The 565,417-nt window shown below is 43.7% G+C and overlaps 16 protein-coding genes, 1 long non-coding RNA gene and 52 other non-coding genes across 110 annotated transcripts in view; 15 read left to right on the forward strand and 54 right to left on the reverse strand.

Moving 5' to 3' along the window:
* Positions 1 to 11,300: 11,300 nt before the first annotated feature.
* PCCB (propionyl-CoA carboxylase subunit beta) lies at positions 11,301 to 36,071 on the forward strand. The gene is made up of 15 exons (XM_065639968.1): positions 11,301 to 11,464; positions 13,169 to 13,288; positions 15,559 to 15,627; positions 17,121 to 17,177; positions 20,521 to 20,634; positions 22,245 to 22,355; positions 22,694 to 22,802; positions 23,728 to 23,848; positions 27,506 to 27,587; positions 29,687 to 29,810; positions 30,902 to 31,009; positions 33,158 to 33,258; positions 34,377 to 34,475; positions 34,691 to 34,784; positions 35,832 to 36,071. Exons 1-15 carry the CDS (start codon positions 11,303 to 11,305, stop codon positions 35,951 to 35,953), a joined length of 1,593 nt encoding a protein of 530 aa, XP_065496040.1. The 5' UTR covers positions 11,301 to 11,302; the 3' UTR covers positions 35,954 to 36,071.
* Positions 36,072 to 36,645: 574 nt separating this feature from the next.
* On the forward strand, positions 36,646 to 44,127 carry LOC135991254 (uncharacterized). The gene is made up of 3 exons (XR_010606503.1): positions 36,646 to 36,734; positions 41,873 to 41,974; positions 43,656 to 44,127. It is a non-coding gene; the product is annotated as an uncharacterized LOC135991254 (long non-coding RNA).
* On the reverse strand, positions 38,432 to 223,970 carry STAG1 (STAG1 cohesin complex component). 2 transcript variants are annotated; one of them, XM_065639667.1, is made up of 34 exons: positions 223,895 to 223,970; positions 182,943 to 183,077; positions 173,407 to 173,509; positions 164,105 to 164,269; positions 150,378 to 150,474; positions 123,660 to 123,736; positions 119,261 to 119,465; positions 116,313 to 116,464; positions 111,904 to 111,977; positions 104,039 to 104,162; positions 96,789 to 96,887; positions 91,698 to 91,777; positions 89,449 to 89,556; positions 87,627 to 87,741; positions 85,520 to 85,637; positions 84,288 to 84,391; positions 81,396 to 81,488; positions 81,181 to 81,270; positions 80,798 to 81,001; positions 78,590 to 78,660; positions 73,447 to 73,534; positions 71,785 to 71,865; positions 63,276 to 63,368; positions 59,540 to 59,714; positions 57,470 to 57,609; positions 55,883 to 55,984; positions 54,198 to 54,346; positions 52,999 to 53,127; positions 48,590 to 48,795; positions 45,458 to 45,629; positions 42,799 to 42,909; positions 41,825 to 41,939; positions 40,793 to 40,873; positions 38,432 to 40,701 (listed from the first exon to the last, which is right to left on the reverse strand). In XM_065639667.1, the coding sequence occupies exons 2-34, from the start codon at positions 182,969 to 182,971 to the stop codon at positions 40,678 to 40,680; spliced, it is 3,774 nt and encodes a 1,257-aa protein (XP_065495739.1). In that variant the 5' UTR covers positions 182,972 to 183,077; positions 223,895 to 223,970; the 3' UTR covers positions 38,432 to 40,677. The 2 variants fall into 2 exon arrangements, with proteins under 2 accessions (XP_065495739.1, XP_065495740.1); XM_065639668.1 differs by lacking the exon at positions 223,895 to 223,970 and adding an exon at positions 205,879 to 205,963.
* Positions 223,971 to 224,397: 427 nt separating this feature from the next.
* SLC35G2 (solute carrier family 35 member G2) lies at positions 224,398 to 231,409 on the forward strand. Its single transcript, XM_065640185.1, has 2 exons — positions 224,398 to 224,636; positions 229,616 to 231,409. Exon 2 carries the CDS (start codon positions 229,638 to 229,640, stop codon positions 230,871 to 230,873), a length of 1,236 nt encoding a protein of 411 aa, XP_065496257.1. The 5' UTR covers positions 224,398 to 224,636; positions 229,616 to 229,637; the 3' UTR covers positions 230,874 to 231,409.
* Positions 231,410 to 232,032: 623 nt separating this feature from the next.
* Positions 232,033 to 237,366, reverse strand: SCLY (selenocysteine lyase). 5 transcript variants are annotated; one of them, XM_065639937.1, is made up of 14 exons: positions 237,277 to 237,366; positions 236,745 to 236,823; positions 236,563 to 236,675; positions 236,370 to 236,470; positions 236,067 to 236,223; positions 235,583 to 235,710; positions 235,308 to 235,472; positions 234,844 to 234,950; positions 234,492 to 234,528; positions 234,147 to 234,230; positions 233,882 to 233,984; positions 233,643 to 233,718; positions 232,788 to 232,979; positions 232,033 to 232,280 (listed from the first exon to the last, which is right to left on the reverse strand). In XM_065639937.1, the coding sequence occupies exons 2-13, from the start codon at positions 236,792 to 236,794 to the stop codon at positions 232,820 to 232,822; spliced, it is 1,281 nt and encodes a 426-aa protein (XP_065496009.1). In that variant the 5' UTR covers positions 236,795 to 236,823; positions 237,277 to 237,366; the 3' UTR covers positions 232,033 to 232,280; positions 232,788 to 232,819. The 5 variants fall into 5 exon arrangements, with proteins under 5 accessions (XP_065496009.1, XP_065496012.1, XP_065496008.1 ...); XM_065639940.1 differs by having other exon boundaries at positions 236,745 to 236,853; positions 237,277 to 237,327; XM_065639936.1 differs by lacking the exon at positions 237,277 to 237,366 and adding an exon at positions 237,170 to 237,253.
* LOC135991359 (uncharacterized) lies at positions 237,339 to 242,009 on the forward strand. Its single transcript, XM_065639942.1, has 2 exons — positions 237,339 to 237,429; positions 238,441 to 242,009. Exon 2 carries the CDS (start codon positions 238,474 to 238,476, stop codon positions 239,320 to 239,322), a length of 849 nt encoding a protein of 282 aa, XP_065496014.1. The 5' UTR covers positions 237,339 to 237,429; positions 238,441 to 238,473; the 3' UTR covers positions 239,323 to 242,009.
* Positions 242,010 to 243,371: 1,362 nt separating this feature from the next.
* On the forward strand, positions 243,372 to 248,012 carry AIRE (autoimmune regulator). The gene is made up of 12 exons (XM_065640198.1): positions 243,372 to 243,387; positions 244,968 to 245,109; positions 245,208 to 245,382; positions 245,484 to 245,636; positions 245,744 to 245,815; positions 246,143 to 246,267; positions 246,432 to 246,509; positions 246,794 to 246,909; positions 246,980 to 247,189; positions 247,279 to 247,436; positions 247,535 to 247,710; positions 247,906 to 248,012. The coding sequence occupies exons 2-12, from the start codon at positions 244,969 to 244,971 to the stop codon at positions 247,984 to 247,986; spliced, it is 1,485 nt and encodes a 494-aa protein (XP_065496270.1). The 5' UTR covers positions 243,372 to 243,387; position 244,968; the 3' UTR covers positions 247,987 to 248,012.
* A 385-nt stretch (positions 248,013 to 248,397) lies between these two features.
* On the reverse strand, positions 248,398 to 248,516 carry LOC135991819 (5S ribosomal RNA). The gene has a single exon (XR_010606604.1). It is a non-coding gene; the product is annotated as a 5S ribosomal RNA (ribosomal RNA).
* Positions 248,517 to 248,741: 225 nt separating this feature from the next.
* LOC135991760 (5S ribosomal RNA) lies at positions 248,742 to 248,860 on the reverse strand. The gene has a single exon (XR_010606547.1). It is a non-coding gene; the product is annotated as a 5S ribosomal RNA (ribosomal RNA).
* A 225-nt stretch (positions 248,861 to 249,085) lies between these two features.
* LOC135991783 (5S ribosomal RNA) lies at positions 249,086 to 249,204 on the reverse strand. The gene has a single exon (XR_010606569.1). It is a non-coding gene; the product is annotated as a 5S ribosomal RNA (ribosomal RNA).
* Positions 249,205 to 249,429: 225 nt separating this feature from the next.
* LOC135991794 (5S ribosomal RNA) lies at positions 249,430 to 249,548 on the reverse strand. The gene has a single exon (XR_010606580.1). It is a non-coding gene; the product is annotated as a 5S ribosomal RNA (ribosomal RNA).
* A 225-nt stretch (positions 249,549 to 249,773) lies between these two features.
* On the reverse strand, positions 249,774 to 249,892 carry LOC135991805 (5S ribosomal RNA). The gene has a single exon (XR_010606591.1). It is a non-coding gene; the product is annotated as a 5S ribosomal RNA (ribosomal RNA).
* A 225-nt stretch (positions 249,893 to 250,117) lies between these two features.
* On the reverse strand, positions 250,118 to 250,236 carry LOC135991817 (5S ribosomal RNA). Its single transcript, XR_010606602.1, has one exon. It is a non-coding gene; the product is annotated as a 5S ribosomal RNA (ribosomal RNA).
* Positions 250,237 to 250,461: 225 nt separating this feature from the next.
* On the reverse strand, positions 250,462 to 250,580 carry LOC135991766 (5S ribosomal RNA). Its single transcript, XR_010606553.1, has one exon. It is a non-coding gene; the product is annotated as a 5S ribosomal RNA (ribosomal RNA).
* A 225-nt stretch (positions 250,581 to 250,805) lies between these two features.
* Positions 250,806 to 250,924, reverse strand: LOC135991820 (5S ribosomal RNA). Its single transcript, XR_010606605.1, has one exon. It is a non-coding gene; the product is annotated as a 5S ribosomal RNA (ribosomal RNA).
* Positions 250,925 to 251,149: 225 nt separating this feature from the next.
* On the reverse strand, positions 251,150 to 251,268 carry LOC135991773 (5S ribosomal RNA). The gene has a single exon (XR_010606560.1). It is a non-coding gene; the product is annotated as a 5S ribosomal RNA (ribosomal RNA).
* Positions 251,269 to 251,493: 225 nt separating this feature from the next.
* Positions 251,494 to 251,612, reverse strand: LOC135991774 (5S ribosomal RNA). Its single transcript, XR_010606561.1, has one exon. It is a non-coding gene; the product is annotated as a 5S ribosomal RNA (ribosomal RNA).
* Positions 251,613 to 251,837: 225 nt separating this feature from the next.
* LOC135991776 (5S ribosomal RNA) lies at positions 251,838 to 251,956 on the reverse strand. The gene has a single exon (XR_010606562.1). It is a non-coding gene; the product is annotated as a 5S ribosomal RNA (ribosomal RNA).
* A 225-nt stretch (positions 251,957 to 252,181) lies between these two features.
* LOC135991777 (5S ribosomal RNA) lies at positions 252,182 to 252,300 on the reverse strand. The gene has a single exon (XR_010606563.1). It is a non-coding gene; the product is annotated as a 5S ribosomal RNA (ribosomal RNA).
* A 225-nt stretch (positions 252,301 to 252,525) lies between these two features.
* LOC135991778 (5S ribosomal RNA) lies at positions 252,526 to 252,644 on the reverse strand. The gene has a single exon (XR_010606564.1). It is a non-coding gene; the product is annotated as a 5S ribosomal RNA (ribosomal RNA).
* Positions 252,645 to 252,869: 225 nt separating this feature from the next.
* On the reverse strand, positions 252,870 to 252,988 carry LOC135991779 (5S ribosomal RNA). The gene has a single exon (XR_010606565.1). It is a non-coding gene; the product is annotated as a 5S ribosomal RNA (ribosomal RNA).
* A 225-nt stretch (positions 252,989 to 253,213) lies between these two features.
* LOC135991780 (5S ribosomal RNA) lies at positions 253,214 to 253,332 on the reverse strand. Its single transcript, XR_010606566.1, has one exon. It is a non-coding gene; the product is annotated as a 5S ribosomal RNA (ribosomal RNA).
* Positions 253,333 to 253,557: 225 nt separating this feature from the next.
* On the reverse strand, positions 253,558 to 253,676 carry LOC135991781 (5S ribosomal RNA). Its single transcript, XR_010606567.1, has one exon. It is a non-coding gene; the product is annotated as a 5S ribosomal RNA (ribosomal RNA).
* A 225-nt stretch (positions 253,677 to 253,901) lies between these two features.
* On the reverse strand, positions 253,902 to 254,020 carry LOC135991782 (5S ribosomal RNA). Its single transcript, XR_010606568.1, has one exon. It is a non-coding gene; the product is annotated as a 5S ribosomal RNA (ribosomal RNA).
* Positions 254,021 to 254,245: 225 nt separating this feature from the next.
* On the reverse strand, positions 254,246 to 254,364 carry LOC135991784 (5S ribosomal RNA). Its single transcript, XR_010606570.1, has one exon. It is a non-coding gene; the product is annotated as a 5S ribosomal RNA (ribosomal RNA).
* A 225-nt stretch (positions 254,365 to 254,589) lies between these two features.
* Positions 254,590 to 254,708, reverse strand: LOC135991785 (5S ribosomal RNA). The gene has a single exon (XR_010606571.1). It is a non-coding gene; the product is annotated as a 5S ribosomal RNA (ribosomal RNA).
* Positions 254,709 to 254,933: 225 nt separating this feature from the next.
* Positions 254,934 to 255,052, reverse strand: LOC135991786 (5S ribosomal RNA). Its single transcript, XR_010606572.1, has one exon. It is a non-coding gene; the product is annotated as a 5S ribosomal RNA (ribosomal RNA).
* A 225-nt stretch (positions 255,053 to 255,277) lies between these two features.
* Positions 255,278 to 255,396, reverse strand: LOC135991787 (5S ribosomal RNA). The gene has a single exon (XR_010606573.1). It is a non-coding gene; the product is annotated as a 5S ribosomal RNA (ribosomal RNA).
* Positions 255,397 to 255,621: 225 nt separating this feature from the next.
* Positions 255,622 to 255,740, reverse strand: LOC135991788 (5S ribosomal RNA). The gene has a single exon (XR_010606574.1). It is a non-coding gene; the product is annotated as a 5S ribosomal RNA (ribosomal RNA).
* Positions 255,741 to 255,965: 225 nt separating this feature from the next.
* On the reverse strand, positions 255,966 to 256,084 carry LOC135991818 (5S ribosomal RNA). The gene has a single exon (XR_010606603.1). It is a non-coding gene; the product is annotated as a 5S ribosomal RNA (ribosomal RNA).
* Positions 256,085 to 256,309: 225 nt separating this feature from the next.
* On the reverse strand, positions 256,310 to 256,428 carry LOC135991789 (5S ribosomal RNA). The gene has a single exon (XR_010606575.1). It is a non-coding gene; the product is annotated as a 5S ribosomal RNA (ribosomal RNA).
* A 225-nt stretch (positions 256,429 to 256,653) lies between these two features.
* On the reverse strand, positions 256,654 to 256,772 carry LOC135991821 (5S ribosomal RNA). Its single transcript, XR_010606606.1, has one exon. It is a non-coding gene; the product is annotated as a 5S ribosomal RNA (ribosomal RNA).
* A 225-nt stretch (positions 256,773 to 256,997) lies between these two features.
* On the reverse strand, positions 256,998 to 257,116 carry LOC135991790 (5S ribosomal RNA). Its single transcript, XR_010606576.1, has one exon. It is a non-coding gene; the product is annotated as a 5S ribosomal RNA (ribosomal RNA).
* A 225-nt stretch (positions 257,117 to 257,341) lies between these two features.
* Positions 257,342 to 257,460, reverse strand: LOC135991791 (5S ribosomal RNA). Its single transcript, XR_010606577.1, has one exon. It is a non-coding gene; the product is annotated as a 5S ribosomal RNA (ribosomal RNA).
* A 225-nt stretch (positions 257,461 to 257,685) lies between these two features.
* Positions 257,686 to 257,804, reverse strand: LOC135991792 (5S ribosomal RNA). The gene has a single exon (XR_010606578.1). It is a non-coding gene; the product is annotated as a 5S ribosomal RNA (ribosomal RNA).
* Positions 257,805 to 258,029: 225 nt separating this feature from the next.
* Positions 258,030 to 258,148, reverse strand: LOC135991793 (5S ribosomal RNA). Its single transcript, XR_010606579.1, has one exon. It is a non-coding gene; the product is annotated as a 5S ribosomal RNA (ribosomal RNA).
* Positions 258,149 to 258,373: 225 nt separating this feature from the next.
* Positions 258,374 to 258,492, reverse strand: LOC135991795 (5S ribosomal RNA). The gene has a single exon (XR_010606581.1). It is a non-coding gene; the product is annotated as a 5S ribosomal RNA (ribosomal RNA).
* A 225-nt stretch (positions 258,493 to 258,717) lies between these two features.
* Positions 258,718 to 258,836, reverse strand: LOC135991796 (5S ribosomal RNA). The gene has a single exon (XR_010606582.1). It is a non-coding gene; the product is annotated as a 5S ribosomal RNA (ribosomal RNA).
* Positions 258,837 to 259,061: 225 nt separating this feature from the next.
* LOC135991797 (5S ribosomal RNA) lies at positions 259,062 to 259,180 on the reverse strand. The gene has a single exon (XR_010606583.1). It is a non-coding gene; the product is annotated as a 5S ribosomal RNA (ribosomal RNA).
* A 225-nt stretch (positions 259,181 to 259,405) lies between these two features.
* Positions 259,406 to 259,524, reverse strand: LOC135991798 (5S ribosomal RNA). Its single transcript, XR_010606584.1, has one exon. It is a non-coding gene; the product is annotated as a 5S ribosomal RNA (ribosomal RNA).
* Positions 259,525 to 259,749: 225 nt separating this feature from the next.
* On the reverse strand, positions 259,750 to 259,868 carry LOC135991799 (5S ribosomal RNA). The gene has a single exon (XR_010606585.1). It is a non-coding gene; the product is annotated as a 5S ribosomal RNA (ribosomal RNA).
* Positions 259,869 to 260,093: 225 nt separating this feature from the next.
* Positions 260,094 to 260,212, reverse strand: LOC135991800 (5S ribosomal RNA). Its single transcript, XR_010606586.1, has one exon. It is a non-coding gene; the product is annotated as a 5S ribosomal RNA (ribosomal RNA).
* Positions 260,213 to 260,437: 225 nt separating this feature from the next.
* LOC135991801 (5S ribosomal RNA) lies at positions 260,438 to 260,556 on the reverse strand. The gene has a single exon (XR_010606587.1). It is a non-coding gene; the product is annotated as a 5S ribosomal RNA (ribosomal RNA).
* Positions 260,557 to 260,781: 225 nt separating this feature from the next.
* On the reverse strand, positions 260,782 to 260,900 carry LOC135991802 (5S ribosomal RNA). The gene has a single exon (XR_010606588.1). It is a non-coding gene; the product is annotated as a 5S ribosomal RNA (ribosomal RNA).
* A 225-nt stretch (positions 260,901 to 261,125) lies between these two features.
* Positions 261,126 to 261,244, reverse strand: LOC135991816 (5S ribosomal RNA). The gene has a single exon (XR_010606601.1). It is a non-coding gene; the product is annotated as a 5S ribosomal RNA (ribosomal RNA).
* A 225-nt stretch (positions 261,245 to 261,469) lies between these two features.
* On the reverse strand, positions 261,470 to 261,588 carry LOC135991803 (5S ribosomal RNA). Its single transcript, XR_010606589.1, has one exon. It is a non-coding gene; the product is annotated as a 5S ribosomal RNA (ribosomal RNA).
* Positions 261,589 to 261,813: 225 nt separating this feature from the next.
* Positions 261,814 to 261,932, reverse strand: LOC135991804 (5S ribosomal RNA). The gene has a single exon (XR_010606590.1). It is a non-coding gene; the product is annotated as a 5S ribosomal RNA (ribosomal RNA).
* A 225-nt stretch (positions 261,933 to 262,157) lies between these two features.
* Positions 262,158 to 262,276, reverse strand: LOC135991806 (5S ribosomal RNA). The gene has a single exon (XR_010606592.1). It is a non-coding gene; the product is annotated as a 5S ribosomal RNA (ribosomal RNA).
* Positions 262,277 to 262,501: 225 nt separating this feature from the next.
* Positions 262,502 to 262,620, reverse strand: LOC135991822 (5S ribosomal RNA). The gene has a single exon (XR_010606607.1). It is a non-coding gene; the product is annotated as a 5S ribosomal RNA (ribosomal RNA).
* Positions 262,621 to 262,845: 225 nt separating this feature from the next.
* LOC135991807 (5S ribosomal RNA) lies at positions 262,846 to 262,964 on the reverse strand. Its single transcript, XR_010606593.1, has one exon. It is a non-coding gene; the product is annotated as a 5S ribosomal RNA (ribosomal RNA).
* A 225-nt stretch (positions 262,965 to 263,189) lies between these two features.
* LOC135991808 (5S ribosomal RNA) lies at positions 263,190 to 263,308 on the reverse strand. Its single transcript, XR_010606594.1, has one exon. It is a non-coding gene; the product is annotated as a 5S ribosomal RNA (ribosomal RNA).
* A 225-nt stretch (positions 263,309 to 263,533) lies between these two features.
* Positions 263,534 to 263,652, reverse strand: LOC135991809 (5S ribosomal RNA). Its single transcript, XR_010606595.1, has one exon. It is a non-coding gene; the product is annotated as a 5S ribosomal RNA (ribosomal RNA).
* Positions 263,653 to 263,877: 225 nt separating this feature from the next.
* LOC135991810 (5S ribosomal RNA) lies at positions 263,878 to 263,996 on the reverse strand. The gene has a single exon (XR_010606596.1). It is a non-coding gene; the product is annotated as a 5S ribosomal RNA (ribosomal RNA).
* A 224-nt stretch (positions 263,997 to 264,220) lies between these two features.
* On the reverse strand, positions 264,221 to 264,339 carry LOC135991812 (5S ribosomal RNA). Its single transcript, XR_010606597.1, has one exon. It is a non-coding gene; the product is annotated as a 5S ribosomal RNA (ribosomal RNA).
* Positions 264,340 to 264,564: 225 nt separating this feature from the next.
* LOC135991813 (5S ribosomal RNA) lies at positions 264,565 to 264,683 on the reverse strand. The gene has a single exon (XR_010606598.1). It is a non-coding gene; the product is annotated as a 5S ribosomal RNA (ribosomal RNA).
* A 225-nt stretch (positions 264,684 to 264,908) lies between these two features.
* On the reverse strand, positions 264,909 to 265,027 carry LOC135991814 (5S ribosomal RNA). Its single transcript, XR_010606599.1, has one exon. It is a non-coding gene; the product is annotated as a 5S ribosomal RNA (ribosomal RNA).
* A 225-nt stretch (positions 265,028 to 265,252) lies between these two features.
* Positions 265,253 to 265,371, reverse strand: LOC135991815 (5S ribosomal RNA). Its single transcript, XR_010606600.1, has one exon. It is a non-coding gene; the product is annotated as a 5S ribosomal RNA (ribosomal RNA).
* A 2,037-nt stretch (positions 265,372 to 267,408) lies between these two features.
* On the forward strand, positions 267,409 to 285,949 carry EFHD1 (EF-hand domain family member D1). Of its 2 annotated transcripts, XM_065640081.1 has the most exons (5): positions 267,409 to 267,743; positions 275,732 to 275,879; positions 281,348 to 281,482; positions 282,590 to 282,764; positions 285,402 to 285,949. In XM_065640081.1, the coding sequence occupies exons 1-4, from the start codon at positions 267,445 to 267,447 to the stop codon at positions 282,722 to 282,724; spliced, it is 717 nt and encodes a 238-aa protein (XP_065496153.1). In that variant the 5' UTR covers positions 267,409 to 267,444; the 3' UTR covers positions 282,725 to 282,764; positions 285,402 to 285,949. The 2 variants fall into 2 exon arrangements, with proteins under 2 accessions (XP_065496153.1, XP_065496152.1); XM_065640080.1 differs by lacking the exon at positions 285,402 to 285,949 and having other exon boundaries at positions 282,590 to 284,188.
* A 2,120-nt stretch (positions 285,950 to 288,069) lies between these two features.
* On the forward strand, positions 288,070 to 364,964 carry GIGYF2 (GRB10 interacting GYF protein 2). 9 transcript variants are annotated; one of them, XM_065639733.1, is made up of 30 exons: positions 288,095 to 288,159; positions 289,208 to 289,234; positions 300,231 to 300,310; positions 302,870 to 302,999; positions 305,254 to 305,349; positions 309,995 to 310,103; positions 317,201 to 317,312; positions 317,845 to 317,885; positions 336,774 to 336,953; positions 342,980 to 343,179; positions 343,268 to 343,430; positions 343,499 to 343,714; positions 344,220 to 344,410; positions 345,111 to 345,270; positions 347,317 to 347,483; positions 347,888 to 347,976; positions 349,005 to 349,112; positions 349,663 to 349,760; positions 350,266 to 350,366; positions 351,152 to 351,313; positions 353,081 to 353,182; positions 356,055 to 356,213; positions 357,439 to 357,675; positions 358,194 to 358,316; positions 358,913 to 359,116; positions 359,231 to 359,436; positions 359,740 to 359,894; positions 360,746 to 360,918; positions 361,303 to 361,450; positions 363,201 to 364,964. In XM_065639733.1, exons 3-30 carry the CDS (start codon positions 300,270 to 300,272, stop codon positions 363,266 to 363,268), a joined length of 3,939 nt encoding a protein of 1,312 aa, XP_065495805.1. In that variant the 5' UTR covers positions 288,095 to 288,159; positions 289,208 to 289,234; positions 300,231 to 300,269; the 3' UTR covers positions 363,269 to 364,964. The 9 variants fall into 9 exon arrangements, with proteins under 9 accessions (XP_065495804.1, XP_065495806.1, XP_065495807.1 ...); XM_065639732.1 differs by lacking the exon at positions 289,208 to 289,234 and having other exon boundaries at positions 288,070 to 288,159; XM_065639734.1 differs by lacking the exon at positions 289,208 to 289,234 and having other exon boundaries at positions 288,070 to 288,159; positions 353,084 to 353,182.
* Positions 323,903 to 331,207, reverse strand: KCNJ13 (potassium inwardly rectifying channel subfamily J member 13). Its single transcript, XM_065639742.1, is given in 4 exon segments — positions 323,903 to 324,525; positions 325,411 to 325,891; positions 331,038 to 331,171; positions 331,174 to 331,207. Coding segments are annotated over 4 exon segments (1,272 nt in total).
* A 2,487-nt stretch (positions 364,965 to 367,451) lies between the features above and the next one.
* SNORC (secondary ossification center associated regulator of chondrocyte maturation) lies at positions 367,452 to 376,016 on the forward strand. The gene is made up of 3 exons (XM_065640512.1): positions 367,452 to 367,527; positions 375,023 to 375,208; positions 375,907 to 376,016. The coding sequence occupies exons 1-3, from the start codon at positions 367,455 to 367,457 to the stop codon at positions 376,014 to 376,016; spliced, it is 369 nt and encodes a 122-aa protein (XP_065496584.1). The 5' UTR covers positions 367,452 to 367,454.
* Positions 376,017 to 378,918: 2,902 nt separating this feature from the next.
* Positions 378,919 to 416,038, reverse strand: NGEF (neuronal guanine nucleotide exchange factor). Its single transcript, XM_065640334.1, has 15 exons — positions 415,771 to 416,038; positions 412,292 to 412,409; positions 402,365 to 402,541; positions 402,143 to 402,255; positions 397,484 to 397,758; positions 391,357 to 391,517; positions 390,982 to 391,134; positions 388,856 to 388,985; positions 388,100 to 388,174; positions 386,209 to 386,298; positions 384,397 to 384,560; positions 383,235 to 383,390; positions 380,196 to 380,275; positions 379,698 to 379,802; positions 378,919 to 379,091 (listed from the first exon to the last, which is right to left on the reverse strand). The coding sequence occupies exons 1-15, from the start codon at positions 416,036 to 416,038 to the stop codon at positions 378,919 to 378,921; spliced, it is 2,238 nt and encodes a 745-aa protein (XP_065496406.1).
* Positions 416,039 to 431,966: 15,928 nt separating this feature from the next.
* On the forward strand, positions 431,967 to 440,179 carry NEU2 (neuraminidase 2). 11 transcript variants are annotated; one of them, XM_065639594.1, is made up of 4 exons: positions 431,967 to 432,032; positions 432,133 to 432,151; positions 437,148 to 437,352; positions 439,067 to 440,179. In XM_065639594.1, exons 3-4 carry the CDS (start codon positions 437,152 to 437,154, stop codon positions 440,003 to 440,005), a joined length of 1,140 nt encoding a protein of 379 aa, XP_065495666.1. In that variant the 5' UTR covers positions 431,967 to 432,032; positions 432,133 to 432,151; positions 437,148 to 437,151; the 3' UTR covers positions 440,006 to 440,179. The 11 variants fall into 11 exon arrangements, with proteins under 11 accessions (XP_065495666.1, XP_065495670.1, XP_065495665.1 ...); XM_065639592.1 differs by lacking the exons at positions 431,967 to 432,032; positions 432,133 to 432,151 and adding exons at positions 435,264 to 435,307; positions 435,843 to 436,053; XM_065639589.1 differs by lacking the exons at positions 431,967 to 432,032; positions 432,133 to 432,151 and adding exons at positions 435,317 to 435,547; positions 435,843 to 436,053.
* On the forward strand, positions 437,267 to 497,707 carry INPP5D (inositol polyphosphate-5-phosphatase D). Of its 6 annotated transcripts, none has more exons than XM_065639580.1 (30): positions 437,267 to 437,352; positions 442,646 to 442,699; positions 445,052 to 445,283; positions 450,073 to 450,136; positions 470,204 to 470,354; positions 472,442 to 472,613; positions 473,646 to 473,786; positions 478,370 to 478,457; positions 479,222 to 479,302; positions 479,471 to 479,542; positions 479,818 to 479,941; positions 481,053 to 481,159; positions 481,673 to 481,775; positions 482,282 to 482,478; positions 483,263 to 483,380; positions 483,881 to 483,977; positions 485,347 to 485,485; positions 486,156 to 486,264; positions 486,421 to 486,509; positions 486,730 to 486,811; positions 487,989 to 488,078; positions 488,242 to 488,355; positions 489,471 to 489,553; positions 490,604 to 490,691; positions 491,447 to 491,596; positions 492,366 to 492,459; positions 492,694 to 492,801; positions 493,438 to 493,710; positions 495,286 to 495,862; positions 496,660 to 497,707. In XM_065639580.1, the coding sequence occupies exons 3-30, from the start codon at positions 445,150 to 445,152 to the stop codon at positions 496,660 to 496,662; spliced, it is 3,648 nt and encodes a 1,215-aa protein (XP_065495652.1). In that variant the 5' UTR covers positions 437,267 to 437,352; positions 442,646 to 442,699; positions 445,052 to 445,149; the 3' UTR covers positions 496,663 to 497,707. The 6 variants fall into 6 exon arrangements, with proteins under 6 accessions (XP_065495652.1, XP_065495655.1, XP_065495653.1 ...); XM_065639583.1 differs by having other exon boundaries at positions 493,441 to 493,710; XM_065639581.1 differs by lacking the exon at positions 437,267 to 437,352 and adding an exon at positions 442,224 to 442,344.
* Positions 497,708 to 505,884: 8,177 nt separating this feature from the next.
* On the forward strand, positions 505,885 to 527,739 carry ATG16L1 (autophagy related 16 like 1). 6 transcript variants are annotated; one of them, XM_065639861.1, is made up of 19 exons: positions 505,885 to 506,173; positions 507,025 to 507,118; positions 509,353 to 509,458; positions 510,908 to 510,981; positions 511,186 to 511,437; positions 512,264 to 512,329; positions 514,862 to 514,951; positions 515,705 to 515,761; positions 515,962 to 516,009; positions 516,727 to 516,829; positions 519,284 to 519,389; positions 519,508 to 519,578; positions 521,085 to 521,156; positions 523,196 to 523,316; positions 524,151 to 524,256; positions 524,769 to 524,918; positions 525,326 to 525,373; positions 525,744 to 525,845; positions 526,246 to 527,739. In XM_065639861.1, the coding sequence occupies exons 1-19, from the start codon at positions 506,059 to 506,061 to the stop codon at positions 526,337 to 526,339; spliced, it is 1,875 nt and encodes a 624-aa protein (XP_065495933.1). In that variant the 5' UTR covers positions 505,885 to 506,058; the 3' UTR covers positions 526,340 to 527,739. The 6 variants fall into 6 exon arrangements, with proteins under 6 accessions (XP_065495933.1, XP_065495934.1, XP_065495935.1 ...); XM_065639862.1 differs by having other exon boundaries at positions 514,865 to 514,951; XM_065639863.1 differs by lacking the exon at positions 515,962 to 516,009.
* Positions 517,034 to 517,304, forward strand: LOC135991765 (small Cajal body-specific RNA 6). The gene has a single exon (XR_010606552.1). It is a non-coding gene; the product is annotated as a small Cajal body-specific RNA 6 (non-coding RNA).
* LOC135991767 (small Cajal body-specific RNA 6) lies at positions 519,980 to 520,242 on the forward strand. The gene has a single exon (XR_010606554.1). It is a non-coding gene; the product is annotated as a small Cajal body-specific RNA 6 (non-coding RNA).
* A 4,745-nt stretch (positions 527,740 to 532,484) lies between the features above and the next one.
* Positions 532,485 to 547,132, forward strand: SAG (S-antigen visual arrestin). Of its 2 annotated transcripts, XM_065639987.1 has the most exons (15): positions 532,485 to 532,583; positions 533,135 to 533,195; positions 533,280 to 533,324; positions 533,596 to 533,789; positions 535,009 to 535,068; positions 536,216 to 536,283; positions 536,477 to 536,612; positions 536,959 to 537,043; positions 538,275 to 538,347; positions 539,274 to 539,411; positions 539,624 to 539,701; positions 540,595 to 540,618; positions 541,044 to 541,108; positions 546,363 to 546,372; positions 547,035 to 547,128. In XM_065639987.1, the coding sequence occupies exons 1-15, from the start codon at positions 532,485 to 532,487 to the stop codon at positions 547,126 to 547,128; spliced, it is 1,230 nt and encodes a 409-aa protein (XP_065496059.1). The 2 variants fall into 2 exon arrangements, with proteins under 2 accessions (XP_065496059.1, XP_065496058.1); XM_065639986.1 differs by lacking the exon at positions 546,363 to 546,372 and having other exon boundaries at positions 547,035 to 547,132.
* Positions 547,133 to 550,605: 3,473 nt separating this feature from the next.
* The window catches only part of DGKD (diacylglycerol kinase delta), a 60,227-nt gene continuing 45,415 nt past the window's right edge, over positions 550,606 to 565,417 (forward strand). Inside the window, exon 1 of one of the 7 annotated variants that reach the window (XM_065639619.1) lies at positions 550,606 to 550,749. Coding sequence is in view for 3 of the 7 variants with exons in the window: in XM_065639620.1 (XP_065495692.1) it covers positions 563,266 to 563,292 (27 nt within the window). In the remaining 4 variants the exon portion in view is untranslated. The other 6 variants (XM_065639622.1, XM_065639623.1, XM_065639621.1 and 3 more) reach the window with 6 other exon arrangements.

The raw sequence follows: 565,417 nt of genomic DNA on the forward strand, positions 1-565,417 counted from the left end.
GGGGCCCGTCCCGCCGGGCGCGGGGGGGCTGGGGGAGCGCAGCGCCCTCTAGCGGGGGCTCGGGCGCGCCGCCGCGGGGCGCGAGGCTGCCCTGCCGCCCTGGGCGCGGCGCCGGCTGAGGGCGGGGGCGAGCGCGCGCCGCAACGGTCCCCCCAGCGGCCCCCTCAGCGGCCCCCTCAGCGGTCGCGTCGCCCCAGCGCGGCCGCCACGCCGGCAGCACCGCGCCTGCCCCGCGGAGGGCGGGACGCCGCCGCTCCCTCGGCCGGCGGGCGGAGCCGGTTGGCGGCAGGGACCCTCCAGAGGGTTGGCCGCCCTGTGCCCCGGGCGCTGAGGCGGTTCCCGCGCTCGGGGCCGCCGCGCCTCCGGAGCGGCTGCGCACGGGAGCTGCTTGGCCTTCCTGTCATGGCGAGCGCCCCCGCTCACCTCTCAGGCAGAAGCTGTCCTGGAACCTGCCGCCAGGCCTGTCCAAAGACTCCAGGGTGCCAACTGGCCCGTCTTCCAGCATGGAGCAAGCCTGATGTGTTTGTCCTCAAAGAGAGAGAGCTGCAGGGCTTTGGAGGTTCTTAGAAGATCGGGCAGGGGAGCAGACGCGGTTTGGATGCCTCAGTGGACGCCAGCTGCCCACACGGCACTGTGTAGATGGGAGCTTCTCACAAGCGTTCTTGCTGCCCATACCAGCGCTTTGGAGACCACAAGGCATAACACAGCAGCGGATTCACAGGCTTGGGGCAGGTATGACCAAGACATAGGCACAAGAGGGATTTTTTACCCTCTTCAGGTTTTAGGTCACTGGGGACATATGGTGGGAACTTCAGGTATTTCCACTGTTAGCCCCACTGAGGGAAATTGCCATTCCACACACCTCCAGATCCTGTGTTGTGACGCTGCCAGAGCCATCAAGGCAGCCCTTGCCCCGTTTCTCTGGCCTTTTGGGGAACTGTCTGATAGAACCTGTCTGTCTTCCCACTTGTCCCACTCTGTGTTCACCTAGAGTTGCCCATGTTAAACTAATTAAGGAGTTTTACCTTGTTCTTCTCATAAACCCCCCCAGCTCTCCAGCCCAACTTGAGATGAGTGTGCTTACAAAATAGAGGAATTTGGGTCTTGATTCCAAATACACATTTAGCGCTTTTGGTCACCATCGAGCTGTACAGCTCATTCCCCACCTGGCACTGTTTTCTCACACTCCACGTCCAGCCCCTGTGTGCTTGCTCAGTACATCTCCCATATGAAGCTGCATACCTACAACACCCCTGTCTCCCTTTTGGCCTCACAGCAGACACTCAGAGTGCCATCTCTGGACCATAATTCCTTGCACATGTTCAGTCCCTAACCTGACTTCATTTCATGGCACAGCATCTTCATTCTTACACTCAGTGTACACGTATATTGCCTGTAAAATGCCCAATTCCTTCTTCAGCTTACCACCAGAAACACCTTATGTGCTGAACCAAGCCAGCAAACTGAAAAAACATTCCAGCAATTTCTCACCAAGTACACATTCTCACATACACCTCCCTGTATCCCACCCTCTGCCAGACTCCACACACAGTGTCCTGAACACTAAGCCCGCCCAACTATATCTCACACTGCTCTGGCTGTTCAGGCAAGGAACTAACATGACACCTGACATCTTTTACCAGCTTTGTCTAATTTCTGGGATATACTCCTTTGGGGTATCACGCATGAGCTGGGTTCAGCAGTTGCGATCCATGGTGTTCCAGGACCAAACCTTAGTCCGCAGCATCAACATGCACTATTACATTCCCTGATGGAGGTAAATAAGTAAGTTTGGGTTCCATCTAAGAACAACAGCAATCTTAGTAGGGCAGATAATATAAACTCTCTAGAACTGCAAATAAATCTTACTTTTGAAAATTATGGTGTTAATTAAGTAATCAAATATGAAATAGCAAGAGTAGCAAGACTGACTAGGTCATACTCTTTTGACCAGAGGAAGCCCATAGTGCTTTTTTTTTTTCACTATTGCTGGCTGACTGAGTTTGACTTTTCTTCTAGTCAGACCCTCGAGTTGAGGGTCCATGTTTCTAATAGTGAAGTCCAAGAAGCAGATACAATTCTTCCTGCTTCTGTTGATGGTTTCTTCTCATCTATCAGCAGCACAAGTCTGGAATGTGAGTCCCCACTTATCGAAACAGATTTTGTTAGGTCCTAAGCACGGACAAATAGATTGGTGAGACTAAATATTAGGGGCTTGAGTGCACCAATAGGCTCTGCAGTCTCCTCCCCTCACCCTCGGGGGTCTGTGTACCAGGCCGGCTCTGATGTGGTGCAGCTGTGTGACCTTGCATCAGGCTGCTGGGAAACAGCCAAGCTGGGAGAAGTTTCACCTACACCTTCTCTCCTTTGCCTTAGGAGCTGCCTTTTTTGAACTATGCTGTGTCTGGCCTGTTGGTTTCCTGCTTCAACCCTGGACCTGCCTTATTGCTGTGGACATCTGGCCATCACTGGGCTCACCCTGGCTACTGCTGCCGGACCTGCTCTGCTCTTCTTGTTCAGGTACTTGTGGGGCTGTGTTTCTCATCAGTGATAAATGCTGTTCCTGACTCACCTTCCCCTGTGCAGTAGCTGCTTTTCTGCCCCCAATACTAAAAGCCTCGTGGCATAAGTGTTCTTATTGCTCATCTACCTCTCCAGCCTGTGGCGTGTTTTTAATATTGAACAAGCCCTGAAGCACTCAATGAACTATTAATGTTTCATATGCTAGTGGAAGTACCTTCAGTAGCCATCCCCTCTCCTCTGTTGGCAAAGTGGCAGAAAGAAGGGCTTAATTTCACATTGCCACTGCTGTGGATTTATTTCTGCTTCCGTGCTGTGTCTTTCACCTCCCTGAACCCATGTGCCTTGGGAGACCATTTTAAGAGACCTGGCTAGGAAGCAAAGACTCTACTTCAAATTGGTGAAGAAGAGCTGGTATTTCTAGAGATCTAGAAGGAGGAGGGGAGAGTACGAAAAAGGACAGATGGGACATTTATTTAGAAAACTTACTGTGAATAGTACTTTTCTTTTTTAAAAAAAAGGCAAAAAGTTTTTCATGTGTTTTCCTTGCACCTGAAAATTAGTTCAACGCTTCAAACCTGGTGCCGTTTCAACATACCAAATTCCTTGGTGTTAGACAGCAAAGAAGTGTCTTCTTCTCACTCTGGAGGTTACAGGCTACTTGTAAATTAACTCTGCAATTGTAGACCTATTCCTGCCCTTCGGTAGAGTTGTTTGTCTGACCAACCCTTGTGATTGTGGTCATGGATCAATTCAGCCACTTACAGTCTGAGCTCATGCGCTAATCTTTTGATTTACATCCCTTTATCTTTTCAGTGGAAAATGGATCTGAATAAGGATAGAATTGGGTTCTTGTTTCATTTTCCAGTTCCTATCAATGTTCTGCCTGTGGCTGCATTTGTGAAGAACTAGACATTTAATTTAGATTAGATTAGAACACAGCCTATGAAATCTGCTAGACACAAATATGTGCACTAACATCCTAAGTCCTTGGGTGATATAATAGTTTTAAGTTTTTGATTCTTTGCTACAGTAAAGTAACAATTTAGATCTCATCTTTAGATCAATGGATGGTTCTTTGTAAATGTATTATATAGAACATGAGGTAATGAAGGAGCTCCCTGTGTCAAGGGATCCTTCTGGTGTGGAACTGGCGCTTTCTAAATTGTGTAATTCCTACAGTGCTGCATCTTTAAGGGAAAGTTAGCAACTGAGAAGAAAAAAATACTGGTCACCATGTATACTGCTTCTGAAAGCTTGGACATGAAAAAAACTGGGGTTTTTTAACTGTTTTGTTATGGAGTTGGTTTAGTGTGTGGTTTTTTGTTTGCTTTGGGTATTTTTCTTTTTTTTTCCTCAGACAAATAGAAGACAAATGCTAATGGCAAACTTGCTTCTAATTACTTGCTTGTTTGACTTGATGTATGTTCCCTTCAAAGTCATTGCGTTTTAAATACCTTGAAAAAAAGAGGCAGGATATGACTGGAGTGATTGTAACAGTTCTAGTGTAGTCGGGGTGCTTGTGTTTTCTGGGCTGATGTTATTAATGAATGAACAAAACAAATCAAACACTAATAGATACGAAATCACAGTGACTACAGAAGAAAGGAACAACAACAAACCTCCCTGCAGCTTCTAAGAGAGACAAAGACTGAATTTTGTCAATAAGCAATCAGAAGGAACTGAAGATCGTTAGCACTATTCTGCAAAGCCTGTGGGCCTTTCTGTTAAGTGATCCATGGCTACCTGCTCAGCCTTGTTACCATCCCAACGAGACACAGCTGCAGGGACCTCGCCTGCAATACAGGCAGCACCAATTAACTTGTCTGTGCCTTTTTTATTTTTAATTCTCCCTGCATTTTGTCTCATAGGATTGTCCTTTTAGCTTTGTAACCTCCAAATGTTTGGGGCAGGGAGGTCCAACCGTGACATGGCTTCACAAAACTGGTAAAATAGAGCATACTGGCACCCCCCAGTCCATTGGTTTTGCTTCATTTTATAGTAATGAATGAACTGTAGACTTTCCCATTAGAACATTTTTTCCCCACCTCTGTGTTCAAAAGTATTTTCATATGTTATTACAAAGTGGACACGTTTTCTAAATGCCATGTCTAGGGACATCCTGTTTTTACAATTTATAGGAGTGGCTGCAATGGCCCTTTCATTCAAGTACACATTCACATATGAAGAAGCCAATTACTGCTTTTTTATTTGGGTCTAATTTTGCAAGTAGCATTTTTTGGGGGGTAAAAAGGCATCTACATTATCAACCTTGTGACCTGGAGTAGTGTAGTACAATATGTATCTTTACTGGTGCAGAAGAATTCCCAGTTCTAAGCCAGAAAGTTTCTGATCCTGTTGTTGAAGGTTGAAATACACAATGCTGTGAAAACAGTTTTATAACAATGTTTGTTAGGCCCACCAGTTCTTTGTGACTATGTGGGGTGGGCTGGTTGTTGGTTGGTTGTGGTTTTGTTTGTTTTAACTATCTGCTGCTTGTCAGAAACACCCAGCAAATAAACAAGCTGTTTCTAGTTTGGATTCACAAGAACTTGAGAATGAATATTCCACAACAATTTTAAGGTCCCTGGGATCTCAATATAAAAAACTTCCACTAAGTCATTATTGTTATAGGTTTTGCTTATTGTTCTCTACAAGCCAGTCGCCCACAATTCACTTACTTTGTTTGGGTGATATGTTTAAAGGGAATTTTCATAGGCTGAATTTGTAGGATGTGTTCCCCAGCACTTATTATTCAGCACAGCTTTAGTTCTCTCAACACTTAACCAATTTGAAACAGACTAGGGGGTGTAGCTGCAAGAGCTTTTCTCCAGCTGTGCAAGCATGCCTGGCCTAACAATTGTTCTATTTGAATCAGCATCAAGTGTGGTCATGCATTTTGCATATCATATTAGATCTTTGGTAATCATGTTCCTCCTGTTGTTATTCAATTGTGCAGGTATAAGCAGAAGCCATGGGGTTGATTCGTGCAGCTCTTCTGTCAGATGAGATTGATTCCTCCTTTTTTTTTTTCCTAGAACTGGACCTGACAGCTTTTACCAGATGCTAGATATGTTCTATGTTGATCTACTTTATATTTACACAAGTACCCTTTTCAGGTTTTTTTTCTTTGTAGTGGTATTTACATGAACTATGTGAGTAGACTTTATATTGTGGCTAATGTAAAAAAAAAAAAAAAGCTGTTTACCTTTTCAAAAGTGTCACAAAACAGATTTCCAGCATGCAAGTTAGAAGCAGAAGGGTATTGATAGAGCTCACAGTAGTCTATCTCCTCACTGAAGCTTTTTTTTTGTGGTGTTGCCAAACAAAGAAATTAAAGCTCTTCCAGCCTTGCATGCCCCCCCTCCCAGCTCACTGCACCCAGATATAGTACTGTAAGTCCAAAATCAACTGTTGCTTGTTTAGACTGGGGGTTCTTGTTGTTTTCTGTGCATGCCAGGAAAATCTCAGCTCCTCTGTCAATTCAGATGTAATACTGCTTTGCTCTTGTTCTAGCTCTCACATGAGCTAGCCAGCTCAGGCTGATGACTCTTCACAAATCACATAGCAAGAGCTCAAAATTAATTTGGACTGCTTATTAAATTGTAATGTTGGGGGTTGTGTATGTGAACAAATTCTGCATTTTCGTATGAGCTGGCCATTGAATTTTGCTTCCAGGAGCATCATTCCATTCCTATTTGGTCATCTTCCCAACTGCCCACTGAGCTGTGAGGTTGGGAAGTACTACAGAAACTACTCTTCCAAAAAATAGATTGCTTTTAGCTTGGTAGTTTGTATTATTATTATTTAAGCAGGGATATTTTGATCTTTCTCCTTTGGGTCTTAGTTGTAAGTGGGATAGAAAAACTGCTGGAAAACACTGGAACTGCTTCATTCCCCATCCAGGCAAATAAGCGTGATCGTGACTTCCTAAAGGTGACTTCTTAGATCCATATGTCCTCTGTGCAGCTTTTCTTTGACCAAAGCATTTCCAGCGTTTTGTAATGAAAAAATCTTCTGCCTGATGAGAGAAATTGTTAATCCCCTTGCGGCTTTTTTCTTGTTTGAAGCCGAAAGACTACAACTGCCTTCTTCAAGAGATACTTTGTAGTTACTCCCCTGACAAATACTTTATTTTCACTCAGAGGTCTTCTGACAGGCTTTTTTGAGAAACCAGTACAGACTGGTTATTTCACTATATTGGACAGAATATGAAGTGTTGTTTTGTTTATGTTTGTTTTTTTTTAAAAAAAAAGTAAGCCAGTATTTGACAGTTGGTAAAAAATGTGCAATTTGGAGAATATCTTACACTGTACAACATGAGATTGTCTCAGTATCTGACATGATCACAGCAGTCACTTCTGGCTTTAGTATCTACAAATCCAGTTTTGGCTTTGTATCTTGTCTGAGGTCTGTCTGTTTTTGTGAGTCCTCAGCTCACCTCTGGTGCGAGTTGTGAGTTGGTTCAGCACCTGGGCCTCCAGGAGTGCATGAGTTTTGTCAGAACAGGACTTTCACTTCAGTTTGGTTTGGAACAGCACAAAGCAAGTGGAGATGATCTGGGACTAGCACTTTGTAGTGCTAGTTGATTCTGAGCCAAACTGCTAATGTGGAAATACTGGTTCAGTTCTGCATGTATTCTAGTTTAATTTGGGTTTAGCGAGAATGCTGCTGTACCTATTTTTCTGGGAACAAGAACCTACCTCTTATAACCCTGAGTTATCCCTCTGATTTAACAAATCTACCAACATTGATGACCTGGGGCTTTTTCTTATAGGGACACAAACTGATGATGGAACTGGTTTTTATTGACTATTTCTGTTTACTAAAACATACACAAATTACTATTTGACTGAACATGGAAAAACTGAATAGCAGGAGACTTGCTTGTGGTTTAAAGTCCTCTTGTAGCTGGATTTGGCATCAAAGTCCTTTCTCCTCTTTCACTGATGTGCATTTCTGGGGCTTCTTGAGCAACTGCCTGGAGAATTTTTGCCTTCCGTTGCATCTCTGAGACAATATCTAACTTAACAATATCTAACAATATAGCATGGTAAGAGCAGGCAATGACAATTATGTAGGGAACACTAATAACATTGTAAGCATGTAGTGTTATTTTTCCTAGCATAGACTTCCAGCAATTTGCATCTGGGGGACCTCCAAAGATGGCAGTGACACTTTTGAATTTTATAGTCTTAGATAGATTTCTCCTCCACTGATTTATGCAGGTGCTTTCTAAACCTTTTTGGCACACAGGGAACCCAAACCATTCTTTGATTCTATATATGTGTATCTCATTTTTTAGAGTGTGGCACAAAGTGTGATGGAAGAGACTAGAACTGCAGGCAGTTATTAGAGATGTAGACTTACCATAGAGGTATTTTGTGACATGATGTGTTTCCTGGTTTGTTTTTTGTAATTGTTACTAATATTCAGTTTGCTTTTTGACTGCTGCTGTAAATTGAGCTGATGTGTTTGCAGAGATATTGTGAACTTGTTCCTTTTGGTAACAGACAGTCCAAGGGTCCAACATAATGTATTCTTGGGATTGTTTTTACTAGGTCCCTCTTCCAGATTTTTCACAGTTGTGCTGGTAAAATTGTTTCACTGTGAAAATTAATTTATTTCCTAAAAACTGTTCATTCATGACTGGACCTTCCTTTTCATCCACGGGTAGCTTAGTTTCAAGACCTTCTAAAAAGTGACATTCTCAGAGGCCTCTGGAAATCCTAGTAATTATGTGAACTGAATCTCGTTTGTGTGTGTTTGAATTCATTAAATAATGCCATTAGATGGGCATGGCATGAATTTCTGCACAAAACCTGTGTCAGCTCCTCCCTAGTATGTCCCCTTTATCCACATGTTCGCTAATACTGGTTTTTGGTTGGGTCTGGGTTTTTGGTGTGGTGTGGTGTGTTGTGTGTGTGGTGTTTTTGTGGTGGTTTGTGTTTCTATTTTGCTCCCTAGTTTATATTGGATATACAAGTTTATAGTTTTATTAAATCCCTTAATGCCTGCCTTTAAAAATTGATTGGCACTGCCAAGAACCACCTGCCATATGAGTTTTTAGCAAGAGAATTGATATTTAAGCTAGTTCATCTCTGAATTATAACACTGAAGTGAAAAGTCCTGGTGACCTGTTAGTGTTAATTATTTGCTCTGTAACTTAATCTCCTACTCTTCAGGGTGAAACAAAACCTCCAATGTGTCCTTTCATCAAATAACAATTTTTTGGGCACAGAAATCTTCTCAAGTTCCTTTGCACTGAATTCAGATGTAAAACAAAACTTTTTTTTTCTGCGATGGTTGTATAGACTCTGAGTAATTCCTTAAATCTGATTTGTCTCATTTCCAGGTTTTCTGGCATGCTTCCATTTCCTCCTGTATTTGAAAAATAATTTACTAGTTTTCATACCTCTAACAAGTTGTTCCTAAAAGTATTTTTTGGCATCTTCACTTTGTTTTTTACACGTAACCTGCAACAGTTTACAATTTGGTTTTCCCATACACTCCTCTATTGGGCAGAACTTCAACTATTTGAAGAATGCCTTTTGGCTCTCAGTAAGCCTCATTGCCATGCTGTTGAGGTATGCCCACTTTCTCTTCCAGGATGCAGTCTTTTTGAAACCTCTCTGTTCCCCAAATGCAGGTATCTAACCTTTTTGCATGTGACCCATGTTCTGAATAACGGTCACTTTAATTTCTAAAGCTGCAGAATTGCTCTTTACATTTATTTTTAATGGAGAAGTTATTGTGGCCAGCCCGAATAATACTTAACCAACCTGCAGCATGCAAGTGTTTCCCACTGAGGGACAGTGGAGGCTTTTGCTTCAAGCATCCCCTGCTGTCTGTCTCCTGCATGGGCTATTTTGTGATCAGGGAGAACCGATGATTCCTGGGGTTTGAGCCCAACTGGGGAGTGTCAAGTGCCTGTTTAGCTGCTGCAGAGGAGCAGGAAACGTTACAGGCTGAAACAGTCTCAGTGCCTTCTTCATCTTGGTCTTCATTGACAAGATCTCCCCTGGCCTTTGTGCTGGGTTCAAGGAGAGAGGCTACCACTAGTGGGGGATGGTTGAGTCAGAAGTTACTGAGAAAATTGAACACATACGGTCTGGAGGATCGGATGGGATGACCCAAGTGTGCTGAAGGAGCTGGCAGGTGTCCTAGTGAGGCCACTATCATCTTTGAGAGGTCATGGAGATCAGGAGAGATCCCTGATGACTGGGAAAATGCTGGTACTCTACAAAAACAGCAGGGAGGATGATTCGGGAGGCTGTAAGGCAGTCAGCTGCAATTTGGTCTCTGAGGAAAACCATGGAGCAAGTCATCTTGGATGCCTGTTTTGAACACATGAAGGAGAAGGCGATTGGGAATAGCCAGCACAGACTAACCAAGGGTAAATAATGTATGACCAACCTCAGTGCTTTCTAATGATGAGATGACTGGTTCCGTGGATGAGGGACGAGCAGTGGATGTCATCTACCTCGACTTGGGCAAGGTTGTGTCCAGGTTGGGACATCATGGTGAGGAGGGACATGAAGGTGAGGGGCTGGAGCACTTGCCCCAGGAGGAGAGGCTGAGGCATTGGCCTCTGTTACCCTGGAGAAGAGAAGACTTTGGGGACACCCCTCATAGCTGCTTTCTGGTACTGAAGAGCCTCTTTGCCTCCTCACTAACCTCTCTTGGTTGAAGTGCACAATCGGAGGACAAGAGACGGTTGTCCTAAACTGAAACTGGGCAGATTACTACCTAATAAAAGGGGTGGGAGGGGAATTAGTTTCCCCAAGAGGCCAGTCAAGCACTGCCACAGGGACCAGGAAAGGTGTGCTGGTCTCTGTCCTCGCAGATCTTCCATGATCCAACCGACAAAGCCCTGAAAAAACCGGTATGAATTCAGCGTTGACTCTGTTTGGAGTAGGAGGCTGGACTGGAGCCTGAGTGCCCTTCCAAAATGAATTATTATATGACAGCTTGTATATGCTATGTAATCCAAGAATTTCCATTCTTGGAGATTCTTCTTCAGACTTACCCTTGTGATATCTGCAGGGTCACGCTTGTGTACTTCTTTGTGCTTAGAATACGCACACGTAAGGCAATATTCACCTAACGCGACTTCATTTTTTCCAACTGCCCAGTTATTTCTTGGTGGTCAGCATCTGAGGTGGGCTACAGGGGTAGTAATTGGTACACAGATGGCTGCATTTGCAAACCAGACAACCGCCTGGGAACTGATGACATCAAATCTCTGGATTATGGATATGCTACAGCTCGGTCGCTTGGTCTGTGCTGTGTGTATTACCCAAAGACCCTAATTCCCCCCCTTTTTGTGGAGTCTTTATTTTTGCCGTCCTTATGAAAGTGTGCTGACAAAAGCCAGCTTGCCTGTTAATGTGAAGAGGCAGAGAGTATATCACACGGACAGTGTTTTCATAACAAATCGTGTATAGCACTTGCACAGGGCTGCTCATCTCGAGAGCTGAACGCTTTTGCTTGCCGCCCCCGCTTCTGCAACGCGAGTTTTGCGAAGCCCAAGCGATATCGCAACACAGCAGGAAATGGAGACGAGGCAGCGTCTTCGCGCCGGTTTCTCAGGGAATGGTTCACCCTTGGGCCGGGGGAACCTGGGGCTGTGGGGCGGGAGGCAGCCCGCGCACGGCAGCGCCCGGGCCGCCGCGGCCCCTCCTCCGTGCGAGCCGCGCCCGCGCTCCCACCGCGACCCGCCGGCGGCAGCCGGGCCCGAGCGCCGCCTCGCGCAGGCGCCGTTCACCCAGCGGCTCGCGAGATGGCGGCGCTGCGCGTGCTGCGGCGGGCGGCGGGGGGCGCGCGGCTGTGCCGAGCCGCCTCGGGCGCCCGCCCGCCCCCGGTGCCCCAGCGCATCGAGGAGAAGCGCCGCGCCGCGCTGCTGGGCGGCGGGCAGGCCCGCATCGACGCGCAGCACAAGCGGGTGAGCCGCGGGGACGAGAGCCCCTTCCCCGCTGGCCCCGCGGCGGGGGCCCGGCCAACCCGCCGCCGGGCTGGGAACGGCGCGTTTCCGCTTCGCGACTGCCCGGCGGGGAGGGGTGGTCCCAGGGCCCCCGGAGACGCACTGTCTGTGCGGGAGGCAGGGAGCGGTCAGAGGTGAAAAGCGCCCGAAACCCGGGGCGGCTTTGCGATTCAGTTGCACAAGCCGCTTTGCGGGGGAGGTTTAGTGAAGCGGCGTTAAAGTCTGTATTGCCTGTTACTGCAGGCGAAAAAAAAAATCTTCCTTTGCATCAGCTTTGTCACCAAGACTGGCTGTGATGCATATTTGTGCGGGGTAGCATAGGCAAAAGGTGTAATTTCTATCATGTGATGATAAGTTCTAGGTTGCTGGCCAGCACAGCTTCATTTTTTAGGCTGCTCTTGCAAATCTAAGCTGATCTTGAGCTGAGCTCAAAGAGTGGAAATAAGGCAGAGGAAAAGACAGATGGGAAGGATGACAACTGCTGGATTTTTAGACTCTTGCCTCTGTTCTTCAGAATTTAGGCAATGCTGAGGGTAATGGCAACAGTCTTCCTATTTCTGTTTGTTGTTTCTTGCTGAGATGTCTTTTCTGTTTAGAGCAAGGCCCTAGTGGTACCAGGATGGCTGTAGGCATCAAGGAGATAGCAATAGCAATACACGTGAAGGCTACATGAATGATCAGTTTGCCCATCAGCACTTTCCCTTCCGCAGTTACGCAACATCTGGAAAGAGTTACAGGCTTACTGAGTTACATTTGGGACACTGACATACCAATCCGCGAGCATTTCTGCATGCCTAGGGGCCTCATATGTCCTATGTCGTGTTTTATATAAAGTAAATCTATAGCGTACATTAGTCTTTCCTGCTTTTGTTGATTTTAATGAACTTTTGGACCCGCTGCTCAGAAGTTTTGCAGAGAAGCAGAGCTATGTTTTAACATTATGTGGAGTTGTGGTCACACTATCCCCTAAAGAAGACAGCCCAGGTGCCCTGACCTTCATGGACAGATACTTAGATATCTGAGTTGGAAATGACAAATTTTACTGAAAAGTTAAGATAAATTGAACTTTGCAGCCATTGATTACTGCATGGCATCAGTACTGAGCAAAGGACATGCATATCTGGTCAATTGATTATGTTCTTGGCCCTTACTCTACTTTTGCCTATACCAGTGGCTGACAGAAAAAAAGAACAAAGGGATTTTGTCAGAAAATCCCTGCAGGTGGTCTTATTTCCTTTTTCTTCTCATTTGCTTCAGTCAAACATCGAACGTGGTGAATTGAGCCTTGAACTGTTGGTAAGGACTGGTTTGGCTGTGGAAGAGTGCCATGCCTAAAAATAGAACAAAGGCCTTAATAGCAGCATTTAAATGTGTTGGTAAAAATAGCTGTGATGCTATTATATCTTGTTGAAAAGACTCTGAGATTGTTTCCTTTGTCTTGCAGTAGTGCTGCTCCAATAGTCAGCCTTCTCAAAGTCTGGCTTGCATTATGCTTGTTTTTAAGGAGGATAATCACTATGTAGACTATTTCCAGCTTTGAGGACACGCAGTTGCTTAATGTGCCCCATATAGCAGATCAAGTGAGGCTGTGTTTGATTAAACTATGTCCAGTGTAGAGCCAGAACCACTTGACGGCTGTATTAATTGTTGCTTGCTCCCTTTCAGGGAAAGCTAACAGCAAGAGAACGAATTCTTCTGCTGTTGGACCCCGACAGTTTTGATGAATATGACATGTTTGTGGAACACAGATGTTCCGACTTTGGGATGGACTCTAATAAGAATAAGGTATTTTTATATCATATAACTCTTCTTTCTTTGTTCTCTGCTGTTTAGCCAGCCAGCTGATTGAAAATAGGCTCTTCTGTTCACATGTAATTTCTTCTATTTGTTTTCTGTTTTGTTTTGCAAATTTCCTTTTATTACTTTCGATTTCCATTTAACAGCTTACATGGTTTACTCTTCCATTATCCAGACTTGATACCTTTTTAATAAGGTCACCTGTTTAGTTCAAATACCTCCCTAGATATTGTCTTAGATTTGTATTTTAAATAATAGAGGAGGCTGCAGAGCTTTGTTGTTATAACTTTGTCAATCAAGTCAGATATGAAGAACAAATACAGGTTGATACTTCTGCCTCCCTACAGGTAACAATAGAGTTACAGGATGAAATAACTTAAATCCCTATTTATGCCTGCCAAACTACAGAGTCCAAAAAACCCTTAGGGCCTTAAAATCTGTTATGTTTGGAAATTCAAGCATTGCAATGTGCTAACAGACCAGTATTAATCTGCTTGCTTATGTAGTTTTCAGATACATGGCCTTGTATCCTAAACTAACATGGCACATGAGGTTCATCACGTGGAGGGAAAATCTATGGCTCCCCAGAGTGTCTTGCTATAACACTGATGCCTGATAAATCACTACATGGGAAAAGTATTTTGTTGTGATTTGATGCAGAAAGGAGCAAGGAACCTACTGGCATGTGTAGGTGGCTGGTGCAGATGTGCCTGTTCAGTGTGAATCTTCCTGTAGCTGAAGGCCCTGTTTGGTGTGCGGTGAGAAGCTGCTCACTATGTGCAACTGTACAATGACTACAACTTCTGTTTATGTGGTAATCAAACCAGTCCATCAGTTTTCAGTCCTTCAAGTCCCAGGACTGCATCCTCTGGATGAGGGAGGGATCTGCATGCTTCCACTATGGGCTGTTGGGAACCGGCAAAGGTGGAGAATTTGTTTTCATTTTAGTAGCCAGGAGACTGATGTGACCTGATTGTGGGAAGGATGTTGTGCTAGACCTTCTCTACTCTCTGAGTGTAGGAGCAAACATCTTTTCTTTAAGTAATTTTTCACTCTGTTCCCCAGCAAACTGAAGTACATGCTGTGTTGCCTCTCATCGTACTACTTAATGCTGCATCCCACAGTGCTGATAACAAATGGCTGGTTCTGAAGACAGGAGGAGCAGCAAAGTTCTGAGAGTGACAAGAGGGTTAATTTTTTCCTTGTCCTTCAGAATTCACCTTTGAGTGAGCTGCAGATTGTGTTTACAGAGCTCAGTTTCACAACAGATGACCTAACTGTGGCCAGTGAGCTGGAATATTAGTTTAGCATTGAATTTCTCTGAGTTCCTGGAACTTTCTGGAGGTAGGGTGAGACTCGTACCTTGCATCCAGGCCATTCTACGGGCTGCTTGAGCTTTTAGGAGTTGTATGTGTGAGGCAGTGGCTGCAGCTACAGGTGTGTTTCCTGTTCTGTGTGCCAAGAACCAAGAGTTGGTAGCAGTGCTGCCTGTGCAGCCTGAGAAGAGTCCCCAGACTGGTATGACCTTCCTCAGAGCAGATCACTTTGAGCATAAATGGCCTTTAGAGTGCACAATATACTTTTTTTTTTCTTTTCCTGTACCAAACAGCAAAAAGCACTTAAATGCTTGGAATTCCTTTATGACAGCTCAGTGAAGTTCCTTTCCTACTGTTATCTTGAAAGACTTCTGTGTATTTCCTTTACTAAAAAGTGAGACAACATAGATAAGCAGGTTTTAAGATTCACAGCCTCTATTTCCTCTTCCAGCTCTTTCTTCTTCCCTTATTTACAGGGCAAAAAATGGGACAGGTCAAGTTGAAGTATTTGTGGTGACTGTAATTATGTTTTTTGATCTTTCTAGGGCTGTTTTTCCCCTGTACCTCAAGAAAGTTTTCTGTGTTCTGTCCATTCTTTCAAAAACATCAGTCCTGGTCCTGATAAAAAGTACATCCTGTCTCTAAGGACATTGTTTGCCTTAACTCTAGATGTGCTGAAACTTGAGGGGAAACTGGAGAAATCACTAATCTTTACATCAATGCACAACTAATATATGATATTACGTCTGGTTTTCCTTTCCGTGGCTGGGGGAAATCTTTGTGGAGCCCTTGTTGCGAACATGAAAGACCAATCCTCGTGGAGAGTCAGCCTTTGCTTTGACTTAGTACTCAATAGAAGTCTGTGGGATTTTTAGTGCATGTCATTGCTACTTTGACTTTTTTAGTTATTATTTTTAATTAGTCTCTTTGTTTTTAATGCAGTATCCTGGAGACAGTGTGGTGACTGGCCGTGGACGGATTAATGGGAGATTGGCTTATGTTTTCAGTCAGGTATGGTTTTCCCTGTTGTTTTTTAAAGAGCATAAATTTATCCTTTGAAATAAATTCACCATGATTCAGTGTGGCTGTGTAGTAATGTACCAGTTTACCTTTTATCTATGAGCATAAGGTAGACATAACATCCCATGGGAGGAAGCAGAGCACCTTCAGACAAGAAAAAGCAGAAAAGCATTTCTTGAAACTTTGTTGGGTTAGAGATGCAATTGTAGACAAGAGTGAGGTTTAACAAGTGATGAATATAGAGCCAGTGCGAATGTTGAAGGGCTTGTGATAGCATATAAATACATAAAATATAATTTTTATGTTGAAATATACTTTTATATTAAAATATTTTAGAGGAAACAGCATAGGTAGAGATTTATCTTGGTTAGTCTTAACGCGGTGAAAGAAAGGCTTTCTTTCAGATCATTGGTAACTGCTTCTCTGTTCTGGGCCACAAAGTAGCCTTTGTTCCATTTGCTATCATGGCCAAAATGATTGCTGTGTGACCTTGGAGCAAGTCGCACACCCGGCCTTTTTTCTTGGATATGTAGTTCTTCCAAGGAAGGGAACTGTTATGTGGGCCCTGAACATAAGAGAGGATTTGAATACAGACCTTAATTTTAGAAGAACACAAGTAGAGGGCAGTTTTTATACTAAAATAATTTAAATGTGCCCCTTTGTGATACACTTTTTTTAATATATATTTGTATATAAAGACCTTTTTCTGCTCCAAATTGAGCGACCACCTGAGATGTTCTTTCCTTTTTGGTTCAACTGCTAGTGATAGTCCCACTGTTCTCTGTCCACACAGTTTTTAGGGCTTTTTTGAGAGTGAGGCTTGGTGGGGATGCGTCAGAGCAGCTCACCAGAAGTTGGCTCTGGGCTCTGTTAGTGCCTGTAGGTGTCAATATCCCCTTGCTCTTCTGGATCAGTCCCAGGGCCTCGTGTTGCTTGTTCAAGATGTTACTGCTCAGACCCAGGGGTAGCACCAGCAGTCAGGTTTAGCTGAAACAGTCCCTGCAGCACCCATACAAGAATAATTCGACTCTTGAAGCATAACTCATGAATACATCGTGATGGCATATCTTCAGGTTTTGATTTCCTGCCTGTTTGCAGGCGTATCTTACTGCTGCCCCTTGCAGTGAGACTTTGCTCACAGCTGAAATTTTTCCAGACTGTTCCAGTATTGGTAATGTCCATGAAAGAAGAGCATCTCATTGTTGAAAGAGATAATGTTTCTGTGAAGAAAAACAAAAAAGGCAAATGAGGTGCAGTATGTTTGTGATTTTAACATATACACACTTGCCAGTGGATTCTAAAAGATCATTTTGCTTGTAAAGAAGGCTTGAATTGAAAAGGATTGATCTGCAGGCTGCAGTAAGGGAGTCAGGCTGTTTTGGAGCAGCATACCAAATATAGAGCATTGTAGGATTATACTCTTTACTGGCAACATTTTACTGAAATGATTCTTTCCCTAATCTGAAAATTTGTTTTCCCTCCAGGATTTCACTGTATTTGGAGGCAGTTTATCCGGAGCTCATGCCCAAAAGATCTGCAAGGTAATACTTCATAGGAGAAAATAAAACAAAAAATTATCAGTATCCTTTTCTTTCAATGTGTTGTATTAATGAATTTGGAGAAAATTATTTGTGACTGACTTCAGTGGACACTGGCCTATGTCATGGCAACCTGAAAATGTCTGTCTCCTCCTGTCAGCTAAGATCTGAAGGCAGAGGGGAACCCTTTGGACACTTTTCAAGTATAAGAGAGCTTTTCCAAGTAATACTCACTTTGTTTAAATTAACTTGCTTTTTCTGCTGTGCTACAAAACACAAGAGAGACTTGCAAAGTGCAAAGAGAAATTAACTAGCTATTGTCTAGTGGAGAAATGTGAAATGACTTGGTTGAAACTTTTTCCTATTAACAGTGCTATTGAAATGTGTAATGTTTATAAAAAAGCAAATGTAACACTAAACAATCTGAAGATAAACAGTTTTACAACTTGGAGGTCACCCTGATGCTCGGAGCTTGTGTTATCAGGCACTTGTGGCTATTTATTGTCATTTGTCTGCTTGTCTCACTGGAAAAGCTGGTGTTTGAATCCCAAGGAGGGAAGACAGCTTTTCCATGCATGAGTGTTCAGAGGTGTGTGCTGATGAAAACTTCCTGAATTTTCATACTAGGGAATCAGAGACAAGGTTTCTGGTGCACATGGCCTTTTCTCCTGATGGAAATAACTACTTTTTGGCATAGATTCCTCAGCAGCAAGGAGGTATAAAACTTGAAATCGCAAAGACTTTGGGCTGGATAATAACCACTTGGCTTTACGAAGTCTTGGTATTGGGAGGTACTTGATATTACCCTTTCACATTGGAGCTTTGCAGTGTTTGTATTAGGGATGGAGGTAATGGTACTGGAATGATGGGATGCTTTCTGCTGTTTTTTTGATCTCTTATTTCTAAAGAAGCAGCAACAGTGCTGGTAGCAGAACTAGAAAACAGTGTGAGCACTTCCTGGTTTGTCCAGTTTTTGATTGGTGTCGGTGGCAGTGGCATGCATCCAGAGGTCGAAGGCTCTGGATGCATCAATTCCTTTGTGGCTCAGAGTCTTTGAAGCTGTAACCTGGGCAGTGGAGAGCTCAAAAAGCACTGGCTGGGTGGTGTGGTGCCTGTTTTGTTTCTCTTAGTTTTTCTCATTGAGCCGAATTCTGGGAAGCAGAAATCTGTTCTAAGAGAGACAATTGTGGCTCCTGCGAACTGTATCCGTGGCTTAAGGGATGTAAAGTACCATGGAACATGGAAGTGAAGTTGCTCTCCCTTAGTTGGACATCCCTGGAGATCCACCCCTTTAGTGGTAATAGTTTCACGTTTGGGATTTTTTCCTGGAGTTGCAGAGAGGTAGCAATATTTGGCATCATGCAGCAAAGCTCCAAGGTAAGTAGGTCTGGGCTACAGATTGCCTATTACTGCTGCAGAAGAGCCTTGTGGTCTTTTAGACCACAGTAAGTGCTTGTAATGGTTTCCATGAAGCAGCAGAGATTTAGTGTGGCTCTTTTGAGAAATAGGTGCCCACTTGTGGTGGGGAACACTTTATAGGCTAGGTACCTATGTATGTCTGTGATGTCGTGTTTCCAGACAATTTTTGATTCCATAAGATGAAAAAAAGCGTTTTTGAGAATGCATCCTGAAATGTTCCCTATAAATACTGGTATGGCAAAGAAAAGTCTCAAATATCTGAATAAATTTTCAGTAGTCTGAATGTGCATATTGATGTGCGTTTTAGAAGAACTTCAGTGTCTGGCAAAGCCTTGAAATAAATAATCCGTGTATAAGTCCCCGGAAAACAGCAAAATGTGTCAGTGAACTTGCTTCATTAATCTATCCTGATAGAGAACAGACCTTCTAGGAAGAAGCAATAAATGTCAACTCAACTGATTTTTAATAAGGCATTTGATAATGCCTTGTGTAATGTTCACATAAGCAAATGAGGCCACTTGTGGTTCACAGAGCCTGTTTGCAATCCACACTGGTGCTTTTTAAATGTGGGATTGTATTTAAATTGCAAAGTCATTCCGTGTGGCTGCCACAGCAATATTTCAACTTTTAAATGGACATCCAGGCACAAAGCATGAAGAACCTCTGTTTTACATCGAATGACTGCAAGTGGGAACAAAGCACTTTAGAACTATACAGAGATAGCTGTAATAGCACTGGTTCATGTTCTGCTTGGGATTTTGTACTGCTATGATAATGTTGATTTGAATGGGACAGAGTATGGTTACTGTGTTTCTAGGCAATCTAAAATTCATGGTTGATGCTGCAAGCACTCTGAAAGACAGGACTGAAGTTTTAAAAATCTTTAAAAGTTAAAGGTTCAAAATTAAGGCATTTTTTGGTAACAATGATTGAAAGGGCGAATGCCAGGCAGGGAAAGCAACCTTGAAATTCAAAATAGGGATTGACTGACAGTGTATAGTTTTACAGAAAATTATTTAAGAGTGAAAACAAATCTTGATGTTAAAGCAGATCTTAACATGATACGCGTGTGCTGTAGTGTTACGAAAATGGCAAACATTTCACAGGGATCTAATAAGCAGGAATATTTTATGTAAGGAATGTAAGGAATTCCATCTTCCCACTTTAGCCTCTGTTGGAGTATGATTTATGACCTTGAGGCAAGTAACCAAAATGATCAGGAGGCTAGAAAACAGGATGTACAAAGAACAGTGTGAATTGAGGGTGCTTAGTGTCGAACATGAAGAGAAAGAAGACTGAAGGGAGAATTGAAGTACTTGAATGTTTATGATGCTGGAAGCAAAGAAGTAGTTAATTGCTCTCTCTGTCTACTATATATCAAGAGAGAAGTAATGTTTCTAAATTTCTGGAGGAAAGACTTAGTCTTCTCAAAGAACTTCTACGAAGGGTAATCAAGCATTAGAATATACTGCTTAGGGAGATTACACAATCACCACTGCAATAAGCTTTTACGATCTTATTAGACATAGGGGAGTGTTAAAGGTGCATTTGAGACTTCTTGTGAAGAGAGATGGATCGGACCTTTCTGGTCTGAACTCCTGTGATTGTGTCACTTAGCACAGGGTTTGGATAATGCAGTGTGAGTTTGGAGATGCACAGCTAGTAAGGCAGATGAATATTTAAGGTCATGAGAGGGATTAAATGTGTATCTTTTAGCCTCCAGTCTGAAGAGTCAAAACATTATACCCTATAAGCAGTTAGTGACTATAACAGTTAATATAAATAAAGGAGAAGCTGAGCGCTTTGTAGGCGTTTCACAGTCTGACATGTATGGGTATTTTGCTAGGGGATGTACTTTTTGGGGGTTGATTGCTTTGGGGTTTCAGCTTAGCTAGATCAGTAATTAAGAGTTTGTATTCATCACTAGATCATGGATCAGGCTGCCATGGTTGGAGCACCAGTGATTGGGCTGAATGACTCTGGAGGAGCCCGTATCCAGGAGGGAGTGGAGTCCTTGGCGGGGTATGCAGATATATTTTTGGTAAGTGGGCTGCTGGATGACCAGGGAGCTTGTCACCCACAAAGATGGATGAAGTCTTTCTTTACTGAAGTCTATGTTTGTAAATAAACTTGTAGGTTGTCATCATCCTGTTTCAGCCAGTGTTACATGGTGGATAAGGAAGCATATATGATGGCTTGTGAGACCTGGATGTCCTCTTGGTTCTCTTATTGGCTTTGGGCAAATTACTGTACCTCTTAGTTCTATTTACCTTGTAAAACACTGTGATTCAATAAAAACCTCTGTAGGAATTGCACTGTATACTGAGCTTTGTCATAAAAATGAAAGAATAGGCAATTTACTTAATTGGAAAAAAAAAAACCCTCAAACAGTTATATAACTTTCTGATACACACTAAAGTATAGCTTGCCTGTGTTGGGATGTAATTTCTCTCGAGTATTCACCCATTTGTCTGAGGCAGGTAGGCATGCTGTAGTTCAGAGGGTGTTTTGTTAGGTGACTGATGGTTGTGATCCACCACCAGCTGTTTCTGTGTCTCCTCTGAAATGCAGACGTGTTAAGAATTTCACACACCAGATTTGTTTTCAATAGGGCTGATAAAAGGTGAAATATTTCCACTGCAGAAAGAGGAACTTAAAAGTAAATCATACACTAGGAACTTGAAGAAAACTTGAGAAACTTGGATCAGAAGCACCAAGTGCCTGTTCTGTGGAGTAAAAAAGAAAAAAAAAAAGTTGGTGTGTGGTGTGTTTGTTTTTTTTTTTTTAAGATACAAGTCAGAGGTTTCTCTTCAAAGAACAGTATGCAGTACAATGTTAACCTTACCATTTGGCAACATCCAGTACTGATTGGACTCGTGAAAGATTTATATTTCTACAGTATTTCTGTAGCTAATGTAAGAATTTTTCCTGTAGACATGCTACTGTTCGTTTTTTCACTGAAATTACATTGGTTTATATGCTACCAAACCACACAGTTTTAAGGTGCACAAAACATAAATGCGATTGTGCTTTCGGGAGGATGACAAATTAGTCAGCTGCTAACAGTCTTTTGGATTAGTGCAATCTGAGATGATGCTGGCGAACAGTTACAGAAGTCAATTCTAATCCTGTTGAGCAACGAGCAAGGTAAACATTTTTTTGGACAACTTGCTGCCTGTGTTGGTAGACAGCAGTAATTCACCGTTGTGTAAAACTCCAGCTCACGCAGGAATCTGATTTTAAAAAAATCTCTGCCACGGTTAGTAACGCTTACTTCTACCTCCGAGCGATAGTGTACGTGTAGTTCAAATTTCAGGTGCGTACACTTTTCACCGCTCCAGGCTCAGTGAATTTTTTGCCCCTGCAGCATCTATTGAGGTCTAACATTCCATCTTCCTTTGCAGTCATTGCATGGTATATAAAACCAAGTGTATGGGAACAGAAGGAAGCAAAACAGTAGCAACAGAATTATTTTGGTTCTATTTGCATCAAGACATTCTCTCCAGATACTTGTCTACTGGGAAATAAAGCCAGCTGTCCTCTCTTGTTTGTGGTTGTGAATTCTTGCAGAATCTGTGCACAGACTTAAAGATGCACTTTTTTGATGAAACTAGATGTCTTTTTAATTTTTTTTCTTTTTTCTTATTGCAGAGAAATGTTCTGTGTTCTGGGGTAGTTCCTCAGATCTCCCTCGTTATGGGTCCTTGTGCTGGCGGAGCTGTGTATTCACCTGCTTTAACTGATTTCACGTTCATGGTGAAGGTAAGGGTGGAATATCTCCTGGCCTGCTGCTGGTCACATTGATCAGACACAAACTGACCCCACATGAAGGTTCTTTTTTGAGATGGTCCCTTGCTTTGGATTAAGTTATTTTTTTTAAATGAAAAGTCAAGAATAACTTTCCCAGATAACCTGTGGATAGCTGCATTTTCTGTGGATTTTTAATATAATGCATTAAGGTTTTTTAAGAAATTCGTCCCTATGTTCTACTGTTTCCTTATTTTGGGGAAAGTCTTTAGAGACTGCAGCTTTTCCTGAGGTGCTTTTGCAGCTTGGGTCTAGCATTTACTGTGTATTTTTGCTTTTTTTCCCTCCCCCAGGATACATCCTATCTATTCATCACTGGCCCAGATGTAGTGAAGTCTGTTACCAATGAAGATGTCACCCAGGAGCAGCTTGGGGGTGCGAAGACGCACACTGCTGTATCTGGTGAGAGCTGGGTACTTTACTTAACATACTAAGTGCTCGTTAAAGGAAATGTTGAAGCTAAACAGCTGATTGTCTAACGCAGATTTTTGTACTTGTGCGTGTCACTTGAGTCTAAGTAATAAAACTCTACTTCAGCACAGGATCTTAACTCTGTATAGGGTGCCCTTGCCAGTACTTTTTAGTAATGGAAAACAAAACAGGAAAAGTGGGAGTGTGGGCGAGTTCTGGGATTTGGAAGAGAAAGTGGCAAATCCACAAAAGATTCTGGAAGTGGGAAGGTTGTCAGAGGGCAGGGCTTAGCAAACAGGCTTAGGGTGCTGTGGATTTTTCTGTTCCTTGTCCAAATTTGCATGGGTTGAAAGATTCTTAACAATCCCTTGTTTGCTTACTAACATGATTGATTGAACTTCTTCATTATAAACTGAGTGGCAGTGGGAGATGAAACACTTCTTTTTCTTTTCCCCTCTGGGAAAACTTTGTGATTCATGAATCTTCTTGAGGCTCAAAATGACTATGGGATCTCAAATTCTATCTGAACTGGTGATGAACCAAACCACACACATAGACACTGCTCAGATCCAGCATTTATAAAAGAACTTGTAGTCCAAAGCTTGACTCCAGCACAGTAACCTGGATTGAATTCCAGAAGGCTGGGATCCAACTAGGTCTGTGACAGCTGATAAACCAGCTTACGTTATTTTAAATATGAGGTCAACAATCCAGACCCGTTAAGGAGGAAGTCTGATACAGCCACACATTTTCTAGATATTTTTAGCTGGTTAGATTTGGTGGTTTAAAACTCCCAATTGTTAATAGCTTGAGTTTAAAATTTTTTGCTGTTACTTCTTTGTATCTTTATTGATACGTGCTTGAAAATGAAACCTTGCAAAATAATTTCAATAACCGCTTAACTGTTTTTTTCCAGGAGTGGCTCACAGAGCCTTCGAGAATGATATAGATGCTTTACTTAACCTCCGAGAGTTCTTTAATTATTTACCTCTCAGCAACCGTGATCCAGCTCCAGTCTGTGAATGCCATGATCCCAGGTAAGAGGAGACTGGCTGAGATGTGTGGTCTGTCCACTGAATTTCATGGTTTCTCTGGCTAAATGTGTGTTTTGTGTCTGGGATCTTGGCTGATAGTTCTGCATTGTGGTGTGTGTACATCAGAATTGTTTCAGTATGCATGTGTACATACATATGTGCTCACTGATTGCTTTCAGAAAATAAAATATTAAATCAATGTTGTGCGGGCTGTGTACAGAATATGGGGAAAAGTAGTGTGTACAGATGGGCTGTGACAGTCCTTGGAACAAGCAAGCGATGCAGGAGATAACGTAGTGAACAGAAGTGGGGAGAACTTGCCCTGCTTTGTCAGTTTGTTGGGTAAGTTCTGCTCAGTGAGGTTAGAGGTGGGGAAGCAACAGGGAGTCAGAGGAGGCAGAAAGTTTTCTGTGTTAGATACTTGTCTGTCAGGCTCCTTGAGTAGTTGGCAACGTAACAAAGGACGGACTTGAGTCTCTTCAAGAGGGGAAAAACAGTGACCGTCTGGATTTTAATCAGAGAATTTTTCCAAGAGATAAAGCCAGAGAGCCAGCCCGGCGTTGTTTGAGGAACCAGTGGTGTTAAAGACGAAATGTCAGTGCACTTGAAAGCCTTTTTACCCGAGATCCAATTGCACCCCCAGTTCAGCCCTCTCTGTAGGGAACCTATAAGAGGTTGTTGCCCTCTCCGGTATGGGAGCTGTTCCTGATCTTGTTCCTTTCAATTCTATGTATGTGCGTGATCTTTGTCTTGTCTTACATGCATGAAGATGTTCACATATGAGTTGGGAAGGTTTTCTCTTCCTGCTTCACTGTTCTTTGCAATGTCTTTGAAACGACTTGTTTGGGGAGGGGTTTTTTTTTTTTTGATCCGTTTAAGAAATCAGTGCTCTGGTACCTGAAATACGTTGTTCACTAATAGAGAAATAAATTTGCCAGTTGCTTTAAGAGAATGGTCAGAGTGGTCCTAATTTTTGCTAAGATGTTGGTCTCTAGGAGTTTTTTAAGCTGGAAGACTGTTCTGGTTTGATAGTGACAAACCAAAGCAAATCCCTTATATTATTTGGTAAATTTGAAGGATTATGTCTGAGGTTACAATATTCTTTCCAAGCATTCAACAAGTTGTACTGGGGATAATTACCCTCTATAGACTCGAATGTGATATTTTAAGTTCTGTTTGTTTGTTTGGTTTTTTTTAATCAATGTATTTCGTAATAGGTAGTTTATTTTCTTGTAAGAAGCTGTCAATTGCACTGTAGCTACTAATGTATACGAGATTAGTTCTTTATTTTCTTAAGGGAGACAATCTTTTACGTGGCACCAGCTACAATATTAGAGGATCACAGTATAATAAATGCTCAGTAAGTTGTATTAAGAACTTCAATTTAGTAGTCTTTGTACATGTGAAGACAGATCTATTTGTTTAATTTGCCTGGTTTTATAGCAGCATCTCCAATATTTCTCCCATTTGTGGTCTTAATGCTTACATTGGTAGTATTTCATCTGGGCACACTGACATCTTAATAGACTCCTTTTGCTTTGAATTGATGTGTTTGATCCTTACCACTGCTCCAGTCAAAGCCTGTCCCTCTAGAGTAATTTTTTTCTTATTGCATCATTTTCATACCACAAAAAATTGCCAGGAATAATGCAAATTAACTGTAACATACTTTTGTCTTCATCCTTAAGTCCAAAGCTGGTGGGTTGTGGTTAGTATGTGGGGTTTTTTGTTTGTTTGTTTGTTTGTTTTTCCTCTAGGTGGGTAAGTTCGTTGTGGTGTTGAAAAATGTCAGCCTTGGTTGCTGAAGCTGCTGTCAATTGGAGTTTGACATCAGTGGCCTGGGTTCTAAAGGGTTAGAAGGTTCCTTCTAGTACCAAGTTGCCTAATGGTGAATATGTCCCCTGCCTTTGAAGGGTGTCTAGTTCATTGCATTTGGTATATTATGTGGTGTGATTTTACCTTTATGTGTCTCTGACTATAAAAAAAATTAATTTCCTCTGAAGCCTGAAGTATGCATACAAATTTCTGGAGGAGGTTATTATAAATTCTTGGTAACTGAGTACAGTTTCCCTTTTCTGTTGAAGGAAACCCAATATTGATCTGGGTGAGAGTGTCTCAAGCTGTTGCAGGCTCATTACTCTGCAGCACTGTGAATTCATGGGAGAAATAATTTAATTTTTCCATTTTTCCTTACCTGCTGGGGTACCACAGATAATGGACAGAACTTAGAGCACAGTCATATCTACTCTATGGACAAGAAAAAGTTTTGGGATGTTTTGTAGCTTGTGGTTTAGTATGTTAAAATCAGTTGCTTTCATCAGATTAAGGTTTAATTATTTTAAGGAAATATTTGCATACAGTACTCCTAATCATGTGAAAAAAATACTTGAAGTGTTGATATAGGTTTTTTTTCTATTAATAGATGCATCTCTTGCTCTCTTGGCAAGGAGACGTGTCTCTCTAGCCCTGTGTGTGTGAGGGAACACAGAGACAGCCCTGCGCCTTGCATTATTAGTTTTTGCCTGATTTTGACAAACTGCAGATCACTTCCTTCAGTTTTAAATTGGGTGTCTAGAGCCTTGTGTTGTCTTGCTTTAAATGTACGAAATCACAGCAGTGTTAAAATAGTGATTCAATAAGGACTCCACAGAAACGCCATTTATAACCAGTATAGATCAGTATTTTTATGGAATAGCATAAATATAATAGTCCCTGAAGTCTTCTCAGTGATGACCCATAAAAACGGACACCCCTCCTTGGGACTGTGAGTGAATCCAAAGACACAGTGAATGCAAACACTCATAGGGCCTTAAGGAAGCTGATATGATCAAAGGTGGAGGTAACTGATAGTGTCAGCTGCTGACAGGAGGCAGCATTTGTGTTAAATGTGAAACTCCACATGAAGTGCATCATAGTTGAGTTAAGCAGAGTTACCAGCAAAGATGCTTTAAACATCTTAGACTGCAGAAGCTGAGAGCCGATGTGTTTTCCCCACCCAAGAATTTCTGCTTTTTTTGTGGCAGGGGAAATAAGTGGAGAAGTTCCCTATGGTTAAGCGTATTCGAAAATCACAAGTGCACAATGTGGGCAGGGAAAGGATCAGAGTTGTAAATGTTTAGTTCCTAAACCGTGTGTGCTCAATAGATGCAGGTGCATAACAGGGACCTTGCTCTGCCTTGGGAGAAACCATTTCGTCCGCTCAGCTCTAAGGACTGGAGCCGCTGGATAGTTGGGCTCTTCTGCGGCTTGACCCTTGGTTCACCAAATCCTTTTCCCCAGGGCTGACTTGTGCCCCAGCACAGCGTCCCACATGCCTCCAGTGCCCTCTGCAGACTGCCATTTGTAGCACCGGAGTTCCTTGCTGATATTCCGCATGTGTAATATTAGGCTCTTCTAATCAAAGAGGAGAAATATTATTTCTAGGAGGTGGTTTCTTAAGCAGAGGTGCCTGTGGAAGAGCTGTCTCCTTCGGGAAGAGATCCATCGGGCTTTTGTCCTCCTGGTGCACAACTGGCTGAGCCTCTGCCTGCTTTTTTTCCCGGTATTCGAGAAGCAGCTTCCATGAAGTCTCTGAGAGGTGGAATTGTTTGCCTGAGTTTTTGGTCTTGGTGTTCAACTGATCTGTAAATATTGTTGCTTATGTTTGTTTATTTTCTGCAGTGACCGTTTGGTTCCTGAGCTGGACACGATCGTACCAACTGAGTCTACTAAAGCCTACGATATGCTGGATATCATACACTCCGTAAGTCTGCTAGTGTGAGCATTGTTGAAATTAATATGGATATATTTATATTCTGTGTCTAATTTAAAGAAACCAATAGAATGGCACTGAAGATAAACTGTTTAGTCTTCACAAGTTACTGTTTTTACCTGTGTAGTAGCCATGAATGAAGGGACAACAAAAACTACAGAAAAAAAAGATTGTATAATAGCAGATCAAAGGAATCCTAAGATTTTTCAGGATACATCTTCTTATGCTGCATGCGTAACTGTACAGACGAAAGGTGCTGTAATTCAGTTTTCTGTCTGGGCTCAGAACAACCCCCTGCTTTGGAAACTTGCTTCCCTCCCTGCACCTTGTTAAAAGTGTCTTGAATTCTATAACTTTTTTTATAAAAGGTGATAAGCTACATAGAGTACATTCAAAGATTTACCATTCTCTGTTTATTCTAAGAGACCATTATGTACACGGACAGTACAAGAATATACTTACTTTAATTACAAGTCAAGCACTCAGAAGCTTGGAAACTCCAATATTGAAGTTTCATTAAGTGAGGCAAATACTCTGGGAGGTTGGCAGGGAAGGAAACATCGTACTATTTAAAAAAAAAAAACCTGAAAGCTAGTATTGCAGTGTATAAATAATGGAGGTTTTATTAAAGCAGCAGTGGCAATGCTGGTAATTCTCTTGCCTGACTTCGAGTACTTTACTTCTCCAGTATTAACAACTTAATACATGATAAACGCTTGGGCAGAGACCATGGTTGTAAAAGAAGTTTAATCACATGAAACAGTTACAGCCCCCTGTAGAGCACCCTGAGAGGCCACATTTTGAATATTAAAATTTCCAGCTGCTGCTTCTACCACTCAGGTGTGGAGTGGCAGAGGCCCCAGGGCTCTGAGGCGGATGGTGAAGCTCTATTTCTACCAATGAGGGCGGAGTTCAGCTGTGTCTGTAGGACCTTTACCAATGTCTCCCTTTTGCTATTTTATTTGACTCTTTCTCTCCACATGCGCATTCAGCTAACAGGTTTCAGTTTGGAACTGGCTGCATTTAGACTCGTTTTAGTGGAGAAAGCAAGCTCAGGATGTTTTTCATCTCTGGATTCTTCCATTTTGAATTTCAGTACTACCTATTCCAAGTTAAAAGGTGGCCTTTAAAAAAAATTCCTAGGTGAATTAGGAAAAACAAACCCAAACCCTCCCACAGACTTTGAGAAGTATTAAGGAAATAAATAAAACTACTTGAATAATATTTAACTTTTTTGCAACTTTTCATTTGCCTCAGCCTCAGAAATGACTGGCAACTGCAGCCTGTGTAGGCAAAGTTGTGATAAGCAGTTGAAAACAAGGAATTCTAGTTGGAAACACGAGGCAGCTGTGTATAGGTGTCGCTACTGCTCCACATATAATTATGATCTGTTTTGAACAAATGAATTTTGATGCTGCGTTCTACACCGGTGGGTGTCATCTGGCCGAGCACATGCTGGAACTTGAGTCCTGAAGTGCAGTTCCCAGGGGGTGAGGGCCCAGCCAGATGTGGGACGTGGCGCCTGTGCTCCTCTGGCGTGGATAAACGCGTTTCTCCTTTCACTCTCAGTGACTTTGGGGCAGATGTACCCAGCGGTGCAGCTGTATTGCCCTCTGCTAATGGAGGGAGCTTGTAAAGAGAGAGAGTCTATATTACATGTGTTGTGGAGAGTTTCGGAGCTCCATAAAGCACTGTTTGTTTTTTATCACTGGGAATTGTTCCTTAAAAGTGTAGTCTGCCAATAATTGAGAAAGAAGTTCTTAACATCTGATTTGAAATTTTGATTTGTTATAAGCTAGGAAAGAAGGCTTACTGCAGAGGAAATGTCAAAGATTTTCTCTGATGGAATGCAAAAGTGGCAGTTCTGATAATAAGTGCAGCACTAGTTACTTCCAGGAATGAAGGCTGCAAAGACAACTGAAAGGTTTCTTTCTTACTTTTTTTTTTTTAAATTCTGCAAATTCTAAAATGTTGTAGAAGTTCTGATAGTAACACAACTGATTTGTGTTTGCCTGTTTTTATATATATATATATATATATACACATGTATATATGTCCGTCCTCATGAGGGCTGCCTCTCCCCCTTGCAGATTGCTGATGAAAGGGAATTCTTCGAGATCATGCCTTCCTATGCCAGGAACATTGTTGTCGGATTTGCCAGGATGAATGGCCGAACTGTTGGGATAGTGGGCAACCAACCCAAGGTGGCATCAGGTTAGAGTTGGCTGTACGAGTTCAGTGTGAAAGGTTTTAACAGTGTTTTTGCATCCTGTTTTGTCTGTCTTTTTTTTGGTGCACTTTGTATGGCTGGCTGTGAGAATAACTTTGTTTTGTATGGTCCTCCACTCATTCTGTGTTTTTTCTACCACTTTCTTGGTGTTGAATCTCATTGAAATACAGCTGTGATGTGTTTAACTGAAAAGCAGTTGATTTCTTTAGTGGATCACCAAGGTGATGTTGCAGTGTCCAGCACCAGAGGTGTGGTAGGAGCACACAAGCAGGGTGGGTACAAGACCTGTTTGGCAGCAGCCTGCAATTAACTGGCTTAAGCATAACATGGAAACTACATACTTCCTGCCACAGCATCAAAATGCCTAAAGCTCTTCTTTCGCTTATCAGGACTTCACGTTTCACTCCTTGTTTTTAAGGGTTTTGCTTCACTCCTTGTTTTTAAGGGTTTTGCCTTTTTGTTTGGGAAAATTGGATGACACTGATGTTTTATTGTTTTGCTAATCTGAACATGATATGATACTAGACAGCAGGTTTTAGTGTTACTTTAGTCTTCATTTGATATTGTCAATTTTAAGAAAGTTTTGCAATGTTTTAGATAGATGTTCATATACAAAATGGGTTTACATTTAATGTAATAGCACATAATGTAATTTGAAATGACACTGAAACAAAACACAAATACTTTGCAGCATGTTTACCAATAATGCTGATCTCAAAATATTAGTGGACTTTTTTTTTTTTTAATTGACAACACTTTAGCCTTTCAGTATGACTGATCTGAAAAAAAAATCAGTAAAGGGAAAATGACAGAAGAATACTTTAAATTACAAGAATATAATTGAAACTGCTACTTTTTGGGATAGAAAACTATGTACAGTGGTCAGAAAATCAAAATGAGTGACTGTTGAATGTAGCTTGGACTCTTAGTTCTAAACCAGCAAACCTTCGTGGTAGATTATCTACGGATAAGCTTTTGTTTTGTTTTAAGATGACAATACAGCTAAAATAATGTGATTTTTGATGCTGCAGATAATTGGAATGGTTAACACCTTACTCTGTTTTCTTAACTTCAGGGTGCTTAGACATAAATTCCTCTGTGAAAGGAGCCCGCTTTGTTCGTTTCTGTGATGCCTTCAACATACCTCTGATCACTTTTGTGGATGTTCCTGGATTTTTGCCAGGTATGCCTTGCCATTATATTTCAGCTAGTTGTGAGGTAGTGAGGATGTTAAAAACCCATTTAAAAAACTCTGTAAGACCTTTACTGTAGTAGACATAATAAGTGCTTTCATGCTCCAAGGTATTTTTCAGATCAAAATGCCTGTGATTCAGAAGCTTTGGGTGAATCAGTAAGGAAAGGTTTGAGATTAGACTTTTTTTCAGCATAGGCTATAGGAGCTGTTAATGTTAAAATGACCTATTAGAAAACAGATTGTGTGAAGAATATAAATGTTATACTGACAGACATGCTAAGTCTTTCATAGAATGGACTATAAGGTTAAAACTATTGTATAAAACCAAAGTTTACCTCAAGGCATCGAAATGTCACTAGTCAACATTCCAGTTCTTATTTTAATACAATGTATTTTGCATGTTTTAACAATGAGGCAATACAGAAGGCATTAACACACCCTCCTCCTCTGGCGTGGAACAAGCAGCAGCTTAATTCTCTTTAGCACTTCAGGGGCCACTACAGGACTCCAGATTTGGAGAGTTGCTCAGAATCCAAGAGCAAAGCTATTTCCATATAGCAAAAAAAAAAGTAATAATATTGCATAATATTGGTTTGAAAGTAGATTAGTGGAAGATAAATAGAGGTAAAAGTAAAGAGAAATGAAGCTTAATAGTGATCCTAAATTGTTGTATTTTAAGGAGGTAGGCAAGATTAGTAAATTAGCATTAGACATTTCAGTTTAAGTAATAAATGCTGAGGGTGGTGATCACCTCATCTCCCTGTTCAGTAGAAAGAATCCATCACAGTGGGTCACAGAGGTGTACAAAACATCTCACAGTTAGTGAGCAAACACTTTAAATAGCCCCCAATTTAACAGGTATGCACAGAGATGACATTTCAGGCATTCATATGCTGTAGCTGGATAAAAGCACAGACTTAGAACAAGTTTGGGACTCAATTATGGCCAGAAAAGAGTTTTTGTTAATTGGCCATGGATGACAGTGTTAATAGCTCCAATAACAGTTGAACTGAGTTTACACTTGAGGCATTTTAAGGGGCTGGTTACTCTGTGCTAAGTGTGAAGCAGAAACGAAGGCTGTGACTAGATGACAAGGGCTGTGAGTGCTCCCCAGCTTCCAGGTCTAGGTCGAGCATCCCAGCTGTGTTCAGGCTCTTTCTTGGGATCAGGAGACGTGGCTGTTCCGATTTCTGCTGCTGGGAAGGTGCTGCAGGCTTGGCAGGCCCAACTGGCTGGAGGGAAATACAAAAGAACCAAAAGCGACATTGCAGTTGAGAACAGACATTTGAAAGTGTAGGCATAAATTATTAGACACTCCAATTATACTTGAAGGGAAGCATTAAAGTCAAGTCACCAAATAAATAGGCTACCAAAAAAGTTATTAAAAATCTCACAAAATAATTTTTACTTAAAATCTTACATTAAAAAAAAATCATCCATTAAAAAGCTCCCGAAGTACTCCTAGGGGTTCTCTCAGGTGCTGAAAGCAGAAGTCAGTAGGTGGATAAACTACTATTATAGAAAATGATTGTAGAGTTATATCCAGTTGTCTGAAATTCAGAAATCCTAGAAATAAACATAGGATTCCTGTTTCTGAGTTAAGGCAGCTGGGCCTGTGCTTGGGACAGAACTGGGTTGAACGTCCTGTAACATGGATGACGTGCTTTCCTGTCCGCTCCATAGGACCATTCTCCAGAAGCACCTCCTGTACGAATCCTTACAGAGGAACTCAGGCTCTGTCTTTGAAAGTCCAGCATCCTGGGCCTGCTTGAAGCATGGTCTAGAAAAAAAGAGGGTTTAGAAGAGTATGTTTCTAGGGAGGTGAATCTAGGTTGTGTTTTTTACCACTAGTCACATTTGGAGTTTTGAAAATGAGGTAATTGTATTTTATTCCTAGGAAGAGACCATCTGGTGAGTGTTCTGGCTCTGTGACCTTACATACAAATACATGCTGCTTTTGGCTAGAGAGTTTTTGTAATGATGCTCAAAATCTTATGGAGAACATTGATTGGATATTTACCCTCTCCTGGATGTTGATGTGGCTCTGGTTGTTTTTAGGTTTGCTGCTGGTAACGGATAACAACAACTGCCAAACCGCATACAGGGTTTTTGTGAATTCCCTTTTGTCGTTTGTAGGTACAGCTCAGGAGTACGGTGGAATCATACGTCATGGTGCAAAACTACTGTTTGCCTTTGCAGAAGCAACTGTGCCTAAAATTACCATCATCACCAGAAAGGTGAGTCGGCACAACTGCACAGTGTTCTTTCAGAGTTCCTGTTTTCACTAGTAGCAACTTTAGTTATTGCGAAGCTTCTTCCATCTGTGCCACTTCTGCTTTCTGTCCTTGTCACTTCTCCGTTTATCCAATCTGGTAACACATCTTTACGTCAGGTTACAAGTGGCCATTTCTTCTATTCTCAGAGTATGACTTCAGTGCCTTCATTCCTTTTATCTCTGCACTCCTCTGAAATGGCATTTCTGCTCTTTGCTTTCTCCCTGGAATGCTTTCAGTCAAGTGTTTGTCCTCCATCACGCAGTGTGGACATGCCATCTGTTTGCACACACAATTCCTTCTCTGTTCTTGCCACTTCAGCCTCCTTTTCCAAAGGTTTAATGCTCACATGGTTTCTCATCTTCCATGTACTTCTGCTACAATCTACTATTATTTTCTTCTTTCTCTTTTTCTATAAGGTACCTGACACCATGGTGCTGTGAGCTCCGAGGACCTTCGGGGGCCTGAAGGGCTTAGCTTTTTCCTTGCTGGTCTGCCACTCCTGCTTGTTTTTTTTTTTTTTTTTTTTTTCTTTCTGAGAGGCTTTTGAGTTATCATGGAGAAAAAAAAAAGAACTAACTTTCCTTCTTTCTCTCTATTTCTCTTTCTTCTCTGATTCTCCTTTTACCATCTTTCACTTCCCACACTTGTAGCCCCGCTGTAGTTTTCAGAAATACCTTGAAACAGACTGCTGCAGTTTGCTCTGCACTACCTGTTCGTCACTGCTGCCTGGACCACGTCCAGAGCGAGCACTGCAGAGTCCCAGCGCTGCCGTCTCTGCCGGGACACACCAGCGGGTTGGTTTGTGTGCAGGGTGCAGGTTGATGCCTGGTGTTCCAGATGTATGCTGGTTCCTCCTTATCTGCCATCAAGAATGGTCGCAGGTACCAGCAGCTCCTTCCTGGCTCTTTTGTGGTTCTAGTTGAAGAGATTGTTGTAGCAAAATAGAGACAGTCATGCTGACAGGTAAAATTTAGCGCCACTTGCTTGTCTTTGGAAGAGTAAAAGCTGCAAGAACAATGTAGGCCATTGCTGCTGTGAGGTCCCTCCACACTAATTAATCCCTTGGTTTTTTGTTGCAGGCCTATGGGGGTGCCTATGATGTGATGAGTTCAAAGCATTTAAGAGGAGACGCAAATTACGCCTGGCCCACGGCAGAGGTGGCAGTGATGGGCGCCAAGGTAAAGCCAGGCTGTCCTTCCCCCGGGTGCTGCAGCCAGCAGCACCTTCACAGGGTTCAGAGGTGGCCTAGCAAGATGATGACAACTGGTATTTCCCCTACAATGGCTTACTGGAATGCACATTTCTATACTGGGTGGGGACAGGGGCTGGTAAAGCTGCTTTCCTCTGTATGGGCTGAATTACTGCCACTGACCTGCAGACTTTGTCTTTCTAGGGTGCTGTCCAGATCATTTTCAGAGGAAAAGAGGCAGATGCGGAGGCTGAATATGTGGATAAGTTTGCAAACCCCTTTCCTGCAGCCATGAGAGGTAAAGTCATCTCACTCATCATGTCCCCTGTTTGAATTTGCTATTGCACATAGATAAATTTGTAGCTATTCAGCTTTTTCCTAATAAATAAGTTATTTAGGCAAGACATTTTTATCTGAGAAAGGTGATGTTTAACCGTAACTTGTGCATGTGAAGGAAAAACGCATCTAGACACAAAACACATCCTCAGTTGGAAAGAGACTGGTGAGATGTGGGGACTGCACTGAAAAGCGTATTTTCAATTTTGTAAATATTAGAAAGCACCTCACAAGTCTTGACTTTTCCTAAGAAGTACCTGTGCTTTGACAATCCATTTGACAGTTCTAGATGCAGACCAGTGCCCTTAAGAAAGGGTCAGAGTCTAGTTCAGTTCAGTGATGCTCCCCAGCACTTTGGGAGTAAATTTTTCTGCTATTTTTACTTCTGAATTTCACTTCTAGCATTGAAGCATTACCTGTGCTCCAGAAGGCAGCTCTGGAGTCAGCTCTGTTTCCAGTTATGCTGGCTTACTGCCTTGCTTGGTTTTGTACTTAATTTCAATCCCATTAACAGTGCCACAGGGCTGGGAAGACTCAGCCATAACCACTCCGTAGTGTTGCTCCCTCTGGTTTTGCACTAGACTGTCTATTACAGCTGTTAGAGCCAGACAACAACAGACTTCTGCAGTGCAAACTCAAGGGATGTCTCTTCTGATCAACACTTCTGAACCTTTAAATCAGACTAATTAGTAGTAGATGGAAGGAGATGGTAAGTCAAAAACTTTGCAGTAACAGGTGCAGTACTCAGTGAGCAAAGCCCCCTCCTTAACATTTTTGGCTTGCTAACTTTTACAAAAGTTAAACAAGCAAATGTTTCTAATTTAAAAACTGTTGACACTGGAATATTTCTTTTTCAGGCTACTTTAAATTATTGTCTTAATTTGTAACTTGTGAACTGCTTAGTTCAAATACTGTTTTGGTTTTGCTAATATGTATTACATCCTCGATACAGAAAGCTGAGAGGCAAACTCTTCATGGTTGGTCAGGGTTTGTTTTCTTTTTTTTCCAGGGTTTGTTGATGATATCATCCAACCTTCAAGCACCCGCATGCGCATCTGCCACGATCTAGATGTGCTGGCTAGTAAAACCCAGTCCAACCCCTGGAAGAAACACGCTAATATCCCACTGTGAGTGTGAGGAGGGGCTTGGAAGCCATGGCAGTGTTCTGAAAACAAATACTCTGTCTACTTTGCAATGGAAATATTTGTTTTCATTTTGCTTTTTGCTAATGACTACCAATAAATCGTAGTACATATCTCATTTAATTTGGGGTCTTACCAGTTATCTCTATAAAGGCTCTTTGGTGGGTTAATAACCAAGATGACTTGCAGTGCCTGCCGCAGGGGAGCTGTCGCTGACTGCTCGAGGTCAAATGCTGCCTGGGCTCCTTCATTCCGCCAGGCGTTGCCGCAGCCTCGTGCTGCTGAGAAGTCACCTCTGTGGAGCTGAGCTCTGGCCCTGGGTCCCCCTTTGGAGTCTGACTCCAGACTCACAGTGAGAAAAATCCAAGGCTTGCATTTCAGTGCACCGCAATCCAGGCTTTGCTGATCTTGGCCCAACCTGTTCTGTTCCTCTGCTGGACTGTCCTGAGTTGCAACTTTTACCTGCTGGCTGCACCAACAGCGGGTCTCAGGTTGGTATCGGTGACCTGGAGGGACACGAGAATGCACCCACATTGGGAAAGGGGCATTCCTGATGGGACAGAAATTCTTCTCCCTGAGCATGGAGGGCTTTTGTCCCTCAGCAGAGGGGGGAAAGAGAGACCTGCAGAGGCCTCTTCCAGCCTAATTTTTTCTATGATTATTTGCCAGACTTGCAAGGAACCAGTGCAGTAGATGTTACCGATCAGCCCTGGGCCCTGTGCTCTCTCTGCTTGTTAGAAGCTGCATTGTAACTACAGCCGCAGGAGTTAGTGAGTAACAACCACTGTCATGTTTAGCACTACTGCAAACAGCTGCATGGAGCCCTCTAACAACCCATCTGTTGTGAGTAACCTCAGTAATTAATGGCATTATATTATAAGATAGAGAACTACCTTACCTGCTCTCCCCAGCTGCTTCTGCTCACTCCCCAAGCATCTGCCTGAAGTGGAAGGTAAGATGGTGACTTCCCAGGTAGCATCTCTTCCCAGGGAGGTGCAGCCGGTGCCCGAGGTAGTACAGCTTGGAGCCTGTACCTGGGGGAAAAAATAATTTTTAAGAAAATAATCTGAAAACACAGTACAGAAGGAGCGTTTCAAGTACGAGTTCCAGCTCCGCAGGTTTTTGCAGTAGCTAGAGGCAATGCATTCAGGTTATAGATCTGCTCTCTGTCCTGGCTGCATGAACATAACTGGTTGTAGCTCAGCAGAAACACTCTCTGAGCAGGTGCCTGTGCCTGCTGCTCCAGGGAACACAGCTGCCTGCAACAACAAGGGAAGGTAAACTGAAATGTTACTGTGTTGGGGTCATTGCCATGAAGTGAGTTCTTAGTTAATTGTGAGAAGAGATATGGTCAGAGTTTGTCAAGGACCAAGAGGATTTTTCAAGGTAATCAGCAGCTGAGGGTTGTTGGCTTCCCAAGTTTAGAGGCAAAAGCTGTGTATCACACGAAATGATATGCACACAGTTTCTTCAGCCTGTCTGGAGTCAGGAGGAGACACTAACCGAGAAACCCAGTTGTCATTGTCACAAATTAAAACATACAACCTTTCTTAATTGTTTCCTAACCTCATTAGTTCTGTAGACTTCATCCTCTCCTGTCCCTTGCCAGCGCAGGAACTTGGCTTTGATATCTTCTTGATTTCCAAGCGGTTGCTCTACCAGGACAACTCTTTGGAAATGCTGTGGCCACACCACTCAAGGTTCTCTTGAATTCCAGTCACCTGCAGAAAAAACAGATTTTAAATAAAATCCTTTTAACAGAGAGCAGCCCTTAGAAGCAGGACGAGTTACTTACTGTGTTCCACAGGGCATCAGGAGTTGAGCGTAACTTCCACGCAGTTGGAGATTCAGCGTTGGGGCTGTGTCTCAGGAGTATCCTAGTGTGCAGTTCAGGCCTTGAGTCCTGTCCCTGTTTCTCACCTGCTGCATCATGTTACTTTTTCTGACTTAGTTGATTTTTCTTTAGGAAGTGGGCCAGATGATAAGTAAGTCAATTTTCTTTAGTGCTACAGAGATGGAATCATTCTTAGGTTGGACAAAAATAGCACCTTTTTCTCCAAGACATAAGAATAATAAGGTGTTTAGTTTCAGGAATCTGTAAAACTTCATTTAGCACGGCTGACCATTAGACCTTCCAAACCTTCACCACTTCCATTTCCTCCCACGTGGTCCAGATCACTTGAGACATACAGGGCAGGAGAGTGAAATTTTTCTAAGAATTTGTGACAGTCAAACAATTTTAACAATGCAACTCTCCCAACCTGTGTAATGACTTATTGGATTTACAGTAATCTTGCAATAAACCCCCCTAGGATCAACCAAAAACCAAAATATACCACAGTGGAGGAAAAAAAAACCCCACCTTATAGTACTTCCTTTGGCTCCTAATAAATGAGATGACAATATGTGATGGCCCAAACGAGCATTTAAAAGAACGTTATAGTGAAGAGGGTGCTCATCATACTCATGATTTTGAATAGTTTATTAAATGAAAGGTGAAGCATCAGTTTTAAATTGTACAAAAGGAAAAAAAAAAAAAAACCTCATATTGTAAATGTACAATTTACAGAATTACTAGCAAAACCAATCAAGGAGACACTCATAATACAAAAACCTATTGACTGCAAACTGAACTGGAAACCCATTGCAGGTACCGTGATAATAAATGTTTGTTATACAGTATTCTACAATGTTAAATTAGGAATCAGTTTTCCACACAGAGGACTGTGAAGCACAAGGTTCGTCTGAGACTCTGACTCAAACCAGGCAGCATTTATTATGCTACTATGCTCACAGAATTCTCGTGATGACCATTTAATGCAGCCATTCCTGCCCACCCCTGTTACTTTTGGGGTAGGGAGGTAATGTTATTTTACAAAGTTCCAGCTGCTTCTCAGGTTTTACACATTCCCCAGCCGACATCAGAGGAATGGCTGAATTACCTGGTCAAACATTTTTGGCAACCGTGTCTGAGAACTGCAAATGCAGTAAGAAACAAACCTCAGCAGAGTGAAATGCTGGTTTGTTTTTAAAGTTAGATTACTTTCCCTCCCAGCAAGTAAGCGCTGGGCATTAATGTAGTTTTGTTTTTCAATACACTCGTAACAGAAAAAAACTCCATGATTATTTTGCAGTTGCTAAAAAAAAGCACCTCTGAACTGCTGTGCTCCAAGTGGGTCAATCTGCTTTGTATCTCAAATGCTAATATTTGAATGCAGATAGGAAGATTAACATTTTGGGGCTGATTCTTCGAGATATGAGAGTCAGTGCAAGTTGTGGATGGCCAGCACCTCTGAGATCAGGCCACTTTTAACTAAGTAGCAGCTACTAGGCAGAGTCATAAAATCGAAGCATAATGAAATGCCAAATTATTGAAGACATTGAAAAATCTCTTATTACAATGAATTAGCTGAGAATGTTTTGGGGTTTGGGGATTTTTTTTTTTTGATGTTTTTAACTTTTTTGAAAAATCATATTTTTTTTTCCAAAGAATTACTCTTAATATGCACAGTTAACACTGAAAATGTAGCTGTAGTCCATTGTAAGCTTAAGAACTTCACCATCTAAGCACAAATTTCTATGCAGCACATACAGTACTTCTAACTGGCAAAATTAATTTACAAAAATAGCGCAAAAGGGTATTTATGGCATGGAAAGTAGACTTTTTTTTATAGTACAGTTAAAATTGCTTTTAGTATGCTAAAGTGATTCCTTTCCCCTACCCTTGAATTATTTTTTTTAATAGGAAGGTTGCTGTTTATGTACCTTGGGTTGGCAGGGCTTGAAGTAGGTAGTAAAAACAGCAAAGTGATTACTTGAGAACCATTTGTGTGTTTTACTGAGAATACTTTATTTGCTGGTATAAGTTGCTAAAAATGCACAGAGCAAGTACCAATAGAAAATTTACTGTTTTTGTGTCCCCATGTGCTATATAAAATGAATGTTACACAGCATCTGTTGGAAAAGTGGCTTCATGGACATCTCTTACTTATGTCCCATTATAAATAAAAATAAATCTTCTCAAGAGTATAAAATCTGGGTTTATCATATCAGAATCTGAAATTTTTTGGCAGAGATGCACGTCATTAGAATTCTAACCTCTTTTATAAGAGTGTTCTTCTCAATGCCTATGAGAGGATATAAGCGTACCATAATGTTAATCAAATCCAGTGTGTTCAAAAACACTTTTCTGTAGCCAGAATGACCTGCTTATAGCATCATTGCTAGTCAATGGCTGATAGGCATAGGTTTAATAAAAATGGCTAGCTTTTAAAACATAAAAAGGCAAATGTTAAAACTGTTTTAAATTGTACAGCAGAAAAATAAAGTTAAAAAGTTCTGTTTTCACTCAATGTTGTTTTCAGAAAACATATGTAGAACAGTGTTTATTTTGACAGCTGTCTTAACAATTTAAAACTTCCTCCTCATCCAGAAAAAAAAAAAACCCAAACAACTGTATTAGGACAGTCAAGAACATACAAATGATTTTTTAGGTCAGCCCTTCTGAGGTGACTGGATTGGCCAACATTCCTTTGTGTCATTAAGAAGTCCCTCTTCTTTCTGTCACTACAAAAAGGGATTGACCTCAATCATTTGGTTAAAAATCAAACCGTATCACATCAAAAATGTGGTTTTCATACAAGCTATCACAGTATATAGGCCTCTAGCTCTAAACAATAGAGTTCCAAATTTGTAAAATGTCTTCACCAGACTTCAGAACATAGGCATTCCAAATCCCTAGAAAAATGATTTAAAAGACATTAATTAGGTGCAACGCTAACCAAAAAGCAGCTCAGATAAACAGCAAACAATAGTAGGAAAGCCTTACTGAATCGTCCTCAATGATAGCTGCAGAGTCAAAGAAGTCTGGCCTCAGCTCAGCCCGTTCTCGCCGGTTTCGCGACGGTGGCTAAAAAGAGGAGTTGGTTAGTTGAGAACATCCCACCAGTTCCCGGGTACAAAGGCTTCGTGCGACTCTACAGAGCAGCTCTGCACGGATTGTCATAAAAACTCCGATACAAATGTAGCCCCCGATAGCGGAGAGCACTCTTAAATTCACATTTCATTTAAGGTACTTATTTAAACTGATGGATTCTAAAGTAATTTTAAGTCTGTGCTCGTAGCTAAGGACTTGCTTAAGGCTCTTGTTAACTTAACAATGCTCTTGTATTAGGACTGTAGGCCAGATTGCATAAAACCTGTCTTTTAACTGTCTTTACACTTTTAAGTTTATGGTGAAACTTCAGCTCTGGATTTAGGAAAAAAGGTACTTAAGATTTCATACTGTTTCTGAGGATTAAACCCTTTTCCTTCCTTTCCTTGCCTTGGATTACCAGTAAAAGAGAGATGTTAGTTACTTGATAATTTCAATGCTAGTAATAACCTGAGTATTCAGCAGCAGCAACTGCATTGTTGCCTAAATTTTCCTTCCAAGAGATTATAGCCCACTCCTAAAGTAACCTACGCCTTATTGTTTGGATATGAAAGGAGAAATAGGAAAGCACAAAAACGGTCAAGTGTGTAATGCAAACTGATCCTTTTTCCCATTTTACGAGGCAAGTATTCACTGTGAACAGAGAGGCTGGTAATGTTACGACCTCGATAAAGGAAATCCTGCCTCAGTCAGGTTGCCATCTGCTGATTGGACCTGTTTGGGAACAATTCCAGTGCAAGGTGTCACCTCACACCCACCCGCTCCTGCCTGCGCTCCCCTTGCTGCGCCAGCACAACTCTTGCTCTTGCATGTTCAGACAACAGGAAATCAGGCTCAACGTTTTGGAAATTTTTGTTTGCACTTCTAAAATTCCTTTTAAATTATTTCTCATCCATTTTAAACTTGCTATTTGTAAGATTTACTGACCAGATCAATGACCATTGTGTCCTCAAATTCTTCATTCATGTCCTCTAGCTGACCTCGTGAAGACATCATTACATCTTCGAAGATGGGCTCAGCGTCATCTTCCATTAGACCTCGTCTGATTAATAAGGAGAAAGAAAAAGTCATTTCCAGGTATTTACATTTCCCAACCGTGATCTTTGTCATTACAAAGAATGTAGAAATTCTTACCCCTTAATGCTTTCACACAAAACCTTATGCTGAGAATAAAGCCAGCAAGCTTCTCTTAGTATTGACTAGAAGAAAATCTTATGTAAAAAGAAGTCTAGCCCTTGCAGCGGCCCAAGCAGGAAGTCCCATGTAATATCATTATAAACAGTAATTAAATTTGTCCCTAACAAGAAAAGGGCAAAAACCTCACTGTATTTGCTTGCTCTTTTACAAAAAGGAACGGCACTGTTTGCCAGGATCACTGGTAAATCCTGGGGAATCCAGCAGCAAATCCAAGACCAGTTTCTAACACTGTAAGGACTTGAATTTGCTTGGGACTCTGGCCGCATCCTGAGAAGTGCTTATGTGCAGAAAGATGGGGTTGGATCGGGACCAGAGCACGTGGTGCCTCGTACAACAGAGCTCTCCATAAGCTGCCCAGCAGGACACCCTGGCAGCAGGGGATGGGTGGAAGACACTTACACAGGTTCACCGGGAATTGCTTAACAGCCAAATCATGGAAACTCCCTGCAATGAACACAGTTGAAGGCTGGGAGAGAACAACGGGGAATTGTGCCGCATCTGTCTGCCCTGTTCAGAGGCACAACAGTGGGCTAGCGGGACACAGGGCACGGCATTCATTCCAGAGCTGCTACTCTGCCTTCATTAACAAGGGTTAAAATATCACTGAGATTACTGCCAATAATCCAGAAAAGGTAACATTTAAAATGCAGCACTGTCATCTAAAATGGTTTGGCTCTGGAGGTGAGGATGCTCTGAACACTTACACTGCGTGCCTTACACCAGTTCTCCCTTTCATGTAGTTCATTCCTGTCCTGTCCTTTCGATTTAGATCTTCTAACTTCTGTTGGCCCAACCACGATATCTGCATTTGGGGACTAACAAACAAAAAGCAGTGTTATGACTGAGAACACTAACAATTTTGAGTTGTACATGTCTTCTGGGTGTCACACAATCATAGAATCATTTTGGTTCAAGCAGACCCTCATGATGATTGAGTCCAACCATTAACCTAACTCTGGCACTAAACCACATCTTGTCTCCTCTCCCTGTACGTGCACAAGAAAAAAAAGAAATACATTAATTGTTGTAATAACACCAGTTACACACAACGCTAACATTACTCGTTCATTAGTGTGGCATGCACCTGAAGTGGGAGCGCTTCTAAAATTCCTTTTATTATATCCTACTTCACTGTCTCAGATCAGGCAAAATATGAGCAAGAACAGATCCAAATGAATAACTGACACACATTTTAAAACAAAAATGTCACACAAAATGAAAACCAAATTGCATTTAAATATATACCCCAATCAACTTAAGCATCCAGAAACTTATCCACATGTAAACCCTTGAATGGCTGCACTTTTAATACCTTCTAAATCCAGTAGTAGACGACAATGCATTTGATATGATTTGTGTATTGCAGGACAAGGAAACTAAGTGCAGCTCTTCAAGAGCAACGCCGGTTTTTGTTTTACTATGCAGTCTCGTATCCTAATAAGATTAACACAATAAACTGGGATGACCCATGTGAAAACCACTTAGAACAAAATATTCTTCTGGACATGATTAACCCCATTTGTTCAGTAACTGACTCCTCTGTATTTATTTTATTTTTCAGCTCTCCTAAGCTGACCTGTAGGAAATGCACGTGGCAGCTAACTCCAGGCTGAAAGGATACATGTGGAATCCAGCTCTTTGAAAGCAACAGAGGGGAGCGATGGCTCTGCTCAGCAGCCCTCTGCACACAGCATTCCTGAGACAGGAGAAACTGAGGCTGAAGCCCAAGGAGAAGAGCCCGGCTCAACTTCACCCCCTGAGAACAGAAGGTTCTCCACAGCGTAAGGCAGTGCCTGCTCCTCAGGCTCAGGAGTAACTGTCCCACCTTCCAGAACTAATTAAATGTTCAGAGGGATTTAGCCTAGGGACAGGTGAGGTCAGAGAGCGTGAGGAAGAAAGTTCTGCTTCAGCCATTTTCTTTGATTTGTTTTTACTGCAGAGTAGAAAAAATTTTAGGAGAAGCTGAGAGCCACAACATCTTCCTTATAATCTAGAAGTTACGGCAACACCTGGGGAAGCAGATCCTTGACCTCAGAAAGGCAAGTATGAGACATCAGCCCAGAACTCACGTAGCGTGGGGTTAAGGTGAAAAGATAGTCTGGGGCTAACGTGAACAGGGGTCTTACTCGGGGAAAGCAAGTTGGCTGAACTCATTTATGGAAATGCCAAATACTCTGTGCTCCAAAAATAGGTATTTATAGCCAGTTGAGCTGCAACCATCTCTTGTGGTGGGCACTGATTAATGGATCGTATCAAGGTTTAATGTGTTGTGCTGCTGATGCCTGGGCATGGCACACACACAAGGGAGAAGAACAGGTTGTGCTTTCAAAAGAGATCATTTCTTTGGAAGTTGCTCAGATTTTATGAGAACCTGTGGTCACAAATTGGCAAACTTTAATAGCTTATATGTACAACATGGTGGTAACCACATACCCTTGTCATTTGAGACTGGAGAACATTTTACCTTCCCAGGCAAAATGGCCATTATTAATTATTTCTATTTAGAAAATACTGTCATTAAACAATGCAGGATGAAGCAGTAAAGTTCAGGATCAAACAGGGTGAGTGCACATTCAGGAAGACTTGGGAAGCTGGAAAAAAACCAAGAGGCGAAATCTGGCTATTTTACACTATACTACATAGGTAGAAACCTGATTCATGTAGCCAGCACAGTACAACTTTCAAATACAGATAAATCAGTTCAGTGCATTTGGCTATAAAAGTTATAAAAATAGTCTCTGAAACAAATACTGTTATTCTGTATCTTCAAATTAATAGAAATAGCACATAACAGCATTCTCTGAAGACTGCTCTAAATTAAACTATTGACAGATAATAACCAACATTTTTCCCCTTTAAATTGAGGTGATAAAATGGGAGTTGAGTGACAAAAAGTATATAGAATTTAAGGCAAAATAAAATTGCCTGCAGGCAGTTATCCCAGAAACAGGAATTACTAGCTCAGCAGCTAGAATTGAAGAGTTAATTTACAATAAGTCAGTTAGGATGTCTGGAGAACCTTAACTGTACTACGACATAGAGCAGAAGGAAAGACGAGAGAACATCTGACAGGCCTTTTAGACAACCAGTTCAATCCCACCTGGGGCCACAAACATGAGGAAGATTTAACCATAATCGCCTATGAGATAATTTTAACACAAGGAGTTTCTACCATGATTTCATTACGATGTATTTTTCCTGGGAGCTGAAAATAATTGGAATATTGCTGAGCTATAGCCAAGACGCTTCCAGTTGTTTTTGCACATAAACACTGCATATATGGAGCCACAGACTATCTGTATAAATAATATGCAACTCCTTTGCCTGGCTTGCTGAATTTGCTACTGCAATTCCAACACTTACTTGTGTAAAAAATCCTGTTCAGATCCCTGCTCCGACTCGTGCTCCTGGATCTGCTCTCCCATTTGTCTAGTGTTCTCTCTCAGGACCGTTGAGGTGAGCTGTGGTGCTTGCAGTGTCCCTGGAGTATGGATGGTTTCGTTCCTGTTCAGCCATGAGCCTTCTAGGCTCTCATCTAGAAAAAGAACATTTCAAGTCACTGCCAGGGCTGGTAACGCGCAGGGCAGCGTGGCTGCCGTCGGGATTCCTTCAGCCAGCTCACTGAACGAACCCCTCGCGCCAGTGATGAGAGCTGTCTGTCTACTGACACACTGCGATACACTTCATTTGACTTGCAGAACCTTCTCCAAATTTGAGTTTCGACAGTTTAGTGTCCTTTAAAACAAGTGTGCCTTTAAGAGATCAACTGGATAAATACTCAAAACGATAACATTTTCAGTTCTAGTTTTATATTGTGTTCTTTTAAGGAAGGATAACTACCAGCTATTCCTAGCAATAACAACAATTTAAAGTAGAAATATTTAACAAATAAACAAAGAAAACCCATTGTAAACAAATACTGTACTACAGCACTATCTAAATTGTTGTGTCTTGCACACATATAACAAAGATAATTCCCAATTACCGAGTTTACAATCTAAATATAAGACTGTTAATCTCATATGCATACAGAAACCAATATGCACTTAAACACTAAGATGAGGGTGGAGGATAAAACCCCAAATCTGGTCAGTCTAGATCTTTAGAAACCCCAGTAAGAACCGTTTCAGTGGAGTATGGAGTGGGCATTTGAAGTCAGAGAAGTGGTCTGGCTGGTGCGAACTCTGAATAGTGATTCCAGACGGTGTGTTCAAGGTTCAGAGCAGGCGGGAGGAACAGGGATGGGAGGTGAGGGAAGGTCTAAGCGGGTGCGGTGCTCTGATCGTTGAGGGAGCAAACCAGAGAGGAGGAAGAGAGGGGACTGGAAGAGAATGGGACAGAGCAGACAAGTGTGTGGGTGAGAGACAGAGAAAAAAAATGATAGTTGCTGGAGTGAGTGAAAGATGAGAAGATCACAGATTTACTTACGTGAAGAAACGTGTGGTGAGAAAGTACGTAGGGATCTCAATGGATCTTTTCATTTTTCCTATGCTTTTTATTACCTTTTGGGCATAAATGTGTAAAAAGTTGCCTATTTAATTTTGAATTTATGTTTGAATCTTTTTTATCTTAGGGATTTTTTTTTTCAATCCTCTTTATGTTTGATTTCTTTAAGGCATTGTGAAGAAATGTCACAGAGCAGATTTGCTTTCAGCTGCAACAGAGAATGTTCTCCAACCTGGACAGCCTGCCGAACCCTGTATACGCTGGATTTAGGTGAGAAAGGAACCACAGGGGACTAGTTATGGTTCCTTGATGCAAGGATAGTTTATGTAGCCTTGTAACCCTTGTTTTAGTTCCTTTAGAGCGGAATTTAAAGAAAAAAATCTTAGCAGGATTTAAAGAGAAGTCCACATTTGTAACTGTATTGCCAGATAAAGATTAAAGTTAGGACTTTTGGAAGAGTTATAAAAATATGTAAAAATAAAAAACCAACAAAGACCTGTGTACACACTCCACACAGACCATCAGTGAATTTGTTCATAACACTGGTTCTTCATAGCTCAAGTTATACACATGCCAGTAAGTACTTCTTTCTGAGGAATAAATCTGATTATTTCATGGACTCATTATTGGCACACACAAAATAAGACCTTGTTGTACAGAAATCTAAGTCTTTCCATGAGAAATACAGGCAACCTGGCTTTGAGTTTTCTTGGCTTTCCTTTTTCCAGGATTCAAAAGGAAGTGTTCTCAGGGCATAACGCAATCAGTAATGCCTGCCGCACATGAAGCATCCAAAAATTAAGTACATGGTGTCCTTTGAACTGCTTATATTATTGTGGGTTTTTTTAACATATGATATCAAATGTCATTTGTTAATAGAGATCTAAACAAAGAATTTTGGTGCTTGCATTGCATATCATTCAACCTAAGGACAGGCCATAGAGCTTGTATTGCTGCTGTCATTACACAGCGCTTGCTGGTAACTTTTCAGTTATGCTGTGAAGGGCTAAACAAAACAATGATGAGCTATACATCATTCCTGGACCTATAGACTGAGGCTGTAGAGCAAAGCTTTCATAAGTCATGAAAGTCTGTGCAGCAGCCTAGGGATTTAAGGTCTGTTGAATTCTGTAAAAAACATGGCATCCTGAAGGAAGCAAAACAGTGTCGGAAGCAATATTTTATCTACCTAAACTCTAGGCTGGCTGTAAGGAAGTGAAGGACTGAGTGTACGTACTGCTCAGCATAAGGCGTAGTAGAAAATGGACCTGACTGTAGAAGTGCATATGGACAAACTTTTGAAGAATATTTTGGGAAATTGTTGTATATCCAGGCAAACTGGCATTAGAGTCTTCACTGAGGAGTTACTGTGGTAAATACTGACCGTGGAGAAATCCCCCAAGCTTAAAGATCCCACTTACAGCTACTCTGTAGTGAAACAGTAAATTTATATTCACAAAAGTACACACTACCTCACACAAGTTAACCAGGAACAGATGCAATTCTGTAAGAAATTGGCTGTCATCACTGAATTCCTGATAAACATGCCAGAAATCACAGAAAAAGTAAATACGGGCACTGGCTGTAAATACAATTTTAAATAAAAAAGGTGTCTTTTTAGTGTTCTCCAGTGATCCTGCAAAAATACAGATCTCTGTCAGAATTTCTGCCCGGGTTTGCTCTAACACCATTTAACTAACAATGATTCCAGACTGAAGCACGGGCAGAAATCCAGACATCCGTGACTGGGAAAGGGGTAGAGCAGATAACTCCACAGACACCTCCTGCTCCCACCTTCAATAACAGCTTTCTGGCGTTCTGAATCTGCACACCTCAGTGAAGACAACAACAGGGACTCACCTTGGTATTTCTCATAAAGAAGTGTTCGAGCTTGGTAGGAAATTGCAGAACAGGTATCTTGTTTTTACTACATACAGAATATATATTTCAGCATTACTTGATAAACAATAAAGGCTCCTAAGCAGGAAGGCTGCGATATACGTACAAGATGAGAAATGCCTTTGCCAGGCAACCTAAAGCCATACCAACCTTCCACTCTTTTTTTGTGGAGCGGTGGCCGTCCTTTCTTATTCCTCACCGAAGAGGCTTTGCTGCTGCTGCTTCCACTGTTAACAGACATTCTGTCGTCTTCACCACCCGTAACTAGTGAGTTTCTGTAGGAGATGAGCGGGAGCCACACATCTTCTCTTCTTTCCATCATCTGTTCTGTCAGAAACTTCTCCAAGTAGGAGTGACTGAAAATAAAAAGACAATGAGTACAGAGGTGCAGCACATCGTTTCCTCTTTATTCTGCAAGGCATCTTCACATTGTTGAGAGCTTAACACAAATCCCGCATGGTGTTTCCTTAGTTTAATTTAATAATGTCTGCTGCTAGGGCACTGTATCTCTGACTGAGCAAGCACACGTCATTCCCTCAAAACAAAGGGACATAGTTAATCATGCACAGGTTACTCACAAATAAACAATACAAAACGTTCTCTCCCCAGCATCTTCCTCCCACATTTGTCTGCGATCATTCACAGCACATGCTACTTTAATTCCTTTTCTGTTTTGCACAGCGAGGAAGCCACCTCTGTATATTGCTACTGTGTCAGCAGACAGACTGAATTAGAACCACTGCTGGGAGACTGGCTGATATCCTTATGTATCTTGGAACGAGAAAAATGCCTTCTTCAAATGCAAGCAGTTATTTTCCAATAAAAAATGGAAGATCTGTTTGAATGTCATGGAGAAGCCCAGTGCACACTTGTTAACTTACAGGAGGAACCAAACAATCTTCCTCCTCTACATGGTCTGGAGGGCATTCGAGTTATTTTCTTTTAATTATGGAATTAGAAGTAGTCCTTAAAATGAATATACAAACCCTCATAAAAGTGATTCTAATGAATTTCAAGCTGCAGAACCAAGGATTCAGAATTTAGGCAAGTGACCTCAGGATTCTTCAACATTACCTCCACCCTTCCTGCAAATACATTAGGGTGCACCCTTCACTCATGATTCCATTTAATACCACATTGTGAGCTTGTCATCAGTGGGAGTCAAACCCACAAATTCTGCACAGAAACAAACTCTCAGTCTCCCTTTCCCTCTCTTAGAGCACAACAGGCTCAGACTTCTTATGCAAGGTAACCCAACAGGACAAGGAACTACCCTGTACGTGCCTGGGTAACAATCACATCGAGTTTTTACTGGGATTTTGGGTTTTTGATTCAGTGAATAGGATAACTTTGCTCCAGAAACACCAATAGTTCTGTCTACTGTTTTATTCAATATTCTGACTGCTTTTTCTTTCCCATTTTCATGTGTATACTGAGTAACATCCAAACCTTGCACTCAATGGGAAATTCTTGGTTTGATCTCTCTCCTTTACAGTACCAAACACTACAACACTTGAGTGACTTAGAGAATTTATTTGCAGAATAGTCTTGGAAACTAAGAACTTTTCCTGCATCCAATTTATATTTATAAAAGTAGAGTGCATAGGCTATGCCCAAATTGTGAAGAAGGAAAAACTACACCACTTGGGGTTCTTTACTGATTTAGGCGCCAACGTCTGACAATTTTTGCTCAGCATTTTAGAGGAGTTTCATACTGGTAGGCCCTGCCCAGCTTCAAATGAGGCTAGAAACTGAATTTTTAGAAGTAAAACCACCACCCTGAGGCTCCGTCTCATCTGCCTTCAGGCACCCAATAGTCAGTTGTCTAGTCTAAGCTAAGTCTCTGTTTGAGAGGAATAAATGGAAAGAAATGCCTCGACAGGGCAATTCAGATCTGTACTGTGTTAGATGAGTTCCTCGGGATTTTCCTGCCTATATCTGCCTTCTGTGTTTGAAACTGCGTTAGTATAAATATTTTTTTGTAAGTGTGAGAGCCTGGCACCTTAAATCTATAGTTTTTTATTAAATCCATGTATTTGAATAAATCCATAAATGGCTGTCAGTAATTCTGGAGATTACTCATAAAACGAGAAGCTGAATAAACAAACAGGGCAGGAATACTAAATTAAACCAGTGTTGCTGCTCCATTCCCAAACCAGAAACATCTCCCTTTTCTCCCTGCAAATAAAAAAGCAGCAGTAAAGCAGAAGAGAAGTAGGAGCCCTGCAAGAGAGCAGTGTTTTCTGAACCGTGACAGGAACGGGATTCTGCACCAAGGGCAGATGACATACGCAGACATCTTGGGTAGAGAATTCATTTTTTGGGGGTTGGGAAGCCAAGCTGGAGGCCTTCTGGACAGCTACGCGCTCATGAGATGCGTTCAGTGTTATTCTAGAGCGCTTGTGCCCCCAGCCCAACAGCGGAGCGTGGGGCCAGGCACCTGGCAGGAGGAGCAGTCCTGTCCTGTCCACAGGACTTCTCCACCAGATGGTGGTCACGTACCTCCTGGGGACAGGCAGCCCTGCTGAGGGAGGGGACAGGTCCCTTGGGAAACTCGGCTCTCCAGGGTGCGCCTGGGTGTCTGTCACTGCCCGAGGGGTGCGAAGGCAGAGCTCTCAAGGGAAGGAATGCAGGTATCGCCGAAAGAAATCTTTACTTTTAAGCAAGTTATCTTGACTCTTTTCACAGTCAATGGCATCCAAGGCATGTCTGAACTCATCTTAAAGCAGTAACTTAGCACAGATCAGATAAATCGTCCTAAAGGGCCTATTTATTTTCACTGATCTTCAAAAGCAACTCAATTAAATAGCTCAGGTGGCTACAATAAGGACAGCTAAACCCGGGAGAAATAGATTCCGTCACAGCAATCTCCACAGTCCTGCGAAGGAAGGCGGAGGTTGGTGTAGGCACCAGTGAGTACGGAAAGGAACCTTTGAGAAAAAAATTTAAATGGCAACATAGAAGGTGAAGGAACAAGATCTCATGAAGTACTGAATTTCATGTAAAGGATTAGGTCAAATTAAGCTGTCAAATCAACTGTACAGAATGATGTAACTTTAGATTTTAGACACTGGAGAAACTTGTGGAAGGGATGATTACGGTACAGGAAAGATAAGCTTCACTAAATTAAACAGGAATCAGGCTAATGACACTCAAACTAACAGATGCAGGAGAACCTATGGTTCAGCTAGGAAGATAGTAATAAAATCCTATTATCCTTAAGTCCTGTCTTGAAGAACAGGACAGAGGTTGACAAGATTGAAGGATATGACAATGAAAAGCATTTTCAAAAATTATGTGCCAAGCTCTCCCAGATGGATCATCCACTTCTCAAGCTCATTTAACTTTCTTCTGCTGTGTTTGCTGAATTGACAAATTATTGATATAATTAAAAAGTTAATTTGGCTCAAGTGTGTTGTACATTAAAAATTATACAAAGTTAACCAGGATGCATTTTTTATAACACAGATAAAGCTATGATATTCATAATTGTTAACTGCAGTGCAAAAGTCCTTTAAAACAAATGTGTTTACAGAGAAGCTTAAAGGTTTGACAGAGTCAGTTGAGGTATTCATAGTAGATACATGAGACTTACACTCATTGTGGTCAGAAAATCAACTGGAAAGATATCTATAGCCATAAATCAGAAGATGTGGCAACTGCATCTTTTAAATGGTCAGACAGTTATTCAAAGTTCAGTTCTACACTGGGTAGGACTGAGTCCTCTTCCTTTTTCCCTTTCTACTTTTATGCTGTGACCCAATCTTGCATGTTTGCTACGTAACTTACTAGCAATGTTGAGTGTTACATTGATGCTGACGTCTTTACTACTAACTTGCCCTTACTGAAGCAGTTTTCTCTGCCAATTCTGTTGATGTCTGCAGCCCCTCTTGAGAGTCTGTTCAAATGTTTCCCATAAAACAGTATTTCTTGCTCTTTATTCAGATCTTATCAAAAATACCTCTGATTCATTTCATGTCCAGTATTTAATCTGCAGTAGTTACCCACTGTAACAAACTCAAGCCACTTGTTTCAACCCCTCAGGTCCCTACCACGCTGCCCTGTCCCAGCCAGCAACAGCGTCCTCTCCCAGCCTCTTTCTCTGCCCTGTTGTGCCAGTAACAGAAGCCTTGACAAACTTTTATTTCCCAGTTTAGCTCAATATATTAAAATAAACACCAATATACGTTTACATTTTATGAAAGTATCTAACAGAAACAGATGTTGCTGCAGTGTTTACAGGCCTGTAGATTTCCTGCACTGCTAACATTTTTTTTTCTTTTTTCTTCTAGCCTAAAAAAAAAGATTGTTTTTCATTTCCAGTGCCCCATGAGAAATTTTAATGAACACAGTTTTGTGAGGTCTCAAGCTCACCTCATCAGTGGATCTGATTCTCTGTTTCTCATTTATTTTTATTACTTTAAAATATAAAATGATGAATAACTACTGTATGTGAAATGTCTCCCTGGGATTTCCTATAGTCCCCCACTGGATTGTGAAAACCTCAAAGCAGGAGCTTAAACACACACTAGAGCGATTAATGGAGCATTATTACTTACACAGTCTTTTTGTCCTGTCGCAGGAGTTTAGAAGAAAATTCACAAAGCACTTCGAGGAAGGCCAGGTTAGGAGGCGGGTAGTCTTGTCCTTTTTGATTCTGATATTTGAAGGCAAACTCTATGCCATCTCTATGGTAAAGAAATATGAAAATTTTCAGACAATTGTAACAACATTTTAAAAAGTGTCATCTGTCACTTCTAAATGATGCCCAAAATCTGAACTGTGATGAAAATCTTTACATCCCATCATAATGGGGGAAAAAAAACCCAAAAACCACTTTACCAGCAAACAGCTGCTTTTGGACAACGGGGAATCAAGTGTTCCCTCTTGATTTGTGAGGATTCAATCTCAAACACAACGTATTGGTAAGAAGGAATTTACCACAATCTAAGGGGCCGGGCAGGTGCTGAAAGCCGCTGCCTGAGCAGGAATAGCTCGTTTCTGTGTGAAGCAGAAGTTTGCAGTAAGAATAATATGTAAGAAATAACATAATCTAACTTCTTCATCAAGAGTCAGAGAATTTACTTACCAGTACATCAATACCTGCATCTCTGCCTTATCTTTGCTTTATCATTTGAGACTAAAGAACACAATTTACTTCCACATTATCCAATAATGAGGGCATATGCATATCTTGACTCCTGTTTTGTTTGGCACAGGAAAGTGTCTGGTAGTATTTTGATCATGCTTTGCTAATCTTGAGCTTAATGACTTAGTCTCTGAGATGGCAAACTTCAATATTTTAACCTTTCATCGCAGGGGAAAGTCACAATTTAAGTTTAGCAGCACCTGTCTACACTTTCCTACACAGCGGTTACATAAAAAGCTTCAAGCCACTCAAAAAAAGATTTCCAAAGTATTTTTGGAATATCTTTTTATAAAAGCCCTTGGTGCTTTTATACCCAGAAAATCCACAGTGGTGTGGTACAGAGAACTATCTACAGTTGTTAGATACAGTCCACACAAATATGTACAACACCAGTGGCTTTACCTAAGATAAACATGGACATTCCAATAAATTCAGCTTTTCTTCCTTTCTTACATAAATGTACACCCCTCATCATTTTTCTACGTAAACTAGAAAAACACCATCATTATTCCAGGACCTGTTAAGATTAGGTACCTTTAGAAAAGGCATGCTGAGCAAAACTTTTCATCTGAAGTAATATAAAAATCTAGTTTATTTACCACCACTCACTTGTGTAGTGTGGCCACAGCCTCTCTTGTCTTGATCTGATCCAAGCCAAAAGTGAGGGCAAACCGACGGGCCAGTTCCTTAATGCCGCTCACGTGGGCAGACGTCCTGTCCAAATTGGGACCTTGCTCCTGAACAAGCTCATTAAACAGCTAGAGAAGAATTCAGTTATTAAAACTCATGAGCTAGAAAACACTTTTCTCGAGATAGACTTTTGTTCCTCAGCAGTTATGTGAAGAGCAGACATTAAAATGATGTTTTTCACAGAGACGTAACAGAGTTCTCTCACATTCAACTTCTAATCCACTTCAGTTCCCAGACTTTTTTCTGTGTAACTCCTGTTTGCTGATAATCCCCCATCTTGTACTTGTGCAGCCAATAACTCTTAAACAGAATTTTGCACTTACCTTCATTGAATTGCACCTATTATTCTCGCAGCTCATCAAGATGATTCTGTATTCGTATGTTGTTTTCTAAAATACCTATACCAGCCATCAGATCAGCATCTTCTGTGAATTTAGGCAGCAAAATTGCTATTCCCTCATTCAAGACTTAATGAATATCTGCACAGCATTACTGGGTAAAAGCCTTCAAAGCCCACTTGATAACGCCCTTGCAGTGCAATCACAAACTGCTCAGCAGTTTTCCAATCAGTTCTATATCTTCTTCTGCTATTGCCATTTAAACCACATTTTCCTAACTTGCTAATAAGAACATCAAGGGAGACAGCGTCAGTGACAATATTAAAGCAAGTTGCATTAAATCTGCTGTTTCTCTGATATCCACAAGCTCTGTTACCATATAATAAATGAAAGCAGCTTAATTTGACATGATTTCTCCTTGACAAATTCATACTGGCTGTTACCTATCACTTAGGCACTTGCGAATAGCTTTTCTAATTTTTTTTTTTCATGAAATGATATCAGGCTGGCTGATCTATGGTGCCTGGCTTCTTCCTCTCTCCAGGTTTTAAGGAGAGCAGCTACTTCGACATTCAGCAATTCTAGTTTTCTCAAGGTTTCACAGGTATCTCTCAGCTTCCAGACTGCCACAGGAAATCTCTTAGCACTCTGGACTGAATTTTGGGAGGCCCAGCTGATTTGAAAACATCTAATTTACAGAAGTAATTTCTCTGTGTAATGGATTTAGCTGGTACTTGAATGGCCTAAATGGTACTGAGTGAAGCACACACTCGGTGGTGTCGGCAGAACGAGGATGGATTTCATCATCAGTTTATGGTTGACGTAAAGAAAATTCTTCAGGGAAAAAACATGGTTAGCAATATTGGAAGACTTAAAACTAATTAGCCTGAAGTTTGAAAAATCAAGCGGTATTTAGACAAAATGTAAAGAAGATGTATTACTTCCAGCTGATTATAAGATGAAAAAGTCATCTGAATTCTTGTTTACTAGGTACCAGTAAACAAATGCTATGAATCAGCTTGGACTAAATGGCCTTCAAGGCTCTTCTCTCCATTTCTTCCATTTTAGTCTGACCAAAACCTTGTTAGTGTGGGCTTAAGGAGAGAGGTTACAGAGACAAATGAACAGTGACAGCCTGAACTGAAGAACAAGATAATATCTTAACAGAAGTGTAGCATTTTCGCTTCATTGTAAAGGGCACCAGAGAAAAACCTGCCCAGTATTTTTTGCAGCGAGGCATGTCTACCAAAAAATCAATATTCTTACCTGTTGCAAACTGAGAATGAGTGTCTTTGCACACTGGATTTTATCAATTTGCCTTGTTTTGCTCAGCGTTTCCTTAATGATATCTCCATAGTCATTGTAGTACTAGGAAAAAATGTGGAAAAAACCCTCTTTAAGTCTTTAGTTTGAACCGCTTATACAATTTCTTACAGTTCTCCTGATAGAAAGATTACTTGTAATTCTTGTTGTGAAAAGGCAGCAGTCACAAAAAAACAGTCTCAAATTCAGACTTTCTATGTGAGTGAGAGACAATGCTTCAATATTAAAATTTAAACTGATAGGTAGCCTGCATCCAGTGATGAGAAAAGGATTTGTCACTTGTATTTGTTATTATCTGTTGTATTTGTTAGCTTTTGTAACAAATATGTAGAAAAACAAACCAAAAAGTATTTCCTACCCCAAACTAAACATTTGATGAAAGTGACCTAAGGCTGTAAATTCTAAGAGACCACATTACATTGAACCAACACACCCTGCAACAAGGAGTGACAATGCAAGGGGAGTTCGATGGCCAAGAAAGGAATTCACTGAAGCCAGAAAGCTGAGTAAGGAATTAGTCAGTATGAAATCCTGATTTTCTTTATGTTACAAGAACGGTTGCTGAAAATCGCAACCTATGGTACTGACCATTTGGTGGGAAAATAACCTGGATTGGGACAGCTTCAGTTTGAAACTCCTGCTCTGGAAAAAAATCCCTCAGCAAGACTAACCCTGAGCCGCGAGCTGGCTGACGGCTGGAACATGCACTGCAGATTTTATTGTACTGCATGCTCCTCATGAACAGCAGCACGAGGATTTAAAGTTAAATCCTTCATATTGCACATCAACATCTCAGACACCGTAGTAAAGGACCCCCTCCCCACTCTATCTTCCAGTTTTTCCTCCTCGGTTGTCATCTTTGTGATGACTAATCCAGCAACTGGACATCATCTGTGGGGCTTTGTGTTGCTTGGCGTGTCAGGGCTGCTGATGGGCTTGTTTTCTGGCAGGTAAACTCACAACGGGAGCTGTGCAGCAAGTCTTTCTGAATTTCATTGGGACTAAATACTGTACAGAAGCAGTACAAGTTGGTATTCAGTTAATGCGTACCCACTTACAGCAGTACTATATAGAGCTTTTTTTTTGTTTTTTATTTTTTTAACTGTTTTCCTATTTAAAACCATCTTTTCTCACCAAAAAAAAACCCAAACCCCAAACACCTGCTTCTTTCTGGCAAGCACCAAGACTGGGAGACTCCCAGTGAAATACAACATTGTATGGACAACTGTTATTGTGGATTCTAGGAATGAATTTGAGGAGCAGGACAAGGAACCCTGTAGAGAGGGCCCTCTCTGGAAATACTCAGCACCCTGCAGGACCAGCCTTTCGTGCTGCCTTCCCTCCAGCACTCCTGCCACAGGATGGGGAGCTCAGAGCCTACTGCTGCTCAGTAGCACGTGCCATTTAGAAAGGAAAAACTATTGCAAGAAATCAAATAAAGCTGAAAAAGCTTTCAAAAGTGTTCAACTTTTAAGGGAGAGAAAGAGGGTCTGTGCTCAGCTAGGAAGAGGAGAATACACAGAGCTGTACCTTCATGTAGTGTTTGAAGATATCTGCTGCTGCATGCATGTCCACGATGTCATAGATTATCAGCTTGCTAAAGGCAGCCAAAAGGTTTCTTCTCTTATGTAAAGCTTCTATTTTGTTAGCTTCATCTTCTTCATCTCCCTCTGAAAGTATCAAGAATGATAAAATTAGACGTTTATAAGTGACTGCTATGTTCTAAAGCAACATTACCAGAGAGCAGCTGTTAGAAAAAAATCAATTCTTTAAAATGAAGCAAGGATTGTGGCAGGAGAAACTAAAATGGAAGGTGATAATTCTTGAGTCCTGTCTGTGTTAAGACCTTCACGAAGGTTCAGGAACATGGCACATCATTGTCCAAGGATGCTGAATAGGTGCTAAACATAATCCACATGGAACTGAACCACTGATTTTCTTTCCCCTGGGGAAGGCCACAGTGAAGACTGGTTGAATGCCTTTTGCCCAACTTCTGAAACACAGGACATGTGGAGGTGCTTCTTCAGCATAAGTAAGCTATAAATATTTCACATAAGGAAAATGAGAAGCAGCAGTACTAGTACTGCATGCCTTGGATTTGCAGATATGAAATCAATGGCTCTAAAGCATCGATAACAGCAGGAAGTAACAGTTGCGAGAAACATCAACATTGAATGGCAGTGCCGTAAGTTAAGTCCCCATGTAAGACTCCACTCTGTGAATGACAATGAAATTATACACATAAAATGTTAAATATCATATAATAAAAACATATTCCATAACTTATATAAGAAAATGCGATCAGCTGTCACAATTGTGATAAAAGCATATATTCTGTGGTATTTAGAGGAGCTTATTCTTGAAGGGAATCAGTTTGAAGTACAGAGCTGTGGCAGGAGGGAGAAGGGACACGGTGTCACTGAGAATCTCGCTGCACTCTTACTAGAACCACAGTACTGAAGTCACGTATTTGATCACAGGAGATCTTTGAGGAGCAGGGGAGTTGACTGTGGATATGTACCCATGTTTTAATCCTGAGATGCTTTCACCCACAGAACTGAAGCCCATCACCACAGTCCGTCCCTGCCCCCCCCGCCTTTTCTTAATTCCTTTTTGTTATTACTGATGCGTTCTGAATACCAACGTTATAAATGGCCAGACTGACTTCACAGAGTCGGAGCAGCATTAGGGAACGGAGACTCCACACAAAGGTCTTCATCCCTCTTTTTGCTGCCTTCCCAGTCCAATTGCAGGATGTTACAGAACAGAAATTTTGCTCAAAAGCAAATGAAGTCAGACACTGTCCTCCTAAAATCTACCCTTGATGTAATTCTGAACGCTGATCTCACAAGGTATGATTAACCGCACACAGATTTCTGGTGAAGGTGTGTTTCAAAATGTTTCCTTCCCAGGAATCCTTAAAGAGCTGCTCAACAAAGGTGTCAGCTACTGACGAGCTGGAAGACTGACAGCACCTTTAGAGCAAGAATACATTTTCTGAGACCTTAGTTCTAGATATTGCTGTCTTAAAAGACCTAAAATAGCACCTATGTGTCATGCTAATATACAAGTAACCGAGTTCAGCTGAAATTCAGAGAATGTGCCAAAAAGAGGTATGTGCTCAGCAACTCTTCCATACAGTTTGTGTATCTGGGAATCCACCACTTCTCCAGAGCTATTTAAGATTCAGAAATTGGGTGCGTCTGTACTTGCATTTAGGCATTTATAACATACACCAGCAACAGCAAGTGGAAGCCATATTAAATGAAGTCTGCTGCTGAACTAAGACTGTACTGGTTTGGAAATAAATCTTGATAAAAATATAGGTCAGTTGAGAAAGAATAATTTTGTCCAGACTTATAACCTGTAGTTACAGGCCACTGTCATATTTTCTGAAAACATCTTTTTATGATGCGAACTTTATAAGTACTTGTACTTCTTTAACACAAGTAGTACCAAATATTGAATATTTCTTATTCATACCTCCCAAAAACAAGTAATTCTGAAAACCTTTGAGCAAACTGGTCTGAAAATGCTATTCTTTCTTCTGTGTCTGTTATGAAAAAAAAGCTAAGTAGAAAACATGAAAGCTCAACATACCCATGCTCTGGTTTTCATCATCTTGGTCAATAAAGACGTGGTCCATGACGAAACTGAGGAGTTCTGACTGCAGGCCTGAATCTGGATTAAACACCAAAGGCTGAAGACCTTCTCGACCTCCGGTCATCAGCTGATGACTGAAAATCATCAAGAGATCACAGAGCAGCATGAAAGCCTGAAAGGTAAAAGAGAATCAATGCAGTAAGAAGCACAAATAAGTAAAAAATAAACTAGCATTTATCTAATTTCCAGCTATCCCCTGCTATTACTAGATGTCCTCCTTTAACTGTACTCAGCTGTAGTTGTTTGTGTGCTGTGAAAAGTGTTCCTGAGGGTTTCCTCTAACTTTAAAATGTTACGCTTTTGATTCCTGTGTAAAGATCTGTGTTTAATACCTCTCCCTTGGCCAGGATGATCTGTATTAAAGTTCCATTTCTTCTCTATGAAAAGAACTCTAAATCTACGTCTGATCCATGGACTGTAGCCAAATTTGTAGTAAAGAATAAACACCTCTTTTGATAAAGTTAGAAAATCTGAAAAAGCAAAAAAATGAATAGCATTAAGAGGGAAAATCCAAGCTGAGTCACTGTCAGATCCCAAAAATACGGAGAAGCAGCTGTAAGCAAATAAATCCTTGCAGAATTTCATCAACAATTCTCTGCAAAAAATAATCAAGTAACTCCCCGCAGCTTTCAAGCCTAGAGAAAAGGCAACCAGGGCAGAATTTTCAATGATTTATGCTCATCACTATTATATCCTCGTTACCTGAGAAAAGAGAAAGGCAGCAGCTATTAATATCTTTATTTCTTTCGAAGGCTTTTCTGTACACCCTCCTGCAGGAGAATAACACTATTTCCCCAATGACTCATGTCAGAGCGTCACAGCCAGCTGGATTCTGCTGCCTGACATTCAACACCTGAGCACCTCTCAAAATGTACTTTTAAAATCATCTTAGTTTCTCTGTCTTTAAGCTCAGGTTCTGAAAAGTGAGCCAGAGAGGAAGGTTCAAAGTACGGATATGTAAAAAGACCCCTAAAGATCTAGGCTGGATGTGCCGACATGTCTGCAGGAGTCTCGCTCAGGGCAGCGTCAATCACCATTCCCAGGCAGGGGGAAGGCCGGGGGTGTTTTCAACCAAGATGCAGAATATAATGGCTCTGACAGTCAGGAAATCCAGTGTGGGGTTTAATTCAGTCCTATGTTCCCCCCTCTACAAACAGCTGAACAGAAGGATTGTTAAATGTGTTTAAACATATTTTTGAACTGAGCCTAAGGACAAGGAGTGAGTGAGAGCAATCTGCTTTACAAACCTCCCAAATGAAATCTCTGTGAATGCCGAACGTCACAGCGGCCCACTTATTTCTGGAGTATGTTATGAAATCTGAATGAGCTACACTTAGGCAAGAACAAAATGCAAATCTTTGTAGACTATGTTCTACTTAGACTTTGGAGACAGATGTCAGTATTTGGGGATTTTTCTCCACTGGATCCAAAAAGTTGTGATTCATTTCAGTGATGATCTCAGCTGCTCTAAACTTCTTTGATACTCACTAGAATTGAAGCTCATCCTTACACAGGCCTCTTAAAAAGAACATATGAATAATGCATCGAAAGTGCTTATTTCTGTACAATATAAAGACAGCAGTGGACTCAGATACAGATGTCCATATATTGTAGATATGTCTAGTCACAGGAGATTTATTTCACTCAGTCTAGAAAAATTTGAAATGTTTGAGTCCTGTTTCTATAAATACTTAGTATGTTTTTCCTTCCTTTGATACGTGCATTGATCTGGAAATAATGTATAGATTAAGAATCAAATATGGTAGGGAGGCAATATAATCTACACAGAATTCTCAAAAAGATCCAACAAAACAAGAGGATTGAGAAGCAGTCCTGCACTTGTAGAAATTTACATTTTAAGGAAAAAAGCTAAAAATATCATAGCAGTGTTAGTTGGATGGGACCTCTGAGACTATGGTCCAACCTGCTCTGAGTGGGACATTGCCCATCTCTGGGTCTGGTTGGTCGTGGCTACGTCAGGCTGAGCTTTGAGAACTTCCACAGAACTGTGACCTGCAAAGGATCTCCTATGCGAAGCTTAAATTACCAAGGAAAAAAAATGAGGCCACTAATAAAAAGAGAATAAAAACATGCTAATATGTATCAAGAACAAAAGCACTGAAGTAATGGGAAGGATAATTTACCATTTGTTGATGCACAAAAGACGATACTGCTAGCTTAAGCTAGAATTGTTGGTGTTTTCATAAAGCTAGATGATATTTTCACATTATATAATATTAATAAAATATGCCAAGAGTAACTACTCAGAATATTAAAAAACAATTACTAAAGTTAAACCTGACAATGACATGTCAGAGTCTTTTAAAAATGCATAAACCAGCAACATCTCCGAGCCTTTAATATTTATCAACTTGCAGAGCACAGTGTAAATGCCAAGCAGAGCTATCTTTCAAAAAAAAAAATTCTGTCTTTTAAGAAGTATAATCTTTTAAAAACCACAGGCAAAAACCACAGGCCAGTTAGTCATAGTCTTTGCCAAATCTTGGGAGGTCTGATAGAAATGCGATTTGTAGACAACTAGGAGATGGCAACAGACTTGATATAAATCAGCATATATTCATAGAATCTCAGCAAACAAACCAGCTTTTTTCTTTTTTCCCCAGAGGCTGTGTATTATTTCAATAAGCTCTTGGATTTTATTTCTTTTATTTCAATTTCCAAATACATAGAGCAGAAACTTCTCACTCCATGCATGTGTGGCTTTCCAAAAATCTAAACCGGAGAACTGGACAACTACACTGAGCCATAAAAAAATCTGATATCTTGGCATATGTGCGCGCACACATACATTTGCAGAGGGATGCACAGACAGACGTTTTCAGTCAGCCTACCAGACAGGGAAGCAGAGCAACCTCAGCTGTAGTGGTTACATTGAGGAGAATCTAAAAAACCCTCCAATCTAAGAAACCCTCTGAAAAACCCTTTCTACAATGAAGACACTGTTTAAATAGATATTTTACTCTGATTTCTCAAGGAGACATAATTAGTTGTGATGTGACGATTTTTGCATAGTGTGAGAGGACGCTGCATTCTTAGTGTTACTCAGAGTATTTTTGTTAAATTAATTAACTTTTTTTTTTTCTGTCAGAAAATACGCAGTGGTATGATCTGTACTGCGAGAAGCCTCAATTTTCATTAGCCACAACAGCTAAGAGATACAGTAATTAGTATTCACCACTACATTTAACTGGATTATTAGGATAACAAAATACCATCGAGGCTTCAGGCATTTGCCTTTGGCAGAAAGCAGTCGCTCTGGACTCCCTGTTAGTCAGTAACAGGGGGAAAAATCCAGACAAATAGAGACAGATTCAGCCCATTTGGGGTCTCAATCACCCTCTAAAAGTGCCGATTTCCATCCGTTAATACTGGAGGTGTTTCTTTCAGGTGACTGAGTTAGGTGCCTGAAGTTGTAACAGCGGAATAGGAGCCTAAGCACCCAGGTACAACTTATTGTTGTATCAAAAATGAATGTGGCAATTGCTGTGCTTTGCAGGTGCTTTTAATACGGCTCTTCTTATGTAGCATTTGTTCACTTTTATTTAGACAGAATGCTCAGATTATTTTACTTTAAGTTTCATACAGTATTGAGTTTTACTACAGTTTTCATATTCACGCCTCGCTCAAAGCATGTGACAGACGTCTCCTTTACCTGCTCTTTGACTGGAGTGTTGACATTTGACAGACACTGCTGGCAGACAGCCAGAAAGGATTTCACAGTTTTCCTCAATACCAGCAAGTCCTCCTAGAATAAGCATCAAAAAGGAATAATATATAAATATTAATAAAAGGTACGAAAAAGCAAAATAAAAAGATGGTGATCATTTCATAAATTCAGGCCTATAAACTAGCCAAACAAAAAAGGCTGTGAAAAACCATGATATTCATAGAGCACTGAGTAAAACAAGTCATTAATTTTCAGAGAAATGACCCCAAGTTTCCTTGTAAGAAACAATAACAGTAAAACAATATATTCCCCAGTTAAACTGTCTGTATTTTATATTTGATGTAAGTTATGTTTCAGAACAAGAAGTTTAATACATCAAGGTGGTTTATAAAGAATTCTGTACTCAGATAAATCAAGATGAACAAAAAAGTAAAATACTAATGAATGTCTCAAGTTCAACAAAAACATTATCCTAAATGCCCGCAGACATGGGGAATGTGAAAGCAAATCACCGAAATCTGATGAGTTATGGAAGAAGGAGGGAGATTTGTTCATCTGGAGAAAGAAAGATTTGTGGGTGGAAAAGAGAAATGAATGGCTGTAGTTGATCGCCTTGCCCTAGAGACAACTGGTGTGTATTTTACAGGTGGGAACCAGAAGCGGCAGGTTCCATAGGAAAGCTGGGTACTTTGACCTGCGGGAATTAATGCTCTACCCTGATGAATACTTATTTTTTACGGATAACAAAATAAATAAATAAGATACTGGAGCCTAATCATAAGAATAAATCAAGTAGCCCCATGGAAACAGCAATCAATTACAGAAGAAAAAGTACCCTCCTGCGTGAAAAGCCAGAACTGCCTCTGTTGTAACCAAGAGACATCCTGAGGATGCAAATAGTTACTCTGTTGTACAGCAGTGACAAAGCGAACACCAAGGAGAACACTAGGAATCACTAGGACTTTGTGCTGCCTTCCAGTTTTGTGAGGACTTGCTGTGGCCACACAGTTTGTAGATTCTGCTGCTCTGCACCGCGCAGGGGATGCAAACTTCCCAGTTTTCACTGTCACTGGTTTCACCTAAAGAAGGGATCGTTAACGGCCACTAACTCACTGCTGGTGACTTTCCCCATGACGCCTCTTATCAGCTGTCAGATGATGTGCCCCACACAACACTCAACCTCAACCTAAAGAATCTACATAGCGTACATGCAACATTTTCCTTGCCAAAGATTCCACTTTTTAATTATGCTGGCTGTTCAGTCCATGTGTCTCATTTCTAGTTTTAGCTTTTCTTATTGCTTCCTAGCATAAGATCTTGTTATTCTTTGTTTACTGAAAAGCCTTTTTGTGGTCCATATGTTCTTCCCATACTGGCTCACATCAGAAGGCAGGTCTGCGAGCGTGCCGAAGCACCCCAAGTGTTCCCAAATCTCTGAACCGCTTATAATTTTTAACAGAGTGTGATTTTCTGATATGGACACTGAAGGTCTATGAGCCTTACCTTCCTAATCCAAGTAGAATTTTCTTCGATAATACAGCCAAGGATCCCTTTGTGCCACCGCATTACACTGTCATTACATGATCTGTAAGACAGTTCTGCTCTATTCTAAATCACAACTTTTCCCTCATCGGCCTTCTTGTTCCCAGATAAGCGCCTTCAATTTGGCAGCATTAAAGCGCCTCCTTCTTTTTTTTAATTGTATTTTGTTTAGCAGTTCATCTATGTCATCCACATTTTAAATATCTTCACTTAACCTTCCCTGAATGATTGGTAAAAATTATCAGTCTTTAGCAGAGAACAGATCTGTCTGGAACGCCTCAGAAACTAATCCCCTTGTGTGATGATTTCCAGCTTACAATTTTTTTTCCAATATATTAATCAGCTTTGAGCCATTGAATACGAATTACATCAAATTCACATATTCACCTGAAAAGCAGTGTTATACTGAAGTCTTACAGAAATTGGTATTTCAACCAGTTTCATTATCAGTCAAAAATGCGATTTTCTCAAGAACAAATTTATAATATTTATTCCTTCCTGTGTTTTCTATCAGCCAGTCCAAGATTTTACCTAGAACTTGTGCCAGGCTTCTCAGTTCACTGTTACATAATAATCTGATTTACACCTTTAAACATTGCGATTACAATCACTTTAATAACTTACTTTCTATCACACTTATCTTCCATTTATATATTAATGAATTCAACAGAGAAAATAAAACCTATGAAAAATCCTATATAAAGGTTAAAAAGTGAATGAGCAGGTGTCCCATTTTTCTTTCTGTCAAAGAATGAGTAACACATAGGTACACATTATTTATCATCGTCTCTCTTGATAGCATGACAAAGATTCATTTTGAAAAGTTATAGACAGCAAAAGAACACCTGACTGAACTGTGCAACAGAGCCATCTGGAACTTTTCTAAATTTGGAGAAATCCCCAGACTACTAGAGAGTGGTAGATTTTTTTAAAAAGAGAATGGGAAAAAATAAGATGAATTAGATTTTCAAGCCTTTTCCCCTTCTCAGGCACACAGCCAAGGCTCCTGAGGTGTGATTACCTGGAATGCTGGCTTCAGCAGAAAAACTGGTAGAAAAAATGTTAACATCTTCTTGGTGTCTAGGGTAAAACTAGGGGATTACACTGTGAACTGGATCACTAAAGCCACTCAGTACAGAAATAACCCTTTCTTGAACTGTACAGCATAGTATCTTCAAATTTAACTAGTCCATGGCAGGAACAAGAATAAGCTGCTAAGAGCAGGGACATGTATTGGCTTTGCCACCACCCGTAACCACGAGACTTCCATCTAAAATTCTTCAGTTACTTTCCAGCTTTAAATTGAAGCTTTTTCCCCCCCTCCCGTTGAAGCCATGTAGAAATGCTGTGCTTTTGCTAGGTTAATCTAACAAACTCAGTGTTTTTCTTCCTATTTCCCCATTGCCTTTCCTCTAAATTCCTTATTTGCAGTATTAATTTCCTTCTTGCAACTCCAAGTCTTCAATAAACTTTACGATGTTCAAGAGCCATTGGCTTTCAACTTGACTGTGGAACACAATCCAGCCTTTTGTACTCTTCTTCCCTTCAGTATTTTGTGCTTTCTCTCATTGAACCCATATGAATATGAAAAGTCACCATGTCACTATGTTGCTCTTTAAATCCCCTCTCCTAATTCCTCTGCCTGCTAATCACTCTGTAACACCACGCATTAGGCTAGTCTGGCTGCTGCTCACTCAGAACTGTTTCGCTTTTGTCTTGCCTCTGAATGGTTGCTCTATTCATGCTTTTTTTACTGTTCTAAGATTTTGGACTCTATTCTTCTGCTAATATTTCCTTTTTATTACATACATGTACAGTGCATAGTATAATGGTCCCAGGCATGTGGTTTGTTGAATACACAAAGAAATCTAGCTGGAAACAACAACTGTATCATCTAATCCCCAAGTCTCCTACCTCAAGACTGTACCTGTTCCCCAAGATCTACAGACAAGAGAAGTTTTGCTGAGAAATTACTAGCTTCCTTTGCAACCATCCCCAAGCCCCTTTTCACATGAAGAACAGTTTTTCTCTAGGCTACAACAGATTGTTCCCACAAGCTACACCATATAAACCACTTCCCCCAATACTGTGCTGCTTCCCAACAGCCCACACAGTCATGGCCTCAACCTCCTCTGAACATGGACAAGATGACAACCGAAGATCAGAGCACTTGACTCTGGATATTTCAAGGCTTACACATTTCATCCTTACCTGCTGCAACCTTCCTTTTAGCAATCATTTATTTCTTTCAGATCTTACATACTGACTCCACTGTATGCCCTTATTTTTCCACTGGCCACCTTGGAAAAGAGTTTTAAAATAATTCTGCCCCAACTCCATGCAGTATTTAACTGGTGGAATTTTTATTATTGGGCAGATAATTTGGACTTCCTTAGTAATTCAAATAATGACTAAGTATCATCCTTATATTCAAATGTCTTCGAAACATTTTTATGCTGATGTCACGTCCTTAAGCTCTAGGATTAAAATTGTAATCTGCAAGCGATACCACATAGTGTGGGGGAATCTGCAGAGCACCCTGGATAAACAGCAGCTGATACAACGAGAACATGAGTGCAGCAGTGCCTGTGAGCGGAACACCCAAACTACCCATTCTGAGGAGGTGTTTGCCTAAAAACTGATAACGCTAAGAGGAAAGTTAACAATAAATTTGCTTAAAATGACCAGATTAAACAGTAACCAGAAGATTACCAAGAAACTTTTGAGAAAAGGATCAGTCACTTTGAAAAGAAGTACAAAAGCAGCAAGAAAAGGTGCAATCATGGGGAGGGATCTGGAGGTGGAACAGAGCAGCAGTCAAACCAAGTCAGACACCCCAACATTGCAACTTGTGGCCCACTCTCTCTGCTGGGAGCCATAGAAGCCTGCACCCATCCAAAGGACTGTCAACGTGGGTTGCAACGTGGGAACCCCCACCTCAAGCACAGGTATGTGACTGTGGGTGCTCTGTGGGTGTGGGTACGCACGAAGCTGGAGCACCCATGTGTCCAGGAGCACCCACATATCAGCAGGGAGTCTCATGGTCCCCAAAGAAGTGCAACACGTAACTCAAAATGGTGTGTGTGTCTTGGGGAGGGGATGAGAGTAATTTGTGAACAGTTACAGAAAGGTAGTTCAAAATTTGTAGGTGTTCCTAAGTGCTGAGTATTCTGGTTTACCTGCTGAAAAGCTGATGCTCATCCTGGAGATGTGTTGCAGTGACTGCAGGTTAATCATGTGTTGGTAATAAATCAATGAGCTGACTTAATTCTAATTTGATTTAAACCACAAAAGTCAAACAGTTTCCCCCTGCCACACATCTAAAGCCTGTAGACCAGCACACCCAGCCTCATGTGGTCAGCCATAATCCAAAACATTACAGCTGTAATATAAAGTGTCCCTCAGAAAGCAATAAATATGCCCTGGGCTTGGGTGTAATGCCAGGACAGTTTCCAAACAAGGACAATCCTCTTGGGAAAGAGGCTGTATATTTGGAAGAGCCATCAGGACACCAGATAAAGAATAATTCCATTCCAAAAAGATTCTGTTCCCAGTTGTATAGCTCTGGTTGTCATGTATGACTCTACACTAGAATCAATGCACAAAATTATGAAGCGATTTTGAGCTCTACTCAAGAACTCACTTCGAAAGAAACCTTACCTGAACTACCCATCCTGCCTGCAAACTCCTTGCAATAAAACGTACATCTAATGGAGTCAGAGAATACCCGATAAAGAAATGTAAAATTTGCCAATATATGCCCACTACTACCAAACTAAATACTGCCTCCCACAAAACACTAACATACTCAAATCCTGTACTCAATTCCAAAACGTTAATTACTTTATCTTGTTCATTGAAAGCCTCCATGTAACTAAGCAGGTGAAACAGAGCAGCTACTATTTGCCAGCCTGAATTCAGACAAATCATCCAGCTGGCAGCAGATGAACATTTCTTACAAATCAATCCTTCCACCTCTGATCTCTCAGCCTAGATGCTCAAGGGAAATCTAAAAAATCACCTTCTAAACACGAACCTGGGAACAAAAACTGATAAATGTACTGGATACAGGTGAACAAGGACTCAGGATTAGTTTTATGACATATTATAAATTCCCTTCTCCCCATTAGCCTTTTCATCGTTCATCTTCCTTCTCTTCCCCACTATCCAGTTCCTACTTCCCTCGCAGTAACTGTCCTACCACCTTGCCCTCCCCCCCTGCTCCCACTCCCCATTGGTACCAACGACCTTTTCTTTCAGAGGCAGTTTACCTGATCTGTATGTAAACAGAAACTAAGCTGTTGTTCTCAGCTTGTATTTTGCTTTGCAATCTTCTGCTTTTATTTCAAACCTGAAAGGCTTGTGTGTCTAAAAGCCTCTCTAATTTTTGCAGCTATATCCATTGGTCTACTAAAGATATGACTTCAGCCTACAAAGCATCGCCTCCTTGTCCTTAGATCACTACAGCTCCAGCACAGGAACACTAGGGAAAGCTGGATGGACCTACACATTAAAACTCTTTGTCAGAAATCTTCCTGTAAAAGTCTGAATACTTAAAAAGTGCTCGCAAAACACACTGGTTTTCATTTTGAGATGCTCACGTTAATGCCTTTTCTAAAGTATGATGTATGGGAAGACAGTCATCCCCCTTAATGTCTGCTAATTTATAAACCTAAATCATGGCTTATAAAACAAGCATGGGCAAAATTATCTCCTAATGGACTAAACGACAGATATGGTGCAGATCAGATTTATTTTCACAGTAAACAAACTCCAATGGGAAATGTGATAGAAAAAAACCCCATCCCATTTCTGTTGTGGGCACAGCTAACGCTGCTGGGCAGGTAGGAGCTGAAGGGCATTAATGCAGCGCTCCTCTGGAACCAAGCACGCACAACACTCATTATTTTTGTAGAGGGGTGGTGTAAAACCCCAAACAGTAAGTTAACACCAGCTCTCTAGATCAGAGTAATTATGATTTTCACTGGGAATCCCAGAAGCAGAATTGACTTGTACTTCAAATGGCCATTCTCAATGGGCTTTCACAGTTCATTCCTATGAACTACATTATGACTAATGTGAATCAGAATAGTATTAGAAATACATGGGAGATCAAGGCTATTCTGCATTCATCTCATAAAACAATGTCTCATATAAATGTAGCCTATTTTGAAAAAGTAGGCAAAGCCATATAATTGCACTAAGCTTGTCCGCAAGAAAAACCCTGTCACTGAAATAAATAAAGGTCTTTTTCAGTTTAACTGGACCATCATGGCAATATTGCAAACAGTCCACATGGACACTTTGACACCAAAATGCAAAGCTTCTCACCACGTCCTATGCAGATATGTTAGTCACTAGTTCTAGTTTATGGTAAGTTCCTTTTGCTATAATTTAGACACAAGAAAACATGAAACTTTCTTCCAGTAATGCTGACAACTATTGCCCTGCACCATCTACGTTACACTGCAGTGATTTACTGTATTGAGTTCAGGAAAATGGAGAAATGCAGTGAAGGGAGATGAGAATCCTACCGACTGCTCTGTGCCTCAGTATTTGCACCCAGAGCAAGGCCAGAGTGGGCACTGCTGCTCAAGGGGCCCAGCAAAGAGGATGACAAAGTAACTGGGCATCTTCGGGAGCAGGTAAGACACCTGGCAAGACCCAAAGGTCAAGAGCACATGTGGCAAAATTTAATAAAAGATGTTGAAGACCGTGTCCAGGCTTGGAGAGTCCACCAGGTTCCTCATACCCAAGTGCCTCGCTACACAGTAACCAGCTTACTGGTTACCAGTTTCCTTACTGGGGAAGCTTTAGGATGAGATTCAGTGTGTGGGTTTTATGGACTTGAGGGCTGAAGCAGCGTAGGGCTCCTGGATTTACTCTGAGTTACTGAGCTCCCCCTGTCAAAGTGAAGTTCCTCCCTAAGGATAACAATGCTGCCAGCTGGGGTGGCTGGGGATGCTTTCCTGGGATGAGATTCTGAGTTCATTTAAAACAAATGGGATGTATTCAGTTTTCTCAGTTATAAGGTTATAGAAGTTACAATATTATATACTACCAGCATGCTAAAGAGAAAGAAGGTGAAGAAGCTGAGAGGGGGAAAATGGGAATGAAAGCCGGAATAAAGAATACCAATTATTATTTTTCTCTAGTAGCTATTTTTAAATGTCAATATTTGTCAGTATTTGAAACAACTCAAAAAATTTACAACGTATTTTTATCATTTTTATGTGCATAAAATGCTTATTTTAGTAATACTTTAGTACAGCATCTTTTTGATGCTGATGGGGAAGTACACTTACTGCCCCAGTTTTCATACCATTTTAATTTGATGTATGACTTTTGAAAAAGCCCTAACAAGACAGGATGTTTGCCTCTGATTGAGAAAAGAGCTAAGGAAAGGTCCTGGAAAAGCTAAGTATAACAAACAAGTTATGTGTGACACTGTCCTTACTGCATTACACCTATGTGCACTTTTTATTAGTAATGGTCACTGCTAGGAACCTTACGTTTGTATTTAGCAGCGTAAAAGATGTAAGTAAAAGGCAAACCTGGGAAATACACATAAATATTAAGCTGTGGTGTACAGATCAATAATACTGCCAACAACTATTAGATAAGAATAGTCAACATTACTTATCTGTTCACGCAAACTGCTGTACTCTCAATAGAGTGCATTTAGTGTCTTCAGCAATGAAAATATAAAATCAGCTAGTATTAATATCAAATCCTGACAAAGACAAGCTTCTGCTTTTTGTATAGCTTATTTAGATACATGCATGATGTTAAACAGATCCTGAAATCAAACAAATCAAAACACCGACATTTATATCTGTTTCACGACAACATAAAATGTACAGCGGGTGGAGTTAGAGAGAATCAGGTCTAACGCCCCTTTAGACAAGTTGTGTTTCTGTAGTAAAATCTGTATGACCAAACGCCTACTCACTTTGGATGGGGAGCCTTCGGTGATCTTCACCAGCTGCCAGAGAATGGAGTAATGGGAACACTGCAGCGCCTGAACAACGATCTGTAACAGAGGGAACACACAGAATCCCAGCACGTTGGAAATATCAAGTGTATCAGTGAAGTGTATGTAAAATTCATAATGCATTTTGGGGAGAAGAAACAGGAGCAGCTCTTAGGGAGTATGTCTTGTTTTCGAGGACATTATGTTTTTCCTTAGTCAGTTTGGTGCAGTAAGAAACCAGCCTACCACACGTGAAAAAAATACTGTGTAAATGCTGGGAAATAGAACAGAAACCAGTGCGTTAGAGTATAGCAAGAGGTGATGTCACAGCATGACAGAAGTACAGCCCCACACCTACATATCTCTGTTCCAAAGCATCTGTTTAAATACCTCTAAATGTGACTTCACTACTAAAACAGTCTGAAAATTTGTTCCGTTGTCAAATGACCATGTAGCCCACTTTCTAAAAAAAGGAAGAAAATACACATTTTCTCATGGAGAAGACTAGGCTCATATATACGGTGCCCATAAAATCATCCATTGTGTCTTTTTAAAATTTCAAATCTATTTTACTTGTGAAAAATATAAAAAACAGGTTTTGGTTCTGTGTAGAATAAATCAAGTTGTAACAGCTCTAATCACTTCACAAAATACTATTAAAAGATACCATTAAAGACCAAAGCATTCCTTTTCAGCAAACTCCTTCTAGTGGACTGGGGAAAGAAACAGTGAGGAGAGTTCACATTTCAGAACTTTTTTCCTAAAATCTTACAGAAGTGTTTAGGGAGCCATACCACAGTCAAATCCAGAAACTGAAGCTGGCTGGTGGCTGCAGGGACAGTTTTTATCTGCTGGCCCCTTCCCTCCAGGCAGCACAATTCCAACACAAGTAACAACCGCAGACAGAGCAGAAAGTCCCACAGCTTAAAGCCGCGGCTTTCACACCGTGCGGCAACGCGCCCTCCATACGGTCCTTGTGAGAAAATACTTGTACAGAATTTAATGAGATTTATTTTTTTTCTAAATTAAGTTGGGTTAGAATTAACAACTGACTTCTAATTGAAGTAAAATTATAACTTAAAATGTGCTGTAATACTGGAGTAGGCAGTCCGCAGTTTAAACTGGAATCCTGGGAGAATCTGAAATGGTCTGTGTGCTCATCCATGAGAAGACTAAAACCAAACTAGGAGGAAACAAACTCCAAGATGTGTCCACTAAAGAACTCCACTGGGAAGGCTGGCCAGCATGCCTGCTAAATTGCTCTCCTTGCTTCTTGGTTTTCATAAGCTTCCATCTTATCTTCAATGTACAATAATCGTTTGTGATAATTCTAATTGCAGCCAAGATTTTCAGATGTTTGGTTTCAGTGCAAACATCATGATTCATGCGTTCCTTTTCACAGCCAGCAACATTACTTATTCCTTATTTTACAGATGAGAAAGGTGAAGCAAGTAGCTCAAAAACCACAGAATCCAAAATTTTCACCTGGACAACCTCTCAACTACAATATAAATTTAATTCAAACCTCCATGTTTTTCCTAAATAACTGCAGTCTAGTGCATTGATCTTTTGAACTTCTCTATGACCAGACTCTTAACTTTGAATCCCCAAACGATGCAGTGCAGGTGTTGCTCACTGTACCTGTTCTGGCATAGCTCCATGTTCAATTCCAGTTCTTAGTAATCTGTAGCAGTTACTGAACAGATCCCATTTGGTGAGATCATGAGCACTAGAACGAGAGGTAATAAAGACAGATTAGTTATGCTCCTCAAAACTCCCATCACAGTGAGAGCATAGTCTGACCTGGCAGCTCAGCAAGAAGTTTGGTGTTTTTGCAAAGCCGAGACAATACGACCTGCTGACAAAGCAGCTACACGATTAGTTCACATCATGCTAAAAGCAGAAGTTTGGCTTCCTGCTAACTGAGGAAAAACGTTTTACTACATGGGATTTTTGTAGGGAGGAGACAAAACCCTCTGCGTATCATACATCTTTAAACATTACTTAAGTGTAGTCACAAGCTCCTTCTCAGTGTTGCCTCTAAATCATCTTTCCTCCTTGGTTCTCAACACTGACAGAACTCCAGAAGGTACTTGTCTGGCTTTGCAGCAGAAACTGCACCCAAACTCTAGCAATATATACTGAATGAAAAATGGCTTAGAGCAAAATAAAGTTACATATTTTTCTGCCATATCATTTTGAGAAATATCCATTATCACTAGGTATTAAATATCCTGAAATATGCAAATGAAGACAGCATGAAATACATGTATATGAGACAGTGATGGTAGCTGCCACTCCCTGTTCATTGTTTGACATTTCGGTTGTACCAACTTGATTCGTCAGCAAGAGGAATACAAGTGAGATTAGCAACATATATCCTACAGTCTTACAGACTTCAACTGCTTATGATGTAGCTTTTTAAATACACAATTGAGAAATACAGAATAAATTACAAAACATTAGGTTACCTGAAAGACAAAAATTCTCTCTCACAAAAAAAAAAAAATAGGTTTAACATGTTTTTCTGCAGTGGAATTAAACAGAGATAATTTGAAACTATAATATGTTTATAAAAGAGCAAGCCACCTCAGAATAATCAGAAACTTGGTGATGGAAATACTCACCTGGAAGCAGGGATACTCCGACTGAACTGGCAAGTCTACATTAGATAAAGCACTTGCATCAGGTTCCCTTTTCATCCCAGCACCTTCATCAGCAAGATATGCTCCCTTTTCCCACCCCTTTGTGTCTGCCCTGCTTTGGAGCTGCCTGACTTTGTTTAAATAACTAACTACTCTGTTCAGCCAGAAAGAATAATTCTGTGGTTCTGTAACGGACAGAGGTTGAACTGAAGACTGGGAATGCCCAGATCCTGTTAAAACCCCTAGCACGAAATGCTTCCCAGTCTGGAGTGTGTTAGCCCTGGAAAACCCCGCTGATAAAAGTTTCACAGAAAAGGTAACAATTAATGCCTTTCTGCCAAGAGTACATATGTACTCGAGGGTTGCATCATTAAGGTGCATCTTGACTTCTAATTCAAATCCATGAATAGAAAAATAGGAAAACTTAAAAAAAAAAAAAAAAGGCAGAAAAACCCGAACAACAAACTCCCCCCGCCTTAGATCCTAGATGGTCTTTAGATAGTCTTTGAAGTATGGCAATATGATGTTTCATATCTAAATTACAGGCTGTCAGAGAACTGCCTCTGACTAGTGATGTTAAGCACATAGATGCTGCTGCAGCAAATCACAGGGTTACTTGCAAGGCCGAGTTGTACCTCCTTAATTACAGTGCTGTAATTAAAGCAGTAAAATCTCCTCGGTGTGCAGAGGCAGATATCAAGCATAGGTTATCCTACAGAGAATACGAAAGGAAAAACTCTCATTTCTGTGTTTGCACTGTAGATCCCTGTGTGTCAGGCAGCGATCACAGGGCTGTGCCCCATGGCTGGACAGCTGGCAGCAGCTCAGCTCTTTGCGCTGAGCCTGGCCTAGCAGCTCAGCTCTTTGCGCTGAGCCTGGCCTAGCAGCTCATCCCAGGAAGAGCTTTGCAGCTGAAAAATACTAACTATGTACAAGTTGCATAGGGCTTTTCAGTATAAGCTTCCGTAAAGAAAAGCCTCCATGTTAAATTTAGGTATGTTCTGGTTCACCTTCATCTCTTTTGAAGTACTTGGCAATCCAAACAATGATTATAAAAGTACTTTGGACACAATACAATTCTCCACAGAGGTTCAGATTGACATAGAGGCTCTACGAATGAAAATTCACACAAGACAGCATTTTCTCTTAGTCTCTCCTATGTCAGAAAGTCTTCATGGATTACAATAAACAAGGCCCAACATTTCATCAAGGGTTTGTTTTTATCCCTACAGACAGCACTGTCTGCTGGGGCACCATTCTGTCAGAAAGTAGTCAGATAAAGGCACCAGTTCCGCAGTGTTTCTGGAAGTGTGGAAAGCAGCAGCTTAGAAAACTTCCTTTTAGAAGAGGTGATCTCTCCACCCTCAAAACTGCTGCTCTTTTTAACGGAGCACAAAGTGAGAGAAGCTGTACCTTGGGCTTTGAACTATGTAGATACAGTCCAATTTCTATACTGAGGGTTCATTTATCATCATTTCTTCTTCTTCTAGATATAACAAACCTCTGAGTAACTTAGTCTGAAGGATGTACTTGGTCAGCTACTGGAAAAAAGGGTTAAGCAAAGGGTTTCTATAACCAGAAGAAAAGATCTGCTGGCCTGACCGTGAGTTTACTTATCTTGGAAGTGTCCTGACTGATCAAAACATGACTGATATCTGGAGAGTTAACTACAGCCACTGTCGGCTTACGAAGTCAGCGTGGAGGCAGGAAGGAATCAAATTCCACATCATATTTGAGGACTACTGGACAGTGATACCAACAATTTTGATTTCTAAATGTGAAACCGTTATATATACCAGACAGCATCAAAAGGGCACATGCAGAGTAATGGAGATGATGCTTGAGATTCATGTGTATTGCATTGAATTAACTGCAGTAATTAAATAAGAAATGACAATATGTTGCAGCATACAAACTGCAACAGCACTGATGTGTTATGTGTGAAAGTTCAGCTGAATTGGGCTGGAGTCAGTATAGAAAAATTGCCTCCATGTACTTCAGGACAGAAATAAATGCTGAGAATATCAGTGAGACCTTGCAAAAAAGAGAAACCCAAGTATATACCCCAGGTCTTCTATTCAGAAGACCTGAAGAAAATTTATTATTATTATTTTCTGAAAGCTTGGAAAGAAGCATCATAATGATGAATTTCATTCATAGTGCAATACTGATATCTGTGTTTGATGAAAAAGCATGAATTTAAAAGTGCTGTGAGCCCTTTGTTGCCATGACACTCTCAGAAAGAGGATTAGCTCAGGCTCGGGAAATATAGAAGCTTCAGTATAGAAGCTTTTTGGTCTGGAAGGATTTTCTGATAATCCCCCGCCATGTTTTTTTTCAACTCGCTGGGCTTCTTTTACCTAGAATATGAAGCAGCAGCAACTACCAAGGAAACACAAGCGCAGATAAGGGAGAGTGGAATTTCTCTCACTGGAAGGAAAGAGGAACTTGTTCCTTTTTGAAGCCTCAGCAACTACTTTATCAATGCACTTCTAGAAGATCTGAAAGGTATCGGTTATTAGCCTGCAATTTTAACATCTATTGATTTAATTTCTTTTGGCTCCCAGCTGATGACAGACAATGACAGCATCAGACAACAGCCGTTGTTCTCTGGGATGAGAATGCTGTTGTGAGTTTTGAATTGAGGATCCTAATCTCATAGCTAAAGGTTCAGCAAAAGACCTGGCTTGGATGGTACGATTGTTTCCTTTCACAAAGAAATCACATCAGACGTAACATTCAGTAGAGTAATGAAAAGATTTCATTACTTCTTTATATGCAAGCAGATATTAATTAGAAATTCCCATTGAACTTTAATCATAAATAAGAAATCAGCTGAGAAATTATAAACAGCCGCTCTTCAGCTTTTTAGATTTGATTATTTTCTCTTTCCTGTGTTTGAAGGTGAAGGTGAAGGCAGATGTCCCCGACCCTGATTTACGTGTCTTTTTACAAAGCTTTCTTTAGAGTCTGAATTAACTCTCTTGAGTTTTGGAACCCTAAAAGAAGAAATACATATGGGAGACTCTCAGAAAGCCCTTAAGATGTGTGTTTCCTTCTTGGACGTGAACTACAACTTTCACCGGTCCGCTCAGGAAAGACAGAAGTGGTTCCAGCGTGTTACCAGGGAGACCGAAAACCTAATTTGCACGTGTCAGCCTGCTGAACTACGGAAATTAGTAACGATTTAATGATCTCTGTGAGACTCTTGTTGAATGGAAACAAAGAGTAGATATTGCAGAACCATTTCATACAATGATCCAATGCCAAATTCAGGATAAGTGAAGACTAAGCACAGAAAACAAAGAATTAAATCACTAAAAATAATTGGTGTAACAGAGGTGGCAAAAGCAAGGTCCTCACACATCTTGTGATAAGGAAGAAATGCTTTGTGGCTCCCAGCCACCTGCAGATGAAGCTTTCTTACCTGCTGACCAGGAGCAATTGCTTCCTACAGCTGATAGGAGGGGAAGATTAGGACTTTGTGTTGTGCTCCAAAATTCACTGTTCGAGTGAAATTTTCCAGGTTGATCTGCAAGTTATGAGGGTGCCCGTAGGTCCCACTGAGAGCAGCAGGACCCTGAAAAGCTGCTACCTGGTTCCTCGGGGCTGGTTCACCCCAGGCTTAGTGACGGAGTTTCTGTGCAATCCACCCAGTGAGACTTGGCCAACAATTCAACTAGAAACTATTTCTGGCGTTTCTGCAGGAAAAGCATGCCAGGCTCTCATAATAAACTATTAGTTATTATTGTTACTACTACTTATTTCTGTAATTTGGATGAGAAAGACCTCAAAGGCATGAGAAATTAAGAGAAACAACTCTACTAAGCTGAGGCTCAAAGCAAAGATTTGGCCTGCATCCACTGGTGCTGGAGGTAAGAAGTGTTCCTTGTGCACTGGCTGTCTGTCATGCAGCAGAGCATGACTTTTAGTAAAACACAAGTGTAAAAAGCATTTAGCGCAAGGGATGGTACACCACTTGCAAATCAAAGCTGTAAAAGTAATGGCATTAACTAAGCAAGGACCCAGATTAATCCAAAGTTATACCGACTAATGCCACTAATAATTCATCAACGCTGATACTCACTGAAATGAGAAAATTAACTTAGTAAATTTTTGAGGGAAAAAAAATCACCTACTTGTGAAAAGAGGTTAACCTCTTTAATGTGGAGAGCACATTGTATATGTCATCGTCATCAGCTTCTTCTCCCTGAAAACAAAAGAAAATCCATTAAGAGAGTTCAGCCACCCAGCATAGAACGTTACTGCACGGGGAGGAGCAGATTTCTTTGAGGGTTTAGGTTCACACCAAAACTGACTCCAATTTTTCCAGTGACTTTTACTAGATTCCACAATAATATTCAGCAGTATCACAGTGTTAATACTCAAACCAGGATCCTCCAGCAGGAGAAATCATTCCCAATAATAAAATCTGAGTTCTACTTTATCTTACAAAAAGGCCTGAACTGCAGTTTAACCATCAGCCACTGAATGTGCTACAAGAATAAAGCCAAATGTTTGCCTTGCTCCACACCAGAAACTTGCAGATGTCAACAGCAAGTTTTTTAAAGTGATCAGTGGGAAAATTCCTTTCTTTTCCTGCCCTTCGTTGCTGTTCACTGTGTTACGCACCTCAATGTGTGACAATCACACTATGAGCACAGACTGACATACATTCGTAACTGGATGCAAGGTGTTTGGTGGTTTGTGTTGGGTTTTTTTTTGTTTGTTTGTTTGTTTGTTTGTTTTGTTTCGTTTTTTGTTTTGTTTGGGGGTTTTGTTGTTGTTGTTGTTGTTTTTTAATTTAGATTTTATAAATCTAGAGAAACAACAGTCCAACAATAAATATTGCACAACTCAACCAAAATTTTTCATTTAAATTTAATTTTTTCTTTTTGGCATTTAAAAGTATCATTATCCTAAAATATTATGCAAACTGAACTGCAAATTCTCTTAGTGAAACAAGTGGAAATAAGGTACTTCCAAAACTTCATTTTTCCAGCAACTTTCTGAAATAAGAAACCCACTTACAATATTTCTTCTCCATTTCATTTTGATCATTTTTCTCTATCTAAAAGCCTAACAATTAAGACATCTTCCTGCCTTCAGATGCAATTGTCAATCAATGTTTCTCTCATTATCAAGCTAGTAGGAAGCCATCAAGCAGTGGGATACTTGCTGTGGTACAAGTATGCACATTTTTGAATTTAAAATATCTTCAAAATGATGAAATAAACTTATTAAAATTAATTATTCTGCAAAGTATCACCCAGCAAAGAATATCACAAAGGTCAACATTTTAAATCTTTGCTACAGCTGTTTTCTTTCTTGCTTTCTCCTACTTTTCTCTGGTTTTTCTCCGCATCTTCCTCTACGTCACATGTCTGACCTCCTCACCCCCTTTTCCTTAGTGATCTAAAATTCTTAATTCTTCATTTCTCACAGGACTTTCAGACACAGCTTTTCTCTAAAATCCTCGGTCCTCATCCCTCTCTCATACAGGTGAATATGCAATATGCCTGTATGTGGCATGTTACTTAAAGAGAGGAAAAAGCTTATTTTAATTGAAATGCAATTCTAAAACAGAGACTGTAGCTTAACTTTCTATAAATGTGCATCAAAAATTAAATGTATCTGCCACCGTGCAGAGCATGACTAGAAGAAGCGAAGAAAAAGATCTATGCAGCCCTTAAGTTATGTTTAAAAAGCATGAGAATTACAACAAATTAAGTAGTGCTACACAACATTACACTGATGTAAAGTAAGAAAAAATGAGTAACGTTTTTATTCTAATTTAATGCATTCTGTCTTATGCATTTTGAAGGATGAATTCTTACGAGCAAATCCCACGTAGCTCCAGGTTTCAGACCTGTATCTTTATTTCTTTATTTCCAGAGCTCTTTCAATGTGTCATTATACATATTTTACTAAATCCTCTCTTCCATTCAAGACATAATCCAATCTTGATTCTGCATATCTGCATATCCATTTGGGACTACTGGAATCACCACAAGCATTAATGTAAATGCACCTTTCTCTGCATTTTTCATCAGCTTTCACCCATTCTTCCATTTAATTTCTTATGTGCACTGTTTAAATACTAGACTAAATTTTCAAAAGCAGAATTGTCCTGTGGTCTTTGTTTTTACAGCATCAATGCTTTGCAGGCTGAATGGCTAGTTCAAGGGATTTTCTACATGGAGAAATAGCTCAAGAAAATTATGAAATAGTTGCTGCTGCACTACATCTTCAGATGGATAATTTCATGACTTGGTAAGAATGTTTTTATGCAGTTTATCATAGCATATTTTAGACAGCCTAACTAAATTCATTTTAAGAAAACAAACCTCCTGCAGCAGATCCTCTACCGAATGGTTGAATCGATCCACAAATTCATCAATGAGCTGGCTGTGGGCTATGTCAACTCTGTTCTGGATTGTGTATTCTTCACTACAGAGAATGCTGTAGGTTTTGCTGCAGGCTTCGAGAACATCTGATTCCACGTGCTTTTCCACAACAAACTTAATCTGTTTCAGTAAGGCATCCAGATGCTGTAGATCAGAAAAGAAGTTCAGCTTTCACCTTACACCAACAATGAATCTCAAAGAATCATTCAAAGAATTCAAAATCAAAGTCAGATTAGTAAAATGCCAAATGAAGGCATGGGCTGGTGTGACAGGAATAGTAATCAGATACCTGAGAGCACCCAGACTTGCCCCATGTACTGTACCTTTTCCATCCTGCCTGTGCTATAGATTTCCAGATCAAAATACTGAGGAATTTGCAGGAGATTTGCAACCTTCTCGGCATCAGCGGAATACTAGAACATCATTGAAACATGAGAAAAAAATAGTGAAGTAAAAATAAACATCTACACTACATAACTAAAAAGTTTAAAGACAGTTGTAAATGACAGTGAGAGACTTTTTTTGTTGAAAAATGTACCTTTGATAGCAACATGGGAAGTGCAATAATGAAATGCTCAGTCAATTTATTTCTGTCATCCATCTGAGTTTTTCTTTCTTTTGCTGTCAAGACCTGCAAGTGATCAAAAACACCTAAAGTAAATACAATTTCTGCATATAGCATGCATTAATTTTTTTATAGTTTGTATTACAAACACAAACCCATGCAAGTGTATTTTTAATAAATCAAAAGAGGAGGGAATAAAAAACTCAAACACATTTGGACTTGAAGAGTGATTAAATGGGAGGACCACGTGTCCTAAGAAGCCGTGATTGAAAAGGAAAATATTATATCATCCAGAATGATATTGTCTCAACACATCAACATTTTTTCAGGATTGAAATTCAAATATCACCCAAGTTAGTGGAAGTTTTGCTATTGCTTCCAAGCAAATTGAGCTCTGGCTTTCACACATTAAACAAAGTATTAACATAAGACCTCAGGGCAAACTGAAGTATAATTAAGAAAACCAAAACCAAACTACACTAACAGTGATTTTCATTAGCAGATTCATGGCCTCATCTCTAAACTGGAATGTAATTCTCAGTGAGAACATACATCCAAGTTCACAGAACTCATTTACAAATTTCAGTGACAGATATACTGAAGCTACTAATGCTGTCATAGCAAAACCACCTTGAAACAGGGAATAGAGACAATAATCAAAACAGCATGCTTCATGAAAGCTTAGATCTGGCTTCTTGGCTTCAGAGAAGGAAAGAATACTTTTGAAAACAAATGATGATAATAAAATACTCAAATTAGCTAATGATTTATGTGTAGCAAAGCTGCCAGACTGCACAACAAGGGTTACAAGCTAAAGTCAGAGAAGAAACTATTTCACAAGACGGTGAGTGCATCATTAGAAACCTGCTCCCATTTCAACTCCGAGAATACGCCAGCGAGATCACGAGAACACGACAAACCTCTCCTGACAAGTCAGAGATCCCTGCAGTTACCATCCCACAACTCATGATCTAACTGAAAAGAAGCAAAAGCTACATGTCATACCTACGTCTCTGTGAGGGAGGAGGAACAGCGGGAAACAAAACATGTGCCTGAATAAGCGGTAGCCTATTCTGTCAGCAGGGAACCAAACTCACCATGGAAGTGAAGGGGAATGGGTTGTCACCCCGACTCCTGTCCCCAGCGCTGGTGCCGCACCAGCCATGCCAGCAAAAGCCAACACAAATGCAGCAAGTCAGGCTCCCACCCCCAAACAACCCAGACAGGTTCTGCTGACCAAATACTGCTAATTCAGTGGTGCTATTAATTAATCTGGGTCCCTGGGATGATCTTGAGGCTCTTTTGATCATCCTTCAGAAGGTGAAATTTATTTTATTGAAGTGTTTTCTTCAGCTTTGAAGAAATACAGACATTGAAAATCTAAGACTAAGCAATTTGCTGAAGTGAACTGTAGATCCCTTGAGATAGAAAAAATACCCAGAAAGCTAGTGGTGACATTATTTGGTGCTCCAAACAGAAAATACGACCATGAAATTTTTGTTAAATTTAAAGGTTGCTTTGTCTGCTAGAATAGTGTGCAGCTAGACACAGAACACAGTTAAGTTGTGCTGACAATACAGTCTTGGTAACACAGAGTAATACATGATTGTGTGAATTCGAGTAAGTGCTTTCATAGATTCCCCCCTCACTTCTGAAATGTAACAAATTAGGATTTCTTAGAATATGCTTTATAAATTAAGGTACATAAAGTATGTTTAAATCGATTGTTTCTTGGAGATTTTGCCTGGGATGCTGTTTCTGGACATGAGGCTAACCTGCTTTTGACACATTAAAGTTAAGAAGCTAAGTAACTGCATTTAGATTAGCAATAAAGAATGCTAATTCTGTCTTCAGAGTGCACCTTCATTAAGCCTGTGGCTTTCTTTAATGAACTAGTTAGGATTATTCAGAAGAGAACCTACCAGAAGTATCAAATGTTCACATGGGTTTATTTCATTTTGGTCTAACCCAAATATTCTTATTGGGGACAAGCAAAAATCAGGAAAATACGTTTGGGAAGCTGAGATTCCTTTGGAATGTGGATGTGGAATTTATGGAGAATACAGTGGAAAGCCTGTTGATCACCCTGACCTTGTGATTTATACTGAAATGCTTAGAAGTGCATGCCCAACCTTAGGAATGGAATTTCACTGATCCCCAGTCACTATAACATAAATGAAAGAGGCAGCTAGATTGCAATATAGTCAGAATGTTAAATTCTCAAGTTTTTAGGGCTCTCAGTGGAAGAGGCCAAAGAGGATGGATACGTAAAACCACAGACGCATTCAGGTTGGTCCCAGTCCCACCTCCAGCTAAGGGCTCAGACCAGGGTGCTCAGGGCTTTGTCCAGCCAGGACAAGGACAGAAACTGCACAAATTCTCAGCTGTTCTAGTGCTCAACTACTCTCATGATGAAGATACTGTTGCTTTTTTCTGCAAATTTTATGTCTATCTTAGCAGCGCGTTCCTTTTTATGGAAGACAGTCAGAGGTAATCTTGTTCTGATCCTGAGCTCTACACTTTCAGTTCTAATCTAGACTTAACATTAAGGGCTACAGATGTGGGTACATTATAGGTGTAAGCCAGGGGTATGATAAAAAGAACACCTATAAAACCTTCAAAAAATATTTTCATGCTGTAAATTTATATTACTTGGCAATGCGAAACTCAAAATGAAAAAAAAACCAAAAACCAAACCTGTCCAGAAATCTCTACTCTTTTTCTTCAAAAATGTTCACATGAAACAGGAAATACCAATTAGAAAAACTGAATTCTAAAGTGTTAAAATGTGGAATTGTAGGTAAACATTTTCTGTTACTACGGCAACACAGAGAGGTCTGAGCTACCTATTGCAGCACCACTTACTCTCTTGCCAGTGCCTCTTCCTACGGGAGGATGCGCCTCAGCAGCTTGCCTGATGGTACACACCATCAGCTCGATCAGAGCACTCTCCTGCCGGTCAGACATTGCTGCAGAGGGAAAAGAACAAGTAACATCAGTTCTGATGTGTGTGCAAGACATTTTAAAGATGACAGATCGGTGAATGCAGTTGTAAATCATGGGGAATAGTGAACAACACAGACGACGTCATTTTGTCCCATTTATAAAACCAAGGCTTTCTTGCTTGCTCTATGAATTACCATTTGTATCATCTCAAATTGATATGACAGAACTGAAAGAAGTCCAGAGTCTGGAAAAAGGATGAATGAAGGGGAATGTAACAAAGGTCTACAAAATAAAGAGCATCATGGAAGACAGGGATCGACTGACTGTTCACTGTCACTTCCTTATAAAATATTCTCCCTGTCAAGGAAGTATTATTTCTGGTTTTCAGATAGTACTTCTGGTCACATCTAGAGGATCAAACCCCACTAGACTATGCAGAAACAAAGAACTAAAGTGCCTGATTTCCTAAGGAAATTACCATATAAATACCACAATTGTAGCAAGTGGATACCAAAAGGTCAGATTTTGAAACACTGAGATGATGAAGCAGTAAGAGTACATTGATTTTTCAACCACTTAACCCCTGCAAAGGTCCCTGAAGCAGGAGAATCCTAAAGGATTATAAAGGATCTTGGATGACACACATTACCATTAGGGACTCTTTGCCACTAGCCTCCCTGGCTACCCTGTGCACGCAGATCTATTATTAGCCAAAAGAGATTTGAAACTAACGGCGAAAGAATCCTCTTCTTTTTTTTTTACCTCTTGAGAATTCATTAGGTTTTAACACTGTCTGGAAAAGCTCCATATTTAATTAACACCATCTGCAGTACTTGTTTATTCAAAATTGTATTAGCTATTTAATTTATTGAAATGTTCATGTATGCACTTATTTAAACATTCAGACAAGAAGCCCTAGCCTTTAATATTAGGGAAGCGCAGTACAGCCGACTTCCCCAGATGAAAAATAGAGTGCGGAAATGCTGCTTTTGAAGCAAAGTGCATTAAAAATGGATTAAACTAAAATCTTCTTCAAATTTGCTTTCTAAACAAACCACAACATAAATACCTCTATCATCCCCAGTGAAAACACCTTTTTAAGGAATAATCAACAATATTCTGTGATATCAATATAGAGGTTAAACAAATACCTTCTTCTCCTTGGACTGGTTCCTCCAACAGCAATTCTGTCATACATTCCCAGTCCTTCAGCAGTTCTTGAGAGCTCTCCCACAAACTGTCCACCAAATAGGCTGCATGTTCGTGCAACTAGAAAATCCAAAGCAACCATGAGTACAGTGTTCTGGTACGAACACCAGTTCTTCAGTTTTCACAATCATTTGGCCATGGAGAGTGTCCTGGACACGTACTCTTACATCAGTTGGAAAGAAAATTCCGTTTGCAACTAACTCTGGAAGGTCTTCTTCCAACTGAATGAGACAACTGCACAACAGTGGGGATGCATTTTAATGGAAAATGGAATAAAGACAAATTGAGCTTCTTTTCCATAAAGCAGCTTGTTTGTGAAACAAAAAAAACCACCAAACCACAAACTTTCTCAGTTTTGACCTAGAAGCCGTAAACTTACCTTTCCTCTCTTTCTTACTGCATTATAAAAAGGAGAGATCATGAGACATGAGACTAAGAGCTGTGATGTATTCATTTTGAACAGGCATTTATTTTTCATACACGCTGCTATGTGCCCAGAAAGCAGTAGCAGAAATCCTACTGATTTCAGAGGGTACAGGATTAACGCTAACTTGAACTGCAAAAAAAGTTCTCACGTGAATGAACACAGCTATTGTAAAGTGAGAAAAATAATCCATAGGCTTCTATTGTTTTGTAAGCTGTTCTTCAATCATTACCAAAAAGTAACAAGCACAATATGCAGATCTGATTTGCTTGCCTGATATGAGACTGAATCCTTAACCGGAAAACATTAAGAGTATAGGGAAGGAGGTGTCAGTACATTTACCCCCTGTTCTGATCCTGACAGCTTTGGGCAAAACGTCACGTGTCACAGACCTTACTGAAGTTTGTCACAGCTTTACGTATTTCCTCTTCTGAATGCACCCTGTCAGATGCAGGGCTTACATCTAGTCCTACACAGACGGAAACTCCCAGTTCTCTAACTCTTTATTAAAACTGGAGCCACAATATTCTACTTCGTTTCTAAAAACTCTCGCAAAAACAGCAATAGCAAAAACCAGCCCTGAGAGAGAAGTGATCTTGGGGAGCAGCATCTGCCTTGCATGGGGAGGCCCTTTGCTGATCATGGCTTTGGGAGCAAAGCTGAGTCATTTCTCCTCAGAAGGACAGACAAGCTTAACGCCAGGTGACCCCCAATCACACACACTCACATTTAAGGTATTTTCACCAGAAAGTACAATGATCTATTACAATCTAAGCTTTTTAGAACCTGGAACTAAAAACGTATTCAGATAGGAGAGTGAACGTTCACACAGCTAGTGACATTTCAGCCAGACCTAATTTGGAGGTTTAGAGAGTGTTTCTAAAAAATGTTAACATTAACATTGCACCTAAATGTTTTCCTTCCTTCTCAGCATCTCCGATTGCATTTCTCTTCATTTTCACAGTGAAGTCTCTTGTACAAGGCTTTATAATAATTAAAATACCCAATTGCAACACCTTTCCTTTTACTTTTTACACCAAAATATATTACCCTCTCTTCTGCAGAGAAACATTTCTGTCATTCCTTTCTTTCAGCCTTCCTTTGTCACCTTTTTATTACCAAATCAAATGTATAATTTTTAAACCTTTCCCACTCTATCTTTAGAGCATTCTGTACCTGATAGTTAATCTTCTCAAGTTTTCCTCCACTACCATTCCTCATCTGAATTACTATTAGTATGCGTAGCATAAAACTTCCCATTTTTGCTACCTCTGTAGACATAAACTATGGGCACAATCCCATCCAAAACGTGTTCATCAAACACTTAATGCAGTACTGAGTGCAGTGGGGACATGCAAGAGCAAAATAAACCATGAAGAGGATTTTTAGTTGAATTTGCCTGATGGACAAGGAAATGGGGGGCGGGGCAAAGGGCACAGAGTATTTCTGAAATTATGAAAAAAATAAAACAACAACAAACCAAACCAAACAAAAAAACCCCCACAACAAAACAAAGCAAACAAAAAAAAGCCAGGAGAAAGATAACTTGTTACTGCATGTTCATAAATCACTACTTAAATGCCAGGTTTTATTAAACACGTAAAGGTTAAAAATGAATTTTTTACCTCGCTTTCAAGAAAGAAAAGAACCAACATTCTAATAAGGTTTCCATTTGGACTGTTTCGCCCCCTTCTCTTCGCTAGAGCCTCTTCAGCTTGGGGATCGTGTCTGCTGAACAGTCTGAAAATAAACAAAAGGAGTTGTCATGTTTATCAAAACAAATCTTATTTCTGCAATAATATGATGAGCATTCATTCCTGATACAGTATATTTGTTCATAAAATAAGGTGAAAGTATCTCAGTCTAGTTCTTTCAAGGGAAAGGGGGCATAACCTCTGCCTGTCTGAAGAGATGAATTTATCTTCAGAGTCTTCACGTTTACAAGGCTTGAAGAATTTCGCACAGCAAAAAACTCTACAAAACATATTTATATTGAAAGGCTTTGCACAGTATTATATATTTGCATAATTTGTACAGTTTTGCATTTTTAACTTATCAAGTCTTAAAGTGGTGGTAGCACTTACTCCACTAGTGCCGTAAGAACTAAGGTTGTATCTTCACTGTGGTCACGCTGACCGGGGTATGGTACAAACTTACTTGACATCCCAGCAGCATATAGAATAAAGCAAGCTACGATAACAATCAATTTTTTTTTTCAGGTAAATCATGCATTCTGCATCAAGTTCCCTGATGCATGGCTAGTTCTAAACTACTCTCAAATTTGCTCACTTAAAGAGATCTCAGCTGTGTCTGCATTACAGTCACAGCATTGTTTTACTTTGAGAAGTTTGAAAACTGTTCCTTGCTTTTGCAGTGAACCCGCACTCACAAAGCCCATTAGAAATACAAAACACAGTATTCTGATTTGCTACTGTAATTCACTGAAATGAGAAGGATGAGTTACACACAAACATATTTTAAAGACGTCATCTCTTCCCCCCTGCTTATCTTACCAGATAAGAAATGAGCACATCTGCAGGTGCTAAAATATCTTAGAACATGCACCTCAGCGATCCTCTGTATTATTCGCTTTTCTTTGCTAACTACACAGAGAAAGTCTAATGACTAGATTACAGGTAGAAACTCATACTTAAATGTAAAAAATGAGGTGAGATAAACCCCATCTCGAATGCCTCAAGTAGATTCTAACTTACTGAAGTGGAGCACCAGCTCCTATGCGTTAGCAGAAACCAGGAGAAAATGCGTGTTAGGAATGGGACAATCTCCTCTCAATGCCGTTTACCTTGAGAGACCTTTACAGAACACTGCATCCTATCTCGTTGTAAAGAAAAGTTAAGATAAAGTTTTGTCTTTACGCTAAGTGCACTGAGGTGAAGATATGTCTTCATTTACCTTCGAGGCATTTTTCAGAATTATTTTGTCACGTGCTGATTAACAAAGGAATTTCAGTACATATTTTTAAAAAGAACCTAACCCTTTCCTGTGACTTGTAAAATGTTTTGTAGGAAACTAAATGTAACTGAATTCACAATTTTAAATAAATTTGTTTCAAACTTTGTAAAAATGATGCCTGCCTATCAGGTAGTCCATCAGGGAGGTATAGGCCCTGTATATATTAACACAACAGTAATTCAGCAAGAGCTTCAGGACTTAAATCAACTTTAGAGGTTTATGCAGCCTTTGTATATTTAGTCCTTGAGGAGTTAGGAGAAGTTATCTGAATTATAGAAATAGAAAAATAAAACCTCAGTTTCTTCAAGTCTTTAGGTCTTGAATTTAAACAACACAATAAGTCTGTGCTTTAAATTCAATACCTGATTTGTTAAATTGGGATATTTCACTCTATTGCTGCTTTGATTTTTGATCTCACCTCTCCTAGGAAGCAATCACGAATCTGGTCTGATTCCAGGCCAACTGAAAACTTACTTTTTGTGAAGGAATTCTCCAGCTGCTACTGCAACAGGCCGGTGCGCTGAATACACCAAGTGATAAACATTCTCACAGTCTTCATTTGACAGAGCTTCTTCACTTCCACTGAAAGAGTCAGAAAGTAACACCCGAACTAAAAAAATTGTTTAATTTCAATCTCCTCACCTCCCATAACTTACTTTTGACAGCTGCAAGTTTGATTTCCTTCATACAAAATCCTAAATGGCTGAACAGTGACTTCAAGGATCTTTCGTTCAATTTCCAAATACAGAGATATTTAAGGGGCCTGTAAGTTTGTCTGATTTCCTTATCCCAGTTGTATCAATATAGACATAAAAGAACATTATGAAAAAAATGCCATCACTACTTACAAATCTTGCCCTGCTTAATTATTTAGAGCATCACACTAACTACAATGCACGTATTGCAAGATGCCAATCACTCATTATCAAACATTATTAATCTAAACCCATAGAATGTTACATAAGGAAAATATAATTGCTTGCTTAAACTTATCTACTTCTATAGCAATGTCTGTTTGTAAAGTATTCAAATCTGGGGCTGGGAAAACCTGCTTCAGCCTCCTGGCTTACTCCATTCTCAAGCATTAGGTGTTTTCACACAACAGCCCACGTGCTCTTGTATGCTGCAGGGCAGCAGGTGCCCCGGCTGGCCTGTAAGTAGGAAGGAATATTCCCAGTTCCAGCAGCTAAAAGGACCAGGCCAGGTGGATAAACCTGCCTCAGGAATGGGAGAAGGCACAGAAATGCTCTGCATACGGGCAGTAGAAAACTCAAGCAAATCGCGGCACAAAGCGGGGCCACAGAATTAGCACTGTGCATCCACCGATCACGTCAACACGTAATCACGTTCAGACTGAATCATGGTGTGCATTTAGAATTACAACAACACTGATACAATAAATTGTCCAACACTTTTACCATTGTTATTGTACTGACTAGATTCAGACTTGATTTGCAACATCGAGGAACTGAATGTGATCATACCCTACTGTGCTGAATAAAAGATGATTAAAAGACTGGGTTTTGTAATTATTTATTGAAAAGAACAAGCCACATTTTACCCTTTTCTTGGGTAAATGACATAGCTGGGGCTTCTGCAGTTTCTGAGCTCAAGGTAGATTTTTCTTTGAGTTTTCTGAAACTCAAAAAAACTTCCATTTTTGAGCAGTATTCCTGAAAAATGCTGTGACCATGGAACAATTATATTCCATCAATGCTATCAAAATATCACCACTGTTGCACACAGGAATATTACTTCCCTCCTTGTTTAGTCAGCATACATCGGAAACATTTATGTATCAGGACTCTACATGTAATAATTTGCCTTCGTACTACAAATAATTTTTAATTGTCCATTTCCCATCACGATTGCTCATGACACATTTTTGGAGTTCCTACCTGCCAGAATATTGCCCTGTGCTGTTCAACATGACCCATATTCTTCTAGGGCTAAATGTATCTAGCTACGTTTTCATCATGCAAGCAAGGAGAAAACAGGGAAAAAAAGGTGCACTAGATAATTTTGGACCTAAAATCTTACTGTGTTCCCAAATGTCACTAATAATGTAGGGAATAGATGTGTTCTACATCTCATTTGTGATCATGTTTGTTACATTTGCTTTAAAAATATAACAGTAGAAACAAGATTTCCTTTCTTCCTAATATTACAAGTCTAATATCTGTAAAGCAGAGTGACACATAAAGATGAAGTCCGGACTTTTTTACTAAGAGGAAAAGCTAGTCTAATCCTTCACCCAAAGCCTGCATGTCCAAAAATGTTCTTTCAAGTAGAGCCACTGGGTATAAAGCATGATGCAGAAATTCTATGCATCTGTTCGTGAAACAGATTTTCTTTAAGACAGGTTTTAATGAATGTATAATAAAAGCTTAGCAGCACTCCTCCAGCAGGACACTCGTGAGGCTGCTGTGGACAGGCTGGGGGCCTGGAAGATAAAAGGTATAAATGCCCTTTCACATTTCTCCACAACAACAGAGGCACTAATAGTCTCAATACATGACACATTTTTATACTTTACCTACTGTATTTCCATGAGATGGAATAACTTACTTTAGCTTCATGACCATATTATTACATATTCAGTTCAACTTCATACTAAATGTAACTAACAGATTCACTTCATTACACAAGCAAAGAAATCAAGTCAAATATTACTGGCTTAGGTAACTTTCAAAGGGAATACATTGGTTTTGAAAAGTACTCACTGAAGTATTAGCGTGACTAATCGAATGGCTTCCACAGCGACATCATATTCCTTATCAAGTGTCATTGATACAATGCGATCCTGAAAAGGAGTTTTATTACAATGACAAAACAGAAACACACAAACAGCTATCAGATGAAGAATCCTATAACTACAAAATAAATACTCTCGGGGAGAAAGATCTTCCAGCTAAACACTTGAAAGCTGTTTAATATTCAACCATTTAATGTACATCTGAGGAAGCTGTGTGCTATACACACAATGGAACAATAGGCAAGCATGTAGAAATGGCAAGGGCTTAACAAACAGTCCTTATCCTCGTGAGTTTTTCAGGAAAAAAAGCAAGCAGACTTTGGGGTCGAAGTAGTATTCTGGACTGGTCTTATTTAACAGTTCTTTCCTGAAAAGGAATGTACTTGGGTTGGATGACAGCTGAAAAATTGCCCCCCTTCATTCCCCTGAAAACAAATCATCTGAGAGCAATGAATGCTGCATACATGCATGCTTGGAAATACTGTGAAAAAACCCAAATACACACCAACACCTGAATATATGCATCCGTGTATTGCCTATAAAGTTGTGGCCTTTACACTTGGCTACATCTTAAGGTGTGAAGCTGATCTCAAGAATTACACTACAGAACTTCTGCAGGCAAGTGGGAAATTCTGTGGCTTTGCTTTGTATTTTCCTAAACTCTTTCTCGTGGAGACAAGCACAGCAATTTCCAATCTAATGCAATGATTTTATAACTTCTAAGTACCCTGTAGTTATGAGAAGCCTCCTAAGGGTTTCTTCCTCCTTAGTTTCAGTTTGCTTACTGGCAACTAAAAATAGATGTGATTAGTGTATGTTGTCCTCCCCGATCTGGGAGGAATTGCTATCCATCCATAAAAATGCAATATGTCTTGATGTTCTTTGCTTGACTGATCAAGTTAATGAAAAGAAATTGGGCCATCTGAAAATAAAACTTGATTTCTCTGGCTTGACCTGCTTCAGGAAGGACTAGGAACTATATGACATTTTGGGATGTGAAAAAATAGAAGTCAGGGGATGGAAAAGAAACAAGGGAAGTGTTAGGAAACAACAGTGAAAGTCACCAAGAACAGATTAGAACAAAATAAAGGTGTTCACCTCTTTTCTCTACTATTCCAGGCATTAAAAGGTTGAAGGTGAATATCAAGCAACTGATGTTATTTCAACATTGAAATTTAGGGCCAGTATGTAAAGAATGCATTGTGGCTGTCCCAAGTGCTACCTCTCAACAAAACCAGGTCTGTAGAGACACTTCGTGTCACTATGGCTGAATGCACCTCTATCCATCACCTGGGATGTTCCTGGGAAATTGCGTGCATTTAACTTTTACATCTGGGCAGTTTTGGAGACTGTTGAGAAGTCCATGAAGAGACTCAAACAGTGAGATAAGTTTCCAAACAAGAAATTCCGTGTATGGACATGACAAAAAAATTTGTTGTCAATTTTTCCTAAGGTCCTGGACAAGGAACAACAACTAACGTTAAAACAACAACATCAAGAGAAAGAACAGCCAGAGATACTGACCTGAAAAGTATCAGTGGAATTTCATATATTCCCTCAAAGTGTATCTTAAACTCCAAGAAGCCACAGGGAGGGAACTGCACACAAAGGAGTAAGCACACAACTATAAAACTCCTTCTGCATCTCTGAAAAAAGCCTGGGAGGGATCTTCTCTCTTGCCTACAGAGCAAGAGCTGCTCTCTGAATTTGGAGTCCTTTTTGACTTTGAAACCGACGGATGCAATAAGGTTTTCTTATCCAAAAAGACTGTTCTCTCAATTTTTTCCAGAAACATCAGGCTTAAAATAAAATGTGGATGCACTATTTCTTATTTTCTACCAGCAGGTCTGTGTGAGGGCCCTGCCAGGCAGGCACCAAGACCCTTGAAAATGAGACCTGAACACCTAATGTCTCTGGAAGGTGGAACTTCTGTGGTTACAAACCGCAGCTGCTCCATCTGCTTCGACAGAAATTTCCTGTACCACTGTAGAGCAGCAGAACAGGACACGTGTCTGTCGTTAAAACTTTAAGTATTAATTTTCACTCTCTGTGAAGATCAGTTTGCAGTGCTGTATTAGGCTGTGAACAAGGCTGCCTGCAGAGCACATCTACCTCTCGGGCTGTGGAGACAGCACTGGCCTGCCAGGGGTCAGGGACGAGGGACAGGAACGAAACGGCTGCATCTAAACCTGCTGGTGTCTTGACTTGGGCACTGACTGCAAAAGAGCTAATTCACATCTTTTCCATATGGCTTCAGTTAATGTTTGTGTCAGGACTTCTTCACGGAAAACAAAAGCCTCCTCTTTGATGGACAATTTTTTTCTGATGGGCAAAGCTTATTTTCTAGCATAGCTACTCCTAGAAACACAGATAAATGCTGAAAAGAACACACGTCTTTCCTTTGGAGAAGTGACATTATCAGATCCTTGTCACGGCTATCTGGGAGGTAGTGAAACATTAACACTCCAGTAAAAGTCCTTCTGGATCAAATTAATTTATAATTTAAACAGCCAGAAGATCTCTAGAGAGATTTCCCTTGACAGTCTGAATGGATTGAGCTGAACCAGACCAGCTGAACTGTGCAGGTCGATTACAGTCTGATGAGGAAATACAAATAAGCAGCCATGGAACTGAGAACGGCATCTAGGTCAATTATTTTTCAGAGGGTGGTGGTAGAGTTTGTGGTGGATACATTTAAGTAATGTATCACACATTCAAAAGGCATTAATCTGAAACTCTGCTCCATCCTGGTGCCAAAGGCCACATCCCTGTCAGCACAGCTGTAAATCCCAGCGCAGGCACTTGGGCAATGCTAGTTTTTTGTTCTCTTGATGCGGTTTGAAACTGGTAAATTGCCCTGTTAAATGTATCTGCTCTCTAGACTCACAGAGACTTGGAACTCACCTTTTTACTTCATAATGATACAGATGTCTGTAGTGAAAACAGCTTTAATGGAACAGAAGAAAAGATGAGGATTCCTAACAGGGTTCCCTTTCCTCTGAACCTTTTTGACTGGAATTAAAATTTCTTGTGCCATTCTAAGACAAGAAGCGATGCGGGCTAACCTGAATCCTTCTAACAAAGAAAACTGTCTATACTGTTAAAAAAGCCAAGAGGAAGAATTTGGAAGTTTCACGCTACTGTAGTTTTTTGAAGAGGAACTATTTCTCCAAGTGCCTCCAATTGTCCTGAGTTTTGTAGGTAGATGGGACAGGTTCAGACTCAAAGCAGCATCTTCTCTTACACACTGAAGGAGGCTAAGAGAGAAGCATCCAGCACACTCGATGACCTAAAAGGTCTTTTCCAACCAAAATGATTCTATGATTCTACATCTTCTAGTAAAGAGAAACAGATAGAGAGACCATGAGAGTTTTAGTGGCCTATCTCAAAATAAATTGAATCACAGAAGGAGCAAATATAAACAAATCTGTACGTCTGCACAGATGGAACAAGAAAAGCAGCAGATTTGGAGGGTTTATTTTTCCGGAACGTGAAGTGGTATTTCTGGTTGCCCTGAGATGATAAGCAAACCAGACCTATGGAGGCATTACAGAAGTAGTCTGAGGTCTGAACCTGTTTGCCAGGAACTCTTCTATCAGAGGAAAGTTTGTCTTTAGTGCAATAGTCCCAGAAACTGACCTTATAAAATTAGAAGAAAATAGACTCTAAAGTGATTTCACAAAACGATCTAGTTTCATCTCCTACTTTACAGTCAACTTTACTTAGTTCATTCCTGACAGATATTTATTTAATCTGCCCTTAAAAATGTCGAATGAAAGAGATTAATAAAGAGCCTGTTCTATTATATAATTTTGGACAAAAAGCCCTAATATCTAGACTTCATTGCAGTTTAAGCATCTTTTTTCTCCATCTCAAGTGAATGTGGTAAAAGGCTGATAACCATTATGTTTTGATTAATTCTTTACCTACAGGGAAGATATGACGAGTTTTCTATATTTCGTGCTTTCCTAGACCAAACTGGAGTAGTCAATAGTAACTGCAATGACAGACAAAATCAGTGAAGCAGTATAAAATCTACTGTGAGAAGTTAAGTCTCATTACAGTAGTTATTTATGAGTATTTAAATCTCCACTTCTTTTCTAAACAGAATTTTTCATCAGCATTATAATAATGATTTAAACAAAAATGAATCAGCCACCTCCACTTCTTTTTAAATTAATTTTTTATCAGTATTACAATAATGATTTAAATGAAAATAAGTTAAAATAGTTTTTCCTTGGGGTTAGCCTTTACCACAGTTCTGTGTTCTCCAGAACAGAAAAGCGATGGTACAAGGTGCCACCAGACGTGGTGACAGTGCCCAAAAGCTTTCCTCGCAGAGCATCCAAGCAGGCGCAATGACAGTATTGCTACACTCGTCTCTCCAGATACTCCACTTGTAAAATAAAGCAGCCACACTACAAAGTGAATTAGCAGCCACATTCTCATCAAGATATTAAGCAAAAAGTCGATTTGTTTGTGCTAGTAAAAAACCCCATGAAATATTCCTCCAGTAGTTATCTCCGAAACAGGACAATCATGCTCAGGGGTCTGTCCAAAAGCACAATGTAAGCTCCTGTTCTGCAGGAAGGTATTTCATTGTGTATGTTATAGTGGTACAGATCCAAGTACCTCTTCCTCAAGTACATATTCAGATAAAACACTCTCTTACAAACAATCTTTTGTTACAGGCTATTACTTTCAGTTGTATTTTGGATTGTGTGAAAAACCCAGTGCACGTATTTAAAATTCGATAAATCTAAAATTAAATAAGTACAAGCAGATTGAATAATGACAATATATAAACTATCAATAACACAAACAGAGAAATAATCATATTGGCCAAGCCTGACGAATCTTTCAAGATAAACACTGTAAAATGATTTTGGCTTAATCTCAGCATTTAGTAACACAGTTTTACTACGACAGTTACAAGCCTTGTTGCAAACAAATGAGTTTATCTTTGCATTTAATATACATGACTCAAAGACCGCAACAGGATGAGACAGATGATACTTTTATTTTCTTTACTCCTTCCAAAAACTGTATTTCCTCTTACCTTGAATCTATTAGTGAACAGCTCCAGTTTTGGAAATAACTCTCTGTTGGTATACAGACTCTGAAGAGCTTTCAAACACTTCAACCTCACTTCACCTTGCTAAATAAAACACACTAAGATTAGCTGATAGAACACCCTAATCAAATGCACATGAATATTAAATAATATCACATTGTAATTTGTTTAATGTACAGTTTAAAATTTTATGCAAATGAGTTACCAAAGGCAATTTGCAATTCAGCTAAAACCCAAAAACCACATGCAGCTGCCTACAAACAATGTTACATTTTCTCCCTATTTGCATATATACATAATTCAATGTACCATCAGCTAAATGTCTGTTAGCGTTTCCCACAAAAAGACAGTGCCTATGGATCAAGGTTTGTCGCCTATAGGATGGTGGATGATGAAGAGAAGGGCTGGATCGCTGGGCACAGGCATAGTGTCAGCAAACCATGGATTCTTGTTGAAAAATACTTGTAGACAGCAAAAAGGTTATAAGCACAAATCTGCTCGGACATAAACTGTAGAGTTCACTGCACTGTAAACTTACTTCTATAAAAGCGAGTATACTGCCAAGTCTAAGGCCTTAAGCAGCTCAAGAACTAATGCACATAATTTAACTTTATAAATAAAAGTCCATATCCAAAGGGCTTCATTTCAGAGCCTGTCTATTCTGTAATCAAATCTGTATTAAAGAAACTGCTGAAGCTACAAACTGAAAGAACATTGAGAGACTGACATAAAAACAGAAGCTAAAAATCCTTAATTTTTAGTTTCTTCCTTCCTTCCCACCTATTTCAAAAATTTAAATAGAAAATATAAGAAGGGGAGGACAGAACCTGCAAGGAGGATTTTCAGGAGAACTTTGAGTTGAAGAATGATTGTTCCTGAGAAATCGTCTCTTTATATCTGAGGAGTCTCTGAGCACTCATGCTCTCTTCTAGGGACCTTCTTGATTCCCATTGCAGAGAAAGTCAATAAGAAAGAAGTTATGTTTAAAGGATCTATCATAAGATCTTCCAAGGTACAGAGAAGAACTTTCTTGAACAAAAATTTCATATAGATGTGATCAACTGCTAAGAAAGCACAGAGAAATGCTGCTTGTTGTTCTTTTAACGGTACATGTGTTGCAGTACCAGACATGGTGTTTCCTCTGCTGAGTGGCATTCGGAAAGGCCAGAATCCCTGGAGCCATCTCTAATCATTAGAAGAGGATTGAAGCCTCTCATGGCCTTGGCTTGTTGAGCCACAGAGGACTAGTATCAGTTTGGGCACATGATGAACACTCCAGAGCAACAGTGAGGCAGCAAGTTTAGTTACAACTCTGCTGAAGACTGTCCCACTTGTGAGCAGATGGGTTGTTATTCAGCCAGTGCCGTAGTCCCAAAATGCAAAACTCCTGAATTGGCTAGGTACAAAAAAACCCCATCAGTGCCAACAGCAACGACACTTGAGACCTGTGCAGATAAGGTTTGGAGTCCCTGTGAACCAGGCTGCTGTCCTCCTGCCACTCACCAGATCTGAGGCAGAAGACAAGCGACTGCAGGAGCGGGAGAGGAAGGTTGTGTCACCCTGGTCCCTCTAGCTGAGAGCAGAGGTCCAGCAGTCCCTGGAAACAGCTGCCTTTCTTAGCAGATAAATGACAGGAGGAAGACTTTCTCTGACAGCAAAAAGATCTGGTTTTTACACTGTTGGTCAAGGATGCAATTCATCTCTTTGGAGACAGAGGAGCCCCTGCACATCAGCCTGCTAATCCTGTTAAGGTTTTAAAATAGAGTCAGGGGAGATTAGTGACAGGAACCCCCAGGGAAGCATAAACAGCCACGACCTGGAGAAGAACCTAAGCAAGGCAGAAGCAAAGGTGTACATGGATACACTGCTCTCAAGTCCAGAACGGAGGAATAGAGATGTCCCACAGACCATCAACATGCCAGACATGAGATGTTACTGGAGTAAATATGAGAATCATGGAAGTAACATGAGGTTTTAACACCCCAAACACTTTTGGGGGAAAGAAACACAGCACACATCTCCTGTCTAGCAAGGAAGTAAGTGGGTGTGAATGCTAAAATTAGGGTCATTCCTAAGAACTTAGGCCAGGGTCAAAGCTGCAAACACAGTGATGCAAAGCTACAACAGGAAGAGACTTACTTAGCTAAGAGATTAGCTTATTTCACAAATGAATTAACCAGGAGGTCAAGTACAAGAGGAATACAAAATCCAGAAGGAAGATAAAATAAGAGGCCTGGGCACAGTATGGAATGGACACAAGAGCTAAAGAAGAAAATTTCCTGTAAATAGCTGTGTAGCACAACAAAGAAAAGTTGCTTTGAAGGGAGAGGAAAAAAGTAATTGTCACTTTTTCTGTACACAGTGGGTAGGAAAGGAAATAATAAATTAAAATTACAACACCGACTATTCAGCTTAAGTGAGGAAGAATTTTTCAGTGCCAAACGTAGTTAAGCACTCAAACTGCTACAAAAAGCTGTGAAAAACCCAATACCAGAGGGTTTTCGTAGAAAAAACGATCATCTGTGAGAAACACTGCAGATATACAGTGAACTCTGCCTTAAGCAGGAAAGGAATAAGCAAAAATATTTCCCAGACTAGATTTTAGCCAATTTTTCTGCAATTCTGAGCTGAAGCTCATGGTGAGTATGAGTCAACCTAAGGCAGCACAGATTTGTGACCTTTAATTCTGTTAAAGAAAATGAGCATCACTTTCCAGCCATTTTCGCGTAGTCACATCTATGCTTTATAGACAGAACATATCTGAAAGGAAAACCTTGCTGTTTTCTAAGTAAATAATGGACCAAATGTTTGCATTATCTGCACCCTAACAACTAAGACCTTCCATTCTCTGGAGTTTCATCTTCCAGAAAAATATATTTACTTGGGAGTTTTGTCCAAATTTTAATTGTGAAACTTAATTATTGCAGAAACCTGAATTCACCCACACTGTCATCAGTTCTAAGGGTGCCTCTTTCTCCAGTTTAATGATTCCTGTAATTCCCCTTTTTCTCAAAGCATTTTTAGATAATTAGTTATATATTTTTATTATTTTTGTTATATAAAATTCTTTTTCATTAATATGAGAAATGCTTCACACTAATACTTGATTGTTAATTACCATTTGAAATCAGAACCTAAAACAAAAATATCAAATGTTTATCAACACTGTTAAATGACAAACATTTCAAATATTTTTCCCTATTTTTGTTGAGACAATCCTTCAGACACTTCTGAGTTTTCAGGAAAAATTGTTACTGCTGATAACAAAGCAAAAAACAATAGATACACCTTTCATGGCAGTGGTGTGGGGAGTCTATGTTTGTCTGGGACACTTATGCCCTACGCAGAATTCTCTTTAATATGGCAGAGCTGTGAAGATGAATCCATCTTCATGGAAGCACAACTTTTTCTTGTTTTTTACATGCTAATCAACAATCTGTAACTCTTGGGGGAAACTCACAGTGATCTATAGCCTGGCATTGAGCCAGCTTACATTCTTATTAATGTTCCACACAGCTGATACTTTTGACTATTAGTTCATCATTCCCTAATGAGAACCAGACTTCTCTTAACATTCAGGGATACCACAGGTCCAGAAATGGCAGTTAAAGGTGCGCTGCTATGTCAGCTCACATGCCAGATGAAGGTTTAGATCACACAGAAACGATGACTTTTTGAGTCCCCGGAAATGCATTTTTAAGTATTTAAGTAGGTAGGTAATCAAGAGAGCCAGCAAAGCCATTTCTCTCTTTTCAAACTTCATGTTTCTTCTTCTGGATTTTTCCAATTCATCTTTGGTGGCTAAGGGTATTCTGCTTTTTTTTTTTTTTGCTCAGCTCTTTGCCCTACCATATTTCTGCAGAGTGCGCTATTGTGGTTTGCTCTCTCTGCATGGGCTCACTCAATACCATTTGTGATGACGCTGTGTATCATCTGATGCATTCTTCTCACTTTATCAAGCTTTCCCAAAACCAAGGAAATTAGGTACCAAGGAGATTATATAAAGTTAAACATCCAGAAGTTTAGTAAAACTACAATTTCAGTTTCTGTATAATCTTAATAAAAACAAGCTTTATTTTTTCATCCTTTTAAGTCAGGATGCCATCAAAATGAAGTATTCAAATCCCATCTATTCCAGAGGACCTTGGGTTCATTCCTCTCACAGAAACAGCCCGTAAGTAAAGTAGAGGCATGCGAAGGAGAAAAAGGCCTTTTCTTATGTGTTAGGAACTGCTTTAAGAACCATGACTATCTTGGTATCTAGAGACACAGTTATGGTTTCAAATCAGTTCCATGCATCAATTTGGCAGGAAAATTGACTGGACAGTCTGATTTAACACTTTTTTTTTTTTAAAGGAGGTTTTTTAAATGCAACTATATTATAGTTTTAGATATTTTTAATTTATGCTCCTAGATCCACAGGAATGAAAAAGATGCTTAAAAGGAGAGACAGGCAGAACTAGAAACCCACATTCAAATAAGAAAGTAATCTATGTCAATAACAAAAACCCCTATAGACATTCACGTGAAATCTGGGACAGAGGTAGGATAAACATACAAAATATACAGATTGCCCAAACTAGAGAACTAAACTTCTCTATCCTACCGCTCAAAGACTACACTGGAGCTACTACAAAGAAGTCTAAGAACTGTGTCTTCCCTGTGATTTAATTTGTGTGTCATCTGAAGCAGAATATGAAACTGCTCATGAATCTCTTGCACTGCTGCCTCCTCTCCTTTTTGTAGTAGCAAGCTTCCAGAGAAGTTAATCATTTTGGGGTGACCTCCGTTCACATGAAATGGAAATACCCTGTGACTGTTGCCTCAGCCTTCATGCTATTAAGAGATCTTATACTTTTGGAGGGTTTGTGTATATAATAGTCTCTTTTTTTCAATATATTCTTCCAATTACACTTCCTTCCTCCTTTCTGTGCCTCCCCAAATGTCTCTTTCGGTCCATTCTCTCCTTTTTCAGCCTTTGAACACAGTTCACCTGCCTCTGATTCTTCCTCTACTCTACTTACAATCTGTCTCACTCTATACATTAAACATACACTGCATCAATACAAAAATATCACGTATTATGTATATCAGGATAGTAAACAGATTAGCTAGTGATTTAAAGACTGAGAACCCCAAGGCACTTCTGAAACCTGCAATGATAAATATTGCAAAGCAAGCAGAGGCAGAAAAGTAGCCTGCTAGAATTCTTCTGTGTCTGGTCCAGATGGAAAACCCCCTTTTTTTTTTTTACCATAGCACTGTAATTTTTTTTTTTTTCCTAATATGAAAGAACATATTTATTTTAAAAAACTGAAGTTAAATCAGATGTTAAGGCTGCAGGCAGATGACTAGACCCTGGCCTGAGGCCAAACTAACTGAAGAGAATGTGAGAAGCTATTGGACATGACATGAGAAATAGCTGGAAGTGACAGATACCAATGTGAGAAGCTGACACCAGTCACAGGCAGCGCCCTGAGGAATGGCTGCATTTCACAGGTGGTTCCAGGGAGTTATGTGACAAATGGCGGGACTTCACAGCTACTACAAGGGGACTGAGACCTGCTAAGTGTAACACTACTATTAATACAAGATTCTGCTCTCCCATTGGAAGCGCTGCTTTGTGATGTTCTGCTAGGACAGAAGGTGCTCCAAAAAATCCACTGCAATCACTCAAGGGACAATTTAATTTTAATTAAAAGCCCTCCATCACACCTAAAATCCTAATCCTCCGACCTGAGTTGATGTCCCCAGTGATCTGGTAACTTGAAGCAATGATCTCCACCTCCTGAAGTCACCTCCTAGTGAGGCACACCAATGCTAAAAATGAGGTACACAGATGGAGTAGCAGCTCTGCACCTCAAAGCCCTGTGATGATCATGCTTCCGTGTCCAAGCTTTAATGAATGCAAGTGTAGTATCTCTAGAGTGAGCAGTGGTCATGACTGGCTGTAGCAGTAAGCAGGATCTTCCTCCTAATCAAGTTTTGTAACAATGAGATGTAATGTAAAAGTTTGGGGAAACTTTATAAAAAGAAAAGTTTGAGAGCTACAGGTTTAGAGGGGAAAGACATCACACATCGAGTCTCTAAAGCACACAGAATACTCCTAACAAGTAAATTGCTGGTCCAGATTCAAGGTAAGATGCAGATCCTTGTTAGCTATAGATAAAGCAAAACAACCAGCGGCAGCTTCTTTCCTTAGCGAAAGCTAACATCTTTCTAACTGACTCCAGCAAGAGTGATCGAGTCACATCCTGAATGTTAACATGCTGTCTGAAGTAATTGAAGAAATCACCTTTTTAAAGAATCAGCTGTTAACTACCAGTTATGCAAGTCATCAGAATGAATTTGCAAACTTCTACTTTTTTCCTAGAAAAAATGAATAGCCTGAATCAGGATGCTGGAATTTAACGAGCATTTCAACAGTACAGATAGGTCTTATCTGTTTTCCTTGGATAATGTTAGAAGAGTTTGGAGTAAAACAAGTGTTTCTAGTGGTTTTGATGAGAGTGGGAGGATGGCTAGTCCCAGTTGCTGCCTGATGTACAAAAACCCCACCCAGTCAGAAGTGCAAAGTCCTGCTCTATTAGCGTTAGAAATGGGCTGCAGGAACTGAAAGCTACTTAGGCCTGTTGCCACCCAGCAGAGGAACGTTATGGACATCAACTGTGGTGAGATAGGAAAGAACCTCTGGATATACATTTTGTGCCTCCACCTGGTGTTTCAACAATTTTTTGAAGTAAAAGCTACAGAGAACCTTGAAGAGATCCTTCAAGAGAAAATGAATTGAGAATTCCACAGGCTGCGGTGCCAGTGATGTCTGTTGGGGACCCAGAGATGTTCTCCTTCCTCTAACATTGGGCAATGTAAATGGAAGACACATCTGGAAATCTCTTTTCCATTCTGCTTCGGACACAAAAGTTCTCAGGGGTTATCCAAGGAGACCTCTCTTACTCTTGTCATCAGAAGAGAAGCACCATGGAAACATTTCTATTAAGACATTCTAATGGAGACTGAAAACACAAAAAGTGCATGAACCAAGCACACAGTTTAGGACTACTGTATCCTAATTTAATTGCATTCCTTGAAATAAGCTGGTCAAAAGACAAATAACAGGCAAGAAAAAAGAACAATCTCTTTACAAATCAAAGATGATATAATAAACATGTCTTGGGCAGTATAACAGCAGCTACCTACAGCACACTCCACTACGTACAATAATACACAATACTTACCCTGTCATGTAGTGTCCAACCGACATATTTTAAATAACTATCATTCAGGAAGGCATCACTGTACATTTTCATCCAGACACCAATTTCTTCAATACAAACAGCTCGAATCTCAGCAATAGCATCACTAATTTGGAAAAAAAGAAAAAAGCATTAACCAGATAACAGACACATACCATTTACTTCTCATTCCCATTGCCCTTAGCTATAGTATTTTGCTTTTACTTTTGATGAACTTCACTTCGTAGGGCCTGTCACTGTTCTCACTGCTGTCTCACTGATTTTCTGTTCCTTTATGTCCTTGAACTCACCGATCTACATAATAATTTGAGTATTTCTACATTCAGATATGGTATTTCCATTATCTCAAGAAATTCTCAACATAGTTTGCTTCTTAGTCTATTACTCCATCTTTTACCTCCCTCTTTTCAAACAGAATTATGAATCCAAGCTGCAAACCTACTCTAGACAATCATTTCTGAAACATTGTCACTAACATTCGCTTTGCAGGCTTCACTGTCTCCAGCTAAAGGTGTAGAACAATTGCAAGGTGGAAAATGTTACTTGGTTTAACCAAAGGAGCCTGCCAGAGGGACAGAAGGGAATTGATATGGAAACAGATCTTGTTTCATGTGCCGCATGAAAGCCCCTAAAACAAAATCCACGAGAATGGTTATGTTTCAACGGGTTTCTTCCAGTTTCCTTGCTTTTTTTCTACATTCTGACTGTGGCGAGTGATGGAAGAGGCAAAGACATATCTCGGGCAGACTTATCAGCTGCTTATTGAAGAGGGGCAGCAGGAAACTGCCTGGAGAGATCACCTAAAGAGATCAGGGATGGAAATGATCTCAATCTGATTGGCATTTTCCTGCCTGCCTGACACAGAGCATGGCATATTTACTAATAATGAACGACGGTTAAACAACGAGAAAAGGGATTGGGGCCATCTGGCCCTTTGGTAATTTCATCTCTGAGACATCTGTTACTATGAGAAATTGCTTGTGCCACTCCAGCTGGCACTGCTTCACAGTTCAAAACTCAGTTGTAATGAAAGAGGAACATAAGAGCCGCTGTACAGAAGAAGGGAATGTCTGGTGCTTTGCAAACACTGGTCTGGCTTATAATTGAGACTCTTGTTCTTTATTTTTATTTTAAAAAATCTTTTTGGAAAAGCAATAAGCATCCATTTAATTCTAAAACAGCACCAGAGTCCCCAAATGAAATCTAATTTATGAAAAAAATTAAAAATTCCAAGCTTCGATCAAGAGAATAATTCCAAAAGAAGAGAAACTGTATTTTTCCTAAAGTCTTCAATTTTACAAAATATAAATAAAATGCCCTCAATCTTATGTTTAAGATACTTATTGCCTAAGTGCATACCCGCAAAATAGTAAAACAAAACCGTGATTACTCCATGTCGTAACTTCTGATGTACTTCCAATCTTCAAACTGGTTCACCTCCACAGGTGCTGTTCTACTGCACCTGATCTTCCAGACACTAAGGCAAAAAACCACTGTTCCTACACGAAGACAGCAATCAACTGCAGTATCATACATGACTAGATGTGACACGTCTACAGTCAAGCCTCTGCTTTTCCCATTAAATTTCAAATTCTAGGGAGGAAACCGCACTGATAGAACAGCGTAAAACATACATTTAAAGCTAATGAATGAACGTGAGGAGGAAATGGGTAGAAATGCCATCAAACCACTATTGTTTTCTCTCTTTACCTGCGTGAAACACACCGATTCTATCAACTTCCAAACAGAATCACTTAAAGTGGTCTGTCAGACTCCCTGAAGACTCTATAACCTCAAAACCACGATAATTGTCAATCCACAATGTACACAAGCCACATTACAAGCAGAGTAGGGCCTTAAATAAGTTGTTTCCTACCAGGTGTCTCTCAAGCAAGTTTTAGATACTGTAAAGTTGAATGCACTAAAATATTAACATTCAAGGATTTGCACCATAAAAACTGCACTCATTATAGGGAGTGCAGTGACAACAAAGACAAGTTTTAATTAAAACTATGAATATATTCTCATATATATGTCTAATTGTATATGACTTCACACTGAACTAGATTAATTCCATAGAAGAGAATTGGTATTTTTAAACTATTTTCAAAACAAAATACAGGTGGATGGAATAAGAATGCAAGACTTAAAGAACCATCTAAAAGACTGGTAAGTACAAATGAAGAAGAAAAAGAGGAACCACATCGGCAGCAACACAAAGTAGCCATGAAGACACTTCCACTAGGGGATGACAGCCTGAGCCCTCACTTCCGAGGAGGTTATTTCACCACCTTATAAATTCACTAACTGCAAAGCATTTTGGAAGGATTTAATGGCAATCCTCAAAAGAACCCAAGTGTCAACAGCTATTTAATCACACAGCACAGCCAGCCAAAAATCAGAAGAAACTATCTTTTCTGTAAGAATGCATTCCAGCTTCCATAGGAAGACAGGGGAAAACTGATCCTTGATTCAAAAGCTTCTGAGGGATCCCCAGGCACTACGGACAAACACTCACTCCAAGTTGCTAATAAAACAAAAAAAGAATAAACCTATTTAACTAATTACAAGATGTAGTACAATAAAAATTTAACATCTTCAGTATAATTGCAAATGGGAAAGAATAATGCATAAGGCATGTGAGACTAGCAAACAGACTCAAGTTGCTAAAGAGGCAGAAGAATTTGTGAGACACCAATTTCCCACGCCACCATCTTCCAGGTAACTGTATTATTACCAATAAGAATAATTAGTCTTCTTGCAGGAATCACTAACACAGATTCCATGCCCATACGATGCTGTATCAAACATGATACAGCCAAAAAGCCTTTATATCTTTTCTATGCATGTGATCAATTGTTTGTTATTAAATCATAATTCTTTTAATTTTTACACACTTTTAGCTTCTTGTCATAGTCACTATGAATTGCTTAATTTTTTTACAACATACACTACCTGTGGATGACACAATAACATACAAATACTAATCATGCCAGCATTATAATAATTATAAATTACTGACCTAAGTTTGTATTACATGCCAAATGCTCCTAGAAAGGAAAAGAATCTTGTCCAGCACAGAAACCAAAACTAATGCTGGATGTAGAAATATTAGACATACAGTATATTTAACCTTCTTTTCAGCACAAACTGCAAAGTAATGTCCATGAGGTGAAAGGGAAACACTTAGCAAACGATTCACTGCAAAACTCACAACCTATTTTTCTACTCTTAGTAAAGAGTCGCCGCATACTGCAACTTCAAGGGCATCGGGTAAGAAAGTCACTGGTTGACTTTGGGTTAACTAGGCAGGCCCATAAAACTTAAAATAAACCATAGCAAACATGTAAGGCAAAAGGTGGAGATGCCTAGCAGAGCAGTGACTGCTTCCAGACCTCTTGGAAGCTCCAAAAGGACGCCTGACTACACTTCGTGCATCCTTCCTTGCCTAACGTGACCAGTGGAGTCGTTGGAGCTGAATTAGCACACCATGAGGGAAAAAAGTTAAGAGGCCACTTCCAAAAATTCTGGTGAATGTTCATGGCATATCCTGCTCCTGGGAGGGGTTGGTGAGCAGCACTCCCATTTCTAAGTAATTCTACACAGGGTGCTACTTAAATAGCTATTTCAATAATGTGATACTAAGCTGATTATCCAACGTTGTCAGACCAAGGAATTCTGTTGTTTGAAAGTATGACTTGAGTTTCAAGTCTACATATGACTACATATGCTCTACATATGACTAAAACCGGTGTTTCTCAAAGACTTACCATACTAACACCTTTGTTATGTGAAGTATGATACACGGCTTTGTAAGAAAGGGAGAAGTGTGAGCTTTTAAACTTAATATTAAGTTCAAACTCACTCAAGGACAAAGATGTAACTTTTTGCCTTTCTCTTTTTTTACGCCTGTAAGCGACAAATGGTCTTGTAACTTCTATCTGTTTTTTCAACATACGTAAAAACGTAATGCATTTTCCTGTCACTAGGATAAATGTTTCACCTCCTTAGGGTAACACATTTATGGGGAGGGAAAAGGATTTTTCTACGGTTTTGTTTGGATTTTCATTTCCCTGCGCTGACTGGTTCTTGATCCTCTCAATCTCATACCTGCTTTCTCACCAGACTTCCATCTGGCATTTCCTCTCCCTTTTTTCATGCAACACTTGTTTCTTAGAGTGGAACTCACATGCAGTTTGCCACCATCACCCTGTTTACTCAGTAGGAGGGAAAGGAGCACCTTGGAAGGAGATGGAAGCATCTTCTCTGTAAAGACGGCATCTACATTTGGCAAGTTTTACCTTAATTATCAGTACTGCCAAAGTAATACCTCAGCACAGGCTCACTACATTCCATAAATTCACAAAACCATCGTGTCCATCCCTCTGAGGGTCACCATTGAGGTCTGTCAGAGGTTTAAACTGTAATAGTTCTGTTTTGCTGGACATTCACATCTGGAGGAAAAGCTCTCTCAGCATTCAAAACAAAAAGATATTACGAAGTAGGACTCAAATAAGCATTTTCTGAATCTGACCCTCTGAAACGGAAACATGTCCACACACTCACTGCTAAGTCTGAGAACATCTGAGAAGCTATGTGGCAATAATCTTGAAGTAATCGCTGATATGCAGATACAACTGAAATGAAGAAACAGGCCTCACCTTCTTTTTTTTATTTATTTTTTTAAAATATACATGTATCCTGTAAGCAATTTTCAGCCTAACTTCAGACAAAAAAAAAGGTTACTTTTAAGATCCCTGACCTATCAGTATATAGTATCTCACTACTACATAACCAAAGCTAATTAGACTCACAAAGGCAAAAAACTGGTTGAGATCAGGACCTCTGAGCATCACTATATCCAGGCCCCTACACATGCCTTGTACAATCAATTTTTTAGTATTTCCAAGGATATATATTCTACAGCCTCTCTGTACAACCTGTTTCAGAGCTTGATTACCCTCATGGCCCTGAAGTTCTACCACGGTCACCATTGCCATCTGTTTTATACTCACCAACATGAGCTCAGCAACTCGACTCTACCTAAATTTGTTCTTACATCTCCCCCCTTTGATGCTAACTCTGAGTTTCAGAGATGATACATAAATAGTCAGAAAAAGTGATTCAGGAAAGAGATAAAGAAATACGCAATGAGGTAGGTACATCTCCTGCATGTTTATTAAGAATATCTAAATCTTTGACCAGATCTGCTGTTAACAATACACCAGCATTACACCTAGAAATTTCTTTAGCTATTTCTGCAATTCTTTTTTAATGTGAGAAGTGGGCATTACAATTTTCCAATAAATTGTAAGCCAGTCTACAGAAAGAACATGTAACTTCACTGCAACCCTAGCTTACTAGTAGGAAGACAGCTCCATTCCGAATGAAACAGTTTGGGGGAGCTTTTTGTTTAGATCAAGGACTTGCTATTTCAGTTACAAAGGTCACTAAGCATGAATCACTGTGGCAGAGTCTGAATCATATTATGCAAAGGGATTTCTTCTCTGGGAATAATTAAAATAACATTATTTGGAAATCATTACCACTTGTGCATGGGCTAAAGACTGTAAAATGATGTCAAGTTTATAAATCATTTGAACTGTTTGAGAGAAGGGATGCTTAAGAAACATTATGGAAGCAGATAATAGTTTGAAATACTTTCCTTTTTTCTCTCCCATGCCCAGCCCTGGTTTTCTCTTCAATTAGCAGTTTTTAATACAGTTATTTTTGCCCCTCTATTTTCTTTCACAGATGTGACAGCAGAATTTTAACCTTCTGCCCATTTCTAGACAGTGGCAGAAGTGGTGTCACCCGCCCTGCTCAGAGCACACCATGACTTGGCTGCTTTCAGTAAATTCTCCAGTGGTCTAACAGTGGAGCATCTGGGCATCTTTTTTCAGGGCACAGACAAACAGAGCTTATTTATCCTTTGTTACATCAGTATCAGCAAAACCAGGCCTTTACTAATGGTAGCAGAAGGCATGAAAAGAAACCAGAGTTAAAAAGGAGGATTTAAAAAAAAATAAAAGGCAACAGCACACAGACCATTAAAAGGTAGAGTATTTTTTCCAATCCCACACAAGAGCATGAGATACTAGGAAAATGTTTTAAAGCACCTTCTTGTTTGATACAATACACTAAATTCTGAAGGGGGGGAAACAGAAAAAAGCTCTGCATTTGATTTTTTAAACTTTATTATCTATACACCACAAAAGCTGCTTTCATAACAAAGTAGTGTCAGTGCTATACTGAGCTAATACCCAAATTTCCCTGTTGACCGTGTGTACCCATCCTTCTGCTGCCATGTAGCCCAAAGCTACTAACCAATTCCATTGCCTCTTGGACCTTTCCGACCTTCTCAGTTCACCATCCCTCCTTCACAACTTCCTCGTACAGGAAGGAACAACTGGATAGCAAATGAAATTGTCTCACAGATGTGTGGGACAGAATAAGGCTGTAAGGTCTGAAGAAAACTAGAAGTGTGACATATGCATGCAGGAGAAGATGTTATTTTGTGAGCAATCACTACACTTAAGTCTCTTGTCTTCTTTAAGAGACCTCTTTTTGCTGCTACCTCTGATCTCCTTGGATGGATGTTCCCAGAACTGCTGTAATATAAACTTTCTTTCAAGCATCAGGCCTGGGTACTGAAGAGACACGCTCCAACTCTGCTGTGTTGGTCACATTCACGTATTTTTCGTAGCGCAGGCCCCTCCCAGGTTTCCTGCACACTTTTCTCCATAACTACAGTAATCCCTCTGCCCACCTGAACTATGGGTTCTTCTTCACCTTCTCACCCTCTTCTCATACACCCTTTCTTGTTTTCTGCTTTTTGTCTAAGAGATTTCATAAACGGTAAATTTTTAAACCAGAACTGAAATCCGAAAGGTTAACTGCACAGTTTAATATCTTTGAATTTTATCTCTTGACTTGGCTAAGTCAATTAACATTTAAAGAGCTGGTTTCACCAAGATGCAGCAGATGCTCTGAGGTACCTTGAGACGCAAAACAACCCTAAATCTATTTAGAAAGACTGTTGCTCTCTGATAAACCATACTCCAAAATAGCATGCACCAGTCCAAATTTACTGGTTTGTGCAATTTCAAAGTAAATAGAAGTGCATACGTAAATACATTCACACACACACATGAATATATATATATATATATATATATATAAAAAACCTGGTGTGGGTTTGTATTCACAACACATAGCATATCGACTATTAAAAAACCCCCTTTTTCATGCGCTAACACCACAAAAAATGTCTTAAATGTTCTTGCTACAAACATCCAAAACAATTAACAAACAAAAAAATACATGTTAACTGGAATTAAGGCTTTTGATTGCCTTTATGTAATTTAAGGAGGAAAAAGCCTAAAATACAGTTGAAGCTGTGGGCAAAGCATATGTAGTGGAAACATCAGAATTTTCCTATTTGCACTTGAGACAGATAAAAGGAAATGAAGAGTAGAGGAACCCAAGAACCAAAACTGCCCTCTTAGGATATACACTGATCATTTGACTATTCTTAAAATATGTCATGTTTGTGCTACCACCTTGGACAACTTTTCTTTTTAAAAGACAAAGATTTAAACTGTATTGTCTCCCACAACTCCTTAAAACCATTTTACTGGATTAAAATAAATTTGTGTGAACTGCTCTACTGTGTAGTTAATAGGGGTTACACTTAGATTTTTTTTCCACAATTTCGGTGTTTTTGACACGGTTTTTATGGCATCTAGAATATTACATCAGAAGAAAAATCAACACAGAATCTGCCCTTGACATTATTTGTGATTATACTTTGTTAGCAGAGCCTACTGTAGCATGCATTTTCTTACCGGTATCTGTGAACAAATATACCCTTAAAAATAGAGTTCATCATATTTTCGATTTCATCTTGGTTTTCTTGTAGCTGCAAAAAAACGCAAAACAAAAATAAACAAAAGATCACAGTGTATTATCATTTTGTATCCTACAATTCTTTATTGGGAAACATTAGAAGACCATGGAAGAACACTTAATTAAAGGTATTAGTAGAGTCACCATTTTCTACTTTGCCAGCACATGCCTATATTGCGTGCATATATATACATACATACATATATATATATATGCAATGCCTTAATGGAAGAAACTTAACATTCGCTACAAATATTAACTAATTTAGTTTCAAATTAGTCCTTTGAAGTGGTCATCACCATTTTTTCCTACTGACATTTAGACAAGTAGAGATTATGTGTTCAGTAATGTCAGCAGTCCTGTACTCACAGATAGAACAGGGAGTGAATGACAGCTCAGAAATTAAGCTGATAACAGATCAGGAATCCCTTCAAAAAATTCGATATCCTCTTTAAGGAAAATACTTAAAGATGTTGTCAATCTTAAATATATGAGTGTAAACTGCTTTAACTTCAGCATCCATGATAACTGAGGTTCTGACCCAGGAAGCTTTCCAGAATCAGAGCATGGGTTCTTAACACTGGAGCATACCTGACATCCAGTCGCAGGCCTGAGACTGCAGAAAACCAAACCAAATCCCCAAAAAACGAAGCCCAAATGAAAAAGGTGTTACAAGCATGTTTTTATAAATAAGAGTGGGGTTTTTTAAATACTTAATATTTCCTGTGTAATATGAGCACATTTCGCAAGTCCTATGGAAAGCTCACAATGTGTCAATGAATGTGTTAATACATACTAAAGAAACATTTTGGAATCAAAATATTCTCATAGTGTCAGCTTTTGTACTAAACTAAACAAGTATGACTCAATTACACCAAAACACAGCTTTGTTAAATAAGATCACATCAATTTTATACCATCAGCTTCTGGAGCAGAACTGCTACTACCCTCACAGCCATCATTCTTCCATCAAGGTGTTTCTTAATGTCAAAGTGTCAAAGCAGAACACCACAGCGTGTGTGAACGTAAACTTTTCCACATTTTCAGTATGAAAACCACAACAGAGCCTTGCTAGTACAGAGTGAATATATGCATAAAACATTAACACCTGTATAATTATGGACATATATATTTAACAGATAAAACATCTTAAAGCCAGAGGCAGAATTATGATCAGCTGTTTTGACTGCCTGCGTAGCAGGAGCTCATAAACACTTTCACCTAGGGGATATATTTTTCAAGTCGTGTTTATAAATATTTCTACAGTATCTTCCAGATAAGATCTAAAGTAGCTTGCAAAATTCCGTAAATGAAGTATCCTTGGTTCTGAAAATGTAAAGAGGTGCTGTCTCCATTTTGCATATGAGGAAACAGAGGCACTGAGAGTTCTTGACTAATTTCTCATACACCTGCCAAAGAAATTAATTTCATAGTAAAAGGGATTATGTACAAAGGGAAAAGTTGGGTGCACACCAGCTCTGTGCATACCAAAGGGCTGGTACACAAACCAAGCATATTTAGACGTGGTTTCTGGGAGAAGCAGTACTTTCAGCATCAGCTCAACCCAAATACACACAGATTAAACGCTTGTTCAAGAATACATAACCCAAAAGGAGCGTGAATTTCTCAGCACTCCTCAGCTGGTTGACTTCACAGGCTACAGACAGGAAAATATTTAAAGAAACACGGGGCTAGAGACAACCTGGCACAGACTGTGGAGTAAAATAAGGATGGGAATTAAGCAAGAAGCCTCAGGAGACCTTCTGAAAAACTACTGAGGCCTTAAAATAGGAAACAGGAACTTCCCAGAGAACTTTGGGTATGAACTGTTAATATAAGAACACACCACAGAAGAGAGGTAGGAGAGACTGATCTTTACGAGCCATGAGAAGTTTAAGATACTGAAGAAAATGTATGTTGACATTTTTTTGAATGACAAGTTGGGCAGCATCATGCAAGACTAAGTGGTGTAGAAGAGGGGACAGTGTGGATGGCTTCCTCCCTCTTTTCTGCTTGTTCTACAGGGAATTCACAGCTTGTTATAAACTTGGTAAGTTATCGGCTGTGTAACTGATACAGGGATCCAGGGGGATCCAGGTGCTGGGGCAGATTGGTGTAGAAAGAGAACCAGAGATTCACTAGGTCCAAGTGAAATCCCTTTTACTTTTGTGTGCTAACATCTAAAAGATACAATTCTCAAATGTGTCTTAGTTTCAGTAATGAATTAACAAGAATTTAAAAAATATTACTTTTCTCCAAAACTGTAATTGCTTTTGTGCTTTCAGCTTTTTAAGACCACATTCTTGAATTTCAGGCTTAATTTCAAGCATCTTGAGAGAGCATTTGTGTCTTGAGATTCCTGCTCTTACCAATGCAAAAGTGATTTAACACTCTGTCCCCCCTGAAACCTAAGTAAAATAAGGGAAACATTATCTTCTTGATTCTGTGAGCATTTTGAGAAGCTCAAAAAGCCATGTATGACAAGCACAAGATTTGAATGACTAGTGGCAGTGACTAAAACACATCTCCCTCTACTTTGTGGCAGACTGTTACATAAATCACCCAGTTTAGTTGAAAAATCTCCTTGACAAGAACAGACCTTCACACACTGCTCTCACACGAGGCATGTAGATGACATGAAACACTTCAGAGTGTTCTGCCTCTTCTACTCCAGATTAATTTGCCACACTTAGCTTGCGAACTGTACCTATATAACTTTCACGAAGACAAACACATGCCCATGTACGTGCCTGTGAGGATTTATGGTGATGGCATTACATCAAGTGCCAGCACTAAATACTGTTGTAAATTCAGCATATTTAAACATGGGGAATATACAGCATTAGGTTAGGAATTCTTACACAGAGCCATTATGCCATCTAAACCTAATAAATCTCTTCGATATAGGGCCCTCTACTATGTTAACTCCGTGTATCTGAGGACACACTCAATCACCACCACTCCTCTCTGCCTTAGTTGTAGTGAGTAGTGATATCAGAGAGACTGCACACGTATCAAAAGTTAAGGTTTGCCAAATGCTCATTCTTCTTTCAGGGTTTCCCTGCCCCCTGCTCGCCTGGGCACTGCTGCTTCCGAGCCTCTCCTGTGCAATTATATACGGCATCTCCAAAAGACACTGAAAAGTACAGGTGAAAGATGGAGTACAGAGGATGTCCAGGGACACAGAGATGCTAATCCAAGTTAATCAGTGTAATTAGTGATTATGTCCGTCTCTGAAAACGTGGAATAGAAACTGCTCCAGCTATTTTAACAAAGCAATTCTATTTTTTAAAATACTTTAATGCTGACATGGAATATAATATTTCATTTAAAATGTTTCTCCCACAGTTTGGGCAACAGAGATTGCTCTTGCTTTGTACCTTAATGCATGATTTTTAATAATTATGGAAGCCAAATAAAATTGTGTTGTGCATCACAGGGGTTAAATAAAAATAAAAAGACATGAATGTAATTATCCCCAGACAACGACTATGAAGTCAAGCAATTTTGAGACCAAGTTATACCTAAAAGAATCCAAGGTATGCACCCAGACATCCTTAATTTGCCATGGAGTAAAACAGTGGTGGAGGAAATATATGCAAAACTAATATATTTAAATAAATGAATTTAAATCTAAGTCATATATACTTCAATTTTTCAGTCAATCTTATGAGTTTTCCATGGCACCTATACAGGTTATGGCTGTTAGGGTGTATATTTAATCATTTTCTACTTGTCATCTTTAAATTTCTTTTAAGTACAACTCTAAAACTGAATTTCCTGGGATATAATACTTTATTTAGGGATGATTACAGCAACCTTCTAATGGTTTTGCTCACCTAATGCCAGACTGGTACTTACTAAAAGCAACTTTAACGTCTCCCTAGCTTCTTCTCCCTGAGACCAGGTGCTATAGCCCCCACTCCAGTGTTTCTTGAAAGTAGCTACAAAAAGAAGTACTAATGAGACACTATGTAATAACTGCAGTGATCAAAGGGAGAAATGGGCAGAGCAGGGAGGGACTACATGTGATCCTCTTTTCAAAATCTTTCTGCATAATCAAAACCGTTACTACTTACAGCTTGAGACTGATTTTCTTCCTTCCTGGTTATACAGACAACCCTGAGAATCAAATTTAGCCTGTGTGTGCAGAACAGCACACAAACTCAACTGAAGGTGTTAACACAAGATTTTAAAATACAGTCCAAGTAATAAGTTTGAGATCACACAAACAGAACTGCAGAACTAATCTCTTGTTTCTCACTTTGGTACTGAAGTCACAAACCACCCTGAACTTTCTGCTGGAGGGAAGGAACCAGGAAAAAAAAAAAATCATCTTTTCACTTGCCTCTTTTCTTTTCTGAAGCAGCAGCTCCAGTCTTTCATTAGCTCTTTTGCCAATCATTTTGTTTCTCTCAGCTTCGTACTGCCTCTGTGTATTATCCTGATGAATGCTCAGGTTTAAGGCAACATTCACAAGAGCAGTCATAAGCTTCATAGCTGCAAAGGCAGAGAAGACAAAACATGACTCTTTACCTGTAGTCAGAGTTAAAAAATATTGCCTCAGCAGATCCATACTCGCAGAAAATAACCAATTCGACCCTGACACAAAGCCATATGGAAAGGTACATCCCACCCAAGCAATATCCAGGTCACTTGGCTCACCTAAAAATCAGAAAAGAGCGTATATATACCGTATGGAGCTCCAGGCAACATTCTTTGCCATCTTCTCCAGAAAATTATGCAAATTCTGGGAACATAAGGTCAGTGAGCAAGCACGTGAATCTGCAGGATCAGTGTACACCACGGACCCAGTTACTGTGGAGTTACATGCATTTCTCTGCTAAGAGTCGTATCATTATAGATGCCTCCATACTAAGGGTAACTCTTCACCAATAGCTATTGAGGATTCCTCAGTTTACAGTGGACCACAGCACTGTTTCTCTTAAAGTAAGACTGACATTGCTCTAAAGTCAAGCGTATAGTTGTATAAAAATACAATTACAACTTTATGTACCCCTTTATATGCATTTTCACACATGGTGGACCTAATATTGTTCACGTATATTTTTCTGTCTTAATTTACATTTACAAGAACAGTAATAAAGGTCTTTCCCGTGTTCTGTGTGGTTACATGGCACATCACAAACTATCACCTCCTCTCTGGCATTGTCTTCAAGGTAGAAAAGCAACAACGGAAATGAAGAAGTGAAGCTGCTCTTACGGTAACTCTGTCTCATCTTGCTATTGCTCAAAGCTCATAACTCTAGAAGCACCCATGTGTACTTCTTGCCTTAGCTTCTTGCTACAGTGAATCATTTCTCATTCAAATTGACTAGCACAGAGGAAAACTGAAAACAAAAGACCACAAAAAACACTCCTTCATGAATAAATGAAATTCTACAAGTAGATTTTCATGATCTTGATCAAGTCTGAGATCCACGGCATCATGCTGACCTCTGCTCTGCATAATAGCAACATCATTAAATGTGCAAAAACTAGCTTGAAGGAAATGTGCAGAATCAACACTGAGCTCTCCTGTGTTAAAATAAATAAGTAAATGGCATGTATCCTCACTGGAAAATCTTCTTCAGCAGCTCCTACTCCCAATGTAAGCACTACACACATGTACATCTAATGTAAAAATCCAGCAGCACCTTAAATAACTGCAACTATTTGTGATGAACTTTGGCCTTCACATTTGCTTATCCTTGGTTGAAGTTTCTAGCAAGATAATCCATTCCAAATGACGGCAACTATTTCTTCGAGATAGCACAGGTCTCCGGTAATGCCTCTAATGTATGGTGCTGCTTCTTGTCTTTTCAATCAAGCCTCTCAAACATTTGTCCCACACAAAGATGAATCAATCAAAATAAGAGACCAGAATGCGTATGTGATTATCCTCACTCCACCATCTATCTCCTAGAAAACAACAACAATCTAAGCAAAAAGCAAATAAAAATCACCTGGAATTGAAGATAAGTCAGCATCAGCTGGAAAGGAAGACAGTTTCCATCTCAGTTTAAATAATAGGCATAGATTTCCACCAGGTTATGTGTACCTCAAATAGTCTTCACCTTTGAATACTGAATTTGTAAAGGCAAACTCTAAACCTGGAACCTTACACCTGCATAATTCATGTTTTTACCTACTCATTACTGAGTAAGGCGAAGAACGCAAGAGGATAGGTTTTCAAAAGAGTTCAGTCACTGTGAGTTAAAGGTTAGAGTTTTCAATTTTAAAATAAAACACCAATCAAATCTGGAGTAGATTTCTCAATATCATTGGAAATTTGCCTCTCACTTAGATGCACAGCAAGAGATGAAATTTGAAACAAATCCTGAATTTGCTGGACACTGGGTATTACCCTTGGAAACCTGAACAAAACTGTAAGAGTCTGATTGTGGAAAGACTAACTTAATTAGGAATAAATACTGGCAGTAAAAATATTCGGATTATGACAAATGTCTCCTTACAAAGGCTACAAATATTTGGCATGATCTATGAACATCTAGGGAGAAGAATCTTCCAAGAAGATATATTTCAGTACATGAGATGAGCAGAAAGATACCACCTGATATAACAAGCTTTAGAGACCTCCATTCAAGCTGGCCAATCCAGTATTGCTTTGTAATTGGAGAAAAATAGTCACTTCTAGACAGCAATTCATCTGTCTTACTGGAGATATCTTACATACATCTGATAAAATACACTCTAGAAAAGTCTAGCTCTATCTAATGACATACCCGATGCTTTCCTTAGACGTAGGCAGCTGTGCTGAAAGGTGCAGTGTGGCTGGAGGTAGAAGACAGTGAGACCTACAGCTATGGCCCAGTGCGCCCAAACCTAATGCTTCTCAAGAGAGGAGGCACAGATTTTCTTTGGTGGACTGAAATTCTTTGATAATATCATTTTCTCGACACTTATTTAGATTCAATTTGTACTCTAAACCACAAAATTACAAAGACATTCTATACAACAAATGAGCAACAAATAACAAAATACAAGACATAAGCATGTCACTTCTGATTCACAGGATTCACTGGAGGCCTCTGGGTATGACAAATCTCTAAGATTAAGTGCCTCAGCAGACTCCTTTCCAAACAAAAAAGTGTATTTTAAGTATAGTTAAACCATACATTATACCTGGATTTGATCGAGCTTTCCAGAGTTCTCAGTGCTGGTCAACTTCCACTTCAATCAAAATTCGGAGTAATTCTCAAAGTGGCTAAATAGTAGCAATTTCCTTGAAAAAAAAAAAAAACCCACAACTCTTCTCTGCACTAGCTTACTTACCAGCTAATGTACTGGTGTGCCTGAAAGCCCGGACCTGGGAATCTGACAAACCAGTCAGAAGAGAGATCACTGTGTCCATCATGTATTCATCATAGATGATGCTATACTGACACTGTCGAATGAGCACTCCAATGAACTCACAGAAATTGGATCGAAACTTCTTCCACTGTGGCCCAGGCATGGTAAGTGGATAATCGCCACTGTCCTGAAGAACAAGAAAATGAAAATATGAAGTATTAAAAGCTCCCCATTTAACTTCTTTTAATGTTGTAGCAATCATGGTCTAAGTTTGTAAGCTAAAACACTGTCTTTGTTATTCTCCGTTGGCTTGAAGGAAAAATACAAACAACATGTTATTCTTCAATAAATAAAGAAGCTTGTTGGCATGAAACCACTTTTACAAAGACTTAATTGTAACTGTTCTAGACTTGCAATATTAGCTTGGTATAGTCCAAAACATGCATCAAGACTCAATTCTTTTCCTTGCGTCCTGGGTTAGGAAGTGGAGAGAAAGAATGAGAAATGAATATTTCAAAGTATTTAAGGTCAAGACCTAAAGAAAGGCTTGTGCAATTGAAGGTTTGTGTCATTCTCCATCCTCACTTCAACTCCATGTTAATATTCTAATCAACTGGCTGCCCATCCCCACAAACTTTGCTTTACTCAAGTTCACAATAGAGAACTTATCAGAAAGTAAACACTGCCCTTTTTTGATCTTATAAAAACTTACCCTTTTTCTAGTGGTGAAACCTGTCTTCTGATAGAAGTAATGGAAATTTTACTGCAGATTCACATAGCCCAGGCAGTTTCATATACCCCATCTTCCAAAGATACTAATAGTTGCAAGACTGGAGTAAGCACGTGAACGCTCAGTTAAGTTCAAATCTTCTTGAAATCTGCTCTTGCTATTCTCACTTCAAGCAATACTGCATTTCAGTGATACTGGCCCCCCTAATTAGAAAATGCTTTTTTCCCCTTTTAGTGAAAAAGACTAAATACAGATCTTCCTGGTCACCTGATCTGTAAATCAATTCTAGATTATCCAAAACATCAAGGCAATAATGGTCCATCCTGAATCTTTCCCCAAAGAACTCAGTAGTACCAAAGTTAAATCCAGTTGTACATATTTATTCTGTGTTTTTGTGAAGAACAAGCACTTTTAATCTCTCAGGACTTGTTTTATCACCCAGACTGAACCATGAAAGCCAGTAACATAAGTGTAGAGGAGCTGTAATCAAACAACCATTTACCTAAACTTCATAAAAAATACTCCCCTGCAGCAAAACCCCCATCTATCAAATGTAACCAAATCACACACATTTCAATCATACTAAAATAACGATTAAAATTGCAAAGACAAGCACTCGCACGTTAGAAAAAAACAAAATTATAAGGCACTCTTAATGACCTTACTGTCTCATTCATCACAATGCTGAATAACATTATCTTAATGAGCAATAGTTTTTATCTTAACAAGCAATATTGTTGCTGTGAGTTCTCAGAACTTCTGTGAATCGGACCAAAGCGTTATGGAGTAGGAACCAAGACAAACACAGTCTAAAGTAGGTATCAGTATCACCACCTGTGCCATGCACTTCCAAGTGTTCCTTGGCTGTTTATGTCTAATGCCCTTGGCAGTGAATTTCAGCAATGTACAGTGTCTTGTCACGTAAATACAAGCCCTGCGTTCGTCTCAAATTTATTTAAATTTAGGACTGAAATAAAAATGTTAAAGCTTTCTCCTCAATGTTTTCCTGACAGCAACTCCATATGAAGACCCCAGACACTTTCTAGAGACACGTAAATATTTTTTGAACAGGTCCTCAGAATCTCTAGTGCTGTTTGTAACTACTCACACAGAGTGATAGGTTAGTGACACTGACATGTGACCCTTAACAGCCCAATGCTTAGAAAACTCAAACCAAAACCAGTTTTTGTTCACCTGCTAACTCTAGCACAAGAATTGAGGAAATTCATCTACAAAATGCCTGTACGCATAAGCCAAGCACCCAGACAGTGCAGCAGGTGGATGCCCATGGAATTCTCTGTCTCAAACTGAACCTGTAGCAGCACTAAACAAAGTTATTTCCATCATTTAAGTCCTGCACAAACGTTCCCCCACTGACACGATGAGGAAAATCGATGCTTCAGTCCCTGCTATAAATGCAGAAATTAGGACCGGCAGCCAGCTGATTAATGCAGCACTGATGAAACAATGTGATGATCTTGAAAAAGTAAAGCAAGCAGCAAACGCGAACATCTTCAATGGCAATTAAAATATCTTCTGGGCAGCATACTGTGTGACTGAATTGCTAATGCAAGATTTTCCCCTAGTTAATACCACACTTGTACTTTTTTTTCCTATTAGCTCTAGATTTGTAGAAATGATTTATCATGTCACAAATATGACAGCAGGTACTTTGTACCACTTACACACATGTACCACTGTGCGCTAGCTCCTTTCAACCCTAGTCTGATACAACAGACCCGGCGTTTTAAGTACATTTTGACACAAGGAGGAAAACATGCTAACAAGGGGATGGTCTCCATCTGAGAAAGCCAATCTAAAGATTACAACAAAGGCTGATAGACTGTCCTAATTATTTTGACAAGAGCATCACCAACTTCCTCCTTCTCCTTCACTCACACCACAGTGACCATTCTACCATGACCTTCTCACAGACTGACATGGGATTCAGGGGCACAAGAAGACAGCAGGGCAAAGGAAATGTTCTGGTGGCAACAGCCCCAGGCAGTTTCTTTGTCTCAGGATGACACCAGGGATGGATATTGGGAGGCCTGGGGTACTGAAGAGGTATTACAGGTGGTATTGAGAATGAAGAATTGAGGGCTGTACAGAAAATGGTGGTGCTTTATTGAGAAAATTATTCCAGATTTCAAAATATTCCCTGGGTTGTGGTCTAAGACTAACAATTCAATGCTTTTATACTAAAACCCAGAAATTCTTTCACAAATCCAAATGTTAAGGCAGAAGCTAGAACAGAATCTTTCTGTGTCACAGATAAGTGATTGGGAGTTCTGCTGGTCACAGAACAAGCTTATGTACAAGTAACTAATTATTTGAGATATGTTGCCGATATGTACATTCATACTGTGCATAAGGGAGGTTTTTTCTCAGAAAAACAAACCAAAACAAAATCTGACAGTTTTTCAGAAGGGTTTTTTTAGAAACGCTTCCTTCTATCAGCTGTGGGACAATCCTCTCTCGGGCAAAATTAACGTTCTTTGGCTTTTGGACAGTGCCTTGGCCATTCTGTTTTGTACAATGGGGCTAGACTAAAGACAACATCCAGTTCTGCTTTCAAATTAGTAAAAACCCACTGTATTTTTTTAACGGGTTGGGTGATGGTTTAAAAAGCAAAACTAATTCAGGCAGAATGTAGCATGAATTGATACAATCCTCTGTTCGTCATTGTACACCTGAATTTTATTTACTGCACCCTATCCTGCCTGTAGACAAAGGCCCTGACTGAATATCTGAGTACAGCAAAAGCAGCCTCCACATGGTAAGTGCATAGTTAAAACATTTTGTTGTTCAAGGCCATCAACAAGGTGGAAATCTTGCAGAAGTAAATCCCGAAAAAGAGCAGCACTCCCATTCATAGTTTTCCTGCTTAATTTTTTGAATCACAGCCTTGGTATTTCATTTAAAAAGACACTGTTATCCTACAGAAAATTCATGTTTCAGTATTTGTTTCCTCCACTAAATAAAATGAACACTCAGAATGTTGAAGTTTTTTATACATGAAAAATCAAAGAAAATACAGTTCAAAAATCTGAAAGCTAAAAAGCATCCACCATTAGGAACATTTTTATTTTGACAGAAGATACCAAATCTGAATTGTAATACACTTGTTTCAAACAAAATGGTAATTTTCACGTCAAGTTACTGTTTAAATTGCTGTTTCAAATGAACAAAACATCAATTTGCACACAGAAAACAGAGCAGAACGCTGCAAAAACCTGTGGTCCTGTCTCAGGAATATGGAGTTCTCTGTTATATGATGGCAGTTCCAAGAGGTGAACTTCAGAATCCAGAATACCACCACCAATTTCAGTGGGATGAGAAAACTTCCGACAGTTCCTACTGCCGCCTCTGATTAACCTGATACCTTGGATGTGAACAGAGAAGGATATCCCTGAAGCCACACAAAGGCATATGAGAGCCTACACGGATCCAGCCCAGGACTAACATGGACCAAGCTGGTTCTTGCAGAGTCAGGCTTGGCTGGGCTTTCTGACACCACCACATGTGAGCCTACTCCATGCTTTTGTGCGATAGTACATCTTACGCTCTTAAACTGGTTTCATCATCTTTATTTTAAAAGTATATCGCAATATATTTCATAATGTTTAAAGAACTATTTGTATACTATACCTCATCAAATTCTTCTGTCATTTTTCTTATGATTTCTGCATTTTGCATGTTCCTGAACATTTCAATTCTTACAGTACCTGTAACGTAATGAAGGAACAAAAGAAATTAACACAGCCCATTTTTTGTTACGTCAGAATAACAATATTTTTCTGCTGCTAAACTTACAGCTCAATAATACATATGAAAGAGTACATCATGCAAGAACAACAAGAACGCATTGAACAAGACTGCCTCTTGAAGAAATGGGTTAAAAAAAAAAAATCATCTGCCCTGTAAAGTGCCATCAGACCAGGAGTTTGTAAAAGTTTTCATCTTTTTACAACTGAGCAAGTGTGATAAAGATGTAGGACTCATGCCATGTCTGCAGTTGCCAAGCATTTTTAATTTTGTGTGCAAAACAAGACGAAGACCATCCTTCAGTTCCACAGCCGCTGCTGGTAATTCTCCACTTTTGTTGTCGGGTCGCCTGGGTTACAGATACACCATGATCTCTCTGCAGCGACACAGGAGGGGTTTCCAAACCGCACAGCTCAGGGCCAGCACAGCTTTCCTGCCTGGGGCACCTGCCGATCAGAGACAGCACAACTGCCTCATGTGCTGCCACTCTCAGCAAGTCCTTCCAGAACCAAAGGCTCCAAAGGGATTCTGCCAACTCCTCCCATTACCTGAACAGCAAAGCTGACAGGATTAACTTTTCATTGTAAACCATCATTGTAAAACCATAATCCTAAATTCAAACAGCATAAACACAAAATATTTTTACACATTGTTTTTGCAACTAGATATTGTCTAAATATCCAACTATACAACACAAGTCTCAGAGAATTTTTTTTTTGCCACTTCACAATCTTCTTTTAGTAATGAAGGAAACAGAAAATTTAAGCCAACTGCAGAGCTATAAAATCCATCCCAGTATCATTTACATTACAAAGAGTAAGTCTCTCTGCTTTTGCAAAAAGTTCAAATGGATTTATGATCCACTGCATGGCTTCAAAAATTCAAACCATAATAGAAGTGTGACAGCTAATAGCATTAGTCCCTGTACAAAGGATAAATAATGATAATTTTAATACACTAAATGAGAATGTTTTGATCCAGACATTTTATTCCTTGAAAAACAAGTATTAGAAACATACCCATTTCAAACTATGCAAACACAGTTACAGCACACCAATCCTCTATAACTTAGTAGAGAGTCTGTTTTACAATGCAACTTAAATATTCATTTATTGAATTGTTTTCCTTCTTCATGAAATATTTCCTTATTATCTGTTTCATACGTAACATCATCCAGCTCAGTTCCAATGATGGTGATTTAAGCTTCTGCATGGTGATTTCCATACTATTAATAAACAATTAGTAGAGAAATTTATTAATACAAAACAAGAAATCCAAGAGAATACTACCATATGACAGCTGAAGACCTGTTTTACTGACTTTGAAATAATTTGTAAATGCAATAGCTATATTTTAACGTTTCCCCCGTATTGAAAGTTTTGTTTTGAGTAAGTGAAACAGTTTCACGGTATATCTCAGAGTATTGAATAGAGGAAAGCTATTCTTAGAAATCCACCTCAACTGCATTAATGCCTCTCTCTCTCCCTCCCTGCATGCTGTCAGCTGTTGCTCTTCTCGTTAGTAATGTAACCTTCATTGAACAAGTAACCTATCTACCTTTCTCATTCTATTCTTTATAGCCCTGATTCTAATTTTATTCTTATCTATTTATGACTTCTGTTAATAACCTTAAATAGCTTCCATATAATACATAGCCATGTTACTTTGTCAGAAAAAGTCAAAATACCATAGTTAAAATACCTTGTTAATGCACTTCACTCAGTTCAAGTCTCCCTACAACTTTATATAGTTCTGGTGCAGTTCCCTACATCTTTCCTCCCTGAAGAAACAGAACGCAGTTATACTGTGGTCACTATTACTTAGTGGCTCAGATATTGCTACTTCTTAAATTATCTGCATGTCCCTTCACAGTGAAGCAAAGGATAATTTTTCCTTGAACAATCTCTCTCAGGAACTGTTTTCAGGAGGTGAAAAGCACTGCTGCTTTAATCCAGTGACTCTGTACGTGCAGTACAGCAAGCTGATGGCTGGTGCTGGATGCACACACCCCTCCATGCTGCTATCAGCCAACAAATTGTACACACTGTGCCACAGACACATGGAACCCGCGCTCTGAGATGGCCGGAGAGAGGCTGCAAATGTGAGGCTACAGAGCACAGGCACTTGCCCTTGAACCATGGAAAGGCTTTTTATGGAGACAGCATCACCCACTTCCCCCTGGACACATCAGGATTTCTACTGATCACTGTACAGAGGTGTCAGAGATAAGGCCAGTGTAGATTCTACACACATCTTCCCAACAAGCAACAATCCAGCTCTTTGGGAGCATTAGGCAGGGGCATGCACAGGATGAAACGAACTCCTGACATCTCCTCGGGATGCCAGGGTGGAGAAGAGCTCAACATTGCCAAGGAGCTGTCAGCAGAAGCGAGGATGAACAGCACTTACTAACTCACTGTCGTGTCTCATTCTTCCCTCCGCTTTTTATGACAAAGTTCACTGGAAGTCACGTCAAGCAAAATGAGCATTTCTACTTATCTGGCAGTTGGTAACAGCTTTGGCCTGACAGCTTTTCCTACCACCACCTTTTCCCCACCTGACCAAAACACAGTCCTGTCTGTTTTTCTGGGAAACTGATTTAACACACTGTAAATATGCTATGAAGACTCTGCTCACAACACATTTCACAGTGTCATCGCAACATTTCAATACTACAATGGTCAACGCTGTTCAAATTTGTAGTTTTTATGATTCGTGAAAAGCTGAACTCTCCCATTTTAAAGTGAATCCTTAAAATACAACAAGTGTGACATGCATTCCTACAGTCTCTGCCTTACTCATGTTACTACTAGTCTTTTCTGAACTGAATTTTACTTCTGTCATTAAGCTCTCACTCTGTGCTTAGTGAAGAGAATTTTAATTGTCTTAGCCTATTAACAAATTAAGAAGCCTATTCCACTTCAGTACTAAGTTCTCAATTCAAACTTATTTATAACCATTGTGTTTTAAAAAGTCTTCTTGCTGACATGTATTTCCTTAATGACAAATTTCCTTAACTTTCAGCTACAGACAGATATCAATTTAATTTGTCAATAATTAATCATGTCACCCAACCTGGCTTTCAAAAGTGAAAAGAAAAAAGGTTGTCCCATGACTACCTTTCCTCCTCTGAAACAGAGGGTACTAACCACTGCTGGAAATGAGGGAACACCATCATACCAAATCCTCCACTCCAACAGCCTCTTGCATATGGCAGTTCTGGTATTTCTCTAGGAAAGGGAAGCTTACACGACAGAAATAAGGCCCCTGCATAAGTGATACTCCAGCTGTAACAGTCCACTGTGGTTTAAACACTACTAATGAAAACAAATTACTCACTAGTAAATGGACTCTTGAAATTGAAACTACTGACAGTTGGTAATAAATTATATGCTATGTAGTATATTAATTATACTATATCGTCAGTTTTAATCTCCGGCACCTTTAATCACAGAAGCTACACCGCCAATTTTATTCCTTCTCTTTTGGACCACCTGCCCAACCTGAGTAAGCTGCAAGAAAAGTGGTGGGAAAACTGCTGCTCAAGACTAAAGTCAATGAGTATAAAGTAAGTCTCCTGCCGAAGAAAGATTAACCGTGGGACCTTGAATTCATGGCGACTGATTAGTATCTCTCAACCACAGAAACTGGAAAAACAGTAGCCAGAAGAAAGATTTATAAAGGCACCAGATGAAGACACTAGAAGATTTGCACTGGACAGTGTCATATGAAAAAGGCAACATCATGGTTTGCATTAACCACAAGTCAATAGTTGGGATCAGAGCACTGGGAAGTAATCCTGACTGTTCAGACTGTCAAGAGGGCAAGTTTAACAAAGATCTTGCAGAAATGAATGATGATTACAGAACAGCTGGATGGACATTTCTTTCCCTTGATATCATTTTATGTGCATTTCCTGTGCTTTTCTCTCCACTTACCATTTAGATCATAAGAACATTGTAGAAGTGGAATATTTCTTAAGTGCAATTTTCAATTGTCTCAAAAGTTAGAGACACATCTGTGTAGGAAAGATGATAAACAAAGACTGAAGTCAAACCATAAAGAGCACATTATTCCTCACTGCTCAGCTTGGGTCATGGTACACTGCTGTAACACTTCATTTACTGCTCCCAGAAGAGAGCTGCCTGAAACTAAGCACAAGTTACTCATGCCAATCAAAAAGTTGATGTTCTGTGGCTTGCTCATAATCACATGGGAACACCAAAGTAGACCTTACCTCACTGGAATCAATAGGCGTTAATGATTTATTTAAATGGAAGCGGTATTGGGACAGCTGAAGCACATCCAAATAGACGTTGAGAATCCTAAATCCCATCAGGGCTCCTAACTTTCTATTGATTTCTGTGCTTGAAAACTGAAACACTTTACCGAAACCAGAAGTCAGGATTCTAGAAAGAAGTGAGCCTAAACACTTAGCTGAATTTTAGCTTTCATGGCACATGCAGGAATAGAAGACCCTTTTATTTTCTTATTCCACAATTCTTCACGTTGTATGGACTCTATGTTGCCCTACTTCTGCGACCGATGAAGCAGTACTCAAAAGCCAGTATCTTCCTAAAAAACAAAGCCCTAATTCACCCTTAGAACAGCTTTAGATGGTGAACTCTTACTGAATGGATCAGCAAGAATTTCAATGGTAAAAAAAAAAAAAACCCAGGTACAGAGTCATGCAATTAAAACCTTATCAGAGAATCACAGGCCACTGTTAACAAGAATTCTACTGGTTCATCTAAGTCTATCCTCCTACAACAAAGCCAAACACCTGTCAAGTCCCAAAAGAGGTTTGAATGGGTTCTGTGATACCTCCCTGCAATGCTAATGTCCAACCGTTCACCTGACACAGTGTACGCTGGCAAAGTGTATTCTCTTGCTGCAGTCCAATTCTTTAATTGACCTTCTGCTTATCAATTTACATACCAGAATATAATTTTGTTACCCTCAGGTTTGTTTTACTTATTTTATGCATTGCTCTGATTTTGTCCAACATGTTTCTGCAATTCTTGAATATTTCCCTTTAATTCTTTCATTTTTCACATTCCGTTTTGATTTTTGGATCATTGCATAGCACATAATTCAAACAAATTGTTCTCTTGCTATAATTTTTATTCCTCCTTTGCTTTGGGTTATTTTACACTTGAGTCTTGAATATAATTTTTTGGAACAGGAAGTTCTTCATTTTTTTTCCTGTGTTCATGTTTCCCACACAGACTTGTGTATCTATTTATTCAGTACAGTCTCTTCCTCTTTTGAATGCCATTATTGCTGTGCCCTTCACTTTGCTCTCATAAAACTATGAATATTATTATTCTAATGACTGAGCTCATTTAAGTTGCCATCCCAAAAATGAGAATTACTTCTAGAGGAGAGTGTTTTCCATTTATGTTCTCAATCCTCTGCATCAAAAATTGTCACCACCACACTAAGAATTCACTGCACAATCCTTAACTTGCTATACACGACTCCTTGATGACACCTTGCTAGCTAAAGTCCCTTCATCTCAACTCTAAATCTAAGTGTTACAAAGAACAAGGATTTTGCAGCGATCTCCTTTTCCTGAATTTTCAGGAAAAATTGCAGTCCCTCCTCTCTGCTCATTCCTGTCCAGCACTGGGACGCACATACAACACACACGGGATTAACTCATACAGAGTGGCACAGCCACAGAGACCACCACCAAAGCATTTTGGATTTTACCTCCTCCACAATACAAAGCCCAGAGATCTGTTATTGTTCTAGTCTACAATAACTTATATATAAACAATAAAACAGTTTCTTTCTTATTGTCATTTGAAAAGTTAGCTGAACTGTTTCTGCCAGCCTTTCACAACCAAATCAGATCTAAAGGAATATGTCTTGCCCAGTTTGGAAATCTCAATATAATCTCTTAAAGTTTACTAAAATGGAAACTGACTTAAAACCATCAGTAATGGTCATAGTGCCAATAGCTATATGGAGTATCAATAAAGGTTGTCAAAAACGTTGGTAAAGCTGGGAGGACTTATTGTTTTAACTATCACAGGGCTCACTGCACAAAATTGTGGAAGTTTAGTATCAAATTCTTGCTTTTTCCAATACCTGAAATCAAGGATAATTGTTCCATTTTTAGTGAGCAATTCTATATTACACAGTTTGAAGTTCTGGATGACATCAAGAAGTTGATAACTTTATGTATGTAACTAGTGTTTCATATGATGGGAACTGTTTATCTCTCTTAAAAACCAAAATATTATTTGATCCAGAAGATGACAGTGAAGGTAATGATTCCCTCATTACAGATATGAGGAGAAATACACTGAAAATTGTCAGAAGTTTTTACACATAAGACAATGATTTGTGTCAATGACAATCCAGTTATTTCTCCTTGTTGGGGGAAGAAAAAAACCAAAACAATACACATTCTTATAGTTAAAAGTGACAGAAACTTAATGTCTACTATAAAGAAACCAAATCCTATGAAATTCCTCAGCTCCAGTTACATGTAAAAATTTGCTACTTGATTAAGCTAATCTGAGTGTCAGAAGAATTTTAAAAGGGAAAAATAAAGAATCCAGGAGTGACACAAAAACTACATACGATTAAATCTGATTGCTGTGCCAGACTGGAAGGTGATACACTACAGAACTGGTGGGCCCATTCAAGGGCTGATGTTATTTTTTTGAAGTAATGCCTCACAAACTCCTTGGAGCATCATAACGCATCAATACACAGCTAGAAGTCATACATTTATGCAACACACATACGTTTTCAAAATCCTATAATGATGTCCCTCATCTTAGTTCTTAAAAAACTTGATATGCAATAATAAAGGAAGTTTTCAGATTAAAAGATAGGAAAGCAAAGATGGCAAAAATAGCCACTTTACAGAACCTATCAACAGATCTTTCTAAGCATCAGTGTTGACAAAAATATGCTAAATAGCAGATATAAATGCTTTGAAAGAATGATAATGGAGCAGCCAAAGTTTGCTTGTGACAGAATTATTCAGAATAGCTAGAATTAAAGCTGACAGCCAACACTGCCAAAGGATTTCACAGGAATGAAACTGATAAAATGGCAAGTAATACTCTGCAGGAAAAAAGCATGCTAATTCTACAAACTACTAGTAGAAAAAGAAGTTCGCCTACATAACTTCACGCACCAAAAAATGGTACACTTCAGGTGTTCAAGTCTTAACATTTTGATAAACTCAGAGTAAGGAAGTTTCCTTTAAAGCAGATAATGCTGTTTTGACACAGCTCTACAGTATTTGCATTTGTAAACTATAAACCACTTTTCATCTTGACGTTAATGCCACTGACTTTGAATAACAGAAGCCAAATAATAACTAAAGCCTCTAAACTTGCAATCTAGTGTTTGCACTGTGTGGTTTCACAAAACAGATCTTTTCATGCTTTCATGGCTTGAAGTAGGAACTCTCACAAGGCACCCACCTTCTTGTCAGATAACTTCAGACCTGAACAACAGTAGATGACGTGAACATGAGCAAAAAGCTCAGGAGCCTTTGCTACCCCAAAGGCTTCTCAACACTTTGTTCCTGGTCATGTCTTAATGCTTTTGCAGATCCACAGCTGCAACCACCCTGTGCTGCCTCAGTTCACTCTGTCTGAAGGACAGTCTGTGACTGAGGAGGACACTTATGCTTGAGGAGAGAGGGAAAGCACCAACTCCAACAGATTCTATGGTTCATGCTCCTCTGAAATGTCGCACCTGTTTACTTAGTCCTGGTTCCAAGATTCAGTGCTGTAAGCACCACTCATTGCTGCAGCTTCCTGCACATGTGCTGTGAGGAAACATTTTGTTAAGATAAATATTCCTGTGGATCTGATGAAACAAAAACTAACACAGTGATTTTTGTACTCAGTAATCAGCACTGGGTGTTACAAAGAGCATGAGTATAAGTCGTCATTAGATTAATCTTGCATTTGGCAGTAATTTAGGGTTTACCAGGTTATTAATCCTCACTGTGACTATCGGATTAAATAGCTGCTAGTGGATCTCTTATTTCATTTGTACTTTCCATCTCCACAGAACTGTGCATCAACGAAATCTGCGGTTTAGCTCTATATTCCTTAAGAACGTCTCTCATTCTATTTTTAGAGCTGCTACCTAATCATTTGATTAGCCTTTTTTTTTTTTGCAAAGAGTGAATAATTGTTCCTCTATTTACTATTCTTTTCCCTATGGCTTGGGTTTTTCTCTCTAATTTTGTATATCCTTTTGGAAGTGGGATGGTCAGAACTACATCCAATGCTCAAGACGCAGGTGCAATTAAAGTTTCAGAGAGATTCTTTTTTGTTTCTAATATACACACACATAAATTTGTCCTTTATTTCTAATGCTTATCTTCACCTCTCAGAGCACTGCCAAGCAAAGAGGTTGTATTTTCAAATTATTCACCATGACAGGAGGTTCCAGGAGCAACACATTAGTAACTACAACTTATCACTGCATATGTGGAACCAGACTTTTGCTGCATGCTGCCAGAAGTTACCCAAGTCCAGCAATATAAACATGGATGGTTTGGAGGTAGGGTTGAAAGTTAAGTGTAAAATACAACAAAGCAAATATTTGCAATAAGTCCTTTTAGGTCTATCTACCCTTTCATAGTGCTTTTATCAAAGACATTTTTCACATCTAGACTCACCCGTCACCTGCCCTGTTAACAAGCAACTACACAAGCTTCCCTCTGTAAGGTGAGAGGCACAGGGAAGACAAAGCTCTTCCCCTCACTAGGTTGGGAATCTCATCCATGTGTATAAATACCTGATGGGAGGCTACAAAGCCAGTGGAGCCAGACGCTTCTCAGCAGTGCCCAGTGGCAGCTGAAGAACCAGACAATCCAAACATATGCTCACCAACACAGGATAACTGTGGACGTACTTTTGTAGCCAAGGGCAGGGTGAAAATATCGTGGCCATCGCTAACAACAACAGCCCAGGTATGGTAACTGTGTCTGCGTCCTGGGCTGTTAGGTAGTTATCAAGGCCTTATGAGTACTTGCTGTGTCAACTGAAGCTTGGGACCAGGTGTCTCTTGTTATAACGCACAGTTCAAGTGGGGATAATAGCAAAGGCCTTGAAAACATGCAGTCTGTCTGATAAACTGATTTCAGCTGAGACCAATTGCTTTGTACTGGGGTGCTTTGTACTTGCAATGTACCAATATACTCTCTGCTTTCTGCAATATTTCACAGCAATTACAAGACAAGCCAGAGCAGTTCAAAAAATACTGACTACTCCTCAAAGGAAAATAAGGGATCTCTGTTCCACCACACTGGAAGAGGCTTTATATACTACAGATTATTTATTACACATTCTTCTGGATAGCTAAAGGGTTTAATCAACCAAGTTTGAAAGTAATAAATAGATCATTACTATTTTAAACCAGATTATTTATTCCTGTTCTGTTTCCTATGATTTTTATCAAATGTTTGTCCACACAAGGACAAACTCACAGCTACTTTTTTTCCTTAGAAGTCTAGAATTGTAGAATAATTTCAGTTGGCAGGATTCCTGCCTGTCAGTTAGACCAAACCCTTCCCAAAGCAGGGCCAACTAGATCAAACTGCCCAGGTGAGTTGAGAGCATGTCCCAGGACAGCGATCCCACAGCCCCCCTGAGTCCTTCTGCCTCCAACACCTGACCACCTCCTGCTTTCCCTTACATCAAACTGGAATTTCCTATGTTTCAACTTGCATCTGTAAACCATCAACCTATTACTATGGATTTGCATGAAGGGTCTGGCTTCACCTTCTCTCTAGTCTCCCACTATTTTAAGAAAGCAGTAAGATCTCCCGTTGGCCTTCTCTTCTTGAGACTGAGTGACTCTGTTCTCTGGGCTTCTCTCCACTCAGGAAAGCCAGGACTCCATTGGAAGCCTTCTGGAAATCCAGACAGACTCTTTTAACCACATCACACTTATCCACATTTCCTGCTTCAAAGAACTTAAGGCTCTCTTAAACAGAAGCAATCCAGCAAGGACATTCACTTCAGAAGTCCCTCCTTCCTTCTGCTTTCTGTGAATGTGCTTGTCCCACCTCCGGGTTCACCCACAGACACACTGTCAACCTTCAACAGCCCTTCATACACGTTTTTCCCAAAGGATATTTTCTTCATCAGACAAGCAAATTTATTGTTAGTCAAGGCGTACACTTCTCCCAATAAATAAAACGTAAAACATGGTACCTCCACCTACCATGAAGCCAGGAGGCAAAAGACAATCACGGGAGGATTATATAGCCACAGTCCACTCTCTTTCCCTCAGTCTTTCTGCTTCCCCTGATGGAGTACTGATTCTTTCCTCAGTCCTCTGTTACTCTGATTTCTAGCCCTATTTCTCAGCGTGTCTCAGAAGTAGTAAAGAAGGGAAGATGAAAGAGAAGTCCCTAAAAAAATTACAGAAAGTAATTATGTAGAGATCTTCAACTGATATGACAGGCCCCAGACTCCACAAAAAAAACCCCAGTATCTCATAAAAAAGAAAACAAACCAATGATAAAAGAAAAAAAGAAAAAAAAAAAAGGAGAGAGAAGGAGAATCATTTACAGCACCTTTCTTCCCTCAAAGCAATAGGCCAGGGCTTTCTGCGGGCTGTGCCACATCTGGGTATTGCCAAAAATCTGGTGCTTGAGACAACTGATATTGCTTTATTTGTCTCAAGGAAGCCACTGTTCACTGCATGAGATCTTTTCACATATGGCTCTGAGGAAATACACTTGGTACAGATCCTCTATAATTTTACTTAAGCTGTCTGCCGCTCCAATATGTGGAAGGAAAGGATAAGGCATAAAAGGAGCGTCTGCATTTGTAGCATTTATACAGTGCCAAATCTTATGAGCAATAGCACCACGAGACACAGCAAAATAGCTCCAGGTTTCCCAGAGCCAATTCTTACTTTTCAGAATTCCCTGGTCATCACTCAGGGAGCCACCAAGTGAATGCTGACTGGTATCTTCCCATATCATTTATTTGATGGGAAAAAAACCCAGACATGTTAAACAACAACAGTAAAGCAGACACTTTGTAAGCACTGCAGACAGAGCTGCAGCAAAAAGCTGGAGAACTTTAACAGCCAATTTGATGAAAGCTGGTGTGCTTCATAAAATGAGACTGGAGATACAGGAACATCTTTGAAATGACTTATTTAAAACATTTTATTTCCCTCATTAAACAAAAGCCACCACCTACCTGAAAAACTTTTGGGTTTTTTTATTAATCTCAAAGAAGGAAACGAAACGTTCATGCATTTCTGTCTGTAACTATGCTTCTTAATAAATTCTGAACTGTTTGTTTAAAGCAAATATGACCAATCTTGGATAGAAAGTATTCCAATAAATTTTACAAAGGCAGGTAGTTGAGCAGAAGCCAAAGAGCAAAGAGGTCGTTCAGACACAGTATGAACCGTGACCTCAATCTTTGTTAATCTCTCTCAGCCTCTGACTGAGACTGGAGAAAGATGGGGACACTCACGTTGTCAGTGCTGCTGCTGCTTCCAGAAAAGCTTCAACTGGAGCACACCAATCTCTTCCCCAGCACTGTCTGTCTATAGAGCTTATTTAATTTCCAAAAGGTTACAAGCTGCTTCTAAATCTTTTTTAGAGTTAGATGGCATTCAGAACATCATGTCTCATAAAGAGTATCTGACACTTCACAAAAACATTCAACAGCTTTTGTTTAATTCAGTACAGTTGATCACCACAGATACACTAGAGATCACTCTTCATTAGTTCTGCTTCTCATGAAATCAAGACTAAAGCATTTACCGACCATGATCTGTGAAAATACAATGCAGAAATTAGCTGTGCTGGCCCAAAGCAATGCCTTTCTCTTTCTCTCTCCTCATTTAAAAGTATGCAAGATGAAAACAGTTCTCCTTTCTCACAATTATTTTTCCTGGCTTGCTAGTTAAAAAAAAAAAAAAAAAAAAAAATATATATATATATATATCTATATATATATTCTCTCTTATTTGTTAGCTCACTCCAATACGCCTTTTTACTTTTTGACTATTTGAACACACACATGGAGGTTTTTCCTTGTCTAAGGAAAGAAAAGAGTTTGAGAAATCACATGCAAACAATACATAATCTTTGTGCTTTGAATCCAAAACTGAAATTAAGAAGTGCCAAATTTAGATGCTCTGTGCCACCTTGATTTAGTCTCTTTGTGTGCAAACTTTGATGAGTCACCAGCTTCCAAGGCTGTCTACTATTCTGCCCAGCTTCATCAGCCACAGAAAACTGAACTGTGTTGGAAGTGAACAGGAGTTGTGTAGGTGAAAATATTGTATCTCAGATGCGTGCAGCTCTCGCTACAGCCAAGGAACTAGGGAGGGAAGTGCAGTAAGAAAGAGGGGAGGGTGTACAAGAGGAACTGATAGAGTGCTGGAGATTCTTACTGTCTTTCACTTTTGAGTTCCTGTAAGTCCGGACAATTTAAACTATTTTAAAGGTGGTCCATAATGGGACATCTTCCACTTCCCAGGCACCTACCTTGCAGTCTCAAGGAAGAATTTACAGCATACAAGCAATTTTAACTGCATGTATGCTAACTGTAACATCTTCCTTAAGGTATGTAAAAAACCCTAAAATTAAGAAAAAGGGGGAAAGTTCAAATTAGCCCTCTGGAGAGGGTAAGGAAGAGCGCTTAGGCTACAGTTCTGCTTTTCCCTTATTGCATATATACATATCTATTATACAAAATTAAGAACTTCAAGTTTTCATTCCATGAACTTTAAGAAATCTTCTAGGTGCTCCAAGGCTAGTCATTAAGCAATCTGAAGAGGAGCAGGAAATCAATAAGAGCTATGGATTAAACATTTAATATGTTACGTGAATAAAAACTCGCCACAGGGAGTGGCACAGATACTGTATATCCTGTCTCAAAAGTCTTTTATATCAATGACTCTGTGCCTGCATTAGCCAATTGCAGAGCAGAGACAGGATAGACTGGATCTTTATTTACAAGGGATTTACAAAGAAAAAGTAGTTGAAACCCTTTGGAAAAAAGTGCTCAAGGAAAACTTTTTTTTTTAAAATAGGAACTTGGCTACTATGGAAAATAAGAGGAAACATCATATTAAAAATGAAGTTAAAACAACACAACGAATAGTTGCTCAACATGTTTTGGCATGGGAGAGCACACACTAGAGCCAAAATCAGTAAAAGTCTGGGTGTGCTTGTAAAAAACATAATACAAGAGGGAACTGTCACCTCAGAGTTGAGAAAAGATAAACTGCTGGTAGGTCCCATGAGAAGGCTGGAGAAAAAGCAATTCTATGGCAGCTCCAACTGAGAGCAGCTTAAGCTGCGTGCAACGGGGCTTGGAGATGCAAAATGAAGCAACAGAATATCCACAGATCACAACAAGTGTTGACAAGAGAAATAGAAGTGAGAAAGTGGAAAAAAAAAAAAGGCAGAAAATTGAGAAAGCTCAACATATAACTTGTTTCTCTACAGTGGATGTCTGGGATTTACTGAGGAGTATTTGAGAAGAAAATGTTGAAAAAATATATACCTATGAAAACTCAATAATACCAGAAAAACAAAACTTGACATAAGTGATAAAGCAGCAAGTACTGAAACGGGTGCTGAAAGAGAGACAGTAATAAATAGAAGATGAAATACAAGAGAGAAGAGTTAGGGTACATTAATTAACACAAAGATAGTAGACTCAAGGGGAAAAATTAATCGAGTACCACTAAGGAAAAAGGAAAGAAGAAAACACAGAGGAACACTGCAAGTAAGGCAAGTTTAACCTGGAAAATGGCTTAAATCCTTACTTACAATCTCCTCTCAGATTGTTTCAGATTCTCTACCTTACAAATTTTAAAATCAGAATTAGCTGAAATGGTGTGCTTTGCTCAAATTAACAATGGTCCTGTAAATACATCAGGTATTACCACGTCACTAATACTGTTCTTTGTAGATATCCAAATGCGAAACGCCACTTATGCAGCCACAGAATCTTTGAAGTTGGAAAATACAAAGCAATACTTTGGTAAAATAAAATATTTTAACATAATTGACAGCTAATGTTGTGTTTTGTAAAGAACATTTAGTTTTCTCAATATTTTGTAACAAACCACTCAATTATTCCCCTGAAGCACTTTAGGCAATCTTTCCTTTTAAAGTTTCTCACTGCTCCTTCTCCCTCACTATCAGCTTAAGATGTCTGGAGGTCTTAATATCAGGAGGTCTTTACTATCACATGCTCACACTTTAAAGTTTAATCATAATGCTGAATTTTCTGTGTAGCACCCACTTTTTTGGCATAACTACATTCTCAGCTGTAACTCCATGTCAACATAGGCTCTGTCTAGTCATTGCTTTGTTGTCCTTCCCACATGAAACTTTTCTTCAAGTCCACAATAAAAACACCAAAGAGTGTTATACTATGGATCAACTGCTTGATGGAAATATTCAAAAATTGAGTGATTACTTTAATTAATGGCCCTGTTCAGCAGTGTATTCTGGCTTTATCATTCTGCAGCAGCTTAAAGCAGCCGCACAACATACTCATCAGGTGAAATGAGTATACTGCTTTTTTGGCTGTTGAAGCAAAGCTAAACCACTGAGATGTACGCCTGTCTGCCTCTCTCATCTCCTGCTTCCTAAGCTCAGCTGTGCAGATGTGCCTCCACAGAACATACTCCATTCATGTAATTTTTGGAATCCATAATTTCTTCCTTTTGCATTATACTTTCCTGCATTTGAAAGCACAAGTTTAACTCTTCATCTTTCATACCATTGCTACAGATGTTTCAGTTTCTCCTTCTTAAATTTTCCCTATTAATGAGATCTCATGCATGTAATCATTTTTTTCTAGGATACTTATTACTTTTTTGCTGTATTACTAAAAAGAAACACATAGAGGATTGCCCATTTTCAAACTGCCGGCCACGTTACGTTGTTTCTATGAGATCAAAGGCTCAAAATACCTAAGGGTTAAATGTGTTTTTCAGAACAGTGCAATATCTCTCTGTGTTTCTAATCGGAATGAAGTGCAAGCTCTGCTCAACACAACCAGGCAGAGAGGAACAGTTACCAGGGGATGCATAGTGCAGATGTTCGCGGTTCCCAACAGCAGCCTGTTGCCTGATCTTCCTTCAGAGCCCAAGGAAACATTAGCCACTTAGTAACATCAATTCTGTGTGTATTTCCCTGAAAGAAAGCTAGGGGATATCCACTTGTGCATGTTAAAGCTACATCTAAGCCCTGCAGTTAATCTCTAACTTGTCCCACATTTTCACAGCTCAGTATTAAACCTGGCCCATGGTACTGCTCTTGATTTTATAACCTACCACAACCAGAGCAAAAAAAAAAAAAAAAAAAAAAAAATCAATGCTAGTAAGGTCAACTATTAATAATGTAAGCTACAATAAATACACTTCGCAATTAAAACAGTGTACCATACTATTATGCATCACATTATACTGTACCATACTATTATGCATTACATTATACTGTACCATACTATCACTCTAGTACACAATCAACATCAATTAACTTATTTGCTTTGAATATGTTAAAATTCTTCCTCCTTCCCCAACCTCTGATTATTTTTTCTCCCTAAAATATATTAAACACTTCTGTAATCACTGAATTAAGTTTACTAAACTAAAAATCACTGTCAAAACTAAATTCAACTTTAATTTTATATCCCAATTAAGGAGGTAAAAGAAACAATTATGGCATTATATACATAATGTGCAAAGTAGCACTACAAAGTAATCACTGACCAAAGTATCAGACAACCAGAGCAATAAAGTAATACACCACGCTAAGCCAACTGACAATTTTTATAGGCCACCCTGCCTTTCTCAAGACCAAACAGCTTCTACCCAGCAGTTATGACCATCCACTGATAACACAAACTGCTGAACCCAGCCACTGCCCCTTATCAGCAAACTGTTCACAGTGAAGCCTATTTGAATGCAGAGATCTCAGAAATTTAGGATAGAAGTTGGCTGTCACAGCTGAGTTAGCAGGTAAGAACCATGGGACCCAAGATTAGGTCATAAATGTCACATGCATGGAAAAAAGAGGGTTTGAGAAGTGTCTACAAAATTCTACGTGGAACAGAGAAGACGTACACGTAATGATTCCTGAAGTCTCAACAAAAATCCCAAGGAAGTAGCCAGTGAACTATCAGAGCTAAATAAAGTGATTTTTCCACACAGCACATAACTAAAGTATAATCCTACTGTTAAAAGCTACCACGTAAACCAGTAAAAAAAGTAGGCTGAAAATTAGATATCAAACAAATCTGAGGGTGAAAACATCCTTCACTGCTATTAGACAAAATGCTTTGCAAGTGCTTATAATGGGCCTGGGCTGGCGTCTTCCTTGTTTGCAACGTTCTTTTGTAAGCAGCCACAAGTGGAGCAGACAGACAGGACAAAGAGAGCATTTAAAAACCTTAAGAGCTCAAGGGTACTCTCCCCACCATTTAAAAAAAAAAAAAAAAAAGGTATCTGTTTGACAGGCGTATAAGTAATGCCAAATGTACACAAATTAAACTCTAAGCCATGGATTTAGTTATAAATTGTCAAAAACATATCCAATAGTGAAACATGATATGAGGGAGAATAAGCTGTATTCTGTATACAACACCAGTAAGTCAAATTTCTGCATCAACTACAAACCTTTGCTACCCCAGATGACTAGAGTTTCCAGGAAAAAAAAAAAAAAAAAAATTACATTCATAACAAAACTTGAGAACAAGAAGCAGACTAACACATCCGGGTTTTCTGCATCATTAAGATTAAACCCTTTGAAACTCAGATAAAGAATTCAAGACAGTTTGAATCTCTTACTTTGTTAATCAAGACTTAAAATTCCAGCCTGTTCTGAAATACCCACAAGTGGCGCCAGGAATTGACTGGTACGTATTTTCTCCTGTACATTAATAGAAAGGATTACACCTTCTGGAAGCAAATAGAGTGGTGATTGGTTGAAAAAGATGTATGGTTTAACAGCTGCTTGCAAAAGTAGAAATCGAAGTGCTGCTGATCCATAAATTTGATCTTCTCATAATTCAGAGCAAAAATCTACTCTATCACTGGTCACTTACCCAACTCGCCAAATAATAAAGCAAGATATAAAAACAAACCAACCTTTCCTCTGAACCTGATAAGAATATGGTTTGCTGACACTCTACCAATGCTGCCATACCAGGATGAAATTGTGATTTCTAGTCAGGCATAACAGTTCAATTTATTTTCTTCTCTCTTCAAAAGCAAATGCATGTGATTCTCTACTGTGAACTGCCAAAAATCAGTTAAGATTTTTGTTTTGTTAGGCCATATTTTCAGAATAGCCACATCACTGTAGATCAGAAGTAACTTGTCTTCAAAGGCTCAACAAAAGAAAGTTAATTATTTTCACTATGTTACCCACTGACGCTTACTTCATGAGAACTGGGAATATTCAACTGGCTCTAAACTATAAGTAAAACCTTAAGACAGGAAATTCTTGCTACAAGACTTGGTATTACAAGTAGAAAAAGGTCACTTAGCAACTTGACTGTCCTAGTAAGCGTTGTCATTTTTATTCACATATAGTTCCAGGATCCAAAACTGACACAGGTCAGAGGGGCTGATTTACAGCTGCAGAGAGGATGACATGGGATTCAGTGCCTTGTTTGGTTATTGAAAAAGCCTGAAGAGAATACTTGAGGACTGGTTGAGAGCTTCAGACAAAAGTCCTGTGAGCAATACCCTTGGAACCAAAGGAGCTTCCTACAAATACAGTGTTGTATACACAGCCAGTTAGTACAGTATGAATTGAATGGGAAACACATGCACTAGTTGTCAAGATTCACTGTTTCTTTCAGTTCATAACTTCGGAAAGAAAAAGGGAACTCTTGATAAATCCGGCTCTAACTGGAAGATACTCGTGTCATGGCGATCCACGGAAATACACTTGACCTCACCTATTTTGTGGTTTTTAGTCTTTTCCACTACAAGGGAAAGACCCGCTGTCTAAAAGGCAGCCAGTGAGAACACGGGATTAACAGCAATCTTTTGTTAACCTTAATAGATGCTCTTTGCTTGAAATGAATCTGCCTCCTCTTCATCAACGAAAAAAAAAGTCACTTTAAATGGTTAATTAATTAAATTGACTTGAAGAATATAAGATGAAAACCAAAACAGGGGCAAAACCAGTTTGAATCAACAGAACAGAAAATTGCCATGCATTTATGTCACCATAAACTGAAATTCCACGACAGCCACCAAATCCACAAAACTATTCTCAGTTAAATTATTCGAAAAAAAGGTATTTCTTTCCATCAAATACATGTATAATCTCCTGTTATAGTTCTCAATTTAATAAATATGCTACTTAGCAGCACCGCTAGGTCTCTCTGAAATGTCCTTATATTATACAATCACATTATTTAAGTCACTTGCATGATATTCCATTTCCCCATATAAACCATGCAATGTACTTATTAACCACCCCGGTCTCCCAAAATAAGAATTTAGTCTCTTATTTTAATAGTTGTCCACTTAACAATTTTGTCAACAGTTGTTCAGCTTTGCTGGGGGTTATCAGTCCCTCACTGAACAAGTGTGCAGAGACAAGGGAGCTCCTCACTGTTCCTGCAACATTTGATAATGGCTTTGTACAACTCCCTTTTCCAGCCTTCCACGTACCCCAAAACATTGTCGTGATTCTGTATCTGCTTAAGAGCTCACTTTTTCTTTTTCCAAATGTAGATGTGTCTTCTTTGAAACCCTGGTTGCTCTTTTTCTTCTATATCCAGCTACTGTTAGAAGGCTTGCAGATTAAGAGAAAATTGGATTTGTTTTAATCATTTTGTGCCAGAGAATAAGGCTTTTTATTAGGATGTGGACCTTTTTAAATCATCCCTGTCTTTCTGTCTTCAAAAGTAATTGCTGAAGTGTGTACTAGCATTGCACTTAATAAAATAAATCTATGGTTTCCTTAATGCAAAAGAGAGAATTGTGATTACAGTCTTCGCTAAGAGAAATGTCATTTTTGGAATTTAATTTCTGCCCTTAGTCTGGAAAAAGTCTGACTCAACCTTCAGCAGAATTTGCATCTTTGGAAAGACTAGAGACATGAGGAACCTTTGTATTTGCAATCCAGTAAGAAAGTACTAAGAGCTAGTGATGTCTGACTGCTTTTCGTAATTAGTTCCTGTCTTCACAGAAAGTACTATCTATGTCACCTAAAAAAACCCACAGCAATGCACCTAACACATAAGTAGAGACACTCACATACAGGAATAATTTGCTCACAAGTCTTAGAACAATACTGTCAAAAAATTCAAACTAATACTTCTTCTCATCTGCTTAGTACAGAGGTGTCCCTCCTGTAACACATTTGTATTATACAGAAAAGAAACTAAGCCTAAATAAAGAGGAAAGAAGTTGTAGCATTAAAGCATCAGAGAGAGACTTCTCAAACAGGAACTTTGTAGTCACATAAGTAGCAGCATTTTCCAGATCAGTATGCATGTAATTAAATGAATACAGTGGAAAACAAGCAGTAATATTCAAAAGCCAATCTCTGATGAGCAGCGCCAAAAATAATATTAGAAGCTACGATTTTACTAAGTAGTACACAGAAGACAGACTTTGCTCCTGGCTTACAAGGAGTGCTTTCATTTTCAGCAGAGATTTGAACATATTACAAAGAACTGGCAGTGCAGAACATACTGTTAGACTATCATTTCAAAGGTAATTTGTCTTTTCTTACATTTTACATTTGCTCTAAAATATTCTAGTATCACAAGTTCTGTCAATTGATTCAATACATTTATTTTCAATTATTTAAAAGATTATATTAATTCATGTTAATAAATTAGTTAATAGCTGATTTTAAGACATTTTAATTTTGGCCTGCTGTCACACTTGAAACATGAATAGTTCAATATAGTCAGGTAGAGAGTGATTAAAAAATAAGTATGTTTGTTTAAATTACTATTGCTCCCATTACCAATTCCTAGGGTGAAATCCTACACTGAATTCAGACCTCAACACAGCAGGTATTTCATTCAGATTTTGAAAGCATAGACCAGTGCATCTCTCATTCATGCCTCCTGTACTGAAAGGTCAGGAAATTCCTGCCTTTCCCCCCCGCCACCCCTCCAAGTTTCTGAAAGTAGTAGGACACATCTTGTGGGAAAAATATGCCATTAATTCACAAGTGGCTAGCAAATGTGATCTACCATTTAATATCTTTTTTACACGTTCAGGTTTTAATATTTTTAAGGCTTCCCATCCCCAGAAGAGTCGGGGAGAAGCAAAGCTTAGAAGAATAAAAAAATAATTTTGTAGCTATTTTTCCCATAGCCAAATAAACTTTGAAGACCTAAGGCTAGAAAAAAAAATAGTAAGGAAGAAAGAGTACATGAGATGAAAAGTACAGATACCATTCAGCAGCAAACAGGAAGAAATACTGAAAACCTTCTTGGTTTAAAAACCAAATACACTATGAAACGAAAGGTTTAATTTCAAGAATGTCAACAAATAACAACCATTTGTACTTTTTCACAAAAATCTGGTTTTGATGTAACCACATTCATTTTCGAGTGTTTGATAAGAACTTTTTAACCTTATCTATCTTCTTTCAAATAACTGAACTGATGAAACACTTAATGCATGTCTAGTAATCTATCTTCCACACAAGCAGTTAATCATTTGCATCTTATTTTCAGTTTGGATTTTATAAGCTTTCACTTGAAGACAAACACACTGTAAAATTTACCTCAAGGCTCAGAAACAACAGGTACAAAGTTCAGATCTGGTTTATCTACACCACCCATGAAATTAAAACTAAAATTAAGTCATTTCCATCTTTCAGTCTTACCATTTTTGAATGTGGTTAACAGCCTCATATAGTTATTGAGGTGTATTTATCTCTGGTTACTATGCATACAAAATATTTTAGAAATCTTTGACATTACTATGACTTAAATCATGTCTAAGCAAGCATCGACTTTTAAAATATGTATTAATCCTTTACTTTGTAACTTCTCCCCATATTTACACACTAAGAACAGATTCTGTTGAAGAAACTGTGAGAAAGCATATTTTCTAGCCTTAATAAAAATACAAACTCCAATGTAATGAATAGCATTATTTTCTAATTTGTTCAAACTACCAAATGTTTATGACATCAACTGCTTAATAATACAGGAATAACTGAAGAGATAAAGCTTTTTAGCACATGCCAAAGACATCAGCATTTCTGGCTAACGGTTTGCAGTTCCTTAGGAAAGGACCATTTGCAGAAAATGCTATTTATCAAGCAGCTTTCTTTCCATGCTCAGTAACATCCATCTTTATGAAGCAATATTATTCCAGTGATCACAACACAAAACTGTCTACCAATAAATTACAACAGACCAATTTTTTTTAAACCATTACTCTATTTACAATGCTATACCCTCTATTAAAGTATTATTAATCAGAGTAAATAACACTATTTCCTGGCTAATCTACTTTCTGAAATCCTGTCCAACAAAGGACTTGTTGCAAAGCAAGAAGTTGCTTGTTTGTTTCTTCTGCCAGACCCTACAATGGCCACTTTATGGTGCTTTTTCCTGTTTTTAGCCTTCAATTTCCTTTGGCAAAACAGATATCTATTAGCTTGCCCTTAAATAAGAGCACAGATCATTAATAAAAATCAAAAAGAGCATGCATCCTGCATTCAAGCAAGCTAACTCCCAGATCCTCCACCTGTTGACTCAGTTTGCACCATTCAATCACAGAATTTTTCAGAGGATCTTACTAGAATCGGTGAAGAACAACTAGAGATTCCAGGCTCAAGCTGGGAGTGTGGATCCCAAGTGTCTGATCACCAAGGAAAAAAAATCCATAAAGATGTCCCACTTCAAGCACCGGGCAAAAACTTCATACACAGATTTCCTGATTTCTTGCAACTGAAGAAAATCCAACCCTAAACACCACCAGCAATCAAGGTTGACAGGTTTGAACATTTGTTTATTAACATTTAATCCCACACAAGCACCCAAAAAGAAGATTTTTGGGGAAAAATAATATGCGAGAAACATTATATAAAGGAAATTCACCTGCCTCCTTCACCTAAAAACAACTTCAGTGTGTCAAATCACAAAACTACTTAAATGAAGAGCCCCTTATGACCCAGAGGAGTTTCACCAGTTTTGTTCCGTCAGCAACTGGTGTCTCAGAGCTGTCTGACAGAGGTATGGTAGAAGTGGAAGCTCAAACCACTTCTGACAATCTGCTTAAGAATTTACACGTTTCTGCCTTACCTATCAGAAAATAAATGAGAGGGGAAGGACAGAAAGAATGGGAATAATTTCACTGTATACTTGAAAGCAGTCAAGTGGTTCTCCTCTTCAGCTACATGAGAGATTTTTTTCCCTGCAAAAGAAAGCTTCTTTTCTTACATGGACTCAATGGGCTGGTCTGTCCTTCACAACTTAAGAGGCTGTTTGAACCACTAATTGCTTGTAGTTAGGAAAAAAAAATATATTTATTCCACAAGCGTGGCTCTCTGCCTGTAAAATGCAGAAAGGTCAGAGTGCTTGTGGGGTTTTCTGTTTGTTTTACATCAATAACAGAAGGCAAACGCAGACAGCAATGCAGATACCCAAGTCAGCTTGAAATCCACGGAGCTACAGAAATGGAAACAGCCCGGTTGTCATAGCAGCGGAGCATGATACCTGAGCTAATTATTCAGTCTGAGAGGAAGAGCTAATTAGCCCAGATGCACCATCATACTGACACAGTTATAATCCTTCTGGGACCTGGGCAGGCACATTGCTGATTAGACATTTCAGCCTGCAACGAGCTCAGAGATCTCAGCAATACTGCGCTGTGCTTTAAGTGTTCAAAAAAATAAATTAAAAAAAGAGGGAAAAATAATGTTCCTACAAAGAAGAAAGCGATGGAAAAGAGCTCTCAAAAAACCCAGAGAACTCTGAACATTGATCTGCAACACTTCTGCAAGAGAGAAGGATGCCTGTATCCACAATGCTACAGACCAAACTACAAGACTGGAAATGGAAATCCCAGTAGTACAGATACACTTCCACTCCCAGCCAAGTGAAAGTTACTTGAAAAATTGGTTTATCATTGACAATCTGAATTCAAAAAGCTCCCTGTTATCTAAAAATGCAAAACCCTAAATTAAGTTCCTGACAGAGAAGTACGAAGGTAAATACAACATCATCGGCATTACAGATTGTGAATACCATGGAAAATAAATACCTACTACCAACAAACCAACCTCTTTTTTTCAAGGACTGGCAACAGCATTTATTTGCTGTTTTTTCCAGGAAGCAATAGTATTTTAAAACCAACTTTTTCATCTTTCTACTGTACTATCTGCTACAAGGTCATCCCTGTAGAAGAAGCAATGCATTTTAAAAGAGTAGGAAACAAAAAGTGAACAGGTGAACTCATCAGTCCTTGTTAACCATTTTTCTAGCACAGAAATACAATGTAACATCATATAGAAGACAAACTGTGAAAGGCAGGGATTTTTGTTGGTATTCTGAAAGAAAAAAAAAGATAAAGGAAAAATTCTTTAAGAAACTATTTTCACTTCTTTGTAATCAAAATCAGCAAAGGCAACAAACATACACACTGAGCAAGCAAACTAGTGGATAGATGGCACGAACAGTGTTTTTAACTTGCATGCAAATCTAATTATTGAACCAAGATGCTTTTGGTAGATCAACAGGACAAACTTCTAATTCATACCAAATGATCCTTTAAACACCCAGAAAGATTACTGAAACTAAATCTCTCATGTTTTAATGAACATCATTGTATGAACAAGAACACATAATGTAGAAAGTAATTGATTAAATAGATACTCAGAAGAACTGACAAAGAACATACGTGTTTGAATATTTGGCTTATATTTATTCAGTTTTAAGTTGCACAGATCTCTAAAGTTTGCCTGCAGAACTAATTAATTTTACAATTTTTTAGTATTATTAATTTACAAACCATGCCAGGTTATTCATATTTACAAGAGATCACTTCTCATTTCAGGAACCTCTCTAAGCAGATCTGGAGGATACTAAGAGGTTCGTTCAAGTGTATGCACTGCCCAAGAGAATGGGATAAATATATTAAAAAAAAAAAATCAATGTTTCTCTAAACAGAAAGCTATTTTTGTCACAGTCAATACTGTTGCTAAATAAAAAAGTTTGGTGACTAAACGATTTCTAATTAAAGACAAAAAATAGGCACACACTCTTCACCTGCTTAAAACTTCAGAAAGAGATGTCAAGCTAAGTGTCTTTTACATATATTTAGATATCAAATAATTCCAAGCACTGTTAAAATGGCAGATATATTAGCCTAGCATCACTTTCAAAGTTTTCTGAGGAACCTCCTCCCAGGCTAGTGGTCTTCCTCCCGTCAAGTTAACGATCCCAAAGTTAGATATATTATTGATAACCATTTAGATCCAATGTTGGGAAAGAAAGCTGGAGAATCCAAGACAGTGTTAGTGGAGCAAACTGAAAAGAAGAAAATTAAGCAATATTAAGGAAGATAATGCAGCCATTGAGATTCACAAGGAGTTGTTATTTATCAGAAATGGAAACAAGCAAGAATGTCAACAAAATCTTTAAAGGAAAATGAAAAATGTCATAATAGAGTATATTATCTTGCCATGAAAAAGAAACTTGGGCTTCCTCACGAAATACAGAACATCCCCTGATTTCCATACCTAACTTCCACCAAGGACAGCTTGGTATGCATTTCACCCTAAATGGACTAGCAATAAAATCCACTCTCTTCTGATAAAGTTTTTACTTATTCTAGAAAACAGGCATGTTACTGGAAATTGGGAAGAACAGAACTGTTTGCCAGGATTTTAACCCTGTTTACAGCTGTTACTGTACCCACTACAAAAATTCCAACACAGAAATAAATCCTCCAAACACAGTATAAACTCGGAAGATAAGTAACTTTTGCTTCCTTCCTCCTATCTTTGCTGTTCGGGACCAGAAGGCCACTCAGGCAAGCTCAGCAGAGAGATATCCCTGAGGGTACAAAGCAAAGTACTGAAAATGGATAGAAAGTCATCATTTAAAAAAAAGTGAATGACATCAGCCACTTGAAACGCTGCTGCTTCACAGCCAATAACAGAAAGCTTTTCTGGGAAGCAATTGTTTCAGCAGCATATGGCTGACAGTGGGCATGCAGCCTGCATCAGTTGCTAACAAGAGGTTTAAAAAATAGGAATCTTCTGAGATTGTCAGTGTACTGCTTTCTCTAATAAGGAGAAAGAAAGGAAGCGGAAACTAGAAACCAACAGGGGAATGAGTATCTTTATGACATGCCTCCACGTAAAGCTTGCATCAACAAGAATAATAACATATGGCCAGGGATCCCTTTGGTTTAATGCTGCCCAAATTCTCAGAAAGAAGCTTGTGGTGTTTTTTGGTTGGTTGGTTGGTTTTGTCTTTTTCAGAATACAGCTGCTTTCACATGAGCTGCCAAACAAGTCTCAAAACACATTTTAGGGAATCTGTGTGAAGAGTACAAACATTGGCACAGGCTGGTAATCTAAACCCTAAGCTTCAGCCCTTTCACAGAATGCCTCCAGAGTTTCAGTCTTTCCTATCACCCACAAAATAAGTTTACTTCCTTAAGCTAAGAAAAAGGGTTGCTGAAGCTGTCAACAGCTCATGTTTCCTTTCTTCGATGCTTTTAACTGTACTTGGGACTTCACCTTTTACTTAAAAAGGATGAAAAGGGACTTATACCCTGATCATTTGATGTCTAAAGGTATATTCCAACATTAGTTACAAAATGAAGAAAAACAATTTCTGAACTGTGAGTTATTTTCTACTGAAAGCAAATTAGACGAAGCATCACGAAAGAATAAATCATTTGATTCTGGGCACTACAGAGAGTACAGCTCTGTCTTTCTTTTCAAGGCTGAGTTAAGTGAAAAAAGACAGCACATGAAAAATTCATTAGAAGGTACAGTGTGGCAACAGAATGCTAGAAAGACTGACTGCCGCATGCCTGGCAATGGAGGCTGCTTAAATAAGGCATGAAAGGCAGGCCACTTGCTGCCGACTTGATAAAGTATTACAGAGGAAGAAACAAGGTGGGTGCTTCATTCAGAAGAAATCTTTCTTGCTAATCGAAGCCAACGGGAGCCCAACTCCTTCCTCTTCAGTTTAAAAAAACCCATCATTTTCCTAGAAAGAAAGAAAAACCAGCAAAGTTAAGGCATAGCTACACCTACTAATTCTTGTTATAAAAAAATGGGGAAGAAACAGAAAGGGGAAGATACGCCTACCTTGATTAACAGTTCTTTTGTCTCCTTTTGCTGACGAGCAGAATGTCTTTGTGAGGGTTTGTACACTTTAGGACGATGACAGGAAAGTAAGAAATAGAAAGGGTAGGCCCTTGACAAACAAGCTTTAAATAAAATCATTCTCGAATGTAGACAATATTTCTATATAAACCATGCATACGAGGAATACCAATCCACGTGTCTCCCACATCTTTACCAGCATTGGCACTAATACACGTTTGTATGACTGTCAGATTTATTCTATACAACTTGTTTCCAACATTCTGTACCTCGACATCCTGAACACTGGATAAAGAAGTTGATTAAATCCAGAAGTGCTATGTCCCTGTCTTGTTTATATGATTCAATCCAGTCGTCCACCACAGACTGTCAAGAAAAAAAGAATACTTATCAGAGACTCTTAAAAAGTATTTTATTAAAGGCAAATGACTTATTCTTTTCAGAATATAATTTTATAACTGAGCATTTATTTTGCATAATTATACATGCGTACAAATTCAGAAATCTATACACCTTCTCTCAGGGTGGAGACAGAACAAATATTGTTAGAGAACAGAACTACAGGCATTGTTTTCTGGTAGGATAATTGTAAAAACACAGGTTCAAATTGAAATTACTGTAATTCCTTAAAACTCTGCTTGCAGTATTTATCCAGTTTGAAAATTGTGTTGAAAAAACAAACACTGTGATTCCGTTTGGAAAGATCAACATACATGCCCAGAAAACTGATGACTAGAAACACTTTGGGATAAAAAAAATGAATTTATACTGCATAGTGAACAACTCTGTATTTATAAAGGCCTAAGCAGTGTATCAGTCATTCAGAAACACTGTACATAGTTCAGGAAGACAGAATGCAATGAGAAATACTTTGTAAATTAAAATAATACATGCAAGTTGGTGTTTGGGAGTCACTAGGCCACCTGAATCACAATATATGAAGCTGAGTCACAGCTGCAAACTGCTCTCAGAACTATAAGTAGCCAGGAGATATTTTTATAATCACTGATACGCAGGCATAGCACACAGCCATTACTATGAATAATAGCAGAGAGGAGGACAGAAAGCACACAGGTGTCAAAAACGTTTGTCATTTGTCATGTATTAATCTCTGGGGACAGAAAATGTGCCTCTAGCTTGATGAGAAAGGGGACTAAATCAATTTTGCCAGTCAACATAAAAGTGTAATCACAGCATCAGAAGAGTTAATGGCAGATATACATCAGCTGAAAGGAATGCAGTGACAAAGCCTATAGCTGCTTCCCATAGATACTTCAACCTACAGTTCTGACTACGGAACCCCAGAGCTGCGCATATCCACAAGTTTTAAAACTCCAGATGTAGGTAAATGAAGCAATGAGGAGAAAGCAACAGAATAACTATGGGAACGCTTATAAACTGTTCTAGAAAAGCAAGAGGGTTGTGTGAGGTCGTCTTCAGCATTCTTCATGGTTAAGGAATACAAGTATGGCTTCCTGTCAGGTCACTGAAATACAGTATTCCGAGTTCCTCAGTTACATCAACATTGAAGGTAAGGAACTGTGTATATTTAATGTAAACAAATGCTATGTTTTGCTTATTTTATAAAATAAGATCTTTGCTGTTCCATACATGTGGCAGCATTCATTAAGAGAAGCTTGATTATGCTATCAGAACACAACTTGCAAAGGGATTTTTTAAATTTGGAGAGTCCAGGTTTACAATGAATGTCTACAAAATTAATTTTGAAATCCTAAAAACACATACCACCACCATCCCCATGCAATCAGCTTCCAACCTTGCTGAAAAATAATTAATAGGAAAGACAAAATCCAATCAATTCGACCTCTTAGAAAAATTTTGCCTCTTTCTAAATTGGTAGATATAAGGATAGGATCTTGAAATATCCCTCTGCCATTTCTAGTTTATCGAAGTACAAACTGCCCTGACTGCCAGTGGGACCTGAGCAAAAGTATGAGAAGAGGGAGGCAGCAAGAACACAGTTGTGTATGTACTAGAGACATACACAACTCTGTGAACTGAGCCCAAACTCTCCACATTTAAAAGAGATCACCATACTCATTCTTAACCCAAGACAGGATGAGACTAGCAGTATTATCATGCTACTCAACAACGAACATGAATCTCTAAACATTAAATCTGCCAAGAAACTAAGTTCTTTCAGGTTTTGCTCATCACTAGAAACACACAAATGCACAGTAGGAGCAGTGATCTTACAAAGAGGAACATGTGCTACTTAGAAGAAATTTAAAAGGAACTCTTAGCCTCAAATTAATCTTCACAGTAGTTGAGGAAACATGAGGCAGCAGCACAGAACCAGTAATCCAGAATGCTTCACTGTTATTTCAGCACGAATTTAGATCTGTTCCTATAAGTATCAATCATTTCAAATCAACTGGCACACAAAACCAAATGTAAAAATTATTTACTAAACCAAATATTGACAAAGCTTAATGACCAGACTGCTGGTGTACTACCAACTTAAAACATTTGTTTGAACAGCTATATTAGCACAGATATCAGAACAACATGTAATTACCAGCAGCTGTTACTTTCACTGAAGAAAACAGCATCTGTGCTGGGTCAGAGCAGAGGTTCACCTGCCCAACAGGGCTTATACATGTAGGGAAAAGCATAAGAATAGGGCAAGAATACACTGATACCTTCGAGTTACTCTCACAGATCCTTAAGACCCTACCGTACTTCTTTTCTCATGAATGTGTCTGTCTGAACTACGAAGTTTTATACCTACATCATCTTGCAGCAATGAGTCTCAAGTGTTAATTATGCACTGCAAAAAAAGAATAATCGTTTTGTTTTAAACTTGCCAGTTGCTAGATCTATTTGATGCCACCTAGTTCTTATGGAAGAAGAGAAAAGAACCCTCAAGCCCATGTTTCCATCTGGTCACCTCTTTTCAGGCAGAATAATCTTACTCTGTGCTGTGGGGCTTACACAGAAATACTTCCATATCTTTATCTTTGCTCACTCTTGTCACACATCTCCAAACAGTTTCTGAAGTTTACTATATTCCTCTATGAGCCTGGGAAATCTCATATGTTTTATGAACACTCAGATGTTTCCTGAGTGCTAATAACTAGCTCGTCAGCATCTGTGCACTGTCCGCAGCCTCGTTTCACATAAAACATCCCCTGTAGAAGCAAGGCTGGCCTGAGAAATTCCTTCTCATTTTCAGTCTTAGTCCTGTTTCTTCCTACACATACTGCCCCTTCAGCTATACCACTGCAACTGTTTCTGGACTGTGCTACATATGTTGCCAATGGACCCATCTGGACTAAAAAAAAAAAACAGGAGCAGAGTGGAGAGATCTGGAGGAATATCTTTCAATTTCGTTTCTGCATCTCCCTTCTGGTAATTTTTGTCTCTTCATACAATTAAAATTGTGAGGGACATGCTATGTCCTTGGATGCTAAGGGCCTACTTTGTCCTATCTAGTATAGTGCCTTTTTTTTTTTTGAGACCCAGAACCATAATGCGATTCACAGAAAAATAAAGATGAGCAGCTGATCTCAAGACTCACGGACCAGACTTGAGGCAATGCAGAGTCTTTAGTGGCAGCAGGAGGTAAAGAAAGCAACAAAATCAGAGTGAAGGTTCTGAGCAGGGACAGCAAGCAAAGACTACCTCCTGCGTCAGCCGGACGTAGCAGAGGACTGACAAAGCTTTAACTAAAATCTTGAATGTTTGGGTTGGATTCCTTTTACCTAACTTTACATGCACACTCATGTGGTCACACAAGCTGGTCACTCTATACTCAAATAGTGTATATATATGTGCACGTATGCATACACATATAGAGTCAATATTCAGCAGAGCTGTCTGCATAATTCATCCATTAGAGCAGGTACACATAGTGGGAATGAGATGGCTCCTGCCTAAAAATGCTGCTTATTACACTACGTACATCTCCACTGTCTGAGGAGCTCAGGGTGACAAGTCATGTACAGACACCTGACCTGTCAGCATCAGTACAATCACACATATTACATTCGCTAATCCCTAAAAAAGAGAGGGGTATTTTCAGTGTATCAGAACCAAAATAACACCCACAGATCTAAATCATTCAACCCCTCATGCACACTTGGCATGCTTGTTGGTAAATTTTTTGAGAGATTACAGTTTAAGGCAACAGGAGATAATGAAGCCAGACTACATATGCTACAACAGTTGGAACTTAATCAAACTGTTCACTTTTGATGTAACAAAAAAGAGCTATAAAAACTGAAAACACTAGGATGAAAAAACAAAAACTATACACATCAGACCTAAAATAGAGACAAGTATCAACTGAACCAAGAAAAAACAGCAGTAATCAAAATACCAAGAAAAAGATAGAATATGAGAGAAAAAGAAATCAAACAACAGGTAATAGTGTAGTAACTGGTATAACAAGCAATCATTGCCAGAAAAGGAATTATTTTGCATAAATATGCATAGAGAGAAACTACTCCTATTAAAACCAAGGTTTTCTAACCAACAGTCCACAGGTTACAGCAAACCCTCCCAGCTGCTTTTATCTTGTTAAGATGCCTCTAACCAGTCACCCTGTTTTCAAGAACTGCTCAGACATAAGCAAAGAGCAAACAACATGAACAGCTCTCACAGCAACAACCCACATTTGGTCACCAACTTGCCCACAGATATCCTGCCCTGGCCCTTCCCTGCCATCTGTCCCAAATACAGAACTGACCCTGAAGTGAAGGTGGTAACCAGCCGAGGGAAGGACCAGACAGCTCTTTGGAAAGGAGGTAGCTGGAACTGGGCTCCGTCCACTGGCAGAATTAATCTCCACAAGAGTCTTGTTGCCTACTTCCGCAAAGCACTTAGAAAAGATGGTAGGAATAGATTGCATGGGTTGTTCTGGTGGTGCCCATCTGCTTCCAGATGTTTTCTCCATTCAGATGCAGGACAGAGCATGGATTTACCACACAGACACGTGCACTTGCATGCTGCACATGAAATACATGCTAAATTCAGCATTCCCGGGAAGCACAAGATCTACAGCACATGTGCTGCAGCACTCTGCCCAGGTGCAGGAAATCCGTGCTTTTAGGATCCACCAAATTCAATGCACGTGCACAAGGAAAAGGCTCCCCTGGCAACAAGCTTCTGAAGCACAACAAATGAGAACTTGCACAAAAATCTTTAGCTTCTCCAATTCATTACCAGACTGGAGGGAGGCAAGGAGTACTAGAACTAAATTCTAAGCAAAGTAAAAAAGCATTTAGTTCAGTTAAATAGATCAAAGCTCAAGACTGCTCCAGTAACACCCACATGATCCCCTTTCACTCCCTGATGCCAGAAAACAGCTATACATGTATATATACACATATACATATATATGTACATATATAGATACACATAGATGCACCACATCTCTGGGTCAGTGGGCATAACAAGTCCATACAAGTACATATTGCAAAAATGAGATTTTTAGGCATGTATTTTTTAAAACTGAAAATACTTGTATTCTTATGAGAACTGAGTGAAAAATCAAGGCCTTCTGCAAATAGCAGATGATATATAGTACAAATATAGAGCCAGTATGGAGGTTTTCAAAAGTTGGTAACAGCTTTCAAGAGAAACTCACAGAAATGAACTCTCTGGTGACTCTGTTTTAAGAACTACCATGCAGCATAATTTGAAGAATATGCCAAAAAGGCAACCTTACAGAAATAAGAAGCTTAAACTAAGTCAAGCAAGTAGCAGAATAGATCCATAGTCTGAATAAACAACTTTAAATCAATCAGGGAGACTTGCAGATATATTGACCTTCACATCTCAAAGTCTGCTAAAAGATAAATTGGACCATTTTATGGTACTGAAGAGAAACAGCAGCTTGGATTGCCAGTAAAAGCAAAAGTCTGATGCAATGAACGAAATAATGAAGCTAGTTATCTTATTACCTCCTGGAGGCTTTACAGCTATGAATCCATTTCATATTCCTTCTGTGCAAAAACATTACTACATGTAAGAGCATTAAGTGCTAGAGGAACCAGAGGGACTAACTGCAAATGATACCTTGCCAGCTCGTGCAAATTAGCGCAGACTCACCAAATATTAATGAAAGTTGATTTCAAAAACAAGCTATTTCACAATTTAAATTAAGTAACAATTTGGCAGCAGTGCTACTAACGCAAAGTGAAAACAAATGACACTATATACAAAGCACATGTTCAAGTGTAAGATCTGAGTCAACTGTAAACCGAGGCAAATCAAGTATGATTAAATAATTTGCCATTTCATAGAACTTGTTGTGGACACGCTTCATTTACAGTGAATATGACAGAACAAAAAATGGCTCCAGAATGGGTGCACAGCATGTTTACATTAAAGGAAGGAAAAAAAACCCCAAAAGCAAGGCAGTATGCCTTACACTAACATCTTCTGCCAAAAATAAAAAGTTACTGAAATGAAATTCCAAGCTTATTAAAACAAAAAAGGAAAGCCCATTGAAATTGAAGATTTCAATTATCTGTGTAAAGAGCAGCCTGAAGAGAAGATAAAAGCTAGAAAACATGCTTTAACAGACAGTGTGAAGAACTTAGAGAGTATACTGAAAATAAAAACACAAGGAAAGAAAGGGAAGAAGTGAAAGACTTCGAATGCTCTGCGTACAAGTTTTTTATAGTAAATCTGTGCAGGCTTTTTAAAAAAGAATAAAAGTCTTTTAAGGTCAAATTTTGTGAAGACTGAAGTAATTAATTGCTGCAGAGAAGGTGGTTCCTAACATGTGAAAGTATGTGCAGTTTAAGTTTGTGCATTAGACTTCAAGATAACTGGTTGCATTCCAAATTGTAGCCAGTAAGTCTAAAATACACCCACTGAAAAACCTAACATAAGGTTAATAAAAAGAACCATAGATTGAGGTTTTTTCTTATTTTCTCTCTAAAGGTGGCAATTCTAAATTATGAAAGAGTTCACACTTTATTAACACCTAGCAAGCACTTTCTGAAACGTCAAAATGATTCTTTTTTTTAAAAAAAAAAACAAAAAAAAAAACCAACACAACAAACACTTACTTTAATGCTACAGTACCTGTTTCTTGTTTCTTCATCACAGGAGAAGATGGGAAAATCTGCTCTATGTAGTGTCTACCTATATGACTTTTTTTTTTTTTTTCCCCCTTGAAGCACAGGAAGGGAAGGAATAAAATCTTATAAGTATTTATTCCAAATGAAACTCTCCATACAGAGATGTGTGTGTTTGGCATTTCATATAAATACATATTTCTCTGCAGTAGAATGGACACTAAGTATCATTATGTGGGGAAATCAGTGTAATACATTATATGGAACCCTTTGAGAGAAAAAAGCACTACTGAAAGAAAAAAATATTCAGTTCTCTTATGAGAGTATTAGAATGGCACAATTTAGCTGGCATTAAACTTGCGTGTATAAAAAGGGAAAAATTCTTCTTTCAAATGGATTAGAGTCACAGAAACTACTGAGGATGAGCACAGTGGTCGCAGCAGATCCACAATGCTCAGAGCTGCGTTTCCTTACCCGAGTCCTTAAAAATGATGAGTGGACCACTCAACGGATTTTCTACTACGGTACAGAATTTTTGCGGGCGCTAATCTCTCTCAATTGGCTTGTTACACATTTTCCAACGGGCTACAAAGAGATGCTACAAAGCATCAGAACTGCTCAATACATTGAACACAAGAATAAAAATATCCTTAGAGGAGTGCAGAAACAAATCGGCTATTCCAACAGGAGAGATTCATCAATTCATTAAAAAACACCATTCAAGTTCCTTTGCTAGCGCAACTTTTAAAGTGCTCACGGATCACCGCAGATACTTCAAAAATTATGACATTCTAGAGAGCAAGAGACTCTCTGGCTTTAAGTATAATGGTATTTTTGAGTATAAATGCCTTCACACACTGCACTACTAGTAAGTGCGTTCACATTAACAGCAAAATCATCCTACATCTTATTACACCGCAAGGGGAAAGAAGTCTCATGTGATGACTGCAGAAAAATTCATTTGGTAATAAGGGATACCCTTCTAATTAATTAATGCTTCAACTGGTTGCTAATTTGTTCCTAGTATAAGCACGGAAACATGTACCTAGTTCTGATTTTGGTTCTCTTTTAATTCAGTAGCATACAACCACAAGCAAAGCAAGATTAGACTGCAGAAGAAATCCATCTAGCAATATGGAAACTAAATATTAGTTTAAGTAGCAATAATAGTTGCAGTTATTTTATGCTGTAAACTTTAGAGAATGCATACTTCAACTTTTAAGGAGTTTGAGACAGTTTGAGGAAACCCAGAGTTATCATCCATCCTTCAAGTTGGACAATGCAGCATTGTTAAAATACAACAAAGGACAATTAAACTAACACATGCCTTTGACACAGAAAACACAGATAATGTCATATGTCTGGATATTGTCAATCTTCACTGACCTACTCTCCCAGAAACAACTGAGGCAGATGCAGAGACACTATCCAGGAAAGGGGAGCTCTAGTAGGGAGAAGAGACAAACTCAGGGAAGAGAAAGCCATTAACGCTACTGAAAACACAAATGCCACATTCACCCTGAGCTGCAAACAGAGGTAGGGAGAATTTCCAAAATACTTTTTTTGCCCTCCAATTCTCTTTCTTAACTGCCATTGTCAGATGTAAGATATTTGAATCTTGGTACAATGCAGTTACAGCTGCTCTGATGTTTTAAGCTCAAGTATATGTGTAAAAGCATATAAGTAAAATACAATTCCTCCTGAATAAGGTAGATACAGTGATGGTAATGCAGTCATTCTAACCAAGAATAAGTCCGAGTTGCTGTGAGAGATGAGCTGAATCAGGGAACTGATCCGGCTGAAGAAATCTACCAAAGTGCCAGGTTCTAACTAAATCTATTTCTTGGTGTGACTACACAACACACAGGAAAGGTGTAAAAACCATCAGCTGTAGACATGGGAGAAGGTGAGATCAATCTGTTCAACAACCGCCTCAGTTTGTACAAGATTACAGCAGGCAAATAACAATTCTTCTTAACCAGAAACACTGGAAGGACTAAGGAGCATTGGGATTATCTATATTGCATAGCAATTATGTGAGTTAAATAACTGTAAGACACAGTTCCAGGCAGTTGAGAGAAGGAAGCAAAGCAAAGCTTAACCCATGCAGAATATGTTAGGAACCAGCTGATAAAGCTGTGCAGTCACTGGGACTTCAGCATTGGAGAGCAGTTAGACCTTAGGGAGAACAATGATGTTCCAAGCTTTGACTCTGCCTCTACACTCGCTAAGGTGGGCCCACCCCAACATCTAATTAACAGAAACTAATATTACTATTACTATAGAAAAATGAGGGTTGTAAAAGAAGCTGTTGGCTTAATACAGGAATGGGTGTAATTTCATGGTCTGAGTCATGCAGGGGGGTAGTAATGGTCTATTTTGGCCCCAAATGCTATGAAAATACAAAAAATGCTGAAATTATATAGGATATGCCATATTAACAAGATGCATAATGACATATCAGCTCTTTGGAAGAACTGACTATCTTGCATTTGTTATACAGATCATCACATTTCAAAGTGATAGAAAAAGATACTCGAGGTAGTAGGAATTTCAATCTGAAAATAATTTCAGATACAGATGTTCATGACTAAAAGTCATCCAAACCTGAAACATTATGACAAAAGAACCGGCAACCAGGCCAGTAAGATGCTAATGCATAAAGAACAAATAAAGAGCACTGCTGAAAATGGTCAGACTGTTTTCTTTTACCTCTTTCATATTATTTGCAACAGATCAAATGCATAATTACAGGGGATGCATACCCTTTATTATTGCATGTACTAATTTTGAACCTCAGTCTACGACAGGTGAAAAAACACTGAAAATCAGTATAACACTGAAAATATTGTTAGTATTTCAGAAATGTTTTAAATTAATATTAATGAAAGATTTTTAATCAATTCAAATAGGCAACTGAAGGGCAAAAGAGATCTCACGATGTTCCTGTTCTGATACTCAAACTTTCTAGCCAGCGTAATACTGTGAACAAGAGTCACAGCTTGCCAACAAGAGCCCAATAGGTGCAAAGACAACAAAAAATCTGAGGAGCTAAGACTTAAGAAACAAAGAAAACTTCTCATGACAGGGTAAGCAGTGCTACAAATACAGCTTCACTCGAACAGGGAGGGAACCTCAAAGGACTCAAATCCACGTGTGCCAAGCTGTGCAGACAAGAACAGTAAAGAACCACATACGTTCTTGACTTCTGCAGAGACAAAGAACTGGTGGCACAATGAAAAATTCAATTTCAACATATATCTTTAGATACATACCCTGCAATGTTTGTTGGCATATAATGGAGCCATATGTACTCTGAATCACGTCTAACTGACACCAAAATTACTTTTATTAGCTAAGCATAAGCATTGGGGTTAAATATTTTTTGTCCAAAATCAGGCTCTAACCTGTTGTGAACTGCTAACATCAATTAAGGGTAACTAGTAACACCCATAATATTACGGAACAATCAAAACATAGATCTGTTCATCTTTTGGTATTGAACACCTCTCAAAATTACTGATGATTCCCTCTGATGTTCTGGGGAGGCACAAATCCTCTCTGCACACAAGAAAAAAGCTTGGTTTGCCCAACACAGAAATACAACCTTCATTACAGCTAATTGGTCATAATCTACTTATGAGAAATTTTCAAACTGAGGCTTAAACAACCTTTGAGATCATCACACGCTCTTTACTTCACTGCCAACTTAATGCCAGGGTCAGAGGCCAATGCAGAAGCGCCTATGAAGATTGAGGCTGAAAGTCTGGCTCTGTCCTGGGGGCTCAGCTGGAGGAGGGGGGTTCACCCACACCCTTCTCTACTCTCAGCGTAAACTCAGGCAGTTTAGCAGAAGAGAAATGGTGATAGAGTCTGTTCTGCATACGGAGGTTTAGAGTGCGGAAATATAAAAATATTTAAGAAAATAAATACATAAGGGGCAAATGACCAAAAAACCAGAAGAGTATCATGTTTGCCTAAGAAAAAAAAGCAGAGCGCCTAAAAAAGCTCTATGAACAATCTTAACTGACTAAGAAAACATACCCACAGAAAACATGACCAGCAGGTCATATCACACTTCATACACCGAGAGTTGCCAACAGAAAAACTTCTGAAACAACTAACTGTACAAGAGGTTACAGAGCAAATTAAAAACCACTGACAACAATCCAATACCAAGTTAATGTGGGTATCAAATTGATTTACAGAGTTCAAATGAGACTTAACACCGACACAACTAGCACTTCAAAAGAGGCAAAGATGTATATGCAAAGAACAGCTCTGAAGCTATGTATCCTTGAAATAACAAAACATTAACCTAACCTTGTTTCCCTGTAAGAACCAAACAGCAATAAGCCTGAAGAGAAGAAGTAAATGCATCCTGCTATGAGAACCAAAATAAAGGACAAACTTAAAAGAAGCGAGAATTCAATTCTGCTACAGACTTCCATAAGTTGGCAACACAAAGCCAGAAAAAAAAAAAAAGTCTAACAACTAAAATAAATCCTGAGAGCAAACAGCAGGAGCAGATAGATCAGAAATGAAACCACAAAAAGTAAAATTCCCATGGACACTCAGAATATATTAATTGAATTTTTCTGTGTTTTCATTGCTGGAAGCAAACTTAGGGGCACTATAGAAAAATGTAGGTTTGTACAACAGGAAAAAGACTAAATATTGAGAAATAGTAGGTTCTGACAAATACAAATATATGACACTTCTCTGAAAATTGGCAACACTGACAAAATTTCTAAAATGAACCACAAAAAAAAAATCTGCATTGAATCTACAAAAAAAAAAAAAAAGAAAAGGCATTCCTAATTAAAGGCATTCCTAATTGTTACATCAAAATCCCCAAGCTATTAAGGAAAAAGAAAAGTATAACGATGCTAGTAAGTTTGGTTTATAGAACCTTGGCTTCACATTGGATTATCATCCAGAAGTGCAAGTTAAACAAAAATACTAAATCACATTTTAATTGCATCCTCTTTCCCATTACAGGGTTTCTTTCTTACTTTTTTGGGGAATATTTTTTACCAATAGTAAAATTTTCAAGGATGTACAAAGTGACACATACTCTTGAAATTAGGACTGGTACTCCTAAATATGGCTCAAGTCACTTATGCCTGTTTACATGCCAGGCCTTCAAATAAACTTGCCTATTCCTTTACTATTTGCTTATCATCTCTCCACTGCTTAAAATGTGCTGTCTACTTGTCTACTTCTTTCTCATATTCGTAGGCCAGGCACATTTTAAACATGTGCGTGCACAGGTAGATATACACATGAACAGATACACAAATATATGGACACATGCCCATCTATACATGCATATACAAACATGAAATTTCTCTAAACAATTCCTTTGTATTTGAATTCCAAAGGTTCCTTAACACAAACATGTAGACAATTTATTTTTAGCATTTCATTTGCAGGAGACTTCTGATGACATCTCTTTTGAAATAGATTAAATGTATCAAAGTTAATTCCACACAGAGTCATCAAATATCAAAGCAACCAACCATTCCTCTTCATTTGGCTCCTGCAAATATCAATAACTCTAAGACAAACATACTACATAACACACATTGTATGTTTTGTACCACAGTAAAAGCAGAAAACAGACTCCAGATGTTTCCTCAAATCCTGCCAAAAATTCAATTTGAGAAAGTGTTGAAAACCAAGCAAAGTTGGAAGCCCTGACTTTAAATGTGTAGGAAGAAGAGGCACAAACAATCTGTAGCTTTGTTAGTAGTAAATTTGTTCTGTCTTCACCTACTAGATAAGAAGGGTCAATCCTGAATAACTGTAAATACAGTAACTATGAAGAATAAAAATTCTCATTTTCTTCCTGTATATTACTACTTAGAAATTACAGCTCAGACCTTCCACAAATTTGAGACTGAGAAAAAAAATTTTCAACAGCTTTCACTCATTTGGAAGACTAGATTCCTTTGAGAGTTAAGTAAATTTAGCTTTTAGCTACACTAAAAGTAATATTGCAAATGGGACTTGGCCCCTAATTTTCCCAATTTATAATGTTCTCAGGTTAGTTAGCACCACAAATTCAAAACAAACTAACAGATATTGCATGAGCCCTGTTCTGTTGAAATGCAAAGTAAAGGAGGTTTGCTTAAACAATCCTTCAGTAGGAACAACTGTTGGCTTTGCACTGCACCGGATTAAGAGTGTTTTGAGCCCATTGTTTCTCCTTTGAGTGCCAAAAAAACAATAGCTGACACAGAGCAGCTTAGTAAAGGCATACAAGTACTGGTAACAACAATAATCTATAGAGGTTCTTGAGGCACGGACTCATCTGGCCCAATAAATGCTATGAGACCTCTGAAATTAATAAAGGAGCAGGAAACACTTCCAGAAGGAATTCAATACAACTATCTTATATATATTTATTTTACAGTGAAAAATTTGCCTTCAGGATGTGTCCATCTTTGGCCCTCAGAGACTAAGGAAGTCCAGGCAACTAGTCTAGCTTTCATCTGCTGCTCTGGTGGGGATGGCAAGAAGAATGCAACCTGTAGCGCAAAGTTCTCAAAAGTGCTTGTGTCAGCAGGTATTTTTGAAAAAACAAGCAAACCAAAAAAGCCTTGGATCTATCACTAATATCATATACTTTTTCCTCATATAAAACATATTAAAGGATATTCTTTAATAGACTGCTTAATACCAACACATATTTCCAATTTGGAAGTAATGAAAAAAATAAAGGAGAATTTGAAATACAAGACTTTCTGATCTGTCTTTTGTCAGAAGTACATATGACAGTCATTAACTCAAAGCACATTCTGTCCCTTTACCATATGCAGTCTATTGGACCTATACAGGTTATGAAAAAATACAATAGTTTACAAAAGCATAGATTAGACTGAACTTCTACAGTCAGGATATCCTGAATTGTGAAGGTGTAACACAATTAGTTATTTTACCTGCATAGCACTCTTCCCCAGCTTAACCACCTCAAACAAAGTGACAGGGTCCCCTTCTCCATTCTGCTGAGGGTGGCCATTAGCTCTTCCACGACTTGCTGCTCTAGCTCCAGATTCAGGACGACCCTTGTCTGCTGGAGACTTCCGAGGTTTCTTAGTGGCAGACTGGGCAAAGAAAACCAGCAGAATGAAAACTTATTATAGCCATATCTGAAATCACTCAACTGATCCTTATACATACATACTACACCCACATTTATACACTCACATATGTATATACGCACAAGTGTCACAGAATAAGCCAGGCTGGAAGGGATCTCAGGTCTCCAGCCTGACCTCCTGCTCCAACCAGGGTCAACTATGAAATTCAACCAGGCTGCTTAGGGCTTTATCCAGTCAGATAAATGTATTTTTATTTATCAGTAGTTTTTAAGGCATGACTTAAAAGCCGCAAAGTATGTAGCAGTGAATTCCCAATGTTGGAGTACCAGTTCACATCAATACCTGTAGTAGTCTTATTCAACACAAAGAGATAGTCAACAACATGACTAAAACTGAATAAATGGCAGTAAATTACAGACAGGACAGAAAAAGTGTTTTATGTTAGCACACTTCTAGAATAACTAATGACCTCTGGAAGACAATAAGTTACTAAAAATACACTTGCCTTATTAACATTCACTTCCTGTGTTCTCATTTTTATACAACATTTATAAGAAAATATGTACATAGTCAGCACTTCAACTTGACTTGAATCACTAAGTTATAGTCAGATTTCGTAATCATCATAATAGCCCCTTCCTTCAAATTTTTATGAGTTAAAACATTTTCCCTGTGAATCTAAACTATTTAATGTCAATTTTCTCCAGATTCTTCAAGCTTATAATCAGGTGGTATAGAACCCACTTCTAAGAAGTCATCTAGTGAACAGTTTGCTCTGAATTTAAGTCACTTTATGCAAAAATAACATTAGATTCCTGCTATGGTCTTACTTCCATATTCTGTTCTTTCTCCCTATTGTGAGGAAGACAAAAGCAAAAGTTGTTGTTTTCCACAGAACAATGAAGCTATTTTGAAGAACTATGATAAAGAAAAGAACACACTAGCACTTGAAGATTACATTTAGGACAATAGCCTCATGGTACCTTTTACATGAGTATACTGTCAGCCAGTTTCTATTAAATCTTTTAGTAAAGAACATAAAGTCAACATTTTTGGTTGTGTCTTCCCATTACAGACCCATTAGGAATTTTCCTGCAAAGAAAAGGGATCTCATGTCTGGAAGAGAGCTGGTAGAGGCAGACCAGCAGTCTAGCTTTCCCCTTACTTTAACAGGGATTACTGCTGGTGGGGGCAGAGAACTAAAGAAAAGGGCAAGGTAGAGTGTAACTGCATCTGCCTCTTGCAAATATTCAGTTAAGGACTTGCATACAAATGCAAACTCGGAAGCTTAAAATAACCGTACAGTCTCTGTGAAAAGTTTTTTGGATAACAACTGCACTTATGATCAAGAAGAATATGTGTTCTCCCTCAATGAATTTTTAAACATGTGCAAAGCTGCTTTTATCAGCAAGAAAGCTATCAATACATGAAATGTTTAAGCATTTTTGAGCTCCAAAGAGACATATGATCACTATTTAATAAAATGGTAAGGAATTAGAAGTAAATTGAGTCTTTTGAGATATATAATCCATGTGCTTATTCAATCTGGGTGACAGTAAACCATAAACACTTCCACTAGCTTTAAGTACTGTTAAATGAAAGCAGGAGGGCAAGTTGACACCCTCCACAGAAGCTCATGCAAGCCTCCTCTATACAGTTTTTCGCAATGTGTAATTCAAAGGGAGACGTTAAACACTGCAAGGATGAAGGGAAAGCAAGTAGGAGATGGATGTGAAATGCACACATCCAAAGGTAACTTGTTACTGGAAATGCCACCTACACTGGTGTGAATACTATGGACCAGCGTGCACATTCTCAAAATGAGTAATGACAAAACACAAATGCTCGGTTTAAATTCCACTTTTGTCAGGTATCCTGAGGAAAGGTGGTGCTTTGACCAAGACTCAGTTTGAATTAGAAGGCTGAGAACACCAGTGAGCTCTCAAAGAGCTACAGAAATAAGCGACAGATGTACTTTTCACAGAATTACTGGACAGAGCCAGATTCTTCGAGCCCAAGTAATTATCTCAATATCCTGGACCTGAATTAACACCAGATCTAGTACTGAGTCTACTTGAATGAAGTTTCTCTCTGGTACAGATTTTCTTTTGACAACAAGAAAATCTCTCACAGTGGAGAAACCAAGTCTTTCACTTAACAAAAACCATTCTGCATCCAAGCTCGGCTAGCTAAATCCAGATGCAGGATCTGTATTGAATCCTGCCTCAAGAGACAAAATAACCAGACAAAGGATTCTGCACTGAGAAACTGAAGAAAATCCCAAACTAGAACTTTCTGAGTTAGGCAGGAATTAACATAATCTTCAGGTGGAGAGATACTAGAGAAGGGTGGTCAGACTGGTGGTAGTGTCAAAAAAGTACTGAGTTGCCAAATGAAAACAGAAGTTACCAATTCTTTTTTCAGATCTGTGCAGTAAATTCAACTGAGAACAACTAAAGCTGAGGATTTATACACACCTGCATTGGGAAATTCAGAAGTTTCAAAAGTAACTCTAAAATGGCCATATTGATGACCAATCACATGGTTTACCTGTCGCATTATAGCTTAAATTAAAGCAAACAGGAAACACAATACTTAACACTGACTGTAATTAAACTAAAATGATGACAATTCAGAATTTTGTAATAAATTAGCTAGATAATACTTTTCATGTCTTTAAAATTATTGTGGAAAAAAAAGTGACCCACATATGTAAAATCAAGTAATAACGAGAAAGTTAATTCATACACTAAAAAAAAAAAAAGTGTAAGCAGCTTGACATTTTCCATTAACATTCCCCAAGTTGATTTGATGCATTTCACAAAGAAAAAGTGTTACAGGTCAGTAACTCCACCTAACCCACCACCTTAAATGATGGCCTCTATGTGCATTCATACAGTAAGTAATTTAAAGCAATACCCCATTTCTCAAGATAGCTGGAAGAAGCTTTTTAACCTTCCACTTGAGTAAGACTGAAGAACTTTTCTTTCAAAGGCATATCACCTGGAGAGGCCCCTGCATCATAACCTTGTGTTAAGTGGAAAACTGATAATGTCTGAGCTATTCCAGAATTAATCCCCATTTAAAAAAGAAGGCTACTGCACACTTCATAACATCATTGTGATTATCTAGGGAGAAGTTCTTGGATGCAGAGAGTCAGTCCTGTGGTACCTTTTTCATCACAGAAACAAATAAGGTGCTCCCCGTGAAAAGCTTCATCCTGCAAATAAAGACAGATGCAGGCCCCCTCACATCCAGTGTGTACAGAGCTGCTTCAGCTGTAGTACATGCAGCTTAGAACATGAAAAAAAGAAAACAGAGACGCAGTGTTGAGGAGGCAGTGTTGCTTTTTTCATCTTTATTTAAAAGCCTTTTAAGAGTTCTAAAAGTAATCTTAAAGAATCAAGAGAGTCTGCAATAAATGCTTGAAACACTTCTTTTAGCTGAGGCAACTGCTACCAAAAAAAAAAAAAAAAAAGAAGAGACAATTTCCACTGGAAAAATGAAGAATAGATTAGATTGCCAAAAATACAAGCACCATCCCATCAAAAGCTTAAAAGGAAAACTTCTAATGCCATTAAGATTCCTCCACCAGGAAGCTACAAGTGGCAGGATAAGGAAGTCTTCACATGCTGGCTGTATGTGCACTGCATTTTCACAGAACTACATGAAGTCTTATTCACATCCATTTTAATAGATAGACCTAAAATACCAAGCCGAAACAGGACACTGATGTAACTCACACCAAACCAAGCTTGACTATCACGAAAAAAAATTCTTCCCAGAGGATTCCTTCCTACTGTTAATCAGCACATGTATGGTTTGGAACTAGAAGGAAAACTCAACCCCCTGCAGTATCTAACATCCATGCTATGAGACTAAAAAAAGGCCAAGAGTTAAAATTTCACACATGAATGCAAAGATAAGGTATTGTTGTCTATCTCTTCCACACAAAAGGACCTGAAAACAAAACTGTACAGTCAGCGCTGGGGACAAAAGGATCAGAAATGCCTTGCTCCTCCATCTTGCCTTAAAAAAAGAATCTGAGGAGAGGAGCTGGAGAAAGGCATGCTGCAGACCCGAGTATGGGGTGAGAGACGCACCAGCAGAGATCTCAGAATTGCCACTTCTGGAACAGGCAGACTGAAGTTTCTTGTCCTCTGAGTCAGAGGCTAATCTGCCTACTCCTACTTCAACGTTGAAATATAGCCAGGGATCTCTCTCAATCTCTGACAGCTGAGGTTTAAGTCAAACTGTTCTGAGCTCACGTAGGTTAAAATAAAACATACTGACAACATTAAACAAGGAGCATTGATCCAGGAGAGAAGACAAAAAAGGATAGATATATAAATAATCTGAGCCCGAGCCCACTAATGTGAAAGCTGCATCACATCATAAGCCCTTGGGCTTTCAAATCCCCTGCCTACAACAGAAGAGCGCATCCATACACACGTATTTCAATAATGCAGCAGACCAAAAAAAGGGCATTTTTGGCCAGTGTTACTCAGCAGCTTCAACCAGAGAACTATCATAGGTCACTTCTTAAATACACTCTATACAATTCACTAAATCTATATCCAGATGGCATGCTCACATACAGTATGGCATGAATACATGCAGCAAATACAATACATGAATACATTGGCCAGTCATTCCATACATATCTGGTCTACAAGACTGTGTTTAGAAATGGACATGGGCAAGGGGGAGACCAGGTTCAGCCGCTGTCAGTGCTAGAACAGGACATGGTGCAACTCCTGCTACATTCACAGCAAGGGTCAGTGAATTAAGGACCACCAGGTTAGATTCTGAGAATTATTTTGAAAGACCAATGCACTTAATCTCTTTGCAAATTGACTATCTAATCTACTCAGTCAAGTACTCACTAGAACAGTCTCTTGCAGAAGTGGAAGGGCAACTTGGAAGGCAGCATTTTGAGGAAGGGAAGGTTCTCCAAAATATTAAGGTTCTCTATGAACTGAAGAGTTATTTGCTACAAATGGCAAATTTTCAAATGAGGACCATCTCCTTACAAAAGTCTCAAATCTGCAAAGAGAACTGTCTGCCTTTGGAAAAAAGTCTGGAAAATCCTCCAGTAGTAGTCCATCTTCCTGGTTATAGCTCAAGTCCATTCTATAATAGCACAGCAAAAACCTATTTAAAATAAATACATACATATATTTGATGAAGTACATTGTGTCCAGCTCCATAATAGAGGCACGCAGCTAGACAAAACAGCACAGAAGAGTAAACTCTCTTTCCAAAAGAGGTCAATATGTTTATCGTAGATGTGTCACGGTAGCTGTGACAGCCTGAGGACATCAGCAAATAAGCATTTGTGAGGAGAGATAAAATCTTACTAGACCATAATATTTTAGTTAGGGGGGAGAAGAAAAAAACAACAAATGAATAAAACCCACAAAAAAAATGTAGAGCCTTTGGGCAGAAAAGCCTTTCTTTAGGTTTATAACAGAAATTAAAAACATCAAAGCTAAGTATCAGCTGAGAAAAACAGCTCTGAATTTAACTAAGTATTTTAACCTGTTTCACATCTGAGAGTAAAGGTAGGTGGTACCTGTGGAGAAAATAAAAATCACATTAGCAGATGGAAGAGTAGGGGAAAAACAACAGGGCTGCACCTCCTGTAAGAAACAGATAATTCACCTGAAGAAAGTGGATGGGTTAGCAACATGGATAGGTGAGAAACGTGGAAGAGGAGGGAAAGTGAAATACAATGTTGGCGAAACCAATACCTCAGCTATGAAGTCCCTGACTTTTAACATCAAATGATGTTATAAATCTAAATTTAACTGCTTAGATTAGACTTTCCAAGGTGTTTGCATTTCTCCTCAAGGATACTAGACATTGCATTGAGTGGCTTTTTCCTTTTTGGTCCTTTTTTTTTTTTTCTGAAGAACCTTATTTATTCCTTTCTGTTGCTGCAGTATCAATTATGAAGGCAGGATTTGATTGTGTATTCAAACATATACATTTTGTCAAGACACCCAAAAAACTGTAGGAAAATGACCAAATTTCTGGATGAGGGAGAACAACAGATGCCATTTTTCTTGACTTTAGCAAGGTTTTCAACAGTCTCTCACAATATTCTTATATGCAAATTGGGAAGTTGTGATCTGGATGGGCAGACAACTAGATGGGTGGACGAGTGGTTGAACTGTTGGGCTCAGAGTATCATGGTTAACAAATCATCCTCTACCTGAGTGCTGGCAATGAGGGAGCACAACAAAAGTCTAACTGGAACATGTCCGGTTTCCCATCTTTATCAGAGGTGAGAGAGGGGGTGAGGGAGCATGCTCCTGTCAAGTGTGCAGATGACACCAAATTGGCAGGGAGACGGCTTAATGACATCAAGGGCGAGACTTTTATTGGCAGTCTGGAGGACTGGGCTAACAGTACACAAAAAGTTCAACATGGGCAAATGCAAGAAGAGAGGAATAAATCCCTGCATCAACACTTGGGGTCTTGGCAGACAGCAAAGTGGACCTGAGACAGCCATGTGCCTGAGCAGCAAAGGCATCAGCACCCTGAGCTATACACACAGGACTATAGCAGTGTAGCACAGAAAGTGATTATATCCTTTTCCTCAGCACTTCTTAGCCCATATCCACAATACCATGCCCAGCTTTGGTCCTCTCAGTGTGAGGGAGGTATTGATAAACTAGAACGAGTTCAGCAGAGGGCTACCAACATAGCTGGGAGCCGGGAACACTCCCCTGTAAGGCTTTTTGCAGATGGTGGGAGGACAAATGACAGCAGTCATGAACTGGAGCAAGAATGGTTCCGATTGCCTAAAAGTGAGAAATTTTTCATGAAATAAAATGAAACAGGTTGCCAAGAGAGGTTGTGCAGTCTCCAGTCTTGGTGGTTTTCAAGACTAGACTGGAAAAGCCCTGAGCAACATGGTCTGATCCCAAAGCTGACTCTGCTCTGAGAATGAGGTTGCAATGAGATACCCTGAGGTCCCTCCCAGTCTGATTCCATGATCAGCCATCATTGTTTCTCTTCTCTGAACCTCTTTCAGTCCTAATATAACCTTCTTGAGATTTTTGAAGTGGAAGTCAAGAGGGAAAGAGAAACCAGAATTGTGCAAAGTATTCAAAATTTTGGCAAGCCAAGTTTTATAAAGGACACAGTATTTGTATATGTTTTATTCTCTCAGAGTTTTAAGACTGGATTTGTTTTTTTTTTTTTTTACCCCATCAAGTATTAAGATGATGCTTTCATGGAGTCATCTCTGATAACCCTAAGGTCTTGCTCCTTAGCAGCAGTCAGCTCACAGACCATCACTTTATATATGAAATAATGGCCGCTTCCTCTGTATGTTCATCACTTTACAATCACATATACTTAATGAGTCTGGAGTTCTTCAAAGCATATTGTGCAATTGCTCCTGTAGAAACTTGATAGCAGGACCAGTAGAGTGCTTCAGCCGGTATTCCCATAGATGTACTAATAAACTCAGAGGGATGAGAAATGCCTTTGCAACATTCACCTTTCCAGTGAATGTGTGGTAGATACAAAACACCACTAGTGTTGCTTTAACTTAAATTCCTACAGTATGACAGCCTTCTGGGTTAGCAATCAGGTTGCACCATCTTTTTTTTTAATTTGATCTGCAAAAACTCATAGATGTACTAATAAGATATTCTTAAGATAATTTCTGATTTTGCCCTTTGCTTACAAGCTATATAAACAGATGACCCATTCTCTGCATGCTTCTCTAAACTTCCTGTAAAATAACTCATGTTTGCAAGCAAATCTGTCCATCTGATGAAGAATAAGTACCATCGTAGGAAACACTGTTAAAAAGCTTTCAAAAACGAACACAACATGCCCAGAAAAGCCCAGGATTTAAAACGTTGGCTCCCAAAGTAAGTCCAGAAACTGTTCTAAGGCAGAGTTTGCTCCAGCTTGGCCAGCACGCTTGAGAGGAACACATGGTTCTGTCCATTCTCACAGCCTCACTAGCCCTGCTTAAGGAGTCAGCCTCAGGGCGGAAGGTTTTAGAATAAAAAAAAAAAAAAATAAAAAAAAAAAAACAAAACACACACACAACACACACCACACACACACACAAACCCCCCCTCCCCCCCCAAAAAACCCCCAAAACAACAACGACAAAAAAAAAAAAACAACCACCACCAACCACACAAAAACAACTATAAAAAATCTACTAGTGAGATAGATATATATAGATATATAGATATAGATATATAGCACATTCATACTGGGTGTGTACTCATAGACAAACACTAAGAGGAGAATCAAAACCATTAATAACAAACACACGTAAGTTCCCACCAAAAAAAATCTTATTCCACACTGTGTACTTCAAGTGATATAATCAAGATAATTACATCTGATGACCTAGAAGAACTAAAATGAAGGACAACATGACACACAGAACATTTTCTGTATTTTCCAATAAATTAGTTATTTTATAAAGTAAAACAGAAAGCCTCCTTAAATACTATGTGTAATAGAGTATTGTTTCTGTATGATCCCATTCATGGGCCAGCAATGGGCAAAGACTAGTGAAGAACAGCAAATCTTACAGAGCAGACAGCAATATCGACTGCTGCACTATGCTAGAGAAGAGGTTGAAGCTCCCAATCTATACATCAGACACAGCGTATGTCAATTACATGAATTTTTAAGATGTCTTAATAGATCTTCCAAGGCATTTAGTTAATACTATGTTGCAACTCCTCCGTTCACATTAAGAGATCATCAGTTACTAAAAGCATGGCTCGGATGTCATTTGTCACTTAAAATCCATTACAACTTTCAAAACAGAAAGTGGTCATGCTTACTGAGATTATTTTCATGTCTGGAAGAATGTTGTAATATGACAATAATAATAAAATTGTAATGTTCACATCAGTAGCTAACGAAAGAAAAAAATAGCTATTATGAGCTCATTTTTATGTCCCTTTTTAAAGACTCCAAACATTGTTTGTATATCAATCTGATAAATATTTCATACTACAAGTCTTCATAAAGTTTGACATAGGGCTCATTAAAAGCCTATTTACGTGACCACAAGATAATTAGATAAAAAACAGTTTGCAGTCAATTTTAAATAGATGCATAACAAAACAAAACTAAATTACACATACTGGAGGCCTGCCAGGACGGCCCCTTTTTCTTTTTCCTTTGACTTCTGCTTCTTCAAGCTCACTGCCAGCATCTGAATGTGCAGTAGTTTCATTTGTAGAATCCCTAGGGGGGGAAAAACACTAGATAAATTAAAATGATTTGAAATCAACAAGTAATCTATAACTGACTGATTAAGTATTTAGTCCAAAGTCAGAGAAAAAAAAAAAGTCAGCGTTAAAAGGCTTGCCACATTTATTCTGCAAATGAAGGAACTAAGCATTATTAGCCCTGGCAAAAAGCCTTACCTTTTTATGGGCTGGAATGTCATTTTATAGACTGGAAGTTATTTAAATTAACAGCTTCTTTTGAAACGACATTACACTTTAAAAACTGGATATATTAAAACAGCACATTCTCAACATACCCATCCCACAATGTATTCACTCGTATCAACTTTCTTCTAGTAACTACTTCCGAGCTGCTTTCAAGGCCATGAGAAAGCAAACTGGAGTCCAGTCCAGCTATCACGCCACCAGAACAGTTACACAAGTTCCCACTCGGGTTACACCACGTTTTTAGTCACACTCGAAGACAATGGTATCGTGCAGCTGTTAATAAAGGGAGGATTAACACTGACCTTGAGGCACTAACCAGAAAACTTACTTTGATCTGAAGACATTTATGATTCTTGCAGTTAGAAAAACATTTTTACTTATACAATGAAAAAACCTTGACATTGCTCAACAACTATTAGGACAGAAGCCCGCAGTATAATTTTTGAGTCATTCCTGTTTTAGACTTAAGACCATACTAAGCAGGGAAAAAACATTACCCGCATTTGTCCGCCACTCACATAAGTCACATGCAGAGTTACTTCTCTGCCTTCAAAACTGACCTGGCTGTTTGAAGAAACTCTGCTTGTAATTGATCTTCTGAGGCATTAGATTTTTGCCCAGGAAGAGCCCACAAGCAAAGCCATACCTGTTACTGATGTGCTTTTATTTTCAGTTTGCAAGACCACCAGTTCATGACATCTCTGTAAATGAAGGAGTAACTGTAATAACGTCCTGTATTACTCAAAGATGGGTCAAATCTAGCTCTAATCAGAGATTTCCTGTAAAAAAATCAAATCTATTCCATTATTTTATACAGCCTCAAACATAAAAGGCAGCATTAGTGATCTGGTTTACAGAAACTGAGAAGCTTCAGCAGGCCAAGTTCTACACAGACCTTCCACATTGTCTGGGGCTTTACTTTTGTACTTTGTTTTATAAATCAGGAATACATCACAAATTTGTGGTAACACCAAGAAAGCTATGTAGTAATGCAGAAAGATACAAACAATTGCATCAGAATCAAGAACATCCTGATGTTTCTCTTTACCAAAATTACTGCATTGTTTCTAGATCTACTCTAACCCAAATAATTCTGCAAAACTACTATTAATTTTTAATATTAAAACATTATTTTCCAATTTGGAAGCACAGAAACACCCAGGGGTGCACAGAATCCTTTACAAAAGCTAGAATGCAGTAGAACATATCTGAATCACCTTTTCTGAAAGTAACTTAAATGGATTCTCTCTAAATACTCTACACGCCTGAAAAAACAGAGCATCCTAGATTAAAAAACAGCATTTGAGTGCTTTTGAGTTCCCAAATTATACACTTGTAAAACAGTATCTCTACAAAATACTGAAAATTCAGGTTTGCTGTGATAAAATTAAAGCAAAGTAGCTTTTCTGCTTCATAAAACATGAAATTTGAGAAACTCAATATTGAGCTATGAATTTGGAAAAAAAAAAAAAAGTTGTAAAAGGCCTAAAACCAAACAAAAGAAACCCCACACATAGCTCAAAATGATTTGGTAAAATAGGGCCACACTGGTAAAAAGCAATATAGTGAATACAGCTGAAAACAATGCGGATGCATCTATTCAGCCTTTACTCAAAGACTGGCCTCACAATGACAATTTTTTAAAATTTTTTTAAAATAACTTTTGAATACAGAAGTGAGGAACCACAAAAATATCTGCTGTTTTCTGTTGCTGTTGAGAAACTAAAGCCATTCTCTCTTGCTCTCTGCAGAAAAACCGAGCTTCTCCCTGGTCTACACAGAACTATACTGAAAAAAATTTTAGGTATGGTGTGGTCTAAGCAATACCCCTGTTCCTGGGGAAATGCAATAAGCTTTGCTAGCTTACAAAACCACACCCCTAATATCATCAGGATAAAGATTTTTCTCTATTAAAACCAGATTCAGCAGTCCTCCTAGGCAAATGGCTCAAACACTAGAGCTATATAAATAAATTAAACTGTACTGTCCTGCATGCACCTAATCCACAGACAACTTGACTTTGCTACACTGTCTGTATGGGTCTAGCAAAACCTACTGAGATTTGTGTATTTAGTTCTGGGAATTTCAGTTGTTTCCGAACACTGCAATGGAAGGAACATTTTAATTATTAACCACCTCTTCTTTGTCTTAAATCGACTGTTGTCTTAAACCTGATAACCATGCTTCTCTAATATTTTTCTGGTAAAACTTCTCTGGTTTGCTGGAAGCCTTATAGAAAAGGCTCAATAAATCAGTACTAAGGGCAAGATTTGTCTAATCTAAATTTAAGACCTATATAATGCAGAAAACAAAATCTTAATATGCAACATATCTCATGCTGAGGTGAATGTCTAAAATTTGTCAGACAGTTCATGTTTAGGAAGTTTTCTTTTATCTTCATTGATGGTAAGGTGATCTAGACAAGCAGCTCAAATATAAATGTTTAAAACGAAATAAGATTAATCTCGCCTTAACAATATGTGAGGGAGAGAGGAGATTTATCTCCAGCAAAGAATATAAGTATGCAAGGAGTAAGGAGAAAACATTAGAAAGTAAACTCCCTTCAATCCTCACATTATTTGTAGTAAAGAGACAGGATCAAGGACACCCTACAGTCCTTGGTTGATTTAACTTTAAAATAAACATTTCAAGCAGCAGGGAATTCTGTCTGAATTGTGCAACTCCTGCACAAAAGGGCTCTTCCACTGCGGCCTTGAGACCCTTCAGTTTGGGAGGTAACACTTTTGTTTCTGTCAAAGGCCTACAGCAGCTCCAGCTACACACACACGGCCTTCTTATTATTATTCCTGAACTCAGAGGAGGAATAAACCATGTCTTAACTGCCTGCAGTTCTGTCAGGTTTTTAACACTCATTGAGAAGAGCATCTGGCCAGCATCCATCTCCCTCATTCCCTACACATCTTGCAGAACTGCTAAAAAGGAATTTATCTGGTGGCAGTCATCCACATCTTAATAGATCAGAATTATCCTCTCCCTATTTCATGTGTGTACGATTAGTCACCTGAGGGGAAAACTTTGGCTTAGTCACAATTTATCTTTTCCGAAGCTGTTGGGAGGGAAAGTTATCAAGCTAAGGAGACTTGCCTTATCTAAGAGGAGGAGAGGCTGTGGTGCCTTAGACCAAACCTTTCCTCTCTAAGACACCTTTGACATGATAGAGACATTAGATAAGAGAATTAGGCAGAGTGTTGGAGACCTACAAGACTGGGGTGAGCAGAGTAAAGCAGACAAGTGATACCCCCTTGTAGGGGAAAAAAATTACTCTGCTTTTCTTTCTGGTTTCTGCAGTGGCTAAAACTTCCTAGAAAACCAGTGGTAACTCCAGAATCCCTCCTGAAAACTCTGGATATTATTCTGAAGTTGCAATAATAAGCATTGAAAGTAACCACATGTTAAGGAAGAATTAACAGATTACTGGGCAGCCCTTTACCACATCATGCTTCTGAAGAACATATTTCTAGAACACAATAAATTTCACATCTCTGCAAAATAAATCAAAACAAATTCACCTTGCTTACACTATTACATAAAGCCCTAGCTATAGATCTTATATCGTCCCCCTTAAAAACACACCAAAAACCTATGTTCATGTATCAGTTTTTACAAACAAAACCACTTCTATAACCTTTTATGATGTTGCTGAGGTAGCTCAAGGTTCTCGCAGAGATAAATTCAGTAATTGCTACCACCAGGCTCAGCCTTGTGAAAAAAAGCATTCATGAAGAAAAATGGCTAAATGCACAGGCTCATGAATCATGGATGAATCAGCTCTCATGGTGGATCTTCAAAATCTAAAGAGGAACATGCCTCATAGCAAATGTGAGTCATCCCATTGAGAGAAGACTCATAACAGTCACCCAGGTCAAATCCAGAGGTTTTTTTCCCTATATCTGAAATATCAATAAGTGAAATCCTGTCTTCACTGCATTCTGAAGACACCTCTATGAATCCAGAAAGATTAGAGATTTCTCCTTTCATGTTCCCTCAACAGAGAAGAATTTGGGAGGGAGTATCTGAGATCACAGAATCACAGAACGTTAGGAATTGGAAGGGACCTCAAAAGATCATCTAGTCCAATCCCCCTCCCAGAGCAGGAACACCTAGGTGAGGTTACACAGGAAGGCGTCCAGGCGGGTTTTGAATGTCTCCAGAGAAGACGACTCCACAACCTCCCTAGGCAGCCTGTTCCAGTGTTCCGTCACCCTCACTGAGAAGAAGTTTCTTCTCAAATTTAAGTGGAACCTCTTGTGTTCCAGCTTGAACCCATTACCCCTTGTCCTATCATTGGTTGTCACCGAGAAGAGCCTGGCTCCATCCTCCTGACACCCACCCTTTATATATTTATAAACATTAATGAGGTCTCCCCTCAGTCTCCTCTTCTCCAAGCTAAAGAGACCCAGCTCCCTCAGCCTTTCCTCATAAGGGAGATGCTCCACTCCTTCAGCATCTTTGTTGCCCTGCGCTGGGCTCTCTCCAGCAGTTCCCTATCCTTCTTGAACTGAGGGGCCCAGAACTGGACACAATATTCCAGATGAGGTCTCACCAGGGCAGAATAGAGGGGAAGCAGAACCTCTCTCGACCTACTAACCACCCCCCTTCTTATACACCCCAGGATGCCATTGGCCTTCTTGGCCACAAGGGCACAGTGCTGGCTCATGGTCATCCTGCTGTCCCCCAGGACCCCCAGGTCCCTTTCCCCTACACTGCTCTCTAATAGGTCACTCCCCAACCTATACCAGAACCTGGGGTTGTTCCTGCCCAGATGCAAGACTCTACATTTTCCCTTGTTATATTTCATTAAATTTTTCCCCGCCCAACTCTCTAGCCTGTCCAGATCTCGCTGGATGGCAGCACAGCCCTCTGGCGTGTCAGCCACTCCTCCCAGCTGGGTGTCATCAGCAAACTTGCTGATAGTACACTCAATTCCCTCATCCAAGTCATTGATGAATATATTGAATAATACTGGTCCCAGTACCGACCCTTGAGGGACTCCACTAGATACAGGCCTCCAACCAGACTCCACCCCATTGACCACGACTCTCTGGCTTCTTTCCTTCAGCCAGTTTGCAGTCCACCTCACTACCCAATCGTCCAGTCCACACTTCTTCAGTTTAGCCGTGAGGATGCTGTGGGAGACGGTGTCAAATGCTTTGCTGAAGTCAAGGTAGACCACATCCACCGCTCTGCCTTCATCAATCCACCTTGTTACGTCTTCATAAAAGGCTATGAGGTTGGTCAAGCACGACTTCCCCTTGGTGAAGCCATGCTGACTGCCCCGATGACCCTCTTATCCTTGATATGTCTTAAGATGGCACCAAGGATAAGGTGTTCCATCACTTTCCCAGGGATGGAGGTGAGGCTGACCGGTCTATAGTTGCCCAGGTCCTCCTTCTTGCCCTTTTTGAAGACCGGAGTGACATTTGCTTTCCTCCAGTCCTCAGGCACCTCTCCCGTTTCCCAAGACTTGGCAAAGATGATGGAGAGTGGTCCAGCAATGACTTCAGCCAGCTCCCTCAGCACCCGCGGGTGCATCCCATCTGGACCCATGGATTTATGGATGTCCAGATTGCTTAACTGGTCCCTAACCCAGTCCTCATCAACTAAGGCAAACTCCTCCATTGTCCTGCCTTCTTCTGGGGCCTCAGGGGTACGGGGCTCCTCAGGACAGCCTCCGGCAGAGTAGACAGAGACAAAGAAGGCATTCAGTAATTCTGCCTTCTCTGTATCTTCTGTCACCAGGGTACCCACCCCATTCATCAGTGGGCCTACACTGCCTCTGGTGTTAGTTTTATCTGCCATGTATTTGAAGAAGCTCTTTCTGTTGTCCTTGACCCCTCTTGCCAGGTTTAACTCTAAGGAGGCCTTAGCTTTCCTAGTTGCCTCCCTACATCCTTTAACAACAGCCTTATATTCTTCCCAAGTGGCCAGCCCCTCCTTCCATGATTTGTAAACTCTCCTCTTCCACTTGAGTTTGCCCAGCAGTTCCCTGTTTAACCACGCAGGTCTCCTGGCTCCCTTCCTTGACTTCCTGCATGTCGGGATGCACTGATCTTGAGCTTGGTGGAAGCAGTCCCTGAATGCTGACCAACTATCTTGGGCCCCTTTACCTTCAAGCAGCCTTGCCCACGGGATTTCCCTCAGCAATTGTTTGAAAAGGCCAAAGTTGGCCCTGCTGAAGTCCAGGGTTGCAATTCTGCTCGGTATTCTGCTCCCGCCACATGAGATTCTGAACTCCACCATCTCATGGTCGCTGCAAACAAGGCAGCCCTCAACCTTTACTGCTTCAACCAGACCCTCCTTGCTAGTGAGGACGAGATCCAGCAGCGCACCTCTCCTAGTCGGCTCTTCCACCATTTGCATCAGAAAGTTATCATCAATGCACTGGAGGAACCTCCTAGACTGCGGCCGGCTGGCTGAGTAGTCCTTCCAGCAAACATCAGGGTAGTTAAAATCCCCCATAACAACCAGAGCCTGTGACTGTGAGGCTGCGCTCAGCTGCCTGTAGAAGGCCTCTTCAACTTCCTCACCCTGATCTGGTGGCCTGTAACAGACTCCCACGACAGTATCAGCCCTGCCACCCTGCCCCTTAATTCTCCCCCACAGACTCTCAACTCGCTCCTCAACCGCACCTGGACAGTACTCTATACATTGTAGTTGCTCTCTCTCACATAAAGAGCAACTCCACCACCACGCTTCACTGGCCTGTCTTTCCTGAAAAGGGCATAGCCATCCATGACCACATTCCAGTCATGTGAGCTGTCCCACCATGTCTCTGTTAATGCCACCAGATCATAATCTCCTGACCGAACGCAGGTTTCTAACTCCTCCTGCTTATTCCCCATGCTGCGCGCATTGGTGTACAGGCACTTCAGGGAGCGAGCCGAATACACCGATTTCATCCTAGGGGTATTGGGAAGCCTCCCGGTCTTTATTGATTCCAGCATGTTGCCCCACTGATGCAAGCCCAGCTACAACCCCATCCCCCTTCAAATCTAGTTTAAAGCCATGCAAATGAGCCCTGCTAATTCCTGTCCCAGCATCCTTTTACCGCTGTGGGATAAACCTTTCCCACGTATCACTGACCGGACTGGTGTCTTATAAAACCAGCCGTTATCAAAGAACCCAAAGCCCTGCCTGTAGCACCACTCCCGAAGCCAATCATTTACGGACCTAATTTTTCTATTCCATCCCACATCATCACCCAAAAATGGAAAGAGGGAAGAAAAGATGGTCCTAAGCAAAGTACATTAATATTTCAAGTTGACTTTAGGACCCTTTGTTTAAAGCGGATAGCCAAAAAGATTAGAAAACCTTATGAAAAAGTAGAAATAAGGCATAGGAGTGGTAGATTATAATAATCTCTCAAAGCTGCTTATGTAAGAGCTAGAAAGAAAAACCTTGGCTTTTTCTCTGTGTGCACCAGGGTTGTGGCTTCTCAAATCTAAATGTGTGAAGCTAATACCCCTAAAACCAAATATTGCTTAAGGTTTTCTCACCCTTAGCCAGACTTCTTTCTGACCGAAGTCTGGTTGAGACCTATTGAACTAGTGGTCATCGCTTTATTTGATACCTTGTCTACACTCCAATGTTCTGAGGCTCAGGAGAGTCTCAAAACCTTTACATGCAAATCCTGATGATTTTTTTTGTAAAAAGAAAGATCTCACCTTGTTTACAAGCAACCAAAACTCTAAGTACTACTGATGATAACTCATCAACACTTCATACAGTGGCATTAAATGATTCCCAGCTCTACTAGAAAAAACAACATACCTGGTTCTCTTCATTTTTTAACATTGCGTAATATTGGTGACTCACAATTATCTTCTGAATAAAGAATATGCCAACATCTTTAATGTCTCTCAGTTTTTTCACCTGGTGTGCAGAGTTAACCAATCTATTAATATGTACTTTTTAATCTTAAACTCTGCAATATTTCATTCACTTCTTAAGGCCACTTAGCTGTTTGCACTGGGAAGGGGAATATCCCTTTCCTACCATTGCAGTGACAAAAATATCTCAGTTTTTTGTCCTTGGCACATTTCACAAACACACTCTCACTGCTGGAATGTGGCACCATCCAGGAAAACATTAACTCAGAAAAATTTTTTCTACAAAAACCCACCAAGGTAACCAGACCCCCCAGGGCTGACGCTCTTCCCTCAGTGTTCCCATCGGGGCCATCCTGGTCTTCAGCCATCTCCTCACTCACAGCAGAAATTCACCTTTTTTGACAGAATTTTTTAAAATATAAGAAAAAACTGCAATGTGGAGCATGTTATTAAGGTCAGACAAACACCTTTACAAGCTTCATGCGTTTGCTCCAAGCAAAAAACATTGCATAATTACTGCGTGCATTTGGTGCAGGCGGTGGCTCTGTGAGGAGCTGCCAGGGCTGCCCAGTGCCAGACCCAGCCAGTTCCAGCCGGTTCCAGCCAGTGCCCCTGTGAGAAGGGCTGAGGGCCAAGGGGACAGCAAACACACTTTAGTTTTTGCATCTCGCCATCATCCAAATCTTTTTTAATTGGCAATAAATCAATTTTTCCCAAGTCTGTTTTGCGTGTGAGGGCAATTAGTAGGTGATCTCCCTGTCTTTATCTCACCCCACAAGCTCTTCTATCTTGTTTTCTGAACTCCATTTTGTTCTCATTTCTAAAATTCCTTTCTTTACCCAGTTTACTCTCTAGCTCCTCTCAGTATAGACTTCAATCTATTCTTTCCAATAGTTCGCTTCATCCAGGCACAGTAGTGTTCCCATTTGTATAAGCCACTATTTCCCCACAAGATCAAAACATGCGAATGCCACTTGCTCTCTGCAACTGTGGAAGCCAAAGGCTTCTTGCACAATAAATATAGCTCATTGTAAGAAAAAGTACAGAACTGGAATATACAAATATAGAAAATTATGACTAAAATCCATACACATTTCTGAAATCTCACAACATTCAGAAGCATAAAAGTAGCAAAGATCTTGTTTTGCTTTTCACAGCAAAGTTAAATCTCCAAACATATAAAGAAAAATATATTTTAGATTGTTTTATTTTTTACACAGTCTACAACATATGACAACACAGGAGGCCTGGAACAGTCACGCTAATCTGCAATTCTCTCAAACTTGTGTCTTATCCTCACAATCACCTCTCTGTTTACTTCAACCTTTTTAAAACCTGAGATTTCAAATACATAGAGAAATGTATACTCACTGTAGTACTGGCAAATCTGAAGTAATCATTTTTGCAGCACTCTTGAAAGTAAGACCTACATAGAACTTCTTCTCAAAGTTATTACAAGACAACTACTTGGAAACCTCTTTCATGAAAAGAATGTCAAAGTCCAGTCTGTAAAAGAGAGGAAAAAAATTGTTAGATGTGATTCCAAAATAGTAATACATTGAATAAAAAGCAAAATGGTCAATTTTGAAGTTGCATCACTATTAAGCCATGTGAAATTTAGAATGGATGTCCCCAGGACAGCTTAATCATCATCTTGCAGCCAGTTTTTACAATTCTGTTTAGGCAACTTTAGTTTATTATTATTTCAAATACACAAAGTATTTTTGCATTAGCTCCTTATTTGTTTATGGTAACTCTAATGTAAAAACATATGCAGAACTCTGAAAATTTAAATAAACAAGATAAGTATATAAATATAAGCAATCAGAGGTGATGATCTAGTTTTCTAGTCACACGATAGACTAAATGTCCAAGACAAAACTTTGGTTTCATGATAAACAGTCCTTCCTAGTTCTGAATCAAGACAAAAGATCTGCACCTAAAATCATGCGGGGTTTTATTTAGGCACAACAAAACTCGTCAGAGATAATATTCCTGAGAACATTTCCTTTAATGGAACTACATCTATTCAGTCAGACCCACTGTCTCACAGTTTTATGTGACTGAATTTCGCAGAATAGTCAAAATCTATGCAAGTGTCTAACTGCAACAGAAAGTATTTTAACCTGACAAAACCAAAGCTGTAAGTTTAAACAACAAACTAGACTGCATCTGTGGTACCACTACACCCACTAGTAACATCTCTCTATCCAGAAGACTAATCAAGGACTTGACTAATGACAGCAGATGCAACTTTGCCACTAAATAACAGCACAATGTGACAGATGCACTGATCTTTGATGTAATAAAACACAGAGCTGCCATCCCATTCTTCCAGAAAACCGAAGTTTTGGAGAAACTGAAATGATTTGTTTCATTCTCCTCTTTCACAGATGCTGGAGTCACAGCAACAGCTGCACGGAGCACTGCAGTTGAGCAATGGCAACGAATATGAAGGAGATAACTGCACATTTTTAAAACATGGGATATTTTACATCTCTTTCATTGAAATACTTGATTTCTTTTCAATGGGCAGTTTTTGTGTGTTCTAGTAGCTTTGCACAAGATAGTAGGAAAATCAAGCCAGAAAAGAGCTAACATCACCAAACACAGTATCTAAACAAAACAGCACCAGTGTGAGCAAAACACTACAACATGTGAGGTATTATTTTCCATCCTACTATATGCACATCAGTATTTATTTACCAAAAACATAACTGCACAGCATGAACAGACTTTTTGCCTCCGGTTATTACAGTTCAAATTAGACTCACAGATGCACACAACTAGTTCTTCCAGTACTTACTACTCTGTGCTACCAACAGTTTTACTTACAGCATCTCATTAACAAATCTACATTTTTCACTATATACTGCCATCTCACTGGCCATTTTTTCTACTGTATCATTAGCAAGCCACTTTGTTCTGAAACAAATGTTAACAGAAGTTTGTTTGGAATTAAAGTTGCCACTCCAGCGTTAGTGGTTTAAATGGAGACATTTTCCACACCAATACACCAGGTTGGTGTAAAAGCTCTCCAGTTTCACCATAAGACACAAGCAATCTGAGTTCTTCATGAACAAAAACGTTAGATGATATGCTATTTGTGCTATTTCCATAACGGGATTTCTCCATTAGAGACACTGGTCACTACTATGTTTTTTAAGGATGTGATTACTCTTAACAGGGGAATGGCGTGCCCACTCAACATAAAGCAACCATTTCAGACATCTGCAAGAATTTGTTATAAACAAACATAGCATCAGACTGGATTCAGTTTTGAGTTGATTTCCTACATGAAATAAAAAAGGGAATGTTCAGATCTCTGAAATGGAGAGGTTCGTTACAATCAGCACAACATGAATTCTGGTGGCCACAAAATACTAATATTTAGGTATAACTTAAGAAGAGTATTTAATGAAATCCTGAACAAGAAAGTTTTTGATTATGGCACCAAGCCTGTCGGAATTGGAGGAGAGTCTGGATGATGCTCTTGGTTGTATGATTTACTTTTACGTAGTCCTGGGAGGAACAAGTACTTGGACTCGATGGTCCTTATGGGTCCTTTCCAATTCGAGATAGTCTATGTTTAAGCTTTTGCAAATATTTTTTCCTCCTGTCATGACAATTAGATGTATACATTTTTGTAATAATGTCCGAATACAAAAAGTATATTTTTGTACACACACATGCACTCACACACACTCTTGCATAAGGTAACTAGAGCTTAGAGGAAACCCATCCATCTTGGAACCTCAGATTATCCAATTCTAGCAGGATACCAGGCATCAATCTTACTTTTCAGAGGAGTTTTCAAAAGAAGTTCAAGAATATTTATGTGCATTTCATGTGAGAGATTCTCCCCAGATGTTTAAAGCATCCTGCACAACTGTTATGTGGAATTTCTTTTTCTAATTTTCTTTTTTAACCTAATTATCACCCTTCATAACTGTTGTGCTGGGCACGCTCAGATATAGTAACCAGCAGCATACAGCTGCTCTGGGGAAGGAAATATAAGGAAAAGTGTGCTTGCTCAGGTATATGAGCAAAGGATACTTTGCTTATTTGAAAAGCAAAGTCCTGGCCTAAAAAAAGCATGGAGCGAAGGGTATAAAGATCCAGAAGGACCAGAGTGGAGCTGTTTTATTCAGAAGCAACTGAAGAACCAAGGAAGCTGGACCCACGGCCTTGACACAGTGGTAACAGCAGACAACCCAGCACTTGGGGAACTGCAAGGTCCTGTGGTATTTTCTCACAGTCCCATGTTCTGGATGACATTTCTTCCTCAACCCAGATACTCAGCTGAAGTTAGGAAACCCTCAGCAGTCTTGGGATAACCACCTTGCAACATCCCTCAACAGTGACATTCCTCTATGCTCACAGAAAAAACACCACTTGCTTCCAAATTCAGTCCTAAATTATCACCCATGTTGCTTAGTCTTGGTTTGGAAATAAAATAAGGTACTATAGTGACTAATGAAAAGCTGTACGTGCCTGGAACAGGGTTCTCAATTCAGTCGTGCAATTAAATTAAGCTTGACAACTGTGGAAAAATCATTGATCCTTGTGGATTACACAAAAGCGAACCTCCACATTTTTTTCTGGTTTTAATAAAAGGAACACCTGTTTCCTAAAGATGATGTTCTTATAAACAGGAAAATCAAACTCTCCTCCTTTCTGTCTTATTCAGCCTGAGAATTAAGGCATTGATAAAAAAAAAACTCTTGAAAGCTTGAGATAGATGTCCATTTTGTCACCTTTCTCCCGGGGAAGAGAAGACTGAGGGGAAGAACATTTCATACTTTTGCATTTTGGGTTATTGAAACTACAATAAACAAAACACAGTTGAACAAGTCCCTTACCTTGCAGTCAACTGCTTCCATTTTAGGCCTTTAAAAAACATATTATTCAATCCCAGTTTTCATTACCTTAGTATGTTTGCCAATTTTTAAACCTGCATATCTCTATTCTAAGATTACAAAATTTATGCTGGCATAGTTAAAAACTACCTATAGAAGAATATAAAGCAGGAAGTAGAAAAGACCATTGAGTTGAAACATGGAATGGGAAAACAAGTAAGTGTTTTTCATTTTTGCTTCTATTTTTTAACTATGCACAATAATAACCAGACATAACGAGCATTATATAAAACTGCTTCTTTATTAAAAAGAAAATCTTGTAGTAAGTTGTCAATTTTATGATAACTTTTCTTCACTAAGCAGCTCATAATGATCTTAGCTTTAAGAAAGGCGTTACAATTTTACAACAATACATCTGATACAAGCTTTCCATCAATACTTCCTGTAGTTTCTAACATGAAAAGCTACCTTTATTTTTTTGCAGTCTTTAGATTATTTTTGTCTCTGATGCCAAACAATAACCAAATGAAAAGATTGACATGAACCCTAAAACCTGACAGAACTGTTGCAAGTAACAATCTGGTAGCAACAACCAAATTAAGTTCAACTAACTTTATTATAAACTAGGTACTTATTCCTTACAGAGCTGTTATAAAGCTGAAACCAAGACTTGGGAAAAAAACCCCAAACCACTACTAAATTTAGCAGAGTCACGTCATTATTAACTCCATTGTCTGGAAGGTACCCAAAACAAAAGATAACCAGTATTTGACTGACTCCCATTCAAAACCCTTTCCTTGTTGACCAAGTGGCCTTGCTCCATCCAAGTGCAAAATATACTAAAAAAAATTGCTCACACTAACAGAGCAAAATCATCTCCTACTTAATTGGTTATGTCTGTACACTATAACTTCATTTTCCATTTACAATTACTTTGCTTTCTTTCTCAGTACTCCTTGCTACGTCTTTCCTTGCAAGTTGCTAATTGTTAAAGCAGCAGTTCATTTCTCCATCCTAGGCCCAAAGGAGATTTGAGAACTCCAAATGTCCTGCTGTGCGGACAAGAAACCAGAATACACGATGCTGTGCCATGTCATTGCACAGCACCATAAAGTGAGACATGTAAAACTCAAGTTTTTTAATACTCCGTTCAGAGACAAGATTTATCCCCCAATAATCTTGCCCAACAGCAGCGTTTCAGAGCTGGGGAAAGGCATTTTGCACCAGCAAATGCCAGTCCTGTCAGAAGGCAGCACGCTGGACACCAAGGCAGAGCTCCAAAAGCTTCAATCAACAAGGTGAGAGGGAAAAGCGGATCTTACATGTAGGCAGATAAATTCTATAACAGCCTTTTACTGTGTTATCCAAACCCATGCACAGCCTTGGACACACCACTTAAATCCTTCTTGCCCAGCTATCCCCCCTGCAAAGTGAAAATAGGATTTAGAAATTGAAAGTGTAAATTCTAAATCCTGCAGAACTACAAAAGTTGTTGTCAGGAACTAATCCTAGAAAAAAAAAACAAAATTACCAAATGCTGCAATGTGTTCTTCATTACTCAGGGTTTTTTTGTTTTCTTTAGATTATGTTTTTCTATAAGCATAAGCTTTATCCTGACTCCATGTTTGGAACTTTAAACAAATTAATTCATGTTAACCCTGTAGCCACTTGAAGCTGAATTAAATCACCTGTTCTGGGTCTGATTTTGACAATTCATAGTATCATTTTAGACCAACAAGACATAATGTTTATTTAGCATATCTTTAAGATAATTTCATTGAAGGTCTACATAAAAACTAAATTTCACATTCTCATTTTAGTAAGTATTTAAACCAAGACTGAAAGTCTAAGTGACAGAAGAATTAACACTAAGCACTAGTGAGTTCCTTCCATACTTAAAGCACATAGCAAGCTCTGCCCTGTGGTCTGCAATATTCTTAGTCCAGTCTAACCGCGACAGAAGGAGGTACTATTAGGAACACCTAGCCTAGTGCAGAATGGCTATGCTTCACTTCCTACATCCTTCAAAACCATACTGGACATATTATAATGATTATTCCACATCCCTCTCCCAAATGTGTGTTTCTGCTGTTGCTGTTATCCATTTAATACCTGGTAGGATCTGGACAATTGTTTTTTTCCACAGAAAATATCAATAAGAAATTAATATATAAAATGAAAAAGGTAAGTGAGCTCACAGAGGTAACGTGAATGATACAAGAAAAACGCAAGGCCAGGAACAGAGCGAGACTACACATAAAATTAAAGCATTTTAGTAGATGTCCATTATCATGAGTTGGACTTGATTCTTGTGAGTCACTTCCAACTCAGGACATTCTATGATTCTATGATTGACTTCAGTTTCTTTTTTCCCTTCTTTAGAGGTATTTCCAGGTGTGTTACACATACATGCAGGAACAAGAATTATCTCTTGGCAAGCCCTAGCTGTCCATCTCACATTGCCTTCAAGGTCAGTTGTCTCCTCGTTTGCACTCTACGGTTGCACCAATATGTAGAACCGACTCTACGGGCAAACCAGCTGTTGCTACTTCCTCTCACCAAATGCTTTCGGTCTAGAAAGGTCCTGCCCAGTCAGCCAGAAAAATAATCTGAAGTCTCACTTTCTGGTGTGCAATACTCTTTTGTGCTCTTCACAATTACGAATGCAAGACCTCATGCTGAAAGGTTACGCAAATCGCTGCTTGCAGACCTGGGAATAAAATTCTCAAATGACAAAAACTTCCAAGCATTACGTCATACTGCCACATTTCTATACTTACTTTTCAGTCTCTAAAAATGTGTGAACTGCCAAAACCGACCAGTTTTTTCTCTATCTTCTGATCCTGTTTCCAGAACACAGCAGCTAATTCCTGTACTGTTCATGTCTGAGCCCAGGCACTGACACCAAGATTACACAGAAAAGCTGATACAATCTCTTAACGATGACTATAATACTGTAGTTGATTCAAATGTCACATATCACCCAGACAATTTCGTTTGATCATCTCCAGTGTTTACTTCAATAGTTTAACTCGATTATCATCTTGTGCTTTCTTATGATGACTAGAATGGCTAATATTAAAGATATTAACCAAATGCTCTGTGTAAATGATTGCCTGTACATACAGCTTGCTCAAGAACAGAAATTTATTCTTTTCAATTTGTATTTTTTTTAAATAAAAATATTTTTTATGGACCGAGCACATGGACTGAACAGGCTTGCTTTCCCTTTGTTCTTCTTACAGACTTCTCAGACATAGCTGCTTCTCACTCTGCGGACACTTGACCTGATTTTCTGCAGCACTGAGCATTCACAACTGCCTGAGACCACTGGGGGCTACAGGCAACTCTGTCACTCATAAGGCAAATAATTATGGTCTGATTGCATCAGAGTAAGAGTTAAGACACTGAGTTCTAATGCTAGTCCAATATCTGGATGATTAAGGTCTAAATTAAACAACTTGCGCCTTGCCATCTGTCCATCAGGATAACATCAGCTATCTACCACCTTCCTACCTATCTGCTCTGAACATAGAATACACATAATAAGAAGGGCTCTAGAAAGTTAGGTTCTCCTATCCTCAAATGGTGAGCATGAATAGATGGATCCTTGAAGTCTTCCGCTTCTCTGCACTTGTATTTTCCGGACTCAGAAGGCATCTTGAGAAGATAAACTCACTCATCTTTTAAAGATGACGCAAGAGCATTGAGAGTCACAAAAAAGCCCATGGGACAAATTTAAAGTCAAGAGAGATTTTTGTCTGTCACAGAAACTGTGGAGCCATCCTCCCAAACAAAAAATTGCATGATCGTATGGGTAATGTAAGTGTTCACCATACCTTAGGATAAGGTTTTAAAAGATATGTGAACTATCAAGACATTAAATGCTTCCTCAATAAAGGACCATCTTGTTGAGTTGATTTCTTATTAAGCCAATTCAGCTCACTAAAATGGCATAAAACTTTTCAGGGTCTTGCACAGTTAAATTTATTGGGCCAAGCCAGGGCTCCCAGAGGCTCAGAAACCCCTGTACAAGTGTAGGCAAGACTTGAGGATGACTTATTTTTCAAAACATAAAAACTGCTGCAAAAGCAATGGAGAGGAGAATAAAGTCTCGGAGTGAGAAAAGTACAAGTAATGGATTTAAACTGCAGCAAGAAAAATTCAGGTAAGACACTGAGACAAACCAGGCAATGACTAGTGAAGCACTCTTACAGTTTGCTCAAGAAAATGCAAATTATCCACCGCTGATTTTTATTTTCCCAAATAGATAGTCGCACTTGTCAGGTCACACAAACATAGCAAAGTTTGTGGAGAAGGCTTATTCCTAGGAGACTGAAACAGCTGGGAAAAAGCAGACAAGGCTTTGGGAACGCAGGCTGCTTTGGGTCTGAAAACACGGCATTATTGTAACTGTGCCAGCTGGAGGGGAAAGGGTGAGAACCAGATAAACTCTTGATATCCCTTCTTACCTGCCCATTTCTTCTAATGTTTCTGTGACTTTACTCTCAATCAAATCCGCGTGTGACAATAATTAAAATTAAATCCAGCGAGTAAGTTCCCACTCAAGCACTTCAGTGAGTGGCTGCTTATTCCCACAAAATAATCCACATCCAGAGGAAGGCAGGAATCCCTGGTGTAGTGAAACACATTTAGCCAGGCACACAGACTTTGGATTTTCAAAGCAAAATGGGCCAAGAACGCAGACAGTCTACAGGCACACCAGAACCACTGTTAATAGATTTTTATGCTCAGAAGTTTACTCATCTGTACTTTTTCTCGGTAGTGGACATCTGGTGTTCTATTATTCATTGCAACTGGAAAATTGCCAACAATAAAACCAATTTTCACAAAGAGAAGCAAAGCCTAACATGTAGAACACTGGAATAAAAGGGAAAAAAACTCTCAGAATGATTCAGGTTTTTGTTCTTCAGGCATTTGTTCCTTTGTCTTTTCTTTTTTCCTCATATGAGACTCTGATAAGAAAAGCCAAGAGGAACTGCGGAACATTTTGTCCAGAGTATCAAAGAAAACGTGCATTTTGAAGTTGTATATAAACTACAGACTCTGGGAAGTGACTAATTCCAGTACTCAATATGATCATTATGGGGATGTGCACAAAGACTCAAGCAAAATAAAGTCACTAAAATAATAACTTCTCTGAGTTCATGCAGCTGCTAACAGAAAGAATATTTAATGGTTCATATAGAGAGACTCTTGCGCTTATCAAGTATAAATAAATGTAGGACTACTCATGACAAAAACCTATGGATTCCTGTACTACCGCGCCTCTATCAATGGGTCGGAAATTCAGCTTCACCCTCAGCCCAATGTAAGTAATTGGCATCTGTTTTACTAAGGTTCCTTTTTAACTCAACCTTTGTGTGTGCACAAGGGTAGGTGGATTTTTAAAAATTATTAAATCTCTCTTGTTTTGAGCTCCTTATAAGAGAGGTTGCATTTAATAAACGGATTAGCAAATATCCAATAGGAACTACTATAAATAGCATAATGCTACCTTTCTGCAGTGAGTCTGAATATCCTTGCTTTTAGTAACCACTTGTAACTTGTGCTTTCATTAAGCAGACAGCAGTTCCACTGATGCTTTTTACTTGAGCAGGAATAAATTTCAACAAGAATCATAAGAAAGCTATTTTTAGCCCAAATAACTCTGTACATGATTTAAAATAATAAATAAATAAATCACGCTTGTCTTAGCATAAAAGAGACTTCTCAAGAGTTCATAGTAGCACAGACCTTCTGACTCTTGATTATGGACACTCTGCTGGAGTACTGATACAATATAGTGGTTTACCATGCAGAGGGATTAATTTCCATATCCTTCCTCTACCCACTACCCAGAGTACCTAAATTATAAATACCTGCTAAGATCCTAAAAAGAGTTTGTGAAAACCGAACATGAGCCAAAAAAGTAGCAGAGGTAGACCAGGAAAGATGAAGTTAGCCAATAAAGTCATGAAATATAAATATATATATACATTAATTACAGAATCAAACCTTATCTCCCAACCCCATATCAAACCAAACACCCTTCACCTACACCTTGCACTGCTACAATCCATCTTCTGAAACAATCCAGAACAACAGTCTTTCAGGGAAAAACTACCCAAGTCTTAAATCCCACCATATTCTAGATAACAAAGGAAGAACTATAGTAATAGCCCTGACAATCAACAAAACGAGTTGTCAACTCTGATTTGATCCCTCTTCACCTTAAAACTTGGTTCAAGTTCTCTTCCCAATTAACTAAGCAAACCTATCCTCCTAATTTAGGAACTTTTCAACATGCTCCCCCAAACCAACAAGCCTGGCAGGTCTTTAATCCAAGTACAGTAGATGGAACAAAACCCATTAAAGAATTTCTCTCTTTACTACTCAGTGAGCCAGTTTCCTTCAATACAAACTAGACTGCATCTATAAACTACGCAATTTGAATCATCTCTCCATCAAAGCCATCAATGCTACCACAAATGTATTGTCAGATCACCAATTCCTCATTTTGTGTTACCATATTTCGCCTTAATAACTTACAAGAACAATAACTCCAGAATCCATATGCTGCTAAATACCTTCAATCCATCCTAACCTGACACTGCCTCTGTCTAGAGGCACTGGAACAGGTCCATAAATATGCTGAAATCTTCATGGGCTTACGTAAGGCAAGAGATTGTAAAGATATAACCAAGCCTATTATTTTTCTAAAACATAGAGATGACATCTATTTTGTAGTCTGAAAACTCATACTCTTTGAAAGTCATCCAATGTGCGATAAGAAGCAAACACTTCTCTATCAAACTGTTCCCAGCACCTACGCCAATACCGGTTTCAGGTCCGCCAGCCCAACACACCTACTGTCACCGAGCCAACAACAACGTGACATTCAAACAGACCATAACATCTAGGCAGCGTATCAAGGATGTTCATCATTGCACTCCTTCAGTAAACTGAAGACAATTTTCCCCGAAGACACAGCTACGTAAAAATATATCAACAGTTTGAACAAACTGAACAAACATCGCTGAAATGTACTGCAATAGCCACTGCTGCTGACTTTATGTGCTCGATTGTTACAAATGGCACAGATTATTACTTATATCAGCTATACAGTTGAAATATCTACTGGAAAAGCATACCTTGAAACGCCTTCTTTCCTCTCATCCCCCAATCTTAAAACAACCTGACCACCTCAATACACTTGTGAGCACAAGCACATTTTTTCAATGGACGCATGTAACCACATTGGAGCTATAAATAAAAAGCCTTGCAAACATGCTTCCCAGTGACCATAATAAATGCGTTATACTGCAATCAAAATTCAAACCCCAATTCACAGATCCCAGACTAACATAATTCACCAAAGCCCCAAGATGAATTCCCCAAAACTACACAGGTGAAAAACAGCAGGATTAGCAGCAAACACTCAAATAATGATTTACCAGCAGAATGCTTCACATAACAAAACCATTTCACTTCAAAGTTCTGACTCCTGATCCTAAAAACTTAAAAAAGCACACGATTGGAAATTAAAAATTCACAATCATTTTACATAGTTGTCTCAAAAGGGAAAGCGGATTTATTAGACATTAGTTTCTTCCATCCCTAGCTTATGATGCCTCCATATTCGATGGCCAAGACAACTTATTTCTCTGCCCCACAGGCAATACTGATTTTAACATCCACCCTACACTGCAGCAGAGCTCACAGCAATTAATTACCTTCCACCTGTACTGAGCTTGAGGATCATGATTTTATTTCAGGCTAAAGACATTTGATCCAGAAGCTTGCCTATTTCTTCACAGCAATATGAGGCAACCTAAAATATAATCACCTGTACTTACATGCTTCTCCTGACATGGATTCTGACACCAGAGGGAAAAAGGAATCTAAGGACTTCAGAAATTAAAGATGAGCTAAACGGGGCTGGCCACCCACCAGCATTCGCTAATGACCTCCCTGACACACCAGTCACATGAAATCAGTGAAACAATACGAAGAAATAGGAGAGAAGTTATTATCAGATACTACATAAAATTGAAAAGAGTTCTGCAATAGTCCAAAATGCAAATATCACTAGGGAAAAGACAAACTAGCACCTGGGAACAAGATTTGGTTTAGCTCAGTAAATAATCCTAAAGAAAAGCTTTTATCATTCAGTGCTGAAATGAATTTTGGTTAGTCAACAGCCCTAGGAAGAATCAACAGGGGGTGAAACTGTCTATTCTTTGCTGTTCAAAAACATCTTGCACACCACAATTAAATCCATTAAAAGAGAAATCTTCTTGGGGAAAAAAATGCCTGAAAAAAAATATCTTTTTCATTGCTTGTTCACTGCTCTAGATACAGAAATGACGGCTGTACAAATGGAAGATAATCGCACCGAGTAAAACCAGTTGAGAGGCCAGTTCCAAAGCGGAGAAACTGAAAAACCAGACAAGCATTATCTGACATACAAGGAGAGGCAAGAACAGAGAAGCCAACGCAGAAGCTGGACAAGAAGCTGATTCAGCTTCAATTCCCAAGGACTTTGCATCCAACCAGGCTGTCTGCCCTCCACCTCTTGACAATTTTGGAACACGTTGCCAAATGCCAACAGATTTGACAGAAGGACAGATACCTCAAAAGCTTATTTTTGAACATAAGCACTGGCTGAGCCAGTGGATTCACTGCAGTAAGGAGCATAACAGGATTGCCAAACCAGGCTTCACTGAATCCACTGACCATAAACAAATTATTTCTCATCTTCCTCCTCTTTATCCTTTAAGATTGTATTGAGTCAAGAGGGAAAACAAACACATTTATTTGAAAACAAGAAGACAACTCAAATTGCAAAGCTAACACCAGTTTACCTAGATACCCAAACCGAGTTGCAGGCACTGATGCCTTTTTTTTTTTTACTGTATTTTGCATTCCTTACAGAAATACAGGAACATCTTTATTTCTGAACAGTTACTTAGACAAGCAGATGACAAAAACTGGAAATAGTGTGACTGTGTCTGAGCAAACATCATTCATTTTTGTGCTACTGTTCTGTGAGCTTTAAAGCCTGGTCAAAAGTGCCTTCTCCCAGTAATGCTAACGGCAGTCCTTCCTCCTACAGAAGGAAGGATTTTTTTATCTGAGAGATATTTACCAAAACAGTTCATTGGACTAATGCAGCTTTTGGGGTTAATGAAATGGCTTAGACAACGCTTTAGCTGAAATGGACCACCTAAAAAGAGATGGAAGAACGATCTTGCCTCACTTGGAAAGGTTGCCATCGGATGACAGCTGTTCTGTGATGCTGGCAGTGAAGCCACCAAGAGTTCCAGCATGAACTGGTAGAGTGCTTTATTTTTCTGAAGGTACCGAGAGAAGAAACCTTGTGGTACTGGAAAGCTGGAACATGGGCCTTTCCAGCCACCCAAACAGTAACCCTTTCCTCTCCCACGGAAAAAAAAATAGACAACCAAACCTCCTCCCTGCCCCAATCCCTACAAATAGTTAACCTCGGCTGTGAACTGAGAAGGGAAATGGAGGTTTAACTACCAATAGACTAGAAATACAGAGAAGCTCCAATAAGATGCCTTACAGAAAACAGGCTAATGGATGAAATCAGGAATCTATCTACAGGAGCTGTGCTGCCTAAGCCAGTATCTCCAAGGGACCCAACAACAGGAACAACTTGGAATCCCAAGGCCATCCTGATAAAACCAAAACTTGTCTAAAAACATGTTGTAGGGTTAGGGATGTCTGGCTGGTTCAGAGTGTGTGGAAGGGCACAGCTCCGTTTAGGGGAAGAGTGGTGAAATTCAGGTCAGTGTTCAGAGCACGTATCACTCTGTCGTCAACAAATGGAACGGAAAATACTCACAGAATTCTCTGCTTAGTGACATCAATGCTCTGTAACAGGCCTGCTAATATCAACCTGCTGCTTACATACACACAGCCTTAAAAATTTCTTCCCGGTGAATGACAGACTAAGAAAAAAGGAAAAATTAATGGATGAGAGAAGAAAAAAAACTTCTTGCCTCTACCATCAAATACAAGACACCAAAACCAGAAAAAGTACAGTTCTCTAAGCACTGCAGGTAAAACTGAGTGAAACTTAACAGTAGGAGAGAGAAACTGGCATCCCCAGCAGCTGAGGCTATCCAGCAAGAGGGGAAATTCCAGCAGCTGATCCACGCAAGAGGTTATTTTCCCCTGTAAGACTTCTTGGCTTTTGTTTTCACAAGGAAGGGATCAGACTGCACAGTTTTAAGTGCTGGAGAATGTGCAGACACTTTGCATTTCAGAAAGACAGGAACAGGATTTTCAGTATCTTTTACACAGTTACATAAAATGAAAATACAAAACGGTAACTGATATTTGAAACTGTCAGGCTGTAAGAGCAAGAGTGGGAATATTTTGAACCATTTCCTTAAACAGATTCTCAACTCCCTTGAGATAAGAACAAGTTCTAACTGAAAACTATAACCCCAGGAGTTAAATAAGGGAACATTTCCTCTAGGAGCAATCCTTACAGAAAATACAAGGAAGATACAAGCTTTTGTTTTTCTTGTAGCTGGTCCTACTTCCGTCTTTATCATTCAAATAAATTTAAACACTAATCTATAAGCATTGCCTTCACCCTTGAGGCAAAGTTAGAGCAAGCTTTTCCAGAGTTCACAGCATATATGAGTATGTTTAATAAAGCATTCAACAAGCATTTAAATACTACAAAATGTCAAGGAAGTTTTTGGGCTTTTGTTGTTTGTTTGTGGGGCTTGTTTTGTTTTGGGTTGTTTGTTTGTTTTTTACCAGGGGTTAAATTGACAATTAGCACTTTCACAAATCAAATTCTCAAAACACAGAGAACAGAACTACATAACAGGGGACAATAAAAAAAAAAAAAACAGATTTTCTTTTTCAGTAGAGTCTTGTGATGAGGGTTCATATACTGGTTGAAGCAACCTGATGGGCTGTTGTTGTCAAAAAGGCAGTCTCTGCTCTTTCCTCCTACTCCTGTGGCCACATGTTCCTGCTCTGTCCTTCATGGCAGCTTTGATACTGGTCTGGCCATCAGCAAACCAGTGAATGGAGATACAGGAGATGCTGGAAAGCAAGAGAAAGCAGCCAGCGCCTCAAGTCCCACCGCCCTCCCTCACTCTTTACTGTGATTTCTCCCCGCTCCCAGCCAGACAGTAGAACAATTCTATCACATTGATTCATACAGTATCACAAAACACTTGCTACACTTGACATTATTGTCATTTATCATAATCTAGAATGTGTTATCTTAAATCATTCATTCTCTAATATCTTAAGGTAGTGTTAATTCAAGACTGAAAAGAATAGCCTGGCTATAGGTTGATCACTCTAAAAGAGATACATGATTGCTCTCTAATTAGAGCAGTATAATGCTATTAAAAAAAAAGACAAGAATACAAAAGCAAAGAATTTGGGAGGGAGTCCTCTGCATGGTACTTTAGTTAAGTTTCAGAACAAGCTAAAACGAGAATCAGTGGGAAACAGCCTCTTCAGCTGCTCTGGAAATCCCAGTCACCACCATTCACATACACTGACCTGAACTGCAGCTACCGCGGTTCCTCCCTCCAGTGGCTGCACTGGCATGAGGCTTTCTGCCCATTGCTGCAATTCAGGAAATTATCTAGCAATTTTTTAAATTGTTTTCAAGTCATTTTTATCTAGATCAGCCCCCTGAACTGGCTCATCCCTTATTCACAGGAGCACAGGATTAGTCCTATGGAAGTGATGGGAGCAGCCAGGGGAGAATGGGACCACGGGATCTATATTGGCCTAAATTGCTATGGAAATGCATTGTATCTTGCTGAAGTATCTTACAAATGAGGAAAAAGCAGCAATTTCTCAATATTTTCACTTCCAGCATATAATACAGATGTACAAATAGATCCTCATGCTCAATAAAAACACCACAGTGCTTTTGGATCAAGGGAACGTGTATTCCTTTCCTAACCAAACTCTCAAGATGTCAAAGGAAAAGCAGAATGAGATTAAGGCAACTTGGAGTTTTGTATAATCCTTGCATAAATAGAAAGAAAACATCTAATTATAGCAGCTGATAGCCAGCTTCTTGCCAATACGTGGCAATATCCTAAGTAAGCATTTTCTCCACAAAATTCTCTTACCCTGTTCTTGAGGGGAGAGGACAGGGAAGGGGGAAGGGCTACCTTCTTTCTGACTCTTACATTTCTCATTTTTCTATCAGTATTAGTCTGCATTAACAGCCAAATCATACACACACACACACACACACTCACCACTGCCAGTGACCTACTAGAAAGTTGCTATAGCAACGACTGCTTTCAGAAATACACGTTGTGCATTTTAAGTGCCATCATAGTGTAACTCATCTGTCAATTAATAACCACAGCTCAGAGTAACACATCACATACACACAAAAAAATAATTGTGGCTTTATGTCTACAAAAAGGAAATACATGGAAACCAACTGCAGGCTTAGACTCACTACCAATAAAAAAAGATCACATATTCAGCACCAAGATGTAACTCTTGTACTTCTATTTAACTGCACAAAATTCATGAAGTATGAAAAAACTTCACTGCAATCTTGAAGAGGGAAATCACTCATATGTATCATTAAATATCTAATTTAAGTGAGTCCAAGCTACTTATAAAATCATCTATAGGAGCATACAGAAAACAATAATTTAGATTTCTGTGAGTAAATAAAAAATTTAGTATACTGTTTCAACCTCACTAGAGTTCATGAAATCACCTGGTTAAGTTTTCTCTAATTAGCAATCAGACCAAGAAAATCACAGTCTCCTTTTCCAGACATAGATATCTACCAGTTTTTAGCTGGTGTACTTGGTGATAGCTACTACACACAAAGCATAACCACAGTAAACGAGTACACATGTAAAATGCCAACGAGCTATTCTCAGAAAGAAAACTTCAGGAAAATTCACCTCCCACAATTAAAAACCTGGACAGTAGTGCAGTACTACCAACAGTAGCTTATTGAGTATTGTTTCCTCTCAAACCCCTGCCTTATACTAGGATATTTTCATCAAAGTGCATGTACTAAATACCAATTTTTTGCTTATCTCAGCTATAACACACATCCTGTTCACAGACTGTCCTGTCTGACCTTTGAAAGGTGCCTTTTAAAGTGGAGAATATTCTCTCTCTGCAAAACATAAAGGGTAGTCAGAGATTTTTGCAAAGTCTCTGGATCACTTAGTGCCGCCTATGTCAATGATACAGAAAGAAAGGCTGTAGTGGTTTCTCAGCTCCTATGTGACCTTGAAAAGTGTTTCAATTTCCTTTCTCACATCCACTAAATCCAGCTCAAATCATTTTCTCACATGACAAAGACAAAAAAACACTTTCCCATTATATTTTCTGCTTTGAGATAAACATCAAGCTCTCACAGCATCCAGTCTCTGAAAACATACTAGTATGGATGCTAGCTGAAATCCTCCTGGAATAGTCTATGGATATCAGAATATGGAGTAAGACACGGTGCCTAAACTTCTGCATCACCTCAGTAAGGAGCTCGACCTCCGTGAGCGCCACCGAGTCCATCAGGCTAGGTACATGGACGCTACAATTTCTACAGGGACTTCCATTTACCTGGGATTTATCAGGGAGTGTCTTCTAAAAAGTGAATCACAACCAATCCTTTTAGCTTGGACAAAAAGGACCAACTTTGACAGTTTGATCCTTTTATATATACATATATGTAATATATAAAAAACATATTATAAGGTTGCTGTGAGATATATCCCTCTCCAGGCTCACCCAAGCAGCAAGGCCCAGAGATGGGGTACAAGGGCATTTCTTGCAGTCAGTTCCTAGGAGCAAAGGAGGCAAGAGCACAAATAACCAATGTTTCCTTTCTAGTTACAGTCAAGCTAACACTCTGAAGAAGAGCAAGAAAAGCATTGCCTTAAAAAGGCACTTTCCACATCAAGATGGGAGAATTTTTTTTCCTGCTGCCTGTGGACAGCTGGCAGCAGTCATGAGGCACAGGACTAATTAAACAATATTGTTTAAATATGACAATCAAGTTTCCATTAACCTTTTCAGTGAGATCCCAGCAGACACAAGTCTCAAAGTTTTGCAACAAGGCTTTTAAACTGTAATTAACTTTTTTAAAATCCAGGATTTGGCTGATTACAGTTTTATGAATCAAACCTTTAAAGAGGCAACATGTCTTAACCTTCCAAGTTTTTTAAAAAGTTATGCCCTTTCATGGTGGGTTTTTTTTTTTAAAGCATCAGTATAGGTATATCTGCAATAATAAAAACACCACAGTGGGCAGAAGAAAGACCTGTAGAAACCGGTATTTTGACTGAGCCCAAAAGGCCAGAGCAGGGCACGAGACAACTGCACGTGTGCAGTCATACTCCTCCAGAATACTCTCAAAATCCAGATCTTCCCAACTGCTCATATTTATATACACTCAAGTATTGTGTTTATATTATCCTTGAATTTGATACTTTTCATTCCCTAATATTTACCTTGTATGTTTCTTTTCTTCTTCAAAAAAGCTAGTCACACCACACCCCACAAACCCTTCTAAGAGTAAACAAAGCAAGTTATATTTCATCACTATCTACATTCAATGCTATAGCTGCTGCCATTTGCTTCCCAAATCTCTCCCCTCTGGATCTTTTCCTTTATACAGTACAGAATCCTCCCTTGTCTTCTGGACATGCGACCTGTGATCTCCAGGCACTGGGTGGAGTTCAGAGAGAAGCAGCCTGAAGGCCACAACCATCCCCAGCTCTGCACCTGCACAGCCAGACCAGATTCAGTTTTCCTGCTTCTCCTTCACATCTCCAGGAAGGCTCATTTCTCCCAGAACCCCAGTCACACAGATCTTGACCGGTGTAGGTTCCCCTCCTTTGCTTTCAATGACCATGGCTGCAGGACCACAGTTTCAGCCAGAAGAGTAACACCTCCTTGGCCAGGAACTGACTTCCCTCCTCGGCCCTTTCCTTCCACTGACCCAAAACAAAGTCGCATCCTGTCCTGTCCCCTCCCTTGTTCTTGAGTCTGTGCCTCCATTTACATTCCTGTCACCAAGTTCAGGTCTACGAGCAAAATCACCTTTGAACATCTGCTTCTCTCTCTCTACCTCAGTCTCAAATACATAATGTATTTTCTCAGGCCTCCCCTTCTAAATACAAAGTATCTCCAGTTGAAAAAATAATCTATTCACAGTTTTAGAATATACTTCTCAAAAAAGTTAACCTTTGCTAAAATGCAGAACATGCTGGCAAGAGCACAAAGTTCAGAAGATGGGGGAAGAAGGATGGAGGAGAAAGTGGACGCACCTTTCAGCAGCAGCCTGCAGTCAGTTTGGAGTAAGGATGCTGTTTAACTGTATTCTTACCTTCTGTAAAACCCTCCAGAATCAATTTGTTGACTCCAAACATTTAAGTCCAAGCACTTCTTGAGTTCTTTCTACCCCAAAATGAGTCTCTGTATTTTATCCTGTATTCTGCTTCTGTCTGACTATTTAGAGGAGATACAGTGCTAGCGTTCACATAAACAAGATATGTTTTTAAAAATCCCACTGTTTCCTCTCTACATAAAATTTGCCATTATAACTAAACATTTGAACTATCATGCTTATCACTGAAAATTCATGTGGTCTTTTGGCTCCCATTTTTCTTCAGATGGAAGCGAAAAGGCCACATTGATACCGGCTTTTTATCAGGATCCCACGAACATAATCGCTTCTTACTAAATGAATACATTAGCACTAACATGAAAAATTGATCGAATGAATCCTACATAGCTTTTTTCCAATAATCTACTCATCATGTAGATAACTCTCACGCTTTCATTTTTAAAAGGTACTACTAGTAAGGCTGTGGGACTCACCAGGGTTTCCTTTTATTTGAGGCTTGGGTTTTCTGGGGTTTTTTTTAAACATTAAACTGTGTAAGGTTATATTTATTAGCAACGTAGCAGTAATTCCCCATTTGTCGTTGGCACTGCATAAAACTCCGTTTGCACTGAGGAGGACAGGTATCAAAATTGACCTTAAACCTCAGACAAGCTGAATTTTTCCCCAGTAAATGGATCACTGCTCCCAGCAACTTGCCAAGTTTCAGAAAATAACTCTTGAAACAAAGTGCTCCTTAAAAAGATAGCAAGCCATAAAATTTTACACAAAATGCATAAAGTATTCTTCCCTGTTACACTGATCAATGTGCATTCCCATCCTGCGACCACTTGCTGCCCAAGTGTGACCAGCTGAGTGCATCAACCCCTTTTCCTCAGGGAACTACAGTAACTACTATTAGTAAAAAAGAGAGTCAACAGTGAAACCATCTCCTCATCCAGACAACAAGAAAGTCTTATCTAACAGTAATTTGCTCTTGCACACGGGTTTCTCTCTGCTGATGCATGAAGTGGATTATGTGGCTTTGGAACAGTGAAGCACAGTCCTACTTTAAAAAAAAAAAGAATTTGCAAGAACACATCCTCAGCTATTATGTGAGATCCTAAATCTGATCAACTGCTTCACAGGGATTTCTGAGAAGGTATTGATGCGTTTTTCTGTTCCTTCTGCTGTCTTCCCTGAGAATGCCATTGCTCTGTATTAAAACATATTCAAGATTTTCTTCTAGAATAAGTAAACATTATTTCTGTTTTCAGGAATCACAGACTCCAAAGCCTTTGCTGCCATCCCGATACACAGATAAAAGAGCTCTCTTTTCAGTGGTTGTCCAGCTGAGACTGCTGCATACTTACACTTTCCTCATGTTTGTCTTTTCCAGCAGTTTCATGAGCTGTGGAAACAACAAAGCCTGGTTCTGAACAGATTACTGTACTATAACTGTGCGGATTCTCTAATGTATAACAAGAATTTAAATCCTGCTGCTGCTTTTATTTGTATGCAGGAGAGGGATGAGAAAGGGAAACGCTATTACCAGAGTAACTTTAGTCAGTTATCTACCTTCACCCCTCCAAATTTGAATGAAATTGGTCACTGTGCTCAAAAGAGACATGCAGCAACTCAATAGAATTCCTAATGCATTTAAGTAACATGTCATGTTGTACCACAAAAAAAGCTGAATCCTGTCTTATTTAAAAACAAGACCAAAAATAAGCAACCCAGAAGTATTCTGAACTGCTGTTCCGTGTCCCCCTCCTGGACCAGGATTCTCTATCCCTCACTGCACACCCCTGTCCTGGCAGGGACAGGAGCCACTCAAACACTTGCAAAGCAACATGGCCCTAGAAAAATCGAACTAAACATCACAAATTGTCAAAAGGTGACAAAAAACTGCCTGCACAGATATAAATTACAGACCAAGAAAAGCCAAGAAATTTCCCAGAAAACAGCTGTTGAAATTCTTGGGTTTCTCTCCAAGCCACATGTATTTGCCAAAAAATCTTTATGCTCCTTTGCCACCTTAAAAGCATTTGGACTACACAGAGATAATTAAATGTGCACTGAAGAACTCTCTTACAAGGACTGATTTCTCTATTTCCAAACCAATACACGTTCCTTACTTCAAAGGCTTGTTTCAAAAATCTCCCCATCTAAAAAAACAACAACAACAACAACACACACCACAAACCCCCCCCCCCAAAAAAAACCCAACAACAACAAAAAAAACACTACCCAAAAAACACCCCAAAAAAACACCAATAAACCACACACCCTATTTCAAATATCCCAGAGCTTTAGTAGCATAGGATTTAATGCTCATCATTTTGCTCTTCTGAGTTGTTAGCCTTGTTAGCATATTTATTTTTTTTACTTCTAGTGAGAGGGCTTAAAAAGTAGGGAAAGGACATAGTACAAATAATTGTTTCCACTTGACAAGGTTTTTTTACTTGTAAGCACACCATCTTTGAACCTCAAGAAAAGCTACCTTGTGTTATTTGCTTATAGGTTATGAAACAGACTATGTAACTCTTCCAAAAGGTTTAAATCTAAGAAACATTTCACTATCTCAATTGATAAAAACTCAAAGTACATTTAATGAAACTAAAACACCTAATACAAACATAGCTAAACCCATGAAAATGTTTAGAGAGATTTTTTTTTCCTAAGTGCGATTTCCTAAGTAATGTCTAGTCCCACAAAACTTCAGTCCCAGAATGGGAAACAATTAGGAAGTTACAGTAAAGCTCTCAATGATAAAACACTGTATGAAACATCACTATGTAAAGGAGTGCCTTCTAATAAAGGAAAAAAATGAAATTACTATCTGATAAATGCAGTTGTTCCTCTCAAAGAAAAACAGATCTTAACCCAACTTCATTCATTTTCCAATACATGTAAGCCCAGCTCCTTTGTCTGGACTTTCCAAAAGAAAAGCACGGCTCAGCTTTGCAGGTTTAAATACACTCCATCTGCCCTGGCAGACATCAAGCCCATAGGGGAGCTGCAGACGCAGAGAACTTCTATTATACTTCATCCACACAAACATAATCAGATTTTGAATTTAAGTCATCTTCCAAGTTGATCATCAGTAAACAGGACATTTAGAATTATTCTGACATTTAAATAAAACTTTGATGGATAAGTGGCTTTTAGGAAACCATAACAGAGTCTCAGAGAAGAGGAAGCTATTAATGATTTCTCTGATAATATGGAAAGTAGCAATATGAACAGACAACGTGCAGATAGTTCAATAAATTACTATAAGGGTTTAGGAAAGAGGCAGCTTCCTGTTCCAGGACAAGTTGGTTTTGTCTCCTGAACAAACGAAGAGCATAATCACTTCCAGATAATTATTTCTCACTTTCCATCTAAATCTGAGTCTATCCCGAGAAATTATGAAGTAGTGTATTGATAACAGTCCTGCTAAGAGAAACGCTAAAAAGCACATTAAGGTTGTGCTAAAAAGGAGTGCTCTAGGAGAAGTGGCACTATTTAACGGAGAATTTAGTTGAGTGCTCAGTGTAATATCCATTCACTTGTACAGCTATATGGAACAAGGAATAGCACTCTCTCTTTAATTTGAGGAAAAGTCGACTAAATTAATAGCTTTATTTTTCTGGAATACTTCTCAAGGAAGATGCAATGAGTATGAAACTCGAGAGTAACAGAGCAAATTAAAACATCTCCAGTATTACTCGTTCAGTGACACACAAGGTGTTAATTCTCCTACTTCAAGTTTCAAAAAGAGTGAATAGACATGCTGGAACTCCATTTAGGGACGGCACTTTGCGCTACAACAGATCAGGATTCCATAGAAATCTTCATGTATTTGTCATTCTTGGAAAAAGGTAATGGTGGTCATTAACAGTCAACAATGCTGATGCTAATCCGCATGAATTGCTAATCAAAGATTACGACTCAATAAACACAGATCTCAATAAACGAAGATTACTTATGAATAAACATAGTTTATAAGTGAGCCTCTGCATGCTCCCCTGCCCCAAAGGGCCTGAGCTGTCACCTCCAAACCTGCTCACAGACTCACCCGCGTGAGGCTCTACTGCAGTGGCCCAAACCAGGAATGGCGAAAGCATGAGCTAGAGAAAGAACACCAAGATTTCCGCAGAAAGGGGCAGATCCTGGGGTAAGAAGGAAAAAAATCCCAATTATCATCAGTGAAAAGCAGCTAAGAAGCTGGTGGCAAACTGAAAGGCCCCATTCTATTTACTTAATTCAACTCACCGTCACACAGAAAAATAAACAATTGCTGGAAGGAGAAACCACGTGAACATTTTTGGACAAGTACCTTTCCAGGTGACAAAATATAATTCAATATTCAGAATAACCCACTACGAGTTCTGGTGAGCTTTTTAAGTTTGCAAGGCTAGAGAACTCCAGTTTCTCCCCTTTCCCAGTAGCTTCTTGGCTACTGTTTGAGCTCACCCAAAGGTCTGCAGGTTGATGGGGAGTTCACTTGGATCTTTCTCCTACTGCTCGATTTGGAAGTTCTGTCACCAAAAGGGTCATCCAGAGCCAGCTGCTGTCAACACAGTTTCTCTTTGTTTTCTTCTTCTGAACAGCAGTAGCCTGACAGCTACAAGGTAGCTAGAGAACAGGGTACCAAAAAAATCTATCGCCAGCTAAAAACAAAGGAAGCTGCTTGATTAGGCAGAAAAGTATAGCGTTTATTTCAACCATGATATCAGAGGCTCTAAAATGGAAAAAACCTCAGAAAATACAGAGCAGACAAAAAATTCACAGAGTCTAATCCCCTGTCAACTGAAGGATAAAATTAGATAAACATGCAAAGGACTATCCTCTCCATTTTTAGCAAGGACATGGGAATATCCCAAATTGTACTATATATGAGGATAGACTAGTTTCATGTTTCTTGGTTATTGAACTAAATCAAATAGAGACAATAACAAGAATTTAAAAGCATATTTTTCCTTTTACACTTTCCCTTGTGAGCTGCAGCAGGATTTTTTTTCTTTGCTCAACTTTGATGAATTTTATACATTAAAATAGCATCCTTAATTACTGCTTAGAGCTTTTATAAAACTTTCAATATCCAAATTTTACTGCAGCCATTTTAATACCCTTAATTAGCTCATTCAGACTTTTAATGCTAAATACTCTAAATTACCGGGTACTCTACCACTGCAGTTTCTAATACTAAGACAGCTTTTTAATATTATAGATGTGACAGGTTCTCCCATTTAATGTGGTTGAGCTCACCTCCCTACTTCATTATACAGTTCATGTTCAATACAGTCCAAATTACTAGTGGCTCTTTTCATCATTAATTAGATATTTTGAGTCCAACACTACTCTAATCGATTCTCAGCCCCTGACTGGCAGGAAAGATAAGAGCAATCTCACCTCCTATTCTTTAACTCAGCCTGCTCTGTTCTGCTGTTATTACCATATTCTCCTGCCTCTGTCATACCTCGCCTTCTATACCTTGCCTTCTAAATAATGGTCTTCAATAAGGATACACTGCTTTAATGTGCATTTGTAAAATCTCTACCAAAGCACATTATCAATCTAACCCAAGCCTCTGGACACCTCCAAAGCAGAATATACGTGCCAGAATTGCCAACTGGCCTTCCCATATCTGGTTAGAAGAGGCAACAAGAGAGAAATATGTGCTTCAAAAGCAATTCTAAAGCAATTTCCATCACGGATTTTTACTTTTCTTTATCAAAAGTGTTCATAAATCTGGTCTTAATACCGTCAATGAGAAAAAAAATGGAAGAGGTTACCTTTTTAAAGTAACTCCATTAGGCCTTCTGCTCTTGTCCAGAAACACTGGGAATTACTGGTGCGTTTCCTATGGAAGGTACCTGTCTAACCTGCAGGCTCAAAATTGGACTTCACTCTGTGCTTATAGCAAGTGTTCAACATCTTAAAATAGACATGTTGAAAATCACATATCCTTCAGAAGTACAAAAACTGCCCAATACAGAGCTCCCAGAGAATTTACAGCTAATTCCCCATTTGATACATCTAGCAAAAACTTCGCCCTTGCTTGCATTTGAGCATTTTATGCCTGGGTTTTGGGTTTTTTTTCCTCTTCTTTATATCTTTTCAGTTAAAAAAAAAAAAAAGTTTTAAGTTGATTTCTGTCTAAAACTTTGTTTCCAAAGGTACCATTCAAAACCAGAACTGTAAGAAGGACTTAACTTTGTAGACACGAACATCATGAGCACAATGATAATACAACATCTACCTTAATCAGTGGTGTAACCGAACATTTATATGTGACTGCATTTGTTCCATTAATACACATAACTGCAGTTTCCTTATAGACTTTATGCTATGAGGTGATGACATATCTAGCACACAGCACTGACATGAAATAGATTCAATTTTCCCTTCCCTTCAGGGCTCCATTGAAGTCTTCTAGCTGTGTTTTATCACAGAAATATGCAGACTCCTTCATAGTAACACAACTTGTGCTACAAATCTAACTAGACAGTCAAGAAAAAGGCTCCAAGAAGAGCATATGGAGTATGTAGGGTTATCATGTTCACTACTATATTAAACCGATGCAATTAAGTTCCCACTATACTGTAATAAGACTGAAATCACTTCTTTGCCTGCAGAAGGTAGGGCAGACACCACCAAAGCATCCATTGATCAAAGATCACTGTTTTCAAAGGCTTGTTTCTGTCTGACAGAACTTTTCTTTTTAAACAAAAGCCTGTTTTAATGCCAACCCTCTGAATGAACAATCCTAGTGAAGCCCAACACTGAGCATTCCCAAAACCTGAACCTTCCTTTCCTGTCAGAATTGAGGGAACCCTCCAACACTCTGGTGCCCATGTTTTATTCAGAAATTAACTGCAGTCAATACAGCCATCTTCCAGGCCCAGATATACTAGACATTAAGAGAATGCAAAATAAGGCCGTTATTAGTTTCAGCAAAATTTCCCTCAACTGAAGCTAAGATGATCTCACCAGCATTTGAAGAGCAATGCTGAGAAAATCCTGTATTTTAAGCTAAAAAAAGTTTCATGAGTTCCTTACCAGTGGGTACAAAAGCCTCTTCCACGAGTTTTCAATTATTCCTCAAAGGAGGGAGCACTGATTCATTAACACCAGTGAGCAGAACTGGAACAGTTAATGGTTCTGTAAGAGGAGTCTCCATGTTTTCTTTGAAGACAGAAGATATTCTTGAACATGAAAATGCAATTTGGCAGCTACACTAGAAAAAAAAAGGTTGTCATTTTGAGGAGCTCTTGACCTTACTCAAACACTGGGAGAATGATCTGAGAGAACAAGGTATCAGATCAATTGCCAAAGGAGGAAAAAAAGAAAACAGAATGAGGTTTTAATGCACTAGAAAAATGTAAACCTGAACACATTTTACAGTCTCATATATAAAAGGAGGGGATTTGACAATTCTTTTTCTTTAAATGTGAACATTTTAAAAAGGTGTTTATTATTGGCTGTTCTCTAATGTACAATTTTATTTCTAATCTGCTTGCAAATTCCCAGGCTGATGAAGATTTGGATAAAATTAAGCTGCATAACAGAGAAATGGAAAACAATTGAGTATGGTAGTTAAATTTGACTTGCAAATATAAAATGGTTTCCTGAAATCAACAAACAATTGTCATTACAAGTTCAAGGTAAGACTGAAAAGAACATTTAAAGCCAGAGATCTCTTTTCTGAGCAGAGCCCCCAGGTTACAGGGAAAAATAAATCCTCGAGGTCAAAAAGACAATTCCTAACCACAGCAGATGATTTTAAGGACAAATCACTTCGCAGCTAGCTAGTGAGATTCTTGTGACTAACACCAAGCCATCTTGTTCTTTGCTGTCAGAAGCAAGAAATTCTGACTCAAGTTGTTATACCCCATATTTAGTCATTTAGCTTCCCCTCCCAACTGGCAGCTGTTCGCTTTATTCAAGTGTTTCTTTTTCTTAAATTTCTTACTTCAATTTCAGATAAGAAAGAGCCACAAGCTTGTGACAAAAAAAGCACAAACTTTTTTTTTTTTCTTTAAATCTGAACTGAATCTTACCAAGTCTATTAACTAAGAACTCTTACACAGTTACTGTGGAAAACCTCTCTAGACTACTACAGAGGGGCAAGAAAACAGTTTTGGAGCTTGAACACAGAAAGGATTGTTCAAAATATTGCAAAATCTAAACAGAAGAGAAACCGGCAGTGGAATTGTGCACTACATTCATGAAACAAGAGCAAAAGATGCCATAAGACTGAATGGATTTTGATATAAACACATAAAGCTCAAGCACCTTACATATATACAGTGCCAAACTCTCAAGAAATCAGAGCAGTTGACTTGTTTGTGGTTTTGTTTGGTTTGTGGTTTTGTTCATTCTGTGGTTTTGTTGTTGGTGATTGGTGGTGGTTGGGGGTTTTTTTGTTTGTTTGGGTGGGGGTTTTGGTGGGGGTTTTTTTGTTTGTTTGGGTGGGGGGTTTTGGTGGGGGTTTTTTTGTTTGTTTGGGTGGGGGGTTTTGGTGGGTTTTGTTTGGTTTGGGGGGGTTTGCCTTGGATATTTAAGGGCTCTTAGAGAGGAAAGTAAGAGATTGATGATTAGCTTCTTCCCGGCCTATTAAAAAGGGCGATATATTGGTAAGGTAAGTGATATAATTATGGAGGATATGATTTTCCCTGGGTGGTACACCTGAAGAAGAAAGCACTGATGGGGAATTGCAATGATAGGGAAGAAACCCGTATTCTCTGAGAACCAGCCAGGTTGGTTGAGAAATCATCTCCTCCTGCGCTATACGCTGTTACACCTGGTAAAATGCTCAATTACAGCACAAAGCATCTTCCGTTAGGTTGAGAGCCACAGTTAAGAAATGCGGTTGCCACAGAAGTATAGAATCAAAACACCAAGTACTTCTCCACCCCCAAACAAACCTCAGTATCACTATTATTATACATTAGACCACAAACTACCCTCTAACCTGCCGAGATACCTGTCTTCCAACATGCCTTTACTAACAACCACTGAACAGCACAGCAAAATACAGCCAATGGTGCTGGGGAACTGCAGCTTAACAAAGAGAAGACACACAGGAGGAAAGGAAGATCGTTCAATCATGGTCCTCTTAGTTTTTTTCACTCCGGAAAGACCTGTTCATCTGCTGACAAACCAACTACTAATTATCAAGTATAAAGTTAGTGACTACTGACCATTTGGCAAATGCAGACAGCACTGTAACTGCTAAGTGAAACACACAATATCCCCTATTTTATTCCCTGAGCTGTACAGAGCACTTGTTGCCTACCAGGGGCACAACCTGGAACAAGCCCCTTGTGCCCCAAGCAGGAGCCAAACTGCTCGGAGACAAACAGCAACAAGGGTGGAGGGAACAGAGGCTCATCAGTCAAAAGCAGACACTTGAGGTGACAGGAGGGCAGCAAACGTGATAGCCGTGATTGTCACCTAAAAAAAGGTGGAAAAAACACTAATTGAGAACAAAGATGCACTGAAAAAAAAAAAAAAAAAAGATCAGGCGTGTTTATCAATATAAAGCTACAAAATCCAGTAAAGCCTAGAAAACACAAGCTAGTTCCATTGGAATTCTACATCTTCATCCTACCTCTAATCAATAGTCCCAGGAAAAATTGGCTTGTAAAACACAGTAAGAGACAGAGTTTCAAAATAAGTAAGCAAGGAACGAAATGCAAGTTTTGGATCATCATGCACATAAAATAGTGTAGTAACGATTCAGATCTATATCTAAACTTATTCACTGAAAATTATACAGTGATAAGAAACAAATACTATTATTTGAAGAAGCCAGGATCCAAGTAGTTAATAAATAAATGTTGCTAATTAAGTAGTAACTGGAAGATTGGTTTCAAGGCTTGCAAAACCTCACTACTTGGTACAAAAGTATACCTACAGTCTGAAAGAAACCGAAGTTCAAAATACAGTCTGTGCTAGAAGAGAGTTGTTTCTTAGACAAATTTTAGAGGAAGGCTGTAAGAAACAGACTATATTCACATTAAATGTATCCCTTTTTCACTTTTTTCTAAGCATATTTTAAATCTTTGTTTCCCAGCTTTTTTCTTTTCTCTTAAAACTGCTATTTTACCACGAAAAAGCAAATCCTCTTTCTGTATTGTCAGAAGTACTCATGAAGATTTGTACCATTTTATCGTAACAAAACCCAGCATTTGAAATCAAAGGATGTAGAGAAACCGCTGTTCCACGTATGCTTTCAGGAGCTCGACGCTGAACAAACAAGGCAGCCTCTTTCTTCACTTCATGAATATTGAAGACTGCAGCTAATCAAATGACAACACAGACAACTGCATCAGGCAAGGACATCAAAAAGGAAAGTCCTGATTCTCACAGACAAGAGCAAGTAAGAAAGCCACAGCTCCTGTTTGATCAAATACCATCAGCCAAAAAAAAAAAAAGAAATGTTTATATTGTACATCTTGGTAACAACGCAGGGGAAGCTGTTTTTACCAAGGGGCAAATATCGATTTGTTCACCAGTGACAACTGTTTTCCATGCTGGTTCCCATCCTGCTTTTCATTCCTCCATTTGTGAGAATGATGAACCGACCAACAGAAACCAACAGTGACTTCAGATACACAACCAAGAACAGGCCAATGCAGAACCTCAGACGCTGGGATCGCTTGCAAAGCCTCACATGAACTACAGACAAAACGATAACAGTGAGCAATGGAAGAGCTCTTCATAATAAACAAACAGAGAGCAATCCACTCAGCACTAGGAGATTTTCCAGCATTAAAGCAGGGTGCACAGTTTGGGGCTCCAGGCTTCCAGATATGAAATGACAGGAGAAGGTCTACAAAGCAATGAGCTGGATCAGAATACAAGAAAAGTTCTATGGGAAACACTGGAAGAACTGGAATATAAAGACACACAGTTTGTGTTAGAGAAGATATCAAGGGAAAAAATGATAGCTCAAATACATCTGGGTACATCGAAAATAGCTGGACATGACCAAATAGAAATCAAAGTTTCCTGCAAATTGCATCAGTTAAACATTAGAAAAAAAACAAGCAGTAAGAATATAAAGCCCTGGAATAAGCTGCTTAAGAAATGCAGTGGAATTTCCAGCAATTAAGAGATTAGACAAGCATCTGTCAAGAATATTGTAAATGATCTTCCCTCAAGACAGAGAAAGGGATTAACTCAAGGTTTCTCTTCATCCTTTTTTTGTTCAGTATTCTTCCAGGAACAAAGAAAGCCCAGGCAGAACCACGAAAGTAAAAGTAAATAAATAACCATTCTAGTACAAGCCATTGTTACAGTAGTTAAATGCAAGACTGGATAGAGATCTCAGAATGCTACAACTTTAATATTGAATAGTAGCTGTAAAAGCAACATTAATTTGGACTTAGAGTTACATCACTAGGGATTCCAGCAATGCAAAAAAAAAAGTGAAAAAATTACAGTAAAATAATTAGAAACACACTTTAGTAGTCTCCTCAATACCAGTTATTTCATTAAATAAAACTTCAACAGTAAAAATCTTTATAACATATAGTCTCAATACAGCATGTCCCACTTAGAGGGTGAAGACATTGAAATGATAAAGACTTTGCAATTTCTAAAAATAAACTACTGTTTCTAAAGGAAAATAATTATAGGACAAAATAGTGTGTTCCTGCTTGAAAGCCAGGTGCTATAAGACTGCAAAACAGGTATTACATGAAACTATTAACTACTTGAACATTTTAGGTAGCGTTCTTCAAGAAAACATAACTGCAAGGTTCAATCTGTGTTGGTAATACAGGAAAATACAGCTGGAGAGTAAGGAAAAAAAGATTGTAAGGAACAGAATATGAAGGGGGCAGAGTGGTCTCAATTTTTCTCATCAGGTATGATCAGTTTATTTAGAATCAAGGGGGGAAGATGGTATGAGAGCCACGGGGTTCCACCAGTGACAGCACCGATACCCATACAACAAACGAAGCCACCAAATAGCTCCCCAGAGTAACCTCCCACTTGGGTATCGTAGCAAAACCAAGAAGTTCTATATATGGGCACTTTTCCTCCCCTTTATAATGCACTTTGAGGCATTAACATTTCTGATCTCGACATCATCAGTTAGCTTTGGGCAAGGCTAAAAGCAGTTCACATTGTTCTTTTACTTCATACTCCACTACGACATTTTAAACTGCTCAAGCACAAAAATGTTGCTATATCCTGCTAGGTTTACTAATTTTCCCACGCTGGTGTCTGTTTAAATTGCTTTGGAAGATTTCAGCTCCTGCATCCAACAGCACTTCAGCACCCAACAAATGTTCGCTCCTGAACAAAGTTAGGGAAAACATTTGTTCATTATCGGAGCTCTCAGTAACTTGCATGCTTCGGAGAAAACACGAACATAGCACAAAAGACACCTGATTGGTAAGATCTGCCTTTCAGAAACTTAATAACTACAAAGAATATGAAGCCTAGTTTTCAAACCCTGGAAGTTATACATAAGATATGGGGAATGGCTTGTGTTTACACAGCAACAGACTGATGTCTGTCAAACTCCTGTCGTCCTTGGCCAAGTTGGAAGGATACAGCATAGGTTACTCTCACCGTGGCACATGCAATCTGTTCCTTATGCAAAATCTGCACAATCAGGAAATCTGCTAAGCACAGATCCGCTCCAAAAAACACAGCTTGTAGTCCCTACCAAGATACCATTTACTGTTTTGCAGACTCTTATGAACTGGTCAAACTACATGGATTTTTGGGGTTTTTTTGAAGTAGCAACTTAGAGCTATCACACTAAAAACACAGAATAGATCAACTAGAGGTCTCTACTCTAAAGCAGGAAAAGTCAGCAGCAGTGTCCCACTGAAATCCTTAGGAAAAAAATGCATATTTACCACAGCCCCCAAAAATTCTTTAATCTCATGTGCAAGAATTAACTTGAATAATTTTTGTTGGAAGACAACAAAAATAATCAATCTGCAGGTAAAAACCTAATGTGGGAATTTCCAGTCTGAATGCTTTGTTTGTCAGAGGCATATATTATTTGAAACAAGATTTGAATAACTGCCTAACCATACCCATCTCAACCACAGGCATGCTCATCTGAGCCATCTCTAACAATATAATAACCAAAGTTCCCCTTTAGGATTAAAAAAACTCCCAGCAACTAAGTCCTTAACTGCCTGAACTTACAGCTAAGAAAAAAAATACAAACAAAGCTGTTCTGTGTTTTAAAGTGTTGGTCTTTTTTGCTGTTAAAAAGCAAAGACGACATTCAGATCATTTCTAAGCTTCTACTAACATGTTGTTCCCTTTCTTCACCACGGCTTTTTGTCTTCTCAAGTTAAGCCTCCGTTTCAGGGAACTCTGCCAGTAATGTCAGATGCAGAAGCTCGCAGGAAGAACACAACGGTTCTTAAACTAACCTGGGAGACAAATCCTTCTTTTGAGTCATCTCTGAAAGACTCTGACACGCAAAGCATATTAGCAATAGCTTGACCAGAGATTTAAGAGGCTAGCTCTTTTTTTAAAAAATAAAACACATTAATTCAAAGCAAAGCAGTGATAGGAACAGTATTGTTTGTTCCACCATCACCTCATTTGGTCCAAAGGGAACCCACCAAGCAAATATTTCTTCTAGTGAGCTGCAAGCCTATGTTTTTGTACATACCCATGTTCTTCAATTACGTATTTGTCCCATCATAGCTTAATTCCATAAGCTTTCCCCTGTGTCATGCTCACCCCTGCCAGTACTAGTGAACCTGCACATGCAGGATTCAAACAGCATAAATAAATCTAATGGCACTTTAACATTTCACAATGGCACTACTTGCTATTTACCAGCCTTGTAGGTGAAGAGATCAGAATTAGGGAGCTACAAATCAGCACCAGTTGTCTCACATGCTGAATGCTTTTTGTGATTACTGTCACAGAAAGTCATTATCTTTTGACATAAGCCTGAATGCAAACACAACTTACAAAGGAGCAACACGTTGTCATTGGGACAGGGGCAGATACAATAGTCAAACTCTAGATGTGGGTGTTGTCAAAGCAGGACTGCAGGTCAGGGAAGTTGTTTGACAACAAAGGAGCTGACTGCCAAAAATTTATGGGCAAGTTAGATGTGAAAGGGTAATTCTTAGCTGTGTATTTCACAATAAAATGAACTACACAAGTGGCATACCCTAGCAATACTTCAGAATTTACTACAGAAAATACTGGTGGAATATCCTGGCATTAGAGGGAGAGAGATCCAAGTTCTGCACAAATGCTATGGTGAATGATGCTGGTAAATTGTCAACAACTTTCTTGCAAAAGGCCTGGCGCTGCTTACAGATGAAGTCCTGGCAGAGCCCCCTAAAAATATATTCTCCCGGTTTTGAAAAGAATACATTTTCAACTTTTAGCAGTTGTGTAACAATGCATTTGCCTAGGAAAACAAAATGTCTAGGAAGTAATGGCAGCTACAACTCACAATTCCTCCCTCTGCTCCCCACACGACACCTTGTTTCCTTTGATTCTAATTCCTCACCAACAGCCTTGTCTTCTCCCTCTCAACCTTCTACCTGGACACCAATTTGATTGAAATCAACAAACAGTAATGAGAAAGCAGAAAAGTAAGGTACACCAATGCGAAAAGTTTGTTTTACCAGTTTTAATGGCTATGACATGAACGAACATTTCAATTAAAGACAAGGAAGTCAATTCAATAGCCACCTCAGGCAATAGGACGTTACATAGGACAATCAGGCACCAGTGTTGTCACTCTATGAGGCTGGTGCTCTATAGTTACACCAACAGAAGTGTGTGAAAACTTCCTTTTGCAGAACAAAAGACAAACAGCTTCTCTGGTTTGTTTTGGGGAGAAAACTAAGTATAACAGAAAGAGACTGAAACAACACGTTTAAGAAAAATCTGAAACATACATTTAAGAAAAATGCTAGAAGTGGGGCATTTCACTTCATTCCTTTTCTGACAGTGTCAGTATCATAGGTTATACCTGAAATTTGACTAACTCTGTTGCCTGCGTTCTCCCACTCACAACAGTGAAGAGTGGATTATTCCATTCCACTCATTACACTCCAACTTTGGGGAACCGCAAGTTCTCGCTGCCATCCCACCTACTGTCCTCTCTTCCATCTCAGCAAATGGACACCACTGCCATCATTCAGATTGGCCATTTTAAATGAAACAGTACAGTTTTCCACATCTCTTCCTCTTCAAGAACGCATCCAGCATCTTGTACAATAACATAATAATTAGTATTCAAAAATTCCCTATATCATTTTGAAACACAAATTAAATTTCAGCTCCATCTTATCACTGTTCCAAGTGGAGATTACAGAAACAACACATATTAAAGAGAAAAAACTGCCCATGTGGCTGGACAAGGTAAGAGAGATGCACAAATCCACAGAAATAATGCCATTTCTTCTGACCCACTACACCAACTCTTTTTAGAGGGATGAGAAAGGACACATTGTAGGCAAATTTTATTTGCTTTATGTAAATACAAGGAAAAAAAAATCAGCTAGCGCTAAAATAGAAAAAGCCTCAAAGAGCTGAAGAAAAACACTGGAACTCTGGAATAGAAAGAAGATGAAGAATAAACAAACCATGATCTGTAACTAAAAGGGCAGAGTACCCAAAATGTTGCAGTCTTTCAGAGAAGTCCTTCAAAACGCTTGGTAGCTATTCCGTACCATTTTAATTCTCCATCTTCGCTCACGCTTTCATTCTCAGAGCAAAACACAAATGTTACAGACTCCACTCGAAGGCAGGCAGATCCTTAAACTTCAGCTCTATAAGTAAGGACCATCTCTATTGTGGTGATGTGCACTCCCTCTACTACATTATTTGTTTTACAGTATCACTGCAACCATACTGTTTTGGTTTTTTAGAGCTCAGTATCCAACAGAAACAGACCAACATGGCTGTATTTTGTGTGCTTATCCTTCTCTCTCTCTGCCTTTCTCTTCACTTCCTGCTACCAATAACTGTCAGACTCTGGACCGATTTCCACTGAACTCTGGAAAACAAAGATCCCAAAATATCTAAGTTTCACTACATTCTTTAAAATATTCATTTCTTAGAAGAGAGATTCTTAATTCCTCTCCCCCAAGCAGTGTCCTATTAAAGTAACGCTACAAGAAAAACAAAATTATTAGACACAAAAGAAGCCACATAAGAAGTGAATCAAAATAAAACAATTAAAAAAAAAAAATTTACTGCCTGAAGCAGTGCTTCCTCTTAGCAAAATTTATAATTGTGTTTTCTCTCTCAGCTACCACTTTGTGATGCCACAGTCTAGTGAGTCTAACTTAGAAATTATTTGAGAAGACAGATCAGTAGGCAGCTAAATAGATGACAACATTTAGACAAGGAAATCAACCCAAATTTTGTACAGGAAAGTCAAGTTCCACGAACCTAAAGGAGTCCTCCAGAACATCTTTTACCCACACACCGATGGACTCTACTTGATAAAGCCTGCTTTAATTTCCAAGAGACATTTAACACGCTTCTTCACAAAACGCTCTTACAGAAATTAAGCTGCCATGGCAATACAAGGCTTTGCACGGATAGGTTACCTGGTTAAAAGAGAGGAAACAAAACGCAAAACAAATGGTCACTTCTGACAATAGAGTAAGGACAGCAGTGAAGTCCCACAGGTATATGAGCCAGAGCCCAAACTATATGAAACATTCTTGCATCTGGTAAAGGAGGTGAATGCTGACAATTTGCTGAGGACACCAAGTTATTCATGGTAAGGGAGACAGGACCAGCCCCAGAGAACGGAAGAACAAACAGAGGCTACAGAGAGCAGAGCTGGCAGGGCGAATGCAGAAAGGTGAAGAGAGTTACCCACAGGAATGCCAACTTCACACCCAGCGATGGGCTCCAAGCTGAACGTTGCCACCCAGGGTAAGCACACACAGCTGAGCAACTCCGAATCCCCCACCTGAATCTCCCATCTGAAGGAAGGGTCACGAGTTCCAGAACCATTTTTCCCTAAAACATTCTTGTTGCTGACCTTGCATCACCCCTAGCAACACCTTACTCTGATGGCCTGACTCAATTCATTCACCTGGGAGAAAAAACACTCCTCCCAGGCAGGTGGGTTTTGCCAGGTAGGGAATTCACCAGCTCAGGGAAAGGTCGCAGCAGCACACAAAGGAACAGGGCAGCTATGGAGAAGGAGATTCCACTCTCAGATCAGCTCAGCCATCTTGTGCAAAGCCTCTGGCAGGAACAAGCTCCTGTGGACCTAGTGCACACATCTAAGAAAATTAACAATGCAAAACTGGCATATTTATCACTCATTTAAGATGGAATTCATTATCCATCAGCAAACGAAGTTTTATTTTCCACATATAAACACTAACACATTGGTATCTTCCTGGTCCTTGGGGATTCTAACCCTAAAAAGCAGAGAGAAAGCCTCATGTCGGGGAGAACAGACAGATTCTCAGCTTGTCATTTGATTTTTGTTTCAAAAACCACCACCACATGCTATCCTCTAGTATACAACAAAAACGCATCCAAGATGAATTGTTTTGATTTTGTTTTATTGTAGACAAATATTTGACATTTAGAAACATTTCTGACACACGAGTCTATTCCCATATAACTCTACAAAGAAACATTTTTTTCTTAGGAGCTGAACAATCCGTCAACACTGTTTTCACTCAGCTAACCTGCCAATATAAGACAAGTCTGCTATATGGAGAGTTACAGAATATAGACTCATTAGATTTATTTACAGAATAAATAGCAAGCATTCCGGTGAACTGCACAGCAAGGGACACAGACGGATGTTGCCTCATGCTGCTTTCTAGGAAAGCATTACTTTTGGGAACCACCTGAAACAACTTGCCTTTCAGCTGAAGGAGGACAGGCTCAAGAATTCAACCTCTGGCTCTTAATTCCACAAAAAGTGATTAATAACTGTGTGACTGGAACTCAGAATACACTTCCACGTCAAGCTCTTGTGTCTAATAATGCAGGCAACTGTGGCTGAGAGGCCTGTCCCACTAAATGACGTCATGGCAGCAATGCCTTTTGCATATCAAAAGGCTGAGTCTACAGATCCACCCTGAGCAGGACCAGCATCATCACTGTGGAATCATCACCATTGGGCAGTATAGAAGTTGAGTACTTGAACGCTTGAGGGAGGGCAAAAACCTTGCCTTTGCACCAGTTGTACCAAATATCGCATTACCCGTACTTATAAATGGGAATTTTCTTCCAAAATAAGGTGACTTTGAGACTTCAAAATTCGAAAGCAGAGTTACCAGATTTATCATGTTTATATTGAACCTACGCATGGTACAGTCTGGGCTCAGTAAAGATACCCTGAAGAATCTATTGTCCAATGCATCCTGCTTTGTCAAGCATACTGCCATTATTAAAAAGCATTTTCTGAAATACTAAAATGCCTGCAGAGATGCAAATGAGGAAACGTGACAAAACTATCAAAACCAGGAGCGTAGTTCCTTCTAACATCAGCAAAAGGACCCAAGTTACTGGGTATTCCCTCACGGACAATACACACAAATTGTCAAGCGGTGAAACCATCACCTGCATTCAGATATTCAACAGGACATGTCAGAAATTAGCAAGTAGCTATGAAATCAGAACTAGGGAGAAGATTCCCTCTGCAGCTCCTTCAGTCACCTGAAGGTGATGACTACCATAAAAAAAAAAAAAATAGTGTGGACCTTCCCAAAACAACACTTGTTTTTGAAAGCATATTTTCAGACTGAAAAGTTACAACAGAAGGTCATAATGTTCTCTCAACTCCTTGTTTCCTAAAGGAATAAAGAAATACATCTTTGTATTCTGATCACATATTCAACACCTAAATCAACAAGGTGAAATCAGTTTGAAAAATTTAAATATTGCTAAGAATAAAGCATATTTCTAGATGTCCTGGATAGAAACAACAAAACAGTTATCTGCCAGTGAACTCAAACTTTGTAGGGTATATATTTCTCTTCCAAGAATGAAAACCAACTCTACTCCCTTCTATTTTAAGCTAAATGAGCAAACACAGTGGCACTGCAAGCAAGAGGAGATGGTAATTTGCAATGGGCGAGTTTCAGAGCTCCGCATGGTAAGCCGAAGTGACCACAAGCAAAATGCCAAAACTTTAAAAAAGTGTGAAACATCTTACAGATTTTTGTTGACATTTCAAATCCCAAAGCCAGTACATCAGATTTAGGTAAGGCACATCCTTATCTTGGTGCCAGACTTCAGTATCACCTTCTGGTTTTGACTGCAAGCATCAGAAGCCAGAGCCTCACCCAAACACTTGGGCACTTGAAAGCCCAGAACACTGCTTTCAGTACCTCTTGTGTTAACTACAGAACAAGCACTTTCAAATTTTCAGCAGGGTGTTTGAGTCTTTTGTGCATGATACCAGAAAATAATTAACAAATGTTATTATAAAGGTATTTTCTTATCACAATAAATGACTTTTCTTAGAAAGTCATTACAATTAAGCATTTCTTTCCCACTGTGCCCTTACACTTCCAAAGACCGACCCACCCACTAAAACGATATTTAAAATGCCAATGTTTAGCCACCTTATATCAAGGCAAATCTTTGCAACGAAGGCAAAAGAAAGGAGAGAATCCAACGTCACCAGAGCAACTCTGAAGTACATATTCTTCTTTAGGAAAAGGTTCTTTCAATTAAAAATATTCACTTGCTGGTGTTTCGAACATCCCAAGTAACTCATTTTGTCAATGCATGGAAATATTCAATGTTCATAAGCCTCACCTATCAAAAGGTGTGCTGGAGTTTAAGTAGATGTCACATAAAAATCTGCACAATACAAAGGGCAGGCTGTGGACAGAGACAGCAGCTGAAAAGCTTGGAGGCCCTGGTCACCAAGCTCTAATATCAGGGTTTCAGCTGCCCTCACAACTTCTGTCCACAGCATATTGTGTGTGGACGCTTGGCCATAAATGCTGTCTCCCATAGTGAGTTTATCAACTTCAGCATGTTTGTAAAACATTCAGAACCATCAGAGACCACGAAGCTGCCACATGCTCCAGTCCTTAATCGCAGGGTTTGTAGAAGGGCTGCTTTGAACCTCCGCAGCCAGCACTAATTGTTCACTCAGCTTGAGAAAAATACCTTTTTCCACCACCCCCTTCAACTGCTGTAATACCGCAAGCGTATCTGTCAGCAATAGAAATCAAGAATTTCAACCAAACACTCTTGTCTTGAGCAGCCAGCAAAAATTACATCTTATCAGATTAATCATAACCCTGGAGTTAGCCTCCTGCTCACCAGGAAATCCTGCTGCCATTTCAAAAACCTCTGCACCTACAACATGTGCCTGCTCAGGCTATCTACCAAAAATTCATCACAGCTGAGTCAGAAAGAAAGAAAGAATAAATTGGCCTCTAGTTCCACAAACTAAGAAGTTCTTTTCATAGCCAGGACACCAGGACACCTTTCAACAGACAAGGTATGTGTTGCCTTGTGGTCCAGTGATTTTTTTCATGGATTGGGGGACTGCAGTGTACAAATGCTCATCGAATGACCTTGCTATCTACAGATGAACAAAAAAACCTTAACTAGACAAGGCAAAACTGCTTCGGATCCAGAAAATCTGGACTAATCCTTTTTCCGTAACACCCCTATCACTAGTGTAATAACATGGAAAAGTTAAGCAAGCCTTAAGATGTCTGAATCCAGACATTAACGTCATCCATCACACCAAACACAACACAATTTCAGAGTTGCATTAGCGGTGCAATCTGGAGAAGGCTTTTCGTTCCTCAGTAACTTAAACACTATTGCTAGACTAACTCTACAGAGCTACAAGTACCACAAAATTGTGGGAAACACGACTGAAACCATCCATACTTACACAGCAGCCCAATTTAGTGTAATTGAACTCATACTGTCGTACTAGAAACTAAGTTTTTTGACACTGATACTGACAGTCACATCCCCTTAAGTTGTTCTGGGGATACTACAACGATCTTCTTTTCCCCAGCCACTGCTCACACTCCCCGCTCCACCCCAGGAACACACAGAAAGCACGGTTTGGCTTCCCAGTGCAGGCCAGTCACCAGCACCCATCACTGAATTCTTCCTACCAACCAAAACCCTTGTTATTTTTGCTGCTCAACAACACAGGACCCCGGCTTGGTGTTTCTGCCTCTTCCCACCCCGAGCACCGGTCAGGGGCCATCGCCTACACCTGGCTTCTCCCCGGGGCCACGGCTCCCAGCTCCAGTACCGCCAGCCGGTCCAAACTACCCCCCCCCGGGCTCACTCTGCTGCTTCTCCCGCCCCCAGGGGCAGGGAAACACCCCGAGGCTGCCTCCCCTCGCCGGGCCTGGCCGGCCGCCCACCCCCCGCTATCTCCGGTGCCACCGCACTCGGGGATAAGCAACGGGAGCAGCGGGCCGGGGGTCCCCAGCTCCGGAGTTCCAGCCCCACGCTCCCCCCGGTTCGTGCCCCTCCAGCCCCGCCTGTCCCCACTGGACGCCAGCCAGACGCCGGCGGCGCTGGGGCGGCCCGGGCTCGGCCCAGCCCCAGGTGGCGGGTCGGGCCGAACCGGACAGCCCACCAGCTCCCGCAACTTTCCCTCCCCGCGGCCGCGGCACCAACTCCGCCGCCGCCTCCCGGGCCGGCCGGGGCCGCCGCCACCGTGCCCCGCGCGGCGGAAGCGCCACCCCCGCTCCGCCCGCGCATCCCCCGCCGCCGCCCGGGCCGCCCCCGCCCCCGCGGCCCAGCGGGAGCGCCGCCGCCGCCGCCCGGAGCGGGGCGCAGGCCCGGCAGCGGGAGAGGCCGCCGAGCTCGGCCCGACGCCCCCGGCAGCCCCGGCGGGGACAATGAGATGGCGGCGAAGAGCGCCGCGCCCGGGGGACCCGTTGCTCCGGCAGGAGCCGCCCCGCCCCGCGCCGCCTCCTCTTCCCTCCCCTCCCCTTCTCCTCTCTCCTCGCACGGGCAGCGCCCGCTCCCGGCCCGGCCGCCGCGGAGACCGAGCGAGCGAGCGGCCCCGGCCCGCTGCCCCCGCCCCTCGCGCCTCCATCTTGGATCGGCGCCTCAGCGCCCTCCCTCCCCCGCGCCCCGCTCACCTCAGGCCGCGCCGCGCCGGGCCGGGCGGCACCCCGGGAGCCTGCGGAGCGGCTGGCGCGCGGGGTCCGGGCGGGTGCGGGCCGGGGCCGGGGCGGCGGCGCTGGCGGGGGCCGCGCTCACCGGAGCCGCAATCCTAAACCGCCATCTGGCGGCATTTCCGACCCGCCAATGGCGCAGCCGCCGCCGCGCGCCGGACCCCCAGCGCCCCCTGGCGCCCGCGTGCCGGCACTGCCCGCCCGCCGCCGCGCGGGGAGGAAACGGGGCGGGGGGGGGGCGCGGGGGGCGCCGCAGGTCGCGGCAGCCCCGCGCGGCACGCGGGCGCCGCAAACGTCTTTCGCGCGAAAACGCCGCGCATGCGCCTCACCGGCGCTTACTCGCGCGCGGCCGCGGGGCGGAAGGCGGCCGTTAGCGCGGCCGCCGAGGGGGCGGGGCGTCGCCAGGGCGACAGGAAACCGCTGGGGGGCGGTACGCGCTGAGGCGGGCGTCTGTCGCGACAGAAAGTGGGCGGGCCGTGCCGGGGGCGGCCCCGCGCTCCGTGAGGCGGCGGTGGGCGCGGCCCCGGGGCCGGTCTGGCGCTCGCTGCCTGCGCGCCCTCCCCGGGCGCCGGACGGGCGGCCTCTCCTCGGCGGCTCGGCCGGGCCGGGGGCGCGGCGATGCGGCCCCTGGGCTAGGGAGCCGGAGGCCTCCCGGGATGGGAACGGCGGCCTGAGGCAGCAGTGCCGGGCGGGTGTTTCGGCACCGGTAAGCGCTTCGGGGCAGGAGGGGGCGAGTCTCGCAGGGGGGGGGGGCGGCGAGGGAAGGGCCTGGTGGGGCAGGGGCCCGGGCAGCAGCAGCCCCTCCCCGCCGAGAGGCCAGGCCTGCCCCGGGGACGGCCGGGGCTGCCGCTGCTTCTTAATTCCTCCTTCATCCTCACTGAACCCGCCGCCCGTGTTGGCGTTCAGCGCGCCCCGGGACCTCTGCGGGGTGTCCCCTCTGCCGGGGTGACAACGTGGGAGTTGCAATCGCGACATGCGCCATCCCCGATGTAAAACTCCCGAGCCTCGTCTCCCGTTTCCCCCGGCCGGCCCCTGAGCCCCGCACACACCGCACACACGCCAGCCGGCTGCCCTGCCAGGTTCCTGCAGTTTGTTGGGAGAAGATCGAAAGCAGTAAGCTTTAAATAAAATTTAACTTGTAATCTGCTCTAGTAAACCTAAACGTGCCTTCTTGTGCTCTGCGTCAGCCCATTGTCATGTGCAATTTAAGGCATTTCTTATACCTAGCCAAGCTAGTTTCATATGCCGTAGGAGACTCTTTAAGTGTAGATATATTTTCGGTTCGTTCCCCCGTGCCTGGAATTGCAATCTGAAGGGGTTTGTTCAGATGAGGAGTTTTGGAATGGGAAGTTTGCAGACAAAGTGGCTCTTCTTCCAAAATCACTTAATGCGAGTATTGCTGCTGCAGAGGGAGCAGTTGCAACAGGTGTGAATACAGAAGTAGTATATTTTTCATGGAACATTTGGGACCCTTATACAGCAAGAGAAGAGGTCGGTGAAAGCACGGTGTCATATATAATCCCGTTGAAATCGCATGTGGCAGTTTTAGCAAGCTAGCACAAATACGGGTTGGTTTTGGAGTAGCAAAATATTATCAGGAATGTACTGACAGTTTGTGGGGTTTAAGTGTAGTGTTTATATTTGGATTCTATCAAGGGTGTACTGGCTCTTCCTTTAGGCAATGCTGTTGGATATGACTCAATTTGAAGACCAGTTTGTTGGTTTATGTATAATGTGTGCAATTGTGCTTAAGTACAAGTAATTGCTATTTCATTTCCTTAAAACTTTTTATTATTCATTAAATTTTAATAAAGACTTCAGTTTCTTTTCATATATTTTTAATAAAATTGATTGATATAGTCAGACCACCTGGCTAAAAAGATAAAGTTACTCTGATTTTCCAGTGTGCACATTATCAAGTAGTTTAAAAGCAGAGCAGAAATGTAGGCTGCTGCAGTGATACCAACATTTAATTGCCTGCTGTGCACCTTATGTTGCCTTTTCTTCCCCCTGGGTTCAGGTTGCGTTGCACTAGTCAGACATCACGAGTGCAGATCCCTTGACATGTGCAGTTGCCTGAACTATCAAGCGTGGAAGAATCACCAGCAAGGTTAAGGTGGTTTAATGGAGAGGGTGCTGAAAACAAGAATTCAAGAGATTTTCGTGCACCTGATAAGAGATCAAAAGAAAAACCTGTGTTGTGGGAAGTCAGTATGCAAGTTCAGCGACTTACATGGGTTTGTAGGGATGGAGGGGGTCTTTCATATATATAATATTCAGGGGAAGTTGTTTGTCTGTTGTTATCTGACAGAGATTGCTTACAGCCCTCTGATAACCTGGGTCTAACCTGGTCAGAATTCGGGGGACTTTCCCCAGAAGAGGCAAAGGCACACGCCTGCGAGACCGGCCTTTCAGGGCACAGATAGCTGGCTGCATAAGGACTGCAGTTGCCATGCCTGCAAATCTTTCGTAGTAACATTTCAGTCGGCTGACTGATTTTGATCGATCTGGCAGAAGATGAGAGTATTTTTCTGCAAGCTTATTGAAAATTCGTGGTTAGAATCACCAGTCAGAACTCAAAGCCTTAATTCCTTCAGGCACTCCAAGGAGAACTCAACCCTCCAGTAGTCAAGTGGCATAAAATCACTTGTTTCTACCCTGCTTATTAGCATATATGTAGCAACTGGGGAGGGAGAAGGGGGAGTGGTTTTTTTTTTTTCTCTTAAATCATTGTGTGTGTTCTGTTAATGATTTGTGACATTTATTGAATCCATTGTAGTTGTTTGTTCACTCACTGAAAAACGGGGTTCACACTTTTGGCAGTCAGTGATTTCCACAAGCTCGTGATTTAAATTGGTGTCCCAGGCTGTCGTTTGAATTGGGAATGTTTGCTTTGTTATATAGTATGAGAATTTTGTGTGGCGCTTAATTTTCATCCTTGTAGTAAAACTGATTCAAAATCAAATTATGTTCTTCATAGAAAATGCAAATAAATTATCTTGTTTGCAGATATGAAGCAAAATAAAAATGTCATGTGATCTCCACAAAAGACACTAGCACAAAGAGAAATAGCAAGTTTTCTGCATAGGCTGTGCTGATTTCCATTTATTTTAAATTTGTGTCTGGGACAAACCTAGTGGACTTGGGATATACACTAATCTCAGACTCCATTGAAATTCTTGCTGGTTGAGAAAAGCAAGGTCACCAAAGAGTACAAATAAATGTATCGCGTGAGAGTTGACATAACATGTCATATACTCCGTATTTAGTAGAGACAATTAAATTTTGGTTTAAGCGCTGCTGTTTGTTCTCTGTTACTTCTCATCTCCTGCCTTTCTCATTTCTCATGTGCTTGCTCCTCCAGCCGTTAGCATTCCTAGCGCTGAGAACACAGGAGGGAGCACAGCAGCTGTGTAGCACAGCCATTTTAAGCTATGTGTTCGTCATCTATTGTTTTCTTCCAGAGAGATCTCTGAATACATTACACGGGTCCAGTGCAAAATTTGCAGCTGTGTTTTGTCTCTTTTCTATACCCTCTTCTGTATTTGTTGGAAGAAAATGTAATCTAAACTCAGAAAGTGAGAAAGTAACCATTATATGCTAATAGTAAAAAAATAGTGATTTAGGGTTTGTTTTCAAGAACCAATAGTGGCAGCATGTACTGAGCTGTTTCTTAATGAAATGTCTGAGTTTATACAACCTACATCCACCATCATTCTAATAATAATGCTTGTTGTGCACCTTGTGTTGTCTTTTCCTCCCACTTATTTTGTTCCTGATCCATATATCGTGCCTTAAATCAATATGATCTTAGGTTTTTTTAAGATGTGGGGACATCAAGGCAGAATTATGAATTTATAACACAATGAAAACGCTAGGTAAGAAAAGTTGTGCTTGTGAAAATCACTGCCTTCCTGGATTCATTCAGTGCATTCTCCATTAAAAGAATCAGAAATGAACAACTTATCTGAAGAAAAAGTGCAAGGAGCAGGTGGCAGATTTCTGGTCGGGTATTTTTAAATATTTGATGGGTTGTTCGAACTGCCCGCTAGTGCAGCTGATACCCAGCTCTTACTCTCTTTTATTTACTCTTGTTGGCATTTCAGCTGTTCCTTCTTAAGTTTCGTGCAGTATTTAAACTGTGAAATAACAGGCACTCTGGAGTGCTCCTCCACTATTTAGCAGCATACTGGGTATGCTTTGTTTTTCCAGCTGAGCTCGGCTGAAAATGAGTTGGGAACAGACAGGAGAAGAACCTCCTGAACAGAAGAAAGGTGTTTCTTGTCCTCAGACCCTCTCACGTCTACCGATCTCTGCTTCAGTGAGGCGTCTCGGTGCTAGGAGCACAGTCTGCCAAAGCAAGAGGAAGGTGGTGCCCCAGGATCCCTCGCTTACCTGTGCCGGGCCACACTGGTGCTGCTGCCTTCCTCCAGCGCTGGGACTGGGTGCCTGCCTCTCTCCCCACTCCTGTTTAGTTTGGGAGTAGCAGGGAATTCAATAACCTGTGAGGAAAAGGGAAGAATATCCTGTGCTTGTGTCAATTATTTTTGCCAGGAGGCACAGGCAGTGCTTGGCTGTCATGATTATGGATGGAGAAAATGCAAAGGCCGAACCCGGCCACGATATTTTTAAAGCATTTCTGTGAAGAGCAATTGCACCCACTTTTACTTTGCCTTTTGATCTCTGCTCTCCCTGACAAATATCCATGCTCTTCAGCCTGATTGTCCACCTGGCTGTGGTCTTGCACCTTCAGGACCCACCTGCTCTGGTGCTTTGGCCCTCCCTGTGGAGAAGGGCTGCAGGACTGTGATGGTGAATTTTCTTGTGATAAGTTGTAAGAACGTTACGCTCACAAATCCACCACTTGTTCTTTGCATTAGTTCCATTGATAGTTCCAAGAGATGGCTGAGGAGTGGTTTTGGCGAGATGACACTGATTGCTTTCTCTCCATTGAAACATTTTTGGGTTTTTTAGTGGTGTTCTTTTCATAACACTGTACCAGGGTTGCCAGTTCCCAAAGAGCATGGCCTCACAGGCTAGTGCATCTCAAATTTTCAACTTTGGAAAACAAGCCGAATGTTTTGTGCCTGCTTTGGGTATGACTTTCTGTGCTGAGATGATTGTAACATTTCCTATTTGGTATCTGAGAGTATCTCCTGTTTCTGTTCAGACATCCGGACAAATATGTAGATGACTGAGAGGTGTTTTCCTCTTTTGGCTTGGGAGTAAACCTCTCAGTAGCAGGTAAAGTCTGCACATGTTTATTTGCAGGGGCGAATAGAAGGCAGGGAATGTTGCATTTCTTCTGTAGTGTTGTATCATTAGCAAGCAATTAACAATAATTCGCAATTACAGGGTATTTACTGTGCAAAAAGTTTAGCAAGAGAACTTCCTCATTAGAATAAGAATATACTAGAATGCATTATATGTACTATACAGAATAAGAATCTAAGTAATTTTCAAAAATTAATTACTAACGTGCAGTTCCACAGTTGGCTTTTAAGGAGATCGAAATGCCCTGACTATCAAAGATACACAGCGGTACCTCACCAGAAAATGAAAGCTAAAACAAGAACAATTGATAAAATTGATAAAAATAGCTTGAAAACACTAATGGCATTTACATACTAATGAATCTCTATTCATTAAATAAAAATAACAGTGCATCTCCATTTTTTTCTTAAGACTAGGACATTTCTCGGAGAAAATGGATATGTCTTCCCAAAAATACCCAGTCAAAAAGCGAGTGAAAATTCATCCCAACACAGTAACAGTGAAATATACTTCTCATTATCCCCAGCCAGGGGAAGAGGGATATGAAGATGTTAATGAAGATACTGGGGTATTTATGGAGGATAATCCTAAGAAAAGACTACTGAATGATGGGAAAAAGAGAGAAAGGACCTTTTTTGGTACAATAGACACCCAGCTTCAGTCAGCACAACTGCCAAAACCCGACGAGATCAGGAAATCCCAGCATTTTCCTGAAGGAAATATACTGCAGTCAAGGAAAACGTGGATAGTCCTTTTTGGATCTGCCGTGGCTCACGGATGTGTGGCTCTAATTACAAGATTAGTTTCTGATCGTTCTAAAGTGCCATCCCTGGAGTTAATTTTCATCCGTTCAGTCTTACAGGTGCTGTCCATTACTGTCGTGTGTTATCACCATGAGCCTCCCTTTGGCCCCAAAGGCTACAGACTCCGGCTGTTCTTCTATGGGGTCTGCAATGTCATCTCTATCACTTGTGCTTATACCTCCTTCTCTATAGTGCCCCCCAGCAATGGGACCATTATGTGGAGGGCCACCACTACAGTGTTCAGTGCCATTTTGGCTTTTTTACTCATAGATGAAGGAATGGCTTACATAGACATAATTACTGTAGTTGGCAGCGTGTTTGGTGTTTGTCTCATCATGATCCCCAACATTGTTAAGGAGGAAAACTCTTTGCTGAGCACCTGGAAGGAAGCTTTTGGCTACACCATGACCGTTATGGCAGGTTTGACCACTGCTCTCTCCATGATAGTCTATAGGTCGATCAAGGATAACATCAGCATGTGGACGGCACTGTTCACCTTCAGTTGGACAGGAACAGTGTGGGGAGCATCCACCATGTTCCTACTTCAAGAGCCAATTGTCCCACTGGACGGGGAAACCTGGAGCTATCTCCTTGCCATCTGCCTGTGCTCCACAGCCGCCTTCCTGGGGGTCTACTATGCTCTGAGCAAGTTCCACCCCGCTTTGGTCAGCACCGTACAGCACCTGGAAATAGTCATCGCTATGATCCTGCAGCTTCTCGTGTTGCAGATCTTCCCCGGTGCTTACGATCTTGTCGGGGGAGCAGTTATTTTGGTTAGTGTTTTTTTTCTTGCGTGTTATAAACTGTCCTGGAATAATTTAGGAAGACAAGATTATCAGGAGATTGTGGATTCTTCCATTAAATGATTCTAGGAGTTTATGATTCTAAATGAATTGCGGTTTTGCTGTCCGATTCTGGCTCTGTGACCATGTGAAAGTAACATATTTCAGCCCTGTGGTGTTCTAGCATAGTGCCAGGTCCTCTCTCTACTGTTTAAATTCAGAGCTGATGTGGCAATGTTGGTTATTTCCAGACTTCCATGACAGGTGAATTTGTTCTAGTGTGTACAACCACTGACATTTTGTCATATGAGAAAAGGCTGTTTGTCCCGAGCACATCGGATGTGTGAGCAGAAGCACAAGCTGGCCCACAGAAGTACAGGCCAAGTCATGAGCATCTTCACCTTCCCCAAGAGGGATTCACTAGTGACTCATTCCTGTTCGCTGAGAACACTAAAACCATTGAAATGGTCAACCAAAGTGTTCATATCCTCTGTAACACTTCTTGTGCTTTGGCTGCAATATTCCAAATGAAGTAATGCTAATCTGTTTGTGGCTAAAACTTGCATTTCCTGGGTGTATAAAGAATAAGTCAGTAAAGCTTTTTGTGCTTTGTGGTTACATTTCTGTCTGAATTGATGCAGAAAGCCTAGACCTCCCGTGGGGGACCAAAAACCGGATCACCCATTGTGCCACAGCTGTGAAAGAAAGGTGCCCCAAAACTATTCTGTAAGGTCCATGATAGATAAAAAGATCTACCCCTGCAGTAGACCAATATTCTTTCTATGGAACCACTTTTTCTAAAAGACATTTGGAACATTATGCACAGGAGAAAAAAAAAAAGGAAAAATATAAGATTGCATTTGAGATTGAGGTGTGAGCAGCAGCGATAACACTGAATACGAACAGCCCGACAGGCATCCAGGGACATTGAGCCAGCGTGCTTGGGTCCTAGCACTTCTTAAAAATTAGATTTACAAAACACCCAGGGTTTTATGGTTCCAAAGAGTATTCCTGGCCATGCTAATGTATGGCTAGTAAAGAAAAAAACAGCATCTAAGAATCTGTGTCTGTGGGCTCTGTGACAACTAGGACCAGCAGGCACCTCCCCGCCCCAGCAAACTGTGCCTCTGTTCTAGGACACAAGCACATTCTGAGGGAATATACATCACTCAGATGACCTCAACCAGTCCAGCTTCCCCCGTGGAAAACACCATGGAAAAGACATTTTACTTGGGAAAAAGCCACAGCAGCAGCAACTGCTTTTATTCCTATGAATACCCAGGGAGACCAGGTTCCCCGACATCAGTCAGCCCCACCAGCAACGCTCTGAATCCGTGTGACACTTGTGTCCTCCTGTGTCAGTGATGAGAGTGACCACTGGGCCCACGCAGGGTAGACAATGTTTCCTCAGGTGCTGGCACAGTTCAGGCTGCCCGGACAACTCGTTTTCTTCAGGAGCACAGGGAGCTGGTGGGAGGAGCTCTCTGCATGCTGTGGGAAGGACAGAAGGAGGGGGAGCAGGTAACGCAACACAAGGCTGGGAAAGCCGTGCCCGACACCTTCCTGGCCAAACAGCCCTTTGGCAGCTCAGGGCCCTGGCAGGGGCAGGGCAGTTCCCAGCCCAGCATCTTGCTACATTTCTATCAGCTCGTTTCCCTCTCAGGCAGATGGTCTGTCCTCCTCTGAGGGATAAGACAGTGGGAAACCTTCCTTTGTGGAAAGCAGCCAGGGAAAATGGCTCCATCTCCTATGGCTTCCATGCCTGTTAGCTCTGGAGGGAGTTGAGCTTTGAGATTCTGTCATGCCAACACGCATGCGGCAAGCTGGGTATGCGCTCGCAAGTGAGGAGCACCCGACAGCGAGGCTCCCCGAGTGCCTGCCCGTGCAGTGGGGACAACAAAGCCCTGAGCAAGCTCTTGCTGAGCTGCCCCAGCCCCACGCTGACAGAGGCAGCTAGCACTCAGGGGCTAAGCAGGGGCACAACCCCATCCTGAAAACCTGGGTGATGGTGGGGGAGCAATTCCCAGGGTCTACAGGGCTTGGTCCTGGTCCAGCTGTGCCACGGCCTGCACAAGGTCCTGCACGACCAGGTCCACGTCTGCCCGCGTGGTGTCTCGCCCCACGCTCAGCCGCAATGCATTCTGCGCCACGTCGTAGGGGATTCTGCAGCTGAGCAGAATCGAGGAGGGCCTGAAACACAAGCACCGGGATGAGCAGGTTTAACTCAAAGGCCAAGAAGCACGTGCATCACCAGAAAACTTTGCCACGCCGTTGAGAGGGAGCACATCTGCAGATGCACTCCAGGCAAACCTGTCTCCTGCACAGTGCCCTGCTTGCTTTCCAAAGGCATCTGCGCCCACTAGCCTTGTTGCCCTATGGTGGATCTGGCCCTTCCCCCAAGGAAGAGCCTCTCCCATGTCCCTGTGGGTTGGCAGCTCTGCCACGTCTACAGGGCATTGCTCTAGACCAGCCCAAAAGCACCTGTCTTCACACACCCCTAAAGGAGCCTGCTGGAGATTGAAATTGGGCTTGAACGGGTGAGCCAGGCACACACGGACATAAGGCAGACTCCCTTCTGGCAGTGCCAAGCGTTGAAGAGCGCTCCCAAGCTCAGCTGGATCACCAGAGCCAGGAGGGACAAAGTCCTTCCCAGCAGCAGCCAAGTGTTCAGCTGTGCTTCCCGCAATAACGTTCTTCGCAGCCCTACAGCCTCCCTAGAAAGCTCTGCAGCCTCTTTGCTCCAGGTGACACTGCCCACAGCCACCCACAGCCCCTTTCACTGTCTCATTTCCTTCCATCCCACCTACTCCCCTCTGGGAAGACGCCCTGGGCCTGGCAAATCCAACTGCTTACCGATCCCCTTTCTCGGAGTGGCAGGCAGCCCCAACGCTGGCGAGAAGCATCTTGCAGTGAGACAGCACCCTTCTCCCTGCAGCACACACAGGCACAGGTCTCCCAGCGCCCAAACTCTCTCCGAGGGCCGCTGCCTGCCTCATCTCCCTGCCCGCGCCACAGCCCAGCGCCCACCGGTCTCTAGCTGCACGGTGCTGTGCGGAGCAGGTGCTCAGCTCCATGGACATGGCCTAAGCTACCTTGAAGGCCTGGACCAAGGATGGAGAAGTTAGAGGTGTTGCAGAGTCGCTTGGAGCCCGTAAAGTGGCTGTTGAAGTGGATCCTCTGCTTCCCAAAGGAGGTCTGGAAAAAACAGCAGACTGTGAACACTCTGGGATCACAAGCAGCTCTGTCCTGGTGAGAAGGTGGCAGGGCCAGAGGGACATACCCACCCTGGCTCCAGGCCACACACTCTGCAAGCTGAGACCCTGGGAAGGGAGAGACAAACGAACCAGCGCTGCTCACCTCCAGCATGGCCTCCAGGTAATCCCGAACATCCTGCATGTGAGCCTCATAGGCCTCCCAGTTCCTGTTCACTAATTCTGCAGCCTGAGGACAGAAAACGCCAACAGGCTCTGTCAGCGACCCCCCAACAGCCTCTCAGCGCCTTGTGCCACGTGAGCTGTGTGGCTGCCAGAGCTGCTGAGCCTGCAGCAGCACTCTGAAGCACCTCCTTTGACTGGCACCAGAAACCTCCACCTCTTTTCCCCACAGTTCACCCACCCTCCTTCTAATGACTTGGGAGCGCAGGTGGCCATCCCTGTGCTGGCTCTGCCAGACAGCACCCCAAGGTGACCATTCCCTGCTCACCTGGCCGAGGCCGGCAATCATCGGGGTGTTCTCGGTGCTAGAAGGAAAGAGGGAGCAGCAAATTATTTCTCCAGACCAGAAACCCAATGTTGAGGCACAGACACTCCCCATGTGGGACCCCTCACTGCTGGCAGGGGGTCCTGGATGCCTCTCTGAGGCAGCTGAGAAGACACAATCCCACCCTGTGCTTCCTCCCACAGCAAACAGGCTCCTGGATCCATCTCCCCGGGCCGGGCTGCCCACCCCAGGGCAGGCAGGTGACAGAACTGCCAGCTCAGCTCACACTAAGCCAAGCGCACTTTGGCCACTAGCCCAAGGCCCAGCTCTCCAGGCCACCACCCAGCCACCTTACCCTGGTCGGAAACTCCTCTCCTGTCCCCCTCCAAAGAGCATGGGGTGCAGCGGGGTGGTGGTGCCGGGGCCGCGCACGTACAGCGCGCCGATCCGTGGGCCATAGAACTGTGGGGAGAAACAGCTGCGGTCACCCTGGGGACACTGCCAGATGTTGCTTTCCTGTAGTCCTGCCCAAATCCAAGTGCCCTCCAGTGCTGACCCCTGCCTGTCACACAGGCACAGGCTGCGGTAGAGCTGTCCCCCACCCTCGGCCTCCTCTTGCTCCCCCTTCCAGACAGGTCCCCCTGACTCGCAGGAGTCTTGTCACCCAGCTTAACACTGTCTTCACAGCACCATCCAGCAGGAGAACTTTAGCCACTGATGAGGTATCAAGCTTTGGAGGGCAACCAAAGTCTCCTTGGCACCCCAACAGAGATGTCTTACAGGGGGAACAGCGGCTGGGCCATGTGAACAGGGCCATACCTTATGTCCCACGATGGTGAGGTAGTCCACCCCCAGCTCCTGCACGTCCACACGCCCCTTGCCAATCATCTGTGCCGCATCCGTGTGCACCAGGATCCGGGGCAGCCCCTCAGCCGCTCTCCGCTGATTGAGGGCACGGATGCGCTGGCTCAGCTCCGCAACAGGCTGGCAGGAGGGAAGAGGTTCTGCATCCCAGGGACCGTCTGCTATCCCTTATCAAGCACCTTTTTGCAAGGATGTCCCCACCCTGTCTCACTTGCTGCCCGCAGACTCACCATGATGACCCCGGTCTCGTTATTGGCCAGCATGACGGAAACCAGGCAGGTGGTCGGCCGGATGGCGGCGAGGACATCATCCACTTCAGCCCGCCCGCTTCGTGAGGACACAGGCACGAAGGTTGCTTCTGCAAGCCAAGGAACAAGCCCTGATGTTTCCTGGAAAGCCCAACAGTCCCCAGGGCTGCCCATGACACACTGAGCAGGCGGGGGAGCTGTGCGGGCAGCTGGCGTGCAGGCAGAAAGCATGGTGGCTCGTGGGGCACAAGCGTTGGATGCCAATGGGGTAACACACCCAGCTTGAGGGAATGGGACACCATGCAGGTGAGTCAGTGCCCTTTGCAGGGGAAAGGGGAACATCACAGAGCAAGCAGGTCCCCATCCTCCTCTGCAAAAATGCCATCGGAGAAAAGCCCCCACTTGCAAACCCTGGTCTGTGGCCAGACATGCCCAGCTTGTCCCCTGCGGTCCCTCTGCTGCTCACCCGCCAGGTGCTCCTTCACCAGCTGCTCCAGCGGCAGTCGGATGGAGTCGTGCTCCACGTTTGACGTCACGATGTGTGGTGTCCCCCAGCTGGCCCCTGGCACAGCCTGGCTCTCATGGAAGTGCCTGCAGGCAGCATGGATCACCATGTTGTTGGCCTGGGGAAGGGAAGACAGAGGAAAAAATGAAGGGCCAGAGGGAAAGCAGTGCCCTTCATCCCCACCCTCCTCAACGCTGCGTGTCTGAGAGGAGATGGCGGGCAGGGGCGCCTGGGAAGGGGCTCAGAGATCACAGCTGCTCGCACCTCCGTGCCCCCCGAGGTAAAGACGATGTCCTCCGGCCGGCCTCCCACCAGTCTTGCCAGGCTCTCCCGGGCGCTGCTGATCAGCTCCTTCGCCTTCCTGCCTGTGGGATGGGACCCAGCAGCTCTGCCATGGGCTCCACGGGCACAGGGCTCAGCCCAGCGCCACTGCCACGGCGGCTCCCCCGGTCCCTACCTGCGGGGTGGGAGCTGCTAGGGTTGCCCCAGGCCTGGCTCATGGCGTCCCGCACGGCCTGGGCCACCTCAGGGGCCAGGGGGGTGGTGGCGTTGTGGTCCAGGTAAACCCTCCTGCGGGGAGGCGGAGGGTCAGGGGGCGCCGGGGCCGGGAAGGGGACACAGGGCCGGGCCGGGCCTCACCCCTCGGCCGCATCGCACCGCGCCTCCGCCGGCTCCGCACCGGTTCCCATCGCCGCCGCCACCGTCCTCGTCCGCCGCCCTGGCACCGCGGGAACAGACCTGAGGGCGCCTGCGGGGGACCGGGCCGCTGTCCTGCCCGCCCCACAGCGGCGGCGCCACCAATCAGCTCCCTCCCTCCTTCCCTCCATCATGGCACCCACCAATCAACTCCCTCCTTCCTCCCCCACCGCCATGACCCCTGGCCCGCCCGCCAATCCGTTCTGCCCCGGCTGGGCAGCGGCCAATCAGCTCCCGCTCATCCTCGCGGCCCACACTGCGCCCGCCCATTGGCCGGTGGACCCCGAGCCCGCGGCGCGACCAATCGGCTGGCCGCGGGACCCCTCCTCCTCCCCCCGACAGCGGCCTCGGCACCGTCGCGCGCTCACTCTCACGCGCCGCTCCCTCCTCCTGCCCGCGCGGCCAATCCTCGGCCGGTGCCGCCGCGCCGGGCGGAAGGGGCAAGCGCGAGGCGGGGCGCACTTCCGGCGCTCACCCTCGAGACGCGCGCGGCGGGGGCAGCCCTTCCGGGCGAGGGCGGGCGGGAGCCGCCGCGGCGCTGCCCCTCTTCAAGATGGCGGCGGCAACCTCCGCCTGTTCCCCCCGTTCCTTCCTGCGCAGGCTCCGCAGACCCCCCTCCAAGATGGCGGTGAGCCCCGGGGAGGGGAGGGGCTGGGCCGGGCCGGGGGCAGGGCGCGCCAGGCTCCGCCGACCCCCGCCCGGGGCCCGCGGCCCGCAGGAGGCCTCAGGCGGGGCGGGCGGGCGGCGCCCGGGGCTCTCCCGGCCTCGCGCCGTGACTCAGCGCCGCGGGGGGCGCCGGGCCGCGGGGGGGGGCGGCCCCGGCCCCGCTCCCCTGGTGGCGGATCCGCAGCCCCCGGCGCGCCCCCGCCCCCGGGAGCCAGCGGCCGAGGGGCCCGAGGCGGCGGGAGGCCCGGGGGGGCTGCCCGCGGCGGGCCCGGAGTCCTCGGTGGCCTCGGCCTCGTGGCTCCCCAGGCCGCCTCCCCCCGGGCCGGGGCGGCGGAGGGGCCGAGCAGCGGCTGAGGAGCTGCGGTGCCGCCCGCCCCGCCCCCCCGTGCCCCGGGAAAGGCGCCAGTCACGCTGCGGGGCGGCCGGGCCTGGGCAGGGCCGCGGCGGCTGCCGGGAGCTAAGCCTGGGCCGAGGCCTGGGCGCTGCGGGCGGGGGCAGGGGGGGCACCGGGAGGACGAGCACGTGTTCGGGGGCGCTCCCGGGGTCGGAGAAGGGCCAGAGCGGCCGCGGGGGAGGCGAGCTCGCCGGTTTGGGGCGGCCCCGGCCCGTTGCAGGGCCGCCGGTGCTGGGCCCTGCCCTCTGCCCGTGCCAGCGCTGACATCCGGTGCCCCGGGCAGTCTTGATTTGCCGTAATTTGCAATATGAAGCCCAAAACCCAATTAAAAACTAATTGACATAAACAAACACACCGTATTAGGCTTCATGACAGCACAGAGGAGCGAGATAGGCTGGATGTGCAGATGTTCAGTGGGCTGGGCTCACACAGCAGCCGCCCAACAGCAATGGAGCACACCCTAAAATCTCATGTTTTATTGGTCCGAGCACGTTTTCTCATTTGTTTATTTTCACTGTAGGGAAAAAAAAGCTTCGTTTGACATTCTCCTTTTTTTTTTTCCCCCATCTTATCTTTCAGATTATGTTATAACTACAATATAAACGAGCAGTGATGGAATCACTGGACACCGAGGTGAGAGCACGGAAGACTCTGAGGACTGTTGAATATGTCGAGTCTTCGGGTTTCACCCAGGGAATCCTGCCCACCAGGAAGGATGTGATCCAGAACATGCTGTATTTACTGCAGCCCAAAAGAGCTGGCCAGGCCCAGCGCTCCAAAGAGGATGCGGCCCAGTTGCTCGCTGAGCACCTGCAAGAGCACTGGTTGGTTTGCAACTTGCACACCATCGCGTCACAAAGTATAAAGAAACTTATCCTCAAAATGTACGAGGAGTTCACCAGATTGTATCAGACCAGAAAGCAGAGACAGAACAAGGGTTTTACCGATCGAGCGGACAAATTCAACGAGAGTTCAGAGAAGCTCTTTGACATATTTTGTACAGACACGCAGATGAGAAACAAACTGGAGGAGTACAGTGGGATAAAAATGACTAGCATTGAGTGGAAATTTCTTGAAGATCAAAGAAGCGAAAGAAAAATGTACTATGAAGATTTCACAGACAAGCAAGAATTGAAGATGATGGAAAGAAGGCAAAAGATACAATGTCTGGAGCACTTCAGAAAACTTGCCAAGGAGGAGAAGGAAGGAAACAAAGCAAAGGAAATGAAATTTAAAGGTGAAGAGCAATCTGACGAAGGCACGAGCGTAGATGAATCCTGCCCTGCGGAAGAGGAGAACGGCGGCGCTCCGGCCTTTTCACTGCGGGACAGGAGGAAGCGCCGGTGCACGGCAACTGCTGCGAGCGGCGCCATGCCCCTGGAGTGCCAGCATATACGCATGAGCATCAGGAGGGTTAGGCCTGGGTTCTACGAGACTGTGGAGAAGGTCAAAAACTGCTAGTGCGTGCCGGGGTCGGCAGGCAGAGCTGCTGGAGTACGAGGTGGCAAGGCACACGTTAGGCAAGTTTGAAATCCCACCGTCAATTGGAAGTGATTGTTGTAGATCCCCAAGCCAGAGCTCAGGAACATCCCGCCTCCAGGGAAGAGCACTGGGACAACGACAACAGCAGCAAAGACTAAAACACATGAATTTGGAAGGCTAAGTAGCCAGCAGCTAACAATTGGAAGGCTCAAACGTAGCAGATGATCTAAGGTTGTGTAGCGTATAAGCCTCTTTTTCCAAGGGCCTGTCTACATCAGTGGGTTTTTGGACGTCTCTCGCCATTTCTGAGCCAGTGGTGGCCTAACAGTATGCAACGGGACTCGGATTTACTGCAGAGAAATAATTTGGACTTGTCGTTAATAGAAAATTGGCGTGCCGAAAAGTCCAAATTCCTGATGGTCTCAGTGGGAGTGAAAGGTGCTCGGCCCCTGTCTGCAGAATTTGGTGTTTCTGTGAGGAAAGAAGCTGGTGGTCAGCTTGTGTGACCCAGTCCCGGAGAGGCACCCCGTGGTTTTGTGAAGGGATTGCTCTTGCTGGAGGGGGAGAGAGAGATCAGGAGACATTCAAGTGCTTTGGCTGTAAAAGCATTGGTGATTCTGAATGTTTTATTCTAGATTCTATTTTAATGGCGTTTCCTTGATTGGGATAAACCTTCCCATAATTGAATGAGTTTTAACATGAAGTCCCTAATCTAGGATCTGAGGTGTGAATCCTATATGAAGTTTTATTGTCCAAGGGAGTAGCATAGGGGGAAGGATGCAAATTGCATTATTTAGTTTTAAGATGGGAAGAATTTTATAAACTGTTATCCTGCCTTCTTAGGATTTAGGGAAGAAAAGCCTTCCCAGGTGTGGGTAGTTGTGGTATTTACAGCAAAAATCACCTGAGTCTGGGCTTTTCCACCCCCAAGGTCCATGCAGACCAGCAGGGTGAAAACAGTAGTTTTCCACCCAGAGTTGAACAAAGTGTAACCTTCTTGCCCACGTACATCCCAAGCAGTGATGTAAGTCTGTAAGTTCGGATGACCGCGGTACGAGGGTATCTGCCGTTTTTAGTTAGAGTTTCTTTACTGGTTTTTAGAGATGAGAGACTTGAACTTTTAGTTAAACCCAGTGCTGGAGATCCCTCTGGTGAGATTCCCAAACCTTGCCAGACTACACTGAAAATCAAAAACCCCAAGTCTCTATTTGTCCGCAGAAGTTTTCCAGTAGAAAAAGTGCAAACTTGCCTGGTTTTCAAATTTACCTTTCAGTGTGAACATTGATTTCCCCACTCCAGTATCTCAGCTTTTCCCCATTTCTTTTCTCCCCACCCTGCACATCATTTTACTGACATTAACCCAAGCTGTTTCATTCTTTGGCTTTTGCTCCCTTTAACAATAAATGCATGTACAAATAATTTTGACAGTTCCTTTACTTTTAATGAATCAGTTCTCGGACTGCTTTGAAGTCCTATGCCAAAGGAGGAATGAAACGCAAATTTGCTGCTGGTCCGATGGGGACGCAGCAGAATTGGCGAGCGCAGGAGATGGCAGCAGCCCCGGCCTTGCTGCTTGGGAGGCTCCAGCGTCCCTCCGCCCCATCCCTCCGCCTGCAGATGGATCCGTCCGGCTCCGAGCGATGCTTCGGCTTCCCAGCAACCTTGCTCGTTAGTATAATAATTGCCGGGATCTTTATTCTGTGTCTCAGAGAAGTTCTTCATGGTAAGTTGCTCTGAAATATTTAGTGAACTCAATGTATTTTGCATCACTCGTAGTGTCGTTACAGGTTTAATTGCACGCACCCACCTTCTACAACACCCTCCAGCCTCCGCTGCTTGAGAGTTTGCAGCCCTCTCTCTTCTCTCTCTGATGTGCTTCACTGACTTCCCCGTGCAAATTATGTCACGTTGAAACTATTTGCCTTCCAGCCCTGAGGTGCTGGACTTGAGCCTCTAACGGGGCTTTTACACCAGCAGCTCTGTTTCAGCAGGGAATATAGCCAAGCTCGGACCTCGCCGAAGTAGAATTTTTTTAATAACTGCTGTAAAACCCCCTTCGTATTACAAATATAGCTGACAGGATAAATGCTGGTGTGTAAAGCAAACCCACCAGGGTTGACTCGAATATGGAACACAGCTGTGTAGTGCTTTATGACTTTCAGGGAATTTAGGGTTGTCGAATCTGACTTCCTGTATGCCACAGGGAATTACATTTCATTCAGAAGCCCCACACTCAGCCGTCTAGTTTCAGTTTAACTGACGTGTCTTACAGAAAGTCGAGCTGAAGACACGGGAAGTCTGCTGTCTTCCTCAGTTACACACTTAATGGTTTGTCATCTTTGTGGTTTAAAAAAGGAAAAAAAAAAAAGGCAAAAAAAAAAATCTTACAGGCTGTGATTCTTTTCATGACATCTTGTACAGGCTGAGCAGTGTTTATTGCATTTAAATCATACTTGTTTTTTTAAACTGTGTTTGACTGTGGATAGAGCCAAAGCCTGGCTCTGTTTCTGCTGCAACAGGGGGAAAATTTCTAAACAATGTATTCTGATTACTCTTCTTTGGGACCATGGTGCCTTTTTAATCAGGACAGTAAATCTTGTCCCAGGATTCTGTACTTTTGTACGTTAACAGTTGTTGACTTTCCTTTTTTGGTGTGTCCCAAATAAATTAATATAACATACCTCTGGGCTTTTGTTTCTTCTTTCTAAAGGGGGAGGAAAGAGGAAACTGAAGCTAAAATACATCATTTCTACTCCAGCTCTCCCTCCTGGGCTCGTGCAGATGGAGCCGCTCTCATCCAGCTGCGTGGGGCAGTGGTAGAGAAGCTGCTAGAAATCGGAGTCTGGGATCGGGGTCCCACCTGGAGCCCTGTTTTTCCCAGAAATGCTGGAGCCCAGAGCAGCCAAAGGTAAGGGAGGTGGGATGAAGGCTCCATGTATGGTGGCAGCATTTCACTTGGGCTCTTGGTGTGCTGCAGGTGTGGGGACACGGGTGTCAGAGACACAGGGGGGCACCCTCCCTTCCTGGGGTGACCCCATGGGTGGCAGAGACATGAGGGGGCACCCTCCCTTCCTGGGGTGACCCCATGGGTGGGTTCCCCACTTCTGCCCATTCCCTCCTGCCTGTGATTCAGGGACATGTTGTACGAGATGAGGAGGTGGCCGGTGGTGTCCCAGAGGCACACAGGGCGAGGGTTCACACCTCGGGACCTTGGCATGGAAGGAAATTAAGAAATGCTGGAAGGGGCTTGTTTGCTTTGACAGCTTTTGGCGGGACGGAATCGAGGTGCATCCCTGGGGCTACAGGTGCTTTTGGTGGAGGCTGAGCTGGTGATTTAACTGGGCGTTTGCGGAGAAACATCTTCAGCCTTCGTGGTTAGATGTGAGCTCAAACTGAGCTCACTGACTTCAAACCTTTTGCTCTGATTTCTGCAAGGGGAGCAATGGAAAGGAGAGGGCACCTCAAAACCTGAGCGTGGCCAGGCTCCTCTGTTCCCAGCTTTGGGCCCTGGCAGCTGAGTAGGGCTCTTGCCAGCCCCAGGAAGAGTTTTACACCTCTCTGCAAGCAAAAGCTGACTTTTCACAGCCCTAACAAGTGCTTTGCAGCTGCTGAGGTCTGTTGGAAGCGAGGTCATGCAGAAACACTTGCCTGATTTCCCAGGACGTTTATGCCACTCCACATGACACCTGGCAACTGCTGCTCTGCCCTCTGTGTAGTGTCTCAGAAGGGGGAAGAGACAAGAAAAAGAAAAACCAATCCCAAATGCAAACTATTGCTCTACTGGGTGGGCTGGATGTGGGAAACAATCTGTATGTGATTCAGAGCACAGAAAGACTCACAAAGTTGGAATTTAAAACAAGCCCGAGCCCAGCGCTGTGGGCACATGTGGCAGTGTTGGGCAGCAGCTGCCGGTGAAGGAGCCCCCGTGACAGCGGGGGAGTGGGCACGGGGAACCGGCTGCCCCTGCGGCAAGTGCTGGAGCCGTGTCCTGGAGGTGCTGGACAGCTTAAAACAGGGTGACGGTGACAAACTGTGGCTCTGCAGGTGGGACACTGGGGAAAGTGTTTTTCCTTGGAAGGGTGGAGCAGACTTGTGAAACCGTGTTGTGAGTGTGCCTGTGCTCAGCTCCTGTGGCTGGGCTGTGGGGGATCTCTGGAAGGAGAGACAAACTTCCTGTTTTGCCTCACACCCGTAATTTGTCCCCTGGGTGGGTACATTGGGCAGGTGGTGGTGGATCCATCCCCACCACGGCAACGCTGGACACCAAAATCCTGGCATGGCGCCTGCCCGACCCTCATCCCATGGCTCCCGGTGCCTTCACAGGAAAAATCACTCCAAATCTTGAAAGGAGCTTCAGGGCAAGCATTTCCCTGGGTGAACACATTAATTTGTTAAACAGAAACGTATGAGGGTATTTCCTACTCTTGCAGAGGGTGTTGTCTTGTTTTTCTTCCCAAGTTTCTGAACAACAGCCGCTTCTTCTTGGCACAGATTTGGAGCCAGTGGATACTGCTCCAGTCTTTTAGGATTTACTGGTAACGGTCCCTACCCGTGTCACTGTGTTCCATACAATGGAGCATCCCCTCTCACACCCCTTCCCCATCCTGCTCAGGTTGAGTTTTGCTGCATGTTGGGTATCAGGGAATGTTTGTGAATGGCCATGGCACCTGGGCTGAGCCTTCTGGGCAGCAGGGACATGTCTCCAGAGGGAGAGAGGCTGGAAATTAATCCTGGGGGAATCCCGGATGTTTGAGAAGAGGAATGGGAGCTTCGGAGCTTTCTCCTTCCTGGATGCCTGGTATAGAGCAGCCAGACCTCCAGACTTTTATATGCCAGATTCTCCCAAGGAGCCAGTTTGCCCCAGCTCAAAGATTTTTACAGCTGCGTATTTCCAGTGAAATCACTTTATTGCCCAATTTCCCCGAGCAGGCAACAATAGGGCTGCAGCAGCACCTGCTCGGGTGAACCCCAGGCTTGCTGGTAGGGCTGTTGTCACGCTGGTGGGCCGGAGGGCAGCAGCACAGTGCTTCAGATGGGCTGTTCGCTTGTTCAGCATCTGTAGTTTTACCCAAACGCATTGTTTCTAGAGTTTCTTTGGTGTCAGTGCTTTCCTGCCAGCCCGCAGAAGGTGGTTTGCAGGTGCCCAGGGCAGATATTCCCGTTCTCCCCCCACTGTCAAGCCGTTACTTTCCATGTGCTCCTGCGGCCAAGTTTCCAGATGAGAGAAACAAGTGCTGTGGAAAGTCCAGAAATTTTGGAGTGATGGCTGGCTGACCGCAGGGAGGAGGGAGGTGGGGGACCCTGCGTGAGCACCCCAGGTGTCCCTGTGCCCCTGGCCGTGCTGGGGTGGTCACCATGGGGTTGGGTGTCCTTCAGCAGTAGCGGCAGCTAATGTCACACCAGCTGTTGATGCCCAGTGCTGGGGAGCATCAACAGTGTGGTGGGGACAAGCCCAGCCGTGCCACAGGGACAGCTGGCGGCGGGAGGGAGGATCTCAAGTTACGCGGCCTTGTCCAGAAATGAGTGGGGCTGCAGGATCCTGATGATGTTCCTGCTGTCAGCGGCTGGGGCTTATTAAAGGAGAGTGTCGGGGTGGGCTGCGTGTCCCGACGGTGTCCCTGCAGCATGGCAGGGCCCGCGGGCGAGAGGGACCTGCGGCACCTGCTGAAGCTGCACCGCACCGAGATCGCCATGGCCGTGGACGACGTCTTCCCGCTGCTGCACGGCCTGGTCGACCATGACATTGTCCCCGAGCACATCTTCAAGGTGAGGCCACAGGGTGGGAGAAGATGGAAACACTGTGGGGGCTAGGGCCAGCTGGTGGCACCACGACACGTGCCGATGGGCTGTGGTGGCACCGGCAGGAGACGCTGAGCCGGACAGAGCGGGAGGGCTCCCACCGTGCATTCCACGCGCTGCTCACCTGGCTGCTGGGCTGTGATGCTGCTGCCATCCGTGACTTCTGGGCTGTCCTCTTCAAAGATTACAACCTGGAGCGGTACACCCGGCTGCGGCCCCTCCGCGGCACCTTCCCCAGAGGTAGGAGGGGGATGGATGGGGGGTAACTGCACCCCTGGGTGCTGCTGGTGAGCTGAGGTGACACCCAGGTCCAGCTATGCCTATCCCTGTCCCCTTCGCAGAGGTGGAGCTGGGCCGGCAGCACCGCGGCAGGCGCCTCTCCCCCAGCCCCATGGCGCCGGCCCCGCAGAGACCCCAAGGCAAGAGGAAAGCCCCCGAGGAGCGGGACGGGGCACAGGCGGCACAGCCCTCCCCGCGGCACGCTGCCAGCCCCGGTACAGACACCCAGGGCGGGATGGAGACGGGGTGGGGTGCTGGGGGGGTCCCGGAGGCGCAGTGAGGTGCCGTGCCCCCCATGACACCCACCCTCACAACCCCGCAGGACCCCTGGTGAAGGCAAGGACTGTGAAGAAGCCGGAGGGTGCAGACATCTCCCGCACCCCTCGTGCTGGCAGTGAGTGCTGACCCCCCCGGGCAGCATCTGCCTGTTCACCCTGTTTGCCCCTGGTTGAGGGCAGGGGGGACTGCCCGCCCCACTGAGCCACCCCCTGCCTGCAGCCCTCCAGGCTGCGGCCGCCTCGGTGCAGAGAGCGGTGGCCGTGGCGGGCAGTGAGGTGCCCGTCACCCATGGGGCTGTCGAGGGCATGCTCATCAAACACGTGCTGGAGCCTGGTAGGTGCAGCCCAGCCTGGCTGGCCTCCTACCCAGTTTTGCTCCCACATTCAGAAGCGGGTGGCTGGGCGGGGGGGCCCACCGGAGCTGCTCTCAGCCTCTCTTGCAGGCAGCTCCAAGACAGGCAGCAAAGCCAGGGATGAGCCGTATGCCCCGGCCGCCTGCGAGGAGCCAGGAGCCAGGAGCAGAAGCCGCAGCCTGAAGCCACCTGCCCGGCCCAAGATGTCTCAAAGCGTATGGAACCTCCCCACCTCCCACTTTCACCCCCCTTTTTTCATCTACCTGTGGCTGTGTCAGGGTGTCGTCCCTGCCTGGCAGCACAGCCATGCCCTGGGGGTGTCCCCCTGAATCAGGCTGTCCCAGCAGCTCCCCCAACAGCTCTCCTGCCTCACCCGCAGAGTGGGGAGCCCCAAGTGCACCCCCAGAGCCACCTGCCAGTGCCTGCCCTGCACAACCAGGACCCAGCACCCCACCAGGTGAGCCCTGGGTGGGGTACCTGGGGCACCCTGAGAGGCTCCTGGTGAACTGATGGTCATCGAGGTGTCCCTGACACGTCCCTTTGGCCCGGCTAAGCACAGGCAACCCGGGGCTCAGCTGACGGGGGTCACTGGGCTGCAGCCCCCCAGGAACAGGGGATCCCCACCCTGAAAGGGTTTGGTGGGGGTGGCAGAGTGCCCTGCCACAGCCACGGGTGCAGGCTGCCTGCCAGCACCCCTCTAGAGATTTGTGGCAGTGACCCCTGTCCATTCCCTTACGGCAGGAGAACGAGGATGAATGTGCAGTGTGCGGTGATGGTGGCGAGCTCATCTGCTGCGACGGCTGCCCCAGGGCCTTCCACCTTGCCTGCCTGGTGCCCCCGCTGCCCCGCGTCCCCAGGTGAGACCTGCAGTGCCATGGGGACACCGGTACCCCTGGCTGTCCCTCACCACCCGCTCTGGCTGTGCAGTGGGACGTGGCGGTGCAGCTCATGTGTAGCGAGCGCGGCTGAGCCGGGACGGCTGCAGGAGGTGGACGTAGCTACAGATCGACCCCCCGAGATCCTGGGGGAGGAGGCATGTGGTGCCCGGCGGGGCGGAGGTGACGAGAGTGTCTGTGGCCGCTGCTTCGCCCGGATCACTGCACCCCGACACGGCCCCGTGCCTGGCGGGGACCCCAGGTGAACCCCGCTATCCCTCACATCCCAGCCTTAAATCCCCCGCAGAGAGGGGCTGCCCTGATGGTCTGTGTGACCCTTGATGGTCGCAGGGGGCTGCTGCTCTGCATGTCCTGCGCGGGCACCCCTGACACAGGCAACCTGGAGACCACCACAGTGGCCGGTGACCACCCGCTACAGGCAGCAAAGGTCAGTACAACAGCACCAGCTCCGGCAGAGGGAGCCGGGCTGGGTGAGGTGGTGGTGGTGGGTACGAGGGGAGCGATGAGGCTGAGGAATGGTGGTTCAGGCTGGGTGCAGCTGGAGGCAACTTAGTGAAGCTGTACTGGAGGGGATGTGGAGCATGAGCTGGGACTGCCCCAGGTGAGACATTGAACTCAGTCACCAGCCCAGAGCCGAAGGGGTGCAGGCAGGGGACAGGCAGGAATACTGGCAGGACGTGTCTTCTCCCACAGACAGAGGACATCTCCCTTGGCAGTGACCCCGTGCTCAGCAGAGACGAGCTGGACGCGGTCCTGGGTGAGGTACGAAGCTTGGGGGGACAGCACCAGGCAGAATCCATCCAGAGGGGACCACGTCTGTGGAGTGAACAAAGTCTATGGAGTGACCCACAGGATGACTGATTTGGGGCTGTAGGCAAGACAGGGATAGCCAGGGGAGTCAAGTGGGGTCTGACAGCGAGAGGGACGGGGTGACTGACACCGTTGACTGCTCTGCAGGGCACCTGGGACGGGATCCTGCAATGGGCCTTCCAGAGCATGGCACGGCCCCTCGCGGACACCCACGGTCTCTTCACCTAGTGCCTGCTACCACGGCAGCACCCCTAAAACACATGTGATGAAGGAAAAGGATGTGAGGTGGCTTAACATGGGAAAGCCGAAAGCATTACAACATGCACAAAAAATCACAACAAGATCAAGAACCGCACACTACAGCTTCCAAGATCAGACGAGATCGGGCATTCTCAGTGTGGTATGTCTGTAGGCACCACCTAGTGTGCCAACGCCACTCTCACGCACTGCAAACCTGCATCTGGCAACCGAAATAAGCCCGCCACACACATGCCAACAGGCCGGGGCTGACGCCAGGGACACCTGCCCCCAAAATGCACGCTCCCGCCGCCCCGACGGGGCCTGCCCCCGCGTCCCTGCCCCTCCCACGCCCCCCCAGCTCCAACGCAACGGGGGCACGGACCCCCCGCCGCCAAAAAAAGTCTACAGCACCCGGTATTCCCAGGCGGTCTCCCATCCAAGTACTAACCGGGCCCGACCCTGCTTAGCTTCCGAGATCAGACGAGATCGGGCGTTCTCAGGGTGGTATGGCCGTAGGCACCCCCTAGTGCGCCAAGCCCGCTCTCGCGGACCCCAAACCCACCTCCCGTGCCCCAAAATGGCCCTCCACACACACGCCAACAGGCCGGGGCTGACGCCAGGGACACCTGCCCCCAAAACGCACGCTCCCGCCGCCCCGACGGCGCCTGCCCCCGCGTCCCTGCCCCTCCCACGTCCCCCCAGCTCCAACGCAACGGGGGCACGGACCCCCCGCCGCCAAAAAAAGCCTACAGCACCCGGTATTCCCAGGCGGTCTCCCATCCAAGTACTAACCGGGCCCGACCCTGCTTAGCTTCCGAGATCAGACGAGATCGGGCGTTCTCAGGGTGGTATGGCCGTAGGCACCCCCTAGTGCGCCAAGCCCGCTCTCGCGGACCCCAAACCCACCTCCCGTGCCCCAAAATGGCCCTCCACACGCACGCCAACAGGCCGGGGCTGACGCCAGGGACACCTGCCCCCAAAACGCACGCTCCCGCCGCCCCGACGGCGCCTGCCCCCGCGTCCCTGCCCCTCCCACGCCCCCCCAGCTCCAACGCAACGGGGGCACGGACCCCCCGCCGCCAAAAGAAGCCTACAGCACCCGGTATTCCCAGGCGGTCTCCCATCCAAGTACTAACCGGGCCCGACCCTGCTTAGCTTCCGAGATCAGACGAGATCGGGCGTTCTCAGGGTGGTATGGCCGTAGGCACCCCCTAGTGCGCCAAGCCCGCTCTCGCGGACCCCAAACCCACCTCCCGCGCCCCAAAATGGCCCTCCACACGCACGCCAACAGGCCGGGGCTGACGCCAGGGACACCTGCCCCCAAAACGCACGCTCCCGCCGCCCCGACGGCGCCTGCCCCCGCGTCCCTGCCCCTCCCACGCCCCCCCAGCTCCAACGCAACGGGGGCACGGACCCCCCGCCGCCAAAAAAAGCCTACAGCACCCGGTATTCCCAGGCGGTCTCCCATCCAAGTACTAACCGGGCCCGACCCTGCTTAGCTTCCGAGATCAGACGAGATCGGGCGTTCTCAGGGTGGTATGGCCGTAGGCACCCCCTAGTGCGCCAAGCCCGCTCTCGCGGACCCCAAACCCACCTCCCGTGCCCCAAAATGGCCCTCCACACGCACGCCAACAGGCCGGGGCTGACGCCAGGGACACCTGCCCCCAAAACGCACGCTCCCGCCGCCCCGACGGCGCCTGCCCCCGCGTCCCTGCCCCTCCCACGCCCCCCCAGCTCCAACGCAACGGGGGCACGGACCCCCCGCCGCCAAAAGAAGCCTACAGCACCCGGTATTCCCAGGCGGTCTCCCATCCAAGTACTAACCGGGCCCGACCCTGCTTAGCTTCCGAGATCAGACGAGATCGGGCGTTCTCAGGGTGGTATGGCCGTAGGCACCCCCTAGTGCGCCAAGCCCGCTCTCGCGGACCCCAAACCCACCTCCCGCGCCCCAAAATGGCCCTCCACACGCACGCCAACAGGCCGGGGCTGACGCCAGGGACACCTGCCCCCAAAACGCACGCTCCCGCCGCCCCGACGGCGCCTGCCCCCGCGTCCCTGCCCCTCCCACGCCCCCCCAGCTCCAACGCAACGGGGGCACGGACCCCCCGCCGCCAAAAAAAGCCTACAGCACCCGGTATTCCCAGGCGGTCTCCCATCCAAGTACTAACCGGGCCCGACCCTGCTTAGCTTCCGAGATCAGACGAGATCGGGCGTTCTCAGGGTGGTATGGCCGTAGGCACCCCCTAGTGCGCCAAGCCCGCTCTCGCGGACCCCAAACCCACCTCCCGTGCCCCAAAATGGCCCTCCACACGCACGCCAACAGGCCGGGGCTGACGCCAGGGACACCTGCCCCCAAAACGCACGCTCCCGCCGCCCCGACGGCGCCTGCCCCCGCGTCCCTGCCCCTCCCACGCCCCCCCAGCTCCAACGCAACGGGGGCACGGACCCCCCGCCGCCAAAAGAAGCCTACAGCACCCGGTATTCCCAGGCGGTCTCCCATCCAAGTACTAACCGGGCCCGACCCTGCTTAGCTTCCGAGATCAGACGAGATCGGGCGTTCTCAGGGTGGTATGGCCGTAGGCACCCCCTAGTGCGCCAAGCCCGCTCTCGCGGACCCCAAACCCACCTCCCGCGCCCCAAAATGGCCCTCCACACGCACGCCAACAGGCCGGGGCTGACGCCAGGGACACCTGCCCCCAAAATGCACGCTCCCGCCGCCCCGACGGCGCCTGCCCCCGCGTCCCTGCCCCTCCCACGCCCCCCCAGCTCCAACGCAACGGGGGCACGGACCCCCCGCCGCCAAAAAAAGTCTACAGCACCCGGTATTCCCAGGCGGTCTCCCATCCAAGTACTAACCGGGCCCGACCCTGCTTAGCTTCCGAGATCAGACGAGATCGGGCGTTCTCAGGGTGGTATGGCCGTAGGCACCCCCTAGTGTGCCAAGCCCGCTCTCGCGGACCCCAAACCCACCTCCCGCGCCCCAAAATGGCCCTCCACACGCACGCCAACAGGCCGGGGCTGACGCCAGGGACACCTGCCCCCAAAGCGCACGCTCCCGCCGCCCCGACGGCGCCTGCCCCCGCGTCCCTGCCCCTCCCACGCCCCCCCAGCTCCAACGCAACGGGGGCACGGACCCCCCGCCGCCAAAAGAAGCCTACAGCACCCGGTATTCCCAGGCGGTCTCCCATCCAAGTACTAACCGGGCCCGACCCTGCTTAGCTTCCGAGATCAGACGAGATCGGGCGTTCTCAGGGTGGTATGGCCGTAGGCACCCCCTAGTGCGCCAAGCCCGCTCTCGCGGACCCCAAACCCACCTCCCGCGCCCCAAAATGGCCCTCCACACGCACGCCAACAGGCCGGGGCTGACGCCAGGGACACCTGCCCCCAAAACGCACGCTCCCGCCGCCCCGACGGCGCCTGCCCCCGCGTCCCTGCCCCTCCCACGCCCCCCCAGCTCCAACGCAACGGGGGCACGGACCCCCCGCCGCCAAAAAAAGCCTACAGCACCCGGTATTCCCAGGCGGTCTCCCATCCAAGTACTAACCGGGCCCGACCCTGCTTAGCTTCCGAGATCAGACGAGATCGGGCGTTCTCAGGGTGGTATGGCCGTAGGCACCCCCTAGTGCGCCAAGCCCGCTCTCGCGGACCCCAAACCCACCTCCCGCGCCCCAAAATGGCCCTCCACACGCACGCCAACAGGCCGGGGCTGACGCCAGGGACACCTGCCCCCAAAATGCACGCTCCCGCCGCCCCGACGGCGCCTGCCCCCGCGTCCCTGCCCCTCCCACGCCCCCCCAGCTCCAACGCAACGGGGGCACGGACCCCCCGCCGCCAAAAGAAGCCTACAGCACCCGGTATTCCCAGGCGGTCTCCCATCCAAGTACTAACCGGGCCCGACCCTGCTTAGCTTCCGAGATCAGACGAGATCGGGCGTTCTCAGGGTGGTATGGCCGTAGGCACCCCCTAGTGCGCCAAGCCCGCTCTCGCGGACCCCAAACCCACCTCCCGTGCCCCAAAATGGCCCTCCACACGCACGCCAACAGGCCGGGGCTGACGCCACGGACACCTGCCCCCAAAACGCACGCTCCCGCCGCCCCGACGGCGCCTGCCCCCGCGTCCCTGCCCCTCCCACGTCCCCCCAGCTCCAACGCAACGGGGGCACGGACCCCCCGCCGCCAAAAAAAGCCTACAGCACCCGGTATTCCCAGGCGGTCTCCCATCCAAGTACTAACCGGGCCCGACCCTGCTTAGCTTCCGAGATCAGACGAGATCGGGCGTTCTCAGGGTGGTATGGCCGTAGGCACCCCCTAGTGCGCCAAGCCCGCTCTCGCGGACCCCAAACCCACCTCCCGCGCCCCAAAATGGCCCTCCACACGCACGCCAACAGGCCGGGGCTGACGCCAGGGACACCTGCCCCCAAAATGCACGCTCCCGCCGCCCCGACGGCGCCTGCCCCCGCGTCCCTGCCCCTCCCACGCCCCCCCAGCTCCAACGCAACGGGGGCACGGACCCCCCGCCGCCAAAAGAAGCCTACAGCACCCGGTATTCCCAGGCGGTCTCCCATCCAAGTACTAACCGGGCCCGACCCTGCTTAGCTTCCGAGATCAGACGAGATCGGGCGTTCTCAGGGTGGTATGGCCGTAGGCACCCCCTAGTGCGCCAAGCCCGCTCTCGCGGACCCCAAACCCACCTCCCGCGCCCCAAAATGGCCCTCCACACGCACGCCAACAGGCCGGGGCTGACGCCAGGGACACCTGCCCCCAAAGCGCACGCTCCCGCCGCCCCGACGGCGCCTGCCCCCGCGTCCCTGCCCCTCCCACGCCCCCCCAGCTCCAACGCAACGGGGGCACGGACCCCCCGCCGCCAAAAGAAGCCTACAGCACCCGGTATTCCCAGGCGGTCTCCCATCCAAGTACTAACCGGGCCCGACCCTGCTTAGCTTCCGAGATCAGACGAGATCGGGCGTTCTCAGGGTGGTATGGCCGTAGGCACCCCCTAGTGCGCCAAGCCCGCTCTCGCGGACCCCAAACCCACCTCCCGCGCCCCAAAATGGCCCTCCACACGCACGCCAACAGGCCGGGGCTGACGCCAGGGACACCTGCCCCCAAAATGCACGCTCCCGCCGCCCCGACGGCGCCTGCCCCCGCGTCCCTGCCCCTCCCACGCCCCCCCAGCTCCAACGCAACGGGGGCACGGACCCCCCGCCGCCAAAAGAAGCCTACAGCACCCGGTATTCCCAGGCGGTCTCCCATCCAAGTACTAACCGGGCCCGACCCTGCTTAGCTTCCGAGATCAGACGAGATCGGGCGTTCTCAGGGTGGTATGGCCGTAGGCACCCCCTAGTGCGCCAAGCCCGCTCTCGCGGACCCCAAACCCACCTCCCGCGCCCCAAAATGGCCCTCCACACGCACGCCAACAGGCCGGGGCTGACGCCAGGGACACCTGCCCCCAAAACGCACGCTCCCGCCGCCCCGACGGCGCCTGCCCCCGCGTCCCTGCCCCTCCCACGCCCCCCCAGCTCCAACGCAACGGGGGCACGGACCCCCCGCCGCCAAAAAAAGCCTACAGCACCCGGTATTCCCAGGCGGTCTCCCATCCAAGTACTAACCGGGCCCGACCCTGCTTAGCTTCCGAGATCAGACGAGATCGGGCGTTCTCAGGGTGGTATGGCCGTAGGCACCCCCTAGTGCGCCAAGCCCGCTCTCGCGGACCCCAAACCCACCTCCCGCGCCCCAAAATGGCCCTCCACACGCACGCCAACAGGCCGGGGCTGACGCCAGGGACACCTGCCCCCAAAATGCACGCTCCCGCCGCCCCGACGGCGCCTGCCCCCGCGTCCCTGCCCCTCCCACGCCCCCCCAGCTCCAACGCAACGGGGGCACGGACCCCCCGCCGCCAAAAGAAGCCTACAGCACCCGGTATTCCCAGGCGGTCTCCCATCCAAGTACTAACCGGGCCCGACCCTGCTTAGCTTCCGAGATCAGACGAGATCGGGCGTTCTCAGGGTGGTATGGCCGTAGGCACCCCCTAGTGCGCCAAGCCCGCTCTCGCGGACCCCAAACCCACCTCCCGTGCCCCAAAATGGCCCTCCACACGCACGCCAACAGGCCGGGGCTGACGCCAGGGACACCTGCCCCCAAAACGCACGCTCCCGCCGCCCCGACGGCGCCTGCCCCCGCGTCCCTGCCCCTCCCACGTCCCCCCAGCTCCAACGCAACGGGGGCACGGACCCCCCGCCGCCAAAAAAAGCCTACAGCACCCGGTATTCCCAGGCGGTCTCCCATCCAAGTACTAACCGGGCCCGACCCTGCTTAGCTTCCGAGATCAGACGAGATCGGGCGTTCTCAGGGTGGTATGGCCGTAGGCACCCCCTAGTGCGCCAAGCCCGCTCTCGCGGACCCCAAACCCACCTCCCGCGCCCCAAAATGGCCCTCCACACGCACGCCAACAGGCCGGGGCTGACGCCAGGGACACCTGCCCCCAAAATGCACGCTCCCGCCGCCCCGACGGCGCCTGCCCCCGCGTCCCTGCCCCTCCCACGCCCCCCCAGCTCCAACGCAACGGGGGCACGGACCCCCCGCCGCCAAAAGAAGCCTACAGCACCCGGTATTCCCAGGCGGTCTCCCATCCAAGTACTAACCGGGCCCGACCCTGCTTAGCTTCCGAGATCAGACGAGATCGGGCGTTCTCAGGGTGGTATGGCCGTAGGCACCCCCTAGTGCGCCAAGCCCGCTCTCGCGGACCCCAAACCCACCTCCCGTGCCCCAAAATGGCCCTCCACACGCACGCCAACAGGCCGGGGCTGACGCCAGGGACACCTGCCCCCAAAATGCACGCTCCCGCCGCCCCGACGGCGCCTGCCCCCGCGTCCCTGCCCCTCCCACGCCCCCCCAGCTCCAACGCAACGGGGGCACGGACCCCCCGCCGCCAAAAGAAGCCTACAGCACCCGGTATTCCCAGGCGGTCTCCCATCCAAGTACTAACCGGGCCCGACCCTGCTTAGCTTCCGAGATCAGACGAGATCGGGCGTTCTCAGGGTGGTATGGCCGTAGGCACCCCCTAGTGCGCCAAGCCCGCTCTCGCGGACCCCAAACCCACCTCCCGTGCCCCAAAATGGCCCTCCACACGCACGCCAACAGGCCGGGGCTGACGCCAGGGACACCTGCCCCCAAAACGCACGCTCCCGCCGCCCCGACGGCGCCTGCCCCCGCGTCCCTGCCCCTCCCACGCCCCCCGAGCTCCAACGCAACGGGGGCACGGACCCCCCGCCGCCAAAAGAAGCCTACAGCACCCGGTATTCCCAGGCGGTCTCCCATCCAAGTACTAACCGGGCCCGACCCTGCTTAGCTTCCGAGATCAGACGAGATCGGGCGTTCTCAGGGTGGTATGGCCGTAGGCACCCCCTAGTGCGCCAAGCCCGCTCTCGCGGACCCCAAACCCACCTCCCGCGCCCCAAAATGGCCCTCCACACGCACGCCAACAGGCCGGGGCTGACGCCAGGGACACCTGCCCCCAAAACGCACGCTCCCGCCGCCCCGACGGCGCCTGCCCCCGCGTCCCTGCCCCTCCCACGTCCCCCCAGCTCCAACGCAACGGGGGCACGGACCCCCCGCCGCCAAAAAAAGCCTACAGCACCCGGTATTCCCAGGCGGTCTCCCATCCAAGTACTAACCGGGCCCGACCCTGCTTAGCTTCCGAGATCAGACGAGATCGGGCGTTCTCAGGGTGGTATGGCCGTAGGCACCCCCTAGTGCGCCAAGCCCGCTCTCGCGGACCCCAAACCCACCTCCCGTGCCCCAAAATGGCCCTCCACACGCACGCCAACAGGCCGGGGCTGACGCCAGGGACACCTGCCCCCAAAACGCACGCTCCCGCCGCCCCGACGGCGCCTGCCCCCGCGTCCCTGCCCCTCCCACGTCCCCCCAGCTCCAACGCAACGGGGGCACGGACCCCCCGCCGCCAAAAAAAGCCTACAGCACCCGGTATTCCCAGGCGGTCTCCCATCCAAGTACTAACCGGGTCCGACCCTGCTTAGCTTCCGAGATCAGACGAGATCGGGCGTTCTCAGGGTGGTATGGCCGTAGGCACCCCCTAGTGCGCCAAGCCCGCTCTCGCGGACCCCAAACCCACCTCCCGTGCCCCAAAATGGCCCTCCACACGCACGCCAACAGGCCGGGGCTGACGCCAGGGACACCTGCCCCCAAAACGCACGCTCCCGCCGCCCCGACGGCGCCTGCCCCCGCGTCCCTGCCCCTCCCATGCCCCCCGAGCTCCAACGCAACGGGGGCACGGACCCCCCGCCGCCAAAAGAAGCCTACAGCACCCGGTATTCCCAGGCGGTCTCCCATCCAAGTACTAACCGGGCCCGACCCTGCTTAGCTTCCGAGATCAGACGAGATCGGGCGTTCTCAGGGTGGTATGGCCGTAGGCACCCCCTAGTGCGCCAAGCCCGCTCTCGCGGACCCCAAACCCACCTCCCGTGCCCCAAAATGGCCCTCCACACGCACGCCAACAGGCCGGGGCTGACGCCAGGGACACCTGCCCCCAAAACGCACGCTCCCGCCGCCCCGACGGCGCCTGCCCCCGCGTCCCTGCCCCTCCCACGCCCCCCCAGCTCCAACGCAACGGGGGCACGGACCCCCCGCCGCCAAAAAAAGTCTACAGCACCCGGTATTCCCAGGCGGTCTCCCATCCAAGTACTAACCGGGCCCGACCCTGCTTAGCTTCCGAGATCAGACGAGATCGGGCGTTCTCAGGGTGGTATGGCCGTAGGCACCCCCTAGTGCGCCAAGCCTGCTCTCGCGGACCCCAAACCCACCTCCCGCGCCCCAAAATGGCCCTCCACACGCACGCCAACAGGCCGGGGCTGACGCCAGGGACACCTGCCCCCAAAATGCACGCTCCCGCCGCCCCGACGGCGCCTGCCCCCGCGTCCCTGCCCCTCCCACGCCCCCCCAGCTCCAACGCAACGGGGGCACGGACCCCCCGCCGCCAAAAGAAGCCTACAGCACCCGGTATTCCCAGGCGGTCTCCCATCCAAGTACTAACCGGGCCCGACCCTGCTTAGCTTCCGAGATCAGACGAGATCGGGCGTTCTCAGGGTGGTATGGCCGTAGGCACCCCCTAGTGCGCCAAGCCCGCTCTCGCGGACCCCAAACCCACCTCCCGTGCCCCAAAATGGCCCTCCACACGCACGCCAACAGGCCGGGGCTGACGCCAGGGACACCTGCCCCCAAAACGCACGCTCCCGCCGCCCCGACGGCGCCTGCCCCCGCGTCCCTGCCCCTCCCACGCCCCCCGAGCTCCAACGCAACGGGGGCACGGACCCCCCGCCGCCAAAAGAAGCCTACAGCACCCGGTATTCCCAGGCGGTCTCCCATCCAAGTACTAACCGGGCCCGACCCTGCTTAGCTTCCGAGATCAGACGAGATCGGGCGTTCTCAGGGTGGTATGGCCGTAGGCACCCCCTAGTGCGCCAAGCCCGCTCTCGCGGACCCCAAACCCACCTCCCGCGCCCCAAAATGGCCCTCCACACGCACGCCAACAGGCCGGGGCTGACGCCAGGGACACCTGCCCCCAAAACGCACGCTCCCGCCGCCCCGACGGCGCCTGCCCCCGCGTCCCTGCCCCTCCCACGTCCCCCCAGCTCCAACGCAACGGGGGCACGGACCCCCCGCCGCCAAAAAAAGCCTACAGCACCCGGTATTCCCAGGCGGTCTCCCATCCAAGTACTAACCGGGCCCGACCCTGCTTAGCTTCCGAGATCAGACGAGATCGGGCGTTCTCAGGGTGGTATGGCCGTAGGCACCCCCTAGTGCGCCAAGCCCGCTCTCGCGGACCCCAAACCCACCTCCCGTGCCCCAAAATGGCCCTCCACACGCACGCCAACAGGCCGGGGCTGACGCCAGGGACACCTGCCCCCAAAACGCACGCTCCCGCCGCCCCGACGGCGCCTGCCCCCGCGTCCCTGCCCCTCCCACGTCCCCCCAGCTCCAACGCAACGGGGGCACGGACCCCCCGCCGCCAAAAGAAGCCTACAGCACCCGGTATTCCCAGGCGGTCTCCCATCCAAGTACTAACCGGGCCCGACCCTGCTTAGCTTCCGAGATCAGACGAGATCGGGCGTTCTCAGGGTGGTATGGCCGTAGGCACCCCCTAGTGCGCCAAGCCCGCTCTCGCGGACCCCAAACCCACCTCCCGTGCCCCAAAATGGCCCTCCACACGCACGCCAACAGGCCGGGGCTGACGCCAGGGACACCTGCCCCCAAAACGCACGCTCCCGCCGCCCCGACGGCGCCTGCCCCCGCGTCCCTGCCCCTCCCACGCCCCCCGAGCTCCAACGCAACGGGGGCACGGACCCCCCGCCGCCAAAAGAAGCCTACAGCACCCGGTATTCCCAGGCGGTCTCCCATCCAAGTACTAACCGGGCCCGACCCTGCTTAGCTTCCGAGATCAGACGAGATCGGGCGTTCTCAGGGTGGTATGGCCGTAGGCACCCCCTAGTGCGCCAAGCCCGCTCTCGCGGACCCCAAACCCACCTCCCGCGCCCCAAAATGGCCCTCCACATGCACGCCAACAGGCCGGGGCTGACGCCAGGGACACCTGCCCCCAAAACGCACGCTCCCGCCGCCCCGACGGCGCCTGCCCCCGCGTCCCTGCCCCTCCCACGCCCCCCCAGCTCCAACGCAACGGGGGCACGGACCCCCCGCCGCCAAAAGAAGCCTACAGCACCCGGTATTCCCAGGCGGTCTCCCATCCAAGTACTAACCGGGCCCGACCCTGCTTAGCTTCCGAGATCAGACGAGATCGGGCGTTCTCAGGGTGGTATGGCCGTAGGCACCCCCTAGTGCGCCAAGCCCGCTCTCGCGGACCCCAAACCCACCTCCCGTGCCCCAAAATGGCCCTCCACACGCACGCCAACAGGCCGGGGCTGACGCCAGGGACACCTGCCCCCAAAACGCACGCTCCCGCCGCCCCGACGGCGCCTGCCCCCGCGTCCCTGCCCCTCCCACGCCCCCCGAGCTCCAACGCAACGGGGGCACGGACCCCCCGCCGCCAAAAGAAGCCTACAGCACCCGGTATTCCCAGGCGGTCTCCCATCCAAGTACTAACCGGGCCCGACCCTGCTTAGCTTCCGAGATCAGACGAGATCGGGCGTTCTCAGGGTGGTATGGCCGTAGGCACCCCCTAGTGCGCCAAGCCCGCTCTCGCGGACCCCAAACCCACCTCCCGCGCCCCAAAATGGCCCTCCACACGCACGCCAACAGGCCGGGGCTGACGCCAGGGACACCTGCCCCCAAAACGCACGCTCCCGCCGCCCCGACGGCGCCTGCCCCCGCGTCCCTGCCCCTCCCACGTCCCCCCAGCTCCAACGCAACGGGGGCACGGACCCCCCGCCGCCAAAAAAAGCCTACAGCACCCGGTATTCCCAGGCGGTCTCCCATCCAAGTACTAACCGGGCCCGACCCTGCTTAGCTTCCGAGATCAGACGAGATCGGGCGTTCTCAGGGTGGTATGGCCGTAGGCACCCCCTAGTGCGCCAAGCCCGCTCTCGCGGACCCCAAACCCACCTCCCGTGCCCCAAAATGGCCCTCCACACGCACGCCAACAGGCCGGGGCTGACGCCAGGGACACCTGCCCCCAAAACGCACGCTCCCGCCGCCCCGACGGCGCCTGCCCCCGCGTCCCTGCCCCTCCCACGCCCCCCGAGCTCCAACGCAACGGGGGCACGGACCCCCCGCCGCCAAAAGAAGCCTACAGCACCCGGTATTCCCAGGCGGTCTCCCATCCAAGTACTAACCGGGCCCGACCCTGCTTAGCTTCCGAGATCAGACGAGATCGGGCGTTCTCAGGGTGGTATGGCCGTAGGCACCCCCTAGTGCGCCAAGCCCGCTCTCGCGGACCCCAAACCCACCTCCCGCGCCCCAAAATGGCCCTCCACATGCACGCCAACAGGCCGGGGCTGACGCCAGGGACACCTGCCCCCAAAACGCACGCTCCCGCCGCCCCGACGGCGCCTGCCCCCGCGTCCCTGCCCCTCCCACGCCCCCCCAGCTCCAACGCAACGGGGGCACGGACCCCCCGCCGCCAAAAGAAGCCTACAGCACCCGGTATTCCCAGGCGGTCTCCCATCCAAGTACTAACCGGGCCCGACCCTGCTTAGCTTCCGAGATCAGACGAGATCGGGCGTTCTCAGGGTGGTATGGCCGTAGGCACCCCCTAGTGCGCCAAGCCCGCTCTCGCGGACCCCAAACCCACCTCCCGTGCCCCAAAATGGCCCTCCACACGCACGCCAACAGGCCGGGGCTGACGCCAGGGACACCTGCCCCCAAAACGCACGCTCCCGCCGCCCCGACGGCGCCTGCCCCCGCGTCCCTGCCCCTCCCACGTCCCCCCAGCTCCAACGCAACGGGGGCACGGACCCCCCGCCGCCAAAAAAAGCCTACAGCACCCGGTATTCCCAGGCGGTCTCCCATCCAAGTACTAACCGGGCCCGACCCTGCTTAGCTTCCGAGATCAGACGAGATCGGGCGTTCTCAGGGTGGTATGGCCGTAGGCACCCCCTAGTGCGCCAAGCCCGCTCTCGCGGACCCCAAACCCACCTCCCGCGCCCCAAAATGGCCCTCCACACGCACGCCAACAGGCCGGGGCTGACGCCAGGGACACCTGCCCCCAAAACGCACGCTCCCGCCGCCCCGACGGCGCCTGCCCCCGCGTCCCTGCCCCTCCCACGCCCCCCCAGCTCCAACGCAACGGGGGCACGGACCCCCCGCCGCCAAAAAAAGCCTACAGCACCCGGTATTCCCAGGCGGTCTCCCATCCAAGTACTAACCGGGCCCGACCCTGCTTAGCTTCCGAGATCAGACGAGATCGGGCGTTCTCAGGGTGGTATGGCCGTAGGCACCCCCTAGTGCGCCAAGCCTGCTCTCGCGGACCCCAAACCCACCTCCCGCGCCCCAAAATGGCCCTCCACACGCACGCCAACAGGCCGGGGCTGACGCCAGGGACACCTGCCCCCAAAACGCACGCTCCCGCCGCCCCGACGGCGCCTGCCCCCGCGTCCCTGCCCCTCCCACGCCCCCCCAGCTCCAACGCAACGGGGGCACGGACCCCCCGCCGCCAAAAAAAGCCTACAGCACCCGGTATTCCCAGGCGGTCTCCCATCCAAGTACTAACCGGGCCCGACCCTGCTTAGCTTCCGAGATCAGACGAGATCGGGCATTCTCAGGGTGGTATGGCCGTAGGCACCCCCTAGTGCGCCAAGCCTGCTCTCGCGGACCCCAAACCCACCTCCCGCGCCCCAAAATGGCCCTCCACACGCACGCCAACAGGCCGGGGCTGACGCCAGGGACACCTGCCCCCAAAACGCACGCTCCCGCCGCCCCGACGGCGCCTGCCCCCGCGTCCCTGCCCCTCCCACGCCCCCCCAGCTCCAACGCAACGGGGGCACGGACCCCCCGCCGCCAAAAGAAGCCTACAGCACCCGGTATTCCCAGGCGGTCTCCCATCCAAGTACTAACCGGGCCCGACCCTGCTTAGCTTCCGAGATCAGACGAGATCGGGCGTTCTCAGGGTGGTATGGCCGTAGGCACCCCCTAGTGCGCCAAGCCCGCTCTCGCGGACCCCAAACCCACCTCCCGTGCCCCAAAATGGCCCTCCACACGCACGCCAACAGGCCGGGGCTGACGCCAGGGACACCTGCCCCCAAAACGCACGCTCCCGCCGCCCCGACGGCGCCTGCCCCCGCGTCCCTGCCCCTCCCACGCCCCCCGAGCTCCAACGCAACGGGGGCACGGACCCCCCGCCGCCAAAAGAAGCCTACAGCACCCGGTATTCCCAGGCGGTCTCCCATCCAAGTACTAACCGGGCCCGACCCTGCTTAGCTTCCGAGATCAGACGAGATCGGGCGTTCTCAGGGTGGTATGGCCGTAGGCACCCCCTAGTGCGCCAAGCCCGCTCTCGCGGACCCCAAACCCACCTCCCGTGCCCCAAAATGGCCCTCCACACGCACGCCAACAGGCCGGGGCTGACGCCAGGGACACCTGCCCCCAAAACGCACGCTCCCGCCGCCCCGACGGCGCCTGCCCCCGCGTCCCTGCCCCTCCCACGCCCCCCCAGCTCCAACGCAACGGGGGCACGGACCCCCCGCCGCCAAAAGAAGCCTACAGCACCCGGTATTCCCAGGCGGTCTCCCATCCAAGTACTAACCGGGCCCGACCCTGCTTAGCTTCCGAGATCAGACGAGATCGGGCGTTCTCAGGGTGGTATGGCCGTAGGCACCCCCTAGTGCGCCAAGCCCGCTCTCGCGGACCCCAAACCCACCTCCCGCGCCCCAAAATGGCCCTCCACACGCACGCCAACAGGCCGGGGCTGACGCCAGGGACACCTGCCCCCAAAATGCACGCTCCCGCCGCCCCGACGGCGCCTGCCCCCGCGTCCCTGCCCCTCCCACGCCCCCCCAGCTCCAACGCAACGGGGGCACGGACCCCCCGCCGCCAAAAAAAGTCTACAGCACCCGGTATTCCCAGGCGGTCTCCCATCCAAGTACTAACCGGGCCCGACCCTGCTTAGCTTCCGAGATCAGACGAGATCGGGCGTTCTCAGGGTGGTATGGCCGTAGGCACCCCCTAGTGTGCCAAGCCCGCTCTCGCGGACCCCAAACCCACCTCCCGCGCCCCAAAATGGCCCTCCACACGCACGCCAACAGGCCGGGGCTGACGCCAGGGACACCTGCCCCCAAAGCGCACGCTCCCGCCGCCCCGACGGCGCCTGCCCCCGCGTCCCTGCCCCTCCCACGCCCCCCCAGCTCCAACGCAACGGGGGCACGGACCCCCCGCCGCCAAAAGAAGCCTACAGCACCCGGTATTCCCAGGCGGTCTCCCATCCAAGTACTAACCGGGCCCGACCCTGCTTAGCTTCCGAGATCAGACGAGATCGGGCGTTCTCAGGGTGGTATGGCCGTAGGCACCCCCTAGTGCGCCAAGCCCGCTCTCGCGGACCCCAAACCCACCTCCCGCGCCCCAAAATGGCCCTCCACACGCACGCCAACAGGCCGGGGCTGACGCCAGGGACACCTGCCCCCAAAATGCACGCTCCCGCCGCCCCGACGGCGCCTGCCCCCGCGTCCCTGCCCCTCCCACGCCCCCCCAGCTCCAACGCAACGGGGGCACGGACCCCCCGCCGCCAAAAGAAGCCTACAGCACCCGGTATTCCCAGGCGGTCTCCCATCCAAGTACTAACCGGGCCCGACCCTGCTTAGCTTCCGAGATCAGACGAGATCGGGCGTTCTCAGGGTGGTATGGCCGTAGGCACCCCCTAGTGCGCCAAGCCTGCTCTCGCGGACCCCAAACCCACCTCCCGCGCCCCAAAATGGCCCTCCACACGCACGCCAACAGGCCGGGGCTGACGCCAGGGACACCTGCCCCCAAAACGCACGCTCCCGCCGCCCCGACGGCGCCTGCCCCCGCGTCCCTGCCCCTCCCACGCCCCCCCAGCTCCAACGCAACGGGGGCACGGACCCCCCGCCGCCAAAAGAAGCCTACAGCACCCGGTATTCCCAGGCGGTCTCCCATCCAAGTACTAACCGGGCCCGACCCTGCTTAGCTTCCGAGATCAGACGAGATCGGGCGTTCTCAGGGTGGTATGGCCGTAGGCACCCCCTAGTGCGCCAAGCCCGCTCTCGCGGACCCCAAACCCACCTCCCGTGCCCCAAAATGGCCCTCCACATGCACGCCAACAGGCCGGGGCTGACGCCAGGGACACCTGCCCCCAAAATGCACGCTCCCGCCGCCCCGACGGCGCCTGCCCCCGCGTCCCTGCCCCTCCCACGCCCCCCCAGCTCCAACGCAACGGGGGCACGGACCCCCCGCCGCCAAAAGAAGCCTACAGCACCCGGTATTCCCAGGCGGTCTCCCATCCAAGTACTAACCGGGCCCGACCCTGCTTAGCTTCCGAGATCAGACGAGATCGGGCGTTCTCAGGGTGGTATGGCCGTAGGCACCCCCTAGTGCGCCAAGCCCGCTCTCGCGGACCCCAAACCCACCTCCCGTGCCCCAAAATGGCCCTCCACACGCACGCCAACAGGCCGGGGCTGACGCCAGGGACACCTGCCCCCAAAACGCACGCTCCCGCCGCCCCGACGGCGCCTCCCCCGCGTCCCTGCCCCTCCCACGCCCCCCCAGCTCCAACGCAACGGGGGCACGGACCCCCCGCCGCCAAAAGAAGCCTACAGCACCCGGTATTCCCAGGCGGTCTCCCATCCAAGTACTAACCGGGCCCGACCCTGCTTAGCTTCCGAGATCAGACGAGATCGGGCGTTCTCAGGGTGGTATGGCCGTAGGCACCCCCTAGTGCGCCAAGCCCGCTCTCGCGGACCCCAAACCCACCTCCCGTGCCCCAAAATGGCCCTCCACACGCACGCCAACAGGCCGGGGCTGACGCCAGGGACACCTGCCCCCAAAACGCACGCGCCCGCCGCCCCGACGGCGCCTGCCCCCGCGTCCCTGCCCCTCCCACGCCCCCCCAGCTCCAACGCAACGGGGGCACGGACCCCCCGCCGCCAAAAGAAGCCTACAGCACCCGGTATTCCCAGGCGGTCTCCCATCCAAGTACTAACCGGGCCCGACCCTGCTTAGCTTCCGAGATCAGACGAGATCGGGCGTTCTCAGGGTGGTATGGCCGTAGGCACCCCCTAGTGTGCCAAGCCCGCTCTCGCGGACCCCAAACCCACCTCCCGCGCCCCAAAATGGCCCTCCACACGCACGCCAACAGGCCGGGGCTGACGCCAGGGACACCTGCCCCCAAAATGCACGCTCCCGCCGCCCCGACGGCGCCTGCCCCCGCGTCCCTGCCCCTCCCACGCCCCCCCAGCTCCAACGCAACGGGGGCACGGACCCCCCGCCGCCAAAAGAAGCCTACAGCACCCGGTATTCCCAGGCGGTCTCCCATCCAAGTACTAACCGGGCCCGACCCTGCTTAGCTTCCGAGATCAGACGAGATCGGGCGTTCTCAGGGTGGTATGGCCGTAGGCACCCCCTAGTGCGCCAAGCCCGCTCTCGCGGACCCCAAACCCACCTCCCGTGCCCCAAAATGGCCCTCCACACGCACGCCAACAGGCCGGGGCTGACGCCAGGGACACCTGCCCCCAAAACGCACGCTCCCGCCGCCCCGACGGCGCCTGCCCCCGCGTCCCTGCCCCTCCCACGCCCCCCCAGCTCCAACGCAACGGGGGCACGGACCCCCCGCCGCCAAAAGAAGCCTACAGCACCCGGTATTCCCAGGCGGTCTCCCATCCAAGTACTAACCGGGCCCGACCCTGCTTAGCTTCCGAGATCAGACGAGATCGGGCGTTCTCAGGGTGGTATGGCCGTAGGCACCCCCTAGTGCGCCAAGCCCGCTCTCGCGGACCCCAAACCCACCTCCCGTGCCCCAAAATGGCCCTCCACACGCACGCCAACAGGCCGGGGCTGACGCCAGGGACACCTGCCTCCAAAATGCACGCTCCCGCCGCCCCGACGGCGCCTGCCCCCGCGTCCCTGCCCCTCCCACGCCCCCCCAGCTCCAACACAACGGGGGCACGGACCCCCCGCCGCCAAAAGAAGCCTACAGCACCCGGTATTCCCAGGCGGTCTCCCATCCCATTTTTTTTTCGGTTTTTCTCCCCATTCCTTTGACGTGTAATCGTGATTTTAATGTTATAGTGTACTTTTATTTGTATATTCAGAGTGCATAAAGTTATCATTCCTCCTTTGACTTATTCCCTGTACTTAATCTCCTTTTTCTTTTGCCCTTTCTCTCAGTATCGATTACAATTTTGAGATGACTTTTGTTTTCCTGGTTTTATTTACCATCCATGTGATAACGTCAAATTTGTTTCCAGCAGATGGCAACCTGGCTGTGTTTTTCTTGATTTCAGCCTGCTTCTATTCAGGTCTCTCGACATCCCTTAGCCAGACAAGTGCCTATGTTGTCATGAGTCTCCAGAGTGGCCAGTGGCCTGGCAGTAGCTCCCAGCTCTGCATCCCTTGCTTCTCCAGTGAAAGGAGATGCTCTCCGCTAAGAATGTGGCATCATCTTAGTGCAAAGCATCGTGGGCCCTGAACATGCCACCTCTTTCACTCAGCAGGCATGTTTTCATGTAGTCCTGGTGTGAAACACCTGCAGTGGCTTTCCTGTTTCACACACTTTTGTGACCCTGCAGCCCTCATCACCCTTACTGGGGTAGCTTTTCGCTGCCCAGGCAGCAGGTTGCAGGCAGGGTTGCTGGAAACGGCCTCAGCAGTCATTTTCTGAGGAGGTTCAGTGGCAATGATCTTGCACAAGATGGTCAAACGTAGGTTACTACATCATGGTAGGGTCAGAGAGGTGCTTACTAGCTGCCTGGAGTTGTGAAATAGCCACATAACAGCCACTAGGATAGGTTCCCTGTGACGCACAGGCTCAGGCACGCAGGAGCCATAAGCAGGTGGCGTGTCCAAGCTGGTGCTTTCCTCTCCCCCTCCTCCTCCGGTGGGCAAATCCCATCAGTAGCCACCCTAAACCACCCCACGCCAGCCCTAATCCCATCTCGGGGGACGCCATCAACCTCCTATCAGCCAGGCCCAGGACGGACAGTCCTGGGAGGGACACCCTTGTCCCCACAGAGCTCAGGGGACAGCAGGGATGGCACTGGCCAGGGGAGGGGAGTAGTGTCGTTGAAAGGGGAGGCTTGTCTTTCATTCTCTCCGGAGAAGGAGGGGGAACTCAGAGCTGAGCTGAGCTGAGCTTTGTCCTGGGTTAATTTTAGCCCAAGGAGATAAGAGAGGGAGGCGCATGGCGGGGCTTAAGGGGTCTCTCTGCCCCGTCACGGGGCAGGCCTGGCCTCCGCCGCTCCTGCAGGCGTGGGGTGGGCTGGGGGTGCCTGGGAGCCGGCAGGGGCTCCCGGCCGGGCTGGAGGCTCGTCTCACCCCACGGAGCGGAGTGCTGCTGTGGGATGTACGCGGCCTGTTCACCCCGGGGCCAGTTCAGTGCCCTCGTATGGGGTGCAGGGGGCTCCTTGGAGGGCACCCCGCCCGTGGGGGGATGCGTGGGAGCGTGGCCATGGGGTCGTACCTGAGTGGGGGGGGTTCCCTGCCTGGAGAGGTGGGTACCTGAGTGGGGGTGATTCCTGTGTGGGACAGTGTACACGTGAGGGGATCAGCTTGTGGTGTTACACTCGACTTCCGATGTAGATGTGCGAGCACCCCCAGGGGCAGCGCGACCACCCAACGTCGCGCCTCACGCGTGGCCGACCCCCACGGACACCGCCGCGCGTCCTTAAGCGCCGGCCCCGTCCCGGGCTCCTCCCGCCCCGTCCCGCCCCGTCCCGCCCCGTTCACTCCAAGTGAGGGAATAAAGTTGGCGGCCGGGGCGGGCGCGCCCGGCTGGAGCGGAGCGGAGCGGGAGCGCGGCCCCGGGCGGCGCCGGGCCATGGCCTCGGAGGAGCTGGCGCAGAAGCTGCAGCGGCGGCTGCAGCTGGAGGAGAGCGGGGCGGCGGCGGAGGGCGAGGAGGCGGCGGCGGCCAAGGGCGAGGAGGCGGCCGGGGACGAGGCGGAGCGGAGCTGCCTGACGGCCAGCGCGGACGCGGAGCTGAGCGCGAAGCTGTGCCGGCGGCAGGACATCAACGAGGGGGCGGCGCAGCCCCGGCGGGCCGCCGTCTTCAACCCCTACACCGAGTTCAAGGAGTTCAGCCGCCGGCAGATCAAGGACATGGAGCGCATGTTCCGCCTGTGAGTGGGGCGGCGGCGGGAGGGTGCGGGGACGGGGGACTTGGGACTCGCCTGTTCGGAGCCGGGGTGTGCTGTCGGGTTTGGGGCTCTGCTTTCCCTCTGCGGACCCTCCCAGTGCTTTTCCTCGGCGGGACATTTGGAGAGGGGTTACCTGTTCTTGGCAAGATGTTTGCATTTCTTTTCGGTTTTGCGGTCGGACTGGAAGAAGCTGCGGTGGGTTTCCAGCGTCATCTGATCCCCGCGTTGTCCTTGTGCCTTGGGAGGGGGCTCGTAGCGTTCGCTTCGGACTCGGGGCTGGAGCTGAGCATCGTACTTGGCTCATGGCCTGGGATTGCTTCTGCTCTGCCTGGGACAACGGCTGTTTGTGGTGGCACCTATGAGCTGTGGTTTTGGGGGACACTCCAGGTGGGACGGGGAGGCTTGGAGAGCAGAAATACTGCTGCCCCATGCCCTGGGGCACCTGGTGGTTCTGTATCCCAGGGCCTCTCAGTGCCGAACATCTGCCTTCAACAACTGTGATCCCAAACGTCTTTGGCAGCTCTGCTGGCTTTGCCCGGCAGTGCTGTGGCTCCTTCTGTGGTCTTTTTTGCCAGGCTTTGTGCTCCCTCCTGTGCATCCAAATGAAGCTCAAGCATTGTTTCTGCTTGCTCTGGGCTTCCTGGGGGCTGGGATGGGAATCCCCTCCTGGCTGGAAGCTTTGCATTAAAGTCAAGCTGCTGGTGGCAATGTGGAGAGCTGCTTTGGTAAGCAGAAAGGCTTGGCCCTTCCCAGGGCCATGGCCCTGCCGTGTTCTCTCCTCCACAAGCCTTGTCCTGGCTCCTGCAGTTGGGCTGTGCCCTGGGTAGCTTTGATTATCTGTGCTCAGGTTTCCCTCCAGCACCACAAACCCCTGTGCTCCTGGGGACTGCTGTCCTCCCAGCCCCAAGGAGAAGGGTCAGGCAGGCAGCTGCATGTGCCCCCCCACTGCAGCGAGGGCTGCCGGACTGGGGGTGAACTACTGCCAGGCACAAGGAGGCAGGACCACAGAGGAGCGATGTGGTCTGTCATGGCGAGGTGTCACGACTTCAGCTGACAGAGGTGACCGCAGCAGGGTTTGTGATTCGTTATGTCCTCGTCCTATCTGCAACTTGCTCATGGCCTCAAGTTGCACCAGGGGAGGTTTAGATTGGATATTAGGAAAAAATTATTGACGGAAGGGGCTGTCAGGCATTGGAACAGGCTGCTTAGGACAGTGGTGGAGTCACCATCTCTAGAGGTGTTTAAAAGGCATTTAGACAAGGTTGTTAGGGACGTGGTTTAGTGCTAGAGTTAGGTTAGGTTATGGTTGGACTTGATGATACTGAGGGTCTTTTCCAACTGAAATGATTCTATGATTCTATACTTTGAATACCTTGGAGGCTGGGGTCATTGTGAGGAGACCGAGAGCCCAGTTGAATGTTTCCAGCTCCTGGTGCACTGGGGTGTTGCTAGCCCCAACAGGGGCTGTCACGGTGGGAAACCAAGCGATGGACTTTTATGAGCTAACTGGAGCTCTTTGTTACATCGGCAGCGTTGCGTCAGCAGCTGGGTGTGAGCAGGGAGGTGGTCGGGGCGAGACTGCTGCTCTGCTCGTTCCTGTGCCCCTCTTGATGACAATTAAAGGCAGGATCCTGCTTTGCGGAGGACTGAGACATGGTGCTGCGAGGAGAGGAGGACAAACAGTGCAGGCAGCTGCAGTGCCCAGAAGCAAACAGTGCAGGTGAGAGCCCAGAGCAGGCAGCGGCACCGCCTCAATAGGGGTAAGGAGAGGAACAGCGGTAGTTTGGGAAATAAAAAGTGGAAAGAGCTGAATTGCAGCCGAATTTTTCAACAATGAGCTCATTAAACTCCCGCCTTGTAAGCAGGGAAACCTAGGCTTTGCAGTTGAATGCTAATCAGCTGGTCAATGTAGCTGGAAAACATTGCGCGCCCTGTGAGGACTGTTGCAGCTGAGCGCCGGCCAGCCATGCCGAAAGGGGAAGAAGCTGGGCTGTGTGCTCCCCGTGCTCCACAGACAGGCGGACGGAAAACCCCGTCCTGGTTTTCTCTCCGTTACGGGCACCTGGTGTTAGTGGTGGCAGAGGATCTGGTCTTTGCTCCATCTGCTGCCAGCAATCTGCTTGAAGTACTGGCTGACACCACGTGTTCCAGGAGGAGAGGAAATGTTCTTCTTAATTCCTGCCAGTCAGAGCTTGAGTTAATGTGATTAAGGCTTTTATTCTCTGTATGGCTTATTGGCCCTGGTCACCAAAACCCAGGGTCTTTCTTATTAACAGTTAAAAATAAGCCTGTGGCAGACAGGGATCTATCTTCTTGCTGCCATGGGATGCCACGTTTCTGCTATCAGACTTCCTATCCAAAAGTGTTTCTAATCAGTTTAGTGGGACTTGAAAAATCTGTAATTTAGACTAAACTTCAGCTTGTAGGACCCAGGCATGGGATGGGCTGGGTCGGGGTGCTCTGGCTGGGATGAGGGAGTTGCTGCTGGTGATAGTGGCTGCCCTGGCATCTGTCAGGGCATCCTATGGTGCAGCTGGTGGCTGTGACTGCCCTGTGCCAGGGTGGGAGCAAAGGGCCCATTTGAATGTGGGACTTTAAACATCCAGTGCTCCATCCAGCTGCTGTGTGCCACTGGCCGCGCCAGGAGCATCCTTCCAAAGCAGAAATGATGCTGCTTGCTCCTGCTGCCACAGTTGGGCTCATTTTTGCCCCTCTTGTCCAAGCCTCCTGTTGGCAGCATCACCCCATTTTGGCCACATTTTGCTGGAGATGGGGCATGGGTATCTGCTGCGGGTGCTGGGGCTATGCGGGAGCATGCGGGGACTGCTGCATGCAGGCAGCTTTCAGGATGTGTTTTTTTTAATTTTTTTTTTTTTTGGCTGAGGGGTCAGGAAGTCTGCAGCTCAGCCTAATTATAATGCAACCTAATTAGTTGCGTATTCTGACTATGCGTGGGGACTGTGGTAACCATGATAACCTCTCTTCCCCAAGTCTTGCAAGCAAACCGTCAGGAGCTCTGGAGTCTTGCAGCTCTCCTTGGTGCCATCTTGTCTGGGGAAATGGCAGAGGTGGGTGTGAAAGCCAGGCTGTGAGCCCGTGCCTGACAGGGAGGAGAACAGCCACTGACTTCATCTGTGGGGTGCGAGGGAGTGGAGAAATTCCAGCCTTGCTGTTGCTTTTGTATTTAGGGAATTTCATGTGTTGCCCACGTGTTTCATGAGTGCCTTATGCTTGGCCGGTGGGAGGTGTTCTGATGTCTCCTTGCCTTCCTGGAGCTGCTCAGGAGCCCCTCTGCTGCACCCAGGGACCTCTCTGAGGTGCTGCAGCAGACCTGCTTGTTCCAGGACTTGCTGTGCGTGACCTCTGGTCTGTGACCAGCTGTCTCTGGAGGTCACAGCAGTCAGGAAGGTCATCCCTACCAGGCATGCCAAGCACCCAGCCTGGGGCCTCCAGGCTTTGGTGCCTTGGGGTCTTACCCAGCATCTTAGAGGAAATCTTGCTAGAGGAGACTTTCATCTTGCCCTCACATCCCTCCAAGAGCAGGAGAACTCCAGCTGCCCGGGCTGGGGAGGATGGAGTTGTGTGTGGCCAAGGAGCCTGTTCCTGTCCCTGTCCCCACTCTGGTATGGAGGAATTATTTCCCAATCTCTCTGCAAGAGAATAGGACTTACAATGATCATCTAGTCCCGGCTGCCTGACCACTTCAGGGCTGACCAAAAGTTAAAGCATGTTAAGGCCATTGTCCAAATGCCTCTTAAACACTTTACAGGCTGGGAGCATTGACCACCTCTGTAGGAAGCATGTTTCAGTGTCTGACCACCCTCTTGGTAAATAAATACTTCCGAATGTCCAGTCTGAACTTCCCCTGGAGCAGCTTTGAACTATTCCCAAGTGTCCTATCACTGGATACCAGGGAGAAGATATCGGCACCTCCCTCTCCATGTAAGGTGAAATGCAATGCTCAGAGTGAATAAAGTACTACTTAGAAAGGATTTTGAAATATTTAAGAGGAGATTATTACTACTTCAGCACCATTACTCCAACTGCTTTATTTCAAAGCCTGTATTAGGCCATTGCAGCATGTGGGAGCTGCCGATCAAAGTACAGGTGCCTGCACTGTGTGGAGCAAGCTCAGGTACAGCAAATGTGTACAGGGAGGGCAGGTTTTCTTTCCATTTTTTTCTCAAGAAGTGTGAATGTTTAGAAACTGCTCTTTAATCCTTTAGGAACTGGGATTGCTCATTCAACTATCCTTTTATTTTTTTCCCCTTGGGGTTTTTCAGGCAGCGGGGGAGGTGACCACCAAGGCAGCACAGGTGATGCAGTCCTCCGCATCTCCTTTTTCCTCCTTTCCTGACCCTTTGTTCTTCTGTTGTGTAACCCCTCAGCTGTGCTGCATTAACACCAGTGCAATGATTGTACTAGGGTTGTTATCTTGTGTAACACACTCCTTGCTCTTAAGCAAGTGTGTTCAGCAAGTATTCCATCTTTCCCTCCCCCCCAATTTCTGCTTCCGCTTTCCTCTCCCAGTGCTTCTGCAGCCCAGGTGGAAGCAAGCCAGCGTGGGAATCTGGGTGCATCCTTGTTGCAGCAGATTTGGCAACTGCTGTCTGTCTCTCATCTGCTGCCAGGGACGCCGCTGCGGCAGCGCTGCAAAGTCTTTATCGTGCCGGCCGTGGTGCTTGTGGCTGCCTGCAGCATCCCAGCCCGCGCAGGTGGGGACCTGCCGTGGCTGTGGCACTGACTTGCTGCTGGAGCTGGCTGGCCTGCCTGCGACATGAGATGCCTTTGCCTGTTGGTGTGAGGTCCCTTCTGTCCATAATGCCTGCACGTCGCCCAGGTGAGGCTTGGCTCCCGGCCCGGGCAGCTTTGAGCCTGAAGGAAGCAAAGCTCCGGTGCCATGGCAGGACAGCAGGTGACAGCGGGGCCGGGAGGGCTGGCGGGCCACCTGAGTGCTGTGTGCTCTTGCTCTGCCACTCCTGAGTATGGGAGTGGACGAATCCCTGGCATGCATTTGGGGACCAAACTTGCCCTGGTGCCCTCCAGCCCGTGAGGGATGACCAGTGTCCATCACCAGGTCAGGGCTGCTGTGTAGGCAGTGAAATGGGTGAGGGCGGTGTTGGGGGCTGGCTGGAGCCCTGGGCACTGAAGGGGAGCTCCCAAAAGTCAGACAGTGGGGTTTTGGGAGCTCCTAAAAGGCAGTCACTGTGGTTTTTGGTAGGGCTGAGGTGGGTTGGGAGCATTGGCCCCTGTTGCGCCAAGTGCCTGCGTCTGGGGGGGTGGTGGTGGGGAATGAATCGTGCTGTCTCTCATGCCCTATAAATATGCTTCTCCCTAAATAGTCTGGCTGCGTGTCTCTGTGGCAGCCGACTGGCTGTACCCAGGTCCTAAAATACTCGGGCTGCTTTAGGAGGTGGGGTGGTGGGGGGAGGGAATGCAGCAGTTTGCAGGGTGCTGCCATTGCTCTGCGGGGCTGGCAGCGGGCGTCCAGAGGCTTCAGTGTCCCTCTGGCTGTCCCCGACTGCCAGGGACCAGTAACCTGATTTCAGGGTGCATCTCGGCGCCTGGTGTGCTCAACACCCATTGTGTGGCTGGTACAGCGTGCTGCTCTGCCGCCACGGCCCGCCACTGGCAAGACCCCATTCCGCACAATCCTGGCTTTGTGCTGCCGATCTGCAGGGATGACGAGCCCTGAAGCTGTGCCCATGCTTAACCCTTTCGGGGCTGTGCATTTGTCCCCGGGCTTAGCGCCAGGGCAGGCACCAAGAGATAGTGTTTGCCTGCGGGTAGTGTCTGTAGCAGAAGAGCGAGATGAGCTGGGCATGTGTCCTCCTTCTGTCTTCATTTCCATTATCCAATGCCTCAAAGAGGGACTTGGCAGTGTCTTCTTTCCTTGATGGGGGCCTCAGTGTAGTCCTGCTTCTGCACCCAGCCAAAGGGCAGTATGAGCTTGCTGGGGCCAGAAAAATTATCCAGCCCCATCCCAAGTGCCTCCCTGCCACAATATGCTTTGCTGCTTTATCTGATCAAAGGCCCTGCCTCTCCAGCTGCCTTACTCTGGAGGAACAGCTCCATACCCTTTCTCCTAAACTTAAAAGAAAGGCAAATTGACAATTAAATATTGCACTTAGTATGCTTCTGTGAGGTCTTGAAAGTGTGTCTCGGAGCTGGGCTGGGTAATGCTGCAAACGTGCGACTTAATTAACTGATGCCTTCCTTGCTGTGATGAACCTGCTGCCTTTCTTCCTCATGACGTCTGAGGTCTGTGACCTGGTTTCTGCTCTGACAGAGACTTCTTTCCTAGTTTTCCAGAAAGCTGTCCAGCCTGGAGGGCTCGCAGGCTTGCTGGCTGCAGAGTGTGTAGACAGGCTGGTATCAGGGGCTCCATGCCAGCCTGGTGGTGACGTCCCTGTCATGCAGGGTCTCTTGGGCCTAGGACCCTTGGAAACAGGGAGGCACAGAGAGTATAAAATCTTTTTATAGAGGTGGTGGGGTGTCTCTGGAAAGCCGCAGAGGCTGCCCCAGTTTAGGGGAGCAGCACCCTGTGCTGGCGAAGGCTGGGGCAGTGCTCTTGGCTGCAGCCCTGCCTCCTGCTGCCCACGCCTGTGAGCAGCTCGGCGCCAGCGGCTTTGTTCCTGCCTTCTTCTGCCACAGCTTCCTCTGCGGCTCTGAGGTTTCTCAGCTGGAAAGGGCTTTCTTCCAAGGTAACCACAACTGTGCAGTTTTGGTCTGGGACAACTGCAGCCATAATTTCTTTGGAAGAATGCTGACAGTCAATGAAAGATGATGGGGGAGAGGATTTGTCTGGCTCCTGCCAATGGGGGAAGCTTCAGTGTTGTGCCTAGGGTTTATTTTCTGAGTGGTTGAAAGGATTTAACTCTGTCAGGGTTGAGGTGGTAGCAAAGGGGCAGTGGCAGCCCGTGCACCAGGGCTGATCCCAGCCTGCTGTACCCTGTCCTATGCTCCCACACGAGCCTGTAGCTCCATGCTGGATCCCAATGGCAGGACTGGGATGAGGGAGGGATGTTGACAGGTGGTCTGATATTAATAGCAGAGCATCCATCCCTCCAGTCTTTGGACTTTGAAACCCAGAGATGGCCCTGGTGCATGTGAAGTGCTGGTTGCTGGGCGGGCCAGGTGCTTTATTCGCACCTGCAGTGGATGTTGGGGGAATTGGTGCACAGTCCCTGGCTGAGCACAGCAGGCCCGCTGCCTCCCCATGCCTAAAGCACTCTGTCCCTTGCACGAGCGCTCCCTCCTCCTGTGAAGAGTCCTTGCTGTCCCTTGTGCTCCATTGGGAGCATGGTCCTACTCCAGTCTTGCTCCTGGATGTGGCGCTGGTTTCCTCTGCCAGCCTGTCACCGGCTGGGATTGCTGTGCTCCCCCAGAACTGCCTTTCTGCTCTGCCTGGGGACACTGAATAAACAGCTGCCCTGAAGCATGGTGCTTGTGCAGTACAAAACCATTGCGCACAGGAAAGATCTTAACAGCTAGAAGGGGTGTGTTTTGCTTACAAAGAAAGATAGCTGCTTTCTGCTGGGAGGTTCTGGTTGATCTCTGCTCCCTGTTTCTCCTCTAAGTGAGCAGGAGGCCTGGCACAGCTGGCTCCGGCATGCCTTTGCCTCACCGTGCTGGTGCATGCTGTTAGCTGTGTGTAAGTAACCTTTGTGCTGGACACGCAAGTAGGCGAGATGGAAATCCCACTGAGATTGACTGAGTTCCTCCATGCTCCTTCTGTGTGGGTAGTTTGGTCTGAGCTCCCCTGAGCACTTCTCTCTCTGATGAGAGACAGCTCTGAAAGCTGCCCACTACTTCCTTGAGCTTAATATATCTCAGCTCTGGCTGTGTTATGCAGCTTCCCCTTTCCTCTGAGCTTTGCACTGTGACTTTATCCATTTTCACGGTTCCTCTTCTGGGAAGATGGATATGGGGGAGGATGAGGGCTGACCCTCTCCCTTTGCACTCCACAGGTATGACTCTGGACGGGACGGGTACATCGACCTGATGGAGCTGAAGCTGATGATGGAAAAGCTGGGAGCCCCACAGACCCACCTGGGGCTGAAGAACATGATCAAGGAGGTGGATGAAGACTTTGATGGGAAGCTCAGCTTCCGCGAGGTGAGGGCAGCTGCAGGAGCAGACAGGGATGTGGCTGCAGGGCAGAGGAGGCAGCCAGGCCCTGTACTCTGGCTGTGGGCAGTACTGTCCCCTGTGTGTTTTTCCAGCTGCGGGGTTCAGCAGAGAAGCAGGTGAGCTATCCCATGCCATGGGGAGCTTGAGGTGTGGACCCTGACAGCATCCATCTCCACATGGCAGTAATGATACCTCATGTCAAAGCTCTCCAACTTCTCTGCCTGCTTTAGGAGCACATTTGTGCCCTGCTGCAGCTGCCTGGGAGTGCTGACAAAGCTCCATGCTGTAGCTGGAGGTGGCATATCCCTTCAACCACAAGGTCTCATTGCTGGGCTCCTGTAGTACAGCAGCTCAGGCCTCATTTCGGGTGCAGGGGAAGGGCTCTGCTCGGAGCAGCTGGTCTCATGGGGTGCAGGAGGCTTCCTCTTGCAGTTTATATTGAGTCCCTCTCTGCATCACACAGTGACCAGCCATGGCAAGCTCTGTGAGGGGTGATCACCTCCCTGCAGCCAGGAATAAATGTGGTGATGCAGCAGTTCGGTACTGCATGCTGGCTCAGCAGGGACACGCAGGGACAGGTCTGTCACTGCTGTGCTGAGCAGCGTGGGCAGGCCAGGATCTGCTACAGGTGGAGGAAGAGAGGGAATTTGAGCAGTGACCTGCACACACTCAAGGGTACCCAACTCATCTTAGCAGGAAGGGGGAGCCCAGTTGTCAAAACCTCCTGTTGCCCCATCTCCTCCTCCCAGGCTTTGATTGTCTCAGAAGCTGAGATTGTCTCAGATTTGCTGTCTCAGAAGCGAATGTCACACTGTGGCTTTCTGAATGAACTGAGAGCCCCTTAGGCAGCAGGAGGGCCAGTGCTGCTGTGTCCTGCAGCAGCTGTGTGGGCTGCGCTGCTTCCTCCTGCCCCGGGGACGGCTGCAATGGGCCCCGAGCAGCTGGGCTCCCGTGTCTCTGCAGGGACTGTGCTCTTGCTGCGCCTCTTGCAGGGTGGAGGCTTGGTTGTGGAGGTGAGGTGCAGAGCTCTCCACAGCTCAAGACATGAAGTTCTTCATCTTGCAAGCGCCAGGACCTTTGGTAGTGGCTGGGAGGGAGGATGAGCAGCCAGGGCCCTTGACTGGCCCGGCTGGTCGAGGTACAAGTGGTGACTGGCAGCTCACAGAGCTGCTGCACTGTCTCTCTATGCTGGCACATCACACCATCTCCCCCTGCTTTCATCCCCCGAGGGTTTTGTTGCATTTCTTTTGCTGCAAGAGGGCAGCAGTAGGTTACAGAGGTCAAAGACTGTTGGGTTACAGGGCCTGGCCCATAGAGAGCGGGGAAGACAAGTAAATCTGGGAAGTGAGAGCCTGTCAGTTCACACCAGCAAAGCTCTAAGCCCACAGCTCCTCTGGGCAGGGAAGGAGATGTGCCCGGTCAGAGGTGAACCGGGGGTAGCAAAGAATCCAGTGGAGCAGGAAGAGCACCGTGCCCTTGGCTCCAGGTCAGACTGTGATTGCCAAATCACTGCGTGGGCTGGAGGAGCCCTCTGCCTCTCTGTGTGCCCGCAGGCCACCCTGCACCCTGGGTGAAGAGCTGGAGACAGCCTCTGGGCTTGCTGCAGGGGCTGTCTCCTGTGAAAGAGAGGTGCCTCTATCCGCAAGGCTCTGGAAGATGCTGTGGTGTTCTGGCACCAGTGGCGTGGCACAAGTGGCAGAGCAGCTCCTCTTCTGCTGCCACCTGTTTGGAACATGGCCACCCATCAGCCGGCACGGGCTGCCTGTGCTGCCAGCCCTTGGCAGGCAGCATGTGGCAGCTGGTGCTGTTGTAGCTTCTCTCCAGATGCAAAATGATGGTCAGGCAAGCACAAGCTTGAGTGACACATGGGTTGGAACGAGGGAGTGTTACTGGCAGACCTCTGGGGACAAATTACACAGCAGCTTTGGCTTGTACCCAAAGTTTCCCATGGCAGAGAGGAGCAAGATGTTTCTTGCTTTGTTGCAGATGCACCCTGTCCAGCTGCTGTGGTCAGGCAGAGGACTGGCAGGAGGCAGGTTTCTTGGTGGCTCAGGAGGTCTGAACCAGCCTGTAGCCCTACCCCACTCTGCTTCCTGTTGGGGTGACAAGCAAGCAGGTGATGGGTGACCAGGCTGATTTGGGGCACCCTGACAACATGAGAAGAAACCCTGGTTTAAATAAATGAGTGTCCAAACTCAGCAGGCTATAACTTGAGCACTGGAAGGCTCCTGTCTGCCTCTCCAGAGAATATTGACTCCTGACATACCTGCCTGAAGATGTGCTTGTGACCTGGCCAGAGAATTGTTAAGGACCTCTTTCACTAGCAATAGGTCACCTTTTGTTGCTGCTTTGAGTAGTGTTGTACTCTCCCTTCCCATGTAAGCTGTGGCCTGGAAAGCAACCTTTTATGGCTCTGACTTGCTGCTGCTGAACTGCTGGCCCATTAAGAAAGCTGCCTTCTATCACTGACCTTGGGGAGTCCACTAATACATCAACAATTAACTGCACGAGACTCTTTCTGTGACTCAAAGAAATTTAGGTTTATTATAAAAAGATCAGGTACCTCTGACTATCTAGTTCTGTCATTATCACAGTAAACCAGAGTTAATTGCTATGTTAATAGTGTCTAATTGTAGCTGCTATCTGGAACCCACAAAAATCCACCCACTGTCCCCCAGGCCTGCACCAGCTCAAATGCTGACCCAAGTCATGTGTTTGCTAGCAGGGTTGGTGCAAACCACATCCTTGTGTGACACTGCTTTTCTGACAAGCTGCTGCGAAGCTGCTGTTGCCAGTCAGTCTCTTACCTTCCCTCGCGTCCCTGAGGCCAGCACGGTGCCTGGTGGGGCTGCGTAACTGCAGCATTGCTCTGAGTCCTGGCACTGTGAGGTAGGTCTTGAAAGGGTCTGAGCCCAGATACATCTCTGATGTCTTTTTCTTTTGAGGTTAGTGGGGTGGAAAGTGTGTGTCATGTCTTCCCTGAGAGCAAGGTTTTTAGAAGTGCCACTATTATTCACTTTTGCTTCTCTATTGACATTTCCCTGAGGCTTAGCTGCATGTGACGTGTCCTGGGCGCAGCAAAGGTGGGAGACAGGCTGGGAATGGGAGCTCATTGGGAACTGAATGCAGATTCCTGGTGTTCTCTAGTTAGAGAGGACTGATGCCTCAAGGGCAAATAACTGGTGAGGTGGGCTGCAGGTGATGTGCTTACATGAGGAAGGATTGCCCCTCGGCTCCTGTGGAACCCAGCGTGATGTCCCACGGACTGCCTTGCTGGGTCCTTGGCACTGACCTTGTGCTGTGCCCACCCCAACCAGTGGCTCAGTCCCTGGTTTCCCTGAGCTCAGTTTCCTGGCTGTGGCAGCCTATATTCCACAGGAGGATTGCTGCCTCATCCCCTAGTTTCAGGGTGATTCATGCACACTTGTACTCATGACTGGGTGTTTCCAGTCCCTCCCTGGGTGACAGCTGCACCAGACCTCAGGATTGTGCTTCCTCCGCGGTCCCTTTCTGATGCCAGGAAGTGGGACTCGCAGGGTGGAGCAGAAACTGTGAAGAGGAACCATGACTAACTCCAGCCTGGCTGCCAGCCCTCCATGTCCCGTGCCTGGTGGTGGAGGAGGAGAGGAACTAACCCAAGCCTAGCGGATCTGAGCAGAAGGAGAGGATATCTTGGGAAGGATTTGCCTGTTCAGCAGAGCATCATTAAATTTCTTACATGTGTTTGGAGGGGGAAAGGTTCCCTCCCCAAGCACAGCCTGCTTTCTGGCTGCTCTGTGCTGAGCACACATGGGTTATGAGGCCTTTGCATGAAGCAATGCTTGGTGACGCTGCCTCTGCGAGAGGGCAGCCAACGCTGTCGTCATCTCCGCACCCTTCCCCATGGGAGGCCTTCCCAAACTCTTGCATCTCCACCAGCTTCTGAGAGCAGCGTCAAGCAGGCCAGCATATTAGGGGCTGGCTCAAGGTAGATGCTGGGACTCTGCTGCCCTCCTCTGGGACAGCTGGGGCTGTAGGAAGAAGCAAAGTCCCAAGCCTGGTAGTCTGAGGAGCGCAGCACTAGAGATATTTGATGTTTCTGTGCAAATGGATTTCAGGGCAGCCCTATATGGCATTTGCAACCCTCTGCCCTGGACTGAAGTGGTGCAGTGGCGCAGTTTTGTTGCTTGTGCTCCTTTTGTACCCGAGTGACTTGTCCTCGTCTCTGTTCTTTCTGTCCTATGCCAAGCATTGAGACATCTCCTGGGGCAGCCAAGAATAGCAGGGAGTTACAGGACCTCTCAAATTATGCATAGAGCATCCACATCTTAACCTGCAGTTTGGTTCACAGGTGGAAGGTAGTGCAGAAGTCTTTATTTGTAAGCAGGCAGGTCTTTTACCTTCTGGGGGGAAAAAAAAAAGGTGTGCTTTCCTGGAGGGTAATATGGTTCTTTTTTGTTTGTTTCCTTTTGCAATTCACATGCCAACATGCAAACTGCTGTAATGACTCTGGATGTGTTAAATGCCTATGGCCCTGTGCAAGATGAAGGTTTCAAAACCAGTTGCTGTGTGGACACTTGAGCAAGTTACTCTGTCACAAGGGCATGCCTCTGACCTGACCCCTGCCAGGTCTGAGAGAAGCTCTCCTGTGTGTTATTCAATGGGCACAACAGGAATACACAGGCTTTGCTCACCGTAGCAAAGCCAGCTGGGGTTTCCTGGAGCAGGCTGAGACAGAGCTCCAAGTATGGATTCATTTAAGCCACTTTTCCCATGCCCTAGACAAGGGACCAGCTGAAGTAACTGTGTTCTGTTTTCCTGGTGCATTTGACCTTAATTTTGTTTAACCGTCCCATACTATCTGGATCACAGGGCTTGGGAAGGACAGAAGGTGGAGTCCACAGCAGCCAGGCAGTCCCCAGATCCCTTTCAAGTGCAGGTGTTTGGGCTGCTGTTCTCTCTTAACGGGGCTGCACTGGTGCCTTGGTCCAGGGAGCCTGGGGTTCAGGTGTAAGCCAGGGCAGTCTTTGCCCTGCTTCCTTTGTTCTGGGGTGTGACCTGAGCCCCCAGAATGCTGGGGAATCTGGTGGGGGAGCTTGTGAATACACCATTAGTGTGGGGACATGAAGTGTATCTGAGCCCACCATACAGTTTACTAGGCAGGTGGAGAGAAAGCTTCTTTGCTCTGGCCATGTAGCAGCCCAGGCTTGACAAGAGCTGTGCTTCACCAGGGCTCTGCTCCCCAAAAAACCCTCTTTCTATGAGAGTTCTACCTCTTAGCCCAACAGGACTGCGTGCCAGAGCCAGGGCACTGGAGCACAAGTTGCATGGTGCCACTTCATTTATATAGACCTGGTTTCCTTGGTTTAGAAATGTAAAATCCAGCCCACTCCAGGTAAATGTCTGTCCTGTTTGCATTTTAAGTTGTTTGAGCCTCAGTAAAGAACTTGAATGTTTCCTCTCTGTCTTCCTAGTTCTTGCTGATTTTCCATAAAGCTGCGGCTGGGGAACTTGAGGAGGACAGCGGCCTGTTGACTCTTGCAAAGCTTTCAGAGATTGATGTCTCCATTGAGGGAGTCAAAGGAGCCAAGAACTTCTTTGAAGCCAAGGTATGGGGTGGCACAGAGGAACATGAAAAAGCTCTGCACACAGGCCTTAATTGTCACTGAGACACTGACCCCGCTTGCTTTTCTGTAGAAGATTTCTCCCTAGCTAAAAGGATGCATATTTCATGTCCCCCACTAAACTCAGCCATAGGTTTTCCCTTCAAACGTTTTTAAACTCCAGCTAAAGCCATCCTCTGCAGATCAGTCAACACTGGAACAGCTTAACTCACTGTCTCTGCTCTGGGTCTTACCCAGTAGAACTGACTGAGTTGTGTCCCTGTGGCTGGAGGCTCTAGGGGACTAGCTGGCTGACTGCTTTTAAAAACAACAGCGTTCTGAAAACTGATGCAATAGGGACTGAGTTTACCCATTTTGCAAAACCCCCCTCAACCAGAGCACTCAGAGTTCAGTGGTGAATGGAGTATTTTGGAGTATAGGATTTCGGACATCTCTTTCTCGAGCAGCTCACTGTAACCTTTGGAATCAAAATTATTCTGCAGGGTCCTGGGGTTGGCAGAAAGAGCTTTGCACCATTCAAAGCTGACAAAGCACCCTTTTTGAAAGCTCTCTTGAAGAGAAAATAATCCTGCTTGTTTACATAAGAAGTTTTTTCCCAAGAGCATAACACAGCTATTGCACAGCAGATGTACTGAGATGAAAGCTGGAAAAATAGCCAGCAAATAAACAATGTCTCTTTGATCTGCAGATTATCCGTGGTGTAGTATGATGTTCTCAGATTTGGCTGTGATTCAGAACTGTTTTCTGCAGTACTTTCTCCCACTGTATACTCGCAACTTAAGCTACACTGCATGCTTACAGAAAGAATGTATGTGACCCAGTATTGACAGCATTGTTTTGGTCACTTGTTAGTGACTTATTAGTAAATGAACTTTGTTTTCTTGATGTTAAAGTCAAGCCAGCTAACAGGTATTGGATGTAAATACCCAAGCACTGCAGTGTAATTAATACTTCACCCACCCTGACAGAGCTTCCCAGCAAGCGCTGGGAGGTGCAGCAAACAATTCTGCCTTGCTAGTCTGGGAGTAGTTCAGGCTCTGTCTCTGCCTCTTATGCAAGGCTTGACACTCTTTTATTTTCTCTGTTGTAAAGGTTCAAGCCCTCTCTTCAGCCAGTAAGTTTGAAGCAGAGATAAAAGCTGAGCAGGATGAGCGAAAGCGGGAAGAGGAGGAAAGGAAACACCGCCGAGCGGCTTTCAGGGAGTTAAAGTCTGCATTTACCCAGTAACCGACCAGCCAACATGCACTTCGAGATTGAACACAATTTGGTACGTTTCCCAGATCAGGGCTCTACCTGGAGAGGACTGCCTGGCTCCTGCCTAAAACTCATTACAGCTTTGCTAGCCTTCCTCTCCTGAAGATCCTCCTGAGTTTCTAAGGGCACAACTCTTGCAGTTACTATGCATACATAATGATGTGAATCGTAAGAGCTGTGTACATGCTGTTTGCTCTGAACTGTCAGGAGCACATCACCCTGAAGCAGAAACAGCAGGTAGCAGATCACGGTGAGCACTGACAAGTGACGTGTTTGCCTATTTCATTCTTCTTTTCTATACATCCTTTTTCTTTTAACCCCATATTAATTCATTCCTTGCTTACAGGCAAGTGAGGTCTTGTGTGAATCAGGGTGTACAAAGTACAGCTTGACTTCCTGTACGGTTGTACTGCTGTTGGGTGTTGTCACGCATCCTTTGCTATCTCTTTTCTTCTTCCTCAAAACCCTGTGCCACGGGCACTGTGAAAACACTGTGAAGAGAGAAAGATGGTTAACTAGTGACATGGATCAAATTAATTCTTTCCTGTAGTTTTTTCCTGCTGCCCAGCATGTTGGAGAGTCTTCCAGTTTTTCTTCTCTGAAGTGCCATAGTAACAAACCTTTTAATAAGAGGTGAGATTTCCCAAGACTTGCAAGGGAGGAAGCTGGCTCCCAAACTAGGAACAGAAAACTGAATTGCCTGACCACGTATCTTCTTTCACATTCCATCACATTTAGTGTACTGTACAGCTTCACTGTATTTTCCAGCTTTAGGCAGCTGTATCTGTTTTTAAGGGATATTGCCAGCTGGACAATGCAATTGGGTGGCACGCTGAGGTTTTCTATTTGGAAATTTGCTCATGTCCTGAATCATGAAGGTGACATTGTTTGATTTCATTAGAACTATGACAGATAACACCAGCCCAGCATACTGAGCAATCTCTGCTCAAGAAAGGAAGAGCGGTGAGGTGAGCACATTTAGCTGAACTGAATTTGGTGGGTTTGCACTGTATTATTAGCCATTTTCTTTCACAAACACAGGAAACTTGCCCATAAATGTTTAAATGCCCACTGCTTGTCTGGAAATACACGCTGTTAGGTCCTGGCAGGGGAGCTGTGTTCCCTCAGAGACCTCACTCAAAACAAGGATTTGCTCAAATTCTGTCTCTGCTTTTGCCCCAGTTCGTGCATTTCTTTTTTTCTTTCCAGAACTAAACTCACCAGTTGTCTTTTCACTTCTCTGTTTTGCTTCTTAAACTGTGAGCACTAAACTGTGAGCGTGGAATAATAAATAGAAAAACCTCTACTCTTTAATGTCAGGTGAAAGAATTGCTAAACAATTAAACTGTGTATATATATCTTCACAGATTATATTTTATAAATCACGCTTTTTTAGCTAAATATTTATAATTAAATGTTTTTATACTTTACAACAAAGCAGATAATTGCATCTTCAATTATTTCTCCTGTTGCTGAAATGTACAAATAAAGCATTGTTATCTCTGGTCTTGTCTGTGATTTATTTTAGGTCTCTGAATTTTGTTCACAAATTATAGTAGTGATCCTCAAAGCTCAGCGTCCTGACTTGGATGAGTGAGGAAAGTGTTTAGCCCCTTCTTGATAGTACTTCCCTTCTGTACAGCAGTTCTGGTATAAAAAGCTCGAATGTTTGCAATTCCTCAGAAAGGGACATGGCTGTGTAAATATTTGAAATGCTGCCCACTGCTAAATGACATCTGAAGGCTGTCAGCCTTCCCTTATCTTAAAATAGCCACTGTCTCAGCTCCAGTAATGCCTCAGCTGGGAGCAGGGCAGGTTGCTTCAGCTAGATTTCCCTTGTATTTCCCTTTGCGTTTCCTCTTTCTGCCTTTATGGAAGGGAGGGGAAAAAAAATATGTGGACATCCCAAAATGTGCCGAAGCATCTTGCTTAACCATGCATCATTTCAGGTATGATCTGGTGATGAAATGGAAGACATAAATATTTTATTCAGTGCAGCTCTACTCTGTGCCTTCTTGGCAGTTGGTGCCTTTGCCATGTGCCTCTGAGCCCTCAGGTCTCAGAGGTCAGGTAAAATCAGGGTGAAAGTTCCTTAGTCTCTGTTTCCACAGGAAAATTGCAACACTGCAGCTCTTGATTTTTCTCTTTTTCTCCCACTGTGGACTCGTGCTGCTTTGCACGTGGAGCTGGTTGAGGAGCCCGGGGCAGCAGGAGGAGAGGGTGGAAAAAGGGCTTCTTGTGGTTGTATTTTAATAGATTTGAGTCAGTTTCCAGCTGACAAGTTTCAATAAGGAAATGGGCAGTGTGTCTGTAGTGGTTTTGTTCAATTCAAGTAGGTGCTGTTACTTGGGGCTTTTGTTCTGTGCAGTGAACAGTAAGTGCTTTTGGATTTTGAAGTTGCAGCAATATGAGTTTGAAATTAGCTTTGCAAAAAATTGACAGTGGGAAATTAATTGCTTTCTAAATTGTTCTGTTTTGCTGGCAACTGTTGGATTGAATAACAATGTCATTAGGTTACACAGAAGTACTAAAAATAAATTGTCTAGCTAAATGTCCCATCTAATACTGGCTGACAATACTTATTTACCTATAATTAATATATTACAGTCCTTGACACTCTGTCCTCTTTTTATGCCTGATGTCACCACAGGCGGCAATCCCAACTCTCTTAACATCTGCTGGTACATCAGTGACGCTGTTTCTGACGGCAAGCGGAGAAGTTTGATGAAAAGACTGCTGTGGTTATGGGTCCTTCCTGGAAGGGACAAGGACCTGCCCCAAGTCACTCATCTCCTAGAATGGGACCTCCAAGTAGTCGTAAATTCCTGGAAGGTTTGTGTTTAATGTTTCCCAGTGTAGGAGACGTACAGTAGAGGTGTCACTAATGCTTCAGCCAGCACTGAGAATGGGTTCAGCCTGTTGGGATGCTCTTGATCGCAGGGTGTTTTTCACCAACACTTATGTCAGAGCCATTGTCGCTGGATGCAGGGGACACCATGGGATGGCAGGAAGCCCAGTGTAAACATAATTGAGAAAGAAAGGAAAACAGTACGACTGGGTTCTTCCTGGCTTAGCATTCAGGCTTTAGCTGTGAGGATTAAGGTGACTAAATAAAATTTTAACCTTATGGGAGTGTCCAAATAAATCCCTTGCAAGACAGAGTAACCAGAGTGCTTTATTGTTGCCTGTCAAACTCAGCCTGCCTCATGCGAGCAGGATGTCTTAAAATAATTGGGTGTTGCAGAAGTAGTGGTGTATTTGTGGTAGTCTGTCTTTCAGTGTAAGCCATCTCAAGTGAAAAGTCCATTGAAGTGACTCACTTTAAAAACTACATTCAGATGTTCACCTGCCTGCCTTGTCTGTTGCTTTTATCATTGTTTTTAGGGATGTGACAAATGAAGATGTTCCTCTGCTCCCATGGAAAACAGAGGCTGTTGAGTAGATGTTGACTCTTCTCAGACAAAATCCCCAGTATTTCAAACAGGAGGGCCCTGTGGGCATGGTGAGGGGGGACGTGGCAGATTTTGCCACACCTTGGCTGCTTTATGACCGTTATTCACCATTTCAAAGCTGTGCTCTGTGTTTGTAGCACCTCTGCTGTACCAAGGGAAGTAGGCTCTTGCTTCCAAGCTAGGATGGGTGAAGAAAATGGGTCAATAAGGAAGGTTTCTAGTTCGTTAGGGGTACTGTCTCCCTGTGCTTGGATTTTCAATAGTGTGGATGAATTGGCATGGTAATCTAAAGGGCTCTGAAGTACTTCATGCCCTTGGTACCTCAGACTAGCTGCTGGGTAATTTCACACCTAGACAACACCAGCTGAAGTCCTGTAATTGAACCATGCAGGAATTTAACCACACAGGTGCTGTCTTGAGGCACATTTCAAACACACTCCTCTTGAATTTTTTGTCTCAATAATATAATGTTTGTGCTAACTGGGAGGAAAGAAATTCTGTAAGAGCTAAACTTCTCCCATCTGAGATAAAGCTTGTCTTAGAGCATGTGAAAATATTTCTGAGTGCTCAAACTCAGGTTTGACAAGCAGAATAACAGAGCACAGCCACTTCTGCAGTGAAGGTGGAAGTTCTGACTGACAGCTTGAAATAGCAGTGCTGCCTCTCTCCTGCCCCATGCCGTTATTAATATTGGCTCAAGCTGTGTGACAACAACCAGGGGTATCAAATGCAGCTTATCAGAGGCCAGCCCTTTGCTAGCATGCTTCCTTTTACATACTGGCCTCCTAAAGGAGAAATTTCATTGTAAGGTTTTTGAATGATGTAGTCCTATGTTGCTCTTGGCTAAAAATAAGCCCCAAGAATTACAGGCTTTCAAGCCATTAGGTGAGAAGAATCACTTTGTGTTCACTGTTGCATCATTTTTGGCCGGCATTCAGTGCACAATGACAAGTATTTATTCACCTAGAAGAGGAGGGAGGAGGCTACGTGGATTGTGTCTGAAATCATGATTGGAGTGAAATTGTTTCAGCTGAAACTGGCTATACCTTCAGTGGTGCGTAACAGCCGAGAATAGTTTTTTAGGCTGAAGGAACCACATGGGGCTACTCTGCATCATGCACTAATATAGGTTTCAGGACTAAAAATAAAACAGTATTTTTAGCTGAAATCAGTTTGCCTCGGGCTCCTGATTTTTTCCATCAGGAAATTTGGAGCCAAAATACATACCACCTAACGCCTTTTCTCTGTAAGCAGCCGCAGCAGCCGCCTCCTCCCAGGCAGCGCATCCCCGGGGCTCCTCTGGGGGGTTTGATCCCCTCAGGGCCTGGACGCTGCGTGTGCCTAAAACATGGTCACCACTTCTTGTGGCCTTTTAGTGCCGCCGATAAAGCTGAATTGCCCACTCGTAACCTAAAATGAGGGACAGGGTAAGGCTTCGGGTAACACCGTGTGGACGCCGCCTTTGCAGCCGGCCCCGCGGGGCCTGCCCCGGGCGGGAGGCAACGGCAGCACGGTGATGCAGTCATGGAACTGCCGGGGGGGCTCGGGCTGAGGGGGCGGATAGGCTGAGGGAGTCCCGCTGCTGCGGGAGAGCAGGCGGGGCGGCTTGGCCAGGACCCCGCTTCCCGCAGGGCTGCAAGGGCGGGAGGTTGCGGTCCGCGCGTGTCTCCAGCAGGGGGCGCCCGCGCTCCCGGAGGGTGGGGGGGGTGCGGGGGGACATGCGCGCGCAGCCGCTGGGGGACCGCCCTCTCCCTCGCGGTGACGTCACGCGGGCGGTGCCTGCGCGGGGCGGGGGGGAGAAGAGAGAGAGTGCTGTCGCCCATCCGGGTCCCACAGCGGAGGCAGGGGGCGGGGCCTGCTCTCACGTGACGTTGCGTGGCGGCGCAACCGCCATCTTGTGTTGTTGGGGCTGAGGAGTCGCTGTGGCCGTGAGGGACTCTCCGTCCGGGAGCGCAGGTAACGCTGTCCTGTCGGCTCCCTGCCCTCGCCACCGCTTCGGCCGCCTTTGCTCCTTCCCCGCCGCCGCGCTCCCGGCGCCGCCGCGCTCCCCGCCTGTGGGAGCGGGCCTAGGCCGTGCGCCGAGCATCGGCCTTGCCGGCGGCTCCTGCCCGCCGCGGGTGCCGCAGCCCCGAGACGCCCTGCGGCCTACCGGGAGGCGAGGCCTCCCCGGCCCGCTGCCGAGGGGCGCGCCCGGAGGGCCGCTTCTGCGCTTCTGCCGCTGGGCTTTCACAGGGCTTGCTGGGCCTGGCCCCACTCGGGGGTGCAGGCCTTGCCCTCCTCATGCGGCTCCTCGGCAGCAGGTCCTGGCAGGGGGAGACGGTGCCTGTCAGGCGACGGCGGGGCGCCCGGGGCACCTCACGCTCTGCGGGACTGGCAGCTACGTCCCCGGCGCCGTCTCCCCTCACACTGACCCTTGTGAACTCGCTCGTCCCCGCCCAGCCCGGTGGGACTGGGCCTGCGTTCCGGCAGCGCCGCGGGCAGGGGCGCCCGCATTGGAGCCCGTGTATGCCCCGCTCCGAGCACGCCCAGCCCTGTCAGGTTACACAGGCTGAGGAAGGAGTGAGCTCGCCGAGCACTCGAGCCTTTTCCCACCACAGGCAGCAGGGTGTTGGGAGCAGCAATGACCAGCAGTGTTTGACTGGAGAGGCCTTGGCACGCTGAAGAGAACATCGATCAGGATTGTGTACGTTCGGTATTGATCTAAGACAAGTAGTTTCAGTGTCAACAAAGCAGTCGCTGCTCTTTCAGCTCTGTATAATTGCATTTTGAAGTGGGACAAGTTGTAGGCCAAAAGGAGATGTTGTCAAGTAGTACTTCTGGAATAAAACCTCAATTTTCTCCAGTAACTTTCAGGTCAATGGTCTTGGTTTGTTGCTGTAATGCTTACCTTTTACTGTAATTCTTTAAGTGTCTGTGTTCTTGAGTGGGAGGGGAATGAACTTCTGAATTCTGATTATGTTCTTCTGTCTAACTTCTTGCTGCTCGTTCTATTTTCTTGCTTCAGGAGCTGACTTGGGCAAGTTCCTAGAAAGTACGTGTGAATTTTTTTTTCCTTTTCCCTTAACTCTACTGGTTGCTTTTGTTCTTAAGAAACTTTTTAATAAACACAAATTAACTTGCTACTTTGTGAATAGAACATTTGGTAGATGCACAGTGTGATAATTGGGAACCTTTGTAAACAAAATGGATTGCAGTTGTCACCAACAAAAGCTTTGTTCTGGTATTTTTGGGCTCTGTTATTGGGTGTTGGCTTCAATAGATAATAAGAGCTTTAGTATTATGAGGCATTGGTATTCTTGCCATTCAGTTGAATAAGTGTTCTTTGAACAGTTAGCTGATGCTGAGGTAAAAATTTGTCCTGGGGGTGTGAACAGAAATGTTGGAGCGTCCTTAATCCCTGTGCCCCCCCCAGGCTTGCATAGTTATACAAGTTAACTGATGTCAATGATCATGTGTCAGTGTTAATTTCTTACTTAATGTGTGATTAAAAAAAAATCTGTGTAATGGTTAGCTGTATTAAAAAGAAGGCATTTGTCCATTTAAGTTGACCGTCACTTCCAGCAACACCTGCTTTTAAACTAAGAGCATAGAACTAAAATGCAAAGTAGTTGTGTTGCAGTAATGATTTGTTTCACAGTATAGTTAAAAAAATTGATACCACAGTGAAAACTTGAACTCTTGCAGATCCTCTGTTCATTACAGATTTTGATCCTAAGAGGACTGTAAAATATCCTCAGAGGCTCCTTTTAGTGCTTTTTCTTGCCTTCCTAAAACATACATTAAGTGAAAAATATGATCGTTATGCTGATGTGTTTTTTTAAGGAATTCAGACTAAACACCATGGCATCTCTTCTACGCTTGCTGTCTCCTAAAGCCAGTTGTCTAAATGGAGTTCTAGCATAAGCTGGAGTTTCTTGTAGCCGAATATATGAAAAATGTTGGTAACTCTTTTAAGATCTATAGATACTTCATTTAAAAACAAACTAGATGCCAAAGGCATATGGAGCATCTCATTGGTGCAGCTGACTGGCTGAAGAGGTGGTTTGCTACTACCTGCCTCTGCTGAAAGACCTGTCTAATTATTTAAACATGCAAGGGAAATGTTGGTTCACAGTAATTGATGAAAATGAGCTTAGGCACCTGGACCCTGGTCTTTTCCTTCCACTCTGCCCCCTCCTTTAAAGTAGTTCAGGCCTGTAGCTCTTTAGATTTTTTGTTTGTTTGTTTGAAATAGCAAGCATATGAAATTCGATCCTTCCTATTTTTGTCTGATCTTGTAAGTTCAAGTAACTGTTAAATGTGTGTTTCTTATTCTTTCATTGAGGTCTTTAAAATTCCTTCTTAAGGCTTCCTAAGATACGATGATAAATTTTCTTATAGTCCGATTTAGAAAAAAGAAAAAAATTCCTAGAATTTTTCCTTTTTTCTTTTTTTCCTCTCAGTGCTTCTGTTCAAAGATTGAAGGAGATAAGCTATATTTAATTCATGATTATAGAGAGACAAAGCTAAGGGGCAGAGCAATAAAATTTCCACTCGCAAGCGTAAAAGCACAGGCCTGATTCATTGCATGCTTTGGTAAGGAGAAACTCTTCACTTTGTTACTGAATGGGCATTTGTGTTGAAAGGGACTCTGGTTTTTGTGTGCTTTTCTCATCAATTTATTTTAATTCATTGAGTGAAATTTGAAAACCTAGGTACGTGAAGTGCTGCTGGGGTGATGCTGTTTGCTTTTTATGGGAAGTAAGTCAGTTTTCATCCCAGATTAGCCTCTCCTTTCCTTTCCTGAATGTTTTTGGTTGCACAAATGGTCTGGCTTGAAAATTGTCAGAACTGAGAAAACTTAGCAAGTTTGCTCAAGGCGTACATAAGCTATGGATGGAACTAAGAAGAATTAAGTGCTTTAAATTATAAGGTCTATACAACATTGGCCCTCTTGTGGTTGGTAGTGTGTATATATATAACCATGTAGTTCATCATAGTGATGTTTAATGCCATTATTTTTTCATCTTTAGTTCAGATGGTAGCAAAGGATTATAGAAGACCACGGTCTTCGTATTGCTTTGTTAGTAGCTGAGATTGCCACAGTGTGTTGATTAGAAAATGTGTCCACTTCTCTTTTTTGCAGAGGGAGGGCTGTCAGTCCTTCTCTCAAAGGATGGTTGAACATGCCTTGAATATAGAAACCGTAGTGATGGCGTGATGTCTGTGTAGGAAACTGGGCTGCCATTGAAATTTTCATGTCCCTCTGTGTTGTGGTGGGTTTTTTTTCTGTATGGAGAAGATGCACAGAATTGCTTTGATGCATCTGAGGTTTTTGAGAAACATTAAACAAAAGTTTGTGTTTTCAGAACTGAGCCTCTTCAGTAATCCTTAAAGCTTGTAATATATAGAAGCTGGATTTCTAGACATGAGGACTGGAGAAAAGCAGAAGGGATACTAGGAGCTCTGTAGAGTAGTAGTAGTCTGTAGGTCAATGAGAAAATTTGGACGTCTAGAAAGTTTGTCTTAAAATACTGCCTTGTTGACAATACCTTTTGGATCACTTGCTATTTTTTTATTCCATCAGCTAATTATTAAACCTGTGCATTATGATTTTCAATCTTTTTGGCCATGCGTTTTAAAAAAAATCTTGTCAAATAGAGTGCTTGCTTGATGCCTTCAACAGTGGCTCTTGTGTATGCAAGTTGTCATTATAAACAGATAAATGGGCTTACATATAACATGTTAGGAAAATAAACTGGTTAGAAAAGTATTTTGTTATGCTGAATAGCTTTTATTTCAGTGCAAGTATGTATGATGCATTGTACTTTGTGAAGGTAATGGTTGTTACTGGATGTTTGGTCCTTCCCCGCCCCCCCCCCCCCCCCGCCCCCCCCCCCGACTGTCACTGACAACCAATTGAAATACTTCACATTCTGTTGATAGTATTTTATGGTAAAGATACTGGTTTGTGTGACAGGGAGATTCAGAGGCTGCTGATGTCCATGTGTAGATCAGATTGGGTAAAAGCAGATTTGTGGTCTGTGTGGCAGTGTGTCAGTTCAGACTGGAAGAAACAGAAGGAAAAAGTGCATTTTGTGCTTTGTGATGATTACTTTGGGTGAAGTTTTATGGTGATGGGTAGCTGAATTTACGTAACTCCAAACTTAGAATGTCATGGGGCAAGGAGCTGATATGACTGGCAAGTAGTGGGTGTATAAACTGATTTTTCTTGAGCCGCATATGGTAGAAAATGAGGATGATTTAGATTGGAAGAGAGTGGCCTTTGGTGGTCGTCTGCTCCAGCCTGTGGCTCAAAGCAGGGCTGACGTCAGTGTTTGACTGAAGAACGTCTGTGATAGAGAGTGAGTGAGGCTGATCATGGAAGTAGCATATGGCAAGGTTTGTAAGTAAAAGCATTTAATAACTCAGTTTAATAAACCAGAGCCCCAGTTCAACCACCATTAAAACCAGTAGAAGCTTTTACATTGGGCTTAGTTAGTGCTGAATCATCTGTATATGTAATTTTCCTCTATTTATGGTATACAAGGCTTTAAGAATAGTAAGGCAGGATCAGGGTAACATCACAAGTCATTTTACAAAAATATGGTTCTTAGAGCAAAGCAAGTGAATAGTTTTAGTGATATTATCATAAAGTGACAAGCTATTTAAAAATGTTGTCGTTCATATGTAGTAACAAGTTACCTTCTGGCTTGCTGGCTGATCCACATATGCAATCTGATACATGTATTAATTCTTTCTGTTAGGACTTTTTGTTAGGCTTTCTCACTGTTGAATATTTGTTTCCTGAAGTATAGAACATCTCAGAACTGCATGAGTAGAAAAGCTTAAGAAGAGATGGGTGGAGATAATTTCTACAAAGCCCAAAGAAGATGCTTATGTAAATGACATTTAAAAACAAACCCAAAAAACCCCACAACAACCCTGATCTGTTAATTCAGTGAATGTTTTCATTGAATGTAGTCTGAAGCTTTGTTCTGCCACTTTGAATGTACTGTACAATGTGTGTGGATAGTGGGAGAGGTGCCACCGTTTGGTTTTGGTTGCATTCACATAGTCCGGCTACTGGCCTCATTGAGGAGCAAGTAGCCAGATTCAGCATCTTGATCTGTAACATCTTGTGGAATGGCACAGACTAAATATTTACCTACCAGCAAATTTTCAGTGTATGAGGTAGAGAGAGAGATGTGGAAGTGATTTTTCAGCTGGAAAACAAGAGTTCTGGCAGGATTTTAGGACAGGATTTGGAATGAGAAGTGGTTTGTGTTCCAGCCAGTGGCAGGGCCAAGGGTGTGGTCCCCTGACTCTGCTTGGAGCTTAATCGCTGGTGTCTGCCTTTGGCTGCAAGTCTCTCAATAAAGGTAGAGGTCACAGTGCTTTCTGGCTGAGAAACTGGGAAAAGCTTTCACGTTTGTTCCTGTTCCGGTGAAGGAAGAAGTGGATGGCTCTCTAACCACCACGCTTACAATAGTAGGTAGGAAAGGAGGAAAGTATCTGGAATTGTGATATTTAACGTTCCTTTATTTCCCTTGGATTTTGTTAGCTCTGCAGGTCTCCCTAGTCTCTCTTGTCATCCTGTTCCAGAAGAACTTCAGTGCCTACTTTCTTGTGTTTATCACTCTTTACTGTGGTGTAGCATGTTGCAAACTGCAGTGCCCCACGAAGCTTTAGCTGGATCTTTCTGAAGTGAGCAGAGAGCTGCTGGTTTGGTCCTGCCATTTGAGAATGTCATAGACAATTTTTGACCAAAAGCTGCTGAGGTATTGAAACAGTTCTGCAACGTTTTGAGACAGGAAGGTTATAACACTTGAGGAGATTTAAAAATGTAACTGTAATAATAGAGGCATATTTTCTGGCGAAGTGGGTGGTTTAGACATTGTTCCCTTAGAAAAAACTTCCTCTTGGCATGTGGGTAGATAGGCCTTAAAAATTCACCAGCTTTATCAGGATAAAAGCTTGGTAAGCTAGAAGGGACTACTGTGACTCCTCTGGCATCTTGTGTAATGTGAGTAATGGATTTTTTTTTTTCTGATTAATTTTCTGTTTAAACTAGAACGTGCTTTTAAGAAAATCATTTAGTGTTAACCTGAAAACAACTTACTCGGTTATCTCCGAATGTCTTGCTTCAGTTCCCTGACTGAATAAACTTGGGTCTTCAGCATTTTTCACTTGCATGATCATTTAGAGACCGAGCAAGACACTTAAACTTCTCTCAAAGCTCAATAAATAGAGCTTGGGTATTTTCCCCACTGTTTAAGCATATCTGTCATGCTCTATCAATTTTTGAGCACCTGATTTATCAGATTTCTTGCCTTACGGACAACAGAACAGGATGCAGTGTCCCTGCAGTGATGAATTCCACTCTGTATTTACTCTGTTTTCTTATTTCTGGATTCAGTGTTTTCTGTTAGCTTTTCTAGTCAATGTTGTATCTCACCTTCCTTTTCAGATGATTAGTGTAATAAATCCCAGATTGGTTTCAGGACTGTGTTTTTCCAGAATAGTCTTGCCTTTGTGTATCACCTATGTTTTCTGCTCGTGAGTCTCTTGATTGTATGCTTTGTCTTATTAAATGCAACCTGTTATACTGGACCAAGTAATTGAATAATTCATAATTGTATTATTGGTTAAATGTCGTTTCCATTATTCACCATATCCATGTTTGTCATCCTTGGGTTTTAGAAGTTATGTGGTCCAATGTTACAGATTTTATGGAACTGGAGGATAGCTTCTTACCTTCTGCTCTGTTCTGAGAATATTTTGCCTTCTGAGATGGGTTGTTGTAGATTATTTGGAAGAGAAGGTTAAAAGAAAAAAAAAAGAGGTTATGGTAATTTGAGACTTTTCGTGTGGTTCTGAATGATTTTGTCCTTTTTAGCATTCTACCTAATTGAAATGTCCTGCAGAACTTAAAATTTATTTCACCTGCTTGCTTGAGCAATGAAATTCCTACTCTTACAGAAGTGTATTTTGATTGAATGTCTTCCATAAATCCATGTTGGCTGGCCTTAATTATGTCAGTGTCCTTTAATCAGTGTTGTCTGCTTCAGCCAATGATTAATATCAAACAGACTGGTAGTGTGGCCACCTGAGTCATCCTGTTTACCACTGTACTTAAAAGGTAGCTTGCATACAGTTCTGGGTCTTCTTTAATATTTCAAGAATTAGAGAAAATCAGCATTAATTATTCAGTCAACCTGTTAATTTTTTTAAAAACACGTTTACTGGCACTGAAATTAGCTAGCTCTAGTAGCTGCCTGTGGAATGTTTTCTTGCTTGTGGAAGGTGAAGTTTTCTCGATGTGATGTTGCTGTTGCATGGTGGAGCACTGCTGTTAAATTCCAAGTTTATTTAAGGAGAATCCAGTTTCTTGCACTGTCAGTCTGCCTGCCTTAGATTTCCATTGTATTCTCTGGTTTGCAAAATTTTCAGCTAATTTTTAGGTTAAAAAGGCCGTTGCAAACCTACAGTAGCAACAGAACTACCTTGAAAGGAAAAGATACTTTTCCTAGATGTCTCTGATCAAACAGTAGAGCATTTAAAAATAAAATAGCTGTGTATAGGAAGGATCAGTGGCACGTCTTTTTTTCCAGGGTTTAGGTTTCCAAAGTTAATGAAAAAACTAAGCGATCAGCAGCCCCAAAGCTATAAATTGCAGTGACAGTCCCAAACTTAGGTTTTTTTGTCTGTAGGAAAGATTAGGTGGGCAGACCTGAATGTAGTCATTACCTAGACTCAACTTGGGATGCTAAGAATCAGTTTATCCAAAACGGCAAAACATCTTGGTGAGACAGACTGCCACGTGTTATGAGCCGACAGAAATCTGTAATGGAAATGCAGGAATTTAACGTTGCCTGAAATTCTTAAGTGTCCTTGAGTGAGGGATAAACTTTAAAAAGGCATTTTCCTGTGAATCCTGAGGTTGAGCAAAGTGTGGAAAACATGGCAGTTTAGATCTTTCAAAGTCTCTGAAAAAACAGCTTTTTGCCTAGGTATTCATTAGATGCAGCACATTTTAAAAGACCAGAGCTTATGGCCAAAATGTGTCACAGTAAATAGGCCTTCCTTAGATTCTTTTTTCAACTGAAATGTCATCTTATGCTTTTTAAAACATAAATCTAGCCAGTAGAATCAAGTTCTGACTTGTGTCAGAAGCAGATGTTTCTGACAGCTTTGATAGATTTGGCAGGTAATAAATATCAAGCTTGAAAAATAATTTAAAAAGCACAAGCTTGGTAAAACAACCATTGTACCTAAAGCAAACCAGTGAAATGAGTTGAGTGTTGCTGATAGCAACTTCTGTGCTTATAATATTACGTGTTAATTGTGAGTGAAAGCCACTTAAAGGCTTAATGCTATTGGATTACATTTTGTGTCTGTTCAGAGGATGGACTTCTGACTTCCAGAGTACTAAGCTGCTGACAAAATAGAAAGGATGTGTTTTCCCTTGTCAGTCCATGGGTTGATAGTGGGGTTGAGATGATTTCTTCTCCTTTCAGTACCGCATGCTGGTAGCAGGTTGGTGGTTGTGGTACCACCCCAGGAGAATGGGATATCAGTTCCAGTTTATGAAGCAATTTCATTTTTCCCCAGCTATGCAGGAAAACCGCAACTGTTTATAGGGTTGCACTGGACCTTGATCAAGGATGACCTGATTTGAAGTAAAATCTTAGAAAAGGTTCCCCTTTGGAGCAGTGGTAGGAAGACCTCAGGTAGCGTTCCTCCCCAAGGACTGGTGCTAACTGGACATGATCAAAATTTGGCCTTGGCTTCTTGCTTCAACTTGAGGTTGTCCCTGTGTGCTCATAGTCCATATAAAATCTGTGGCTGTGCAGACTCCTCAATCAATAGCCATTAATTTGTAGAAAAATCTTGATTTACGAAACTCTAGCAGTTTAGAAAGGGGCTTTTCCCTCATCAAATTGTATTAAGTAGGAAATGTGGTGGGTATATGTTATTTTGTGATTTGCCCACCTTGACAAGGAGGCAGCATAGATAAGATGACCAAAACTAACGTTTTAATTATTAATATTGAAGTTTAGAGCCTAAGGAAGTTATCTATACAATAAAGATCTGATAAATTCATGTCTTGGCCAAAATAGTAAAATTTGACCTGATAATTTATTTGTTTTGCTTAATTCCTCCCCCTTTGTCTTGCTCCACCCTGGCTCTTTCCTCTCACAACATGAGTGGAGCATCATGTAGTCCATCCCAACTTGCCTTTCCAGTTGGTACAGCTTCTCCTTTGTGCACCGGCTGCCTGTGTTGTGCAGGCCCTGTCAGCGGCTCCTTTCCAGTTTGATTTCCGTGCTTTCGCCTTTTGGCTGCTGTTTTGTGAACCAGCAGAAGCAGCATATGGTTTTTGCTTTTCCTGTCTTGACTGCTCTGACATGGCTAAGCGTGTTCTTGCACACTTGCTGCCTTAGCTTTCTTGAGTCTCTTTTTCCTGTTCCGCTGCCCCTTTTCTCTCAAATCCTTACCCGTTTCCAGAGTGTCTTCTTTCCAAGGGTTTTTTTCTGAGCACTGCTTTGCCTGGAACTTCTGTTTCATGTATATCTTATTTCTGGGTAGTATTGCCTATTAAATTCACCTGTTACACCTACTCAAACCATCTGCAGATCTGTTTTTTATTCTGGGTTTTCTCCTGTTCAGCTGCAATTTCATCCATTTACAGGTTTTTCACTTTCAAAATTCATACAGTCAGAACTTCCAGGAAGGAGGTGACTTACTTGACTGCAATGCAGATGAGAAAGCCAGCAAATAATTCTCTAAACGAAGTGTGGCCAAAATGAGGGTCTAGGAAAGCCATTTTGCATCTCAGATGGGATGAGATTAGTGTCAGATACAAGGATAAAGTGCTAAAGTGCTTAGGAGTCTTGTAGAGAAAGGTGACAGTATCCTCAGTTTTTGGGAAGGAAACCCAGAGGCTGACAAGGGTGGGGCCTGGTGAGTCAAAAACTAGTGAGCTGCTTGATCCTAACTGGTTCTTAGTGCTTTTTCCTTGTGTCTGATGCTTTTCAGCTGTGTTTTCACTGCAGTTTAATGTTCAGTGTCAGCCTTTTGGTATTACTGATACTAAGCTAGCTTTGATGTTAGGAGCTGAAGATCCCAGGTTCCCTGGTGATCCCCATGGGTTGATCCAAAAGCTGAACCCCCCCCTACATCCCCTAGCAGAAGGATTACAGGCACTGCAGGGAGCTAAGGGACAGCCATCCAGTTAAGGCTACAAAGAATTAGAGGCTTCTTTCTGCCAAAGTATGCATGATGGTTTGCTTCAGTTGCCCCACAATCTTTTCGTGTGGCTGCTTCATGTCATCTTTAGGTATGTAACCTTGTATTTTGGTTTGCAGAATGATGAATGGATATACCTTGAATGCTCTAATGAGCTGTCAGCTGCTTCAAAAAGGCAACCCAAATCAGACCAAAATCGTCTCAGACCAGGCCTGTGAGAATAGCTGGATATTTTTGTATTAGCTTCTGGTGCACTTAGTGGGCATAATCCCATTTCATTATATAGGGTTATTGTGAAAATAAAAATTAGTATTTGTATATAGATTTTATTGTATATGTGGGAAAAAAAGTTAAGACGGCATGTAGTAAGCATATGTGAGCCAAATGTTAGTTGGTAGGTGTAGGATTCAGGGAGTTTTACAAATGTTTGTAATCTTATGCCCAAGAGATTTGGTTAAAATCTGCTCAGGCAGTTTTAGTGTGGGTTTCCTTGGCATTTTCTAACTTTCAGGGTGGTGGTGTGTGGTGGTGGTTTGTTTTTTGTTGTTTTGGGGGAGGGTTGTGGGGGTTTTTTTTGGTGTTTCTTTGTTTGTTTTTGGTTTTTTTACTATAATATCATTACTTAATCAGCATATATATATGCGTCCTTTGGTTTTGTCTTTTTCTTCACTAACTGTTGGCCTTTCTGCTTCTGTCTCTCAATGTTTTGTCTTTCATTTCCAACACCTTTTCATGCAAAGTACAGACAAACTTAGGAAGGTCTTCATTTAGTCCTTGGGTCTTTTAAGGAACATAGTTTTCATATGGCAAAGCTCCCTCCCTGTCACCTCTCTTTATGGGTTCTTGAGGTCTAATCAACCAGTTTCTGTAGGTAATGCTTCAAATCCTTTTTTTTTTTTGTTTGGGCTTTAGCTACGATGTAAAAACCACCAAAGACCTTTCCTCTTCAGATTTGGATTTTGCTGTTGCTGGAAGTAAAGAGGAGCTGTACTTTCTTACTGCAAACAACACTTTTCCAGAGCTGCCTTGGCTGGACCTGGCTCTGATAGAAAAAACTTCATCTTCCCTTAGTCTTGTTCCTTCCTTCCAGTGTGGCTTCATCTGCTGTCGTCCGTACACTGGTGATATAGGAACTTGACCTGACCTTCCCTAGTGTCTGCAGGACCTTGGCTAATAGGAATGAAAATAGCCGAAGTCTCAAGTTGTGTACTTTTTTGCTTAATAAAACAAAGAATGAGAGAAATACTGTAATCTGCCTGCAGATTTAGGAGGATGCTGCAGCATTGGATGTAGTCAGTCTTATTTTTTCAAGAACGAGGAGTGGAAATTTCTTGAATACTCTAGCACTCAACTTGCAAATCTTTCTTGCTGTAATTTTAGTGTGTGTTTTGTGGTGTGGTTTTTTTTTTTAATCCTCTTGTAATTGTCAGGAAGCTGCAATTCTGTTAATTAAGCATTACTGTTCTAACAGAAGAGGATTATGCATCAAATTCTCTGTGTTTGGTTGGCTTGTGGTAATTACTGGTTTGAAAAGGGATTGTTTGTACAAATTTTCTTCAGACATCCTGATCCAGTGTCCTGTTTGAGCTGCTAAAAGAGGAATTTAGGGAAGAGATCTTGATGCAGTTACTCCTGTATTAGTAAACTAATCTGTGTTAAGAGCTGAAATGGATTCCTTTAAAAAAAATATATATAATCAATGTAGTAATGACCAGGTATGCTTTTGTATTTTGAATAAATTTATGAAGGTATGTATTAATCCAGTTGTTTTCATAGCAAACATTTTTATTTTTTAGGTTCACACTTTTTAAAAAAGAGGAATAGAACAGGAAAAAATGGCAGCAGAAACTCAGACACTTAACTTCGGGCCTGAATGGTGAGTTTTCTGTGTTTTGTGAGGCTCCAGAACCTTGTCTAAAATTTAAAAAAAATTATTAATTTCTGTCCTTTGGGACTGAATTGATTATAAGACTGGATGGGGTATAATGTCATTATGCCATACTGCTCCACCTCAGTCCCTGGCCTGTGACGGGAAGCAATATTATGAAATTAGTCTATGCTTTGTAAATTGGCATTTTGTGTGAAATAAGTTTGGTTTTGTGTTATGGTAATGCATAACATTCACATTGCTACCAAGTGTCTGAGGGAGGAAGAATGTTTATGATCTGGGAGGTATACACAAGTGAAGAAGACCTCTTTTCTTGCTTGGTCTTTCCATGTGATACATATTAATAAGGAAATTCTTACACACTCCTTACTGGATATAACTGTATCTAAGCAAGCTTTCTTTTTACAGTACTACTAAAAAAAAAAATCTGTATGGAATATGCTAAAAAGTTTGTGTTTCATCTCATAGTCTCCTGCATGTCCGCATGGAAAAATGTCAGGAAAAATGAGCTGTTGTATTAAAGGGAATCCATGATATTGTATAATCTTGTGTCAGCTGTTGGTTGTCAAGCTTGTCTGACATGCAGCATCCTGGGTTTTGCTGAAGAATATTTGCACAAGTGTGATTATTGTTCAGTATTTGTTCCAATTTCTTGTTCAAGTATTGGTGACTCTGCAATTACAAACAAGTTCTGGCTGGTGTGGTTTCTGAAGAGTGTTGTGATCCTTAAGTGTGCAAATGGGAGTGTAGAATGGTTATAAGAAATATAATTGCTGCATAGCATGTGGTAAGACTGTTACTGGAATAACATACTCTGTTTTGCTGACACATTTTTATACACAATTTATGAAAGTTGGAGAGTGTTCAACAAAGAAATGAGACATGAATTTGTGGCCTGGAAAATAATGAGAGCGCTCAGTGTATTTTATCGATTGAAAGAAGGTTAAAGAATGATTTTTATCAGTATCTATAAATACACCTACCAGGCAGATATCTTATGCTGGAGTGCTCTTCAGTGTGAGAGACAGACACGATTAGATTCATTGATGGATGGGAGCCAAAGTTTTATTAAAAAAAGAGAAGGGGGAAGGTAACACACATTTTATCAGTAACTTGATTGCTGTGTCATGGTGAGGGGATTTCAGTCTCCATTTAGTTTAAAAGCCAGGTTAGATTATGGATGCAAGTATAATATTTGGTGAGTTACTAGATTTTTACAGGAATAATGGAATAAAATTCTAAGATCTATAATTATTCTTTTGGGTTGCAGTATAGTCATGTCTGTCATGTCTGCTATTGTATCACTTAATAGTGAAACTCTCGGCCACGTTTGATCTGGATTGGAGTTGAACATTGCACTGAGCCGTCTAATCCTTTGAATAATGCCTCCCCAGGCATTTTTTGTTTGGAAGTGGTATGTAAAGAAACTGCCACTGGGTGGCACCAAACTAAAAAAATAAGACAAATATTTGACTTGCAAATTACTTTTTCCTTTCTGTTTAAAGAAAAATAAACCAAATCAAAGCATGCTTCAATAATTAAGTGAAAGGTAGACTCTGAATCAATGTTTTCATTTAGATCACCTTCTTTTCCAAGGATTTTTGGATTGTTGAGAAAAGTTTTCGTTGTTTTACTTGCTTAAGATGCACATCAAGGAGAATGTAGGAAAATGGTCCTGTGGTTTTTTTCTTGACACACATCCTTTTGTAAAACATTCTTCAAACTTAAAAATACAGGATATTTGGGTAGCTGAGGAAATGATTGTGTAGAATGAGACTAATCCACCTGCGGAGTGGGAGTAACATCCTACAACTGTAAGATAGGTGCGACAAGCTGAGTAGCTTACCTGTGTGGGATGGAACTAAACTCAATAGCATATTTGTCTCTGATGTAAAGTGTGGCTATATTTTGTACATCTTTATTGAGGCACTAAGCTAAACTATGTGTGCGCTCACTGTAAAGTGCCATTACTTTTAAGTCCCGGAAGAGGAATTTAGAATAGAGTAGAATTCCAGAGACACAGGAGGAAACCTCATTGCAAAAATTACTGTTCTATACTGTTTGTTAAACTTTGCCAAACATCTGAATAAACTTTCTTCCCCTAGAAAAATGTTTGCCGCACTGTCCCTCGTGTTGTGAGACTTTTTGTTGCCAAAAAGAAGCTATTGTCATTAATATCTATGGAAGATTTACAACTGAATTTTGTGCAGCCAGTGTAAATAGCTTGGTCAAGGCTTTAGAGGGGCGTAGCTAGCTTGCTATGTAGTCAAAATAAGAGTTCTCCAAGAGATGAATTGAATTCCTTGATGTGCTTGTAATATTTTTTCCTTCTGTTTCCTGGCTATGGAAAAAATGAGGGAAGCTCTTTCACTCTTCTTGTTGAAGCACCAAGCTTTAGAGTTTTGAAGTTTATCTGTTAATGTCTTTATTTTCAGTACTGGATTTATTTAATTTGTATCAAATCTGTGAATGTGCAGAGGGATGATAGCATAGGTGAAGGTCCGTTCTCCTCAATTCAGTTTTCATTGCTTTTCTGCTTTATTTTAGGCTGCGAGCTTTGTCTAGTGGCGGGAGCGTGACATCCCCTCCTCTGTCTCCGGCTTTGCCAAAGTACAAACTAGCAGACTATCGCTATGGGAGAGAAGAAATGTTGGCACTTTTTCTAAAGGATAATAAGGTGAGCAGGAGGAGGAAGAAGGCCTGATGTGTGTATTCCTAATGAGAGTCTTGTGATTAGGAATAGCTATTTGTATTTAGTGATTACGGACAAAGAAATTGCGTATCCCTTGGCAAAGAACTGAAGAGGTCTGATTGGGGGGTTTGTGTGTGTGCTTATTTGCTCCCACTTTTATTGCATTCATTATGTTTGATTCTTCTTGCTGCTTTAGGGGGAACTTCCTGTACCCCCGAGAACAAAAAACCTGATTGCCATATTCAGTCCCGCTGCCACAGATGACTGAGGGTTAAAGGCTCCTTGCAGCTGTGCAAATTTGTTTGCCTCAGTTGGATTTGATTTAATATAGTGTAAAATATTTGATTCAGCTTGAAAGTTGGGCAATAAATCATATTAGCAGATCATCTAAAAAAGGCAAGAGCTCCTCGTTTATCCTGACTTGAGGCAGTTCAGTTTAGCAGGTAACCAGCCCAATGAGAACAGTTCACTTCTCTGGGACTCAGGACACAAATACAATCTAGCACATGTAATAAAACAGAGCAGTGTGGAAAGTAAAGAACTTCCCTCTGGTTTAATTTCAAACGAAGGTTCTCAGTGATACAAAAAAACAAAGTAACATTTTGAAGAGCCTTTCGGGTAAATGATTCATACATTCTGCGTTTGTAAACATCAGGTTTTTCTGTAGATGTTGACAAAAGTTGGTTTATTTTTGCAACGGGCACATAGTGACTCGGAAGTCCGAATCCCTCTGAGAGCCTTACCCTTGAGTTAGGGAGGCGTGCAAGAAGCGATGTCTGGTTGTGCCTCTAGCTTTTTGTGTAGATGTGCACATGTACCTTCATGTTCTTCCTTTGCCATGACTGTGCTGACGTTTCCGTACGGTGCTGGGAGCCCTGCATTGCTTATACACAGATTCAAGGGTGTTGAATGTGAAAGATTTTTTTTCTGAAGTTGTTAAGTGTGCTATAGCTTAAAGCCATGCTTTAACATGCAGAATTATCTTGCTCTATTATGAGAAGCTGTGATTTAAACCTTGATATTATGCTTGACTAAGTCAGCCTGTCAGGGGTCATTGTTTTTTACAATTCGTGGCTGTTATATCAGATGATACTAAGACCTCTACAATTGTGGCTGATTCACAACAACCTATTAATACCCTTTGTTACAGGAAGCTCCCTGATGGTTATGAATGGTCCAAAAAAAAAACTTTCTCCCTGTGCATTTGCAAGAAGGACATTATTATTAGAACGTGTCTTGCTTGTGATATGCACACGTTTCCGTGGTGTTGAGTAATTCTAGTTGAGACTGGGAGGACTCCTGACACTGTTTCTAGACAACTGCTAGATGTGAATGTTTTTAAGCTGTATCTTTTACCCTAGTTCTTCTTCACTGTCATCTTCAATCCTTGCTGGCTGAAGATTAGGCAAACTTGTGTCTCTTAATTGAAGATACTCTGAAGGCAGGAAGAGTTCTGCTAGCAAATGGGGAAAAAAAAAAAAAGCTTTGCCTTGCTTCAATTAAAATTGGGAGAAGTCTTTATCTCTAGTATCGTGAACTAGATATTTTTGAAACAGTTCTTTGTTGGCATAATTAGAGCTCACTTGGCTGTAATTGCAGCCTCTTGTCCACATGCTCAAGGTCACATCTGCTGATGGAGCTTCCATCTGATGATGGACTGATTAAAAATAAGTGTTAAAACTTATTTTGATTTAAATCATCAGTGTTCTCTACTTAAAAAATCCATACCTATAGTTTCATTTTACTCTGTTTTGTTGTACTCTCTGTGTTGGTTGTTAATTCGAAGTACTGACTTTAAATCAAATACAGTCTCTGTGCTATACATAGTAGCTTTGTTAATATATAAATAATCCGGCTATGAAAATACATCGACGTTAAAGCAATACTTTTTTTTAATTTGGCAGATGAAATTTCCTTTGGTGCAGATTTGAGCTTGTAGTGGTGTGGCAGTTTGAGTTCTAATGTATATCATATTGATACTTTACTTATTAGAGGTGGAGGTGGTGGATGCTTTGTCTAAGAATTTTTTTTTTTTTGGTGGGGTGTAACTTTGCAGTGGAGTTACACTAAGTAAACATTAAATACACACTAAATAAATGTTATTTGAAGTACTGGTGTACTGGGTAGATGGAGACAGAGTTGGCAGGATAAAAATTTTTTTTGTAAAGCAAAGTATGTGGCACCATCCCTGAAATGGAAATACTTGGATATATTTGTATGCTATTTTCCTTCCATACAGATACCTTCAGACCTTCTGGATAAGGAGTTTCTGCCTATTTTACAAGAGGAGCCCCTGCCACCACTGGCACTTGTACCTTTTACAGAAGAAGAACAGGTTTGTATCCTTTTTAAAACCAACCAAACAAAAAAACCCCACAAAACTCTTTAGATTGCTGTTAGTGTAAAGGCCAAATAAAGAACACTCCTTCACTTATTAAAAAAAACAAACAAAAAACCCAAAACCAAAACCACATACACCATAAAATTTGAGACTAGTAGATTTCAGGAAAGGAAATTATGAAAGCATGCTGTGTTAGCCTAAAGTTTAAATTCTATTTGTGCTCAATTATTACCTTAAATTTGAAAAAAGTATTTTTCATATGATATTCTGTTGATGGCAGACTGTCAACTTATTCAATCTGGGATCATCTTCTGGGAAGTATTACCTGTTTCTTAAGTACATGGCATTTTCAGATCAGTGAAACTTTTTCTACAGTTTCTGCACCACCTTCTCTGTAGTAGAAGTATCTAAGTTTTGTAACTTCAGTTTTGTGGTCTTTGGAGAAGTGTTGAACTGTTAACATTTCTTAGGAATGTGCAGTGCTTCTAATTACTTTGTATGTAATTGCTTGATTATTTCCTTGTTTGGTCTCTATATAATTAATTGGTGAATAAGAGTGCAAACAGTCCACAAAGATTCTATTTGAAGCGTGACTGATCTAGGTAGTTTGAAAACCCTTGCTTTAAATTCAATTCCTAGCAGAGAGAACTGTCCACCCTCCTCTGTGCAGATGCCTCTGACTTTTGACTCTGAATTGATTCCCTCTTATTGCTGTCAGAGCTTCTGATTTTGCAGTTGCTCTCTCTTCTGTCATGTTTCTAAGAACTTTTCTTCAGAATACTGGTGTGGGTTTTTTTGTTGTTTTTGCTTGTTTCTTTTCTAAGAGAAAGTGGACTATTTTTACTGACTTGAGTGTAATTTGATTTTTTGCAGGGAGTGGAAGTTTTAGTATTAGTTTCTTAAGATTTCAGAGGATCTTCCTTTGCTCCATGCTATTGTATTCTTGAATTTTTCATAATCTTTTTGTGCCTGAGTATTCTGGCATACCCTGTTCACCTTTTCTGGAATTCCTTCCTTTTCAGAGTTAATTCATCTCTCTTGTATCTTTTTAGGATTCTGTCCTTTGACATAAGATGCTAGTTGTTAAGCTTTTAACCAGCAGTCGTCTTTAAGTTCACATGAATATGCTGTAGGCATTTCATGTTATAGTTAGTCCTAAAAGACAACTGAGATTGAGAATATGCTTTTATGGGAAATCTTAGCCCAGACCCCATCCTCCAGTGAGAGCAGGAGGGATTCAGGCAGGAAGCCCAGGAAATGGTCAGCACACAGTAGCACACCAAAATATTGAACCTTAATGTTAAATACCTTTGGACATATTTCTTTTGCTGATGCATAGTGGAGTCCTTCAGAGAGCAAACTACCAGCTTTTTACAGTTAAAGGGGATATTGACTTCTGGTGATTGTTGAGATGCTCTCCAAGAGGAATAATCCAAGTTTAAGGCTATGACGTTGAAAATGTGCTGAGTAGCCTCTTGGTACAGATGAGATGGCAAGTGCTGCAGAGTGTCAGGGATAGGTTGTCCTCTGGTGCAGTGCCCAGTGTTTCATCAGTCTTGAAAAACTTGTGAGGAGTTGGTATGCACTTTGTCACTTGTTTTTCCTGTTCCTTTTCACCTGTAATAATACAGGAGTCTTTGTGGTTGGTTTAACAGTTTTCTACAATCTCCACAAAAAATCTTAATCTGACAGAAGAGGTCTGTGTTCCCTTTTTAATGAAGTCTTTAATGCTTTCTGGGGACCCAGAGGATGTGAACAAACTGCTTTTTCTTAGTCATAGAATGGTTTGGGTTGGAAGGGACCTTAAAGATAAGCTACTTGCACCCCTCCTGCGATGAGCAGGACACCTTCCGCTAGACCAGGTTGTTCAAAGCCCTGTCCAGCCTGGCCTTGAACACTTCCAGGGATGGGGCATCCACAGCCTCTCTGGGCAACCTGTTCTAGTGCCTTGCCACCCTCACAGTGAAGAATTTCTTCCTTATATAAATCTGCCTTCTTTCAGGTTAAAGCCATTACTCTTTGCCCTTTCACTACATGCCCTTGTAAAAAGTCCCTCTTCAGCTTCTTGTCTGAAGATCTTTTTTCTCCATGACTGATTTGAGATACCAAGGGAATGGCATTATTTAAGCTACAAGAAATTCCTGGTGTTTTTTCCCCATGACATAATCAACTTTGTTCATTATCAAGAATCATGTCCAGAAGTGATCCTGAGGTGAATATTAATGGCTTGGCTGCTAGTCATGGAAAACTCTTTCACCTAAGGTTGATAGAGAGTTTAAAACACCTTTGTGCCCCCTCTGTGAATACTGAAGAACTGTCCTACTGTAGAGGACAGGCTGATCAGGACACATGTACTTCGGGGTAGCGTTCAGTTGAAGCCGAACCTGTCAGGCTTACTCTAGGCTTGGATTTAGAGCAATTCTTGCTTGCAACCTGATAGTGTTGGAGTTGTATGTGCAGTATGTCCAGAAGGAACTTTTAGGTGATGTCAGCTGTCTTAATTTAAGCTTAAATTTGTTTAGTGCTGTGGAATTCAACAAGCCAGATACTTACGGCTACAGTATTCCCTATTACAGGACATGGATGTACTTTGGGTGGAATTGCTGGTCCTTTTTATCCTTTCTATGTAGAATGTCGCTTTCCTGGTGATAAGGATGCTGAGCTAACCTAGAGCTCAACTGATTCACCTTGTAGTAAGTTTTGTTAGACAAATCTCTTATGTCATAGAAGATCTGTTTCCAAGGAACTGTCTTTTGAAGGAAAGGTTTCTGCAGATATCTTCTAATAGAGGTTTCCAGTAACGTCCGCTGGCAATGTGCAGCATATGTTTCTTACGTCCCCTCTGTCCCCCTTATTCCTGTTAGTGTTAGGAAGGAATACAGTTATCTTAATCTTACCTGCTTGTGGAGTAAGGGAGTCTCAGGCTCTCGCTGAACATCATGGAGTTTTTCTTTGTGTCCTCATTGGTTATGTTTCTGACATCTGTTTCTTGGGACGTCTTCCATTTGCTATTAAACAATTAATTTGGCCATTGTTTTGGGGCAGGTTTGCTATTTAGTGTGCATTGGCAGGGATGGACACTGAAGTAATATATTAATCAAGAGTAGGGTTTTTTTGCTTTTTTGACTTTGCTTTTTTGTGGCTTACTGTAATCTTACCATGTGTATTATTATCACTACGCACATTACAAGGATTGCATCTTTACCAGAGCAAGCTCTACAGAGGGGATAGAGAATTTGTTCAGAGTTTAGGCAGACAAGTAAAAAAAAAAGTGGAAAAGGAAGTGAGATTCCTATTCTAAAAAAGCATCAAAATTTAAGGAATTTCCTACAAAAGGTGGTGAATCTGATCAGTAGCTTAAAGTTGTTTCTGCAGTAAAATATTTCACTGCTTCACAAAAATGCAGAAGGATCAACAGCCAGAAAGGTGGTGATTTGCTTAGAGGTGAATGCAGGTGCTTTAATTTGACTTGCAGTTGAAATGGTTGCTTTGAACTTTGAAGAGCTAGCTAGGAAAATAGAATCAGATTTAGTGGAGGTTCACCTTGCTATTTTGCCATGCACGACTGGATTTTTTTGTTGTCGTTGTTTTTCCCCTCAAATCTACTTAGTTATCAGTTCTGTCTTGAAGGAAGATCTGCTTTGTAGGAAGAACATATCAAGCAGTTAGGCTTGTTTCTGAAGTGAGTTAAAATGCCAACAGGTGTCTGTTGGCTTTGATGTTAGCCGTTTAGATTTTAAATAGTATATAACTGCTTGTGTCATTGTTCTTTGAAGACCTTCCAAATCATAGTAATTCAGATGAGTTCATGTAAGCAATTTACCTCTAAGTTCGTGTCAAGAAGCCTGATGTAACTAACAGCTGTTTGGATTCCTTTGCCTTCTAATTATTTAAAACTTGCATTCAGAAAGTGTGTGTGAATTCAGGTTTGCTTGTTAATGGTTCTGAACGTGCTCCTGAATTTTTTGGCCCAGTTTTCTAGTTATTTGTGCTCAGAGAATGGGCCTGGAGTTGGTTATAATTATCCATTCTTTATCAAAATAGCCTTTTCTTTAGCAATCATTTCATATTAAAATAAAGTTGGATTTTACGAGTGTTTATTGTCTTATTAAAATGAGTGTCACTTAAATTTCAGAACTCTTAAATACACTTAGTTTTCCCCAAAGCATGTTACTCCCATGATACATTCCGAGGAAAAAAAGATACTTATTTCTAAGAAGGAGGTTGGTAAATATAATTTTATTCAAGTTCTCTTGTTTTTTACATGTTCCTGCTTTGCTTAAGGAAGTAAGTTTATAATTGGTATTAATTAATGATGTTGGGTATATGTGCCACTCTCTCTTTGCAACTGTATGGCTGTGTTTAAAGCTACTGATGGTTTTAATCACTTCCAAGAGCATGGAAATTTCAGGTAAGTAACTTGGAAGCGCTAATATTGACCAAGCTCCTTTTATAGGCTGCTTCAGCTACTTGAGTCTCCAAGGAATCCTTTTCTTTGTTTAGTGTTAGTCAGTTGTAGAGAATTTGTGATGAACATAAAGAAAGCAAAGCTGGTATTAAGCTAAACTTAGGATAATGGCAAGTGTTTCTGGTTTTGTTTTAATAGAATCTCACCTTGGCTCTTTCTTCTTTTTGGCAGAGAAATTTCTCGATGTCTGTAAACAGTGCTGCTGTCCTGAGGTTGACGGGACGTGGAGGAGGAACGGTGGTAGGGGCTCCTCGAGGTCGAAGTTCCTCTAGAGGTCGAGGTGAGCTGTCAGTGGGATGTGCTGCAATGGATGTAGGTGATCCAGGTTAAAGCTGCTGCAAGATTTTCTCATGCCCAGTTTATTTTCCCTTGAAGCTTTGAAACCTTTCCAATAAGGTGGTGTTAGAGAATTAATATTATGTTTTGCGGTTGTTCTGCGCACCTTAGTGCATGTCTGGTACTTGTGTTATGTGCTTTTGTCAGATTGGTGGGTGTGGTATGGAAAGCAAAAGGGAAAAATAGTTTTGAGGTGGAATGGGTAATTTTTTGGTTCAGAGTGGTTAGAAATAACTTTATTGGAGGTATAAAAACAATTTATAGGCAGAGGGGAGAAGAATCTACAAATGTACTTAAAACAATAAAATTGGTGTACAGTGTTCTGAAAAAGTCATTTTTATTTCTTAACATCCTGAGAATAATCAGGAGAAGGTTAATGGAAAGATGTAGTTCAGTTGGGGAGAAATTTGAGTCTTGCCAATTTTAGTGCATCACTGTAGTTGATGTCTCATCCTGGATCACTTCAAACATTTGCAAATGCATCAAGAAAACATCCTCAAGCCATTATTACAAGATTCAAAACAAATTGTTAAATCCAGAATTTATCTTAGCAGTTTCCTTTCAATGTGCATGCTGCTGCGAACACTATTTTGGGGGTTTTATATGTAATACGATGGGCTACATTTAGAATACTAAGAAGTGAATAACTTGGAAATATGATCAGGAGCAATTAATCATATAATCTGTCTTTGCAGGTTCTTTGAGGTTTCTCTTAGCGTCCTTTCTAATTTAATTCCAAATGTCATTAACTGGTGATATTTTCAATAACTTCTTCAGAAATCACTTCTGTGTGTGATTAAATGCTTGACCAGAATTTTGCTCTGACTTAATTTTTTCTCTCATTTCAGTTCTTATTCCTTAATCCTGTTTTCTTCTTGGCTTACATTTTCCAGATACTTGTAGATTGTCAGCTGTCCTCTTGGAGTTGCTTCCTAGCTAAGGCATATAGATTTAATCTTTTACAAGGCTATCCCCAGATTTCCCTGTCACTTCCCCTTATGTTTTTTAATCATTGTCTTTGCCCAAATGCTCAGGCCTTAGTTTAAAAAATAAAGTATATGTGCATATATAGATGTGGAGTGACACTCTTACTTATATATACCTTTTTATATTTGTTGTACATTTGAAAGCTGTTGCTTTTTTGCTGTGTGCTTTTAATGTCTGTATTGCATTACTACCATCTGTGTTTCACTTTTGCTAGGAATACGTGTATTAGCTAATTTTTTCAGATGTGTTAAGGCTTAATTTTTCAAATGAAATTAATGTTGCTTAAAATTAACTTTGTGATTTGAGATTATATGACCACTAGTGTGCTATCTAGTTACAATCTCAGGATACCTTGACTATTTGTAATTTGCCAAACTCCCTTTAATTTTCTTTCTTCTGACAAATTTTCTTCCCTTTTTTTTTTTTTTGCGAAATCGTTAACAGTGAGCATCATCCTTATACAGTGGGCAGTTTTTCACTGTCCCCACTGGTTTCAATGAGGTCACAGGCTTAAATGTGACAGAATATGGTTTCTGATCCAGTATTTATTGAATCTGTTTGTATGCATGGAAATTTTGTTTGGCAGTAAAATTTGATTCATTACACTTGAGTGGATGGAACTTAAAATGTATGTAGTATTACTAAGACTGTTGGAAACTTCTGTATATATTCCTGTTTTTCTCATACTTCATTTTTAAGATATGTTAAGAAATATTAGCTCAAGAACTTGGTTGCAAATTCATCTTTTTCACTTATTTCTATTTTCATCCTCATTTGATCTTTTTCTCTTAATTTGTATGAATTGTTATATGCTGGTTAGGCTATGCTGGCATTCTTATCTTCTGCTAAGCTGTAAAGGACACATTTCTCCACGTTAACCCATTCATGTTTCAGTCTTTGTACAGTTTGAAATCATAAATTACTGACATTTCCCTCTTTCATTGATCCTGGTTGCTGCTTATTTCTTTCCATGAGCATTTAGTCTTGGGCTTTAGACATGATGAGTCTCCCCAAAGTTTCTATACCTCAGCAAACAAACTAGGGCTTCTGCTAGGACAAAGTTGTAAATATTTCATAATTATACATGTGATGTTCTTGTAATTAAGGATTTTGTTCTAATAGTTATTTATGAAAAGTTCAGTGTAGGACTGACAGCTAACTTAGCAAAAGTAACACTTCACTTGCAAGGAGCAAGCTTTGAATGCAGTTCTATTTTTTCAAGTTACAGTGAAAAGGACTTGGAATTTCTTCGGAGTTTGTTCACTAAGTGAACTACTTAGCAGTTGGAAAACATTTTTCTTTATTGCTTTGCAAAATTGCCTGGGTTCAAAAGGCTGCTGATCAAATTCGGGCTTCAGTTTTACCAAAACAAGATTACTGTCTTGAAGTGACTTGCACAACACTAACTTCAGGGAAGAATTTGCATGTACGATTACATTTGTTTATTAAGTTCCCTCACTGAGGCACAGATCACAGAACTGTTCCAGCATTTGGGAGTGTGAGGGGGAATCTGTGGCAGATGGGCTCAGGCAAGAACGGGTGAGCTGCTGGTAGAGGAAGGTTAGTTAAAACTCTTAAATGTGAATGCCCTTATCTGTTTTTAAAACTACAGCATAACACTCAGTAAATATTTTTCTCGGTAGTCACCCAAGTCTTGCTGACAATGATTGTTTATCTGATGTGAAAGTGATGACTGTGGGGAAGTTGCTTTGATTTTTCTTTTTTTTTTTTTCTTGTTTAAAATGTTTGTGCTGAAATACAACTTCATGTTACTGTTAAGAGCCGTTTGTAGCACACAGCTGCCATCGCTAATACTGTATGTGTCTTGTGTGGAGACATAAATCCAAAACATTTTGTTTAGTTCTGAAGTTATATTCTCTGAAGAAACCAAGTACTTGCACGTGACCTTTTTTCTAATTGACTTGTTTTCCTGGGAGCTCCCTGTGGTGTGCAGTTAAGCCCTGTGCTTTGTGCTGGCCGGATTGGAATGTCAACATTCATGAATAAGAGTCTCAGACGAGGGAAGGATTTAAATAGTCCCTGGAATGGCTGTAAGCTTACAGACACCTTGTTTTGTAGCTGTTCTGCTTTCTGGTTAAGACCCTTAGGAAGGGTACTTTACTTCCCATTAGAACCCTTTCCCCTCCCACCCTTTGTCTCCTTTGTAATCTGTCTTTGCTGCTGTTGGAAAGTGTGTCAATGATGTGAAAGTGGAAAGTTCTCACACCTAAACAACAGGAGTTGAACTACAGTTATCCTGCTCTTCCCACACACTATTATGATTGTAGATCCTGAACTCCAGTCATGCTGTAATTTCAAGAATTTACTTTTTTTCTTTTTGTAGGAATCTTTTGTGGAATGACAGTGTGTGCTGCTGCTTGCCCTCTTGCTTGTGTCTTGTATTTTTTTCCACTTAAATTCAGACTTGTCTCTTTTACAGGTTGGGGATTTTTGGCTGTTACGATGGCAATATCCAGTGTCTCGAGGTCCTCAATCTGAGATTTTTAAGGAATTACTGAAATACGAATGACACAGCTGCTCCATTCACTTCTTAAGTGAAAGGGTCTATTGCCATCTATTGACTTTGCATTCAATACTTTGTGCAACATTTACACTTAAAAAGTCTTATTTCTTGTGTGCTAGGCATATTTTCAGAAGTGGCATTCTATTGAAAATAGGCATGTCATTCTAGATTTATTAACCACAAAAAAAGCCAAGAAGTGCAGAAACGGAATGGCGAACAGCGTGTGTGTATGTGCAGTTTTATCCTCTCTTCTAGGATTTTCACATGTTCTGTTATCAGTATTTAGCTGTGTCCCAGTGTTCACTTTCCGGTGAATAACTGACTTTGTACACCACCGTTTTCCTTAGCTAACTACTTCTGTAGCTTGGCAGGATCTGTTTTAATGCAGTGTGCTTCTCACACAGTGCTCTCCTTGTTTTTTTTCCTGGAGTTGCACATGTAGTTCTGCTGGGCACTGTTGAACATCTTGCTGCTGCTTCTGTATGTTGGGCCTCTGGAGGATGCTGTGGAGGGGAGTGGCAGCACAGCCAGGGCAAAGGTGGCTCAAGTGGGTCCTGTCCGGTACTGTGTGGGACTTGAGTACCGTGGCCCCACAGGCAGACTTACATGAAATTGCCGAGATCATGTGCTTGGGGCTTTTGCAAGGTTATCTTTTAATTCAAACCATTTTGGTGGCTGTGCACAACTGGAATACTGATGAACCATGACAGAGGTGGGTAAGTGGAGCGAGATTTCTCAGGCTGTTGTTTCACATACTTTTAAAGCTGCTGTAAGATACGCTGCTGTCGCAGCAACTCTGATTCTGTTCTTCCCTTTAGACAGGTCATTTGCTTTATTTGCTGATGAAATCTCCTGTATCGTGAGCCTTCTGGCGCTGCTAGTTGTGTGTCTGCTATCAGTAATCAGTGTGCATTCATGCTTGCTCACACTGCAAGGGGAACACTACAAATGTTGCTGTCTCTCACTGTAAAAAACAAAAAACAAAAAACAACAAAAAACAAAAACACAAAAAAACCCACAAACCACAAAAAAACCAAAAAACCCCACAAACAAACAAAACCCCAAACAAAAAAAACCCAACCAAAACCCCACCAACAAAACCACACACACACACACAAAAAACCCAACCAAACAAACCAGAAGAGGACAACAGGTTTTGTTTTGGTTGGAAAAGTGTTTGCAACTTTCCACCACCGCTACCTCAGGGACATGAGATGAGTCAGTGCCTTTGTTTGGTTTTTGACTCTGCCTGCCTCTGGTTTTCTCTTGTGAACTGCTTTTGCTTTATCTCCTGTGAGAGGAAGGAAGAGCTTTCCTGTAGTGAAGAAATTGCACAAAGATTGCCATTGCAGGAGGTGCTTAAACTTTCCTGGGCTTTATTTGTGGAGAATAAGAGCTTGGACTCCTTTTCCAAGATCTTAGGGGACCTATAATGCCTTAACTGAATAAACATTTTGCTGCTTTTGATGTTGTATCACATCTTTACTGTTTCTTGCCTTTGCTGCTTATTTTGCACTCATGACTAAGGTCAACCTTGTAGTATTGGACTTGCCATAGTAAAGGAATTAGTGTTTGTATTAGTCATAGGTCTAATAGTGACCTCTTCTCCTGCCTTGAGTGCTCAGTCAACTCTTCTGGCTCCACCTGAGTTTGTGTAAGACCAGTGATGCTGAATCAGGCAAGGGCAACTCAATAATAGCCTGTCTCTAGCAATGGCCAAAAGAAGACACCTCTGCAAAAGAATAAGGACTGTATAAAAATAGAAAAGTGAAGAAGCATCACATGTATGATCAGCTGCCAGACACTTGCAGCTGAGTGTATTTGCTGAACCAGATGTGGTCTCTCTGGCAAATCTTTGTATTTATCTTCCATGAGTTTGCACAGTCTTCATCCGAACTTGAGCATCCCCAGAACTCTGTGGTAAGGAAGTCTGCATCTCTGTGACAAGGTCTACCACTGAACTGCTTTGCTACTGCTAGGAACAGGAGAGTTTTGTCCCAAGAGGGTGTTTAAATCCTGTTTCTGAAGCAGAAGGAGAAATTGTACAGACATTAACTTTGTGGGTTCCATATACAGCCTGCAACCTGTACTACCTGATAAAAAATCAGTATGTATTTGCAGAGCCTGGCTGGATTATCTGGGGATCACTTTTCTTTTTCTCTGCCTGGACAGCAACTTTTTTTTTTTTGTTCCAAGAGATTTGGTACAGAGTAGTAAAGAAACTGTTGCAACTGCCATTATTTCCTTTTTTTTTTTTCCTAGAGCCTCTTGTCATAGGGAATGGGAATACAGTACAATTCCTTGATACATCCAGGGTTCTTTAGATTTTTAGATGTAGAGGCTTGTTATCATTATTTTCTTCAGAAAACTGCAGAGACTAGTGTCCATTCTCTAGGCGTTTATTTGCTGTTTCATTTGGTCGTTCTGTCTTATTCCTCCAGCTGGAATTGCACCTCATCCTTTGAGGTTTTTGTTTTCTTGAAAGCAGAAAGAGAAATATGAAAGGATTGAGGTTAGTAATTTCACAACCAAGAATTTCCTTTACCAGATGCCTTTTAGGTTCTTGGACTTGACTGTAGAGACCGCATGTGTATGTAGGAAAGGCATTATCCTGACAACCAGCTAATTGATGTATTTCACTTGTTTGTCTTCTTTCCATGAGATACTTAAAATGGTAAGTTAGCTGATAAAAGGCTCCCACTTCTTCTGCTGTAGCACTTTGTGAAGCGATGTTTACCTTTTGTGGAGCCGGAAACTTCACCCCAGCTGTTCCAGCAGTGCTGGAAGCTATCTTGAAGGTGTGGGGGATGTGTGTGGGTAGTGTTTTTCTGTTGCATTTTTTTCTTTTTTAACCAAACATCCCACGCTTACCCAAACACTGAAGACGGGCTTCAGGATGCTCTACTTGAGTATACATTGTAACTTTTTGTCTTGAGGCTTGATAAGAGATTACCTACAGAGAATCCTTTCTTGAAAAAGTGAGGATGATTTTTATTCTATAGCTACTGGGGTTCTTCGTGCTGTCCTGTGATCTTTCTTTTCCCCCTGCTGCTCCTGGGGGAGATTTCTGCTGAGAATCACTAGAACTGAATAGGGATGAGGCTTCCTTCTCACTTAATAACCTTGACAACAATAGTTAATGAGTATATCTGCAGTGCAGTACTGTTATACCAGATTCTGTTGTTAAAAGCAGCCTCATTTATATGAGTGTTAAGTACACACGGACTGTGTGGATGTTGTGTGAGCAATGCATCCTTGTTTGGTAATTTCTGTTGGGTAAGTATCTGTTTTCTGTGTTTTTCTGCATAGTATTTATTTCAGAATTGTTTGCCTGTTCTGTCTGATCTTGTACTTCTTGATTAAAAAAATTGCTAAGACTGTCATTCTTTTTTCCCTTTGCCCCAGATAATTTCACTGAGGCTTAAGACTGCAAGATTAGTTTACAGAGACACGAGGAAAGGGAAGCCTACGTGATTCTTCCAGCTTATATTACTATTTGTACAAACACTTTTGTTTTTTTGTCTTTTCAGGCAGAGGCCGAGGAGAAAGCGGTTTCTACCAAAGAAGTTTTGATGAAGTGGAGGGTGGATTTGGGCGAGGAGGGGGCAGGGAAATGCACAGATCACAGAGTTGGGAGGAAAGGTAACAGAACTCTAGCCCTTAAAGTTTTTTACATGCATCTGTCCTAGCTTGCATTTGTGCCTTTTGACTTAATGAAAACACTTCAGGAAAGGTGATTAGGTGTATCTGTGAGTGGAGTGTCTGAATTTCTAAGATGGAGTCAATGCAGTAATATTTCTAGGAACTCAGGAGCAAGTAAAAGAGTATTTTTGCAAGAAGGAAGTACTTCAAGAAAACATAAATTATCACAGTTGCAGTGGAAACGATGGGGTGAAAATCTGGGTTGCTAAAGGATTCACTTCAGTTTTAGTCTCAACATTGTTGACAGTACTCAGGGTTGCATTTCAAAACATACCTAGTTGCCAAAGGCTGTGTGCGTATCAGTGTTCCTGAAAATTTTCATTGTCACTTGGACCTTTAAAGATGCTGTCTGTCGAGCTCTGATTCTTAAAAATGTCCCCTACCAAGCTTAAGGAAAAAAAAAAAAAGCCATACCTAAAATGAGTGGAGGAGTTCCAAAAACTTATTTGAAACTTCTATTCTGCCTTTCTAGGGGAGACAGACGCTTTGAAAAACCAGGGCGAAAAGATCCAGGTATGGTTTTGTTACTGTATGGGCAGCAAATGGGAGGGAGGAGCAGGGTGTGTTTTGGGAAAGGGACCTATATGTACATTAACTTTTCATATTACTCCAAGTATTGTTGATACAAGATTCATGATACTGTGCCAGGTTACCTAAATGTGTTCCCAAAGTGTTGCTTTTTAAATTTTGTGTTGTTTCCACTATTAGATGTCTAAATGTTCTAGAAAACAAAAATCTGCATCTGTTTGTTCAATTAAGATTTGATGTCTACAGCTGAAACTAAAGTCCTGTACTACTGTGAAAGGAGTCTGTACTGATTAGCAGGTGTGCTGTGGCAATTTGCCTTTCCAGTGCAGCTTTTAAACATTCCTGGCCTGTGTTCTTTTGGTCCCTAGGACTTCTGCACTATGTAAACTGTTAATTTTTTGAATGCTTGCTAGTGTGAAGTAGATCCCAAGGGCAATGTTTTGAGGTTCCTGTGCTGATGGAATTACTGTCAAATTAGTTGAAGTCATCATACAAATCTGTTCATCCAGGTTATCATCTGGTCCGCCTCTTTGCCATTCCTCTCCTATTCTGTTCCTTAAATGCTTCATGCCGGCCATGTTCAGGCAGAATACTGGATCCTCAATTTTGTCCCAGTAAGTCTGTTTGAATATTCAGCTGAACTTGGAAGTGGGTTGTCATCTTGGAGGTGGAACATACCCACCATATATTCTGAGAGTGTGAAGAACATTCAGGTTCTCCGCTATCAACTTCTATTGCAAGTGCAATAATTTCTGATTCGTGGGATCATGTGTTGATTGTTCTCTGGTGTGACCTTGCTCTCTGTGGCATGTTTCCACATGCATGTACCACATGTGCTTAGTGAGAGGTTTTGTACTAGGAAAAGCTTGCTGACAAGGACTTTTGCCTTTTTAGGACCCAGGGGGATCTTTTGGTCTTTGCTGAAGGAGTCTTGGCTAAAGATATAATGAGCATATTGGTAAAGCATGGGTCAGGAAAAAAAAGGGGTAGTAATGAGGTGCGTGTTGGTCTCTTTTCCCAGGTATAAGTGATAGGATGAGAGGAAATAACTTCAATTTGTTCCGGGGGAGACTTATATTGGATGTTAAGAAAAAATTTCTTCACTGAAAGGGTTGTCGGGCATTGGAATGGGCTGCTCAGAGAAGTGATGGAGTCACCATCCCTGGAGGTGTTTAAAAGACCTGTAGATGTGGCACTTTGGGACACAGTTTAGTGGTGGTCTTGTCAGTGTTGTGTTAACGGTTGGCCTCTGTGATCTTAAAGACCTTTTCCAGCCCAAATGATTCTATGATTCTAAAAGGCAATTGCAGGTTGAATTGCAAGACAAACAAAACCAAAGAGACTCAGTTGCAGTTAAAAGTTGTCAGGAATGTATTTTAATCCCTGCTTCGCTGTCAATACTTTTATAGTGAGAACACCGTAAGATGCCTTTTTAATAATGTTCCAGGTTACTGTGGTGGCATGTGTCTCAGGAGTCTTAAATCATCATGTTTGCTTTCAAAGCCCTCCCAGTCCTCTCTCCATGTAGTTAATTGACTTTTGTGTATTTTAAAGAGTGCTTTTATTTTTCTGCTTTTTAAGTTGAAAGTCAACACAGAACTATCATGTTGCTTGTTTTCCTTAAAAAGAGATTGCTTCTAAAAATAACTCGAGATTGACCTGAGATTGTCTGTCTCTGAATGCCAGTAGTGAAACTTCGAAGTTTCAGTGTGTCTTTATGTTCAGAGACCTTTTGGAAGAAAATGATTAGGAAAAAAATAAGTACTTAGATTTCAGGACTGCATTCTTTACAAAACACAAATGAATGTAAAAGTAATATCTACCGTAGTTGATTCCGTTTTATTTATTTAGCCCTTTCCAGTTCTTGTGATAAAATTACAACACTTGCAAATCCAGATGATAGAATGTACTGCATTTCTGATTAAGACTGATAAAAGTATTACATGTCAGTTTAGGAGGAGATATCTCTCAGCTGAAATTGAGAAGAATTTAGGGTACGCAACATGTCCTTGCTGATGTCTGCCTGCACATGGGGGTTAATACTTCAGCGAGCAGAGAGGGTGTCTTGTTTGTAGCAATTGCTGGTGTTCAGGACTTTGGAATCACATCTTCTGTGAACCATTGCCGAGAGAAGACGGTGTCCAAATGTGCTGCTTTGGAAGTCCTGGTTTGTAGTGAGATTTGGCTAAAACCTCTGTAGCACAGCATGATGGAGGCAAGAGATGTGCAATCTTGTTGAAGTTTTAATATTAAGAAATAGTTTTAACAATAGGAACTTATATTTGCATGTCGCTATATTAGGGATTAATGTCCCAATAAGCAGGAGGACCATTTATCTCCTCTTTGCCTTCAGAGAGAAGGCGGAGAGCACAAAAATATTAGCAGAAGGTGTTGGTCTGATTTGACTTGGGCCCTGATTAATAAACAAATTGCTGTTATGTAAAGGCTTTCCAGTGATAAAATATTTTAAATATGAGACAGGGGTACACATGTGCCAGAAGAAGTCCTACGTTAGTACCAAGCACTAATATACCCCACAGAGCGGTGGAAGCAGAAAAGTCAAGGAGTGAATTGATGTGCAGTTTAATTCAGACTAACATGCTTTAGCAGCTGCATATGTTGGTTTCTGTTATCCTAGTTAAACTCCTTAGTTTAAGATTTTAGTCTCGAACTTCGTTGTGCTTCAGTCTTTCATTGCTCTTTCGTGGGGCCTTGGATTAGCTTCAAATTACATAATTTACTGAATTGCCAGCTTTTTTCATATTCTTTGTTCTGGGTGATCACATTACAGAATTAATAAGAGCTCAAACATTGAACTTTTCTAGGCATTCATAATGGATGACAATGCAAGAACTCTTCAATTAAGAATCATGAGACTAAAAAAGTATAGACCTTCAACAAAGAATTTCTTCTCAAATATGATTAATATGCTGTTCTTAAAAATTAATGATTGCTTTTTCCATGCTCACAACAGTTTGCAAGTTCACATTTGACTGATTCTCAACATAAACAATATTTGTTCCTGGTTTCAGTTGTAAATTGAAGATGTACAAAGTATTTGCAGGTTTCTGTTGCAGATTGTGACGGTTCTAACAGACTTCATTGAGAACCCGAATCACTTCTGGAAGGCTGAAGCCCATTAGCAAAGAAAATGAGCAAGTTGTTTTGTTGATCATGGTTGTCTTTTAGAACTGCTTAATTTTCTGTGCAGTCTCTAGACTAATACCAGTTTAGGAGCTGAGGGGATTTGGTTAGTTACCAGCAATTATACCCTGGTAGAAAATAATCGTAATATAGATTAAATAATATATTTAGTAAGTCAGTTATAGAATCTGATTGAGTTCTGTTTAATGTGTATTTTTTTGGTTCAGTTAAGACGACTTGAATATAGAAAGGGTGTTCCAGTAACTATAAAAAGGATGTTGAATTTCTTTGAATCATACTTTCCTTTACTCTGCCTGGCTTATTTTTCTTCCATACCTCAGTAGCAAGAAGTGCATCCAAAGAGGTTCATCGCCAGCTTGCTCTTGCAACGCCAGTCAAAGCGTGGAGTGCAATTTTGTTGCATCAGAGCCTGTCAGTGATTTTTCTAGACTTCTAGTCCAATTTGGGCCATGGCATATTTCCAGTACTTGATGAAACTTCTGTGGTTCCCCAGTTCTCTGGAACTGTCAAAGCAATAGGGGGTTTTCTCTACACCTTGTTCTGCAGCCGTTCTGAAATAACTACACAGTTTGTCTGTCTGTTTAACTTGCTTCTGTAGTATTCTTCAGCCTGACATTCCAAAACATGGTATTTGAAGATTGTGTTTAGTGTATACTAAACATATTATTTCTTTATACTTGTTGCTGTGCCCCATTTTAAACAAAATCTATACATAGAAAATGATTTTAAAAACAGGACTTTAAAGTCTCAAGTCACTTAGAAACCAAACGAAGCAACCTACACTTCAGTTAGATGTTAACTGAAATGAGAAATAGCTTTTTATACCTTTGGCTCTAAATGGTGAGATTCTAGTACTGTTCTGTTGGGGTTATACATCTGAGTTTTAGAACAATTGGTTTGTTCGAGATGAGTCTGTGATATATGGGAAAACAATACGTCACACAGAATACTGTTCTTTTTCCTTAATGCTTATTTCAGACTTCACGCAAGCATCTGTTCTACTGCTCTTGCACTGGTTCTTAACTTGTAGGACTCTTCTCAATGTATGATATTGGTAGAGGCTGTGGAAACAATGCTTGCAAGACATGCTTAAATTATTGTTACTGATACAAGGGTGAAAAAGGATCTCTAGACTGTATATGAATCATCAGCTATGAAAAGTTGGGATGAAGGTAATGTAACTTGATAGTGTGTTGCTCTGCAAATTCAGCAATATTCATCGCTGCTTATGAAGAAAATGAAATCTAAAAAAAAAGTGATTTTGAGAGTATCTATAACAAACCCAAATCTGAGGTCTGGAATGTAGGGAGGGATTACTTAAACAATTTTGGAACTAGAGGTGAATTGCAATGACAACCTGGGCCTTCTGCCTTGTTACCCCTCCCTGTGTGAAATGCTTCTATGAGGCTGCTTCCCATTTCCTCAGACCCTAAGACATAGTAGCACTTTTTTCTAACCACTTTTGGGACGTGAACACACTTAATTGAAGTGTTTTGGGGATTAAGAAGAATGCAGTTAAGCAGTATCTCATGAGACAGCTTCAGACTACTTCTAAAAGGAGGCACATTTGGTAGCGTACTATGCTGTTGTCAATGAAAGTTGGTATTTATGCCATCTTGGTTTCTGGAAAAAGCCTTTTACCTTTGAAAGAGAACTTTGCTTGACTGTTTGAGTTTGAACACATAGTAGACACTGCTTTTGTTAAGAGCTTGGAAATAATTATCCATCATTCTGTTTATCCTTTAGCTTCCTGAATTATTTAGGAGCTTCAGAACAATGTCTTAATTGCAATCAGTTTATGAGGCACTTAAATACAGAAGTCTCATGTATAGTTGATTTTAATTTTTTATTTCAAAATCGATTCAACTGTCTCTAAATATTTTTGAGCTGTGTGTACAGGCGAATATTGATGTTAAAGCATAAAATACAGATAGATGCAGTTCTACTTCTCCTGTGTACAGTGCATCTTTCTGGGTCAAACCTACTTGAGACAAGCAACACAAAGGGGAGAACATGTAGAATGTATGGTCCTGTTAAAAAAAAAAAAGTACATTAATTTGTCTAGAACAGTCTGTTTTCCACTGCTAAATAATTTATTCAGTGTTTCCAAATATGAAAAAATTTCCACTGCAGTATTCGTTATATACATCAAGATTTGTCGATAGTGTCTTCAAAGACCTCTCTTGGGATGAGATGTTCTCCTCCAATTTGGCAGAATGAAGAACTACAGTTAGTATTTACAGTTTTGCTTAATAAGCACAGCAGGAGTGATTTTCACTGCCATGAGAGATTGGCAGTACTTTCAAAGAGTGAATGCAGCCATCTGAAAAATATAACCCCATATCCCCAAAGAGTTAACAGAACAGAAAAATTAGGATCTTGGATGAACAGTTGATTATCCCAGAACTAATATATTTACTGAATGACACCATATTGATTTTGACTGAGATTTTTCTTTTGTATTGTTGTACATTTTGTCACAAGCTGGTTAATTATGATTTTGCTCAGCTTTGGGAGTTTCGAATGTCTTTTCTTTCAGGGTCAGTGCAGCTTTAATCATAGTCTGGTGAATTCAGCAGGTAGCTCTTTTAATTTCCAAGAATTAGTCCTGTGATTCTTGTACCTGACTTTGTCTTGGGTGGTTAATCCAGCCTAAGCTTACATGGGCACACCGGTTTTCTTTACTCTGTGTATCATCGTGTAATCAAAAGGATGGGAATACAAGAGAAAGATTGCTAGAAGATGGCAGGGCAGGCAAGGAGGGAAGGTTGTAAATGGAACCTGAAAGTTTAATGTAATAATAATCAAAAAAGGCCAAAGTTCCATATCTGTTCTCTCTATTCTGCGAGGCCAGTCTCGCAGAGCTGGAAGCTGTCGGCGTGCTGTCCGTTGATGCGGATCTCCTTGGCAGTCTTTTTTGGACTCTTTGAGTCGGCCGCAGCTGGGAGTTCAGGAATGGTCTTGTCAAAATTCTCCATCTTGATCTGATATTCACCCTTGGCATTGCGTGCTAGCACAGAGGCGAAGCGATGGTACGGAATGATCTCGGAGGGTAGGTAGGATGTTCTCCTTTGGCACATTTCTCCTGTGCCCTCCTGCACAGCTGACAGAAAGACGACCAGCTCAAAATGGTGAGCATCTTCTCGTTGGAGGAGAGCAGCCAGGGGGCTGGATGGAGTGATGGAATGGTAGTAGGTCAGTGGAAAGGTGAAAAAAGGACATTCATCCGAAGTAACGCTGTCTAGGTGGAAATCCACGCTAGTTTGGTGCAGCTGCCCGTTCTCTTGTTCTTGGTAAAGTATAGCAGAAATCTGGACACTAGTCAGTGGGCTAGAGCGTGTGTTGGCCACCTGGAACATGAGGTACGGCTTCCCCTCAGTGTGTGTCACCACGGCAGAGCGGGTGAAGCGGATGGAGAATGCCCGATTCTTTGGTCGGGCGATCTTTGCCACAAAAGCACCTGCATCATGGAAAAGAACAAACTGTATGTGATCACCCTGCCTGGGCTGGTTCCCTGCAGCCTCCGAGCTCTGCCAGACAGCCCAGAGGAACAGAAGCAGGCTTGGGTGGACATGGTCTTTCTTGCTTCAGCATACACGTTTGAAAACTGCTATGCTGGCATCACACTAACCCATTTTTGTTTAAAAGGTATAGCTTTCCTAAATTGCTTCTTTTTCGAAGCTATGTTCACTTATTAGTACTTGAAGAGTGAACTGTAGCTGTAGGAAGGCGAGCCACTAGCTTGCCCCAATTTACTGTAATTGGTGGTAGCACCTGATCTCTGTGCGCTACCACTGAAGCCCTTTCTTAATACACAGTAAACCTGTATATTTTTTCAAGTCTTTTGAAATACTTTAAACCTGAAAATTATTTACAATAACTTAAAATACCTTGCAATAGGTGTGATATTGTAAAATTTTTCATTTCATCAAGTACGGAGGAATACTTAAACACTGAGTTAAAGATCCACAAAAATACTTCGGCTAGACGAAAGTAAACCTTAAAATCAAAACAAATTTGCTTTAAATATTGTAATTCCATCAAAAAAATCTTGAAGAGATAATGGTATAAGAAATGAGTGGTTGCGAGTGATAAGTGGGGATCTGCTGCAAGTATTGTCCAATGAATAGTGGAGCTCTAAGTCCAAATCTTGATATCAACCTAATTTATGTCTTTCGTTAATGAAAGTTGTTTAACTTTTACTACTACACAGCTGAAATCTCATCACCCTTCTAGTGACTGACTTAATTGTTTTTTCAAATATCAATATGACCACTATTCTACCTCCATTTCTCAAATCAAGTTGTTACACCTACTCTATTTAAACATAAATATGAAGGATTACCTGTGATGAAGGCTTCCAGCATGAGCCCCAGGACCATCTGTATTGCCAGCAGGGCAATAGCGCTGGGACAGTCCCCGCTTGGGAACATAGTGCCGTAACCAATTGTGAGTTGTGTCTCCAGTGAAAAGGAGAAAGCAGCTGTAAAACTGGTGATGTACTTCACACATATAGTGTGGTTGTCAGGTGGAGCGTCGTGGTCCAGCTCCAGGTCCCCATTCATCTCAGCCAGCAAATACCAAAGCACTGCAAAGACTAGCCAGTGAAGGACAAAAGAAGCAGAAAAGACAAGCATCATCCATCTCCAGCGCATGTCCATTAATATTCCCCATGCGTCGCGGAGGTACACCAGACCTTTTCCTTGGGCACCGTCCATCTGGAATGTGCTGTGTCCATCCTTAGTGATCATCCTCAGGTATCTTTGGGTCAGGAGGGGAGCACTGGATTTGGTGTTATTGCTCTCTATCATATCTGTTGTCATCTTCTAGAGAAGAGGAAAAAAAGAAAAAATGGATACAGTGCTGCATATTTGTATTTTGCTGAACATTCACGGTTTTTGACACATCAGCAGGGTTTGAAATACTGCAGCCAACAAAGGAGGATTTATACATTGCAATCCAGAGAAGATTAAGTCAGGAGCCTGGAGAGGAATTTACCACTGTTTGTGGTAATACTTTGCTGAAAAAGATTAAGTTTAAAAATCTAACTGCTTCTCAAATGTTCCTCACTTAGTTGTTTAAATATAACTTTGATATTTTGCCTTCCTAAATTTCCTTTTGAGTTGCATGCTTTAATTCTTCAGGAGTAAGTGGGATGGGATTAGGCATACTGTATCTGCAAAGAAACTGAGTTTTGTCTGATAATATCTGTTTCTGTAACTTCTTTTTAGGAGAGTATAATAGTTACCAATACTATTATGAATACTATGAACAATAGTACTATGGAAATAATGTTTATTGTATTATTTCTCTGAAATGTTTATGCATTTTAGTCGAGTGCTGTAGTTTACAAAGTAGCCTTTTCAAACTTCCCTGTCTCAGAAAATGACTGCTGTCTGTGCCACCATGTCCACTTAAGCAGAATTATGGTATTCAGGGCAGAGCTGTTTCTGAGAGTCTGAGACTGTTTATATGAGGATTGGGTGAAAAGAGGGCAGGAGACCAGTACTGAAAATATACTGTGACATAATTTGAAGTCTAGTCTGCCTAAGCAGTGTATTTTCTGTTAGTGTCCAAATAAGAAAATAGGACAGCAAGTGTCTGGGAATTAAGGGGTGAAGGTGGAATTGCAAATGTGGGAAACAAAATGGATATTGTAGGTATTTGACATGTTGGGCTCCTTGGCTTACCTGTAAACCTCAAAATTTGCCAAACTTGGAGATGCTGATTATCTTTTGAAAAGACACTGGCAACTCAAATGCATAAATTTTGTAAATACTGAATGTTTAAAGTTGACCTGGGGCAGATTAAAATTAAGTATGGATTCATGTAAAATAGAGACTTCATAATGTGTACAATCTACTTAAAGGAGGTTATGAGGAAGCTTGTTTGTAGAACACCAGAGGATTTCAAAAATGTGTAAATTCTGCAAATCATAATTATACATAGGAAACAAAACTGACAAATCCACTATCAATTTTGACCTTTCTCCGAATTATGACTGTTTCCATGTATAATGCAAGTGTACGAACATGCTAGAGTCGAATCTTTTCCCAAAAAAAGTACCATCTTAGTGTTATCTTGAAACACATTAATCTAAGGATTCAGAATGAATTTATGAAAGGTAAAATCTTTCTTGTGATCGTTGATCTTGTAAACCAGCGGTTTTCATGACTGTTTACTTGATACCAAATTTTAGTAATTACAGAACACTCTCTTTTGCTGTTACTTGAGCTTAATGCATACTGAAGTATGAGAACTGACATCACTGTGAATACTTAGCTAAATTTTCATTTTTCTGTAGGTTCTCAGAACCATCCAGCTATTTCTTCTGTCCATGCCGTAGTCAAAGAAGTAGAGTAGTTGATGGCCTGAGCGGAATTTGGTGGTTTTCTCCTTGTTTTTATTTTCCAGTTTACATCTCTTAGAAGGGATATTTTGAAACTGCTCCCTGTGCCAAAGAATACAGTGGGTTTACTGAGGTTCTCCTGGTTGATAGTACCAGGCTGCTTTTCTTGGCGGGTTCTGATCACAATCTGTTCAGTGTATAGTGTGACCCCCCACCTTCATCTGAGTTTGATCTTTGGTCTACTGAATAGCTCTCTATATAACAGTTGTCAGTCTTGTTGCACTGCTATGGAATTTACAATAACCTGAATGCAATTTTAAGTGCTTTGGGAACCAGATGATTAGTGACTTGTCTGTAGAGCAGAGTCTTTGTGCTAAAATTTAGAAGAGCCCTTCTGGATGCCTTGAAGGAGCTGGAAAATGGGCATTACTGGTTAGGAAGGATGATGGAGCTGTGGACAATGCCTTGGTTTTATCATCTTAGAGTAAGCAGTACTCACATTAAGCTCTCCCTTGTTTGAATAGAGGAGAACACTTAAGAGAACAAAATGCCTCTGGGCGTACACATCATGCAGTCTTGGGGGGAAAAATCAACAAGAAAACCAAAAAACCCAACAAACTACCACCAACAAAAAAACCCAAACCAAAAACAAAGAACAAAAAAACCCCCAGCAACCAAAAAAACCCCCCCAAAACCAGTGTATTTGTGTAAATTCTCACAGATTTAAGAATAATTATTTTCCTCTGTCTGCTCTTTTCCTTGCCCACTGTAGTAAAAAGTATGAATACCTTCTTTCTTTGTTAGTGATAAATAAATGAAGTTGCAAAGTACAGTTAGAACCACCTGATCTGATCCCTTCCCTGGCGTGATCCTTAATGTGCCCACATTAATCCCGCTTTGAATCAGTGTATATTTTAGGAAAGACATTCACTTGAAAATAAAATTTCTGCTTTTTTTGTTGGAGAATACTCGTTTCCACTGCTAACTACATACCGTGTTTCTAATCTGGATTTGTCTAATGTTATCTCTTAACCTTTATGTTATGCTGTTTGTCTGGTTTCGCTTTACCTGGTTCCTGACTTGTGAAACTGTTGTAGCTTTGGGGTGTTCCTTCTCCCTCCATCTCCCAGCTGATAACCTTTGACTGGGAAGACTGGAACTGTCAGAAGTTACTTTTCTAAATCTCTTTTGGCCTTTTGACTAGTCTTTTATCATGCAGTCAGCATGTCTAATCTTTCCTGTTTCAGCCTATTGAAAATTAAATGGTTGTCACCATGTGTATGTCAGTTCTTAGCTTTTGGAATGTCTTTACCATCCACTCTCATTCTGGCTTCTTCCTTCTGTACACTCTTCTAAGGCAAGTCAAAGTAGGGTGAGTATTACTTTTTAAAATCCAAGTTACAGTTGCCCTTTTCTTAGTGGTTGAACAGGTTCTAAACTGACCTGGCTTGTTAACAATTTGTGTAATAAAACCGAGCCTTGCAGCTCTAAGATATCTCTTGCATTTCTGAAATTCATGATCCAGCACTCTGATCTCCCACGCTTTGCCTTCTTGGTTGAGATGTTCCTTGTGTTGCAAGAACTCTTTGAAGCACATTCCTGCTCTGTGCCACCATGTTGCTTTCCTCTTTCAAGCATCCTTTGCTTAAGCCTTTCTCTGGCCAGCAGAAGCTCAGCTGTTAAAACTCTGGAAGGATTGCAGGGGGACTTATTTGCAATAGTGTCTTAATTTTCTTTTTGCTTCCCCTTCTCAGTTAAAAGCGTTTTAAAATGACATTTCGAGCCTGTTTTCAGCTCACTGCACTAATGCACCTGCAACCCTTTGAGGGGCCTGAGTACCTTTAGATGGAGCGGTGTTCAGGGGAGATGTCTACAGTGCTGCCCTACCTGTCCAGCTTCTGCTCTTAACATAATCTGTCCTAATTGACCTTGGAAGGGATTTAAGGCAGTTTTAGAACACTGCTTCATTATGACAGTGAAGTGGGCAAAAGGACCTACTGTTTGGGAAAAGCTGCAAAAACTGCTTAAACTGTAGCATAATTTGGAGATTTATTAGAATGCAGGTGGTGCTGGCATGTCCCTCTGGGAGTGCCGACATTCCCTCTTTACTGGACCTGGGTCCACACGATCTTGTACTAGTTTCAGACTTAAACATCATCTCTTTATGGTAAGCTGTCGTCATTCAGATGTGTAGCTGACTCTGCACTTTGCAACAAGAACAAACTAAGTTTCATTTTATTTAAAGGTATTTTCATGCTATCAATATCTCAGTATTGTTATTTTTAGATTGAGTGGCAATCCTTGAGATGTTCTGACATTAGGAAATAAAGTTATTTTTCAGTATTGATGACATGACTGGATCATATAACTTACATTAGGAGACAATCTTAGAAATGTAGGAATTATTTTGGTTAGAAAAACTGCTTTGCTTGAAAGCTTCTGCTACAGCTGTTAGTAGGATGGTTAAAATTTCAAACATGTTTGTCCTTTAGGTTTTGTACCTAATGCCTCATTGAGATGAATGGGAGTAGTTCATGACAAAACTGTTTTTTCCAAGTAGCCTGCAGAATGAAGATAACAGTTTTCAGGACTTTCGTTATATATAAAAGTAAGTCTTGTATAAATGGGAACTTTAATTTATTGAGCCCAAGTCATACTTCTCAAAAATAGTGCCGCAAAGTATAGGATGCAAGAGCTTGTACTTTTGACCTTCTGTCACAGTTTACTACAGAATGCACTTTAAAAAAAATTGTATAGTGGGAGAGTATATATATATATATGTATTTTATAGTACAGAAAGCAAGGCTGCTTGATTTTGGGGGATATTTGTAATGCTCTGGTTTGTGTATAATGTATTTTCACGTAGTACAGCATGCTGACAATGCTGTGGTGTGTATGAACCCTAATTGTTGATTGTGAATTAGCATCTGAGTGGACCAAGTAGTTTGGCCACCTAAAGAGAAGCAGAAAAACTATCACGACTTTGCTTGAATGATGTTTAAGGCTTTAAATATGATAGTATATATTAAATCCTTACAGAGAAACTTGGATGCAAAGTTAGGTTTTGTTAATGGAGGAGTAAATTTAGAGTTGAGAGGGAGGATATCTGATGTAAGGTTGTAGTAAGAGAAGTTTGCTGCCATCCATTTTCTTGCATGACTTGAAGAGGTGAAGCTAATTTCTTTAATTTATGATGGAACTGAAGCAAAATGCTGAGTTACAATGAGTGCAGCGAGAAGGTGCAGGTGCCTGATAATGCTTTGCCAGGTAACACCCAGCTACCTTAGCTGGAGGCTTGCAAATGCTCCCTGTTTGCGGAGAGTTGCAGAGTCTTCCCAGCACTGCTTATCTTGAAACATTTCAGAAAAAATATTGTGTGATGACTTTGGTTTTACTCTGTATGCTGTCAGGACTATGATCATTTGAGAGAGCATTTTCTTATTTTTGAGAGGGGAAAATCAGACACCGTTTTGTTTAAGGTGATGCTTAACTTGGCAAGCTTTGGAAATAAAAAACTCTTGTGCCCTGAAAGCAACTTTGATTTATTTGATTGAACAATGACAGAACATTTCCTAACTGTGCAATAAGAAAAAGAAAAAAATAAGCTTGTTTTGTGTACTTACCGGTCTTTGAAGGGTTTGTATGTAGGAGAAGGGGAATATCTGGGCTCCAGGAGAGCAGCTGGGCTGGTCTTGTGTATTGGTCCCAACACTGGCAAGAAATTTCCCACAAGTGGTTGGTAGAGATCTTTTTCCCAAAAAAATTTTTTTAAAAATGGGTTTGTATGTCTCATTCCTGTTTTTTATAGTGGTGGGGGGGCTGGTTTTCATCTGAAGCTGATTTGATTGGTCATTTTGCCTGCAGGGGGGCCGGTTAGCTCTGATCATGTGGAAAAGAATGCTGGTTTGTTAGGAGCATTTCTTTACCCAACACAAACCCTTAGCAGCCGAGGAGAAATCCTCAAACACTTACTTGAAGAAGGGGTGCTTCCTCCCTCATCTCCTTAATCAAGATAATTTCTTAGGTTTTGTATAATCTTAAGGTTTCAAGTGAAAGTTGAAAAGGCCAAGATTCCCCTAGAAAAGCTGAATGGAAAAAGTTCCCGTGTTGCTGCTGAAAAATACACACTATTCTATGATACTTTAACCTGTGTCAACTACTGCTGGTTTAGGTGAAAAGCGAATCTCTTGTGTCCTGCTGCTGCTTGTCTAGTGCCGCTTCTTCCTCCTTGCGTCAGATTGTGAGCTCCCGAGTTGGTGTTAACAGGAAGGTGGGCTGCAGCTAATGGGACAGTCTCTGGAGGGTGTTGCTGAACTGTAGCTTAATGCTGATCAGAAGACGTAGATCTGGCCACTTCTCTTCCATCTCCACATTGCTCCTTTGTGAAAACATGGAATTAATCACAGGATTTTGCTAAAGCCCAGGAATGAGACAATGCAGATTAGCTGGGTTGCTGATTCCATTTTCACGTAAGCTGTATTTTCTCTCACCAAAATGAGAAGAGTTATTTAGGGAAGATGTTTTAGCTGAACAACCGTGCAGAGTGGTCAGCATGCTGCGCTACTAAACCGAAGTCTGAGGACAGGTTTGTAATGCAGTAGTATTTCACACTTTTTTTTCCCCTTCCCTTGGTGAGCTGCTGATATGAGGGCTTTGATTGAACGTCAGATGTAAGAGGATCTGAGAAACAAAGGCTGTCATTGTTTGCAGTAAAACTACTGAAGGCCTGCTGGGAAAATTATTAATGTAGACTTTCCTGCTTAGGAAACAAAATCCCCCCTCTTTCTGTGGTTTTTTGTTGTTGTTTTTTGTTTTGGTTTGGTTTTTCTCCTCTTTAACCTTCCCCCAACCCTAAATTGCAAATATTAATTCTTTCCTTCATTAGTATGGAACATTTTAATACATGTTCAGGCACAACACTGAAAATTGTGATACGCATAGCGTGACCTTCAGAACCAGGGCAAATAATGTCGTGTAAGGGGGCTCCTGCCACTGTGGAAAACCTATAGGACAATGTGACGTGCCCTTAACCCTTCCCTCTATACTCCAGAAAAGTTGAACTTCCGCTTACAGACTCTTATTCACAAATAAGATTTTTTTTTTTTACAAGCAGTATTTTCTTACAAACCATATTTTGTACTGTAGAAAGCAAATGGTGTCTGGTCACACGTTTTCTAATCCGATTCAACTGAATGGACTGAATCTAAGACAATCGTACAGCAAATGAAATAGCTACAGTATGTGATTTCCAGGTGTGTTACGGAATTGAACTCTCTTGTTAATTCCTTTGAATTTACTGGGTCACCCATACTTATGACAGTGGATAATCATCAATTAGAGAAAATATGGAGTGATATTTGAATAGTATGTCTTTGAGACCTACTGTTGAGATTGAGGTTTTATGGAGAGGAAATGTGAAGCTAGAAATGGGCATCAGAACTTCTGGTCTCTGTCACTGACTTTGGTTACAAGTGAGCCACTTCACTCTGTATGTGTTCCTGTAGTGTCCCTGGTTGTCAAATAGTGTCCTATGAGAAGGTAGTCCTTCTTTAGAAACACTGTCTTAAGGCTGTTTTATTCTTCTGTAAAATGAGCTATAAAATTACAAATGTAGGCAAAGTTTTTTCAGTTCCTTTGAAAACACTAGCTGCAAAGGTTTTTCTTGTCATTTTCTTCTTGAGGAAGTGTGGAGCATGCAGCAGAAAGGGGAGAGCAAGTCAAAGCACTTAATAGGCTCTCCTAGTTTTTTCCCCTCTTTAAAAGAAACAGTATTGCTGTCAGTCATCCCTTCCTTGGTTATTCTCTCCAAACAGCGAGCCTGTCATAGGAAACATGGACTGACAGCATGGAGGACAGAAGTTATTTGCCATTCTGTTAGTAAGTCCTCTTCATAAATGTGTTGCCACCGGGCTACGTCCCAGAATCCCTGTCTTGTTTTTTGGGGTTAGTCTCCCTTCAGCTCAGTGTTGCACAGCTGTAGGCCTTTTTGGCTAGATACCACTAGGCTCTATCTGAAGTTTTCTGTAAACACCATTGCTGGCTTTGTGACAGGCTTTAACAGAGGTGCCCTTTTACTGCTCCTTCTCTTCAGGAAGTCCAGTCAATTAGTCCAAGGCAAAACCATAGATTGCACTTTAGTGGTTTTTTTTTTTTTTTCATGCTTAAAACGCTGCCAAATACTGACTGTCTGACCTAAATCGTTTCAGCTCAAATGAGCATTCTCAAGTCTAGGAACAGTTTGCAAAGACAGTATGCTGGGACTTCGGAAGTTAATAACTTACATGTAAACTGGAGGAGTATTCCTGCAAACAGTTTTGTCGTAGTCTTTCTGTCACTTGGGTATCTTGATTTTTCTGATCCTTAACCTGTGACTGGCCTGTATTTGTAAACAACTAGTTTCTTGGCTGGTCTCTCTAATGTTCAAGATCATTCAATGCCAGATTTGTTTTGACACTTACCTTGCTGTCTTTGCATATTACTTGCTATGGTGTCCTAGTACCAGAAAAGTATGTCATGATATGCTGCATTTTCTTTCTTAATTCCACTGGAGTGCAGTATCAGAACATGTAAGACACTGGAGTGCTGCTGTGTTTAGAAAGGTTTCAGAATCACAAGTGATATCATCCTCAGGTGAATATAATACTGACCTCTTATAATTGATTTGTTTCTTAGATTTCTAATGCTGTAGCATTTAAACTCAGAGGAGGAGCATTATCCCACTTGTGTCTGATCTTGGCAAACAGCATTTGATGTTTTGTCACCTCTGCAGAGATGTGTGTTTCAAACCCCACAGCAGCAAATGGGGATGCCATTTTCTGCAAGTTCAGAATACAAAACCAGACTTCGGTAGTTCAGTTCTTGGCAGCAAAGCCAACTGTCTTAAGGAGTAAGAAAACCTAAATTTTAAATCCAGAAAGATTGAGGCATATTCCTTACACTTGTGTCCTAGGCTCATCTGGTCTTTTGGATTGCAGCTCTCCTGGGCCACTGCCTCTCTGTATTTTACTTTCAGCTGACCTGGCTCCGTAGCTCTGTTTCCTAGTTTTCTCCTATACAAAGCCCATCCAAGGAGCAGTACTGAGAGGCTTCCGAGCACTTCCTTACATACTTCTGTGTGATGTTTTTCAGAGATTTAAAATGTAAAAAAACCCTCTATATTTCCCAGACTCAGTTTTTCTTTCTAGCTTGTTGTCTTCCTTTATTTTTTCTGAAGCATATGAAAATAGAATGTGGTTGACCTTCATCTGCAAAGATTTATCCATTCCAGATAAGTATATTTGCCAACATTGCACCTACCAGTATCACCAGAGACTTCTCAAAATACATTGTTTTAAAATTTGTGTTCTCAAAGTCCAGCAAGTACTGAAGTGATCTTTAGCCAGATGTCCTCTTTAATGAAGTAAATGTATATCTGGATTATATGAGGCCTCGTTGCCCCGATCGTCTGTTGATACTGATGATGTACTCTGAATTAGCCAGTGTGCTTTAGCTCTTTCTTTATATAGAAACAACATAAGAGGAAGGCATTCCAGTGACCTTTCTGAGGTCCTCAGGTAGTCATCATGGTGGAAGAACTCTCGCATCTGAAATTTGGGGTGTTTCCTGTCCCTCCTGTCTACTTGAATAAGTCAAGGGCTCAGCCATACTGAAAGTTATTGGAGAAACTTTTTACCGTGACAGTGGTAGAAGGATTTCATGTGAACCTGAATCATGGGAGACTGGAAACATCTTGGATTTTGTACTCTGGATTGAATTCCATCTGTACCTTCTTATAATAGTCCTTCCCTAAATCAATATGTTGTGTGAATTTTGAGCTGGAGAAAGAAATAGTTGTTGTGTTGTGATTTGTTTGGGTTTTTTTTCCTCCAGTGTTTGTTTTGAGGTGGTGCAGAAGGGAGGTTGGTTTTCCTCCAAGATACGTGCAAAGTCCAAAGACAGTGTGTGTTTCCTGTCTCCAGAGTACAATATCTATGTAGGAAGAATTTCTGAATTGTAAACAGAGGTGTGATATGCCATAGAGTTTCAGGTACTCTGTTTCCTGTGGTTTTTTTCATTGACTGAAAAAGCTGCATGATGTGAAGAAAGGTGAATGCAGTCTCCCATCTTTCGTAAACTAAATTCTTAAAATGTCCCTTTCCACCCCGGGAATCTTAGCCTGTAGGCATGCTTTGTTTTTTCCTGTTCAAGCAAGCAGACATACTGCAGTATCTTCACCAAATATCTTATGGTTTTGGGTTTTAAGACTCTCAGAAGGAAAATGAAGTATACCTTTCTCTAGTACTTGAGTACCTTTTTTTTTTTTCTTTTATTTTATAGATAACCTCACAATTTCAGGTTAACACTGGTTAATAGTATTGGTGCAGAACTGGCATCACTGTGGTTCCTGTGAGAATTCTGGTGCTACAGAGCTAAATATATTTAAAGAAATGCACAGTCTGGGAGTCCTGAAACTGGTACTAACATTTATTTTGGTGATGGTGTATCCTTGTCAGGATGAGTCAACACTGAAAGCAGCATGTATTTCTAACCTGAGTTACTGGTGTATATGTTGATTCTTTTTATAAAAATATTTACATCATCCTTTTGTGATGCTCTCCGTTAAGTACTTGAGGATTTTACATGTTTTATTTTCAATATAACAATGTAAATTAGGAACTAGAAGACTATTCTATCTCCTAAACTTCTGGTAGACTTGTCCTTGAGCTCAAGCATAGTTGCTTCTAACTCTTAATATGCTGACTTTGTCTGTCCAGAAGATGGATTAACGGAATAATGTTAACACTACTATGTTATCCTTGTTTAATCCTTAATACTATTTTAAATTTTCAGTCCTTCCTAAAACATTGCAGGAATGCTGTACATCGTATTGGATTAAATATATAAATCTAATGGTCTTTTTATTACAGAAGTAGCAAATGTGTTAGGTTTATGTAAAATGTGTAATGTTTAGAGTTTACTGTATTCCCATTTTCCTTTAGCATGAGGCTTTTCATGACACAGCAAGTTTATTCTTTCTCTCTGCACACTTTGGCTTCTTTGCTTTTTTGCTTCCCCATGTCTTGTAAACTGTCATCTTTTCTTCCTCTGTCATTCCTATCTGTGTCATAATTTCTTGTATGCTTTGCATTTTTTTTCCTCCAAGGTATGTAGGGATGTGGAGGGATTTCCTAAATCTGTTGTATGTTTTTCCTAAGCCTGTTGTATGTTTCTTTCCATGAACTTCCATTCCCCTCCTAGCTTCCTATCATCACTTACTTCTAGGGCATTTTTTTGCTTCTAAGGGAGCAAGATTACAGCCCTTTTGTTTCCATGTTCCTGCAGATGGGATACATGTTCACTGGCCTGTGTTTTCCTTGCAGTGAGACCAAACTTTGAGGAAGGTGGGACAGCACCAACGGGGAGGAAACACGAGTTTATACGCTCTGAGAGCGAGAACTGGCGCATCTTCAGGGAGGAACAAAATGGGGAAGACGACGATGGAGGCTGGCGACTGGCTGGGTCACGGAGGGATGGTGAGAGGTGGCGACCTCACAGTCCAGGTGAGAAGAGATCCGGAGGAAAATGCAGCTGTGGTTATAGGGAATGGGCAGTGAGTGAATCAGAGCATGGAGAAAGCAGAGGAAAGGGAGGTGGCATAAAGTTTGGGACAAAAATAGGTAAGGTTCATGTAGTTTTGGTCATTAAATACTGTTTGGCATACATGGGGCTCTTGCTTGCAAAATGATTAGCACAAAATCGTGTGCCTTTTGTTTTTAATGTCTTCGGTATCCCACTGTATTTAAGGGACCAATGTTTTTCAGGTGTGTGCTTGTCTCTGGTGTGTTCCAGGTGTGTATGTGCCTGGTAAAACCTGGAGGGTTTTTTTAATAGTAGTGTTTCTCTGTGGCTGTAATGCTGAGGGGTGAGACGTTACCCACATTAGGTAGCGTATCTAAAGCTGTGGAGTGATGCTGTCACTAAACCTTTCAGATTGCTGGCATCTTTCTAGTTTTCCAAATGTGTTTGCAATGCCAAGAGGCATCTTTGGAAGATCTCAAAATATGTTGCTCTGTTCTATGCATCTTGTAGTTAGCTACAGGATGTCTTACCTCGCTGGATTTCAGGCATCTGTTTGGTGTCACTCTCCCCTTCCCTGATGAAGTCAATCTGGTTCACTTGCATTTCTGCATTGCATTGTCAGAGTTGCAGGAGAAATACAAGGCAGAGCTTGGCATTTGCGTAGTGTGGCTGAAACATATATATATTTATTTTATTTCTTCTACTTGGGAAATATCCTGCTAGCCACCTGTTGTGGGATCTTGGTTGGGGGTATCTTTTGGCTGCAGAAGGCTTATGGGGAACCAAGTGGGGATTGTAGCTCTTCTACTATTAGATCTTCATAGGGAAGCAGAGGAAATTTTGGGGCTAAGGTAGACAACTTCTTTCATTCGATTAAGAGAAGTCACACTTGCTCTTACAATAAGTCTGTCGCCCTTTTCAATGTACTAAAATACTTTCAGTAACATCTTGGTGGTGAGCAACCATTTCCTCTGTTCCTAACTTTCTCCACAGCTACGTATTTCTCTGCCCTCAAACAACCGTTAGCTTGTACTGCAATTTAGCAGTGAGCCCATGGCTAAAGTTATTATCAGATATTTTCTATTTAGAGCAGGCTAAAGGGCAAACTTTGAAGAATGTAATTTTATTTTCCCCAGTTGTTCATTAGACACTGCTGCTTTGTTATATAGTTCAGATGACATCAGGCCAGATAGAGTTGTACCTCATGATGGTCAGATGCAGCATGATACTCAGGAGCAGCTTGTTTTGCAAGTACAAGCCTGCATGCTTTAGCTTAAAAGGAAGCATAGACCTCAAAGTTCAGAAGTTCATTCTTGTCTTGAACTTTTTTGGAAGATGTTCTGAGGAAGGTTTTGAAAATTGATCTTACTTCCATCACAGGAAATACTGCTGCTTACTAGACAATTAACTTCACAAGTTAGTTTTAGCAGGTATAATAAAAAGCCCGTTCTTAAGAATTCTGTGAATTGGCAGAAAAGTTGCTAATTTTGAGATAGACTGAGTTCACAAGTGAATTGTATGAGCTTTGGTCAGAGCTGTATTTGAATCCTCCTGTTAGTAGTAGTCACAGGACCATCAGAACAGTTTTAATGACACACTTGCTTTAAACACTAATTGGCATGGCTTAAACTGCTTCTCTGTACTTATTTTGCTGTTAGGTAATAGTACTAATCATGTGTCCTGCTAAAAATAGAGAAATGTTTTCGGAGTACTGTCATCATTTTTTTAGCTGGACCTTCCTTTGGCTTGGCTCTGTATAGTCCCTGCTAGATTGTATGCTGCTTGTTGTAATTTTTTTTTTTTCTCCTTTTGGGTGAGAACGGTTTGGAAGAACGTAGCAGTTTTCAGACTTGAGTTTATCATCTTCTGTTGTTAAGCAAATAATACTTTGATTCCCACAGGCTGTTGTTTTTCCAGCTTCTGAATTCCTGTTGTTCTTTTAGCTGTGTTGACTGCAGAATGGCTGACCTAAATCTGCTCATTTTGTGCTTTTTAATAGGCACAAAGGGTCAAGAGGATGCACTGCTTCTGCTCAACCAGTCTAGCGCACCTAAGTGTAGTTTCGCAGGTTCTGTGGTCTGATAGTTGAAGGGATCTGCCCTGTGTCCATGCTGTGTTAAAGCTGTTCTCTCACATGGCTGTGCCACATATGAAGTGAGGGATCTTCTGAGGATTGGTAGTAAAGTGAAGAAGCAACTTGGCCAGACTTATTAAAAAAGACAAGCCTAGCACCTTTTTCCTTCTACTAAATTCAGAAGGATTCAGCAACTTGTCTGTTTTTGTAGCGTGAAAGCTGGCTTGCATCACCAGGCTTCTCCACTCAGAATTTATGGGGTTTTCTACTTTTTCTGCTACTGTCTGTGCACTAGGACTAGAAGTCTGAGAAGACATATTTCCTTGGCTTATACAATGGAAAAGTTGTTTCGCTAATTGTTCTGGATAAATGTGGTACCACTGCTATTGTAGGTGTGAAATACGATCTTTAGACTCAGTTAACTATAAGACGAATGTGACCGTAGCTTTGCATTCACTGGCTGCTTCGAAGTTCTCTCTTTTAAGCCATCTTTTTCATGACTGCTTACCTAAAAAGGCCTTTCTTTCTGTTGTTCTGGTTCTTACATTCATACAATGATTGTGCTTTAAATTTGCAGAGCGAGTCCATTTTATCAAATATATACGCAAACCTTGTTTGGTCTCAGAACAGGTGAATGATGTATAGGTGGTTTTGTTTCATTACCAAGTCATCCTTAAGGTATAGGAATTATCTCTTCTTGCCGAAAATTTCTTTGATGTGGTAATTTTTTTGTCTTTGCTTAACCAGCTCTGTTAAGATCTTTTCTCCTGAAAAGCATTTTAGAGGCGCCTTGGTCCGTAATGTCATATAAAGTTTTCTTTGGTTCCTGCTTTTTTATTTTTAAGCTTTTCAAATGCATCTTAGTTTACTGTATTTCCATAATCAACTGCTGTGAATCAAATAGACTTATTTTTTTGCCATTGTGCTTCGTGCTTCTTGAATATCTTAAACCAGCTAAAGTACATTGGAGAATCTTGCTCTAAAATTGAGAAAAATAAAAATTAGGTTCATATACAAGTATGCTATAAAAGTAAAATGTACTATTCCTGTGTCTTGTCTTATTATTTTGTATTGTTTAGTTTAATATTTAGTATAGTTTTAGGATATATTTGAAACTTCTTTTTTCTGAATTGGAGAACATAACTCTTAAGAGATAAATAACTATTGATAATTGAGACTGAAGTGTACTTGGATTTCCTGAAGCAGTCAGTAGTCCTTTTTTTTCATCTAAAATGTCACCATAAATTGCAAGGGGTAAATATAGCTTAGAATTATTTCTTTTAACTGGTAATCTTGATCGTAAAACTGGTGCCTAATGATACTACAGAACTGAATTTGAAGTGATATTGTGTCCAAACTGTTGGTTAAAAAACTTTAGGTAAGAATTTAAGATTTGTCTTTACTTTGGCTTGCTTTAAAGATTGGCAACCCTGTACTTCACACCTGAGTTGCTCACTAGATTCTAAATAGACTGTTATGAACTTTTCTTGTTATTAAGAGATAAGAGCATGTGTCTGTTCCACTTATCTCTTCTTTTTGCCTGTCCCCCCAGCTCTGAAAATATGTGGGCTATGCAAGGAGGTTGTGTGACTAAATCTTTGGCAAGCAGACCGTATGGTAAACAGAATCTCTAAGTTCTCAATTGTAACTTTGAAGATACCTAGAAATAAAAAAATGCTTAGAATTCACCTTCAAAACCCATGTTTTTGCGTCCCACTATGAAGAGCCTGTTCTCCTGGGGTGGTGGTGTGAACAGTGTAAAAATAATCGAGGCTCTTCTCAATGCGTGGTCTCAAGTTGACACATTTACGATGGCACAGAAAATTGTTAATAACAGATTTTCCTCTTCTGTCCCAAAGAGAGCTGAAGAGGAGATGCTCAGCTATTTGTGAGCCTCAGGACAGCAAACAGGCAGAAATATCAATCCATTTGTAGGATCTAGCATTGCCAGGTTCAGGCTATAGCTCCGTTTTTCCACATACTGGGAAGCCTGACATGGACATTGCTGGCTGTACTGAAGAGTTGTCTGCCCGTGGTTTTAATCAGAAATGCAGGCTGGTTGTCAGCAAGTTTCACACTTAAACCTTGGAAAAAGCCCCCCAATGCCAAAGGAAGTCCTGGGTTTGCTTCATTGATGATGGGGAGAGGGGAAGTGAGCTTAACACAGCTTCTCATGCTATGTCAGTGGAATTTTGGTGTCAGACCTTTTCTTTCAGGTAGAATGTGTCATCCTGCTTAGTTGTTGGTTGCTCCCAGAGATGCTTTTATTCTTTCAAAACGGAACAGCATTTTATTGACATGTTTGTATGTATGACACCCTTAGAAACCCGTACCTCCTGAGTTTGCAGTAAGTTGGAGGCCAGGGCGCTGTGGGCAGAGGTGCACGGGACATGATGCCAGCATCCTCTTCTGAAGATGATGTGTGGAATGGTTATCATTTAAGCTCTCTGGAGTACTGACTCCATTAGCACATCTTCAGTGAGCCTTTTTCTTATGTGTTTTTTGAGAAGTTATTAATGAACAAGAGGTTGATGTTACAGGCCTAAGATGTTAAGAGCTACTTTAAAGCAGACAGAAAAGATAGGATAAGTGCAAGCTTACTGTACCTTAATGACGTTAGAAAGGTTGCCTCAGAACATGGATTTGACAGTTTTGCATACCAAAAATGCTTTTTGTTTCCAAGGCGTAACTAGAAGCATAGACTAAGTTTTACAGTGGAATTATTTGCATATAAGCACACGTGGTGTAGTGAGGGCCCTGTTCAAGTTTAACCTTTTGTTTTTCCTTGATAAAATATGATCCTAAAGCTGCTTGTGTTTCTAGGAGGAGTTTGTTTTACATTTCCTGTATTTGAGAGACAAAGGTGGATTTTTGCATGGTTAATACTTAAGGTATTAGGGTTGATACAGAAACATTCCTCATTCATTTAAGGCAAATGGAACAGAGGATGATGTTTCTCTCCTTTACTGTGATTTTTTTTTTTTGGTAGCCATTTGCTAAACAGCAAGACTGCACCGATTGCACAGATTCTGAGACTGAGAAGAATTTTTTTTTTTTCTCCAGAAAAGAACACAGCCACCACTTAAAAGCACTAGAAACTAAGGTGCTTTCATTCATACTTTGCACATTTCTGGTAAAGATAGCTTCTATTGGATGGAAAGCTGTTTAAAATCCTTTCACTTCCAATTTGTTTTCCTTAGCAGCAAATTCTTCACAGTTTAAATAGCAATATTGCAGACAGAGGATTTTAAGCTTGGCTGGATGAAGATGTCTTCTGAATATGTTAGAAAGAAAAGTGAAATAAAATTTATACTTGAGTTTGAAAGATTTTCCACCCTTTCCTTATTATCATTCTGAGTTTCAGTATGGCAGAGCTAAGAAATTACTGCTCAAAAGACTTAACAGTCCTTTCAAAGGTATTTGAGCAGTCATCAGTCCATTTTCACCTATGTGCACAAACATGTCTCTGAGGGCAGGAATTAAAAAGTGTGGATGGTTTGTTCAGGATGTGACTTTTGCAGATAGCCTAAAAGAAAATATAAAATCTTACATATATAAAGTGATGCTGGCTGGTATATTCAATCAGCACCTAGTGTCGCTTGTCTTACTTTGGTGCTCCAGCATGTTTTAGAATATGTAGCCCAGCTTTCTTAACCTTACTTTTTTTTAAATGTTCATAATGCAATCTATAATGTGGAGATACACAGTGGATAATATTTGAAAGTCTCCTCATTAGTGGTAAGATACTCCTTTTCTTCCTGTTGTTGTTTAAGATGCCTGTTTGTAGGTAGACTGTATCCTGTGGGGGCTTTCTGAATTTCTGTCACTGTTTGACACCTCCTCACCCACCCTTTCACCCTCCAAGTAAGCTACTACCCCCAGCGCTGGCTTGTAAAGTTATTTTCCCCCACCTCACATGGCCTCATTCTGCAGGCTGGCGAGAACACATGGAGCGACGGCGGAGGTTTGAATTTGATTTCCGGGAACGAGATGATGAACGGGGTTATCGACGAGTACGATGTGGGAGTGGCAGCATGGAAGACGACAGGGACAGTCTCCCTGAGTGGTGCTTAGAAGATGCAGAAGAAGAAATGGGAACGTTTGACTCCTCTGGAGCGTTCCTCTCTTTAAAGGTGAAAAGCTGTCTTGGGTGCTTTGTTCACTTTCAGCAAATGTCCTGTTAGGTCAGGTGGATTATGGATGATTATGTTGACTTTGTAGAAGGTGCAGAAGGAGCCAATCCCTGAGGAACAGGAGATGGACTTCAGACCTGTGGAGGAAGGGGAAGAAAGATCTGACTCTGAAGGGAGCCACAATGAAGAAGCCAAAGATCACGAAAAGACCACCAAGAAAGAGGGGGAGAAAACAGATAGAGTAGCAGCAGGTAAGGGAGACTTCTCATGCATCTATTCTATGCTGCAGTGTAGAATTTCCATTAATTCAGTTACGTAGAACCATGCAATGTTACAGAAGCAGTGGAAGAAGCAGTCCAAACATCTTCACCGGCTACCAGGTCAGATACCCCACCGAAATCCCAGCCTCCAGACCCATTGCAGACGAGCCTTTTTGAACGAAAGGAAGAATCTGTGCCAGAAAGAACAGAAAAAACAGAAGATAAAGAGAATCAAACGGAGAATACACCGCCAGCCAAAATGTCCAACAGAGAAGGTAATAAACTTGATAGGTAAACTTAGTGAGTTTCCATTACTTGTTGAGATTAGCCTTGGTCTCTTTTAAGAGGCAAAAACTGGATTATGGTGACAAAAAGCTGGAATTCACCAACTGTCCTATAAACGCAGGATTTATTTGGTATGCTATCTCAAATCCTTGCAGTGCACTGGTATTTGACATTGCAGCGCAGTCTAGAGAAACGTGAGCTCGTTGTGGATGTGCCTCAGTGTGGCAGAGCAGATCAGTCTGGACAACTGTATGTGGCCAGGGAACGGGACAGGCTGAAATGTGCTGAGTTCTGCACTGTTAGAACTAAACTGTTCCTTGAAGTTAGGTCAGCACCTGTGCTGTAAACAGTACCAATGTGCAGTCATACATACAGGAAGGTTTGAAAATACTTTGGTGCTAACTTGGAGCTGCTGAATGTTATCTACAGTAAGTTATTAAAAGTAACTTTCATTTATGTTAAAGATAATGAACTAATTTTAACATTTTTCTTTAGATTTGGCTTCTGTTGCTCAACCTTTGCCACAGATTTCTGCAGATACAGCTTCTCCCGCTCATCTTTCTCCTCCTGTTTCCAATTCAAATCCTGCTCTGCGGCCAGTTCAGACACCTGTCACAGCTGCTCCAGGCATGGGCAACATTCCCGCCGACCCAGATGATGAAGAGGGCCTCAAACACCTAGAGCAGGTAAAATTTCTCAAATTCCTTTGTTGTTGACAATCACGAGACTGGAGGACTGTGGCATGCAAAAGCTATTTGGAGCCCATAAAAACAGAAATGCAGCTGAATCTTCATACTTCATGATGTGTACCAAAAGCTGCTTTTCTCAAAAAAAAAAAAAAAAAAAAAGGCAAAAAAGCAGAGAAGGGTAATTCAAGCCTGCGTAGTACTTTTCTGAATAAGAGTAGTATAGCCAGTGTTAAAGAGCTAGAGATTCTAGTGCTTACATCCACTGTCAAGTAGCCTTACCATTTGCATTGAGAAACCATGAAACAGTTTGCCCGATATGTTTAAAAAAATCAAATACATAAAGAAAGTGCAGACTGTGTTCACAAAAGCTTAGTCACTGCTGGGATGTAGAGCATTTTTCATGGTAGTGCTCCCATACCCGTTTTGTTTTTCACCATGATACTGTGTGGGATCTCCTTGGCGAGTTGTTTTAAAGCTTTACCGAGGCAGGTGGACTGTTCTTCATGATTCTGACAAGGCGGTAGGCTGAGTTCAGGGTCTGTGGTGCAGTTACACTAGTCCTTGAGTTGCCTGTCACTCCTGGTATACTCCTGAGCACTGAGTGGGACAGGGTGGTTGTGTTTGGCATGTTCGTTTTCAAACCTGTAAGCACACAACTAACTCCTGTATTCCTTGCTGGTTTTGATGTCTCCTGCAGCAAGCAGAGAAAATGGTGGCATATCTCCAGGACAATGCCCTTGATGATGAAAGACTAGCAGCAAAAATTCAAGAGCACAGAGCAAAAGGCTCCTCTATGCCGTTGTTCCACGAAGCCATGCAGAAGTGGTACTACAAAGATCCACAAGGAGAAATTCAGGGTAGGTCTGTGCCCTTTACACTTCCTCTTTTGTTTCACAGAACTGTTAAAGAGTTCTCCACAAAATTACCGCCAACAGATACTGATGCTTGTTTCACAAAAGCAGCGCAGGGAATTTACCACTCTAGAATTAGGTTGTGAAAATAGATCTACCTGCTACTACCTCCATCAGCTCAGCATGCCTAATATCTAGAATTATATTTTAGTTTGGGTAAGATTTACCATCATTTCAGGTTTCTATAAATTGAGGTTAGAATAAAGCCTGCCTTTCATGCCAGTAGTTATTCAGATTTCGAGATAGTAGTGGAAACAAAACAGGAATGTGACCATTCAGTAGCTTGTTCAGGAATCTGTGAGAAACATTGAATTCAGTTTTCTAGTCTCAGCCCAAAGACATTGAGTGTTCAGGTAGAGCAGAGAAAACAAGTTTCCACAAGCCACTGCTCACACATAATCTCAGTTTAAATTGTACTTGTAGCTAGTGCATTATTAGTTCAAATAACACCAGCTGTTTCACACTTGCAGTTTTTGCTTAAGAAACCTTTTTTTTAATTTTTTTCAGTGAAAGTTGGAACAGGCCTTTTGTACAGATACTTGCGTCTTTGCTTTCAGAAGATACTTTTCTTTTGGAGGTCTCAGGGCTTCGTTTTAGCAGCTTTCTGGCCACAACTAAGCAGCGAGTTCCTTACTTGCTCTGCTGCCCCAAGTAGTAGTCGCTAACATTCAGTGTGAATTACTTCCTTGGCTGTGAACTCTAAATAGGATTTGTGGGAGTGTTATTTGTGGGATCTGTGCCAGTCTGTGTGTATTACACATCTTTAGGGTTTTCTTCTCACCCCTTTAAGTTTAAACGTTGTTAACCATAGAACATTTTTATTTGTGCAGTGTGCTTCAAACTGTCTGTTAGTCATTGCTGGGTGTTTATTGCTCAGTGATGATCTGACAGTTTTTTGTTGGAGTGAATACTTCCTTGACCTCCAGAAGTAAACACTCCCACATTTTTTTTTTTTCTTGCAATACCTTTTGTGGTTTCATATTCTCTGGGAGGAATTACCTTCTAAAGATACTTTTTCAGAGATGGGAGGAATTACTGGACATTCTTTCCAGAAGATTTTTGCAAAGCTTGTATTTATATGGTTCTTACTCTGTTAAATAACTTTTTTTTTAATATACTGGCTTTTGTGTCCATTTGGATATGTAAAAATTAGTATAGGAGTCTTCCTTTGAAGGGAGAGACTGAAATCTTTCTTGGGAACAGAGGAAGAGAAGTGGGATAGCTTTTTGAGAAAGGAAAAGAGAAACTGGTTTCTTCTATCTTAAATGTAATCTTGCACTCAGAGGTGGATCTGCTCATCTGCTAAGTTCCAGAAGCAAAACTTCTATAAAACATACAAATTACTCTGATTTGAAGGCAGGAGTTGAAGGAGGCTAAGATTATTTAATTATCTGTGCAGTGTATGTGGGGAAAGTAGCACTTGTGCCTTCAGCACTCTCAGGTAGAGGATACTGCCAAGGTCCAAACTTGAAGTTGCAGCTGTTGTCAACCTGAAGTTATGAGCTTTGCTGGAGGGCAGGATGGGTATTAGCTGGACCAAGCTCGACCCCACCTGCTTGTTTTTTGTCTCAGGGCTGACTCATCTCCCTCCAATGCATGGTAAAGCAGTCACGCACTTTTGAATAAAGATGTATCTGGGGAATGCTGTAGCCATTGTAAAGATCTAGACCATAGAATCATTTTAGTTGGAAAAGACCTTTGAGATCATTGAGTCCAACTGTTAACCAAACACTGCCAAGTCCACCTCTAAACCACATCCCCAACAACTTCACATATGTGTCCTGTAGAATAATTTTGGTTGGAGAAGACATTTACATTTTACATTGACACTCCAGCCTTGAATGTGCTGTCTGTCCAGACAAGTGGACGAGAGGGACAGGAACGCCTGATGCTGGGTACTGTGTTACTTGAACAAGCACCATGCACTTTGCAGTATGCTCAACTTGACCTTGCTTCCTCTTCCCCAATGTGTGCTGGTTGGTGTTATTCCAGGTCCTTTCAGTAATCAGGAGATGGCAGAGTGGTTCCAGGCTGGATACTTCACCATGTCGCTGTTGGTGAAGAGAGCCTGTGATGATACGTTCCAGCCGCTGGGAGACATCATGAAAATGTGGGGCAGGGTTCCCTTCACTCCAGGTCCAGCACCGCTTCCGCATCTGGTAATTATGTGACAGTTACAATATTCAAATAGTCCTGTAGCAAATGGAAATGGAACTATTTGCCTGTCAACTGCTGTGTCTTGGAATTGCAGGTGTTTCAAGCACCAAACTTGAGCCTTGTTGTTAAATTACTTTTCTAAGAGGAGAAAAGACACTAAATTTAAGAATGTTTGTTTTGCCATGTGTGTGGCTGGAAGGCTTGGTCCTGTGATACATACAAGTGTTCTGTATTTCACAGTCACCATACTACAGGCTTTGTTTGTACATATTGATCTCTGTCTAGATATTTTTCTATTTTCTATGTCTTTTGAGTTCAGAATGCAACTTCTACATTGCTTGCATTTGCAATATGCTACTCTTATTATATATGTTATTAAAATAGAATGTTTTATTCCTAAACATAGGGTGAACTGGACCAAGAGCGACTGACTAGACAACAAGAGTTGGCCTTGATCCAAATGCAGCACCTCCAGTATCAACATCTTTTAATACAGTAAGACTGCCAGTCCCAGAGATCTTCCAGTTGCTGTGTTCTGCTCTGCATTTTTCATCATCTGAGTTCATCTTCTTGTCGTTGTTTCCTTGGGCAATGGGGCTGGGAGTGCTTCACCTCCAACATCGATAGCCTGCTTCTGCAAACACCAGAGGCTCAATAGTCTGCAGGACTAGGGCAGAGTGTGGCTACCTCAGGCATGCTTTTCAGAGTCGTTATAGTGGTCATGCATGGCTACTTTGAGACCTACTGTATGGGTAGCTGTTATGGTCAAACTGAATCCCAGCTATCCTTTTAATGCAGTTTGGATGTTATGGAGTCAGGAGAAGGCTACAAGTCTTCTGAACTGGAGATGGTGAAGGCAGAACTTTATTTTTGCCCTGCTTGCTCGGCTTTTTGAAGATCAGTGGAAGGTAGTTACTGGAAGAAGCAGTTTGTCAGCCGTTTTTGCCAAAGCTGTCAGTTGTTCAGCTCTGGCCAGTTCCTAACAACTTGTTTTGTAGGAGCTTGGAGTAAAGAAGGCGGTCAGATAAGACTGCTCGTTCAAGGGGTCCTGAAAGCATGTGCCATGATCATGATTTTTGAATACTTATTGTCAGCTTATGATTTGACAAGGCAAGAACCTGCCCATGTGCTAGGGCACGTCTTGACATACTAGGGAAGAGACTGGCTTGTGTAGGTGGGCAGTCATCAAAGCCAGATAGGTTTCAGCAATCTTTATGTAATTTATAGAAAAAAGGGAAATGGTATTGCACAGCTTGCAAGAGAAACATTGGGCAGCAATAGTCAGGTGACATAACTGAGGATGAAGAGAAATTTGGTTCTGCTCACGTGGACCAGTTTGTCTTTTATTTTGGTTCTTTCCAAGGCCTCTTTTTGTGGTTTCCTCTTGTATTTAACATGTACGTTATATAGGTCAGTGGGCATTAGTCCTGGAGAATGAATCTATGCACAACTTCTGCAACTTTTAGCGTAGTATGAAGAAGCAAGTGATCAAATACCAGTGATTCTCTGCTTCTCTTTTGAAGACAACAGTATGCACAGGTGCTGGCTCAGCAGCAAAAGGCCGCCCTCTCATCCCAGCAGCAACAGCAGCTCGCTATTCTCCTGCAACAGTTCCAGGCCCTGAAGATGAGGTGAGTTAGCCAGACTTGAACTGAATACCATTTTTCCTGTGCTCTACCTTGTATATAATGATAATTACAATCTCGTCAGTGGTGAAATTTGCTCTTACTTGAGCATTAAGTATTTTAAACATTGTGTGAATATGAAGCAGTTGCAGGATGTCAAATACTGCTTTATATATGTAGCCTTTACCTCAGGGAATATTTATGAAAATGAGGATGAAAATCTTAGAGTTGAAATAACATTTTTTGACAGAATAGTTGTGCTGGTGGTGTAATGGCTTTGCCAGTTGAGTTGTGCAATACTAGATGCCTGTTCCTCAAACTAGCCTATAAGCAGGAAAAGCAAAACTGTAGCAGTAGGTGGCTTAGCCCTTGACTTGGCAGCGGGGATGAGATGAGCAAGAACTCTGCAATCAAGTAGTATTGTCCACATCATATTTTTGTTTTAAATAGAGGTGTGGAAGGAAAGGAGTATGTTACAAGTTACTGAATCTCATGCGTGTTCAGAGCACTCCTCTCCCTGGAAGTGGCATGTTGACTCTCCCTGTTGGTATTACAGAATATCTGAACAGAACATGATGCCACCTGTTACAAGGTCTGTGTCAGTGCCGGACACTGGCTCAATATGGGAACTTCAGTCAGCTTCACAACCTACAGGTAAGATGCTTGGCATGTGTCAGATCTGTTGAGAAAAGTTCATAAATTAGAAGCCAGCATCTCTCAGGTGATCATTCCCTTTTTGACACTACGGGAAATTATTTCTGAATCAGTGTTTTTTAACTGGTTCAGGCTACTTTGCCTTGCAGTTTAAATTCCATTTGAGAGCTGTGAAGAATAGGATAATGTTTCCTATGGTTATGGGAAGTCTTGTTCCAAAGGGTTTGAATGTTATAATATAAAGGTGTTCTGCTCTGATGGGAAGAGTTTATATAGCTGATTCTTGTGTAGAACTTTGTAGGAAACCAAGCCTTGCTTCAGTAATGGACAAGCTTTGTTCTACAGGAAGACAAGGTGGCCCTCTACTGACTAGGACTAATGTATTGTCATTATTTTAATTCATAAAATGTAGTAACAGCATACACAAGATTTTTCCCCCTTTCATCTGTTTTCTTGTTGATGTGCTTATTTTTGCTTGTCAATGTTTGTTTTCTTCACTATCTAGTCTGGGAAGGAAGCAGTGTCTGGGATCTCCCCATTGATACTGCAGCTCAGGGACCAGCTCTAGAACAACTTCAGCAGCTCGAGAAGGCCAAAGCTGCAAAGGTCAGAAACCGTTTTGTACTGTAAGAAGTTGGGATTGCTGTTCTGCAATGTAACTGTGTTTCTTGAGCCAATGGAAGACTAACTCTTCAATCTTCAGGCCCTTCTGCATGATTTTGATTAGGTTTTCATAGAAAACACCATAAAGAGAATATGGGTTATAGAAACCAGTTACAAAATCCTTGTGGACTGCCATTTGGAAACCATTGCTGTGGAGGTACTACTGACCTCCAAAGTAGTGGTTATGTTTCTTATACTTGTGATTAAAAAGCTCTTCAATAGCCACCTCTGTTTTCAAATGGGATCATCATGAGCTGTCATGCCAAACCCTGAGTCGTTCTCTTAGTCCTTGCCTCTTTTCACCAGAATTGGTTTGGGGAATCGCAAGACTCCTCTTTGTCGGGGTTGTTTCACACTTAGACTAGTATTTTTGTAAGTTTGAACATGTATGATTCTGTACATTTTCTGAAACCGATTATTTTAAGATGTCTGCAAAGCAACTCACTACTAGCTTCTGAAGTCAGAGGTTATTTTAAGGAGCTGATGTAGAAAGAGTGACTAGAGAACTGGTGCTCGTTACAGAATAGAAATTCTCAGAAATTGTTCTAGACTATTTCAGGAATCTGACCCTGTAGGCAGCCAGGTGGTAGGTAAAATTATTTATGAAGGGACAGCATCTGTCAGAGGCTTCCATCTGTTATTGTTACTATAATCTCAGCAGAGTTGCCCTAAGAAATGGTGTAGGAATACGTTACCTGCATCTGAGTATAGTTTTATGTGAATTGTAGCTAGAGCAAGAGAGGAGAGAAGTGGAAATGAGGGCCAAACGAGAGGAAGAGGAGAGGAAAAGGCAGGAGGAGCTTCGGAGGCAACAAGAAGAGCTACTTAGGAGGCAGCAGGAAGATGAGAGGAAACGACGGGAAGAAGAAGAACTGGCCCGCAGGAAGCAAGTGAGTTTCCTCAATGTAGTTCATCTCTAATAAGTTCTAATACTTTATAAAACTCACTTTAAGAATCCTGTGGGGTCTGATTAATCTTTGGTAGGTGCGTATGGAGACAGTTCTAATATTTTTCATGTGAGTATATGAAATTTATTATTCTTCTGTTCTTGATTTGAAGCGTAAGAGCCCAAATTGCAGTCTGAGAAATGGCCTTTAATGGTTTACTTCAAGATAGGTTCCTGTTTGTGAGCTGAGAGGCTTTATTCCCATGTGGAATATTCCCTTCCAGCTTCTTAGTTTCAATATTAGACTTCAGTTAGTTGCTCAGTTACTGTATGTTTAATCTTTATTCACCATTTATGCAGTCTAGTGTTTTGACGAGAGTATGTTCTGGAGTAGACTGGAGCTTGAGCCAGCTATTTCAGTTGAATTAAATGTTTAGAGCTGTAGTCAGGAAAAAAAGTGATGTAACATTCAGCTTAGTTTTCCTTTTTTTAAACTTAGTAAAGAATGTTTTTGAATAAATTAATCTCTGGGTTATTTTCTTAAGTTGATATTTGGGTTAGGAAGAGATGTAGTTTGGACAAGCAGTAGGAGAATGAATGTAGGAGTTGTAGTATGTTCTTAATCTTACAAGAAAACAAAATGGAAACATTATTAGTTTGACATCTCTAGCATTTACTTCTGAAAGATTAATTGTTCCTTAAGTGTTGCAGGAGGGAAAGACAGTGAAAGTTAGTGTTTTCACTCTGCATGTGAAAGACAAGGGCAAGCAACATTGCTGAGCTTATTTACTAAGGAGTTAGTCAATAAATGCCATATAAAGTAGCACATGAATAACAGGTGAAAGTAACAAATAGTTTTGTCCTTTATAATATTTTCCATGTGCAGTTCTAAAGCACATTTCCTGGTTTAAGGATCAGGCATTTGAGGAAGCCTCTAGAATCTTTAGTTTTATTTATAAGTTAGTCATAGACCTCAGTTCACTTGGTGTTTGGACTTTGTCACTGAAGCTCTAGTTTATTAGGCTGCAGTGTGATAAGTAGTTAGCTTTCATGGTATCTTGAAGTGAGTATATATAAATGGCTCCTTGCTTTAATGTATCTACTTTGTGTACAGCAAGTCATTATGGTATACAATGGAAAAGCATCTTTTGATGGTCGAGTTCAAGCTTTACTGTAGCACTAAAGCAATAATATACTCAAAAGTTTAACTTTTGAGTTAGGTTGCTTTAGCTCTGTCTTAATAATAACTAATTTTTCAGCTGATCACCTGGTAACTCAATGTGTTTCATCCATGGTGGCTTCAAATAAATAGACTTGGGTTGTTTCTTTTCAGACTAACAGTTTTGCTACTGTATATGACTTCTGGAAATGTCCATTAAATTCCAAAGTTTTTGTCCACTTTGGATTTGTACAGTAAACAATCTGATTCCTCCTTTCTGAGATGTCATGGTAAATTATTGTTTACAAGGACGAAGCAGAATGGTGTTGAAAAGCAGTAACAGCAAGTATCTTAGTTCATTACCAATGGAATAATTGCCACAATGCTTGATTCTGAGCAGTAATGTCTTGAAAAGGTAACAAAGAGTTTAAGCATTTCTCTGGAAAGAGAAAATAATATTGTGTTCTGTATTTTAAAAAAATACAACTGGTCTAATATTTGAATCTTACTTCTGTACTGGAAGGCATTGTAGAATCAGGGATGAACTGATTTATTAGCATGGATTTATACAGAGGAGATGATGCTTAACAAATTTGATTAACTTCTTTTGAGGAGATGACAGTGAGAGCTGAGAGGGGTGAAGCAGTAGACTTAATCTGCCTGGACTTCAGGAAGGCTTTTGATGTAATACTGCATAAAAGACTAGTATATAAGGTTAGTAAATATGCTGTTGATGGTGAATTCTAAATAAAAAAAATAACTAATAGAAATTCAATTCTGTAGGATGAAATGTCATACCAAATGTTGAATCCAGTTCTGTTCATAGTTTTCATCAATTACTTGCACTGTAGAATTGCGAACAGTAATGCCCAGCTTGTGTAGCTCCTGTATTTCTCTTTTGTTTCTGCTCTGGTATCTTCTATTTTGTAATGATTGATTGCTTTCAGGAACAAAACTTGAGCTTTAATAATTAGCTAATAATTGTTTTCTCTGAACTATATTTTTAGTGCTCCCTTTAAAGTACCTGGTTCAAAGATAAGATCCACCAAACGAAAAGATTTGTAAGCCCTAATAACATAGACAAACAGAATTGCTGATGTTAATAACTGCAAAAAATTCTACTTAAGAATCCAGAGTCTACTGAAATGAGGCTTGCTACTCAGAGATTTTTCGGCAATATTATTTCAGATTTATTAAAAATATCTGTAAGTTGTCTGTACAGCAAGATATGTGTGCTTGAAAACAATTATTAGAAAAGATGCTAAGGAATATTGGGATTTTCTTGTAGCAGGGAGCCGTGAGTATGGGACCAGTAAGAGCCAAAGGAATGAGCCCATTTCCCATACAAGTCAGTGGCAGAAAGCTGGAGAGCTTTGGATGGTTTTGGTCACATGCTTAAATGAAAACACTGAATAATAAGATGATACAGAAGTGAATATTAAGACAATCTTTTCTAAAACTGTGAAGCTGGACAAAAGAATTACATCACCCATGTGGTTCCCAGTTTTTCATAATCTTGCAGGTTTTTTTGTCCCCGTGTTGGTATAACACTGTTCATCTTTAGTTCTTTTGAGGAGAGAAGTATTTTTTTTTAATTGCTGTCATTCAACAGTGTGTCTCCTGCCATGCCCAAGCAAGAAAGAGATCCCTACAGCTTTGTTAATGACAATTCTAACCTCATTTCCCAAAGGAAGAGTAGGGCAGAGATGTCAATGAACTGCTGTCGTACAGGAGGACCTGGTGCCTTTGTTCATCTCTTTCTGGCACTGCATGTTATGCCAGTGACTAGTACCAAGTGCCCCCCTGGCCTGGGTGGCTGCTGGGTGTTCTGAGCTGGGATCCTGCTCTGTGGTCTGCAGTTGAACAAAACACCTCCAGCCTCCTCCGTAGGACTTTCAGCCAAAGAAACAACAAGCAGAAATTTTTCAGCACCTGTATTGGGGACACTATTATTGTGACTTGCCTGCATGTGTCCAATTAATTCTGTTACAGGCCCAAATAACAAAATGGTCAAGGTGTTGTGTGTTGTGCTTGAAGCTCTTGTGACTGTGACAAATCAAGGGCTTGTTTAATGAGAAAATGATTCACAGGCTACTGTTTCATGTCCAGCTCATGGAAGAAAAACACTTAAAGCACTTACATTTGGCACTAAACCACTGAAATTATATACAGGAGTATGAAATACTTCTTGGCTTGCAGCCAGCAGCTCTTCAGTACTGTAGGATCGATTATAAAAAATGTTGTGTCTACTGGACAGTTACAGTATAGACATCTGAAGTCAGCCATTGCCAGAGAGAAACATGTTCCAGTTGTTAAGTGAACTGGTTTGCGCTTTTTCTGTGCTGTGTGTATATGAAGGTTTGGTATCAGATTTAGTAAAAGGGTCTTAAATTTCAGAAATAACTTCCTTGATTTACCAGAGTTCAAAATTTATATTTATGCCACACAATTAATCTCCCTTCATCTTCTGAATAATGTATTGCTAGGAAAAAAACCCCAACTTGTCTGAGTATGATTACACAATACTGATTGTTCGAAAGGAAAAGGTATTTATGAAAGCTTAAAAGTTCTTGTCCAAAAAATAGGATCTCTGGGTCGAGCTGATAGGATAAGTCAGAAAGGGGGGAGAAGAATAGGAGGGATGAAAAGCTGGGTGACCTTAACACAGGTGCTGGACTTCAGAGATCAGAAAAGGCAGCAAAAAGTGAGGGTATTCTGTCCAAGGGAAGTCAGAACTAGGGGAAAAGTTGCACAGGTGCACTCCTGTTTATACAGGAGGCCAGCAGAAGGCTGGTTGTGCCCTATTCCTCCAAAAAGCAAGTAGCAGAATGGAAAAGTTTCTATGTTGCTCTCCAGAGCAGTAGGAAAGGGTGCTGATGTTTATTTTTGAAGTTAATAATTTTGCTACTTGGAAAGCAAAACAATTTATTGGAAGCTATTTAAATAATTTGGGGATAGCCCAAAATCAAAGCTCTTGAGACCTTTCGTCACCCATGCTATTTAAATAGCATAGGAACAGCCCAGTCAAAGCCCTTTCCTGAAATTCCACATCTCTGGGACTTAGTGTCCTTAAGTGCACTGAGCTGCTTAATTAAGCTTATTGCTAGTGTCTGGAGATGTGGTTTGAGTTTCATAGTGCACTTGAGGAGTGGTCAGTGTTTAGAAACTCCTATAAGTAGGAAAAGCTTCCAACTTATAGCCGACACCTAAAAAAGGAGTTATTGATACCCGCACATTAAAATATATATATCTTCAAGTACAGTCAGTACATATTGGAAAGAGGTGTCTCACCCTATGTTTTCATTCTCAACACCATTATTTTTAAAACTAAAGATAAACAATGATTTCATGTGCTGCTTCTTTTATTAAAATAATTCACTTGTGTATGAGATGCACATTGCATCAAAAAACTTGTAGACATCTGAGTCTGTAGTGTTTAACATAGTTGTTTTGGTAGTGCTTAGCCTGGAGCTAAGAAGCTTTTCTTGAGGCCATTTATCTGGCCAGACCATGTTGTAGTCTGTGTTCTGATGTAGTTCATCAATAAAATGGCATTTATAGATTGACATTTTGTTCCCAAATCCAGGAGGAAGCCCTGAGGCGACAAAGAGAGCAGGAAATTGCACTAAGGCGGCAGCGGGAGGAAGAGGAGCGGCAACAACAGGAAGAAGCACTTAGAAGATTGGAAGAGAGAAGAAGAGAAGAGGAGGAAAGACGGCAGCGAGAGGAATTAATTCGTAAACAGGTGAAAAACGGCAAAAGAGACCTATTAAATTTAATTATGGAGGCTGCCAGAACAAACGAGCTTTGAAACGTTCATCTGTGCCTGAGAAGCCATTCATTTTGGTGGAGGAAAGCAAAGCTTATAGACAGGATCAAGTGAATGAAAAATAGGTTGTTTACCTGTATCCTGATTTCAGACGAAACAATCAGAATCCGATTTGCTCTTTGGACAAGAGATTTATGTTGAATGAGTGTATTTCTTCGTGTCTGAGCCCTAAGGATGGCTTTGCAGCAAGTTACTTCTACTTCTTTCTTCAAAACAAAGGCAGAGGACTGTACCAGAATAATAGTAATTTATTTTGAATTGTCATTCTCATCCTTTACTATGGATTTGTTATCTTTAACATCATCTGAGATGATCAGGTTTTTTATTCTTTCAGTACTGGGCCAAGACTGTACCCACTATCAAAGTTTTCAGCTTTTTTCTTCTGCTTTTTTTGTTTTTGTTTTACTGTTAACAGTGGGTTTTTTCCCCTTGGGGTCAGCTTTACAAGTCCATATTGGAGAACCTGAGTTTCCAGCCCCCCTAATTGATAGTATCACAGTCCCTAAGTCACAGTAATCTTGAAATATGATTGGCTTCACAGTAACTTCCAGGCCCATTTCAGAATTGCCAGTTATTATTTAAAAACTCCTTTTCAGGGCCCTCCCTTATAAGACATTCATCACTGTTTCTGTCCCACCACACAGTCATCTCCTTTGTTAGCAGAAGCATCTTTTCCTTTGCAACTCTAGTGTTCGGTAATAACAGTGAACCTTGCCATCTTTGTCATCTGTTTTCTTCTTTCGTGTCAACACCTGTTCTCCTTTTATTCCTGTCAAGTTTTACTCCAGTGAAAGTACAGCAATGCATGACTGTAGTATAAGCAGATAAAATCTCAGACTCAAAAGGTGCATAACTCCTAGAAAAAAAGTGATCCAAAATTAGCTAGTCTGAACTAGGCAGATGTCCTTCTCTTCCAAGTCCCTTGGTGGAGCAATGGGAAACTTATAGTTTGAGGGGGTATAGACTAAATTATTGAGCTTTCTTGTTTGAGAAATGTAAAGCTAGATGAACGACATGAACAGCAAAGACTACAGATATAAAGGCCTCTCTCTCTTTTGTCGGGATCTCAATACCACAGAGCAGAAGTAATTTAGATTTTCGAAGTCTACTTAGACTTTACTCTTCTTTATGTCCTGGGAAGGAAGAGGAGGCTGCCAAGTGGGCACGTGAAGAGGAGGAAGCTCAACGGCGACTTGAAGAAAGTCGACTACGCATGGAAGAAGAGGCAGCCAGACAACGGCTTGAAGAAGAAGAGCGAAAGCGCAAGGAGCTGGAACTCCAGCGCCAGAAAGAAATAATGAGACAGAGGCAGCAGCAGCAGGAGGCTTTACGACGGCTGCAACAACAGCAGCAACAGCAGCAACTTGCACAAATGAAGGTAACACATGTCTATAGTTGAACTTCCTCCTTCAGCTCAGTGTAGTAAGTAAAACCACAGCTGGATTCAGGGTTGTCTAGACTAGCTTGAACAGAGCAGGGAGCGATCAACTATCTGGAACAGGTAAACAGTGGACTTTGAAAGTCATGGAAGGAACAAGAGAAAGGTAAGCTGCAAAACACAAAAGGTTTGGTCGATAGAAAATTACTGGAGGGGGATTCACAGATGAGTACAGGTGTTTATTCAGCTGCAGTGAGGAAGGGCCCAGGCAATTATATGTTACCTTATTCTTGATATACTGCGTCTTTGACACTATGATACACTGGGGGAAATTCAAAGAAACATACACTTTATACTTTTAGTGTCTTTTTTAATACTTAATTATACCATTTTATACTTCCCATTGTTAAAGTTTAAAGGTGGCTTTCCTTTTCCTCTGTGCTGTGGGCTTATACTGATATACTTCAGCAATATTCTCTGAAACATTTTGTAATTCCTGATATATTTTTTTGGTCCAGCTCCCATCATCTTCAACATGGGGTCAGCAGTCAAATTCAGGAGCTTGCCAATCCCAGACCACACTGTCATTGGCAGAAATACAAAAGTTAGAAGAAGAACGAGAACGGCAGCTTCGAGAAGAGGTAAATCCACCAACAGAGTGCAAATTGTTAGAGTGGACTCACTGCTTAACTGTCAACTAAATGATTAGAAGGAATAGTGAGGAAATAGTGTAACTCAGGGAAAATCCTGTCTTTCAGGCAATAAGTTCAATAAGTACTTGTTTGAAGGTTCTTATAGCTTCTTAATATAAACATCTGAGAGGAGTGGAAACAGTACCCTTTGAACCCTAGGATTACAATATGTTCACAAAACAATATAAAATTATTTTGCATTTATACTGTAATTTGTTTGCAGATATGCACAAGCTCAGGGCATTTTAAGGGGTGTGGGGGCAATTGCTGGTGGGAAAGTATTCCTCCAGCACACCGAATGCTTAGCTGGCTGCCCTCATGAATAGCTAAATTCATTCCATCCTAGGCTAACAAGCAATTTGTATTTATTAGTTACTCAGTGTCTCCCTTTCTGGAGGAACTATAATAACTCAAAAAATAGTAGATCAGCCAGACTTCTCTAGAAGAGAGCGAAATCAGTTTAAAACCAGTTTCCCAGCTGGACTTTTGACTAGTTAATCGTGTTCTGAAAGTATGGACAAGCGCTTTTGTCTTGCATGCAACAGCAAAGGCGTCAGCAGCGTGAACTCATGAAGGCCCTCCAGCAGCAGCAGCAGCAACAGCAGCAAAAGTTGTCAGGCTGGGGTAATGTCACCAAACCAAGTGGCACCACCAAGTCCCTGCTGGAGATACAGCAGGAAGAGGCAAGGCAGATGCAGAAACAGCAGCAACAGCAGCACCAGCAGCCGAACAGAGTCAGAAATACTACGGTACGTATGGTATTTATCTAACCAGTATGGAGAGGGAAACAGTTCTCCATGTCTGTTCATTAGTGTTCTGTCAGATCTGGTGCTAATAACCAGGATCTCTTTATGTTTCAACAGCACTCTAACCTGCACACCAGCATTGGGAATTCAGTGTGGGGCTCCCTAAACACTAATCCCAGCAACCAGTGGGCATCTGACCTAGTCAGTAGCATCTGGAGTAATGCCGATACCAAAAACTCAAACGTGGGTTTCTGGGATGATGCAGTGAAGGAAGTGGGACCTCGTAACTCGACCAATAAAAACAAAAGCAACGCCAGCCTCAGGTAGGAACTGGGAAGGAGCTTTTGCAAAGAAAGGCTACCACTCCTGAGATGATCACTTAGCAGTTATAACATCTTCATGTGTGTTTGGTTTTTTTTCTGTCACTGGGGATGTGTTTTGACAACTGAAATAGCTCAATAGCTGACCATTCACAATTTATTTTGTCACCTACTCGGAAAATTAGTTGGTTCTTAAACAGTGTTTGCATCTTGTAACCTAGTGAGTCTTGTAACACTGTACTTCATAAATTCCCAGACTTATCAACAGTATAGTATAATTTATTGTACGTGTTTTCTTTCTCTCAGTAAATCTGTAGGTATTACAAGTAGACAAAACAAGAAGGTGGAAGAAGAGGAGAAGCTGTTGAAATTGTTCCAGGGGGTTAATAAAGCCCAGGATGGATTCACTCAGTGGTGCGAACAGATGCTTCATGCACTTAACACAGCCAACAACTTAGATGGTAAGAGGTGGGAAGGGATGTAAATGATCCACCTTGAGAAACAATATCCAGTTTGTTTCCTGACCAGATAGTTCTGAGTGAAAGTAATGACATCAAAGTAGTGTTTTTAATGCAGCCAGCAAAACGGCATCACTAAAAAGTGGTCTGAACAACGGGCTGCATCATTGTCTCCATGGCTTTCACTGGGCTAACTAGAGTAAGTCAGTGGGACTGGAAACAGTTTTGAAGTCCGCCACCCAGAGCTCTGCTGCGGGGTTTTGGTGGTCTTGGAAGCATTGTCAGGCAGATGGATGAGGATCCAGTTCACTTTTAAGTGCAGGCTAAATTGTTATATGCCCCTATCCAAAGCACTTTTTGGTGTGAAACTGATTGGATTGTTTACTAATTCTGCTGGAGGATACATAGAAAAACTCCCAGTCCAAGATCACAAACAGCAGCCTTGTAAGCAAGTGCTGCAGGCTTCCCACTGCCTCCCGCTTCAGGTCAGAGTGTGATGTTTTGTGCTTCAGTCAAAAAGAGACTGTACTGATGACAGCACTGAGGAGAGTATTTTCCATTTGGGCCTGGCATTAACTTTGAGCTTTAAAGCTGATGAGCTACCATACCCTCAGGATTGTCAGTTTATTTTTCCTTCTCATCATATTAGCTGGTTTTCTTATCCTTGCCTTGACTGTAGAATAGGTGAAGCATTGTATCGTAGGGCTTTACTGCAGGGAGTCTAGAAGGGCAAGCTGTTTGTCATGGCTACTAGATTAGCAAATATTTGAAACAGGAATCCAAAGTTCATCTTTATTGCGTGCACGTGTTCATGCGTAACACTCATTCCCTCATGGTCTGCCTTCTTCTTGTAGTTCCCACGTTTGTGTCTTTCCTGAAGGAAGTGGAGTCTCCCTATGAGGTCCATGATTACATCAGAGCCTATCTTGGAGACACTCCTGAGGCCAAGGAGTTTGCCAAGCAGTTTCTTGAGCGCCGTGCCAAACAGAAAGCCAGTCAGCAGCGGCAACAGCAGCAGCAGCAGCAGGTAAGTCTTCCTCACTACGCTCCTTAAGAGTGTACAGAGACTGTATTTGAGTCTGAAGAGTCTGCATTTTTGCTTGATTGGAGGATGAGCAGGATTTTACAGGTGACATGAAATGCAGAGAATAAAGCATATTTCAAATATTTACTGCAGAATCAAGTTTCCTTTATAACTAACGGTTGAGGCCAACTGCAGATCAAATAGTGTCTTAGCATGCTAATCCAGGATATGCTTTAGAAAGATGAGGTAGATGAGTTGGGTGGATGCATCAGTGGCTAATGATGCCACATGTGATGTAGAAAGTGCTTCGGGCTCTCTGAATGTTTTCAATATAAATAAACCCAATTTAATTGCACCTTATAATCTTGTACTTGCTTTGTTTTCTAGGATTCAGTGTGGGGGATGAACCACAGTTCGCTACATTCGGTCTTTCAGACCAATCAGAGCAACAACCAGCAATCCAATTTTGAGGCTGTGCAGAGTGGGAAGAAGAAGAAGAAACAGAAAATGGTTCGTGCAGATCCCAGCTTGTTAGGTCAGTGTTCATTTTTAGAATTTAATTTGGAAAAAGCCTTATGGAATATAGAATTCTTGTTAACCTTAAATGGGAATATTGAACTTGAACAGAAAGGGCAGTTGTTGAAGTGTCTTTAGAATTTGTTTCAGTATTGGAATTTTTAAATCATTAAATAATATATCAGTTTCATGGAAAACTTTTAGAACTCTTTAACATTAAAAGACCTCTTCAATACCTTGGTCATTACCTGGAAATCTTTTAAGGTGTTCGGGGATGTCAGTTAAACTGCCTTTCCTCCTTTGAGTTGACATATGTCTGTTTTATGAATTAATGCTAATTCAGTTGTTTAAGACAAGCATGTTATCGTATTCTTCATGAGGAGCAGCTTCTTGAGGCTTGTCTTTATTCCTTCCTACCTCTTTACATGAGCTAACCACCCTAGCCAGAAAAGATGGCAAAGATCTTACAGAAAAAAACCTTTGTTTTTTATCTTCCTTCCTTGTTCTCAACAAAATCAATATTTTTCAATTAAATTCATGTTTACTGCCTTAAAGTATATGGAACTCTTCAGTGGAATCCTGACTTACGCCACCCCTAGATGCTAATCCAGTGAGTCTGATCTCAGTCTTCAGTTGAATAGTTTAAAAATCTACTTGTGTTGTGAAGAAGAAATCACTAAATGCAATTAAGAACTTGCAACTGTAAGAGAACTAGCACATGCAGCTTCTTAAAAATCAGTACACCGCATTACAAAATAATTCCAAAACCTTTTAGGTAACATACTGCCACGAGAGGGAGCCACAACAATTTTCTTAAACCTACTGAACAGAATGCTTTTTATCTGTTGAAAGCAGCTTGTTTTCTAGCACAGAGGAAGCTTTTGTAGCAGTCTCAAGACATTGAAATGTCAGGTTTGTGTTTAGTAGCCTCACACAGGAAAACTCCTTTTTCCCGTACTCCATGTGGGGTTGGTACAACCATAACAGTTGGATTTCAGTAGGAAAGTTGCATATGATATATTGGATTTTTTATTGTAGAAAATGTTTTTGCTTTTTCTCACACTTCTTATGTGCATCATGTCCTCAACAGAGTTTAAAGGTTTGGTAGAAGTTTAGGTGCATCTTGAGGCATCTGCATAGCCCTATATGACTTTGTACATTTTCATGTTGTACTCCTGAGAGAGAAGATTGTAAAAAAGCATGGAAATGCACAGAATTGCCACTAGATTTCACAGGTTCACGTATGTAGGCTTTAAAGTAAGGGGTAGAATCACTCACACCCCCTGAAGCGTTGAGCATGATTCTACACGTGGATTCTGAGTTCACAAAATGGGTGTATCTGCCTCTTGGACCATGCAAGTAGAGCGTTGACAGGCACTTCTGCATACCAGCTGACTCCAACGTGTTCTCATTGCTGAGCCACATCACCACTGTGCCTTAATGTGCCTCAGTGTGCCTTGTTCCAGCTCTGCAGATGACATCTTTAAAATGAAAGCTGAAAACAGGCTTCTGGTGATCTGTTTTTAAAGACAAAGTGATACTTACCTAAATATACAACTGATTATCTTTAAAATTTTTTTTTTAAGGAAAAAACCTCAAACAGATTGGGTAATTATATCTCTAGCCTTACTGATTTTTTTTCCCCACGAGTTTTTATTTGATATGTATTATTCACTTCATCTTACACATGCTGCTGCGTGTGACAGATGTATTGCATCTAATACAATCTACCACATCCAGATTTTTAACAAGTTCTCATTGGTTTACAGGGTTTTCAGTGAATGCCTCATCAGAGCGGCTCAATATGGGAGAAATAGAGACTTTGGAAGACTACTGAGCATGTGCAAATCAACTGGCTTTTCCTGCGTCTGTTAACCATGGATTCTCTGTTTTGGACACAGTACTCTCCACCATGCGTTCTTCGCCTTGCAGTGAATCACAGAATCAATCATCTCAGGCTGCTTCCTCTAGCCCCAGCAAGCCCTTTCTGCCTAGGACTGCACAGGCGTCATTCCTGCGGTCAGCCTTGAGTTGAGTGGACTTTGTTCGGAGTCCTGGGAGGGTGGGAGATAGGATTCATTCACAACAAGGCTGATTTGGGCAGCGAGCTTTCACTGTGCTGTGATTTCTTCTGCTGACATACCTGGGAAAAAAAAAATCAATTGGGATTCTGCAAACCATTGCTTCCCTCTTCTGGTTACTCTTACCACATCCAACACGTGCAGTCACGGAGAGAGAGAGTTTGTGGTTAACAGATGTTGGTCAAAACCAAAATGCCACACAGATACTGACTTCCGCGCTCCATCAGGGCAAGAGGTGCTCTCCCAAGCCAGGAGTTGCATTCATAAGCTAACCTTAGAACTGGCGACAGCAGGAGAGGGGCGGTGGCGGGCGCAGTTTAGCTTGGGTTGGTTTGAAGTTGCACACCCCCTGCCAGCCCTTCTCAGCACGTTATTTTTGGAGGGAAAAGCTTGAGTCTGTCTTCATTAGGTGGTGATGCTGAAGCTGGTGGAGTTCCCTGTTGGCGTACTCCAGCCTTCCTGGACAAGTGGGGACTTCTACTCTGGGGAAAAAAGCGGGGTGGCATCTCTTCTTTCAGGTTGAATTTATCCCTTAAATGCTACCTTTGGAGGGTTAGGACCAGTTTATTTTGAGCTCTTTTTCTGCAAATTTGTCTCGTTTAAGAGACAGTAGGATCTTTACCGTGTGGATCTTTAGTCTTTGGTGAGGGTGAACACTGGCTTTCAGATACACACCCTGGCAGTCTTGGCTAGTTGTCATTTCAAGCAGAGCTTAGGTTAAGGAGCAGAGATGCCCTGTTGTCACAAAGAGAGACTGCGGGGGGCGAAGCTGTGTGCAATGACAGCCCTGCTTATCTTCTACACCTTAAACTACATCATGCACCTTCACTGGGATCCATAATGTTTAAGTATTTATGGAATCATAACCTTCCTCTCTCACCAAAAAATTAACACCACCTTCCCTTCTACACCCACCCATGTGCACACACCACGAAAGAAAGAAAACGAAAACTGCCAAATGCACTTAGTCTCAAGCCCCTGGTCCCATCTCCCATTCCCAGAGGGTTACAACCTGCCGAGGGAGATACGCTACAGTTTTGGTGGAGTTGTATAAAAGTGTCTGTCTTGCTGTCATCACTGCCTAAAGAAAACAGTTCGAGTTGCTCAAGAGCAGTTTGGCTTTGGATTTTATTTCATTTGGTTTATTCATTTTTTGGGGTCACCTTCCCCTCCTCCTCCTCCTCTCTCTTCCCCCTGCCCCCAACCATGTACAGTAACTATACAGAGACTGCTGCAGACTTGTATATAGTTTTTGGATCCAATAGCATGGAGAGACTTGGAACTGTTGCAAATCTGGTCTCCCTGTCTCCTTTGCTTTGTAAATTCATAAAAGGGGGAAGAGGGGTAGTTAAAATGTTTACAAAACTTTAAACTCCCTCTGAACTTTTGCCAGTGTGGGGGGGAAAGAGAGAACTTAAATAAAACCTGGTTGTATTATATCTGAGAGAAGACTTTCTGCTTGCTTTTGTCAAAGCTGAGTTTTGAGATAATTCCTGGTGCTAAAACTGACCCAAAAATCGACTCGCATCAGTTTTCATCAAGAAACAACAAGCAAATACACAGGATGTGGAACAACTGCTGCTTTATTTCTGCCCTGGTGAGGAATACCGGTGGGTTTTTTTTCTACTTGATAATTTTAGAGTTCAAATAAACACTAGTAAGTTGAGATTGGAAAATACTGACAAGAAAGCTCTAATTTTTCCCCTCCATCTCTGCACAGAAACACGTGCATTCAGGCTTGTGGTGTTTATGCAGGAGAGATCAAGCCACTGCTGGTTTTCTGTTACTACAGACACTTGGCCATGAAGCTTTTTTTTTTTTTTTGCCAGTCGGTAACTACCCCACCCACTCCAATTCCCTTCCCTAAATGAGAGGTTTGGTTTCTCCCCTCAGCATAAAGTCCGCACAGACACCTTGTAGGCTTCCCTGTTTGGACAAAATCTTATTTTCCTTTTTTTCTACTTGCTGCTTGGTTTTGTGTGGAAAATCCCAGTAAAAGTTGATGATCAATGTCCTTCTGCCGTTCACATAATCACAAAGAATATCAAGTCAGTAAAGAACTAACTTCTACGGTAACTTTGCATTATGTTTAGCAGATGTCTTGGAGAGAACAGTACATGTTAAGGCTGATAATTTCACTTTGGTTTGATATCTTTTTTAAGTGTATAATGTGTCTGCTTCATAAGTACTTTCTGGGTTTTTTTAATGGCGTGATCTAATTTCTATGAACTAACTTTGGACTACTCTATACTGTGTAACAAATAAGCAAAAGCCTGTTAATTTCCAGCTCAGCTGGGCAGCAGGAAAGGAACAATTCACCAGTTGCTATATGAAAATGCAGAACTGCAAGCAGGGAAAATGTGCAATAATTTGTTGAACGCCAAGAACCTTGCTCAGCTTCTGAGAATTTGTAGATAATGGACCAGCAGGGAAGATCTTGCTCGTAATATTTTAGTATTCTGGCTTCTGTACTTACTATGAAGGTAAGATTCTGATGTTCAGATTGTGCTCAGGTTGCTGCCCTGTCACCACCTGTGATGAACAGGGCCTCTTTCTGTCGCAGAGGTTGCTTGGGTCAATAGGGACGGGAAAAATACGAGCTACAGCTTTGGATCTGCTGCTGGGCGTGTTTTTACGCACTTCCGGCTCCTTTTTGGGCAGAACATGAACCTGCAGAGCTAATGGGGCTTTGATCCAGGTTTGAAACAGGATGTTGAATTTGACAGTAGAGATGTCTAAGGTTTCTTTTGAGCGTGTTTCACCAGGTGACTTCCTAACTTCTCATTCTGCTGCAGGGTTCAGTACTCAGCCCTCTTTGTTTTTCTGGCTTCCCCTTGCAGCCAGGTGCCTTTGCAAAAAGCTGCAGCAAGCAGAATGACTTACAGGAGCACCCGAACTGTATCTGGCTGCCTGTCAGAGAAAGCAAAAAGCAAAGATCCATTGGCAGAAAAATCTGAATCTGAAATTTAAGACAAAATTACTTGTGTCATATTTTCAGATCATAAAGAACTGACACGGGGGATGTTTATGTACTTCATTACATCTTATTCTGAACAGAAACCGTGAAGTCTTTAATCCTCACATCAACTCTAAAAAGTCCTAATGAAATTATTCCAGCCTCTGACAATGAGCTGGAGTGGTCTTGTACACTTCATCCTTTCCCAAATTTCTTACTGGTGCAAGCGTGATCTGAAACAAACCTCAGTTTTCTCTGTGGTGAACTCTTCGTGAGCCCGCTTGTTGGGGAGGGCTGGAGTGGCAGCGGGTTGCAGGAGGAGGCAGCATCTCTGCAGTTTGGATCTGAGGAGGTTGCTGGCCTCGCCTGGCAAAGGAGCTTTCCTGGAAGGCTTTTAACAGGCGCTTCTGCCAGTGGAGACCACACACAGCTCCTCATCCACCTCGGTAAGTATTGCACCCACAAAACGAGATGCCATGGAGCTGCTCTGGCTCTGTTTCAAAACGTTTTAGCATCAAGATTGAGGCCCTTGTTCTTTGCTGTGCCCACCTGGGGAAGGGCACAGAGGAGCACGCAGAGCCCTCACTTGGATTCAGGGGTTGCTGCCTCAATGGCCCTTGTGTTATTTCCCACCCCACAGGATGGCTGGACAGGGGGCAGGCATTCCAGGAGCATCTCCGCGTCCCCTGAGAAGGGCTCTGGCCTGGCAGGGTGATGGATGCCGAATTTGGCTGCCTGTGGGGTTGCAGGCAGGGATTGGGAGGGTGGAGCTGTCTGGGGAGGAGGTGTGTGCTCTGCGAGCCGGAGAGAGCAACTCTCCGCTAGGCTTTGCGCTCTCTTCATCCACTTGCTCGGTTGGGAAGAAATTTTTTTTTTTTTTTTTACCTGACTGGACAAAGTTTTTATTATACCAGTGAAATTTCCAAGTCGTTTTGTACTTTGAAGAGCTTTAAGAATTCCTGCTGCCGCCTTTCCCGAGGGAAGCCATGCCCTACCACAGAGTCTTGTGTCTGGTTCTGCTAACGCTGTGCGGCATCCTGGTCCCTGCTGTGCTGGCAGGTAAGGAGCTCTGTCTGCATTTAAAACCCAAAAGTGTGGAAGATCTTTTACTAACCTGCCTCTCTATCTTCTCTCCTTGCATACTTTCTCTCCCTCCGCTAAAAACATTCGTAAGTACTGATTGAATTATAATTGAGTAATGGAAACTAGATTTGGCGCTGGTGGTGAGTAAAAATATATTCTCCATCCTCAGACCATGTTGCTGTTGAGGAAAATGGAGAAAATCCCGTGTAATTTTTCCGAAGCTGAGCAGCAGTAGCAGCTCCAGGCATTAGCAGCAGTGGATCGGCAGGCAGGTCAGTCAGCAGCGGACGGGGAGCTCTCAACAGTTGATGGGATGGGTTACCTGACAGCTTTTAATGGCAGGAAAAAGTTACAATCTTTAAATGGTTTTCTTTGGCTAAAGAATTTGTGCCCATTTCTGGTTCCTTCTGTGCTTTCTGCTACAGCAGAGCCTTCCGCAGCCCCTGTAAATAACGATATGAACGTGTTGATGAAAGCACTTGACTTGGTCAAAGGCTGAAAGGTGCATCTAAACTGAGTTTTCTGGAGCTGGGTGCACTGAGGGGCAGCAGCGCTGGGAAGGTATGTAGCTCTGGCTCCAGTTCAGCGAGGTGATGGGGATGGTTAATGAGAGATGCTTATTCTGTGAGGTGCGATGTTTTAAGGAGGCGGCTGGTTATTTCAGCTTTATCTGCTCACACCTTTCACAGAGTTACGCTGGCTGAGGGGAACCGAAGGCACAACCAGCTTCAAAGGCTGGTCTGAGGGGGTTTCACAGTGAGGGGAAAAACAGCTTCCCAACTGGCTCCATAGATGGGCTGTAAGCATATGGACAGCAGCTCCTCGGGGAGCTGCGTTCCCTCAAAGCCTCTTTCCTGAGCGCAGGCAAGGCCGAAGGGATGGCTCAGGCCAAAATAACAGGCAAGAGCACAGCACTTGTTTTCCTGAGTTCCCGTCCTGCCTTCTAAGACCTGGAGCAAGGCTGGATTGCAGGTCCCTTGCAATTTGTTCTGAGCATCTTGCCTTGCAGGGAGACCCTGGCCAGCCATCTAACAGATGAAATTATTTTTTTTAAAGGAGCTTTAATACAGGTAGGGAAATTACCTAGCTGGAATGTGTGTGGGTTCAAGAGCAGAATTACTGTAGCCGGTATTTCCACCACAGATCCTTCCCTTGCAGGACACCTTCTTACTGGGAAATGTTTAGAGTAACTGAGAAATAAGCACTAAGAAGTGGATGTTTTCCTTCTTGAACCCTGAGCCTTGATTTTTTTCTGTAGTGGAACATTCATTGCTTAAGCATAGTTTCAGTTCGTAGCTTGTTCATGTTCCCAAAAGCTGTGGCAGTCACCTTGCCCAAAACCAGGTAAGTTTTTTTTCTTAACTGTTAACAGAACTTCACTCTGCAGAAATTTTTTCATTTCCAGTGAAAATTTGATCTGCTTCCTCTCTGAGCTAGGGTTTCCTTTACACTATCTTAAGTTTCCAATATTAGGTGCATATTTGTTCTGTCTCCTGCCTTGCCAGCTTTCCTGTGTACTTGCTCTCGGCCCAGCATTGCTGCTATGGCTTGTACCGAACTATCGCTGCCTCCGGGTGTCACTTTGCTCCTGTGAAACACCCCAAGTTCACTTGATTCTTTTACTGGATGAGTCTCACTTGTGCAGTGAGGCCAGTAGCTCTGGAAGAGCTCTGTACATGCAACATTCTGATCCTGGGGTGTAGGAAAAGACCCCACACTTTCTCTTGGTCACATTTTAGAAGCTCAAGGCCCTCTTAAATTTCTTTTCTGCTGCCTCAGAACCGGACATAAGGAAACCAGCCTGTATGAGAAGCCATTCCAAGAGCAGAAGGATTTTCTGTTGCATCAGGAGTTTGAGGGGTACCTACCTCCCCTCAATACAGGGGCTTTTAGTGCACAGGGGAATTTTTTTTCTGCTTTTCACCCCATTAGAAAAGGAAATTTCCTGCCTTGTGCAGACAAAGAAGGGCAGGGCCCACAGCCCTCTGGTATCCATGCACACACATGCAGCCCTGCCTTTCTGTAAACAAGTTTATTTAACATTTGTCAGCACCGCAACACTCTGCGCTGCTCCACACTTGAGCTGCCAGTGCTGGCCCGTCACAGGCTGCCCTTTGTGCTCCCCATGAAGGCCCCTTTTCATCCCTGCGCTGGCCATGCGCCCGCTGTGGCTACCTGGGGCCGGACAGCCCATTGCTGGCCTCAGAGTTCACCTCCCGTCTCAGTACCTCGTACTTTCTGTGGCAAAGCCCTCCATGGTGAGCAGAGTCTGCCTTGGAGAGGATGGCAGCTGACACCGGCCATGCAGACCCGAGGTCCGGAATGAGTTTTTCCTTCCTCGTTGGATTTAATTCTATCGCAGTGGTGACTCAGAGCTAAAACCCACCAAAACCCTTGGGTGAGTGCTCAGGAGCTCAGTGAGACATGAAGGATCTCTCTGCCAGCTGAGGTTCCCATCTGGGGATGGCAGTCAGAGCACTTCTGAGGTGCTGCTGGGTCGTGTACATTGATCCAGCTTCTTGCCCAGCCAGTCTGGTTTCCTGGACAATGTCTGAGGGCTCTGTGACTGGAGAAAGTGTGAATTTCTCCTTCAAGTTACTAAGCTTTTCCCAACATCCCTTTTTTCAAAGATAGGGAAACAACTGAGTTATTAACCCTTTTTGTCCACGTCATCTAGGTGCATCAGGAAACAGAGCCAGTCCAAGGGCCTTCTGCACACCCAAATCCTCTCCGCTTCTTTCTCCAAACCCAAGTGGAACTTAGGAGGATTGTAAAGAATTGAATTTTTTTTTTCTAGTAGCAAAGCCAGGTTCAATTCCCTTAATGGATTCAGAGCTCCAAGGGAAGCGGAAGTTAGTAAAAAGCCTTGGCAGGGCCCTGGCTTCCAAATCGTGTGTATATTTTGTAGCTAAACTCTGATGTGGGCTCATGAGTTCCTTTGTTTTGAGCTAATGTGGAAATACATTATACTGCCATAGCACATCAGAATGTGTATAGGGGAAAAAAGCAGCAGAGCAGGAGATAGCCTTTGTTATGCCAAAGGAAAACATACAGGAGAAGACCTTGTCCAAGGACATCATTCCGTAGCAGCTCGTGTGTCTTCAACAACAGGAGAATAAAATATTATTAGGAAGTTTTTAAAGTTCAAGTATTAGAATGTGAGAAGTAGTACATTGTTTTTGTTAGGCAAATTTCTTAAAAAGATGCGGTTGTTCCAATGGGTCCATCCAGACTTAGAGCAAGTCTTTGTAGACCATTACTCAACCATGCTCAGCACCAGTGCTCCAGAGGAATTTACTGACATGAGCACCAGCTCCCAGTGCTGAGGGTTGGAGGTGGAAAGTGCTCCAGAAAGCAGCAGGTGACTGTAACCTTCCCCTCCTCCATGTAATGGATGTAATACAAAGACACAAAAGTCTGTAATTAGGAATAAAAACCATCAGGTTCTGAAAAAGGATGCTGGGTGCCACGAAGTTGGACCTGTAAACTGTTGTGACTGGAGAAACTCTGTGCCATGCGCAGGCTACAGCGGGTGCCCTTCCCTCTTTCCCAGGACCACTGAGCATCTTTGTCCTACTGAGCTCTTGTTTCTGTCACTGTAAATGTAAAGTTGTCACCTGATGGAGGAGGCAAGTCTCATTGTCATCTCCTGTTGAAAAGCTGTGAGGATGATGAGATGCTTGTACCAGGAAGAGTATTGGTTGGTGGTGAGTGATCTCTGGGCATGAAGATGTTTGGCCACATCTGCCTGCTTTGAGGTCTTGCAGGCCACCTGTGGGGAGGTTCTGGTTGGCCCTTATCTTGAGGGATCATTCGGATTTGATCGGCTTCCTCAAGAGCTATGGCTTGTGGAGACTTTTGCAGCCTTATCTTTCAGCCACTGAGTATCTGAGGCAGCGGCTGCCACGTCACTGTGCTGGCAGTTCACCCCACCTCCTTCTGATTGAACATAGAAATCGTGCTTTTATCAAGCTGCCTTTGGTGTCATCCATTCTGGATCTCGCTGGTCCCTGCACCATTCAGAAAACTCCCAATCTGTTTCTTTATAGTGTAGTAACTGGTATTTTCTTCCCTTTTTCTGACCTCACTTGTAACTAATCTGTGCTGGAGAGAGGGAGAATATGCAGTGTAGTATAGTCCTGGAATCCTGCTTATGCACAGAGAAACTGAGCCCAGAAAGGAGAGGGACTTGAAGTGGTCACATAAACCAGCAGCCTCCTGAATCGGGCCCCATGCCACCGTGTATCCAACAGGAGGGTGTCTCACTTGAGTAGGGGCACACCTTAGTAATAGCACGTGTGATTTTTTTTTTTAATTTTTTTTTTTGGCACCTGACACAAGCTCTGGCCTTTCCCTTTGCCTTTCTTGCGTTTACCAGAGGACTGAAATGGGAGCGTGGTGTTTGGTGCCGCTCCTTGCGGCTGACGCTCACTGGGGCTGCCAGGGCACTGCAGAGAGGAGCGGTGGTGACTCCAGTTGTTGAAGAAACCAGCTGGATGTGTGCAGATAGTTGGATGGGTGTATGGGCTTCTCACACAGGTGGATTCATGGAGGCACATGCCTAGTTTAGGGAAGGAAAATCAAAGGCAAGTCTTTGAAGGAAAGGTGCTGGTTCTCCTGGGCTGCAGCAGTTTGCTCAGGAGGGACCTACCTGCGGGTGCCTTCCTCTGGGGATTCTGCTGCATGCGTTTTGGTTTTGCGTTCCCCTGCCCCTTGTGCCTGCTTTGGCAGCACCGAGGTGCAGGGACTGAAGAGGAGACGCATCAGCAAGCCCTGGCTCTTGATGGTGTTAAGACGTAGGTATTTCACTTTATGCGTGTGCTCGATTCTGCTGCTGCTTCTGAGCTGACAACTGCTAGGGAGGCACTAGACCCGACTGAAAGGAGTTGTGTTTCCCTTGGTGGAAGCGCCGTTAAGGTAAAACCGCAAGAACTCAGGACAGAAAACTCGTGTTTCGCACACTCTGCTCTTTCTGTGAGGGAGAACTGAGAGCGTGTTTTAATCCGGTGCGGAGAATTAACAAAATACATATCCAGAAGCCATCCAGGACTCTATCTAGGTCTTAAAAATCGCTGAGATCATAAACAAATTAGACCGTTTCCTCTTAGTTATCAAAAATAAGCTCTGTGCCCTGCTTGAAGAGACCTGCAATAAATCTGTCAGGAATTAGATGCACTGGGGACAGAAGAGACTTTCTGGGACCTGTGGGTCTGGTTAGAAAAGGAGCCTTTGCGCTATGGTTGAAAGGAATAGCGCTCCCTCCTCATCCCTTTGAGAACAGAGAGCTGGGAAGGCCCTGTCTGAGTCTTGCAGAGGCTGGGTGGTGCCTGTGGCTGTTACAGATCATCTGAGTTGACACCTTTCTTCCCCTGGTCAGACGTGAGGGGTACACCCAGCTCTTCTGGCTCTGGAGAGAAAAACATTCTTGGGAAATGCAACAACGATGTTCTCCCTGCCGGTGGGAATGGCCGCAGTGTTGGTGCTGGCCCTTGGCATGTTGACACAGTCAGGAAGGTTGTAACTGGAGTGTTGCTCTTCTGTGTGGAGTTTCTCCGTGTGCCAAAGCAGACTGGAATAGGGCTTCAAAAGCGTGAGGTACGTTTGGTCTGTGCCTAAACCAACAGCTTCCTACTGGCACTGCTGCTGACTGAACAGCCACAGCTCTGCTCAGTTCCTTTCCCTGTTGTGTTAACTGCATTTACACACTAAATTCTATGTTTCATCCTGATCTGTCCCTGGTAGCTAAACCACAGGATTTGTAGAGGAGAGGTCCACTGGAGATGGAGCTTCTAGTTGGGATGCAAGTCTCCAGCTCTGCTGGCTGGTCTTGCAGGACAGGCTGGGAAGGGCTCTGCAAGGGGCTCGGGTGTTTCTGGGGAGCCCTCATGGGGCACAAACCTCTTGTGTGCTCATACTGGGGATCTGAGATCCACCTCTGCTGCAGAGGCTACAGATGTACCATGCGTGTGGGGACATGGGATTCACTGCTGCTCCAGCTTCTCCCCATGTAGGTCAGCCAGATTATGCTGGTGTTACTGCCTGGGTTAACTGGCACAGGCCTCAAACCGGGGGTTATTTCCCTCCTTGCTTGTTGGGCCAGAGTTAAACTTGGCACCTGTCTCGCTGAAAACTCTGTAGCTTTTGTGGCTGTAGAAAGGACTTTCCAGAACTAGTCTGGAACCTTGCTGTGTTCCCACGTCTGCAGGCAGCCTTGCACAGCTCCAGGGATGGTGGGAGCCACTCTTTGATGTGAGCCCTGCGGTAAGCCCTAGCACAAAACACGCAGGCAGCAAAGGTGAGTGTTTCAGTGTGGGCCCTTCTGTTCCTTTTGGTACAGGGCTCCTATGGGAGAGCACAGTGTGGTGGAGCCTGTTAGTGCCGATTCTTCAGCTCGCTCTCCTCCCACCAAACGCCGGCTGCCTGCAGGAGGCAGGGAGGGCTCCAGGTACTTAAAGCTGGGGCTGGCACTGCCGAGATGTGCTGCTGCCACCTCTCAGAGAGCTGGAATGGGGCTGGGACAAGTCTCCAAGCACCCCTGGCACACCAAGAGACCACATGCCAGAGCTGGAGTGCCTGGGGATGCCTCTGTGCCTTGCCCCAGGGAGCCCAGGCTCGTTGCTCTGGCTCCTCTGCTGCCCTTTTTCCCATCCCAGACAACCATTGTGTCACTTCAGGTGGGCCCTGGCGCTGGATGCTGTTAGGTTTGGGGTTTTTTTCCCCCTCTTTTTTTTTTTTCTCTATCCCAGTGTGACATTCCCAGCGGTTTCAGCAGGGAGCTGAGGAATGTCTCCCACTCCTGCTGAGGCTCAGCCGAACAAGCTGGGCATTGACAGGCAGTGCTCGGCTCAGCCACACGCAGACAGGGAGGGCTCTCTGGTTTGGTCGCCGACCCCACAGCGGGAAGAAATAACATCAAACGGAGCCTGGCCCGGCTTTCATCTCCCCAGCGCGGCACGGAGGTGGGGCAAGAGGAGGTCGGGGCTCTGGGGCTCCAAGCTGGGGGAGCCATGTCCTGTGCTGGGACACCACGTAGGCTGGTGGTGCGGGACAGAAGGGCCCTGGGATGTCCTGAATTTGGCCACCACAGGTGGCCGGTTAGCCTTTGCCTGCTGCAGGAATGTGACTGCCCCTCCCAGCCTGGTCCCACGGGCAAACTGTCTGTGGATGTACACGCAGGGTCTGTTTGTGCACGAGCCGAGGTGGCATGGTTGTGGGGAGCTCCCTGTTGTCCCGTGTGTGCTGTGCCACAAAAGCCTGCAGCAGCATGATTTTACAACGGGGCATGGGCATTGCCTTCAGCTGCTCCGGGTGTCGGTGCCCTTTTGGAGGAGGGCTCTGCCCCACAGTGTTTCTCAGCCCTCGGGTCACCCTCCTTCTACCCCAGGGCACTTGGCAGGCAGCTGGAGCCTGTGGCTGTCACCTGGCCAGGGCCACCCGTGCCCAGAAGTGACCGTGGCTGCTTGTCTCCCAGCAGAGTATCCACAGGGTCCAGTCCCCACCCTCTGGAACGAGCCACCTGAGCTGCCCTCTGGAGCTGGCCCCTTTGATGCGGCCACCACCACAGCCCAGCCATCAGACGCCACCGCCTTTCCCCCGTACACCTCCGAGCTGGAGCCCGAGGACACCACCCACCTGCACCAGCTGGATGTCGGGAACGGTACGTGGCTACACCATGGGCACAGGACATCTGTGCTGTGGATTTGCTCTTTATGTCACCTCACAGGAGGTGTTCAAGGTGGCCTGTCCCCAGCCATGTTGCTGGGGTGGGAGAGAGCACCTGTATTGCCTGCTCAGGGAGACTTCCCTGCCAAAAAGCCTCTGCTGCAGGGTGCTCACCAGCCCCAGACCACCTGCCGAGGCCTTTCTTCCTGCCCTGGGTCTGACCTGTCACAGCAGGTACCTGCAAAAAGAGTCCCGAGCACAGGCAGAGCTCTCCAGGCAGGAGCGTGCCTAAAGCCTGTTAAACAGGGAACATGAGCACCTTCCCTGGCTCCTGAACTACAGCAAACACCTGCTGTGATGTGGTTCTGCAACAAGCAAAGCAAATCTTTGTGTGGGTGTTCACAGGAAAGCTGAGCACCAAAGACCTGCTTTGTGGCAGCTGTCCCTGTCACCAGAAGGTGTCCAAGGGGCCAGCGGCTGGTTCCAACACCCTGCCCAAGGGCTTGATGCTGCTGGGGCACAGGGCCACACCTCAGCTGTGTGGGGACATGGGAACAGGGCCACCGTGACCATGCCCCCTCCAGGGCAGAGGTGTGGCTGGAGATGTGCTGGGAGTGGGTGGTGCCCACAGACCTTCCCATCTGGGACCCACTGGCTCTGCTGACTTCACACCACCTTGTTCTCTCTCTGCAGGCTCGCTGGGGCCTGGAGCTATTGGTGCCATTGTCATCGCCTCTCTCCTGGGTACGTCTGTGCTTGTGGCCTTGGTCGTCATCACGCTGAGGAAGTTCTCAGCCTCCTGAACTCAATAAAAGATTTTTCTGTAACACAACTAGCCCGTCTCCTGCCCTCGGCTGCTCCTGCTTCCTATCTGCCTGAGGCCCCTTGCAGAGAAATGCAGCCGTGGATGCAGCAAAGGGCACTCCGGGCTCTGTGCCAGGCAGCAAAGCTGCAGCCTGCAGTGCTCCTTGCTCTTAACGTGCAGATCTCCTGGGTGCAGAGACCTAGCAGGCTCGGCCGCAGCAGCCGGTGTCACCCCCGCAGGCAGGAGGGCCCTGCAGCAGTGAGTGGCTTTGAGCTGGCAGCAGCTCTCTTGGTGTCACCTGGGTGGTGGTCACGGTGTTGGGCATCACCTTGCACAGCATTCCTTGGGAAGGGTTGTACAGTTGGTGTAAACCACCCCAGTACCCCTGGTCTCATCCCACCCCACCTTCATGTTCAGCCTCACTTCCACCCTGTGTGTTTGGGCCAGTTGCCCCCCACCAGTTGCACTGGAGCGGGGTAGGGAGACAGCAAGCGATTGGTGTGAGGGGAGGAAGAAGATGTACGCGTGTTGCTTTGGCGCTGGCTTGTTCAGCTATATTTCATCACACGGAAAAACGAGACGACGAGAAGTTCCCCTCAGTTCGCTGAGGCAGCCCAGCGGGGGCCGGGGGGGCTCCAGCCCGTGTTTGTGGGCCCCAGGCCTGGCCCTGGACAACACTTGAGACCACTGGAATGGAGGCGTGCAGGGCTGGGTCTGAGGAAATAACACTGGGTGCCACTTGGTGCCTGAAAACGACACAGCCTGTGCCTGGGGCTTGGAGTCCTAAAAACTCACAATGGAGCAAGAGGGGCTGGGGGTAGTCCCAGGGCTTGGCGGCGGGCCATGGGACAGCGCATGGCAGCCCAGGGCCCCTCTCCTCCCAGAAAAACGCAGCGAGGAACCTGGTGTCCTGGCCCTGGGGAGCCTGGGTCAGCCCCAGAGCTGTTTCTGATGGGCAAGGGAGCGTTTCTGTGCTGTGAGAAACATCCCAGGTGGGTGTGCAGGGCTGTGCTGTGCTGGCTGCTGGGCTGTGAAGCTGGAGGATCTGGGATGTCCCAGTTTCTCAGGTAATTTTAAGGACAACTTAGAGCTGGAGCTCGTCTGGGTTTTGCATTAGAGAATTTGTGGCTGCTGCAAGGTCTTAGACCCTGAGCTGGCGGTTCGGTTGTATTCAGCTGCCTGTAGGGTGATCTGACTTGGTGTGTCCCTGTGAAATGAGCCTGTTGCACCAGGCTGGAGGCTGCAGTCCCTTCCTGGCTGGTGGCCAGGGCAAGCACAGCTGTTGTCATATGGTGGCAGTAAGCTGGGCCTCAGAGGGGAACCCCTTTGCTGCTGTTTGGTCCTGGGGGCTGACTGCAGCCCCCCCAGGGCAGGGCTGACTCAGGGCTGCAGTGCCTGGACAGACAGCCCTGGGGACAGCCCTGACCCTCAGCTGGCTCCAGCCTCACACCCCACGTAGCCCATAGACCAGCTCCAGAGCCAGCAGCTCCCTGGTGTCCTGTGTCCTCCCCTTGCTGCCACCAGCGTGGCCGCGCTCCTCCGCTCTCTGCGTGGCTCCGTGGGCACGCGGCTGTTCTCCATCCCTTGTCAAGCACAACCGTGGCAGCACAGGCCACAGTGCCTGGAAGACTCTCCTTTGGAGGGTTACAGAAAGATGCCAAATCATTGATGTCCCTGATGGATTCTGGCTACAGACTGGGAACAGCCTGGGGCCAAGCGGCCCTCGGCCGTGGCCGTGTGTGGGGCTGTTCAGAGTGAGGCTGCTGGACAACAGGCGGCTGCCGTGGGTCCGTCCCCTGGCCCATCTCAGTGCTGCACCCTGGGCTTCATGCGATGCTCAGTGCCGCAGCTGGAAGGAGTGATGATCCATCTCTGCTGGCGACGGAGGATTTTGTATATACATGGAGTCGAGCCTGTACAGGGAGCTTGTGTGCGCAGCTGTGGGTGTGGGTTACGAGCATGCAGGATGGCAGCTCCTGGGATAACATCCCTTACCTGCTGCGTGGCAGCCCGGGTCTGCTGGTGCCACTGTGGTATGTGGTGTTGAGCAGGGAGGTGCTGGCACAGGGGCAGCAGAGACTGCGAGTGCCGGATAAACCGGGAAAGGCCGTGGTACTGGGCTTCTTCTGCGGAGGGATGCCGGCTGGGGAAGAGGATGACCGATAGGCAGAGCCCAGATGTGGACTAGATGATCTTGGAAGATCCCTTCCAACCCAAACTGTTCTATGATTCCACATGCTTTGAGTCCACCAGGCAGGTAGAGACGTGGGGCTGGGTACGGAGCATTTCAGAGCATTCGGAAGCAGATTGAGGGTCTCTCCATGGGAACGGGCCCAGTGACTTTGCAGCGGGTGGAGTTCCTGGGGCTCATCCCAGCCTGGTGCCAATTGGCTGTGTGAGAGGCAGTGAGATGGCTCCTTTGCTTTGATTCTTGCCCCTGCAAGATGTAGCTTTAGGAGGGCCTCAAACTCAAAAGGTGGTGATGAGCTGTAAGTGCTCAAACTGGGTGATGTTAATTGCTGAGTTACATTTGTGGCCATGTACCTTTGCCAAGTGGCCCCAGCTCCCACATGTGTGGGGAACGAGGCTCAGCTGGCCAGCACCTGGTGGCTCTCAGGCTGTGTCTGTTTGGCTTGTGCTCTTTGGGGCTTTACAATGCACCTGGAAAAGGGTTATTTTAGCCTGTTTGAAGCACTGATCTCTAGGGAAGGATCGGCGTCACGGGAAGCATGGTGGGGAGCCCAGGAGCTACAGTCTGTTTGTTCAGGGGTGCGTGTGCCTGGTCTGACATGGCAGGTCCTGCACTGCGTCCCACAGCACCGCCACCACGTCCTCCCAGCTCAGCCTCCGTCCTCAGCCCCTCTCCCAGAGGTGCTGCAGACGCCCAGGGACACCAGCGGTCATTGACGGTTTCTGCTGCCCAGTTTCCTCCGCTGACTGTCATCCGACTTGTGCACTCGGAAGCACTCCTTCAAGTTCTGAGCTCGGATTTTGGGGTTCAGGATCTCCTCCCCCATAGAACTGGGGAACCAGCCCCTCTCCTGGTCATGAAGACGCTCCCCAAATATCCAGCCTGAGCAGAGACAGAGATAGGTGTAAATGGGGGGAAGGATTGGCTCTTCCTTGCTCCTGCGCTGGGACAGTTGCACTGGAATGAGCCTACAGAGCTGCCAGTGCTTTCTGGAAGCTGCTTAGAGGCCTGTGCTGGAGCAGACCAAGTTCGCAAATCAATCCGAGGGGGCCCACTTGCCTGAGCAACCCTGTCTTTGGACAAGTGGCTCAAGGGAGGACAGCAGAAAGCAGGTGTTGCTGCCTCTGATGTAGCAGAGATCCAATGTGACTTGAGTTCCCCATCTACATGTGTGCCCCAGAGACCAGGACCGGGTGGCTGTGAAGCATCATCAAGGTGAGAACAGCTCTGGGTACATCATGGGTGGCTGTGCCAGCCTTGCCAGGGCCCACAGCCAGTGCCAGGGTGGCTGTGCCAGCAGTGTCACAGCTCAGGGCAGCTGGGGTTTGCTGAGGTTTGGGAGGAGGCAGTAGCGCTCTCAGCTGAGATGCCAAGGCCGGGGTCTCTCCCTGGATGGAGGAGACCCCTCCTCTCTGTTTGGCAGCCACCTGCCTAAAGTGTTGCCCACCTTTCCACAGGGATGCCCCAACCTCAACCCGTCCCCTGTACCGTCATCTGTCTTGTCCAGGATGTTGAGGACATCAGCCAGTTCCAAGGACAGCTCGTCTGGCTGCTGGGCCACGTACGGGTGGACGCACTGGATCTGCGGGCAGTCTGCCAGGGAACAGGGCGAGAGTGAGGACAGAACAGCTCAGGCGAGTGCAGCACCATGAGCTCTGCGAATGGTCCCTCTGGTCTGGTACGAAACCCTGCAGAGGCCAAAGGGTGTCCCAGCCATGGGGACCAGGAGGGATCACCACTGCAGTGACACCCGTGAGCAGCTGGGGTGGGAGGGAGGGTGCTGGTGCAGCCCGGGCTGGAGGGGAGCGAGGTCTGGGCCAGGCCCACAGACAAGTGGGTGTCAATGGTGGAAATGCAAGGGGAGCCCAGGGAAGAGGGTTCACCTTCAGCAGAGGTCCCAGGCCTGGGATGGTCTGAGATCAGGGCAGGAGAAGGTGCCCATGGGTAGGGGTGAAGAGCTCCTGGCTCACCTGCTGTGTGTCTTACCAACAAGTCTGGATGTAAATGACACGAACTTGGTCCTCCGGTTTGGGGCAAGCGAAATCATCCAGCGCTTCATTTCGCTCCTGTATAGGGGAGACAAACCAAGGGATGAGCATTAGAGAGTCGTAGGGACCCCAGCTCTCCTGCACAGCCAGCCCTGGGTTCCTAATTCCTCCTCTCGTGGCCCTTTCCCACCTGGGTCCTGGACTAAATGGTGATGCTGAGCCCCCTCTTGCACACTGGTTGCAATGTCACATGTGCCACAGAGCCCTGGGCCCCACAAGCAGCAGGATGCCCCTTTGGGGGCCAGCAGCAGGGTGGGGGCCTGGCATCCTCTGAGCTCTGACAGCAAAGGCAGGTCCTGGCTGGGCTGGGTCAATAGGAGCAGTTTTTCCTGGAGAAAAGCCATTATAGGAGCCATTTATTCCCGCAGCTGCTGTGCGGGAACGTTTAAAGGGCAGAGCTGATTAATTCACTTGCAGATGCATGTGAGGGTTCTGCTCGCTTTGCAGCGGATGAGACAAGAGACTGTGTGAGCATGTTGGCAGATCCTGCAAAACCTGGCCCTGCAGCAGGAGGGTGAAGATTTCAGAGGTGCTGGAGCTCCTTTTGAGGTTTCCTTCAGACCTGCTTGGAAATGGGACAGTTCATCTTCAGGCTGCAGCTCCTGCCTGGAGGAGCAGCTGTGCTCCCGGCCTTGAGGGAGCCAGAACTTTCTGCCTCCTCAGATTAGAGTTTTAAAGCTTGAACCTGACACACATCTGAAGCCACCACAGTGTCTTCTGGGAGGAGAGAGGCCTAAAAGGGAGATGTGAAGGACGAGTGCGGACAGGCCGATCTGCAGGGCTGGGAATACCTTGTGCTTTGGGCCAGTGAAGACACCTGCAGCTGCAGGTCGAGCGCAGCCCTTCGCACCATGAAGAGATGCAGGATGAGGTCCTGTGCGCTGAGGGGTTGGCACACAGAGATCAAACCAGGGCCGTGCTTGTGGCCCTGTCTGCAGGCTGGCCCTGCACACAGCTCCTTGCAGGTCTCTTGAGATCCTGCCCGCAGCCCCCAGCCTGTGAGGGGCCCACCTGCGCTCCAGTCCTGCCCCTGTGACCAGCTGCGTCCAGATGTGCAAACAGTTCTTGGCAGAGCCCACCCAAGGCATCTGCTGCAAGCTGCCACTGAGCAGGTCATCACTGCCGTATGGGTTCAGAGCTGGGCAATGCTGCAACAGCTGTGCAACAGATGCACCAGTCCTTTTGGCACCTGCTTATCTCTTCCAAATCTTCAGTTTTCCAGTTTCTGCCCGGTACTGCCCTGATCATTCCTGCAGCTCTGGAACAGCAGCCTTCAGCAGTTGCTAAATCACGTTTCAGTGCACAAGACCTGCTGGCAAGCCGTGTGCTGGAGCACCCGCGCACTGCGGCCGTCTACACAGGACGCAGAAGCACAGAACTGCAGTTGCCTCCCCAGAGCTGAGGCAAACCCTGGCCTGGTTTATCGTTCTCTGCGCAGCTCGGTCTCACAGACGTCAAATGTGCGTTTGCCCTGCATAACATGACTGACATCTCTATTTTGAGTCCGGCAAAGCTGCAGTCACGTGCCTGAGGAGAAGGTACGTTCTCTTGCTGTGCTGGGAGCTCGTGTTCCTGATGCTGGTGGTGGGAGGGTCAGGGTGCAGCCCCTGGGCTGCGGCAGGACGTGGTCCCAGCTGGGGCTGGTGTTTGCTAAGGGACATCCATGTCAAATCCTGACCTATTGACAGCAAAGTAACATCAAGCTGGGGGTGCATATCATCTCTAATAGCTGTTCAGCTGGTGGTGCACGTACACCTATAATAGCACAGATGTGGTGTCTGGAAAATGTGGGCCTGGTAAGGTTTGGGTCAATGAGAAAGCCATGCCCTGAGCTCCAAACAATCAGGTCTGTGTTGGTGCAGCTGAGTCATTCGCCCAGACTGAGCTTGTTGGAGCCTGAAGTGAAAAATCAGTGAGCCAAACAAACCTGTAACCAGGGAGACAAGGAGGCCCCGGGCAGCAGAAGGGCTGTGTGAGATCGGCACTGGCTGGAGAAGGTGCTGGAGAAGCGGCTGCTTCTCCCACCTTTGCCTATGAGCAGGAGCTACTTTGCCTCACAGGGGTGGTCGGACATGGCCCTGATCTCTGAGTGAGCCGGCACACAGCACCAGCCAGTTCTGCACTGTGAGTGCAGCGGAACGATATACTGTAAAATATTTATTTCAATTGTTGACATCAATTAATTTGATAAATGACAATAATGTAGATTTTATGGCCATATTGTAGGATGACAAACATCCAGTACATGTGATGAATAGGCATATAACTATAGACACTCTTCACTTAAGAGAACAGAGAAGAGTGTAGTGTTCACTCCTCCTGGTTCAGATCTACAATCTTGTTTTGCTTCTGTTTGGTTTTATAACATTTAGAAAAGCTAAAGAGATTGTGCAAAAGCATGTTGGCATGGCTTAGTCATGCACTGAGAGGCGGTGACAAAATGATTTTCTCTCTTCATATACCAGCCCTGTAGTTAAACTAATTAACTTCAGCAGAGTGTGTGATGAAGTGGGAGCATGGGATTCTCTGATTTGGGTAAACATCTGCTAAGAAAGCATCAAGAAGTGTTCTGAATCCTCCTTGCCTTCAGCTGGAGGTGCTTTTTACTTTCTTTTGGTGCTTTTACTTTCTGAATATGCTGCGGTCTGTGAATCAGTTTGGTTCCTGTGCCAGGGCTGATTTCTGACTTCTCTGTCCCAGGATGCAAAGACCCCGTCTGCCCTCCGCCCTGGATGCTACAAAAACACCACATGGGAGAGAAATCTGCCGAGTTCACCGGTGCCTTCAGCAGGAGAGGACAAAGGCGGCCTCAGGAGAGCAACGCTGGGCAGGGAGGTTTGTAGGGCCAACCCAGCTGCGGCAGTGGGATTTCTGCCTGACCCTGGTGAGCCCAGAGAGCTGGTCCCCGTGCAGGCAGGGTGCTGCCCGTGCAGGCAGGGAGCAGCGCTGAGCGCTGCGGGGTGACTGTGGTACTCACTGGGACGATGCCTTCAGCATGTAGCTGGCCTCCCGGTCATCCGCATTCTCCAGCAGCCTCAAGATGAAGACGTTGGCCAAGCTCTGCCCCTGATCTTCTAACTCCTCTACGCGAAGAAGCCCCCGGGGAGCGGAGTCGAACACTTGGTACTTGTCCCTGGAAGAGGTTAGAGAGGAGATCAGGAAAAACTGCATTTATCCCAGGAGACTTTGGCTTCAGCCACCCAGAACTGTACTGAGGACACAGAGCGGGAACCGCTGCGTGGCAGGAGGGAAAAAGATGTTCTGCTGTGGGAAGGGATGAGCGGGTGGCCATGAAAACCCACTGCAAAGCAAGAAGCCTTCTCCTTGCTCTGCCTCAGGCATCCTACACGGCCTAGAACAAGTTGCTCGCTCTGCCTGAGCTGCCCGTGTACAAAACACGGATGTTTCTCCCTCAAAGGGGGCTGTGAGGCTTAATTCATTTCTATATGTAAAATGCCTCTGTGTTTTCTGGATTCAAGCTGCCGCAGAAGCAAAATATTTCCAGGCGTACAGACACCGCGGCAACATATTTATTAGGAACGCTGGACTGGCAAGATGCTCCCTACCGGTGGGTCTAGTTAGCGCTACAAAGAACACGCTGTTCTCCGGGACCCGTCTGTGCTGCTGTATTTCACTAGTGTCTACTTGCACAAGACCGAGCCCTAAGCACGATGACATTCTCCTTCTCCTGAGGCAGGTTACACCATGTCAGATACAGCCATGAGCTTCAGGCCTAAATTTATACACCTCCCCACTGCTCAGATTTTCTAGCCTGCTTTCTCAGAAGATTAACTGTCTAAATCTGAGCTGTTCTTCAGGCAACGATGAGTCAAAAATCACTTCTTGTCAGGAAGACAGGCCTCTGGGATCAGCCCACCAGTTGCTGTAATTCACTGCTGCTCTGCAGACACCGGTGGATGCGCGTACCCTGCTGGGAGACCTGGCCTGGAATCTGCTCGAGTCCTGTTTGCCATGAATTTTAGGCTGCAGAGCTGTGCCACCCATGAAGGGTCAACTGTACTTGAAGGTGAGGCGGCTGCCGGGGGACAGGATGGGGACACAGCATCACAGCTTGGATGAGCCCAGGGGTGAGGAGGACTAACAAAGTACCTCATGTACTACCTGAATTTTGCACTCACCCAGGAATTTGCCGACAAATTACCAGCAGATCGTTGAAAAGGAACAAGTAGATTTCTCTGAAGAGTTTCTTGGTGCGAAGCGTTCGCGATGTCTTCGGACCGTTCATTTGCTGCAATTCCCCCTGCTTCAGCAGCCAGCGGGAGTGAGAGATGATGGGCACAGACTGGAAGTGAGGAAAAGATGGCAAAGATCAGCAAAACAGCAAAAATGTCATGGGCTTGTGTGGGCAAGATGCTGCAAGCACCAGGATGTGTAAAAGGAAGGGTGGTGAGCTTCCATCCCCACCTCTTGCAGCGCAGAGGAGGGAGCAGAGCTGCATGGAGAGGGCAGGGTGCTCTGCCGCCCATACCACAGCCCAGCACAGCATGACAGCTCGGACAGGGATGTGGCAGGGGCCCAAAAATGAACAAAAATACTCCAGGACAGCAATGCTGGAGTGCCAAGGGCTGGATTCAAATACCAGGGTACACCCTGCACAGCCAGATCCATCCCTGGGGGATCTCATGTCTCATCACCTGGGCTGAGCCTTCCTGGTCAGGGAGACTGACTTTCAAAAAACCCGTATTTGGCCTTTTGGCTATAAGAAAAACAAACAGGTTAAACAGATTCTCACTGGTTGGGTCTGTCCCAGCCAGGAGAAGAAACTGTCCAAGCAGCCACAACAGCACTTCTGCTGGAGTTTTACCACACGCTGTGCTAAAAACAAGAAGCCGAGAACAAAGCACATCTTGTATTAGAAGAACACTAAAAGTCAAACTGAAATATTGGAAAATACTCGTGTAAATGCTACTCTTTCCACTTTTGTTCCCTCCCTGGGTTTGTCACATGCACGGTGGCACAGTCTTTCCACACTCTTGTGCTATTGTCACCAGAGGAGCCCTGCCAGTGCCCATGGCAGACCTGCTCCAGGCATCAACCCGCTCCTGTCATTACAGCTTTGGCTTTACAGGACCTGAAGGCAGCCTCGTAGATACACCAAGCTAGCGCTGTCCTGCGGACTGTGATCTAGCCCTGACACACTGGTAAAGTGCTCTGGAAAAATCAAGTTCTTGGGCGCACAGTGTGACTTTCCAAATAAATTGTCTCAATTTTTTTTTGCTTTGGTTGTTCAGGTACACAAAAAGGTTGCTGGGAAGTTAAGTATGCTCCTTAAAGTTTGTGAAGCAGACAGATCTGAGAAGCACCTCCACAGCACTCAGGAATTGGCATCTGCATATTCAGCACTGACGTTTCGTGACAAATGTTAAATGAGATCTGGTCAGGCATCCCTAGATATTGATTCAGACATTCCATGCGTGGAGCCAAAATACGTCATCAGCAGGTAATTAGAGACTGTACATAATGCATAAATGCAAGGATGGACTAAAATAGTGGGACAGTCTTCATTTTGGTATTTTCTAGCTTTGAAGTGTTTTGCTTTGTAGCTTCCACCTTCCTTTAATGTCATTTGTTATGTAAAGTAACGGCTGGAAGCTGACCTGCATTTTGGAGAGAGGTGAGAGGGAAGAACCAGAACCAAGTGCTGGAGCAGCAGGCAATTTGACGCCAGCGTATCACATCTGTGTGCACGCACAACATGCTGGTCTCAATGCCACCCCTGGCATCTGCAGCACGTGTGCATGGAGATCCACGCACGGATGCAGTGCCCAGAGCAGCAGCCTCTTCAAAGGCTTTGGGGGATCAGTGTGGCCCAGGCCACCACCAAACACTCGCTAACAGGAGTGCGACTGGGTTAGGACTGCTGCGTACATGTGCACATCTGGATGCCGTTGTTTTGGTGTTTGCAGAGGGCTACCAGCCCATGCTTATACCTTGATCTTGAATTCCAGTTTCTTCTGGATGCTGATCATCTGCTCTGTTCGGCTCATCTTCCTGACACCTTCGTTACATGCTTTCACCACCTGGGAAAGAGAGAATAGAAGGATTTGTCTCCAGTGACCTAAAGCAGGTTAAGTGATGACAGCAGCACAGAAAGGCCTGACTGTGACAGGGTAAGTGCTCTGCTAGAACTGGAATTGACTAAGCCAAGCTCTTCTATCAGCACTGTATTTGCATGAAAAAAGAGATGAAAAAAAGCCGAAAACAAAAACAAAAAAACAACAAAACAAACAACAAAACAAACAAAAAGCCAACCAACACCCAGATGTTATAGCTGGAAGCTAAATATGAGAGGACAGGTTAGATGGCTGCAGTCAGTTACTGAATGACACAGCATTAACCAACATTCCTGGTTGCACAGCAAAGGGAACAGCTCATTTTCCAGATCCTGATACACCATGTATCTCATCTTCCTAGACCCCGACACTTGAAAAGAAGTACACATGCAGAATCATCTTCAAGAAGAGAACGAAGCCAAAGACCTTCACTTCAAAGATGCAAATGCTGTGGTTCTGCCAAGCAGCACCAGATGCCAGGGCTGTCAAACGTCCCAGGGAAAGAGACGTTCATCACACAGAGCCCAGCTGTGTTCTGAGGACAAACTTGGAACTGAAAAGCCACAAGCAACGTGCAGGCACCACCCTCTTACAGGGACCTTAACCTAGATGCCACTGCCTGTTTCATAAGGAGCAACTCTCTTGAGAACTGGCTAGGCAGAAAAATTACTCTGGAGAACAAGCTCCACTTTGTGCTCTGTTTCTGCTACTCAAATTCCACCAGAATATTAGGAATAGAAACAATGATCAGCTCATACTTCTCAAATAGGATATCTACAGAGAAAATAAGCACCAGATGACCTCTGCTGTGATGCCTGTACCTAGGTGGACATTAGGCATCTGAACTTAAACACAGATAAGTAACTATCCAAAGAGAGTCATGGAATTGATCATGAGTCACTGAAAGATGAATGTAAAAAGAGCATTTTTCCAGCAGCAGTTGTAGTCACCTGCATACCACAGGAACAGCCTTTTGGCTGATGGAAAAACAACTTGCTACCAGATAGACCACAAGAGATTCTGCAAATAGCAAGTAATGCAGAATATTTTTCATCGATAAGGCCTCTGTCTTTATCGCTAGCGATCTCTGAAGTGTGTACTTCCTAGATGAGTTCAGGGCAAATCATGCCCTGTCCCAGCCCACATAGCTGCCAGTTCTATCCAGGTCATTCAGATCCGTAGCCTGGAGGTGGGATCACCCTGTCTGACTGTGTCAGGAACCGCCCAGATAGAAAACATCCTAATGCCTTCCTGGTGTTCTGTACACAGCAGTAACCAGCACAACCGAACACCACACCTACCTACCAGCTTCAGAGAAGAGAGATAAAAGCAGGCGTGAGTGCTTCATTAAGAAACTGTTATTCTAGGCCAGAAGAAGTAGTGTGCTGTATCGGAGGAACCTGACACAGTTGTACTCCACTGCCTCTTGCAGCTAATTATATCTCTCAGTGGGATCCATCACCTTCAGGTATCTGCAAAAATTTGTATTCTTGAAGAACCTCAAGGGAAAACGTTCTCTTTGCCCTTTCCTACAGCAGAAACATACAGGTCTGTTGTTAGCAAGGGATTCCTCATCGCTGACATCCAAGTCCTGCTCAATTAGTCCTTCCAGAGCAAGAAAGAGTTTAAAAAAAAAAAAAAAACCTCTTGAAACGCAGTGACAGGATTCAAGGGGACAGCACCAGGCGTGAATATAGTTTGTAAGTCTTTTCTAGGGGGAGCATGATGGTTTAATCTTCACAGCCTTCAGTTAAAAATTCAAACTTACTGTTTCCAGTTCTTTATGTGCGTCCAGGGCAGTGGTTTCTCTGTCAGACTTCTCTTCTACTTTCTTCAAAATATTCTGCAGGGCAGGAAAGGCTGTGTTAACTCTGATCCCAATCTGACAGCACAGAAAACTTTTTGCTAGCCTCAGAGTTATTTCTGGCCATCAGCCTAATTACAGAATGGGTGACAGAGTACAGTGACTGTCACCTCTTAGTTCCTCTTTTTCATTAAAACCTGTTCCCATCCGATCTTATTTCCAAAAGAAATAGAGCAGGCAGGCTCCTATTTCATAAAAATAAATGAATAAATAAAACTAGCTAGAGCTGGCACTAACAGACAGTGCTACTGGTAATCCCAGTGGGCTGAGACCATTTGGGACTGAGCTGTTTCCTCATCCCCAGAAGCACGTCCTCCAGCACAGGGTTTAGACCAGCTGGCTGACAGAGTCTGGTCCAAGCAGCCATGATGTAGAGTTGGAGTGTTGCTACCCCTTCTAGCAGCTTGACAAATTTGCTACTCAAGTCTTTTGCTCAGTAAAAGCTACCCAGCAAATTCAATGCTAATTTGGGGATGGTTTCTGAGTGACTGAAATATTTTTTTTCCATAGTTGTTGAGAATGTCTGATTTTACAGAAAGGCTTCACCCAGCTCTAGGGTTGATTGTGGCTGTATCTAAGCCTCATACACAACTGTTGGACAGGAGAATTCCAGGAGTGATCCAGAAGAACACTGGGAGAGATACAAGAGCAAAACTCTACCTGCACCAGCAGCTTGAGCCGAGTGATCCTTTGAAATGGCAGAATCAGGAAGGAAGAAAAGGACAGGCCTTTGCACTTGGGATCCAGCTCCAGCTGTGAAATCACTTCCCGGAAAGCTGGCTTGTCCTGGCTGAGAGGAGAGGGAGGGAGAAGGTGAGGACTGTGCTACCCTGCCTGTAACTCCGGTGTGGGGCTGGTGACCCAAAAGCAGCTTGGTCCCAGAGACAGCATCTGCCTGGCCTCTCCCAATCAGAAAAAAGACAGGAGGAGGGCACTGAATGCTTCTAGGTGTATTTTAGTTTAAATCTAGACCTATTTATAGTGCTGGGGGAGGAAAAAAAATAGACTTTTTAATGTACAAGCCATGGTAGTGTTCACATGTGTTAGCACATCCAGCTCAGCAGCATATGCTGCGTGCGTAGGTGTGTGTGAATGGGGTGTGTGTCCAAGTAGATGAGTCAGAGGCATAATTATGTATTTTTACACAGTTGGAACTCTGTGACAAGGTGAAGCTCACGCAGTCGTAAGAACAAGGCAAAGCCACAAAACCAGCTCGAGCTTGGCTACTCCTGCCAGCTTCACCAGAGGATGGAAATCATTATCTGGCCTGAGAAGGTCGGGGCCATGCCTGGGCTGTCCCTGACGGTGTCCCCCGCAGATGACGGCATTGCTGGGCCATGGACAGCACAGCACAGAGCAGCCTCAGGAGCCCCAGCTGCTGTTGTCAAAGCCTCTTGGCAGCTGTGGGGCCCTGGGGAAGACTTAGGAGGCCTGGCTGGCAGAAACAGCATGGATGAGAAGAGATTGCTAACTATGCAAAACCTGGTTTTACCACGTGTAAGTCCTAATGATCCCAGAGCAGCCATTGTACGTGTTTCTCCGTGTGGCAGCAGGTCCTTGTGTGATGGTGTCACTCTCCAGTGTGCAAGTGTCCGGGGAACAGCCAAATTCTTGTGCTAGCTGGGAGTCTGTGGGAATCTGTTCAATTGCTGCATTATCCCACAGACAAAAAAAAAAATGCTGTCCTCTAAATTCATATCTAGGAATGCCTCCATCTCCAACAGGTCCTTTTCACAGAATCATAGAATGTCCTGAGTTGGAGGGGACCCACAAGGATCATAGAGTCCAACCCGATGGAGTTGGAGGTCAAGCTCATGTAACCCAGCCTATTGCTGTTTTGCTTCTGAGTGGTTAGCTAATGGCTCCAGGCAAACCATTTATATTCTGCAGCTATGTTGCTCACCTCCGACCGAAGGAAATCCTGTGGTATCCTCCTTTTGGAGAGAACAGTTGGCCAAGTTCAACAAGGCCCCTTAAAGTGTGGGGTTTTTGCCTCAAAGGATGGAGAGCATAGAAAGGAAAGGATTAAGGCTTGTTACACTCATTACACTCCCCTGAAGCAGCTGCTGCTCTGGGCAGGAAATACAGTGCAGCGTATGCAATGGGCTGTCCTGAAAGAATCCAGGACATTGTAACTAAAAATTCATTCCCCTGCTCAAAGACAAGCTTGTAGGGCACTCTTTGTTTAGAGCTGGTGTAAGAGAATTCCTACTGGACCAAAAGACTTGCTAAACTTGAAAAATACTGCAAAAATATCTTGGATTATATCCTCAGGCCTCGTAAACATCTGTGTGCGTAACACCAGAATGTGAAGAAAATGTTTTTTTTTTCCTTTAAAGAAAATTCTGTTGTTCTTAAAAAAAAAAATCTCATTTTTTGGGAAGTTCAAATGCCTTGCTGAGAAGCTTTGGAAAAGCATTGGCTGTTCCTGTCATCAGAGAGCTGTATTGTATTCTTGGCCTTTCAATCTCTTATCTCTACTTGCAATTTAAAAATATATAAGTTTCACAAGTGTGTGTCCCTGTGTACGCCATACATATTTCCCCCAGTTGGGAACTGCTGGCTCTGAATTTACTTGCTATGATACTTGCATACTATATCACCCCATCCTTACCCTAAAGCCTTTTAATTGTGTTTTCTTTTTATAGATGCAGTGAAAAGTCAGTGAAATGGGAAATCCTGTTTCTGTACTATCTAGCCCTTTGTCATCGATATCAAAATTAAAGCTAAATCCATGGCCTATACAATCTTTGCAAAATAATTTAGCATCAAGCACTGGAACTCACAGAAGCTGCTTGTAAGCTCTCTCCTGGTAGGTCTGGTTGGAGACGTAGGTGATGTACACGGAGAAGTGATTAACTGTATGCTGGTAGACAATATCACACACGTCCGAGATCACAATATTCTCCTCCACCCGCTGCTCGAGGTCCAGCAGGAAGCTAGATGAGAAACCCAGCACTCATTAATTGTTGTGACCTGTCTGTTCCAGGTAATTCCTAGAAGCAGCCCTTGGGGTTCAAATCTATGAATGTGTCCACAGACTCTTTGAAAAGACTGTGAGTAACAGACTGCCCCTAGTCAGCTCCTCTGTCCCCCTACAAATGAGATCAGCTACAGCGATGCCGTTCAGCTGGACCGAAATCCAGCAGCAGTTGTCTTACCGCTCACTGACTGCCATGACGTCCAGGACGTTGGAGAAGAGGATGTGTGCCTCAGATGGGTGTAAGATCTTTTTCAGACGTTCGTTCTCCATGAAGTGAGACACCAGCAGGTTCAGACTCTTGTAATATGATGCTTCGGAAGTAACCAGCTCAAACATGGCCTGGAGGAGAATCCCAAAGAAGGAAATCAGCAGGTACCTTCTACTTTTATGGAGAGGTGCATGCAGTGTTAATGAGAACATTTGTGCTGCGCAGTCATGGACCTGGCACCCACCCTCCAGGCCAAGAGTACTGGGAGAGGTAAGCATGTGATGGCGTTTCCCGTGTGTTACATAGCATAGTGACTTGAACAGAGAAGATTTCCTCCCAAAACCATCAGCCCTGGCTTCTTCTGCCTCCTTCCCAAGTTGTTTAACCACATTTTCTTCCACTGAATCTCTTCGGCAGAACTATCTTTTTCTCATCGTATATATCTCATGATATAATATAAGCAGTCTGAGTTTGTGCACATGCACACACACAAGGACTTCGTGGCCTCTCCCCTTCCCTCCTGGCATCGCTCAGCCCTGACCCGAGGCTGCCCCAGGCACCAGCCCCCCTATGCCACTTGTCACCATCCTGCACTTTCATTTTTCGGCACGTTCCCCGGGGCAGCCCCCATGTACCCTCCAACCCCTGCTGATCACAACAGCGCTGGCTTCTATCTCTGCTCATTGTGGCTTATTGTGCCACCCAGGAGGGTCTCCTTGTACCCTCTACACTCTTCCTTTTTTTTTTTTTTTTTAATAAAAAGCCATGGTTTGGGGCTGGGCTGCACAGCACACTGCGGTCCTGCTGTGCGACACGGGGTCCTTGAGTCAGTTAATACAAACACATGGATAAGTCAAATGATTTCTAAATTTCAGCCCTTTTCCTGTTAGAAAACTCTGGAGCAAAGCCTGGCTTCCTCAGGCCAGGGATGTGGTCTGGGGAAGCAGAAAGACAAATTGGTGGTTTGGTTCAGAGATAAAAAACAATTCCATGAGAAGAGATGTAAAACCTGCAAGGACAGTCCACTGTTACCACACAGAGCTCCCTTACTCTACAGGCAACTCCTTGTTGTCTTTGTTCAGAGGTAGGTAAAAAAGGTGATTATTTACACAACAGCCGAATCCTTGGGCTGGCCCGTGCTGCCGCTACTGAAAAGGAACCTTTTGGTAGGTTGGTGAAAATCTCGCTTCCTCAAACCTAAAGCTGCTCAGAGCCTCGAGCTCTTTTTTGGGGGGATTTTTTTTCTTCTTAAGGAAGTTATCTGAACATCTCTGAGCAGTTGTTTGCTTTTTCCTGGAAATATTGCTATGCATCACAGAAAACCCTGAGGTACAGACACCTGGGTTACATTCCCGACGCTGTGCTGCAGTCCAAGATCTAGGAGGACAGGCAGAGAAAGGAGGGACTGTTACTCAATCCAGAGCTGCTAAAATACCAGTTGAATTGACATTTCAGCTTCTTGCGGGGTTGGTAGCCTGGGAAATGTCCCCAGTGGGCAGTTAAGTCCAACAGGCGGTCCTTTCCTGCACCAGAGACGGAAGCTGTGCCTGCACAGCTCCTGGAACGGAGACAGAGCAAAGGGTGTGAGTAGAAATGAACGTGCTTGGTCAGTGTAGGTGCAATAGGTGGTGTTTGAGGAATAAGAGGATGTCTGATTTTTCAAGGCCAGATTCCCAATGAGAAAAGTGGAGGAGTATTGGCTCAGCTTCACCTGGTGAACCTGAGAGAGAACCCATCTCTTTCTCTCTCTAAATGACTGGCTCGGTCCTAAATGCACCTCTTTACAGCTTTAACTGTAGCTTTTCATTTGATTAACAAGAAGTGGAAATAGGCAAAGATCCAATGAAGAGTAAGGTATGACACACTGAGAGAGCCTGTCCCTTCCAGATATGCTGAGGATCGATACCACCACTCAATTTGCACTGCAGCTTTCCAGAACTCCAAGCCAGGATGGTCTGAAATGATCTCTTCGAAGCAGGACGGACGCTGTTCCATCAGTCCTCTGCCTCATAACTTAATGAAATCTCATAGTCACGTAAAAGCTATACTAATTGTTTTCATTGCTTATGTTTCGGCAGAGAGACTGAGAAAGGAAAGGAGAAGTGCAGTCTAAGGAAGAAGGAAATGTAGAAGATAAAGGAGAAAAAGTCAGAGTCACCAAAGAGTAAGTAATCGTACAGGCTATGTTTCTACTGAGACAATATGGTGCTTTATTGGAGATACCTGTTCCCAATGGCCCTGCTCTTTGTGTAAACTGCTGGGTAAGAAGGGGAATTCTGGTCTAGTGGAGGAGGGATGTTGTTCTGATCCGATGCCACGGCATTGCCTGGGACCAGCTCTCAGACCCAGTTGCCTTCACAGGGCCAGTCTGACATCCACCTGCTAGAAGTGCAGGTCTGGAGGTTTGAAATCGAAGGTTTGCTCAAAGAAGGAATGGAAACTAAATATTTTCTGAATGCTTTTGTGAAAATGGAAGAAGAGAGAAAGACTGCCTACCTATCAAATGCGCTGTTCCACGTGGAGGACATGTCACCAGTGCGCACAATCAGGTTCAAGTCTCCCTTTTGCTTGAGCAAAGAATATTTTCAGAGCAGCAGCTCTCTGATCTAAATTCACACCATGACACATGGTGCAGATTAGTCTGTCTCTGCCCCTTTTTTCTAACACCAAAATGACCTGAATTCAAGTAATCTCTAGCAAAAACTTTATCAAAGCTCACACATCTCAGCAAAAATGGTTCAGTTCAAAGACTGAGAATACTTTGCCAAACTATTTTTATTAGTAAATTGTTTTGGGCAAGTTCCACTCAGCTTGGAATCTCCTAAAACACAGAAGATTAACACGGTGTAGGAAAACCAATACAGTTAGCCAGCAGAAAATGACAAAATGAAGAAACTATACAGTAAATAAAACAAGGACAAAAGTAGAGAACCAAACTGGGAAAGAGGAATAGACCAGAGCCACTCCACAAAAAGGCCATACCAATATCTAAGTTAAAGTTCATGCTGAAAGAGGTTTCACTGATTAAATGTTCCTTCTAATCTCAGGATCATTGCCTCTTCAGAGCCTAGTACCTTGGGGACAGAATTTGTTTTAACCCAAGTCACACGTAAGACAGGGAGTGTTTTCTCTCTGGTCACTTGTTCCTCTTGCCACATACACGTTGCCTGTAATTTCCTCCACATTGACTCCATGTCAGAACCCAAACAGCATTTTTTCGGCTTGTTCTTGCATCATTACATTTTCTCGATAGTTAAAAGAAAGCCCTTGGTGACTCAAGTTTTGCTGTGTTTGATGCTCAACAGATGTCTGGATAATTAAAACCACCCTATCAATGACTTAGTTATTTCAGATAATTACTCCAGTAGCACATAATTTTCATATCTCCCTGACCTCAGTGGTCTGTAACATCTTTTGCCTTTTTTTTTTTTCTCTTCCTTTTCCTGCATTTGCACCCACATTTTTTGTGACACTTCCAGTTGATGTTTTACATCTTGCTACTCTGGCATTCGCTTCAGACGGAAAAGGCTGGCACTGGCGTGGCAGAGGTCACCTGTCTGAATTCTGTTTGAGTTCCCCCAGCTAATGGGCCATACTGCAACATTGTTTTCCTGAAATTGCGGGGGGGGGGGGGGTGGGGGGGGTGGATGTGGGGGGTTGTTTTTTGGTTTTGAGGGGTTTTTTTCCTTTCTGAAACTCCATTTTCTGGCTCATTTGTTCCAATGGAGAAAATAACAAATTGCTTCCGTAACACTTTTGAAGCATCTGTTGCTCTTCCAGTCAAGTTTCTTGTTTTGATGCTTGAAAAACACCCTTTTCTTGTTTTTTATCTTCTACTGATAACCCACTTAGTCATTTTCTGTCCTTGTCAATAACAGAGACCTGATGCCTGTTCTTGTCTCTTATTTTGCAGGTGACGGGCAGATGAACAACTTATTCTCTGACTGTTTAAACCCTGCTCCATCACAGCTGTGGTGACATCCCCTTCCTCAGCTGTGAACAGGGATGTTTGCTTCAACTTTCTTTCCATTTGTGTACTGAGATTCCTCCCTGTGGTCTGAAGAATACTCTTGTTCTACCTTTCCTGGCTGAAGAGCTGCAAGCTCTTCTAGTCCCTGTGTTTACCATGGCTTTGAAGATAAAGTGGGTCAGAAAGGTAAGATTTCTGTCCTTAAGGCACTTACTCCAGAATTTTTGCTGCCCTGCACTTCAAGTAAATTCTTCCAACTCTCCTTCATGAAGCTGAACACTTTCTATTCACTTAATCTCATCTCGCACTCCCAATTCACATCCAACGTGAGTACAGTTCCAGCACTGCAGGAGTAAGCAGTGTTCGCTTACAGCAAGGATGAATTCAGCATCATCTCTTTAATGGCCTCGATGATTTCTCCAGCCCTCCTGGTTTTCTGTCCTTGACTCTTCTCACAAAGCAAATTCTCCACTTCATCTATTCAACGTTCAGCCAATTTCACAGCTTTCTGGCTTGGAGCAGTTTTATAATCTCTTACTGTGCTAATCCCAGAACAAACAGGAAGAAAATTTCAGCTCTGATAAATTAACATTGGGGAAAGCACAGCACTTCTTTAAGGCAGCACTGTCCCATCTCCATCTGCTTTATTTCTGTTGTTATTTAAGCCGAGTGAAGAAAATTCAGCACACTTAATGTTGTGATTTAGCAGCACAGAGGTTTCTTTTCCTTAAAACACCTACAGGTAATGAATGTAACTCAACAGGAATGGCACGTTTTGAAATCTATAAGGCAAACTTTTAAGCGAATGTTTCTCCGTAAAAGACTCTTCATTTCAAAGCAGATAGAAGGAGAAAAGCTTGTAATTTTTTCAGATGGCAGATTGTGTTTGTAATGCTGGCAGTGAGAAGTACCGTGTTTTGCCAGGTAAACAGAACAAATCTGATATGGAAATAACCAGTGCAGCAGAACACGGAAAAGCAACAGATCATTTTAGTTGCCTTCAGCCATAACCCTGACATACAACAGCCTGTGCTGCCCGCCCAAGTGACCCTGTAGAAACACCAGTCCCCTCCAAAACACAGCCCTGCGGTTCACAGGACGAGCCTCTCCAGGGAAACAGTGAAATTACAGCCTTGGCACCACATACACAAGGGATTCATAGATGTTGATTGTGCAAATGCCAGTGAACTTCGGATGAAGTGCTCACACCCCGAGATGTTCTCCAGCGCTGGGGGTACAACCCCACGAGCCAGGGCTGAACAGACATTCCGCCACAGCGGTCTCGCCAGAAGTGATCCCAGCGCAGGAGTGTAATGGGACTCACAGGATCCAGCCTGTGAAGGTTCATTGCTTGTATTATTAATACAACACCACACACCCAATGGGTCTTGTTCGTCTCCACTGCTGGCTACGAATGCAGGGCAATGCATTGACAAAGCGCTCACGCTCCCCATGCTACTCAAAACAGTAACCAGCTGTAAATTGTTGTGTGACTGATGTTTTCATTAATTGTGGCAGCTACTGCCACCTACTCCTTTCACTGTTTCAGGCAGCCCTATAAATTACCAATGTATGACCCTTAAACAGTGATGTCACTAGACTGTATGGCTAAAATGCAAATATACCTGTCATTATTTTTTACTGTTTTGCATAAGGCTCCAAGTAACAATGTTTAAAAATAAGGACGCTTATCAATTTCCATCTCTTCCCTTTCTGCTAATGCTATCATACTTAAAACAGATTACAGTTGACTATTAAACTCTTCTAAGATTTCTGGTGGAAAGTATGTAGCCTGCTAGTAACTTCAGAAGAGGATTAATGTGCACTGCAAGAGCCTCTTTGTTATCTCTCCCTTCCTTTTATATTGCTCCTAACACTGAACCAGAAAAGGAAAAACAAGTTCTTTTTTGCTACAGAAATGTCCAGCGGCAATAGCATATAGAATAACATGTATAGTTTCGAAAAAAGAGTGGCGCTAACCAGTACAACACAGAAAAGTACTCGGTAGGGCAAGGCTTCTCTGTAACTGCTATGAAGTTTTTCATTTTAAAATCTTGATCGTTTCACTTAATTCTCTCCCTTTCAAGCAGCAACCCAGTTAAGAAACACTCCACCTTCCCCCATTACCTCCTGCAGCTTGATCTCGTCTGGCTGGAGGATGCTGAGGACCCCGCTGCTCCGGATCTCGGGAAGATCCTGCCATAAGTTGAACCTGGAGTTGGAGTTCCTCAGCAAACTGATCTGCGGTGGAGCTTTGTTTTCGGTTGTACTTGTAGGTTCTGCTTCAGGTGGGGTTTCCTCGCTGGGTGAACTCTCCTCGGGGTCTGTCTGTGAATCCTGCAGTCGCCTGGTTTCAATCTCCTGGCGCGTAGATTTATCTCGATATTCCTGATACAAGAGCCCTAGGAGGTAACACAACAGGTCTGCGAGGTTACAGCTGAACAAAAGACTAGAAATGTGTTGTGGGAAAGGGAATTTGTTTTGCATTAGTTCACCTCAGCAGAGGTAACAGAGATCCCGTCCGCGCTGAGTGAAGAAGCCAATTATGGCATTCCTATTTGAGCCCAAAGTGGAAACTATAAATGGAAGGCCATTTCTGAATCTAAAGTGTTGTCAACAATCTGCTCTCACAAAACATTTAGTAACACAGTCAGATGAATCTATGATCAATTGGAAGACATAAAGCAGCAGTTTATTTGCCAGGCTTCTAAATGGTTCTTTAAAACCTTGATTTTCTCTGCAGTATTATTATGTTACAAGTTATATAGATTGACAAGTATGTGTAAGTATATGTCTGGAAAAGTAGTAATGCACACACCAAAACTACTGTAAAGGAGCAATTTGACGGCCACGAGAAAATCCTTACGGAGGAAACACTAGGCAGCTGTTAGGGCATTAGGTTAAAGCACTGGGACAATGAGCTACAGTTACCAGTTTGTTTTGGTATTGACTTTGTGGTTAACCTTGGATGTGTTGCTTAATTTCCTTCTGTTTTCCTTCTCAGTCTCTACAATGATTGAAGATAATTAACATTCAAAAGGTACCTGAATGCCACACCACTAAGGAAAAGGCTCTAAATTCACACCATCTTGTAGCACTTCAATCACATGAGGTGTCTTCTGAGTTTCAATTACCAAGTTCAGGAGCAGATGAAGTTGCACAGAATTTGCCCCCACTCCTGGTTTCAACTGACAGCACAAAAAAGGTAGGAATCCTGAAATTCCTTGGCCATCTTTACAAGATCCTGTGTCCCTCCTAGGGCTTGCCAACTGTCCCATTTCTCTTACTGAGCCATCTGTAGGACCCAGAATATTAATTGTTTGAATATAAAATGTAATTTAGAAGAGATGAAAAGATGAGACAGCACAAGCCTGCTCTGAGTCACTCTCTTCACTTACTCAAATTGCAGGAGCGCAATTTACATTATCTCCCTTGGTTTACACCTGAATCGGAAAGTGTAACATGAATGAATAAAGCGAAAAGTCCTTGATGTTAAAAACAAACAAAACAACTACATGATTTGTCTGAGTCATTAGGGGTTATAATCTATCTATTCACGTGCACTCACGATATTGGATGCCAGAAGCAGATTCTGTGTGTAATAAGGTGACAGACAACTGGGTCAGGAGTTTGCCTAGGGAGGGCAGAAACAGAGCTGTTACTGCCTATTAAATCTCTGTGCCAGTTTTCATGAGGCTAGTACCAGTCTCTGTTAAAACTATTTCAGAAATATGCTGGGGAAAAGCGGAGGCACAAGGACAGAAGTACCGCAGTCTGTGAGTGTATCCTGTTATCTGTTCTCCCTGGAAAGATGTTCGGCACCGGATTAAAATAGCAATAAGGGTAGCTGTGCCTAGGAAACCATACAGTCTTCTGTTAGCTTCCTACACGATAACCAAAGAGAGGAGACTTCCCCTGAAGTTTTGCATGCTGCTGCTACTTATATAATTTCTCTCTGCATCAGCTAGGCTTATATGGCTTTCCTAAGGATTTCTGCCTGTTCTTTAGTACCGGTGAGGGTGCTGAGCATGTGGTGGGGTGGAAAGGCTCCTTGAATGGAGCAGAGAGCCTGCTCAATGGGAGCTGCTTTCAGGGTCCTGGTCTGTAAGCTCAGCCCGTGCTCGCAGGCTCTGGCTTCTGCCGCACTGAACTGCACAGGGAAACTGGAGCATAATCTGTTTTACTCATATTGGAGATAATTCTAGTTGCAGTGTCTGATCGTGCAGCCATGTTGTGCTGGCATGTCTGCCCTGCAACTCAGAGGCAAGAAAGGATATTTTGAGTAAGGGGGATTTAGTCCCCCTCACGCAGATCTGAAGAGCAGCCTGTTAGAAAAGATCCTCAAGACAAATTCCCCCCTTGCTTTTAAGGAAATGAAACCCAGACAATGAAACTTGATTTTGTTTCCAGGTTCCCTGTCTGACCAACCAAACAGACAAGACCTATGGAGCCTTCAGTGACAGATGAAGGCAAATATGGACACAGGGAGATCTGACGAACTAAAGGCATCTACCACCAGAACTCATTCAGAAATGACAGCAAGGTAACCTGTTTGAAAGGGAGCTGAAGAGCAACTGGCTGAAGCTCTACCACAGGCAGCAATATGGAGATGAAGCAGAAAGGTGACACCAGGAAAAAAGACAGGTACATGTTTAGGCAGAAGGATGGGAAGAAACAAAGAGGGTTGCACTAGCAAGGATAAAAATATCCTCGCTATCTTGGTGTAAAAGGTACCACCCATATGTTGGTAAGAGGTTACAATGGGTAGAGCAAAGGTTTAAATGAGAGAGAGAGGGACAAGCTATAGATGAAACAGGAGATGCTCACAGCACAGGATGGGTGGCAGAACAGATGCAAGGTCAGGGAACAGGGTTTTGACAAGTAGAAAGGAGAGCAATACATCTGGAACCTGTCTGAATCTGTAGAATGAAGCTCAGATCCATAGTTGAATGTAACTCAGAAGATATGATGATTTAGTAAATGCTTGCATTTAGTAATAGAACATGTACAAAATGTTACAGACCTGTATAAGCTTCATCCATTGCTTAATGTCCCAGTTGTCCCTACTGTGACCTGGCTACAGGTTAATGGTGTGGTCAGAGCATGGATTTGGTGTTGCCTCTTAAGTGGTTAAGGCTGATCTTCCTAAGGCGTGTTTACATAGTGTGTATAGTACATAATAGATTTTTCCCTTTGTGTTTATTCCATTTAATTTTGCTGTCAAAGAGACTTCGCAGCTCTCTCAAAATCTGTGACGGGAATTGAAAAACTAGTTACTAATTATGGAGAATGCTCATCTCAGAGAGTTTGAAGTGCTTTTAAAGTAAACGTTATTACAATGAAAGCTACGTAAAAATCTCAAGAGGTCTAGAGCCATTTTCTCTGAAATTCTCTGCTCCAGTTTCAGGGGAAAAGTCCATTAATGCCTTAAAGGCAGGAGGAAGGGGGAGGGAAGGGAGCGAGTGTGCTCCAGCCATTTGAAATGACCTTTCTGGTGGGGATTAGGGTAGCACCTCTGGTTGTGAAAATCCTGCCTGCTCCACCAAGGTGCAACAGACCTAATTGCAGTTAAACTGACGCGTGCAGAGCTATTGCACAGCTTCCTTCTGATATATGGCACATAAAAATATATACAAATATAGCAACTAGGTTGCTTTGATGTCCTGCTGGTTTTAGTATTTTTATCATGCCTCTTAGCAGCACAGGCCCGGTAAACTGACGATGTGTTGACACATCCGCCTTGGGTGATTAGTACCTACACAGCCAAAACCAAGTCACAGATCTGGCAACATCCATGCCAATTGTTAACCACTTTCCTCCAGAAGGCCCTGAAAGCAGCTGCTCTGTCTGATAGATGCTGGGAGGCTGCTGCTCGTTTTGCACCAGCCTCTCTCCCCAGCACCCTCCCTGCAACTCATGAGAGTTATCTGTGTGATTTTCCCATATAAATTGCTACACTCCTGCCCTCTAGATTCAAGTGTCTTGCAGTTTCACTTCCTGAAATTGAACTGAACTGTTTAAGAATAAAGCTTCTATATTCCCACCATAAAGTCTCCCTCCAGATGGGGCTTAACTTTGCAGTTGCCCAAACCTCTCCGAGGAGTGTCACAATTGAGATGTGGGAAATCAAGCAACAAGCTGCAAAGGTCCTCTCCACATCCCACAAAAAAAAAAAAAACACCAAAAAACCAAACAAACAAAAAACTCAAAAATACCACAAGAGCAAAAGCATAACAATCCTCTCAGGTACCCTCAACTCTGCCTTTACAAAGAGACCACGAATGATAAAATAACTTCTCCGTTGCAAATGCTACGCTGTTACAAATGCGCATAGACCGCGGTGCACACAGCTGATGTCCGACAATCTAATCGACCCAGTAGTTTAGTCTTATGCCTTTTCGAGTATGCAAAATCAGATTTCAGCAGGGGGATGGCTGTAGCCTTAACAATTAATCGCTTTGCAATTACAAGAAGCAATCGTTATTTATGAATGAGGTAAGGTGCTCAATCCCCTGCCACGCAGCGCGCAAACCCGATGCCCCTAAAGCCAGCAAAACGGTTTTGTTTTACGCCGACAGCGAGAGGTTTTTCCCAGCAAGGGCGGGGTGTTGCGTTCCGTGCCGCGGGTTTGGATCTGTCGGGTTTCGGGGTTCCGGGCGGCGGGCGGAGGGACCCGGCCGGGCTCAGGGACCCGGCTCGTGCAGGGGCTGCTGCGCCGCCGCGCGCGCGGGGAGCGGGAAGCGGCGCGAAGTTGTGGGCGCGCGCGGCCGCCGGCCGGCTCCTTACCGATGTGCTCGATCAGGTTCCTCCAGGAGTCGGCCGTCATGGGGTGGGTGGGCGGCGGCCCCTCGGCGGTGGCGGCGGCGGTGGGGCTCTCTTCAGCGGCCGCGGGGGGGTCCCTGCGGGACACAGAAGCATCCTCAGCCGCGGCGGCGGGGCAGCGGCGGGGCGCCCCCCCGCTCCGCCCCGGGCGCGGCCCCTCGCAGCCCACTGTCTTCCCCCGCTCACCTGCCGGGCTGTCCCGCCGAGCCGTCCTGGTCGAGGGCGCAGGCGGCGCTGAGCGCCGCGGCCAGCAGCTCCATGGCCGGCGGCGGCAGGCGGCTGCCGAGCAGCTCCGGCGGCAGCGGCGCGGGGCTGGGGGAGCCCGGGCGGTTGCCACGGTAACGGGGGTAGGAAGGCAGCAGCCTGCGCGGGAGGGAGAGGGGAGCTGTGGCCGCCCCCGGGGCGCCCCCGCGGCCCCCCGAGAGACTCTGAGCCCCCAAACCCCCTCCGAGCCTCCCCAATGCCCTCAGAGCCTCCTCACAGCCCCCTCCAGGCGTCCGTGCGGGTTCTCCCCCTAAAATCTCCAGAGAGCTTCCTCAGAGCCTCCTCGCAGAGCCCCCCTCAAAATCTCCTCAGAGCCTCCCCTCGGACTGCCACCAGCCCCTCTCCGTGTTCCCAGATCTCCTCTGAGCCCCCCCACGAGCTCTGCCAAACCCCCGCGGAGCCCCCTCAGCCTTCCCCAAATCCCCCCCGAGATCCCTCAGAGCCTGTGAGAGTTCCCCCAGCCCCGCTCCTTCAGAGCCCCGCAAACTCAGCCCTCAGAGCTCCCACGACCCATGAGTCCCTCCCGCAGCTCCTCGGAGCCCCCCTAAAATCCTTTCCGAGCCTCCAGGTGCCCCCTCCCCAAACTGCCCTCTCAGAGTCCCTGACCCCCGGCCGCCCCGTTTCACCACCCCTGCCCAGAGACCTCCTCAGTGCCCCAGCTGCCTCCAGCGCTCCAGCGCAGGTTCCTCCTCCACCGGCAGGCTGACTCCCTCCTCCCCAAAAGCCCCCCCAAAAGGCAGCAATCCCTGCCTTAGGGGCCCCCCACCTTCACAGGCACCCCTACCTCCATCCCCCCTGCTCTCCTGCAGATGAGGCTTCTTCCTCAGATGCAGGGAAGCCCCTTCTCCATCCCTTCCGTCCCTCCCCAGCAAGGCACCCTCCCCCAGCAAGCACCCACATACCCCGTCCCACCCCATGCACCAGCCCCTCCATGCACAGCCACCCCACAGCGGGAGGAGGGTCCTACCGTGGCACTGACCTCTCCTCCCTCAGACCTGGGGCATAGCGCTGCCCCCCATCCCCTGCACCTCACTGCCTGTGTGCGGCTGGCACCGGCTGTGAGGGAAAAAAGGGGGTGGGAGAGGGGGGGAACTCTCCTGAATTGCTTCTAGATCTGGTGCATATGGTGCGTTTCTTCTCCGGGAATGAAACCCTGAGATGAAGGAATGTCACTGGGAAACTCTGCCTAATCCCTCCTGCCAGCAGCTGCACCCCTGATTACCCCACAGGATTGACCGCTATTTTCCTCTCCTCCTCTGGCATTGCTTTGCACCCGCTCGGTCATTTCCCCCGTCTCCCTTTCATTAGCGTTGCTACTTCCATAACGATATATTGTCTCGTTTAGGCAGTAAGTATCTTAGTACTCAATGATCTATATCTGTCTTCTTTCAGGTAATTCTTTTTCTGCCTCAGGGATAAATCCTCTTGAGCTCCAGAGTATGGTTACGCCCTTAGATCGGTTTGAGTGTTTGCGGACAGGTTGGGTGCAGCTCTTCCCTACATGTTAGTAACCCTCAGCAAAACAACGTCATCTCCACTACATTGCAACTGAGGAGTTAACAGTCAGAAAACACTCAGCTATTCCTCTTGTTCGCTTTCTCCCTGTTGCATAAATAACCATGTTTTTTTCTGTATGTGATAATGTAATTTATGCAACAACATAAAACCCGTGTGTTGGTCTGTACGTGTAAAATGGTTTCCTTTTTATGATTGTTATATTGGTTTTGTTAAATGATATATTAGGATAGCTTCCAGTCAGCACATGACTATACATTCAGAAAAACTTCAGTTTATGTGAACTAGATCTCATTCTGGCACACAGGAGAGCTCAGTCCTTAAGTCATTAAGAGGCAGAACGGGAGAGAAAAACAGCTGGAAATATTGGTGGAGGGATTTGAGGACTCAGAGAAGACTGTCAGACCAGTCCAGGTCCAGTCCTGGACTGGGATGTCAGAAGGACCAGACAACTGATAAGAAAAATCAGGGTGAGGGTGAGAGCTGGAGCCTGTTTTGCGCTTAGAGAGGCGGCAGAGGAGGACAGCCTGAAAGCTGGGGCTCTACAGGGAGATTGTCGTGGGGTAGATGGTCAATATGGTGTGAAAATGAGTTGTTAGCCATTAAACACCAGGACTAAGGGGCCTGGGGAGACAGGTGAGTGAGGAGGCAGCCAAAACCTTCTAGAAGGCATAAAGCGGCAGAGACTTTCTGAAGCTCAGCCTAATGACTGACGTTTTGGTGGCTTTCTGCCAGGGCAAGAATGTTGTCAAGGGTTTTAGTAAGTGGGTAGGATGCTAAAAATCTTCTTTCTTAGGAAAGAGGAGGGAGGACATTAACTGTACAGAGCCTCTTCGTTATCTTGAATTCTGGAAGAGCAGGGATGCTGTTTACTCTTTTCTAAAGGGAATGACCAAGAGCAGTGGGGAGTTCTTCCCGGTATGCGAAGGGAAGTCATTGCATAGGATCTTACTGACACTGCTAGAGTGAATATATATCTAAACATAACTTTTGGTTGTATCTACTAAAAAAAAATAATCTAGAAATATGTGTTTAGAGTTTAACAGATTCTAACTCCTCACATTGCTTTACTCTTAAGGGTTAAATCTGTTGCAAATTAAAATTTCTTTTTAGAAAAGGTGTCTTTTCAGGATCCTATAACTCGTAATATCACACTGCCTGTCTTCCTTTTTCCTTCAAATTTTCCAAAATAATTTCACTTTTGATCAGAGGCTAAAACCTGAAAAATGTCACTAGAAGTAATAATGATAATAAAAATGTTGGAAGTTATGAAGAGGTGAGACACCAGCTGAGGGTGAAATTCCCCCTGTGGCCATGGGAGGCCACAGCTTGTGTTTTTGTGTCTCAGAGATCTGTTCCACTAGTAGACTAATAGTCTACTTCCTTTAGAACTTTTTTCTTTTTTAATTGTAATTTGGTCTATCAAAACTGTTGCTCGCTCTTCTTTTCCAGGCTTATTCTCGTACTTATGTTGACATACTGAGAATGTCCATAAACAGAACAAGTTTCTGGGAAATACTTTTTCTCCTAAATTACACGACAGTGTTCCCAGCGCTCTGGGATGGCAGTAAAAAAATGATATTTAGTGAGAAGGAGATATTTTTGTCCTGCAAAAATTGTTGAGGTTTTCCAAAGCTTGCTTTTCTGTTTAGGGTCAAAACAGAGAGCTTTCCAAGTTTGTAATAAAACAATGAAAGAAGGCAAACAAGCGATTCTCTCACAGCGCTCTGGTGGCTGGGATGTTCGTGCTGGGTGTGGGACATCCAGGTCCGAGTCACGGCTGCGTCATTCCCTCACACCCCACATGTCACTGCCTGTTCTAGGGTGGGTCTGTCCTTCTGGAGCTGCTCCTCCTTCTTTGGTCACTAGGAAAGGTGCTTGAACCTGGTGAATGCCTTATTCACCAGATATCGCTTTAGTTCAGTCAATACTGGACTATTTCTGGGAAGTAGGATAGCTCTGGCAGAGCTGCCTCTCTATTCCTCCCTGCTTCCACAACTGCTAAGACTTTATGTGCAGTTTAAGCTGACTTAGCTGCTCACTCCGCTTTTCACCCAACTCCCTGAGGCAGATTTCTACTCCACTTTTATGCCAGCACTCACGCTTGTCTCATTCTTGGGAGAGCAGGTCTGGGCAGCTAAACTGGTGGAAAATGATTGATTTTCTTTTTTGTAGAACTGACTTTGTATGTGTCTGGATTGTGTCACTACCGGGTGAGCTCGATGCAGGTGTCAGCATGGTGGAGGTGGCAGACAGGTAGATGGATGGCAGGACCGTGGCAGGGCCACCTTGGATTATTTTACACTGCTGTGGAACAGCAGGCTCAGGCAGGAGTTCTGCTCCACCTAATCTTAAGCATCTGAGTAGGAGTTTGGAGAAGGTTTTATTTTCTCTCTCACTGTATCAGCAATGAATTTGATCCAGAGCCTAAAAAGCTTCACCCCTTATAATCAAAATCGGTAAAATCTCATGATGACAAATCAGTTTTCCAACCAAAATCCCTGTATTTCAATCTAAAATTCCCTGACTAGTTGTACAGGGAAAGAAAGAATCTGACTGCTAGAACAACATACATTAAAGCAACTAGTTAAAAATCCCAGCAATATGCTAGTGGTGCTGCATCCCACTGCTCTTGTTGGTGACAGAAGTCATGCAGGGCCCTGCCATACCAAAGCCCAGTTTTCTCTCAGGAATTCTTAGGATCCCCAAGCCCACAGGCACTGGAAATGATCCTCATGGCCGTCATTAGATGGCCATGCTCTGGTGACATGAGCATGACTGTGGTTCAGCTCCCTGTGGGTGAAGGAGAGTGGGTTTGAGCTTGTGTATGTTCTGCAAAGAAGGGGTTTGAGTGGTTGCAGACTGTTCCTAGCTTCTGTTCTGTACTGCTGTTAGAAAAGATTTTAAGTGCTGGCTGATTTGGTCCATGGTTGCATTAAAAATGTGGTAATTCGTGTGAGTTTATAATTAGTTTATTGAAATTATCTCACTTAAGTTATATCTGAGGGATGAATTTCCAGTCTTTGCGTGTATTCTCAGGTACTAGTAATTTTGAGAAAGGATTAATTATTTGAATTAGGATTTCTTGTGTGCATCTAAACTCAAAAGCAATTCTTAGAATAAATCTGTGCAAAGAGCTTGTTTTCAAACGACGTTGAAATGCCTTTTTTTTAAATGTTCTCTTATAGCAGTTTTTAGAAATAGGACCTCCTCTTCGAGAAACTAAAAAGAGAAGATGCCATCCAGCAGATCTTATTCATGAAAAATTCCCCAAACCCTTCTAGTCAGTGGGAGTTTCACACCACGAAAGGCCACAAGATGAGGTAAGAAGCACTGTCTTAATGTGAGCTAACCAAATTTGTGAAGTGTGAAGTTAGCAATAGATTTGGATAATGTTATACCTAGTCAAGTATATTTTTGTACTTCAGGTTCATTCAGATTCTCTCTGTTCACGTGTGGGTTTTAGCAGTGTTTTGGATAACGGGTGTCTGTGGGCAATTTTTATTCCTGGTTTTGACTTTTTAGTGGGAGGTAAGTGGAACTCCTCATCCCTAATATTTTTAGATCATAAAGGCCAAGAGTACATCTGTTCTCGTGAATCTCCTTAAGCTTTCATCAAAGTACCTTAATTATATCTATTGGGGCTGGCAGCCTTACCGATAACTGAAAATGTTCAGAACTTCCTATATGAGAACCTTACCTTTAGGTGCTTCCAGCCTTTTGATGTTTGTAATCATCAGGGTTACATCTTTACTTACCGACTGTCTGCCATAAACTGGTTATATTTTTTATATATTAAAAAAAAAAAGCTTTAACAATTTCTTAGGCTTAGGAAAATATTATTTGATCCATATTAAAAGGAAATAGAAAACCTGTTGTTGTCCTATGAGAAGCTTTGGTGTCTGTTGAAATACGAGTTGAAATTTGGGGTTTGCAAGGGCTTTGTCTTTGCCACACTTGTGACAATCTATAGAAATTATAGGCCTTATTGCACTCTATGCAGTACAGATAAACTTTAGACTTAGATTTCAGCATCTAAAACCCCTGAGCTGCTGCCCATGGAGAGAATGTGCGCCTAGCCCAGGGCTGAGAGAAACATTTCTGGTATTGCAGCTGTAAAAACTGCCTGGTCCAGTTCTAGGCACTGTGAATAAAGGACATTTTTGCTGTATCCTCAGTGATCTTTGTGCTGAGTCCAGGCAGCATGATGAGAAAACTACTCGACTGAAAAACAAGAGGGAGCAAGACTTGAGCATGGAGAGGAAGGGATTGTCTTCTGGACCAGGAGACTGCTATGAAGAAAGGAACTCGCCCACAGCTGCGTGCTTCGGGAAACGGTGAGTTGGAAAAGGCTGTAAAATTTAGCACTGGAGCGAGGAGGAGGGATAGGATGTGGAGCCAAAGGGTGAAGAGCCTGGGGAACGGCAGGACATTGAGATAGGAGCCACAGGAGGGAAGTGAGGGGAATAATGTTTCTGGGAAATAGCAGGCTGAGGAAATCACGTGGGGATTTACAAGCTGAAGCTGATAGAAAGGGAGTGAAACAGAGGTTGGTCAAGCACCCGAGGGCCAGGTCCAGATGAAGCAGATCAGATTGGGAGAGCTGGAGAGCAAAGCCTGGACCTTGCTGGGTGGTGAAACTGTGACTGGGCTGAAAAACCTGAGAAGCAGAGACTGGGTGGGATAGGTGGGCAGACTGGGATTGGGATCCCCATTGGCTGCACGGTGGAAGGATACTTAATTAGAATCGTATATGTTATTGCTTGCTATTCTGTATGATCCTGTGAAATATGAGATACGGCAGTAATACATTTTAATACCTACAGTGCCTATTTTTACTGAAAATTTATTAGTTTAAAAAAATTCTTCTCCCTGAAAATAATGTTGCTTTTAGACTTCTAAAAATTCAGAATGTACAGAAAGAGGGATGGGAAAAAAACCCTATCCATCTCTAAAAGACAAAAAAAAAAAAGGTGTACTGTGAAAAAATACAAAGGTTTGGTCAACGTATGTTTGCACCAGCTACTCCTGACTTCACCACTTGCAAATTGAAGCACCGCTGGCAGCATGGAGAAGAGGTAACTATAAGAAATTCATTTCTTAACTAGAAAGAAACTGCTCGAGCATGGTATAGGGCCCCTTGCAACGCAGGTCTTGGCCTCTCTGGAGGTTCCCCAGCTTTTCTGCTTAATTCCGGCTATAAAAGCAGTGCCCTCTGCTGCCCAGGACAAATAGTGCTGTGCTATGAGAACCCGACTCAAATTCACACAAAGCGAATCTTTCAGAGTGCTACACTATCTCACATGCATAATGTTTCTAATACACGTGTTTGCAGGAATTCAAACAAATTAAATTCCCTCTTGCTCCTGAAGGTGACTGTTCGTATTCACTGTTGTAGTGCTTCTACTCTTTGAGCTTAGATCAAACGCAATCAAACAATTTTTAGGTTATTCTCATTTCTCTGAATTGGGGGTTTCATAACCAGCCTGAAGAAATAGTTTGCTCTGCACTGGTAGACCAATGACCTCGCAGAGAGCTTTGCAACATGAAATTTCACACTGAGTTTCTCCTCCACTGTATCTAGTGGCCCACAATAAAGGCATATCATTTTTTGAATCTAATTCAGTGGGAAATGGTAGGTAAATAATACAGTCATGCTGCTAAAACATCTGTATTGTATTGTATTAGAAATGAAGTCAACATCCTATTAGCTGGTAATAAAGGGTAGACACTGATTAGTGAATCTCCTTTCTAGGGTTTGAAATGACCAATTTTCTGGTCTCTGTGGGAGCTGCTTTCAGCTGAGGCTGACAGCTGTGGATGGGCACCCTGGGTAGATGTTCCTCTATGATGGCTTTTTATGATCTCTGTCTGTACAACTGCTGGCACTCTGGAGCTGGAAGGACTGATCACAGTGGGAAAGAGCAGCTTTTGTTGAGTTCAGTTCCTTCCAGATCTTTGGCTTTGGTTACTCTGAAAACCAGAAGTTGTGCTAGAAGCTCAGCACTGAGATGTTCAGGGCAAGTCAGCTGGGTTGTTGGGAAGCAGCTCATCACATGAAGGGTTTGGGTCTTTGTACAATGCAGAAGAGTGGAGGGAACGTTGGGATGTTGTGGAGAACTCTGGAGTGCTTTGGGGGATCTGGGGATCGATCGGAGAAAGGTCATGGGAAATAAATAATTTGAGAATAGTTAGGCAGAAAAGTACTCCTAAGTACCTTATGGAGGGTGTATGGCAGATTTTGGAACACCAACAATAATGTTTGAGGTCATCTTGTTTTCAGACACCAGTGTTCTGGGATCAGTGAACTACTCTGCTCTTCTCAGAGCTTCGAATGACACAGATTCAAGTCACCCATGGGTTTGAAGGAGACTATGGTACTTTTCCTTAATCACAGCATTAAAGAATATATCCCATCTGAGCAAAATTCAAGTAATTATTCCTTTTGCTGAGCCGTTTATTATGTTCTCTAGTTGTGTTTTGTCCTCTGTGAAGAACACATCCATGTCAGACCTGCTGGTTATCTCATGCAAGGAGAAGGGATTGTGCCTGCCCAGCCCTTGCATTTATATAGTTGCTGTAGGACACTGCAGAACGGGAAGAGATGCAGCACCTGCCCCACCTGCCCTCAGTACTGTGTGATTCACTTCTGAGAACCCCACGGACCTTCCCAGTGCTGCTCAGACGTGCCTGTACTGTCCTTTCTGCAGAACTGCTGGCTTCTGCTTTCAGAAGAACTCTTAGCTGACAGGTACCAGTTTTATTGGTTTAGGGAGAGATTAGATGCATTTATTGAGACCATTTTAGATGTCTTATCTGCACAATGGCCTGTTTTCCCAATAGAAGGGGGGAGAATAGTGATTACTGCAAATAATGGCAATATCCTTAGGCTCCTGAAGGCTTTTCACAATGCAGATTTCTGGTGGTTCTTTTATAAATTACAACTGATCTTTTGGAGAAGGAAAGAGGAGTGCACGGGCTTAGTTTGAGCTGGAACACTGGTCTCCTTTTCTGCCAAATTTCTCAGTTGCAAGAAATGATGCCCCTCAGCAGCATTGCCTGCTTTTAGCAGACACATGACTTAGAACCTGTGTTGACCTGTCAAGCTCTCTGCACAGCAGCATCTTTGATAAAACTGACTCCCAGCACAGGCTTATTGTTTCCAGCTCCAGGGAGAATCAGAATTTGCTCATTTCAGAACTGCCTAAGTGGCGGTGTCAGGATGTCAGCAACTGACAGTGATGATTATGCTGCAAGGAGAGGAAGACAGGTGGGTTTGACATCGCAGCAGACTCTAGCTGTCTAGTTTCATATGCTCAGTTTAATGCCAAAGGGCAATGAATTTTAGCCAGGGCAATTAATTTATTTAAATGCAACTTGACAGTTTGGCTAAACTTTTTTTACTGGAGTCCCCTCTGTCAGGAAAACTGCTTGGCAAGGTACTGTGCCTTACACCGACACAGCTGGGCTCGATAATTAGGACCACACAGTGCAGCATAACGCATGGACCTTTAGAAGGAAAGAATTTAGTGCTTTCAGCTTGATCTTCTACAGTACAAGGTAGGGACTATCTCTTAGTCATACACACAAGAGATGAGGAGCTGGAGAGGGTGTTTGGGAGAATACCTCACTCACATGTTAGAAAATGTAAGGATAGGTAACTGCTTCTCTCCCTGCCTGGCTGCAACAGCAAGAAAGCAAGGGCAAAGGTAAATTTATGGGATGTATGTAAATTTATGGTTTATGGGATCAGGGCCTTTTGCTGGATCTAGGTTGTTGAAGGATTTAAGCAAAAGAGCTACCTCACTGAAAGCCTCTGTTGCCTATCAGTTCTTCAAAGTAAACAGCAAACAGAAAGAATACTTTAGAAAACATCTTTGTACCTACTTCCTCAGCTATAAAATCCCATTTTCTATGTGGGGTTGTATAACAGGCTTCAGGAGAGCCCTCTGAGAAGGCTGAGGATGGGATCACCCTTACATTGGGATGCTCCGTACGGAAATGCCCACAGGCTCTCCTTACTCTCTCCAGAAGCTGCTTAAGGCAGTCTGCCCGCTTTGCTTACACCACTGACCAATCCTACATCCCATTCCCCTTTTTTCTGTCTTCCCCTTAGTCTTCTTGTTCCCTCCCCCGCTTCTCCTTCGCTGTCTTCTTCAAACTCATACTGATATGACCCTTTATACCATGGCGCTAGTACTATGTATATATCATTAAGACTGAAACCAGCACTATGAGTCAGGGTGAGAAGGCATGGATCAGAAGCTATAGCTTAGTCCAGCTGTCCTTCCCAAAACAAGCATTCTCGCTCTGCCTGTATTCTCCAGCACTTACCTTTGGATCCATAGTTCCTCTAACGTTGCCTTATCATCAGAGCTTACTGGAGATGGTGATCCCTTCTGAGATAAAACGTTCAGAGGCTCTTTGACAGGCTCATTGTTTTTGAGTGAACCTGCAACGTAAGAGGAAGCCAAGAAGGTGTTAAAATAGTAGTTTTCTTAAGGGTCATCTTTGCTTTTACTGTAGGTAGTGGTTTGCTTGCACCAAAGGGAACAGGAAGACCACAGACACAAGGATGCCTACATTTTAGCTTGGATTTTCAAACAAGATTGAAGCGTCATCAGCTTGCACAGTGCAAGATTGTACAGCTTTGTCACAGCTGCAAATGCAATAGAGAAAAGGTGAAGGTAGATGGACAATATCAGTCCTTATGTATGCGAGTAGCACTCTCACCACTGAAAATTTGGTCCCAACATCAGTGGTTTTCAGTGCAATTCTTTAAGCAGAAAAGGTTTAGCTGTGCCTGCCTGTGTGTGGAAATATTTGGTTTTCCAAGTCAGGGTTTCATTACTGCTCTGCTTTCAGGCACACAGTAGATGTTCAGTTTACTGGATAAATCAAGGCTAGATTTGGGTGAGACAGGAGCTTTACTTTTAATTGCTTCTCCAATTTCCCTCAGATGAACCTCTGATCCTTTTATAGGCAGCCAAAGTTGTATTAAGTCCATGGCTTATTACTGCAGTACTTGGCAGGAGAAGATGCATCTCACTTTTCAAATGAAACCTCCTGTTGTTTGAGGCCTGTTGATAAATGGCCTTGTTGGTTTTTATTAGAAATATTTTGGTCTAAGTCATAATTCTGTTTGCATTTCAAACTGGTGACAGCACAGGCAGGTCAATGCTCTGACTGAAGCTGGTTTCTGATCCACCCTTTTAATCAATGCTACAGATTTTCAGAGGGAAAGAGTGAAATCCAGACTTTGAAAACTCCCTAAAACAGTGCCAAAGGCTTATGAAACGCTAGCGTGAGTTATTGTCTTTGCCTTTTGAATAGTTTAAACATTTTATCCTTCTGTCAGAGGAGATTGCTTAAAAAAAAACAAACTATTTTTTCCAGTTAAAGGAAAGCATCTATTATGTTTTACAGCTCCTAGGCCATAAGCCAAAGCTAGGCTGGTGCAAAGGGTGCCTATATAAAAACCTTTCTCTCTGCTGGATTTACATTCTTGTACATTATTTTTCTTGTTCTCGTTTCTCGAGTCTTTATTTTTCCTGTTTTGTACTTACTCTGTATTTTCCCCTGTATCTTTCCCTCTCTTCCTTTCTTTTTTCCTTCCCTTCTCCTCCCCCCCAGTCATTCCCTAAGCAAAATGAGAACAGGTTAACATTTGAGCTTGAGTCAGACTCTTGGATAGCTGCTGTTCAAATGGGTTTGAAGTCAAGATAAAAGAGCTCACCCATCCCTGGCTTCCATGCACGTCAGCAAATGCTGTCAGAAGAAGGTTCTGCTACAAATGAGGCTGGTGTAGAAGCACCCGCTGTCCAGTTTCAGGGAGAGGGGATGGAATCAGTGGAGTAGAGGGAGAGGGTAGAAGAGCTGCTTACACAATCTTAGCTGAATTTAAAAGCTGTAGCTCTGAGCTGGACTTGCTACGGACATGCTGGAGAAAGAGCTATTGCTCCTAGCTCAGGTCCTGCTGTGCGGACTGGAGATAAGAAATGCTGTTCCCAGCGCGTCCTGCTGAACGATTGCAGATATGGAAGAAAAAGCCCTATTTGGAACAGATCCTGTTTCAGCAGTGGTGACACAGAGAGGGGGTGTGGGAGTGAAGTGCAGGTCAGCTTCTGCGGATGCTCTAACAAGCTACTAAGAGAGAAGCCCTTGTTTTAGCTTGTCCTTCCTCAACGACAGGGGCTAGATAGGAGGGTTGTCCTCCTGTGCCGTTGTCCTGATGCCGTGATGCTGCAGATACATGAAGAAGGTGCGTCCTTCTGCGCTGGTCCTGCCGCAGTGGCAGGAGCAGGTGAGAGGGCCTCCTCAGCAGCGGTCTGGACGCGGTGACGCTTGGGGAGCAGAAGAAAGCGAGTCTCTGCCGTGCTTGCTCTGCAGCAGTGCTCTGGGAAGGCGGTGAGAGAACAGCTCTGCTCTGGCAGGGTGGAGAGCAGCTCTGCTCTGGCATAGGCGACGCTCGGTTTATCCACAAACCTCACTGACAACAGTAGCAGAATATTAAACAGGAGCCCTTTGCTCTGCTGCTGTCTGCTTGGAAACTTGGAGAAGGGAGGGAACGTTCCTTCTGTCCATGCCACAGGGCTGAATGGGCCTTTATATTGCTAAAATAGCGTGTCTCCCTTGGTGAGGTAGGCAGGACACACTTATTTGCTTGGGGACTTTTCCCAGACCTCCTTTATTTTAGGGTGGAAGATGTCTGTTCTTTGTTTTCTTAGAGAACTTGGTCTGCTTTCAGGGGCTGAAGCAGTGTGCTAGTAAAGCATAACAAAGCAGTAGCTTTCAGTGGCTTGCACAGCACTCAAACATCAGGAGCAGTGTTGTATCATTTTGAGTCATGCAGCTAGCCAAAGTTCAGAGTCCAGTGCACTGTTTCTATTAGATTATAAGTTCCTCTGAACTCCTGGGAGATCAAGCAAAGGACATTTTCTGTGTTCAGAGTTCCAGGTCTCTCTCATTTAGTGTTTAGATTAGAACCACTTCCATTTTTCCCTTGCAGCCCTGTTTCCAGTGCTTCTGAGTGTGTTGTGATAGCTCCTTTCCTGGCTCTCTCTTCAGCTTCTCATCTCTTTCTCGTTGCTGTCATAGGCAGCTGCTCAGATGAGGTGCCAGCTCAGTGAAAGTCTGGCCTTGCAGTCATGCTACTGTTCATGCTCAGAGAAAGCCAACTCCTTCCATTTCTACTGAAGCCAGGCCCGAGTGCCCGTATGTTCTGGATGGTGTTCCCGTTATTTCAGCCTCCGATTTTAAAAGCAGCTTAGGTGTTTCTTACAGCTGTATTCAATGTACGGTGGCAGCAACTGCATTTTCAGATAAGACTTGGTCCCCTCTTGTAATGGTTCACTGCAGTTTCCACAGGCTTGGTCCCTACACGTACTGCTCTGTTTTTGCTGACTGTTCCCCCTATACGCCGCTCAGCTTGCAGTTACTTGTATAGATCTCACTACTTTTGAGTATGTCCTTTCTGTATGCTGAAAAGTTCCTATTTCTTGACAGCTTCATGTCTTTCCCTGTTTAAATTATTTTTCTCATGGAAAGCAGAGGACTGGCAGGGCAGAGTCCCACATTTGTTGAGATTCTCCACCATCAAGCATGTTTAAACATCCAACCATTTTGCATTTCCGGGCTGAGCAAAGCAGGATGGCACCCCTCTGCCAGCTGTGGCGTAGGGCAGGGGTGTTCAGTAGTGTGCTCACCGCTGAGCCGCTTTCTACCTTCCCTGTCCCTTTTCTAATCTCATCGACTCTTACAGTTCCTAATCTCACTGGAGAAGGAAGCATCATGCTGTTTGGGTCAGTACTCACCTGTAGCACATTCTGTGTGCATTGACTCTCTTGAAGGTTTTCTTTTCCCTCTGCTCGGCAGCCTCATGGACCGGTAGTACTTGGAATTTCTTTGAATGGCAATGTAATGTGTGTGCGAGTCCGTCTCGTGCGCCACCAGGTTCGCACCTTCTGACTCTTCTTCACCTTCAGAGACTGAACTGGACTCTTTCAGTAGCTGCTGAGAAACGTCCTGCTGGAGCCCACCAGTGGAGAGCCTGCCGGTGGCTTCTCTCCTGAGCCCATCCATGGCTTCCAAATCTGGTCTCTATGGCAACTGAGAGGATGGATCAGCAGCAGAGCAGCAGGAGACAGGTAGCCTCCACAACTCCATCAGCTTTGTCTGAATTAGAGCTGGAGACAGACAAACAAAACATCACAAAATAGGAAAATAGAGGACTAAGTTCTGGTTAGTTCAGAGGCTACGTTGCGTTATCTGTTTAGGATAATGGGGGGCTTTCCAGGGTCTTTTGTCTGAGATCATCACCTTACAAGCCTTATTCTAACGTCCAGAACACTGCTTTGATGTGCTCGTGGATGTTGTCCTGCCATGACGCACTGTAGTGCCACACGTTACTGGAAAAATGACCATATTTGCTCAGCTGATGACCCCACTGCCTTTTGTCACCTATGAGCAGTAGATTACTAGTTGATTTAGAGTGGAAACAGGTAATGGCTGTGTCCTTGTTTTTGAGGGTGAAAATGTTATAGAACAGAAAGTAAAAGCTGGAGAGAAAGCTCTTTTAATCTGTCTATTATCTGTGTACTTCTCCCTGTAATAGAATAATTAATGCCTTTTATAGGGCTGGGTGCCTTCTAACACTTATTAAGAACACTCCTGCGGTGCAGATAAATGAAGAAAAATCCATAACTGTCGAGAAGTGAAGGTAGAAGAGACAAGGTTATGCAGCAGCACAGAGTGCAGAGACTTGGCTTTGTTTCCCAGCGTTGCCCTCGAGTGCCAGTGTACCCCCTCGGTGACATGAGGACATCAGCACAAGGCTCCTGCTGCACTGTGTGTCAGTGCATGGGCTATGCCAGTTCAACCAAGCATTTTTAGGAGGCAAACCACTACAACAGCAAAACAGCAGTTGATCCTTCAGCTTTTGCAAGGCTGGGTAAAATGTGAACTGATTACTTAAGCATTCACTGCTGGCTTTGTCTCGTTGAATTCTTAGAGCTGTCAAAGCCTTTCTAAGTACATAACGTGATTTTGTGACTGATGGGGCTAACATGAATAATAGTAGAATGAGATGCTGTATAGGAAGTGTGACTATAGAATTGACAATTCACTGAAAAGCATAAAATAGTGCTGTGGGTTAGTCATTAGATGTTGTTTTGAGAAGTTATCACTGAGTTTGTTACATTACAGTATATCCTCTTTGCAAGATGCTCTAGGAGGTAAGCATCTCAGTTTTTGTTCTGAGGTTTCTGCAATCACTGTGAACCTGTGTGTGGCACAAGCCTTTTCCTTGCTTGCCCCCAGGGTCACTCCAGCTGACCCTGGGACATCAGGTACATTTGGGACATCACTGTGAATCCTCTGCTTTCCAAAGATTTTTGAAGGCTCTATGTTTTATCTTTATAAAGGGAGGGTCACTACCTGAAATCATGCGCTGAGTCTGAGTTGTTCTGCTTCCGGGCTCTACAGCTGAGAAAGTCTGCTTTCTCCTTTCATAACCTGCACCACCGCATGCAGCTCTTAGCTGCTAAATTTGGATCCTGACTTCAATTCTGCCAAGACTTTTGGGCTGTCTGGAACTGGTGGTTGCTCTGGCACTGTTTCCAGTGTTACTGGAAGTGTATGAAGGACCCGTTTGTTGGTTGTGGTGTTAGGTTTGGTTTGTAAATTGCTCTGAGGTGTAGAGATTCACTAAGCCTCTTTCTGTAGCTCAGTGGAACAGCGAAATAAAAATAGCTGCTGTTGGAGATGGCTTGAGAAGAAAGAGATGGCTCTTTCTTTTCCTGTGCCTTTCTTACTGCCCCAAGACTAAAACCCCAAAGGTTTGATCCTTGCAACTGTGATGGAAGCATTTCTGTTAACTGGACCACAACTAATATTACACCTATAATCCTTCCTAGCCCTAAACTCTAACAATCACTTATTTTTTATTTATTCTCTTCTAGAAACTGTTTTATGCCTTGCTACTCGAGGAGATTAACCTGTAGCAATCTCTTCTGTATCAAAGTTGCTATGTGCTTTGAGTGGCCACCCCTTGTCCTTCTTGATGCCACTCAGACGGGCAGAGACCAGTCTCTCTTTTGTGGCCTTTGCAAGGCCAACATAGTTTGCAATGCTTAGCAAATTGCTGCTGGTGTTTTCTTCAAAAATGAGGTAGTTTTCACAGGAGCTACTCATCAGTGATTTCAAAACTATGTGAATTTCCAAAGAAATTATTAGCCAAATAGATGCCTGAGCGTGGCGGGGGGGAGTGCATGCATGCGTGGAGAAGATTGTTTCCCCCTTTCGCTTACTTGGTGAATATGAAAGTACATGGATGTCACTGTTGGGCTTTTACAAAGATACTTGGTAGAGAAGGAGCTTTCTGCATGGCCTAATGAAAATCCCTCAGCTGGGCTGCACAAAGACCTATGTGTTGAGCAAGTGCTATCAAACCAGTGTGGTTATCTTTGCCAGATACAGTTTTTTTGACCCATCAGAGGAACGAAGGGTGTCCACACTGAAAAGCTAGATTGCTGTCAGGCTGCCAAACAGTCCCTAACAAACCAAATGTTTGACGAGAAGTGAATATAGCAGTGGATGGGTTTTCTAGGAGAAGCAGGGGTGAGGGAGCACTTGTTTATTGTGGTGGCTATAAAAAATATAGATTTTTAAAACTTCTTCAATGAAGAGTTCAAGAACAGAATGTATTCCTGAAGGCAATGCTTCTGATTCAAAAATTAATACTCTGAGATATTATTGAGAAACTATTTATTGATATGTCAATCAAATAGCATTGGCTTTTGCAGTTACTTTAGGTGTATTAAAAACTAGGGGTGAGTTTAAAAGGATACATTAAAATTTAGTATAACATTATTCTGGTAGCAGTCAAGCTATTCAGTGACAGAGAATGAATGATTCAAGCAGGCGTGGACCATAACTATCCCTGTCTGAGTGTTTGTAGTGAATTTTTGAAGAAGGTATTCACCTCTGATAGTCACAGGTGGGTGTAACATCAGGAGTAACCCATCCCAAGTATATTCACATACCATCCTGAGATCACATTTGCTGCAGCGTCACCACCTACCTGAATGTGCTTTGCTGGCAAACATACTTCCCTGTAGCTCAAGAAGTCCAAAGCAGCAGTCTGTAGGGAAAAAGAGAAAGATAACAACAGTAAAACTAGTAAGTGATGCACATATGGCAACATTAGAGATATGCATTTTGACTCACACAAAATTCAGCCTGCAGGAATTTGACCATATAGAAATTTTACTTGCCAGTGTGAAAAAATGGCATTTACCAGCAAATGCCATGAATTTGCTGCTGCACAAGAGCAGCTGAACTTGAGGACATTAGCTAAAGTGCTAATAAAGATTGTAAAAAGGACCGAGGTTCCTAGAGCAGTGTGGACCTGGACAGGTGGATGTGTGTGGGAAACAGGGACCACTGCTGCTTCTGGGAGGGTGGGACTGGATGTGTTTAAAGGCATCGTCTGGCTGTGGATGCTGACAACGAGCTGCTGGTCCCTACTGAAAAAGAGAATGGGCTCCTAAGGGATTCAGAGGGTGTTGCGTGTCAAACGAGCAACTCCTTTTAATCAGTTAGTTCTAATAAAATATAAGAATGTTTTTAGTAGCAGAAGCTGCAGCCTGAAAACTGCGATTGCAGCTGTGTAGACCTGCAGGTATTTCAGATGGGTTCGGTCTGAACAGAGTTTGATCTGGGAGCCTGGAGCAGGAGGTTTATTCTAGCGCTGGTGGATCATCTCTCTCTTTTTGCTCATCTCGCGACATGCCAAGCGGGCGCAGCTGCAGAAGCTGTGGAGGAGGCAGACGGTGTGGTCTGTCACTGGTGAGCACTGGTGCAAAGGGAGCTGCTGAGGGCTGGCAGCCCCAGGAAGTTGGGCTGTCTGCACCAGCTGCTGCTGAAACACGAGGGGTGCAACCCTTAGCTGCTGAGAAGAGCCACCTCCCTTCCCTGCCAAACCTGCTGCTCCGCACACCCAGACTCCGCTCAGCAGCAGTTTTCCAGGGCTGGTGCCGCCCCTGGAGATTTGCCACCCTGGGTAATGGACTATTTTGTTGTGTCTGGTGCTGGCCCTGAGCTGACGGCCTCTGTCTCTGGGAGGATTTCTTCTGCACGCTCCCTTCCACCGCCCCAAGGAAATAATTCGCGAGGGAGTTGTCTGGCTCCCTGCGCTCGACCTTTCTCGCAATACAATTGGTGCAGTAGGGTGAGACTGGTGGCTCTGCTTGCTGGTGGTTCCAGTGCTTCATCAGCTTCCTAATTCCCCTTGAAAATGGGGAAGCGTGCTGTCTGACTGAAAAGTATTAAGTACTGTAGTAAGAAATTATAAACATAATGCTTAATGATTTTGAAATGAAAAATGCTGAATTTGCCAATGTTATACAACCATAGAATCACAGAATAGTTTGGGTTGGGAGGGTCCTTCAAAGGTCATCTAGTCCAACCCCTCTGCAATGAGCCAGGGACATCTTCAACAACATCTTTAACAATGTTGTTGCCTAGTCTGGAAGGGTAATGAGCATTGCTTCATTAATGTTAAAGACAGGGTGAAATCTCCAGCTATGCAATGCATAGCAATGTTTTGAAGCAGGAAATAACAGGTATGAATACAACTTGAGTGTATGGTTATTCTGTATAGGGACACACAGTCACAGCAGATGAATTGCTCTTGTCTGACTGTACAGTGTATCCCCACCAACACCAGGGAGAAGATAACAATATTGATGTGTCTGAATGGGCACACAAAACGTGCCAGGATTGTGTCTCAGCAGAAGGCAGGCAGGTGCTTTCAACATGGAGGGAAATGAATGCCTACACCAAGTTCTCTGGTGCTGTGTTAGTTTTGCCATCACCTTAAATCCAGCCATGACTGAATGCCCCTTTACATTACGTATAGCTCAATGGAAAGTTTGGGGTATCCATGTAGAAATTACTTACTACCTTGGCTATAGGGGTTTTATGCTGTAGAAAGGCAGAAGAAGGTCACATAATCTTTTCTTTCCTTTTCATGTGTTGAAGTTGTTGCATGTATAAGCCCTATTAATGACTCATCTGGAAGGTTTTGCACACTGAATGTAGGGATGCACCTTTCATGTATACTTGATGAATCAGGTGGAACTCTTTTAGACAAGATTTTGTCTTCAAGTCCTCATAGTTAACATGGCTCCTTTAATATTTCTTCTTTAAATATAATCTGGATGTACATGCAAATGCTGACTTTGCCGCATCTTATCAGTTTCCTTCTAAAATGCTTTAATTATTTTGAGAGTCTTGTGCAAGCTGAAAACAAACCTCTGCCTCGCACCACTATCAGTCCCCCAATACATCTCTGCTCGTATATTAGGCATTGATTTTTTTTTTTCCCTTCTTCCTTGGTTTTAAGTGGGGTGGAATGTCATCTCTAAATGTTTCACTGTGCATCATAATGAGGCGAAAACAGCTCTGCAGGGATGGGGCACAGTCCAAAATCCAGCAGCAGGCCTTACTCATCAGCTGCCGTTGCTGCTCACGTGGGTGCCGATCCCTGAAGGAGTGCCGTGCGGGTGGGCCCCACTGCCGGCGCTGGGGCTCCACACGGGCTCAGGCCTGTGTTTGCATCGGGAGATATTTCTGTCTGAGTCAGGGGAATAGTAACACCCACAGACTCAGCCCTGGGCTCCGGCAGATATAGCTCTCAGCAGATGTAGCTGTGAATTCATTTAGCCTCATCAGTGGTTTAAGCTAACGCATAGATTTAAGCTGGTGTTAAGTGAGGCACTCTCCTGTCCTGTTGAGCCCTCCCTGTTACAGGGCGCCTAAATTCCAGCAGAAGATGCTGGGCATGGCAACACCTTAACCTAAAGCCATCAGAGCCCTGAGCTGCCTGACTATACGTATATTTATATTTTCATTGTTACTGGTTGGGATAACCCTCCTTGGAACTGTTATCAGTTCTGGTCCTTTCTTTTAGATGGTGGCAAGAGACAGTTAAGCACATGTCCCTGTCCAAAGTAAAGGGACATGATGTCACAATGGAATTTGAACTATTTAGGTGCAAGGCCAAGGTATTATTTGATTAAGGCACAGGGGTGGAGAAACCAGGAGGAGCATAAGAACAGACCAACCAGAAAGTGAGACACGGACCAAAGAGGTTCACAGCAGAAGCCAGAGAAAAGTAGACAATATGTTTGGGGCTGGCTGAAAGAATATAAAATTGTTTGACCCCACATGTTTCCAGGAAACAAATATTTTGTACTTATTTTGTAAACAAGTTTTAATTCTGTCACCAGTCCTAACAGAATCAAACTGCAACTGCTCTGATTTTGAGATAGTCTTTCAGGTGAGATAGGTAACGGAGTTATGTTATTGCTGTGATTTAGTGATGGTACCTTTTTTATAGCAAGCAAAACCAAGAGAGAATTATGCAGTTCATGCTTACGATAATAAAACCTTTATGTCTTGCACATATGTTACAGAGAAGCTGTTTTAGAAACACTTCAGAGACTAAAAATAAATACATTGGATTCATTTAATATAGCCTCCAAAGCCACGTGCTTTAGACGCCATGAGACCAAGTGAACCGGGCTTGGAGAGAGAAACCAGTACATTTAAAACAGCTAAAAATTACCCAAACAGCCTAGCTAGATGTAAAAACGTTTCCAGAATTAAGTCTGGCATTGGACCTTCTATGGGTAAAGGTAAGTACACACGTGTAAATATAAACACAAAATGAGTGTATCCTATAAATTGTTGCTTACATATAACAGAAATGGATACATGCCTTCACACAGTTCCCTCTGCATGAAACATGGAGTATTTATAGCAGCTACTTTGTGTTAATTAACTAATAAATATCAGTACATAGTGAATAACACTAAATAACTGCATATTTTTCTGCTGCCAGGATGGTTTATTTTTTTTACTGTTTACAGATTCTTTACAGGTCAAAAATAATTTCATCTCTGCTCATGGATGTATTTGTTCAATCCATGTATCTCCAAGTGGTCCAGCCCTATCCCATTGCATTCCACGCTTCATCGCCTGGGTCTTGCATAGTAGATGTAGCTATGCGCTGTAGCTAAGATGTTACAGAATTCTCTCTCTGGAGCTCTTCTACATATGTACACATATATATGCATATATAAACACACACATGCTGTCCAGCTGTGTAGTGAGAGTCAGCCTAATTTTTAAAGCATACAGAAGAGCAGAAGTGCAGAAGCCCTTCTGATTTTCATTATAAGCTCTTAAAACCTAATTAAACAAAAACCTGTCCTTATTTTTGTTCCTTTGCTTCAATTAGTGCACATGCAATGGTGAAAGTACATCCCTGCTTGAAGATTTTTAGAGAATCTCGAGAAGTAAAAGGTATAAAACTCATCCTGTTCCTCTGACATAGCTGACATATGCCTATATACTAACAAGACCTCCTGCCTCTAGAGGAAGCCCCCTTTCCTTTTTCCTGCTGATTATGAAATGTCGTTATCCCTGATGCCATCTCATTCCTTATTTCTGCTTAGAAGATACTAGTGAAATTGTTGCTAAGCAGCTATGGTCTAAACCTCGTGAGGTTTTCCAGGCTTATCCCTGGAAGGTGAGTGATTAATTCAAAAACAAGTCACTGCATCTCCTTGACCGGGGAGAGTACTTGACTATCAACTCCGAGTTAGGTGCAAATCACAGGACATAGCCCTAAAGCATAAGATACCAAAGTACTACACAAGCATGCAAGAAGGCCCTGAGCAGCCTGCCTGATGATCTCCCCTGTTATACAGGGTTGCACGTGGGAGTTGTGAGTCGTTGTTCCTTTTTGTTTGTTCTCTTCTGTTTGGACCATGTGAAGCCTTCTAGCCATGGAAAGAATATGCAGCATAAAGCTTACAGTTAAAAAATTAAAGGACTCTGATATAGAAAGTTTAATCTGTGATGAAATGGTTTAGTCAAGAGCATGATAGGAGAAATAATGTCCTGGGCACAACGTCTTGCTGCAAGCAGAGAGGTTTAGTAATGCCAGGATACTTAGAAGAAGTAGTTAGCAGATGTCTTGGCTGAAGCTTTTCAAGACAGACAGACCTGCCCAGTGTCCCTGGGGCAGACAACACCTGCACTGCTCTTGGAGAGAAACATAATGATATCCACTTCTATTTCTAGATTTGCTGTTTGCGTATGAGACACTTGTTATGGAAGAAATGAGCATGGGTGGTTATTTGAACTGCAAAGAGGTAAGAACTCATAGGATTTTTCATTTGAAAGCTTCCACACAGAAGCAGGGAAAGAAGAGGGCTGATTTTGTTCATCAAGGAATAGTAGACGTCTCAGTTTTTCCTCCCTCAGTGGTTATTGGGTGGAGGGTCCAAGGAGTGCCCATTTGATGAATCTGCTTGCAAATTCACAGCTTCGAGGGAGCCAGGAGACAATAAGACGTCAGAATCCTGTTAGACTGGTTTCTACTGGTTTGAAATGCCAGGCGGGTTTGGAGTGCTGCCTTGTCAACTGCATCAAGCTAATTTCAGCTGATTTCAAACCTGACATAAGCTGATACTATTCTTATAGCCTGTTACACTGACTGCACGTGTCTTTAGTAACGCAGGAAAAATACTTGATAGACAACTCTGGAAGCTCTGCAGCAAACAGCATCAGTCACGCAAACTTCCCCTCCAGAAGGGCTCTTTTTAGCCCCGGGAGAGAATCCTGGCAGCAAGGGGAGATCGCAGGACGGCTGTTCCCAGTGCAGAGCAGTCTCTCTGTCCTGGGACTGAGGCACTAGCTCCGGGCTTAGGCAATCGTATCCAGAAGCCCCTCACACTTGCCACCAGTTTGCCCACTACATCCAGGCAGTGTTGCACTGTAGAAACACAGGCGCACTCGCAGCGCTCGCTGGCTGCATGTGCATCCACAGGAACTCTCCATCTTTTTGTCAAGGAAGTGACGTGGTCTCCTCAACCATAGCTCTCTGGCTCAGTTTACCCACATGCTGTGAAAAAGGGTAAACCTTTCCCTTTCAGACCTTTCTTTCTAACCCTTCTCTGTCACCCTCCTCTTCATTCGCAGTTTTTAAGCACAGAAAGAGCGAGGCTGGGATGCGGGTAGTGAATCTCACAGCTGTGGCACTGAATCGGGTCCTTTGAGAGCAGATTTCATTTCTCAGCTTTACTGCAGTTCCCTGGGCAATCTTGAGCACATCAGGGATTTTCCTGGGTCGTAGCTCCCCATCTCTAGACTGGGAGTGGTATACACTATCGTTTGTGAATATTCCCGTATTCCTCCAAAAGCCTTTTTTCTTCTGAGTTACTTGAGCAGGAGCTCAGTGTTAAGTACAATAGCATGACATGAGATAGCCTGACAGGTTCAAAAAAGCTCTGGACAGTAGTGTAATTAAAGAAAAAAGGAACCAGTTTGTGTATTCTCTCTTTTTTTGTTATTTTTCATTTGATATTTCATACATTTCTGTCCTCAAGTGAAAAGCAGGCATTTTGTCTAGATTTCTAGTTGCTCAGTGTCCCTGTTGCTCTTCCTAAGTTTTATTTGAGCTGGCTGCAGTTTCTCCTAAGAAGGGGTCATTATTTCAGGAATTGCTCCCTTTTGGACCAGTGAAGTTGAAGTTTTGTGGATTGAGTAACCTGCTAGACCTGTTTTTTTCATAGACACATGTTTCAAAGATGATTTTGGCTAGGAAAGATAAGGCAGGGAGGAGATGAGATTTCTAGATTGTTTTGATTTTACTGAGTCTTGTCAGTTTTTCTTATTTTAGATCTAACAAGGCTGCTTCCATGGGGTACTGCCTGGAAACATGAAATACTGCCGCCAGGCAGTATTGTGGTAAAAAATGATGATACAATTCCCTATAGAAATCATAGAACAAGCGACTTGCAAAAGGAGGATTTGAGTAAAAACCCCAGGCATTGGCCACATACTCAGTGACAGATAATGGTAATTATATAGTTAAAGCATTTTACATTGTCTTGCAAATGTCCTTTCCAAATTATGGCAGTGCAGGACAATGGGTTTTTTGTCTCTGGGTGCTTCTTTTATGGTAATTACTGTGGCATTTCACACATACTCCTATATTTACGGTTGGTCTTAAAGTGAATTGAATTTACCAGTCCCAATTGTTGCCTGGAGAAAATCAGACCGGAATAAAATTTCTGTCCATCCCTTAAAATGAATGTCAGCCAATTAGTCCTTTTTTTGCAAGTTCAGCAAAATGTTTTAAAATCTTTTTGTTACTTTAGTGCAATCTCCTATTTTCAACTAGACCTGGAAGTGGCAGCTCAACAGTAACGGTTGAATCCATCAGTACTTTAATATCTCAAGAGCTAGTTTGTTCTTACGAGATTTGAGTCTCTGTTTACTTTGTGCATTTAAAAATACACCAAATTGCTGGGGTGAAGTTCACAGCTATACTGGATACACAGCAATTGGTCTCCTGAGAGTGAAAGGAAAGATCGGCTAAGGGGAAAAGATCAGCCTGGCGTTAGGAGGAAAACAGGCTGTTTTTCATATTTCCTGTCTTTATTTATATATTTTTTAAAGCAAGATCACAAATAAACATCTGCCAGGAAAAAATCACAACTTGTCCTGCCCCTGGAAAAAGACACACAGTTTGGTTGGTTGGTTGATTAGTTGGTTGGTTTGGGGGATGTTTGCTGTTTAGTTGGTGACATTAATGCCTGTTCTGTGTGGGCTGGGTCTCCTCTCTGACCAGACTTCCTCCCTGCGGTGGTTTTTATGCCTGTCAGGCTGTGCCAGTGCTGTCCCTCCTCTCCATCAGCCAATATTTCAACGGCGTCACGGCTGTGCTCAGTCTGGCTTGCACAGGACTCCTTCAGTGTGACTTTGCTTGTATAAAACTTTAACTTTGCTTGTAGAGCAAAGCTGATTCTTTTTCAGGCACTGGATTTATGCCTTTGTTTGTGGCCTGAGGTTTCTTCCCCAGTCTTCTAGCATCCCCCCAGAATAGGATTTTACTCACCTGACAGTATGGGGCTGAACCAGTCTCTTGTTTGCCATCGGGATGAGGTACATCCAACAAGTCTGGACTAAACTCCCCCAGGTTGTTAGAGATTTGCAATTCAGTTGTGAATCCTGAGGCAGGTGGGTCCTACGGAAGATCGCTGTCCTTCGGTCCTAGTACCTCCTGTCACTTCTGTTTGAGAGTGAAGTTTCGCTCAGACTTTGTTTGCTCAGTTTCCAGAGTCACAGCAAACATAATTTAAAGGAACAGCTTTCCCTTTACCCAGATAAGTTAGTACAAACATGCCCTGAATGTCCTTTGCACTGCTTGTGCCAAAGGCTTAATGACAGGGCATTGTTAAACCTCCTGTATAAATCTTTAACAGCTGGGTGAAACTTCAGTCCAAATCTGCAAACTCAAATAAGTGGAAGCAGTAAATGGTATTTGCTCACACTTTTAAGACCCACTGGCTGAGAAACTGCTCTTGCTTTACATTATTTACAGCCATTTGAAATGAAGTATTTTTAGATTGTTTTTTAATTTCATGTGTGTTCACATACCTGGACACTGGGGTGGATATAGCAGAGCCAGTCTGGTATTATTTTAAGGCTTTTTGTATCTGTTCATCCAAACACCTGTTATAATTTTCACCCTTGAAATACTTCAATTTCTTATTCAGGTTGTGCTTACAATTGCTGTTCACTGGGCTTGCTTGCTATTATTTGAACATCCTTTTTCTGCAGGCAGCGTAGGGCCAAATGCTTCAAAGGAAGATAAACAAGCCTGCAATTCCTCTAGATACCTGTGCACTGCTATACATAGGAGAGAAGATTTACCTCGTCCTTGGATAACTCACTTGGTATTTTTAAGCCTGTAGTTCGAATGGCTCTTACAAAAAGCATCATATCGCCTGCTGAAGTTGATGCTAGTCTTTCCCTTGATTTATTCCTTTTTCAAGTTCACTGAACTTGCCAAGTGCCCTGTTCATCTCAAAATATTTTAATTGGCCATGATGTTGCCCTGTTCCTTTTAAAATGCAGCTGTATGCCTGGCCTGCTCTGTGGAAGGCCAAATGTTCATTGACTAAAGCTCTGGTTAATACAAGGTCGGTCATCGTAGCTTCATGGTCACCGGTGTCAGTGTCCCTTTACATCAGCTGAGGGCCTGACCTGGGCATAGCGGGCTGTCAGCAATTAATCCTGTAATGATTAATCAAGGTCACCATCAGACCTACGCGCCTCTGGTCTGTGAGGCAGCAGGACACTGGAACGAGGGATGCACTGGAGTTTCAGCTCCTTTCTGTCGCAAGAGTTGTTCCAGGGTGAATCTCCCTAGCCTTGTGCTCCAGACTTGCTTATCTGAGTGTTCCCGGAGCTGGCAGAGTACGCAAAGCAAGGGACTCCGGTTTTATTGCATTTTCCTGTCATTAAATTGCTCCAGTGACTCCTTCCCAGGGTTGCTATTTTGAGGGCTAAATCCTGATTCTTCAGTCTTCTTTCTGTATGTAACTTGCACCACCTCTCTTTCTTTGCTTCCCATAGATTTTGACATTAATTTAGCTAAAAATGTATGTTTATTTTTCCTGTTCCAAATGGAAAAAGGGTGCAATGTGTATCACAGGCAGGCTGTTCACTGAACATTCTCTTGCAGGGTACAGGAGCTTCCCAGTGACAAACCCACAACCCACCATGGAGTGTCAGCAGGCTTACAGGTCCATTATGGGGTGATGCTGTTGCCCTTTGGGTTGAGAGAGTATTTTTTGGGTTTTGCCCAATTCTTTCCATAAGGAGAGGAAATATGTTGTAAAAGGCTATTGTTTACTGAGAAAGAAGCACTGGCAGCACAATTCTTTGCTTACTCCTCCTGATGGAAATCAAAAGTACCTCAGCTGGGATCAAAGGAGTGTGGAATGGTACAAACCCAGAGTACCTGCTCCTCATGCCTCTTGCTCTTTCAGCTGATAAGGACAGTGAGGTGCTGGTTTCAAATATGCACAAAGGCTCATTTCCTTAACCACAACTGGAATTCAAAGAAAACAGTGGATGTTTCCTTGTGCAGTGAACCCTGTTTCCCAATGTTACATTCATTATTATTGTTACTTTGGTTTTTTCTTGCTGCTTTTTTTCCCCTCCGACAGAGCAGACTTTCAGTCAGACCCCAGATCTATAGGATTTATGTTCTGCACTAATTATACCATACTCTCTCATGTCTGGAGAGCAGCCGATAGTGTTTTAACTGAAAATTTGCAAAACTATGTAATTGCCTCTTGTGTGGCCCGACTCCATGGAAGACCTCTGGATTTTAATGATAGCTGCCTGACAACAGCTGCTACACCGTATAGCATAGCAAAAATACTGAATTACCTGAGCTGGGCTTGCATTTCTAATAGTTTAAGGAACCAGTGGATTCAACATTTTGCAAGGGAAATATACATTGATAATTTTTAATGGATTAGGTATCACTCATTAAAGGTAACCTCTCTTATTTTCCTACAGATTTCTTTTTGGATATGCTCACGAGCATTAGCTTCTGAGTTCTTTTTCTCAGCCTTCATTTGCAGCTATTGCTATACCTTTCCTAAGAGGTGGCACCCAAAATCGAACACCGTTCTCCAAATGTAAATGCTCCATTGTTCACTATTCTGTCATTATATTATCTTCTGCATTATTTTTACATCCTCTTATTAATGCACCCACACACCCTATTTGCATTTTTTAACCTTTTTAAAAACGTTTTCATTACAACAATCAGATATAAGGGCAATGAAGTAAGTGTGGAACAATAGGAGTGAAAAGCTTGATTATCCTCAGACCTACACCCATTTTAAACTTCACTGGTGACACTGATTTTGATTTACACCAAGAGGAAAGAGGGGATCAAACCTACCATGTCTACACCAAGACATCCATTTTTTATAGTTAGCAAAGAATGGTTTTGTAAAACAGTTGCGGCACATAGCACGTTTGGAAAAAAGCCCTTTTTCTTTCATCAGGAAGGCGGTTTTTTTGCCGGTCTGAGGAGCGGTGCTGGAGGGCTGGGTGCTGGCAGAGCTTGGCAGGGGCCGCGCAGGGAAAGCACTGCAGGCTGCCCACGGTTTTCCTGCACAGGCACGGGGGTTCACCTGGGGTAACCTCACAGGAGGTTACCTGGCAGTGCATTCTTTGTTTTGGGAGCAGAGGTGGCCCGAGGCACGGCCACTCTGCCATGTATGTGCTACCAAGGTGGAGCAGGGAGCCATTGCCACCACAGCAAGCAACACTTGGTTCTTCCCACTCTGCGAAGATATGGACAGCCAATTTTAAGCTGCAGCTGGGCAAAGTGATTTCTGTTAAACAAATGGACAGTTCTGGGTTCAGAAGCAAAGTGTGTAACTCAGAACACCACCTGAGTAACACTGCGGTTAGCCAGGGAGCAGAAAAAAGTTGAAGAAATCCACAAAGCAATCCTTCATGCCTGGCTTTCTGGCAGACTGCACCTTGGCAAGCTCTTCAGTGTCTCCCTTCCTTAATTACTTCTGTTTTGCTTGACTCTGGATGTTCTCCAGGAGTCACTGTTAAAAGTTATTGTCTGGTGGATATCAATGCAGCTGTCTGTGGAGGGACTTTTCCTCACATTGACTGTTGTTTGAGTCCAGGTAAAATAGTGAGATACAAGTGCCTTCGCGCTTCTCTTGTGTGTCTCTGTTACAGCAATACTTTACTTGCCCAGTTAGGCAAGGTTCGTAAACACGAGTGCGGTTTTACAATACAGCTAATTTGCCATAATGGCTAGCTGCCAGTCAGAGAGGTGAGTCTGCTCCTCCTGTCAACAGCTTCATGCTCCTACTCCCTCTCCTACCGCAGATTCTGCTGCTTGTCTGACTCCTGCTGACACGATCCAGGGCAATGACCTAGCAGAAAACTGTTCACTTTTTTTTTTTCTGGATTAGTTTTCTGCCAGACTGACATCCTCTGATGGCTTGCCAAGGTAAGACGAACATCAGTGCTGGCACAAGAAGTGATGCAGGATTGCTTGCAAGGAAAGATAGTAATACAGAAGCATTACATTAATTTGGTTGGTTGGTTGTAACTCCACACCTTTGCAACTCCCGATTTGGCTTGCACAGATCGACCACAACTGCCATCAAAGGAGGAAACCTTTCTTCCTCCTTTTTTATTACTAGAAAGATCTGTTTGCAGGATTGTTGTTTTCTTTTTTTCAGATAACTTCAAAGACAAGAAGCATTAATGGCAGCAATGGAAACACAGCAGAGAAGAGAGGAAAGCAAGAGAAACAGGAAGGAATGGGATAGGAAAGGTCATGTCTGACAGCAGCAGTACAATATTAGATCTGTAGCACAAGGTAGGAGTGAAATAATTTGCTTGGGGAGTCCCAGCAGCTGCAGGTGCTGCCTCTAAGCCAGCCAGGGCACAGCTGGGAGAAGGGGTGATGCCATCCTCCTCTCCCTCAGCTGGGACCCCTCTTACTCTGCTCAACTGTCCCCATTAGCTCATTGACTGCAGCTGCTGGGATGGTTTGGCCCTGGTGACACCTCTGCAGAGGCTGTGGGGAGCTGTGGCTGCATGCACCAGCCCGTCATTCCTGTACCACTGCCTGGGGACTCCTGTGTGACCCATTTCTTCATCCAGAAACAGCACGCTGATGGAGCGGAGGTGCGTGGAGCCAGCAGGGGAATTTGTCAGATTATCACAGCACCATCACCTGCTGGTTATAACCATTTTCTGGCTTCTTTTGGCAAACTTTCCCAGAGTTCAGGAGTACTCTGAGAAGAAGCAGTGGGAGTCCCCATGCCGGGACCAGAGGAACTTTCCTCAGCACAAGGGGACAAGACGACCAAGAAATAAGACAGCACTCTGAACTTGATAATCATTAGAAATAACAGCTGTTCCATGCTGCTGTCAATCCATGCAGGTAGGAATATGCTGTTTAATTACTATGATAATTTCAAAGTCTTTCCCTAGCACTTGTCCAGCTCACATGGAACCTCCCCTTATATGCAAAACAGGTTTGCTATTTAAATGTCAGCTTGTGTGCACATGCCAGCTGCTCGCTTTTCCTGGGGATCCGTGACAACTCACATTGCTGTCAATATAAATGATTTTGCAGGTTGGAGACTAGTCGGTAAGAGTGTGGTGAACCTCCCTTTCACCTAATCCAATAGGAGTGCTTTTTGGTGCGTTGTTTTATTATTTTTATTTTTTCCCTTTGATGTGACTTCCAGGAGACACAGAGTGAAAAAGGTATTTATTTTTCTCTTTTTTTCTTTCTATTTTTTTTGAGACTTTTTCATAACAGTGCACATTGCTAGGAACTAAAAAGGGAAATACAACATTTTGTAGGTTCAGGTAGGAGTACAGTTTGTGTATTCCCCCAGCAAACATATGCTAAGAAAAATTCTGCTGCTTCATGTAATTCTTCTCTAGTGCTAAGAAAACCTGCACTTTCAGGCACAGGAGCTACTGCCAGGCTGAGCCACAATATTTTAAAAGCAGAACTTGGTTGATTGTTTGAGAAATATGTACTGGAGTGGCTGAAAATCCCCTTGTAAGTGTGGTATGAAGTTTTTACCACAAGAAAAACTTTCTGTTTCTAGTGTGGTTAAAAAGTTTAATGGATTAAAGTAACTCTAGTTTTGTACTTTTCCAGTTTGGAATTCTGACTGGTTTAGTTTGTTTAAAGTTTATTGTTTGACAGGTCTTGCTGATAACTCTCCTTTCTTGACTTTACATTGAGGGTGGCTCATTGCACTAAGTAAATGTGTGCTGCCTGGCTTGTTAAGAAATTCCATGGCCTAGATTTAGTGTCGGATCTGGTCTAGGGGTTTAAGAAGGGTGGAGACAGTGCTCTGATGCTGGGCCTTGGCAGAAATGGGCACAGTCATGCTGTTTAGCTAGGAGGAAAGGCACACAGGAATATAGACCTATTCTAGAAGCAAACTGAGTCTCCTGTTTGTAAGTTCAGGTCTGATGTTGAGTAGACAAAGACAGGACCTGGATTCTTGTGCTTGTCTTGAAAAGCAAAATTTTAGTTGTTTTTTGCACTTGACCCTCTCAGGTTTTTTTATTTATGTTTTTTCCCCAAAACCTCCCTGAATGGGTGGGTTTGGTTTTTTTGGATCTGTCTGAATTCCTTCAAGAACAAGCCGCCTCCTACACAGATTGCAGAGCACTCTGATGGGAACCAAGGGATAGAGTTCAGCATATTACCTCATTTCTGCTGGTTTGTTTTTAAAGACATACTGTCATTTCACCTTGGATCTGAACCCGTTTAGGATGGTTTTTTTACAGAAGCAGAGGCCAGTGGAGATGTTATCCTTTTTAGTCACTTTTCTTGGAAAGAGTTAAAACAAATAAACATGCAAGGGCTTATCCTGCTCTACAGACAAGTCCACGTGAGCTGCCTTGAAGGACAGAAGTGGAAGGAACAAGCACCTTCTCCTGGTGTCTCTCAGCACCCATCCCTTACTGCAGCCTGGGCTTCTCCCAGGCATCAGATCCATCACAGATTCATTTGTTGACAACTGTTATTTCTTTTGAATCTTCTGGTGTGCTGGAAACAGTCTCTGCTTTGGAAATCGTTACATCTGTATAACTTGAGAACTATAAGTAACGGTTTCCTCCAGTTTAAGTCACCCCTTGTCTTATGGGTTTCCATTGTGCCCGTCTTTCTCCCAGTCTGCCCAGTTCTGCCTGGAGGTGACCTATGGGATCTCAGTGCAGCAGCTTCCATGGTGCCTTGGAGAGGAATTGCAGGTAAACATTAATCTCCCTGAAGAGGACACTGCTCAAGGATAAGCCTGGGAAATAAATTCAAAACTCCAGTAAATACCAAAATGTGGAAGAGAATACTGGCTTAATGGCTGCATGATAAATTGCCCTTCTCCCCACTAGCACCTCTGTCCTCTGGAAAGAGGTTACTGGCTACCTCTTTTTTTTACTAGGAATAAATTACCACATCAGCTCTGCTTCCCCTTTCTCACCCCTGTCCCTCACAAATGTACAGCTGACTTTGCTCCCCAGGGCAAGTGAATTGATACAGGTCTGAGAATTGTTGTTGGTTTTTCTACGGCTCTTCAGTCTTCTGCTTGTATTTCAGGCCTTTCTGTTCCCAGAACTTTGTCTTTTTTCCAGTTATACCTCTTGGTCTTTCAAAAGATATTGCCATGGTCTACAAACTCTGTCTTGCCAATGTCCTTAGATCCTTCTGGCTGCACCACTGCCACCTTCTTCTTCCTTGCAGGCCAGCCAGTGGTATTTCAGTAGGGCTTGGGAACAAAGTGGCATCATGGACACATGCACCCCTCGGCAATTTAATCTCAGAGGGACGGGCGTGTATTATTTTAATTCCTGCAGTGCTAGGATATGAGCTTTTGAACACTCTTCATGTAGCTATCTTGTCAATGACTCGCTAATTTTACTTCTCTTTTATTCAGGAATAAGTAGCTAGTGGTTTTGCCTTTAAAAATGGGTAGAGGTCAAGAGAAAAATCTATTCCTTTCAGTTGGCTGGAGAAGTAACTAAAACAGCACTGGTTTGCTTATATATATATCTCAAGAACTTTTAGGCGTATTTAAATATTCTGCATTTTCAATTCTGTGTGAAACTCAAACTGTTGTGACTCAATCTCTGCTTGAGGATCCACGAGGGAGAAGGTAGAAGGAGCTGAGTACTGACTTTAAGTGTATTTAAAAAAGGGCGGAAGAGTTCCTCTGCAGATGGATACATAGTGCATATTGTGTATATATATGCATACAGACATAATACCCACACTGTGTGTAGGGAGTATATATATACAAATGTGTGTGTAAGTGTATACATTCACACATATCCCTGTTTAGTCTCTGAATAGATGGAAGAGCCACTTGGTTCTCATATTTTCCTTTATTATAGTTGCAGGTGCTGTGTCCAAGAACCTCAGGCTTGTTTCTATGGCAGCTATTCCCAGCCTTTTAACATCCCACCTTCCCTCAATCCCCACTTGACAGTAAGAGGAAAAGTGTTGTGACACCCCACACTGCGCATCTCGTGGTGGGGCTGAGAGCATGGGCAGAGATGTCTGCAGGTGACAGGCTTATACGGGAGGGACTTGGGGGCTGCAGGCACTGATCTCTTGGCTTTTTATTGGGGGCTTTGTGGGGCAGCACTGATCTCTCTCTCTCTCTTTTTTTTTTTTTTTTTCCTTCCTTCTTCTTGCCTTGCCCTGAAGCAGGATTGCAATATCCAAATGGCATCATGAGCAGGAATGTTAGGGAACCTGTGCTGCACTAGACAGGCTGACTAATCTCCCTTTAAATAATCTCCCTTTAAATAGTCTGGGAGCACTCTGGTGAGCTTCTGTTTCAGGAGCCATGAGAACACAGCCACGACTGGTCTGTATAAATAGCCACATCCATGCTGGTAAGCAGCGAACAGCACAGTTAGTTGTTCTAGGAAGGTCTTCCTATTTTCTTCTCGTTGTTGCCTGGATAGCTGCGATCAAATTCTGGTAACGTTTCTGTGTAGCAGCAGTTCTGCTGCCTTTTCTCAGACTGCTATATCATCAGTGACGGTGGAGGAGGGAGCAGCTACTCTTTGGAGACAGACTTCTGTCTCCAGTTGCTTTGCATCTGAGTGGCAAAGGAGCTGTGGCTTGCTGAGGTCTGTATGGCTGGCTTGAGCTAAAACAGTTCATTTGATATCCTTTTGATCAGTGCTCTGAGTTCCAAAGTCTCATGGATATTTATAGCATCTGGAAGGTGAAAGCAAGGAATATTTGAATACTCCATAGCAGCCTAGCTATGGATCTGGATAGACTATAATCTGACGGTCCTGTCTGAACTTATCTGAGCTGCCCTAACTTGGTGATCAGCACGTTAAAAGAAAAAATAAGTTAACCAAGTCTATGTTAAAATAGATATGCTGGCTAATAATAATATTTTCTCTTGTAATGTAGAAGAGTGGAAACTATTCTCCAGGTAGGTACATGCACTCTGCAGCTGCATAAGCAATCTTCAGTTTGCCTCCATCTGGTCCTGAATTACCAAGACAGTCTTCAAACACGTACAGATCCGATACATGGCCAATAGCTGCTCTAGCGCTTTCCAAGATTTAGGTAAATAGGAGAATCCTCAACGAAGAGCGCAGCGAGTCTTGTCTCAGCCGAGGTAGGAGGCATTTGAATTTCTTACTCATACTGTATTGTCATCTTCTCCCTGCCATCCTACCCACTCAATGCGTCAGAGATCTAAGGCTTGATTTTTATTTATTTTATTTTTTCTTTTTTTCTCCCCCTTCTCTGCAGAGCAGAGGATATTCAGGCTTTCAGTTTCTGGTGCATCATGTCAGAGAATCTTTTTCTTTCCTTTTAAAAATTTTTTTTCCCTCCCTCTGTTCAGACATAATTCCTCTGAGCCAGTGGGTTTTTACCAAGGTAAATGAGCTCATGGGAGAGGCTTGGTGCAAGAGGACAGAGGGCTGAGGGGGTCTGAGGAGAGGAAGAAAGACCATGTGGGGGGATAAAACAGACCAGTTACACTGAGGCAGCTTCCCTAAATGCCCCCTCATGTTTGCCTTCCTCCCTAATTTTGCTTTTAAGTCACTGTACAGATGATGAGTTTTTTTGCCTGGCCAGAAGTCCCACCCAATGCAGTGGGACACCATTCAGACTGTTCTTAATCTTACTGGGGGAGGAATGTTCTATTTCTTTCTCTTTTCCTGCTCACTGCTTACCATCCTTGAACAGGGGCACAGCCGGGGTCAGGGATTGCCTCAGTATGTTGTTTATATGGGATTTCAAGCTCATCCTTTGCAAAGCAAAAGTTCTGTACTGGGTTTTGGAAACACCATCAGCAGAGATATAGCATGGTCTTCTGAGGGAAAATACTATAGTGGTTGACTATCAACAATCTTCTAGATTACAAAGCAAACCCACAAAACTCCCAGCCTGTGAATTTAATTAAAAAGAAATAGCAAACCACAGACAGCTTTCCATTAACTGTATTTAGTGTACTTACCTTATGTCACTCCAGTAAGATCAACCAGGCTGTTCCTGGATAATTTTGGTCTGTGTTGCCAGCTAGTACAGTAATGTGGGTTCTCTTTGGAAAAGCACAAGAATGAGACAAAGCTGAAAGTAGCAGAAATTATGTTTCAATGCAAGAGAGGTTCCACTGAGCAGAGAGGGCAAAATCTGCCCCATCACATTTTGCAGGGCTAAGGGTGGGTCAAAATATAATGTGTTTTATCTTTTTCACCCTAGTGCAATGGCTTCATTTCCTGTCTTGAAGCAAGAGACCTTGTTCCGGAATGGTACCTGGAGCTATCGAATTCCAGCCCTGCTCTACCTGCCACGGTTTAGCATCATCCTGGCATTTGCTGAGGAACGAGAGGATTTGGTGGATGAACACGCCAAGCTAATAGTGATGCGCAGAGGCATTTACAACCCACTCACGCACCATGTTCAGGTATCAGTGTGGGGAGAAAATCGGGGAGACTGCCCACCTGTACTGCTCCCCTGTCCCCAGATCAGCTGGATGTATTTGCTCTCTCGCTGTAGAGAGAAGGCAGCTTCTTCTCCCCAAAAATGGGAGAGAAATCTGCCTGTAAGTAATGTGTGCATCACTATAACTGCTGGGATTCAGCCCCACGGTTGGGCAGCTGTTGGGGAGACTAAAGTGGGCAGGTACAGCAGATTTTCTGGGGATGGCTTTAACCCATCTTTGCAGAGCTGAACAGACACAGAGATGGGACAGAAGTCCTTTTGTGACAGCAAAGATGTGCAGGAGAGGCAGAAATGGGGAGGGCCACAGGGATGGGGAGGAGTGAGTTAGAGATCAGTGACTTTTTTTTTTTTAATTCATCTTCTTCAAACTAATTTCTGGTCTATAAAACAATTGAGAACAGCGAGTCTCCCCACGCAAAAGTGTGTTGTCTGGTTTGTCTGTGCCAGTGAATTGGCTACTTTATTAATCTACCCATTATTATTAACAGTTATCTTGCTGGGTGACCGGGGGTGGTGGATACTCTATTTATAATCATTTCCTGCATTCGCAAATGCATTAATCTCTTAAAAAAAAAAAGTAATTATATTTTTCTATTCTGATCCTTCATTGGTGACTGGTTGTCTTAGATTATAGACTCTTAAGAGCTGGAGTCTGCCTAGCAGAAGCAGCCTCTGAGCGCACCTGCAGTGTCACACCATTCAGGTAACATCCTGTGTAACCCCCTGTAATTCACTTAAGTAGGGCTCAGTTGGTCATAAACTTAGTAATTGGTGTTCACATACTAGAGTTTCTTAAAACGGAAATACTAAATATTCCAAAAAAGTTAATACTGGTTGAATAGACCAAGATAACACATGACCAAAAAGGGTAATCAGCAAGTCAGAGTGGAAAAGGTAACTAGTGTAATCTTACTGGGAAGTACTGCTTCTTTTACCAAACCAATATCGCTATGTAGGAATAATTTTCTAATTGTGGTGTTGGTGTTATAAATGTGATTGTGTTATGTGCTATTCAGTTAAAAAATGACAGGGCTCTGAGACCTGTTTTCTGCATTGGATAGCTCGGGGTCCAAATTTCCACAGCAGAGTGTGTAGAGCCCCACAGTCAGCTCCAGCAAAGTGCCTCAGTGTGGGCTGGGGCACCCGTTCACACACAGATCAAGGTGGAGGAAGAGGAGTCTGAATGGAAAGGAATTTGTCAGCATCCAGGGTACCTGAAAAGAGCTTGGTTATCTAGCTGACTTCCCAAGAAGCACTGACACAGCACGGCATCTGTACCAGCACACTTTGACTACTGGGCATGTCTGTGTGTCATATATTTGTGAGAATTTCTGAAAATTCAGCTACTGTAGTTTTTTAAAGTATGTTATCATACACCAGCTGCATTGAGATTGAGAGCTGTCAGCTCCTCAGTGAATAGTAATTAACAAGCACATAACACACCTATCTGGTGAAGTCTGATGTGCATGTGCACTGCGTCATCCAAATAATTTTCACTTACATCTGATGATGCCAGTATATTGTCTTCTCATTTCTTGCTCTATCCACTAACTTGCTTCTCTTCTGTTCTTCTCATGCTCTTCTGTGAGTTTTATCTGGGCAGCCTTACACTGTAACATGGATCTATTTGTAATGGCCTATTTTATTCTTGTCTCCCTTCACACGGGCCCTGGCAGTGGAAGCGCATGGAGAGCATTACCAGTGCGCAGCTGCGAAACCACCGATCTATGAACCCCTCTCCTGTTTATGATGAGGTCTCAGGGAAACTGTTCCTATTCTTCATAGCCATCCCAGGACAGGTCTCTGAGCTGCACCAGCTCAGGACAAAGACCAACGTGGTACATCTCTGCTATGTCACTAGCATGGACCACGGATGCACTTGGAGCACTGTCCAGGATATCACCGATTGTACCATTGGCACTGAGCACAAGAACTGGGCCACTTTTGCACTCGGGCCGGGTCATGGATTACAGTTGCTCAACGAGGCCCGGAGCCTTGTGATTCCTGCCTATGCCTATCGCATCTTGGACCCTAACCAACAACCCACCCCTCATGCCTTCTGCTTCATCAGCTCTGACCACGGGGCAACGTGGAAGATGGGGAACTTTGTGGAGGGGGAGGGCACGGTGGAGTGCCAGGTAGCGGAGGTGCACAGCTGTAGCAGGAGAGTCATCTACTGCAACGCAAGGGGCAGAAGGGGAGCCCGAATCCAGGCAGTCAGCTATGATGATGGGGTGGACTTTGAGAGAGGCCAGCGGGTTGAAACGCTTGTAGAACCTCCCTCGGGGTGTCATGGAAGTGTTATTGCCTTCCCACCTCCCCCTTACATCAGATGCCAAAATAGTTGGTTGCTCTTCTCTCATCCTACAGACCCAAAGAGTCGAAGAGATTTAGGAATTTACCTCAACAAAAGCCCATTAAATCTGTCAGACTGGACAAAACCAAGCATCCTCTTCAAGGGCCTGTGTGCTTATTCGGATCTGCAGTACATGGGGCTTGGGCCAGATGGCTCACCCTTGTTCTCCTGCCTCTTTGAATATGGGACCCACCAACCATATGAAGAGATGATCTTTGTGATGTTCACTTTGAAGCAAGCCTTTCCATCAGAGTGCTGAATCTTGAGCATTTCCATCAGCATCCCTCTGAAAACCACCTTTGCTGATACATTTTTACTGTCACTTCTCATCTTTCAGCAAGAGGGGGTTTTTGTACCCCTCCTGCACCCGCAGTTTGGCATTGGCTTGTGGTATCTATAGATTACGAAGCCTATTAAATGTACTAAAACTGAAGATGTTTATGTTGTTTTCTGTTGCCAGTTCTTCCTTTTTTGCCTTTCCCTTTGGCTGCAATCTTAAACATCATGTGCTCAAAACGAGCGTGACCTTCGTAGAGGGCCTCTTGCCTTGAGGCTTCCTTGACTTGATTAGAGATGTGCATGCTGCTAGCGTAGAGACTGCATGGGGACAGAGGGCAGTGATTTTTGTGCTGATCTGTATTTGGTATGTTGTGGAGAGAGGACACTGGGCTTGCTGCCCTGTATCTGCAGTTACCTTCTTTAGAATACTGCTTTGGCTTTGGTGAGGTGTGCTGCTTCTTGCAGTCAGCGTAGCACTTGCTGGCAGCTCTGGCTTTTAGGGCTTGCTGTCTTCTCACTTCAAAGATGCCATGGAATATCCCTTGCCTTCTTCTGCAGTGGATTTGGAGTTGCCTTACTGAGTTCGCAGGCCTCCTAGGGACTTCTGGCTAACTTAGCCTGCTCCTCACTTCCCATGCTGTGTGTTCTTGCTTATTTGCCCTTTTGCTTACACTGCAGTAAGGAGCTGCAGTAGCTAAGGTGTAAGAAAACCACAGCCTCATATGCTCCAGCTGTTCTCTGAGCAGTGACAGTAGGACCCATGCAGGACACCAGGACCCCCCCATGTCTGGGGACATGGCAAGTGGCAGAAATGGCATTTTTGCCTGTGTCGAACCTGCAGGATCAGGACAGGTCTGCAGAGGGAGCTCCCAATTTATAGTCAGGAGGGGAAATACTTGCTGGTCTAACACAAGCACTAAGCTATGATCCAAAACCAACTGCTCTTATCGCTGACAACCCAATGTCTCGCAAGCATGGCTGCTATTATTAGAGCATTATTGGCATATGAGCAATGTGTCAAACAAATAACATTGTCCCACTGCCAGCAAATTGCAAAGGCACAAGTGTCAGAGGAAAGGGACCTGACCAAACCCAGAGCAGCATGATAGTGCTCCAGCTGGAAGGCTTTCCAACATAGACAGATTTTCAACAGGTTTCTGAAGGAAACAGCCCCAGTTTTGGTGAGAGAGACTATTCTGAGGCTATAGTGTGATTTGAAAGGAGACATTATTCTGTGACTAAACAAGGGGAGTGACCAGAAATGAATGGGTACCAAGGGAGACACGTCAGAGCAGATAGAGCTGGGAGCTTTACCCGTGCCTCTGGACAAAATTCTGCTTTATGAACCAGCCTGTGCTTGTTTGCTGGGTGCTGTATTCTGTGTGTGCGCACGTGTGGAACAGCTCCAAGGAAAATATGTTTGTTTGCTTTATTGGTGAAGAAAAATACCCGCTTTTCAGAGTGCTCTCAGAATGTATCCCTTTTGGGGAGCACTGTCACTGTTCAGGTCTTTGAGTCTCTGCTTGCTCAGTGTCCCCACCCTTGCCTTTTATTTAGCTTTCAGTGGCAGCGGGAGAAGGAGCCCTGACTTTTCTCACTGTCTAGGTTTGTTTCAGGGCACATGGAGGTTGCAATACCAAGGGAGTGAAGCAATCTCATGGCCTTCATGAATACACCTGTAATTTGCTGAGCCTTTCCCAAGCAGCAGGTCAATAACGTGCTGGGCTGGAATAGCACACAGGGGCTCAACTAACCTGTACTTTGTGGGTATTACTCATGTGCTCTTTAGATGTAGACTAGAGTCTAAATACACCTTTGTGGCCAATAGCCTGTTACTGATGCCTAATGAGGGAATGTTATATTTAGACTTCAGCAAAGCTGGCTGCTGTCCTAGAGACTTAACTTCCCTTGTCAGGCATGCTATTGAAATACTTCTGTTTCATGACATGAAAATGCATATTAGAGAACTTTTTGTCAGACCAAGCCTGGCAGTGCCCTTGCTGATGCACTGCACAGCCTGGGTATATGCGGGGGGTTTGGGTGACCAATGTGCATCTTGAATGATGCTGCAGACAGTATTTGTTGGTCCAGGATGGGCTGGTGAGTCCACAGCCAGCTGGTACAATACTACCTGGGCATCTGTAGCAAGCCCAGTTTAGACAAAGCCTTTATTGCAATGTCTGAGAGACAGCTTGGCATAATACCCTAGTGTGGGGAAAAATAATGTCTGCTTTGTCCACAGACTGCCCGGGCTGCAATTTTTTATTACCCAGCATCAAAATGTGTCCCATTTCTTTGTCTCTGGCCTTATTCTCTCAGGTAAGTTTAAATGAAATACTGCTGCAGCTAGCTAAAAGCCTCTGTTGAGTCTGGGCTGGATTTATCTGACAGATGTACCCTTTATTGTTTTGTTTTACGAGGGCAGCTCTTCAACAGTGCTTTGTCCCAACCATGGGATGACAGTGTAGACTATTCGAAGCGCATCCTGTTCCTTGTGGAAACTTGAGGGCTGTGCCGGCTACATCTGTAGTGTCACCATATCACCTGGCATGTAACTCCCCCTCTACAGCAAACACTTTAGCTCCCCTCTAGATAACTTCTCTAATCTCTTCTTCCTCAGATCTACTTACCAGCCTTCTCTGACACAGGCACGAATGGAAAGAAAACAAATGGTGTAAGTATCTGCTGCAGAACAGCCTCTTGTCTCTCTGTGGGACAGAAGTTGCTGGTGTCCTCTGGGAATCAGGTGGTTCAGGATGTGCACATGTGTGTGTGCTGACAATGCAGGGATCGGTCTTTCTCCAGTGCTGCAGAGTTCACATGCCAGCACCATGAGAAGTAAACCAGACACCATTTCCTCTTCAGGCAGCATTGCGAACGAGCCATTAGGGATCTCGGAGCTGTTTATGTCAGGGGATTGAGATTTACCTTTTGAGCAGATGGAGCTGTACTGTGAGTACTTTGGGACGAAGAAGTATGCACAGAAACTAGCCTGTACATCTTATTGCCACGATCGCTCATGTTTGAATCCCATCCTTGTGTTTATGTCTCCAAGTCAAGGAGTTGTGTGTCACTGGACCAGGAATTCACACATTTTAAGGAAATAACAGCTTGCTAAAAAACAAAGTTGATGGCAGGATGGATAGGAGTTGAGCGTTAAGTATTCAGCTAATCAGACTCCATTGTCTGACTGGGGTTTGTACCTCTTTGTTACCTTGTATTAACTTGCAGTAGTTCAGGAGAAGCTCTCCAAAACACAGATTAATTCCAGCAAAACTCATGTTGTGCAGCAGCTCTGTCCACTCTGCATTGACACGTGGGTCCACTGCATGGAGAGCACTGTGAGGTCAAGCAGTGGTTTGACATTCAGCGCGGTTCTGCTTCCCGCTGCAGCTGTGCTCTAGAAAATCTACTGTAAGAGTCAGAAATCCCAAGGAGCTGGTATGGGTGAGGCTAACAGTAGGCTATGGCCAGGCAGGACTGTCAAAGAGCTGCACAGTCCCTTTGCCATATGCAGATGCTCTTCTCAGTAGGGAGAATAGGGTTTGTAACCATTCTGTGGCATGTAAGAGCTTACAGCTGCTGTGCATGCAGAGCCACTTTACGACCTCATCATCTGACTCCATTTAGGCACCTGAATCCGTTGGAGTCTGGCTCCCAAAGCCCTCTGTGGATCTGCGTGAAGCTGAAGGGCAGGTCCAGCAGCTCTAATTTTGGCCTGCAGACAGTGCTTGCTCAGTGCAGACAGGAAGCCCTGCGTGTTGCAGTTCAGCCCTTTTAGCTGGGCCCTGTGCTGGCCACACAATTCTGAATTGCTAGTGCCCACAGTTTAATCTCAACGACAGAGATTAAGCTGGTCCCTGCTGAGCAGATGTCTGGATAACAGCACCAAGGAGGCAGGCAGGGGTTAATACTGGGCTGTACTGGTTCACTCTCCCTTTCTGTACCCACAAATTCGAATCTCTCCCAGTTCGGTGATAGGCTGCTCTCCCCTGCCTTGCTGCCCAGGCTGGGTACAGGAGCAGCATTCCGTACGTGATCCAGGTCTCGCAGTTCCAGCACTTGTCCTGGCTCTGGGAGGTGAGGGTCGCATAGGGCAAGTGTCTGTGCTTTTCCTGAAGACTCCCCCTCTGTACGCTGAGTCCCAAGCAGAGTCCCAGCTCGGCTGCTGGTTTTAGGTATGTGCAGAAGTGCTGCCTGCAAAGGCAGTGTGGTTGGAGGTACAGGATAGGCAAACAAATTTGCTGTGCAGGCAGTGCCCCTGTAGCAGTGTCCTTGCTCGCTGCAAACGTGCCCTTCATTGCCCTGCCTTGGGGACACAGCACCAAGCATGCCACACAGTACAGACAAGGGACAGATGTACAGACTAAGAAAAAGGGAAGCGAAAGCTCCAGTTCTCCCCTCTCTGACGCACGTTGCTAGAAATGGCTTCGCTCCATCCCACCTTTGGGGATTTAGAATAGGAAAGGTCTTTGAATTCATCTCACAGTAGCTGACAGCGAGCTTTGGTCAGAAATCCCCAGAGCAAATCAGCCTCTAATTCTGCTTCTGTGCATGTAAACATGCTGGGGTAATTTTTTTTCAGTTCTTTAAAGATGATAGGAGAGTAGACAAGGCAGGAATGGGACAGTCAGTGCCGAGTATCCTAATGCACGGCGTGTTTCTGATCAGTCTGGGATTTATTTTTTCCCCATGGAGACCTGTAGTGGGTAGGACAGACAGACGGGAAAAAGATGGAAATGGAAAGGGTCTGGCAAGCAATCGTAAATGGGATGGCAGGCCACCAAAGCCTGGAGGACTGGGTCGCTGGGGGAGCAGAAGGGATTCCCGGCTGGGACTTTTTGATACAGAGTATTAGGACATGAAGGGAAAGGCAGGGAACACGGGCTTGTGAGCCACTTCAGCCGCAGCATGAAGAGGCAGAGCGGGGGCTGCAGGAACATGTCACGCTCGCTCTCTGAGCTGTTTGAGTTGAGGAAGTTGTCCGCGGCTGAGTTTCCTTTCCCTCTCTGCGCTATTGAAACAGGAAGCTGGTGAGCTGAGCCTGCCTGATCGCTACACACAGACACACAGCCAGCTCTGGCAGCCCCTGCACTGGCATTCAGGTTCCCTCCAGCTCCAGCGATGGATCAGTGCTGGTACCACGGCAACATCACCCGCTCCAGAGCCGAAGACCTGCTCTCCAAAGTAGGCAAGGATGGCAGCTTCCTCGTGCGGGCCAGTGAGTCCATCCCTTCGGCGTATGCCCTCTGCGTGCTGTAAGTACAGCTTTCAACCTTGTGCTTCATGCGGACACTTTTGTCCCCGCTTGTGCAGCAAGCACAGGGGCAAAGAGCCACTGTACCCACCAGGATGGTGCAGCCCACAGCAGAGGGTGGCTGGTTTCACCTGACCGGGCCACTGGGTAGGGATGGGTTGGGAACAGAGTCAGGCTGAACAAACCCTGTATTGCTCACGCTACTGTCACCCCTGATTCAAAAGGAGAGAATAATCAAAGATACTGCAGCTCTGCTCTGAGAGAAAATAACCTCTTGACCTCTTTGGGCCTGTTAACAACTTGAGTCAGGTATTTACATTTAACAGTTCAAGTACTGAGCTTGGTACCCTCCCAGGCACTTTTCTTGCTCTGGTTCAGTGTGTGTTTGACCCACCTGCTTGTACAGGGTGTTTGAAAAAGATGGACCCAATTCGAAATCACTCTATCTCTGCAACCACAAACTATAATCTCGATGTTGTCTGTACAGCAGGTGGAGGGAACATAGAGCATTTATAAAAAGGTTACTAAAACATGATAACTCATTAAACTGTTTGTAAATTTTTGTGTAATTGTAATATACTGGGTCTATCTTTTTGAAACACCCTGTACAATGCAAGCAAATGGCTTGAAGTAGCTCCTGGAGCTGTGCACGATACACCTGGCACAGCAGTGATTCTACCTGCGTCGTTAATGTGGCTCATAGGGTAAATATTTCATGTGGGAAAGAGGGAGAGGGGAGAAGTGCTGGCAGCCCTGACCCCCCAGTTCTGGTGTGGGGCTGGGGACCTGAGAGCGAGGCCTCCTGCCCTGGGTTTGTGAGGTGCAGGTGTTATTCCCGCAGGCAGGAGTGCAGGGCAAGAGGAGGTCAAAGTCAGTAGGTGATGTCTGAGGCATTTGACTTTGTATTACAGAGAGATACGACAGTTGCTCTCTGCTTAGAAGAGATCAAGGAAGCCTCTGTGGGACCCCGTTCTGCCTGTCAGATCTTCCTTGCTGCCATTGTGCAGCAGGTTAATACAACTTATTTCATCCTTACCCCACATCAAATTACAAGCAGGTTTCTCAGTGTAGTTTCTGAAAGTGTATTTCTTAGAGTGGTAAAGGTGGTCCTGCCGTTTGTAACTCTGGTCTAACTGCTTGTCTCTGAGGTCAGACGTCTGGTGAGAGCACAGTCTGCTGCAGAGGATTCATCTGCAGAAAAGCGTGGGGCTGGGTGACTGCCCTGCAAGCGTAGGTGTTGGACTGTCAGAGATCAGTGGCTGAGTAGTGGGGGTGTTCACAAAGCGCAGAGATCCTCTGTGCCTGCCTATTAAGATGTTTGTTATAACGTGGGGAAGAGCTCTGTCTTTCTGGAGGGAGCAGAGAAAGAGGGGCGGCTACAGAGGGATAGCCAGGACAAGCAGGAGGAAGGAGGCGCAATCATGTAGCACGGGCTGAGGGCCCAAGTTGCAAGTCAGGGAACATTTTACTCAGACTGCTTCCATTAAGTGATTTTAGTATGACCCATTTGATTTGCCTTATAACCACAAAATATTTTTGTGGAAGGATTGTGGGGATTATAGAAAGGGAAGGTGCTGTAAAAATGTCTACTAACACGCATTTGCATAAGTTTTTCCGTTGTAAATGTTTACGCAGCCAACTTTGAAAGCCTTTTGTGACTTGAGAGACATGGGATCAGGAAATAGAAACAATATAATGACCAGGATTTTCTGAACCGGGAGCCAAAGGTTCTTAAATCCATTCTGAGGTGGCTGACATGAATGGCTTGATTAAAGAAATGGGGAGCACCCAGTCCCGTCAGCCAAGAGCAGCCGGATCTGTGGTGGAAGGTCTGGCCATAATTACAGTCTGAGACATGTCACACAAACTTCTGTCAAAGTTTCAGCTTATGCTGGTTTGCAGTTAGTTTGTGAAGAGAAAGGGTTAAAGGTGGTGAATATGTCTTTCCCTCTGAATGTCATCTTGACAAAATGGGCAGCTTTGCTGAAGCTGGAAACCTCCTCAGAGATGTATCAGTTTCAGCTGTGTTATTGACTGGAAGGCGTTTGAAGTTTGAGCTTTTCAGTCACTTCTGTTTGAAAAACAGGGAGGCTGGAGACAAAGAATGAGAGAAGAGAGTTGAGAATTGAAAGCCTGACTGCAAAAGGTTTTCACAAAAGGAGAATTATTTTGAAAGTGAGAAAATGTCAACTGTGTATAGATAAGGAAAACAAAAAACCATGAAATTTGCTCTGAAAAAGAAGCATCATATTCTATTCTACAAAGCTATAATATTTATTGGACAGATCAGTCAAAATCCAGGAAAAGCAGTTATTATGGAATGAAATAGTGATTTTCTTGAAGAGCTGCTTTAGGAAAATAGGATTTGTATAAACATAGACAAGTAAGGGAGGTGTACTTGCAGGGCCTTTTCTGTGAAAGTTGGAGCAGCATTTCACTTAGCAGTGAGCTGAAACAGCAAATACAGAGGGAACACGCCACCCCCTGCACTGCTGTCCTCTGCTCCACAGCCCCGAAAAAGGCAAGAAGCAAAGCCATTTTCCTCCTCCTTTCTCTGTGCCTGGTTCATTTCATCTGCCAGTTCGTTGACTAGAATTGGACTCTTTAACTTACCTGGAGGGGAGTGCCTGGATCCTGAAATCAAAAAGCGCTCGCTTAGCATTCAGAGTGCGCTGTACCTGAACTGGTATTGTTCCTCCAGGGGATCTTCTCGTGGTGGTTCACGTGTGAATGGCTGCAGGATTAACAGCACTCCCGATGCTATATTTACACCTCATATAGCCAGTGGTTGAGCAATTCTGAACTCAAGCCAGTTCTTAGGGAGGACCTGGAATGTGACAGTAGTTGGGACAATGTAACCTGATAGGATGCTGAGAAGAGAAAGCTTAAGGGTAGAAATGGAGCAAGAGTCCCAGTCTTCTCTATCCAGGTGCACTAAATTGGGGGACTGCTGAAGGGGATTCCTGCTTTTAATCCTAGGAAGTGTTCCTCCCTGCTTCTGTTTTACCCAACAGCCCTTCCTTCCATGCTCTTCCACTGATCTTACCTGTCATCAGCTTAAACCTCTTTACAAGTATTACGACAGCAGCCTTGTAGGGCCTGTGTGATGGGGCATTTTCTGTGAAGGTAACGAGGAGGGTCCTTTTGTGACGCAAGAGCCATTGAGCTGGTTTGCTTATCGGTTTCATAATCTCCACACACACAAATTTTCTCTCATCAGCTGCATAAGCAGTTCTGCTTAGCCCTGTTTGCATATCAGCAGGAGGAAATGGTGTAAGAGAGCTGCATTGACAGATAAAACCAAAACCAATGCCCTTCCTTGGGGCATATCCTCATCTGATGTTGGTTGATCTGTGCTGTGGCAATCCAGAGCAGTTGGGGATCCTGTCTGTGACTTCCAGCTCTGCACCAGATCCTCAGATGTGTGAATGAATAGGTGCCTGTGAAATAGTCTTACGTTGCTTAGTGAAGTGGTACTGAGCTCTGGGAGCAGTTCTAATTCTTCTGTGTCCTTTGCACTAATGACATCAAAAGATACAGGTTCATGTGGATACATGACAAAATCCTCCAAACACCCTGGAAAAACTCAGCTATGATTTATGGGTAATTTATTTTCATTTCCAATTGCTCTTTGTGACTCCTTGTATAAGGGTTTCTAAAATCCTGGCGATCTCTCTCCTGCATGAAGTGATTCTGAAAGGCATATGATGAATCGACTCACGACATAATTGTAAAAGAGATTAGGATGTTTTGTTGATTTGCCTGATCACCACAGCTGGGGGGCTGACTGCAGCCCTCGTTTCATGATAATTCAACAGGTAATGCAGTGTTTCTGTTACAGCCAAGGAAGCTCTTAGAGTGGATTCCATTTTTTCCCTTCAGAGGAAGGGATTGAAACCAGTATTGTTTGCTGGCTCAAGGCCATATTGTATGTTTTAACAGAGTGCTTTGCAGGTGACTTAAAAGAATTGATCAATCTGTTATTCACTTGGGAGAAAGGTAAAAAAATACATATCTTTTTTTAGTCAACACTTCTTGGGCAAGCTCCACAAAGCTCAGCAGCTGCTGAGGAAGGTCATGATTACCACCTTACAGCTCTGCTCAGGCTTTCTTTGGGCTCGTCTGCATTAATGTGGCTCTCCATTGGGCAAAAGACTCCTCCATACCCTATTAAATAAGAATCTGACTGAATTTAGCTGGGACAAAATGTTCATTATGGCTGACCTACAGATGCATATGTACCGTGTGCATCCGCACTAGGATATAAAGGTGGGTTTTCATTTAGGCTGTTGTTTGGGATTTGTGCATGAAAATGTGCCTAGCAATTAGCTGTCTTACTGTGATGTAGCCGAAATCAATTATTTGGTTTTTTTTGAGTACAAGTCAATGCACATACTGGTCCTTTAATTTACTCATTCATTGCTGATTTTGGCCCTGTGTATTTTGGATTTCTGCTTTTTCATTCCTGAGATACCACTCTACTGGCAGCTAGAGCCATTTGGTGTTTTCTTTCTTTCTGACCAGAAGAAGAGTTGAATAACTCACTCTGAGACTGATGCTGATATCACTTGCTGCAGTGACATCTGCAAACATGTCTCAGTGACCAGGAGCACTTCAGGTTTGTCTTAGTTCACAGACTCCATGGAAAGAAAGGAAATGTTTAAAACCCTTGTGCATGAAGCCATGTATATGTCTCGGGATCTTCCAGTAACTTTTCTTATGGGAAGGAGTGCCACAGTGCAATTCCTTTCTGAAGATGGTCTAACCATATCTCCTCTGATCTGTTCCAGGTACCGGAATTGTGTTTATACGTACAGAATTCTGCCCGATAAAGAAAATAAGCTAATTGTCCAGGTAAGTCATGCTGTGTACCATTCGGTCCCACAAAGATGCACCTAAGTTCACTGCTTTTTTTCAAAGTAGTTGCAACACCAAGAGAAAAAGGATCCAAGGAGTTAAACTAGTGCCCCCAGGCAGCACAGTGCTAGTCTCCAGTCCACTGCTGTGGAGATTTTAGTCTCCGATCTGCCGCTAAGGCTGTTGCCGCACTCCTTAACACGTGTGCCTTCAATTTGGTGGCACTGCCATGTTTTATACAACTGAGAACCTCCGCCTACGGAATACCTTTTCCTCTGAAGCCAGCTTCTTATCAGTACGCCATGGATCTTTTCAGTCCAACATTGCATCACAATTTACCTGCACCCAGAGCACGTAAATTGAGCTGTGGTCTCAGGATCCAGAAAGTACCAGGATTGAGGGCAGGAGTTTCAGACCTTGTGTTTATTCCTATTCTGCTTTAGGATCCTAAACAAGCCACTTCTGCTTGCTGTACTACCTCTCAGCCCTGGTTTTTTCAATATAGATCATGAAACTTGGGCTGGGGAGGGAGGCACGGTTTCTTATAGCCCCAAGAAGCGGGCAGGAGTTTACCAGTGGGCAGTGAGGGTTGCAGCCTGCCCGTCCTCTCAGCACAGCCAGGGTAGCATGGGCATTCCCTGGAAAATGAAATGGAAATGCCCATGCTACCCACGTGCCCCAGTCTGCCCTGCAATTCAGAGTGAGTCTACATTTGTTCCTTCCTAGTTCAGATTACAATCAGCTTCCCACACTAGAAATACAGATTTCTGCCAACTCCATGTGCAGCTCACAGCTGACATGCACCATGTTACTTAGGTATTTCCTGATGCGCTTCAGGGGCAACAGTTTTTCTTTGAGATCTGCACCATATGTGAAACCAGGGTGATCAGGTTAGTGAGGACAGTTAAGTGCTGGTTCAGCTGTGAGCTGTTGGTAAGAATTCTGGATTGTGTGTCCTGGGTGCACACACTCAGCCTGGCTCCCTCAAGAGCCACTTTTGGGTGGCTCAGGCTGTTCTTAGGAGCCCCACTCAGCTGCAGCTCTGCACAGACACAGCTGTATTGCCACAAAGGCAAATTCCAGGTTCTCGGTGCCATGCTCCAGAGGGCTTTGTGCCCAGGGACAGCCACCAGCATCAGTGTGCTGTCCCAGTCGGCCTCACCAGCTTCAGCTGTTTTCCCCAGATCTGTTGAGATATCTCTGCCTTGCTACAGCACTTCTCTTTCTGAGGAGGAACTGGCAGCTGGACACTATGCCAGACCTAACCTGGCTCTGTATGCGTTACTGTGGCATGTCACCAAAGCTAATCCATGTTCCCAGGGCAGCGGGGAACGCTGTGCAGAGGAACCTGTGCAGGCTCTGCAGGCTGCTGGTGTGGCACCAGCACTCAGCTGGAGTGAATAACCTGTCATTCAGATCTGGCTCCACACCGTATGCTGCAGGCTGTGTGTAGTAATGCGCAATTTTTCCCCATCATCTGATGTATCTCAGCCTTATTGTCCTGAATAATACGTTTTGGCATAGTGTGCTGGTATCATGATGTGTCGTGATGGTAAGACAGGCGCCCAGAATGTGATATGGCATTTATCGTTATCTACAGTACTGAGGAGAGCTGCTGGGATGTCTTCATCCTCTCTGGGGAGGGATTACTGGACTGCTGCTGGATCCAGACAGTGTTATTAGGACTCCAGGGGATTTTTCTAAGTGAAACCTTTTGAAATCTAGTAGATCTGTTAAGGAAATATGATCTACTAGAAGTAAACCTAAACCCATTTGTAAAATTCTCTTGGGGTGGTTGTTGTGATTGTGAGGGATTTCTCTTGTTTACATTCTGTGGGATGCAGAGGGACAGTGGTGGAATACCTCTGTGCTGGGTTGCCAGGAACTGTAGGTTGGGTATCAGGAGCAGGCTACATAAAGTGTGTTGTTAACTCCTGTTTTGAAGACACACCACCTCTCATTTTGTTCTGCTTTATTCCAGTTCTGTGGGAGTAGCAGGAGAAGGGGGCTGTCTGCTTCTGGGGAGACAGGGATGCAGTCAGAGTTGTAATTGAGGCTCAGAGCAGAACGCTTTCATGTTGTTGGCTGCCGCTCTTGGTACGTTGTTCCAGCTGGGCCAGACTTTCTTGGTTGCTTGTCTGTTGACTTTTGCATAAAACAGAAACTACTTCACATGCATTCAAAGATCAGATTTTTTGAAAGAATAGCTCTCCTGTGCAAGGATGTAAAAGCTGTTGAATAGGAAGGAGTCTTGATTCTCATTAAAAAGAGGTTGACTAGTCCTATGGAATTAGATCAGATATTTAATTATTATAGCATTCAGTAGGTGCTTCTCATTTCTGGGCTTAAAAATAAATTAAAAAGACATAGTAAAATTCCAATACAAAATCCTGAGATTAGCCTGTATTAGTTACAAATATGAGTCCCGATGGTGCAGTGTGCCCTTTTTTGCCTGCATGGTGCTCCTCCCTGAAGCCAACAGAGTTGTCTTCCTGCCCAGATCTGGGCTGTTGTCTGTCAGGCGTTTTTCACGGCAAGAGCACGTTCAGAAGATGTGTGATATCACAGATACATACACAGCACTTGTGACGTGACAGCTCTCCCTCTGCCACTCTGTGGAGTTTTTTCACCTTTAAAGCTGCAAGTTGCTTCACTTTCCTTTGATTCTTGGAGGGTAGATTTCAGGGTTTTTTACGCAGAGCCTGTTCTGGCACTAATGGAATGACACACTGTCATTTTTTTCCATGGTTAAATGAACGAGTTCAAGTACAAGTGGCAGAAAGGGAGGCGCATATTTTTGCATTCAGGCTGAAGAAAAAGATATTTGCATATGTCCTTCCGACATTTTGTGGCATGCTGTGTAACCTGCCATTGGGTTTCTGCATCTGCAGCAGCTCTACAGCAGTTACCATAGTCAGGAGCCCCTCTCACCTGCCATATCTGGAATCAAACTGGTATCCCCCCAAAGCACACCAGGCCACAGCGGTTACAGTCATAGACTTTTTTTCTTTTCTTTCCCTTTTTTTTTCTGGGACTGCTGAATTTTCTCTTTCCATTACTTGAGACTTCAAAATATAGGCAAATAGATCAGTGGCTTGGATGAACAAAACTCGCATCCTGCTGCTGAGAACATACTTAAGGAAGCAGAAGTAACAAAAACCCCTGGAAACACGGCACCGTAACAAGAAGTAGAGATCTTTGTCCTTAGGCTGAGAACAGTTAGTCACCAAGATATCTGTGTTAGCCTGCAGACCCTCACTGTGGTAAAACACGGAGAAGTAAGAAGCTGAGGCAGAATGAGAGCAAAAATGTAGTTACTCAGAGATCCAGGAGTAGGGATGCAAGGCTGGAAATCAACTTTCTTCTCTATAAAAAGAAATGTGATTTTTTTCCATTGCTCAAATGGGGAGGCATAATTAATGCAGAGTTGTTGAAAGTTTGAGGACTAGCTGAGTGTAATCACGATCTTGAGAGTCTCTTCCAGCCAAAATTATTCTATGATTCTATGTTTGCGCAAAGAGGGTCAGAGCAGCAAAGGAGTCCTTGGGAATCACAAGTTCAAACTAAACACTAAACTAAAGCCACTAAAACTCTCTTTCTAAGCCAGGCATCTATGCTCAACTCTTGCCATCCAGATTAACAGCAGGTAAAACTTTCCTATGCTGTCACTTAACGTGTCTCAATTATACAACTAGCTGAGGTGTCAGCATGACCCTCATCACTGCACAATCTCAATTCCTTGTGATCTTAGCATCTCCTCAACGAGGGGAAGTGCTCTTGTTCCCATTTTACAAATGGGGAACTCAGTCCCAGTCTGTTAAGGAGGATTGGGTTACCAAAAAGAATTTTAAATAGCTGTCCCTTGCTGACTTTCACTGCATCAGAAGATGTGTGTAGTGTATCAGTATTCATACCCCTTCGTCTTAGATGTGTGGTCAAAGCTGTCACGTAGTCAAAGCTGAGTTGTGTCTCTATGGTCAGTGGGGAAGAAACAGGTTTGTGACCTGGATAGGCAAATTGTCCTTAGCAGGTCCTGTCTCCGTTGCCTGAAGAGCCCAGAGAACCCCTCAGACTGCCAGACTTGGCAGGCTGCAGTCAGGTAAGGAGATCCCCATTACAGCTGTCTCTCAAAAGCTGCTATTGAAAAACCGTGGTACCGCCTTTGCCTAATGCTTTACCCTGTATTGCCTTTTATATACTCCAGTTTTAAAAGCTCACCATCAAGAGTATAACCTGCCTCGTGAGTGAGGATGCTTAAAAGAGGGGGTGAGAAGGAAGAAGACACTGGAGTTGGCTGGTCAGTAAATACGGATTGGTATAGGGTCGTGTTGGTAGTGTCTCTAAAACCCTGTGCAGTTTGATCTCTTTAGATTTCTGGTTCATCTCAAATAGGAGCTCACAGCCTGTGTTATCTGACAGCTATTTGGCAATAGGGCTGCAGTGCAATCAGTCATTTCTCAGTGTCAGCGGAGATTGCATCTTAGTTTATGCTCCTAGTCTATCAGATAACACTTCATAGGTCGTTTGCAGGATCAAGCCCTTGCCTTGTGCTACTCTGTGTGAGGACTGAGGGCACATATCCTGATGGACAAATGTCAACATTGCACAAACAGGGCTATCACCAAAGATGCCTTTGCTAAAGCCACTTAAGACAGAGTCAACCTAGTAAGTAGTTTTGGGAACGGTTTTGGTTTGTTGCAGAAGGTGGAGTCTCCTTAAGAAACTGGGGCATCTGCATAGCAGGTTTTTGGTAGCTCAGTGCCATGGACAGATTCCATAATAATGTGCTGTACCCTCCTGTGCTGTGTGGCACAATCTGGCCTCTGAGTTGGAGGCAGGCACAGCCTCCCCGTGCTTTTCCATGGGCATGACCTGATGCTTTAGCTCAGTCACGAAACATTCCCATTCTGCAACCCAGAACTTGAACCAGACACACGTGTCCACCTCAGGGCTCAGGCCTCGCCAACCACTGCTGCTTCCATATGGTAAGGGTGCTCTTGCCTTCTTCTTGCCAACCTGTTTTATTTATCTTATACGACCCTTAAGTTTGCTCTCCCATTCATGCCACTGTTGGAGCTCTTGCCTCAAGTGAAATACCTGCCTTGAAATGTTGCAGGCTGCCAAAGAGTGAGGCTTCAGTCACACACAGAGCCTTGAATGGTGTTTGCATCTTTTCGCTGCTGTGTAGGAGAGGGCAGAAATAGAGCTTGGCTTGAGCAGCAGTAGGAACCACTTCACATTTTCAAGCAAACTGGAAAATGTAAAAAAATGCATTCAGGTGACACGTTTCAGTTTTATTTTGAGCTTTTCAGAAGCTGTTGCCAGGATGTTGAGGAAAAACGTTATTTCAGATGGAAAAGCTGGATCATCCTTTTGAAAAAGTCCAGATAAGCAGTTTCGAACTTTTCACCTTTTAAAAATTTTTTTATTTTTAAATTAATGGGGGGCAGAAGGGTTGAATGAAGACCATGCCTTGCATAGCACATGCTCCAATCCCCTTCATTTTTTTAATAAACTTTTTTTGTTTTTTGCTTTGAGCAAAACTGTTTGATCAGCTCAAGAGTTCAGCAATTTCTGTGGATTACCTTGTTGTGAGAAGGAATTGTGAAAAGCTGCCTTCTTCTCACGCTGTGCAAGAGACTGTGTTGCGGTATGGAAAACATTAGTACTTTAAAAGTTCCTGCCTGCCTTTTTCTTTCCGCTTCGCCTGCCTGGGCTGTCCCAGCTGCCCTGCTCCTTGACAGCAAGCAGGCGTATGCCTGCATCGTCCTGCGCTCTGTTCCATGGGTAAATGCGGGAGATGTTCATTTTGCAGTTCTGGTGCCAGATCATTGTTGCTGTGAGCACGAGCACTGCTTCTTGTGCTTGTGCTGAAATCCACGATTGCTGCAAAAGGCTAAAAATTACTTACGTTTATACTCTACTGTTTGTTGCAGAGGGAGGGTTGGGCCCTATGTACTTGTAGGTTTTGCTGACTTCAGTGAAAATTACAGATGTGCAGCACTGTTTTACACTGAGTGAACATCTAGCTTTTTTTTTTTTTTTTCTGGTAACCTTTTCTAGTCTGTTAGGAGGCTGTGTGCAACAGGAAACAAATGGTGCTATGTGAGCAGTTAGAAAGCGGGCCGGCAGCTGTGACTCACTGCATCAACTGCTGCAGAAGCTGTAGGTTACCAGTGTGCTTGCAGCACTGGCTCCCAGAAGGTAGGAGAGCTGATAAATACTCTGTACAGGGTTTCCTGCTGAAACCCTCCCTTGCCAGCCCACTTTAGAAATACATTTTGGGGAAAACATCTAGATTTCTACTCTGTCTGCATATGGCTTGGCTAAATATGCCAGAAAAGCCAAAGTCCTCTGTCCTGGGATGTGCAAGACGTACAGCGAGAGGGCTGCCTGTTCGTGGCAGCCCATCGGTAGGATTGTCCCAGCCTTGGGCAGAATTTGTTCTGTTTATGAGTCCTCCAGGGTGGAGCTCAGTTTAAAAGCTTCATCCGGCGGTACCTGCTCTCGGCGCAGACACAGGGCTGCCCATCCTGCCAGTGGGATCTGATAAGAGCGTGAGTTTAGGTCAGTTCCTGCATTCCTGGTGTCACCGCAGCTGTCACCAGCATCAGCGTCTGTCTGTGGCACACGCTGTACCAAATCCTTTGTGAGCCCTTTGCAGACAGATGCAAAGTTTTTGACCTTTTCTTTGATAATGCATTGTGATCCCTGTTTGCTGTGCTGCCGTGATACCTGTGGCCAAGGAAAGGTTTTCTGTGGTAAAGTTTTTATGGTTTGCCTTGGATCTGGCTATATTTGATCAAAACATTTCCACTAGGAAATGGCACTTGCGTATTTCAGTAGGACACACAGACGGGCTCCAAGGGGAAGGGAAAGAGCCAGGAGGTGCAGCCCAGTCCTTACGGTGACACTGAGCGGTCCCAGTAAAGCTTTGGAGTTGGGGACCCCACTGAAGAGTCGAGAGCTCACTGGTGTGCAGAGCCTCTGTGGGGAAGTGGATTTTATGCATAACAGTAAATTTCAAGAAAAGTTAATGCTGAGGATGAAATTGATTTCACCCGAGTTATTTAATTCCACAGAAAGCTTGCTGTGCTTGTGGTACTCCCTTGGCACTGAAGGGCTGAGGTTTAATTAGGGTGATTGCTTTTCTTGGATAGAAACAAGGGACAAGTGGACAACCAGATAATACTTCGGAGCAATATCTCAAAACATGGTTAGGGAAACACATTTCTAGTATGCACAAATACATAATTTAGTTATATTAAGCTTCATTTTATTACAGAAATGATAGATATGCCAATTGGAATACTTTACAGTATAATTTAATGTTGATTTAAATCACTTTGTAAAGCTCTGCACAGTCTTTACACATAGGACTGAAAGTAATTTGCAATCAGGGCTAGCAAAATCTGTGTTCTTCATGTATCTGCAAACTATCCAAACCTGCTTATACAAGGAAAATGTTTTTTCGGCTTTTGCGTCTGAGGTAGGAATAAACATAATGCGTTTCACAGGTTTTGAAAAACTGAAAGAAGCAGCATTTAATAAGAGAACTAGGTGTTTCCTGAAACATTCACATTCCTGCTACTGAATCTCTCAGTATAAAAAAATCTTCATACAAACAAACCATATCCAGCCTTTGTCTAATTTGAACCCTTCCAGAATGTTTCCAGTTTCCTGAAAATATTCAAAAAAAGTTCAGAGAAGATGGCTTAAATCAGGTTAAAGTGATATTTTTATTTTGTTTTTCAGGCTTCAAATAATGAAATCAGGTATTTGACAGCTAATGCATGCCATGAAGTGAAATCCCTTTTCCTTTTATCTGTATGGTGAAATGCCAAAGAATGTCATCAATTTCTCTTACAGTTTGCCTTTCAATAAATATGATGTCTTATGTCATAAAGCCTTCATCATGCTTAAACAACTGAAAATTGCAGGGAGGCAATCTTCACTGAATGTACAAAAGCAACTTCCAGGCGCTGCAAAATACTTTGACTGTCCTCCTGGCACAGAAGTGGGGCAGAGACTTTGGCTGGGGAACAGGAGTGAGCGACTGGGAGGTGGTGGGAGCCTTGGTCTCCTCTGGCACAGAAACACCTTCTCCAGCAGCAAATACACTTAGGAAGTTCTTGCTCTCCCCTCACCCCCCTGCAGACATTTCCATCCCAAATCAACCGTTTCTGTGGGCACATTTTAAAGGAAGGGGTAGTGACCTCTGCTGATGGGCTGAAAAGTATAAGAAGGTTTGTTGGGTTTTTTTTAAATGCACTTTTCAAATTAGCCTCCAGTCTGTGCTTGAGAGGCCACATGTATAATCCTAACTGAGATGAGCACCTTGGGAACACACACCTCAACATTTGCAGGACTAGCAAAATGAAAACTTTCCTGAAATTCTAAATCTCTCCTGGCAGATGAACAAAAATAGTTGAAAACTTACACAACCAACATTATCAACAAAAAAGTATTCTCATTTTTCAGTAATTCAATGGACGTTAGCTTTAATATTGCAAGTCACACAGCGTTTAAACCATTTCCTTGTCTTATCCTTTTAATATTTTATATATCTGAAGACTTCTGATGAAGCTTCATAACTGAATGTAAAGTATTCAGGGAGACAACAGACTATTTCCCTTTCATCTGTGTGGTAATGAAGCACTGTGTTTTATTGCTTCTGTGCTTTGAGGCATAATAGGTCACAGAGAAAAGCACTCATTTTCAGGCAAGTCTTGAGTTGTTTTCTCAAAGACAGAGAAACCAGTATAATGTTGGTGCTATCTAAGGTTTTGTCCTGATGATTTAAGATAGGGATGAGTCTTGGAAAACATTGCTATTCAATTTGTTTACAGTGAGTCTTACGGCAAATATCACCATCTGTACAAAATCATCTCTGCTTTTGTTACTGGCAGGGTGATATCCTTTTTATCTCTAGAGAAGTACCGTGGTTTGCTGATGAGATGTGTTGTTGCAGGCTGCGTCCCCCGTGCAGAGATGGAGCTCACCCAGGAGGTCACAAAACTTGGGCTCCAGGTAGACCTTGCTCACTTGATCTGCTCGGCAGCCTTAGGGAACGGGACTGATAGACACTACCTGTGCTTGCAGCTTATTACTGATATAAATATAAAATATAATGGTACGATCACCTTTAAATAACAACTTGTTCAATTTAAAGTATTGTCCTGGTTGCACACGTTTTACGTAAATGAGGTTTGCTCCACCAATGCTTTTCAAATTTACCTTTTGGTGGTTGAAGCTGTTTCATGAAGTTTTAAAAGAAATGTAGAATCTTTTAGTTTTCAGGTTGCTGCAGAAATGCAAAGCATGTAGGACTCGATTTCAAATGCAAAAAATGGTTTAGGGAAATGAAACAGACTTTAGCAAAAATAGTTCAGGTTCAGTCATTTCAGAGTCCCTTGGAGAATGAAGTAACAACACAGCTTTTGGCTGTTCCCAGGTCTTTGTCCCACTCTCTGACTTCTTTTGTCTTCAATTTGTAACTTCTGACAGAGTTTTCCATCTTGGTTCTCCTCTGAAAGTCTAAGTCGGTTCACTTCTCCTGTTCCTTTCTCCTATTCCATCCCATGGCTCTAAAGGTCTCATTTTCCAGAATTTTAAAAACACCAGCACAGCTGGGTTCAGCAAACCCTATGCTTGGAGTCTAGCAAAGCTCTCTATAGGCTGGGGTTGCTCTGCATTAGCAGACTGTTAAGCCTGAATTAAAATTTCCAGATAACTCTGGATTAGATCTCATTCTCCAAAACTTGTCTGGAATATAATGACCTGTGTTGTTTACAAGTCTTTGTATAGAGCGCTCTTTGTGATCGGACACAGTAGAACCCACATGCAGAGAGGCACTAGGTCGCCCTTCCAGAAGTTTCTCTTCCTCAAATGCCACATCCCTGTACATGCAAAACCAGAAACCTTGGGTTGGGTCCAATTTTAGGGGGCAAAGTTTAACAAAAAATTCGTAACACCACCACATCTGCTATTTTTATTCCAGAGGTGCAGTTCAAGGGAGAACATGAAAGGAGAAGGTGTGAAGGTTGGTTTTTGTTTGGTTTTAGCTTTGTGGTTAGTTTTGTTACATGACAGTGTTTCTTCAGGCTGGATTCTGTATCTGTTCAGTTAGTAGGTACAGCTCAGTGCTTACCTCTAATTGAGTAAGGGTTTGTCTTACTCATGCAGCAGATGAATGAAATAAGGGACAGACTCTTGAAAGAAAGGGCGAGTGGTCACCCGTAGTGTCACAAAAATAGAAAACAGCCTAAAGCCTGAGAAATTTTGCAGGCTGAAGGCAGGAAATTATAACACTAAGGTGCTCACCCTTATCTGTGCATTGCTTATGTTTTTTAATTATGCAATCCCAGAAAGTTATGCAGTATAATGTGGTGAATGCAGCTGTTTTACATGCGCCTTCTGCCTGCCTCGCTTTGCTTCAGCAGTGTATCTTCAATAACTGTAACTCCTTTAATCTTCCATTTTCTTTTTTCCACTGGATATTTTGTGTAATTCGTGTGTGTTTAGTGTTGATGTCTGTTGAACCGGGGATTCATTCGGCACAGATGACAACAGGGAGAGCAGAGAGCTGGTTATGGACCCTCCGCTCGCTGCCTGCACAGGTTGGAGGAAACCCCCCCAAAATGTTGTGTAGGACTGATGGGAGCTGAGGGGTCTTGCTCCGCAGGCAGAGCCAGTGTCCACACACCTTCACCTGTCTTGGGGAAAAGTTCTTTCTTGTAGGACTTAAAATCCCACACGCTGTGGCCTGGGGATGTATTTATTGCCTCTTATAGCAGGGAAAGCTGAAGGGCGTTTGGGAGTTTTCACTGAGAAGCAAGAATCAGTGACCTGCAATAGTTTCCCCAGATCAATTACTGTCAGCAGTGAGCCCTGACAAAATCAGAACAATGATCTCCACAGACCTGCCTTCAGAAATTATGACCATGTTATATTTGTTTGCCTTGCTAGCTCTTGAGAACTCGTGTTTTCCAGCTTGTCTTGGTAATCACTAGAGCCAGATAGTTTATGAGGAAATGAAAATGGAAATTTTTGGATAATTTTAATGAGGAAATGAAAATGAAAATTTTCATTTGACTCCAAGTGCTGAAGCTTTTCAGTGGAAAACCAAAAAGCACAAGGTTTGTGATGAAATTACAAAAGTTGCCAGAAGTAGCGTATTCCCAAACTTTTACTTAAATCCTGCCCACACGCTACAGAAGTGCTAAAAAAATTGCATCAGATCCCCATGGATCTGCAGTCCTTGCTCATTCGTCACCAACTCATCCGACTTGCACCCGGCAGCTAAGTTTAACACCAGTGCCTCATGTTCTGTCATGGAACCGTACGCTTGTTTGCTTCTTGTTGCTGTAAATCTTATTTATTATAACACAGAGAAATGCTGAAAGGGTCAGTTGTTCAGGAGGTTTCTCTTGGTGTGATGAGTTGGATCATTACGTACTGTGTTGGTAAAATCTTTTTGATGCGTAGAGTTTGAATGGCTTATTTAGTGCAAAGGACTACGTCAAGTACATGGTGTTGGCACTTTCTATAATTGCTTGGTATTCTTACTGGCCTCTATCTAACTTTATTAGTTAGATATTTGGCAGTTAGCATACTTTTGCTGTGAATTGTGAAGTGCCAGAGCAGAGTGGAATGGGGTCCTTAAGTGGGATCTAAGGATGTTATTTTTGTGACCTATGTCTTGTGTGGGAGAATGCAGGTTCAAAAGCCCTTTACCTTCCAGAACTTTCTAATATGTTTGGATTTTTTTAGGATGTATAATTTTAACAAGGAACTTGAGATAAAAATTTGGCTGACAGCTATGCTGTACTGAAAACTCCTTTCGATTTTCCTTCATTTCACAAGACACTTTTAATTTGCAAGTGTCCCAGTTCTGCCATGGGAGCACTTTCTACCTGTGAACACGACAGATCTTCGGGCTGCCAGAACACAGCCAGAGTGGGATCATGTAGAGGAAAAGTCTTGCTGAGCCAGAAGAGATCAGAAGTGGCAGATACGACAGTCAGGATCTTTTTAAAATTAACTCAAACTGTGCTCACATTCCGTGCATAGAACACGTTAAGCACTTGAAACTGAGCACGAGTAAAATGTGTTGTGTTTCCCAAGTCTTTTCTGTGGCATTGCAGATAGGAAGAAGTGAGGTGGCCGTTTTGGCCAAAATTGGATCAGGAGGGAGTCCAGGTTTTAATCTAGATTTTTACCAAACAATTTGGAAGTGGAGTCATGCTGTGCCCTCCTGCCCAGTTAGCAACGGAGGCAAGAAGGCGTATTTGCACCTGATTGACTTGTTTTCAGCTGGCAGCGATAGGATTTGTATTTCATGCACATACTGCGAGCAAGGAAGCAGGTGCTGAACTTTAACAAATGTTGTATGCAAAGTAGTGTGAAAATCATTTTACATTCCCATTTTTTAATACGTATAATAAGAAAGGAATTGTGATGCAGTGCCAGTAATACATATACGGTGTCTCTTAAGTAGTAAGCTTAAAGAAATGGAGCTTGTAGTAGAGGCAGTGTGTAATGGTGTCCTTCAGTTGCATTTGAGGAACAGAGGGAATTTTACGGGACAGTCAACAGAGTAGGTTTTTTTTTTTTCCTGTTTTCACTTAGTTTTTCTTGTTTGGATGTCTGATTTTCAGCCAGGAACACAAGCTAGAAGTAATAGCTACTTAGTTGTTATTAAATTGCAATTCCTTGTTTCCTTCCATGTGTGATCTCTTTCAGAAATTCTGAAGCCCTCTTTCCCAGAACTCACTGATTTCCACGTTTTTCACCTAAAGTCTTAAATGTAAAAAGCCACTGTAGCAAAAGTGACATGAATAAGCAAACTTGAGCATCGGGACCAAACTGTATGCATAAAGGGACAAGAAAGCCTTCAGCATTTCTTGTCTCAGAGGAGACAAACACTGTTCACCTTCTGTTCTCTCCAACATTACTCAAGTTATATAATTCACAACTGCACTTACACTGTATCATTCTCCTGAAAATTTCTATGATTTTTTCCAGGTGAGGAGGTGCTGGTTTGGCCACTCACCGGCATCCTCTGCCCACGTTCCCCAGATTCCTCCCTTTGCCTCTTCTCTCCTGCTTGGTTCTTCTGCAGGGACTCTCTTGCTGAGATCTACCCAGCGTCCAAACTTCCTGGCCCCGGGTGTTGCATTCAAAATAGAGTACGTTTCTGGGTGGCTTGTATTTTGGGAAGTAGCTGGTTCTCCCACCTGTGATTCCTGCTTATGATCCCATTCCTGCGAAATGCTCCTGAAATTTCTTAGCATGAGATTTGATCTATGAATAGGAAATGTTTTCCAACAAAACAAAATTGAAACACAGCCAGGTTGCTTTGAAATGCCTTAAAAAATAATTTACTGGGAATTTCTTAGCTCTTAGGTTCAGCTCTTTAGTGAAATATAAATGCTTGCCTACTTGAGAGCCAAAAGTAAATTTAAAAATGCCACATAGACTTCCTAGCTAACACTCTTGAAGACAACTTTCTTCCGAACTAGGAAGCCTAAGAAATTTTTTTTCAAATCTAAAAGGAAAAAAGCTCCTGCCAGCCTTTCACACCAAAGTAGAAGGGACCTGATTTTCAGCTTCCGTTTAAGCTGGTGGGTATTGCAAGAATTTTATAACTTTGAAAACTTATTGACTGTTACTGAAATGCCTATATATGGGTTTGAATACCTGGTTTAAGGCACTCTGGTTAGAAAAGATTGCCCTTAAGCAATATAACCAGATGACCAGTTTCCTAGTTCCTCCTTGCACCGGGCTCAGGAAAGGAAAACACTTCCTCTTCCTTTGGAGGGCCCCAGACTTCCTGTGCCATCTATTTATACAATTGTTGTAATGAACCCCAAGTTAACCACTTCCTTGCCCGCCTTCGTGTTGGCTTTACATCTTTTAAATCTCTTTTCACTTTATGTCTTTATACTCCACATGTAACCTCTCTGAGTTAGGTTCAGAGCTGCTTCTCAGCAAACCCATATTTGGAGTATCTGTTGAGGTGTCTGTTGGCCACACAGCATTTCTTGGAGATAAGGAAGAAGAAGAGACTTAGGTTGGGCTCTGTTGGCCTTTTCACACCAGATATGAAGGGAGATGACATTATCTCAGCCATACAAAAACCTGTTGAGAAATTTAGGTGGATAAATTTGGAAAGGGGATCACAAGATTTAACCAAAGACCAGAGATTAAAGGCTGTAGTTATACCTGTTTGCATGAAATGAAGAACTCGGAAGCAAGGCCAGACTGGAGCAACCTGATCTGGGTGAAGATGTCCCTGCTCATGGCAGGGGGGTTGGACTGGATGAGCTTTGAAGGTCCCTTCCAACCCAAACTATTCTGTGATTCTATTATAACATTGAGCATGCAAGCAGTAACAAGTTGTAGCTGGTTGTGTTAAACCACTGTACAATGAGTATACAAGAGATGGAAGGGAAATTGATAAGTGGAAGGACCTGCAGACTTGAGGGCAGTTTCTGGAGGACAGGAGACACCAAGACATCCTGTGCGAAAGGTTTCCAGCCAAAAGGGCTGGAGTTGGAAGGACATGTGCAAAATCTGAGAGTCTGTGGTTTGGGATGCAGCTGAAATGGTTGGGCTGGTCATGAGACGCTCTCTGCGTAGCCTGATTTCACTGTCTCTGCCTGCCGAGGTTCCCTGAGACCTAATCTAAACCTCCACATCTGCTGTCCTAGGAGGACTTGCAGCACAGCTGCTTGCCATCTTCTTTATAAGAGAATTTAAAACTTGTAGGACTGCTGCTGCAATGTCTCCAGGTTGTCCCTTTGCCAAACCCTACCAGTCCTGTTCTTCAGACCTTTCCTGGTAAATCACATTTTTCAACTCTTCAGCTGTCCTCGTAATTTTTCTTTGGGACTCTCTATGGTAATTTTACATGTTCCTTAGAATATGGTGCCCTGGACTAGACACAGCAGTCCTTACAGCACCAACTGCAGTGGAATGGTTTCTTCCTGCGTCTCATATGACACTGCCATTCATAGATCTTAGAAAGACACAGGCTTTTCCGATGCAGTTTCCCACTGTAAAATTGCTATGCAATCTCTGATTCGCTGTTATCCAGATCCCTTTGTGCATTTCTGCTGTTTTACGGGCTGTTCCCTGTGTTGCATATGTTCATGAGGTATTTACTTTTTGTACATTGTGGCTACAGTGAGCGCAAGGCTGAGGTACCGCGGTGATGCTGTGGAAGCAGAGCCTGCCCTTCGCGCTCCCTTGTTCTGGGAACACGTTTCTGGGGATGTGCTGTGTTGCCGTGGAGATGACACTTGCCATCTACGTTTCTAATGACTTGAAACAATTTACTTCACAATTAAAACAAGATCTGTCCCCTGATAACCCTAAGGAAATAGTTACTAAACGAGGGCGGGGGAGCGGGAAGTGGATTTCATTGTTGCGCTCTGCTCGGTGGCTCCAGCTTGCTCCGTGCTGCCCTGTCCTGTTTGGTTTTGTTTGCAGGGACCCGTTCTGTGTCTGCTCCCTGCCTCAAAACCCAGAGCAAGTTTGCATAAAGTTCAGACTCCGTTTTGCCTTGCTCCTGTCATCAAGCGTGTTTGTCTCGAGGACATTTATTCAAAGTGCACCTTCTGCGGCCAGATGTAGACCAACTTAGTGCCAGTGTTTTACCATCCACCCCTGCTTTTCCTTCCCAACCTATAAACCTTTGCCACAAGTTCAAGCGTGAAGAAAGCAAATGTCTCAGCTACCTGCTGCTTTCCTTGCTTGCCAGCAGTGAAAATTGTTAGTCCAGCCTTCAGGTAGGCCCATCTAGCAACCTGAGCACTCGCTGCAACATGACAGAACCAGGTTAAACTGATGCTACACAGACGTCGTCCCCGCAGCTCTGGGCACTGCTGGGCTGGGAACACCCCACAGCCAGGGCAATGGTCCCATTGCTGTGCAGCTGTAGCAACGTTACAGGCTGTTGGATTTGGAGGGGCTCACACAACACTCATCACCGGTGGTATCCGAACGCCTTGCAGTTGTTTGTCAAGCAACATGACTCGTGTCTGTCATGCAGGCTTTGTTCTCATCCTTTCCCCAAGGGGAGAAGCAAGTGCAGTGAGGTCTTGCTTTTACTGTTTTCTCTCCCAATTCAAACAATGTATAGTTTTTGCTGTGCCTCTGTGTGGAGCAAGGCAGCTCAATGCAGCGTACCCTGCTCTCTTGGGAGGAGTGGGGAAATTTGGGGGGTGCCTTGAAAAGAGAGGAGCTCATTTCATAGTGCAGGCAAACAGGCAGAGGAGTGGGTTGTTGGGCACTGCTTTGTGCTGGAGGGGCACAGCCCTTCCCGCATGCTTCCTCTGTTGAGGTCCTTGCAAATAGTAGCAATTATAATACAAAAGAAAATGAGTGAGAATAACCCAGCGATCTTTGCTTTCAGGCTCTGGTGATGGCAGAGCTGATGTGTAGCGAGGCAGAGCTGCTGCTGTGGCTTTCGTGGTGTGGGGCAGGGCCCTCGAGCTCCCCGGCCATGAGGAGGTTTGAGGCTCCCGCATCCTTCCCTCTGCTTGGCCGTGGCTGGTCGGAGCTCCCAGACCTGCTGGTTCCCTCTTTCGTTATTGCGGCTCTCGCTGTCTCTGTGTGGCTGCCCAGGACACATGTTCAGCTCCCTGCTTGATTCTGTCTGAAAATATGCAAGTGCTATCCTTTATTTTTACTGTGTGCTGTGGGGAGTTGATAATTTTTATCCCAAATGGGCTTGGGGAAGGTGGGCTGTCAGAGCAGCCAGCACTGCCAGGATGGAGATGGCCTCTCTTTGGGTGTCTGGATTCAGATGCTTGCAAGGCTCAGCTCCTCCACATGGCCACAAATCCCAGTTATCCTTGAGAGAGGAGGCGGTGGGGTTCATCGAGAAAGGTGGCTGGAAGTGGTGGGCTGGCTGCAGGGCAGAGTGCGTGTGCAGTGGTGGGGCCTCCCTGTGGCTGCACCCCTCCAGCCTCCATGTGAGCCAGGGCTTATGGCCACTCTGAGGAATTTGAGCTGGCCCACAGGCTTTGATCCACTCATGAAATGCGGTGCAGTGAGTTAGAGGAAGGAGGCTTGTTACAAAATGCTGCTGCTTCTGGTTACCGCAGAGACCAGCACAGTTTCGGAGACTAAACTATCCCTGGCAGCAAAAAGTGCTAATTTGGCCTTTCCTGCCACTTACATCCATTTGACCTGAAAAGAGCTGTGCAGGTCAAGTGATCTCCTTGCAGGTGCCCTGGGAGAGCAGGAGCTGAGTGGCAACACAAGGCCGAGAAGGCAGCATTTGGGCACTGGGGTGGGAGTGATGCTCTGCTGGGACAGGACTGAGGGCTGCAGGCACAGTCATCAGTTGCGGGGGGATCTGGGGCAGCAGGCAGACAGTGCCGTCTTTGGAAAGTGAAGTAGGAGCATGAAGATGAGTTTGCGAAGAGGAGGAGCGGGATCGGCTGCAGTAATTCAAGAGGTGGGAGAGAGAACTGATGGCAAAGCTTTCCTCTTGCAAAGATGGAGGTGGCAAACCCTGACCCTCCTGGTTACTCTTGATGTGTTTTAGGGTCTGAGATAAAGCTCCAGGGAGATGTTATTGCAGCCTTTCAGTACTTAACAGGGGCCTGTAAGAAAGATGGGGACAGACTTTTTAGCAGGGCATGTTGCGATAGGACAAGAGGTGGTGGTTTTAAGCTAAAGGAGGAGAGAATCAGGCTGGACACGAGGAAGAAATTTTTGACCCTGAGGGTGGTGAGAGCCTGTCCCAGGTTGGCCAGAGAGGTGGTGGATGAACCATCCCTGGAGACATCCCAGGCCAGGCTGGACGGGGCTCTGAGCAACCTGAGCTGGTGCAGATGTCCCTGCTCATGGCAGGGGTGGCACTGGGTGAGCTTGGAAGGTCCCTTCAACCCGAACTGTTCTGTGATTTTATGATTAGAGCTAAATGCTTTTTTTCCTTAATGGATTTCCCCGATTCCTAGCCTTCACAGGTGGCATCAAGAAGCAGAAGATTCTGGGAGGGCCAGGACACTATTTGCATTAAGCAGTGTAAATCAGAAGTCCTTCTGATTATGCTGAGTTGGTGCTGCTGTAGCAGAGCAGGATCTAGCATGCACTGTTACAGTCCTGGGAAGTGTTAACCAGCAATTTGTTTCAACACCTCTGGCCTCACAAAAATATAATCCAGTGCTGAATGTGATGTTTTCCAGTGTATGAGAAGAATAAATCTTGATAAATGCAGGAAGACATGGGAGACAAAAAAGCAGGCTGTACAGGCAGAGCTCTCAGAAATATCATACACATTTGTTATGAAAATGTGTCTTGCTGTGACTTTAAAGACATGCAGGTGTAGTTAAAAATGAAAGGTATTTTTGATGGCAGGCCTGAGGGCACTGAAGGCTTCAAAAGGTTCAGTATTGAAAGCACTGTCCTAATTTCTGGCCTGAGATTTTATTCTTTAGGAAAAATAAAAAGACTAGGATTCACTGAAGATGTTTTTCTGTGCTCTGCTCACAGTGGTTTATGCCAACATTTCTCCTGTTTAATCTCCTGGGTTTGCTACATTTGACTTTTAAACAAAAATTTCACAGATAATAAGAAAGTGGGCAAGCACAAATTGCAGGTAAATAAGCTTGTTCAAACTTGTCTTAAAGCTTTGCGTGTGTGAATTTTTACAGCCAATAATTGCAATCCAAAAAGAAATTAAAACTTCCTGCCTATTAGTCAAAGGCAGAATGTCTAAAGTGTGGCTGAACAACAAGTTATTTCAAATTGGAGGCAAAGTTTAATTCGTTATTAACTAACCATGTTTCCTGTGCAAAATCTAGCTTTATGCATGTGAACTAGTGCAAGTCAAGCCTGCCGTTGGGGTGCCCAGGTCTTCCCTTTGATTGCCTGCTGCTGCTGTATCCCCACATGTGAGCGGTTCCCTGTGTTGCTCTTTTAAGTCAAGAACAACAGTCTTGTAGTGTTGGAGAACATCTGCTCTGGACCGTTCTGCCTTTTCTCCTTGATGTTCTGCTGCATGTGTAGACGGGACCTTCTTGGGTTGGTTTCTCTGAGAAAACCTGCCATCCAGGAGGAGCACACCTCATGAAGAGTGAGCAGAGCTTCCATGTTGCTGTTGCCTTGGGTTTGTCAGTACTTAAATGAGGTTCTGGAGGTAACGCAGAGCTTTTTTTTGCTCAGGAGGTCCGTGCTGAGCCGTGACAAATCGTTTCTCTGTCCTTGGCCCATGGTTGGAGCGACGGGGCAGATCTGCAGGGGTGGCAGCTGCTCCTGCCTAGTGAATCCAGCCCATTTACCATTCACGCTGATGCGTAGATACAATTGTTCTGAAGCTTTGCCTCTCTAAAACCTCACCCCTGTGTTTGCCCTCTGCCAGTATCGGTTTCCTGAGATTAGTGGCCAGGGCTGTGCTAGAAACAGGTTTAGTCACAGTTAAAATCCAGCTGGCAAGCTCGGTGTCATGCCTGACACATTCACAGTCCTCACCGTGTCCTGAGCCTCAGCTTTCTAAATCTTCATCTGAGCATTTTTTTGCCTGACAGTACCTTGCTAGCTTGTTTCGTTTGAACCTAGTTGTGAGCCTTTGTATCCTGGAAGGGATGCTAATGTCTAGATTTAGACACGTTTATCTTGCAGTTTCACAGAAAAATTCTTCCTGGATACCACAAAATATAACTTAGTCCAAGGGCTTTGTGCTCAGTAAAAAAGAGAATGCAAAAATTAATCCAGGATAACTCTTTGTTTTCAAAGTCTTCCTTCACTTGAAGCCAAGCACACTGAGTCAAATGAGAGAGCTCTTCGGTTTGGCTTCAGTGGGTCTTTGAGGTTGCCATTTTTTCTGACAAGTGTCTGGAACGCGTGTGCGTATCTGTTTGTGTTTGTGCTGCAGGAGTCGTTCTGCACAGAGCCTGTGGTCAGACGGGCAGTGAGGGCTGCGCTGCCTTTCCCGGGACTGCAGCCATGGGGTTTTCTCTCTCTGTGACTTCATTTTTCCTTCTGTGAGGAGCGGTGTTTCTGTGGTAGGAAATCCCAGACCATGACAGCTTCTGTCTTTTGTTTCAGGCATCAGAGGGTGTCCCCGTGAAGTATTTCGAGAACTTGGAGGAACTGATAGAGTTTTACAAGAAGGAGAACATGGGTCTGGTGTGGCATCTCAAATACCCAGTGCCGCGGGAAGCAGAGGAGGCTGCAGATGAACTGGAGGAGGATGCTGGTGAGAATCCTGTGGTGTGACTTGGTGATGCACACCCTTGACACTTACTCTGGACTGGAGATAAGCGGTGCATGCAGGGGGGTTAGAGTGATAAAATAGAGCGGGGCATAGAGAGACCTGGGCTGGCAAGGCCTTGAGGCAGTGAGTTGTCATGGCTCTGGGGTGGTACCACATCTGGAGCATCATTTTAGCTCACCTGAGGGAATACATTGAGTCTCTCTGCAGAATTATATCAGGTGCAGGGCTGACCAATCTGTTGTCCTTCATCTGACCTCAAGCTGGTGTATGTCCAGCCATCTCCCATGTCTCCGCACCCCTCTCCCCACACTTTGTCTGTAGGGCCGCTGTCCCAGCAGCAGAGATGTCCCCTGGAGACCTGGAGCACATCTCTCTGCAGTGCCACGCACCCACAGCTGCTGTGGGTCGTCTGCAACTCGGGTCCCCTTATCTGCTCTGATCTAGGGAACATTTCTAACAGTCATAACCAGAGGCCACAGATCCTGCAGTGGCAGACAGTCTACCTATAGAGACAGATGTATAACAAAGAGGCGTGATTGGCATCATCCCAACTATTTCATATGAGATGTCACTGTGGGCTCCTGACACTCACTGGTCTTGGATCATTCCTTAGTTTTTTTCCTGGATCATTCCCTTGGATCTGTCATTGTCCTCCTGAATCCCAGGGGAAGGTCATACCCACAGAGCCATCCTTCCTGTCCTTTTTGATGTCTGTTCGGAAATTATGAGCATTACAATAAAACTTGTCTCAAGGACATAGTCACTGTGACAGGCAGGCATGTGCACTAAAGCAGATTGATGTGCCCGTGTACATTTATGCAATCCAATGGATCTCTAATAGGAGTTGGAAGATTTTCGTATGCAATTCTCATAAAGAAACAGAACAAAATTTTGCAAAGCTGCTCAGGAAAGATGTTCCTGGGTTTCAGCCAACTGCACCAAGTCTCCAGCTCTCAGGGTGGGGGAAGGAACTACAGCAAAAATAATACACAAAGAGGCGAGCAGCAGGGAATTAAGTTCTAGCCAAGACTAAGAGCCTTTAGATGAAGAGACATTAGCACTGGGGCTGGGCTGTTCACATACAGAATTTAATTTTCTTAGGGCACTTTGGTGCCGTTGTGCTGGAGCCATGTAGGGCCTATAGATGTCTGACCATCTTACACGTAGAACTGCAGAGGTGGAAGATGAGCGCCCAGGTCCCCTGCAGATGCACCACCCAGCTGTGACCTTCGAGGCTCTGTGAATCACAGCTTCTGCCCAGGAGCAATGAATCAGGTCTGGGTATCGCTTTGTAATGAAAAATCCACCATTAGGAAATAACCAAACAAAACCTCACAACTCAAGCAGCTGCACATGACAGGTGTTAACAAAGTGTTGGAGCAATCGGTACAAAAAGAAAGGCAACCATGGCTGGGCTAAATGGAAATGAACCCACTCTGCTCCCAGGAAAGCGGGGAGGTGCTGAGCAGCAGGGTGACAGAGCAGGAAAACCATTTGTGCTTCCAACTTGATGCCTGCAAGTCATGGCCAGATACTCAGCCCCTCCGTATTGGATTATGGGTTCCATTTTCTCTACCTGTGTTTGCTCACTTGAGCTGTTCACTTCTTTCCGTTAGCAGCTTCTGGTCCTCTTTCCATCACGCCCTTCCATCCCTTCTGCCCCAGCAGCAGATCTCCATGATAATGGTAGTGATGTGGATGAGGCATAGCGATGCTCTTTAAGTGTTATATTCAAAGTAACTCATTAACCTTCACATCTGCTGTGTGGATGGGACAGTCAAACCCACACAGATGAGGTTACGCTGCCAGGTGGAGGCAACACTGCCTGCATGTGAGGTCCAAGCCTGGCAGCTCAGCCCACTGGTCGCACACCAGTGACATCCCTGAGGACAGGGCTGGGCCAGTGTCAAGCCCTGAGCTTTCCAGCTCTGAACTGGGAGGCCCATCAGAAGGGACGGTTTCTGCAGTCACTGCCACTGCCGTGCAGACCCTGCCTGGCCTGTGGGTGGCGGGGAGGAGGGCAAATTGCCGTGTGGGGATGACTGTGCCTTCCCCTTCCTCCTTGCCAGACCTGGTACCTACGCCTCCCATCCTGCCCCCACGCAACATCCTCGTGGCATTGCCGAGCAGCGAGACAAAGGAGGTATCGTCTCTCCCTGAAAACTCCAGGGTGGCAGATGTTAATAAACTGTCCCTCTCCGAGACACTACTCCAGCGACTGCAGTACCAGGACACAAGCAGGTGAGAATGACAAAGTCACAGCCCAGCTCTGCGCTTTCTGGGCGTCTCTGTTTGGGACAGCTGAGGACCTCTTTGATTCCGCAAACCTCCTTCTCATTTATACTGCAAAATGAAGAACAGAATCAGATCTATAGTGCATTGGCTACTCTTTCCAGTCCAGCTGTCATCTAGAAAAAATTACTTTTCTGAAGAATTAAAATCACCAATAGACTTTCTCCACTGAGATATAGTTTCCTAAATGATGGTAATAACTGAGAGAACTTGGTGTATTAGCCGTATGCCTAAACTACAGATTGTATCAGAAAGCACCAGCCAGTCCTCAAAAAGAATAAAGTTTTGTGTGGGTTTCCAGGTACTCATACTTACTGATCTACTCCAGTTACAGGTCTGACTCACATTGTCCCACATGCTAGTGGTGTCACACCTGGACATGCACTGAAGCCTTAGAGGAAACTGCATGGCATTTAATGACCAGATCTGTGAAGTTTAAAAATAAAATTAAAATAAAATCAGAAGGCATGCCTGTTGGCAAGGCAGGGGAAGGCTGTGAGCAAACGGTGGTGCGTGGCAGTGCAGGTCCTGCTGTGATGGCCCGCTAGCAGCTGGCTGGCTGGGAGAAACCCAGATCTGTTCAGCTGCCTGTGCCATTTCATCGGCTATGCAGCCGGCTGGGACTTTCTGCATTTGACGGAGCACAAGACAGAAGCTCAAAATGGGACCTGGGGAGGTGAAAGGGGGTCTTCATCTCCCAGAGCCCCTGACCTGCTGTTAGCGACCTCGCAGGTAAAGCCTAGCTTTACCTGCCAAGGCTAATGCTCCCACCATGGCTCTGGCAAAGCCAGGCATCACAAGCCTGCAAGGGGGATCCATGGTCCAGTTCTGAGAACTGTGTGTTTACACTGAAATCCAAGCCAAACTGCCCCCACATCTGCCTGTGCTGGCAGTGAAAGTATCAGATAAATAACAAAGCTGTCTGATGTTTTGGAGCAGAAAGGAGAGAGCTGGCTTTTGACCTGTCTGTTTCTTTCACAGCGTCTCTGACGAGCATCTTAAACTCATCCAGGATTACCTGCGGGTTCACATCATTAGTGACTTGGAGATGGTGCAGACTGGCTCAAGCAATCTTCCTCAGCTGAAGAAACTGCTTACACTTCTTTGCAAAGGACTCTTCAGGTAACTAAAGGCTGGTTTTCAAAGATCAGAGTACAATACTGTTACACTATAGTCTAATGTGGGTTCCATGTGCAGGCATACAGAACCTGCATTTCTGGCACAGAAAACTGGCTTATGCTCAAAAACATTATATTTAGATCTCATGACCTGTGATTCTGGCCCAACGATGTGAAATCTATATAAAAGACATAGCTCTGACAGTGAAGTTTCCCCGTAGGCGGTTTCAGTCAGTAGGGTATTATTTTTGTGCTTTGTTTAGAAAGAAACAAAACAAAAAATGTACTAACCAATTAACTGCATAATTTGGTAATGCATAAAGGACACCCACAGAATTGTCAAGCACAAGTCGTTTATGGAAACAAGCACATATTGGTGTATAGCTATGTTTTAAACACTGATTCTCCTTGCCACTAAGGCACTGTGAACCTGAAGTGATTCCGCTGATGTCAGTGAAGTCCAGCTCAAATGAAAAGAGAAACAAGCCTAGACTCTACAAATTTTACCTTTCCTATTTATAGACTTTCCAGGTCCCAAGTAGGAAAACTGGGATCGGGGAACTAAACCCATGCAGAGCTCCCTCCTTCTCTGGTGGAAGGATGTGATTTCCTCTCTAGCTGCTTGTAAGCAAAGGAGATTAGTCCACACTTCTGCAGAAGTCTTGGAGCTCTATATGGCAGAGGGCACATACTTCCACACTTGTGTCTGCTTTGCAATATCCTTCTCTCCAGTGTATTTAGAAGTGAGGCTGGTAGTGCCACTGGCCTGATCTTGTTCTCCTGGAGCTCACTGAGGCTGAAGAAAGGGCTAAAATGGGGGTAGATACTGCTGATTTCTTTGGCTTTGACCCATGGAAGGAAGGCAGGGAGTGACTGAGGTGCTCAGCTGCTTAGGACCGTGATTACTCCCCTGACACAGTGGGCACAGCACACATTTTAGCGGGCATGGGGGGTTATGCAGCCCCGCTCCATCTGCCTGGAGCCAGCTGCCCACAGACAGGCCCCTGGCAGGACTGAGGACAGGTCGTGCAAAGAGCTGCCCTTCTTCTGTGCCCTGCTTGAGGGTTTTGCTTCTCTACACCCACAGAGGGGGAGACCCAGGTGGCTAGCTAAGAATAAACCTGAACAATGGAAACTAAAATCTAATGAAATCACAAGTGAGAGTTTTGTGTTACTAAAATACCTCTAGTACTGCTGTTCTGGTGATGGCTGGCTTTTTCCATTTCCAGCTTCTTATTCTGCTTCACCTTATCTGGGTTTCACAACCCTGCTCCTCATAAGCCTACATGGGATGGCAAGAAAGGAGATGCATCAGGTCCACAACCCTCCCAAATGCCAGGACACCTTTTACATTTCTGGATTTTGTACAGGTTATTTTGGTGACTGGACTTCACAAAGCATGGTGCAGTTTTTCCCCCCATTCCCCAGCATTTTCTCCCCATCCCTGAATTATTTCAGTTAGATGGAGCTGCCTTCTCAGTTTTTTCATGCAGGTCCAGAACTGCAGGCGGTTTCAGTCCCAGTCAGATCTCTCTGAGGAACCTCTCCCTCCCTGGATCGTCCCATGAATCTCTACCATCCAACCAAACTATTTGCTCAGCTTCAGCTGACTAATAGTCAAATGCTTAGGTGTCTTATTATTTTCTGCAGTCCTAACCTCAGAGGTTGTCTGGGCTTTTAGCTTATTTCCCTTATCAGTCTTCCAAACTCGAATTTAATCAGTGGCATTGCCTAAATTTAGTTTTTATTTACTTCAGCTTTCTTCAGCTGCACAGGGATTCCAGCTGAATGTCCAGGTAATTCTGAGGCTGCTTCTCAGTGGCTGTGTCCTCTCTTTCTTAATAATGTTCAATTTCATTATTTTCACGATATTTGAGAACGGATTAAAAAAGCCCAGACAAATAAGAAGCAGCAATGTTAATTGGCACAGCTTGAGCTCTTTCACTGGAGCTGAAGCTCCTTTGAATTTCCGGGCACTGCTGAGGGTTATGGGTGTGCAGGTTGTGGCTGAGCTGACCCCAGCTGTTTGTGAGCCACGCTGATTTGCCCTGAATCAGAGGTTTTTGCAATGCTGATTCTGTCTTCTTCCTCAAAGCTCCCAGAGCCCGGCTGTCGCTCACAGACACGCTGCCATCACTGTGAAAAATGAGCATCCCGATGCCCTTTGGCTGACTCACTTCTGAGTTTGATACTGGGCGGTGGGTAAGCTCTGAGCTAGAGGGGTGCACACCGGAGCTGTCAGCCATCGGGAGAAGAAAAAAACGTATCGTGAACCTCACAGGGTTGGGAGAGGAGTTGGGCCAACTGCTTGTGAGCAGTCTGTGCCTTTTGCAGTTTGTGTATTATCCGTGGACCCATTTCTGACCAAGGAGCTCAAGGGCCACAGCAGACCGGGATGCAGAGTTTGTAATCTCTCACCCTCCTCACCACCGATCCCTGATTGATTCAGCAAGAACCAGAACCCAATGTGCCTTAGAGACACTGAAAACTGGTTTTAACTCTGCTGGAAGCTGTGGCTACCTTCTAGGGCTAGCTGTGGCTACCTTCTAGGGCTAGCTGTGGCCACGGGGGTCAGGACAGCCATGGCACATCTTATCTGAGCCCGGAGGAGAAGGAGACAACTGCTCTTGGGAGAGGCTGTTTGCTCTGGCAGCTCATATACTAAAAATGAAACAAACCAGAAACTTGTAAGGGCGATGAGAACTTTTGTGAAGCATTCAGCGCTAAAAGCAATGGTCATACGAGGGTTTCTGTAGTCAGGGGAATCCTCCAGTGGCTGGAAAGCTGACTCATGGAGAACTTGGTGCCCGTGCAGCAAAGAGCGGGGACTACCCATGTGAGTGGACTTTGTTCAGAGTTTACTACCAACTTGAAGTGAAAAACATTACTAGTGGCTTATTCTGCCTGCTACTGTCTGAAACCATCATTTTTGGTCATTGATCACTGTCCTGCATGTTCCTGTTTATTCTCCCTCACCGGACAATTTGCTCACAGAGTTTTTAAGGAAGCTTTTCAAGCATTTGTGATACCAGCACTCATGCAATCGTATGTGGAGACACAGGCTTCTGACACTTGAATGAAGATCACTCTGTGTATTTCCTTTATACTGTCAAGAAAACAAAACAAAAGGAGTTATAAGTAAAATTAAAACCACTTTGTGGTTTTGTTGAGTTTGAATGCCTGAAGATGCTCTTCCCCCGTCCTCACACGCATGCTACATGTTGCACCATAATCAGAAGGCAGTTTTCCCATGAGAAATGATTTCTGAACTGCTTCAAGCAGCTGCTGCTCTGTGTTTTCGAGGGTTGGCCTACATGTTCTGCGCTCTTGGCCACAGTAAATATCTTTTGATTCTTTTCAAACCAAGCTTCACCCAATGCTCCTGCAGCTGCCTGCTGCCTTGTGGGGCCTGACTCCATGGCTGCAGAAATCAATGCGAGTCTTGGGTTTGGGGCCAGAGCTGTTTGCTGACACTGGCCCTAGTTGATCCAAAGCTGAACTATAGTATTGGAGGAATAAGTTTAGCAGATCCATATTCCTACAAGTGTCTTGTACTTCTGTGTGCCCCACGGCAAGTCTTTCAGGCTGAAATTTCAAACATGAGTGCTATCAATCATCCATGTTTCACCACCTAGGCAAATATCTAATCTTCAGTCAGGCATACTTTCGCTTTGGAGCACTTTTGCCAACAAACAGGGAGTAAAATCCGGTCCATTCAGACTTTGGAAAGTGAGGGAAATCATTAACATCCCCTGTTGACTAGGCACAATGCGAGCATCCTCGCGCTGCTCCCCAGCATCACCTTCCTTTTGACCTGTGCTCCCTGGCTGCTCTTTCCGTGATAAGTCTTGTCATTATCGGAGCGCGCAGCTTCTGTGCCAAATTCATACAACAGCATTTTGACAAATGAGCATCCTGTGGAATCTAATTGGGAAACGCTGAAGGAATCTCATTGTAACCTGCAAACAGTTCCCATTCGAGAGATTAAAGGCTGGCTGTTCCACCCCCTCGCTGCACCCAGCCCCTCTTTGTCATATGAGCTGAAAAACCTAAAAATTAGTTTCCTCTTCACCCCAGTGTCCCCAGCATCCTGCGTCAGCCTCAGCAGCTGCGCACAGACTGTGCAAAACTGAGCTGCTCCTGATGCTGGGACTTTCATGGGCACCAAACTTCGCTGGGCTTTGAGATTTTTGAGCATGCTTTGATCTCGGAGTTGGCATCGTTGGGTTGATGCTGGTTTTACCCAGTGTCCTCAGGTCTGGCCCAGACCAGGATATCTTTCTGGGGAGATTTAGGAAGTTGCCACCTCTGAGGAGCCAGCAGTGTGCCCATGCTTCAGCCATGGCAAGGCAAAGGCCTTCACTGGCAGCACCACTGGAGTGGCTGAGAAACGCTCTCATCACCTGTCCTACCACCTTGGAGGGCAGTAAGCAGCCGGGGACAAGAGTATGACACATGGCAAGAGCAGGTCTGATGTGAACGTGGGCCCGTGGTCTCTGCTGCGTGGCTTTGTCCAAAGAGACCGAGCGCTGCCCTACCCATGGACCCAAGTGCAGCCTTACACCTCTGCTGTGTCTCTGTTCCCAGTGAAGCCTCCCGGACTCTCCCATCCCTGGAATCCATCCAGAAGGTGTTCGAGCAGCAGCTGCACCCCAGTATCCACCAGCGCTCACAGGTGAGTCGGCTGGAAGGTGGGAGAAGGAGCAGAGAGAGGAGTGCGGGGGCTGTTAGCATGTGGGGAGGAGGGTTCTGGTTGTGCAGGGGTGACCGGTGGGGTTCAGGTGATCAGTCACCGCTTCTGTTCTCTCTAGCCCCTCTCTGGCTGCAGTGCAGAGGGCACACAGTGAGTTATATCCCCACAGTTTCACTTCTCCCGCAGTCCCCTCTGCCTGCTCTCCCTTCCTGCCCCAGAGAAAAGTGCAGCGAACTGCCTGAGCACTTCCATCTCCCCACCCTCCCTCAGCCTGTAGACCAGGACTGCACATTTCTCTTTCCATAAACTTCACTCCAGGATGTTTGGCTGCCAAATCCTTCCTTCCCCCAGCCCATATAAGTCCCAGGACCTTCTTCTCCCTGCCAGTTGCCCAGAAAACCAAAACTCCAGGACTTCTGTATGTTGACCTCTGGATCTGGTCATGCAAACCTGTCCCCCAGCAGCAAGCTGACTCCCCTGCATGCCCAGCTGCCTCTAACCTATGGACAAGGTTTGCAAATTTGTCCTTCTGCCCTCCCATAGTTCTGCATGTTCAGCCCAATTCTGTACTCTTGTGCTGCCCGTTGTGGGTTAGAGCGGCAGCGGCACCAGTGCTGCTCCTTGCTCCGTGTGCAAGGTGTTCTGGGGCGAGTCTGCTGCACTTCCAGGCTCTGTGAGTTTGGTAATTATGCATCTCTCTCTCTCTCTCTCTCTCTCTCTTTTTATTTCTATATTGCGGTTATCAGATGCTCGGTGAAGCTAGTCCAGTCAATATTGTATCGAAACTCAACCAGCTGATTTCTTTGCTGTCTTCCATTGAAGAAAAGGTAGAGTTTTAAAGCTATTTTATATTATCTTTTTGTCATCTTTTGTGCTTTTGGTTCGTTATCAGTGCAATCCTCTGCTACAGTAGGATTTCTTTGCTCTGACTTCGTTACTCTCAATGTAGTGCAGAATCACTGAATGCAATCTGGTACACAAAAATTCTTTTACAGGTGAAAACACTGTTGATTGAAGGTCCTGATTCAACACACCGACGCTCCCTTATCCCCCCTGTCACTTTTGAGGTAAACATACTTCTTTAACAATGCTGATCATAACGTGGAAGGACAGTGATGCAGATTTGTATCGGTATCTTGGTTCCTGGGGACTTTGCTGTGCTGCCACAGAGATAACAGCTATTCCTGGATGCTGTTTAGCACGATGCAAATGCTTAGAGATGTCTAGTGGGATTGGCATAACGACGATATGTGTCCATGAATTCAGGCAAGTGTTGCATTTGTGATACACGTGACTGAAGTGTAGAAGATCGCTTATGAAAAATCTTCCTATTTTCCAATAGGTGAAAGCTGACTCCCTAGGAATTTTCTCAAAAATACATCTCAAGGTTGATGTGGAAATGGGAAAACTGATTATCAAGAGAGCTAAGGATGGTCCAGAAGACAAGTTTTATACCCACAAGAAAAGTAAGATGCTTAAGGTCACAAATGCTGGACTAGAACCTCGGTGGTTTGGGTGATGGGGTGAGGTTCCCGTGTGGCGCAAGGCTTGGCCCAGGGTGCAGATGTTTCTGCCAGGTCCTGGGTGTTGTGCAAGGCTCTGGTCAGTCCAGACTGCCGATCCCCAAAACGGCCCCCAGAGCACAGGGAGTCATTATTGGGGTAACCAGCTTTCACAGATTGTTCTGGACATGTCTCCTGGTCCAAGTGAAGACAGTGGTAGCAGGCCTGCAAGGGAGCAGGTTTTGATAGAAGGTTCCCCATAGAGCTCGTTGCAATAGAACCATTTTCTACTGAAAAGCAATGTCACTTGAAAAAAAAACCAAGACATTCTGCAGGAACATATTTACTTCTGTGATGATTTTTGGTGGTAAAAAGACAGATACTCAGTTTCAGTAACATTTTTCAGTGCATTTCCACTTGATTTTTGATTTCTATGCTAATCAATCTCTCTATTGATGAGCTATGCCAGTTTGGTCTGTGAAGGTCTAATTCAAACAACTTCCCTTTATTTTCTGTTGTATTTCTGGAAAGGCAGCTCACTGAGATTGAGCCAAACAGGATAGGATTTATGAGAGGGTAAACGATGCCCTTGAGCTCTCTCCTGATAGAAAATCAACCTGTTGCTGGCAGTGATTGAAGAGATTAGCTTTCATGTATGGTTTTCTCCAGCTGGTGTTCGTAATTACTTAGTTGCTATTTTAGATGGGGAGGAATCACCTTTACCACCAAATGAGATTTAACCTCCTCTTTCACAGATGGAGAAGGAATATATTTAGGCTGGCTCAGGACAGAGATTTCCTGTAGGAAGCCAAGGCTCCATTTCAGACCGCAAGGCTTGGTGTGGGCAAGAGCTCCAGGCAGAATGAGTTTTGGAGGTCCTCTTCACTTCAGAGTCCAAATCTATTCCTATAGGGAACAGGATTAAGCAACATTAAAATGTATTTATGTGGGGCAAAGTGAGCCTTGGACATAAAAGACCATGTAGGTCCTGAGCCTGCACACAGGGTCCTGTTAGTTCTGGTGGGATTCTGTTTTCTTCAGTGACTGCAGCTCGTGACACCCGGTCTCTGTTTAGTCTTGCAGCTTATCAAGTCCCAGAAGTTCCCTAACAAATTGGTGATTGTGCTGGAAACAGAAAAAGAAAAAACGCAGCGGAAGGAATATGTTTTTTCTGATTCCAAGGTACATACACGATGTTTCCTTCCTGCCAGCCCGGAGCAGGTACCTGGGTGGGAGTGGTACATGGGGCATTTCTTGGCAGAAAGAGGACAGTGGTTGGATTTGCAAAAATTAAAGTTCTCCTTTGTTCTGGAAACATCCAGAAAATGAACAAGTGTATTGTGCAAAGGGAGATCCTGGAGAGGGCAAACATAACTGCTTGTCACCGAGGCAGGAGAACAGTGTCAGCAAGCAGTGAGAAGAGGCAGGGAGTTGTGTGAGGGTGGCTGCAAAAAGGTTCATACAAGGACAATCAAGAGGGAAATCTAGGCTTTCTTCTGACCAGCTCAGCACTTGTTGAAGCGGTGCACAGACTCAGTGCCTGAGAAAGTACCACAGGAAAGGCGGCCTCTTCAAAGGTTGCAGGATAGTGGGGAGCTAATCTGCCCTTCAAGTGTGCTGGGAATTTCCTGGTTCAGCGAGTTTTTCAAGGGGAGTTAACCATCTCTTTAATTGTCGCTTCTCCTCCCTGTCTAGAAGAGAGAAGGCTTCTGCCAACTTCTGCAGCAGATGAAGAATAAACATTCAGAGCAACCAGAGCCTGATATGATCACCATCTTCATTGGGACCTGGAATATGGGTATAGGCTTCCTTCTGACATGGGCGTTCCTTCAGACACTTGCCAAAATGCATGCTCACCTGCCCCAATGAGCTCTAGGCACCATGTTTGTTCTGCTGCAGATCTGTACACCAGGGTGGTCTTCCACTGGGACAGGGGAACGGCTGATCTCTAGGCTTATTCTTGCATGCACTTTGACACTTCTCATGGTCCCAGTGACAGGAAAATAAAGTTGGCCCTGATGGGTACTAAAGTCCAGTGACAGGGACCTTCACACTTGGCTAGCCTTGGCCTTGGTAAGCTAGTGAAACAGAGGAAGGTGGTCAAAGCAGAGTCACTCCTCCTTCCGTGCATCAGGTGGGGTTAACATCTTTGTCACCTTAGAACAGTGTGCCCTGGCTGATATGAAACTGGTATAGGACAGAGTGAATGTGAAGCCTTTTATTTCTGTCCCCATGGGTTGTCTGTGTCCTGGGTTTGACAGAACATACTCTGACTTACTTTGGTGTTTGATTTGTTAATACAAGGTGCTGCACCTCCCCCAAAGAAGATCACCTCCTGGTTTCTCTCCAAGGGGCAGGGAAAGACCCGTGATGACACTGCTGACTACATTCCTCATGACATCTATGTGATTGGCACCCAGGAGGATCCCCAAGGGGAGAAGGAATGGCTGGAGACCCTGAGGCAATCCCTGCAGGAAATTACCAGCATCAGCTTCAAAGTGGTGAGGGGTTATTCCAGCTTATTGCACATAACTCAGACATATGAGGAGAGTACATGTTGTGCAAATAAAAGAGACAGAAAAATAAGTGGCATTTTGCCTATACCTCCTCCCCTTCCCTCCCTTTATTGTCATTGCACTTGGATGAGGGAGAGCAAACTGAATCTGTCTGTGGACTCACGAGATCCTCCCCTGGAGCTGGCTAGATGGGCATATTGCTGTCGTCAGTAACTCCCCCACTGCCAAAGCAGGGACCTTGCCATGATGCTCTTCTGCCTGCCAGCCTGGGGCAGATGCCGAGTGCCTGAGTCAAGGGATGGTGATGTTTTGACCTTCATAAAGGAGGAGACTGTAAAACTTTCTGAGCCAGCTGTAGCCTAGATCTCACCCTATGCAATTGCACTTTCAAAATAGGATGTAACAGCATACATGGCACAGTCACAAAAGAAACTGAACTTATTAAGGCCAGGCTTGGGCATTTCTGAGTTTCAATGATGTCAAGAAACAGATCTAAGTGTATCTGGAAGGCCACAGGAGAGCAGGACTTATGAATGTCATGGTGACTGCGAAACTTTATTTTGTGCAAGCAAGGCAATCCAATGATTAACTAGAAAATAGCTAGGTCCTTCCTCCTACCTTTGATTAAAATGACTGAAAGGATATTCTGAACGCAGGAAGAAAATTTGTGTAGGAGAAATACCGCAGAAGGAGTCAGAAAGGCTGCGGCTACAGCACAGCTCTGCAGGTATGTGAAGAAATATAACCTCTAACCTTCCCATCCCTGCAGATAGCAATCCATACGCTCTGGAACATCAGGATTGTGGTACTAGCCAAGCCAGAACACGAGAACCGGATCAGCCACATCTGCACAGACAATGTGAAGACAGGCATTGCAAACACACTGGGTGAGGAACAGAGCTGATCTTGTCCAGAGGACTGAGACCTCTTCAGTCTGTGCCAATACTGTCCTTGAAATGGAGTAGCTTTCTCCACAAGTCTCCTTTGACTATATTTATGTGACACTAGTGTTACTAAAGTTATATCCCACTAACACTGATTATATCTTACCCTGTAAGACAGGAATCTATTTGTGTGCATACTTGGTGCATATACATGTATTTATATTCCCAGCAAACACCTTTGACTGGATATTGGATTGCTCTTTCATGGGTTTCACAAGGAAATTGCACTTCTTTCCCTTCAACTGATTTTTTTAGCATCCTTAGAAAATTTGTTACCACAATCTGTGCTGTATGCACTAATTCATTCCATGCTCACTGAGTCAAGTTATTTCTCTTCTCCATCCTCCACTTGACTTAAGATGTGCTAGGTGCTTTATTATCTTTGTTAGACTCAGCCTGGAGGTGGATTGATTTCTTGACATTTTTGGCTTATCTTTTCCCAGGTAATAAAGGAGCTGTGGGGGTGTCATTCATGTTTAATGGAACCTCCTTCGGGTTTGTTAACAGCCATTTGACTTCAGGAAGTGAAAAGAAACACAGGTAAGTTACATCTTAAAAATTGGTGTTGACCCAGAGTGAAATTATCTGGGCCATGCTTGCAAGGAGGGTCCACCAGACACTCACAAGCATGTTTTCCTGACCATAAAATTTTGTTAAATGTCTCCTGGGAGGGCAGCCTGTGCTAAAGATCCTGCCTGCTATGTCAGTATTTCAATGAGTGGCTTCTGCTCTATGGCCACACCACACGGTGCAGGTGCAATAGACAGCAAAATTATTTCAGACCCAAGTGTAAATGTCTCACACAAAAACACTTATGTCACCTGTCAAGCAAGCCCAGTATATGAGGGAAAACAGTTTCTTGATCTGTAATGTTCTGAAGAGATATAGGAAGGCTTTTCCCATCCCAGAATAATGTGATGAAGAGGACAGTTTGCCTGCTCGCTGTAGGCAGTGCTGTGAGCATGGGAGCTGTGGTGTGCGCTGAGGAATGGCTCAGGAAGATCCTGCTATGCAGAGCGTGCTGTCAGGAGTGCCAGGAGGGAGGTGTGTAGCACAGAAACATCGCCATGGTGGCTAATTCCCTATACCCAGCCGTGAAATGAGTTTCCATGGTCTAGGCAGGTTCTGTGCAGCACAGGACTGGAAGGCAAAGATCCCAATGTTGGTAGAAGATCTGTGCCCACGCTGGGATGAGCTGGAGCAGTTGGAAGGAGTGGTTTTGAAAGCAAAGAGGACTTGAAATTAAGAGATTGGCTTTGCCATCTTTCCAGGACCCAGAAAATGGTGCGGGATTCCTGCACAGGGTCTTTGCCACTGATGGATTTAACTTCTATGGAAGGGTTCCCCAGGGCCAGGAATAGCTGCCAGAATCTAGCTATGTGTTTGCTGCTGAAGGCAACAATCTAATGCTGGGTTTCTGGGACATGCAGCTCAGAAAAGCACGGCCCCAGGCGGCAACAAAAGTGGCTTTAGGACAGTTTTCCAGCCTTTCAGCTCAGGTGGAAACAGTCTGACACCCCAGGCAGAGCAGTCTGGAGCTGCTGTAAGTGCCGCTGCCGCCTCCTGCTCCCCAGGCCACACACAATACAAGCCACAACACAAGAGCAGCTGGTGCTGTCCCACGTGTGCCCACACCAGCTCCCGCTCCATCCCCAGGCTGCACGGTGCTGTGACACTGGTGGCATCAAGTAGGATGGTTCACCAGGAGACACCGAGCACGTTACCTGGGCTGATCTGCTGAGGTGCAACGCGAGGCAGGGGTGGCAAGGTCTCAGCTTCGGATCTGCTCTTCTCTAGATGTTGAGCCAAATCGGTTGCTGCCTGGTAAAGCTGCAGCCTCTGCCAGCCCAGGCGTTTAGAGGTCGCGTGGCAATTTAGTATGTCAGGCAGATGTTTCTTGTGTTGACAGACGCAACCAGAACTACACGAATATCCTGCGCTTCCTGACGCTGGGAGATAAGAAACTGAGTCCGTTTAACATCACTCATCGCTTTACTCATCTTTTCTGGCTGGGAGACTTGAACTACCGCGTGGAACAGCCCCCGACGGTGAGGGACTCTGTGTGAATCCCTGGAGAGACAAAATACTGTGTTGCTATGCAAGTGCTATGGTTTTCCAAACTAGGGCAAGATGGCAGAAAGAGGGGAGGCAGAAGGGGTCCCCAGGGCACAAGGCTGACACCAGTTGAGGGAGAGTAAGGAAATCCCCTTTGCCCTCTCCAGGGATGGATGGTCTCAGGGCATGCCAGGAATGCCGGCTGGCACACTGCTCCAGGCAGCATCGCTTCTCCAAACCTCCCAACTCTCCTTCCCACTGTGAGCGAGCATCTGTCCCTGAACAGCTTGATCCAGAGATTGCCTTTCTGCTCTATTTGCTTAGCTTTTAATGGCTCAGAACAGGCCTTCAGAAGCAGGCAAGCCGCAATGAACACTGGATGGGTTTCAGTAGGCGTGAGACAACAGCAAGCCTGGTGTTGATGTACATCTGGTTGCGTGTGTGTATGCTTGTGTAGGGGACGTGTAGGCATTCTGATGCCTGTTTCGATAGACAAATGTTCAGCCACGCAGCAAAGACTGAGGCCTTTCAGTGAAGGGAAAGGTGAGGATGTGGCAGGGGCTCTGTGAAACAGTTGAGAAGCACTTGCCGGCTCACCAGTGAAGGGAGAATTTATAAGAAGGTTTTGCATCATCTGCAGCTCTGCTGTTTTCCTGTTGGCAGGAAGCAGAGAATATTATCCAGAAGATCAGGCAGCAGCAATATCCGGAGCTGCTGGCTTTTGACCAGCTTCTCATTGAGAGAAAGGACCAAAAGGTGTTTCTGCAGTTTGGTAAGATTCTGAGTTTGTTGACAGGTTCCTCTCCCATTTCCAGCAACTTTCTCTGCCAGAGGTGATGTGGGGCAGGGTGTACAGAGCAGCGTCTGTCTTTCCCAGATGAGGGTTCTCAGTAGGCCAGACTGTAACAGAGCTGTCTCTTTGTTTTAGAGGAAGAAGAGATTACTTTTGCTCCAACCTACCGCTTTGAAAGAGGTACCCGGGAGAAGTATGCTTACACTAAGCAAAAAGCTACAGGGGTAGGTGAAAACTGATTCCTTTCAGAAAGTAAATCCTACAGAAGAAAGGGACCTAACCCGATCTCTGCATTTTCTGCCTTTGTAGTGTTTTGAAATGAGTTAATAAAAACAAAAAAATATTTGACACAAATATATGGTTCTGGGGCAAGAGCATTTCCTGTTCTTTTGTGAACCGGTCCTTTCCCTTCCTCTTGACAGTCACTTTTCCTTTGGTTTGCAGATGAAGTACAATTTGCCATCCTGGTGCGATCGAGTGCTCTGGAAATCATACCCCATGGTGCACGTTGTGTGTCAGTCCTATGGTGGGTAGATAACAGATTGTAGATAGCAAAGCAATTGGCCTGAAACGGAAATGATTCAGAGCAGAGTCTGTAGGATCTCCCTGCACTGCCAGGCACTCAGCAGAGAGAGACCTGATGTTAAACCAGGCAGAGGGGAGCTAAATCTCTCTGCCTGTAACCTTACAACATTTTGAACTAGTTCTGTTATTTTACATGCAGAGTACAACTCAGACAGCTACAGCTGTCCAGCTTTAGGCCATGCCATAGGATCACTTTACGCCAGTTATTTCTTGGTAGCAACAACCACTTTTCCTGTGCAGTTAACACCAGGAGCTCCTGGCTTGATGGTGCCAGGAAGGAAGAACCTGTGTACACAGTCCAGTCTGCAGAGGCTGGAGCTGCAAACATCTCTCTTCTGTCAAATCATATTCCAGAAGGACTGTGTGGTACGAAGAGCCTGTTCCCTTTCTTGCTGAGAGGCATCACAAAAGTGCAGTGCAGGGGAGAGACGGAGTCCACAAAACCTGTTTAAAAAAAGACTCAGATACTAGTTCCTGAAATTTCATCAACTATACATAGGACCAAGCATCTGAGCATGATGTTGATGGTTTCCAATGCATGGCATTGAGTAGAGGGCTGTAAAAGTCTCTTGGGGGATAAGGTGAACTGATGTGATCATAGAGCCTGTGGTGATGAGATCCGTTGTCAAATAAACACCTCCAGAGAATCTGGCACTTGCTTTTATATGCTGTTCCGTTGAATGGACCAGGCTCACTGCAACTCACTGTGTGCTTAGGTGAAGTCAAGACCTCGCTCACTCGCTGTTAATCGTGGCCATGAGGTGCCCTGTAGCACTGCAGTGGCACCAGTGTATTCTGTGTGATTTCCTGCTGTATTAGAGCTTTAATTAGCTGTGCATGTTGCAGAGGCAACCAAGAATCCTCCAACTGCTTTTTGTGCTGTGGGAATCTAACGCTGAGAGTCACTTGCAAAATGATATGGTGAAGTTGTGCTTCTATGTATTTTCACAAAAGAGTCACGTTCCTATATGCTAACACAAGACGATGTAGAAACACCTTTGACTAGAGACAGTTACCACAGCGACAGCTATGTTTTCTGGAAAATTACCGAATAATGTTTCTACCGCAGTGATCTCACAGGAGCAGGGCAGTAACTCTCCTCCCGTTCTCGTCGGCAGGCTGCACCACCGACATCACGACGAGCGACCACAGTCCTGTCTTTGCCACCTTCGAAGTGGGAGTCACCTCACAGTTCGTTTCAAAGAATGGTTAGTCAGGCTGGGTGCAAATGCGCTCGCTTCACCTTTTGGATGCAAAATGCAGTGCTTTGTATATGTTTAAAGGAAAGGCTGATTCTTAAAGAGTCCACTCGAAATTCCTTCTCTTTATCTCCTACTGAAAATGCCATTATTTTCCCTTCCTCTTTCCTAGACTCCAAGTACACGGATTCCCAAGGGGAGATAGAGTTCCTGCACTGCTATGCTACCCTGAAGACCAAGTCCCAGACCAAGTTCTACATTGAGTTTCACTCTAGCTGCTTAGAAAGTATGGCTTTGGACATCTTTGTTTTCTCTGTTAAAGTTTCTTGCTTGTTTAGATTAGTTCCCCTTCCTCTTGCTTTGATCTAAATAAGCAGCTGTGTAGGTCACTTGCTCCAGTGCAAAAAAAGAGATGTTCTGACAATTTTGTATTAGTTTACAGGTCATCCTGTACAGTCAGCATTACAATCCAAAACCCAGAGCCGTGTAGCTGTAATCCATGCTCAGATGTGTACCTTTCAACCACTTCCATCTTGTTTGGCAATCTGATCATCTCTTTCTTGAAGAGAAACATGCGTTGTTCTTGCTTATCACACAGAAAATCTCTACTTAGCAGATGATTGATTAAATTTCTAATCATGCCTACTACAAATGATCAGGTGGTTTCAAGATAAAGCATCTGCATTATGCTAATAAAAATAATTTAGTTACCCTGGTTTGAAAAGAATAAGTCAGAGGATCAACTAAAAGTGAAAGGGAAGGTAGTGATTTGATGCTGTAAAGGGGACTACGTACCCACCAGTGCTGCAGGTTTTACTCCCTGTCCCTGTGCTGTGGGACTGAGTCTCGGCTGTTTATGTAACGCCAGCCTACATGACCTCGCTTTGGGTTTTTTTAAGCGATCTCCCATCACAGGACTGCTCCTCTAAGTGGGACAGCATGCCTTCGGTGTGCGCTTCATCACATTATCGCATGTCAGAGCGCTGTGGCAAAGACAGTTCCATAAAAGATTATTTTTTGGCTGTATCAAAATTTGCATAAATTTCTATGGAAACAGTGTATTACAAATCTTAAATTAGAATTTCAAAAGTGTGCTATCTTGAGTGGCGTAGGAAGAGCTGTCATGTTCTTATCCTCCAGTCCATGTATGCACTGAGCTTTTCAGTGCCAAGTTTAACTGTAAAATAAAACCATTTAACAATGCTCCAGTAAAATCACTTGTAAGTTTACTGTGTAAACATTCACCCAAAGCTCAGACTTTCAGCTTCTTAATACTTCTGAAGCGTGCATCCAAGTGGGAAGATAATTGTAGGCCTTTTGGAGATCTAGCATCTGAAAAGGATTTGTAGACAACGTCTTGCTGTCTCTCTTCTGTTGAACTCCTTTCTTATCACTTTGCAGGTTTTGTAAAGAGCCAGGAAGGAGAAAATGAGGATGGGAACGAAGGGGAGCTCGTGGTAAAGTTCGTCGATGCGCTTCCAAAGGTAAACCGGGACTATGTTTCCATATCCATATGAAAGAGAAGCCGTCCACTTGCATCCCATAAGCAACAATACATCTTTTGCTTATATAAATGTTACTTTCAGGAACGTGCTTGTGGTCTTGTTTACACTCAAAAGGGACTGTAAGAATGCAGGATGGGCTTAAGCTAAACAGAGCATGTTATAAGCAGGAAGGGCCTTCCTTGCCAGTGTACTTTCATCTGTATCAGGAATTTTGCTGGCCTGATTATGTCACTCAGGAGCATGACTTTTTTCTCACCTTTTTAGTGATCATAACTATGCTGACAAGTCTTTTAAGTAGGCCCTTTTTTTTTTTTTTTTTTTTTTTTTTAGTTTTAAATGGAAGATAAAACAGTTGTGCTGGAGTTTCTCTGCCCTGTGAGATACGGGCTTTTTTCTTGGTATTTTTGAGAAAAGTTGACTTTTTTATCCGTCTTAAAAAGACCATCAGTGGCCAGAAGTAGTGTTCTGCGTGTCAGTGTCAAAGACAAGTCCAATTTTTGAGATGGGAGGTGTTCTCCATTTCCTGGCATCGTGGGAGCTGGAAGAACTATCAGAGCTCTTGGATTTGGAGCACGTATGTGTGTCAGTGCCCTTCTGAATAGCCCAGAAGAACTGCTGACTTTGGAAAGAGTGCCTTACACTGAGAGACTGGGGAAAGACACTACAATAAGTGATTGTAACAACAGCCAAACAGATTTTTGGGAACCGACTGTAATCAGAGCCTGATCACTTCCTCCTAGAGCAATTTGCAGCCCTCACTGTAGGAAAAAACTGCAGCTCAGCCCAATGTGAGTGTGTGATTTGTAGCATTCTGTCTGCTGTGCTGGGAGCGAGAGTGGGGGCACTCCAAAAGTGTATAGCCTCCTACCACAGATCTCCAAACATCATGGAAGAGGCTGATCCTGGGGGTGACATGGTACCCTCGTGGTTTGTCCAGCTGAGGTTTGCTCATTTGAGACTGAGGCACAGGCAGAACTGTGTTCTTGTAGACCACCTATTGCACTGACCCACATTAACTTGTCTTTGCAGCTGACTCCAATCATTTCAGACCCAGAATACCTTCTGGATCAACACATCCTCATCAGCATTAAGTCATCCGACAGTGATGAATCTTATGGTAAGTGCTTTGCTCTGAAGTTCTGCATGAGTCAAAATCTGCTTAGGTTTTTCCGAACCGCTGAAAGAGTGGGAGAAAACAGAAGTCACTCTTATAGACTGAATATCTATGATGCTCAGACTTCTGATTTAGAATTCAATACATACAAAAATACATTGTGGGCAATATTTTGTGAGGTAATGATGATTAGAGGAATATGAACTAGAACCAACAATGTGTGTGAGCTTTACCAGCCCTAAAAGAGCAGTGGCTTAAAAAGAAAGAGCTTTACAAGAATTAAATAGGAGTCAGTCTGTTTAAATGGGTTTATTCAGAACATACAAATCCTGTTTCACTTGTGCTCACTTGACGCATTTCTCCTGGCTACAGAAAAGCCATTGTCAGTGCTGCTCACTTCCAAATTCTAACCAGCCGGAGACTGCCGTCCTCATCCACAGAATGCTCTTTGCCAAAACCCCATTAACTGGAATGGCAATCACAGGCTCACGTTTTCCTTACCAGTAATGGAAGCTCAGAACCCCGTAGTCACCTGCGGATGTCTCCAATGCCCAAATCCTTCACACATACGTGAAGAAGTGAAATGAATGCCCCTGATTTCTCAAGAGATGCTACACTCCTTACTGCAATCCAAAGCAGATTCTCTCCAGTAATCTCAGCCCTGTTGGCATAGTGAGAGTAGATGACTGACATGAGAAAGAGATTTCAATGCTTTTTTTTCTCAGTCCCAGGCTCATTGTCTCTTTGTCATCCCCTAGGGGAAGGCTGCATCGCCCTGCGAATAGAAGCAACAGAATCCTTAGTTCCTATCCATGCTGTGCTGACACACCATGGTGAGAAAACAGGGGTCTTCCAAGGTGAAATCAAGTTACAAACATCACAAGGAAAACAGAGAGAGAAACTGTATGGTAAGGAACGAGATCATTGCTGCAATGCTTGCTCTAGAGAATATCCATCTCCAAAGATTTCTGATAACTGTCAAGGAATTGAAAATTACCTTTGCAGTGCTTTTAGTCCCAATGAGGCAAGAGCTTTTGATACTGACTGCAAGGAGATTGAGTATTGTTAGTTCTCAGGAGTATACCTGAGCTCTTTCAGAAAGACACAGTAATTCCATTTGGGTTTTTGTTTTTCATCTTTCAAGTAAATTCAGCAGACTGAGAGAGCCCCCTGTCTGCCACTGATACTGATTTTATTGAACGGTGATACCTTATTTCCACTTGCAGTGGCCTTATGACACGGTGCTGAAGCTCTCCCTGCTCCATTCACTCTCGGGAACATCTGCAAAGAGCGTGTGAGGCTCTCAAGGAGCAGTTTCTCAGCTAAAAGATCACAGACCTTGCTTATTTTCACCTTGCTGCCTGTTGTTCTCTGTCAGAATACAAAAGCAGCCTCATGACACTTACTATTGTTCTTGATAGTAAAATGACCTGTATGTGACTGTTTGGGGGATCGTGACCTTTGTATTTCAAGATACACATTTTTTCCTATGTCAACAAAATGTGGTCTGTATTAGTGGGCAGTTGAACACATAATAGCAACAACCGTTTAAAACTGTCCCATTGTCATTCTGATAGACAGAGAGGGATGCCTTAATACAAGCAGTAACACAGAAAACTCAGGGAATCAGACTCTGAAGCTGCCAAAACACTCTTTTATGCCTTTTCTTTCCTTCAGATTTTGTCAAGATTGAACGTGATGAAATAGCTGGGCAGAAGCCAAAGAATGTCAACAACTTAGAGCCTGGCAAAGACTGGGATCAGACTAACAGGTAAAGGGCAAGTGGGTAAGTCGGTTACAGAAAACTAGTTGGCTCAATAAACGCTGAGCTGGGCTTGCTGTGGGAGCAGCATTGATCACCATGGGGAGCACTAGGACACTGCCTTTGTGGCTCTCTGGTCATGGCTGGGCTATGCTTCTATACCCCAAGCTTCAAAAGCTGAGAATGGTTAGTCAGACAGGGTCCCTGCGCCCCACTTAAAAAGGGCCCTTTTATTTCCAACAGAAAGTCAAAATGTACTCATCTGATGGCCAGAGAGGCAGCAGCCATTGCTCGCTATTGGGGAAGTGCTTCCTCTTCTCCAGACAACCCGGGAAAGGAGGATATGTTACGGTAATCTTGCTGCTTTACCTCTGCCAGCGCGGGGTGGGAATCTGTGCCCAAACTACCTGTCTTTTCCTTCCCAAGAGTGACAGGACGCTTCTGGGCAAGGCTGTCCTTTCACTCCAGTGTCACAGGCACATTTCTGTGCAGGCAGCGTCCTGCCTTCTGCCTGCTCGTTGATACGGGCACACCTCAACAGCCCAAATGTCTCTCCTGTTGTTCCAGCAGCATTTTCCCATGCTGTGCAATGCTGCGCAGTGCTGCAATTTGCCTCTTGTTTGGAGCTGAGCTGCTGGGCCCAGGAACCTGTAAAAGCCGCCAGATGTGGCTGCAGAAGCTGAGCGCTCTCTGCAGCCTGGAAATGGGAGCGTTTGCCACAGCAAGAGGAACTATTTGGGGCTGGGGGAGGTGGCCCTGACCCAGCTGCTTCATCCCCAGTGAGCCAGGGGAGGGAGGCACTAACAGGACTCCCACTTATTCTTCGATTCTGAAGCAGCACTGACAAAAACAAACAAACAAACAAACAAGAGTCGGTGTAGTGAATCTAAGCAGTCAGTGAGCACTAACTCCTTTGTCGCTGGCAGAGAGACAAAAAAATAAGTGTATTTATGTATTTATCTTCCTAATAATATTTCTTTTCTTCAGCAGCTCCACTCCCACAGACATCAGCAACCCCAACTACCTGGGGATGGCTGCTTTCTCTCAGCAGCCCTCTGCAACCAGCCAGCTTAAGCAGATCCCTTCACCAGACCAGCCACCTTCTCTCTGGAGCTATGAGCAGCAGCCCAAGGAGACAACCTCCATAATGGGACAGAGTCAGTCATCCTCCACATCACCCTCCTTGTCCCCTCTGTCTCCAAAACCGTCCCTCCAGCCTCCAGCAAACAGAAGCATTTGTAGTCGGGGTCAAGAATACCTGTGAGTCTTTGAGTTTTGCACTGGGGCTTGCCCCCTCTCTCCTGTCATTCTGCACAGTCACTGTTTCATTATCTGTATGGAGAGTTTAAGGTGCAGTATGTTCTTTCAATCTTTTATCTCTAGAATTAGAAAAGGATTAGTGAAGGACACAAGTGCAGATGTTGCATACTCAAAGAAAACTAGTGTAGTAATTCCTCAGACTTTTGTAAAAGGAAAGCCAAAAATATAAGTTTAATTTTTTACCCAGAGAAGGAGAAGACTACAGAGATGACTGTAGTAATGAAGAAGGAAAGGGAAGAGTGTGGCATAGACCGTTCCACTGGATGGGAAGGAAAGCTCCTTCACGTGCCATACATTAAGCACTTTAACTGAATTTCTGCTTAAACTGCCACACAAATGTCCAGTTGCTGTAGAAGTTAGTGTCCATGTGCGACATCTACCACAAGTCTGGATGCAGAATTTCCTTTCAGCAATTGACAATATCTCGTACCTACCAAACCTAGGAAAGGGATGGGGCTGCCCCCCCACCAAGCATGTGTATGCACTCAGTGTCCTCCTTCCAGACCTCTTTTTTGCAGTGACAGCTGCTTTCTGAGCCTGGGCGAGAGTTCCCTGGTAAATGTATGTAACACTCGATAAGCCAGAACTTGCAGAAGGCAGAGCTGCAAGCGCTGCCTCAATCTGTGACGTACCTGACAACACTTCATCATGCCCTCAGCTCTTTGCTCCTCCATGTACTGCCTTCCAGAAAATAGCTTGAAGCAAGAAACACAATTCATTTGATTGAAGGCATACACGTGCCACTCACCCCTATTCCATTCTGTTCAGTGACATTGTGGCTGATATTTCATGTACCGTGGTGGTTCTCCAGATGAAAGACTCGCCAAATCCGGTCAAGTCATATAAAACTCAGGAAACCTCCATCATCCCATGGTACAGCTGTGCTGTCATTCCAGCCTGAGCCTCAACTCAAATTGCTCAGCTGCGAATGTGCTATGGTTGTCTCACCCTGCAGTATAGAGCTAGTACTTACATACTGTGTGTTTGGGTGCATTAAGGAGTTTTATCCCTTCCCTAGGAATACCATGTGGCATTGGTAGCAAGAGGAGATTGACCTAGTTGTAAAATGCTACAGTGTGGTGTAAGCTCTTATGTTAACTGTCCAGACAGCCCTTTCAATCCTCTCTGCCAGATCAGAGGATTCTTATTAATATTTAAATTCCAATTTGTGCATGTCGCAGATCCATCAAAGCACTTTGCACAGTTTGGCTCAGTATCTTATCTCTGTTTAAAAAGAAGCCAAGTGTCGCTCTGACAAGACTGTAGTCCAGCAGGGAGTTTTTACAATACTATGCGTATCTGCTCTGAGGCGTCATGTTAATAATGATTAAAGAAAGTAAAAACAATACACAATTCTGTTCTCTCCCCAAGAGTTTAATTGTTAGTCTGTTAGCCCTTTGCACAGTCAGTTTAATTTTATCATGTTCATTTCCTATTAATTTTCTCTTTAAATTAACTGGTGTCTCTTGCCTGCTCTTTACAAGTCTCCTTTTTACACTGCTTTGATGACTGTAGGCCACCTGAACTGGGGAAAACCACAGCAGAGCCTTTGCTTCAGGAGGAGGGACAGCAAAAGCCAGAGATGTTTGACAACCCCCTCTATGGCTCTATGGGCTCCAAGGCCAAGGTGGCCGCAAAGAAGGAGCAGGACTACACCAAGGTTGTGCGAAAAGAGCAGCTGCCGTTGCCTGATCAGAGCTTTCATCTTGCAAAGTCACAGGAGCCCGAGAGCAGCAAGAGCGCCAGCAAACAACCATCACCACCTTTTCTGGTCCCCACGCAGCGATTTCGGTCTTATACCTGCTCCGGCCAATCTGAAGAAAAGAATACAGGTGAAAAGACTCAAGGCAAATCCAAGATGACTGTGTCATTAGAAAACTCAGCGCCGCTGAAAAAAATGGTCAAGCCGTCGAGGTCTGAAGTCAACCCGAGCCTCCAGGGCCAGCAGAACAAGCCGCCCCTTCCCTCCAAGAGCCGGGCGGTGCTGGACATGCAGAACTCCAAGGGCCGAGACTATCGGGACAGCTCAGAGCTGCCGCACTCTGAGAAGCACCGGACGGAAGAGGGACCAGTCGGCAGGACGACGACACCGGTGTGTTACCTGTGGGAGTGAGACAGGGTGGAAGTTTTGTTGGGCTGTGGTGTCACAGCAGAATAGTCCTAGAGTGATACTGGCTTAATCACTGTGCCCTGGCTCTGTATTTCCTACTCAAACTCAAGAGCACTGTCCCACAAACCTACAGGATGTGCAGAACAGGGGATGCAAGGGAGTATCTCAGAGCAATATTGCTGCAGAAGATGCCATGTTGTGAAACTGCGGCCTTCATTTTGCATGAAGTTTTAACTTCTGGACTGTTTAAGCTTGATGGCCAGAACAGGAATGCAAATAGTCAGCTACTTTGTTATTGCTCCTTCTGTGCTTATTTTGTTGTTTCTGAGAATGTCCAGACTTGGTCTGACAGCACAAATCTACAGTATGGGCTAAAAGATTTGCTTTACTGTAATTAACAAAAAGATGATTTGGGTTTGGAACTAGATGACCTTTAAGATCCCTTCCAACTCAAAACATTCTATGATTAGAAGTAGTTATCTATAGGAAACACTTATCAACTTAGAATGGTGATGTCTAAAAACAACACTGAACCCTCCACAGAAATAATCACACATCTGCTTTTCTGGGCTGGTGGTTTTTTGGTTGTGTGTTTGTTTAGGTTTTTTTCCAGAATGTCATGAGCTGGGTGAGAAGGAGTAGGGGAGGTCTAAGTAAACGGGTTTGGGAGAAAAAGAGACCCCACTTGGGCAAGCTGTAGGATTTTTTTTTTTTTTCTTCTCCATCAAAACTTTTAGAATTGACAATAGACAAGCTGATGTCTTCTCTTGTCTCTACAGTGAAAACACCATAGCGGATGGCACCCGAGGAGGAATCCTGATGGAAAGAAAGAAGGATGGAGATCACAACTTTGTTCACACTGATGTCCTCTGGTCTGGTTCTAAAAAGATGGGGGATTTTTATTTCTGAGGTTGCATCCCTCTCTATGATTATAAAAGTGTTCTAGGCTGAGAAGTTTATCCTGTGTGGCTCATACCAAGAGAACCCAGGACCACGATACCAAAGGCAAGTTAGCCTTTCATAGTGTCACTTTGGTACTCCTGTTAGGAGGCAGGTGGTTAAGTACATGCATTAGTAAATGTTTTGAAAAAGAGGAAGGTACGGTATAAGGACCAGGAGAGAGAAGGGGTGTATTTAAGGAACCCTCTTTCTACAAAAGCAAATTTTTTATTTTGTGTTACAGGATTCCTATTAAAGAGTGGTATGTAAAAGAAAGCATTTTGAAAGCGGTACATCTTCAAAAGCACCTCCTGTCCATGGAGCAAGGAGGTAGGGGAGGGCGGGAGAAGAGTTTGAATAGCAGATAGTGATGAATGTCACACACTGTCCACAGAGCCAGCTCTGCCTCTGGTGTGAGCTCCCAGGCTGCAGACGTGTTATTCGTGCCGAGTGTGAGGGCTGGCCCTTGGCACTGTAGCTCTTTTTTTTTTTTTTTCCTAGCAGGATATTCTTTTTTACCCCTAACAAATAAAGGGCAATATCAGAACTACATGCAGAGGTGGGAGATGACGCAGTGTCCATGGGCAGCCTAGGAGTACAGCTGCCTGGAGGGACGGACAGCTGTCAATCCAGCCTGTCTTAAAGCAAGCACTCTGCCGTGGAAGGACACTGGCCGGCTGGTTGTGTAGCATTCCTAATAGATTAATGCTGACCTTACTGTACACTTTTGTTCATTGACTGAGAATGAATAATGTTAACATACTTGTAATTTCTGTTATATTCATGTTAAGTATTAATGCCATGGTTACAATTAGGCTATGCCTGTTTGTGACTCAATTGTTGCTATTGTTTCCATGTTGATTACTTAAAAATAATAAAATAGTCACCTTTCTGATCATTCTTTACTGAAAATTCAGAGCTGCCTGCCACACGATTCAGCGTTAGCTGGGTGTTACACCAGAAGAAACATCAAAGGCACCAGGGTGTGCAGGGAAGGTACAATGCCGCTGCGATATTGCAACTGAGGATGCATTTGTCTGTGTGCACAAAACCTTCGTGATACAGCTGGTTTAAAAATTCTGGCACCTGTAAGCAGGTACAGTTACTAACTGTACGAGTATAGAAAACGTGCAGTGATTTTACTGGAACAGAAGAGGCCAAGCACAGGCTTGTGAGAAGGGATGGAAGGGGACAATCTGTAAAGTAGAAATGTTTTTAAAAGAGAGGTTTTTCTGCCATGCAGGTTGGAATTTCAGGCATTATCACTGAAACATCTGGCTCTCTAACCCACGAGTCAGCAAGGCAAGCCATGAACTTACATTCCTTCTGCTTTATTCAACAGAATCCTCTCCATGTAATCCCCATAATTCAATAGCTGTGGTATTTCCCTGGCTCTGGGGAGCATTTCACTTTTCTATTCTAGATTGCAGGAGAACTTGTGTGGCCACAAAGTAAAACCTTCCTGGAACAGGTGAGCTTTCTGTCTGATACGGAGAGTTAGATCAGTTCCTGCTAACTGTGTTGTGTTCTTAGATGTTTGGTGATGGAAATGTGACAGGATTTCTACAAGAAGTTTTTAACTTCTCAACCATGAGACAGGCTCAGATTCCCAGTGTTTATCCACTGACTTCCTAAGCTGTAGAAAATAAAATATATTCCCCAAAGTTTGCAAAATGAAAGCTTGATATAAAGCAAGGATAGCTTCTTGCAAAAAATATTCTCCTAATTAGGAATACTGCTTAAATTTGGCACAGATTTGCAGATGAGCAGAGTTTGAGAAAACTGGATTTACTAAGGTATAATATAACATCCAGGTACTTGATCTGGCCTGTCCTTTAGAAAGATGTCTTGCTGGGGGAGATGAGAAGCTCTCTGCCAAGTTTCCAGCAGAAAAAAAAATGCATTACTATTCCCACGCTAAAAATGCATTATTTACCCAGCTTGAGAGCTGGGTAAGAATTATCACTTGTGGCTCCAAAGAGAGTCTGAGCTATTGTCTATGACAGGAATGACAGCAAATGCCACCACACTTTCTGCAAGTGGAAAATGTTCCAAAAAAAGGCTCTGTAAAGAGCTTTCTGAGGCCTCTGCAGAATGGAGAGCTCTCAGCTGAGCAGCTCAGACATGGAGTGGCAGAGATGGGCTGGTGCAAAGTGCTGGGACACTGCACAATACTTGTCTTTGTGGTAAGAGCAGCTGTACCGTGAGGTGGCACAGTCAATAATGCCAGATCTGAATATTAGAAAACCAAATTTAACAAATAAGTCTTGTGCTTATGCTTGTTTTGTTTAGTTTTTAGTTTGCCATGAAACCTTTAAGACAGTGTCTACTGGTTTTACTGCCCATGTCCTGAACCAGATGAAACTGGGACTGAACACAAGCTGCTTTTTTCTCTCATGTCCCTGGACCTATGACTCTCTTGACAAACCAGGCACATTTTTCTGCAATCTCTATTATCGTCCAATTAAGTTTGTACGGCCAGTACGAGTAGAAGACATGAAGTGAAGGGTGTGAAATGTCCAAAAATTCTACTGATTTCCCCCAGATGTAGTACCTCTCCGTAACCTTCCGGCATCCTTTCTTTTAAGTTCTTAAAATAGCTGCAGTCTTGGTGTACTTATTTCCATGGAGACCCAGCTGTCAAAAATGCTTTAAGATCCCAGCTACAGGATGTGATGTTATAGAACACAGTAACTTTTAAACCCCCCGTTTCCTGCCTGCACCTGATGCATCTGACGCAAACTGACTTGTCCTCTCAGCTGTAAAACCATCACAGGGTGCTGTTAAAGCTTTTCCCAAAATGTTGCAGTGGGCTGTACGTTTCCTTCCTGGTAAAGGTAGGGTCTTACAGAAAATGGCTCAAAGAGGAGAGAGAACAAAAGGGAAAGAAAAAAAAAAAAGATGAGTTAGTCACTCCAAAATAGCAAGGTGATAATTTCAATGTTGTTAGAAATGATGTTGCTTAGATCTCTAGTCTGCTGGGGCCAAGCGCTCTTTTCCTATACAGGTTAAAATTAATCATTTGGTCAGTATCCTCCCATCTGTTTTTAAAATGATGTTTTTTTCTGAAATCTTTGCCACATTTTTCTGTTGTCCTTATGACTGCACAATTAATTTCATCTCTATTGTAATTGAAGGGATGTATTATACAAAAATTGATTTACTGCCACCCCCTGACAAAGCTCCTAATTTTTATAACATGTTCCTACTTGTGTATGATTGAACTGTGAGTGTCAGGACAAGCTAACTGACCAGGGTGACCCAGGGCGATTCGCAGAGATCTCCTAAACTGATGGCCCCAGGTGGCAACAAACTGGCTGGAAACGCACAATCTCCAAATACTTATTTTTTTTTATTTCCCTATTCTCTGCATGAGGGAAATCCACACCTTCCCCTCTAGGACATTTGCTAAAGAGACTCCATCCTTACCCTTGTTTTTTGTATCCCATGACGATAACATGAATCAGAGATGCATGAGGACAGTTTAGGTGATGGCGAAGGCTCCTCTCCATCTGCAGGAACAATCGACACTTTGGTGCCACAGTGTATGTCAGCTGCACCAGCGTGATGCTTGTTTTGTTGAGGTATTTAATGAAGGAGTCGATGACTTTCCCTATTTTCTGTGCACAGCTGGACCCATGTCTCGCACAGCTGCTCACATCTGCACCCCAGAGGTGCTGCAGCCACCAGCGCACCTGAGGAGGGGGCTCGCTGTGCAAGTGCTGCAGAATCCAAATAGTCGTTTCCACGTGCCGAATTTCCCTAGCGCAGAAAAGGAGTTAGCCGTAGATGTACAAGATGTTCTTTCTATATATATAAGTAAACATCAGGTTTATATTCACATGGATATGAAAAAGATCTCCTTTCTAATTCCACAGTGTGCGCATGATGTTGTTTCAAATGTGGCTCTTAATAAGAAGTATTTTAGGATTGCATTTGTGCTAAAACTTCCAAAGTCTCTCAAAAATTCTTTCACAGTTGAATCCCAGCTTGGCAGAAGAGAGATTTCTTTTTACCTACTGTAATTTGCTGTATTTTTTCTGATGCATAATGAGATAATGCTTTATTTCATTATGCATCACCAAGTTTCCCTGAACTTCTGTTCTCAGCTCATTACCATTATCCTGTTTTATTAATTTTATTTACAGATTATGTTTTGTACTAGCTCCCAAGTCAGCTAAACAAAAGGTAAATTAAAGATGCAGAGATTAATTCAGCTCTGCAGAACTGTCCACTGGCTCACAATGTCCTATGTATGAATCCAGTCTTTATTGCAGCCATGGTTTATTTTTGTCACAATTCTGCATTATTTGATTTCAGCTTCCAGAGATGAATGAAAATTTTGCCCAAAAAGACTCAGTTGCTGCAAACACATGGAAGGGCTTAAATGTATCCTTTTAGATCAAAAATAACTGACATTCTTCTGTAGCATTCTGAGAACTGTGATCAAAACTCTGTTCTCAAAAATCCAGTATTGCAGGAGACATCACGAAGACTGGCCATGTGCGTTTGCTGAGATTTGGGGGTTGGACTAGATGATCTCCAGAGGCCCATCCACCCTCAACTATTCTGTGCTTCTGTAATTTTATTTAAATGAAACCATTCTGTGCCAGGGACGGTAATCTGCTACACATTACAGTTATTATTAACACTTTATTGCATTTTTTTCCAAGGTCTGGACTAGGTTACATACAGAATAAATTAGTCTCTCATATCATAAAGCATTAGATTATATTATAACTAATAGAGATAACGATGGCACACAACAGGAAAGTAAATTTTGGGTGCAGGAAGGGATGAATGGATGAAGGAGATGGGGTCCAGCAACAAGCAGGAAGGTTGCAGAAAAGCAAGTAGAGACTTTGTGGAATGAGAAAGAATCCAGCAGAAGGGAAGTGGGTAAAAGCCCTCTCCAACAGAGAAGGGAAGAAGGAATGTCAGTAAAGAAACTGGAAAAGAAACAAGAGACCTTTGCAACAGAAGGGATGAAGAGTTAGCACAGAAATTATGTCTGTTCTGTACTTTACAGCAATTTGCATCTTCACAATTACAGCTTGTAAACACAAATTAAACAGCCAGATGTGGGAAATGTTCCCTCTTTTCAAATGCAAACTTGAAGATCCAAAACAACGCCTAATTTGAAAATGGAGCTTTGAATTTAACTTGGCCTTTGGGAGGGGCGCTGGTGATCAGCATCTTCCCAGAAAATGAATTTTGCGGTTCTAAGTCAGGAAGCAGTAAAGGAAGTAACTGAATCTGAGCACCAAACTTCAGCCTGGCAGCGGGTCTGAAGGGAAACGTCGCATCAGAAACTCCTCCACTCCCCTTTGAGCAAGGATCCCTTTCATCGCTTGAGTGTCAACCACAACATGGCCATCTCAGCACAGAATCTCCAAAAAATTAGGCTGGAAGGGACCCTGAAGGGACCCGTGCAATCCGTTCACTGTTCCAGCAAAGGGTAAACTACAAAATTTGTCACAAGGTTTTTAACTGGCCTTGAATCCCTCCAGCGTGGGAGTTTCTCATCTTTCTCAAGCAGTCTGTTTCGGAGCCTCACCAGCCCTTCCTTATCTCTAATGACCATTTTTTGGTGGACTTGAAGCCCTTTTAGTCTAGTCCTGTGCCCCGTGAACAAGCAGATCAGGTTATTGGCTTAATTTTCTGACGCATTATACTAAAATACTGCTCTCCCACTTCCCACCAGCCTCTCCCTCTTTAGAGCACGCAATCCCAGCTGCCCAAATCTTTGTGCCAATTCTATACATTTTGGTCATTCCTGCTAGGCTACGTCAACACACAACCACAAACAGGCACACCTGGGTGCAGGAAAAGGTTGTCCTAGCAATTTTTATCTGAGGGTCTGTGACCGGTACAGCGCACATTCGGCTGTTCTGCCTGCCCCAGTACGAACCCCTCCAACAGGCATGTAACGTCTGGCTTGTGACCTGGTAAAGAACTGGCCCTCACGGCAAGTGATCAGCGAAACATCGGCCTTTTCTGTGTCTCCACACCATCTTGCATGCTTGCTGCAAGTGTCTCTTCCTTCACAGCTGCTGACATCTGGAATTGCCTCCCCGTGTTTTCCCCGCCTGTATCTGCTGAAGGGGCTTTTTTCTCCTTTGCCTTTTTTCCCCTGGACGCACAACTACCAAACCCTCTGCGAGCTTTGTATGGGAAGCAAAGTTTCAACCTCCGCGGATGTAGAACACAACATACTCTTATTGAAGGTATAGTTTTCACTTTTTCACTGTTGTATGAGTTTTCTTACAATCATTACATTTGCTAGTTGTCTTAATTTTTTATTTCCAAATTAGACTGTTGAACAAGTTGGCAGATTTTAATGATGGTGCTAGCAGAAAGGCGCGTCAAACAGAGAGAGAAGCCAAATTTAGTCTGAACGAGCTATTTTATCACGTGTTCTTGTAACTCTTGTTGATATAAAAGGAGAGCAAGATGACAGATGATGACATGGAGCAGGCATGTGCTATTGGAAAGACTGCCAGAAGCTTAAGCTGAATTTAAGAAGAAAGAGGAACTTTGTATTGGAGTGGAAAAAGCATCATTAGCAGGTATTGTTGAAAAAATCAGGATGGCCTGCCCACTACGGAAATTGTAGATTACAGAGAGGTGGACATCTTTAACATAGTGCAATTTGTCCGAAATTCAAACATATACAGGTGACAATTAACTGAAATCCTTCCCTTGGAACAGTCTAGTATTTATTGTAAACAGTAAAACATAGACAGTGTTACCAGTAACTCATCTAAGTGTTGAGGACACACTTCTTTCTTTCTTTTTTCTTCATGCCATTTCTGCTCACACTGATTCTTTTTCCCGCTCCACTGAAAGAAATAGCAGACACTTATTTTCTCCCCTGGTTTTAGTGAGAAAAGCTTATTCTTAAAAATGAGCTGAAGGGTTTTTCTTGGAAAGCCTGAAAGAAAGCAGGTGGTTGGCAATTCAAAGGTAGTGAGAGACTTTGGGGCTGATTATGTATTAAGGACAAGGTAAAAGCCTCAGGAGAAGAGTAACTGAGTCTGATCCCTGTATTTCTGTATTTTTGTCTTCTCCCTTTTTTTCATGTTTCATGTTTGGTTTCCTCTTTCTCTGCAGAAGATTAAGATGAAAGGATGAATTTCTCTCAGCACTGCCCTTCAGGAGTTCAGTAATTATATCCGTAGAATTAGGACTTTCAGCTTACAGTTACAAGTAATTTTATGTTTTTAAGTATCTACTCTGATTTTATGATGTATAAGCAGGAAAAAAGTAGGCTGTGTGCTTACATGTGGCCAAATTAGTTTTGTAGAGAGCATGCATAACCTTCTATATTGTATGTTTGTGTATTTGATAAGACAGAGCTGTGCATGAACTATTATTAACTCGGGCAGCAGCGCTCTCTCCTCCAGTGTAATAATCTAGTGAATCATCTATTTTATTCTGTTACGATTAAATAATTGCATTTTCATTCATTTACTAAAAAGAAAAACAAAACAATTTAGCTAGTCCAAGACATAAAGCTTTATGAATCCTGCCCAGTTTCAAATTAAATTACCCTAACATGGTTACCTAACACATTACTTAAGAAGTTAAGCAGTTAAAAGTGAAGCAATGAAGCAAGCTATTAAGGATTTTTACATTTGCCAGAGAACGCATGGTTTCTTCTGATGCTGGACAGGATGTGCTAGTGCAGTGAAGGCTGCCCTTGTAGTTTATATTCCAAATAATTTTTCAAAGTAATCCTAACTAAAACCCCCAAACTGCACTTCATTTCACCACAAACCTCCCTAAACAGCTGCAGAGCTCAGTGAAGCTTCATCACTGATGGTCCATTTGTGCTGCTGGAACTGGAGGTTGTCTTGAGGTGGAGATTTGGGAAAAACAACTACAAAGATCACCTGACAGATAATTATTGCAGGCCTCTCTGTTTTAGGCGGTGCGGTACATCGCCCTTCTGCTAGCTGTATAGCTTTTAGTAACTATTGAATGTTCATTCACAGTAATTATTATACGAAGGTGTGAATGTCAGTCATGGCTGGCAAGCCAGCGCCTGCCCTGAGTGCCACACGTGCACCTTTTAGCTCACCAAAGCCCCATCAAAGTGTCACGTCCTTTTTGGCCCTGCCAGGTGACACAAAAAGCTTTTGTCATTGTTTTAGGGAAGCTATTTATGTGTATTATGAGTCACGCTTTCTGAAACAGTGTCCTTTCGTCCCCTTTTTTAAAACAGGAGATCCTGGGGAACCCATGGCTCTCTCCGCACTTCTCCTTGGCAAGGAAAAGTTGTATTAATTGTATCAACTTCTTTAATTCTACTGGAGCTCCCTGACTCAGCCAGCTCCCCCTGAGCGTGTAGCATGGAGGGTGTTGGTCTCTTCTCTCCAGTAACAAGCGGTAGGATGAGAGGAAATGGCCTCAGGTTGTTCCAGGGGAGGTTTAGGTTGGGTATTAGGCAAAAATTCTTTCTGGAAAGTGCTGTCGGGCGTTGGCACAGGCTGCCCAGGGAAGCCGTGGAGTCACCGTCCCTGGAGGGGTTGAACAGACCTGTAGATGTGGTGCTTAGGGACGTGGGTTAGTGGTGGACTCGGCAGTGTCAGGTTAATGGTTGGACTGGATGATCTTAAAGGTCTTTTCCAACTAGAACAGTTCCACGATTCTGTAACACCGCGGCCGCCGCCTCAGGGGCGGCGGAGGCCGCGCGCATGCGCCTGCGCAGGGGCGGGCGGCGCCCTCCTAAGATGGCGGCGGGGGCTGGACGGCCGAGCTCGCCGCTCTCAAGATGGCGGCAGCGCTGGGACGCGCTTCCGGGAGGGAGCACAAAATGGCGCTGGTGCGAGGCCCCCTCTCCTCAGAAGGGTGCCCTCCCGCCTGCCCGGCGGTGGAGCCCGACCCTGGGCTTGCAGCGCGGCCTCGCCGCGGCGCTGCCCGGTGCGAGGGCAAGGGCCGTGGGGTTAGCGGAGGGCGGGAGGGAAGGAGGGCGGCGCCAGGCAGCGGCGGGGCGGCCGCTGTCGCCGTTGCGGTGCGCCGCTGAGGGGCGAGGGCCCCTGACGGAGCGCGGCCGCAGCGCCGTGGCGGGCGTGGGGCGGCGGCTGCGGGCCGGGCCCCGGCTCTGAGGGAGCGCTCCCGCCGCCGCGCTCGCCCCGCCGGGCACCGGCCTCCCGCCGCCTCCCCTCGGCCGCCTCCTCGCGGGCCGCGGCCCGGGCGGCGCTCCCCCCGCTGCCCTTTCCCGCCGCGCCGCGGAGATGGCGTCGGGGCTGCGTGCCGCCGGCTTCCCCGCCTGGAAGCGGCACATCGCGGCGGAGCTGCGGCGGCGGGACCGGCTGCAGCGGCAGGCCTTCGAGGAGATCATCGCGCAGTGTGAGTGGCCGGGCCGGAGGCGCTTCCCTTCCCCGCCTCACCGGGACAGCGCGGGGGGAAAGGGCCCGCGGGGCCTCGCGTGTGGCGGCGTCAGGAGAGCGGTCGGGAGATGTTCCTTAAAACTGAGGAAAATTAGAGGTTTTGCGTTATTGAGGAAAATAACTAATTGCTTCTCTTATTCTCTCACAGGCTAAAACGCGTTTGTGGTGCGGACAGTGATTCAATGTCTGAATTGTCTGTGCAGTTTCCGCACAGATGTTTGTGGCGTTGAGAACAGTAGCGCTATTGATCGTATTCTCGATCTTTTGTAAAAATTGGAGCTATTCAGGGGCCAGTGCTTTCCCCACAGCACTTGCCCGTCCCTCTGCTGCCCGAGCTGTGACAGGAGTGGATGGCGGGGGGGTCACCAGACGCTGCTCACGCTGACGCGCCCCATGTTTTGGGGGGAGAAGCAAGTAAACCTTGGCAGGGCTCAGTGCGGTGCTGGATGTGACCCGTTCTCTGGCAGCCCTGTCTTGTTGCTATCACTTGAGGGGCTGTAAAGAGTCTGAACTTTGAACTGCTGCTGTTTCAGCAGATAGCAAAACACTCGAGCAGCCTCTCAATTAAACTTTCGTAAGACCAGTCGCACACAGCAGCCTGGTTAATGAGGAATTCTTAGATTTGTGGCTGAACACTGCCTTAGCCTGCTGGCATCAAAGAGGCGTATGCACTAGTGTGGTGGAGGCTTACCTAATGTTTGGTTGTGTCAGAATAATTAAAGATACTGGATCTTAGCTGGTGGAAGAAGAGGACGGGAATCTGGTTTTCCTTTTTGGTTATCTTCTTAATTGTACTTTTTGCCCTTTCAGATAACAAGCTACTAGAGAAGTCGGACCTTCATGCGGTGCTGGCCGATAAGCTTCAAGCAGAAAAATATGACATGCAGAGCAGACATGAAATCAGGTATTTAAAATTCCTTTTCTGTTGGTCAGCTGTCTGTCACACACGCTGTAACCTAAACCAGTTTGACGAATTGCACAAACAACTTCTAGGTTACTGCAGTAACTTGGAATAAAGTGAACTGGGAAATCTGTTGAGCTAAAAATAAAATATAACTAATTCTAAACATGTGGTAAAGTTGCAATATGTGTAGAGTATACACTGCAGAAAGATCAGACCAAGTTTTGGACAGAAATTAATTTATCACAAACTCAAGGTGTGGAGGTGGAGCAGAACGAGCTTCTGCCTCTGATCTGCTTGCCTTGTAATGCTGCTAGTATTTGCCTGGTGTCAGTTCCTAGTGATTATGATCTGACTCTGGAATTATCCAGTCGTATAAGCATTGCAGGGAAAAACCCACATCTTAGTTTCTTTCAACCTGTGTTATCACATAGAAGGGAAGAATAGACAAAATCATGACTGTGAAACATCCATTTTAAATAACCACTATATGCGAAAAAGAATGTGCCTCCCGCATGCTTTCAGCAGGATTTTTTTTAGGAAACTTTCTCTCTAACCTTCGAGTAGCACTGTAGTGCAGCAGGGACGGGGCATGCTGCTTATTCTGTTGCTGTTTGGATCCACAGTAGCTCGGAATTTTCTTCTGTAGGAATTGCTTCCTCTGTTGAAGCTCTCTTTGTGATATAATGCAAAACTGCATATGCATCTCTAATTTGGATACAAAATAAAATGAATATAGTTAAGGCTATTGTGTACTATTGCTAGTAAGGAAAGAGGAACTCCTGATTTTACAGGAATAGCAGGCAAAGCATCAGCATTTGGCCAGCAGGCTCAAGCAAACACCTGTGTGAAAGTTCTTGACAGCTTTCTTGATGACTGCAGTTGCCCTGAACCATCTTTAGTTTATGGGAATCTGATTCTGGCTGAACACCCACTGTAAGAGATAAGGCTGGGGTAGATGTGGATGAGAAGAAATGCAGAGACAGCATCGTCAAAGTAAACACTAAGCTGAACTCTGATACTGTCCTCAGTATCTGACAGTTTTTTGAAACAGAATGGATTCCCTAATCCTAGATAGCTGAGGAAAATGCTTTTAATTACCTTAAGGCCAAGGAGGATTATCTAGTTCTGACTCTAGAGGTGTGCATGGCCAGAGTTATTGGACATTACCACAGGACTTGGCTTCCTGTCTGCTGGGACACAGTTTTTTTGGAAATACAGTGTCTTCTAGTACAGCGTTAGTTCACTGAGGGGTTGTTTTGTTGTTGTTTGTTTTTGAGAAGTTACTGATAGTTACTGATAGTGATGCAAGACCTGTCAGCTTCTGAATGCATTGTCTGTTTCCCACTGGATTGCTATAACACAGAATGGCTGCAGAAATGGATGCTTGGAATTACCTTGTTCTGTCTGGTATAATAGCGATGAACTTAAAATTATAATTTTTAAAAGCTGGAATTCATAATATAGCTGCTAATTCACTCCACGTCTGTGTGATATATGTATCTGTGTGTATGCTTTAAAAAAACCTGACTTCTGCTCCTGTCTCTCTGCTTTCAAAGATGTGATAAATGTTACAGTCGTAGTTGTTTAGGGGGTGATACGTGTGTTCTTCTGGCATGTAGATATTCCAGATTATGTCACGATACCACTGTGTTGTAAAGCACAATTAAAAACCATCCCCAAACCTTTATGCAATAATGCTAGAACATATTTGGAACAATGGAGGTGCTTGTAGCACCTGGGACTATAAACCTAAGGGTCTGGGAACATACCCGTGGGTCCCTGGCTTTTGGTTCTGTGCTCTGCGTTATTCTGTCTCCAGACGTCTGGCATCTTCATGGTCTGCCAGCTCTCACCGAAACAAATTTGAGGTGGCAAAATATTTGTAATTCTTCCAGAATTCGGGGAATGTAATTTTAAGACTCAGTTGTCTTGTGCAAATTTAAGCTGAGACTAGTTATTTTTCATTTGCATTTGAATTCTATTTTAGAAAGGTACAAAAAGGTGAATAGAGTCCTCAGTAAATTTATTTTTCCAGTACTATATAAAGGCATTTTGGTTGGTGAGGAGTGTATTGTGAGGGAGCTAGCTGTGGTTTAGTTTGTTAGGTGTAACCTGTATCTCTGATGTCGTACAGGAAATCAAAGGGAGTTTGTCCTGAGACTAAATGGTGAAAGGCACAGGAGCAATTGGGCTCTGGTTTGTGACATCTCTTCTTCCTCTCTCTCCAACTCCAGTCCAGGACATGATGGCACATGGAATGACGCTCAGTTGCAGGAACTGGCACAGCTGAAGATAAAGCATCAAGAAGAGCTGACAGAGCTGCACAAGAAACGTGGCGAGGTCAGAAGTTCCTCTTGTGTTCTGGATGGTCCATATGTGGCCCTTTGCGAATGTGACTTTAGTTTTACCAAGCTTATTCATCATCATTTGTTCCTCATTTCATGTACATCCTTTTTAAGCTCCTCATGTTAATGATTAAAATAAACAAGAGACACTTGGTCTTTAAAACTGTCAGCCAGGAGACAAGAGCTTACATTGACAGCATAGTATGATTTTTAAGTTCTTAATTTTGTTCTTCACGAGTAGGTTTTTAACTGTATTTATTAGAGGAAGAAAGAACTTAATCCATTTACAGAGCTGTACATTACCACTTGTTCTACATTGAAAAGACTTTGAATGAGTGAGAGGATAGGTGGCTGTGCATGGTTTAATTTCTCTCTCTCACTTTGCAGGACCTCTGCTAAAAGAGTGAAAAAAAACAAGCACAAGCAAAAGTTGAAAGTGCCATAGTGTTAGACTGAAATGGTAGTTCTGGTTCTGCTGTGTAGATGCAGTAGGGAGCCCAGGAGTCCTGTAGGTTATGAGACTCGGGCCTGAAAGAGAGGAAAAGCTGCTGTCTGTGGGTTTTTTATTGTTGTTGTTGTGGGGGTTTTTTGTTTGGTTGTTTTTTTCTTTTTTTCTGGGAAGATGTGGATTGGCAGAACAGGGTTTTTAAAAACCACAGCATTGTATTAGATGAGTCCAGGAGCAATTACCTGAATGGTACTGCAGACTTTCACAGGGTGCTGGTGGGTGTGACCTGGAAAATGTTGTCATTCTCACACCTCGCTGGAGTTGTGGGGAAGCTCCAGCATCAGTAATTCTGAGTTTTTCAAAGAGGAAAGAGCTTTCTGTGGGAGGTGTGCACTGAGTAGTCAAAGCAGTGAAAGTTCCTTCTTCCCAGCCTGGTATCCTGAGCCATCCACCCCATCTTCCTGCTCTCTGACAGCCCAGGCTCTGTCCCTCTGTTTCCTGCGCTGGTAGAGACCCCACCAGCAACTTTCTTTGTGGGAGAACTCTTAATGAAGCCTGTGTTTGCAATATGTGAGCTGCATGTCTCCTGTAATGGCTGTCCTGGGCGTAACAGGAGGATTTGTTGCTTGGTTGTTAGTGCTTATGTGTCTGTTTACTTAGTTGGCAATTTTTAGTTTCTTTATTGATTTTTCCACAACTTTAAAACATTTTATTTGTAATATGCATTCTGTTTGATGTGACTTTATCAAAGAAACTTCTTGAGGGAAGGGAGTGAGATATCAAAGGACAATACCTGTTTGACAACTCGTATTTGAAAGCAGATTTCCTGATTTAACAACCTGTGTGATAGGGGCAGTAATCAGATCTGTATAGAAGGCTGTGAAAGACCTGAAAGGTGTGTGTCCTGCTTGTGATGTTAGATGGGTTGGTACTCTCAGCGTGTGTTATCCAGCTGGCATCCCTGCATTTTGTAATGTCATTTTCTCCTCTCCCTAGCTGGCCCAGTCTGTAATTGATCTGAATAACCAAATGCAGCAGAAGGACAAAGAGATGCAGATGAATGAAGCAAAGTGAGTAGGAACTGTTTCGTCTGTGCGGTTGGTATGAGACCCAGACTTCTGTTTAAGTGGTTTGTTAGTGTTACAATATTCCCTAGGAGTTCAAGCTGTGGGCTAGAAAATCCTTCACTGGGCATTGTACAAATAGCACAATGGTGGATGGTGTAGATCCCAAAGGACATCCTCATTGTTTTGTGTGTTTTTTTGCTGTTCCAGGATTGCAGAGTATTTGCAAAAGATCTCTGAACTGGAAACAGAGTGTCAGGAATTGCGTAGCAAACTGCAAGATCTGGAACGAGCTAATCAGACACTGAAAGATGAGTATGATGCTCTCCAGATCACCTTCAACGCTTTGGAGGAGAAACTGAGGAAGACTACTGAAGACAACCAGGAGCTCGTCTCGCGTTGGATGGCAGAGAAAGCACAAGAAGCCAATCGTTTGAATGCAGAAAATGAAAAGGATTCGAGGTGAGATTGACCTCTAGTTGATAAACTACTTCCCAATATATTTTTGAATTCTTATGAGTGCATAGGATAAAACCAGATTTAGTTTTGATCTTGGAGATGTCTATATTCTTGCACAACACAATGGGAACTTGGTGTTCCTTCTTTTGGCCAAAACAGACAGATGCTTTGTGAAAACATTCCTGTCTTTTAAATGAACAAATCATGTTCTTTTGTTTCTTGAGCAACATTTAACTGTGGCCTAAAGATCATAAATTAGATAGAAACTAGGTTTTTTTGCTGGTATTGGAGTTGGACTTCTCTTGTTCATATTGTGTCTTGATACTGCTCCTAATTTTGTGCTTTTTTCACTTAACCAATTTAAGTGTATTTTGTATTCTGCTAAAAGGAAAAGCTGCTATGAGACTGAACTATGTATAACTTGGAAAAATTAGTTTGTACTTTTTTTTCCCTTGCAATATAATTATTTTTCTTCTGAATTCCTTCAGCTTAACATGCCAACAATACTTGGAGACTAAGAGCTATAAGACAAGTCTCATAGTACTTGGCAGTTTTGCATTTTTTTTTTTTACTAACATAATAGTTATTTCTGCAAGTTTTTGCACTTCAAGCAAATCCACATTCATATGGGTTGTAAAGGGCCATAGGTTCACTTCACCTTATTGCCTCACTTAATTGATCTTGTCCTTCACTATTCATAGTAAGAAAACTGCCTCTCCTGTACCAAGTATCTTGAAAAGCAGGATAAAATTAGGGAAATGGTCCGATTTTTTTCGGAATGGGTTTAAGGAAGTTTTTTATTTAAATAGCTTTGTTTTCCTTTCCTTAGGAGACGACAAGCCAGGCTGCAGAAGGAGCTGGCAGAAGCTGCCAAAGAACCCCTGCCTGTTGAACCGTAAGTTGTCTTGATTTACAATCTCCTTCATCACTTGATGCTTCAGTTTTATGCAGATGCATGATAAATAGTATCTTTGTTATTTCTAAATTTGGTGATGCAGAGGACTGTTTAAACTTTGGTGTAAAGTCAGAAATGTACAGTAGTGCTCCCTACTTGAACTTCCAGAAGAAGGAGCTCTGTTATGACTAAAAATAGATGCTTGGACTGAAAGTTCTAAGGCTATTTCATACGGTGAATATATATTCTTATCTCAGCATTAAAACATTCGTTATGTGGTGCCTTTGGTCTTTAAAGTAGTCCTTTAATCATGGAGCAATATACTCTTGAGATGCCTACATTTTTTAAGTGTTAGAGTAGAAATAGGTGCGATCAGGGATTTCCTGTAGGAACTGAGTGAGTTAAGGTGGGTAAAAGTGTATTGATCACTTCCATACTGGGAGAGATTTCTATAGGGAAAAAAATAGATAGATGTGGAGTTACTGTCAAGCCTGAGATAAATACCTTTAGTCTTGTGTTCTCTTCAGCAGCAGCACATGGATGTTTGCTGCGATATTTATTTCTAGGTGATATTTAATCAGCTGACTGAAGCAGGCAGTTGATGGTAGAGGTGCTTTGCACCAGGCTGATAAGGTTATTGGCGCTTGTGTCAGCCAAATCCAGAAAAACTACACCTGCTGTGTTGGAAACAGCTGAGACAGTACTTGGAGCACAGCGCCAGAGCAGCGTGTGGGCTTTTTCTTCATGTCTGTTACCGTTCAATTAGCATCATGGAATCCTATGAGGTCTCTGCACTATGTGTCCTTACACACGATAGGAGCAATGTGTCTGCTCTGGTTATTTGATCTCAGTGCACATGGAATATTTTAGAATATTAAACTCTTCAATAAATAATGTTGCTCTGAGAGGGGAAACACATGTAATGTCTGTGGCCACTTCCCATGTTAAGCTGCTTCCTCCCCATTTCCTAAAATGAGACCTTCCTACCTTGGAGCTGGGCTCAGAGGTGGCTGTAGCACAACAGCTTGAATATTTTACTTCCTGATTTGATGGGAATGATGGTCTCAGTGTTTCATAAATACTTGACATGAGACACCGAGAGGTTAAAATAGCTTGTTTCAAAAAAAAAGTATAAAAAATAATTGCTTCTGTAAATTGCTTGAACTCTGCTTCACAGATGTTTTTGATTCCTTCTTTTTGGTTTCGTAATTTTAGAGGGTTTGTATTGTATAAACATGCTGCTTACTGAAGGGGAAAATTGCAGCATTTCAAGGAGTGTGCCTTGGTGTTTATATTCACTTCAAAAATATGTTAAGTTCACATAGAAAGTTTTTTTTGCTACATACAATTTTAATAGCTCAGACTTTAGATTTTAAAAAAAGAAATATTAGCAAAACTTGAGAGTGTTTTATTGAAGTATCAGCCTGATACTTTCTATCAGAGTATGTATTTTCCATACCCTTTTCATATATACTGTCCTCCAAAATCTTAGAACTTAAAGTGCAGCTGTATTCTGAAATGAGAGATTAAAAATGTTCCCATCAATTCTTTTGCAGCTGAGTGTTATCTGATGGCAGGAATTGGTTTATTCCGACTTAAATGCTGAATTTAAACTTTCTGTTAAGTCAAATGGCATCAGGTTGATAGTGTGTGTTTAAAAATAGTTTGTCCTGCAAAATCAGTAGTGGAGGAAAAATCATAATTGAAGGAAAAAAATACTAGACTGTCAGAGCCCATGATGACTAATGGGGAAAAAACCTTTTAACATTAGCTGAGTAGTTTAGCTGGATTGATTTATGGTATATATATTGGAAGTTCACACTTCTGTTCAGTTGTACACCAACGCTTGAGTGAAGTGTAGCAAAACATCCCTTGTACTTCATGGAGCAGCACCTGAAATACAACAGTATAGAAAGTATCCAGATGACTTTGGGAATGACAAAGGAAAATTCAAACTCTTATGCTTTTTTTTTTTTTTTTTAAATACTTCCTTGGTTCAGAACAGCAAAAAAGGTGCTGTGAAAATAGGATATCACCTATATTTGGGGTTGCAATAACTCATGTTTTTGCTGTTCTGTAACTTCCAGCACCTATAGTTCACTCTGTAGCACAGTCTTGCTCACATGTGATAGGTCCTTGTAATGCTCCATGTAGCGCTGTGAGCTGAAATATAATGCCTGTAGTAAAGAGAATCTGGAAGGGATGCCTGTCAACATAAATATTGGGGGAGAATCCAACCCTATTGTCAGTCAAGAGTGTAACTGGCAGCCAGAAAGGAAAGAAAATGAAATTTAGGTGTTGCGTTCACTTGTTTTCAGGCATTGTATGTTGAATGTAGTATCTCTGCCAGTGACAGATCAGTGTTTGTGTTGTCTGGATTTATGTACATGTTACTACAACCCTAGATGTGGGTTGGGCACAGGCACCGACAGACCCTGGAACCGTGTCGTCCATTCAGTTCATACACATCAGCGGGTGGTTTTCCTAGGAAGCTCTGGCTCATTGACAATGACCTGTTTTCTCTCACTTCAGCAGGGATGATGATATCGAAGTGCTGGCAGATGAAACCTCTGACACAGCTGAGGAGACATCTCCAGTGCGAACCATCAGCCGAACATCCAGGTTTGTAGATCAAGAGATTTTTGTATCGTGTCATTGGGAAAGAATGAGGGATGTAAGAGTGGGAACAATGTTGGGAATGTCACAGTTTTTACTTGCCTTCAGCTGGAACGCAGTTTAGTACTTCTGCCAGAGCAGTACGAAACTCGTGTGCTGGGTTCTCTGTTACAATGCTTTGGATATGCTCTGGTTTTCATTTGCTGTTCTAAATAAATTAAACTAGTGTCTTAAAAATATGCACCTAGTCTTAAAAACAAAGGTTTGAAACAAAATAGACAATAAAATAGGTATTGCAATGCCTGTTGTATTATATCTGTTACTATACAAGATATCAATGTGATTTTGCAAATCGTTGTGTATTTTGATTTAGCTGAAGTGCTGAAAATGTCTTCACCTAGATAAAATGCATCTTTTCTTCCTCTAAAATAGCAGTGAGTGGAAAGTAAGAGGTAGTTACATGAGAGCATGGATTAAGTTGATTGAAACTTTGGACTTGGCAGACTGTTATATCTAAAACCAGTAATTCACAGGGTGGAGGTTGAGGGAAATTGAAGGAAATTGACTCACAAATTGTGTTCTGAGTAGTTGTTACTGGTGACTTTTGAACTGATGCCTGCCTTTGGTGTTTTCTGTCTTCGGGCTGGGTCTGCAGGGGAGGGAGTCTTTCCAGAGACTTGTTGCTATGAAATATGTTTGTGTTGATCTTTGTGTGGAGAAGCTACTCACAAGGTTTAAACCTGTCCTCCCCTCCTTCAGTAAGCGACTCTCCCAGCCAGCTGGAGGCCTTCTGGACTCTATCACTAATATCTTTGGGTAGGTTAGAACACTTTCGCCTCTTTGTTTTGTATATTGGTTTCAATGTACACCAAAATTGTGGTGGTGCAGGGAATACAAACAAATAATTTCAGCCTTTCTTCTAGCTTCTGCCTTTCTTTTTTTTTTCTTTTTTTGTTCTCCTCAACTTCCTGTTTCTTCCATCTTGCCGTGTGCTGGCCTCTGACCTTTCCCTCCAGTCTGTCTGAGTCTCCCCTTTTGGGACATCAATCTTCTGATGCTGCCAGGTGAAAACATTATCCGCGCTTAGTCCGGCACGTGAATGTATTCCATTGAAATAACATGGAACCCAGCTGCGTGATTAGATTTCAAATGTTGATAACGCTGGCTAGAAACTGTCTACAGTTAGAGAGGCAACGAGCCCCTCATTGTGCAGAGAATACCTGGGATTTGCTCTTACTTTCCACTGCACTTTGCTCCTTAAATGGGGTTATTTAAGTTGTTGGGTTCTGTGCTTAGGATCCAGAGTGGAGCCAGACCTTCTAAGTCAAGCTCTGCATTAGATGGATGATCTTTGCATAAATGGTGCAGCCTGAGCTTTTGAATGGAGCATTTTGCTGCCTGGGATGCGGTGCTGCAATAATGTTCAGTCTCCCTAGACATACTGATGGAGCTGCAGTCTCTCCAGCTGAATTCAGCTGCAATCACTCCCACATTTCTCTTTCCTATTTAAAAAAAAAAAAAAAAAGATCCTAAATGAGGTCACTAATCAGTCCAGGTAACTTAGCCTGTATCCTATCAAATACCTAAAGCCACAAGTGAATGTAGTGCTATATGACAAATGTGATTTTTGAAAGATGAGATAAAAGAAGGTTTAAAAACTCCGTCCCCCATTTTTTAATTACTGTGCAGTGTAGTTAAGTGACAGGTACAGATTTGGATGAGCTCAAGAGAAACAGCGTTCAATTCTCACTTTAAAATAATTCTACTCTGTTTCATCTCAGGAGGCGTTCTTTGTCCTCGCTCCCTGCTCCCCAGGATAATGTAGAGCCACATCCAGGTGCCAGCAAAGAAGTGCGAGTGCCCACTACTGCCATATGTGTCTTTGTAAGTACAGAAGGAATTTTCAGTGTTACCGTTTTCTTTTGCTGTCTTTGGAGGAAGCCAGTCCTGGGAACTGAGCACCTGAGACTCTTTCCATTAATGCTACCAAACAAGAAGGAATTCTGCATTTTTTAGCATAGTTCACCCTGTTTAATTCTTAGCCCAAACGCTTCTCAGAGCCAATATGCTTGATGTCTGTCTTGCTGAGGTCAATGATGACAAGTAAAAGGTCTGAGGGCACAGGGGAATTACACTCCGTTACCCTCCGGGCTCCCAGCAGTCCCTGTTCTATCATGCCACAGTAGAGCTATGATTGAGGAAGAGATTGCTGACAGTTTGGGATTGATTCAGTTCCAGTTCTCCAGAGTGAAGGGAGTTGTGGCACTGAATGTCATCCAACAGAACTGGTTAAGAGGAGCTCATCGTAGTGGGGTGTCTTCGTTTGTTGTGTGTGATCTAAAGTTTTCAATCTGAGACCTCCTTTATGTGTTTTTTTTGGCCTCACAAGGCCAAACTTAAATTTCTGTGAAGAACATTGCCTTCTGAATGAAAGATATTGTGGTAAATTGCTTTGTAATGCAGCTACTTGTTTTAACGTTCCTCTTGAGCTTTCTCAGGCACTCCAGTTTGGGATGTGGATATTTCATGGACATAAAATGACTTATATTTTTCATCCAGAGTAGCAGAGTCACTCACTGCAGCATGGAGTCTGTCCTGTTATCATCTCTAGTGGAAGTTGTGGGATGGAGGGAGTAGCAGTGTTACTTAAGTGAGAATAGAGTCATAAGCTAAGTGAGAGCCTGGAGCTGGCTTGAATGGGGCACCAGAGGAAGCATGTGTGTGCTGCAGTGTGTGCTGCAACCTCTCTCCTCCTCTGGCTATGTACAGCGAGCAAGGTTGAGCAACAGATGGAATACTGGCTAGTTTAATCACAAAAGGTATTACAAAGCTATGTACGGGAGGTTTTAAAGAATGTGAGAGGTTACGTTGGTTTCACCTTTCTCTTGCTCTTCTGTAATGTCATCTGAACTTCCAAGAACAGCGCAGCCTGTATTCCCCATGTGGAGGGGCAAACCATAGTAGGCTATGGTGACCCCCAGTCTTGGCAACATGGAGAATCCTGCCCCATTGCAATTAGGAACAGCTGCAGCAGTAATCCTGTCGGACTGTGGCAGTATGGTGATGTGTGATGAGCACTGCAGTATGAGAAGGAAAAAGTCCCTACTTATTTCATGAGAATCCATCTGTTCCTTCTGGAGATGCTCCATGTTATGTTTTAGCTCCTGTGTTTGGAGCCCAAGTGGAGTGTGAGGACGTGTGCAGGTCCAGCAGAGCGTTCCAGGAATAAGTGCAGGGATTCTGGGCCAGAGGTTTGGCAGATGTGGGCAGCAGACCACCATCTCCCTGCTGGGGAGATGAGTAGAACAGGCTCAGGAAGGCGAAGAAGGCAGTCGCTCCAGCCATCGTTCTCAGGCAGAGTTTCTAGGCAAGACCTTTGACCGGTTTTGTTCTAAATAGCTCTTCTGAAGTGTGATGGCCCCTAAATATGTGCTGGCAGACCAAGTTCAAGCAACAAGTTCCAGAAAAATACAAGTTGCCAGAAAAACTGATTTTGAAAGAGCAGTTACTGAAAATACTTAAAAGGAATGCAACAAATGAATTAAGAATGTGGTACTAATACTGTGTGGGTAAGTAGTAAGTAGTGTGAAATTAACAGGGGAAAAAAAGGGAAGGAATCTTAAAACTCTCATAGCTTTTAAAAAGTTAAGAGTCACTATTATGTGGCCAACTCAAGTGTCAAAACATGAAGCTGTGAGAAAGCAGGGGTGCAGGGGTGTCACCGCACCTGTGGGTAGGGACCACAGCTTAAGCGCAAGTTCTCTGTGAGAGCAGGCGCTGTCACAACTGTGCTGGTACTACTTAATCACCAATATAAAGTAGCATTATCACCGCTATAATCTGTTACGCTGGTTTGTAGCAGACTTTCCTACTCAGGCCTGACTTGAGTGTTCTGTAGTTGCATGAACCGATTGGATCGTGTTCCATGGCTGGCTTTAAATGGAGAAATGAAAAGTTAGTTTCCTCCCACGGCATATCACCTGTCACTGTTTTCTTTTGTTTCCTTATTTTTTTCTGGTGTAACTTAAAAGCCTTACCTTCTAAAGCCTGAATTTGTGAAGTGTTGTAAGGCTTCTGGCAGTTTGTTGAGTCCTTGCTGATGTTTTTCTTTATGTGCTTTTGTTTTTTTCTTTAGATAAGGATCAGCTCTTTTGCTCTTTTTGTACACCATCAACCATAGTAGAGTTTCAGTCTCTGGCTTTGTTTCCTATATACTGCTGAAAGATCTACCGCTGTGGTTCTCTATAACCTTTAAGTTCCATACCTTTCTAATCTGTGTTTTTTTGGGTCTGTGCTAATTCCATTTTGGGTGGCTGTTCTGTTCCTCCTGCTCCTCAGGACGCACATGATGGGGAGGTGAACGCAGTGCAGTTCAGCCCCGGCTCCCGGTTACTAGCAACAGGAGGCATGGACCGGAGGGTTAAGCTTTGGGAAGTCTTGGGAGGTAAACGTTTTTGCTTTGGGGTATGGCGGGATGCGAAATGAACTCATTTTATAGTACACTTTGTGTCAGCTTCTGTTCTAATCCACTGCATAAGTTTTGTTCGTCTTTCTCTGTGCAGATAGGTGTGAACCCAAAGGTTCCCTCTCGGGTAGTAATGCTGGGATTACAAGCATAGAATTTGATAGCGCGGTGAGTATCTGTGCAACATCCAGTGTTTGTGATTGGGAATTAATTAATTGAATTATGTTGTGATCTGCTATCAATTTTCGTTCTAACACTTTGAAAAGTTACCTAAGAAATGAGTTAAAATACTTACGAGAGTAACTGCAAATAGTTAAAAATTGTCCAAAATATCTTTATTTTATATGCTGTGGTCTGTGATTCTCATTTTCTTTTACAATTCAGAAGACAATACGCAGGTCAGACATTGGCTGTTATGGGCTATCGTGATAAAATTACAATAAAACATACCAGGCTTTGTCTAAAGTAAGAAATTCAGCTTCCCACTAAAGCTGGCATAACAGCACAGAAGAAGCAAATACATCGAGGCTTTATTTCTGTGAAGTTGTTTTCCCTCTGTGCTCTGCTGAGGTCTGTGATGAACAGTAAAAGGTCTGATTTCCCTAAGACTTGCGCTTCCATGACCTTTTCTCCCAGCAGTTTCTCACCAGTCACAGCACAGCAATGGTGTGGCTGGCAGAGTGTTTGCTGACAGCTCGTGATGTGCTCAGTTCATGTCAACCTCAAGTATCGGAGACGTGACTGGGCTCAGCATCCAACAGCCCTACCTGAAGGAGTCTGGGGTCTTAGACAGTTAAAACTGGACACGTGATCTGACTTTTCTGCTGAGACCTCTCCCATAACACAATGCTTTACTGCATAGGCAGCAGACCAAAGCTGTCATCTGTTCTTCCATTTGGTGATTCTATGTGCTAAACTTTATTGACACACACCCAAAAGGATCCTCCTTTGGACACTGACCAGCTCAGTAGAGACTTGCTGGTGCTGTTAGTCTGCAGGAGAAACTAGTTCTGATTTTTGGCAACTTGCTTGAACACATTTGAGGTGAGAACTGGCTGAGGTGAGATGCTAACTGGCTTTGAGGATTTGGGAAAGTCTTTTGAGCTGGACAAGTGACCATTCTCCATCATGGATGACTTGGAAGTGGCCTGGCCAGGAACAGGCCGATTTATGTCTCCTTGGACAGGTTTAGTTTTTTGAATCTTAGTTTAAAATGTTAGAATTTTAATGAAAATCACAAGAGCTGGGCTAATTCCACTCTGAGGCCTATCTAAGTAGTGGAGGTAGATGGTGCAGGGCTTTTTCCCTGTGAAAAATCAAAAAAAGAGGAAAATACCTCACAACAGGTAAGGGTAAACTAGAACCCGTTTCCTCACTGCAGCAGAAGGGAAAGGCGAATGTCCTTTCTGGTCTGGTTTTTATTAGTCCTTTTATCTGTAGTCATGATTCTACAAATCACTGTCACATTTTAGTGACAAGAAAAAGTTGTTAGCCTAGTTTTCCATACTGGTATATGCTACTGTTTCTTTCCTTTTTTCTTTTCTTTTTTTTTTTCCCTCCTTCCCCTTGGCAGCATAGCACTAATATGGTTTTAATGATTTACTGGTAATACTTTTGAGTTTAATTTGCATATTGACTTGCAGAAGTAGTTTTAAACTAATTTTGTGTTCACAGGGTTCTTACCTCTTAGCGGCTTCAAATGACTTTGCCAGCAGAATCTGGACGGTTGATGACAATCGATTGCGGGTGAGTCTCTTAAAGGCGAAACAGTGCTCTGGCTGTTTCTGTCTTGTATTTCCAGTTCTGTCTAGTGGGGACATGGCAATATTGGAAGTAGGGCATTTACAGGATCTTTTTCTCTTAAGGGTCTTTACAGCAAGATTTAAAATACAGTATTGATCTCTGCACAGCCTTGCAGGAAACTCCAGTTACTCCATATTTTCACAATACAGCCCTCCTGCTAGCAAAACCTTACCATGTAAACCCAATATGCTTTTGCATCCCCCTCTGTGGAAGTTTAAATGCTTCTTAGAGTTTATGGAGAACCACTTCAATGTTTTAGTGTCAATCCAAGGAGAAGAGTGCTGAAGAAGTTTGTGGAAGACGAAGAGGGATTTTTTTTTTTGAGTTGAGCCGCCATTATTGAGAAGGAGTCCTTTGCCTAGCTGTTCAAGGCAGCAAGCCTGAAAGTGCTGGACTTTATTCTCAATGTGTTTTGAAAGATTCGTCACAACTCCTTTGTACTCAGATTCTTCTCCAACACTTAGCTCTAGTTTAAAGAAGGATTCACCTTTGGCCGAAAGAAAAGTTTCTTTTCAGCTAAGAGGTTTTTTTTTTTTTTTATGGTCATTCCTATGTACACTTTTCCTCAACTTCTTGTTTTAGGAAGATGCTACTTTGGTGTTTTGAATCTTCTGACATTCCACATGTCTGTTATGACTACAGTTGTGTTTTAATTCCCTGGGTAGTTCTCGGTGTGGAGATGTCAGGTGTCATTTAGGGAAGTGAAGAATATCAGTTCTTTTGCAGCTTCTGTTTGGCTGCAAAACCTACTATAGGATGTGAATTATAGTGAATACAAGTTCAGCAGACTATAGATTACTCATTACAAAAAGTTAGTTATCCTTGCAAACATCCACCTGGCCTCACAGTATCTTCTGTAATTTTTTGGTGTCCTTGGTGACTACCAGCTTTGGGTGAGTGCATTTGGTGTTTGCTGATATAAAATAGTGCGTTCTCTGTTTCGAGTGTGTGTGGTACAGATTTGTCATGGCTTGCACATATGCAGGAGCCAGTGAAGCTGAAAACACAGTAAATTTTTCCACAAACTCCCTACTTAAATGCAAGTATCTGTACGTAATGACTGTGCAGCAAGAGTAGGAGAGAGATGCAGAGGGAAAGTTTAGATCCTCCTTTCTGGGACTTGTGTCCTTTCTTAAGATGAAGTGGTCTTTATGGGATTTTTTTTTTTTTTTTTCAGAGTTTGTGTATCAATTTGCTTTATTTCAAAACTTTGCTCCCATTCCTTTCCATTCTTAAGGGTTTTTCTTCTGTATTTCCCAAGCCCAGATTGCTTTGGTACATAGTTAGATTTTTTTTTTTAATACTCAAAGGACTATCAAATTACACAAAGATTTTTCTCTTTTTTCACAATTCTTACTTCAGGCAGTCATTATCTGTTTTGTGATTTAGTATGTAAATATTCAGCAATTTGAAGTGAATGTGGTTCATGTTCTCAGCCCTACAAAGCCTCCCCCTTCAGTTATGGAAACTGCTGCAGGGAGTTTTTCTGAAATCTCTGCTCGTCTCAGCTTTCATGCTTCAAGATGTAACAACAGTTGAGACTAAATGCTCTGTTGTATCCTTGAGAGGCTCATTATAAAAACCTGGAGGCACAGTTTCCATTTCCAGCATGCTTTAACCCCTTCTCCTCATCGTTCCTGCAAGGCTGTGTTGCAGTTGCCATCCATCCGTGGTGCATTCCAGAGGTGTACGGAGTGTTGAGGAAGGGAACTCGCAGGTTCCCCGAATAGCTTGAGAAGCTGGAGCCAAAGGTGACCTGTGGCTCCCAGCCTCAGGCTGAACTCAGTGCCACTTCACACTCCTACTTGCTGTTAATCTCTGTTTAACAAGAACAGATTATTTTTTTTCTCTAGGCAATGCAGTAGACATACAAGTTATGATTTAAGATTGTCTTTGAGTTGTTAAATAGCAGAACTAGTAAGCTGGGAGAGAAGGAGCAAGCGGAACTGTGCAGTTTTACCATGTAAATCTCTTGTCCTCAGCACACCCTGACAGGTCACAGCGGTAAAGTTCTGTCGGCCAAGTTCTTGCTGGACAATGCACGCATTGTTTCGGGAAGTCATGACCGGACTCTCAAGCTCTGGGACCTCCGCAGCAAAGTTTGTAAGGAAACCCAACTTCTGTCTTTTCATCCACGTTCTGTGTTTCTACCGAATGTAAATGCACGTCTGACATGAAACAGATTATTACATCTTCTTGCTAGTCTCAAAAAGCAAAAGCTAGCAGCCATGCCATCTTCTATTGTTATTCAAGTAATTGGATTCTTTCTGCATGTTACCTGAAATAAGAATAAGAAATCAAGTGCATGCAGGAAGCACTGTTAATGCTATTACATTAACAGCAGCTGTGTTCTGTTAGTGTTCTTTGTTTACTGGTCTGGGGGTGGGTATTTTAGGCTTGCACTAAAAACTTGGAGTTCTTAACCCTGAGTGGGATGGAAATGTCTCTCGGAAATGTAGTGGCAAATTTCAGCATCTCAAACAAAGGAAATACTAGAATCCAGATTTTTCTTTAAGAGTAACACCTTATTTCCTGGGCTCTTCTCCTGTTGATGGCTCTTAAACCTGCTTGTACTGCCAGAGAAGTTGAGATTCAAGGTTACCTTGATACCTGGACTGCAAACATAGGTCAAGGAGACAGTTTCATGTTGTTTAACAGTAGCAAATTATAGTTGTCTAAATACAAAGTGGAAGTAAAGCAGCTGTCATTTAAAGGGGTATTAGCCACAGCAAAGGAGATTGAGGAGGACAGAGAGGTTGTGGAAGACTTAAATCAGGATTATTCTAAGACAGAGTTTGTCTGCCCTGTGGTGCTCCTTGGACACTGCTCTGTGGGGCTACTATATGCGTGTGGTGTAGTGATTATTTTCTGTCTCTATTTTCATCTGTTTGTACAATATAAATTTCAGTGTGTCACCATTGGTTTATCATTTTTTAGGTATAAAAACAGTGTTTGCAGGATCTAGCTGCAATGACATCGTATGTACTGAGCAGTGTGTAATGAGTGGACATTTTGATAAGAAAATTCGTTTCTGGGACATCAGGTAAAACTCTTGTAAGAGAGCTCATAGTGTAGGGACGGTTATGGGATTGCTGTCGAGTACAACCTGAACTGGGGAACTTCCTGAGCTTGGAAGCTAATGAGACTGTTAGAAATGTTGCAGAAGGCCGTTGAAACAGACTTTTGTTACTGCTTTTATTACTGTTTGGTGATTTGAGATTTTTTTGTGGGGAGGGATCTGGTTTCTTTTCTGAAAAGGCAGTCTGCTTTCTTGTAAATATTTTGCATTGGTCAGTATTTGCCATTCTAAGTGTTGTTTAGTTTTTCAAAGGGTGGGATTTTGAGGAAAGTAGTATCTAACTATTCGCTGGAAATCTCCACAAAGTGAGATCTAGCTTGGGAAAGAATCGAAATGTAGGAATATACAAATAATCTTTTTTCTTTTCTTCCATATTGGGACAAGTCAAAGTTTTGACACAGTGGTTTGGCTTCTGGACCCTGGTTTACTCTTCAGTGTTTTTGTTTTTCTTTCTTTCTTTCTTTCTTTGTCTTTAGGACTGAAAGCATAGTAAAAGAACTGGAGCTGCTTGGGAGAATCACAGCTCTGGACCTGAACTCAGAGCGAACAGAGCTTTTGACCTGTTCCCGTGATGATCTGCTAAAGATCATTGATCTGCGGGTTAGTGCTGTCAAGCAGACATTCAGGTGAGTGTGTTCTCCACCAGAACATTTATGAATTTCAGAATCGTGGATTGCAGATTGCCCTCAGTGTTGGAGTGTTTTGCAGTATCTCCATGGAGAAGACAGTCTTCTAACCTTTTTTTCTACATGGGTAGCAAAGTTCTCTAGAGTCTAACAGCAAAGATCTCCTCTGGTGGATCTTTTAATTTACCTCTTTAAAGGAAACAGTTTGGCGTAGAAGCCTTTGGCCTAAAGGAAATAATTTCTTCTGCTGTGATTAAGAGGAAGGTGTAAGAGAAATGCAAATTATTATAAAAGGGTACTGGAGCTTACTCCAAACCATGTAGACATCCTTACCATGCTCTTTAGTGAGAACCTGTAAGTCCATTATCTTATAAATGAATTTACACTTACCTGATTCTTACTTTCAGTGCCCAGGGATTCAAATGCGGCTCTGACTGGACAAGAGTTGTGTTCAGGTAAGGTCAGATGTAAGCAAGATACCTGATAAATCTTTCCCCAGCGTGAGTGATTCCTGATGCTTGGCTGCATGGTCCCCATTTACAGGAAGAAAAACGGGGGCAGAGTTTGTGGTTTGCCTGAGGTCATGTCTGGTTCAAGACAGAGTATATCTGTAGATGTTGATCCAACGTCTTGGAAACCTTCCAATTTCAAAGTGCTTTCACCTCTTAGTGTTAGCAGCTGGTAGCACATAACTCTTAAAAGACTTCAGTGCCAAGTTGCTTTGCTTAGGAAGTCACAGGTGGAATGATGTTGTGTACTGATAAATTGCTGACTTGCTGACTTGAAAATTGTTCTCTGCCTTCTGCACCTTCTCTGATCTCGTAGCCCTGATGGTAACTATGTTGCTGCTGGTTCAGCTGATGGGGCCCTCTACATTTGGAATGTGCTCACTGGGAAGTTGGAGAGGATGCTGGCAAAGCATCACAGGTGAGGGGAAGCTGCCCGTACCATCTGAAACGGGGATCTGGGTTGTGAATCTTGCTGAGCTCTGAAAGAATTGTACAGCTTTGCAACTTATATATCGGTGTGTGAGAATTTTTAATATGCAGATTCTTTGTGGATTCATGGCAGTATTCCCTCGATTGAATTAAGATTAGGTTATTGTTCAACTTCTTAAGCTGTAATGTGATTCTAATAAAGTACAGTTTCCTCAGAATATATGCAATGTATCTCCCTTAGGCTTATTAAAAGCAGGAGTCTCCTGAGGGCTGAGACTGAAAGCGCTTTTTCTTTGATAGTCAGAGTACTATAATATTTCATTCCAGTGTTGAGTGCTGTTTTGGAATTCAGCTTTTTTTGTTAAACTTATCCCTGACTTCCATTTCAGTTCTCCTATCAATGCAGTCGCGTGGTCGCCAGCGGGTGCCCATGTGGTCAGTGTGGACAAAGGAAACAAGGCTGTCCTGTGGTCTGAATTTTGACCGGCCGGAGGGTGAAAGGCAGAGCGTCCCACACCCCTGTGTGTGGCGGTGCTGGTCCGTGGCTGAACAGAACGGAGACCTGAGCCCACATCCGTCCTCAGCGGGGATATTAACAAGTGCATGGGCTTCCCTTTCCAGAGGAAAGTTCTAAAGCAATGGAGAAGGAGCCTGAGTCAGAGACTTCTTATGGCCGTAGCTGCACTGTGGCACTCGGACTTGGCGAGGGAGTAGCTGTTCTGGATGGAGAATGCTACTTAGTCGCGCCTTTACGTGCGATATCTGTGCACAGAGTGGAGCTGAAAATACTAGTGGGATTCCTCACCAGACAGCTGTGCCAAATACCCTGTCACACAAATGTACCTACAGCACTTCTGAGTTGGAAATGTTGGATAGAAGTTACTATGTATGCTGACTTCATACGTGTCCTGTCTCCTGTGTTCTGTTCTTGTGGCCTAGTTCAGGCTTGGGGTGAGAAGATCCTGAAACGTGGACAGGTCCTGGATGGTCTGAAGTGTTGCAACAGCTTTAAAGAGTCTCCCATGGCTCTGACAGCTCTGCCTTTGAGTTACCAGCTCAATGCAGATCTGCTCCGATCCTGACGCAGGTTCTCCAGCACTGTCGTGTGAACTCTTTGTATCCGTTTCACCTGTCTGTAAGGAAATGGTCCCTTCTTCAGGACTTCTGCATCCTTATGTTAAAATGCCCTTCAACAGCTTGGGTATCACAAAATAGATTTTTAATCTTTTTATTCCACAGGCAGTTCGGTTACTGGGTGTGAGGAGAGAGAAGTTCAGCTTCTGGTGTGCTGCTGTGCTAAGGAATGTAGTCATACTGTGACTTCAGTACCAGAATGTAGATGTTTGGTCCCTTTTTCTGTTCATCCATCCTGTCCTGGCGGCTGTCAGTTGAACACAGGGGAGCAGCAGGGTTAAATCCCAAATCCATTCTTTTGGTGCTGGCAATTCCAGGCCACTTACCCTCTTCTTGAGCACACGTGCAATATTTTTGTTGGCGCTGGAGCCCTCTCTGTGCTACAGAGCAGTGTTTTGGCTCTGTCCCTGTTGAAGCATCTGAAACCATGATATGGCTGGGTGTGAGCTACCTGGCAAAACTTTATCCAGCCAAACCTTTCCACATTGTCTGGGCCTCAAGACAAACCACCAGCGTTTTATTGCCTTTTTATTTGCACTTTATTTTCTTCTTTACTGATAGTGTTCTACTAAGGAAGTGTGTTCTTTGGAGGGGCTGGATTAGAGGGCAGCTGCTAGAACAGGCGTCTCTCTAACCTGGCCTTGTGTTCAGACACTTTCTCAGAGGGGAGTTAGAGCATATGGGGCAAAGTTTTTATTTATTCAGCTGCCCATACTTGATTGTAAATAAACCTGTGTTCTGCTTTTAAAACCCCACAATGCTCTGATTCATTTATTTGTGTGTCTGTGTGCGAGATCTTGTTCTGCATGAGCAAAGAGAGGAACCTGAAATGGGGTTTTCTGTGCTATGTTTTCTTGATGAAGCGTGGATTTGGGTTCAGCCGTATTGTGGGACTTGGTGTAGAGGGGGAAAGAGGATAATGCTCTTAGCTTGAAGCTGGACATCCCACAGGTACAACCTGGTCTTGCCCTGTCTCAAGAATACCATCTTGAGACTGAAGGAAGTCTTACCATGTTGAACGAGTGCCTCTATCCTAAAAAAGGTTGAAGTATTCTTAGGTTTTTCGGCTAAATTGCTGAATTGAGGAAATTAGTATCTATATTTCAGACACTGCTGAAAATAGAAGGCTTTTTCTGCTGTGATACTTCAGTACCTTGTTAAATATTTAAGCCAGTAATAGGAGTTGCATGTTTCTTGAGAAACACGAAGACCCTTGTTGAAGGTTCCTGCTCTGGTTCCTGCTTCAGAATAATGAAGCGACATCTTCAGCTCTTCAGTATATGAGAAGGTCCCTGAAAAGGCACCTACCAAGAGTCCAGATGCCCTTGGTTACTGCGCAAAAGCAGATCGCTGAATGACAAGTCAGCACGTTGAAAGATTATTGAGAGATTAACGTAATAAAAACCCTGCAGGCTCTGCTGAGGCGGATCAGAGTGGGTTTAGAATGTTTATAATTTAGGCTGCTATACTTGTGGTTTTTCTACATCATAGATGTGGATTCTTACACAAAGGGCTTTGTTTTGCCTGTCGATGCTGTTACAAAGTAGGTTAATAATACTCAAGGATAATGGCTGGCTAGCCAAGACCTTTAACATTTTAGATTAAAATTCCTTAGGACCAAGGTATGTAGGAAATTCTAGTGACCAATTTTAGCTTTTTAAAAAATATCGCTATAGTTTGTTTATTTACTTGTGTTGCCTCATTTTCTGCTTCAACCTACAGAGGGAAGAGAAAACGAAGGTACCTGCTGTGCAGGGGTGGCTGTTGTGCTGTTCCTCTGCTGAAGGTGGAGCTGCCCTTCAAGTGGGTTAGGGAGGGGATGGGTGGGCGTCTTTCGGTGCGTTTGGAGGCTCGTGTTATAGAGTAGCTGCTTCCAGCTTGCCCTGAGGATGTTTGCGATGCACGTGTACCCTCAGAGAAGCAGCATGTAGCACAGGAATGCTCACTCCTCTACGGAACGACTAATAATCCTGCAGTGGCAGCAGCACAAACTCTTAAAACAACTTGGATTTCTCCTTTTTGCTTTTGCACTGTGTGACTGAGTAGAACATGTTGGTTTTGTGGGTCGTGTTCTCTAATTCCCACAATCAGGATCTGGCTTTCCTTCAGCAACACAGGCACATGAGAATGGCCCTGTTTTGGGGCTGGCTGGTTTGTGTGTGCCAGAGTTGATTAAACAAATAAGTGATTAAGGTCTCCAAATAATCCACCTCCAGTTCATAAAATGTCACTGAAAACTGGAAAACACTGAAAGAGCTGTGGAACACTCATTCTGTGTTCATTTTTTTGAATTATTTGTGTACCCAGGCCACTATTTTCAGGCAAATGTTGGTGATTGTTTGCAAAAAATAAGCTTTGATTTGTGACTGCAAGACTGCCTGGGATGAAGGGTGCTGTTCAGGCTGGCAAGTGGAGAGGATATTATGTGATCTTTCTGATCAAACTCACAGATGCAGCCTGGAGGAAAGCTACAGCTGTTTGTGCAGCTTGCAAGCCAAAAAATTACACACATTTTTGTGCATAATACCAAGAGCAAATTCACGGGGTGGGGGCGGAGAGTAGGAAGCTATTCTTGGGACATTCATGAGCAGAAAAGCCAAATTGATTGGAGTCTCTCTTCATGTGTCTTACATCTTGGATGTTGTGCCTTGCTCTCTAAATAAATTGAAGAGGGGAGGTGTAGTAGCCAGGAACATGTTGTTTTGGATCAGCCTTCCAATGGGATGTTTCTGGAGCAATAATGGATAAACTGCGTAGTGATTATGAGAAGAATACATTGTTCTCAATGTTTGGTAGTCCTTCATAATGGCATCTATTTATAGAGAGACTTGGTTTGGGCTTTTATAAACTCCTTTTTTCATAAATGGCTCTTGTCTCTTCAGCTTCTTATTAGGCTGGATGGCTTGCAACCCTAGGAAGGAGAAGATAGAGACAGAGCTTTAGGATAAAGCTGCTTTCAGTAGCTGTCCTGCTCTGTGTAAGTCCCTAGTCCTTACAAAGCATGTGAGTATGACATTGTAGACCTTTTCACTGACGATCTGGACTTCCTTAGGTAATGCTTTATGTTGCTGACTTAACCACTTTCCAGTTGAATGTTAGCCCAGGTACCATATTTGCTCTTAGAGGGAGATTAATTCTTGAAATCCTGGATGGACGCAACTAGAGACGTGCTTTCAAATCCCCTACAAATTGTCTTCCTTGCTTGATAAGAGGTTAGTGATTCCCTCTGGTAGATGTGAAGAAGCACAGGACACGGCTGCGTGGAAAATTCATCTTTCTTCAGTGGTTTAGGAGTTCACATCTTTGTCCTGTGGCAGCTCCTGTGGTGTTTGGAACACAGCAAGGTATTTAATGTTATATGCTGGATTGTTTATTTGGGTCTACAGTATGATTAAGGTGTCTGTTCAGCAACAAATGCTATTCTGGACTTGAAAAACCTGCCTATAGTTCACAGAAATAGAAACACTTGAACATATGTAAGTTCTGTCTCTAATCTCTACCTTACATTTTTTCCAGCTTTCTAAGAGGGACATATTTCCTTTCTCTACAGTCTGTTGTCTGCAAATAGGCCCTAAAAACTGTTCCTGTTCTTGAAACAGTTTTAAAATGGGAAAGCAAGCAGCAAAATAGACTGGAAGCAAAATGCAAGGATGGTTGTACCCTGCTACAGCAATGGTCTGTCCAACACAGGGTACTCATTCCCACAGTTCCAACAAGAGATGTGTAAGGACAGGGCATGTGTAGCATCGTCCTTTCTGGAGCTGCTCCTCAGCTTTGGGGTCTTACAGGGTTAAGGTTGCACCCGGGTCATCCTGTCTAACACCTACCAGAAACCTTTTCCTTGAGAATGTGTCTAATTCTGTGAATCAATCAATAGTGGTGATTTCTAGAGCCTTCTGCAGCAACACACTGTGCTCTTAGATCTTGTGTCGTATGGAGAAATGCTTCACTTTGTTTTGCATTTGCTGTCTGATCACTTAGTTGGATGCTGCTCTTTTGTGGCTTATGACAAAGTGAAAAACTGATCTATCTTTGCTTTGTGTCCTTTTGGTTTTTGGTTGTGGGTTGTTTGTTGTTGTTGTTGGGTTGTTTTAATTATTATTTTGTGTGTGTGTGTCCCTGAAGATTCTTATTTCATCTGTTTTTTTTCCTTGGGTACAAGATGTTCCCTACCCATGGTTATATTTGTTTCCTTTCTGCGCAGGTAGCTGGACTGTTATATTCTTAAGGTCCATTCTGTTTCGAGTTAAATGATACCCTGAAAGTAATGGGTTGCATTTGGTCCTGATTTAGGAAAATGCAATAGGACAGATGACTTCTCATTTGGGGTTTGGTCTGACTCCTTATACATACCGGCTTTCTATGTCTTAGACTGAGCATGCCATACCCCAGATGTGTTTAAGGGGTTCTGAAATGCTATAAGTGGCATTCTCTGTTCTTGATTTATTTCCTAATAACTTCTCTGCTTACATCAAGATGTTCTTCCTAAGTGATGACAAGTATAACTGTGCCTGTCAGACTGTAGTTGTTTTTTTCTTTGAGTGCAATACTTTCCACTTACTGTCATATAATACACGGTATTTCATCACCTATCCAGTCCACATGGTGAAGAACTTCTCCAACTTAACACAGAGAGCTTTGGTTTTGGGAATCCAGAATAGCTTGGTGTCTGTGGGCAGGCTGTGCGCTCCTTACCTGGGCTTCTTCCCATTCGTTCAGGTATATGCTCAATAGCAAATGTCCCAGGACAGATGACACTGCACTCCTGTATACTTTCAATGGGGAAAAACAAACAAACCCAAAGAACAACAACAACCACCAAAAAACCCCAACCACCAAACAAAACCACACAAAAAAGAAACAAACACGGCCAAACACCAAAGCCCACCAACCACACACACAAAAAGAAACAAGACCCAAACCAATCCAAACCCTGAAAGTAGCCGAACCCCCTATGTATTTATATTCTTTATGTCCTATATTTTATCCCATTATTAATGCGATACCTTCCTTCTTATCCCATGACAATTTAGAGCCTCTGATGACAAATCTTGAGGTACCTTTTGAAAATTGAAGTACCTTGTGTTGATCAGATTACCTTTATCTGTACTCTTAGAGATTTCTTCACAAAATTACTCTCTGCAAACCTCTCTGCAAAGGCTGAGCTATCCCTCCCCCTGCAGATTTTTCTGTTAGTCTACTAATTTTTTAATATGACTTTAAAAGAGTTCTTGGTCATCATTAATGTTGCAGAAGATCTGTTTTTAAGTAGATTTGATTTTTTTTTTTTTTTTTAATGAGGAACTGCTAGAATTAAAAGAAACCCTTCTGTGCTGTGCTGCAGTATTTATTGAGATAATCTTTGGTAAACTATACATGGGAGTAGAAGGCTTTTCCACTTTTATCTCTTCCACCTATTTTTCTGACATCTCTCCCAGGACCTTTTGGAACAGAAAAGCTTCATTCATCTCCGGTCACATACTCGTCTTCTGCCATGAGCTGCCCCGAGTCTCAAAAGACAGGGACGAGTGGGAAGAATGCCAGTTCTCCTCCTAAACAAGTTATCTTCAAAAAAAGCACCCGTGACAAAGCTGTAAGTACCATCATAAGGGGTCTGTGTGAGTTTTACTCGTAGTCAGACTGGAGACTTACTAGAAAGCTCTTTCCTGTCCCCTTCATTTCCTTCTGAAGAAGAACCATGAGCTGTATTTAGTACTAAGTTTGAGGGGATAATGTAAACAGTTTATAGGACAAGCTTCTCGTATTTTGTAATACAAGATGAAGGCAACTCCCCTCTCACTCCTTCTGCGTTGTACACCTGCTGCTAAATGTTTAAAACAAAGTTGATTCACTGTCTCTCCAACCTGATGGCACCAAAAATCTTTAAATCTATAGTTTGTCCCACACACAAGTATTGATGTGTACTTTTGGGAGCTGATCTACATCAAGTCTTCAATTCTGATGTCCTGAAGCATGTGAAGAACTCTGAGCCTGGTGGGAATTGCATGTTTGCTAGAAAAAAAAAAAAACTTTAAAAATGGAATTGTTTTGTTCTCTACAAGATTTATAGTGCTCTGCTGTACCCCCCCCAACACACAACCATCAATATTTTGTAGTTTAACCACGGTCATCTTCCCCTTACAGCTAACCATCTACCTGGGAAAGCGGGACTTCATCGATAACGTAGGGAATGTGGAACCTGTAGGTAAGTCCCCAAGGGTACGTGCTGCTCTACCTGCTCTCTTAGCCCTGATTATCCTCTGTTAATCTTTTTTATTTTTTGTTTCAGATGGTGTTGTGTTGGTGGATCCTGCAATTATCAAGGGGAAAAAAGGTTTGAGGTTTTATGGAATGTATGTTTCAGAAATTGCTAGTCCTCTTTTGAAGTGAGATGCTGAGATAACCTTTTTTATTGTTTTAAGGGTACAAATATAACTCTCTTCTCCAGCGAATGGGCTTCTTACTCAATGTAATGTTCTTACGTATGGTATGAATACTAACTGGGTTATACAACATTGTCGAAATGGGCTTCCCTGACTCTGTAGTGCAGGAGGATTTTGCATCCCCCTTGCTGCAAGCTTTACCTGTCATCTGCTTCTTTCCAGTGTACGTGTCCCTGACCTGTGCTTTCCGGTACGGCCAGGAAGACATTGATGTGATTGGCCTCACCTTCCGACGGGACCTGTTCTTCTCCAGGGTCCAGGTGTACCCACCTGTTGACAAGCCAGAGTCTCTCTCCCACTTGCAGGAATCTCTGCTAAAGAAGCTGGGGAAAAATGCTTATCCCTTTTTCTTTACGGTAAGTATCTCGTAAGAGCCTCTGACCCTCTTCTCCTTGTCTGTTATTACTGGGCTGCTGAGATCTGGTGATGGGCTGAAAACGGGGATTAATAGTGAGTTCGTGCTATATGAGGTTCCAGTTTTGAGTGTTAGGCAATTTTTTGTTTCTTACCATCCTAAGTGGTAAAGTGCAAGAAGATCCTGACTGCATGTGAAGAGTGCTTCCCTTGAAAAGGCAAATAAATGTGCAATGGCTTTCTGCCAGCAACAGCCCCATATATCCTTGTCTTCCCCATTCCTGAGGGGCTGGAATACTTTATAGCATTGCCCCAGTGCTCACACAGGAAGTGCCAAATTCTTTCTCCTTAAAAATTCTATGGATCGAGCAAGCGGATGAAAAGCTCTTTACCAGATGTTGTCAACAAATAACAGCCCATTGCCAAATTCTGATTCTGACAGGATATGCTTCCAGTACTGTCAGTGACATGTCTCCCTCAGCATTCCCTAGGAAGTTCCAGGTTTGAAAACCATATGCTCTGATATAGCAACAAATAAATCTTTGGATGATTCTGCTCAACAGCTTGGTACCTGCTATAATGTTATTGACCACACAAATACAATCCAGTGATCTTCAAACTGTCAGAGTCTCTAATAGGGTGTTAGTGCTTGGGCTCCATGAGCTACTCTGGAGCTTTCCCAGCTGATGTCTGGAGTTGCTGCCCCTGCCCAGGCCAGGAGTGAACGGGCACCGGCTAGTGACTGCCTGGTCTTTGAGGCATTAGTTGTGTTTTGGACACAGAGACACTTTGCTCAAGTGTTGAGCCCATGTAAACAGTGAGTAGCACTGTTCGGAGCTGTATTGATTGTCTTGGATGGGGAGCCAGATGTTCCAGCTTCTACTCTAAGCTCTGCCTCTAGTGCTCTGTTTGATTTTTAGACCAGGTGCTTCACGTGTCTGGACTTGTTTTACTTTTTCTCTCTTTCTTTCTTTCTTTTTCCCTTGGCTATTAAAGTATTTTTGGAAGAAGGACTTGTTCATACAAGGCAAGATAAGGCCCTGTATATTAAGACCCCTGTCTTAGCCAGAACTTCAAAGAGTTACTGCATTACGCCAAGTGACCTGTTGTCTTCAGGATTGTTTTGTATCTCTTGTGAGCAATACGTTAATGAAAGTATCACAGAGTTGGAAACCTGTGTAATATTGCCTTGGGGTGTGTTTTCTCTTCTTCCTCCCACAGTTTCCAGATTACCTGCCTTGTTCAGTCTGTCTGCAGCCTGCACCTCGTGATATTGATAAGGTGAGACCAATGGGACACTTGTGCTTATCATGACTGAGGAAAGTCAGATGGAAAAAAAAGTCAGGTGAATAGATTTGGCTAGCTTGAGAGTAGAATGAGGTGATCCTGGGGACTACTGTGCTATGCCACAAATATCAGGAACGTGACTGAAGAGCTACGAGCGTGTGTCCTCAGAGTAAGAAAGGGAATCTAGTCAAAAGGCAGCAAGACTGCTAAATCTGCAATGCTTATAGTTTTCCTTAATGGTACCACATGATTTGCGGGTTGGTCACACATGAAATGGTTGTCGTTGTCAGGCTACACGAGAGAAAATGAGACCAAGTGCCTAAAATCTCACAGATTGCTATAAATAGCATTTGTTAAGACCTGCTTCTGAATTAAAACAAATGCAGGGAATGACTGGCGTGCACATGTGTGTAAACAAAACGAACACCCTGGAGGAAAAGTCACCAGATAATGAGATGTTTTGGAAGGTTTCTGACACCATTTAAAATATTCCTTTTATACTTCTCTGGGCACTTCTGTAAACAGCTGAGCTAGACTAACAACCAGGCAAGATGAGATGCATGTTCTGGCATCCAGTGTCACAAGGATAGGCTGGGCTTTTTTTGCCAAGGAATGATATTCCAGCAGAATTTCCCATATTGCTCTCTAGAGAGTTATCTGGGACTCATGCAGATGTCCCATGGTGGTATGAACCTGTTAAAGCAAATGTCAGCTTGGCCCCATCGCTCCCAGTCCTTAGACGCTGGGAAGTAAGGAGGTTGGCCCTGAGTCAGGTATCGGCATTACAAAGCCAACTCAGAAACAAAGTTCAGAAGCCCACAGCGGACTGGAGAGCCTTGCAGGCTCGTCAGCCTGATAACCTGTGGCATCCTGTGACCTCTACAGCACAGAAAGACTTTTAGGAGTAGGGGTGTCATCTGTCACAGGCTGGGAATTAAGCCTCATATCAGAAGCAGCATGGAGCAGGTGGATGCTGCCACACCACTCACTTGGCAGGGATTTCTATTACAATGGGAGGAGGCCAGAAGAATTTGCAGCTGGCAGGAATCTGCCAGTTTCTGGTGTGCAGAAAGATACTTAAGCATCTGCAGATGTTCTTGGCTCTGACAGTGATTTCACAGCTGTCTTCTCTCTCTGGCAGAGCTGTGGGGTGGACTTTGAGGTAAAAGCTTTCTCAACAGAGAATGTGGAAGAGAGAATTCACAAGAGGTAACAGAATGTGTGTCTGTCTTCAGCTTTGCTCTTCTTAAAGGGGATGGGTGGTCCAGTAATGCACAGTGGTTGCTCATTCAGCTTTGCCCCACTTGTCAGTGGACTTCTCAGGTGTAAGTACATGGGAATGCAGAGCCGCTGCCTCTGCCAAGCACAAAGTACCACCACATTGTTCTTTGCTGCTTCCCAGGAGCTCTGCACGCCTGCTGATCCGTAAGGTGCAATATGCTCCCGAAAAGCCTGGACCCCAACCTTGTGCGGAGACCACCTGGCAGTTCTTCATGTCCAACAAGCCATTACACCTGAAAGCTTCTCTGAGTAAAGAGGTGGGGAGTTTGCCCCGGGGCTGGGGATGTCATAGAATTGACAGGCCAATATGCATTTTGCTGCTCAAAGCAGCTAATTTAGGTGTTACTCAGATGGGCTCAGCTGAGACTGACTTGACCCAGCACATGAGGGCTCTAGTGTAATTTCTGTCAGTAGCTGCTGCTAGAGGAGGCTGAGACACCTTTGAGGCTAAATAAGTCATTGAAGGAAGGTTATGAATCATTGTGAATGGTCATCTTGCCTTATCTGGCATCTGTGAGGGGATTTAATCTGGGGGGTGGGACTAGAGAAGGTTAGAGCTTGGGACAAACCTGACTGGATTTCTGAGCATCAAATCCCTTCTAGGTGTACTACCACGGTGAGCCCATTCCAGTCACTATCACCATCAACAACAGCACAGAGAAAACAGTGAAGAAGATCAAAGTCCAGGGTATGTTTTTACCGTTGCTCAGGATTCGTGGAGGGCTGGAGGACTGAAAGAGTGCCAGAATTTAGTGCTTGCTGCGGTTCAAGCAGGCAGCATGGGACAAGTCGGGAATTTGTCCCTCCACCCTTTGTTGCTGTTTCTTTGCTGTTCAAATGAAACAGTGCAGCCTTTTTCCTGACTCTCATGGTTACTCGTATGGATTAATTTCAGGCACCAGTTTGTCCCCTCTAGTAAAGAGTCTGGCACCTGCAGTGTGCAAGGCAGGTGCTGTGGGGAAAAATCCACCTCTTTCAGGAGGCTGGTGGGAAGGGCTCCCCATCAACGTGATGCTCCTGCTAACTGTGAATGTGCCTAGAGTGCGCACAGTTTTGTCTGGGGTTTCAGAAACATCTGGCGATGTGAGAAACAGCCACTCTGCCAGCAATGGTGTAATTCCTCCTGAGGAAGCTGAGGGCAGGGGCTGAGTTTCAGAGGAGTTTCAGTGTTGTGCCTGTGTTTTATTTGTGGCACTGCACGTTTTTATCCAAATCCCATTGCACTTGGACCTGTGGAAGACATCTGAGGGACAAAGGATGAGAAAGAGAAGGCAGGGAGGGAATGAGGTTGCTGAGGTTTTTACAAAACTATAGCAGAGAAAGCCAATTCAGTGCTCGTCTTGGATGCACTGGCTAGTGATTCCCAAATATTTTTAGTCTGACACGCCTCTCTCAGGCTTAAAAAGACCTCGTTGGTCCCCAGATTCTCTCCTCATCAGTGTTTCAGGCAAAATTACCCTGTTGTTTCTTTGGTGTTTGATTGAAGAGTATAAGCCATTTATTACCACAGGTTCTTGGCTGCAGTTTATATCCAGTCTGCTTGATGGTGGTGCCTCCTAAATGCAAATACATTGGCTATAGATACACAAGAGATACCAGTGACCAGAGATAAAAGCGGACACGCTTAGAGAAGAAGAGGGAGATCTTTTTAGTGGAAGGAGCAGGCTTCCGAGGGAAACCAGGGGTTATTGACTTTTTGATGTAGCTGGATGCCTTCCATGGAAGAGACACTTTGGCCATTTGTGTGCTGTTGGTCTGTATACAGGTCAGGCTGACCTGGTGGTCCCTTCAGGCTCTAGATGGATGGATTTTCCTGCTGTCCTTGTCATCTCTTCCATTCCTGAGACTCAGGGGGGACAGCTATGTTGTTTGTGATACATATGCACAACTGATTGTTTACTTTCTCCTCTCTTACTCAGTGGAGCAGGTTGCCAATGTGGTTTTGTACTCCAGTGACTACTATACAAAAGTAGTAGCTGCTGAAGAAGCACAGTGCGTAAATCTTCTGCTTATCCCTTCTTGCTCCTTCACATCCTTTCAATTACCCTCCTCCTCAGTAATGAGGGGTACTCCTAGCTGTAGTCTGGCAGTTGCCTGCTGTTACTGTCTCTGCCCTCTCACCTTGTGCGTGTCCCTCACATTGCCTGTACTCTCTGTTTGCAGCTCATCTCCTATTCACATAGTCAGCAGATACCCTGCACCCTTTTCCAGAGAGCAGGGGAGGCTGCAGAAGAAGGGTTTTGTCTGAGCAGTAATTACCTACTAGAAAAACTTGGCAGAGGCTGTGGAAGGCTCCTGATTGCTTGAAATCTTTAAATAGAGATGCAACCTTTTCTGAAAGGTGCTCCTGTTGAGTGGAAGTCATGGATGCTCTAGCTTGAGATCGATCTTTTTCATGCTGTTCCATTTGGTTCCTTATGGCCTTGGAAGCCCATGAAAGCCTCGAGCCTACTGACAGTGTGGAGAACCACTTGCTCTTTTGTACTGCATTGGCAGTGCAGCATTGACCTTCGCTTTGTGAGGAAGACTGGGCACACGTAGACATCTTATATTTTTCTGTTGTTTTTTTTCTCTAGAGCTTAGGGACATGTTTTCCATTGAGTACTGGTCTTCTAAACTAGGATTCATTTTGTCCAGATTTAGAGGTCTGCAGCATAGTTTGGCTTACTTTAGAAGTCCGCCTTAATGTGAAATTAATAATTTTCTGGAAGTGCTTGTCCCTCTCTGCTGATTATAAAGGGAATTTTTCTGACTGGCTTAGATATAGACATCTGCACTGTAGACAACTAAATTTGGACAGATAAATTCCTCTGCTTTTGGATGGCTTTGTAATCTATTTTGAAATTCTCTTGGTTGGGTGTGTAATGCAAATCAGAGAGTGTGTCACCTTCTTTCTCTCACCTGCTGCTTATTTTCAGGGAAAAGGTGCAGCCCAACAGCAGCCTGACCAAGACACTGACGCTTTTGCCCTTGCTTGCAAATAACCGGCAGACCCGGGAAATAGCTCTGGATGGAAAGCTAAAGGATGAGGACACCAACTTGGCTTCTAGTACCATGTGAGTAGAGTTTTAAACGGTCTTAGCTAGCAGAGAGTTATAAAGAAGACAGGAGGATGGAGGAGATGCTCATATCAGGAGTTTGTACCTGTAAATGTGCATCCCAATGGGTTGCATTACTTACCCTGTCATATTCATTCAGGGTAAATAGTGATCACAGATCTGGAGAGTTATTAGCCGTCCCTAATGCTGCTGTCTCTTTTCTCTGGTAGCATTAAGGATGGAATAGACAAGACAGTGATGGGGATTCTGGTTTCCTACAAGGTCAAAGTGAAGCTCACTGTTCCAGGGTAAGAATAACAGACTTTTTGCTACATCTACATAGAGTTAAGAGAGAGGAGTGTGTGTACTTGATTGACGAGTGGGGAGAGGGCAGGACAGTCCAACTGAAGAGAAAGGACACGTGTTTTGGGACATCAGGCTCCCTCTGAAGCATAAACTGTCTGGAAATCAGTCTTGGCATATCCAAAGAACTTGTCCTGAGCTAGAGGGGTTGAGTTACCTTCCTCAGATACCATTTGACTTTACAGCTGAAGTAATGAACCTCTGTTTTGCATTGCAATTGTTTGTTTCAAAGCCAGCTTTATTTCGTGAGAACTGAAGTGCAACTTTGTGTGAGCCTTTACGTTGGCATTCTTGTTCTCCCAGAGCAGAAGGCAGAGACATCTGCCCACGAGTCATAAATGCTGTAGCTCAGGGCCTGTACGGAGCCAACTTTGTGGGAGAAGCTCATGTTACCAACGTGAGCTTGTTCCCAGCATACAGTGCAAAAGAGGACAAGGTTAACAACTCTCAGTTAGTGATAGTCACTGTTTACATTTGCATTTCTTTCATCTGTCCTTCTTTCTAGTATTAAAATGAGTAAATGTTTTGCCTAAAGCATGATAAAGGGGCTGCTGCCTTCTACAGTCCTCTAATTGCCCTTTGGCTCTCAGGAAAGCAGCCATGCCCAATGCTTGGTCGGGAGTTCAAACGCTTAGACTCTTTCTCCATAGGAAGGACGTGAAAAATTAAAATTCCCCTTTCTAGAAGTGAGTTTATTTGGATGCTATGCTTTGTGGCGAGTGGGTGATGGATGAGGAAGGTGATTTCAATAGTCCACAAATAGAAAAGCGTTTGGTAGAGTACTAGAATGGAAAGGCACTAAATATGCTTGTGTCTTTCTCTTTGTTTTCTTCTGTAGCATGCTGGGAGACCTCACTTCCAGGTAACTGTCATCTTCCTTTCCAGACCATGCAGTCAGAGTTGTTAATTTGTCTTTTTACCCTCTTTCCCATTCCCTTTCCTGGCTCACAAAAAAAAAAAACCCAAAACAAGCTATCCCTTAAGCTGATAGGAATAAGAAGTCTGTGCATTCAGCTGTGAAAATGAAGCAATTACAAAAATATCTCTGATTTTATGTAAATGCAGGTACATTCAGCACATGATAAGCCCAGTTTATTAAAGTGGATATGCCTGGGATATTTGTGGAGAAATCAGAGTTTAACTCTTTTTGAGGGGAAAATTATGGTTAGAAAAGAGAAAAGAAGAGGTGAAGCTGGAGTTCGGGGCTTGGGCTGGCCTGAAGTGAGAAGGGGATTGAATCAGGCATGGGCAGAGCTGTGGATCTGATACGTTCTCTCTTCCCCAAAGTGAAGTGGGCACAGAGCTGCCGTTTCGTCTCATGCATCCCAAACCTGAGGAAAAGAACCCAGCAGGTCAGTTACACCTGGTTTTTACCATTCTTCATTAACAGACTGTCCTGAAATCTTACCATTGCAAGGCTTACAGTGATTTGTTCTACAAGGAGCTTTTAGAGTCTGCAAGACTCCAGTATGGAGGCTGCTTTGTGTGTCTGTATATACATGTATCTATATATATATATATCTCAACTTCAAGGCACAAATAACAGGGAGAAGGAGGGTTGCTAAGATGGGAGAAGGGGGAAATGTGTTATGTTCCCTTTTTGTCTTTCATCTATGGAGTCACAACTCAAAGTGCAGGGACCTGAGGAAACACCGCACAGTTAAATCTCATGACTACTGTGCAGAATGTCCTGAATGAAGCTGTCAACAATTCCCAGCCAGATTCTGATACAGCAGACAAGAACCTGTCACAGAAAATACATGACACATGAGCATTGTAAAAAGAAAAAGAGTTTTAAGCGAAGTTAAGAGATGATAAAACTACTCGTGGGTTTAGAGTCCCTGTTACCTTGATCTGGCATTGGCAATGGTGTCTGTGGTGTGGGCTTTATGTTCAGTGAGTATCTGTGTTCTCTTCTTGCTTCCTCGGGCCCTGGCTGGTTCTATTCTCTCATGGTGCACATACAGAAACTGCAAGGTGCTTGTGCTAAATCAGAAGCACCTGGAGCAGCTAAGGAACACAAAACATTCTGCCAGATTTTCGATGCTGGGGCTGTTTTGGATGAATCATCTTTCCTGCTCTCTGTGTTTGGACAGAATTGCATGGGCTTCAAACAAAAACCCGTGGCTGCTTCTGCACTGCTTTTCTGTTTCTTTCTTTTTCCTTTGCACTCAAACTTACCTAAAACTGCTGTATCTAAAACATGACCACTGGAAGAAGATGAAGGAGGCTATGAAAGGAGTTATCCCAAGATAGATTCTATACTGGAATATATATACTAGATAATTCTATACTGGAAGCATTAGAGAGGGGTGACTTCAGTCCTTATTGTATGAAATTGTTGGAGGAATCAAATATGAGTGATGAGAGACTAGCTATCCTCTCCACACTCAGTTGCTCTGGTTGGAAGTCGGTGTTTGCTGATCACAGGCAAGCCGGAGTTGGCGAAGGTAGGTTTCCTCACCCCTCTGTGAGGATTGTGCCGCAGGAGACTCATTTTCCCGAGGAGAAGCCGTGCTGTGGGCTGTGCCACCAGGGCCTCTGGCACAGGGCTGGTGACGGGCTGGGGCTGGTGGGACCATCTGGTGCCCACGGGGTCCCACTCAGGGCCGTGGAATCTGGAGCTTTCGTGGCTACAGAGAAAAGCTTGGAAACTTCGAACAAGGATCACCCAAAGGCTTAGGCAACTGTAAAGAATTTTACATTTTTATAATGGTGTGAATCTTTTTACATGACATCTTTTGGTGTTAACAGTGCCGCAACCCCCCATTTTTATTACGCTTCAGGCAGGTAATTCTGGCAGAAGCATTTGTACTATGAGGAAAAATGGAAGTTGGTGAGTTCTCCCTTCTAAGACCAATTCAAAGGACAGCTGATATACTCCTTTATATATTGTGCTCAAAAGGATGTGGGCAGAAGACTTTACAAGGGAAATGGAGAACTGCAATATTTCTCAGATCGTTTCCCCCAACACATCCTCTTACCAAAGGCACAGCCCACGTATTGTTTGCTACATCAAAGTCTTCTCGGAGCTTGCTGTCAGAGGACAGCTGTGGTTCACGTATTTCGTACAGATGGAAAGCGCAAGTTTCTTACAAATCTGAAAAAAATACAGGTGGTTTCAGGAGCTTATCCCATGGGAAAGCCCCACAAATGGTTAATCTGAGAAATAAATGCTTTCTCTTAAAAAAAGATACTGTAACACAACAGAAAATTCCTCTGAAGCTGACTTGAAAACTGCACTGGAATGTGGTGCTTGAGCTCATTACAGGGAGTAAAAGAGCCTTCCATACGAAGCTGGTAAACTAAATCTCTTTCCAGCTTTATTGGCTGGTAGTTTTCCATGCCCTGTGCCTAATCACTCTTCCCAGTTGTGAGTTCATGCTTTTAAAATCTTTATTCTACCACCTTAGTTCATAAACTCTGAGAAATAAGATGTGTTTCATTAGTGCAATAACATCTAAATTGGAATCAGACGAATCAAGACTTAATTGCAGAGATGGAGCTTCAACAAACAGTGTTTAGACTCTCAATGGCCCTGCAAGATAGAATTTTTTTTTGTTGGCTTGTTCAGCAGCCTCTGCAGTGGGTGTAGGCAGGGGTGCATGCACCGGGAATTTTGAGATCACTCCTTATCTTCTTTTTCTGTTCCCTTTTGTTTTTCCTGATGAGTCAGTAGTAGTCAGTTTGCCTGTTGCACCTCCCTGCTCACTTGACTGTCACTTCATCTCAAGACACAGCTGGGAGAAAGGAAAGAAGTCAAAGCAGCTGTCTTACAGAGTCGAAGCTAAACTGGGATTAAAAACCACCACGTTATGATTTATTCCTTGCAGTAATATCCTTTTCCCTTCTCTAGCCAAGATGATTTATGGCAAAAGTAAATAAAATGTGTAGCATCCGTATATTAATCATGCAGGGCTGATTTGAGTGTGGAGAACCTCAAAAAGACAAGCTTTTGAAGAATGTGGTTTAATTTTGGGGGGGCAAAATGGGGCGAATGAGGGCGACTGCTGTGTGCTTTATTTCACAGCAGATCACTTTGCCCTTTTTATTTGTCTGTGAGCGAGCTCTGAAGCATTCGTCACTCAGCAGAAAGCAGGTCTGTCAGAGCACGCGGCTATTGCAGATTGCTTGATCTTTCTTTTCTGTGCCTGGAGGAGACAGAAAAGGAACAGCTTGCTACCTTTCCTTTCCCATGGTGATTTACAGCTTCCTTGCCTTAGACTTGTTGTAGGCCAGCAGTTGCATGTTTCATGTCTGCTGGTTTTGCAACTGCTTTTTGGCCCCATGTGGTTCACAGGTGGTTATTTTTAGGTGAAGCAGCTCCTGTCGCATTGGCAGTCTCTTTTCCGCCTGTTGACAAAAATGGATAGAGATCTGCTTCTTTTAAAGATAGACTCAAACTGGGCCGTGTCTCTTCATGCTTCCAAGACCTTTCCTGGTCAGCAGTTAGACCAGAAGCTCCTGCTGGGTTTTTCTCAAGGCTGTGGTGTCAGCGCGAGTTCTTTTGGTCTGGGGTTTTCCTGCCCTTCTCCTGATGTTTTACAATTCGTGGGCTTATATCTTGGATACTGGCCTTGGTTTTGGCTGTTGTTCAACAAATGGTCCCTTGTTAAACCTGCATGAAAGGGCTGCTTTCAAGCAACCCATAAATGCTTTGTCCCTTTAATAGTAAACCTATACCTGCCCTGTATCGGCATTCTAACTTTCAGAAATTAGTGAATTTTAAAGCACTTGAATATCTTGAAAATAACACAGCCTACTCCTTTTTTTTCTTTTTTTCCTCCCCGTAAGAGAGGTTAAAAGCAAGCTTATAATGAAAATTACTATATGCCACAACTTTAATTATATGGAATTATTTCTGTGGGTGCATAATAAAAGCTTACAGAAGACTCTCTGCAGAGAGTATGATGACATTCTGGAGCCTCGTCGATCCTTAAACACAGTCCCCTCCAAACAATTGCTGGCATGCCACTTAAAAAAAGACAAAGTCTACCCATTATCAGGTTTCTGAGAAATTTTCGATGTTATAATGTTAAATAAACCACAGGACAGCAAGAGAACTATGCGGAGTGGGCCTAAGTCATGCTAGGGTGCAAATGTAGCCATGTAGTATAGCAGGTACAGTAGTGCATATTTGTACGTAATCTTGCACCTGAGGTTTATGATAAGCGTTACTGCCACACTACCGAGGTACTGATCCAGTAATCATTTATCTGACAGTAAAGTATATGCTTAACTGAAACAATATCTATTTTCCCCCTCAATCCACTTTGTAAAATTGGCTTCAAGCTGCATTGGTGGGTGTCTCAGCGTCACTCACATCGTTGATGTTGCTGTTCCCATAGTAATGAGTGTACTTCAAAGAGGGGAAAGAGAGCAGGCTGTTTAAAGAGTAAGAATTGGAGGAAAAATGAAATGAGAACGATGCTTTATGTGTTGGGAATTTTAAAAGTTCTAAATATTTCATTTTAAATCCATTTCAATCAAGCATGCATGCCCTGAGACTTTCCAGACTTCACCTTGGCTCCTGTGAGTAGAGGAAACCATCCTTTCCAAGTCTGGATAGACACCATCATCAGTGTCTTTACATGATCCATCCTTTGAGGTGTTCTGGCTAGATTGGCCGCGTTTGGCACACTTTTAATGCTGACTTTTCCAGCAGTGCTAGTTACCACTTGTTGCCCTTGATTTCAGTGCATGTTGTGGGTGGGAATCCTCCAGGCAGCGAGTTATCCAGTCACTGGAGCATCCCAGATCCCTGATGACTTCTGTAGAACGATGGCCTAGGTGTGCTTTTCTCTCTGACTTAAACTCATGAGAAGTAAGCCAGTGAAGTGGCTGTTACTTGCTAAACTGTGAGAACCAAAAAAAAAAAACCAAAACAACCAAACAAAAAACCAAATCCCTTTGCCCATTTCATCACTGCAATACAGTCTGTTCTGCTGATTTTAGGCTGTGCTGAAACAGCTTCCAAGGAATCCTGCTAGCAAGCAGGTTCATTACGGTGTGGTTAGCAAAGATCCCGTTAAAGAAATGAAAGTGCCAAAGGTCTCAGGATTATATTTAGGGAAAGATGAAATCAGGAGTATTGCCTCAAGTGCATAACCTATCTAATGAGAGACCACCTAGGCCTTTCTGTATTCTGACCGCTGTTTTATTTTAATATCTTCATGTTAACTGAACAAGAACATTGTCTTCTCATCAGCTCACTACTTAAATTACAGTGACAGACCAATTAAGACAAACATCGTGTCACACAAGTGCTGTCATCTCTGAGTAGAAGAAGTGTGTGCACAGATGTCTCTCACAGCTGTGACCGCTAGCAAGCACAAATGCGAAAATCTGTCATTGTTTCTCAGCCCTTCTGATATCTTGGGCAACGTTGCTAGAGTGCTTTTCCATTCAGGAGATGAAGTTTTGCTTCATCAGGTTCATGTACGCACATTTTGAGACTTTCTGGAATTCTCCTTGTATTGCTGCAAGTCCTACTGCTTGTCACTGTTTTGTCTTATCAGTTTATAAATTTTTGCTGGTTGTAGCATCCACTGTTCTAACTACTTGGTGTGTCCTTTTTCCTCCTTTACTGCATGCTGATGACTGCAGGGAAGGATGGGTAAGTTTCTTTTGATGATATTTCACATTCTAGCTGCTGTTGCACATTGACTCTTTGAAAACTCCTCAAAATTGTCTGAAAATCCACGGAGTTCACAGAGTATGAGCTTATGTCCAAAGTGACCAAGTTACCGTGGCTCAACAAATTCTTGCTATCAGTTGAACAGCGATGACTGACCATGTGAAACTAGTTTAAGTTTTTGCCTCACAGTTGGAGGGAGATACGTGTTTGTGGCCAGCTGATGCTCCGTAGCTCTAAGTTTCAGGAACTCAATAAGTTTGTCCATGTGCCCCTGTTTTAGTACAGAAGGAATAAGGATGAAAGGTTTCACATTTTTATTTCTAGATAAAGACCTTTTCAGGCTGCAGACTGTGCGGCTACCTGACAGATATTTAGCTGGAATGGACATGATTCTTTACAGATGAAAACCTCCTCGGTTTGTGTCCTGACTTGCTCAATCAACTGCTTTTCATACTAGCTAGAACATCACCGATGAAGATGGTGCCTGTGGCAATGTGATCCAAATCCCTTTGAAGACAAAGGAAGCGTTACCAGAATCTGCTCCGGGCTTCTCTTTTTCTGCCTATGTGTTGCCTTTAGTCTGCTACTATAAAAAAAATTTCTAACATCATTTTGAAAGACCTGTGTTTCTTCCATTTCAGTGAAGCAGAGCTGGTATTTGAGGAGTTTGCTCGTCAACAGCTCAAAGATATGCTTGATGATGAAGACAAGAATATGTCCTCAACTGATGAGTGACTAAAAGAACAAGCTGCCAGAGAAGCTATGTAGGCTGGCATCAATTAGAAATTTAGGACCTACTTCTCTAGTAAACTGCATGTTCTCAGTGCATGCATAGTCTTCCAGGGATCAACCCTGAGATCAGTGGACATAAAATCATGAATCTATTGCTTATTAAAATTTTTCAGCTCTAGAATGTAGGAAACTCAAAACCTGATGTTTTACTCGAGCTAACAGAGGAGGACAGGAAGGCCGCCATGCCATGACTTCTGCTTTTAAGGCTGTCTAATAAAAAGGTTGGTTGTTTTCATCGCTGACAAGAGCTTCAATGATGGTTCGTTCAGCCTTTCTGGGCTTTACTCGCTGTCAGAGTCTCTGACTTCAAAATGCTGCTGAACCAAGCCCTCGCCTGAAAGGCTGGCGTGCAGCCTTTGGTGATTCATTGAAGTTTCTCAGTGGACTGTACAAAAACTGATTTTATTTCCTTTTTGTTGCTTTTTCATTTATACTTTACCAAACTGATCTAGTGAATATTCTCAGTGTTTGCACTGAGTGGCTTATGTTCACTTTCTGTACAAATGTCTTGCAAGTCATCTTCAACAGCAGCTATAGTGCTGAGATACAATCTTAGCTTTCTAGCAATGTGCTGAACAACCGTGTTATTAAAGATGAGAGAAATGTGCATGGATTCCTTAACAAACCTCCTCCCTGTATACAACCCCAAACAGAGAACTGCTAGTCCAGACTGATCCTGTATTTAATCTAGTTTCCTGTATGCAACAGTGCTTCAGAAAAGGGTGCAATAAAATTAAGGAGGAAATTATGGGACACCCTGCCCTGAGGAGCCTTTTTCAACATCCATCTGCCAGAGGTCCGTTTGTGCTCCAAGAAATGTGATTGTATTCAGCAAACTTTGTTCCCTCTTGTTGATCTGGATATTCTCATTATCCATGTAAATGTCTAATCTCTTCCTGAATCTCACTTAGATTTTGGCTGAAGTTAGTTGCATCAGCTAATTACATTTTGCATGTAAAACAACTGTGTTTTATTTCTCTCTCTCTTTTTTTCTTTTTTTTTTCCCTTCTCTAAATCTGCTTTTCAGTGTCTCTGGTTTAAATTCTCCTGGAAAGTCTGAAGCAGGGCTTATATCTATTAATAAAACTTTTTCCCTATGCACTGGAAAATGGAATTAAAAGCTTCCCGCTCGTGTTAGTTAACAACGATATGCTTCTAATAGAGAAGAAAATGAGGGAGACATTTTTGAGATGTCCATTTGCTCCTGGTGCCAGCCTGCTGCGCGCGTGTTGTTCTTCCATCCCGCTTCAGTCTGCAGAGACTGCGCAGGCCAAGCCTGCCTGCTCCCTGTCTTAGGCTGCCTTTGATAACTATAGCAAGCCAAAGCAGCCTGGTTTGGGGAAAAGCATGGGCTGTGCTCTGGCATTTCTGCACAATCGTTCTATGTACGGACCTCGTTTTTTGAGCGGAGCTTTGTTTGTTTTTTTTTTTTTTCTTATTTGCACCATCATGGTTGCAAGCCCTGCTCTTACAGATGGTCCAAAGGCATTAACCAAACAGCTTTATATCTGACCTCTAACACTTACAAATAGCTTGGGGTAAAAGTAAACCCTTCTCCTGTTTTGATTCTGTAAACTGGTCTTGGTTAAGATGCTGAAAGCAGTGAATTAACACCGCAGCTTGATGTCATGGTTCCATCAGTGCTCTCACCTGCCAGTCGGTGTGTTTGGCTCCATCAGTCACAGCTGTTTCAGATGAGATTGCAAGATCTTAGCTCTTTCTGTGCAATTGGGGCTTTGCTGTACAGAAACCCTGTGGCCATTTGCAGGTGTTTGTGGTCAGTGTAATTTCTGTGTGATTTCAGCCTTGGGTCTGGGGGAGGGTTGGGCATTTGCACCTGGATTTCTGGGAGGGTTTTTCTAAGGATTGCCCTGGTATTTTTAATTGCTAACTTTTCGGTGGCTTAAGAACACACTGATACAGTGAGACTGAGCAAATTGCTGGTCTCAGAGAACCGGTATGCAGGAAATCCTTTAAAGATGCTGAGAGGGGGAGAGGGGACAGTGCGTGACAACCTTCCAGTCTTGCTTCAAAGTGCGGCTTCTTCCGCAGAGGGTTTCCTTCAGTGTTCCTGGCTACTGCACCTGTAAATATGGGACTAGCAAACTTAGAGGCCTGATTACTTTTTTATTTACTTTTTTTTTCCTTCTCATATGTCAACCTGGTGAGGCGCCTCTGTCGCTGCCCGACTTTCCTCTCAAATTCATCTGTGGTGATGACTTCTGTAAGCAAACTGTATAACAAAATGACAGTGTGCTCTGCTGAGCAATGGTTATTAAATCTGTTCTTTTGCCTGGGCTCAGGAGAGCACTTCCAGTCTTTGACCTAGTTTAGCCCATGCTGGATGTTTGCTTATTTGCTGGTTCCTTCAGCTCCTTGTCTTGCAGGCCAGGCTGGACTTTTATTCTTCTGCCCTTCAGTCAACAGATGCTGAGCTCTGTCAGCAGAAAAGAGGTCTCTAGCTGGAGCTGTTTGCCTTTTATCTTTTTTTTTTTTTTTTTTTTGGTTCTGATGTTATGTTGATCTTCCACCAAGTCAGACCTGTACCCTGCTACTCCTATTTACGGGTGGGGGAGAGCGATCCAATTTCCTGACGCGGTGCCTTTGACGTGGTGGGGCTCCGTTTACAGAAAGCCCACCAGCTCCGGGAGAGGGATGTGCTCTAGTAGCGATAGCATCTCCCAAACTCCTGCTTTTGAATGCAGCTTTTATCAAATACACGGCCTCTGTGCTTTAGCTGTGTGCTGGTGAGGCTGGTTTAGTGACAAACGCTTTCCCCTTGTACATCTGCATGGAAGCCCAGCTGAAACGCTCCACGCTGTCCCATGGCTGGAGATAATGGGGCACTAGAGAAACAAGCGCTTCAGGGCTGAGCTCCCTCCTGCTCGGGGAGCCCAGGAGCAGGGGATGGCGTGGGGGCAGGAGCGTTTCTGTGCTGGAACGTGCAGCGGTTTTTGGCAGCGGGAGGCGGCTGCGGTGCTGGGGAGCAGCAAGCCCTGGTGCGATGTGCAAGATGGAGCAGGTGCAAAACACCTTTTTGTGCAGGAGGTTGGTGCGGCAGGTCCTACCTGGGGGAGGAGGATTTACCCTCAACATTTTATTAAATTTAGTGCAACTGTGGGAGTGCTGGAAGCAACCACAAGAATCGGGACCGAGATTCAAGCTTTTGTGCTCGCCTCATCAGCAGGTTCTCTGGCTCCGAGCAGGCGGGGGGTGCTCGGCCCCGGTGTGCGCGGGGCCGGTTCGGCGGGGCCGGGCGGGGCCTCAGCGCTTCCCGCCTCGCCGCTTCCCCGCCCACCGGCGCGCTGCAGCCAGCAGGGGGCGCCGCAGCGGCGGGGCGCGCGGCTGCAGAGCGCGGCGCGCGGCGGGAGGGGGCGCCGGCCGCGCCGCCCCGCACCGTGCAGCATGGCGGCGGCGGGTGCCGTGCAGCCCCAGGCCGGGGCGGTCGCCGCCGCCGCCAGCGCCGCGGCGGAGGAATCGTCGGACAGCGAGCCGGAGCAGGAGCCGGGCTCCCCGCAGAAACTCATCCGCAAAGTCTCTACGTCCGGGCAAATCCGGCAGAAGGTGCGTGCGGCGGGCGGGGGCCGCGGGCAGGGCCTCGGGCTCCGGCAGCGCTGCGGCCGGTTCTGCCTCCGCGTCTCCCTCAGCGCCGCCGCCGCCGCCGCCTCCCGCCCGGCACGGCCTGCGCTGCCGCCGCGGAGAGCGCCCGCCGTTTGCCCCAGCCCGCCCCTCTGGGAGTTCCCAAAGACCCCCCCAAACCTCCCTCGGGGGCCTCCAGGGCCCCCCCCCCGGCCCCCCTCAGGGAGCAGCCGGCCATTCCCCCCGCACACACACACCCCGCTGCTCAGGGACTTGCTGGGCACGCGCCCCCCAACCGCCTCAGAGACCTGCTCGCGCTCCCTCACACACCCCGCTCCTCGGGGACTTGCCGGCCACCCCAAACCGTCCCTGAGGGACTTGCCGGTGATCCCCCCGCAAAACCGCCCCTCCGGGGGATCCCCCCAGCTTGCCCCTGACGGACCCGCCGGCGGCCTCCCCAAACGGCCCCTCCGAACTCGGCCATTTGCGCGCCCCCCGCCCCTCAGGGACGCGCTAGAGATTGCCCCCCCCGATAAACCACCCCTCAGGGACGTGCCGGCGACCCCCGAAGCGCCCCTCAGACCTGCTGACAACACCCCGCAACAGGGGACTTGGAAACACCTAAAGGCTCTTCAGGGAGCCCCATAACAAACTGTTTCCCCAGTGCCTGTCAACAGCTGCCCCCTAAATGCCCTTCAGGGTCTGCCAGCGACCCCCTAACTGCTCCGAGGGGCTCCTGGAATTGCACTCAGCCACTTAGCAGGTACCCAAACTACCTCTCTGAAGCCATGTAGGAACCTCCCCAGTGCCCTCCTTCAGACCTGCCAGGGAGCCTCTCTACCCTAAAGGTGATCAATGTGCCCAGCAGGACCCTGTCTTAACTCTTTCTTTCCTTACTCTCTCCTTGTAATGTTTCCTTGGAGTCATGGAAGTAAGATTTGCACTCCTGCCCTCTCAGCACTCCTCCCTATTACCTGATATATATATATACCTGCATCTTCCTTTTTCTCCCCATATCAGAGTTGCTGGGGGCTCCCTCCTCACCTCCCTGTGCTTTCACTGTGGGCCCCTGCACAGCCGTATCCCCCAGACATATTGTGGCCCCCCCCCCATCACTTTCCTAAATCTCCTTCCTGTGGCCCTGTTGGACCTGGCAAAAGTCATTGTCTCCTATTCAGAGCTGTGTGCTCTGAAAGGTGCAGCCCCTGCCGTTACTCCTACAGTCAGTGTATGTGTCAATCACCATTTTCCCATCCTTTTCATGGCTGCATCCCGGTTTTCCCCATCTTGTACTGTGCTAGTTCTCCTTTCTGTAGCCATGCAGTGATGTTTAGCCTCCTGTCTGGGCAAACAGTGATCTTATGGCTGGTTAGTCTTTGTTCCCAGCTTTTTCTGCCCTGCTTTGCCTCAGGTAACATTCGTTTCCAACCTGATTCCCTTGGCGCAGTCGGATTTTACCCGTGTGTGGCTTGGTCTGGAACAATAATGCTGTTTTTATGGGCAGTAACAGTATTCTGCAACTACAACTGTAGCTTGTCTGTATTGTTAGTGTAAGAGAAGATGTGAAGATTTCCTTCAGCCTTAGGCTAGGAACCACCCATAGGGAGTTGCCCTCTTCTGTACTATTTTTACTATAGTGGCATGATTTTTCTTGGTAGCCATTGAAGTCCTGTATAACTTTTGGATTGGTGTGTGATATGTTTCTGCTTAGAAATACCAGATTAGTTATTCTCCTGACATCACCTTCCTGATGTCTCTGAAGCACAGGCAAGCTCAGTTGCTGTGTGGATGCAGGAGGCTTGCTCAGTGCTGATGCTGCTAGCTCGATGTTGCTTATCTTGTATTCATAGCAAAGGAGAGTCAATGTCTCTGCATGGTGCAGTACCTGAAGCATTATTCGTAGAGATTTTTTTTCTGCTGGCTAGTTCGCCCTGCTTTCAAATGCATAACGTATCATTATTCTGCTGCTCATTGTTGTTTTGCTGCGTTAGTCCCTGTTCTGAAAAGTCCCGTGACAAAGTATGGTCATATGTGAGGACCTTGCGCTCGCTTCATTACGCATCGCGGGGCTGCTTCCTCTGTCTGCTGAGTGCTGCTGACACTGTCACTCACTTCTTGAGGCACTGAGGGTCTGGGCTGCGTGAGTGAGATGGTGCTTTTGGCCGCAAGAGGAAATGGCGGAGCCCTCTAAATGGGTTGATGTTCAGTGTCTCAAGCAGATCCCAGCCATGCTGTAGCACCAGGTGACCTGATTTCGCCTGTTGATCTTCTGTGAAAAAAATAAACCTTTGGAGATCTTTTCCCACACACAGGGTGCTGAATATAAGAAATTTGTCTTGCAGGAGATCGGATAAACCTTGTGATTTCTTAATACTACTTGTGGCAGGAGTGAGAAGGCAGGTAGGATGCCATAGTCTGAGTTAAATATCTACATGGTAGTGTCTGTGATAAGAGCTTTGACTTTGTGACAGTGACTTTTTCAGTGCTGGACTGGGAACTCTTGCTCACAGCAGGGTGTTAGAGGTGCTAAGGTAAAAGGTGCGTTGGATTTTACTTTTGTTTGAATATAGCAGAATGTGTCCCCTGTCCCTACTTAATCATTTGCCCTGTTTTACATCACTTCCTGCGTCAGCGTGGCTGAAAAAAGCCTAAACCAGCCACTTGTACTAAGTGAACATAAACATGTTAAGAACAAGGATTATAAACAGATATTGTCTACAGCTGTTAAGCCTCCTGTGTGTTAATTTGCAGAAGACCTTCAACTAAACAGTGTCAAATTTTCCAAGTGAGCCCAGGTATTATGATATCAAGGATTGATTTGTTCTGTTGCTTGTTGATGTCTTTTTGTTTCATCATCATCTTTTCCGCGTGCTGCTGCATGTGTACTTTTTCCTTGCCCTGAGGGCAAGGAGCAAAGACAACTTTGTGAGTAATCATAGTTCTGATGAGATTTTGAGGAGCTTTCTTCCTCTGTAAAGACAGACCTAATTCTGCATTTGTCTATTGAATGAGAGAGTGCAGGCTACTGTAAGCTGTAGAAGCTGTTGGACAGGTCCATCAGAGTGACAGTAAGGGATGCAGGCAGACTTTTACTGTGCCCTGAGGATATAAGTCTCTTTAACCACATCTTTTGCTGTAGTTAGCTCAAGACCATGTCTGTGAGTACAGTTAAATCAACACAGAAGCTTACAGTTATCATAGCTTGAGTGCAAACCTGCTGTAACCATGGAGTTCCTCTGAATTTGCTTGTTTGTCACAGTCACACTTTGAAGATATGTTTTCCTTCCTCTGGGCCTGTCATCTGTTTTCCCAAGAAACACTGTGAAATAAAGCTGCTTGCTCACAAGACCATAAAACTTCAGTGAACTTGTTTCTGAGCCCGCAGGTTGCCCAGCTGCATTTGACTGAAATATGTTGGTGTGGTAGTACTGGGGGGCAAATAGAACCGCTGGATGTATAGGTACTGTGACTTTGACATGGAGCGTCTAAAGGCAAACCATAGGTAACATCTGTCCAGCTGAAAAATTTGTCCCTTGTGAAGATACAGGGCAAGGGAAGGAGGAGTGGAAAACAAAGAGTTTGGAAAGTGAAGTTCTATGTTTTAAAGTAGTTATTAGTTTTCAACTAGAAATAATTTTTGAGGAAGCGAAGGAGGTATAAGAGAAGTATGTTTCACAGTCTCTTAATGATTATTGTTGTGGGGAAAGAAAAATCCCTCATGTGATCAGGTATAGCTGGTACTGTAGCTGTTGTCTCACCTGGCAAATACGTAGAGGCTGCATGGAGTGCTCGATCAGCCATTTTGAGACCTGTCGGACTTGTACCAGCATTGGGCTTCATAGTACACTGCTTTGAGCCCCTCTCCTGGACTCAGGCTGGTATTGATGCAGCTAGAGAAACTTGGTCAACTGAGATAAAGGATTTCTGAGGAGGGGAATTAGGAAAGAGATGAAATAAAATAAGAGAAGGATGATGTGTGTGAGGAGAGGCAACAGTGGGAGCCTTGCTCCCACCTTCCAAATAGTGTTGAGGACTCAGCTGGAATCAGCTGAAGTGATAATGTCATCTCAGTTGTCACCTGGCTTGGATGAAGACATGTTAATATCTTGGGAGATGAGGGAGTGAAATGGAGGAGCACTGCACCTTCTATGGGCTCTGCCAGTAAAGCAGCTTCTTCCTTTGCACTTGACCTTTTATTGCAAGAGGCACATAGTAAACCTCAGAAAGCAGGAAAGTGGATGAATCGCCCATCTTCTCATTTCGTTCACCAGTTAGGTGTGATTTCCAGCGTGCTGACTTTGGTATGTTGAGATCTTGGTTTGTTTACCAGACAGGATTTGAGCAGCGTCCTTGGGTGGCATCAGGAGGACTTCTTGTTTAGACTAATTCAGTCTAACTTCTGTTTACTTTTATGAGGATTTTCTCTGTAATATTTGAGTTCTTATAACCATTTATCATCGCCTTCAACTTTTTAAGACAATTTTGCAGTATATATTTCAATGGAGTTGCAAACAGAGCAAGCAGCTCTCCAAACTTTCTGCGATATTGGAAGCTGTCTAGCTCCAGTAGCAAAGAGGCACCAGGTTAATTTATACTATGAAAAGCAGGAGAAATTAACTGGTACCAAGCTTTGTGATGCGATGGATAGACTTTGTTCTGTATCTGAACCAGCGAGTTTCCGATTTGTGTGCTGTGTAGCAGTCTGTGGTGTAGATAACTTATGCACTATGGGAGGTTGTGATTCTCTTTCAGATTAGTAGCTTTGAGGTCTGGGAGCCACCCTGAAGCATACAGGCAAAAAAACCCAGGAGGAAGCAACATGTTTCTCCTCGCTTTGGTGCAGGTTTCCAGAGCAGACTAAACTGAGTTCTCCAACATGTGGTAGTCAGTGTGAGCAACTGAAGAAAGCTTGTTTTGTTTCATCTTGTATTGCCTAATAGATAAAATGTGCTTTTTGTAGGTAAAGAAGTGTTATTTTTATTTTTGGAGGACAAATGTTCTAAGGTTTTCTCAGATGGGATTACAGTGAGGAAACCAAGCAGTTTATTAGTTTGATACAAAGACTGAAAGAAGTATTAGATAAGGAGCAACGCATTGCAGTAAAGAGACAATGTAAAAGAAATGTGCAACATATGAGGAGGGAATTTTCAGGAACTTATGGCTTAATTCTTGTTCTGTCTGTGGCATCTTCCACTAAAACATATTAAAATGCCTATCTGGTTTTGTTATGCTGCCTTCTAACAGGGTGTCTAAAAGAAGACATTTTAGGAACTTCACGTGTTGTGAATTGTAGTGGCTTGTGCTTTAGTCCAAGTAGAAACTGGGAACTCATCACTTCAAAAGAGAGGTAATTGTTGCAAAAGAGAAATTCTTGTGATTGAATTGAAACTGAACATCTCAAGCACGGGTTTTAAGGACATGAATTTTCTTGGATTAACACCACAAATGGAGTAGTTCCTTCTCTGACCACTAAGGAAAAAGGTGGAAATTTAGGTCACAGTACATGCCTGTAAGAATGTTTCTGTCCCCTAGTTCAAGCTACATTATGTTTTGCGTGCTCTTCAGGCTCATCCATTCTGACAAAATTTAGGAAGCCTCCCAGCACTGTGTTACCACTGGTGTACTGTAAGTTTGCCTCGCTGCTGGAGGGTTTTGGATGCTATGTGAAAGAAACAGCTGTTACTTCCTTTAAAAAACAAACCAAAACAAACCAAAAAAACAACAAACCACCAAAACAAAGCACAAAGCCACACACGCTTGTAGCTTTTCTCATTCCTTCTAACTATAGTTCAGGTTCCAGTAACTAAAGAGCTAACATTAAACTTTTGCATGTTTTGAGAACAAGGATTTACTTAGACCACATAGCCAAAATGTACATCGCCAGGCTGGTAATTGGTCTCTCAAATAAGAGACAAAATAAAATTGGTATTAAAGGATTTCTTTTGTTTTATAAAATAAAATAAAAACAGTCAGATATTTCCCCCTACCCAAAACCTATTGTTACCAAAAAAAAAAAAAAAAAAAAAAAATCATTGATACTTTACTTTTTTGTTAATGCATTGTAAAGGAAAACCATAAATGAAAACTGTAAAATGTCTGTTGCCAGATGACCTGATTAGAAAATTCAGTATGCCATGTAAGGCACTGCATAACTTTACTTGCTTTAATTAGAAATCCAATGTGATTCTTTCTAAAATAGCAGATATACCTGCATACTTAAGAGAAAGCAGAGGTGAAGAGAGAAAGAGGTTTTTGAATTCCCTATTTCCTTGAAAGCTTATGGTTTACACAAGATGGTGTCACAGCAACATCAGAAATTTCAGGGCAAAATAACGTCCAAGTGAAAAGCATCTTCCTCTTAGAATATGTTTTTTCAAGGTTTCAAATGCACAAACCACTATTTAAAGGATTTTTTATTAACTCTCTGCTTAAACCATTTGTTCCCTGCTTTTTCCCCACTAAGTGGTTATTGCTTCTTGTTTCACTAAGGATTTATGTGTCTTTTAAAGAAAGAAGATGCTTCTGTTTGATTCTGCAGCCCTGCAGGACAGTTATCCAGGGACAGCTCAGCTTTAGGCAGGCAAATCGCTGAGGCAGCAGCGGTGATCCACATCAGGTGACGTCTTCCGTGGACCTTTCTCACGCGCTTTTTATATAAAACACTCTGGGAAGCAGTAAGCTCCGCAGAACCAGCCCTATGCTTCCACAGGGTACAGCGCTCACTGTCTGCTCTCCCTGGGCCATGCCTGAGCAGTAACGGAGTTACACAGAGATCCAAAGCCTGCTGCCCTCCTTTCATCCAGAGAGGAAAAAACACGGCTTGCCTGGCTAAAAGATTATACTGCTGAGTTAGGTAATTGATTAATGCGTGATTACTCCATTTGGGTTTTAGAGGGAATATCTTTATTTCCTCACAGTCTCATTGCTAAGTTGGAAAGTTTTACATCTGATAGGTATTCTGGTGTTGTGATTTGCTTTTTTTGAAAAAGGAAACGCTGTCTCGCTTACATAATGCTTACATCGAGCGCATTGCATTCGAGTCTTGCAAGTTTTAATAGATTTAACCATGTAATATTCTAGCGAGGAGAGGTGATACCACCTCAGTTTCCCACGTGGGAAAGATAGAAGTGTGGCTGATAAAATAGGGAGGGTGTGTTGCCTGGTTTTCAAACTGCTCTCTGCTGAGGCAGGTCAGAGCACTCTTTTACAACATGAAGATCTATCAGTAAGATTTTATTAAAAATCAGTATTCTGGGAGCTCACGCCAGCTCCTTCTGTTCTGTTTGGCTGAAAGTTAACAAAACGGTGTTCCCAGGGCTGTGCTAATCTTCCTTGTTGTTACTGGTGCCGATCGAGATGTCTTGGCATGGTCAAAGGTATTTGCAGGACGTTAAAACAGGGAAAATGGAAAAACAAATTAAAAACTTTGGAGTATCTTTAAGAACTATGTTAAATGGATGAGGAAAAAAAAACTTTAAAGCATAGGTTGTTTAATACATAAATATGGAAAATCTGATAATGGCAATTGTTACAGATGAGATAAAAATAATTCTAAGATACCTTAAGTATTAATTAAATGGCCAAAGGCCAAAAGCTGCTTTCTGCTCTCAACAGTGGAATACCAGTTGGAGTAAAAGGATCAGGATTTGGCCCTACATCTACCAGCCACTACCAAATAAGGCTCCTTGCAGAATTCAGTAGCAGAGCTGATGGGAATCCAGACACAGTGGGAGGAAGCTGCGTCGTTCTCTCAGCCTCCTCAACAAAAGGGCAAAGGATTCAGTTTTCTTCCTCAAGGTATAACTTTCGCTTTCCCATGTCCTGAAGTTCTCGTACCAGTACTTTCTGCTGGCTTTTCCTTCCTACTTGGCCAAGATCTCCATGACATTTAGCAGTATGGGAAGGATGGGGTGGTTATGATTGCGAGGATGAGATCCGCAGCTGTATTCTGGATGTGCTTTCCCTTACGTTCGCTGTTCTTGCAATAGCACCGATCGCGCCTTCCCAACCTGACACTCTCATATCAAATGGCCCTGACGTGCCGCTATGGTAAGTGCCTGGGTCATTCTACCTGCTGCTGAAGTGGATGGGTGGGCTTAGCTGGGCAACAGTGCTTTTTGATAACAACTTGGCTCTCTCTAAGTGAATAGAGTGTTATTTAAGCTCTAGTGACACAGGCTGTAGCGAAAGAGGGTTTCACGTTCAACGCTGTGATTTGCAGCAAGGTTATATTACTGCGTTTCAGCAGCAGGATGCTGCGCTTCCAAGTTAATATGGAGGATTCTGTGGTGCTGATATGTAGCTGTGGGACAGGGATATCTCAGAGCTGAAGGTTTCACAGCAGGTAATGTGTTTTGACATTTTTTTAATGTATGGGGAAAATGCCTTAAGGAAGGGATGTAGTTGTGTATGCGTAATTTAAGATGGTAAAAAAAATAACACCATGTTTTTCATGTTTGTCCTTAAATGGATTAAAGTTCATGCGTAATTAGTACCCTTTAAAATTTTGTTCCATTCCAAAGTTTTCAGGTAGCTTTGGTTATCTCCGTGGATGAACCTGAGCCCTTATCTTCCAGCTTTCTTACAGTTTGCTGGGATGACTTGAGCTTCGTGCTCAATTCTTGTGATAAATGTGTTTGGGAAGGATGCCTGGAGCCTATGGGAAGCATATTGAGGGCTTAAACAGTTAGCGTGCCAGGAGTTGTCCAGCTACTAACTCATCCTGAATCAGAGTGTACTGGTGTGTTTTTCATTCTCTCTTCTAAGTAGCTGACCAGAGTATTAATCTATTTTAAGTACTTTGCTTGCAGCTCTCTAACCAAGCTCATTTTACCAGGGAGCTGTGTGACGATATGCTGGTATGTTCCATTTCCTTTCCCATATTCATGCAACCTTTCTGCGTGCTTTCAGGTTTGTTTTTTCTTGTTAATTTATCCACTTGAGGCCTAAGAGTGCTTGTTCCTTTTAGAAGAGAATCATTCACAATAATATCAGCTGAACGTGGTATTGAAAAGAAGCTGGTTCAACGACCTGTTCCCTGTTTACTGGCTGCACCACTAACTAATGAAGAATGAAGTGTTTATCTGTGCCAAGGCAGATTCTAATTCAAGCGGTTCCAGTAGTTTATTTGATACAAACTCCTGTTTTTCACTGCTGGTCCGGAGAATAAGCTTGCATTTCCTGTTTCGGTGGTATCTCAGCTACAGATTGCTGCATGCTGCTCTGAATTCTGCTTGTTTCAGTCATTGCAGAGAGGCTGTACCAAGAGCTGTCGGCTTAGCTCGCCCCTGGGCTCTCACTGGGCATGCAGAGTCCAGCTAATTCAGCAGAGCTGGAGGGTTAGAAAAGAGGGAGGGCTGGGAGGATGGTTGTTAGGGGAGATTTTGCAGGCTTTCCCATGTGGTTGTATAGAGGTCTGTGCTGTAACCTGACATGGGTGCTTCCCGGTTTATAAAGCATAGGTTATTAAAACAGAGTGGTATTAAACAATGTACACTAAAAGCCTAGACAGTACCTCCTTCCTCTGTGGAGAGCTCGGCTTCTGTTTCTGGATCGTTGACTCACAGACCTAGCTTCTATTTTGACATTTGATTCCTGTGGCTGACCTCTGATTTTCTTTTATTTTTCCCATCTTCTGGAGTCCTTTTGTTGCAGTGAGTTCACATAATGTTTTGTCCTTCTGATAGCAGTGGAAGAAATCTTAATGCAATTTTCACTTTTGCGAGAGCCAAATAAATGCATTTAATGTAGAATTCCCAAAAGGACTATACAGCGTGTAAATTCCTTGTGCTCCCATATAGATCTGTACAGCTCTCTGTGTCCCATAGTTAGAACTGCTCTACTAATCCAGATTTCCTCCCTCCAGGCTTCCTGGAGTTAATTTCCAGGGTGTGACCACTGTCTGGTGGAAGGATGTTGCTCTCGGATTAGCTTGTTAACCCCCAGCCTTTTGACCTTTTCTGTCTTATTCTGCGGGGTGGGTTAGATTTATTCCTGTAGTTTCTTTGTTACTGTATTTCATTTGATTTCTAAATAATTATTAGTTCTGTATGTGTGACCACAAAGAGCTTTTATGGAACCAGCTACTAAAACTGTTCTAGCTACAGCAAGGTACAGCACTCCAGATCTGTATGTGCCCTAGCATGGCAAGACAATCTTACCATGTTTAAGTGGCTGCAGATCTACACCCATCTTTTTTGCCACGGCTTACCTGAAATCAGTGACTAGGTGAGGTTGCTTGGTCCCTGGGGATCAGCTGCCTGTAAAATTCCTTAGTAAGCATATATAAAGATAGCCTGTCGGTTCCACATACGCTTTTTCATTTTGTTTTTTTGTTCTCTGTGCATTTGGTGCTTGCTTTAGTCAGTTATGTCGTTTGGCTTCAGTACGCTGCTCAAAGTTTTATAGTACATACAAATAAAAACAGTCTGTGCTCTGAAGTTTTTACATTCTGAAGACACATGGAAAACAGAGAAATGCAGATGCTGAGGACTTTGGTATTTGGGATTCTTTAGTTGCTGTTGAGATAGTTTTGAATTATTTTGCTTTTACCTTGTATGAAGTTTTTTCTGCATTGGAAAGAAGTACTAGTGGAGCAAAATCCTTGTTTCAGATATGCTGCACTGAATAATTGCCCCTAAGAATATGTCATGATCTCAGCTGTAAAATAGGTTGTATTGTTCTTCCTCTGTCTATATCGAACACAATTTGGAGCCTCCCTGTGCCAAAGGACACTTGCCAGCCTGACAGCTGGGTACGCTTGATAGTTGCCTTCAGTCTGGCTGGTAGGCTCTGGTTTTCCAGATTAGGAAATCAGTTTTATCAAGGACCCTACTTCCAAATGGGGCAAGAGGCTTAAGCTTCAGGAAAAGATGGCTACCCCTGTGCTTGACGTAGTGAGCAGTACTATGTGAAGGAGAACAAGGGATGCAATCTGAAAGTAGCTGAAATCTGGCATGATCGTTCTTAACTTTTTACTAGAATCATTCATGTTATCAGTATAGAAAACATTTAAACTGTGTAGGCTGGCTCTGATCTCCTGATGTGGGTTGCTGGATACAGAGATACCTCAGACAAGTAATGCTGCAAAAAATATGACTGTATCTTGTTGGTTTTGTGAATGACTATGGTTAATCATTTGGCTTCTTGTTCTTATGAGGTGAGACCGTGTGAAGGGGAAGCACCAAGGCACAAGGCTCTATTTTAAGTCCTTAATTTAAGTCCTCTGAGTTGTTTGAATTGTTTGAAACTGTTCCCATTGAGGTTAGTGGCAAAACTTTTCTTTCGTCAGTTCAGGATTAGGCCTAAACCCCGTACTCGTTTTGACAGAAGAAATCTGAGAACGTATTATTTCTCTTCCTAAATGTCAAGTTTTAAAAGGGGATGAGTTGGGGGGAGGGTTGCGTATTGCTCGCTGTGAACTGAATTTTTTTCTGCAGGAAGTCGCTTTTCTTCAAGGCCAAACATAAATAGTGAAATGCTAGAAATTTCCTAGGCCCTGCCTTTCAGCTGTCTAATCGTGTTTGCAGAGACACTTAAGACTCTCTGCTAAGAGCAGTGTTGCTTTATGTTGTCAGTTGTTCAGTAACCTTTATTATACTGTCTTGTAATATGATAAAAGGGGGTCGCTGTTGAAACTAGTAGCACATCATTTTAGGCTTGACCCAAGAAGATACTTCATTTTTTCGCAGTGTTGTAGCCCATGGAGTGCTGTGCCACAGGACACCACACTGGAGAGAAGCTCAGCTGGATAGAAAGCAGTCTGGATAGTTCCATCACAAACAATTTTTATATTTATCCTTGATAGAATGCGTGTAATCAAACCTCATGATGTTTTTCACGGCAGTAGCTTTTCTCATAGGATCCAATATACGACACTAAAAATAGATTTACCTCCCTTTCTTTTTATGAGAGAAGTGATTTCACTTTTGTCTTGATCAATTACATGGCTAGTAATCTGATCAGAGTAGATCTTCAATTAAAAAAGCTACAGAGAAGCTGATGAGCAGAAATAACTGTTCAGCTCCCCTCCCTTTTATTTCATTTGGTATCACTTTGTTGTCAGGTCCTTTCCCCAGCTAGTTTTCTTCAGCTGCATTCCACTGCAAGTAGCAAGTCCTTTGGCTGTAAAATTAAAATAGAGGAGGAGAAAGGCAGCAATGTCTGAATCATTTTATAAAGTCATCTTGATCTTATCTGCAGCCCTTTCCGCCCAAACCCACCAAACTCTTTTCTGAGCTGTTCTATAAATAGAAGAGCCGCTCTCGTGCAGAGATGGGCAGCTCTGAACCAGAGGCTTGTTTTCTTTCTCTGAGCAGAGCGTGCACGCGAGAGCTCGCTTCTCACTGGCCTTTCATGTCTGAGTTATGTAGCTGTGAGGTTTTCTATAGATAGAGGCTGGCAAATGACACAAACTGCTAGTTAGGGAGGGGCAAGGTGACCTCTGGGATTGTTGCCTTTTGGTTTTTTTTTTAAAAAAAAAGGGTTCTGTTTAAAAGAGGAATGGAGGAATGCACATCTTGTGCAGCGGTGAGTGAGCCCTGCCGAGGTGAGGGGAGCCGAGCGTGGCAGGCGGGAGCCGTGGGAGCCGAGGGAAGGCAGAGACAATGTTTTGCTGTGAGTTACTGTTCTGCTGGGCTGGGCAGGAGGTTGAGCGGCCAGAATTGCCGCTGAGCGAGCTGGGGGAGCGCGGGGCTCTGGCTGAGCCCGCTTTAGGCATATCTGTGAATGAGCATAGCAACAGAGCTCCGAAATCTCCTCCTGCAAGTTGCTATTTTTTGGCCAGGCTCTTGGCTGACTTGATATCTCCAGGCTTTGCATCCTGGGAGTCTTCCCCAGGATTTCAAATTTTTCTCTGTCTTCGGTTTAGGGCTTTGCAGAGTTCAGTAGCTATTTTCTCTGTCTCATTTTTTAATTATATGTGGTTTTGTCCAAGGAATGCAAAAGATCACTCCAAGTTTCTGTCTTAATCTGGAAAATCTCTTGCCACTTTCCCACTTTCTTCCCTGTAGAAAGTGAACTGCAGAAATGTGTGATTTCTTTAGCATGGTAATTTAGGTGCTGTTGCTTTACGTTTCTCTTTCATACTCAGATGCTGAAGGTTAAATTACTCATGAAATAGACACACATATATATGTATTCTAGCAGGGCTCCACGGAGTTGGGTAGTGCTGTTTGTTCCCCCTTGGCAGATGGAGACACGCAGAGTGAAAATTGCCTTACTGGGATCTCGTAAAAAGTAGGTGGCAGAGTAGGAGCCTGCAAGCACCTTTCCTGGTTCCACGCGAGTGCCTTCAGCTCTGGGCTCACCTTTGGGGCCACTTCAGCAAGGGATACTGCTGGGTCAGTCTTTGAACTCCATTTTCTTTTACACTGAAGCTTCAGATTAAGATCATGGCTGAGTTTCAGATTTTTTCCATAGCGCCAGCTCTGAGTTAGTTTAAAGTCTTGTTTCTGGGTATCACTATACTGTGTTTAACTTCCGGACCCTAAAGCCGCTCCCAGATGCCTTATGGCTTCTTAAAGTGTATTTCTACTGCTGTGTCCCTGCTGTGACTTGTGGAAAATGGGTGCTAAGATGTCTCAGAGCTGTGGGGAGCTGATGTGGGAGATGGCCATTTTTTTATATGAAATTAGTCTTTGATTTTGCATTTTCATTATCTCTCTGCATTCTGCTGGAAATACCGTGGTGTTTGGGGATGCCTGGAAAAGCTCTTTTAGAGTAGACGGGAGCTTACAGCTTTTTATTTTTCCGGCGTGGTGGAGGAAGGTATATAGTGACTCCTGTGGCCGGCAGCTCTTTTCCAGATTTGGGGTTGTGTGGTAGCCTGCACCTCCCTAGCCAGTTTGTGAGCAGAGGCATCACCATGGTGGTCCAGGCCCTGCGATCTCTCGGGCCAGTTTGAGGATGGCTCAATCCAGCAAGAGAGAGGCCTGTAGTGTCAGACGGGTGTTTCTTCTTATAGTCAGCATTTTTTTCCAAGGGCTTTTTGAGGAGACTTTGAGCTTGGCAAGGGCTAGTGTGTGTGGAAAGTATTAAAATCTGCAGCTGTTTCAAAAAGGAAAGACCCACATTAGAAATATATATAGCATTTTAAAAGCAAGTTTAATGCCCTGGAAAGGATTTCTAAAACGAACTAAACCCTGTGGATCAGTAAGAGTATTTATTTTGTGCTCTGTAGTAGCCTGACAGTGTACCTTTAACACTGTTCATAAATTAATTGATAGTCATCGGGTGACCTGACTCTGTTACAAGCCTGAGTTACACTGAGACCACTGGTATGTTAAAGCTGTGTCATTTTCCTGGCATCAAGATACAGAATAACCTGTCTTACAAGATTGTCAGACCATTTGTTTCCTGTGTTTTAACTGTGTGTTTATCACATTGTGCTCTCAGCAAGGAGTGGGTTCCTGGGGGCTGTTTCTTGGGGTGAGAAGTAGGTTTCTCATGGTACTGAAACATGACGTAGCACTGTTTGCAGCGCCTGGGCAATACCTTCAGTCAGTAATTTGGGGCTGAACCCTCAGCTCTGACTTTTCTACTTTTTGTCTTTCTAAGCTGCATTTTTTGAGATTATTTTCATGTATCTGTTGGTATTTGAAAGCTGTCCTCAGTGAAGGAATCGAATGTATTTGACAAAGTTGAATGAAGTGCG

Source organism: Caloenas nicobarica, chromosome 8, assembly GCF_036013445.1.
Source record: "Caloenas nicobarica isolate bCalNic1 chromosome 8, bCalNic1.hap1, whole genome shotgun sequence".
In the NCBI taxonomy this organism is placed as follows: domain Eukaryota; kingdom Metazoa; phylum Chordata; class Aves; order Columbiformes; family Columbidae; genus Caloenas; species Caloenas nicobarica.

Coding starts and splice junctions, on each gene's coding strand:
- PCCB (XM_065639968.1), top strand. CDS start 11,303: ATGGCGGCGCTGCGCGTGCTGCGGCGGGCGGCGGGGGGCGCGCGGCTG. Junction 17,178..20,520: donor ATGCCCAAAAGATCTGCAAG/GTAATACTTCAT, acceptor ATTCATCACTAG/ATCATGGATCAGGCTGCCAT. Junction 34,785..35,831: donor CTTTCCTGCAGCCATGAGAG/GTAAAGTCATCT, acceptor TTTTTTTTCCAG/GGTTTGTTGATGATATCATC.
- STAG1 (XM_065639667.1), bottom strand. CDS start 182,971: ATGATTACTTCAGATTTGCCAGTACTACA. Junction 87,742..89,448: donor GGAGAATTCCTTCACAAAAA/GTAAGTTTTCAG, acceptor GTTTATTTTCAG/ACTGTTCAGCAGACACGATC. Junction 40,702..40,792: donor CTATCATTGAGGACGATTCA/GTAAGGCTTTCC, acceptor TCATTTTTCTAG/GGATTTGGAATGCCTATGTT.
- SLC35G2 (XM_065640185.1), top strand. CDS start 229,638: ATGGATATGTCTTCCCAAAAATACCCAGTCAAAAAGCGAGTGAAAATT.
- SCLY (XM_065639937.1), bottom strand. CDS start 236,794: ATGGGAACCGGTGCGGAGCCGGCGGAGGCGCGGTGCGATGCGGCCGAG. Junction 236,676..236,744: donor CGGTGCGATGCGGCCGAGGG/GTGAGGCCCGGC, acceptor GCCTCCCCGCAG/GAGGGTTTACCTGGACCACA. Junction 233,719..233,881: donor CCTTGGTCCAGGCCTTCAAG/GTAGCTTAGGCC, acceptor TGTGTGCTGCAG/GGAGAAGGGTGCTGTCTCAC.
- LOC135991359 (XM_065639942.1), top strand. CDS start 238,474: ATGGAATCACTGGACACCGAGGTGAGAGCACGGAAGACTCTGAGGACT.
- AIRE (XM_065640198.1), top strand. CDS start 244,969: ATGGCAGGGCCCGCGGGCGAGAGGGACCTGCGGCACCTGCTGAAGCTG. Junction 245,110..245,207: donor TCCCCGAGCACATCTTCAAG/GTGAGGCCACAG, acceptor TGGCACCGGCAG/GAGACGCTGAGCCGGACAGA. Junction 245,816..246,142: donor CCGCACCCCTCGTGCTGGCA/GTGAGTGCTGAC, acceptor CCTCTCTTGCAG/GCAGCTCCAAGACAGGCAGC.
- EFHD1 (XM_065640081.1), top strand. CDS start 267,445: ATGGCCTCGGAGGAGCTGGCGCAGAAGCTGCAGCGGCGGCTGCAGCTG. Junction 267,744..275,731: donor ATGGAGCGCATGTTCCGCCT/GTGAGTGGGGCG, acceptor TGCACTCCACAG/GTATGACTCTGGACGGGACG. Junction 275,880..281,347: donor GGAAGCTCAGCTTCCGCGAG/GTGAGGGCAGCT, acceptor CTGTCTTCCTAG/TTCTTGCTGATTTTCCATAA.
- GIGYF2 (XM_065639732.1), top strand. CDS start 300,270: ATGGCAGCAGAAACTCAGACACTTAACTTCGGGCCTGAATG. Junction 317,886..336,773: donor ACCAGGGCGAAAAGATCCAG/GTATGGTTTTGT, acceptor TTTTCCTTGCAG/TGAGACCAAACTTTGAGGAA. Junction 357,676..358,193: donor AGCAACTTGCACAAATGAAG/GTAACACATGTC, acceptor TTTTTGGTCCAG/CTCCCATCATCTTCAACATG.
- SNORC (XM_065640512.1), top strand. CDS start 367,455: ATGCCCTACCACAGAGTCTTGTGTCTGGTTCTGCTAACGCTGTGCGGC. Junction 367,528..375,022: donor GGTCCCTGCTGTGCTGGCAG/GTAAGGAGCTCT, acceptor CTTGTCTCCCAG/CAGAGTATCCACAGGGTCCA. Junction 375,209..375,906: donor CCAGCTGGATGTCGGGAACG/GTACGTGGCTAC, acceptor CTCTCTCTGCAG/GCTCGCTGGGGCCTGGAGCT.
- NGEF (XM_065640334.1), bottom strand. CDS start 416,038: ATGGATGGGCTCAGGAGAGAAGCCACCGGCAGGCTCTCCACTGGTGGG. Junction 391,135..391,356: donor GTCATGGCAGTCAGTGAGCG/GTAAGACAACTG, acceptor TTTCTCATCTAG/CTTCCTGCTGGACCTCGAGC. Junction 388,986..390,981: donor AGAGCTTACAAGCAGCTTCT/GTGAGTTCCAGT, acceptor CTCTCCTCTCAG/CCAGGACAAGCCAGCTTTCC.
- NEU2 (XM_065639587.1), top strand. CDS start 436,533: ATGCAGTGGGACACCATTCAGACTGTTCTTAATCTTACTGGGGGAGGA. Junction 436,661..437,147: donor CGGGGTCAGGGATTGCCTCA/GTATGTTGTTTA, acceptor TTTTCACCCTAG/TGCAATGGCTTCATTTCCTG. Junction 437,353..439,066: donor CACTCACGCACCATGTTCAG/GTATCAGTGTGG, acceptor GGGCCCTGGCAG/TGGAAGCGCATGGAGAGCAT.
- INPP5D (XM_065639580.1), top strand. CDS start 445,150: ATGGATCAGTGCTGGTACCACGGCAACATCACCCGCTCCAGAGCCGAA. Junction 488,356..489,470: donor TCACTCTAGCTGCTTAGAAA/GTATGGCTTTGG, acceptor ATCACTTTGCAG/GTTTTGTAAAGAGCCAGGAA. Junction 491,597..492,365: donor ACAGAGAGAGAAACTGTATG/GTAAGGAACGAG, acceptor TCTTTCCTTCAG/ATTTTGTCAAGATTGAACGT.
- ATG16L1 (XM_065639861.1), top strand. CDS start 506,059: ATGGCGTCGGGGCTGCGTGCCGCCGGCTTCCCCGCCTGGAAGCGGCAC. Junction 523,317..524,150: donor GGACCTCCGCAGCAAAGTTT/GTAAGGAAACCC, acceptor ATCATTTTTTAG/GTATAAAAACAGTGTTTGCA. Junction 525,374..525,743: donor TGGACAAGAGTTGTGTTCAG/GTAAGGTCAGAT, acceptor CTGATCTCGTAG/CCCTGATGGTAACTATGTTG.
- SAG (XM_065639987.1), top strand. CDS start 532,485: ATGAGCTGCCCCGAGTCTCAAAAGACAGGGACGAGTGGGAAGAATGCC. Junction 533,325..533,595: donor AATTATCAAGGGGAAAAAAG/GTTTGAGGTTTT, acceptor GCTTCTTTCCAG/TGTACGTGTCCCTGACCTGT. Junction 539,702..540,594: donor GTGAAGCTCACTGTTCCAGG/GTAAGAATAACA, acceptor TTTCTTCTGTAG/CATGCTGGGAGACCTCACTT.